Consider the following 576,716-nt stretch of genomic DNA (forward strand, 5'->3'; position numbering starts at 1 on the left):
AAACTTTTCTTTTTATGTCTTTTTCTAGTTTGTTTTTTTTTCTTATTTGTATTTCATTTTAAATAAACAAATATTTTAAAGGAAAAAAAGTCTTTAGTTTTCTTTATTCTCCAACAGATTAGTGCTTTGTCTCATAGTTCCCTTCAAACTTTATTGTATTTTAAAATGGGTATTATAATTCATTATATTGTAAGCTTTTTAAAGGCAGGGAATGCCTTTTGACTTTTTGTATTCTTCTTAGTGCTTTGCATGTAATATATACTTGATGAATATTTATTGATCCTTAGGCCATTATTATTTTGTTTTTTTCAAATGTGTATATAAATATTTACAAATATGTACATAGATAGATAGATAGATAGATAAATGGGGAGAAAGAAAGGGAAAAAGAGAGAGGGAGAGGGAGAGATAGAGAAGTTTTCTTCCTGAAAGAAGGTAAGCTTTTTGAGGGTAAGAACTTTTAAACTTTTTGAGGGCAAGAACTTTCTTTTTTTCATGCCTAGCACAATACAATATACATTGGGAGTACTTAATAAATGTTCATTGATTGGCAGGTAAGCCTGAGCTGGACCTTATTTTCAGGATGCCTCTTCAGTATGTTTCTTTATCTAAACCCAAGTCATCCAAAAGCAATCCCAAGAAATGGATATTCCTAGCTTGGTCATTAATCCTGTGAACTCGAAATGTTGGGAGCTGAGATTGCCCAGAGATTTCTATCAAATCAGAGATTGCCTCACTATTGGAGGAGAAAATAAGTACTGCCAAAAGGTTAATTTAGCCAACGATGATGAAACTCAAAGTCATACCCTGACTTGTCAAAAGATCTGGATTCGTAAGTTATGCAGATGAAATAAGTCAGAGGTGAGAGTGAACTACTGGTCCTAAAGTTTCTACAGAATTGTCTTTATTTCCTCAGAGGGTTTGGTGTGTTTATTTCCTCAGAGGGTTTGGGCCTTTCTTGTTATATGAGATAAACTGAGTGAAGACCCTCTCTTGGGGATGTGGCCTTAATCTATGCCCTAATTATGACTTGAAACTTTGCAGTAACAAGTTGAGCTATAGCTAAAAAGCTTCAGATGTTCAATTGTCTTAAATGAACATTCCACCAATTCTTAATTAGCATTTAAGTATTTTTTTTAAAGGAAATTTATTCTTTTATTTCTTGGATAAATTTCCACTTAGAGTATAAGCCTGTATTCCCCCAAAGAATAGCAGAAAAGGTCAAGGGGGAGCTCCTTCTGTTCTATTTAATCTTGTATTTTGCAGTTTGTGTTTTGCACTTCTTTACTGACAACACCCTGTCAGATAGAAGATATCTTTTCTCATGAGATCTTAATAAACTCCTTTTTTGATTTTCTTACTCTGAGAGTCTATCATTGTTTTTGTGGTCGATACTGCCTCACACATTGGCAAAGATACTGTTGTAACTGAGAGTCATAGTTCATGTCAGTTTGAAAAAATTCAAAGAGATTCTCTTATTGTAAAACTGACTAAACTGTGAGTAGAAACTAGTGAGATATGAGAAGATTGGGAGAACTTATATACTAAAATTTTGGGCTTCAAACAGCAGACTAAGAGATATTCCTGGATGAACAACAGAGGCACCTACAGGAGCAAAGTTATAAAGTACAGAAAATAGACTAGAACCAGGATGTGGCTTTTAGCAAAGTACTGTCAGTCAGGATTGGGTTTTAGCAGGTCCTGTCAACAGAAGGAGTTTTATTGTTCTGAGTTCCTTAGCTGAATAATATGTCTAAAAATGGGTAAAAAGATCCTACTGAACCCTGGGCTCTGAATCATCAGTTCTGGAGTGGTTGACTATATTTATTTTACAGCTTATTTTACAAATGAGGCAAAGAGGACTAAGTGACTTAGCTAGTCTCTGAGGCCATATTTGAACTCAGGCTCCTCACTCAATCACCTGTGCCATTTACCAGGTTACTCTTTCACATTTTAAAGTTTTGTTAATGAATCCTTTTGGGTCTTATATTTTATGGATAATGGAAGATTGGGCCACTGAACCCAGTATTTATGAACATGAGGATTGCCATTGACCAATTCCCCCATGTGGAAGAGGCAAAATGTAAACTCAGGTTTTCCTGATTTTTAAGCCCACTACTATAATCATTGTCCCATTTAAGCATGATTTAATGATTATTACTATGCATAAGACTCACATGTGTAGTTCTAGTTCTAGTTTCTCCAGTTCCCACATCACCAATTTCCTATTAGACTCTTCAAAACGGATGTCCTAGAAACATCTCAAATTCAATATATCTGAAAGTGACTTTGTTTTCTTTCCCTTCTGTCTTCAAAATTTTCCTTTATCTACTAAATACATTCTATTCCTCCAGTCTTTGAGGTTTATAACCTTAGCAATGTTCTTGAATCCTCATTTTTCCTCACCTCTCATATCTACCTCTACAACATATCTCAAATCTTCCCCTTTCAACTCAGTTATTGGCTTAATTCAGGTCCTTATTACATCTCATCTAGCTTATCATAATAGCTTTTGAATTGTTCTCCCTACCTCAAGTCCTTCCTCAATTGAGTTCACTAAACACACTGTTACCAACATGATTTTCTTTAAGTTTAGGTCTGACCATTTCATTCCTTTATTCAATCAATCCTAGTGGCTCCCTCCTGCCTTTAGGATAAAATATACATTATTTTGTAAAGTCCTATACAACCTGACTCCAAGCTACCTTTCCAACCTCATTGGATATTACTTCTCTGTCCATACCCTATGCGTCCAGCCAAATTGGTTTTTGCTATGTTCCTCACAAACCTTCTCTGTGCCTTTACACTATTCCTCACACCTAGATTATACTGTCTACTGATTTCTCAACTGAAAAATCTCTTAATTTGTTTATATGCACAGTTTGTGCACCAACTTCTACTTAAAGATTTTCTTCATTTCTCCAGCTGCTAGTGCTTTACTTCCCCAAATACCTTATATTTAAATAGCTGGTATTTATTTTCCATATTTTTATTTTATGTCCTTCTACTAAATGTACTTGTTGCTTCATTGCTAGAATACTTGTGACTCTAGCTGATACTTTAAAAATGTTTCTTAATCAGGGGTGGAGTCAAGATGGTGGAAAGGACACATGCGTCTTCCTAAGCTCTCCTTTTCCCTCAAACTATTTTTATGAAACTCAGGCTTGGAATTAGTGCTTGACTGTCAAACCCCATGAATATGGGGAATACAACACATTACCAACAGAAGATAATCTTGAAATTCACCTGAAAAGGTCTGTTTTTGCTTGCGGGCAGGGACAGAACAGGGCTCTAGACAAGGCACAGAATCACACTGGTAGGTATTGAGAGCAGAGAAGGCAGCTCATACAGAGGAGGTGAGGGGTGGTCTTTACCAGCTAAAAATCTGTGGGGAGAACTCTATCACAGTGTCATCTGTAAGCTGCTCTATCAGTAAGCCAGTAGATCAGTAGAGAAGCTACAAACACAGAGGGTAAAGACTATAACCCCAAAATGCTAGATCACTCAGGACTTGGCCACACCCACCCAGCACTGAGAGAGACTCAGCACTATCTCACCATGCAACCACTGATCATAGCCCAGACATTGACCACTGCCCAGATGCTAATCCCAGCCCGTATACTGATCCCAGCACAGCCATTGCTGTCCCACTACTGCTTCACTACTACTTCCTATTGTCTGTGGAGGAAGTTTAGTAGCACCATACTGCCCCAAAAGCAGACTGAAGTTGTTTTTTTTTTTCCTTTCCTTTCCTTTTTATTTATTTATTTTGTTAAAATGAGTAAAAAGGCAAAGTGAGCTCTAATTATAGATAGCTTCCATACTGAAAGACAGCAGACTTCAAACCCTGAGAAGATAAAAGCAGATTGTCTCCAGATGAAGCCACAAATGGTGATATAACCTGGTCCCCATCACACAAGGCTCTCATAGAAGAAATTAAAAAGTCTCTTAAAAGAGAGTTAGGAGAAAAATGGGGAAAGGAAAGGAAAACTTTGCAAGAAGGTCTGAATAAGTCAAGTTACTCATTAAAAGATACAGTGGATAAAGAAATCAACTCCCTGAAAAACAGAATTAGTGAATTGGAAAAAGAAAACTCCTTAAAAAATAAAATTCGCAAAGTGGAAAAAAAATCCATAGAACAAAACAACTCATTTAAAAACTCAAATGGACAATTAGAAAAAGAAATTTTAAAAAGTAAGTGAAGAAAATAATTCATTAAAAATCAGAATTGAATGGAAATGAATGACTCAAGGAGATACCAAGAATCAATCAAGCAAAGCCAAAAAAAAAAATGAAATAATAGAAAAAATGTTAAATACCTACTTGGGAAAACAACAGACCTGGAAAATAGATCTAGAAGAGAATAAGGATTATTGGACTCCCTGAAAATCATGATGAAAAAAGATCATAGACACTATTTTTCAGGAAATCCTCAAAGAGACCTGCCCAGATATTATAGCAACAGAAGATAAAATAGACATTGAAAGAATTCATCTATCACCTACTGAAAGAGGTCACAAAATCAAAGCTCTAAGAAATATTGTGGCTAAATTCCAGAACTATCAGACCAAGGAAAAAATACTACAAGCAGCCAGAAAAAAAATTCAAATATAGAGGAGCCACAATAAGGATTACTCAGGATCTAGCAGCATCCACATTAAGGATCAAAGGGCCTAGAATCTGATATTCCAAAAGGCTAAGGAACTTGGTATGCAGCCAAGAATAACTTACTTAGCCAAACTGAGCAGTTTCTTCCAGAGAAGAAGATAGACATTCAATGAAATAGGTAAATTCCATTTCTTTATTTAAAAAAAAATTATTATAGTTTTTTATTGACAGAACATAAGCATGGATAATTTTTCAACACTGTCCCTTGCAATCACTTCTGTTCCAATTTTTCCCTTCCTTCCCTCCACCCCTCCCCTGGATGGCAGGCAGTGTCATACATATTAAACATGTTAAAGTATATCTTAAATACAATATATGTGTACATATTTAAACAGTTCTCTTGTACAAGAAAAATCAGACTTAGAAAAAATTCCATTTATTTCTGACAAAAAACCCAGAACTAAACAAAAAATTTGACCTCCAAATATAGGACTCAAGAGAACCATAAAAAGGTAAAAACAAATCTTGGAAACTATATTTCTGTTATTAGTATACATAAAGAGTACATGTATAATTTGATTTTACTGTTATAAAAAAAAATCTAAAGGTGAAAAGGAAATTGTACCAGAAAAAGAGAAAAGTGGAGGTACTACATCTCATAAAGAGGCAAAGGAAACTTATTATATCTGAGGGAAAGATGAGAGGGGTGTTAGGATTACTAGGTGAGAACTCAGGTTGTCTGGATAGTGACAAGGTGAGAATTCAGGTTGGACAATTACAAGGTGAGAACTCAGGTTGACTTGATAGAAGGAGCAAGCTCATTGGCTGAAGTGGTTCTTCCCAGAAGCCCTTGCATTATCCCACGCCCATTCTCTGGGAGGATAAAAGAGACAGCATTGGGCCCAGAGAGCAGATCGGCCTGGAGAAGGATAAGAGCTGGAGGAGATTCAGAGCCAGGATTCAAGAAGAAGACTCTGCATTGCATCAGGCTTGACGGGGCTCTCTGCAGGAAGGGAAGTCACTTCTCTGGACAAGAGTTAACAGCAACTGCCTGGAGACAATGGTTCGTTACAGGAAGAAGAATCTGTCGGAGAGATTTGAGTAGAAGACACAGCAGATCTCTTCCCAGAGAGTGATCCGGCAGCTTCTAGAGACGACAGCTCGCTATAATTGGCGTCCACATGGGGGGCCAGGACTTTTGCTTATCCTGACAAGAGGAGCTAGACCAGACCTTCGCAATTTGGCACCCGAACAGGGACAGACACGGTCCTGATTCCAGTGAAAAAGCCTCCCATTCAGATCTCAGTCTCTCTGACCCAGAACCGTGAGTAATGAGGAAACTTTGTTAAAGATTAAGTGAGAGTGCTAATAGATAAATAAGGAACTTAACTTGTTAAGGGCTAAACCAGGAATCTCTTATAGCTGAAATGAGGCAGATGTTAGCTATATTCAATCCCTGGACCTCAGCCGACTCAACTCCAGCCCCAGAAGCAACCTCAGCTCCACCCCCATTCAGGAGTGGTACTATAGAGAGTATAATCAACATAATTGAGGAGCAGAGTTTACTTGTAACCTGGGTACAGATTGCTAAACTCTTGGCTGCATTAAGACGCACATCCCCTTGGTTCTTAGAGGAAGAAAAGATAGATGTAGATAAATGGAAGCTAGTGGGATTTGAAATGAAAAAATTTCATGCAAAAAATGGGCCTCGTTCAATTTCTGCAGAAGTATTTTATATCTACAACATAGTTCAATTAGCCTTAAACTATCAAGCAAGTTGTAGGAGAAGGAAAAGTTCTAAAAATGAACAGAGGAGGAAGTGTGAGGAAAAAAGGAAAGATCAAGATCTTTCCCTAGAGCAAGAGGATTTAAATGAGGAATTATGGTATGATTCTCTTGAAGAAGCTTCAACCCTGCCTAGAGAACAGATTGACAGGCCCATATCAACCCCACCTTCAGAGATGGAGGAAGAAAGAGGGGAAGAGGCAGAAACACAAACAGAATTGCCTGTGAAGCAGCCTAAGCCTATGACAAGATTAGAAAAAGCATTGGTTAAAGCTAAGAGAGAAGGACAGGATATAAGTGATTTTATACATGCATATCCTGTGATTGAAAATATTGACTCTGTAGGTCAAAAAAGGAGAAGATATGCACCTTTAGATTTGAATAAAATTAAAGATTTGAAAAAAGGTTGTACCCTTTATGGGGCTACATCAGCTTATGTCAAAATGTTACTAGATGGTTTGTCTTATGAAGTCCTAACCCCGAATGATTGGAAATCCATAGCAAGGACATGTCTGGAACCTGGAGAAAATTTATTATGGCTTGCGGAATTTCATGAATTATGTAAAATTCAAGTCAGATGCAATTTGGAAATAGGAGTTAACACACAATTCACTTTTGAGCACTTAGCTGGTGAAGGTCGGTATGGAGAGAATTCAGAACAGATTACTTATACCATGACAATATATGAACAAATTGCTAAGGCTGCAATAAAAGCTTGGGGTGTCCTCCCTGGACAGAAAGATCGCGGAGAGGCTTTCACTAAAATACAGCAAGGTCCCAATGAACCTTTTGCAGATTTTGTGGGACGTTTGCAAACTGCTGTCAAAAGAACTATTGGAGAAAATTCAGCTACAGAAATAATGACCAGACATCTGGCTAAGGAAAATGCCAATGAGATTTGCAAAAGAATTATATGGGGATTAGACAAAGATGCTCCTTTAGAGGAGATCATAAGACGCTGTGCTACAGTGGGAACAAATGCTTTTTACACCCGGACAATGATGAATGTGGAAAGGCAGGGTCCCTCCTGGCAAGGGACTTCTAGAGAAACTCGGCGATGTTTTCAATGTGGAAAAATTGGACATCTAAGAGCTCAGTGTAGATATGGAGATACAGTGAGAAGACAGGGTGAGAGAAGACCTAAAACTCCATGTCCAAAATGTCACAAGGGCCTCCACTGGGCCTCCAAATGTAGATTGACCCAGGGAAATGACAGGTGGGGCCCAGCTTCAGCCCCCCAAGTGGGGCATGATGGCAGCCGAGGTTACATCCAGAGAATTTTAAGACATGATCAATCAGCCAAAAGGCAATCAGATGGAAGAAAGGGATTGAAATTAGGAAAAATAGAGTTGTGTGCAGTAGAGACTACCGAGATACTCCCTGGAGAAGTGAAATCTGTTCCTGTTGAGCCTATGGATCCTTTGCCTCCAGGCACAGTAGGCTTGACCATTTCACCTTCTGAGAGTGCCTACAAAACAGTGTCCATCCATACACTGATGTGGGAGACTGGAGAACGTGTATCTAATATCCCAGTCACTAACACAGGCAGACAACGTGTGATTTATCAACCAGGAGAAGTAGTAGCATCAGGCTTATTGTTACGTACCCCTAATAAGCAACCTCGTGATAGTCGCCTAGATTTTGACTCCAATGAACAAAATCCAGGAATATATTGGACAGCAGCTGTGACAGCTGACCGACCTATGCTTACTATTTATATAAACGGAATACCATTTGAAGGATTGGTAGACACGGGTGCAGATCGTACAGTTATTAGAGGTGCCAATTGGCCCGGTCACTGGCCAAAGATTAAAGCAGACACCTATATGTCTGGGGTGGGAGGATCAATAGCAGCAGAAGTTAGTGCTAGGCCTTTGAGATGGGTATTTGAAGGAGAAACAGGAGCTTTTACTCCTTTTGTGGTTGAAAAAATCCCCATCAATCTGTGGGGAAGAGACATTTTACAGCAGATAGGATTACAAATAAGCACTTCGGCTTTTTAGGCAGGGCTGCTGTTGAAGGCCTACCTGCACTTTCACCAGTTCCTATTCAGTGGAAGACTGATTCACCAGTGTGGGTAGAACAGTGGCCCTTAGGAAGTGATAAAATTCAGGCCTTATTAGACATAGTGCAAGAACAACTTGACCAAGGACACTTGCGGCCTTCTCTAAGTCCTTGGAATTCCCCAGTATTTGTGGTGAAAAAGAAATCTGGAAAATGGAGGATGTTAACTGATCTAAGAAGAGTAAATGAACAGATGGAAACTATGGGAACTCTTCAGCCTGGACTTCCATCTCCTACTCAGTTGCCAAGAGAATGGCCTCTATGGGTTATAGACATTAAGGATTGTTTCTATTCTATTCCTCTAGATAAGGAGGATATGAAAAGATTTGCTTTTTCAGTGCCTAGTGTTAATTTGGCCGAGCCTTATAAAAGATATGAATGGACAGTTTTGCCACCGGGAATGAAAAACAGCCCTACTATGTGCCAAATGTATGTTGCAGCTGCTGTTGCTCCAGTAAGAAAAGCCTTTCCAAAAGTAATATTGTTACATTATATGGATGATATTTTGGGATGTGCACCTGAGGAACAAATGTTAGAGGCATGTCTACAAAGGACCATGGAAACATTAAAGTACTACAAACTGCATATAGCTACAGAAAAAATTCAAAGACATGCTCCTTTTCAATATTTAGGATATGAAGTATATCCTAAGACACTCACAGTACAAAAGCTTTCTTTAAGAACAGAGAAGTTGAACACCTTAAATGACTTTCAAAAATTAATAGGAGATATCCAATGGATGCGTCCAGTGTTAGGCTTAACTACCAATCAACTACAACCTCTATATGACATTTTAAGGGGAGACAGTGCTTTAAATTCACCACGCCAGCTTACAAAAGAAGCACAAGAGGCTTTGAGAGAAGTTGAACTGGCTTTATCCAATGTGGTTGAAAGAGTCACTCAAAAACCCTTGGAAATATCAGTTTTTGCTACAAAAGAGGCACCCACAGCAGTCCTTCATCAAGGAGACAGAGTGATTGAGTGGGTGAACCTCCCAGCACAACCAGAACAAAGCCTTACACCTTACCCAGTGCTTGTGGCTAGGATTTTATTAAAGGCTATTAAGAGAGTAACACAATTATCTGGAATAAGTCCTGAAAAAATATACACATTCTATACTAACGCACAAATTAATGTATGCTGTGAGACCATCCCAGAATGGCAAATTTTATTGGCCACCGCTCCAAATTTTGCACATGGATCTCCATTAAAGATTACCCGGCTACTATATAATTGGCGATGGATTTTTGAAGAAAAGGTTTCTAAGGTTCCTCTTAAAGGACCAACAATCTTTACAGACGCCTCCAAAGAAAATATTTGTGCTATATACTCTCATGATTTAACCATAAAGAGAGTAATCAGGACTCCTTTTCAATCTACTCAACAGAATGAATTATTTGCTATCATGCTAGCTCTTACTTATTACCCAGGAGACGTAAATATAATTACTGATTCAGCCTATTCAGTAGGTGTAGTACAAAGAATTGCCACAGCCCAAATAAAATTTGCAGCCTCCAATATTTATCAGCTCTTTAAGGAACTTCAAGAGCAAGTGAGAAAACATCCAGGCAAGATTTATATCTTGCATGTCCACTCACATAGTGGACTTCCAGGTCCCATTTTTGATGGAAATTCAAAGGCAGATAGCCTTCTAACCATGTTAGCCAGTAGTCCTTTGTTTCAGGAAGCACAAGAATCTCCTTCTAAATATCATCAGGCTGCTCGAGCTTTACGTTTACAATTTGGAATCACAAGAGAGGAAGCTAGGAGCATAGTAAAAAGCTGTACAGCTTGTCTTCCTTTCCATGCTCCTACACTCCCTCCAGGGAAGAATCCTCGTGGTTTGAGACCCAATGAAATCTGGCAAATGGATGTGACCCATTATAAATCTTTTGGTCGTCTATCTTTTATTCATGTCGTGGTAGACACCTTTTCAGGATTCACATTTGCAATGCCAGCAGCAAAAGAGACAGCCCGAGTGGTCACTGAATTCCTTATACAAGCTTTTGCAATTATGGGTGTGCCACAAGCAATAAAAACAGACAATGGACCTGCATATACGTCCAAACATTTTACACACTTTTGTGCACAGTATAAGATTTTACATACCACGGGCATACCCTTTAATCCTCAAGGGCAGGCAATAGTAGAGAGAAGAAACAGAGATATTAAGACACTCCTCCAAAAACAAAAGAAAGGGGGAGCCACAGGTAGCCCTAGGGAACTTCTAAATTTAGTTCTCTATACCATTAATTTTCTAATTTTTGACAAAGATGCACTGGCTCCGGCAGACAGGTTTTATAACCCACCAGAAGGGCAGTGTCCAGTGCGAGCATCTCCACTGTCCTTAGATAATCGCCAGGTGATGTGGAGAGATCCAGAAAGTGGTGAATGGAAGGGACCAGATAGGTTAACTGCCTGGGGGAGAGGGTTTGCTTGTATTTCTTCAGCAGGAGAAGGAATCAGATGGGTGCCAACGAGTCATATTCGCCTTGTCCATCAGAGAGAGACAGAAAAAGAGAAAGACCTCAAAATAAAGGAGAAGATCTAAGAAACATCTGACACTGAAAGAGCATGGATAATAAGAAGACTGTTAAAGAACTTTAAAAACCAGCAGGAATCATTGGACTTCCTCACACAAGATGAGACTAATGGACAATGGACTTATGGACATTTATAAATTTTCAATTTATGATTATTTGATTATGTTATTTGTCATATACTTCTAGCATGTATTATGTTACTATGTTACTATGTGCTTATGTAATTTATGTAATTATGTGTAATACTTCCCATATTGATGGATTTATGTTTCAAGATCATGACTGTCCTATGTTCTAAATCAAAAGAAAGGGGGAGATGTTAGGATTACTAGGTGAGAACTCAGGTTGTCTGGATAGTGACAAGGTGAGAATTCAGGTTGGACAATTACAAGGTGAGAACTCAGGTTGACTTGATAGAAGGAGCAAGCTCATTGGCTGAAGTGGTTCTTCCCAGAAGCCCTTGCATTATCCCACGCCCATTCTCTGGGAGGATAAAAGAGACAGCATTGGGCCCAGAGAGCAGATCGGCCTGGAGAAGGATAAGAGCTGGAGGAGATTCAGAGCCAGGATTCAAGAAGAAGACTCTGCATTGCATCAGGCTTGACGGGGCTCTCTGCAGGAAGGGAAGTCACTTCTCTGGACAAGAGTTAACAGCAACTGCCTGGAGACAATGGTTCGTTACAGGAAGAAGAATCTGTCGGAGAGATTTGAGTAGAAGACACAGCAGATCTCTTCCCAGAGAGTGATCCGGCAGCTTCTAGAGACGACAGCTCGCTATAATTGGCGTCCACATGGGGGGCCAGGACTTTTGCTTATCCTGACAAGAGGAGCTAGACCAGACCTTCGCAGAGGGGGATGAACATAGTATGAATCTTACTCTCATCAGAATTGGCTCAAAGAGAAAATATTAGACATATTTGATTTACAGAGAAACTTCTCCCACCTCATTGAAAAGTTGGAAGGGAAAAGCAAAAAGGTAAGGAGAAGGCTAAATAAACGGGAATAAAGAAATTGTAAGGGAAAAGTTTAAGGAAAGGGGAGGGATTCTAAAGGTGGAGGGAGGAATCCTGAAGACGCAGGGCTTCATGAGGCAAGCGGTGCTCACAAGTTTAATATTGAGGAGGGGGGTAAGGGGGAAAGGAAAGAGAAAAGCATAATCTGTGGTTAACAAAATGGCAGGAAATACAGAATTAGTAATTTTAACCATAAATGTGAATGGGGTAAACTCCCCCATAAAGAGGAAACAGTTAGCAGACTGGATTAAAAGCCAGAATCATACAATATGTTGTTTACAGGAAATACATTTGAAATAGGATGATACATACAGAGTAAAGGTAAAAGGCTGGAGCAGAATCTACTATACTTCAGGTGAAGTAAAAAAAGCAGGGATAGCCATCCTGATCTCAGATCAAGCAAAAGCAAAAATTAATCTAATTAAAAAAGATAAAGAAGGACACTATATCTTACTAAAGGGTAGCATAGATAATGAAGCAATATCAATATTAAACACATACACACGAAGTGGTGTAGCATATAAATTCTTAAAAGAAAAATTAAGAGAGCTGCAAGAAGAAATAGAAGCAAAACTATAATCGTGGGAGATCTCAACCTTGCACTCTCAGAACTAGATAAATCAAGCCATAAAATAAATAAGAAAGAAGTCAAAGAGGTAAATATAACACTAGAAAAGTTAGGTATGATAGATCTTTGGAGAAAACTAAATGGAGACAGAAAGAAGTACACTTTCTTTTTGGCAGTTCATGGATCCTATACAAAAAATGCCCATATATTAGGACATAAAGACCTCATATTCAAATGCAGAAAGGCAGAAATAGTAAATGCATGCTTTTCAGATCATGATGCAATGAAAATTACATTCAATAAAAAGCCAGGGTAATTGGAATTGGAAACTAAATAATCTCATCCTAAAGAATGATTAGGTAAAACAGCAAATCATAAACACAATAATTTCACCCAAGAGAATGACAATAATGAGGCAGCATACCAAAATGTGTGGGATGCAGCCAAAATGGTAATAAGGGGAAATTTTATATCTCTAGAGGCCTACTTCCATAAAATAGAGAAAGAGAAAATCAATGAATTGGGCTTGCAACTAAAAAGCCTACAAAAAGAACAAATTTAAAAATGTCCAATCACACACTAAACTTGAAATTCTAAAAACAAAAGGAGAGATTAATAAAATTGAAAGTAAAAAAAGAAAAGCTATTTTAATAAATAAAACTAAGAGCTGGTTCTATGAAAAAAAAATAGATAAACCCTTGGTAAATTTGATTAGAAAAAGGAAAGAGGAAAATCAAATTGTTAGTCTTAAAAATGAAAAGGGAGAACTTGCCACTAATAAAGGGGAAATTATAGCAATAATTAGGATTACTTTGCCCAACTTTATGCCAACAAATTTGATAACTTAAATGAAATGGATGAATATCTTCAAAAATATAGGTTGCCCAGATTAACAGAGGAAGAAGTAAATTGGTTGAATGGTCCCATATTAGAAAAAGAAATAAGAACAAGCTATTAATCAATTCCCTAAGAAAAAATCCACAGGACCAGATGGACCCACACTTAACACCATACAGATGGTATGTGAGAACAAAATGGGTTCATGATTTAGGCATAAAGAATGAGATTATAAACAAATTAGAAGAGCATAGGATATTTTACCTCCCAGACTTGTGGAAGACGAAGGAATTTATGGCCAAAGAAGAACTAGAAATCATTATTGATCACAAAATAGATTATTTTGATTATATCAAGTTAAAAAGCTTTTATACAAACAAAACTAATGCAGACAAGATTAGAAGGGAAGCAATAAAATGGGAAAATATTTTTACAGTTAAAGGTTCTGATAAAGGCCTCATTTCCAAAATATATAATTGACTCTATGAGAAATCAAGCCATTCTTCAATTAATAAATGGTCAAAGAATATGACAGTTTTCAGATGATGAAATTGAAACTATTTCTACTCATATGAAAAGGTATTCCAAATCATTATTGATCAGAAAAATGCAAATTAAGACAACTCTAAGATATCACTACACACCTCTCAGATTGGCTAAGATGACAGGAAAAGGTAATGATGAATGTTGGAGGGGATGCGGGGAAACTGGGACATTGATGCATTGTTGGTGGAGTTGTAAACAGATCCAATCATTTTGAAGAGCAATTTAGAACTATTATCAAATTGTGCATACCCTTTGATCCAGCAATGTTATTACTGGGCTTATATCTCAAAGAGACACTAAAGATGTTTGCAAAGATGTTTGTGGCATCCCTTTTCATAGTGGCTAGAAACTAGTAATTGAATGGATGCCCATCACTTGGAGAATGGCTGAGTAAATTATGGTATATGAATGTTATGGAATATTATTGTTCTGTAAGAAATGACCAGCAGGATGAACATAGAAAGCCTTGAGCCTAGCTTAAGCTAAGTGAAATGAGCAGAACCAGGAGATCATTATACAATTCAATAATAATACTATATGAGGATCAATTCTGATGGAAGTGGCTATCTTCGGCAATCAGAGGACCCAATTCATTCCAATTGATCAGTGATAACAGAACCAGCTATACCCAAAGAAAGAACACTGGGAAATGAGTGTGAAGCACAACATAGCATTTGCACTCTTTCTGTTGTTGTTTGCTTGCATTTTTGTTTTTCTTCCTAGGTCATTTTTACCTTTCTAAATCCGACTTTTCTTGTGACATATCTTGTATTTAACATATACTTTAACATGTTTAACATGTATGGGGAGGGGGTGGAGAGAAGGAGGGGAAAAATTGGAACAGAAATGTTTGCAAGGTTCAATGTTGAAAAATTACCCATGCCTGTTTTGTCAATAAAAAAACTATAATAAGGGGCAGCTAGGTGGCGCAGTGGATAGAGCACCAGCTTGAATTTAGGAGGACCAGAGTTCAAATCTGGTCTCAGACACTTAACACTTCCTAGCTGTGTGACCCTGGGCAAGTCACTTAACCCCAGAAAAAAGGGAAAAAAAAAAAAAGAATAAAGAAAAAAAAAGAAGAAGAAAAAAACTATAATAAAAAATGTTTCTTAATTGTGGGACTGTTTAAAGTTTTGATTTTGGAAGCTTAAGCTTAGCACAGCTTAACTTAACATTTTTCAAACTTGTGGTTTCCTTGGTATATTAAATTTTCAGTAAGAAAACTTTCTTTTCATTCCTCATTCTCTCTCACCTTCCATATCTAGTCAAATGTTACCATTTCTATCTCTACAAAATTCCTCAAATCTTACTCTTTTTTTTTTTTCCTACTCAGGGTTTTTTTTTTTTTTTTTTTTAGTTGCTCAGTTGATAGGAGGAGATAGTAGAAAGAATAGATTAATTTATTTTTATTTTTTTATTTATACTATTTAATTTCATATTTCATTTTTTCCCAGTTACATGTAAAACCTCTTTTTACATTTGTTTTTAAAACTTTGAGTTCCAGATTCTCTCCCTTCCTCCCTGCCATCCATCCTCCATTGAGAAGGCACAAATGAGGTTATGTAAAACATTTCCATAAGTCATGTTGTAAAAGAAAACCTAAGATCTCTCCACACCCCCCAGAAAAACCTCGAGAAAAATAAAAATTTTTAAAAGTATGCTTCAATCTGTATTCAGACATATCAGTTCTTTCTCTGGGTATTGATATAATTTTTTTTTTTTTTTTATTGTTAAGTCCTTCAAAATAGTCTTGGATCATTGCATTGCTGAGAATAATAGTTATTCACAGCTGATCAAAGGATAGGTTAATTTAGAAATTAAAAACAAAGGATTTTTTCCCCCTGAGTTAATTGGGGTTAAGTGACTTGCCCAAAGTCACACAGCTAGGAAGTGTTAAGTGTCTAAGGTCAGATTTGAACTAGGGTCCTCCTGACTTTAGGGCTATCCACTGTGCAACCTAGCTGCCCCAAAACAAAGGATTTTTAAAGGGAACATGGGCTTATGAAAAAAATGTTCCAAATCACTAATACTAAGAGAAAGCAAAACAATGCTGATGTGCCACCTTTCGCTCAGATTAGCAAAGATGATGAAAAAGAAAAATGATAATTGTTGGAGGTCATGTGAAAACTCAGAAAAACTATTTCATTGTTGGTAGATATGTCTAGTTGGTGGATATGCCATTTTGGAAAGCAATAGTTTTATGGTTTATTGTACAATCTTCTTTTTCAGGCCTTCTTTGTATAGAAAGAGATTTATTTTTATTGACAATTCAAAAATTAGAATTAAAAAGCTCAATTACATAAATGTAAGCTGCTACTACTACTAACTATCTAACATTTATATAATACTTACTATGTGCCAGACTCTGTGCTAAGTACAATTATTATCTTATTTGATCTTCACAACAATCTTGGAAGGAAACTATTATCATTTTCCCCATTTTACAAGTGAGCAAACCAAACCTAATCCTTCTTTTCCTTCTCCCTATAAGTCATTATTAATTGATCTCTGAATTAATTAAGTCCACAATTGATAGCAATCCAAAATAAGAAGTTTATAATTAGACAGCAACCCAAAATAGGTGCCTGAGGGACATTCCATCTATGAATCCAGTTAGAGTCTCATGGTTATGGGAGTTAGGGCAGGGGAAAGAGCTTTTGAGGAGTTCAGTTTGGATTTGGCAGGGGAGGAAGGGGAAAATGAAAACAATATAGAATTCTCTTTTCTTCCCTCACAACTCTGAGCAAAGTTCATATGAAATAGAGTCTCTTTGCTATTCTGGATACAATCTTTATAGACCCTTGTCAACCTCCTCTGCCACAAAAGGCAACATCCATCCCTTAAATGAAGCTCAAAAACAAATAATTATGGTGGGTGACATTTATGGCATCTCATAAAGATGGGAGTGGAAGACTGGTCATTTCTAGAAGCTGCTAGAAACTGGGCAGAGCCAGTATTTTTACAAACCTTCCTTTAAATTTCTTTAAGCACAGGACTGTCTTTAGATTGTTTTGTCATTGTTTTTAAAAATTGAAATGGGATTTTAATGGATTTGTTTCTAAGATGTGTGCTTTGGTGTTTTGGTTTTTTGTGGCCTCTTATTTTTTGGGTTGGCATAGTCTAAAAAAAATTAGCAAAATGTATCTGTGGTAGAACTCAGAAAAGTGATTAAATTCTTTCTCTTTTTTTTTTCTTTTTTCCTCACCGTTAAAAAAAGACCACTAAAGGTCTGATTGTTAACAATGGTTAGCTAATTTTTAAAAAATGTTTAGTTATTTTTAGATACATGTAAACCATCATAGTTCACAGAAAAATTGTTTCACAGGGAACTGTCTTGTGTACTCAAGAGATTCCATTATTTGCAAGATCAGTGAACTAGAAGAACTTCCCTAAGAAAAACTTCCCTCCTTAGTATCATTTAGGCTATGTCGCTTTTCTAGCTTACTTTGATCACTATCTTGAGCTCAACAAGCTCCCTAATTCCCCATTGTTCTGCTAGAAACTTGGAGCTTCAGATAATAAGCTGTCATCAAAGGAGTTAGCAACAATGAGGTAATACAATAGAGCTAGCCTTGGTCACTTGATGGCTGTATCATTTTGGACAAGGCACTCAATCTTGTTTGCCTCAGTTTCCTTCTCTGTAAAATGAGCTAGAGAAGAAAATGACAAACCACTGTCAATATATTTGCCAAAAAAAACCCTAAATGGAGTCACAATAAGTTGGATCTGACTGAAAATGACTGAACTATTGTTCAAAATAACAAAATAAACTAATTGAAAAAATGGGTGGTTTTAATAAAAGCTGTTCAGGGCAAAATTGCATTAAAGACCACATTGAGATGCTTAAATGTTTTATAGTGACATTACTAATGCTATTTTAATAAAGACATTCCTTCTACCCCCATCACCATCTCCCACACAGACAACTACTGCTAGGTAAGGCATAGATTCCCAAGGAGTTCCTTAGATAAGACATGATATTTAAGAATATATATTTTACAGCTTTTTATTTTCAAACTATATACATAGATAGTTTTCAACATTCACCTTGCAAAACCTTGTGTTCCAAATTTTTTTCTTCCTCTCTTCTTCCCACCCTCTTCCCCAGATGGCAAGCAATGCAATCTATGTTAAACATGTGCAATAAAGAATATGTTTTTAAGGCCCAATGAGCCACGTGCGAGCAGAATTCATAAGACAGGTTCATGGTCAGGGTAAGTTATTCTCCAGGTAAGTGTAGATTCAGGACTGATGGCTATTGATAAGCAATTCTTGGTAAAGGACTGTTTTCAGTATGGTTTAAGTACTGATTGGACCAGATAGAGGTGGATAACAGGGGCCTTAGCTAAGAACATGTTATGATTATCTGGTTAGCCCTTTTCAATCAAAGCATAGATATCAAATAAAGCATGCCTTCCGTCTTTGGGAGTAAGATAAGTAAGCTTCACTTTGACTGGGATAATATTAATTCCTATAGATAGATTAAATTAGGTATGTATAGAAATCTTCCCAAATGCAATGTATTCCCCTTACCTCTCTCCCATCTATAAACAGATGATTTATATGTGTTTCTAATAAAACTGTAGTGTTTATCTAAAATTTATTCAAAAGCCAGAAATCTAAAATGTAACTAATGTAAAATAAAATATATTTTTAGAAATTTTAACATGAGAAATGTGGTAATTTTGAGACTGATAAAGAATATTGCATTAAAAAAGATGTTGGATAGAAAGTAATTTATCATTCTCTCCAACACAATCTAAGATTGTGATTCTCAACCTCTTTTGGTTCTTTACCTTCTTGACTTTCGATATTTTGGCATAGTGGAGAGAGCACAGACCTGAAGTCAAAAAGTCTGGGTTCAAACCCCACTTCAGACACTTACTCGCTAAGTTACTTTGTGCAAGTCAATCTCTTTATACCTCAGTCTTCCGATCTGCAAAATAAGAGGATTAGACTCAAAAGCCTTGAAAGATTTGTTCCAATACATCCAGAGGCTATAAAACTATGCATACCCTTTGATCCTGCAGTGTCTCTAACTGGGTCCCAAAGAGATCATAAAAGAGGAATAGGGACCCACATGTGCAAAAATGATTGCTATCTTGGGGAGGGGGAGGGAGAAAAATTTAGAACATATGCTTTTTCAAAGGTGAATGTTGAAAATTATCTTTCCATGTGTTTGGAAAAATAAAATACTATTAAAGAAAAAAAAGATTTGTTCCAGCTCTAAATTTATAATCCTATGAAACCTTCCCACACATCCCATGTAATATAAAAGGAAATAAATTCTAGGATTTATCATGAATGTGTATAACAGAAATAAGAGATTATGTTTTGTAAAGAAAATTTTATTCAATACATGACTTTTTTGAGAATCACAAAATTGTTTATATTAAAAAAAAAAAAAAAAAATCCTGACTATCACTCTCCATTAAACACTGACAACCCCATTTTATATTCTTTAGCCTTAGTTTTTTCATCTGTAGAGGAGAGAGATATAACTTACAGGCTTATCATAAGAAAATCTTAAGAGCTCTTATAAATGATAGCTGTTATCATTATTTGATCAACATTAAATTTGTTACACAACTACTTAAAATTAAAAAAAAAAAAAAAAAAAAAGAAGTCAAATAGATTATTAAGACCTATAATTCTGTTTCTTGTTAACCAACAATTTTATTCCTGGTACCATTTGTAAAACACACACATTATATTCAATTTATTTATTGCTTTGAATTTGATTAAGAATAGGACTAAGAATTGTGATAAATTGTTGCAAATGTAATTAGAACCTTATAAGCATGTTTAGTAAAAATGAGATATGCTTCAAGGGCATTCCAAAAATATTGTATCTTCGTTGATTCGAAATTTGGAATTTCTGGGTTTTGCAGAGATCAATTAGTTCACCTTTCATTAATTCACTATATCTGATTATTTTTTCTAGTGCAATAAGAAAGGGATTTTGTGTTCAAACCTTACTAATTTCATTTTAGTCAGTATGGACTATTCCTCCAGTTCTCTTTCAAAAATTTTAGTTGTACTATAATATCCCTGATTCCTCACTGCTCTCCCTCTAAATTTCTCCTCAATTTCTTTTTTCAATAACACTACTATTTGGCATCAGTAGGATAATATCATTGTTTATTAAGAATTACCTGTAATTTATTTAGCACTTATCTTGTAATAGGCATGATTATACTTATTTTTTATAAAGAAGAGTTTTTATTTGATCAGCTGAGAGAAGAGTTGAAGGATAAGAGTAGTGATAATTAAGAAAAGAGGAAAAAAAATATCAATGAAACATGATCCTAAGTTTTGAGGATACAAAACCAGGAAAACAATATGGTTCATATTCTCGAGGAGATTATGTTCCAATACTAGATAAAATTCTTATATTACCCAGGGTATTTATTTCCCAGTTTGGATAAACCATGGCCTAAAGTCCAGCTTCTTAAACTGTGAATTGTGATCCCATATTGGGGTCTCATAAGTGAATGTGGGGGTTGTAAACTTATGATTTATTATCAGTAAATGTTTGGTTGGTATGCCCATTTTTTATACCTCTATACCCGGAGTATTGCTTGGATGAAAATTTCTTGGGTGAAAAGGAGTCACAATTGGAAAAAAGTTTAAGAAGTCCTGATCTAAATATAGAAGACCATAGAATCTAGACATGTCCTTAGAACAATGAGCAGCAATTCATTAAGATATCATCCAGGGGGCAGCTAGGTGGCAGCTAGGTGGCGCAGTGGATAGAGCACCAGCCTTGAATTCAGGAGGACCCCAGTTCAAATCTGGTCTCAGACACTTAACACTTCCTAGCTGTGTGACCCTGGGCAAGTCACTTAAGCCCAGCCTCAGGGAAAAAAAAAAAAAGATATCATCCAATTTGTGGTTTCTATCATCAGGTAGGCAGAGAAGTCCATCTTTAAGAAAGGAAGGTAGCAATTGTTGCCAAGTCAAATTCCTTTTTTCCTACTGTGATACTGTCTATAGGCAGAATATAAAAGCAGAGGGACCCTGATCCTTTAAGCTTGTGTTAGGTGGATCCATTTATAATATTGTGGGTGAATTGTGTATTTTTGAAGGAAGAAGAGGAAGGGACCAAATATGGTTACTTGGAGAATTTTCTCTGTGTTTGTGTCTTTTCCTACTCTCTCAATCAACCAATATCCCTTCATTCAATGTGACACTGTTTCTTTCAGGAAGCTATGCAATGATCCAGGGCTTGATGCAAGCAGTACAGTGTTATAAACAGATAGTAACACCCATAGAAACTCTTCTGTTGGAAATCCCTCTTCCATTTGAATTTTTCACTAGACAGTCTTAATGACAGTAAAAACTTTTTTTTTAGCAAGTATTTGGCTTCCTGTTTTATGTCTTTCCAAATTAGATAGTTACTAATTAATTTATAGGAGAATGCTAGATGGCAAAGTGGGTAGAATCTTGGGCCTGAAATCAAGACTCTTCTTCATGAGTTTAAATCTACCCTCAGAGATTTCCTAGTTATTTGATCGTGAACAAGTCACTTAACCCTGTTTGCCTCAGTTTCCTTATCTGTAAAATGAGCTGGAGAAGGAAATAGAAAACTAGTCCAATACTTTTGCCAAGAAAATCCTAAATAGTCAGACATGACTGAAACAAATGAACAACAATTAATTTGTGGAATTAAGAATGGGGTAGGGATATCTTGTATTTTAGGAATTTTCCAGGAATGATCAAGATGGCATCAAACAGATATGGTTCAATTATACTTTAATAAAGTACAGGACAGAGACAAATGGCATTGAAAGGATAGAGTATAAAAACATGTGGTAAAAAGGAAGGGGGACACAGAGGAAGATGGTGTTGGGATATGTTGGGGTGGTAGAGAAAGACAGGCAGTATCAAGGAGAGAATGGGGGAGGAGAAAAATTACAAAAGTAATTCCCATAACCATGGATTATAATTGGGTGTACTTGGAAGCATGGACTCAAATGGAGATGGAAGACCCCTTGAGGATGAAATAAGAATTTGAGGTGGTCAATTTTTACAGGGGTATTTGTGTGTGTGTGTATGTGTGTGTAAGAACAGACCCTTATCTGAAGCACCTTGGGGTTAGTTCATTAACATGTCCATAGCAACTCAAAAGTATCAGCCTCCTTTGGTAATTTGCTAGTCTTATTGTGGATCTTTGGAACTTATCTGAGATTTTCAAAGTATATTTACCTGACCCCAGGGCTAGATGACTTTCCCTGATTTAGTATATATTCTCTGGATGTGAATTTTGGTAAATATAAAATATAGTTTGCAAATCATGCAATTTTGATCTTTGTGATGGTTTGTATGTGACTTCTAGGATCCCTTTTTGTAATTTACTTACTGCTATTGTTACTTTAATACTAGATACTTATAAATTTACTGACTAAGAAGAGTAAGGGGTGGCCAGAGGAGCCAGAACAATATACAATTATTAACAAAACATATCAAATAATATTATATGCATATATATTATATGAATAAATAACAGAACAATAACAGTTATATAACAGTCTTTGTAAATGTAACATACATATATATTTGTAAAGCATTTAGCATAGTATCTGGAACATAGTAGATAAAATATCTTAGAAAATTCTCCTCCCTTCCTTTCTTCTTTCTTCTTCTTCCTTTCCTTCCTTTTTTCTTTCCCTCCTTCCTCCTTTACTGCCTTCCTTCCCTTTTCCTTTCTTCCTTCCTTCCTTCCTTCCTTCCTTCCTTCCTTCCTTCCTTCCTTCCTTCCTTCCCTCCCTCCTTCCTTCCTTCCTTCCTTCCTTCCTTCCTTCCTTCCTTCCTTCCTTCCTTCCTTCCTTCCTTCCTTCCTTCCTTCCTTCCTTCCTTCCTTCCTTCCTTCCTTCCTTCCTTTCTTCTTTCCTTCTTCCTCCATTTCTTTCATCCTTCCTTCTACAAATAGATAATAAACAAAAAGTAGAATTTTTTCTTTAGGTTATTAAGAACAAATCTTTTCCAGATGAAAGACATGTGTTTAAATTATATTTCTTAACATATTTTATTGTTTTACTTGTAAATAATACTTGAAGAGAGAGAAATAACCAAACATGGATGATTTGCCGTATATGTACTATTAAAAGAAAGGCTCAATTAGTTTAAAGAAGAACAAATGAAACCCTCAAGCAGCAGACTGGATCCTTGAGTGTAGAGGAGACTGGAGTGATCAAAATAGGGTCATTCCTTGGTGAGTCATGAAAAAGGTGTTTTAAAAATATATTTTATTTTAGTTAAGGATAAAATAAGCTACAGAGGGAAGATCATTGTACTGGAAGTCAGACATCTGAACTAAAATTTGAGCTCTCTTACTAACTTGTTCTGTGACTTAATATATGGGGACTTCATTTGTCTCATTTACAAAAAGGTATAATGATCCTCCCCGTTGAATTTCCCTTGAGGATAAAGTAAGAAATCACATATTTTAGTTTATTTTTTTAATTATAGCTTTTTATTTACAAGATATATGTATGGGTAATTTTTCAGCATTGACAATTGCAAAACCTTTTGTTCCAATTTTTCCCCTCCTTCTCTTCACTCCCTCCTCCAGATGGCAGGTAAACCAATACATGTTAAATATATTAAAGTATATGTTAAATACAATATATGTATATATATCCATACAGTTATTTTGCTGCACAAGAAGAATCAGACTTTGAAATAATGTACAATTAATCTGTGAAGGAAATCAAAAATGCAGACAAATGTAGACAAAAATAGAGGGATTGGGAATGCTATGTAGTGGTTCACACTCATTTCCCAGAGTTCTTTTGCTGGGTGTTATTGGTTCTATTAATTATTGAACAAATGGAACTGATTTGGTTCATCTCATTGTTGAAGAGAGCCACTTCCATCAGAATACATCCTCATACAGTATTGTTGTTGAAGTATATAATGATCTCCTGGTCCTGCTCATTTTATTCAGCATCAGTTCATGTAAGTCTCTCCAGGCCTTTCTGAAATCATCCTGTTGGTAATTTCTTACAGAACAATAATATTCCATAACATCCATATACCACAATTTATTCAGCCATTCTCCAATTGATGGGCATCCACTCAGTTTCCAGTTTCTGACCACTACAAAGAGAGCTACCATAAACCTTCTTGCACATACAGGTCCCTTTCCCTCCTTTAAGATCTCTTTGGAATATAGGACCAGTAGTAACACTGCTGGATCAAAGGGTATGTATGCAGTTTGATAACTTTTTGAGCATAATTCCAAACTGTTCTCCAGAATGGCTGGATATATTCACAATTCCACCAACAATGTATCAGTGTCCCAGTTTTCCCACATCCCCTCCAACATTCAGCATTATCTTTTCCTGTCATTGCAGCCAATCTGACAGGTGTAGTGGTATCTCAGAGTTGTCTTAATTTGCGTTTCTCTGATTAATAATGACTTGGAGCATCTTTTCATATGGTTAGAAATGATTTCAATTTCTTCATCTGAAAATTGTCTGTACATATCCTTTGACCATTTATCAATTGTAGAATGGCTTGAAGAAATTATATATTTTAAATGCCTTCCATAATAGTATTTGGGCTCAGATTTCCCCTAGAATTGATAGAGAAAGTCATAAGGTAAGCACGAAGGCATTAAGAAAGGAAGATAGTACAACTAAACTACACTGGCAGAAAAGGCAGCATTGCCCATTAAGTGTCAACCTATAAACCCCTAAGTGCTGGAAACAGTCATTATAATACATACAGTAATATGAGATCCAACCTGATTGAGTCAACAGAATCATACCAGCTAAACTTGCTTCTTCAGTTTCTTTCTCATTTGTGGGCTCTCTGCAAGTATAGGTAGAAAGAAATTTCATTTCTAGTATTTGTAACTCTGATTTAAATAATATAACAGTACTTGGAGGAAGAAAAGAAAAAGTGACACATAGGTTTCATTATGGTAGAATGAAATGACTTCAAATTTGGATGTCCTAGATCTCTTTCCCTTCATAGCTTGGGGAGGAAGTAGGGTTAAGATTATACTATTAATGTTTCCCTGGGAATAAGGGATCTTGTGTGCCAGGTGTTGCTGTGCTCCAGCCTGAGGACTTGAGCATGGCACCGATTAAAGGAATTCAGCTATAATGAAACACAATTTCAGTGAAGGTCGTTTCCTTGACAGTGTTAAGTTGCCAAAGTGGTGATATCTGCTCATAAAACAAAAATGAGAAGCTCAACTAATATGATTTAAATAAAACTAGCTTAGATATATTAATAAGTCATTATCAGTCACTCTGCACAGTTTGATGTTATATGATCATGATATTGGTGCAAATTGGGTTATGTTTTTTTCGTGAACATTCCACAATCACTCCTCAGGAAGAAGAGGCTTAAAGGTCAAGCCATCAATGGTATAACTACATTTCTCAAACCCTATTGTTCTTTCCCTGCAATTTACTGGATCATCTCATGTCCAGTGATACATTGCTCTATCATTCATCATTTGTAAATAACTGATTCACAACCAACTACTCAGCCTTCTCCATACCAAGTCTAGACTCCTTCAACACCAACATCCAGGCACCAACAATTTATTTATTTTTTGGTACCCCTGAATATCCTCATGGAATTATTATTTATTTATCACCTCTCGAGTAGCTTTCACATTAGCTAAAGGAACTTTCTGTGCATGAATGGCAGCATCTCCTCCCCTCAGTCTAGTCTTCTGAAAGAGTCCCTTTTTCCTGAGATGGATGGATGGCTTCTTTACATGGTTCGATACATTAGGATTGGGTAGAATATTTCAAATTCATCTTGGAGCTACATTATCAAGCAACTTGCAAATTCCAAATCATCTGATCAGTCAGGTATATCTCTTCAGATTTAGGCTGATATTACTAGTGAACATCTCCGTTGAGAAGAGACATAGTTATGAAGTAAATGCCTTTTCCTGGGTAGCCAGCACTAGCTCAGGAACTTTAGAAATTATAAGAGATGAAAATATCCAAGAGTAAAAAATGTCCATTTCTTGGGATTGTTGTTAGGAGACCTGGATTCAGGGAAACACACCCATATATCTGTATCTACAAGCCCACATGTACATAAAAGAGAAGAGCTAGGAAGAAAATGAAACATATAAGCACTAATGTCACAAATGCAATACATACAGTGAGGAGCCCCAAGGTGAGAGGAGGAAATGTGACTCTTAGATATCTCAGTTTCACTAACTCCTTCCCAACATTCTTTTTTTGCATGTTTATCATCTCCAGTAATCCTGATCTCTATCTAGCTACTGGACTCAGATGGCTCTGGAGGGGAAAATGAGCCTGGTGACTTTGCCCAACCCTTCCTCACTTCAGTCCAATTCACTTGCATGTTATGGCATCCCCTCCCTGATGTCAAGGTGCTCTTTGAGAACAAAGGACAAATAACAGTAACACTGCCCATCACATGCATGCTGATTGACCCATCTCAGCAATCTCTCTGCTTCCTGGTACCTTCAAATAGATCCCAGCATTGTAATCACTTCCCACACCATGACCCATAGAACCTGTATGTTTTATCCTCTTCCCAGCTCTGAAGCATCCTAGTCTCAACAGAATACCTTTGCAGTCACATTCCTTTTCCCTTCTTAGACTGTTGGAGTCAGAGGTCAGCGGAGGCTGACATCCACAGCAAATTTTTCCCATTCCAGCCAGTTCTAATCTCTCTCCCCCTAACAAATGAACAGAAAGTTTCCTTAAGGGCTTTCCTTCCCAGGAACACATATAATCTGGACAAATTGTCCTGGAATGGACACAATTTTGTACAGAAAGCTAAGGGGGAGGGCAGGTAGGTGGCTCAGTGGATAGAGCCCCAGCTCTGAAGTATGAGTTCAAATATGGCCTCAGACACTTAACACTTCCTGGATCTATGACCCTGAGCAAGTCACTTAACCCCAATTGCCTTAGAAAAAAAAAAAAAAAAAAAAAAGTAAGGAGGAAAGCACCTCAGGGCACATGTATATCAGAAGTTTATCAAATGACAGACTTGGATTGGAATATAATGTTAGTGACATGCATAAAGCAATGGTGCCAAAGGTTACTCTGACATGTGAGATGGGTGGCCTTATCACCAACAAAGGTTTGCATCTTTTGGGGGTCTTTAGTCTGACTTTTTTGGCTGGCATAAGAGTACAGCTGTAGTTCATTAGTCAGATGAGAAAGATGTGGGGTGTGGCAAAGAGACTTTGCAGATGAACTGAAGGTAAATTCATGGAATTGCTGCAGCCGATGTTTGTAGTTCTGTGGTTCTCTTTTGCCCATACTTGCTCCCCTAATCCATTTCATCTTCTATCAACTTCACTTCTCCCAATACTTCAGTATTCTCTCTAGATTGTCCACCAGCCTTTGGGGCTGTTTCCCCTGCCCCTCCCAAGAGCACTTATCTAAAGTAAATCACTCAGCCTGCCTTATCACCTAATTTCAAATTGTAGTTAGGAAATAGTTCTGGAGTTAACTCCACCCCTATGGCCTGGGGTGGGACAGCATTGACAAAGTGGGTTGGTTCTACCTCAGTGGGCTACCCCTGCGTCTCTATTTGCTCCATTAGTTTTGATGACTGCTTGGTTATGTGGGTATAACCCTTAAAATTTTGAAAAATACAATTTACAAGTATAAAGGCTTAATGGCATGAACATTCACCCATGAAGTATTTTTTAACTCAAAGGATAACCACATTTTTGTTTTTCTCATAACACTGAGCCTTGTGTATAGTGAATACATACATGTTGAGTGAACTTTTACACAACACAAAACAATCTGTAGAAAGTATGTTCATTCTTCCATAACCAAGACAACTATATCTATCCTTTAGGGTCCTAAAGTCCCCTGAGGATTTGGATTATCTTTTCTTCTTTGCTAGTTTCTGGAGCCCTCATGCTGTTTTTTTTCCCATTTGAGCGGCCAGTGACTAGCTTCCTATTGCATTTAGGACTCAACATCACTTAGGTTTTCTAAAGGGATAATGATTTTGAAGATGTAACAAGAACTCTCAACAGCTGAGTCCCCATTCTCTCATCACACCTTAGTCTCTGAGGATAGTGTGTATAAATGCATTATGATGCTTAGGTTATGAAAGTTCTCAGAACTACTTTTTGGTGGGATACTGAAGATTACTTTTTGTTTTTCTGAATTCTAATGCTGTTGCAGTAGTGTTTGACTCTCTGTGACTCCATCTGAGGTTTCATTGGCAAAGACACTGGAGTGGTTTGCCATTTTCTTCTCTAGCTCATTTTACAGATGAGGAACTGAAGCTAACAAGGTTAACTGACTTGTCCATGGTCACACACCTAATGTTTATGGTTTGGTGCTACAAAACCTGGATTATGGGGAAGCTCAGATCCTTCCTTTCCTGCCTTCCTCCCCCCACAACTTCTCCCTCCCCCTCACAAAATTAGAGACTTCAATCTTCTTTACCTAAAATGGAAAAGTACAAAAGTAGAAGCTAAGGACTAAGGCTGCATGTTCTCTATGAGTAAAAAGTCCCAAGGTCTTTTCTCCCACAGTATTGTCTTTCCTTGTCAGCAAATTACCAGAGTGCAGCTGAAGAGAATGAGGGAAAGAGATGAGCCTGAGACAATGTTTTCGAATGCCTATTCAGCACATAATTATCCTGGAACCAGTCACAGAAAGTCTATGCATGTTCCACAGTTTCTCCAATGTACTTCTTTTAAACATTATTCTTCTTCTCTTGGAAAGCAGATTCTCCAGCTTCCCCCATATGGAAAATTTGTGTAAGCCTAGCACATTTATGACTCCTCTCTTGAGGGGAGAATAGAAATCCCTTTGTCTAATTTCCCTCATTTCAGATCAGGGAAGTATTTGACAATTTCTCATCGTACAAAGATCAAACAAAAATGGAAACTCAGAAAAATAGTGAGAAATATTTATATGTATATAGGGTCAGTCCTAAACAAAATTATGAAGTAGGCACAATTTATTTTTGGCAACCTCCTAATATCCCTTTGAGCATCATTGCTCACTCTTAAACAGATTAAGTAATTGCTAGAGAGTTGGCTATGGAACCAACAAGATCTGGGTTCAAGTGCAGCCTCAAACAAACCCTAACTATGTGATCCCTGTCAAGTCAACTTTTCAGTACTCTAGACTAGGGCTTCTTAAACTTTTTCCACTCAAGACTCCTTTTTGCCAGAGAAATTTTACGTGACCTCATATAGGGTCTCAAAGCACAGTTTAAGAATTGGACTCTAGACAGCTCTCTATGACTATAACTTGCAGAGAAGGTATTGATCTGCATTGGCAGAGAAAATTTCCCTTGGGAATTCCCTAAACCAATTAAATGCCAGTCCCTATTCCCACCCTAGAACCAGGTGGTAAATTTTCATTGTACCAGTGTACCCAGCTTGGCCTTCCTCATTTCTGTTCCTTACTTTAAAATTACTTAATTAAAAATCCCTTTCTTCAAACAGTTCATATACAAATAAAATATAGACAGGATAAATTGGAGACATTTTAAGAGAGAAGGCACTAGCATTAAATGGGATCAAGAAAGACTTCCTTTAGAAGGTAGGATTTTTGTAGGAAGCCAGAAGGTGGAGATGAGGAGAGAGAGAGAAGGTCAGTAAATATTTATTAAGGACTAACTATGTGTCAGGTGCTATGCTAAGTGTGGAGAGAGAATACAGGCATGGGAGACAGTCAATGGAATTGATGGAGTGCCCTGTTTGAGGAAATATGTTTTAAGAAGAACAGCTGAGTAGAGGATAGAGTGAAGTAGGAAGGGTTTTGAGTCAGGAAGAACCATCAGCTGGCTATTGTGATGGTCCAGGGATGAGGTAATGAGGATATGGACCGAGGTGGGGGTCATGCCAGAGGAGCTGGAATGAATGGGACTTATAACTGTTTGAATATGAGGAAGGAATGCTGAAAGTAGGATAACTAGGAATATGGTAGTACTATGAAAGCACTAGAGAAATTAGAAAGAGATGTGGGTTTTGGAGCTAAGATAATAAGTTCAGTTTTATACATATTGAGTTTAATATAATAGACCTGGAGTCAAGAATTCTCAAGTTTAGATCAAGTCTCAGATATGTACTAGCTTTGTGACTCTGGGCATGTTCTTAACCAATGTTTGCTTCAGTTTTCTCAACTGTGAATCGGGAATAATAATATATCTACTCAAAGGGTTTTTATGAGGATCAAATGATATAATACTTTATTTTTTTTTATTTTTATTTTTTTCCCTAAGGCTGGGGTTAAGTGACTTGCCCAGGGTCACACAGCTAGGAAGTGTTAAGTGTCTGAGACCAGATTTGAACTTGGGTCCTCCTGAATTCAAGGCCGGTGCTCTATCTACTGCACCACCTCGCTGCCCCCATGATATAATACTTTAAAAAGCTTAGCACAATTTCTGGCACTAATATTCTTTTCTCTTTCTCCATTATTCAATTCAAGATGTCCAATAGCAGTTGAAAAGGAGCTTAAGAGAAGAATTAGAGCTGGATAAATAGATCTGAGAATATTCTCTATAGAGCTGCTAATTGAATCTACAGGAGCCAATGAGATCATCAAACAAAATAGGATTGAAGGAGAAAAGCAGAGGGCTCAGGATAGAGCATTAGGGTCTATGAGTGTTGGTAGATTTGACCTGGATAAAGATCCAGCAAGTGAGATTGAGAAGTAATGGTCATACAGGTAGGAGAATAGTATTAAACATTATTATGAAAATCTAGAGAGAACAGAGTATTAAGATGAAGAGGTTCATTAACAGTGTCAGTGACTACAGAGAAGTCAAAAAAGATGGGACATGAGAAAAGGCCATTAGGTTTGACGATTAAGAAAGAGATCATTAATAACTTTGGAGGGAGCAGTTTTAATTTAACTTACATTCTATTGGAGAAGAAAACATGGAGATAACTGGAAAGTAGGAAAAAGCAATTAGGAAGAAGAGATGAGATTTTTTAAAAGGAGGGGTGAAGCAGAAAGTTGGATAACAAATTTTTTTCTCTACAGAGCAGAGTAGGGTATTTTTAATAAAGTAGTTTTAAGGGTGTGATATTTTGATTTTTAAAAAGCCTCAACAACAATGTTAGCACTAATCATAGAATGGTAGAATATTAGATTTAAACCTGATTTTTGAGTCCACCTCTACAATTTTATAAATGAAGAAACTATACGCTAGGTGACTTGTCCTACCTATCTCAAAATATTGTTGTTAGAAAAGCCCTTTTATAAGACATGAATGACAATGAAATATGAGTCAGCAATTACTATTTGGAGAGGTAGCTCTTCATAATGTCAACTTTGGTGTCAGAAAGACTTGGGGTTCAAGTGTTGCCTCTGGTATATACTAGTTGTGGGCCCATAGGCAGGTCATTTAGACTGGCTCTTAAGGAGTTTACAATCTAAAACAATTTATATAACTTATTTTCTTAAGCAAAACATTCAGAAGAGAACTTAAATTTTTCCCTTGATGATTCAGGATCATTGTTAAGAATATAATTTATTATACTATGGTTGCAATACATGGCTGGCCCTAAGGCCTCCTGTGATTTATAGAGCTATTTGTCCTATAAAATCCCATATTGACATTTTAAAAAAAATCTGGATCCCTGCTTTTCATAGTTTTTTGTCTCTTCACTTCGTGACAGGTTGTCAACTATTTCTTCTTATTGATATTTGTATGATTGTCTCTAGGATTCTTTTGATTTTTTTCTAATTTGTTGCTTCTACCCTGCCCAGGACAGGGAAGTTACATCAAGATTTTTTTTTCCTGAAGCAACTGGAGTTAAGTGATTTGCCCAGGGTCCCACAGCTAGGAAGAGTTAAGTGTCTGAAGTCACATTTGAACTCAGGTACTCCTGAAGCTACGGTTGTGCTCTATCCACTGCGGCACCTAGTTGCCCTACATCAAGATTTTTAGAATTATCTGTAAAATAAAACAAATAGCTTTGAATTCTCATTGGTCTCATTAGGGAAATCCTGCAATATAAACTTCATCCTCCAGACAAATCGACAAACTGTAGAATTGCCTTTGACATTACCAATCTAAATCACCTACCTGTCTGTGGTCCATGTAGTATTATTTTCAATTCTATATTTTGTTATTGTTGTTCAATCATTTCAGTTGTGTCTGAATCTGTCCCTATTTGATGTTTTCTTGGAAAAAATATCAGCTCTTTCCTTCTCCAGATTTTACAGATAAGAAAACTGAGGCAAAGTGTTAAGTGACTTGCCCAGAGTCACACAGCTAGTAAGTGTCTGAGGTTGCATTTGAACTCAAGTCTTCCTGAGACCCAGCACTATCTACTTTGCCACCTTTCTGTTGCTCAGTTCTGTTTTTCTAACCCTAATTCATTTAAAATTAAAGTTAAAAATTTTTTAGACTTGGTCTCTCTAGTTCCCAAGCTCAGAAGTACATCAACCACTCACAAATTTCATTACAATATGGATCAGCATAGAAGCTTTAACCTGCTCTGTTTTTCAACCTGGGTTGGTCTGTCCCTCCTTAGGCAAGCTGACAGTCTTCTCTAGGGATTCATTATAATGGTGTCATTTTTAATGTGAACATTTAATTGCATTTAGCCTTACTGAAACTCAGAACTTCCAAACGCAAGAATTATACCTCCTAGATATGCCGCTTAATAAGGATACTGACTATAAATTCAAGATTAGACAACAGTATATAATCATCAAAATATCTGATATAATGTAGCGGTGCATTGATAAACATATGATATCATATCAGGGAGGCAAAATTCTGATGATTATAATACATCTAGAGTATTTTCTAGACTCCACACTTTAAGAGAATCATTGATAAATCAGAGGATATCTAGAGGGAAGCAATCTAGATAGTGAATAGTCTAGAAACTATGCCATATGAGCAACAGATGAAAGAAGTAATGATGTTGAATTGACAGAAAGGAAAATTACAAGAGGATATGAGAGCTATTTAAGTATTTAAAGACTTATTGAATGAAAGAGAATTAACTTTTTTTTTTTTATCACGTAGTTCATAGAGAACTATTAGAGCTTTTAGGACTAAAAGGATCCTTGAAGGTCACTATTTATCTGTTGGTAATCTCATCAGGATTCAATTTAATGTAGACTTTGATTAAATCTACATATCCAGTTTTCATCTCTCTACTGAGAACTTTACTGTTGCATTTCAAAGCCTTACTGAATATCTTCACTTGGATATCATCTATCCATTTCAAATTCAACATGCCCCAAATGGAATTAATTTTATTTTCTCTAAATTCACCCTAACTATTCTTCTAACTTCTCTATTTTTGTTGAGGGCACTATTAATTTTCTAGTCATTCAGGTTTATATCTTTGAAGTCATTCATGAATCTTTCTTTACTCCTACACATAATTCAGTTGTCAAATATGCCTTCTCCCTGTCTACTCTATTCGATCTATTCAGACTCAGTCTTCATTACCTATGACTTGGCCTATTGCATATCCTCCTAACTAATCTCTGACCTCCAGTCTCTGCCCTCTTTAATGCAGCTTCCTTCCACACAGCTGCTATTTTGATATTATCTAAGTATAAGTCTGAATGAATCACTACCCTGTTAAAAAATTTCAATGGCTATTATTTATAAACTAAAATACAAACTTCTCTGTTTGGCATTTAAAGTTCTTTACAGGAAAAAAGGACCCACGTGTATAAAAATGGTTATAACACTCTCTTTGTGGTGGCAAAGAATTGGAAACTGAGGAGATGCCCATCAGTTGGGGAATGGCTGAACAAGTTGTGGTATATGAATATAATGGTATACAATTGTGCTATAAGAAATGTTGAGCAGGGTATCAGAAAAACCTGGAAAGATTTACACGAACTGATGTATAGTGAAGTAAACAGAATTATGAGAACATTATACATAGTAAAAGCAACATTGTGCAATAATGAACTTAGATAAATTTAGCTCTTCTCAGCAACACAATGATCTAAAAAAAATGATCTCAAAAGATTCATGATGAAAAATGCTATCCACATCCAGAGAAAGAACTGAACACAGATCAAAAGCACATACTATTTTCATTTTTTTCCCCCTTTTGTTCTGAGTTCTTTCAAAACATGACTAATGTGGAAATACATCTAAAATGATTGTACATGTATAAACTAAAAAAATCCTTAAAGTTCTTTACAATTTGGCTCCAATCTATTTTTCCAGGTTGGTTATAGTGATCTGAAGCCAGTTCTGTTAGAAATGCATTCTTGACATAGAAAATCAGATATCAAGGAAAATTTAATAAAGAAGAATTTTAAGGAACTGTCTTAAGGTTTCCGGCCAGAAGCAGGCTCCCTTCCTCCTTTGGAAGAGGAAGCCCCGAGCTCAGAAGTGGGAGAAGCTTTATACTTGGTCAGTTGGCACAGTTCAAAAATGGTGGAAAACTCCTCCTATGTGTTGTTTAATATTCAGTTAGCCTATTAAGCACTAGCAATAGTGATTTGGTCAAGTCAGGTCATTGACCTCAAATAGTTTGGGCTAGATGGGCTGTTATTTTGTTTGTGGTTTCCTCAAAACCACAAAATCCTTTCTCATTGGCTGAATCCACCTGAGCCTTCTTAGCTCCCCAATTCTTAGTTCAAGGCTTCTATTGATCACTTAATTGTTCTGTGGAATCTTAACCTTCCCTGACCTTTCACTTTCTCAAAACCTCTGGGTCAGTAGTACCGCTACAATTTTTTGGGAGAGACTTTTTAAATATATCAACACACTTGCTGTTAGTTAGTATAAAGACCACTCAAACTGATTTACTTGTTCTCTATATGCAACATTCCTTTTTCCACCCATATGCCTTTTGCCCAGCCTGTGTCCCATTACTCAAATGATCTTCCTTTTCATCTCCATCTCATAGAATCCCTCATTCACAAGAAGATACCGAAAAGAGCTAATTCAGGAGACCAATTGACTTTTATGTGAACTTGTTTCTTCCCCAGGTAGAATGTGTACTCCTTTATAGTAACTATTTTCACTTTTGCATTTTTATCTCTTATGCCTATCGCCTGATGCTTAATAAAATGCTTGTTGATTTATTGTATTATTGAACCATTCCTCCCCCCTCTTTTTTTTTTTTTTTAAACAGATGAGGAAATTGTTAAGTGCTTCACCAACTTCACAAGGTAATAAAGTATCATTTCGGATTTGAACTTTGGATTAAATGGAAAACAGAAAACAAAATAGCATTTTCTCGTTTCAGAACACTTTAGTAGTACAAGGACCTCGGTGATTATTTTGTCAATTTTCACTCTTCTTTGTACAGTCCGGTGGAAGTTGTCATTATTGTACCAGGGTCCCAATTTTTCTGGGTCTCGGTTTCTTAATTTATAAAGAGCGCCAGAGTGCATAATTTCTAAGGTACCCCTAGATCTACATCCCCACAGTCCTTTTTGGAAAAAAATTAAAAGGGTTCTTTTTTTCTGGAGGAAAAGGAAACAGAGGAGCTACAGAAGGTCCCTTTGCTTTTACAGAATTAATCTGAAGGTCCTTAGGCTTTGTGAAGAGAGCAGTTTTTAAAGCCAGTGGCTGTACCTGTTTTGCCTTCCAGAAGTAGACAGTGATCTTTTCCCTTGAGGGCAACATACACCCCAGCACCTAACACTCCGCCCCGTACGCCTCCCGCCACAGCTCTCCATCCTGGCTACCTGATGCGGGAAACACTACAGAGAAGTGCCTGGTAGGGAGGGCGGAGCGGAGAGATCCTGAAGAAGAACCGAGGAACGGTGGGGGAGGCGGAGGACGCCGAGATTTGCAGCAGTGTTTTGCTCGGTAGCATCCTCTTGGCCGCCGGCTCTGCTGCTGCTTAAAGGTAGACAGTCCACGGTTCTGGCTGCTGCGGGCCAAGGGATTCCAGACAGAGGTGGGGAAGAGAACGGGCGGGGAAGGAGGAGAAAAGAAGGCGCATTGGGGCCCAAGGAAAGAGGGAGGAGCAGAGGCGGAGAGAAGGAGGCGACTCCTGGCCAGTGACGCCCGGAGAGAGCCACGGAATTGGAAGCCCGGCTGGCTTCACCGTTGACGTTGCAGGCGCTCCTGTGGCCAGTCCAGGGTTTGAGCGCGGCTGCTGTGGAGATCCTTGCACGGAGATCCATCCCTCCTTCCCTCCTCCTTCTCTTCCACCTCCTCCCCTGGACCTCCCTCAAGAAACAAAACACCTCTGCTGGCTTCTTCCTCTCCAGAGCCAAGGCAGCAGGCTCGCTATGGCTTCAGGTCCCCCTGGTGCCGCCGCCGCCGCTGCCGCCGCTGCTGCTGACTCAACACAATTGGAAGGTGTGGGGGGTGAAGCGTAGATTGGGAGAGGAGGGCGGACCGAAGCAGCCCCCGGATTAATCCTGGTTGGGAAGTAGAAGATGCCAGGACACAGGAGGGCGAGAGAGCCTGCTACTGAAGTAGGCGGCGGCGGAGGCAGCTCGGAGAACAGTCGCTAAGGAGAGAAGTGCATCTCTCTCCTCTCTCCTCTCTCCTCTCTCTCTCTCTCTCTCTGTCTCTCTCTCTCCGTCTCTCTCCTTTAGGCCGTGGCGGTGTTGGGAAGAGGCGAATCCTACGCTAAGTGGCGGCGGCTGCAGCAGCAACAGTCTGGAGCTGAATGCTGCAAGCACCGGATGACTCCAGCTGCTTCCTTTCTCGGTGCAATCAGCATCGTTCCCAGCCACTGCTGGAGGGAAGTGTCGGTACAGGGGAGAAGCATCGCAGTCGGAGTGAAATTGCCTGGAAAGCTCCCTCCCTTCCCCAACCTGGAGACAGGAGCTTGGCGTTTGGCCGCCGCGCTGGTGGTAAGTTGACATGGGGCTGCAGTATGCGTCTGGAGCTGGGAATGGTCGCGTTGTGCACTCTCGGCTGTGACTGCTTGTATGCAGAACTGCTCTGGGGTGCTCACCGATGGTATGCACCTCAGAGGCAGCCGACAGCAGGTACAGGGGAAGGATGGAGAGGCGGCTTTGTTTGTCCGCGCTCTGAGTCAGGTCACCGGTTTGACATTTGTGTTCTCGGCAGCCCAGAACTGGAGCGAGAGCCGTCATGTACCTATTTTCCTGGGGTTGGCCCAGATCTGTGTTAAGGGCTTTGGGAGCAGCGACTGTTTCACTTCACGCTTGGAAGGTGTTAAAATTCTTGGCTGGGGCCTGAGGGACCTGGAACCGCAGATTTAGAGGAGACATTTCCTGCAATATGTAGCCGCAGATGTCTGGTTCTATCCCTAGCCTTCTCCAGAGCTGGATGGTCTCCCCTTATTAATACCTCCCAGGAGACTTTGTGACTTTTTTCCACTCCTCTCTTCCCCTCACCCCCTCCCACCCCACCCTAAGAAAAGATTCTTTCAAAAACATTTCCCCCTCGCCCTGTCTTTTCATGTTTCACTGCCTTTGTAGTAAACACAGGGAACTTACAGTGGGGGCTAAAAAGGGGGGGGGAGAGGGCTTAGATCAATATTAAACTTTTAGAAGACGACAAATAATTATTGGCAAGCAGGCAGTGAGGAGAAGCACAGAAGGGTAACTTCTTATGGTATTTAAGCTGGTACATAGTTCCAATCGAAGAATTCTGCTTTTTGCTTCCTTTGCCTTACACTGATGCAAATAGTGTATCCAGAATTCTTATTTGTAAGCATCTTACCATTGGGCAAAGTTTATTTATCTCGAGTAACTTCCTTTGATTTCTGTGCCTTCTGTGATTCTTAGTTTAATTAATGAAAAGCTTCATCAGACCTTTGTGAAATTTCACATGTTCTTTTAATTTATCTTGGAAACATGTCTCCCCCCCCCCTTTCTTTCTCACACACACACACATTCTCTCATTCCCTCAAGGATTTATTCCTCCTGTTGCCTAGAGAGAGATTTTTTTTTTCTTCTCCTGATTTCTCTAGTCTCCTTTTACAGATGGCTTTACAACCAGAGATTACCTTTAAAATTATTTAAAAGATTATTTTAATTTTGAAACATACATATATACATTCACACCAGAAAGGTTCTTATGACTTTAGATTAGTCAAACCAGGGGCCTATTCCAGATGGAAATATAAGTTGTGTGAAAATTGGAAGCTTGGTTAATCTGGGGGATCATCAGAAGCTGCTCACAGGGCTTGTTTATAAATGAAATAGAGACAGATGTCTTTTCTTGTCTGCTAGGGATGCTGTGTATAAAGAGTCATTGTATTAGAGAGAAATTTCCACTTAACTGTTAAGCAAAAATAAAGCAATTGTTTGGCCTCCCAAAGGAGACATTGTATCTTTACCACCTTATAGCTTATCAAGTTAATTTCTTCCCCCTTTGATCATTTTAAAAACCATCATTAAGCTACTTGCTTTTCTTTTCCTATTGTTTCTAGACCAGTGCATATGTCTCTAAAGGTTTAAACTCCTATCTGAAAGAGGTGGAACATTTAAAATGCATACATATCATATATATGTAACACATATGTGATATATAAATATTTTTCTGGATTTGAAATCTTCATATCACTTAAGGGAAAAAATCCTATCACATCTTAAATCCTGTTTTAAATACCCACAACAACTTGGAAGAATTAACTCAAAGTTGGAAGATATTTTTGAGGGCCGTAGTTAAGTGTTTCCCAAACTATGTTTTGATAAAATCCTGTACTCTTCCTTGGTATGGAAAAAGGTATTGTGAGAAAATTTCATTTGTTATTAACCTTTTTCTCAACCATCCAATTTTGGGGGGAAAGTGATGGTGGGAAGGTCAAGACCTGTGATTTCATCTGTGCAGAGAACTCTATCCATGCAGATCAGCAACTCATCTGTAACTTCTAGAGTTCCAGGGATACTGAGAGGATTAGTAACTTTCAGTTACATTGTTAAAAGGTGTCAAAGAAAAGGCTGGGTATTACGAAGTCAGGCATATATTAAAAATACCCATGCAACAAAATTTTGTTGTGGAAATAGGCTCAATTTCTTCTTTACTCCAAGGTTTTCCTGACCCTTTGTTATCCCCAAACCCAGTACTAATGGGATGTGCTAATATATTTCTTTTTTATTTTATTTTATTTTAAAATTATTATTAAAGTTTTTTTTTAATTTTCAAAACATATGCATGGGCAATTTTCAACATTGACCCTTGCAAAATCTTGTATTCCAATTTTTTTCCCTCTCTCTCCCCTATCTAATATATGTTAAACATGTGTAATTCTTCTGTATGTATTCCCACAATTATCATTGTGCTAATATATTTCAAACCTCAAATGTTGCATGGCTAATTCACTTTAAGGAAAACTGCCCTAATTCAGTATCAGTCTTGGATGTTTACATAAGTATTGATCAACTGTTTTCTATGACAGAATTTTTATCCAGTCATTCATCCAAAACTACTGTTAGGTTGCATTACAAGCTTATGAAAACTTGGACAACGTTATCTTTAGGGGTGTGTGTCTGTGTGTCTGTGTGTTTTGTGTTTTTTGAAGGCATGGTCATCTTTAGATATGTGATCTTGGATGAGTAACTATTGGAAGAAAAACACTTAGTAAATTGTAACAAATTATATAAATGTGAGAGATTTGTGGTTATTGTTACCAAAAATCCTTTTCTCTAGGTCTTAGTTTAAAGATGGCTTTCTGTGGAGTCAGAGGACTGGTTTCAAAGCCCATTTTTATTTATTATCTGTGTGATCTTGAGCAAGTCTCTCTCAGATCCTTTTTAACTCTTATGACCACTTGGCCTCTCTAACATTGAGAGATTTAAAAGGACGCGCCAACATACTCTTTCTAATTCCCTTCCTTGCCTAGGTTATGTGTTGTGGAATGACAAGTAGATTACAAAATTGATTGTCCCAATTTAGAGAGTGCTTTTGATAATAACTCCTCTTGTGCAATGGTGGGGAAAATATTATTGCAAAGTAACTACTCAGTGTACATAGTTCTAAATTTAACTGGGAGCATGAGCAATGCCTGACCTCTCAGAACAGGGGGGATGGAATTAAAAAAGAATTTAAATATATTTTACTCAGGCTGGATGCCATTGGGTTAAAAATCATACTTGTTCATTCTTTGAAATTTAAAAATCCTCTTTTACACCTACCTCAATAAAAGACAAAGAAAAACTGATGCTGTTATTTTTTATTTCAATCCAACTGTGATAGCTTTAGACTTTTTCTTTTGGCATCTACCCAGGATAAATGCTTCTGCAGAGAGCTTCTGCCAGGACACTTGATTCTGCGAGGTTGATTAAAAAAAAGGGATGAACCTGCAGAATCGATTTTACTTGGTGGATAGTTTTGAGGGTGATATCTGTTTACCCCCTCTTCCATCTTCAAAGTCTCCTCAACAGAGTGTGTCTTTAAGAGAGAGAGGACTTTCTCCTTGAGGCTTACTAGTATTATAGGCCAGAATGAACCATTCTCCTGCCAGTTTTTCTGAGTCTTCCTTCATTCGAGAAGGAATAATGTTGAATGAAGAACCTTCCGAGTAAAGTAAGGTAGTTCTGGATTATGAGTAGAAAGAGACCAAATATGGGATTTGATTAGAGCTCATGAAAGACCTAGGAACCAGAACTAGCAGAGACAGAGGCTGAAGCATGATGAAAATTAAATGAAAAATACTTTTGAAGGACATAGTTTAGAAATTTAAATTATTTCATTTTCATATTTTGACTTCAGCATTAAATTAATCTTTGTATTAAATCAAAAGAGAAGTCAGAAATAAAGTAAAATAAAGAAACATTGATTATTGGGGAAAACAATATTCTTCTGGAAGAACAGGAGCTTCTTGAAAATAAGGTGTCATTTCTCTATCCTTTCTTCACATTAGGTACCTAGTAAATTTTCTTTGAACTTAGTTGTATTTGAACTTCTAGTTCTATTTGAGATCTAATCATAGGTGTGTGTAACAGGGAGCTGGTGACAATGTTTTCACTGTTAGACAAAACCCCCTACCATTCCCCTATTTGATCCTTTGGCAAATTGCCCTCACTCAAGAGATCTGGGCCACCAAAGCATGATTGAGAACATAGCTTCCTTCCACTCCAAAGAAGGTAGCATTCATATGAAAAGGGATGGGGAAGGGAAAAGAATTAGAATTTATTAAGTGCTAACATGCATTATGCTAGAAACATACTTGAAAGCCTATACCTAGGGCTATCCATACCAGCATGAAGAATAGGCACACAGTACCCTTAGCAGGAAGATAGAGGGGCTGCTGCTTTTGCTGCCAGAAGAAGCTGTTTTGCTGGGAACCTAGAAGGATACTCGTAGGAATCATGAAGGCAGAGTCCTAGGCTATGTAGGACAAGAATTGTGTGACTGAGCCTTGTACCAAAAGCATGCATCAGCCACTGGGTTTATGGAAACTGTTCAATCTGCTGAGACTACAACTGATGATTTTTCATGTTCCTTCTCCTCCTTCTACTTTGTTTCCCTTCCTATGAAAGGGTTATGCTTGTTTTTCAAGTATCCATTTCTTAAGTATTTACTTTTTTTTTTTTTTAATTTTAAACCTGTTTTTTCTCAGATAAATGTGATTTGAATTGTGTAACCCAATGGTCCTCAAATTTTTTAAATAGGGGGCCAGTTCACTGTCCCTCAGACTGTTGGAGGGCCAGACTATAGTAAAAACAAAAACTCATACTCTGTCTCTGCCCCAACCCATTTGCCATAACCGGTGGGCCACATAAACATCCTCAGGGGGCCACATCTGGCCTGAGGCCGTAGTTTGAGAACCCCTGGTGTAACCTATATGTAACCTAAAGAGGGTGCATCTTGGACATCTTGAAGGGTAAGAAGTAAAGAAAGAAAAGAAGGGAGAGAAAAGAGGGGAATTTAGGAAGGAGAGAGGGAAGGAGAAGAGAGAGGGGGATGGGGAAAGAGAGATTTTATAAGATAATAAACAGAGTTAAGCTTTAATAGGTTAAAACTGCACTGAAACATAGAGGGCATCCTGTATAAATTTGCCAGTGCAGATTCCCTGACTGGGGCTCTGAGCTATTATAGAAGAGAATTTCAGATGAACTTTAATGATTTGCCAGTGCAAGGAGGGAAATTTGAAGATAGACTTTTCTAGACAAAGTCAGTTAGAAGTTTGGATTACGGGGAGGCTGTGATGAATTGGGCTTAGTATGAGAGGCAGCAGCATCTTAGCCATTTTTAAATTTATTATCTTTTCATGCCTGATTGAAAAGAAAATTGTAGTTTCTGAGAGACAAACCTGAAGGAACTGGAGATCTAGTTACACCTGGTGAGGAACTTGTAGGCATTGTAGCATAATAGAAAGACTGCTGACTGTGTAATCCTGAGTTCAAATCCTGCTTTTACTTGTATGAGTGATCCCATTTCATCCTGTCTTCTCCAGCAGATTTCCCACTTCTGTTTTCCCCCCTCTCCCCACTTATTTTCAATCTCTCTTTTTATTGGTTTCTTCCCTACTGCCTATAAACATGATCATATCTTCCCCATACTCAAAACATTCCCACTTGATATCTCTTCTCCCCTTTGTGACTTATCTCTTTTTGAAATCTATCTGTAAACAATGCTGTCATTTATTTTCTTTTCATTTTCTTCTTAATTCTATATAGTCTGGCTTCTAAAGTCAATTCATTGAAGCTCCTTTTTCCAGAGTCACCAACAATCTCTTAATTGCCAAATCTAGTCCTCATTCTTCTTCAGGTCTATGTGGTCTCTAATACTGTTGCTTAACACCGAAGTACTTTTCTCAAAAATCTACATGATTGTTTTTGGTTTTGATACTGTACTATTCTGGTTCTCTTCCTATTGATGGGGCCATTCCTCTGTCTTCTTTTCTGGATCTCCTTCTAGATCATGACCATAAATCATGGTTTGTTTCCCAAGGCTCTGTCCTGAGACCTCTTCCTTTTTCTTCTTTTCATTTGATGATCACATCAGCTCACATAGATTCAATTATTAGGTCTATGCAAATGATTCTAACCTCTCTCCTGACCTCCAATTTCATATCTCCACCAATCTTTTTGGTATCTTAAATTGATTGTTTTGTAAACATCTTAAAGTCAGCATATGGAAAACAGAATGAATTTTCTCCCCTCCCCCCACAGAAATCTCTTCTTCCTAACTTCTCTATTACTGTGGAAATTACTACTACCTACTACCGTGTTTCCCCGATAATAAGACCTATCCTGAAAATAAGACACCCACATACTCTTTAATATTCCGCTAAAATAAGCCCTCCCCCGAAAATAAGCCCTATCGAACTTACTATGAAAACGGTCATCATGGTGATCCCCTGCGCTATATGCTGCGTAGCGGTACCTTCAGTAAGCAGCGCCGCCCTCCCCTCCCGGGTGAAACGCACGTCGCGCTCCGAGCTGCATCCAATCAGAGCTGCAGCAGTGAGCGCGTCATCCTCTTCTTCCCTGGTGATTTGCTTGCTGGCGCTACTGAGAGCAGCGCCGCGGAGTAGAGCTGAGACAGGACCATCTAAAAACTCGGTAAGTTCAGTAAGCGATGGAGAATAAAATAAGCACTCAGGGGGCATGATGGAGGCTAAAAGGGGCATGATGGAGGCTAAAATGGGCATGATGGAGGATAAAAGGGGCATGATGGAGGCTAAAATGGGCATGATGGAGGATAAAAGGGGCATGATGGAGGATAAAATAAGCCCTCCCCTGAAAATAAGCCCTCTGGTGTTTTTTAGTCCCAAAAAAATAATAAGACAGTGTCTTATTATCGGGGAAACACGGTAGTTACTCAGGTTTACAATCTAAATGGCATCCTTGGGTGCCACTAGATGTGTCCAGTCTGTTTTCAAGTTCTGTCCATTCTAGTTTTGTAATAGTCAGCTGCAAAATTGATCTTCCTAAAGTACTAGTCTGACCATATCACTTACTTAGTCAATCAATATTCTCTCTCACCTTTAGGATCAAGTATAAAAATCTCCTCTTGGCTTTTAAAATCCTCCATAACTTTATCCCTTCTTACTTTTCTAGTCTTCTTACACTTTGCACCTTAACATGTTTTTGTTGTTTGTTCTTCATTTTCAAAGAGAACCATGATGCCAGGGAAGTGATACTATGGCATGTAAGTGAATTGGATTTAAGTGAGAGTGGACTATACAAAGTCCCCAGGCTCCCTATCCTATCAGAGTCATCTAGTCCAGTGAAAAGATATTGATCAGAATGACTGGAGTCAACATGTACTGTGACATCCAATGATGCTGAACTCCTTGCTGTTTTTTATACATGAATTTCCATTTTACTATGAGCATGTCCCCCATTTCTGGCATTCTCTTCATCCTAATATTTGACTTTCAGCTTTCTTGGCTTCTTTCAAATCTCAGCTAAAGAAAGTCCTGCCTTCTTCAAGAAGCTTTTCTCATTCCAACTGTATCTTAGTGCCTTCCTTCCCTGTGAGATTGTCTCTATCTTACCATATGTATATATGGTATGGCATACATATATATGTGAATGTATGACTGTATCTATAGCTATATCTATATATCTTGTGTGTACATAAACACCATGTGTCTCCCATTAGACTGTGAACTCCTTGAAGACAGGGACTGTCATTTGCCTTTCTTCAAATTCCCAACACTTAGCACAGTGCCTAGCACATAGTAGTCATTTAACACATACTAGTTGACTGATTAACTATTTTACCACTTGTGGGATCTTAACAGATAAACAGTGTGACCTGAGTCTCAATTTCCTCATCTATCAAATGAAGAGAAAAGGAAATGGCAAACTACTCCAGTATCTTTCCCAAGAAAAACTCAAATGGGGTCACAAAGAGTCAGACACAACTGAAAAACAACTGAACTGAATCTTTGATTTCATTAATTGGTGACTTCTTGTGCATTAGTCTAGTGATATCTGTAGACAGGATAAGAATTAGGAAATGTGGGTGATATGAGTATACATTCAATAACTGGGTAAAAATTTTGGTGGATTTAACTTAGCAAAAACCAAGTTCTCTTAGCATCTTCTTTCTATATAGACACATGTTGTGAGTCACTGTAGCTTGCCTGTTTTTGAGATGCATGGGATTTCTTGCATTTATGTTTGCTAGTTCTAGTTGTTGCTTTCATGTCTGGCATTTCCTCTTATCCCTCCAGTTTTCAGGCTATCAGGGCTATTTGTGCAGTGGCAGAGCCCTTGGCCTCTATATTTACTGCTCTCTTCAGATCTTGAGCTCTACCACCAAGAGTAGTCTTTGATCTTGGTTTCTATGATTCAGGGAATGAAAGCATGAAAGTGAACTGCCTGATCTGCTCTGTCTCCACAGAGTGGGTTTCTTCTCAGGGACTTATATTACAAAGCTTTCTTCAGGGATTGTATAATATCCTCTAAGAAAACCTGAATATTTGGTGTTTTTAGCCTAAAGTTGTGCAACAAATGCCATACTTCTTAGCCAAAGCTACATTGAATGCAGACTATGTGCCAATTTGTAATAATACCTTTATAGGCTGCCTAGTTGATGTAATGATTAATTATGGATACAACCTTTTTATATCACTCCACTAAGATCCTCAAAAGCTTGGTCAGCATACCCAAATGAGAAGAAATGTATAAGTGTTGTTTGTAAGTGATCTACTGAATTGTTTAAGCATTTTTCCCCCACCAAGATGGTATAGTGTTGTTGTTGTTTTTTTAATTGGACCATGGGAAATACAGCAGAAAATATGCTACTGACCAAATCTATTAACTCTTATGTAAGGAAAAAACTCTTGTACAAAAATCCTTACCTGTTCCAGATAATTTTGATCTTTACTATGTCAAGGATTCTCCTTCTTGTGTTACATGTGCTCCATTCTCTTTTCTCATCATTCTTTTTTCCCTCTCTTTTATGTATAGAACATATTTCACATCTCCATCTGTTGAAATCCTTTTTTTTTTTTTTTTTTTTTTTTTTTTTTCAGATTCAGGAAGTTGATCTCTCCTGTTAAAAATGATTCCTTCCTTCCTCAGATTTTTCTAGAGTATTTGGGTCTGTCTTTTGTCCCTGTCACATACACCTTTTTATCATACTTAGCAGTAAAGAAGTCATATCTTCCTAGTAGATATCAAGCACCTTGAGATCATTTTTATTTTCATATCCCTAGTTTCTAGCATAATGCCTGGCATACAGTAAACATTCATTGAAATGAATTGGTACAATTCTACAAAGGTAGAATACTGGGCTTGAAATCAAGAACACCAGAGTTCAAATCCAGCCTCATATACAAGCCAGAACCAAATATGCAATTCATTGTGTGAAGTGCTAGAAACATACAAAGGCAAGTAACTCCCAGTCCTGTTCTCTAGGGGCTTAAATCAGACAGCTAGTAAGGTAGAGATTTGCCCAAGTTCATTACTGGGAAGGCCATGGAGGAGATGGCCTTTTAGCTGAGACTTGAAAGTTGAATTCCTACAGGCTAAGATTTGGGAGAGAAAGAGTTCTATCTCATCTTGGTGAAAGTGGTGGGTAGGTAGGGATATGTAAAACATGTTCAGGGAATAACAAATAGCCCACTTTGGTCTGTAAAGAATGCCAGAGAGAATTGTCATGTCAGAAGCCTGGCAAGGTAGCTTGGAAGCAGCTAAGGAGGGTTTTATGATTGCAATGAGTTTAGGTCTTAACAACCTAAAGTGTCAACCACAGAAGAGATATTTTTTGTAGGTATAAACTGGTATATGCTTAATGGAGGAAAGCAGATTTAATTTTAGTCTTTAGTTTTACGCATTTCTCTGAAACAAATAACATAGTAGAGTCAGGAGAGCAATTTTTACAATTACAATAATACAAGCTTGAAAGCATTAGGAACACAATGACAAACCATAAATCCAGAATACCCCTGATGGAACATGCTATCCATTTCCTAATAGAAAAGTGATGGATTCAGCGTACAAAGGCATACACACATATGTTTATGGACATGTGTGTATATATGCCTTTGTTTTTATATATATATATTTTTTTTTTCTATGAGATCAATGAGGGCATTTGTTTATTTGACATTTTCATGATGGATTTTGTTTTTCTTGCTTTTTCAATGTAGGAAGGAGATGGGAGGAAAAGATTGAAGACCTGAAGATAAAATAAAATTGAATTTTAAAAAGGAAATAACCAGTGTAGTAAAAGAAAAAAAAAAACCCTAAAGTTCCACAAAAAGATACCATCTTGCCTTCCCTGTCCCCTTTACAATATCTATAGCTCATTAGACTAAATTACATTTGAAAATCCTAATCCACCAACAGATAATTGAAGAAAAGAGCTAATCAAATACAGGCTGAGATTTGGGAGAGATAACTTAGGAAAATAGGCTGAAGAGATGGGATGGGACGTAAGTCCTTGTGAATTGTAAATAGAAGAGAGGGAGAAATGACATAACTTGTAAACATCTGAGTGCTGTTCAAGCCTGTATGGTTTAGGGATACAAAACTAAAATAAGTCAAAATGGTTCTGTTTGCCTGAGAGTCCCTTCTAGATGATGATGGTTCATTTTATTTTCCGACAGTGATAAGTATATGTCATGGAAAGAGTACTAGACTGTAGATGAAAAGCCATGTGCTCTTTTTTGCTTATTTATCATGTAGCTTTTGGCAGCTCAGTTAAGTACTCCCTAGTCTGTTTTCTCATCTGGGTTTTGAGTAGGTAACTTGTAAGGATATTTCATAATCTGTTTTGCCTTACACTGGAAAGCACAAGCTAGACTGAGTCACATCACAGGTCTAAAAAGAATTGCTAATGGTTAAATTTCATAGGTCATTCCCTTGGAATCATGGGATTAGTACCTAGAAGAAAGCTTGAGAGCTCATTTAAACATTTAAACTTTTCTAAATTTTGAATCATTTTCTAATTTCGTCAGTTACATAATCATTCAAACTTAGCTTTAATGAATCAATATAAATGTTTCCAGTTTTTTTCTGTTAGTTCCTGCCTCTATCCCCCAGTTGCTAGCAGGAATAAGTTCAGTGATTTAGAGCAGGACTTTTGAAATCATGCAGTTCAAAAACTTTACAGATGAGGAAACTGAGACCCAGAGAGGTCAATGATTTGCTGAAGATCCAAAGGTATTAAGTGATAGAATAATCCAGAACTCTGCACTGTATCAAGATGCTTTCTAGAGTAACTTTGTTCTGTTCTTGGCATAATAGCTTTTCTTTATCTAATTCAGTTTAATAAAGTTTTATTCATCCAGTTTTAACAAACACTAAGTAATCATTGTGGGTCAATTAGTGTCCAAAGTGGCCCTTAATCTCTTGGACCTTATGGTATGATTGATGAGCATTACCAAATCCTGGGTGATGCAATAAGCAGCAAGTTAATTGCTTGGACTTAGCTAGAAATAAGAGGTATTTAGGTCCTTAGAGGAATAGATTGTAAATAAAATTGGGTCCTGATAAGTTAGAATTAAAAGACAGTGTTAGAAGGAAGGAAAATGGGCTTTGGAACCAAAGGACTTAGATGCTTTTCTTTACTTATATTTACCTGGCTAGGCAAGTCATTTTGTCTCTCAAAACCTTGGTTGCTAGATAATTTTAATAGCCTTTGCTACTCTAAATTACATGTTCTTGAGTTTCATTCCTATTTCATAGCAACTTGTGTAAGTTGATATACTTGAATACCTCTTACTCAAAATAGACAAAGGTCTGAATAAGGTAAAACATGGCAGAAAAACCTAGTTGTTATGGTGGATCACCAATTGCACATGAATCAGTAATGTCATTACCATTGATTATGAACAGAGTAGTGAGGATGTATAAATAAAATTATAGCATGAGGTAATTTCTATCATACTTAGCACTGGCCAGGTGCTTGCTATAGTACCAAGTATAATTTGTAGGAGTAGGAGAAGGAGGAGAACATGACACAAATTAGACTGATACTACTCACTCATTCCATCTCTCTGGTAGGGGGCATGGGGTGTAGCTTCTAGGGGAAATATAGCAGCAATCCTGAAGTCCCTTGAACTTAGAGTGCTATTATTCTAACAATCTATCAATGATCTAAAGGCCTTAAGAATATAATAAAGTAATATAATTATGTATTTCTCATAGACTTTAGGAAAAATGTGGTAGTAAATACGAGTCCCCTGACTTTAGAATGTTGTTGTTCCAAGAATCTGTCAATGATTCTAAAGTCTCCTGGCCTTAGGAATACTATAGTGTAGTCCTACAAACTGCTGACTGTCAGATAACAATCTGTTGGTCAGTGATAACCAAATTCCTGAGACAATTGTGAGTAGACTACCCCCAAACCTACCTGTAAGCCATAAAATTAGTAAATAAGTAACGTGAAGCTCTAATCTCTCTAACTTTATCTTATAAATTTATCTTCTTGTTCCTAGTTCTTTGTTAAATTCTTTTGGAATTTAGTCTGCTTCAGTTGGTGTTTCAATTATAATAAATTTTTCTTCTTGAATTGGAGATGGGTTCAAGCCTGCAAATCTTTTTGAGATATCTTGGGACATTGGTCTGCGACCCCAACCTTTTGGGGTCTTCTTTTGAACCGGAATACCATCATAATAGAAATATAATGGAAAGAACTAGATTTTCAGTCAGAATTCCTGATTTTGAATTTTAGCTTGGCCACTTGTACACTTTGCAACCTTGGGTAGTAACTTAAGCTTCTGAGCTGCAGTTTCTTCATTTTTGAAATGGGATCAATAATACCTGTCATGTGTATTTCAAAGGGTTGTTGTGAAGATTACATAAGGACTCTTTTATAAAACAAAAGTTCTGAATATCAGCGGACATCACGAATTGCCATTGACTGGAAATAGGAAAGTTGGAATGAGTCAGTTTTGAGGACATGATAAGTTCTATTTTGAACATGTCAAGTTTAGAAATGCTGCCAGGATAGCCAAAAGAAGATGTCTAAGAGATAGATAAAAATATGTTTTCAATCTTGGGATAGCAGTTGGGATTAGAAACAAATATTTGAGAGCCTAGCTAATAGAGTGTAAGGTCAAACTCACAAAATTATAGTCTCTAAACAGTTATTTGACTGACTGCTTTGTGGTCACAGTGTGATTTATTTTGTGAGTCTCAAACTCTAAAATCAGTTCTTAAATTAATTTGAGATATTACAATGCCCTACAGCCTTCATCATTTCTCTGTTCTCAGATATATCCTTTAAGTTTTCTGTTCAGTCCTTCTAACAATCTGTGTTTGTTACATTTTGTCTGGAAACTATAATTCTCACTGAATTTTTTCCATAAATGTTTTTTGCCTCTTTTTAAAGCCAAGCTGTTCACATATGGAAGAGACAATACCTTGCATCTATAACAAGTTGATTTAATTCTTTTTGCTTATATAATAGTTCATTTTCTGTCCCCTTTTTACGAAGTGCTCATATAAGAAAAGGGTAATTCCTTACATGTTGGTATTAATTGAATTGTGGATATAGACAAGCTTGCTAGGGAATAAAGTACAAGAGGAGGAAAAAACAAAATTGTGGTCAACTCCCACCTAAAAAGAGATGAGTGATTAAGGAATTATGAAAACCAAGAAAATGCGGTATCATATAACCTTAAATCAGTTGACCTTAAATCAGTTGTATAGCTCTACTTCTTTCCCTGTGACAGAATGAGAGAAGTTGTTGAGAACTTTAGAGGGATGGAGGCACATGGTTGAGCAGGTCATGAAGGAAAACCTCATTCTTAATAAAGGAAGTCATCTGCGTTAAGTATATGAGGATTGGTGGATTGGGGAGGTTTAAGTACTTGAGAAAAAATATTTGAAGCAGTTACTGTAGGCAGAAAGATTGGTGGTCTTTTATTCTCATCATATTGATTCCCTAATATCAATGAAGCCCCAGACATGATCATGCAGGCAACATACATTTGAATGAATGAAATCAGTTCCATTTTGAGACTTTTTTCAGCTTTGCTTGGCAGCTTGGTAGTAGGATTAGTTAAATCAGATGGAGGCTACCCAAAAATTAATTAATTTTAAAAATTTTGAATTTAAAAGCCAAAGAGATTATTTCTGTACATACAGCAAAACACAAGAAAGAGAATTCTGTGTGAAACCTCAGTCTCCATTTCTTGATGCTTTGAGTTTACTCAATTTGCATATAAATAAGTAGGAAAGGAAAGGAGAAAGGTCAAAGAGGCAAAGAATTCTAGGGAAGAGATTAAGAGATCATTGAAGTGGTAGATCATGAGTTCAAAACTAAGTAAAGAGGCAAGTGAAACTAGGGAAGCAAGAGAAAGAATAGAAGACTAGGGGTTAAAGGATTGGAAGTTTTGAGGTGAGTGATGAGTAGATTTGAAATGAGCAAGAGAATTAAAGCCTAGGGAATTTAGGAGGTTGAGGTTAGTGAGTAGAATTTTGGTATTGAGGGATTGGAAGCAGTACAGATCCCTGTGCTGTGGGGAATTTGGGGCTTTTTGGGGAAAAAGGGGATTAGGGAATTTATCACCCCAAGCACCACAGTTTACCCATTCTCCCATGTTTTAAGCCTTTTGATTCTTCCCTTTCTCTTTTGTCATCTGAGCACTTATCAAGTGTGGTTGATTTTCCCTTTGAAAAGTCTTTTATATCTTTGCTTTCTTCTTCATTCCCAGGACCTTAATACAAGACATCATAGTGCACAGTGAGTAGCCCTTGAAGAAAGGAGACAGGTTCATAAATTTAGAAATAGAAGAGTCCATCTACTCCCTCCTTTTTTAGTTGTACAAGACACAGGGGAACGACTTGTCCAAAGTCACACAGGTAGTGTCAGAGATGAGATTCCAACTTAAGTGTGCTGTCTGCTAAACCATCATTCTTTACACTGCCTTCCTCTACCTATCATTCACCTTAAATTCTTTTCCTTTTGCTCTTTACCTATCCAGATTCTCCTGATCCTTTAAGGTCTAGCTCTAATTTCAATTCCTTCATGGAACCTTTCCTGACTATTATGGTTTCCCTGATTTCCTTCTCTACTGAACTCCTCCTGCAAAGCAACTGATTATCAATCCTATTCTGTTTTACCTTGTGCACTACTTGTTTGGTCAGTTAGTTTTATCCCTCCAACTCCTTTGCAAGCTTCTTGGAGGTACTTTACAAAGATGCTTCTGTGTATTCCTATAACCTAGCTCAGATTGAGCATAAAGTAGCATAATAAATTGATTGATTTTGCCAAGAAAGCCATTTGCATGGCTGTGTTTCAGCTATTAAGTGCTAAGCTGTCAAATAGAGATATATCAATAGCCAAGTAAGTATCCATGATTTCATCAGTTTTGGAACTATGACTGTAAATTAGTCTTAGAGAGTTCTCTGAGCTTCCAAGTGCTTTGCTCCTATTCCACACTGCCCTCGTGCCAGAGATGTCATTATAGTATTATGGTGCTTAGCAACTAACAAGTCAGAGAGAGTAACCCAGCTTTGAAGCACTCATGTGTCAAGTTCCATTCTTATAGTTTCAGTTGCCTACAGAAGCAGAGTCCCTTAAACTCAACAAGTTTATCTCATCACTTCCAACTTATTCTTCTGCTTGATTTCAAAATTTTTGTCCTCAGCACCACTGTTAACCCAGATTCCCATTTTTTTTAAGCCTTTTTTGACACCTTCCTTTCCCTACTTCTGTCATTCAAGAGCTTATTGAGACTGGATAATTTTCCCTCTGAAAAGTCTTTTATATCATTGATTTCTTCTTCATTCCTGACTACCTAATACAAAATAGTATTGTCAACTGCTTGGACTGTTGTAATGGTCCTTCCCTGTAGACCTATTTCCATTTTCTATCTTCAAACAGTCCATCTGTCACACCATTATTAGTCAAATCTTTCTTATGCGTAGATCTAGTTTTCATAGGATTATAAGATTTAGAGGTTGGAGGAGAAGCTTGTTAAATGAGTATTGGTCATTCATTGAGTTTGCTATGACCTCATTTTATAGATGAGATGCAAATAACTTGCCTAAGGTCACAAAGGTAAAAATTAGCATAGCTAGTATTTGAACTCTGGTCCTTTTCCTTAAAATACAGGATGCTACATTCCACTGCCTTAGTCATTCTGTCCTGCCCAGAATGTTTCTTATTGCCGCCCCAAGGAAAGTTTAGATTATTTTTCTGTGACTATATCTTTCCTTTTTCCTAACAGATAGTTTAAAGTCCAGTCAAACCAGCTGTCTTGTTCCCTGTTCATGCCCCACACTTTACTATTTCTGTGCCTTCATTAAATAAGATTTTTGAAAAATGCTTAGGTTGACCAGTCCGTTGGTATGGCCCTGATCAAGTCATTTAATCTTTCCAGGTGATTCTCCAGGTTTTCTATATAGAACACAAGCTGATCCAAGTCATTAGAGTGAATTTTCTTTCCAGGGGTTCTTTATGACAATGAAATCCCCAGAAAGGGACCTCAGAGCTCATTTTATAAATGAAGAGGCTTTGGAAAGATTTACATGAACTGATGATGAGCAGAACATGCAGAACCAGGAATACATTGTACACAATAATAACAAGAATACATGATGATCAACTGAGAAAGATTGGTTCTTTTCAATGGTTTAGTGATCCAAGGCAATCCCAATAAACTTACAGAAAATTCCATCTACATTTAGAAAAAGATTGAATGTAAATCAACACATTCTTCTTTTTTCTGTTTTTTTTTTTCTCTCCCATAATTTTTCCCTCTTCTGATTTTTCTCTCCCAACATGGTTCATAAAACAATGTGTATTAAAAAAAATAAAATCCATAAATGAGGAGGCTCAGGAGATTGAGGCCCAGGGAGGTGACCTGTTATTGTGATAATATAGATAGAAATAGTTTGGTAGTTTTGTGGATAGAATGTCTGGTTTGCAGTCAGGAAGACATGAGTTCAATTTGACTTCTGACACTGTGTTACTCTGAACAACTCATTCACTTTCTGTTTCAGTTTTTCTTGATTGTAAAGTGATAATAATAATAACAGTACCTATCGCCTGGGTTTATTGTGAGGATCAAATGGATGATAATTATGAAACACTTAACAGTGCCAGGCATATAGTAAGTAAGCACTGTATAAATCTACTTTTTGTTGTTATTGTTCAACAAAAGTGGCATTTAAACTAAGGCCCCCTGGCTTTAAATCTGGAGCTTTCCTCTTTATGACACTGCTCCATCACAAATATATAATACAATCAGGGGAGGACTGATTATAAAATAGAAGATTGATTTGTTTTGCCCCCACCTCTAAAACAGTTTTTAAGGATTTGAATATAGACCTTTTGTTAAATTGAAATTTACCTTTGCCATATATATATATATATATATAAATATATATATAAACAAAATTTTTTTTCTTTAACACCTTACCATTTAAAAGTGCAAATCACAAGTTTTTATGAAAGGTTCATTGCAATGTATGAATACAACTTAAATTTCAGTAGCTTTCCAATGCCTTTTTTTTCTGTTATTCTTCTTGATCCCTAAAGCATTTACCATATTAACTGTATTCCCCTTTCTATAATCTTCTCTCTTGGTTCTTGTGATGGTATTTTTTTCCCATGGTTCTCTCCAGCCTCCCTGACTATTCTTTCATAAATCTCTTTCATAAATCATAAATTCCTTTATTCTTCCTTCTTTTCCACCACAAGTTCTGTCTTTAACCCTCTTCTCTATCAATATTCATTTTCAGTGAACTTATCTACTACCAAAATTTCACTACGCAAATAGTTCCTAAATTGTTTTCTAATTTCACCTTCTTCCAGAACTTTTAGTCTTATTATTTCTGACTATTGAATTCTCCTAACTGAACATCCTAATGGTACTTAATGATTTGCTGATTTTATTTCCAGAATATCCTTCTTCCACTAACTTCTTGGTATTTCTTTTGATGATACCATCATTCTCTTGTGACTAAACTCAAGGTTATTCCCTCTCCAACCTCCCTTGCTCCTCAGTCAGTGATTAGATTCTATGTATCTTATATCCATTCCCTCTTAACATTACATTTTGAATATTATGACAGTGGTGAGAAAAGAAAAGGTCAATATACCTTCTCTAGGTTTCTTGAATTTTTTTTGTATCCTCTTTAAAAGGATACCATTATCTGATTAAAAATTATGTTTTATATTGACTTTAATTTTTCTTACTGAGTTTTAAAATGTCCAGATTCTTCTTCTACTACTACTACTACCACTATTACTACTACTCTACTACTACTATTACTACTACCACTTCTACTATTACTATTGTTACTGTTGCTGCTACTACTACTACTACTATTATTACTACCACTTCTACTATTACTATTGTTACTGTTGCTGCTGCTGCTACTACTACTACTACTACTATTACTATTGTTACTGTTGCTGCTGCTATTACTACTACTACAACTACTATTACTTACTATAACAACAACAACAACAACAACAACAACTACTACTACTACTACTACTACTACTACTTTTATGACTTTTATTACATTCTACTTTTGTACTTACCAAAGCAGTTATACTTCATGTATAATAAAATTTCACTCAAATATCTTTTAATTCTTTGCTATAGAACTTTTTTTTTTCTAACTATAGTACTTAAGCACTTCCCAGACATTACCTCATTTGTTTCCCATCCTAAAGGATCCTTTCTTCAATTTTCAAATGAGATGAGAGGTCAAGTCATGTCCAGGGTCAGAAAATGAGATAATATTAAAGTGTTAAATAAAATAGAAAACTCTTAATAATTATTTTGTACTTTAAATCATCTGAGTTTTAAAATACACTGGAACAAGCATGAGGAATACAGAAATACATGTGAATCAACAAAAATCGTACTATTAAAAAACCCAACATTTTGTAAGAAAATGTTGTAGATTTTACATATTAGGCAAGAGACAAATATATAGAAAAAGAGTAAGCTGATATTCAAAGAAATAAGGCTCAAGGTCAGTTATTTGGAAATTCATTTTCTCCCTGCCAAAGTGATTTTCTGTAGATGTGCAGATCTGACCATATCATTCCTTAACTCAACAAACTCTACTGACTCCCTATTGTCTCCAGGATCAAATATCAGCTTCTTCTCAAATTTACTTACATAGTTCTTCACATTCTGATTCCAAGATATTTTTCCAGCCTTCTCATATATTACACTCTTTCACACATATTATCCTCTAGCCAACTTGTCATCTTACTGGTTAACATTCATGGTATTGTATTTCCCATCCCTGTCCTTTTATACTGTATGTCCTTCTATGCTAGGAATGGACTCCCTCCTCCTCCTCCTCCTCCTCCTCCTCCTCCTCCTCCTCCTCCTCCTCCTCCTCCTCCTCCTCCTCCTCCTCCTCTTCTTCCTCCTCCTCCTTCACCTTCTTTTTTTGCTGAGGCAATCGGGGTTAAGTGACTTGCCCAGAATCACACAGCTAGGAAATGTTAAGTGTCTAAGACCAGATTTGAACTGAAGTCTTCCTGACTTTAGGACTGGCACTCTATCCATTATACCACCTAGCTGCCCCTATGGACTCTCTTCTTATCTCTGATAGAATCCTTTAGGTTCTTCAAGTCTTAGTTCTTACACTACCCTACCTTCTAAATAGTGTTTCTCGATTCTCCCAACTACTAGTATATTCTGTCCCTAGCTACCTTCTATTTAGTTATATTTTATCTTGCATCCAGCCATATATTCTTAGATATCTATATATATATTTGTGTGTACATGTTGTCTTGTCTGTTAGAATATAATGAAAGTGGAAGTTGTTTTATTTTAAAAAATTTATATTTCCTCTGCCCAACATAGTGCAGGACTCAGGCATTTGTGGATATAGTATGGTTTACTTAAGTTCCTTTAAATGAAATGCTTATGATGATCTAAGAAATTAGTTGAAAAAATTATAAAAATTATAGCTAGAAAAAAATTTAAGGAAGGAGATAGACCCATTATTAGATTTTACAAATGGGGAAATTGAGGTCCAGAGAAATTGAGACTAACTTAAAGTAATAAAGGAATGCTGTTCACTAATTTCATCCATGAATGTATGTCAAAGTGCTAAACACTTGAAAAAAAAATAGTAAAACCTGAATAGTTCCATTGTCCATGAAGTAAGAAATAGCACTATGTAAAGTATTATTACTGGCATTGGGCCTAAAAGAAGGATGGGTGGAATCTAGAATGTGACAACTGTGGTATGCATATATTTTTCATTTTCTGTGCTTGCTCATCTTTACTAGAGTACCACTTCCCCTAGTTACTTGTTTTTGGAAAACTTAGGTAGAAATATTACATTTTTGTTGTTCTCAACACTACAAATAAGGATAATAGCACCTATTTTCTAGGGTTGTTGTGAAGAACAAATGAGAAAATTATGAAGTGCTTAGTACACTGCCTAGCACATACTAGCTGCTATTATTATCTCATCCATTTTTAAAAGAATACTGGTTAAGAGTCAGGGTTCTGTGACTAATCCGGGACAAGGAAACATAATCTATTAGAACTTCAGCTTCCTTACTGAAACACAGCTTTTTGGAAAGAAACTTCAGAGTGCAAACCATTGCCTTTGATTAATTTGGAATTCCATCCTTGTTTTCTGTGGTAATGGAGAGAATGGTATAGATTCCCTTCAGGGTAGAATTAAAGTATGTTAAAAGTTTCATTTTCTTCCTGTCCAGAGTCTTATAGATTGATGTGTATTCCTCAGGGTCTACATTCCAGACAGGGTACTCCATTATTCTAGGATGCTTGGATAATAAACAGGAGCTAAGTAGGTATTAAGGACTGAGAGGAAAGGACCTTGGTTGTGAAAGGTGACTATACCTAATATATTATTATATAGATGTATTTAAATACTGTAAGTTTGGAGGCATTCTTGGTTATCCTAAGACTGTCTCCTGATAGCAAACCTGTTATACAAGGAAGATATGGTCTCATGCAGGCATTCTGAGGTAATGGATGCTGATCAATTTTTGTAATACCTATGCCATTTACTTATGGGAAACTGGGTATCTGTTTTACTCTTGATTAATCATCATGAGGAAGTAATGTTTCTTTTTTTGGAGGTGCCTCTTCCCTAGTTATCTTGCGATGAGGTTATAAGGCTTCACTTGATCAAGAACTGAGCTTCACTAGAGATTGGAACATCTGTTTATTTGAAATTGGATTTATTTTTCTTTTATCTTTAATTTTCAAAATATATGCATAGACAGTTTTCAAAATTTTGTGTTCCAAATTTTTTCTCCCTCCCTTTCTTCCCACCCCCTCCCTTAGATAGCAACTAAACCAGTGCAATTCTTCTGTACATATTTCCACATTTACCATGCTGCACAAGAAAATTCAGGAGATTGGATTTATTAAAAGAATGGAACACCTGTTTTTTATTAGTCATAAAAAATAAATATTATATATTTGAGCAGATAGAACTTCCTGCTATTTACACACTCAGATTTCTTGTGTTTTGAGTGACCAACCAGAGAAGCTAAAACCACTATCCTATTTTGATTCTCATCCCTGGAAATTGGAGAGTGGACACCCTGATCAGCTACTCCTCTTTATCCTCTGCCACAAATTCTCTTCCTCTCATGTTACAGCAGGTATAATCCTAGCTCCCACTTTCCTTTCCCCTGTCATTCACAATCAATATCTGCCAAAGTAAAAATCCTTTCCCTTCCTGTATTTCTCTGTATTTTCATCCTTATTTAACACCTCAGGATGATTTGAGGGGAAGAAAGAAAAGAACATTTGGAACAGCCACTTGGAGAGCATGATTGTCTGTTAGTGAAGAATAAACTGATTACCCTGCAGCAATGATGGCAGCCTTCTTCAGTCCTGCTTCTCTGCTGTTCCTACCATATGCCCTCTGGGAACCTTCTTCTCCAGTTTAGTTATTTTGTCAGTACACTTCCCTGAATATTAGATCTCTTCATGTTCTTTCTGGATCCTTATGATGATGGAAACTTGGCTCTCTCTAGAAGACATTGCATCCTTGGATAGCTTTTCCTCTACTGAATGATGCTTTTTTTCTCATGCCTCCCTGGTCCAAGAGGAAGGATAGGCACACTTCTTATTTCACATTACTACTCCTAGACTAAAAAAACTTCTTTTCCTTTGAGTTTTAATTCATTTTTAAAAATATAATTTGGTCTAGATCCTTTGGTTTTTTATCCTTATTTCTTAAGGAATTCAGTACTTGATTCTCAGTCTTCCTTTCAATCTTACTTTCCTCTCCATACCCTTGTATTCAGGGATTTCATCATACGTGTCAATATTCCACTGAATTCCTTGGCCTTCCAGTGTGTTCATTATTTTTTAAAATTCTTCTCACTTGTAACTTCACTCCATCTAAGACACCCAGAGGGACATTCATACTCAAATGCTGCTAAAGAAAATCAAGCTTCTATGAATTTATGTTATTTGATTTCAACTAGACTATTACTGTTACATGTGATCCTATTATTTTACCCTGATTGACTCTCTAATATACTTTCTTTAATTGGGATCCAAATAATTTCTTCTGTCCTTGAGTCTCCATACCATTTTCCTTTTCTCACCCCCACCTGTCTCAGCAGTGACCATACCTATTACTTTACTGAGAAAAATCAAGGCCATCTGATATTGACTTTCTCCTTTCTTACTCCCCGCTCCAAAAAGTTGTTACATAATCATGCATCCTCTCCTATTTTGCATTGGTCTTTCAGCAAGAGATTCCAAGGTATACCCTTTTATTTGTGCTTTAGATTTCATCTCTCCCCATTTCTTCTGGGAACCTATCCCCTTGATAATTTCCTCTTTTATCTCATCTTCAAGCTCTCCATATAAATTGGCTCCTTTCCTGTTGCCTACAAATATACTTAGGTTCCATCTATACTTTAAAAAAAAATTCAGTTGACTCTGCCATTTCCTCAGACTATCATTCTTTGTCTCTTCTCCTTTTCATAGCAAAACTTTTTGAAATGACTAGCTCAGTATAGCTTAATACTCAGTCACTTGACTGAATTTGCACTCTTCATTATCAATTAGTTTTTTAACCTTTAAATCCAGTGGTCTTTTTAAAATTTTCATTCTGCCTGATCTCACTGCATCATATTAAATTGTTACAGATCTTATTGGATATTCTCTTTTCCCCATGCTTTTGTTGCACTCTTCTTTCTCAGCATTCCTCTTATTTATCTACATCTTCTCTTCAGCTCCATTTCCTAGATCATCATCTATCTCTTGATCATTAAATGTTCTTTCCTGGACTCTCTTCTCATCTTTTTTAATAATCTCTACACAGGTGAACTCCAATATGTATATTTCCATCCCTAATGTCTCTTCTAAATTCCATTTCCATATTATCACTTATTATGATATCTGGACTTGAATGCTGTATTTCTATGCCGTGTTTTATCTAGTCTTCCCTCCAAATTTCCTATTTCTGTTAATGTTGCCATCATCCTTATGGGCCTTCAAGTCTCAGAGACATTCTTGACTCTTCCTTATTCCTTACTTCCCATACCTATTAACTCACCAAATCTTGTTAGATCTACCTTCTTGACATATTTTACATTGATGACCTTTTCATTGCTATAGTCACTGACAGGGGGCAGCTAGGTGGCGCAGTGGATAGAGCACCAGCCCTGAAGTCAGGAGGACCCAAGTTCAAATCTGGTCTCAGACACTTAACAGTTCCTAGCTGTGTGACCCTGGGCAAGTCACTTAATTCACCCCAGCCTCAGCAAAAAAAAAAAAAAGAAAAAAAAAAAGATATAGTCACTGACATTCTTTGATCCGGTACTATTGCAGTAGCCTCCTGATTGGTGTCTAAGCTCTCCCCTTTTTTAAACGTAATCTTCAATTAGCAGTCAAATTAAATTTCTGAATAATTTATCTAATCATGTAAGTGGAGTAGCCAAGTAGCAATGGATAGAGCACTGGGCTTGAAATTGAGAAGATTCATATTCCTGAGTTCAAATCCAGCATTAGACTTACTGGCTGGGTGACCCTGGGCAAGTCACTTCACCCTATTTTCCTTAGTTCCTTATCTTTTAAAGAAGGAAAAGGCAGTTTTCTTGATATTCTAGATATCTTTGCATAGAAAACTCCCAAAATGGAGTCATAGAGAGTTAGATACAATTAAAAAATGACTGAACAACAGTAATAACAAAAATTTCCCTGCTAAAAAATCTTTAGTACTTTCCTTGTTGTTTTTAGGATAAAATGAAAACTTTTCAGCCTAGAATTTAAAGAGTTCCAGAATCTATCATTTCTCTTTCTAGAATTAATTTGTATTACTCTCCTTAAGATATTATATGGCCCAGCCAAATTGACTCACTTACTGTTACCCAGATTGAATTTGTCATCTGCCATCCTCCTTGTTTTTTTTGCCTTAGACTTCCTGCCACATCTGGTGTTACCCTACATCCCTTCTTAACACCTTGTAATCTTCAGATTCCTTTAATTCTCTGATCAGGTGCCCATTTTTTTTTTTCCTGAAGCCCCATCCTGCACCAGTTGTTTTTAGTTTGGCACTCCTGAAATTATTTTTTATTTATCCACCTGTGGACCAGTTGTGGCACCCTCTTAAGAGCAAATATCTTAAGTGCAGGGACTTGTTCATTTTTGTCTTTGTGTCTTCTGTGTCTTGCTCAATGCCTTACACAATGTAGGTGCTTAATAAATACTTAGTGAATCACATCAGAAAATGAAAAAACTACAGTTGGAAGCCAATTCATTATTATTTTTATTAGTAACATCATGCTGAATAATATTTAGCTTTTTAAGGTGCTTTCCCATCTGTTCTCTTATTCACATATGATAATTCTGTGAAGTATGCAGAACAAGCATTATGTCATTTAAGAGTCCAAGAAACTGTGGTTCATTGAATTTAAGGAACCTACTAATTACTTCTACAACCCATATTAGAATTGTCTCTCCTGATTTATAGGTCTTTATTTTTTCCATGAAGTCATACTTTCTTATGAACAAAGTATGGAAGCAAGATATAGCAACTAAAAAAAGAATGAAGTAGAAAGGTAATGAAAGATAATGAAAAAGAAATACATGAGAAAATAAGAATTCACTAAAGTTGATATTTTAAAAGACTAACAGATAACATTTTAGGAGCTAGTATCAACAAGAGGATATGATTATTGAATCTTAGTTTTAATTTATTTAGTGTATTGTTTGGATTTTGCATTTGTTGTTGTATTTTAAGCTTCTTGTTCTGTTCATTAGCTTTCTCTTTTGCCTTTGCTGAGAGTATATATATATGGAAATAAATGAGAATAAGTGAGTACTCTAAGTTTTTTTTTTTTTTTTAAGTAAAAAAAGCCTTGTCTAAGTCTTTTACAAAAATAATTATGCTAAGATGGAAAAGAAATAGCTCGGAACTCTAGTTATGCATTTGTTGACATCTCTGATTTTTTTTCTCCTACTATACAGAATTTGACTTTGCAAGCATTTCTTAACACATTCTCAGCCAGATTGGAAATGGAAGGATAAGGAGACAGTTCATTCTAAACAATATCTTGATTAAAACATCTAGAAAAAGATTAAAAAAAAGTTTATGAATTGGTCTAATTTTCTGAATTACTAGGAATCAAAAATTTGTGTAATACTTCAATGCATTAAGACCTGTGTGGTATAACACTAATAGAACCAGATAGTATATTGGAAAGAACACAAGATCTTAGAAATAGGAGAGATCTGAATTAGAATTCTTTATCCAGCACTTAGCTAACTGACCATGAACAAATCACTTACTTCAGTTTATCATTTGCAAAATGAAGATAATAATAGCATTTATCTCATGGTGAGAGGGTGAAGGGTAGGAGGGTGGGGGGGGGAGGGAAGTTTCTAAAGAACAAATAACATAATATTTAAAGTACTTTGAAAATATTAGGTACTATAAAAAAATTGGCTGTTATATTTCCTGAATTGACATAAAAGAGTTTTATACACTTCTTAATGTGTAAAACCTTATTATAATATCATTTTCTGATTTCTTATGGCAGGAGGACTATAAAACTGCTAGAAGTACAGTTTTAGCAAGGCAGAAATATAGTTTTGAAAGAGGCTGCATAATGCAGTGTACTAGGAATCAGGAGGCAAGGCTGTGTGATTTTAGGTAAGAGCCTTTACTACTCTGTGCCTTAGTGTCATTATCTGTACAGTGATATATTGGCCAAGATATTCTCTAAGGTGTAATATTTTAATTTATATGTATTTTTAAAAATTCTTTTTAAACTTAACAAACCAAAAGGAAAACACTCAAAACTTTTTCTTCTATCAGCAGAAAAACTATTGTTTTATCAGAGGATATAATATAATATATATATGTAATATAATAAGAATAGTTGAGTCCTCATGCTTAAGTGTTAACATTTGGATCAGTGATGTAATTCCACACCATAAGATTTAGGTCATTAACTGGAGTTGTATTCAGCTAGAATTTCCATGTATCCATTAAGACCACATAAGGGCATAATCTAAGCAAGGTTCTTACTTGGTACTGCCAAAACATGAATTTTTGTCTCATGACATTGCAGCGAATGTTTTTCTGTAGTGAAAATGTTCTAAATGAGAGCTATGTTCTCAGCTAAAATTTGAACTATAAAACTTAAAATTTATTTTCTTACACATGAAATTATAATAGATAGTAAACTGGGTTGATCAGGGATACTTGACTCTGCTAAGAAACTGGAGTTGTGGAAACCTAAAAATCTAAGTTTTTAGAAGAATCCCTGAGAGTTGTCACTGGTGAACAGACATTGGAAAAGGGGAAATTTCATCCAGATGGAGTCACGTATCTAAGACAAGAAATAAACATAAATGTCTATCTCCCAAAATCCATTTTATATGTTATTTATTATTTATTTGTTTGTACAAGCTGAATGGATAAAAACAAACAATTAAAACAACATGCTCCCCCCTTCCAAAAAAAAAAAAAAAAAAAAAGAAATGGAATAGGCAATGGGAAGAAACTCCTTAACAATAAGTAATATACCATTGATTATAAAAATAAAATACCTTTATTCTATTGGCATATTTTACTTTAAAAAATGTGAACTCAACAATTTATTTAAAAAAAAAAACAAGTCATTGGGAATAAGAAACAGAATAAAATATTTTTCTTATGGCAAGACTGGTTTTCACAAAATTCACATCACTGTGTACTATTTTATTTAATTATCAATAGGTTGGAACAAAATTTTTTTTTTTAAATTGTGGCATTAACTATATATTTTCTAAAACTAATTTTTCCTTTTGTGTGTTTTTGAAATGTAGAGGACAAAAAATTTTTTTTAACTAAGTGTACCATAGAATGATTTCATTTGGAAAATTTAAAAAATTCTTAAAATGGGTTACTGCTAGGATAAATTTATTTTGGGGGGCAAAATATTTTTTTGTTTGTGTGAGGCAATTGGGGTTAAGTGACTTGCCCAGGGTCACATAACTAGTAAGCATTAAGTATCTAGGGTAGGATTTTAACTCACTTCTTCTTGACTTCAGGGCCCATACACTATTTACTAGGACACCTAGCTGGCCCTGGGCAAAATATTTTTAGTACATGGTTTTGTTATGAGGAAGATTTAAAAATTTCCTTATAATGTTAATGATCTTAAATGGACTAATGTGGAATAGGTTATAAAATGTCTTTTTGAATCTTTAAACTAAGACTGATATTTGCCTATTTAAGTTTTGAGAAGGATCACAGTCTAAATTATCTCAAAATATTTTCTAATGCTGGGATTCTTTGAATATAACACTTTGTTCATATTTCATTGAATAGGTATAATATAAAATTTGAATGCTTGGTAATGGTGAATAACAAAGTCATTAATAAAAACAGAAGTTAGAGAAGAAGGGGAAGTTCTTTGGGGAAGATAAGTTTTAGTTTGATTAGTTTTTCATAGTTACCTGTCTCCCCTCACAGACTGCCAAAATATCACTTGGATTTTGTGTCATTTTTTTTTTTTTTTTCAGGGCTTGGGTGGGAAAATTTTAATATACATTTTACTGGTATGGTTGTGCTCAGGTTGCTTGCTGCTGTCTTGGTTTCACACATAAAATTTGACGGAGCTAGATGATTGTTGTGAGAGTTCTTATGTTAATGCTTTAAAATTTGCTTAAAAAGAATTTATTACTAGTAAATACATTGTTGGAAGTGCCATGTACAATGAAATCCTGGTTCTGCTCATTTCATTTAGCATCAGTTCATATAAGTCTCTCCAGGCCTCTCTTTATTATCTTGTTGGTCGTTTCTTACAGAACAATAATATTCCATAGCATTCATGTATCACAACTTATTCAGCCATTCTCCAACTGATGGGCATCCACTCAGGTTCCAGTTTCTTGCCACTACAAATAGGACTGCTACAAACATTTTCTGCATATGTGGATCCCTTTCTCTCCCTTAAGATCTCTCTTTGGAATACAAGCTCTGTAGAAACACTGTTGGATCAAAGGGTATGTATATTTTGATAGCTCTTTGGGCATAGTTCCAAATTGCTCGAGGATATATTTTTAATAGGTTTATCTGTCTAATTGTGTTTTTTTCAGCCTAATAATTAGTTTTCATCTTTTAGACACACTGAAAATAGAAGATAGTAAGAGAGTAAAATTGTGTCCGGTTGAAATTATATAGTTAGCATATATAATTTATAATCTGGGTAATAGTTGAAGAAGAAAAAAAAAAGAATAATAGTTCTCTGTAGAGGAAGTATTCAATTCTTGTACATAGTCCCTGATTTATGAACATTCAAATTTCCTCTCTTCCATTGTCAAGGTCCCAGTAGACATATCTTTTCTTCTTCATCCTGGCACTTCGAATTTTACTAGAAATAAGATTTAAAAGGTTGTTGTTTATCCTCGTTTTCAAAGAAGACTATGACATTAGAAAGGTGATACCATAAAATGCAAGTGAGTTGTTAAATCCAATAAGTGAGGGAGGCTGTGCAAGATCACTTGCCTCACTCTCCCCTCCAAAGCTATCTGGGTCCAGTGGCCAGAAATAGATCAGGATGTAGTATCCCTGGTAAGGGCCAATTTACAGAAGGGTATTGTAAGAAAGATGTTTTAGGATTTAAGGAGCATTTTTTGGTTAAGCATGTTTTATGGCCTGGCATGGGAATCTAATCTCCTCTATGTAACACTTTTCTGCAGGAAAGCAAGTCTTCTCAATACTGCTATTTTCCTACAAACTGAAGAGCACTTATTCAGCAGGAAACATTTAGAATATATTCTCTTCCTCTATAAAACATGTTGAGGATGGATTAATCTTTTCTTGAGGAGAATCTACTTGTCATTCTCTCAGGTCTTAAGATCACTGGTTTAAGAGTCTCTCTCTCTCTCTCTCTCTCTCTCTCTCTCTCTCTCTCTCTCTCTCTCTCTTTTTCCCCTTCTTCCTTCCCTCCTTCCCTCTCCCCTTTTTTCCCCTTTCCCTCTTTCTTTTCCTCTCCCTCTCCTTCTTTCTCTTCCTTCTCTCTCTCTCTTCCTCTGTCCCTCCTTTCCTTCCTCTTTCTCCCCCCTCCTCATCTCTTTCAGTCTGTCGCTATCTCTATTAGAATGTCTATCTCTGTATCTCCAAGTTTCTCTCTAGTCTCAATCTCTTGTTTTTGTAGGGGGAGGGTAGTGGATAACCAAATTAGAAGCATGGGGAAGTATTGTGCCTGCCAAAACTGCAGTCAAATAATTTGGTCTTTAAAAATCTAATGAATGAGTTCTTACTTAGTATCTTTGAGCTGCCTTGCAATTTAATTCCTCCAGAAATCCATTTAATAGACTAGCAACCTCTCCTTGGGGAAATGGTTACTTGGTTTATTTATGGTTTCACAGAGAAAGTGAACTTTTATGTATTCTATAATGTATTTGAATTTTTATGCTTCTTTTTGGAGTCACTTAAATCACCTTATTTTTTTTTCCTTTCTTTTAAAAAAATGTATTTAAGTACAGAACTACATGGAGAGGCAGTATAATATAGGGAAAGGAAAAGGCAACAAACTTTTGTTGACCACCTACAATCTGCCAGATACTTATCTTTTACTATAGTGGAAAGGATACTAGATTTGACATCAGAGGACCTCATCTTAAATCCCTATTCTATTATTTACTACCTATATAACTTTAGGCACATTATTTTACCATTTGGGGCCTCAATATTGGCATTTTAAAAAGTGAAGGGCTTAAAATAAATTATAGGTTCTTACCAGAAGTCCTTGGATAAATTTCAGGGGGTTTATAAAATTGGATAGGAAAAAAATCTTTATTTTTCCTTTTCTCTAACCAACAGTTAGCATTTACTTCAATTATTTAAAAACATTATTCTCAAGAGGTTTTTGTAGGCTTTGCCAGACTGCCAAAGGGGTCCAGTATACACAAAAAAACATAGAATGGATCACTTCTGAGATTTCTTTTGGTTTTAAATTCTAAAGCTTTAGATTGTTCCTCCTCTCTAATAACAGGAGAGTGGATTAGTAATAAATGTTTCTTGACTTACTGACTAGATAAACTGTGAAATCTTCAGTTGTAAATCTGTGTTTCTGAGATGGGGGCCCATTAGTATGTCATTAGAAACCTTCTAGCTTACCTTCATTCATTAAGCAATATTTTGGAGCATGGTAATTCAACCAAATATAGTTCCTGCCAACCAAGAAATCATCTGACCCACATTAGTATATCTTGTTCATAGAATGTTATGAGAAATGTTGTCTTATTGAAATTCAGAAACACTGTGCAATAAGATTCCTTTTATTTGTTACTCTAGTCACAATATCAAAAAATGCTTGTTGAATTTAAAGTGGGTTAGCTTTGCATGACTTAACCTTTATGTACTATTATTGATTACTACTTCCTTTTAAAGTCCCTTCTTCCTCAGAAATTCTATGATTTTATGTATTCACAAACAATGCTTAATAATTTACCCTAGAAATTTGTCAGATATAAATTAATAGGTCTAGCTTTTAGGTCCTTGCTCTCTCACCCCATATATCCAAACAGTAATTAAATCTTGTTAATGTATCACTGTACAACAATCTCATGCTTGTCTTCTCTTAGTATACATTATTTCAGTACAGATCCTTATCTTTTTTTGCATCTGGAATGCTGCAATAGACACCTGTACAAACTTTCTGCCTCAAGATTCTTTCCTTTTTGCTCCATTCTCCACTTTGTTGCAAAATCGTTTTTCCTAAGACACAGATATAACTTTGTTGTTCAGTTGTTTCGGTCCTGTCCCATTTGGTTTTTTTTCTGACAAGAATACTGGAGTGTTTGCCGTTTCTTTTTCCAGCTCATTTTATAAATGAGGAAACTATAACAGCTAAGTGACTTGTTTAGTGTCACACAGTAAGTCACTGCAGTCAGATTTGAACTAAGGAAGATGAATTTTCCTGATTGTAGACCCTGTACTCTATCCAGTGCATCACCTAGCTGCTCCAAGACATAAATATGAACATATCAATTCCCTATACAATAAATTCCAGTGGTTTCTTTATTATTGCTAAGATAAACTACAAACTCCTTTTTTTTTTTTTTTTTTTTTTTTGACATTTTAAATGTCTTCATGACTTGACTCTTACTTGGGATGTAATTTGTCAAACTGGAGATCTGAACTTATTAAAAGTTTTTTTTTTTATTAAATAACATTACAACATAATACCTTTTTCTTTCCTTGGGATTTAATTTCACCTAAACTATGTTTATCCTACTTTTTCCAGGACCATTCTTGTTCCTCGAGGAGGAACACAAAAATAGAAGTTGAGTAGTTTTGCTTTCTCTCATCAATTAACATTAGACCATCTGCCCTAGCAGTGGGGCAATCCTCTTCCTTGTCATCCTTGCACCAAACATAGCTACAAAAGCCCTTTTTATTGTCCTTAGCATTAACACAAGCCTCAGCTTATTCTGGGCTTTAGCCTTCCCAACACTGGTCTTACAGATTCGTGCCTTGAATTTTTATTCATCCTTAATCCTCCTTTCATCTATTAAAAATTTTTGTTCATCATAGATATTTTTGTAGTGTCACATCAGATGCCACCTTCATCAGTTTTGTTTCCCCTTATTATAATCATTTATGATCACATCATCAGATTTTACTTTATTTTAGTTCTAGTGTATTAAGAAAAAGGATTACTAATATGATGAAAAGATTAAAAGATATCCCATGACAAATCTCTGGAAATAACTAGGAATCTTTAACTTAGGTAAAATAGCAAATTTAAGGATAAAGTATATAGTCTTCATTTGAAGGATCATCTCATAGAAGATGGTATAGATTTATTTTGTTGGGTCCTAAAAATCAGAACTAAGACTAATGAGTGGAAATTACAATGAGGTAAATTTTGGGGTAAAATGATGAAACGTTTCTTAGGCACCCTCAAATGGAGGGAATTATTAAGTTCCTTTTTTATTATAGATCTTTAAATCTGGATCAGTTTGATTTGTTTAAGTGTTGTATTAGATGATCTCTGAATTTCCTTTCAATTTTGGAATTCTATGATTTCAGGACTGCTAAACAGTGCCTTTGCTTCTAGGTATGGTAAAACTGGTGTAAGAAGTCCTGTTTTTACTGAGACTATGCCCATCCTGACTCTGCTGAATGTTTATGATGATATTAATCAATAATCAACAAGTTAAGCATTTTTGATGTAATAGATACTGTACTAAGCCCTGGGAAAACAAAGGAAAACTTAAAACTGTTCCTGCCTTCAAGGAGTTAACTTTTAATGTCAAAGATAACATGAATAAAGAGACATATATAATATGCATGGAGAGTCAGGTAATCTTAGAGGAAAAGACCCTCTATAGAAGGTGACGTTTGAATTGAAGGAACCCTGGGACTCCAAGATTTAGAAGTGAGGAAGGGTGTTCCAAGCATGGGAGACTGCTAATGCAAAGGCACAGAGATTGGAGATGTGGTATTATGTGTTGGGAACAACAAGCAGCCTAGTATGATTAGATCACAGAGTAAATAGAAGTGAGTAAAGTACAAGAACACTGAAATGGTTAGCTGGGATGAGCTCTTCAAAGAGCTCTAAATGACAAACTAAAGAGTTTATATTTAACCTTAGAGACTAATAGGGAGCCATTAGATTTCATTGAGTGGGGAAGGAAGATGGTATGACATAATCAGATCTATATTTTGAGAAAATCACTTTGGCAGCTATATGGAAAATGGATTTGAGTGGGGAGATTTGAGCCATATATACCCAAAACACACTATTGCAATAATCTGGATGAATCCAAGTATCAGATTTGGAAAAATCCCTATGTAGCCCAGGAATGGCATGCACTCCCAATTTTCTTTTATTGGTCTAAGGTTAACTTGTTTGCCTCCCTCCCACCTACTCTGGCAGTTTGGGGTGGTTACAAAAGGTTCCAAAAGGAGCAACTTTGCTACTATAATTCCCTCTCCGAGTTGGAGACCTAATTCACATGTAGGAGAGCTATAAAGTCTGCTATTTACTACTGTCTTGAGTCCTTGTCAATGAGCTTCTCACAATGTGAAAGGAATTCAAAACTGTATTAGATAGCTATGTTCTATCTGTGGTTTCCTTATAATATTCTGTTTATTATATATTTTTAAAACATCATCAGTGATTGTATTCTTTAAAAAATTTTCTAGATTATCAAGAAAACTAACTTTTAGAATCTATTTTGCACTGTGCTTGCATAAAGGCTGCTTCTACTCAGATTTGAGATAGGCTTGTGAGTGGAAAAAATTTAAGAAACCAGGTACTATAATGGAACTGTAGGGTGGTATAATTGGTATATCCCCACTTTCTCGTTTTATGATGTTTGTCTTAGCTCAGTTTTTAGGGATTTGAGCACATTCTAGTGACCTTCTTTGTGCTTTTTTGGTTACTTCCATAAAAATGAATCTTTTGGTTTCTGCAGGCAGGTAGTTTCTGTAGCTAATGCAGAATTTGGCTCCCAAAGGTGTAATTCTCTGAAGGTTTAAAGGCAGAAGGGAGAAGTGCAGAAAGCTAAGAAGATTCTATATAACACAGATATTTTGTCTCTAGAGGTTGTACTGATATTTTGGTCTGAATCAAAAAAGATGCAGCATATAAGCAAAGCAATAATGTAAATTAGTAGTGACAGTTATTAGTGTAATAATGAGGTACAGGTGTCAGGTGCATAGGAAACCTCATGGTGAGTAGGGAGGATTGTTATTAGAGATAGTAGAGGTACTTTCTTTCAAGAATAGCATAATCCTGATGGAAATAGGTATATAATGGTAGATTATGAGAATATAGCCAAATTTAGATATCTGTTGTTTTTTGTTTGACCCTTCTAAGTGGTTCATTCATTATGATTTTTGCTTTGGGCATCTGCTCATTTCTGAAGTGAAAACCCTGAGAACACCTCCCTACTAATGACTACTTCTAGACTTGAGGATCCATTTGTACTACTTGCTACGATATCTCATTGGTTTTAAATTTTATTTTAAAGTGAATTTTCAGTAAAAGATGCTTGGAAACAAAAATTGAGCTTAAGATAGTGATGCCAGGGATCATTTTTGTTTTAAAAACATTTTAAGCATTCAGCCCTTTTGATGAGGTCTAGAATTGGGGTGCCTAAATGAAATTAGGGTTTAATTGAGGTCTAGTGGCAGATTTGGGTACAGGGAGTCAAATAGAGCTTCTCTGCAACCCCTTTGGATGCAGTACAAGGATATGGAGTTAAATGAGGTCTAGTGGTGGTGCAAAAGTCCCCTGTAAAGAAATTTACAATCCCGAAAACCTAGATTGATAAAAGAGGTTTATAATGGGGTTTTGAAGTAAGATTAAAGTCTACTTAGTAAAGTTGAAGGTAGAGATAAGAAGGCACCGGAACCAGTGTTCCAGTGGGCAGAGATCCTGGTGGCAGGCATAAGGATGCCATGTTTGAGACTTCTGCAAAGAGAGGAATCCAGTCTGGCTCTTTTATAATAGGGGGCTTTGGCTACAAGCTAAAGGGGGCTTGTGGGTGGAATCCCAGGTTGGCTCAGGAGATTTCAGCCTGGGTTAGAATTTGAATTGAATTCTATGGGTTTCGGGACTGAGCTGTCCCCACCCAGATAACAAAGATAAAACAGTTTGTGCTTGGGGTGGAGTCCCCTCCCTGAGACAGAGTAGAAGGAGGTTTTCTCATTTAAGGATTTTTCAGAGTTTTGGGGGATCCAGTGGGGAAAAAATGAACTGGTATAACAATTGTTCTTTTGGTTTGTTGCTGTGTAGCCTTTAAACAATGAAAAGAGTAGGGAATTTGATGGTAGGAGAAGAAACAATCCTGAAAAAAATTAGGATTATTGACTGAAGAACTAATGGTTGGTGAGGTGGAAATAATGGCTTCTCATTGTAAATATGTACTTTGGGACTTGTGGCTTATGTGTTATTGATGTGACATAGTATAATAGTACATTAGTCAATTGTGCGAGAACTGCTTAATTTGTGGATCATTGATCTTCTTTTATATCAACATGCACCTGCATGCAGCATGTACCTGCATGCAGTATTGATAACCTGGAAATTTTCTAGAATTGAAATTTTAAAAATTGTCCAAGAGCACTGCACTGAGAATTGGAAGATCTGAATTCAAGGCTTGTCACTTACTGATTGTATGATCTTATGCAACTCACTTTATCTCTTTAACTTCACTTTTTTGCAACTAGTACACCAAGGGATTATTCTATAATATGATTAGTTAGCCCTGACATTTGGTTCTTAAGGTTTTCATTTCAGAGCCTAATAACTTTGAAGCATCTCTTCTCAAAGAGATATTACTAAGCACTATACAGGGAGCATATAGATCAGAGAGACTGGAAAACTGTTGAATAATGACTGAAATTAAACATATATTTCATTTTAATATTATATATTTTAAGATTCTTCTTTAATTCTGACACAAAATATCAACAAAAAGACTTTAGTGATATACTTCTTATAATCCCCTATCCTATATTCTATATTATTTTGGTTTTGATGTTAACTCTGTCCTAACTCCCTTTTTAGAATTGATTGGCCAGGTTATTTATAGATTCATAGTTATCATGGTGATGATAAACAAGGTGTTAGAAAAAAAGTAGAAGGTAAACATTTAGATGTTTAAACCTGTGGAAGATTGACAGCATAGGTTTGTTATTCTCTTGAAAGTTTAGAATACTTAGATGAAGGGATGTTGAGGGAAGAATGCAAACGAAGGGGGATGGTAGGGACACAGTGTAGTATGCCTGACAGCTGATCAGCAACTTTAATCAGTCCTAGAACCTCTTCCAGCTGGAGCAGGGATTCTGTCTATAATCTATACTACTGGGCCTTCTTCCAGGAAGCATAGTATCTGGTTTATGACCAGAAGAACTTAATTAATGATGGTAGCATAATAAATTGCTTAAGTTTGTCCAATTCTCTCTTTCTGGAAAAGATCCAAAGGCTCTGTTCTTATTAATGACTTGCCAAAATTATTGCTAACATGAAGTCTAAATCTGATGGTGGGAAAAAAAAAACCAAAAAACAAAAAACCGTTGTGGTGCTCCAGGGCATTGCCAAGAAGATATGGATGTGGAGACTGTATACAAGCATTAGTAAATCATTTTGTTATAAGACTTTGGAAGTGAAAAAGGCTGAATACATTGTCAAATATATTCCAAAATAGTGGCTTTCAAACTTTTTCACTGGATCACATTTCTCCCAGCCCCTTCTCACCTCAAAACATCTCTTTGCCTTGCTAGCTCTCTTCTCTTGTTGGTGAATTCCAACTTTGATCTTTGGGAGAAGACTATTTTGGGGACAGACTCAGGCTGGCCACCGTTCATTCCCTGCCCAGCTATAATTCCAACTCTCCCAGATTTAACTACCATGCCTCAGAGGGAGAACCATCCTCCCCTTCTCAGTTTTTAGCTACCTTTTATATGTTTTCTTCTGTTTGAATATAACTACTTGAGGTCAGGGACTCTTTTTTGCTTTTATTTGTATCACCAGTTCTTAGCATGATGTGTGGATACATAGCAAGTGCTTGTTTAATAGTTGCTTTTTCCTTTCCCTTAAAATGTAGCAACTTCTTTCTGTTCTGAGAATCTATCTTCACTCTCTCTAGTCTTTCTTATGTCCCACTTTTGTTCCCACTCTGAATTCTCCTTGTCAACTCTCAGGTCTCATATCATCCCTCATTAAAAAGAGAAGTCTTTTACTTTACCTTTTACCACTAATGCTAACCACTGATATTTCTTTCAGTTTAAAGTTTTCTATATGTTGTGTATATATATATGTATATATATATACATATTATTATGATATTTAAAATATACATAGAAAATATACAAGTTTATCCTTGTACTGTCTGAAGAAAAAATTTAAACTAATTACTGTTATGAATAATATCATAAATGAATTAAAATGTGAAAATATTCATTGCATGTGAACAATTGTTATACTATTTATAAAGTGTTTTTATCTATTCATTATAACATTTTCCCTAAGGATCTCTATTAGGTAACACTTAAACTAGCATAAGTATATTATTTCTACTGAGTCTAAATCTTCTTCTCATTCTTCAAGTATAAGTAATGGTAATCCATGGCAATCATATTTGTTGAGTTTGTATTTGCAAAGTGCCTAGCACATAGTAAGAGGAAGAGGTTACTGTGGGCATGATATGAGTGCTTTAGGTTTTTGATGGTGGAGTGAGGTTGGTATTTAGCCAAAGGGAGCAACATGTATAAAACCATAGAGAAACTTGCCTTAGCTAGATCGAAAGATTTAAGTTTGGGAGATAATTGTTGGAAGTAAGGTCAGATCAACCAAGTAGAATCATGTTGTAATGGAAAGGACTGGTTTTGTAATCTTAGTGTGGTCACTTAACTTTTCTCAGCCTCAGTTGCCTCATATGTAAAATGAAAGTATTAGACAAAATGATGGCTTCTAACTTTAAATCCTCTGATTTTATGATAGATTTGAATAATGAGACATTATCCTGTAATAGGTCAGATAGCTCTTTGAATAGAGCAATGAATGATGTGATAAAAATGGAATTTAAGGAAATGAATTGGTATTAGGGTGAAATGGATTTGAGAGAATTATTAGGCAAATGAATTAGGAGGTTACTAAAATATCCAGGTTTGAAGTGATGATGATGATGATGACACTAAGAATGAAAAGAAATGGATGGGCATAAGCCATTTTAAGAAAATAATTTTTGGGATTTATTTCAGAAGGGAATGAGTCAAAAATGACTCAGATGTTGAGCCTGAATGACTAAGAGATTGGTGGTGTCAGTGACAGAGTGAGGGAAGTTTGGAGGGGAACCTGGTTTTGAGGAATATGTGGGAAATGGTTTGTTGGGATAAATACAGTTTAAGGTTATAAGACAAACAAATGGAAAAGACTGTAAAGCAAGTTGTAAGAACAAGGAATGCTCCTTGGAGATATGCTGATTATTTGTCTCTAAGAAAAAAGGGTGATTCTAAGGGCTTGGACTATTTGCATGGAAAAGAGAAGACTAAAGGGGGACAAGATTCAAATCTACGGATGTTTGAAGGACTGTCATTTTGAAGGGGGTGAAATTTAGAATTTATTCTGTCTTGTTCCAGAAGTGGTAATGAGGGTATATTTAAAGGAGATAAGGTTCGTTTTTGTTGTGTTTTTTTTTTTTTTTTTTTTTTCCTGGAGAATGAAAGAGAAATTTCTATCAATGACTCATTCAACAATGGGATTTGACTTCCTTTTGAAGTAATGAGTTCTCTGTGATTGAAGGTATTAAAATAGAGGCTGAATAACTTTCCATTATGGATGCAATAGATTCCTATATTGAATTGTGAGTTGAATTGTGGCTCCTAATGTTCCTTATTAAACTGATTCTATTTGAGTTTGAAATGAGATTTATGTGAGATTTATATTTGGGTGTTTTTTGCTATTTTTATAGAGATGATAATTTGATCACATCTTGATTATCTCGACATTGACTGAAATGTGTAGACAATACAAGATGTTATTGTTCATACTTTTCATTAAAAGAAAGCATTTGCCTTGTCTGAACAAAACTCCTCCACTCTTTTATAGCAAGATGTCTCATCCACATATCAAGATAATTCAGGATTTCTTAGAAGATGTAATATTTGGTTTAATGATCTTCTGATAATTAACATTAGGTAGTAAATGAAAATGTCTGCTCACCAAAAATATTCAGCATTTTAATTGAGATTGAACACAATCCATATTAAGGAAAGATTTCCCTCACATACACTCTATGTTTGTTGAGTTCTCCAGATATTATTTTTATGTAGATTTTTTTAAGTCCCAAGATTTGCAGAACCTCCTGAAAGATTTATGTAAGCACTCAAAAGAAGTTTGACATTTGCATTGAAAATGGATAAAGACCATTTATTTCCCGGATTTCAACATGTGTTTGGATGGTCACCCTATATAAAACATGTCTTAGGTAGCTTTATCATCTGTATATCTGGTAACTATCTGATACAAATAGTTAAGAAACTGTATTGACTAAAATGAACTGAAAAGGAGGAGGGGAGTAGGCTAGATTACTTTAATGAAATTGCAAAAATACTTTTATTGACTCTCCTCTCCATCCTTGACCTTCTCATAACCACAAAGACCCTCTTTTCACTACTAACCTTTTACCATTGCCACATGGCAGTGGGATCTGCTGCACCATTGCCTCCAAAGAATTAACAGTGACCTCAAAGAGTAAGGATTTACATGATGGATATAAGCTGGCTGAAATGGGTAACTAAGGAGGTACTCTGGAAAGGAACCAGAGTGAAGAATGTTGTCAAAGAAAAGTATTAAGAGAAAGAGAATATGAGCTGGTTACAATGAATGGCCATAACAGGGTTTTGGCTTTTGTGCTCCTCAGATATCCTTGCAATATTAAAAAATAAATAAATAAATTAAAAAAAAAAAAAAAAAGATAGGAAGACCAGAGTAATTCATGTGTAGTGCCCCTTTGTGGCAAACTTTTGGGAGGACAAAGACAAGAGTCACATAGAATGGGAGACATGGATGGGTTGCAATCTGCATTGTTTTGATTCAATAAGATCACATATCTATTTGAATATTAAATAGCTGAAACTATAAATGTAGTTTTTCAACAGGGAGAGTATGGAATGAGAACTCAGAAGGTTCTTAGCCTCAGAAAACACCAGCAGTATATAGGAAGATTAGAGAATAGCAAAGAAGACAGAGTGGGAGTGGAAGAAGGAAATGAAACCAAGGCCATGTAAGATATGAAAATTAAGAAAACAGAGTCATTCCAGAAGGAAAGGGGGACCAGCAGTGTTAAATAAAAAAAAAAATTTAAAAAAAAAGGAAAAAAGAATGAGAACTGAAAAAAAGACCACTGGATTTGGCAAAAAGAAAGTCATTGGTAATCTTAAAACAACTTCATAAAGCATGAGGATAGAAACCAGACTAAATAGGGTTTTGAAGAAAGGATAGAGGGCATAATTCCCAGACAGCCTATTTGACGTTAATATAGCTTTAAATATTAGAATTTTTTCTCCCCAAAATCAAGTCAGGATGTCCTTTTGCAGCTCTTTGCTCCTAACCAAGTAGAACAAGTTTTACCATATGCAGCATGGTAATAAAGTGATAAAATTGCATTTATTTGAAAAATACCATATAATACTTTAGATGTCTAATTTGAACAAAATATCTCTCAAGTTAATGAGTTTTTTTTTTTAAATTAGATATCTGTTGTGTAAAGAAAATTTTTTGTCTTTTATTATTGATCCCTTGGGGAAAAAATCCTTGGGCCTTTAGATGACTAAAAGTTACATGATTCTGTTGTGGTAAATCTTCTCCTCTGTGCCTTTTTTAAAGAATTTAAGAAATTTAGATGCCATTGTGTCATGGTTGTGATAAAGTCTGAAATACCTCCCCTCCTCTCCCCCAAAAAATCCCAACCTTGTTTTAGGTAGAATTGACAAAAATTGGTTTTTGTATCATATGGGATATGGAATGGTTCAGAGTAATTGCCTTTCTTTTTTTTTTTTTTTTTTTTTTTTAGCACTTATCATTTCTAGCTAAAATAGTGAAAAACATTGTTTTCAACTCAAAAAAGTTAGAGTAGCTAGAAATGATATTTAATTATTTTAATTATTATAATATTTAATTTTTTCCTGGATTATTTTTTTCCTATGGAATACTTTGGTTATGATTATTTTGTTTATCATATGTTTATTCCTAGTAGTTGGTGGGTGTGTCATAAGTAGCTTTCAATGTATGACATTTTTCTTATCCCTAGAGCATTGTATTTGTTTGGCTTAGTCTACAAGTGTTCAGTCTATAGTACTATTTATATGTTCTGTTGTGATGGTGATGGAGGAAGTTGGACTAATTTCTAGTTCAACTGATTTCCAGGTTGACCTTGAAGACATGAAGTTTTTATTGGGCAAAAGGACAAACAATTGTATTTTACTCAGATTAAGCTCTGAAGGTGCAGATTTGACTTTTGTTTTTCAGGTATGTTAGTTGAAAATGCATGTGGAGTAAAGACTCACATCAGTAAGTTTCCCTCAAATGTTAATCATGCAACTTTTCAGATGGTTTTGTGAAGCTTATTTTCTGATCTTTCTTTCTCACAGATCAAGAACTTCAAAGGATCCTAGAGGCAGTTTTTTTCTAAATCCGTCAGGTCTTCCTCCAGCTCCAATACTTTCCCCTTTGTGTGGGACAGTATCTACCACAAAAACAATCAGTGACCCTCAGAGTAAGAAAAAACAAAAAGGTGTTTATTATGATCTCTCAAGAAAGGGCATCTCCCATCTGACAAGGTATTTGTTAGTAAAAGAATGCAAAGCATAAACTGCAAAACACAAGATTAAATAGAACTGGACACCCTGCCCCATCCTTGACCTTTTCTCCTATTGTTTGGGGGAGTCCAAGTTTATACCCTAAACCTGGAAATCTAACCCAGAAACAAAAGAACACAAGTCAATAATAAATTCTTAATTTAAATTTCACCAGAGAACTGCCATACATGCAGATATGGATGAGAGAATTCAAAACCATCATTACCTTTAAAAGAAGTACTTACATGCTAATTAAGAGGTGGTGGAACTGGAGGGGAATGTTCATATTCAGAACAATTGAACACCTGCAGCTTTTTAGCTATAGCTCAATTTTTATTATAAAGTCTAGAGTCATCATTAGGTCATATTTCCATGAGAGCATCTTCACTCAGTTAATCCCACACGCCTTTGATTGGAGGACAGATTGTACAATGTTTCCAAATATTTCCTTTATAGAAGACAGAAACTGGACTCTCAGTTCATCTGGATTTACAACTATTTTCTTTTTCTGGATTCAACTCTATAGAATAATATAACTCTGTACCAGGTATCTCTGGAGTCTTCTGATTCCCTCTCCCTGCCTCAATGTGTGGTAGGAATGAGTGGAATCTCTTTTTTAGATTCTAAGGGTGTGGGATAGGTGCTAGACTCCCTTCCTCAAATTAACTAATCAGAGACATCTTCAGGTACAAAGAGAAAGCATTGAATTGCATTTGCCACCTATCTATTTTTGCTTTTTGTTATTTTAAATCTCCCTTTCAAAGATGACCATTAATAAAATCCTAAACAAAAAAAGTTTGAAGTCAGGTTTCTAAATATTATAACATTTTTATCTCTAATCAAAGGAATTCTCATTTGTTCTCAGTATATTTACCTACTTATACTTAATTTATTAAAATTATTTATTTTCCCCTTCATCCATATAGTCAAATTCTTTAACCTGTCCAAGACCTATTTTTACTCTCATAGACCAAATTTCCACAAGAATTCTTATTTTTCTATTCCAAAATGCTTTTTAAGGCTTAAAGAGCTTATAAATTGATTAATTATAATAATGTATATTAACAAAATTTATATATATATATATATATATATATATATATATATTTACACATATATATTAGCCATATATAATTATACCAGGACCACTCCCTGTTGTCTCAGAAGACTAAGAGAAAAGCATATTTTTAGGATCAGAAAATCATACATTTAGAACTAGAAGGGTTCCCTGAAAGGTCATTTTATCCAAATCTCTTACTTTATCCAAATCTCACTCCTCATCAGGAAACCAAGACTCAGGAACACCCATCCCCCTATAAATGAAGTTACTAAGTTCCAGAGCTTGGATTTTCACTAAGGCTCTCTGATATCAAAACCAGGGCTTTCTCTACTATATCACACTGCTTCTCTCCAAATAGGAAGCAACATTTGTGCTGAAATTGGATACTTAGACATTATGTCTTCAAAGAGCCCTTATTGGAAAAGCCCTTGCTACACTAAGACACATGCTAAAAAGATCAGAAAGGGAGACTCCATTGGTGAAGTGAACAGCCTTATAATCAAGCCTCAGACTTGAACAGTAGCCGTTTTTCTTGTGGCAGATCTAACCTACTCCAGAATCAATTTAAATTCTAACATTTTGATGGTTCAAAAAACCAGGATTCCCCTCCCCAGAGGCCCAAGTTAGATAATGATAGGGCAAAAAGAGACTGTGGTTAGCATCCGAACTTATCTTAACAGCCTGTGTGGTAAGGACATTTCCCTTTAGACAAGAATTACTTATAGACTCATCAAATCTTAGAGTTGGAAATTGCATTAAAAGTCCTTGAGTTCAACCTATGCTTTAATGAAGGAATTCCCCATACTGTATTCCTGATGGATATTCTTACTGTTCTGGCACATAATAACTATCTTTTGACTCCACACATTTTTCTCTGGCTCTTGCCCATGCCTGGAATGCATTCTCTTTTCACCATCACTGCTTGGCTTCTCTGGCTTCAGCTCTGATCTCTCTTTCTACAGGAGGCTTTCCTCACCTCTATTGCCCCTCTCTCCCAATGCCAACTAATGCCTTTCCTCTGAGCTCATCTTCCATTCTCTAACCGTGTCTTTCTGACTCTCTGTCTCTGTGTCTCTATCTTTATGTGAATGTACATGTATACATGTGTGCATACACAGACAATAGATACTTATTTGCATGTTGTCTCCTCCATTAGGATACATATTCCTTGAGGATATATCCTTGAGGATAGAAACTGTTTTTGCATTTTAAAAAAATTTCTAGCATTTTTGATAGTATCTGGTATAGGTATTATGGTGACTAATCACTAAGAGGCTTGAATACTTTTAATGAAGAAAAATTATATCCTTTCTTTTCAATGCTATTTTTTTAGTCTAAGAATATTCACAAATCTGTCAACTGATCTGCATGTGACATGATTTCCACATCTCTGTTATCCTGGACAATCTTCTTTGGTTGATTTCTAGTTTGTCAGTGGTCCTTAGTGTGAGTCTTACTCTGATATCTATAAGCAGGGAGCACTGACATTTAGATGGGGTCTGGCCAAACAATATGGACAAAACTGTTGCTACTCATATGTCTCCTCATATGTGTTAAGTCCGTTTTAAGACTGCATGGGTTTTTTGTTGTTGTTGTTGTTTGTTTGTTTGTTTTTGTTTTTTGTTTTTTGTTTTTGTGAACCTTTCATCCCTTGTGGCAGAATGAGTGTGACACTTTAGGGACTTTTAGGTGAGGAACTTGATCTGATATTTTATTGAATTATGAACTCTATGGGAATATCAACTGACAATTTTCTGTTTATAGGTCCTTTAAGGTAGCAGACTCCTGGAATTTAAACATCATGAATAAAAATTAAAACTTGACTAAGTTGTAAAATATTTAGCTCTATCTTATAGGATAGCTTCAGAATTGAGTATTTTTTGAGCTCAGTCTTTGGCAAATTCCCAAATATGAGATTTAGAACTGAATCTTCTCAATAATCAAGCAAACTCCTTACTAGAAAGAAAAGACCTAAATAATCTTTCAAAGAAAATCCAGAGGTTATAATAATGTTCCTTTATTTTCTCTATAAACCCTTGTCCTACTTTGCAGAGATGTTTCTAGAAGGAAAGAGAAAATAGCAGGAAAATAGCATACTAAACTATGATCTACTTTGAAGCAAAGACATTATATAAATGCAGGGTGTTACTGTTACTATATTTTTCTTTGCTTCTTTCTTTGTATTATAACTTTAATTCCTTCATTTTGGTGTATGAATTTATTATAGCTCACAATAATGTGTTTATCTTCATTTTACAGCAAACATTCAAAATCTAAACTAATATTGTAGTTAAATTTTTTATATGATAACAAAAAATTTAACTACTCTAACAAAATTGGAGTACATGGCAGTTTTAAGGAATAAAAATTCAAACTAATTGAAATTGTGTCCCTAAAATACCTTTCTGTTTTATGGTTAGCATTTCACCTAAATGTAAATATAAAAATTTTAAACAAATTTCTGGACTTAATATGCTTGCAGATTTTTAAGATCTTCCAACTAGAAACCAGCTACTATTTTTCTTTACTGAAGGTTACCTCTGTTATTCTTTGTCTTTTGAACTTCAAGGAAACAGCATAATTTTTAAAAAATAGAGTGATTAGAAAGCACTTAGAGAGAGGCAATTCTGTTTAAGACTAGAATTTGCTGAGAAGGTGCTAATCTAAATGAGTTAGTTCTCTCTATCAGTGGAATCACAGGTCCAGAATCAGTCCCTATCCCTACCTAATATATCATTTTCCTAACATTGACTTTGCCACTAGATATACATATCTCTGTTGTAAGAATTTATATCTGAGTTATTATGAAGGAATAGATTTGAATATAAACAATAATGAAATTCTGCAGGGAGATTTGCATGCAGTAATCAGGAACTAGTTGGATGGAGGCCAAGGTTAAGAATCAAAATCTGGATACCTAAGTTCGAGAGTTTAACAGATACAAATTCAAAATCCTGGAAACTCCTGAAATAAGAAAGAATGTCAGGGATCATTCAGTTCAAGCTTTATGTGAACAGGAATCTCATTGATGGTATTCCTGACAAGTAGTGGTCCAGGCTTTGTTTTGATACTTTTAGTAACAGAGAATGTATTACTATGGAGAACTTATTATTTTGGAAGTGACCTCTACATCATGGTTTAGAGCATTGGCCTCTTTTCCATTTAATTAGATAATGATGACTAAATGCCTGTTATGCACAAAGCTGTCTATTAAGATACAATCTTAAAGCACTCTGGTCTATAGACAATAAAAGAATATATAAAAATAAAGTAAGAATCTATATGTAACATATATGTGCAAATAATTATAGTGAGTTTTTTTTTAATATTCTGATTTTATTGGTTTAGTTTCTTCTTTGGACACAAATTGTATTCTCTGCAATATAGGAGATGATCTTCATGAGTTCCATGAACAACTTTTGTTAAAAGGGACAACACCAGAAACAAATGAAAAAAGACCAGTGGACCCATTCAACTTTGCAACCCAGTGCTAGCTCATGAAAATGAAATAAATCAGGAAATGACATAATGAAAAATACCATATTCTTAAATGCTTTTCATTTTACTTTAAAAATTATTTTTCATGGGAAAATGGGATAGCTTAGTATGCTTCAAGCAGAAGTTTGCATTTTAATTTATCTATAAACAATTTAAAAAACGAAATCTTTTTGAATGACATTAAATATGAAATTTTTGATACATTTTACTGATGTCTTTTAAAGAGTCACCCCTTTATTGAACAAAGTAATACATGAAAAACATGATTTGATGACTGTCTCAGACAATATATGCTTAAGTGCATTTTGTGTTTTGTATTTATTTAAAATAAAGGAAGACACAGCCCTTCCCCTGTTACTCCAGTATCTTTAAGATAAATTCAGGAAATAAGCCATCAGTTAGGCATGTTATTCATTCCTCAATGTATCCAGTTGTTTGTTCAGCATAATTTCTCTTTCAGATCTCTCTGATATTCCTGATTACTTAGTTTCTCCTTTGGGAAAAAGAACAAATAGGGTTGCTGTGATCTATATGTGTTCTGTGTTAGATATTCCATTATGATTTTTTGATAATTGATCAATGACTTGTTGATACCAGGTAACAAGCTGAATTATCCTGATGCTAAAAATAAAATCAAAGTTCCTCAGAACTAAGATAGTGTCAAGTAGTTTTCAATAAAGATGCTCAATGAATACTTGTATTGATTATTAAATGAATCAATGGAATGGAAATCCCCCAAAAGAAGCAACCACAACTTCAGGGTCTTCATCTAACAAAACTGTAATGCTATAAATTAGACCATAAAGTAACAGAGCATCCATTTTGAACAAGATGAAAATGCATTGAGATAGCCAACTGGCAAGCCAGATTTTGTCATCATTTGTATATCCAGAATGGTATGGCTAGAGAATCCTTTGTATTCCCTTCAAAAGAACTCATTTTAATTGAAAATATTCCAGGAAAAAAATGAGTGAGAATAAATGGATAGACAGAATCCTGATGGGGGCTTGGAGTAAGAAAAAAATTATCGTGCTTTGTATGGTGAAATGATTTTATTTAAATGTAAGTTGTTACTAAGAAAGTTAAGGTGGTCTTATTGCTGTTCAGTGTTAAGGTTTAATAGAGAATGGGATAGTAGCATAAACAAGTATTTTTTTTTTTTTATTTAGAATTTTTTTTCCACAGTATATATGCATGAGTAATTTTTTTTATAATATTATCCCTTGTATTCATTTTTCCAAATTACCCCCCCCCCCCTCCCCTCGATGACAGGCAATCCCATACATTTTACATATGTTACAATATAACCCAGATACAATATATGTATAAACAAGTATTTTTTAAAGTACCTGCTATATATCAGACATTGTGCTAAGCACTGGCTAGGGACTGGACCTGTGATTTCATTAGCATAGGGAACTTTTTAGTGAAGAAAAATAGAGATCAGCACCATCTTTGCAAGTAATAGTTTTAGATCATTGTCTAGAGTATTGGGAGGTTAAATGATAGACCTATCCAGGATCACATAGCTAATCTGTGTTAGAGGTACTATTTCAACTTTGGTTTTCTGACTCTGAGGCCCTATCTGTTATATATTGCAATATCTTTAAGTTTTTAATAAAACATTTGATTGAAAAAGAAAGACTACACTCATGATAAACTTGGGTACATAGAATTATTAGTACGGCTGTATTACTATTGAGGGAGTCATTCCATGATCTTGAAATTAATTGGAAACAGGTCTACTAGATCCCTATAAGTAACATATACCCTTGATATTATTTTTTTTATTTATTATTATATTTATGCTTACTTATTCACATTTATAAAATATATGCATATAGTAATCTACAGGTAATTATGTACATTATAGAACATAAATAGAACTTTAAAAAATGATTTAATAAAGATGAAAAGGTACATTTATGTTGGGAGATAAGGCAATTATAGGGAGCTTGTGGTCTGTCTTTCTACACTCTGTTGGGATGATCATATTCACTAAGAGTCAGGCTATAGTCCCAAAGGAAGTTGGACCCTCACTTTGGAGAATACTTTTCAAGACTCTAGGGAACAAATAAATCTATTAAGCTCAGTCTAGCATGGGTAAATATGATTTGTCAGACTTGGAAAGGACTGTGCTATTATTATCAGGAATCACAGGGATTTCCATATTAGGCTGGCCCTAACTTAGTATTCTGTTTCCAACTATGATCCCAAGGGGACATGTTATAGAATGGCACTTAAAAAGTCTTCAGTGTAATTGACATTTAGGAGCTTTTGATTTAGCTGTTTACTTATTGAGAGGTACCATTCTCATTTTCTACTTGTGAAGATAATTTAATTCAGTTAAACAACTATTTATTAAATGTTTATTCTATAAGAGCTGCATGGTACAGTAGAATGAGAACAGGTCTCAGATCTAGGAAGATTTGGATTCAAAGCCCACTTCTAATATTCACTGGATGTGTGACTCTTTAGAAATTCTATCTAAACCCTCAGAGTAACCGGCAATTCCCTAAAGGTTTCTACCAGCATTGACCAAGGGAATTTCCTTACCAAGAAGTTCCCTGTATCAGTGAAATCGCAGATACAAAATGACTCTGCCTTTTTTTTTTTTTTTTTTTTTTTTTCCCCTTAGTGGTTAGGGAGTTAATCTACTCCACACAAGCTACTATTGTTATATCTCAGCATCTTTTGACCTCATATACCATTGGAGAGGGCCCACATAACAGCTATTCCTCTTGTGGCTTGTTGAAGGACATTTCAAATGCAGGGGAGATGGGATCTCTAGCTGTGGATATAGATTTTGGTGATTATCCAGTCCAGTCACTTCATGGTTTGCCCAGTGTCACCCAGGTGTTAAGTAACAGAGTTGGGATCCTATGCTCTTGGATTCCCAGAATAAGGCTTTTTCTTTTTCCCTGCACTGTCTCCAGGAAGCCAGACCATGGGGCTGACAGCCCAGGTGCTCAGGACATTTTAAATCAGCATTTCAAATTCAGGTAGGCTGGAGGGAGGGAGGCATGACTACAGATGGGAGCCAACAGATTAAGTCATGGTAAAGGGTTATTACAGAAAATTATGATAGATTTCCTGGAAACCTTTTCCTTCCTTCCTTCCTTCCTCTTCCTTCCTTCCTTCCTTCCTTCCTTCCTTCCTTCCTTCCTTCCTTCCTTCCTTCCTTCCTTCCTTCCTTCCTTCCTTCCTTTCTTCCTTTCTTTCTTTCTTTCTTTCTTTCTTTCTTTCTTTCTTTCTTTCTTTCTTTCTTTCTTTCTTTCTTTCTTTCTTTCTTTCTTTCTTTCTTTCTTTCTTTCTTTCTTTCTTTCTTTCTTTCTTTCTTTCTTTCTTTCTTTCTTTCTTTCTTTCTTTCTTTCTTTCTTTCTTTCTTCCTTTCTTTCTTCCTTCCTTCCTTCCTTCCTTCCTTCCTTCCTTCCTTCCTTCCTTCCTTCCTTCCTTCCTTCCTTCCTTCCTTCCTTCCTTCCTTCCTTCCTTCCTTCCTTCCTCTTTCTTTCTTTCTTTCTTTCTTTCTTTCTTTCTTTCTTTCTTTCTTTCTTTCTTTCTTTCTTTCTTTCTTTCTTTCTTTCTTTCTTTCTTTCTTTCTTTCTTTCTTTCTTTCTTTCTTTCTTTCTTTCTTTCTTTCTTTCTTTCTCTCTCTCTCTCTCTCTCTCTCTCTTTCTGATATCTTTTCATTTTCAAAACATATGCAGATAGTTTTCTGCATTCACTTAACCTTGTTTTCCAAATTTTTCTCCCTCTTCCCCCACTCCCCTAAACAGCAAGTAATCCAATATAGGGTAAATATGTCCAATTCTTCTAAACATATATCTACATTTATTATTAAACATATTTCCACCTATATCCATAAAAATCAGATCAAAAAGGAAAAACATGAGAAAAAAAACAAAAAAAAGGTGAAAATACTATGTTGTGATTCACATTTAGTCCCCATAGTCCTCTTTCTGGATGCAGATAGCTCTCTTCATCACAAGTCCATTAGAATTGGCCTGAATCACCTCATTTTTGAAAAGAACTAAGTCCCTCAGATTTGATTATTACATATTCTTCTTGTTGCTGGGCATGGTGTTCTCTTGGTTCTACTCACTTCACTTAGCATCAGTTCATGTAAGTCTCTCCAGGGCTTTTCTGAAGTCATCCTGCTGATCTTTTCTTATAGAATAGTAATATTCCATAGCATTCATATACTATAGCTTATTCGGCCATTTCCCAGCAGATGGACATCCACTCAGTTTTCAGTTCCTTGGCACTACAAAAAGCACTGCCACAATCATTTTTGCACACCTAAGTCTTTTTCTCTTTTTTATGATATCTTTGGGATACAGACCCAGTAAGGATACTGCTGGATCAAAGGGTATGGCATAGTCATAGTTTGGAAACTTTTTCTTTAGAAAATGATATTAGAGCCAATACCTTTATCAAACTGACAGTTATGTAAATTAAACAACTTATCATTGTTTTAATATATCTCCTACCCTTCAACTCAGACCTACCCCTATACAATTTAATGCTATTTTTAGGGTGTTAGAGAAACTGGGTAAAAGTATAAGATGTTTCCGGGAAAATGTAACACTCCAGTGAGTCAGTATCAACATCTTGGCATGAGACACACACAAATTATTTAAGTACAAATAAGGAGAATAAGTTAAAAGTATAATTGCTGTATTTCTTGGAATTGTTTCTTTTTAATTCTTAGGGAAATTGACAAAAATATCCCTTAGACTCTTTAATACTTTCTTGAGTTCTGAAAGTTTTAAAAATATTTACTCTTTTGTTTTTTGCTGGGAATTTGGAATGAGTTTTCAATAAGAAATAATGTAAGTTCTCAAGTTAGCTCATAAAAGTCTACTTAGCTGAGTAAAAATAGTACCTCATGATAATTCATGTGTATGTAGCACCTTCAGGTTTACAAATCACTTTTCTCACAACAGCCTTGTGAGGTGTAAGTATTACAGGAATCATTTTATTCATCTTATAGATGAGGAAAGTGAGGTTTAGAGAGTGTGACTTGCTCAGGGTCCTGGAGTATTATAAATGTTGATTATAAATGTTTCATTGTGGGGAGGAGGGACTAGAACCCATCTTTTTATTTCAAGGCTAATGTTTGATGTTTTCAAGAGGAAAATGTGCTCAGAGTTCCCATTACCAACTTCTCCCAGCAGTAGAGAGAAGGAAGGAAGGAAATATATAATTATTAAATACCTACTATGTTCTAGGCAATAAATGTGCTAAGTGGTTTACAAGTATGTCATTTAATTCTCATCTAAATCCTGGGAAATAAGTGTATATAGTCATGATCAGAAGTCGGAATTCCAGAAGGGAAAAGAGGTCATAGATTTAGAGTTGGGAGGGACATATAACCTAATGTCTTTATTTTATAGATGAGGAAAATAAGGTTCTTGGAGGTTATAACTTGTCCTGGGAACTCATGAATAGCATACATTAGAAGTAGGCTTTGAACCCAGGTTCTAACAGAGGGCAGTGATGTTTCCATGGTACCATGTTCTCCTAAGATGAATAGCTAAAAGATGATAGATAACGAAGAAAGAAGCTGGAATCTGTTGGCTGACAACTTCCTCTTCTCCTCCTGTTACCTCCAAAGAACATGGGTACATACTTACAGGAGTAAAAGGCAATCCTAAGTGATGGAAGCAAAGAGAGATTGTTTATTGTCTCTCCACCCTTTGGCTAATGTGACTGATCTAAAATGGCCATTTCTATGGTAGGGACAAAAGCATTTCAGAAAAGTTTTGAGATATATTTGGATGACTTATGTCAAGCAGCTAAAGTGATGCCCCTATGGGAACTACCTTTATACTGTGCTGTAGCAACTTTAGTTGGAGATGCCCATTTTGTTTTCAGTCACCATTGCTTTAGATTTATTTAATAATAATAATTATAATAATAGTTACATTTAATTTTAAGATTTATAAAGCACTTTCTTCTCAGTAACTATAAATTTGATAATGCAGTCACATGCTAAGTATGGAGGGTATTTGAAATCGTGGTTCCATTATGCATCATTCTTCTTTAGGAAAAGTAGATCAGCTTCATTGATATTTATTTTAAAAACATTTTTTTCCTCATAATTAAATATTTGAAATTAATTGTAGGTAGGAAAACTGAGAACCAAATTACATGGAGCCAGGATTACAAACCAAGCCTGGAAATTTTTCCTATTATGATTCTGTCTTTAAAAAGTAACATCCTTTAGTTCTGTCTGGAAAGGCATATGAACTTCAGAAAGGACATATCAAATGCTACTTTTTGCAGAGGATTTTCCCAAAGATTTCAGCTGTTAATGATTTTTTCCTATTATCTACTTTGTATATATCTTAGATCAAGGCTTTTTAAACTTTTTCCATTTGCAGCCTCCTTTCAACTGAGAAATTTTTACATGACTTTACATTTGTATACAAATCAAACATTTGGTGATAATAAATCATAATTTCACAACCCCCATAATTCAGTTGTGTGTCCTTATTTGGAGGTCACAAACTGCAGTTTAAGAAGATGAATCTTCCTGACTCTAGATGCAGCACTCTATAGTCAGTGTAAATCTTTACAGCCCTGAGTCCCTATTTTCTCACTTGTAAATTGATGTAAGACTTTACTAAGTGGGAGGTTGGTAGCAGTATGTGGAAGATTATATTCCATAGCCTAGTCCTTTTCTATTGTGAAGAAAGACAACCTTCAAATTCAGTGACTGAGTTGGAACCAAAATTAAAAAGAGATGTTATTAATTGTGGAAAAACAAAGCTTTGAGAGTAGAAAAAGTCTCACTCCTTTTCCTTCTGAAGGAGAATTTCTTATGCTTTTCCTCAAACTAACTGCCCTATTTTTCTGTAAAGGGTAAAAAGGGGTAGACCAAAGGACAGGCAGTGCATGGACAAGGGGCTAATATTCTAATGGCAGATGTGTAAATAATCAAGTACATATAAGTTATATCAAGGTAGATAGAAAGCAGAGAATAGATGTTAAAAATGACGACCATTTCCTTAAGTGAGAGATTTGAGTGTCTGGACACTTTTGAAGTCCAACAAGTTCTTTAAGGATCATATTTTTAAAAGAAAAAAGTTTGCCCTTAAATGCACAGTTGGCCTTATAGACACTGTCTGATCCAATACAGTATCTATTATTTGTATTATTTCTTGCCAGGAATTCACTCTGCAGGGGGGCCTTCCTCCTAATTCTAGACTCTTATATCCTCCTTCATGTAAATAGGATGTGATGCAAAGCTAGCCAGTGGCATTCTTTGTATGATCATTCCATTAAGTAATTGTAGTGGTGAAAAAATAATGTACTTCCTTTTGGGATTTTTTATCCTTGGCTTGCAGTGCTAAGTATGGAGGGTATTTGAAATTGGGGTTCCATTATGCATCATTCTTCTTTAGGAAAAGTAGATCAGCTTCATTGATATTTATTTTAAAAATGCCTTTTTTTTTCTCAGAATTGAATATTTGAAATTAATCACTGTTATATTCTTTCCTTTCTTTTCAACTTCTGTAGAGGCTGAAGAAAGACTTAATTATTGCCCCCTTTGTTAGCTAACTTTTGAATTTTTATGTCTTTTAGACATTATACCTATGGATTCATAGATTATTGTTAGACCTGGTAATTACATCTCTTATATTCTGCATTTATTAAATGCCTGTTGACAATATATGTTTGACTTTGGAGTCTCAGCATTGTTTACACCTTTTAACCACTAATTTTTTTTTTTTTTAACATGTTCAAGAAGAGCTGAATGATTCTTTCTAAATAGTGTGGTCAGTAGAGTGCCGAGTCTTGGAGACAATCAGGAACATCTGAGTTCAAATCCAAGCTCAGACACTTACTAGCTGTGTGACCCTGAGAAAGTTTTTTCACCTCTGTCTGCCTCAGTTTCCCCAACTATAAGATGAGGATACTACTTACAGAATTGTTATGAGACTCAAGTGAGATCATTTGTAAAGCGCTTGGCATAATGCTTAATAAATACTTCTCTTTCTCCTTTCCTTGTTCTTTTTTTTTTTTTTTTTTGGATGATCCAAATATCAGGGTAAACTTTATATTGACTTGGAGATATATTAAGTTCTCCCTCCCTCCCTTTGTAATGTCCTCATCCCTGCCAGTAATATTTTAGTTTCAAGAATCATAAAACTGCTATTAGAAGGGACCTCATTGGTCATTTAGTCTAATCTACGTCTCCTACAACATACTTGAGAAAACTTCAAATGGAGTCATGAAAAGTTAGGTGGACATGACTGAAATTAACCCTGAATTCTGACCTTCTTCTTGAGTCTTGGGTTTCGACACTTGTCCCTGGGATCCTGAGCTCTAATAGATAAACTGACCTTATCTTATCTAGACCCAGGTTACTTCATTATCTTTTAGCCATCTCTTGATAATGCTGCCTGTATTCTGATCTTTCAACTCTTTTCCAACTCTATTTACCCTTGATCTATTATCTTCTCTTATTAGAATACAAGCTCCTTGGCCGTAGGTAATGGTTTGCTTCCTTGTATTTTTATTTTCATTGCTTAGCTCAACACCTGTAAATATTTTTTTTTTTATTTTATCATAAGAAATGGTTTCAGTATTAAGTATGGCATCACAAATTTATAATCATATAGATATATAATCATATAGATTAAGTCCACTGATATGACAGTACCCTAGCACCACTCACTATGCTTACCATAAATGTTAGGCTTCCCTTTCCCTTTCTCTTTGTCAATCTGCATTATTTTCAGTTGGTCACTGGGAGGTTAATGGAATGATTTTCAAATTTGTATTCTGAATTGTGGTGTGTCAGTAGGCTCCCTTCTTTGCTCGGGGCTTTTTCATGTCCTTCTGCTTTTGGCAATAAAAACTTCCATAACTTCGGTTGCATTTACCAAGGACAGTGGTATCTCCTCTCAGGTCAGTGTGTTTGGCCAAACAACTTCATTACAAGTAATGAATATAGACCAGTGTGTAACCTACATGTAGGATGGCCTCTGTGGATAATAGTACATACAGTGGAATCTCCTTTAGGAGAAACTCTATCTATTTAGCTACCTTTTTGCATTCTTTGTCCTTCTGTATCTAACCTCAATTAAATTCAATGAACATTTATTAAGTGCCCACTATGGTCCAGGCATTGTGCTCAGCCTTAGGGATACAAAGAAAAAAAAGGGGTTCTTGCTTTAAGGAGTTTGCATTTAATGTGAAAAAACAAAAAGGAAGCTGAAAAGGGTGCAGGAAAAGGGATGAATAGGTAGTACCTAGCATTGGAACATAGGCTTCCATGAAGGGGAAACCAAATAGATATATTGGATGAAAAATGGAGAGCTACATGGAAATTTCTGAGGCTTCATAAAAGAGAACATTGGGAAAAGTTTATTGCTCAATTCTATAATCCTCCAAACAAAGGGCAAAGGCAATTGAGGGAGCTCAGAAAGTATTGAATATCAAAACTGAGTTCATATATATGCATGATGAGATTCCAGATAATAAACTAATCCTGAGGGAAGCTGAGGAAACCAAATAAATCCATATAGAAAATGGAAAATTTCTCCCTGAGAAATGTGCATTCTCATTTTCTTCACATTTTCTGTTTTTGTATCTTTCCTTGGGTATCTATGAGTTCTGCCCTCTCTTGAAAATAAAACTTTATACTGAACAAAAAGTCTGGGCTTGGAATTTCTTGGAACTATTTTCTTGCACCCAAAACCCAGGAAAAGGCCTTACTCCCATTCTGTTAACATCTATGTATTAAACACACACACACACACACACACACACACACACACACACACATACATCTGTATAGCTCTCACCTTTTCTCCAACAAATCAAGCTTATAAGAATATCTCATCTATTTTTAGTAGCTATCTATACATATGTACATATACATATATACACATGCTTATAAACACATATATACATGCACACATATATGTTTCCCTTTAAAAGAGCTCTCATTTTAAGCACATATTTGGACTGATATAGTACAACCCCTTTATATACAGGTGTCCTTACATTGTGCTCCAAAACTTCAATTATCAGTTGATTACTTGAAACTGGGGACACGGTTTCCCACAGAAATAATGTTATAATGGATAGATTTTTAGACCAACTCACAAAATGCCATTTAACCTGAAATATAACTGAACTATAGTAGTAATAATATTAGCCTGAATTCTAGGTGTTAGGGGAAAGGAGCCATGTGATTCAAAAGAAAGAAACAATTTCCTCTTCTTTTTTGGTGAACTTGGGAAAATTGTGAACTAGATGAAGTTTAAGTTTGTTATTCTTTCTTTCTGTACCTATCAATTGTCCATATGCGTTATTCCCAATTCCTAAGTGAGTGTCCTCATAGTTCCCTTCTGCCCCTCAATGTAGACAGTAGCTCTATTGCAGAGAGTAGCATAGAGACTTGTGAAAGAAATCGCCTTCACTCTTTCCTAGGATTGAGAGAGACAACATCTGTCTCTGCTCTGCATTTTGTTATGCTTTTGTATCCCTAGAGACATGTGAGGGTTTCTTTCTCTACCAAGGGATGGCCCATTAACCTACTAACCATCTGTTATCTTCCTAGCCAAGGTACTGTGATTGGGACTCTCTATCCTTTCCATTGTTAGCTAGAAAGGGCAGTGGAGTAAATGGGAGACAGAAGACAAGCAACAATTGAAAAAAAAAGTGGCTTTGGCCAGTGTTTCCTAGTTGAGTTTTAGAAGTGTAAATTAGAGTGGGGTTGGGTGCTATATTCACCATGCCTGCCAAAACCATCTCCAATTAGTATTGGAGTCCTGCTATTACATGTGCTTTATTTTGCTCAGGCAGTTCTGCTAAAACTAGTTAATTTTCCTGACATGATTGCAGTATACAATTCACATTTCTCACAACGTGGCAGGAATCATGTTGCTTCTACTTGGGTTCTGACCTTAATTTTATGGCTATTTCATGGAGGTTTTTTTGCAACTGTAGGAGAGCAAAGTAGGCTTTTGCTAGAGAAATAACTATTTTCTCTTTGGAGAGAGAGAGTTGAAAAAGATGATTATTTTAAAAATCCTAATAAATCACAATTGGCATTTTTTTTAAAGTTTAAGTTTGCTTGCAAAGCTCTTCAATCAACAATAAAAAACAAGCAAATTTGTGAGTTAGGTGCAATAGGTATTATTATCCCTATTTTACAATTGAGGAAATTAAGGCTCAGAGTGTCTAAGTCACTTGTTCCTGTCAGAAATGAGATTTGAACTTAGGTTTTGTTTGACTCTCAAATCTAGTACTCTTCATATTTTGCTAGATGACTTAACAAGAGGAGTAGAAATTTATTATTAACAATGTAAATATATTTTCTTTCTAATCATTTAGCAACTTGCTTAGTAGCATTATGTTGAATGAATAGATTATTCATTAATTTAGTGTTCAGCATTTCCAAAGTCATATTTTATTTAAACATTAAAAGGTCAGTTAAAATTTGGTTTGTCTCAACCAGAAGAAAGATGGCTACTTCTAATGCTAAGAGAAAGGAGTTTGTTCCAGATAACATTTTCTGCCCTATATAGCTGCTGGACTGGGGTAAATGAACAGCATCTTTTCTATTCTTCTTTTTTGAATAATAAAGATTGATAATACAAATGTCATTTAAAGCTGAAGCAGACAGTCATGTTAAGAAGGTTTACCATTTGCAGTACCATTGTCTAATCCCAGCTGGAGCTACTTTTAGCTCTTTCAAAAATTCATATTCCAAGTCTCAGCCCCCCCTTCTGCGTCATAGCAACTGGCCTACATACACAGAACATGCAGCAGCTCTTCTAAGATTTTGGGTGGCTGAAGAAAAATCGAATAGAAAAACATCTTTCTTGGGGTTTATCTCCATCCACTAATTCTCATGTATAAAATTTATGCCTCCATCATCCCTACACATGTATTATTTAAAAATAAAAAAGGTAGAATGAAGTCTGGCACATCTTTCACCCTTCCTGCACTGAGGTCTCAGAGCATATTGTTACTAATAATTCATTTCCTATTCACTAATGCTGTCTTGTGAATGGTACAAGGCCTATGCCTGAAGCAGTGAAGAAGCTACATAATTTAAGAACCAAGCAGAGTAAGGATTTCTCACTGCATAGGACTGGAGGCCACTGCACATACTGAAGATTCATTTATAGCTAAAACCAACTGTTCTAGTGGTCAGGAAATACATTTGCGAAGTATGAATATAAATAGCTGAGTGTAAAGGATGTCAAAGGTTATACAGACCATCCTGAATGTGTCTGATCTCATTTAGCTCAGGAAGCAAGGTTGGGATTGCTTAGCACTTGGGTAGGAAGTCCCTCCAAAAACCTTGAAGCAGAGAACTGAGGATTCCTTGTGGGTAGAGTTCTGTATTTTTTCTATTTCAGTGATCTGATATCAATTGGAAAAAATAAAACTGATTTGGGAGAGCATTATTTAAAATTTAGAATTTAAAAAACAGCTAATTTCTGACCAACAGTGTCAAATATAGTAGATGCCTTAGATTGAAGCTTTCATAGCTCTGGAACCTAAACTGAAGGGTTACCCCTTTTCACAAAACTGATATTGTATTTAAGACACAAAATTTGGTTTCTTGTTCTTTATGCAAAGCAAAAACTGAATCAGTTAGACTGGCTTGGTCTTATGCTTATAATTAAATTCTAGGTCCTTATGAATTATACCAGGCAGAATTCGAGCCTGTTTTGGCATGATGGTAGTATAATTCCCTGTCTCTTTTCAAACATAGTGCTAATGGAAAACTGGAATTAAATAAGGTCTACGTGTTATTTTTTTGGTATTGGCACTGGAGGAAAACTTCATTTGCATCTACTGATATGAAGGAATAAGAGAATCTTCATTATAAATCATGGATATTAAAAAGGCAAAGAAGAGACAGGATGGAAATAAGAAACAGGGAAAAACCAACAAAAACAGGAAAGTAGTTAAAATCTTTCAATAATTTTCAAAATACTTTTTACTTAAATTCACCTTTAGTGGATAACTATTAGGACTGAGATTCCTAGCTCTTCCCTCAATGGCAGGGTTATGTGCCATGAGCTCTTATTTAGAAAGGATATCTAATAAATTATCTATCTGCTGCAGTGTCCCTGACAGATGGTTATGTAGTCTCTGCTTGAATATCAGAAGCATTTATTTGTACAGACATAGATCTCTAAGCCAATAAAAGTTCAAACTAGCCCATTTCCTTGCTGCCAAAAAAAAAAAAAAACAACCAAAAACTGAAATATGACAATTTTTTTTTTAATAACAACTTTATTTCAGAGGAAGTTAAAATCTGTAATTTTAAGAATTACTGTAAGAGAATTACCTCGCTGATTTAAGTGAATTCAAGGATCAGGATCCCAGATGAAATACATTTCGGGCTTGTGAATGGTTTTCCAGATGTTATCACTAAAGCAGTGATTGTAGGTGATCTTTGGTAAATTGTGAAAAATGAGAGACAGAGAGATACAGACAGAGAGGGAGAGATAGAGAGACAGCACTCAAGAGAGCAGAAGAGTTGAAAAAGCACTAGCTGTCAGAAACTAATAATTGTAAATTCTGGAAACTGTAGATCAGTCAGCTGGAAAAGTGTAGAAATGATTATTAAATAGGCAACTTGTGAGCCTGGCACAAGAATAGTAATTTAAAGTGATATCTCTCAGAAATGATGGAAAAGAGGCCACTTCATGTAATATGAAATTCTACCTTGGTTGTCCTTTAGGAAAGAATTTCTAATATGAGGAAGCTCTTTAAAGATCCTGCCATCTTCTCAGTTGACCCTTGGAAGTGTACCTGTGACTTTCTGCACTTAGAGATTTTTTTTTTCTTAGAGATTTTATAGTGAATTTTGTAGCCGTTCTCTATCTTGCCATTTTTTCCTTACCAAAATTTATTCACCACCCAGTATCATACACTGCAGATAGGTAGTGCAATGTATAGGATACTGGATTTGTTATCAAACAGATCTCATTTCAAATCCTGCCTCAGATACTTACCTTGGACATATTACTTAACTATCGCTGTTTTCTCATTTTTAAAATGGGTATAATAATATCTGTCCATCAGTGTCATTGTGAAAATAAAATGAGATGATATGTGGAAAGTGCTTTGTGAATCTTAAAGTACTATATAAATGCTAGCTATTTGCCAAGTAAGATGAATGGAGATGTAACAGAGCTTAGAGATGATGATGTTGTAATTTTAGGACTGATATATGCATTAATTACTTACTAAGTATTACCTTCCATTACCTGCAATTACTGATAAATTTCTGTAATAAACCTCTACCAGGTTCTAAGACAATTAAAGGTTCTAGTATTTCCTCATAACTTAATAGAAATATATTAGTAGAATATAAAATTTTTCTAATTAGCCAATTAGTTCTGAACCCCTACTAACTTAAAAATAAATAAATCAATCAATTTCCCCCTAAGTTTTCTTCTTCTTTCTTTTTTCTCCTCGTCTTTTTTCCTCCTCTTTCTTCTTTTCCTCCTCTTTTTTCTCCTCCTTTTCTTCTTCCTCCTCCTTCTTTTCCTCTTCCTCTTCCTTCTTTTCTTTCTCCCATCCTTCTTTCTTCTTCTTCTCTCTTTCACCTCTTATTTTTCTCCAGAAGGCAGCTAATGTCTCTTCTCTATACGTTTTCTACACAACATAGTTTAAACTCTCAAAATGTCTCTTCAAACTTTCTCTCTCGCCATTTCAATTAACTCTTTCTCTTTTTGTCCATACCTCCAGCTATAAGTTAATTCTCTTTAAAATGACAAACTATAATTCCTAGGATCCTAGTTTCCCTCCTTTATAAAGGATACAGTAACAGTACACCAAGTGTCTGTGAGAGGCTACTTCAGCTAGAGCAAAAAAAGAGGTTTTTGCACCAGTTTTTGGTGGAAAGGGTATTAAAGGTATTTGTTTTATATTCCTGATATGTTATGTAATTATTCCCTTTCAGATAGGTAGGAATAGTAGAACTCCTAAACTCCATTCTTCCAAGATAAAAAAGATATTACAAAATCATTAAAAAATCATTTTTTTCCCAATTGTATAGTGTTTTACAATATAGGGCCAGCTTTGATGTCAAGACCTGGGTTCAAGTCTTGTTTTGTCATACGTCAGTGTGATTTTTAAAAATTACATAATTATGCATAAAATCATAATTATAATAAAGATAACTAACATGCATAGTACTTATTCTGTGCTAGGCATTGTGCTAAGCACTTTACAATTATTATGTGATCCTCACAATAATTCAGGCAGATAGATGCTATTATTACCCCCCACCCCACCCCCATTTTACAACAAAATTAAGCGACTTGCCTAAGATCACTCAGGTAGTATATTTCTGAGGCTATATTTGCACTCAGGTCTTCCTGATTCCAGGTCCAGGGATTTACCTATTGTGACCCCTTGCTGCCAGATTTTGTCAGTAATCCAGGTATAACTCTCTAAGATTGTAACCATTGGAGGTAATAGGGAGTTACCTGAGTTTATTCCATAGAAAGTTATTTTCTGGGTAGAGGATGAATTGTGGAGGGAAAGAATTTGGGGTAGGAAGTCCAATTTGGAAAGTTAGTACAATAATTCAGGGCAATTGTATTAAAATTATCTTGAGTGGTAGTTTGAGCAGTGGCTAGGATACTTACACAAGACATGATTGTAGTAGATGAATTACTGGAAAGCCACAGCGCGTGCGTACACACGCACACAGAGTTGGAATCTAGGATGATTTTGCTGTCATGGGTGCATTGTCATGACACAGATAATCAAAGAGTATTCCTCACTCTTTCTCTTATTTGCAGATTGTTTGACTTTGCCTCTGAAGAGTGGTGACAGTCTAGTTTAAATCAGTTGCAGCTTCCTTTGCTGGATCTCACTTTAAATTTTCTGTGAGTAATCATGGAGACTCTTTTGAGAGTAAATCCTGGCCAGTGTTTTAGCCAGATGAAGAGTTATAACTAGATTAAGAAAAAATTCCAAGTTAAAGCAGCGAGGTGCTGATGTATTGTGTATGGTTATCTCCTTTCTGGTGCTCCTGGTGGGGCGGGGGTTTGTGTCTACTGCATAGAAAACAATTCGAGGATAGGTGTAGCTATCATGGGAATAGTGAGTACATCCCCCAAGAGTGTGCTTCACTCTTTTGTAGGATGAGGAGAAGTAGACCCATGAGATGGATACTCTGTGAATAGGACCATGGTGAAGAGTAGTTGGGGACATAGTGGTGCAGGCTGGTGGAGGAGTCCAAAGTAAACTATATGATTTTTTATAATAAAAGCTTTTTATTTTCAAAATATATGCAAAGATAGTTTTCAACGTTCATCCTTGCAAAACCTCGTGTTACAAATTGTTCTCCCTCCTCCAAGACAAGAGGTAATTCATTATAGGTTAAACATATGCAATTCTTCTAAACAAGATATATGACTTTCACTGAAGACTGGAAACATGATCCTTGCATGTGGCACTGTAGTTTAAAGTGTTTGCTTTATGCTAGCTTTGACCAGGTAAAAGCACTTGTATATTGCTTCTTCCCTTTCTTATACATCACTAGTTTGTGATTACTCTGCATATCTGTCTGCTATTTATTAATTGACATCATAGTGAGACAAAATATGGATTAAAATAACCTTTAATACTTTATTCTTTTATATTGAAAAAAGTATTTATTTGCAATGAAATTTATTGTCTTCAAGAAGCCTTCTGTAACACATGCGGTTATGATCCTCATGGACCTCATCCTCCTTCCTCATTCTTGAATTAAAGTGTTTAAAGGCAACAGATGATCTTCTTCCTAAAGATCTTGCCTCTGTTAGTTCTCCTGTGTAGATCAGAGAAGTAATGATATTATCAATTGGCATTCTTGAATATTTCCTCTCTCTGGAGATAGTCTCTAAACCATTTTGCCTTATAAAACTTATTTTCTCTAAAACCTAACTTGCTTTATATTTTGTGGTTTTATTTATTAATAATTTTGAATATGAGTCCAGGGGAGGGCAAAGGTTTGGTTTTTTAATAGTATAGAAATATGAGTTTTTTTTTTTTTTTTTTTTTTTTTTTTGCTTGTAGCAGAGCTGGGTTTTTCCAGTTCTGTTTGCTTGGAATAGGCTTTACAGCACAATTGTGACTGTTTTGATTAAGAATGGGGAAAACAATGAGACAGTGATGTATTGACTGTGACTTGGATGGACACAATAGGAGGGCGGTGTTTTGCCCTTCTTATTTTTTATTTTATGTTCTAGATGACAGAGCACAGGATTGTGACTCAGGATATTTAGATTGTATTCTTGACTGCTCCATGTACTCTTTGTATGATCCTTTTAAAAGAAATGTCATTTTTAAGGTTACCTCTGGTTTTCCATCCGTAAAATGAAGCAGTGGGAGGATTGATGAGTGCTTTCTACCTAAAACCATGGTAAGTAGAAGGATGTTAGGGGTAATATGATTGATAAAGGCTGTCAGTATGCCTAAAATAATATATTTTTTTAAATAATGGATTTCTAAGTTTTCATTTTATTTAGATATTGGCTATAACTCAGGGTTTCCTTGAAAAAGAACCTAAAATTAGCACTTTATCTTTTAGGTAAAGCTATTATCATTAATGTATTTGTGTTTTATTACAAAACTGAGATTCTTGAAAAATCTACCTAGATATTTGAAAATCTACCTCACTTCATTTTAGGAGAATTCAGTTGTATTGAGGTTGGGAAGGGGAACCCCAAAAGTTTGGGGTCACAGACTGGTGTTGTGAGGTGTCTCAAAAGAATTTGCAGGCTTGAACCCATCTCTTAGTCATGAGGCAAAGTTTATTGTAAGTAATACCATTACAAAGCAGTCTTGAATTTCTAAAAAGAAATCAGAAGAGAAACAGAAGCAAGGAAATATATTTATCTAGCTTTCAATCATTGATATGGTAATTCTGTGGCTCCTAGGTAGGAAGGAAGAGTGATCTCCTGAATTTGGTTCTTGCTGGCAAGATTATCAGTCAGTAATGAATTGAGGAGTGGACTCTGTAATTTGGTTATTGCTGACCAACAGATTATTTTTCTGACAGTCAGCAATGAATTGAGGAGTGGTCTCCAGAATCCGGCAGATTGTCAGAACAATAGCATTCCTACGATGGGAGGGGGTAAAACCAGAGGACTTTGGGATCAGATAGATTGCCAGAACAGAAGCCCCCCCCTAAAAATCAGGGGCCCCCAAAATTGTATAACATTAGTTGCAATATGGTACTCTTTTTTTTATTTGTTATATTCCTCTGGGAAAACCTATGATCCTTAATTTATCTCTGTATTCTTTAGTTTTTCTTTGTTTTAATTTTTTTGCTTTGGCTTTTATAGAATTAATTTTACATTAACTTATTATGATTTATAATTAATTTATTATTACATAATTACTTTGTATTAATTATAAAATTGTTGCTATTTATTTTTATTTCTGACTTTTTTCCTTGCTATTTATTTTGTCCTGTTTTTCATTCTCTTTTTTTTTGGCTTCTACTTCTTTGGAGAGATTCTCCATTTCAACTCCTTTTCTTTTTTTAAATTAAAGTTTTTTATTTTCAAAATGTATAGATTGATAATTTTTGACATATATACCCCTACAAAATCCTGTGTTCTAATTTTTTTCCTTCTGTTCCCTCATTCTGTCCCCAGTTGGCAAGTGATCCAATATATATTGAACCTGTGTAATTCCTTATATTGAACATGTGTAATTCCTATATACATATTTCCACAAATATTATGCTACTTTAGAAAAATCAGATCAAAAAGGAAAAAAATAAGAAAAAACAAAATGCAAGCAAACAACAAAAAGAGTGAAAATACTGTTGTGGTCCACATTCAGTTCCAGTGGTCCTCTTTCTGGGTGTAGATGGCTGTCTTCATCACAAGTCCATTGGAACTTGTCTGAATCACCTCATTGTTGATGATGGATATGTCCATCAGAATTAATCATTGTATAATCTTGCTATTGCCATATATAATCTCTTGGTTCTGCCCATTTCACTCAGCATCAGTTCATGTAAGTCTCTCCAGGTCTCTCTGAAATCATCCTGCTGATTATTTCTTATACAATAATAATATTCCATAACATTCATATCCATAACTTGTTCAACCATTCTTCAATTGATGGGCATCCACTCAGTTTCTAGTTTCTTACCACAACAAAAAGGACTGCCACAAACATTTTTGCACATGTGGGTCTCTTTCTCTCCTTTATTCTTTAGGATACAGGCCCAGTAGAAACCTCGATGGATCAAAGGGTATGCACAGTTTGATAGTCCTTTGAGCATAATTCCAAATTGCATTTCCAGAATGGTTGAATCAGTTCATAGCTTCACCAGTATTTCCATATCCCTGCCAACATTCATCATTATCTTTTCCTGTCATTTTAGCCAATCTAAGAAGTGTGGAGTGTCAACTCTTTTTCTTCAACTGCTATTTGTGATTTCTTATTTCTACACTGAAAGCTCTAATTTCTGATCTAAATTGTTACTAATTTATCTCTTTCAGACTTTGTTAGTCTTTTGAAACAATCTCAAAATTCTTGTTATTACTCCATGATCTCTAGGGAGGGTAGAAAATATTTTTCAGTAGGCAATAAATATTGGTTCATTTTCTTTCACATAATATTTGTTCAAAGTGCTTTGTATTCATTACAAAGGTTTGCTCAATCTCCTTTCTGGTTTTAAGTTTTTCTATGTTGACTTATTTGTGTGATGTGTTTTTATTCACATTTTCTCTTTTGATCTTCTAGTTTTCTGATTCTTCTCTTGTTCTCTTCTTTGGTCCATCCCTTTCTGTTGGAATTTCTCGGATTCCCTAAACTGTGGAAGTTGATGTCTTAGGTACCCTCCCTTGAATAAGGGTGAGGGAGAGGACTGCCCTCAATGTCTTTTCCAGTATCCTTTCCTTTAGTCTTATGTGCTGCTTCCCTTCCAGTGTGTCTCCAAGTGCCTGTCATTCATTATAGCATATTTTTTTTTTAGTCCAATTAGATTCCTCTTTTCCTTTTGCTGTTCATTTTTATGAGGCTGCACAGAATTGGCACCTACTTGCTTCTTGTGTGTTGGTAGTAATTCATGGTGTTTGGATAGTCACTATAACTGAGAGTGATACCTATGATTAGCCCCTAAGTTACAAGCCTGCAAATTTGCTTGTACTTATTGTATCTGGGTGCTGAACGAGCTTTAGTGTTAACTTAGAGGTTTTTAGTGTGTCTGTGTGTGTGTTTGTAAAGGTTTCTAATTTTCTTATCTGGTGGATTAGCTATAATTACTTAATTTATCCTGGTATATAAAAACATTTGTTAAACTCTTTTTTAAAAAAGGTTAAAGGTTTAAAGGAGGTCAGAAAGCGACTATTCTGTCATCTTCCTTGAAATTTGAGTTGGTAGAAATGGACAATTTCATTTTTGCCTTCACAAATTTTGGTGACATGGATGTGTAATACCTTATATTAAAATGCTGGGTTTTATTATTATTATTTTTTTAAAGATTTCATTCTTTGAATTCTCTAAAACAAAAAAATCCAGCAGGACTACTTCATTTTAACTTTGATTTTTAACATTAAACATTTTCTCAAAGATTATAACTTGAAGATTGCCTTATGTTTAAATTAAATTTGCTGTTTATAATGACTCTTTATAAGAGTTGAATTTAAAATCACAGGGTTTAAAATTACTTTATTGGCACTGAAAGTGTTAAAATGACACTTCTAACTTTTTTATTTACAGTCATAGTTAAGTTCCTAAAATTCTTTGAGGGAGAAGAACACTTTCTATAATTAGTTGCTGTTGAAAGTTTATTTGCAGAAGTGAATCAGTAAGTCTGTGGTAGATATTTTGCTGTTTCCCTCATATGTGTGGCCTATATTTTTAAAATTTTTATTTTAATTAAACATTATTTTTTCTGAGCACTTTTTTCCCCACATTATCTACATTTATTTCCCAGTGTTTCATCTTTTTAACAAACTTTTTTTAAAAGAAAATTCAGTTCAGCAAAACTGGATAATATATATTTTAAATATTATTTAATATTATATATTATACATATCATATATATATATGTATATATATATATATGGCCATACATGAAAATAGTCTGCAATTATAAATGAAAGGTATAGTATCCTCCAAAGTCTATAAAGAAATAAGGAGGAAAGGAATAGGATAAAGTGGGGGTATAGAAGGGTATGTAGATTTATGGCAATGAGACTAGGTGTGTAGATTTTTTGGCAAAAGATAAAGAGGGAGGGAAAGGATGACATAAGGTAAGGTGGTGGAATGTTAGGTGTGTGGATTAATGAGAATGGGATAAAGAGGGAGGTGAAAAGTGGAGGGAGAAGATTAGGGAGGCATCCTTGGGTGAGGGGAGCTTGAATAATAGCTAGGCAAGTTAAGGAGTAGAATTAAAATAGAATCAGAGATATTCACAAACACTGTGACAAGGATCAGGAATAGAATTCATTCAGAAAAAAAGTAGGGCTAGTAATCATTTATCCCAAAGTCAAACAAAAGAGAAATCTACATTATGTCAGCCATATTAATGTTGTTTTAGATGCATGTCTACACTTGTGTAGATAAATATGTATATGTGTAAGTGTATGCATATAGGTGTATGTATGTGTATATTTAAAATATGTATGTTTGGTATGTGTGTAGGTGTGGCTATATAAATATATATGTGTGTATATATGTATATATTTATGTATGTGTATATGTATATGTGTATGTATCTATACCTTTGCTTATAGCCTGCTTGGGAGAAATTGGGGGGATGAAAGGGGGAAAAAAAGAATAAAGTAAAAAGTACACAGCAAAGAGCAAAAGAATAACCTATAAGGAAGCAAAGATGGGCAGTCATGAATATTTAATTTTTCTATTATTATTTATACTTTTTTGAAATAAAAATTTATTGTTACATATTTTGAATCCTCTCTGGTGTTCTGCTGGGAATATGACAATATTTTTTATTTTCCTTTTCTTTCTTTTTCTATTTTATGTTTTTCTTATTTTGTATTTAGTTTTAAATAAATAAATAAATTTAAAAATAGTCTGCAATGTTCCACATTCACAGCTGTCTAATTGGACAAAAAATAAAAACAAAGAGTTATCTTCTCATATCTCTTCTTTGGATCCACTTAAAAACAAATCAACCTAATAAAGAAACATTACTTTAATCTGGAGGGGTTTTGATAAAGGGAGAATACATTCTCCATACTGCTTACCATTCCTTGCTCCTGCAGATATTGTCAAGAAATATTTATCATATACAGGGCTGGAGAACTACAGAATTGATTAAGGATTATAGCACACTGATAGCTACATTAGTATACTCATCACATCTCCTTTGCTTGGAAAATGTCAAATTCTAATGAACAAGAAGCTTTCTAGGATATTGTAACTACAAGTGTGTTGTTGTTCAATTATTTTTCAGTCATGTCTAACACTTAGTGACCCCATCTGGGTTGTGTTTTCCTTTTTGGCAAAAAAAGACTGGAGTAATTTGTCATGTCCTTCAGCAAATATGATTACATGACTTGCCCAAGGTCACACAGCTAAATGAATCTTTCTGACTGTAGGCTAGATGCTGTATCCACTGTACTACATAGCTGTCAGTAATGTGGCATAAAGGGACAAAACCAAGACACAATCAGAAAATCTGAATTTCAGACTGGGTTTAGTACCTACTAGTTGTGTGACAATAAAGTCATTTAACATCATTACGCCTTATTTTCCTCATCTGCAAAATCAGCACAACAATATATTGTATAGGTTGTTGTGCAGGATAGGGTCATAGTGTATGACAGGGTCATTATAAAGAATGTACCTTATAGATTTGTAAAGCTCCATGTACATGTGAGCTATTGCTGTAATGTTATAGTTTAAATTACAGAAGCATAGATAGCATCTGGGACTTGGATGGGACCTCCATGGACATACAGATTTAACTTGTATGTGAAAGGATTACTTAGTTCCTCCACATACCTGAGAGATGCTCATCTAGACTGACTGAAAATTTCCAGGGAAGACTAAATACATTACATCTTGAGGCAACTCATTCCACTTTTGAACAACTCCAATTGTTAGTTTTTCTTCACTTTCAAGTCCAACTGCCTTTTTGAAATTTCTACTCACTGTACCTGCTTTTGTCCTTTGGGGATAAATTAATAATTATTTAATATTAATGTTATTAAGTAACACTAGTCTATTTTAACACATATGTTCCTATAACATTTGCATTTTCTATATATTTCCATTTAATTATGGTTAATATAATAATAATTTCAAACAGTATTGACTATAGGAAACTACATAGGAACACATTTGATAATATAGAGATACTTTATGTTTTTGTCATTAATTTGGGACAAGGAATCCCCATATAAGTAAGCTTTTCAAATAACTAATGTCAAGGGTCTGAGATCAGCTTGGAACTCAGGTCCTCCTGATTGCAGGACCAGTGCCATCTAGTTGCCCCTGCCCCCCAAGTTTTTCAGGAGAATATTAATTTCTTAAGGGATGAAACTATTTTATTTTTGTTTGTGCTCTAAGGGCTTTGCATATAATACCATAAGTGTTTAAAGTATGTATATTTGAATTGTTCAAGTCATTAGTGAAATAAAAGGAAAAAAGTAATAAACTCTAGATAGTGTCTGAGTGCTTTTTCTATGCAAAGTAAATAATCAGAATTTTTGATCTTGGGTTCTGTGACAGCTATTTCAGCCAACACAGAAAATGGATCACTGGTTATTTAGGGTCCAATCTTTAGAGCATGGCACATGGAGGCTTGGTGAACCTTTTGGAAAAGCATCATTGCAGGACTTTCCCTTCCACACGCACAGATATTCTCCATTTCTTCTTGACTTATATGATGATAAAAAGCCTTTTAATTGGTTTCTGAGCCACAACTGAGTGTGCATGCTGCAGGTGGGAGAAAACAAAATACTGCTTTCTTCTTGGTGGTTTTTGAAAGAGAAAGAAAAAGAAATAATGTAAGCCTCCAGGTAGCAAAAGAAGTAGTAGTAGTAATAGTAGGGGTGGTGGTAGTAGAAGTAATAGTATCTTATGACTTTTTTCAATTGACCACCATGTTGCCATAAAACTCATGGTACTTTTCTCTCCTGTGTTTTTTTTTTTTTTCCTTTCCTGATTATTATTATTATTATTATTGTTTTTGCTGAGGCAATTGAGGTTAAGTGACTTGCCCAGGGTGACAGAGCTAGGAAGTGTTAAGAATCGGAGGTCAAATTTGAACCCAGGTCCTCCTTGTCAAGGCTACTGCTCTATTTCCTGATTCTTAAGTTAGGGTAGTAGAGACAAATCAGACTAGGTTATAACCTTGTGAGCATTACATGATAGAAAAGGGCAATCTGGAAGTCTAGCAATTAGAATCTATAGCAGAGATTGCCATTTTTTTTTTTTTTTTTTTTTTTTTTTTTTTTTTTTTACTTAAACTAATCTATTTATTTAGTGCTATACCAATCAGACTCCCAAGAAAGTATTTTAATGACCTAGAAAAAAATAACACAAAATTCATCTGGAAGAATAAAAGGTCAAGAATTTCAGTCTGACAACACATACGTGGCAAGATAAAGCATCCTTATTTCTGTTTTACAGTTGAGAACCAATAATGCAACAATAATTCCACCTTATAGCCACTCAGGAATAATTCAAATGAACACTCTTGGAAAACTGAGTCAGAAGGATGCCACCCTGAAGCAGAGGCCAAGATTGTCCTCCCAACTCTTGCCCAGATACTAACCTTCACTTGTAACAGTTCAGGCTCACCCTCCTCTGAATAGCTTATGGCATAGTCCTTCAGATGGTATATTACTGGTTTGATGATCCATCAGACAAATCATACATGAATTCTAAACTCCAAATAATATCACCAACAATCCCAAGAAATTTTATCTCAAATGGCAAGTCTCATTAATCAAAGCATCAGGTGTAGATAGCTCAAGGATAACATATCCTAAATAAGCACTGATTATATCTACTTACATTGATAACAGTAAGAGATTCATCATAGAAAATTCACAGTTCATCTTCATATCTAAGTAGATAGGTTTTAAAATCAACCTTACACAAATCATTTTTCTTTAGGATATTCAATAACTAATCTATATCAAAATATATTAACCATGTTCAAAGGGACAACGACACTGTTCTCAAAATCTCTCTAAACAATGGGAATAGTTTTAAAATGACCTAATACAACCAGCTAAAACTCAGAATATAGAATATTCTAATTTCATGTTAAAGAAGGCTATTAGAATTTGCAATAATTTATTCATCCTAAAAAAAGCTAATTCAACTTCCTTCAATCTGGGAGTCCCTATAAAATATATATAACATACAACATCAATATTGTTAAAATTCCTCTAAGCACAAACATTCTTAGCTCCCACCAAAACAATCCCAATTGCAAAGTCAATTTTAGAGGTTATAAATTGTCCTTAACAGTCCATTCTTGAGTTCCTCCACAAGTCCCTCAAGTCTTGTGTTCTCAGCCTTCAGACTGCAGTCTCATTCATCTGTAACATCTGATAAAATACTTTCCACCATGCTTTTTCCAGGACTTCATAAATGCCCACTCTCCTACAAACTGTAGGCTTCAAAGGTGGTGTCTGGATTGTTAATCCTCGTTTCCCAATTTTACCAAAGGAAAATAGGAGTATCCAGCTAGGATTTTCCCATTATCTGAATGGCTCACCACTTGCTGGGCAGAAGAGTCTTTTTATGGATAGAGTCACTCTTTCCCCCTCCCCCCCAAGTTCTTGCCATTCAAAGGGAAATCAGAGATTGCCATTTACCACCATAGCCAAGTCTGATAAGGAACAAGATCTGAGGAAGGACACAGTTAGTTTATTCTATCAATAGATTGACCTGGCCATCGTGAATAATGGCACGGAACAACTCTTCCTTTAAAATTTTTCACCATTCACTACCCTGAATTTCTCTAGTGCTTTTTCTTAGAAAGTCCTCATGACCCTTTTGTAGTTCCTGAGCAGTGTTACACTTACAGTCACATAAAAGGAATGGCCTATATACTTTCTTAAACATCTTCAGAAGAGATTCCCAAGTCCCTCTTCTATATAAAGAGAAAAATCTTCTCATAACTTTGAATTTCTTCCTATATATATTTTTTTCTTCCTATATTCTTTTGAAAGGATTTTGGATATTTTAAAAGATTTCTAAAGCTAGATATTTGCAAATTTAAAAGGACAGCTATGTTTGAAGAAGGGTTGCAGCTGAAGATTATGTTCCTGTTTGGAGAAGTCAGTCCACCTTTGAAGTGACAAAATAGTCACTTGGGAAACTTTCCTAGGTCAGGGTAATAATTAAAGAAGGATAAATAAGCTTAGATTTGTCTGAAGGACTTTTAGATATTAACATCATCTCTCTTTTTAAAGTTAAGTCAAAAGAATTTTTATTTAGGAAGAATCGCACAGAGTCAAGAGACTTTTTAGACAAGGATACCAGAAAGTATTCTTATGTTAAAGAAGATCTTGGAATCAAGAGAACTGATCTCTTGTACGTACTTACTATGTTACTTTTGGCAAATCTTTTTATTCCTCCATTTCTTCATTTGTATAATTAAAGAGGTACCTAAGTGGTATTTTAGATGGAGTGAAAGACTTGGAATTAAAAGCATTTGAGTTATAATCCTGTCTCAGATGACATGAGCAAGTCACTTAAATACTCTGTGCCTCAGTTGTTTTTCATTTGTAAAACAGGGGGCTAGATTTGGTGGCCTCTAACCTCCTTTCCAATTCTAGGATTTTTGATATTATGATGAACTAAGTCTTCTCACAGCTCTGAAACCCTGCTATCTTGTCTAACAAACCTTGTCATTTTATAGCTGATAAACCAAAAGACTATAGAGGTAAAGCCTTTTTCCCATAGTCATATCTGTAGGACCAGAACCTAGTAGATATATGAAGATGATGATGGGAAATAGTCAAAATGTGACTGTAAATCTCTATAGCATTTCAGTTCAATTTCTCTCTTTTCTTTGGCTATGTTAATAATAAACATTTTAAAGTAAACATATTAGAAATATTTTCTGTCTATAAATGGGCATAGTGTTCTTCTCATGGATCAAGCTATAGTCTCGACTTTGTCTTATCTACATATCTACCAAAACCAGAAAATACCTGAACTTATAGTCAAGAAAATGTCTCCTTCAAGCAGGATCCATGCATTCCTTTCGACTTACAGTGTGTGGCTCAGGATCTTTAGAGAAGACCTTTCTACTGCTCAGCTCTCTATCTTAGATCTGTGTGGAATGTACAGCTAGTAGAACCAGTAAAGGAGGTCTGTGGATTTGTGCCTATACATCATGGCTCTGTAATGTGTTGCTTCTCTGTGCACAAGGTTGCAGTCTGTGCTAGTTCTCTTTCTGTCTCTCTGACTTTCTCATCCTCCTCCTTTTTTCTTCCCTCCCTTTCCTCCTCTCTTTCTTTTTTCTCTCCCCATTTGCGTTCCCCCCCCCTTATGATATAGTGATATTACTCTCACTGAGTCTCCATTTTCTTTGTCTTTTTATATTAGTCTTTCATTTCCCTGGATTTTCTTTCTCTACAATCTTTCCCATCTCTATTGAACAAACACAAATTAAAAAGAAAGGAAAAAGGAACCACCTCTTCAAATTCCCAATAATTTTCATAGTCAAGTAAAACAAATTATAGCATTGGCCATGCAACATAATATTAAAAAAAATAGTAACAGGATTTCCCCATGGATCACAAGTAAATTCTTTAAATGTTGAAAAGTTTTACTTTGGGATCCTTATTGAGAAGGAATTCTTTGGTTGTAAAAGGTCATGCTTTTTCATTGATATGGATGATACTGATGCATTTTGCAACAGAATATCTTGAAAAATAATTTGATCTCTTTGGGATATAGACTCACTCAATATCACTACTATATTTGTATTCCAAAGAGATCAAATAAAAAAGAAAGTGCACAATATGCACAAAATATTCATAGCAATTCTTTTTGTAGAGGCAAGAATTGGAAATTGAGGAAATGGAATCAACTGGAGATTGACTGAACAACCTGTGGTATATTATTGTGGTAGAATATTATTGTGCTATTAAAAAAATGACAAGGATAGTGGTTTCAGAAAAACCTAGAATGACAGTTATGAATTAATGCAGAAAGAAACAGATCATTGCACACAGTAAAAGTTATATTGTAAAGACTATTGTATATGAAAGACTTAGCTACTCTGATCAAAGCAATGTCCAAGAGAGTCCCGAAGGGCTGCAAAATGTTATTCATCTCCACAGAACTGATGAATTGAGTGAAAATTGAGTTATAATTTCCTTACCTTTATTTTTCTTGTGTTTTTTTTGCAATATGGCTAAAAATATGGAAATGTTTTGCATAATTTCACATGTATAATTAATATATTGCTTGACTTCTTATTGGGTGGGGGAGTTGAAAGGAAGGGGAGAGTTTGGAAACCAAAAATTTTTAAAAGGATGCTAAAAATAAATTAATAACAGATTATGTGTACCTATATAATACTTTGAAAAAGAGAAAAGTAAAACAATTTGAAAGGATCATTGAACCATTTAAAGAATTACAATTTTTTCTCCAGTATAAATTATCCAATATAGATTATAATTTTTAAAAAATGATCTTGAAATAGTTTCACTTTTAGAATTTATATGTAAGGAATAGATATAATGCTCTACTATACAGAATTCTTTTTTTATTGCATGCAAATTCTGTGTATTGTCATTTTTGTTATCAAAGTGACCACAGGTATCATAGGTTAAAGTTGGTGGCTGTATTGCCTTTATTCACTCCCTTTCATCCTAGGTATATTTAATATTCCAAAGGAAAACTATTTATCAAGTATCAATCTCAGCCAGAGTAAGGATAACAAAGAAACAAAGAGCAAATATGCCCATACTCATCTTGGTTGGGTCTGTGTTTTTGGAATATTCATTACCAGATAGGATAAGTCTCCTGGAAGAAGAGACTAGAAGATTAGAAGGAAAATTAGAGGAGGTGCAAGAAATATAAGTAAAGAGGAAGATGCTTGGGAGGAATAGTATTGTTCAAATACAGTTTAGATAAGAGTATCAACTCCAGTGGGAAGTCCTTGTTTCCTAACTGTGGAAACTGGCCTGTGAGAAGCTTTGCTAATTTTGAAATCTGCTTGTATCTTTGGCTCTGAAGATGATACACAGAGCTTTTGACCCCCTTTACTTTGAGTCCTATTAGATTGAATGAATTTTTTTTTAACAGATACATAAAGTCATAAATCTTAGAATTTAACGACAAGAAGATTTTTTATGGAAAAATTAGCCAGTATGCAATGATCATCTTTCATTCAGAAATACAAGTATTTTCTAAGGGTAGATATTCATCTTCTTTAAAAATTAGGGAAGGTAAATCTCTCAAAGGAAATCTAAATTTTCATATCAAATGAGTTGTAGAGCTGGGAATACAACAACAAAGTTTCCTCCTATGTTATTCAATAAGCTATAATTATAGAACAAAATAGGAACTTAGTACATAAAAAGAACTTTCTGACAAGGAAGCCAGTTTATTATAATGGTCATGCAACCAAATCACAAATTTAGAATATCAGAAACTGAAAGAACAATGAAATTAAAATAGGTACATACAACAAAACTACCAACTTCAGGAAATTCTCAGGATTCATAAAGTTGGGGGAAAGCCAATTTGGGAAGTGTTAAATGAATATTAATGTGCAGTATGAAAAACATTGCTTTTATTCATATTTATCTTCCCATTTTATTGAAACACCAGTATAGTTAAAGACTCAGAATAAGAATACGTGAGTATTTTCTTCTAAGGCTTCTCCAAGTTTTGAGATTTAATTTTGCTAAGAAGATAATTTAGGAAATGTACAGGTTTAAATTTGCTGCTGTAAGGTTTAGGGGTGAGATTATAAAATAAATGAACCACTGTGTCTGGGGGTTTCACAGTAGGGGATTTAAATCTAGGACTAGAATTCAAAGAGAATTAATTCAAGATCTTATTACCAAGATAAACCTTTTAAACTGCCTAAATGACCCTTTGCTTCCTTATCTATTCTTTTTTTTTAATTAAAGCTTTTTATTTTCAAAACATATGTATGAATAATTTCAACATTCATCCTCGCATATCCTTGTATTCCAAATTTTTTTCTTTTCCTTCTCTCTACCCTCTCCCCCCTAAATGGCAAGTAATCCAATATATGTTAAATATGTGCAATTTTTTTATACAAATTTCCACAGTTATCATGCTGCAGAAGAAAAGTCAGATCAAAAAGGAAAAAAAATGAGAAAGAAAACAAAACTCAAGCAAACAACAACAAAAAAGTGAAAATACAGTGTTGTGATCTACGCTCAGGTTCCACAGTCTTCTCCCTGGGTGCAAATGGCTCTCTTAATCACAAGATTAGAACTGGCCTGAATCATCTCGTTGTTGATGAGAGCCATGTCCATCAGAATTGATCTTCATATAATCTTGCTGTTATTGTATACAATGATCTCCTGGTCCTGCTCATTTCACTTAGCATCAGTTCATGTAAGTCTCTCCAGGCTTCTCTGAAATCATCTTGTTGATCATTTCTTATAGATTCTTCATTCTCCAGCTGATGGGCATCCCCTCAGTTTCCAGTTCCTTGCCACTACAAAAAGAGCTGCCTCAAGCATTTTTGTACATTTGGGTCCCTTTCCCTCCTTTACGATCTCTTTGGGATACAAGTCCAATAGATATACTGTTGGTTCAAAGGGTATGTTTGATAGTTCTAAATTGCTCTCCAAAATGGTTGGATCAGTTCCACCAGCAATGTATCAGTGTCCCAGTTTTTCCACATCCTCTCCAATATTTGTCATTATTTTTTCCTGTTATCTTAGCCAATCTGAGAGATGTATAGTAGTACCTCAGAATTGTGCTAATTTGCATTTCTCTGATCAATAGTGATTTAAAGCACCTTCTCATATGATTAGAAATAGTTTTAATTTCTTCATATGAAAATTGTCTGTTCATATCCTTATCAATTGGAGAATGGCTTGAATTCCTATAAATTTAAGTCAATTTTCTATATATTTTAGAAATGAGGCCTTTATCAGAACCCTTGAATGTAAAAATCCTTTCCCAGTTTATTGCTTCTCTTCTAACCTTGTCTTCATTGATTGTTTTTGTACAAAAACTTTTAAATGTAATATAATCAAAATTATCATTTTGTATTCAATAATGTATTCCAGTACTTCTTTGGTCAAAATTCCTTCCTTCTCCACAGATCTGAAAGGTAAATAAATTCACCTTTGTTCTTCTAATTTGCTTGTAATATCACTTTTTACATTTAAATCATGAACCCATTTCAACCATATCTTGGTATACATTGTTAGGTGTGAGTCAATGCCTAGTTTCTGCCATACTAATTTTCAATTTTCTTAGCAGCTTTTGTCAAATAATAAGTTCTTATCCCAAAATCTGGGGTCTTTGCATTTGTCAAACACTAGATTACTATCATCATTCACTATTTTGTCCTGTGAACCTAACCTGATTTGCTACACTATTTCTTAGCCAATACCAAATGGTTTTGATGACTGCTGCTTTATAATATAGTTTTAGATTTGATATAGCTAGGGTACCTTCATTTGCATTTTTTTCATTAATTCTCTTGAAATTCTTGACCTTTTATTCTTCCAGATGAACTATGTTACTTTTTCTAGCTTTGTAAAATAGTTTCTTAGGAGTTTGATTGGTATGTCACTGAATAAATAGTTTAATTTGGGTAGTATTGCCATTTTTATCATATTAGCTGAGCCTATTTAATATTTTTCCAATTGATTATATTTGACTTTATTTCTGTGGAAAGTATTTTGTAATTGTGTTCATGTAGTTTCTGACTTTGCCTTGGCAGATAGACTTCCAAATATTTTATATTATCTACAATTATTTTAGGTGGAATTTTTCTTTGTGTCTCTTGCTGCTTTACTTTGTTGACAATATATAAAAATGCTGATGATTTATATGGATTTGTTTTATATCCTGTAACTTTGCTAAAGTTATGAATTGTTTCTAGTAGTGTTTTAGTATTCTAGGATTCTCTAAGTATACCATCATATCATCTGCAAAGAGTGATGATTTGGTTTCTTCATTACCTAATCTAATTCCTTTTATCTCTTTTTCTTTTTTTATTGCCAAAGCTAGCATTTCTAATACAATGTTGAATAGTAATGGTGATAGTGGGCAACCTTGTTTCATTCCTGATCTTATTGGAAATGGTTCCAGTTTATCTCTGTTACATATGATGCTTGCTGATGGTTTTAAATAGATGCTAGTGATCATTTTATTCCTTGCCTATTCTTACCCCGACTTTAGGTCATCATGTTTTGAAATCTATTAGACACAAATGGTCATTATTTACTTGTTTATTGAGATTTGACCCAACTTAACTGCCAACTGTGAGAGTGCAGCTACCATGTTTGTCATTATCTTGAAGGTAAAAGGAAGTCACTTCCTTCCCCTTGGGAAGTAGCTTGGTGTGGTAGAAAGGAAGACCTAGTCTCAGAGCTAGCCTATGATCTGTGGCCTTAATAGCTGTACTACCACTGGGCCAGTCAGCACAGTGCCTGACACATAAATATTTGTTGAATGACTGACAATTGCTTTATGTATCTGTTTTGTTTTGTAAAATGAAGATCAGAACTATCATCAAATTCAAAAGACATAGTATATGTAGAAAGCATTTTATAAGTTTAAAGTATGCTTCAACTACCATTATATATTACAATCCACTCACTTCTTGAAGGGTTGGTTGACTTATAACTCATGTAGCAGGGACCTTTATCATCCATAAGAATTAATTTAATTTTCTGATGAGCTGGAACTCTGTGGATATGGAAGCAGTCTCAGCCTTCTGACTTCTGGTGAGCTCTATGAGTCATCCTCATAGTTATTCCTCTAAGACATCATGAGGGAGAAGCCTGGGGCTGGGGAATTCTCCTTTAGCATATTCATGTAGTTCCAGCAGCCAATTAAAAAAGTCCACGGGGCCAACTGGAAGGGTTCATTCATTATGCAATGCTAAAATAGTGCTACACTCATATATGTTGTTGATTGTGAAATTGCATATCAGAACCTAGATTCTTTTGAGGGCTCTATTTATTATAGAAATAAATATGATGCACAACATCATCTCTCGAATAATTGAACTAATTCTTGCCTCTGTTTTGGTTACATTATACTTTTAGGAAGTGTAAAGAACATCCATCCTCTACCATCAAAAGTTTGTGTTCTATGAAAGAGTTTCTCTAACTTTCCCTTAATTTATATTTATTTCCTTTCTTCTTCCCAAATGTGTGTTTGAAGGAGTAGAAAGGGGAAAGAATTATACTGAATAAGTAAAAAGTTTCCAATGGGGAGGGGAATATGCATTCAATTTAAGAGAACTAAATAAAGCCCAACTTAAAAAAGAAAATGGCAATACAGCTAGTTATTCTTTTCTCTCTTTTCAATATATTTCGCTATTATTTATATCTTTCCATGCCATTTTCTTCTAGAGAATAAGTTTCTTGAGGTCAGGGAGAGCTTCATTTTTAGTTTTTTTAATTATAATATTAGCATACTGCCTGGCACATAATACACACTTAAATTCTTGCTTGTTTGAACAGAAGAAAAAAAATTAAGTAAGCTTGCACTGAGGACAAGGTAGAGGTATTTGTAGTGCTCTTAAAAGTATTAGATGTTTGTCCTTTGTTTCTCCTATAGCAAAGCTAGGGTATTTGGGTAAAGGAGAAGGACATGCACTTGTCTATAAAATGGCTGAAGGGGACTCTGGCACTTGTTCTGGATTTTAGGGCAGTGTTGTGTAGTTTGTATACCATCCCTGATAAAGTTGAATTGAAAGCTATAATAGTATTGAAAACAGAGATTAAAGATAAGAGAATTGTGAAAGGAAGCAGAGCAGTCAACATTTGCATGTAAACACTAGGAAGAATTTTTGCTTTGATTTTCTTAGCCAGGAGAGTACAATGTTTTCTTCCTGACCTTTCAAGAGGATTTTTTTTCTTTTTTCCTTCCTTCCTTCCTTCCTTCCTTCCTTCCTTCCTTCCTTCCTTCCTTCCTTCCTTCCTTCCTTCCTTCCTTCCTTCCTTCCTTCCTTCCTTCCTTCCTTCCTTCCTTCCTTCCTTCCTTCCTTCCTTCCTTCTTTCCTTCCTTCCTTCATCCCTCCCTGCCTCCCTCTCTCCTTCCCTCCCTGCCTCCCTCTCTCCTTCCCTCTCTCCTTCCTTCCCTCCCTCCCTTCCTTTCCTTCTTTCTTTTTAAAATCAAGATTAATTGTAAAGCAGTAAGACTCTGGAAGAAAAATGCTATTTAAATCTGAATAGTTAATTTGGTTATTTTAAGCTTTAGTGGGAGTTCTTTGCTGAATAAAAAAGAATATGAGTGCAGCTTGAAATCAAGCTATAATAAGAATATGATCTGTTTGTGTGATAATTGCCCAGAAAAATTCTTGCTGTTGCTTACTGTTAAAACATAAATATTGGAGAATTGCCATCATTATCCTATATGTAACTGTCTGGGGCAATGAATAATTAAAACTGTTTCAAATTGGTTTCAGTACTAGTATGTCATGCAGTGATAAAAGTCACAGTTAATGATACCCTGCCCTCAGGGGGCTTGCCATCTTGTTAAAGAGTCAAAACATAATAAAAAGATAAGAAAGAAAGAAAAATCAGAGTAATATGAACTACAAGAAATGTTAGCCAATTTTTCAGAGGTTTAAGAGAAATATTTTAAGCATTTCCCTAAGAATTGTGTTATGGTGGGAAGAACTTCTGAACTTGAAAAGTCTTGTAACTAAGAATTGTTGAACGTGGGGCAAGCATTGTACCACATCCTATAGGCAAACATATAAGTAAGAAAGAAACTTCAGTTAACGTAGAAGAGGTGGGGATGGAGACAGAAATCTGAGGATACCATGATGCAGCTGATGGAGAAGTTATTTGCATGGTTCACCCCATGCAAACACTTCACAATACTCTTCTACTTTAGGAGAAATTGGCAAAGTCCTCATTATTTCTCCTTAGTTACAGTTCTATCTTATATTTGGAGCCAAAAGTGGACAAAATGCTCTTTTTGCCACATACTACCCGCATAACTTTGGACTATTGATTTCATTTAAGCTTCAGTTTCCTTATTTAGAAAATTATATTGTTAGAATAAGTATCTTGAAGGTCCTGTCCAACTGAGAAACCCAATATTCTACAAATGTTGAAAACTGAAATGTTTTTCCTGTATTAGGAGGGAATTAGATTTTATTCATCTCATTTCATTCAATTCATTTTGTAGTATGTAGTTTGTTATAGTTATCTGGTTCATAGGAACAGAACTCTAAAAGTTGAAACATGACTCTAGAGCCATCTGATTTATTATTTCATTTAAAAGATGAGCCCAGAATCCAGTAAGATTTGTTTAGGAAAGCCACATGGATAGATCTTAAATGCTGATTGATACATAGGACACTCTCATGTAAATTGCCACATATGTTCCAAAGAGAATTTGTTCTATTCAGAAAAGATCTGATGTGGGATTGCAATAGAGTTTAATGTTGGGTTCTAGATTACCTATATTTTATTATGTTCTTGAGTAGACTGAAGTGACCCAGTTATGTTAATTCCACAGGAACAGCATGAGAGTAGATTTGTTTTGTTCAGATTTAAAATGATATTGGATGTTCATACATTTCTGGAAATAGTGAATTTATAAATGGTTCCATGGCTGAAATGTTACTAAACAAAATGTCCTAAACTAAGGTCAGTAAGTATGAAGTATATCAGCAGAATTACTCGGTCCTGTAGGGCAATTAGTTGGAAAGAACTAAGGTTGAATTTTATCTAAAGCTGATTGGGATTTTCCCCACCTCCTCACCGTTGAATAATTTGCTTTTGAGTAAGTGTTCCAGTATCAGTGGGCACTTCCCTCTCTAGGCCGAACCTTGCACAACTGGCTAATTGATTAGATGTTTGCTTCACATGTAGAAGAGTTGCTTTCCTTTTTAGTAATGTGAAAAGAGACTAGTTCACTGATATCTCAATCCGTCCTTCAGAAAGATCAGATTCACCTTTTCAGAATCACCTGCTGATTGATTCACGTTTCCATGCATACCTTATGAAGGATCTGTGAAAGAAGTGGCTTTTAGGAAATTATCATGTATCAAATCATGATCTTACTTGAAGCACTGAATCTCTTACCATGTCTGATCCAAGTCACTTCTGGTTTTTTCCTTCATAGTCAGTACCCTGTTCTCTTTTTGAAAGGTTTTGTGAGAATAATATCTTCATTTTAAAATAATATAAACATTATAAATATTCAAAATTTGTTTATTTGTATCAGTAACTTGAGAGTTCATAGAATAGCAGAAAAATTAAGCAAGAGACCCCAAACCCCTGGTTTGTGCAAAGATAATTGGTTTGTAAACATGAAGAGGAAAGGAGACTAGTGTATACAGGTTTCTATCCCAGATACATTAAGGATAATAGAAAAAATAAAGGGCTGGGACAGCTCCACGTGAGGACATTCCTTTCTGGGGGAGGGGACTTAGTTTTCTTCTTTTTCTAGATGTTAAGGTCTTTTTCTGCTTCAGAGATATGAGAGTCTAGGTTAAGAAAGAAATACACTGTAACATATTTCATACGGCTTATACAACCTTTCCAGAGCACATTTTTGTCCAAAAAAAATCCTCAAACTTCTGGAATAAGAATATAATGGATGAGAAGTAACATTGTCAGTGAAAACTGGCTACAGAAAAGGTGATCTGGCCACTTCTTTACTTTTTGATGTGTCTGATGGTGGATAAATTGCCCAGACTTTGAAAAGACTCAACTTTGATAGGATGATTACTTAGTTCTTGGCAGGGTTAGATCTGCATGGCCCATGTCACACAAATCTTTCTATTTAGCCTTATGTCATTTGCTTATATAAGCCTGGTGTCAAGACATCCTTTCTGGAATGAGGATCTGGGTAAAATTTTCTGGGTACTTCTCACAAAATCTTCTTGGCTCATGTCCCTAGCCAAATAAACCCTTGAAACTTCATGTTCTGTTTTGTTTTCCTATTAAAGTATAAAAATAGATGTTTGTATTTCAAATTTCCCTAAAATATACTGACGGCTCAACCTTGAGACCATATTTTTATTTTAATTATCTTTAAGGTGATATTCCCTATATCTGAATTTGTTGGGAATTATTTCATGCCCCAAATTGGCATTTTCTTTCTAACCTAGAGACTTAACCTTGCTATTAATTCCATTATTAGTAAGGAGCTAATCACTCAGTCATATTAAAATCAGGTTTGTTTTCATGTTAAAGAAACTATATTTAAGAGAATATAAATGTTGATGAGTATAATGCATTCATTCTAAAGTTTTACTTTCCTCAGAAACTGTGGCCTCAAGATAAATTATGAATGTTGTTCAGTTATTACACTTGTACCACAAATGCTCTATTATTACTCTAATAAGATAGTTGTCCAGTGTAACAGTTTCTGAAAGTATATTATGCTCAGGGAATTGTGACTATGCAGTGTAATACATTTTATTACAGACAAATCACATTAAATAGTCTTGGTAACTGTTCTTATAGCTTCTAAGAGCTTTCAGTTCTGTAGAGAGTAGGCTGCAAACTGAAAATAATTTCCATGGAGTATGGGTCTTCCCAAGTTCATGTCTAAATCTGTCATCACTAATGGATAAGTTCTTAGTTCAGTGAATACTGGCTGCTACCAAAAACTTCTACTTACTTCTCTGGGCATTGATGCTGGACTGGCTGCAAAATCTGGCGTAATTTCTACTTCTGGACTTCCTGGTGGTTCACTTTCCTGACTTTTCTCACAAAGTCAGACCTCTAATGTTCTTTACCTAAGTAAAATAACAAATGTTGAAGTGAAAGATAGAAGTTCATGTTTATGGATCACATGTTGATCTCAGAAAGGAAAAGTCCAAGGCTTCTCTCTTTTAATAATTTCTTACCAGAATGCCACCGGGCAAGATGTCAGCCAAAGAGTCCAGGTGCTATTGGTTATTTTCTCTTGAATATCTACTGCTATATAGCCAATCAAAAAGACCACCCTTTATCACATAATGGAGGTAGATGGCACAGTGAAAAGAACACCAGATCTGAAGTAAGAAAGATCTGACACTTTGGCCTCCAAACACTAGCTGTATGACCTTGGACAAGTCACTTAAACCTGCTTACCTCAGTTTTCTCATTTGTAAAATGAGATGGAGAAGAAAATGGCATCCAACTCTAGTATCTTTGCCTAGAAAGGCCCAAATGGGGTCACAAAAAATTGGACACTACCAAAATGATTGTACAACAATAAGCAATTATAGAATATCTACAAAGGCTCCCAAGCTCTTCAAGACACTTCCATTACATGCTATCATGACTCTTTGGAAAATGGATTCCCATGTTTTTCTGCATGAGAGATTGAGCATTCTAATAATAGCCCACTTCTCTCACTCATTACACTTTCACCGTTTTTTAAAATATCTGAACATGTTTTATTTCTGTTATGACATATTTAGCTTTTCTCTAGCTCAGGCATTGTCATTCTCAAATGTCACGTCAATACAATGGACCCCATGGCTGACTTTGAAGATAGGTTTATATAGTTGCTTGGATTAGGAAACTTCTAGCAAATTCAACACTCAGTTTCAATCGAATCCTTCTGGACCTATTCTGAATCTATAGACAATGGAGGAAGATGGGGATGAGAATGTTTGTCTTGTAGTCAGAGGATGAGTTTAATTCTTGTTTTAGATCCTTGTTAGTTTTTTCCCCTAGGCAAGGCATTTTACCTTAACTTCAGTTTCTTCATCTTGAAAACAAGGAGAATAGACTTGAGAACCTCTAAAGTCCTATTAATTGTATATCATAAATTCTATGATCGTGAAAGCTACCAGCAACAGATATTTTAATAACTAGTAGTGTTCCTATAAAACTTTAAAATTAACAAAGAACTATCAAAACCTGCGAGGTAGATAGTATAAGTATTTTTTATCATTGTACTTTTACAGAAAAGGAAATAGAAATCCAAAGATAATTATAATCAGTCAGGGCTTAAGCATCAGTAGATGCAAGATATGATAGTTTAAAAAAATCTTTCATTTTTTTACATTACCTTTGTAATATCTCTTTTCTCTCCCCTTCCCCCCAAACCATCCTTTGTTACAAAAAAGAAAAGAAAAAAAATTGATCAAAATTAACATACGAATGGAATCTGCCAATAATCAGCTGTTTTAATGCTCATTATTTCCCACCTCCACATAGAAGGAATAGGATTGTGTTTTCTCTTCTCTTCTTCAGGGCCAGGCTTAATTATTATAACTATACAATGTTCATGTTGTGATTCCTTCTATGTACATTGTTATTGTTCAGTCATTTCAATCATGCCCAACTCTTCATGGTTCCATATGGGATTTTCTTGGCAAAGATACTAGAGTGGTTTGCCATTTCCTTTTTCAGCTCATCTTACAGATAAGGAAATTGAGGCAAACAGGATTAAGTGACTTGTCTAGAGTCACACAGCTCGTAAGGGCCTGAGATTGGATTTGAATTAGATCTTCCTAAGTCTGGCATTCCATCCACTGCACAAACTTATTGTCCTGTTCATTGTTGTAGATGCTGTTTATATTGTTTTCCTGTTTCTTTTTGTCTTCACTTCATATAAGCCTTCCAGTGCTTCTCAATATTCATCATCACATTCATCATAGTACAATAATATCTTACTCTGTATATGTCTTGAAGTTTGCCTAGTCATTCCCCAGTGGGCTTCTGTTTTGTTTCTAGATGCAAGATATTGTCTCTCAAGAGCCTAGGAAATGTGACTTTGAGTTAAGATAGGCAACAAGTAGAGTTTTCTTGTGTGTGTGTGGGGGGACATATAAAGATTATTTTGATTTTGTAATAAATTCCTGAAAGAGATCAAAATTGATTAATGTGAGAGTGTGTTCTAAGTGTGATTTGTGCCAGTATAAACCTATTGTTCAGCATGATAATAACCTAGAGGCTATTCTGACTGAAGGCTTTGCACTCAGAGCAGGAAGATTATACTGGGACATAGACATGCATTTTCCTAATCAAATAGAACAGGTGTGTGGTTGTAACAAATATGGGAGAAAATGACCTAAAATTAGAGAAAAGACCCACTATCTAATTGCTAATTTAAAGTTTCATGGCTGAGCACATTTTTGTTCTCACCGAGCTTTGTTTATATGCTTTCCTTAGCAGACTGATTCAAAAATAGAAAGCATCACGAAAGGATTTTAGAATTCCTATCTAAGCAGTCACATTCTGCTTCTCCAGTGATGTCTCACCCATGAGAATAATGTCTAGTAAATGGATTGGTTTGATAGATTGCCTGTCTTGTGTGCAAATTCTATTTCATAACACTCTTACAATGTGTAAACTCTATATTTATGGACAATTACTACATCTCTTAGATGATTAAAATCATTTGACCTTTGGCCTCCTGTTCCAGAGCACCATCTGTGTCAAAGTCAAATCATCAGACAATACTTTGCTTTAGGATTCAGTCAATTATCTGGAAGCCCTTTTTGCAGGCATTAGGGCTGAACAAGTCATTTTGGTTCCTTGGAAGGTCAGTTGTATCTAGGTCAGGATTTGCTAATTAGTACATTAGGCAGAAAGGCTTGGCTGGTGTTAAATCTTTCAAGGAATAAATAAAAATGATGTAATCTTTAACTGGGTAGAGAGTTAGTGTAAACTTGACATTTGACATATTTGACATCTGGTAACAGATTTTTAATGACATCAACTGGTGATGATGTTGCAAATTTGTCTTCAAGAATTCAGAATTATTCATAGTTGGCTAGTAATCCTAAAAACTGTATAGTAATATTAATTGTTGATATCAGCCATTCTTGATATAATCCATGCAGACTCTTCTCCTCTCCTTTTTTCCTTCTCCTACCTCTTTTATTAAACATGGAAATTTCTTTCATGATCATTTGTTAATATGATACTTTTCTATACCTCATGAACACCTTCATAGAAATTGATTTCTTATTACTTATTACTGGATAGCAGTGGAGAGTACTGAGTCTGAAATCAGATAAGACTAAAGTTCAAATGGGCAAATCATTCAATTCTGAATTGTCTCAATTTGTGACCTATAAAAGATAATAGCTCCTATTTCCCAGGGTTGTTTAGGGCAGCTAAGTGGCTCAGTGGATGGAGCACCAGGTCTAGAATCAGGAAGACCTGATTTCAAATTTGGCTTCAGAAACTCACTAAGCTGTGTGAGCCTGAATAAGTCACTTAATTCTGTTTGCCTTAATTTCCTCATTTCTAAGGTGAGCTCAAGAAGGAAATGGCAAACTATTCTGGTGTCTTTGCCAAGGAAACCCCAAATGGGATCATGAAGAGTTGGACATGGACAATAATAACAAAATTCCAGGGTTGTGGTGAGGATCAAACAAAGTAATAATTATAAAGTGCTTAGCCTACTGCTTAGCATGTAAAAAGGGCTATATAGAGGTTAGCTATTATTATTTCGGTAACTCCACTTGCCTGAAAAAAGGACACAAGGGCTTTCAGAGTCCATTCATCTGCTCTTTTGAATTGGACAGACTATGTGGTGATAACCAGCCTTCCCATTGTGTATCAGCTTCTTAGTACTCTCCAAATCACACTTTAGTGACAGGCTGTCACACACTATACTTAGGATCTTTTCCAGCTGTTGCTTCTCTTTGCTTTCCTTCTGAGACTGTTTTCATTTTCCCATTATCTTTATGTGCATTTAAAATTTCATAGTTGAACATGTATATGCATAATACTCACATAATACTCATACATGTGCATGTATATAATAAGATATTATACCCAGTTCTCAATATTTTTCAAATTCCTTGCTTTTGCTTGAGTTCACAGTCGTTTTTTCTCTTGTATGTGAATTGTGGAATTGGCAGCCCTTCACAGTACTTTGACCCAAACCGGAGATGCATTTGAACCACTTAATTCCATTAGTGGAAAGAGAGAATATGAACTGCTCAGCATGGAGACTTCTCAGAGTTACAAAAATGCTCATTAATTTGCATATACAGTGTGTGAAGTCCTGCCTTCCAATTGTGAATTTTCTCTCATTGTTCTTTGTTGCTCTGTGTGTTCTTCCTTACATACACAGTAACCCAATTCAGTGCTATTTTGGGAAATACGTAGGGTTTGCGCTCCTTCACTCATATCATCTTTCAGTGGTCTCATGGTGAAATGGAGGTGATTTGGTTCTCAAAAACAATTCCAGTAGAATCTAAGTTCTGATAGATCTTACTCAACTGGGAAAGATTTCAAGTCTGGGCCTGCAAATGGACTTAATGTTTATCATACAAGCATCAACTTATCTAAACTCAGATAGTTTGAGAGGGAATGATATAAAGTGATGTGTCTATTTAAGGATTTGTTACCTTAAGGTTTTTTTTTAAGCTGGTATCTAGATTTCCTGCCCTTTTCCCTCTGCATGTTTTTTTTTAAATAATAATAGCTTCTTATCTTTAAAATACATGTGAAGTTTTCAACAGTCACCCTTGAAAAACCTTGTGTTCCAAAATTTTCTTCCTCCCTTCCTCCCACCACCTTCTCCTCTAGACAGTAAGTAAACCAATATTTGTTAAACATGTGCAATTCTTCTATACATGTTTCCACCTTTATCATGCTGCCCCCTACATGTTTAAAAAATGTTGATTATTTTCTATTTTTGCCAAGAATGACTGATAAAGTTGCCATGATTTTCATAGATTCTTCTCAGTGTTACTGAAGAGAATATTCTTCACCACATGGTTTCCCCTATTGCCACATGGAAACTGATCTACTTTTTCTGAAATTATTCAACAACCTATTCTTTCTGCCTCTATGGTCTTCTGACATATAACAGAGAACTCAATTTCATTCCTCCTCTATCTAGCCTAAGCAAACACAGCTTTGATGCTGGGAAATCAAGTATATTTGCAAAGCTCATGAGTTCTCTTGCCTTATGAGGCATAAAGTGACTTGTATGTATCACTGGCCAAATGGTTCAAGCTCATTGTGACCATTAAATTCTGCTTAGTTCTAAGTAAGATGCAATTCTCTGCTACAACTGTGTGGATTTTCAGTTTGGTCTTTAGTTCAGTGCAATACGGAACTTATTTCAGTCTGTTTAAGAAGAAGCTCATTAGGGGCTTCTTGATTTATTTTTGTTTTTGTCAGTCATTGAACATGATTACACAATTCAGAGATTGTGCTTTTCCCAAATCTGAAGGTTAGCAGTTGTACAGTAACAAAGTAATGTTTATTTTTTTTAGTTAAATTTGTAAAGGAAGATTTGATGAGAAGAGTTTGTGAAAAGTTGAGAAGAGGAGAGTTGTCTTGATGCTCTGTGGTTATTTCACTCTCATGAAGCATTATTTCCACATTATTTGATACAATGATATGGTGGTAAGTACCTAATGACCAGCTTAAAACAAAAGAGTATGCTGGACACTTTAAGTTTAAATTTAAGTTATTAATATTTTTTCTATCACTGTCTTAAGTCAGAATAATAAAACCCAAGAAATTAAGTCCTTTAAAGTTTGCTGATTTCTTTTTTTTTTTTTCCCTGAGGCAATTGGGGTTAAGTGACTTGCCCAGGGTGACACGGCCAGGAAGTGTTAAGTATCTGAGGTCATATTTGAACTCAGGGTCTTCTGATTTCAAGACTGGTGCTTTATCCACTGCACCACCTAGCTGCCCCAAGTTTGCTGATTTCTGAAGTATACATGCTCATGCTAAAAATTTAATAGTTGGCTCTCATGAGCTGGTTTAAGTTGGCTTCATCACTTATAAAGTATAATACTTTCTTTTGATAATATTAGGTGATATTTCTCCCCTCCTTCTCTTACTTCCCGCTTTCTTAGTTCCTGACTTCCTCCCTGTCATTTTGCTGTCCATCTAATTCTTTCTCAAGCACCTACTGTGCATAGAACAGATACTGAATACTTTACCCTTTCCTTTGACTTGGTAAGAGCAAATAGGAACTTTATAAAATCCCTTCCAACTCTAAGATGCTATCCATGAAGATACTTAATGATTTAGATTTGTTTATCCCTTTTGTTTTGTAGGCTGAGATCTGTTTCCTAATACCTACTAATTAACAGTAACTTAATACATTATTTTATCTGGGAGCTCTCTTCTAACATAAGGTTTTTGTCATGCTGGACCCCAATATTATTTGCATTTTAAAGCTGTTAATGATAGATGATAGTGTGTTATATTCCAGTGGCCAAATAGAAATATTGCTTTCAGAGGAAGTTTTTTATTTTATCCTTTCAGATTAAAAAATATCAACAAAATGAAACAACAAGAACAAAAAAATTCTCTCTAACTTGGTAGTGAAGGCCCTCAAGTCTCCCTTTCTAGACATGTTTCAGACCTCTTTACCTCATATATTTTATGTTTCAGTCAAATTAAATTAAAGTGTATGGTTGCTCTCTGAGGGTAGACAACATATAATTACATTAACTGCACTTTTTAGAAATGAATTCATTTTTAGAGTCCAGCAGAACAATATTCATTTTCACTTCAAGAGAAATTTTATCATTTGAGGCTGAAATTTGTTCAGCTATTTCCATAATTTTTAAGAGCTTATTGATTTCAGAATAGTAGTAAGCATTATTGCCCCATTTTATTCCCAAGAAATGTGAAAGGATGTGTAACTGTAGAACTTTTTTAAATGAATGATGGATTGAAATGCTGTTCCATGGTGCTGAGTATCTGGAGAAAAAATGCTGAAATAACATTAAGGTTTTTGGGTAGTTGTGTCTAAGGAGGAGAATGGAGAAATGTAGCCCTGTTTTAATGATTGGAGTAGGAATTATCAATGGGATTGTGGTTCATACTCTAATTATTCAAATAATATGAGCTTTATGAAGCCGATTCTTTAGGTTAGGGATTTTTAACTTTTTTTTTCTTCTCATGGAGCCCTCTGGTAGTTTAACCTATGGACTCCTCATGACAATATTTTTTAAATAATTGAAGGAAATATTAAATTTCAGCTAAAGGCTAATGAAAAAGACACATTTTCCCCACCCATTCCCATTAAAGTTCACAGACTCAAGATATGATCGAAACACTATCTATCAGGATTCTACTTTCTTCTTTTTCCATGTTCCACTTCTTTTGTGGAGTAGCTAACAATTGAGTGAAAACTCTGATTATACTTGAAACTATAGTTATGAGAAGGATCATCTGAAATAACTTCTATGTGAGGATGCACACACACAGATGCGTGTGTATACACAAATAAGTTGCTAAAAACAAAGTATACAGGCCATATAAGAGTAAAAGTTACAACTCAGGAGAAGGCTGTCAAACAAGTGAGGGCCTTAGCATCTTGATGCCATAATTGAAATGCCAACTTCATCCGTTGGGTCAGCTAGACAAAATTAGAATTTGGAGGATAAAGAGATGGTTTAAGTTTGAAACCAAGGAAGCTTCTCCTAGTTTTCCTTCCTGTGATACCACCGTTTGCCTTCAGATTCATGGAAGTTTGGATAAGGTGAAGAATGTAGAGTGGGAAAGGAAGATTTTAAAAAGCTAGCAAAAGAATATTGATTGCTTAGATGGCATCAGGAATTACAGACAATATAAGAATGCATTGGTGATCTGCAGAGCTACTGCCATGGCATTCTAATCTTTCTCAAACTGCTTTTAAATACAGGAAAAATCCATAGATTTCCCTATGTCTGCAGGTTCATGATTAACCTTCCTTTAGGAGGATATAACTCTCAGTCCAAATTCTGTACAAATGAAGCAAACATTTTATTTAAGCCTGTGAAAAAAAAACCCTAAATACTAGTAACTATCCAGTGGCCTTTATTGTACTAGAGAGTAATCTTCACTTGCAAAGGAGTTCCTAAGAAGGAAATAAGCATTTATTAAATATCTACTGTGTAGCAAACACTGTGTTAAGTGCTTTACAAATATTAGCTCATTTGATCCTATCCTCAACTCTGGGAAGGTAGGTAGTATTACTCGTCCCATTTTACAGATGAGGAAACTGAGGCCGTGGAAGTGACTTGTTTATGGTCTCAAAACTAGTAAGTACTGAGGCTTAATTCAAACCCAGGTCTTCCAGGCCAGTCACTTTATTCATTGGACCATTTAGTTGCCTCTAGGCTTGTAAGTGAATTACAAGATAAAAAACATCTTATATGACTTTGTAATTTTCTTTTTCATTTATTTATTTAGTATTTTTTACAAGTTACATTCAAAACAAAAAAAATTGCATTTGTTTTTTAAAAAATTTTGAATTCTAGTTTCTCTTCCTTATCCCCACTCATAATCGAGAAACCACATGTGAAATTTTGAAAAACATTTCTATAAAAATCAACTTGTGAAGGAAAACACAAATCTCCCACCCTAATGAAAATAAAACCCCTTAAACCCTCAGAAAAAATTAAGTTTGAAAGAGAGACAGAGAGAGACACACACACACAGAGAATGCTTCAATCTGTACTCAGACACAAATCAGTTCCTTCTCTGATTATAGATAGGATATTTTCATTATAAGTCCTTCAGAGTAGTCATGCTTGATTGTACTACTGAGAAGAACAAAGTCATTTACAGTTAGTCATCCCCGAACATTGCTATTACTTTGTATATAGTGTATTTCACGTTGTTTGAGTTTATGGAGGACTTTTCAGGGTTTTTTTTTTCCCCTGAGAGTATCCTGCTCACCATTTCCCATAGAACAGTATTATTCCATCACAAACACATACCACAATTTATTGAACCATTTCTCAATTGATGGGCATCTCCCCAATTTCAAATTTTTTTTTTTCTGCTATGAACATTTTTTATACATATAGTTCATTTTCCTTTCTTCTTTTTTTGGCATCTCTTTTGGTATTCATACCTAGTAGTGGTGTTGTTAGGTTAAAAGATATGTATGCATTTATAGCACTTTAGGCAAAGATCATATTTTTTGATCATTTATCAGTTGGGTAATGACTCTTATTTTTTATAAATTTTACTTTGTTTCCTCTATGTTTGAGAAATGAAGCCTTATCAGAGAAATTTGCTTCGAAATTCTTTTTTTACAATTACTACTAACAATTGTATTTCTCCCCATTTATTCTCTCTCTCTCCTTTTACCCTGTCCCTCCTCAAAAATGTTTTGGTACTGGCCAGTCCCCCCACCCCCAAAATGCTCCCTTTTTTATCATCTCCTCTTCCCTCCCATATTCCATTTCCCTCCCATTTTCCTACAAAGTAAGATAGATTCTATTCCCATATTGAGAATGTTCTTTCCTCTTTGAGTCAGTGAATTAACTATCATTAAGTGTAACCTTAGAAGATGATGACCCATTTATAAATATGCAATTATATCTAAATTCTCTGAATTCCAAGATGATGGCACCATCACAAAACAAAAGTCTATTACACACCTTCCATTTTTCATTACACATCTTTGTTTTTATTTATGATAGGGAACTGAAAAAGGAAACTGATAAATTCATCTAGAGGTGGCTATGTATTAGTGCACTACTTTGAAGGATGGAGGAAAAGCTACGAGAAAAATGATCGTTACTATTAATTAATATGAATGGAGTTTGGATGGAGAATATTTTTGCTTTATTGTTAACTTTGTGCTATAGGAATGCTGGGCAGATTTTAATTTTGCTTTTTAATTGGAACCTTAGGCTATAATGATGCAATCACCTTGAATTTTTTAAGAAAGAAGGAATAAGTAGTGCAAGCTGGGAACTAATTAGAAAGCTGTCAGATAAACAGATGGTCCCTAACTGGTGGCCCTTACATAAGCCATAAATTGCTGACCTCTGGCTTCTAAGACCCTGGGTTCAAGTTTAAACTGCATTGCAGAAATTAATTTCTATCAGTTTTTTTGAGTTTTTCCTTGTCAGTAGCTTATATATTTGCATGTTACCTAGGATATTGCAAAAATAGTAGCATCAACTGAGTTGTAAAAGCTTCTAGAAACCTCGTTTTTGATCATTTAAAATACATTGGTAGGATTGTGTCACATTGTCAAATGAGGTGCCAACAGCTTGTGAGAAGCACAGGAATCTTGAGGCACTGTAGAAATATAGGTCCTTTAGTTCCTATTTCTTAGCTGGAAAACTGGAATTTTTTTTTTTTTTTAATATTTATGCAATTAAAAAGGGAGGATAGGAAAAGGAACACTTGGGTTACTTAGATATTTGTGCAATAGATTCTACAAAAAAAGTGACTTTGTGTTTTCTCTACATATACTTTAAGAAATCAGGACACCTAGAATCATACAAATGTGTATGTATGCATCCACACATACACACATATATGTTGATACACATACATACTTTTAAACGTGGCCAATGTGGGAGTTTTTTTTTTTTTTTTTTTTTTTAGATTAACCATGCAAAACTGTTATAAGAGCTTTTTATTCTCCTTGCTTTTTTTTCTTTCAAATTGGGAGCTGGTAAGATTTGGAATGATACTGGCTATGAGGTTAAAAAAAAAAAAAGAAAATAGAAAAAGGGAGAGGGAAATGTATTTTGATGATGAGACATGCAATGTATCTACTGACAGAAATGAAGGATTCATGATGCAGAATTAAATATATATTTTTGAACATGGCCAACATGGGAATTTGTTTTGCTTATATATGCACATTTGTAATATTTTTCTTTTTCTCTTTTTTTCAAATGATATTTGAGCGAAGGAAAATAAGTCATCCAATTGAAAAAAAATTTAAAAAAGAAAAGAGTATTGAAACATTTAAGTATATGTAGAAGTGAAAAGAAGGTAGTTCAGAAGGAAACACACAAATGACAGCTTTCAAATTTATATTGGTTAATTTATTTAAACTGAAAATTAAGCTCTAAGTAATAGAGATTTTTAGTTTCATTTATAATTTGTTTTTATGCTTTATTTTATATATGGAAATACTTATTTTATTTTGTTGCTATTAAATTCAGAATAAAAATAAATTAATTCCTACCCTTCCTACACCCAATGAGGGGTTGCCTCTGGAATAGCAAAATATATTACTAGATTAATTTGGGGGTCACTAAGGAAATGCTGCTAATTAAGTCAATTTCCTTGAAAAAGTTTGGGAGAGCAGTTTTATAGTATAGAAGGCACTCAATGAATTCTGTGTACTTTTTTCTTATTCTTTTAAAGATGAAAATAAAGTGCTTTAAACTTGGTCTAAGGAATTTATCCAAGGTCACATTTCAGCCTTGAATGTACTAGAATTTATGAGGCTTGTTGTTAGGTTATATTATCTATCCTAAATTTTGTTTTTAAAAAATTCAGTTGAAAGGTTTGAGAAAAAATCTTGGAAGTTTACAGAATTACAAACTAATTTCTTTTCAAAAAATAAAAATAATATGAAGAGAGAGTTTGCAGCCTTTCAGGAATATGTGTTCTCATCTACCAAGGTAATAGTGGTTATGTAATGTCTCCTTGGAAGGGAAAACTGATGCTCTTTGAGAGCCACCCTACCTTCCTCCCAACTAGCTAGGAATCTAAGAAAAATCTGCAGAAAATCTCCTAGCTAACATGAATCCTATTTTACTTTTTTGGGGGGTGGGGTAAGGTGGAGGAGTTGTTTTATCTGGTGCTGATTTGAGATTCTTGACCCCAGAGAACCAGTTTGGAATTAGAAAATTCTTTTTTATTCTTGACAAATTTCAAAATTTGATTCTATGCCCCCAGAATCCATTTTGGGACTTCTATTCCTTTGCTTTTCATATAGGTTCTATGCAGGCTAGCAGGATACTGAAGTATGCCTCATTCTCTCTATTCCTACTTTTCCTATCTCTTAGTAACACTGCCCCCCCCCCCCCCCCCCGACTTTTACATAGATTTTGTTCAACACAAAACCTTGCTGGTTTTCTTACTATTGTCTACAGGTAATGGTCTTCTTACTACAAATCCAGTACTCTTTTCACTATGCCAGTTAGAATCTCTTTAGGTTTGAAAATAAAATAGCATGACCTTAGTCTAATCTTTTACCCCAAGACTGTTTAGAAAATAGATAAGCTAGTATTCTAGCCTATATTCTTCTGAAGGCTTGGTATAGGTAGATGTTCCATTTTTGTAGGGAGTTGAATAGTTTGGCTTGATTGGCTTGGGAAAACAAAGTAGAATATAATGGTAGATAGTGCTGAAATTCTATTACCAGCAGATGAAGAGATTTCAAGATTTCTTTCTTTTCCAAGTTGACCTCTATAATGCTGAAACAATTATTTTTCATGTTAATCATACCAACTTCTTTGTGCAGTTAACTTTTTTTTTTAAATAAAGATTTTTATTTTCAAAACATATGCATGGATAATTTGACTTAGCCTTGTGTTTCAGATTTTCTCCTCCTTCCCCCCACCCCCTCTCCTAGATGGCAAGTATTTCAATACATGTTAAACATGTCAAAATATTTGTTAAATCCAATATGTATAAACTTATTTATAAATTCTCTTGCTACACAAGAGAAATCAGATCAAAAAAAGAAAGTAAATGAGTAATAAAACAAAATTCAAGCAAACAACAACAGAAAAAGTGAGAATGTTATGTTGTGATACACACTCAGTTTCCATAGTCCTCTCTCTGGATGTAGATGGCTCTCTTCATCACAAGATTATTGGAACCTGCATCAGTCATCTTATTGTTGGAAAGAGTCACGTTCACCAGAATTAATTGTTGTATAATATTGATGTTGCTATGTACAGTAATCTCCTGGTTCTGCTCATTTCACTTAGCATCAGTTCACAGCAGTTAACTTTGCTGAAGGAAAATAAGGAACTTTTTTGGAGGGTTTTCAATAAGATCATGAAAAAGTTGGTATGATTAACATGAAAAATAATTGTTTCAGCTTTATAGAGGTCAACTTGGAAAAGAAAGAGACCAGAGGGTTTTCTTTTGGGAGAAATGTTACCAGAGTCTAAATGAAAATGTATCTTGGACAGGTGGGTCTAAGACATAATAGATATTTTTGTCCTAAACCAATCAGGATAATGTAATAAAATTTCAAAAAAGAACCATAACTGTTGTGTGATTCTCATTTCTAGAGCTGTATTTCTTCAAGCTGTAGATGCCCTTTGGAGTTTATAGCAAATACTTTTTTTAGGTTGATGATATTTTAGATTATTTGTTGTAGATTATAATCTTACTAGAGACAACCCCCTACTTGGTTTTTAGCATTCATTCTTTTTCTGGATAGTTATTAGATTTTATTGCAATACTTGTACCCAGTAGACACTCATATTTTTCTTGACTTGAATTTTATACAATATAACTGTCAGTAAGCTGAATGACTTTATATGTCTACATGCATGCATACACAATTCAGCTTACCATCATTTATTAAAAATAAAAAATCTGGGATACCAGGCACTGTGATAGGCACTGAAGATGCTAAGACATAATCAAGTACATTTGATACAATGACAAAACTAGGGGTATCCTCTTACTGAAGCTGTCCCCCTTGACCACAACTTCTGCCAACCTCTAGCTTTACAAAAGTTTGCCATGGGAGGAGGGGCTGGTTGCTTTCTAATTTCAGGGGTCTCCTTCACCAAATTCTAAGTTCAGATATGTTGATTACAAATCTCAATACCTTTTGTCCTCTTTAATATCTAGAAGGGGTATCAGTACGTCTCACTTGCTCAAATGCCAATAAAGTACCTTAGTTTCTCCTAGTATTTTCCCACATATTGAAGATTCTTATGCAACTGGGTAATCTTTTCCCCCTCTCCCCCACTTTGTGGGATGAAATAAAAACTTACATAATACAAGAATTTACATAAGATAACATAATAATAAAAAGATTGCCCACGAAACTGAAAATCTATTACATACAACTTGCCATTCCATTTACATATTCCATGTAACATATATAATTTGTATATAATACATTTCTTTTTTCTTTCCTTCCCTGTTCCCCATGTCCATCATTACATACAAGTGTATACATATGTATTATGTACACCATTACATACAAGTATATATTGTGTGTGCACATAAAATATTTTATACATATACATATATACATATGTAAAATTATTCTATACATACTACTACTAATCAGTTATTCCTCTGGATGCAGGTAGTATCTTTACTTATATGTCCTTTGTAGTTAATTTGGGTAGTTATAATAGTCCAAATGACTTATTCATTCAAAGTCATTCTTTATCCAGGGTCTCTTTGGTTCTATTAATTTTGTTCTTCATCATTTTGCAAGTTTTTCCATGCTTTTCTAAGGTCATTGAGCTCATCATTTCTTATAGCATAGTAGTCTTCCACTATAATTATATACCACAACTTGTTCAGCCATTCCCTAATTTCTAGTTTTTTGATACTACAGAGAGAAAACACAGATTCTTTAGAACCAAAGGTTCTTTTCCTTTTTTTAGAACATATAGGTTTTAGAACATACAAGTTCTTTTCCTTTTCCCTTAATCATCTTTGGAAATATACCTAATAAGTATATTGCTGGGTCAATGGGTAAGCTTATTTGAATTCTGCTAAGGATTGGCTGGAGAAGCTGTTGTTTTTCTAAGTTGTCCAGCAGGTATTTCCTTTGGAGATGTCAGAAGTTTTGAGTGGAATCAGCAAAGAGATTCTAAGATTGACTATATATGTGTGGATACATATCTCTCCATTTATATGCACACTGTGATTTAAAGAATTTGTTCATAAATCTATAGACACATTGATTGGCTTCTCATACATATCTATAGAAGTTGAGTAAAATTTTGTCTGGCTTAGTAGCATCCTAGTATGTTATGAGAATGGTTTGCTATAGAGCCTTCTTCTGAATTCCAGAGTGTGGTAAAGATTTAAATTAACTGAAAATAAACTTGTTTTTGGTTTATAAAGAGCATAGAAAAAAATGGATTTAAAAAGAAAGATTTCATTAAAGTATTCTAACCATAAAATATTTTTTAGTATTAAAAGAGATGTTTCTTTTGTTTACAAATAGTGCAATCTAATGAATATGCATACTCATTTATCTGAAATCTTCCATAGAAAGTATAGGATGTGTAACTGGGTGTGGTCCATCATTATCAAGATTTTAAATAAAACTGTTGTCTGTGATATTTATATTGTTGCTCTTTCATGTGTAACTTGTACAAATGTGCTACAGTGAAAAGAATCCTAAGTTTAGAATTGGGAGAATGGGCTTCAAATTTACCTTTGTCACTTGGGAACTGTATGATCTTGGACAAATCACTTAATTTCTTTAAAGTTTGAACTAGATGTAAATAATGTCTACAACAATGTTCAAGGGTAGCTAGATGGTACAATGGATAAAATATCAAGTCTGGAGTCCGGAAGGCCTGAGTTCAAATTTGACCTCAGACATTTACCAGCTTTGAAGCTATGGTCAAGTCACTTAACTTTGTTTGCCTTAATCCACTGGAGAAGAAAATGCAAAGCATTCTAGTATCTTTGCTAAGAAAAAGCCATGGACAGTATGGTCCATAGGATCATGAAGAGTCAGATACAATTGAATGACTGAACATCAGAATGTTCTTGGCTGCCAGTATAAATGGCAAGGTATGGGTCTATGTATTGTATTTTTCTAATATTTTGATAGAACCTCTGAAAGAGTAGTCTTAATATTTTCGTTCTCTATTGAAGTCATTTTGAACTATTAAATTCCGTGATAAATGTTCATTAATTCAAAGAAAATTTTTTTAAAAGCTCAAAATATGCCAGATATGTTTATGACATTATGAGAGGCATTGGGAGACGAGGAAAATGGAATAACCTTGTATTCTACTGAAGGGAAAGATAGTGATACAAACTGGATCCAGTACTATGTTATCACAATGCACTGTGGTACTTAGAATCTATTTGGAAAAAATGTAGCTTCCTTTTGATGTCTTTAAGAAATGCTTTTGGAATAAAATAATTTTCCTCTTAAGATTGTTACTGTGAAATAATATTTGTTATTTTTTCCCTTAAATTATAGTGGAAAAGAAGTTGTAAACCTAATAAACTTCCTAACGTATATATTCTTACTATTTGGCATAGAAGATCTGGATTTAATCCTTAGGGATTTAATTTTTAAAATTTTCCATAGAGTATTGAGAGACTCTGTGTGTTTGTGTGTGTGTGTGTGTGTGTGTGTGTGTGTGTGTGTGTGTGTTAACAATAAAAGGTCATTATGGAATGAAAAGATAGAAATCACTAGGGGACACAGTCATCCATTGCTTTTTAGCCTGTAAAAGGACCTGCAACCAAATCTGGCACACCACCTGTTTTTTGTATGACCAATGAGCTAAAAGACCCCATTCTTAGCTCTTGGCTTGTATAAAAACAGGTGGTGGGCTAGATTTGGCCTACAAGCTGTAGTTTGCCTATTACTGACCTAGATTCTAAATTTTCCAAGTAAGTGTGTGTATATGTGTGCATAATATATGCTTTTTGGCTAATTGTTTTTACATACAAGGCAAAAACACTGACTTTAAAGGCTATTTTTGTAACCAAGAGTAGGAGTTTGAAATTGGGCTTAGTTTGAATTGCATCTAATATTGTGACGGCTTCTAAACAGGATAAAAATAAAACCCAACTGAAGGGGTCATGGAAGCCAAGTTAAAATTGGTGGTGTTCTACTAATTTTAGAGTTAGGAAAAGGATTAAAGTATTCTAAGGATCTTTTCTTCAAATATATAATGCCAAACAACAGTCTTGCCATATGCTTTTAGTACTTTAAATAGACCAGAGCATGGGGACACATTTTCACAGAAGGCTTTAATTAAGAATGTAAAATCCCCTTGAATCTTACTATTATAAACTTTAAACCTTAAACAAATGATTTGGTTAAGTAATCAATCAACAAGAATTATTGACCATTCTCTACTTGCCAAACATTATGCTTAATGTTAGAGATACAAAGAAAAAGCGTCATGTTCCCTCCCCTTACATTCTAATTGCTTACATTCTAATCCTCTTCATGACCTCCATGGACAACTGTAGACCAAACCCTTTCAAAATCTGACCATGTTCATGTTGTTTATTTCCATGATACTATCTACTTTTTACAGATTCTTCCACCTCTTTTCTTTTTGCCTTCAATTTTTCCCAGTATTAGAATCTTTTCCAGGAAGTAACTTTTTCTCATTATATAGCCAAAGTATTTAAGTTTTTGCTTCAGAATTTGACTTTCCAATGAATAACCTGAATTAATTTTAAGTATTGATTGATTTCAACCCCTTGCTGTTCTCTCAAAAGTCTTCTCTAGCCCTAGATTTGAAAGTGTCGATTCTGCAGTGCTCAGCCTTCCTTATAATCTTAAAGCCATGCATTAATACTGGGGAAAAATTATACCTTTGACTACCTGGATCTTTTTTTTGGCAAGGTGATATCTCTGCTTTTTAGTATATTGTTCAGACTTGCCAATGCTTTTCTTCGAAGGAGCAAGCATCTTTTAATTTCATGGCTGTAATTACTGTAGTGATCTTTGAGCCCAAGAATGTAAAATCTGACACTGCTTATATTTCTTCTTCTTCTGTTTGCCAGTAAGTTATTCTGTAAGCTATTACAGTTGCCAAGACCTTAGGTTTGGTTTTTTTGGGATGTTGAGCTTCAAGCCAGCTTTTATACTCCTTTTTTCCTCATCAAAGACTTCTTAACTCCTTTTCACTTTCTTAGATGGTATTATCTGAGGTTGTTAATATTTCTTTGAGCAAACTTAATTTCAACTTTTGATTTGCCAAACCTGGCATTTCACATGATGTATTTTGCATATAAATTAAATAAATAAGGTGACAATATACTGTCTTGTCATATTACTTTTCCAATCTTAAACCAATCAATTGTTAATGTTCAGTTTGGACTGTTTCTTCCTGTCCCAGTTCCTCAGGAGACAAGATGATCTGGTATTCCCATCATTTTTAGGACTTATATTTTGTGATACACACAAACACTTTAGTGTAATCTATGAAGCAGAAGTAAATGTTTTTTTTGGGAACTCTCTTGATTTTTTCCAAAGTCCAGTGAATGTTGGCAATTTGGTCTTCAGTTCTTTTGCCTTTTTAAGAATTAGCCTGCTGATCTGGTAAACCTAGAATTCACATATTGCTGAAGCCTAGCTTATAGAATGTTACATCTAAACTTACTGGCATGTAAAAAGACTGCAAATCGTTTGGGGATTTGACATTACTTGACATTAACTTTCTTTAGGATTGGAATATAAACTGTTCTTTTCAAATTCTGTGGCCACTGTTGTGTTTTTCAAATTTGCTAGCATTTTGAGTGCACCACTTTAAAAACTTGTAGGGTTTTAAATAGGTGATTTAGAAGTCTATCACCTCCACTAACCTTATTATTAGCAATGTTTCCTAAGGCCTATTTGATTTTATCCTCCTGGATGTCTGGCTTTAAAATAGTAATATGATGGCTATCAGCAACATTGAGGTCTTTCTTGAACAGTTCTTTGTATATTTTTGCCAACTCTTCTTAATCTCTTCCACTTCTATTAAATCCCTATTATTTTTGTCTTTTATCATGCTCATTTTTGCAGGAAACTTTCCCTTGATATCTTTAATTTTCTTGAAAAAACTTCTTGCCTTTCTCATTCTTTTTTTTTTTCTCCCTGAAATAATTGGGGTTAAGTGACTTGCCCAGGGTCACACAGTTAGGAAGTGTTAAGATGTCTGAGATCAAATTTGAACTCAGGTCCTCCTGACTTGGGGGCTGGTACTCTATCCACTGTGCCACCTAGTTTCCCCCCTTTCTCATTCTTTTGTTTCTCATTTAAGAAAACTTTTTAATCTCTCCTTGCTATTCTCTGGAATTCTGCATTCAGTTGCATATATACTTTGTCTTTCCCCTTTCCTTTTTTCCTCAGATTTTTGTAAAGCTTCAGACAGCCATTTTTTCTTTTTCTTCTCTTCCTTTGAAATACTTTTTTATTGATGTTATTTGTACAGTATTGCAAATCTCTGGTTATAGTTCGTCAAGTACTCTATCAACCAGATCTAATCACTTAAATCTATTCATTGCCTTCTCTTCATATTTAAAAGGAATGTTATTTAGGTTATACCTATATGACTAGATGGTTTACCCTACTTTCTTCAATTTAAATTTGAATTTTACAATAAAAAGACCATGGTTTTATTCACAGTCAGCTCTATGTCTTGTTTTAATTGACTGGATAGAGTTTTTTCACCTTTGGCTGCAGAGTATACGATAAATATGATTTTTGTATTGACTGTCTGGTGATGTCTATGTATAAAATTGCCTTTTAGGTTGTTGAAAAAGAATATTTGTTCTGATAGATGAGTTATCTTGACAAGACTCTATTAGTCTCTGCTCTGATTCATTTTGTATGCTACAATCAAACTTGCCTCTTATTCCAATTATCTTTTTAGCGTTCCAATTCTCTATGATGATGATAAAAATTTTTTTTGGTGTTATTTCTAGTGATGTTGTAGGTCTTCATAGAACTCATTAATTTTACAAAAGTTCAGTAATTGAAGCATAGACATGTATTACTATTATATTAAATGGTTTGTTTTGGATTATGCTAGTTGATTAAGATATGATACATACTTATTTGGCCTTTTGTCAAGTTTATCTTAGATAGCTGAATAATGATTTGGGAAATTGTTCCCTAAAACATTAATATTCTTCTGAAACTTCATGACTATGAATCCTTAAACACCACAAATAGTCCTGCATATTCTCAGACTTGAGAGATTCATGTGTGGGCTAATAGTTATACCCTCATCACTTATATCTCTGTGTTCTACTTTTGGGGCAAAGATGACCATTTTTGGAGGAATTGTTGTAGCATGGTAGGATCCTCATTGAGTATTCTTTGCTCTGATTTCCAAGTGAAAATTAGTTCTTCCTTTATCCATAAAAAAGGTCACCAGCATTTCAGTCATTGATTTATTTATTGCAGTAATGGCTCTAGGTATTACAGGACCCAGATTATTCTATCTGGCTCTCACAATTCTCTTACCTTTTATCTAAATTGTATAGATGGATAAAAGTAATATATGATATATTTCAACATAGCACAATGTGACAATATTATTGCTCATGTTATTTTTCTTAGTCCTCTTCACATTAATAATCTGGCCTTCCTACCTTTTGCAAATGACAGTCACTTTGTTGAACAATATCCTCTACTGTCCTCATGAGAATTATAGCATATTATTTTCTTTTTCATGAGATCCACTATTAAGAAAATTGTTCATTGGAGATCCTAATTCAACCCCCTAATTTACTACAACTTTGGGAATTGTTTTTGTGTCTGCTTTTGACTAATACTTGTTCTTTAATATGATATGACTAATTTTTATCTCTAAATGGAATCTTAATAGTGTATAATTCCCATGAATGGAAGAAGGGATGGAGGCATTTTTTCAATGTTATCTAGCCTTTATTTTGAGAAGCACAGGGCAGTCTGCTTTCTTCTGCTACTCTCCTGCTATAAATTATTCCCATTTATGTCCTGGGGCACCCTTAATTGTCCCTATTTCTTGTTCATGCCATCCTTTTGTCAGATTGTCTGAGGGGATTTTGTCTAAATCAGCAGTTAAGAGAAGGCCAAGCAAAAATAAATCCATTTTATTTCCTGCATATCTTCTCTATTTGCTTCCATTCAGGTCATTTGTATGCAGGAGTGAAGTCATTACTCTGATGAAAAATGAAGTCAAATGGTTGCTACTTCAGAGCTGTGGCAGATTGAATGGCGGACTCCTCTATTACTGAAAATACCAATTTCCAATACACTACATTAGTACCAGAATCCTCCACTAATGCATTCTTCCAAAATGTCATTGTAGCATAGGGGAGACCCCAGGCTCTCAAAGGCTATCCCAATAGGACATAAGTTCTGGCTGTTGTTATCAAGCTTAAAAAGTCTTTGAATATGTTGTTGGGAGTATGTTACTTTTGTCTCAGGGCCAGCCAATCTAAGTCTGGAGGAGCTAGGTACCAGAAGTGTGGCACTTCGTGATTAACTTTTTTGGCACAGCTATGCATTCGTTAAGATGTGGAGGGGTTATCATTTGCACAGGTGGAAGGACTACCCACAGAAGTGACATCACGCATCTTTGAAGAACTGAAAAATGCCAGCACAAATTTTGCATAGATGCCCACTGATCACAGTCCTCCTCCAGTTCCCTGAGTGTGTGTCACTCAAAGCTTTGTCCTTAGTGCTCTTCTCTCTCTCTACTTTCTTCTCCAGCTTGCTTATCTGCTCTCTTGGGTGCAATTATCTTCTCTTCAATGATGACTAAAATTTCTCCCTTGAATGCTACTCTTCCAGCTCTAAATTGTCTGATGGACATCTTTACCTGAAAAATATACAAGCTCCTTATCACAGGCACCTTAAATTTAACGAAAACTAAACTCATCATCTCCATAATCTCACTTGTAAAATGAGGTGATTATGCCATAGGATCTCTAAAATTCTTTCCATTTCTAAATCTATAATTTTATAATCTTAACCCCCTAATCCTGTTTCTCCTTCTAATCCAATTTTTTTTTTCTATTTATTCCATTGCCTCTCTTCCCATTCTTTCCATACTTACTGTGTGACCCTAAATACATTACTTGACCTGTAAATACTGTTAATTTCAGAGAAGGTGCCAATCTTTACTGGTAATAGTCTAAGTAATTAGCATATATATGTATATATTTATATATGTGTGTGTATCTACCTATCTATATAAAAATGCATGCCTTTAGAATTTACAAAGTGCTATTATTATCCCCATTTCAACAGTAAGAAACTGAGAGTGAGAGTTTAATTGCCTTAAATAGCTAGTGTGTATGGCAGAACTTAAATTCAGGTCTTTCTGACCCCATCCCTCTATCCACTATTAATTGCTTCCCTGGGTATTGGCATTTTTTCAAACAAGTTCCCTTATATGAGAATTAACATCTATATTGTGTTTTAGCACTTGCAAAATATTTAACATGTATTATTTCATTTGATCCTCACAAACTCCATGAGGTAGGTGCTCTTATTATCCCTATTTTACAGATGAGAAAATTGAGATTAAGAGAAAATAAGTAACTTGCTAGTTCTTAGGATTAGTCAGCTAGTAAGTCAGAATTTGAAACTTAGGTCTTTTAAAATCAAGTTTGATTCTTTATCCACTCACTGTTCCACTTAGCTCTTTATTACTGAGTTCTTTACACTGATATATTCACAAGTCATATAGAAAAATGCTTCTCTTTGCACTCAGAACCTCCAAGTTGTTTATTTCTCTTTCCTCCTTTTATTGGACATTCAATCCTAGGCAAAGTCCTGTTCATTCTACCTGTACTATAATATTTTTCACTTTTTAAATTGTTGCTTGCTTATATTTTGTTTTCTCATTTTTTTCCTTTTTGATCTGATTTTTCTTGTGCAACATGATATTTGTGGAAATATGTATAGAGGAATTGCACATGTTTAACATATTGGATCACTTGCCAATTGGGGGAGAGATTGGGGCAAAGGGAGGGGAAAAATTAGAACACAGGATTCTGTAGGGGTGAATGTCAAAAATTATCAATGCATACTTTGAAAATAGAAAGCTCTAATTTTTTTTTTAACCTTTTTTTTTTTTTTTTCTTTCTTTTTTCCTGAGGCTGGGGTTAAGTGACTTGCCCAGGGTCACACAGCTAGGAAGTGTTAAGTGTCTGAGATCAGATTTGAACTCAGGTCCTGCTGAATTCAAGGTTGGTGCTCTATCCACTGCGCCACCTAGCTGCCCCTGAAAGCTCTAATTAAAAAAAAAAAAAAAGAAGAGAAAACTGACTTAAAGGTAGGCTAAATTACTTCTTTCATGTCACCTACGTCCCTTCAGTAGGATTGAGTCCCAAGTCATCATAACTCTGTACTCAGAGCTATATGTTCATGTAAACATACTGCCTCTCAAACAAGATTTTTAACTCGAAAAAAATAGTTTAATGAGTTTCATGATATTTCCCATTTTCTCCTTTCAAATGAAATATGTTTATCATAACAATAGTATATCTCTTTGGCAATGTATTGGTGCTCCCCTTTCAGATTTCACATGGAATTAAGGCACACATACATATAAATGAATTATGGGTTTAAAATTGTTTCTTTGCTCTATATATTGTTTTGGAGTAAATACAGAAATTGGCTGTCATATTTGTGAAACCAAATTTGCCTCCCATGACACAGAGCAGGCTTTACATTTCAGTTCAAATTGAGATATATTTTAGATATTTTATTAAAATGTGGATGTTATATAAATCACGTTTGTTAATTTTCTTTTTGGTATATTATTTATTTTTGATATATTAAAATTTCAGTTTAGAAAAATAAACTCTGGGTTGTAAAGGAAAAAAAAGTTCCTTCCACATCTCATACTGCTATCACTCTAAGAATTAACCCAGATTATCACCCAGATTATTGTCATGTTTCTCAAAATTTTTTCTTTGGCTCCAAGCTTTTCCCTCTCAACTTCAGTAGGTCATCATCATCAAAGTGAGCATTCTTTCCATCTGTGTAGATTTGAATCCTTGACGAACGTTTGACCCTGTATGACTTTTTTAAATGTTATTTAGATCTGCCTGAGAATATCTAACCACAGTACTGCAGGGTTTTCCTTTGTATCTTTCCATAGGGTATGAATTCAGCACTCAGGTTGATCAGCTATCTTTCTTCATTCTTGCTTCATGACTGGCCTGACTCCTCTGATGAATTTCCTCAGGAGTATCCCTTATACTACTTCTTAAGCTGAAGTCATTTTGGGAAATATTTTTCAGCCTTATTATGTGTAATGTATATCTCTCAATTGCCCTTTGGATCATTTGCAACTTTGATTTTTTTCAGAGATTGTGATATTCTAGTATTTGCTACATATAATTTCTCCACACCATATGGATTAATACAGTTATCATTAATTTCTTTCTTACTCCTATTCGATTCCAAACCTAATTCATTGTTCATTTCCAGTTTCTATGTATTTATGATTAATTCAGTGGATTCTCTATCCAACTATTTGCCATTTGGACAATAAGAATTTTTCATCCATTTGTTTTCCGATAAAGATTATCATGATGGCTGATTGCTCTTGAATAATTATAAATCTCATCTAGAAGGACCTATTTAGTCTGTTACTTGATGTAATTGGCACAATATCATTCATAAGCAAGAGCATCTGAAGGACTTGAATTTATATAGATAATCTTTCTTTAATCTGGGTTGTATGTAGAACACTTTTCCATGATAGTGGCAAATACTTTTTTATCCCCATTTTATAACTTGTATGCCCTATTTTATCTCTTACTGGGTGTTCATGTTCAGAGGATATTGAATAGTTATCTCTATGATTATATTTAGCAATGGATTTTAGGTATGTGGGAGGAATGAAAATTATATAAAATTTTTGTTGAAGATTGACTAAGGAGACTTTTGCTATTATCAAATACATAGCAGAATTTCTTATTTTTTGCTACTTTCTGTCAATTTGGATGCTGTCAAAATCAGTTTTAAATGCTTAACTTTTCTCTTTTCATATCTTCATTAAAATTTTCTTTAGGTGTTATAAGGTACAGTGAAAATGAGGACTCAGGTTCAAATCCTGACACTGCTATTTACTGTAATATTGGGTGACTTATTTAAAGTTTCTGGAGTTGTTCCCTCACAAGTTAGTAAACAAACATTTATTAAGTCATTTCTCTGAGTCAGGCTCTATGCTGATGATATAAAGGCAAAAAAATCTCTGCCATTCAAGGTACTTACACTTTAATAAAGCAGAAAACATGCAGAGAACAAGTTCCTTATGAAATGTTGTTCATCCTTGTTTCCAAAGAGGACCCAATGTATATATCCCTGACACTAAGGCTGATTCTGTATCTACCAAACCAGTGGAATCAAACTCCAGTAGAAATGGAATCTGATGGGCTGCATATTGACTTACTAAACCAAAAATTAACATTATATGTGCTGCATTTTAATTTTAGTAAGTAGCTCCTAGTAACATTTTAATCTGGTTCAGCTACACTAGGGAGTTTTGCTGGCTGGGAGTCAAACATTGTCCTGCTTCCAATGGAGACATTTTTTTAATCACCCGAATGGTCTTAGCCTTTATAGCCTTTCCATTATTTATCTATCCCCAGAGCTCATGAAACGTCTTCCATGAAGCTTTATGTGATTGCTTTACCTCTCATTTCCACAGCAGCTAGATGGTGTTCCTGGAGTCAGGAAGTTTCAAATTCAAATTGGATTTCTGACACTTTTTGTACGAGTCTAGAAGTTATTTAATTTCTGTTTGCCTCAGTTTCTTTAGCTATGAAATGGGGATAATAATAGGACTTTTCTTCCAGGAATATTGTTAAGATCTAATGAGGTAATAATTTTAAAGAGCCTTAGTGCCTGGTATATGGGAGGCACAGTTTTAAAGCTTATTCTCTTCCCTTCCTCCCTCCTACTTCATTTGTTATTCTCTTCCCTTGAGTTCTTAATCTGTACCACAGAATTAATCACTTAATTATATACGGTGCAGTATTTAGTCACTATTTGTCAATAGTGACCCATGGAGTGCTTCAAACATGGTGCATATATATATATATATATATATATATAATCTTGGCTTTCCAACTAGAACATGAGTTCCTCTCTCTCTTACTATCATGCTGTATGGAGGAAAGAGTCTATGGAGTGAGAAGAGCCTGCAAGCTGAGTTTGAAGACTGCCTCTGGCTGAGCCTTTGTTCCTTTGTCTGTAAAAAAGGGGATAGAGGTTAGGGACTGGACCGGTCATATCATTAGTGTAGGGAAGCACTTAGGGAAGGAAATACTCTTATGGATCCAAACCAGCACTTTTTCTGCAGTTTAGTCTCAGAGAGTTGTCTAGAGCATTGAAGGGTTAACTGGCTTGCCCAGAATCGCATTGTCATATATGTCAATCAGAACTTGAATCCAGGTCTTCTTGACTTTGAAGTCAGTTCTCTGTCCACTGTAGCATGCTGTCCCTAGAAAATTGGGATAGTGATGACTTTAGGATTTATTTTGTAATGAAAATAAAATGAGATGATGTATGCACACACATGTACATATACACTACATGTAATATAACATGTACCCATACATGTGTCTGTATGTGTAAAAGATCATATCGATATATATGTCTAGGTATATAGATAATATATAGTGTATATATTTGTATGCGTACATATACATACATGTATGTACATATATGCACATGCACATATATGTTTGTGTATTTTTGTAAACCATATGATGCCATGCAAATGTCAGTTAGTTTTGTTGCTATGATGTGTAGCATTTAGGGCAATCTTTCACACAACTTATCCTGAGAATAGCAATCCCGGAGTCAAGATACTATATGGTTTCAGTACTCACTCAGAGCTATAGTTCATAAATTCCCATTAATGAGCTTTTTTTTTTTTTTTTTTTTTTTTTTTTTTTTACCACTAATCAAAGGACACATTTCTAATAATTGTTGCCTAGAGTACTTATAGGTTAAGTGACCTGCCCAGAGTCCCAGAGCCAATATGTTACCAATGGGGCATAAACCAGATTCTCCTGGCTTCAAGGCTGCTTTTTATCCATTAAGCTGTGCTGACCATATTTCTCCATTTCTTATCTCTCTTTTTCCCTCCCTTGCTCTGTCTCTGTCACCCCAGTCCTGTCTCTCTCTTTGCTTGCCTGCCTCTTATTAATAATGAGGAGTTTTCTTGCAGCTCTTAGATGTGCTCATATGTTGTCATACTTGTAATAGTGTTAAATAGGTCATTGTTAAGTCAGTACATGACAGGAATAGATGTTTTAACTGATTATCAAAACTCTGCTTAACTATGCTTAAAACTGTCCATTTATCTTTCAACAAAGAAAACATTTAATCTTCGTTATTGTAAGAAGTATAAACATACTCAGAAGTTTGTAGTCTACCCAGCCATTATGATTTTTAGTTTTGTAGAGCAGTTTATTTTTAGTTAGATAATACTTTGACATTTTCCTATGGTTCATTTTATTGAGAAGCTATAACTTCTAAAATCTTTGTGAAATATATTTTTTTCTTAAAAATCTCAAACTTAACCCTAGAGTACTTCTTTTATTTCATTAAGCTAAACACCCACAATTCCATATATACTGAAGTTGTGCCAGTCTTTTAATATGTTCCCCATTCTACTTCCAAAATGGATATCAATAATTGGAATCAGTTTGAGAATATTATTTTAGCACTTGTCAAGTCAAGTCAACAAGAATTTATTAAGTGCTTATTATGTGCCAGGAACTGTACTAAGTACTGGAGATATGAATAAAGGGAAAAACAATATAAATGCTTAGAATTAGAAGGCGAGGAGTACTGTGTGAGGACAGCATAATGCAGTTGGATTATATTGTTGATAGAGGGGAGGAAAATAAAGAAACCTGGGAAGTTGTAATGGGCCAAGTTGTGAAGAACTTTAAAAGGAGGGAAGGAAGGAGGGAGGGATGGAGGAAGGGAGGGAAAGAATGAAAAGTAAGGAAAGAAGAATGAAAAAGAGGAAAGGAAGAAAGGAGGGAAGGAAGGAAGAGAGGAAGGAAGGAAGGAATAGAGGGAGGGAGGGAGGGAGGGAAGGAGGAAGGAAGGGAGAAAGGAAACAAGTATTTATTAATCATTATATGTTAGATTCTATGTTAAATGATTTTATAAATATTATTTGATTTTTATAATTGGGTTGTATTAATACCCCATTTTACTGATGAAGACACTGATATAGACAAAGATTGTGTCTGAGACTGGATTTGAACTCAAATTTTCTTGACTCTAGTACCAGTACTCTATCTACTATGTAATCTAGCTGACTCTACATCTAAAACAAAAAAGGAAATAAAAGAAAACAAAGTTATTTCAAAATAGATCTTTGAGGCAATAGGGAGCTGCTGCAATTAATTGAATGGGACATGGGAGTGACATGATCAGATCTGTGCTTTAGGGAGATCATTTTGGTAGCTGGCTCAAGAATACTTTGCAATGGAAAATGATGAGACAAGAAAACAACAACAACAAAAAATAGAACTATTGAAATAGTTCAGATGTGAGATGTGAGGGTCTGCACCAAGGTGATGGCAGTGTCAAAGGAGAGAAGGAGCATAAACAAGTGATGTTATGAAGGTACAATTGACAGAATTTTAAGACATATTGGGTATGGTTGAGAGAAAGTGGAGAATTGAGGATAATACCTACATTTTGATCCTATGTGATTGGGAGAATCCTTGATAGTAATGGGAACATTGGGGAAAAAGGAGAGTTTGGGGGGAAGATAATTATTTTGTATGTTTTTCACTTTGAGGTATCTGTGGATATTACATTTGAGATATCTAAAAAGTAATTGGTAAAATGGCATTAGAACTCAAGAACGAGATTAGGGCTGGAGATATAAATATATACACATGTGTATCTATAGACATATACACATGTGTGCATGTATAAGTTATCTGCATATATTTATATACAATCTCTGTAAAGATGATTGATGAGCCCATAGGAGCTGATGGAATCACCAAGTGATACAGAATATAGAGAAAAGAGAAAAGACAAATCCTTGGGGGATTATTAGTTAGCAGGGTTAATGTAGATGAAGCTCCATTGAGGAGTGCTCAGTTCATAAGTGAACTAGGAGAGCAGGATTTTATATAAACCCAGTGAGAAGGAGACAGAGGGTAATTAATAGTGTTAGGAGCTGCATAACAAAGAAGGAAACAGGCATTTTTATTAAATGCTTACTTTATACCAAACACTATGTTAAGCGGTAAGGATACAAATACAAGCAAAAATAAAGATAGTTCATAACCTAGAGGAAGACAATATGCCAAAAGGGATTGAAGAGCAAGACCTAAGAGGCAGAGAGCTGAAAGGTACTCAGCTTTGTGGTTAGTGCTCCTGAAATCTAGAAAGTTGGGAATTGAGTTGGGAGGAGAATGAAGACAGGCCATCTTGGACTCTTCCACAAAATTAAGACTTCAGGAGGAACTCAACAGGGGGAGAAGGGTGGTTGGACCTTATAAAAGAATATTCCAGGATAAATAGGAATTCTTGGTGTACGAGCAAACAGGTCTTCTGTCCTTGGAGGAAAGTTTTAGGGGAAAGCTGGTAGTTCAGCAATGACCAAAAAGTCAGAGACAGAGCTGGGAGGAGAATGAATAAAAGTCAGGAAGGATGAGGACTGAGAAAAAGCCATTAAATTCATCAAATAAGAGGTTATGGAAAACTTCAAATAATAGATTAAGGAAAGAACAGCTTCAGTTGAATGATGAGCTAGGGGGTCAGAATGTAGAAGATTTTGATAAAAATTAGAGAAGTAGAAACACCTAATGTGCATAGTTTTCCCAAAGCATTTAGGGAAAAACAGTGGAGAGATAACAGTATGATTCTGTGACACTCATTTTTTTTTTCAATTGTACTTTCAAAATTAATTTTAAATGTAACACTGGAAGATGATATTTTCATAACTTATTTATTTGACCATCTATCTGCCTCAAATCCTGATGCCAAGTTTTACCTCTAGAAAATTAGATCATTTTATTCTCAGGCTGTATTTTTGTTGGTCCGGAGTAAATGATATATTGAATGACTCATTTCGTTAACAAATACCAATATCATCTCAGTTTTGAAACTTGGTTTTAGGCTTTCTGATTTTTGGATGAGGGTGAGAATGCTAAGTTTTCCATGAAGTCAGTTGTATTGATCTGGGAAACAAAAGATTAATCCAAAGAGCTCATAAAACAAACTCCTACTCTAATCAGATGTAATAAATATTGAAGTTTTATTTGTTTATGTTGTGGTTTTTAGGGGAATATGTTACCAAAAGAAATTGAGCATGGATTCTAGACAGAATAAATTGCCTCATCTTACAAGGGTCACTTTGTATCTTGGCTCATTGGGGACAAGGTCATTGCTAGTGGGGAATTAAAAGGAAAATAAAGGAGACATTGAAGGGACTTGAAAATGTCAGCGAAATTCAGATAGCTTTTTGGTTTTACATTTACTAGAGGTGAGGAGAAAGAAAAACATCAAAACATGTTATTTTTGTGGAAGAGTGGTTGATTCTTATTCAGACTGAGTTGAAAATTGGATTTTTTCTTATTAAAACCCATCCTTTACTGATGACAGAAATGTATTCTATCTGGCTACTACAGTTGAGAGCAAAATTTTATTAGAACAAAAATTAAGCATCCTTCATTGGTCAACAAGTATTTATTAAGCTTTTATATGTGCTAGACACCATGCTAAACAGGGAATACAAATACAAGCAAAAATAGAAATACAGTTCCTACCCTCAAGAAGTTTGTATTCTACTGGGGAACCCACAGTTAAAAGGTAATTGAAAAGGAAGTGGGAGAGAAGATATCTAGAGAGCAGTCTGCAGGAATGCAGCCTTGTGAGAAATGATGACATGATTGGCTTGGGTGATCTCCTTAAGTAGATTCTAGGATGAACCAATCAGAGGGAGGTGGACCCCAGGGGCAGAGGCTACTTCCAAGGTATAAATACCAAAGCTGAAGTGATCTTTGGGGATATAGAGATAGATTTCTGAACTATAAAGGAAAAATTCAGAGGATGAAGTCAAATGATAACCAGCCAATCACTTTTTGTTCTTGCTATTACCTGGGCCCTCATCACACAATTGGGGGTGGGGTGGGGAGGTGGGGGGGTGGGGGGGTTACAAAAAGCTATTTTAGGTTAAAGGCATATTTTGGATTTAACTTCTACTTTTAAAAACCCACTCATCAATTCCTAACAATGTTTCTTTTACTAGCCAACCAAAATATAAGATGTAAGTTTAAAGTAAAAGTAATTTAATTAAATATCATAGCCATAGCAAAATAAGTTTCAGCGAAGCTCCCTCAGTATACACAGGGCAGATATAGCTTGCAACACTACTGTCTTATTAGCTATTCTTTACACAATTCAAATATCACCTTTTATGTCCCCCAGCTACTAGTGCCACATCCTGCAAATTAACTTGTACTTATGTATTTAGGAAATACTGAAATGATGTAGTTGCATTCCATAAATCCTAGGATCATTTCCAGCTCTACATCTACGATCTTATGAAGTTAAAATCCAGAATATTTTTTAGTTTAGCCACATAATTTAACTCCAACTTTGTTGTACTGTTTTCCAAGTAAGTCCCCTGATATATTGAAAGTGGTCTTATTTGATGTTCTCTTGGAATACAGTCTGTAGAGTGTTTCTTTTGTGTCTCAGTGACCTCAGTCACTCTGTAGTGACCCTCAGATCTGAAATATGCTTATGGAAATGATTCCCATCTTTCAAAGCCTAGACAAAATGTCACTTTCTTCAGTGTCATGGTATAGAGAGTCATTTTCCAAATATGTAAAATGGTGATAAAAAATACTTGTATCTATGCCATGATGGGCTATTGTGAAGATCAGATGAATTATTTATACAAATGAAATGTGCATTCCTGTGTGTATGCTGAATTTGGATTGCCTTGATTAGCCTAGAAACTATTCTTAGGAATAGTTTTAAGACCCAGTCTCCAAACTACCCAAAGCAGGAGGGTATCTGCACCATTACACCAAATCCTTAAAGTTTCTCAAAATGTTCAAAACCCCTTAATATTGCTATTAATTATAAGAACACATCCAATTGGATAAATGATGTATGCATGTGTAAAGTCACATCACAAATTAGAGGAACATTTAAGAAATGATCTTTTAGAGCTATTGATAGGGAAAGAATCCATAACTAAACAAGTGATAGGAGGGTCTTATAAGATTAAATGGACAGTTTTGCTTATATAAGATTTAAAAGTTTTTGTTAAAGCAAATCTAATGTAGTAAAAATTAGAAGGGAAGCAGTTAACTGAAAACCAAATTTTGCAACAAGTTTCTATAATAACAGTCTAATTTCCAAATACAAAAGGAATTGAATTAAATTTTAAGACTAAAAGCCATTCTCCTGAAGGTAAATGATCAAAAGATATGAATAGGTAGTTTTCAAAGGAAGAATTCTAAGCAATCAACAGTGATACAGAGAATATCCTGAATCATTAATGTAGAAACGTAAACTAAAGCTATTTTGAACTTACAGTTAGACTGGCAAAGAAGACAAAAGAAGAAAATATCAAATATTGGAGGGGCTGTAGAAAAATAGGTACATGAGTGCACTATTGGTAGAACTGTGAATTGGTCTATTTTGGAAGGCAATTTGGAACTGTGTCCAGAAAGTTATTAAACACCATACCCTTTGAGCAAGGTACCATTACTAGGCCTGTACTCTAAAGAAATCAAAGCAAAATGGAAAGGATCTATATGTACAAAAATATTTATAACCACTCTTTTTCTGATAGTCAAATGGAAACATAAGGAGCTGCCCTTTTATTGGAGAGTGCTTGAACGGATTATGGCATAAGGATGTAATGGAATATTATTGTGTCATAGATGAAATCGTTAAGTTTAGGGGAAATTGAAAAGAAATGAATCTGAGAAGGAAGCAGTACTTGCAGAACAATCTATACAATGGTAACATTGTAGGGAAAAACAACTTGGAAATTCCTAAGAACTATGATCAGTAGAGTGGTAAGAGTGCTTAAGAATGAAAATATGCCACTCACTTCCTGTATGAGAGGTGATTATCTTTCCATACAGAAAATATATATATACATTTTTACACACTGCTGGTATGGGAATTTCTTTTGCCTGTTTCTGTGTCTTTTATTGAGAATTTTTAAAAAAATGCTCAATGAAAGGAAGGAGGGTAGTGGGAGGAAGAGATTAGTAAAAACAAAACCAAACAACAAACCAAAATCTTGCTACTTGAAAAATAAACAAGTTAATAAAGAAATTACTGCCCAAATACTTACTGATCCAAACAAGTTGATTCTGAACTTCACAACTGCATTTAAGTGCCTTGCATTATTAATATTGTAGTATCAGATATCAAGAGTCATGTTTTGATTTCCAGGTATAATGATATAAACTAGCCAGGGAAATTTTTAGGAATCCAGGCTATCAAATTGCATGAAAAATCCAGAAAGTGTAACTAGACCTTGTCTTTTTAGGAGATAATAAAGATAACTTAATCTCCCTGTCTTGTCTTTTTTGGTCTTTCTGAACAGTTTAGTTTAAATCATAGACCACAAGATAATAGGAGTAGAGAATGAGAACTAGATAATAATAGAATGGGATTAGACTTTTTGTTTTTCCAGAGCTTGGAGCCGTACTTTAAGGTTTTGCTTTGCTAGAAGCTTTCACCCATTTCAGATTTTTTTTTGGTGGTTTTTGTAATGGAAGCTAGTGTTTAATGTTTGAGCTGAGTCACTCAACTCCTGTCATTTGAGATCTTGAAAGGAAACAGGCTTGGCTTTCACTTTGATGGAGCCTTCAGTTTATAAACTAAAATAGAGCAAAACTGTTGATACTTGGGTTACAGTTCTAAGGATGAAAACGGTTTTTTATTGTTCATTTGTAGATTTCCCAAAATAAAAGAGGTGTGTGTGTGTGTGTGTGTACACATATGTATGTTCATATATGTGTGTTTATATATGTAAGTTTTCTCTTCTATTAAATGTCACAGTTCAGCAAATGCTATAGTTTGCTTAATGACCTAAAATAATTTCCAAAGCAAGAAGTCAACAGACAACAGGAATGTTTCCTGATAAAGAAGGGTTGTGTGTTCTCTTAGGTCTTCCTTCCTTCTTTCCTTCTTTCCTTCTTTCCTTCCTTTCTTCCTTCCTTCCTTCCTTCCTTTCTTCCTTTCTTCCTTTCTTCCCTCCTTCCTTCCTCCCTCCCTCCCTTTCTCCCTTCCTCCCTTCTTTTCTCCCTTCCTCCCTTCATTCCTTTTTTCCTTTTTTTTCTTTCTTACCTGTTTTTGTTAACTTCATGTAGAGAGGTGAAAAGAATAAAAATTAGATTGAGAATAGAGGATGCATTGGACCAAAACAAAAATCATGTGAATGGAACTTTTTACTAAATAGCAAAGTTTTTGATAGGTGTGAGTCACTTTAAAATAAGCAAATAAATTCCTCAATTCCTTAATAGAGAAGGAAAACTTTGAGCATCATAAAGTTTTGTATGAAGTCACTTCTTGCAGAGCTTGATTTTATTCTCTGGACCAAATAACTCAGCTAATTTCATCTGCCTGGCATTAATGCACTGCACAAAGCAGATGCTTAATGCAAGTTTGTTGAATGTTGAATACTGCCAGACTGGGCTGTCATCCTCTGTCAACCAAACATGAGGAAATCATTGAGTTGTTTTCACCATGGATTTGTACATAGATTTTTAAAAAATGACTTTGGTAAATTCAATTCAACAAAAATTAATCCACAGTGTACACATAGAAGGCATTGTGTTGGGGAGATTGTATTTTGTTTTCATTTGGATCTGTGATAGCAAATGACTGATGGGCACCTGCTCTAAAACTTAAAGTCTTAGAGAATTGCCTAAGAGCATAGCCAATGAGACAAAATTTGGCCCCAGTACTTCCCGATTCAGAGGCAGCTTTTTATCCATTTTAGTAGGCTGTCTCTGATGATGTGTATCAAAAAGTTAAAAACAAAACAAAACAAAAAAAACCAGATATGATTCTTGCCTTCAAGGACCTTACAATCTTTAAAAAAAATTTCAATTTATAATAGTTATGTTTGCATCAAGCAAAGCAAAATTTGCCAAAAATATGTCTCAGTCTAAACCTTGAGTCCCTCATCTCTCTGGTAGGAACTGTGTACAATGATTCATAATCAGAAAGACCTTACTTTGTACTGATTTCACAGCCATATTATTATTGTATAAAAAGCCTCTATGTGAGAAGTTTGGGCTCGAGTAAAAGAAATAAGGAAGTTCTCTTCTTTTCTGAAGATCTGTCCCCTCTATGATGGCTCAAAGAGTTGAGAGTCTTTGGAAGGAACTGTTTTTAAGCCTTGCTCTTTAAGATTCTCTGAAAATGTGCTAAAGTGAAAACAAAACAAAATTATTTTGCTTGTGATTTGTATGGTAAAAGATTATAGAAATCTGAGCTAAGGGACAGCTCAGTAGAGATGCCCAGGTTTTTACAATAAAGAACCATCTCCTCTGAGGGAACCCATAAAACTTAAAGCAAAATTTAATCAATTCAGCTAAAGGATCCGCAGATTTCCATGCTTTCTTGCAGTATGAAATTGTAATCGGTATGCATTCCATTTGCAAGCAGGATCACAATATTAACATAATTTTCCTTGACAAATCATTATTTAATGCCAGTTGTAGGAAAGGCAGGCAGGATTACAAAGATGAAATATAACTCCTCATTCAAGGAACTTTAATAGTAGAGAGAGAATTTAAATAATGTTTTCAAGGTATGATGCAGGTGATAAACATGTTCATGTTCATCAGTATCCTGGACATGTACAGATAGTACTTAATATTTTAATTTAAATCTTTAGTAAGCACTGGATTTATTTTGTTTCCAGCCTAATTTGCATGACTGTAATATAAATCCATCTCTGCCTCTAGTTGGGATCAAACCAAAAACAATCCAGATGCATGAATAGCTCTGCTGTTTTTGAGAGAGTCATTCATTAATTGAAATAAGTATCTGAATGTCTGCTATAAGCATGGTCTATACCAAGCTATAGTCTACTAGGGAAGACGAGACATGTATAAAAATAATTACAACACAGGCTAGAATGTTTTAAAGTGCTTTTGAGTTTGAAGGAGGAAGAGATTACTTCTAACCAGAGCATTGTGGAAAGATACAGCTTTTGAGCTAATCCTTGAAAAATGAGTAAGAATTATGTAAGATGAGATGGAGGGGTGGTTTTAGAAGGCATAACAGATGGAGTAAACTACATAAATCAAATCCAAGGGAAGAAAGCACAGGACTTAACTGGGCAAGTCATTGTTTCATTTGGAACATTCTGCTTCCAAAAGAGAGTAGTGAGAGATAAGGCTAGAACGATAAACAGAAAACAAATTACATTGATAAATGAAGAAAACTCAATTGGCTGAAATTTAAGCCAATGATTTTTATTCTGTAATTATACTGTAGCCACATGTATTATTTGTTTACCACATAAGATACATATTAATTCTATGTCTACATATATATGTGTGTGGGGGGGAAAGAGAGAGAGAGAGAGAGAGAGAGAGAGAGAGAGAGAGAGGGAGAGGGAGAGGGAGAGGGAGGGAGGGAGAGGGAGGGAGGGAGGGAGAGGGAGAGGGACAGGGACAGGGAGAGGGAGAGGGAGAGGGAGGGAGGGAGAGGGAGGGAGGGAGGGAGGGAGGAGAGACAGACAGAAAGAAAGGAGACAGACAGATAGAGACCACCTGACTTCATATGTTGCTTCTGACAAATCCTGATTTTGTTATCCCAGACAAATTACACCTGTCAGTGCTCTGGGCAATTCCCTAAAATTCTCAAATTGCAGAGAAAATGCTGACTTATATTGGTAGAGTTTTCTCTTCTAGCAATTCCCTAAACCAATGAAATCACAGTTCTAAGTTCCAGTCCCTATATTTATTTCTGTCTCTATTGGAAATAGAATTAGTGCTGACTCTACTTTCTGGAATTTAACCAAGCAGGCAGGATTGAGTATTATAGGTGACCAAAGAGAGAATTGGGTTTTTTCAGATCTTTTTGCAGGCTCTACAGCTCTCTTAATGCCCACCCTGGCCTAGAGCTTTGGCCTAGGTAAAGATAAGGGAATATTTAGTTACTTCCATGGATTTATGATCTCATCAATATGGATACTTCCTCCCACAGTTCAGATCACAATGGATTCATGCCTTCACATCCTGTACTATTTTTGAATATGTTTCCCCATATATCTTCTATAGAGGGAAGTCTACTCAAAATTCTGGGAGCCATCCTTATATTATGGTCTCCTTATATTATGAGGCTACAAATGCAGCATGTGGACTTTCTGTCATCCTTCACTCTGGCTCTGTGACTCACTCATCCACTTTTTTGATTATGTATCTCTTCTATACTACTTTTGGTGTCTAGTTCATCACTGATTACTTGGTATAGTTTATTAATTCTCACCAAGATAATTCAAGTTTTTCTTTGGATGACAAACGTTTTTTATTCTTAGTAGACACTGTGATATTCTTGGACTCACAAAACATAGCATCACTGGGAAAATATTATTATTAGTAAGCTGTGATTTTGTTTCATGGGGAAGCTTGTGGTTATTGAAAGCATCACAGAAATTCTCAAATATGATCTTGGCCATTTTTGCTTCAGTTCTGGGTCAAGCTCATTGTCCTTTTTCAGTGTCTTAAGTTTCATGTACTCTTACCATGAATTCAGTGGACTCTTTGCCAAATGCCTGCTTTTTCATCTCTTCAAAATCTTTATGAGAATATTTACTGATTGTATGAATTCTTTTTTCTTTTTTTATTACAGCTTTTCATTTATAAAACCATGTATATGGGTAATTTTTCAATATTGACTCTTGCAAAATCTTGTGTTCCAAATTTTCCCCTCCTTCCTCTTATCTTCTCCTCTAGATGGCAGGTAATCCAATATATGGTAAATATGTTAAAATATATGTTAAATCCAATATATGTATACATATTTGTCTAGTTATCTTGCTGCAGAAGAAAAATTGGATCAAGAAGGAAAAAATTGAGAAAGAAAACAAATGTAAGCAAACAACAACAGAAAGAATGAAAATGCTGTGTTGTGGTCCACACTCAGTTCCCACAGTTCCCTCTCTGGGTGTAGATGGCTCTCTTCATCACAAAATTATTAGAGCTTATTTGAATCATCTTATTGTTGGGAAGAGCTACGTACATCAGAATTGATCATATATAATCTTGTTGTCCTGTACAACAAGATCTCCTGGTTCTGCTCATTTCAGTTAGCATCAGTTCATGTAACTCTCCCCACGCCTCTCTAAAATTATCCTGCTGATTGTTTCTTATAGAAGAATAATATTGATTGGAGGAATTCTTGATGAAGGTATGAGAATGGAAAAGGCAGGCTTTTGCAAAATGATATCCTATAACACAAGACATCTGAAGTTGTACAATTGATTGAAAGGTACAAAAGATTGTAAAATCCTGTTTTTCTTATTGTTTGCTTTAAAAAAGGCATTTGATTTAATAAAGCAAGATGCCGCCTTAAATGCCCTGCTATAACAAAGCATTTCCCATTTGTAGGTTAAAATCACATAAGATTTCTTGAATGATTCAATAATTACAAATAATAGCAAAAGTTGCTAGCATTTATGTAGTACTTTAACATTTGAAAATTACTTTACAAATATTTTCTCATTTTCTTCTCATAATATACCTGAAAATTAGATGCTTCTATTATCTCAATTTTGCCAATAAAGAAAGTAAGTCAGGCAGGCGTACCAGGATAACACAACTAATAATTGTCTGAGACTGAATTTGAACTCAGGTTTTCCTAACTCCAAGTCCAGCATTATCTGCAATGTGCCATCTAGCTGTACCAATAGAGAAGATTTATTTAATGATCTGATAATTAATATCAAATAAGGCATAAACCAAGAAGTAGATTTACAAAAAATGTTTGGTTGTCACTATAATGGAGATTCTTTTGAAATCAAATGAAAGAATTTATCTTGAAATAGATAGTGGGGTCCTGCAGATACTCTTGTCTGCAATTGGCATTATGTTGATCTTATGGAATTTTGAAATACTACAGAACCTTCTGAACAAGATCCATAATCCTTCAAAAGAACATTTCACATAAATTAGGATTTATATTCACATTGGCTTACAATAAATCCTCCTGTGCACTCATTCAATATGAAAGGAAATTTATTTTAGATTTTACTGTGCATATATAAATATGAAATGGAATAGAATAATTTTCATAATTTTTTTTACATATAACATTTTTATAGTTATAAAATATAATATTTTTAGTTTCATAAGGTTTTTAAAATGTTTATCAGAACACAAAAATAAATGAAGTGGATCTTTCATTCTGTTTCTTAACCAGTGGTTTTTATCTTTGCTTTGGTTTTTGGAAGAGATGCCAGCAAATCATGGTCAGCCTCATGGATTGTGTTGAAAATCCCAATTCACAGAGCTAAGTTGTTATAAACAAAGATAAGAGCCTTATGCGCACACATAGAAAGCATGAGATATAGTCTTCCATGAATATATAAACATTTAGTAACTTCATTGATTAGAAATCAGTTAGGATTTTAGTTATTGCAGGAATGAGCTCTTTTTCATAAGGTTTTTTTTTTTTTTTAATATCAATAATCTTTTCTAGCTTAGAATGAGAAAGATTTCATATCCAAACCTCATTCATTGATTTTGGCCAGAAATTTTTCCTCTTTCTTAGTGTTTTCAGATTCTCTATAAAGATAATAAAGATTCTCTATAATATAAAGATTCTCTCACCCTTTTCCACGTAGTTACTTCTACCTCCTCCTCCATTTTCTCCTTTACTTCTTCCTCTTCTTCTTTCTATTCATTCTTCTTCATGATTTTCTCTTCAGTGTACTTTTTTTTTTTTCAGTGCCACTATTACTTTGGGCATATTTCAGTAAGATAACATTGTTATTTATCAAATACTCTCTTTGCCTTCCTTAATAAGTTTCTCATATTCTGCTGGGGGGTTTGTATGTCTTAGATTGGGAACTTCTGAAATAGATGAAGATGTAACTAGCAGAAATTAGTTACATTTGCTGGGACACAATGTTGAGTCTCTGGAGTCCAAAATAAAAGGAAATTGTGGAGTACAATTGCTTCCTTTTTCAGCTTGTACCATAGACTTATCGCCCTCTCCTCTCTTCCCCCCCCCCATATTAGTAAATCCAATTCCTTCTCCATATATATCAGTGATTCAAGGATCCATGACTTTATTGCTATTGCTCCCTTCTTCCACCAGTGAAGCTCACAATCCTATAGTCCTCAGGAAAAGACATTCATGATTTGGTATTAGTGAAAATACTTATTATCTACTGGCCAGTTTTCTGGAGAGGAACTTCTCCAAACTTATCTAGGTTGCTTTTAGGTTGATTGACACAAAGACTTCTCCAGGTTCCTACTTAAAGCTTGTTTAGTTTGTTAGGATCTGCCACAGGTACTTGACAGTACAGCCTTGGGAGATCCCAAGGTCATCTCTGCTTCTCGATAAACCATCAGAGTTGGGTTTTGTTGAAAAGAGACTTTCCCTTAAAGATTTTATTTTTATTCTCCCTTAAACCTTTTCACCAAGCCAATCAGCTAATACACATTTATTAAGCATCCACTTTGTGCTGAGCATTATGCTAAGTCCTGGGAAGACAAAGAAAAGCAAAAGAAAGCCCCAGCTTTAGAAGCTCACAAACTAATGCAAAAAATAAAACTACTATGTACAGACAGAAGAAGAATTAAAGGGGATTGGGAAAGGTTTCTTGTAGAAAGTAAGATTTTGCTGAGACTTGAAGTAAGCCAGAGAAACCAGGAGAAAAATGGTGATAAGGAAGGAAAAACTTCCAGGCATGGGAGACAGCCTGTGAAAATGCCCTAACCTGAAATGGAGTGTGTTGTGTGAAGAACAGAAAGGCTTTCTTTTTTTAATCTCTGAAATAATGGAGTTCAAAGAGTACTCAACCTTCTTAACTTGACAGATAGAATAATCAGATTTGAATTGGTGCTTTTAGTGTTGTTCTATATCATTTTCATTTACCTCGGAGTCTTAAGATCTCTTAACTATTCAATTTTGACTAATTAGGAAGGAATCCTTATTAATACTTGTTTTCATCGTTATGTTGATATAGTTGTGTCTGAATCTTTGTAACCTCATTTGGGATTTTCTGGGGTGGTTTTGCTTTTACCTTCTCAGCTTATTTTATAGATGAGGAACTGAGGCAAACAGGGTTAAATACACCCCTGTGTCTCTGTATCCTCATTTTTAAAACGAGGAAGTTGGACTGGATAGCCTCTAAGATCTCTTTCAGTTCTTGGTCTATGATCCTGTGATTTTAATAAAAGTGAAACCTGTCTATATAATTGTGTTTCTGGGAAATACTAAGTGCATTGGGTTCTTTAATCAGTATGCTTGGTAGCCAGACCTGACGGAAGCATATACCAGTAATTGCCAGACTTAAAAATATTAATGTTTCCAGAATTGACCTGGCAGTTCAAGTGATTTGATAAGAACTTTTTTTTTTTTTTTTTTTTTTTTTTTTTTTTTTTTCTCATGGGTAGCAAGAAGGTGAGTGGAAGAGAGTGGTTTGTACTATATACTTTTAACTGGTCTCCCTGAATCTATATTCTCTCTGAATTTATAAATACCTATGCCAGACTGTAAACTTACTTGAACATTGTTTTTAATCATGTTATTCCCCAACTCAGAAATATTCATTGACCTTCTGTTCCCTGCTTGATCATAATGTGAAACTTAATTGTCTGGTTTTCAAGTTTCCCTTAAACTGACTAATGGTATAGATTCCACTGTTTTTCTTCTCTCCACCTCATTACCCCTTTTCCTCCTCCCCTCCTCCCATCTCTCTATGTATTTGCACAATTTTCCTGATGATATCTTGGCTATATTCTGCAAGTCATGCTCATTTCTGCCTCCATACCATTGTTCATACTGTGAACTAGTGTGGAATATCTTCTTCCTTGTCACCTAAACAAATCCTCCCCAGGCCCAGTTCAAATGCTGTTTGCTTATTTTGACTACTCTAGTCTTCTTTGACCATCTTATGTTTCTATATTTCATCACATTTATTATCTAGACCAGCCGAGTGAACATTTAATAAATATTATTTTACATTTCTGTTCCTGTTACATATAGTTATCAAGTTTCAGATTTGCTCCTTGAAAGCCAAAACTAGGTTTTTGTTTTTTTTTTTGTTTGTTTGTTTTGTTTTGTTTTTGTTGAGGCATTTGGGGTTAAATGACTTGCCCAGGGTCATACAGCTAAGAAGTGTTAAGTGTTTGAGGCCAGATTTGATCTCAGGTCTTCCTGACTTGAAAGCTGGTGCTCTATCCACAAAAAAAAAAAATAGGTTTTATGCTTCTGTCATCTCCCACAGTGCCCAGCATAGGGTTTATGTGCACAGTAGAGACAAAATAAAATTTTGTTAATTTATTATTTGCCTCACTATGCTTTTTCTTAGGAAAATGAATAAATATCTCATTATCTTTGAATAATTGTATAATCTTTGTCAAATAGTTGTGGAGTTTCCCCCAATTATAGCATATCATGATACATGGCTTTTTCAGACTTTGTGGCAGTAACTGGGTCTTAAATGAAAAGTCACTTATAGTGATGAGAACACCCTCATGAATAGAATAGTGAGTGGTTCAAACACTGGATTTGTCATTAGCTCTTAATCCCAGTTTTGCTCTTAATTAGCTGTGGGATCCTGAACAAGTCATAATCCCTTTGGATCTTAGACTTTTTAGCTGTATTTTAGAACTAGAATTTTAGATGCATAAGGAACTTCAGAAGTTATCTGGTATTTCCCTCTCATTTTATGTTTTAGGTTTACAAAGATTAATGACTACTCTAAGGTTACATAAGTAATAAATGGTTGACTCGAGATTTTCATTCAAGTGCTAATACTTCAAATTCCTTGCTGTTTCCACCTTGATGATGGGAAGGGATTAGAATATCTCTCTTTCCTTTTAATTGAAAGTTGTATGGCATCTGCATGGATTTAGAAAGAATGATGTTAATTTAATGAATTGCCATCCACAGTGTTTTTTCCGCTTTGTTTTTTCTTTCTCCTTTCTAGACTCTTATTTTTAGTATCCTACAACTATGTCATCATTTCACAAGATGTAGAACTTTACATTTTAAACTCTTTTCCTCACCTACTCATTAGCTATTTGATTCTCTTTAAAACAGATTTCTTGGCTGAAGAATTAGAAATTAATTTGAGCATGTGTTGATTGAGAATTTTCTAGGGAAAGTCAAACTAAAAATAGTTCCAAGTGAACCATGAAAGTCAACAGACAGAACTTTGGTTCTTCCAAAAGAGATATGTTTCATAGGACTGATCATAATTCTAGAGGAAAAATCTCAGAGACCATTTACTATAACTTCCTCATTTTATACAAATGAGGAAACTGACAGCTCTGAGGAGCAGCTGGGTAAGTGACTTCCCAAAGTCATCTGGGGTAATAAGTGTCAGATGCAGGATAGTAATTATACACATGTTTAGTTTTAAGCTCTTTTCCTATAGACCCCTCAATGTCTAGGGCAGTGAATTTCTTTCTCAATCAATATTTGTTAAATGAATATAGAAATATTAAAGGAAAAATGAAAGCTCCTTTGCATGCTATCATCTTTAAAATGCTGACAGCTTCTTGAAGGGATGGCAATTTCCATGTCAGGTAATTGAAATGATGCTTTTGGCCCTGCTAACTTTCTTAGTTTGACTTTTATTGTGTTTTGAAGCATGAAGTTTCTGTAACAATTTCTTTCTGTCTAATAAGAAATTGTCTCAGGAGAATAGGAAGTAGTCCACCATCTGGTCATAATTGAGTGCCATTTTTGCCTCTTCTCCCATTGCTATATTCAGGGATAATATGATTATTTTGATCTGAATGGCTTTAAAATAACCTGTATTTCAGCAGCCAGAACATAGATTACATTCTATAGAGCTTTAGGGACTTTTTTCTCTGCTATGTTACTTTAGATGAAAGAGTCAGGATGGTAAAAGGAATGAAGGACTTGGAGTCAGGGAGACCTGGGTTCAAATTTTACCTTAGGTTATTTCTAGCTATGAAATCATGGGCAAGTGACTTAACCTCTGTGTTTATCATGCATTTTCCTAGGATGTGTCTACAAAGTCATTATATGGGTTGCCGTCCATGTTGGTGAAGAGCATTCTCATGCTGCTTTTTTGAAAACTCATGTACCACAGTGAATTGTCAGCCATATTTTGGGGCTGATCTTTTAACAATTTATTTGGGAAAATGTAGAAATCTGTGATCTAGTAATCTATGCAAGGTAAACTCAATAGTATATAAGCTTTAATGCTATTTTTTATTTTTTCAGCTTCATTTCTGTCTTAGAATAAGAATCTGCCCCCACTTGTCATGAGAAAAATAAGGGCAGTGAACTCCTCAATATTTGGCTTAGACTGTTGGTTGCTGGCCTCTTTTTAAGTAACACAATAGAAATCGTTAAATGTTATGTGACCTCCATATTCATCCCTTTTGGGATGAGAAATTAGGGCTTAGTTTGTGTCCTGGATGCTTTTGGTGTCTAGAAATAACTCTGGAGGCTTCCCCAGTGGAGTTGATGAGAAATTCAGTCTTCTTTCTTTTCAGATCATTTATAATGTTTAGAAGACAATATAACCAGTTAAAAATACTGGACCCAGGATTCACTTTTGAATTAAAGTGGTTCAATACAGAGGCTATTGTCTGAAAAATTAATTAAAATATTGATGTTATTTCTTCCACCCCTTACCTTTGTCTATGTCACATGCCACATTAAATTATATACTATATACAAATAATCTTACTGTTTCTTGAATTTCTTTTCCCTACTTAGTGACTTTAGTAATAGAATAATTGGCAGGATATCTTTTCAAATGCTCAATGTCCCACAGTTGCTTTTATAATATATTTTTTCCTTACCACAAAATGTTATATTTTTTACTTCTGTGGTCTTTGGAATATTTATATAGTAGCATTTGGTTAGTTTAAATTGTTTCAGTTGAATTAAATTGGAGGCGTATTTTGCCAAAAGAGAGAAAATGATTACATGTTGAAATACACACACAGAGAAGATATTCAAATGGAAATGTCCAAGAAAAATAAACTTTAAAATATTTTTGAACCCATGCCAAAAAGAAAAGTTCTGATGACCAAGGTTGAAGTAATTTCTAGAATATTTACTTTATATCTGCCTATATTTTGCTTAGCTGAGATAACTGAGTTGGTTGGTTGAATAAACAAAGGAAGAAAATGTATTAAGTGCTTACTGTGTGCCAAGGTCTAGAAATAGAGCTATCATTTAAGTTTGTTAAAAGACGGAAAAGGACTCACATGTGCAAAAATGTTTGTAGCAGCTCTTTTTGTGGTGGCATAGAATTGGAAAAGGGTTAGATGCCCATCAATTGGAGAATGGCTGAATAAATTATGGTATGTGAAAATAATGGAATATTATTTTTCTATAAAATTTATATTGTTTTTGATTTTAGAAAGGCCTGGAAAGATTTACATGAACTGATGGTGAAGGAAACAAGCAGAATTAGCAGCATACTGTACATAGTAACAATAAGATAGTATGGTGATCAACTATGAAACTCTTGGTTCTTCTCAGTGGTTCAGTAACCCAAGGCAATCCCAATAAACTTTGGATGGAAAATGCCATCTGCATCCAGAGAAACAACTATGGAGACAGTGTAAATCAACATATGCTATATTCACTTTTTCCCTCTTTTTTTTCTGTTTTATTTTTCTCTCATGGTTTTTCTCTTTTGTTCTGATTTTTCTCTCCTAACATAATTCATAAATAAATGTTTAAAAAAGAGATTTTACCTATATAACAAAACTCCAAATAATCTTATATTTTGATAATACTTTTGCTTTTTTAGTAGAAAAGATGTGGAAAGACAGGAAGGATAGAGGGTGATGTTCTCTTCTCAAAAAGCTGTACTAGTAATTTAAGTCTGTTACCACTAGGGGGGGCATCATGCCATGAGTATGTGTTCCAAAGTGCTTGCCTGACTCAATCAAGTTCACTGTTAAATTTAACAATACCTTTTCCCATACTTTCTTTTTTTTTTATTTTTTATTTTTTATTTATAAAACATATGCATGGGTAATTTTCAACAATGATCCTTGCAAAGCTTTCTGTTCAAAATTATCGCCTCCTTTCCCCCACCCCCTTTCCTAGATGGCAGGTAGTCCAATACATGTTAAATATGTTAAAATATATGTTAAATCCAATATATGTATACATATTTATACAGTTATCTTGCTGCACAAGAAAAATTGTATCAAGAAAGGAAAAAAAACTGGGCAAGAAAACAGAATGCAAACAATAGCAGAAAGAGTGAGAATGCTATGTTGTGGTCCACACTCAGCCCACGGTCCTATCTTTGGGTGTAGATAGCTCTCTTCATCACTGAACAATTGGAATTTGTTTGAATCATCTCATTGTTTAGATGTTCATCAGAATTGATCATTATATAGTCTTGTTGTTGCCCTGTATAATGATCACTTGGTCCTGCTCATTTCACTCAGCATCAGTTCATGTAGGTCTCTCCAGGTCTCTCTGAAATCATCCTGCTGGTCATTTCTTACAGAACAATAGTATTCCATAGCATTCATATACCCCAATTTATTCAGCCATTCCTCCACTGATGGGCATCCATTCAGTTTCCAGTTTCTTGTCATTACAAAAAAGGCTGCCACAAACATTTTTGCACATGTCCCATACCTTCTTTATCTAAAAGTTTATATTTTGAATAAGACTGTTCAAACATAGCCATCAAATTAGTAAATATTTTTAGAACATCCTTTAACGTCAAGAAAATCCCAAATAATCCCATCACTTAAATAATTTTTCATTCTATCTTGTAATTTAAACCTTATTGTATACTGGGATCACTTTTAGAATGCTGGCCATTTTAAGTCATGGCTTGTATTTTGCTCTTGGGATTTTAGGCTTACTTGTCACTAAAACCCTTTTGGGGAATTTCCATCAACCAATTCATCAACCTCTCATTGTACAGAAGAAAAACCTGAGACCCACAGTACTCAAGTGATTTCATGTCACATTTAATATTTCTTTTTGCCTTCTCTCTATTTTTCTACCTTCTTTATTATGATAACAAGTCATGAGTGGGTCAATAACACAAAACATACAAAAGCTTGACTCAATTAGTACACTGTAGAAATTTGAACCTAGTTCTGAGAGATTCTTTATAGATACACACAAACACAAACACACACACACACACACACACACACACACACACACACACACACACACACACACACAGTCTTCCACATAGTAGAAATCAATAGCATAGAATTAGCTTGTGAATGGAGGCTACTGGCTAGAGGCTTGGGCTTAGAATTGGGAATATCCCATATCCCATCACAGACACTTAGTGCATGTGTCTATCTCATTATCAGTGTGGACATACCTGGAAAGATACTGTCAAGGTAAATGGACTTATCCACAGCATTAAAAATTTCGCCATTTCCTGTAACTGATAAGGATGGTATGATGCTGGCTGATAGAGTACGTGTGTTTTCTTGGTGTGTTAATTGTTGGCAAGTCATCTATGTCTTAATTTTTCTATCCGAAATGTTAGGGTTGGAGTTAGTAATCTCTAATTTCCTTTCCATTTCTAAGTCTGTGTTTCCTGTGTTCTTACACATAGAAATAATCACTAATTATATTCTGTTTCTCAGTGATAGGTCCTCTTGTATGTCACCTCAAACTCTGTCCCAAAGTAAAACCTTTAGTTTCTCTCCAAACAGGTAGGTAGTACAGTGATTAAAGTTAAACTTGAAGTTGGAAAGACTTGAATTCAAATCCTACCTGCTAGCCATGTGGCAGTAAACAAGTTATTTCACCTCTCTTAGTTCCCCCTTACTCTCCTATGGAGTTTATGTAACATTTATCAATACATGTCTGCTTCCACTTTAATCTGCCTGGCATGTTTTGCCAACCATATCTACTTGTAGAAATCAGAGTTTGATCAAGTCTGCAAAGATTTTCTTCAACATCCTAGTCAATCAGTTTATTTGGGACACTAAAAAAGACCAAAATAGACATTTTATTCAGGGAGCTTACATTTTAATGAAAATGACAATATGAAAAGAACTATGTTCCTACATATATACAGGGTAGATGGAAGATGAACTCAAAACAGTGAGCCAGTTTCAAAGGTATACATGTTTACACTGCAAATTTAATATACTGACTTTCATGAGCTGGTATGAGCTGGCTTCAGCACATCCCTGGACAGAGTGAATGGCATTTGCAGAGTTAAGGAGGAATAATATATTTTTTGAGGAAGCACTAAGTAGGTTCATTTTCCTAAATGTAGATTATATAGAAGAGAGCATCAAGAGAAACCTAGAATATAGATTAGAATTCAATTATAGGCATTCTGGAATGCTAGGCTAAGGGAACATATTAATGGTTTTTGAAGAGGTAAGTGACATTCAAAATAGCAGTCTATAAAGATTAATCTTGTAGGGACATACACTATGGATTTTAGAAGAGGAGACTAGTTAGGAGCTGTAGTGCTAGTATAGGGATGAGATACCATCTTGTTCTTGAGTGTGAATTGAAAGGAAGTTGTAGATTCTTCAGGAGGCACTTTAAGCACATTTTCCTAAATGCTGTTATCTTCATCTAGTCCATGCTGAAATCTGGGCTATGAGTTGCTTTTCTAGTTTTCTTTTTAGAAAATCATAATTTTTTTAATGATTTGTGTTTTATGAAAAGATATATTTATAAACTCTGATCTTTTGATGATTATATTCTTTCCTGAATAGAATTGCCATTATCTTACATCTTAGAATTCACAGCAGTGTGTAAATGCCTTTCAGTGTTATTCTTAGTTCAGAGGTACTTCCAAAATCAGCTAGTCTTTGGGAAGGTCCATGTTTCAAATAATTGGGCATTTTGGGGACTTTAATCTGCCTTTCACAACTCCCAAACAATTATACAATATATCTCCATGCTCACTTCTACCTTAAAACTTGTAAGGGCATATTGAAAATCAGCTGCTCAAAATGGTCACCATAAAATAATGCAAATTTTTAAAGGCTCTGTCTTTTTCTTTCCAATTCTGCTCTATGATTAGATCAAAGGGCTTTGCATTGCAGAAATCTATTTTATCAACTTCGTGTGTGTGTATGTGTGTTTGTATATAAAAGAAGTAAAAACATGATATTTGTTAATGAAAAAAAGTGAGTCAAAAATGATGGAATTTTAAGTCTGTTCCCCAAAGAGATAAAAGATTAAAAAGGGGGGGCATCTAGTTGGTGTAGTGGATGGAGTATCAGCTTTGAAGTCAGGAATACTTGAGTTCAAATCAGGCCTTAGACACTTAACACTTCATGCTGTATGACCCTGGGCAAGTCTCTTATCCCAATTGCCTCAAGAAAAAAAAAAAAGATTTATGAAAAGGATTTCTATGTATTTATGTTTATTTTGTTTGTATTTATATAAATTCTTTTTTATAGTGGCAAAGAACTAGAATTGTAAATTAATAGGGTTCCCATAAATTGATGAATGGCCAAACAAATTATGATATGTGAATGTAATGGAATTGTATTGTGCTATAAAAAACACAGAAAGAGTTTCAGAAAGACCTGCAGAGACATATATAGCAGGTGCAAGCAAGGTGGTGTGAGCAAAACCAAGAAAACAACTTATAGTAATAACACCAGTAAACATGAAAGATTTAAAAACTCTGATCAATGAAATAATCAGCCTTGATTCCAGAATACTATTGAAGAAAGATGCTGTCTACCTCATGACAGAGATGAACTAATATGAAGAATGAGAGAAGCATTTTTTGGACATGGACAATATATATAATGGTGATGAGATTCAGCACAGGGCAGGGAGTTGTGGGAACTCCCTTCTGGTCGGCGCAGGTCCTTCATAAATGAATTTCCAAAAGTTAAACTGGCAAAAGAAACTTATTATTAGAATTGAGAAGTCAGTTTTGCAGGCTGACTTCCTTAGTGTCAGGTCCTGACAGAGAAGTAAAGATCTAGTAGAGAAATCCTGACAGAGAGGTGAATAAGGTCCTGGTTAGGGAAATAGGTGAGAGATAAAGAGAGAGTTACATTGAAAAGAGAGTGTCTTTTGAGCACATTTGAGTTGGAATCAGAATAGCGAAACTTGGAATTGAATGAATGTCCCTAGACTAATCTCCAACTCCATAAAGTTGGATAGAAATCTAGGTGTACAGCTTGGGCTAAGTAGGAGAATCAACTATCCTCCCTAGGTAACAGAATGAAACCACTTTATCTTGATTCTCTGGAGTGGGTCTCTCAGGGGAGAGCTTCTGTGAGGAGGGAGGGAGGGAGGGAGGGAAGGAGAGAAGGAGAGACGGGGAGGGAGGGAGAGGGAGAGAACTTGATAATTTAAATTTTTACATATCAAATCATTCAAAATTGAGTCTCACTTCACACATCCTAATTATGTGACTCTGGCCTAGTAAATTTCTTAAATTCTCAATGCTCTAGGTTAGATCATTGATATCAGACTCAAAGAATAGATCACTAAACTACATATAAAGGTCTCTGTAAGTTGCATATTGATGTAGTTTTAAAATGCAGTATAATCTATGTTTTAAAATTTATTTTAAAAAATATTTTCAATTACATTTTAATCTGGATTGGGTTGCACTCTGAAGTACTGTGGACTGCATACACTTAATCCAGTGTTTGTTACCTGTGTTCTAGATAATTTGATAAGACTAAAGTTGCAGAACAAGTTATTGACCCGTGTGGAAATTTCCTCACCTGAAAGTTCCTTTTACCAGTGAAAATACAAATTTAATACTTAGTCTTTCTTTCTATTTCACTTTTAATAGAGCTTAAAGAAAGACCTTAATTTAAGTTCCTCCTCTAATTGTATAGCCTTAAGCAAGTCATAACTTCTCTATGACTGAGGCCATAACCAGAGTACAAATTGCAGCAGTTTAAGGATTTGCAGTGGGAGAGGGAACTTCCCTACACATAGTTCCCCATTTTCTCTTCAAAGCTTCTTATAATGACAATGGCACAAGTTTGGGATTCCCTACCAATCCCTCCAAAAGGTTAAAAACTAAAAGCATATTTCTTATTCTTAGATGAAGTGATACTTTTCTTGTAAAAGTGTGTCTTTCAAAAAAAAACCTTCATATTCAAAAACATACTGAATATATGTCAATTGCCTAGCTTGCTTTTTCTCTAAGCTTGCATGACATTTAAAAATATTACTTGTAGTTAAACACTATAAACTTGTAGTTAAACACTTTTTTTTATAACATTATCCCTTGTATTCATTTTTCCAAATTTTCCCTTCCCTCCCTCCACTCCCTCCCCCTGATGACAGGCAATCCCATACATTTTACATGTGTTACAATATAATCTAGATACAATATATGTGTGTAAATCCAATTTTCTTGTTGCATATTAAGTATTGGATTCTGAAGGTATAAGTAACCTGGGTAGATAGACAGTAGTGCTAATATTTTACATTCAATTCCCAGTGTTCCATCTCTGGGTGTAGTTTCTGTCCATCATTGATCAGCTGGAAGTGAGTTGGATCTTCTTTATGATGAAGATATCCACTTCCATCAGAATACATCTTCATACAGCATTAAACACTAGTCTTGATTTAATAACATTTTAATGGTATAGATCAATGTTTAAAAGAAAAATAGATACTTGTATCGATGAATTTCATTCTGGTAATGGAGGTGACTTAATTAGTTCAAAACAATAAAGATGAAGAATGAGATAAAGAGAAAGGTTGAAATAATTTAAAGATTTCTGGATTTGAAATTCAAAGAATGCTATTTGTTTTAGTACTTTATTTAAAAAATATTTTAGGCTATATTATGCAATTCACTTTTTACATATTTCCATATTATGGAAGTCATGTTATTGGAGAAGAATCAGAACAAAAGAGAAAAAAAGCCACAAGAAATAAAAAAAGACAGAAGGAAAAAAATGTGAAAATAGTATGCTTCTTTCTGCATTCTGTTTCCATAGCTCTCTTTCTGGATGCAGATAGTATTTCCCATTCAGAGTTTATTGGAATTGCCTTAGATAACTGAATTGCTGAAAAGAGCTAAGTTTATCATAGTTGATCATCACACAATCTTGTTGTGAACAGTATTCTGGTTCTGTTCCCTTTACTCAGCATCAGTTCATATAAGTCTTTCCAGCCTTTTCTGAAATCAGTCTGTTCATTTGTTATAGAACAATAACATGGAATGCCATTTTTCCTGTGTGATGTTGAACAAATTTTTGGATCTCTCTGTAAATCAGTTTTTTCACTTTTTTTTTTTTTTTTTTTGAGGCTGGGGTTAAGTGACTTGCCCAGGGTCACACTGCTAGGAAGTGTTAAGTGTCTGAGATCATATTTGAACTCGGGTCCTCCTGAATTCAGGGCTGGTGCTCTATCCACTGCACCACCTAGCTGCTCCTAGATCATTTTTTTAATTTGCAAAATGAGGAATGTTGGAATAGGTATTCTATTCATTAATTGAATAGGTAAGGTCTAAGATTGCTTTTAGCTCTGAGTTTTGTGATCTATTCTCTTCCTTTACTCTATTTATACAGAGTCTCTTGACATTTTATGTTTGGGTCATATGCAGAAATTAGCTCACTTGAAAATAACCAAGTGGGGCTTACTTGCCTAAATAAAGAAAATAGTATTAGAAAAATTAAAAAAAAACTAATTAAATTAATTTAGAAAAACTTATTGGTTTGGATAATGGAGAAGCAAGATAAAAAAAAGTAATCTTTTTAAAAAAAACTTAATGAGAATATTTTTTCAATTATATTGTTCATAAGCCAATTTTAAATTTGAGAAACTTAAAAATTAATCTTGACCTCTCTATAGTTGAAGTTACTTTTTCCAAAAAAAGGGTGTGTTTTTTTTTATTTACCATAGATATTTCCCAGTGTTCAGTCCTTGACAAGAGAAATTTCTCTTGTAAAGAAACATTTAAGTAACTAACCCAGTCACTGATTATCATTATTTGCCACATTCAGTGGCCATAGCCTATGCTTCTTTTCCTCTTTATTTAATAAAAAGAGTGTTTTTAGTCATCTCTCCTCTGGAATCAGTGTTGATAATTTCATTTAATCTGAGGAGCTCAGTGTTCAAAGTAATTAACAATGATTAAAAATGATTAACAATCCTGCATTTGAATTTTCCTTGCATTTTTCAAGTACTAATTACCTTTTGGTTTTTATGTATGTATGAATTTTTAATGTGGTTTGGCCTCATTGATACTTTGTACAAAGATAGTACTTCTCCAAAGGATAATCAAACATTTTCTGGATAATCTGCATTTCTTAAATATTTTGATTATGAAGACGGACAAAAGGGCATTTATTGCTTGTCCCCCTTGGAAACTCAACCCAGTGAACTAAAATTTCTGGCTTATTTCATAGAAATATTTTTTGTGTATTTATGCTTTACTTTGAGCATAAACATAACATTACCTGTGACTAGAAAGAAAAAAGAAAAAAAACCCCAAGGATTAGAATTATCTATATTATAATGAATTAGACTCCTTCTCTTAGCAGTAAATATGTATTTGTGAGCCTTTTCTAGTAAGTGCTGCTATGTGTTAAATTTTACCCATTGGGAATCGAGAGTGTATCAAAAGAAGTTAACGGAAGAACTTTATAGGTTATGGTAAAGGTGACAATTTCAGTTTGGCAAATATGAATTTGCCTGCATTTTCTCTTATCAGCAACATATTTTAATAAACTTTTTCTGAAGGACAGAATTATTTCTATAAAAATTTATTTTATAGTAGCAAATGTGCTAATAATCTCCAGAACCGATCATAAAAGTGCATGATCTAATTGGAATATGGTCTAGTTTTGCTTATCCTGGATATTATCTAGTTTATCAGTCCTATATCTGTGCTCCATAATTGTCAATTCCTTGCTTTCTTATTTCTTATTTTAAGTTTTCAATTTAAGTCAATTTCCCTCAGTTCATCTCAAAAAAATATTTTTCTTTCCTTTCTGAACATGATTTGGTCAGTCTATTTTTATTATATACTACTGAAAGCTTAAAAAACCAGCACAGCTAAATTGTTTAAAGAACTTAGGGACCTTTGGAACTGGATACTTACCTGAATTTCTTCTGAGAGGCTGGAATCACAGGGAGCATTTCTAGTTGTATCCTAATTCCTATAGTAGTGATTTTAGGGAATACTCTTCTATAAAAACAAAATGTTTGCTCTTCAGATGAAATAGTAGTATGAAATGCAATAAGATGGCATCCCTTTCCTGACTGATAAAAATTACTTTAGAGAAAAGCATGAAAAGGATATATTTATAATTTGTTTTCTTTTTCTTTTAGACAAAATCTGTTGGCTATAGCTTTGAATTTTTATACTATGGTGTTTTATAGTTAGGATTTGAACCTTTGGAAATAAAGTCATGAATTTCATTGTTGTTGCCAAGGAAGATGTCTATGAAAAAGTTATCTATAGTAGACCTATTTTAATTTGAGAAAATATCAAAAGCTGCCTATTTCTGGTAAAAATTTGCCGATTAGGAATGAGGCACAGAAACACTTGGAGTATTGCTGTGGAAAGGATTCCTTGAGTTATTTTTGAAAGGGAGAATTTTGTTTTAAAAACAAAGTGGATTATATGGCCTCTTCAACCATCAATGAATTCGAGCAAAATTTTTCTAAAGATAGAGATGCTTTGATAAAAACAACAAAAAATTAGATTGTGTCTCATTGCACAATGTAATGAGAGGAAAGCTTACTAGTTTTGGTAAATAGCATGGAAAAAAAAGAAGTGAAAATCAAATCACAAGTCTGGTTGGCTAATGGTTAGAGTGCTTTGCTTAAAGTCAATTCCAGAATAATCTCAGACACTCGTTACCTTTGTAACTCTGGACATATCACTACCCTTTTGTTTGACTCATTCTCCTCATATATAAAATGGAGATAATAATAGCACCTACCTCCTAGGATTATTGTGAAGATCAACTGAGATAACATAAGCAAAGTGATTTGCAAAAGCATTTTAAAGAGCAGTTGTGGGGGATATAAGCATCATCTGATACCAGAAGATAAATATTTATGTTTCTGTTAAATGAAAAGAAAAGGAAAAGTAGACAATGTAATATAATAGAAATTAGAAATAGAAAATTAGTTCCAGAGATGAGAGGACTTGGGTTCCGAGAAAAGCTGCTACATATTTTTTGTGTGACGTTAGGAAAGGTGTTTCATGTTTCCAAGCCTCAGTTTCCCTTCTGTAAAATGAAGAAAATTGATCTTAATTATCTATGAGTTGACCTTTGATCCTGTAATCTTTTTATGTATTATAATATTGAACAACATGTTCCTATCTTCTATGCTGGAGCTATCATAGAAGCATTTACCATAGGTGTTCATTTCTAGGGAAAAAAAAAAAAAAGATGAGAATAATATGCTAGTAAACTATTGAATGGAACTGTGCTAAGTGATAAGGTCCTGCATGGTGGGTGTGGTGGGTAGAGTTCTCTCTAAACTGAAGAACTGATAAAATTGAACCCCGGGACAGGCAGGGAGAAGGCTCTAATACAGATCAGTTTAACTCTGTGGTTCCACCCCTGAGGAGGTTCCATCCCTCAGAAATCCAATTATGTCAAACTCCAGAGATCCATCCTCTGTGGAGGTTGTGGGCAGTCTAACTTTGCTATGCCCTCTCAGAAATTTCAGTCATATCCCTGAGATTAAAATTTCCCTATAAATCTACTTACAACCCATGCCATGCTTGTTTCCCTCCTTTGGGGCAGTCTGCCTATAGGTGTATTTCCTTTTACCTCTCCCCCATACTATGTGGTATCTCCCCTAACCCTACTGTGCTTTTCCTTTTTCATAGCTAACTCTTTTTAGGTCCCTTACAGGATTTAGCTTGCCAGCTAAGCCTTATGGGGTGTTTCCTTCCTCCTGGGTAATTGTGAGTTCCACTAAGAAATTTGTCTTTTATATGCTCTCCCAACCCTATTTCATATTTATAGTACCTGGTGTCTAGTATATCTCTTATTTTGTCTGTAACCTCTTCCCCTAAATAAACTTACCTTTGGCCAAAGAGAATGACCATTGTATATTTTTCACATGACTGAACCCTAACTTTTGGTGCCTACCATCATCTAGTGACTATCTCACTAAGCACAATGTTAAACCTCACAGAATAGTACATATCTGTTTTGGGCTGTTTAATATTAGCTCTAAATTAGAGACCTTAGACTAATTTGAACTTTTGTAATTTTAGTCAAGTGTACAATTGATTTCATTTTGTTATCTTGTAGTTTTTTCTTTGAAATATATCTCAGATTGTTAAGAACTATTCAACCTTTTTATTACAATAGCAAAATAAATTTACAGGAACAAATATGCTAATAATCTCTCCAGAGACTTTTAAGTATGGTTTCAGTTTTTGTATTCACTTCTGTGAACAGGTTTCCTTGAGTCTTTTTTTTTTTTTAACTGAGGTTTTAAAAGAGTCTGTGTTAACCTAATGCCTAGTGTAATTTTAATTAATATCCTGCATTAACTTCAACAATTTTTAATTGAGTTTTTTCTATGTGTCTACCTACCCGTGATAAAATACTTTATTCCCCACAAATGATTGTATAATAGGGCCACAGTAGGAGGAATGAGAAAATCTACAAAGATTTAATTTAGTACAATTCAATTCAATTCTTTAATCATCTGAAGATTTTATCCTTTCAGATGACTTGGAACTAGGTGATGAAAATAGGGTAGATAAATGAAGGGGCCATCACTAAGGATAGGATCAGAAAGGCTAGTAATAATAGGGAGTGTGCAGAAGGAACATTAAATTTTTGCCAAGAAAATATGTTAACATGAGGCTTTGTACTTGGTGTATACCTCAATTCTTTTATTTCTCATGCTGGAGAATAAAGGCAATGTTGCTTAATGGATAGAGTGCTGGACTTAGAATTCAAATATGGGTTTTCCTGAGTCTAAGTCCAGCAGAGTCATAGTAAGAATTTCTTGCACTTGGGTTAAAAATAATTATGGGAGAAGAGTAGTATTCTCCCAGGGGGGTTAGTTTGTGTGGTAAGAGGCAGTCTTGGGAAAGGGGTATCATGGTAACTGTACTCAGGGAGGGCTAAAGCCCAGAAAAATATAAAACTCATAGTAGCCATAGGGAAGAAGAACTCTACTTTCCTTGCCCAGAAACAGAACCCCAGGTGCCCTATGCTGGTTATAGAAAGCTCAGACATTTACTAGTTCATATAGCCACTTGACTTTTACTAGCTTTAATTTCCTTTTCTGTAAAATGGGAATAGTGATACCTGTGATACTTAGCTCACATCATCTTTGTGAAACTCAAATGAAATAATCAGTTTATACAGCACTTTACACATCTCAAAGTATATCAATTGTCACTTTTTATTATTGTTATTATTTAGTTGTGTACTTACTAGATTGTAGGAAGACTAGACTGCAGCAGTGAGGATGGGGGAAGAGGACAGATAGCAGGAGATAAACACATTGGTCTTGAATGGAGAAATGTGCCTGTCTCAAAGCTTTTGAAATTAGCAGCAAAGTCACAGCCTGACATTTGTCTTGTCAACAGTGGGGGCAGGGTGGGAAAAAGGGAGAAGGGAGTGAAGGGCAGCCCTAAAATAGGGAAAAGCCAAATCTAGTACTCACTTACTGTATGATCTAAGAAAAATCACTCAACCCCTCTGATTTTTAATATTTGTAAAGTGAGATGGAAGAAGTGATGTCTTAGGTCTTTTCCAGCTCTAAGATTTAATGGTTCCATCATCTCCTATATGCTTCCTTGACTTAGATAGTAGCAACTGCAAGTGAGAGGTGCTATTTTCAGACAACAGCAGTTCATAACACAGCATCGGGCTTTATTGTGTCAGCAGATTATTCCAGGGTCACAGTTGTAAGAAACATTCCTGCAAAGCTTTATCTTTGGGAGGCTTAAATCTGATTGCTTGCCTTATAGTGTTAGTTAATGCCTCCTGTTTGTCTATTTCTTGCAGATCCTTAGGAAGCTGATTTCAGAGAGGTAGACAGTATGGCTAGCTCAGCCAGAGAGCACCTGCTTTTTGTGAGGAGGCGCAACCCTCAGATGCGCTACACACTGAGTCCAGAGAACCTTCAGAGTCTCGCCTCTCAGGGCTCCATGCCGGAGAACATGAACCTTCAGAGGGCTAATAGTGACACTGATCTGGTGACTTCGGAAAGCCGCTCTAGCCTGACTGCAAGCATGTATGAATATACCTTGGGCCAAGCCCAGAACCTCATTATCTTCTGGGACATTAAAGAGGAAGTGGACCCTACTGACTGGATTGGACTTTATCATATAGGTGAGTCATACAGAATGGAATTATGTAGTATGTGTATGTGTGGATGGATAGGTAAGTAGAGTGTCATCTGTATTTTTTCTTTGACATTTTATTGACTATTAAAAAACAATTTCTGAAAAAATATGAAATATGCATGTTCTTTTTACATTTACATTTTTAAGCAAATTGCAAGGTGTGATTAAGCAAAGTTTTGAAGATTTAATATGCGTCTTCTTTAGGGTCATACTATTTGAAAATGAATTTTTGTAAATTGCAACCTTAAACAATCCCCAAGAAAACATTTCATAGAAAGAAAATGACTGTTCTACACACCTTGTTCTAGCTCATTAAGATTATATCCATTTGGTCTACTATATTCTTACATAGGGAATTGATTTAGATGATGATACATATTCTTGTTTCAGATCAGTTCTGAAGGAGTAAATGAATGGATGGATGAAGATATATTTATTAAATATGGTGTTCCAAGCCAGTGTTTAATATTGGAAAACTTAATAAATATGTCTTATGGAATGAATATATACTATTTTTTAAGGCTTACTCTTCTAAAAACAAACCATGACTACTGTAAAGAGCTTAAGACTTGTTATTTTTATCCAAAATCCTTAGATTTTGTTCTAGGAGAAGAAACCATTCTCATGGCAAATGAAGTAGAAGTAGTTAGTGAAATAAGTGTTCATAAAAATGTACTAGTTGGTCACTACAAAAGCAGGTGATTCTAAGACTCTGCCCTCAGGATAAGGCAGTAGCAAGCCCATGAACCTAGGATGGAGAAAGAAAAAAATCAGAAAAAGTATGTGCTTTCACACATAAATACAAAAACTGAAATTAAGGCCCACATCATTTCAGACTACCTGTTTCTTCAATTCCATTCCCACATCCACTAATTTCATTGTTTGATTTGTGATTAGTCCAACCTGCCAAGTGTAACCAAATTGGAAAATTCCTTCTCTCTGGATTCCTATCTCTTTTTAAAAATTTTTATTTTAATAATATATTATTTTTCTACTTATATGTCAAGATGGTTTTTAACTTTCACTGTTGTAAGATTTTGAGTTCCAATTTTTTTCTTCCTTCTTTACTTTCCTCCTCCCTACAGTACGAAGCAATCTAATACAGGTTATACATGTACATTCATTTTAAACATATTTCTGGGTTCATATCTTCAGAAAGAAGGGGGTGGGAATGTGAAGTCCTCAATGGCCTAACTACTTGTTAAATCCTGAGGTGTGATACCTGGACACTCAGAATCTTCAAATTTCAAGCTTATGAAGTTTGAAAGACTGACTGAGGTACAGAAAGTTGCAATAAGATCCAGCAGGACACATATTGCTATTCTTGTTGTTGAGAACTTATAGCTGTTATCAATAATAATATCAAATGTTAACCAGGATTGAGATGCACATTGGCACATTGCACATACCAGACAGTAAAGCAATGTCTTTTGTAGAAGCTTCACACTTATATCCCTTGAAATGTCATTTTGGACATCTAGTCAGAAAAGAACTGTCTCCAATTTATAGATAGTATTATAGATTTTAAAACTATATGATATCTTAAATATAATCTAATCAGCTAGGAAAGCAATAGAATATGTAAGAAAAATAAAGATTGCCAAACTGTGAGTTTTGGAATCCCTTCACTTTCAGAGGTCTCAGTTTCCTCATCTATTCAATAAAAGAATTAGACTAAATGGTTTCTGAAATATCTTCCAGATCTAGGGATAGGCATCTGTACATAAGGAGCACAAACCTACATGTACGATATGGGTTTGAAATTTAAATACTAAGTCACATTTGGTGTGGAACCAGACTGAATGGAGAAATTTTAACCAGATTTCCATTATAAATAAATAAATATATATATATATATATATATATATATATATATATATATATATATATATATATATATATATATATATATATATATATATATATATATTACTATTTTGAAAATTGTGGATAGGTCAGAACAGCTAGATGGTACAGTGGATAGAGCACCACTCCTGAAGTCAGGAGGACCTGAGTTCAAATTTGGCCTCAGAAACTTAACACTTCCCAGCTGTGTGACCCTGGGCAAATCACTTAACTCCAATTGCCTCAGGAAAAATGTGGGTAGCTCTATAATGATAGTAAAATATAAATATATTTTTCTAAAAAATTACTGAAATCATAGTAGCATTTGGTTATAAAGTAGATTTTCGGTGGATACAAATAGCACAATTGTTTTGTATAGATGGTGGGGAAAAGCTTATATATTTTTTCTAATATGCAGGGATACTAATATTCCCAAATATTGGAAGCTAGTGGTTCTTCTTATTAATAGGAATGTACATCTCTCTACAAAAACTTCTAACCCCATTTCCATATCTGTAAAATGGAATTAAAACAGTCCTACTTCACATGTCTTTATGAGAATAAAATGCAATATTTGTTTTTAAAAAACACATCTGGTACATAGTAGGATTTACATTGTACTTGTTTCATTTTTCAGTTTTGTCCAGCTCCATGACTCTATTTGGGGTTTTCTTGGCAAACATACTGGAAGTGTTTGCCATTTCCTTTTCCAGCTCATTTTACAGATGAGGAAATAGAGGCAAATTAATGCATTAAATGACTTCTCTAGAGTCACAGATCTAGTGAGTGTCTGAGACCAGATTAGAATCACAAAGTTGAGACTTCCTGACTTCAGATCCAGCACTCTATTCACTATGCTACCTAGCTGCCTAATAGGCACTATATAAATGCTTATTCCCTTTCCTTCTAGTTGGTAGACCTGGCTTGTGGTCTAAAAACTAGTCTAGCTAAATGAAGAGAAGGTTGGCCATCATTTGACAAGACTTTGAGGGAAGAAATCTCAGGTTAAGTCTTAGTGCTGAGAGACTAGCCAGCTATGTAAGTCAGTACAATTTATTTGACCTGTATAACTCTCAGTCTTCAATACAATAATTTAGTTTAGCTAGATGATTTGTAAGATCTTTGTGGTTTTTATAATTCCCTGGGTCTCAGAAACTGAAAGACAGCTAAGTCCAGCTAGACTTGGACTTAGAAAGACTGAAGTTTAAAAACAGCTTTACATACTTACCAACTCTGAGACTTTGGACAAGGCACTTAATTTCTGTTTATTTCAGTTTCCTCGGCTGTAAAATAGGGATAATAATAGTACTGACTTCCAGGATTGTTGTGAGTTTTCATTGACACAATATTTGTAAAGCATTTTGTAAGCCTTAAGGGCTGCATAAATGCTTTACTGATGCTGTTGCTACCATCATTAATTTTCAGACATTTTTATATAGTATTTGGAAACCCTTATGGACTCCTCTGTGGTCAATACGAACTTTTATGGTGCTATAAGAGTATCTGATGGAGACAGTCACCTGGCAAGAGTAGTTCTTTTTTTAATGTCTATAGCAAGACAAATTTGTATTGTCACAAAATGGCTCAGAAGTCATTATCTCATTGCTTCTATATGTGCCTCCAAATTAAGCAGCAAGAATTAAAGAACCATACAGTGCAAAAATGCACTCTTATGTGAGTGATAGGGGGAATCCAATATTTTTTTCATATTAAAAAGGGAACATAAGTTCTAAAAGGCTGGGAAACAGTGGTATAGCATTTCTCGTTATTGACACCAATAGAGTTCTCTCTACAAAAACCTCTGTTTGGCACAGTTTTCTTCCCTAAAATGAAGTTTAAAAAACAGCACCTATCTTTCAGGGTTATTATGGGGATTAAATGAGATAATATTTGTGAAAAGTATTTTTTTTCATCTTTTCATTTCAGGACCATTACTTTATAACAATGCATTGGTGCTTTGCAAGTCTCTACCTCCCCTCAAATGTATTCTCAATGATAGTGAAATAACATTCAGTTCTATTAACAAACCCGACAGACATTCCAAGTTGATAAAATTCACCCTAATACCAAAAGGATATTTAAGAGTTTTTCCAAGGTGGGGGTAGTAGGAGGGATGGTCTAAATTCTTTTATTATGGGTTTTCAAAATATTTAGTTATGCCCTACCTAAAATGTTTATACCTAACAATCCTCACATAAAACCAGTGCAAAAGCTTTAGAACATCTGGAGATTTGTGCAAAAGCAAATGCCATATTCAACAGATATTCATGGCAAGCCACTAACAACAAGAATTCCATGTTCTATTTGACTGTCAGATTAAATAGCAGCTTTTCCCATGACCCTAGACAGCATATTACTTTAGACCCTGCATACTACTCAAATTAAAATAACTCATTACTTAGTGTTCATGCTTTAAGTGCTTTGTGTAATTGCTACAGTTTTGTCTCAGAGGAATGGCTTCCATTTTCTTTGAGTGGAGGTACCACCGCATATTATGGGATAGAACTAGTGCTGGGACTTAGAAAAGCTTCTGACAAAATCCTGTATTTAAAGCTTCTGTTCATCACGTTAATGCTTTTATTTTTGATTTTGAGTTTTCTGACATCAGTAGACCATGAACTAGATTATAAAAAGCAAGAGAATCAGAATTCTGCCCATTGTTACAACTTAATTCTACTTTATAGCATAAGCTCAATGAAATTTGAGAGAAGCTACAAGAAAGTTCATGATGTGTGACATTTTGAAGGAAATGAAAAAAGAAGGGGTTGTGGGTGATACTTTGTGATTATTTTTAAAGCATCATTGTTAAGAATTGCACAATACAATATTATTCAGGTGAAATATTTGGTAATTTAAATATTTTTTTCAAACCTTTGTACTTTTCCAAGACTAGTCAGGATCCTAACTCTGCTTGTCAATAGAAAAATGACAAAGTAAAGCTTATATAAAATTTAAATTCAACTTCCAAAAAAGCATAAAAACTAAAGAGAATCAAGTACTGATCTTAGAACAAATTTAATATATATTCCCCCTTTCAATTATATTTTTCTTTTCCATCCAGAGGCATCAATCTATAGATTTTTAAAAAAAACTTATTTGCTAAAAATGGATATTTATGTTGGTTGGTAATATAAGGAGTATCACAGTTGGTTGGTAATATAAGGAGTATCACAGTTGGAACTGTTAAGTATAGCAAAAGTCAATTCTAATATGGAAAACCAAAATATAGAAACAGAGAATGCTGACAAATGATTGGCAAAGTTAAAGGCAACTTAGGAGAGTAGATTGAGTACTGAACTCAGAGTCAAAAAGATCTGAGTTCAAATCCTAATCATGACATACTAGAAATCCCAACCATGACACACTGACCAGAAGTTGCAAAAAAAAAAAAAAAAATACTGGTTTGTATTGATAGAAGTTCCTCCTTGGGGTTTCTTAAACCAAATGTCATCAGAGTTCAGAAATATATCATATACATATATCCACATACACTCAGCTTCATGAATCAAAGATAACCGCAACCACAGAAAGGTTAATTTTTTCATCCTTCAGACTTACAAATAAATTGTTGTCATCTCTTTAGAAATCACAGCAAATATATATAGGACTTAAAATTGAATAAAAATCACCAGTGTTGGAAGAAAAAATGTCAGCGATAGATGAAGAGAGAAGTCTATTGTGGGGACTTGTGTTTATCTTCCAAAAGCTTCTCCATGAGCTACACTTGTATTTTATAACAGGAACTTTTTTAGGCCAAAAATTTCAAGTACCCAGGGCAGGATTTATTTTTCTCTAGCTAGGATGAGTTGTATTTTTTTCTACCTTTTGTACAGATTAGTTTTGCCAACGTGTTCCAGGAAAGTCAGTTGGAGTGAGTGATATGATAAAAAGACCATTAATTAACAAAACGAAAACAAAACATGTACTCTGAAGGGAAAAGCACATCAAGGTAGAAACACAATAAAAATGCAGGCTATGCCAACAAACCACACCTCATCATGTCTGTCTTCTACCCAAACCTTCCCTTCTGGGAATGATTTCTTTAAGGACCTTTTCTCTGTTCCATAAATAAAATTAATGTTGCTAGGTAATAGTTTGGCTTCTCAAATCATGGCTGAATTTGGGGAAGGGGGCAATTGAGGAAGTCATTTAGTAGCTTTCTATCAAGAAAGAAAGAAACCTGGAGGGTATTTTGGACAGAATACTATATTGTTATGAAATGTGAGTTCTTAGCCCATGTTTATCACAATGCCCATTGGAGAATTCTGTCTGTTACTCATATTCCTGTTGAGTCATAGCATCTTTCAATTAATGGACTAGCCTTTGGGGAATTGAGTCTTTCTGGGCATGTGATTTTTTTTTCTTTGTTATGTTATTACTTTCTCCCCTTTAATTTCCTTCCCTATTATATTTACCACATCTATCTTCTACTTAATTGTGTCCAGCAATACTGCCTCAAGTGTTTTCAAGACCTTTATGATTAGTCTGAAAAATTACTCCAAACACATCATCTGTCCTACTAAACTCTACAAATTTTTTGTATTTTCAGGACTCATTGCTTTTATAAATCTAGTGGTTTCCTATCATCTAAAAATAAGCCAATTTTAAAACATTTATCAAGTGCTTTAAAATGGTAAATTTTGTTTTTATCTACATTATTTCACTTGATACTCAGAATAAGCCAGTGAAGGGGAGGCATAGAGGGATTGAATGACTTGGCTCAACATCTGCCAAGGAACAGAGATGGGGCTAGAAACTAAGTCCAGTGCTTTTTTTCTTACTACAAGAGACTCTCAAAAGTTGGTAAAATTTTAAGGTAAAGGAAATAAGCAGGATTTACTTTAATTTGATAATAATTAATGACCTTAAGGAACTTAATAAATCCTGGCAAGTTGAGAAATCACAATTAAGCTGAACTTTGGTAATAAAGTTGAATCAGCAAAGAAAAAGCTTTTCCCTAAGCTTACTTCTGTTTGCATCAGTTTTAACTTGAACACTTAATCTAACAGTTTTAACTAAATTGAATACAGTCCTTTATCAATCAATCCTTTGAACTTCAACATTAGTAAGCATTAGTAACTCCTGTGTACAAATTGCAATCATAGAGCTTACAATTTGCTTAAGGAGAGAAAATTTTTTTTATAAAGCACAAACTGTAAGAAAAAAAAAACTATAATAAGAAAAAAACAGAAACACTTATAAAACAATTTTTAAAAATTTAGATTAAAATTTTTAAATTGTTTAAGTTAATTTAAAAATATCAAAATGATTGTGCAAATAATAGCACTGCATAATTTAATTTTAAAAAAAATTTAAATTTAAATTTTAAAAAATCTAGACATAATATTCTCTATAGAATTCACCTAATAAAAAATTTTAACTGACTCCATGTAGTTATATTTATATGATAAAACCTTAACTAGCCAAGATGTTAAAATAGTTGCTTCATAAACTGTGGTCCATGAAGCTGTTATTTTGATAACTATTTTAATATAATTGGTTTCCTTTGTAATTATACATATTTTATTTTATACATTTAAGTATGATTTTGAGAGGGGAACACCTTCAGCTTCACCAGAATGCCAAAGAAGTCCATGACACAAAAATTAAGAATTTAACTTTAAGGGAATGATTAATGTTTGCAGTCTTGGTAATAAGTAACAGTTACCTTGTTCTTTAAAATGTATAAAATACTTTCTTTGTATGAACCTTTCTGGATAGTGAAACATTCTGAATATTTGAAGTATCAAGTACTCTTTTATAATGACCATTTTGAAAGACAGTCTTTCCAAAATACATTATGCATTCATTCCTTGCCTTTTTAAACAGAATGTCAACACATTTCAACTTTTTTTGGATGTTTTAAGGTTATTATATTGGAAAATAATACGATGCCCCTATGGGCTACTGATATGTATTGGATTTTTATCCCTTCCCTTTGCTGGTGCTAATGGGCCTAATAGCTGGAGGGTTTTTTTTTTTTTTTTTTAATTTGTTTGATTTTTTAAGGGCTTGAATCTATTTTTATAGTAATTTTTCTATTTCTTTTCCTGTACTTGTCACACTTCTTGTTACCAATATTATTTTCCTGTATTAATTCCTCTTTTACCCTATAATTGTTTCTATGTTATATCGATAGTGGAATTCAATATCTAAACTTGTTTTTAAAAAATTGTATGGTAAGAGTAAAAAGAGTGACTTTCCTATGAGTAGATATAGTCATAAATTTTATCATGTAATATTTCGAGAGAAATGAGTACCAGATAGGTGGTATATCAATCTATCTATATTCCCAAAATTTGTGAAGATTTTTTGGGGAACAATATCAATATTTGAATCTTCTTATAAAAGTTTTCCTTCCTTTTCTTTATTTTTTAGTCCTTTGAATATGGATATATTTTATCATCTTGCTTTATTTTTGCTTTCAATAGATTATGCTCTCTTACCTGTTACTTTCTCCTTTCCTTCAGAGAAGGTCAAGTGCTTTCACATTTGGGTAAAAATAATTTAATAAAAATTTTCCATCTTGTGTGACTTCCAACTGGTTTCCTCAAGTATATATAAATGTTCAGTCTTTACTCACCCATTTATTCCTTCAATAAGCCTTAAATGCTTGGGTGTACATAACACTATAATAAGCATGATTAAACAAGTAAACCATTAAGAACCATTTACAGTATGAGATTTCTTGCTCTGGGAGAAATCACAAAGAACAGAGTACCAATGATAGCAAAGGAAAACTAAATGTTTCAAAGGACCACAAAGCACCAGAATCTTGATATTCCAAAATTCAAGGGATTGGCTCTCTGAATTTTGACTCTTCCTCTATGGAGTAAAATAACTAGTGCCAAGATTTTTATGGTTCTGTTCAATCAGAGATAAGATGTACTGTACTTTAGACTCTGGTTCCTTCCTGATTAAATTTAGACTAGGCAAAATAATTGGGGAGGAGAAAGGAAGGAACTATTATTTTGTATAAGGCTCAAAAAGCCATTGTGGAATTTTTTCAGGTGATCACATTATATCCAATGAGTCACAAATAATTACTCTGTCCAAGAAAGTAAAACTGATTTCTTCCTCTAGAATTATCACAGGCAGAACCAAAAACACAGAAGGTATCACCTGCCATCATGTACAAAATAGTGAAAAAAATATTTTAAAAAGTCAGGGTGGTAGGGGAGGAGTATAGGGGATAGTAAAATTATTTTAAAACCAAAGGGCAAAAATTTTATAATAGCTGAATAACAAAATAAAATTCAAATTAAAAAATAATGTCATTTGTAAATTAGATGTTTTCCCTTTTAAGTACATGCATAACCCACCTAATTTAATTTGGGTAGAGGTGGAGACATGGATAGAATTCTAAGCTTTATAGATTTTTTTTTTTAACCTCTCAAAAAACAAAGAAATTTTTAATACATTCCTTGGCACTTCCGGTTTTATCAGCAGTGATAGGGGAAAAAACAACCTGATTTTAATCCAATTAAAATCAAAATCCATGTCCCTTATAGGAATCATGTAAACAAAATTTCATGAACTGACAGCAGATCCTATACCTAATTTTTTTCCTATCATGTTCCCTTCTTTCAGTTGAATTTTACTTTTCATTCATAAAGGGAGTAAATTTAAAGGTTTAGATTGAGAAACCTAAATAGGAAATCTCTTATTGTACTTTTAAAGTTTGTTTTCTTTATTCAGTACAAATGACCCCAAGATTATATGGATATTGCTTTTTTTTTTTTTTTTTAAACTTTAAGGTCTTTTTCACTTCCAAGAAAGTGACTGGAATTGGTTTTAAGGAAATCTCTTTTCCTTTTTTCTTATTTATTTTGTAGTGTGTGTGTGTGTGTGTGTGTGTGTGTGTGTGTGTGTGTGTGTGTGTGTGTGTGTGTGTGAGAGAGACAATTGGGGCTAAGTGACTTGCACAGATTTGAACTCAATTACTCCTGACTCCAGGGCAGCACTCTATCTGCTATGCCATCTAACTGCCCCTTAAGCAACTCTCAGGGTAGTCACATCCTGTCCCCTATTCTTCATCTATAAATAATCAGATGAAGATTAACTGACTGTTAGGAGTTTTAGCTATGATAAACCTCTCAAAGTGGAGAAGCACATTTTGAATATTTGAACTTTTTTTGTTCCAGTAAAACTCTTAAATTCTGGGAAATTCTTCCTTGCATTGAGCCAAAAATCTTCCTAATGATTATTTCTGTGTACAGCTTTTACTACTGCTCACTAAAGCCACAGAGTGAGTCTAATCTCTCATTCATATGACATGGCTTCAGATATTTAGAGACAGTCCCAAGTTCTCTTAGCTAGTCCTTATAGGGCAATGTTCAATCTCCCTTGCCATTCTGGAAGCTTGGTTAGGGATATACCTTAACGTGTCAGTATTTCTCTTGAAATATAGTCCTGGAACTGAATGGAACATATTTGACATTATAGATCATAGTGAGAAGGAGTATTAGAAGTAACTTATTCCAACATCATTATTTTAAAAATGAGAAGAATGAGTTCTAGAGCAGTGAAAAGTTTACCTGATGTCTCATGGGTAGTAAGCAGCAGGTTTGAATCCTTGTCTTCAGATCCAGAGTCTGGTCATTATTCCACAGATGCAAGCATTTATTTAGTGCTTTAAAGTTTGCTAAGTGTTTTACCTATTTTACTTTATTTTATCTTAAGAATAATTGTGAGGTGGGTCAATAAGTCAGTTAAGTTATAATTTAATAAACATTTGACTCATTTTCAGATACTTAGTATGTATTCATTGCCCTACACATCAAAGAAGAAATCATATTTTGCTACAAGGTGGATTGTTTTAAGTTTTTTAACAAGCAAACAAATCTTAGCCAATGAAATTTATTCCTTCTCCAATGTTTTAGATATGTTAAGTTTTTCGTGCTTTATATAATCCAATCATCCAGATTATTTGCGTTTTTTAATTGTAAAAATAAAGGTTACAAATGTGTTATTCTAAGTATACAGTACAGTTTTGTTAACTAGCAAAGAGTCATCATATTTATTTCCATTTGTTGAATGATACAAAATAGTTTACATTTCAAATGCCCTGGTTGCTGTAGAATTGAAAAGAATTTAGATTATCAATCTACATTTCCTCCTGGGAATAAAATTTTAGTATCAGTTGAAGGTTAGTCAAAATTAAAATAAAGAAAAGCACTTACATGATTCCCTACAGATATATTAATATACTTAATGAACAATTTGGACCAGAGAGATAAAAACTCTTTATTTAAGAATAATTCAAATTTAAGTTGATGAGAAAATTTGATTTTTTTTTTTCCTTCCCTGAAACTTCTGGAATAGCAACCAACAATTTAATGGATAATAAAGTGGATCATATAAAGTTACTAACAGCTAGGTAACATTTATAAAACTTTATAAGGTATGTAAAGTAGTTTATATATGTTATATGTAAAGTAGTTTATATATATTATCTCATTTGAGCACCACAACAATTCTATGTGGAAGATACTATTATTATTATTCTCAATTTACAGATGAAGAAATTAAGGATAGGAGAGGTTAAATGATCTGTCGAAGTTCACACTGTTACTAAGTTTCTGAGGCAGGATTAAAACTCAGGAATTCCTGATTCCATGTCCATGTTGGACATTTCCATGCCCAACACATTGTCCACTCTCCCATCTGGCTACATACTCCATGATGATAGTGAAGATTGTGATTTTTCCACTACTTGTTCTGTTGTCCTTAACTCTGATTAATCTTCCAGAAGGAGAGTCATAGTGCCTCTCACTATAACTTTGAAATTTCGTGAATAATAATGGAGCATATGTCTTCCCATTTGTTATCTCTTGCTCTTGCAATATGACCAGCCCATTTTTTTGTGGTCACGCAACTCTTTATGCAATTTTTAATATATCTTTTTCTGCATATGCCTTTTTTTGAGTTAGCAACATTGTGTAGTCTATTCCATAGGAGGTACCATGCATACCACCCATTCACTCACAACTTTAATTCTTCAGAGATGATGATTTATAGATGGATAACATCATTGGAAGAATATAGATTTTTTAAGAAGATGGACAGTGCCAGTAAAGCACTATGTGATTTTCTAAAGACAATCCATTCATTGTCTGTTGTATAATCTCTAAAGAATCTTATGTGTATTGTTCTATAAGAAACAATCAGCAGGATGATTTTAGAGAGGCCTGGGGAATTTACATGAACTGATGCTAAGCGAGATGAGTAGAACCAGGAGATCATTGTATGGGGCAACAACAAGATTATGTGATGATCAATTCTGATGGACATGGCTTTTTCCAAGATTGAGATGATTCAGATAAGTTCTAATAATCTTGTGATAAAGAGAGCCATCTGTACCCAGAGAGAGGACTGTGGGAACTGAATGTGGATCACAACATAGCATTTTCACTCTTTTTGTTGTTGTTTTCTTGTACTTTGTTTTCTTTCTCAGTTTTTTTCCTTCTTGACCTGGTTTTTCTTGTGCAGCAAGGTAACTATATAAATATGTATACATATATTGGATGTAACATATATTTTAACATAGTTAACATGTATTGGATTACTTACTATCTACTGGTGGGGGTGAGGTGGAGATAGGGGGAAGGAGGGGAAAATTTGGACACAAGGTTTTGCAAGGGTCAATGATAAAAAGTTACCCATGCATATATTTTGTAAATAAAAAGCTTCAATTAAAAAAAAAAAAAAAACAAAGAATCTTGTGTGATTTTGGCAAATACATGAAAGATACCTTGCTGGTGGTGAACCTTTAAAGTGGTATTTTGTAGCATTGAATTAAATACATCATCATAATAAGAATCTTAACTATTGCCTAATAAAATTTTGTGTGTAGAATGGTTATAATAAAATTTGTTTTCACTTTACTTAATTTTTTTCCCTCTCCTTCCAAGTCATTGACTGTACCTTGGATTCAATATGAATGAACACAGTAAAGGAAGGAGAAATAGGTATTGAATTATATTTTGATTGAATTATAATAGGTTAAATAATACTACTTTTTAAGGAATCATTCATTCCTGGTCATGTGGTCCTTCTAAGCTGATATTGGACCCTTCATTATTACACTTTGGGTCTCACTATCCAGCCACATACTTTAAAAAATGCCTATACTATCTTCAAACTCACATCTATTTTCATTGTATACAATGAACATGAGAGACTTAGCTAAATGTTCTGCTAAAATCCATGTAAACTATAGTTAAAGCATTGCTCTCTAATCATATGAGCATGACATAATGGAGTCAGTAACACAAACATGAATTGACTATATATATGATGTCTATTCTACTCATTATCAGAGAAGCAAGAGCAACAAAATAATATATTTGACTACATTAACCAAAAGTCCTCAAACCTTAAACCAGTCTATGGGGTGCCCCAAACTCAAAAATTCAATTTTTCATTTTTTCATTAATTTATTCTAGGATCCTTACTGCCTATTTGTAGAATTTGTAGAATAATGAATTAATCAGCTGTGGATCTAGGCATAAATTGAGTGAAATTTTTTTCCCTTTTTATTTATTTATTTATTTATTATTAATTTTATAATTATAACAGTTTTGACAGTACATATGCATAGGTAATTTTTTACATTATCCCTTCTGCTCCGAATTTTTCCCCTCCTTCCCTCCACCCTCTCCCCTAGATGGCAGGCATTCTCATACATATTAAATATGTTATAGTATATCCTAGGTACAATATATACGTGCAGAACCGAATTTTGTTGTTGTTGCAAAGGAAGAATTGGCTTCGGAAGGTAAAAATAACCTGGGGAGAAAAACAAAAAAATGCTAACAATTTACACTTATTTCCCAGTGTTCCTTGGCCACTATATTTCTTGACGTTTTGATTTTAGGGTCCCTTTCAGTAGCTGATCGATGAATTTTTTCAATGTCTATTTTACCCTCTATTTCCAAAACGTCTGGGCAGTTCTCTTTGATAATTTCCTCAAAAATAGTGTCCAAGCTTTTTTTTTCCCTCACATTTTTCAGGGAGTCTAATTATTCTCAAATTGTCTCTCCTGGATCTGTTTTCCAGGTCTGTTGTCTTTCCAATAAGGTACTTGATATTCTTTTCAATCGTTTTGTTTTTCTGGTTTTGCTTGACTACTTCTTGGTTTCTCCTTGATTCATTCATTTCTACTTGTTCAAGTCTATTTTCAATGATGTATTTTCTTCACTTACTTTTTTTATATCTTTTTGTAATTGCCCAATTGAGTTTTTAAGTGAGTTTTTTTATTCTAGGGAATTTTTTTCCATTTCATCCATTTTATTTTTTAGAGTGCTGTTTTCTTTTTCCAGCTCACTAATCCTGTTTTCCTTGGAGTTGTTTACCTTTTCTAATTCACTAATTTTATTTCTCAATGATTTGATCTCTTTATCCACTCTGGATAACTTCTCCAGACTCTCTTGCCAAACTTCCCTTTCCTTTTCCCATTTCTCTTCTAGCTCTCTTGTGAGAGCCTTTTTGATTTCCTCTATGAGAGTCTTGTGAATTGAGGAGCAGATCATATCCCCCTTAGGGGATTCCTCTGGAGACAATCTGCTTTTGGTCTCCTCAGTGTTTGAAGTCTGCTCTCTCTATATACAGAAACTGTCAATGGTTAGAGCCCTTTTAAATTTTTTGTTCATTTTGTCAGAGCGGGAATCGAAGAAAACAAATTGACAAGAGAAACAATTGGTCTGTTTCTGGGGGGGATGGGGCTGGATGGTGTTACCAGGCTTTCTCTACAGACTGGGGGAGACAGCAGTGAGGCACTAACAGGACTGAGATGGCTGTGCTGCGTCTTGGCTCTGAGGCTCTGAGAACGGGCTGGGTCACTCTGGGTGGGGGTGGGCAGTTCTGAGAATCACTAGCTTTCCGTGGTTTTATTCTTCACCTCCGGTAATTACACCTTCTCCACTACTCCTGGCTTCCTGCCAAAATGGAGTATCCACACTGGGTTAAAGGTCATTTTGTAGAAATGGCAGAGATCACACCCCTCCCCCCTCAGGTCTGCAATGTAAGCTGCCTGCCTTGCTCTGGATGCCTGTCCTCAGTCTGCGCCCAGTCTCTTCATCCCCTCCCCCGAGCAAACACAGAACTTTCTCTGGAGAATTTCAAAGATGTCTTCTGTTGGTGATTATTTGTGGGTTTCTTTTCTGGTCAGGCATTAATTCTGAGGCTTGTCATGAAGTAAGTCCTGAGAGAAAACTCGGAGCTCAAGCAGCAGTCTGCCTCCATGCCGCCATCTTGGCCAGAAGTCTTTTTTTCTTTTCTTGAACCACTACTCCTCAAATATGTTACTAGCTGCGTCTTAGATAATTTCCAGCCTCATTGCCAACCTGTTTCTTGTATATAGAGTCAAACTTGAGACAATGATATTGTCCTTAGCTTTGGAATAAATTTAAATTCCACTATATTCTGCCTTTCTTTCTTTGTACAAATGATTCACCCACCTCTGGAACTCATTCTTTTTAGCTCTGACACAAATTCTCTTGTTTATTTCACCACATAGCTCAGGTGCTGCTTTTTACATGAAATCTTTCCTGATACCTCCAGTTATTAGGACTTACTTCCTCCTGAAACTACTTTATATATCCTTTGTAGCTACTTACTTATGTGCACATAACCACCAAATTTAACACAAACTCCTGAGGGTAAAAGTTGCTTTGATTTTGACTATGTATCTCAAACTGTAGAACAGTGCCTTGTACCTTTAAGGCACCTCAGTGTTGGTTGAATTGAAATCAATAAATTATCAGTTTATCTGCTTTTGCCAAAGTGTGCCAGCAGATGTCTAAATTACTTGAAGGCACATTTCAGGAATTACCTGGAGTTGGGGTCTATTATCAGGACAGCAACAGAAGAAATTTAAAGGGACAAGAGTGTCTTGGTTTTTGACATGGTGAATGATAGAGTTAAGGGGAAAAAAATCTGATAGACTGGTAGAAAATTGAGAATGGAAAGGCCAGAAATGGAAATGAGAGTATTGAATAGATTTATGAGGAGTGATGATGTGGAAGAGGTGGCAAGTATGAGAGATTGCAATCAGAGTTTATGATTTTGTAAGTAGAATAGTTTTAAATGAAATTGAGGCTGATGAGGTGTCGTCCACAAAAACGGCTAAGGTGGATTGCTGCTGGTTGTTCTAAAAGGTGAACAAGAGTATTATAAGTGCTTAAGGACTGTGGCAGGGGAAGTGGTAGACAACAGTATTATAAAACAAGGATTTGAAAAGTGTGATATTATCAGAAAGTAAGAACTTCAAAGAGAAAAGGCTGTTTATTGATAGTAGCTAAAGGATAGCCTCTTATAGTGGAAAGCATTCTAGATTTGGAGTTACAGGTTCTGAGTATGAATCCTGGATTTGGCACTGACTCTCTCTGGAACTATGGGCACGTCATCTAACCTCTCTGGGTCTCAGTTTCCTCATCTGTAACCACAGGGATTTCTGTTAGGTGACCTTCCAGCTTTAACGCTGATACTACATGGTAACGATACATACAGTATATGCCAAGTCCTCTTCCCAGTGCTGTGCTGCCTTTGGAATGCAAATCATCTGAAAATAGCATTTGTTTTTTGCCACCTTCTGTCTTACTGCAATCCAGAACCCTTCTAATTTTAATTTTACACTTGACTCTGAAATTTTCAGTTCCCTCTTCTGTGGGAAGAAATCTATGGGAAATACACCAATACTCAAAGTAGGGCTTGAAGGAAGAAGAAAATGTCCTTGTTTACTACCATCTGATTGGAAATTTCAAAGATATTTGAACTTATAATTTCTGTTTCCCCTAATTCTATTTCTTGTTTTTAGATACCAAAGGACATATTTTCAGAAGGGTGAGAAGCTTGACAGCATTGGCTTCCTTAGCTGTTTTCTTGTTATTAGAGTATCTTATATAATGCCACATACTCAAATATTTGTTTCTAATGTTTTGAAGGAAAAAAGCACTCTTTTTCAAAGACTTGAATTGGGGTTAATGAGATGACTTTTCCTTGACTATATTTTCATATAATTTAGAGTCCAAAAGGTAATCAAATGATCATTATTCAGGGTAGTTTGGGAGTAGCAGAATCACTATCATTAATAATATATATTACATATATAATATATGCGATATGGATGAGAGGTATCTATAGTCAGAAAGTCTAAAAGAGAAACAGATTTGTTAGGTACATAATGATTATAATAGCTAGCATTTATGTGATATTTTAAGATTTGCTAAAACTTTTTGAGAAGCTTGAGAGGTATATATGTTATTATTATTATTATTATTATTTTTTTTTACAAATGAGAAAACCAAGGCAGACAGAAGTTAAGTGACTTGTCCAGTGTAGTATCTAAAGATGAATTTGTATTCAGATCTTCTTGAATCTAGGAATAGGGCCCTATCTGCTGTGCCACCTAGCTGCCTCTTATTAAATGCCAATTGTTAATACTCTATAGCTTGCAAAACTTGCCCCTTGCTCCACTTCCCTGGGGACAAGGAAAACAAACTAATAGCTCCCGTAGGATAGACCTTCAAATTCTAAAAGACATACATCACTCCATCTCCTGTCCCAGGGATAAATGTACCCAGTTTCTCTAACTTGTCCTCACACGACAGTATCTTGAGCCCTCAACATCTTGGTTAGCCTCCTGCAGAGAGTCTAGGTATATTCACTTTCTCCTGCCCATTTTCTTATGAAATGGTCTTGAAACCAATCACCAACTTGGTTACTTTCTTTTGGAGGGTTCCTTTGTATATATTTTCCATTTGCTTATATGTGTATATGTTGTTTCCTATCTATTCCTTCCTTCCTTGTAGAAATTGAGATCTTTAAGAACAAGGCTTTTCATTAATTGCTCTGGCATATAGTAGTTACTTAATACATATTTACTGAATTGAAGATTGTGATTTCTCTTAATATTTTTATTGCATGAATTATTTGTAATATTTGCAAGAATCTCAATAATGATACTGATGTTTCATGGACCACTCACCCTGATTTTCTTTGCCAAATTCAACAAACATTTATTAAGCCCCACTGTGTATGGAAATTTCCATGGATCAGGCTAAAATGAAGTAATCTCTGTCTTTGAGAAGCTTATTATACTCCCAATCCTCATAATATATGCCTATTTTCAGCTAAAGCTTTACAGTTTCTGAACCTCAGCACTCTTCTTGAAGAAATCGTGTGTGTGTGTGTGTGTGTGTGTGTATTTTTAAATAATTAAATCATTAGAATTCAATTTGCTCATTGTTTTGTGCTCATCTACTTTTTTCAAATGCCCATTCTTATTCTGGGATTTCCAGCAATTTGCTGCTATAGGCACTCTAAGATTTGTGTTCTTGTTTGGCTTAGAGAATATGCTTGTCATTTTTATCTTTCTGAGGAGTTTTAATACATCCTCAATACCAATATCACTGTTAGTTGCATATAATGGCCATTTCCTATTATGAAATTATTGCTATGGTAATGAATTACTGTTTTAATGAAATCAATATCTGCTTCTGGTGATTTACTTATTGTAACTGGCATAAAATATTAAATGTGCAGGATGCTAATTGAAGCCTGAGCAAGAAAACAAATTTCTCCAATTTTAAATGTATATTGAGTGACTTAAAGTGTTCTGAATGTTTTTTTTTTTTTTTTTTTTTTTTTTTTTTAAGGCTTTGAAAAGTACTGAAAGAACATTTTAAAAGCTAAAATTTTCAGGTATTTTTGGTGGATGAAACATTCTTTGACAAAGTCAAGTTGGAGCACAGTGTTCATTACAAATAACCAGAATAATAGTCACTTTACAAGGTATTTAAATTTTTAAAAAATAATGGTTTTTATTTTCAAAATACATGCAAAGATATTTTTCCAGATTCACCCTTGCAAAACCTTGTGTTCCAAAATTTTCTCCCTCTCTACCCTCCATCTCATTCCCCTAGAAAGCAAGTAATCCAGTATTGTTTAAATATGTGCAGATTTAAAAAAATAATAACAGTTTTTATTTACCAGATATATGCATGGGTAATTTTACAGCATTGACAATTGCCAAACCTTTTGTTCCAATTTTTCCCCTCTTTCCCCCCACCCCTTCCCCCAGATGGCAGGTTGACCAATTCATGTTAAATATGTTAAAATATAAGTTAAATACAATATATATATATATATGTGTATATGTATACATATATGTGTACATATATGTATATATACACACACATGTCTAAACAGTTATTTTCCTGTACAAAAAGAATCGGACTTTGAAATAGTATACAATTAACCTGTGAAGGAAATTCAAAATGCAGGCAGACAAAAATAGAGGGATTGGGAATTCTATGTAGTGGTTCATAGTCATCTCCCAGAGTTCTTGTACTGGGTGTAGCTGGTTCTATTCATTATTGAACAAATGGAACTGATTTGGTTCATCTCATTGTTGAAAATGGCCACATCCATCAGAATTGATCATCATATAGTATTGTTGTTGAAGTATACAATGATCTCCTAGTCCTATTCATTTCACTCAGCATCAGTTCATGTAAGTCTCTCCAGGCCTTTCTGAAATCATCCTACTGGTCATTTCTTACAGAACAATAATATTCCATAATATTCATTCATATATCACAATTTATTCAGCCATTCTCCAATTGATGAAAATCCACTTAGTTTCCAGTTTCTGGCCACTACAAAGAGGGCTGCCACAAACATTCTTTGTGCAATTCTTCTAAACACATTTCCACATTTATCATGCTGCACAAGTAAAATCAAATCAGAAAGGAAAAAAAAATGAGAAAGAAAGTAGAGCAAGCATATCACAACACTACAGTGAAAATACTATGTTGTGATCCACATTCAGTCCCCATAGTCCTCTTTCTGGATGCAGATGGCTCTGTTCACAAGACAAATAAATTGATTTGAATTAGCCTAAATCACTTTATTGTTAAAAAAAGCCAAGTCCATCACAGTTGATCATCTCATAATCTTGTTGGTGCTGTTTTAGAAGGTATTTTTAAAGTTTTCAAACCATTTTACATAATCTTATTTGAATTTGATAACAATTCTAAAATAGGGGCTGTGGATATTATCTCCATTTTACAGATGAGGAAACAAAGGCTCAAAAAAGTTAAGTGTTTTGACCATGGCTATATCACTAAAAAGTAGCTATGGTGAGATTTGAACCCAGGGAACATAGATGACTAAGGTAAATCTGTAGAAATGATAAAACATAGAGCTATAATTTTTAATCTTGGACTTCTTGCCAACTTCCTTTATGTATTTACCTTTATTGTTAAATCTTGTCCCTTTTGAGGAATGCAAAAAATATCTATGAGGAGATAGAAATAAGTAAGCTTGGCTGAATGCATGATTATAAGTTGCTGATGATTTAGACAAAGTCATCAGTCACCATGTCTGGTTCATCACATGGGACAGTAAGTTACCTGCTTTAAATGCCTTGAGTCTAATCAAATTGATCTATAATTCCTATAACAATCATTCTCATCCCAATGACATTGTTAGGATAAGCATTTGTTATATAATGCTTCTTTCAGATGTCTGGCATTGCTAATGTAATCCTTAGAATGAATTTAATTTGAGAGAGTTACTTTTATGCTGCTGAAAGAACTGGACTATTCCCCCTGAAAAGGAGTGTTATATAGAGGAATGGGTATCTGAAATGTTTTGTGATTTTCTTTGACATCTTTAAATGTTTTTAGAAGAATATGTGATTTTTGATCTTATTTTTAATATAAATTTGCATTTTTATTATGCTCCAAAAATGATTTAAATATAAATCTCAGAGGGCTAGAAAACTCATTTGGTTTTCTACCTGTCAAATCATATCTTTCAAAACAAATTCAATGTAAAATTGTAAGATGTTGGAAGAATCACTTCTGGCATTGCTGATCAGTTTTTTAATGACTACTTCATTAAAATAATTGCACATTGGAGGAAGGATTCTGGGAAAATGGTGTAGTAGACTGGTAAATTTCAAGCTCATATGATTTCCCCCACAAATAGAACAAATTTGTGCCTCGTGGCAAACATAAGTGGTGAAAAACCAAGAAGACTTGAGGCAGAACAACCCCAGACGATCTGAAGAAAGACCTTGGGCGGGATTAATTTGAAGTGTAAATACCTTTGGACCAGCTCCATTGAAAGGTCCAGTAAGGACTCTTTCAGGGCTAGCTGGTTGTGGCTCGAGCCTCAGCAGGAACCATAGAGACTTTCTCCTTCTAGACATTTTTCAAATTGGATTTTGAGTCCTGGAAACTAGAATGTGAACCTCCTGATTTGGAATGTAAGGCCCAGCTATGCTGCTGAGATAGGGCTTTGGACAAGAAGGAAGCAGCATTTGGAGAGTGCAGAAGTAGTGAGGCAAGGGTGCTGCTGGCTGTGGGCATTAGCAGGAGAGATTCCTGGCGTAAGGGGAGAGCTGAAGGGAAGCTTGAGGCCTTATTCCCCCACTCCATGATTAGAAGTGCTTATAACTAATACCTCTTATAAAAAAAAAGCAAAGAAGAAAGAACGGCACTATTCAAACATATTATGGGAACAAGGAAGACTGGGATTCATCTTCAGAGGAGGACTCCTTAGTTAAAAAAAGAAAAGAAAAGAAAAGCTTGTATCCCAAACAGTAATGTGAAATGGCTCCTTGCCCAGAGAGAATTTATAGAAGAACTCAAAAAAATAATTCAAAAATAAAATGAGACATTGAGGAAAAACTAAAGAAAAAAATTAAAACCATCCAAGAAAAACAAGAAGATTATGAAAAAAAAAGTTAGAAATTAATTAGAAAAAGAGGTACAGTCTTAAAGATGATTTAAATATATTTATTATATTTATATATATATATATAAATATAAAAAATAATATATAAATATATTATATAACTCTTTGAAAATTAGAGAATCAGGCAAGGGGAAGCCAGTGAAGCTATGAGAGACCAAGAAATAGCAAAACAGATTATTAAGAATGAGAAAATAGAACAGAAAGTAAAACAACTCAAAAGAAAAACAACAGATCTGGAGAACAGATCAAGAAAAGAAAATATAAGAATAATTGGACTGCCAGAAAGTTGTAACCAAAATAAAACAAAAAAACAACCTTGACACAATCATGCAGGAAATAATCCTAGAAAATTGTCCTGGAGAGATAGAACCTTAAGGGAAAGTAGAAGTAGAAAAAATTCACTGATCATTACCTCAAAGAGATTCTTTATGGGAAACACATAGGAATATTATTGCTAAATTTCAAAAGCCCTAGATCAAAGAGAAAATTTTGCAAGAAACTGGAAAAAACAATTCAAATACACTTAGCTTATACAATTAGAATTATCTAAGACTTAGCAGCTACAATAAAAGACCTCAGGTCCTGGAGTCATATCTACAGAAAATCAAAAGAATTAAGTCTTATATTCAGTAAAAATTATCTATAATTTTGAATGAAAAAATGTAGACATTCAGCAAACTTGGATATTTTCAGGACTTCCTATCAGACTTAATATCAGACAAAAAAGATGAGAATGGTATGCCATGATTCTTAAAATAACCTTTTTTTTTTCTCATGAGATAGTAATCATGTGCCAGTTCTAACATTACAACACTTAAGAAAGCAGAAAAAATAGCACTTTAAAAAAGGATAAAAAAATGTAGTCTGACTAGTCAAAATTAACAAAAAATTTTAACATATAAAATAATTACACATTTTACAATAATTCACATTTTCAGAGAAACACAGAATTTTGAAGTTGGAAGGTGCCTCAGCAGCTTTCTGGTCTAGTCCAACTCATATCTGCAAAATAATCCCCAATAACATAGTTGATAATTGCTTGCTTAGTCACTGCTTCAAGAAGAGGGAACCCACTACATATCAAAGTAGCACATTTTTTTTTCTTTTTAATAGCTAGATCAATTGTTAGGAAGTTTTTATCATTATTTTTTTTTAAACACCAAGCCTGATCTTGCCTCTTTGCAACTTCCACCTGTTGATCTTGGTGGTTCCTCTGGGACCAAGCAGAGTAACTCAAATACTTCTTCCATGTGGAAGCTCTTTAAATACTTGAAGGCACCCATCATATTCTGCCTCAGTCTTTTCATGTCCTGGCTAAAGATCTCATTTCTCCCCCTACTTCCAAATTATTTCCCATCCTCCCCTAAACACACACAAACTTTTCTTCAGCTTATCATATCTGATTCTTCATAAACCCATTTGGGGTTTTCTTGGCAAAGATACTGGCATAATTTGCAGTTTCCTTCTCCAACTCATTTTATAGATGAGACACAAACAGGTTTAAATGATTTGTTCAGGATCCCATAGCTCTTAAATGTCTGAGTCTGGGTTTGAGTTAATGAAAATGACTCTTCCTGGCTGTAGGCCCAGTACTTTATCCACCTACTGTTTACTATTTCTATGATATGCTGTAATTTACATCATGCTTTAAGAGTTTAAAGCCCTATCACATTTGATCCTCAATAATAATTTGTAAAGTAGGTGCTATTATTCTGAATTTTAGGTTTGAAGAAAGTGAGACAGATGGGCAAATGACTTGCTCAAGGTCACATAGCCAGTAAGTATCTGAGACTGGATTTGAACTCAGGACTTCCTAACTTCAGGTCTGTTGCTTTACCCATTGTGCTACCTCATTGCTATCCTTTCCTGGAAGATTTTATAAACCACAGTTATCCCTTCAATATTGCAAATTTCCCCATTGCAGTTCTGATATATCCTGGCTTAGGATAGGAAATTAAATGGGAATTGTTGGGATGTTTTGTAGAAGCTGACATGAATGTGTGAGACAGCAATCACTAACCCAGAATAATTCAAATACATGTTTCTCCGAGCCAGAGCAGAAAGCAGTTTATTCAGTTCCTGCAGAAAAGGGATGTCACTTTCACCAGTATAGTCTAATGAAGAGCGGCAAAACACAGGCAGCAAAGCAGGGTTTTTTATACCCTGTAACAATTTTTATCCCATCTTGGCCCCAGCTGTCCATGACTTAATATCAGGGATCATAATCTGTCTTGGGTACTCACTCCACCCTCAGGATACAAGAATGGGGGGATTATAGAAAGTGGTTTGTGCAAGATTAAGCAAAAGTGCAAGGGGGGGGGTCCTGAAACTAGTCCTAAACTATGGTAGGGGTCAGTTTTTTGAGAAGGTCTCATGTTCATCTTATGAAGAAGTTGCTAGAAGGCCAGATGACACAGAAAACGTTTAGAAACTCAGAAATTCCTAAATTGTATGTATAGTATTGTATAATATTGCTATGCATGGTATTGTATGTATCAATATATTTTATCTTTTAATACTATGATAATTCAGATTTCTTCTCTCACATGAGTTGAGGACCAAAAATATTTTATGTTGATTTTTCAGGCTGCCATGGCTCCAACCTCTGTGATATGGAAGGAATAAATGCAATTAACATTCTAATGTTTCTCACACCTACCATAACTCTGTGATTGGCAAGGAGATCAAATATTTGCTGGCATATAGGTTAAACATAGAAAACATTAGCAGTCTCTGTTTATGTATATTCTTTTTTTCTGTCTTCCAAAGAGACAAAAAAGATGGGAATGGTTATGTCAAGATTCTTAAAACAACCTTTTTTTTTCTTATCTGAGACAGTAATCATGTGTCAGTTCTAACATTACAACACTTAATAAGAAAACAAAAGAAATAGCGCCTTAAAAAAATATGAAAAGAGCAGTCAGACAAGACTAAAGACCAAGAGAAGTCTTTTAAAGTGAAACAATTAGGAATTGATTCTCAAGATTCCCCAAATAGGGGAAGATAATAAATACTTGAAGGAAAATTCCTCACATCCCTTATTTTATTATTTTTAACAAAAGCTTCTTCAGACCATATTAAAAAAAACCTGCCAACTTTTCCTTTCTACGTGAAAATAATTTATGAAAGTTTCAGGAGCCTCCATGAAGAAGAAATTAAAAAGTAATTTTCTTCTTTTTCATTTGGGTTTCTTGGCTTCTCTGGCTCCTTTCAATGATAAGTTAAAGTTTCTTCTGAAATTATCTTTATTTTATTTTCTGTATATCTTGTTTGTATTCTAGTTGTCTTTCTTCAGGGCCAGGATTGTTTTTGCTATTCCCCCCCCCCCCTATTTATTTATTTGTTTGTTTGTTTATTTTTATCCACTGCAGTTGGTACAGTTCCTGGCACATGCTAGGAGCTTAATAAATACTTGTTGATTTACAGATATGTTTTCACAAATCATATTTTAGAGTTTATCACAAAGAAGGAAGATTGGGGCAGTGAAAAGAATGTTGGATTTTGAATTAAGGGGCTTGGATTTGAAAGCTGGCTTTGCCCTTTAACTTCTATTGTGACTATGGCAAATTATTTAATATCTAAGCCTATTTTCTTACCTAGAAAATTATAGATGTGTTTGGTTGGACTAAGTGGTCTTTAAGCTCATTTCCAGTCTTAAAAACTATGATACTGTGATAATATTTTTCTTATAATACAATTGATTGAAAGGCATAGGAAACTTAAGATATTATTATAGTTATATTTTGGTGATTATTTAAACATTTTTGGTTCAATAGAACAAAATGCTGCCTTAAAGGATTTCTTCAGTGAGGTATTATCTTTGTGTTAAAATTATATGTGATTCCTTGAATGATATAATAGTAGAGTTGTGTTCGAGGATACTATGATATTAACATTTAAGGGATTTAGAAAACAAGATGTATGTTCACCAGAAATATTTGTCATTGTCATGGAGAAAGTCTGTAGAGTCTAAGTGGAAGTGGGATTCCTCAAAGGTGATGAGGTCATCTAGATTCCCTTTTTTAGTGGATAAACATAGGTATGATTACATCAAGCCCTGGGACATTGCAGACACTTTCAGATGAGAACCTTAATCACCCAAGAGTTCAGCCTATCTACTTATTTTTTTTTTTGTTTGTTTGTTTTTAAATAAAGTCAAAATAAAACAGCCAAAAACAACAGCTGTTGAATGAAAACTGTTCAGACTATGATATTTAATTGTATAAACAATTCATAGAGTTTATTCTTCAAGACAGTGATGTTTGAATAGACACTATAGAAAAGTTATTAACCTTTTCTGTGCAATGGAATCCTATGGTAAGCTTGTGAAATCTCTGAAGTAAATGTGTGAATAGAAAAGGAGGTAGTTTGCAAGAGAGAAGTTAACTAATGGCTGGATGTTGTTTGGATGAAACTTCTACCAAGGGAAGGCTTATAGAAACATAGACAAGAATGTCAGAGAAAGAGAAGATATAGATTGGTGATCTGGAGAACATGATGGGATCACACAGGTTCATATAAACAAGGTTCTTTATGAATTATAAGAAAAGGCATATCCTTTAAAATAAGAAAATGAACTTAGATTGCAGACCAGGAGTCTCATTATTTTCTAACCATTTCTTTGACTAAGCATCTCATATCCTCTCAGAATTAAAATGCAATCTTATACCAAACATTCCTTCTTTATTTAGATTCTGTTTTGAATCATCTCCTCTGGATCCTATAATTTTTGTAGCAACTCCTCTGGCTCTAGAAACTCTTATTCTTCTTTATCTATAATGGTGTCAAGGCTTGCCGGGAAGTGAGCTTTTTTAATTAACTAAACTGCTGTATTTAATTTTCTCTCTGTAGATGTTGGCTCTTCACACTGAATGAATTGTGAAAGTTTTCCATGTTTACTCCCCACCTGATTCAAATGGAAGAGGAATCTGTCTGAGTATGGGAGCTCTGGCATTCTCCTATACCCCAGATTATATCCATTTCAGGCTAAAAGGAGATGACATGTGCATACTGCCTTTCAGAAGTGGAAGTCCCTTTCTGTACTGTCTTTCATGTCCCTTGTTGGCATCTCATCCCTACTCTACAGTTTAGATCTTTATACACAAAGCATTTGCTGCTGTAAGCAAGTTTTCTTCTTTATCTCAACCTACCCTTGTTCTCTTTTTGACAGATCTTTTTTTAAAAGAACCAAATCTCTTTTGAACAATTTTAAACTTTAATGTAATACACTATATCTAGAACAGTTAAATGGACTACAAATCTGTAATACCATGAGCCTTAGTACAGAGATGTTTCATACCCCACTTCTGCTTTTTAGTTATAATTTTTAACTTTCTAGAAGTTTACCAGCACTTCAATCTCTTCCGGACATATTTATATAAATGTTGTATCCTCCACCTCCCAATAAATAGCACATAAATTTGTAGACAGAAATGAAGTCATTTTTTCCCCATGATTTCCTCAGGACCTAGAACAGTGCTTTGCAGTTAGTGCTTAATATATACTTTTTGGAAATGAATCACCTAAGATGCCTTGACATCTGAATTGAAAAGATTAAGAAAACAAGCAAAATAATTTTTGACCTAAAAGAAAATTTGTTGTTCATGTGAAAATATTAGCTGGCTTTTACTTTTTTTTTTAAACTTGACATCATTCTATTTTTCTTCTCTGTGCTGTTCTATTAAGAAAATTTAACTAAACACAATAACTTTAATTAAAAAGATTTTTTCTATACTCCTATTGTTAGAGAAACCAATCTTAAAGGATTGAAGAGCTGATTTGACGACTTCAAGTTTTTTAAAAAATAGCATCTGATATAAAAGGTCAATATAAGATTTAGCTTAGTCCTCGTTCAATATTATATAATGATTTTATCCCCTAGAATTATGATCTCATGCAGAATATATAAATCATCAAAATTAAATTACATTAATTGCAGAGTATATATTGTGGCAGGGTTAGTTAACAACTAACCAATAGAGAATTTTTACTAGCTAAAGCTGAAAGAAGGGGATTTTAAAAATTAATATTTAGTTGACTGGAAAAGCAATTATCTAAATCACCTATTCCTTGAACATTTTCATTTCATAATTTCATTTCATTGGGGGAATTTGTGCTATTAGGCTTTAACTCAAAGTTTTTATTTCACTGATGGTAAAATTGAAAGTTAATGGCTGTTTGGGGTCAAAATGCTTTACTTAGTGAGGTCTTGGTCCTTTTAAGAAGACATCAGAATCTAGTGGCAATATTGAGTCAGCATGAAGCTGACACTTAATGTTGAATTTCTGAGAGAAAACTTGGAATAGTCTAGCACAGGGAGTGAGATTGTAATGTTTTTATATAAATCATGCCAAAAGTGGTTTTCCCTGAGCTCAGATGATAATTTTGTTTTAAATATACTGAGTTTGAGATGCCTATGGAATATCAAGATGAGAATGTCCAGCAGGCAGTTCAAAAGTACAGGACTTAGGTTAGGAATGAATTGAGGGTTGAATCTAAAAGTTGTCTGAGTAGAATAAATCTGTGCGAGCTGCTGAGATTACTAAAATTGAGAATATTGTGAGAAGGGTTAAGAAGCCCTCTCCATATTGATATTGGTATTGGTACTGATGGTGCAAATGGATTCCCTAACCAATCTAGTAGTTCTCACCTAATTTACATCTTTTCACTCTTCCAAATGCCAATGTTTCAAGAGCCACCATAGTTATCCTTTAAGTACTGTTTAGATTCCTAACATCTCTATCGGGCATTTAAGGTTTCTTAAATGTGACCTCACTCTCGATATCCAATTTGATTTCTTTCCCATTATTTCCCAAATAAATTTTCAACTTTTACCAAGCTAATTTTATAGTGTTTATTGTATGCAAAGCACACATAATTTCCATTAATTATAACTATATAGGTTTCTTGACAGTCAACCATTAGGCAGTGCCAATGGATGTAAAAGATTATCATATCTCACCAATATGACCTAGCAATGGATGTGAGTGGTCTAATTCTAGACCAATTCATTGAGGGTTATCACTAAATTGGAGTGAAAATGTTTAGCAAAAAGACTTCTTGAAGCTTAATAAGATTAAGAAAACAAGCAAAATAATTTTTGACCTAAAAGAAAATTTGTTGTTCATGTGAAAATATTAGCTGGCTTTTACTTTTTTTTTTAAACTTGACATCATTCTATTTTTCTTCTCTGTGCTGTTCTATTAAGAAAATTTAACTGAACACAATAACTATTACATTCCCCTGTTTTACTGATAATGACACTGAAGCAAAAAGTAATTGGTCTAAGGACACATAAGTAAGAAGCCTCAGAGTTGTGATGTGAACCCAAAGTCTAATCTTCTTACTCCAGAGTTCACAGTCTTTGAACTGTTTCTCCACTGTATCACACACTTCTTCATGTTTCTGCCAGCTGTAGATAAGGATGCCATATTGTCTGCTGCCATGAGGCTGGAAGAAGAATTTAGCACAAATTATCAGTGATTCTGATACTAATCACTGGCTACTAATGCACATGTAGTTTGGGTGAGACTTTTTTTTTTTCATGAGCATTTCCCTCTTTGATGATGGCTGTGGGGGCCAGGTGGAAGCAGAACTATGGGTCTTAGGTACAATGTAATTCCTGGGGTTCTTGACCTCAGGGTTCTGGACTGTTTTCACCTTACTTATAAGATGTGGTGATGGAGTCTAGGGTAGAAACTTGATTCATTTGGCTCTTATTTTCCCATCAAGGTGCTGTTATTTCATCTAGATCAATGGAAATCAGAATTGTTATTGTTGGGGATGATCAACTTCTTCTTTTTAGAATTTATTAAGTCTCAATCTTTCCACTCCTTTTCATTCTGTGTAATGTCCTTTCTGCCTTCCATAAATCCTTTGTGATGTATAAGCTGCCTGAGAGTCCTCTAATTCTTTTATTTTGTGAGTACATACTTGTGCAGTTCTTAGAATGTCCATTTGTTAGCCACAATTTTCACTACATGACCAATCCATCTCCTTTTGTAGTTATTCATATCTTCAAATATGGTTTTATGCAACTTTCTACATATTTGCAATTGTTGGCAATGTGCTACAGTTTATGTACTTTCATCATGTAACTTTCCTTTGCCCTTTTCATGACTGAATATATTTCTTCTTTTGAGATTATGGTGTTCTGTGATTCACATAGAGTACCAGAAAGAGATTATTAGTGTTGAGAAATGATCTTTTGTATAAATAAATGACTTGAATGAAAATGTTCTGCAACTTCTTGAGTAGTATCCGATCTTTCTCCCTCTAATTCACTATTGGGAACCATTGAGATCTGTGCTTTAGGTCTATCAGTTTGGCCTCTATGGGAAGGATGGATTGGAAAGGGGAGACGAGATACAAGAACAATAGTTAGGAAGCAATAACTCAATAGTCCAGTCATCAGAGAATAAGGGCCGGGACTATGGGGATTGTGGTATATGTAGAGGAAGCTGGTTGGACATGAAGGGTGTTTCAGAATGAGTTTGATTGATGGATAATTGGAAGGATGGTGTACCTTGGACAGAAATAGGGAAGTTAGAAGGAAATAGGAGGTTTTAGGAAAAGATAATTTTGCTTTGGAATACTGAGTTTGAGATGCCTATGGAATATCAAGGTGGAAATGCCCAGCATGCAGGTGAAGGTGCAGGACTTAAGTCAGGAGTGGATTGAGAATGAAATATGTACAATCTGAAAGTTGTCTGCCTAAAAATGAATTTGTGGGAGCTGCTGAGATTACTAAGATTAGGAACATCGTGGAAAAGAAGGGCTAAGGAGCCCTTTCTGTCTCTGTTCTCTCCCTCTTCATACACACAGCAGGGCCATCTCCAGTTGACTTGCTCTATTTCTGGCCATTGGAGCCAGATGGCTCTGGAGGAGAAAGTGAAGCTGGTGACTTTGCCCAGCCCTCCCTCACTTAAATCCAATTCACTTGCATGCCATGGTACCACCTCCCTAATGTTAGGGTCCTTTTTGAGAAGGAAGGGTAAACAATAATAACAACAATAGATGGATAGAATAAATAGCTTTTGAAAATTTCCTTTTTATGGTTGGACCAACTCAGAGATATACCCATTCTACTTTGTTGTAACTTGGATAGTTTTTACAGTTGTTTAGCTTTATTTTCCCACTATGGCTAGCTAGACTGATATCTTTAGAATGCCTATAGATTTCATTGAGGAGGGGCTTGTTATTGTTAGCTATAATGGCACCCATGAATGTATTTGGAGAACATTATGATTAATGATCCTCTTTGCATTTGAACTCTACATAGAATGCTTCAAACGACACTGGTGAATACATTGAATTAGCAAAAATCAGCCACATGATTTGAGTGACCCTAGAGAAATCACTTACCCTCTCAACCTCAGTTTCCTCTTATACAATGATGAGGTTGGATTGTATGGTCTCCAAAGTCTCTTCTAGCTCTAATTCTATTTACAGTGATACTATCACATGCTGTTAACCTCCTTCCTTCCTTCCCCACATCTGCAAAGATACAATCACTATTTTGCTTTAAAAAATGTTGCTAAGTATTCTCCAAGTTTACCACCTTTCAACCCTCTTACTGTAGAACTTATTATACACATGAGTCATCTGAAGAGGCTGCAAGCCTCTGACTTTTATTTATTTCTTGATCACCTAATTTTTTTCCTAAGTACTTTAAATTGTCCTCCTCTGTGCTCACATCAAAGTCATCAAGTATCAAGATATCTTGACTTAAACTGTTTTGGAAGGTCTTGTCAGGTTTTTCTTCATCCTTTTTAACAGATGTTGCACAACAGCTGAAATCAGGAAGGCATGAGTTCAAATTTAACCTTATGCACTTATAAGCTGTGTGATCCTGGACAAATCATGTAATTCTTATCTGCTTCAATTTCCTCATCTGTAAAATGGGGATATCACCTACCCTCTTGTTGTTTTGAGGATAAAATGAATTGATAGTTTTAAAAGTGTTTCATACTTTAAAATGCTATGTAAATGCTAGCTATTATTATGTAGAGATTATATATAATTTGGATTTAGGTTTCAAATTGAAGCCATATATATATGAATTATTGGTTTAATCTGTGCTTTCATTGCTGTTGAGAACTTTCTGTGAAAAAACTCCCTTTACCAATGAAAGTTAGCTCCTTCTCTGTAACTTAGAGCTGCCTTCCTATGCCTTTACATAGATAAAGTAACTTTCTTATGGTCACAAAAGCAATATGAGTCAGTTAGATTCAGGACTTGAAATGAAGTCTTTCTTTCCCTAAAATCATTTCTCAATCACTGAATCCATCCTGCCTAAGGAAATAATGGCAGAAGAGAAAAAAAGTCTTTTTTCTATCTTTGATTCAGTGATGGAATGAAAGTTCTGATTAGAACTTGGTAAAATGGCAATGTGAATAGGAAGTAACACAGCTAAAACACTTCAGATGGATTCTGGTTTAGATGGAAGGATAATTGAAAGCTCTATTTAAGTTTTTTGGAGTGAGTTATTTTTGAGGAAAGAGTAGAGTACATGTGGTGTGACATTGAACTCTTTGTGGAAAAAGAATAACATCTCAGGCAGAAATATAAAAAATAACATCAAAAAAGATCATTATCTAAGTGCTTTTTTTGATAACTGGGGTTGGAAATAACCAGAAGCTGGACAAAAATGGGATGTAATGATCTTTAATTGCTAATTTTAAGACTGCCTGTGTTTTGGTCGTGTGGTATAATCTCATGATGACCTGTGCAAATTTTCTTTCTTTTATTTGACAAGAACTAATGAGCTGACCTAGGAGTTGAAATGTGGAAGCATGGAACTAGAACAGCTAAAGAACTTATATAAATACCTGCCCAGATCCAAAGTACCTTGGAAGTGATGATGGGAAAGGAGTGGTCACCAGAGCACTTGCTGTGCATCTAGAAGGGTTGAACTCCAGAGAAAATAAGAAATTATAGAGAGTCTTTTTTTAAAGCATGCTCCAGCAATATCAGAGACTTTCCTGGCCACACAATCCTTTTCATTTAAGAAATAGAACTTGTCATTGAATGTAGTGTTATTTTATTATGTGGTCCTTTCCTCAAATGTGTAGCACCTCTATGACTTCAATACTAAGAATTGGTGAACTTTTAAAGAAACAATATGGTTCTTAATATTAGAAAGAACCAAGAAGACATTGTTGTATAATGGCTAAAGTGGAAAATTTTGATTTAGAACATCCCACAGGAGGGTGATAGCTTGTCTTGTAAGTGAATTGGATTTAAGTGAGACAGAACTATGCAAAGTCATCAGCCTCATTTTCTTCTGTAGGGTCATCTGAGTTCAACAGACAGATCAGGACAATTGGAAATGACCCCAAATTTAATGGGAGACCTTTACATTTTTAAACTAAGGTCTTTTCCATGTCTCACTTTGTCTGAGGCAGCCATGCAGTGATTTAAGGCTGGGGAAGATAAGAGGCAAAAGATGGACTAGTTTGCCTACTAAAAAGAAACAAACAAACAAAGCAAACCAATTGGGAGGGGAAGACCTTTAGGATTTCTGGCCAGAACAGAAATAATTGCTATTTACATTTATCCTATGCCAACAAAACCCAAACAATGACCAAGTGAGGTTTAGACTAGGACCTATTTTTGTCAAATCAGAGACAGCCAAAGCAATTTGGATTTAAGGCATGGTCAAGTAGTTCCATTTGAATTTCTATGCATTTTTATCAAGGCTTGGCTTTCCAATGTTGTATTTCAAGAAATCATACTTTCTGGAGGAAAACTAATAGATAATGTGGACATTTATTTTGCATATATAAACATATATGCACTGGGTTTATTTTTTCTGGCCTTCTCACTAGACACAGGAGGGACAAGGGGAGAGGCAGAATTTATAACTGAAAACAAAATAAAATTGAATTAAAAAACACTATGACTCTTTGGCTATAGTTCCAAATTGTTTTCCAGAACAGTTGGTCAATAGTTCATCCCTCAACCCTATGATTAGAGGTGCTTGCACTAATACCTCTTATAAAAAAATGAAACAGCAAAGAAGAAAGAACCCCACCGTTGAAACATATTATAGGAATGGTAAAGACCAGGGTTCTTGTTCAGAGGGGGACATGTTAGTTAAAAAAAAAAAGAGGCTTCTACCCCAAAGAGTAATGTGAAATGGCTCCCTGCCCAGAAAGAATTTATAGAAGAACTCAAAAAAGAAGTAAAAAATCAAATTAAGGAAAAACTAGGAAAAGAATTAAACCATCTAAGAAAAACAAGATTATGAAAAAAGTTAACCGTTAGAAAAGGAGGTTCAGAGTCTCAAAGATGAAAACAATTGTTTAAAAATTAGAATTGGACAAGGGAAAGCCAGTGAAGCTATGAGAGACCAAGAAATAACACAATAGATTATTAAAGAATGAGAAAATAGAACAGAATGTGAAACATCTGATAAAAAAAAAACCCACAAAAGATCTGGAGAATAGATACAAAAAAGAAAACATAAGAATAATTGGACTGCCAGAAAGTTGTGATCAAAAAAGAGAACCATGACACAATAATACAGGAAATAATCCTAGAAAATTCTCCTAGAGAGATAGAACCCTGAGGGGAAAGTAGAAATAGAAAAAATTCATTGAGAGAACCTTTGTGGAAAACACGGAGGGATATTATTGCCAAATTTCATAACCCCCAGATCAAAGTGAAAATTTTGCAAGAAACAAGAAAAACCAATTCAAATGTACTGGAGCTACAATTAGAATTATATAAGACTTATTAGCAGCTACAATAAAAGACCACAGGTCCTGGAGTCATATCTACAGTCAAAAGAACTAGCCCTTATGTCCAGCAAAATTATCTATAATTTTGAATGAAATAAATGTGGACATTCAATGAACTTGCATATTTCCAGGACTTTCTAGAATCCAAATGCGAACTTAGCAGAAAATTCAACATGTAAGAGAAAGATGGAACTCTAGGAGTTGAAATATGGAAGCAGGGAACTAGAACAGCTGGACAAATTGCTTATTTTTTTACACATATATTTTTATGTTTAAGATTTACATCAACAATAGGGTAGCTCAAAAGAAAGCTTGGCAGAGTAAAGGCTAAAATAGTAATCATGTTATACAAATGAGGTACAGAAGAATAACTGACAGAGGTATTAGAGGGGGAAGAAGGGCTTGTAGTTCTTAAAACCTACTCACATTGTGAATGTGTTTAATAGGCAACTCTGCAATATACCATGAAGAGTATAACAGCCTTCAAAATCTAAAAAGAAATGACTGGGGAGGGATGGGTAGATGTGAACTAAAGGGAACCAAAGGGTGAGGGAAGAAGAGAAGGGAGAGATCCCTGGGTAGGGGGAGGTTAAGTAATAGTAAACTAAGTTATGAAGTAGAATTTAATTAAAGAATCAACAAGGATAGGAAAGGTGTGTGTGTATGCCAGTGTGTGTATGTATGTATGTGTATGTGTGTGTGTATATGTATATGTGTATATCTACATTTCTATATGTAAATATATCCTTTCTTAACTATAGACAGCTTGGGGGTATTGGGGGAGGTATAAAATGGGAGGAAAAAATAAAGTAAATAAGGTATGCAGCAGAGAATAAAAGAACAGTTTACAAGGAAGTAAAGACAGACACTCATGAATATATTTTTTCTACACATACATATATATATATATATATACATATATATATTAAAATTGGTATTTGTTGTTGTATATTTTGAATCCTTCCTAATGTTCTGCTGGGCACATGATATGATAATGTTCTCTTTTGTTTTGTATTGCTTTTCTATTTTTATTAATTTTTTTGTTTATTCTGTTTCTTCAAATAAAATAAATTTTGAGAAAAAAGATAAAATAAAAAAAATAAGTTAAGAATTGAAATTAGAAGTAGATAGTTCAGTAAGATAGAGCAATGGACTTACAATCATGAAGACTCATCTTCCTGAGTTCCAATCTGGCCTCAGACACTTAAAACCTGTGTGACCCTGGGCAAGTGACTTATCCCTTTTTTGTCGTTGTTCCTCATCTATTAAATGAATTAGAAAAGAAAATGACAAATCACTCCGTTATCTTTGCCAAGAAAACCCCAAATGGGGTCACCAAGAGTAAGACATGACTGAAATGATTGAAGAACAAGTCACAAAAATTTCCAAAGGAGAAGATGAGGAGGAAATGACATTCTAGGCATGGAGAATAGAATATGCAAATTCATGGAAATAGGAAGCAAATGAAGTTTAGAGAAAAGCTAATAACTTCATTTGCCTAGAAGATAGAGTGTATGATGGGAAAGTAATGTGAAATAAAATTGGAGATGGAAGATGGAGCCAGATTAGAAATCTTTAAATACTGTGCTATGGAGTTTATATTTTATACTATAAGGGTTAGAAAACTTGAAGAGTAGTATCCAAAAGAATAACATTATTCCTTTATTGTGTCATTTTATTGTGTAATAATAGTTCAGGAAAGTGCTAACAAGGGCCTGTCCTAACTTGGTGGTAGTAGGAAGAGTGGATAAGGCCCTGATATGAGACATGTTAGAAAATTTGAACTGATAGGACTAGGGAACCGATTGTTCATGAGAGGTAATGAATATAAGAGTCAAAGATAAATTGCAAGGTTTTAGACAGAGGAGACCAGGGAAATGAGGGTTCCACATAAAATTTTGATTCTGGGCAAGGAATTAAATGATCCATTTTGGAAATGGGCTCTTAAAAAACTTGCTTTTCTAATTCAACCTCACTGTTCCATATGGCAGTTTTCTAGATTCTATTCTAAGTTTAGACCTCTGGCTATTTTTAATTTCTGATCTGTATAACCGTGCTTTTTTGGGGGAAGTCTGGCTGTCAGCACATTAACAACTTGGCTCTTCTGGGAAAAAGAAGTATGCTTATAACTTTCAGGAGTAAGTCCAAATATACTATTGCCATTTACTAAACACTTTCTCCTGAATATGTAGCATGTATTTCTTCTGAATTTACATTCTGTCTTTGAAATGTGGAGATTGAATTGCAAAAAGTATCATGATGATAACATTTGTTCATCTTTGCTTCTACCATTAATAGCACGTTTGAATGCATCGGCATTATTTTTTCCTTGTGCTCGTGACCAGGCTGTTCAGAATGACATTGCAGTCCTCCTTTGTGGGACTAGATTTATGCTGGGTGATTGGGAAGTAGCTGTTATGCAAAGCCTTTTGTTCTGCTGGGAAAACCAGATTCCTGAACAAAATGAATCTTGTTGGCCAAGAGGCTTCTTAGAAAGTTGGACACTCTGGTCCACATTCCAAATCTGGCCATGAGTTTCAAGGTGTCTGGGATAGGTCATCTTGAACAATTGGGCCAGAACTGAGGCTGATCAAGTCCATATATGTCTTTGAATGTCCTATCTAAACTGAAAAATTTTGGGACCCTGGGCACTTGCATGAAACATTATTTCTGGGACCCCCCAAGGAATTATTAGGAGGTAAAAACTGAAGTATTCACATAGTCATGAAGCTATCTATGAATTTTTTTGACTTTCCCAGACCTCCAAACCCTGGAGGCTTTAGAACGTATGATGGAATTAGGTGACATAAATACAGCAAACCTGAAAGTATGCCAAACTACGCAGTAGTGAGAAGAAGGGTAATAAGGGTCTATGTCACTCAGCTCTACCTTATGAAGAAATGGTCATTGGCATTCATGATAGCAGCTGACACCTATATAATAGGACACCTTGAGAATCCTCACAGCAGCCCTGTGAAAAAAGTAGTGAAGGTTTTATTTCTATTTTTCATTTTAATGGCAAGAATGACTGTGACCTCAAGGATATTCCAAGAACTCTTAGAACTATAGGCTTGTAACTTTATAGCTTGAAGGGCCCTCAAAGATCTATCTTCATCTGGCTCAAATCTTCCCTTAAAGGAGTCAATACTTGGACCTAGGGTTATTTTACTCTCCAAGTTAAGTGACTATTTAATTAGCCCACCCTGCTTATATTATTCAGAAGAAGAAAAGCCTCACCATTGGCATGATGATCTTGAGTGAGCCAGGAACGCAGGCTCTGGGGGGATTCTACTAGACCAGAAAATCTCCCAGCACACATTTGGAGATGGATTGTTTGTTTGTCGCCTGGGGGGACCTGCTCGTCTTAATTTGCCAAAGCTTATCACCAGAAGAATTGGCCACCAGAGGCTGATTTTTTTTTTTTTTTGACTTTAGCAACCCATGAAAGTGTTAAGTAAGGTGTGAACCACCCACATGGATTATATCATAGATTCTTACAAAATTCAAGAATCACTACTGCCAACTTATGCCAAGTTGTGAATTATTTTTGTAAATCTTAAAGAGCTAAAAATAACAGTGAAATCACCAGTATTGTTTTTATTGAAGTTATTCTTGAATTATCTAGTTGTATATTTCTCAGTAGTTAATTTGGGAAAATGACAAAGACATACTATTATAGAATTAAGAGACATAGGAAAGGACCTTAGACAATAACTCCAACTCCATCATTTTGCAGATGAAGCCTGGAGAGATTAATTGACTTGAACAAATGCAGCCTGGAGCATGCAGTTGCTGGACAGCCCATTAAATTGGTCCATCAGCACATGTGCCCTGGACAGCTACTGTGCATGAAAAATGAACTGGGCTCAAAATTAACAGGAAGAAAGGAAAGTGGACAGGGTTGCTTTTGCAAAAGTGCACAGGACTCTTATGATTACAGTCTTCTTCCAGGAACAAAAAGCCATCTTTTTATCAACAATATTCATCTGGGCATACTGTATTATTATGAGTCATAGAATATCACAATCTGAATTAAAGTTGTGAGTCACTGAAGGGCAATAAAGAGATACATAGAGTTTATGGATAGACTGCAAACAAAAACTGTACAAGACAAGTGATATAAAGGATAACATCTAGGAGATGTATAAGTATAGAAGATGATGGGTTGATCATGTGACAGATCATGTGAGAGATGTAAGGGATAAGGTGATAGCTTAAATAGTTCACTACTATTCACACAATCATTAAATGTTAATTAGGCATCACTATTCCAGGCATTATGCTAGAATGCTGGGATGAAATAATTATAATTCTTACCTACAAAGAATTTATGCATGTTTAGTTAAGAAAACGTCTATACAGTAAATATATACAAAACATATGCAGAATATTTTTGAGAGGGTAGGAAGCCAGGTGGATTGGTAAAGGACTCATTTAGGAGATGATGTTTGAGTTAAACTCTAAAGGAAATGAAGAGGAGGTTGAAGAGGGAATGAATTCTAGGTGTGGAAGACGGTCTATAATAGTACAGAAAGAGGAGTCTTTTTCTTGTGTCTCTTAACAATAATGCTAAGAGAAAGATGCCCAGAAATTTAGATGAATCTTTTGTGGAAGATTTGTGGGAGGATTTATGAGTGAGCTACCAAGGATAAGAGGGCAGAGATGGATTATGAACTGTATCTTGGGAGGGGAAGTAATAGAGATCACAGATCAAATAAATATGAATAGGTTCAAATTAATACAAATAATGAATCCTTTGAAGTGATTGTATGTGTTTGAATTTACATTGTTTGAAGTTATAATTATATAAAATATGGTTATTGATTCCAGCCTAGAAGAAATAATGCATTTTGAATTAAAATAATATAACTATTTTGCAGTTCTCATTATAGACTTTATTCATCAGTACCTAACTCACAACTTAAGTCGACACAGCAAGCAAATAGCAAAACTCTGGAGCTCAACTATAGCATGTTGGTAAATGTTTAACAACTGATCTGAAAGAATGTATGCATGACTAATTTTTAACTTTAATATACCTTATTAATATTTTCTTTATTATTTTTGTAAGTCTAAACATTCAACAAAACAATGAATCCAGTTCTGATTTGTTGCAATTCTTGTTGTTCAGTTATTTTCAGTCATGTCCAACTCTTCCTGACCCCATTTGGGATTTTCTTGGCTGAAATACTGGAGTGATTTGTTATTTCCTTCTACAATTCATTTGCATTTGCCAATTTCTTAGGGGTAAATGTTCACACTGAAAATTTAACAAATGGCTCTTGCAAACCAGGACAGACTGGCTCCAGCACACCCCTGAATTTAACACCAGTGTCTTAACATAAGGTCCAGTTCTATTCTCATTCTTTCTTTTCCTATGTGAGGGAACGTGACATATGTTGTTAGTCTGTAATTTTAGGTTGAATCTGTCTGAGGATTTCCTAACTCTCTTTTGATAATTGTCAAGGAGTTTAAAAATAACTGAAGAAATTTGGAGGAAAGCCCTGTGTTCTTTCAATAGTTCCAATCAATTCTTTAAATTGTCACTGGAGAAAATTTAGTGGATATGATATGCATATAAACCCACATAAAATTCCTATGCTTCATAAAATACCCTAGTTAAAGTAAATCAATCAGTCAACAAATATTTTTTAAACACCTACCATTTGCCCTACACTGGGAATTAAAGGACAAAGAACAAAACATGCAAGATGTGACTTTGTATTTTAATGGGGAGACAATTTTTTGTGTTTATATGCATACAGCATAAATACAAAGATATACAAAACATATATGTGTGTGTGTGTGTGTGTGTGTGTGTGTGTGTGTGTGTGTTAAAGTATATGTTAATATATGTCTATGATTTGGTTCAATTCATACTAAAATCTTCATCTCCTGTGAAGACCGAGTTAGCACCCTGGATATCTTAGAATTGGCCGGAGTCAGGATAAGCAAAAGTCCTTGGTCTTTATTCTTAGTCTTTAGGGATAGAAGTGAATTGGATGGACACAGGATTTCTGCGACTTCTCTTCCTCTACCTCCAAAAGTGACTGGCTAGTCTTACTTCACCCCCTAGTCCCTCCTACAGTCCTCTGTATACACCAACCGATTGGGCCAGCACAGAATAGTGGGAAGGGCCATTTTCCAAGCATATTCCTATAGAGTATTGTTCAGTCGATAATTAGCCTTAAGTGCTCGGTTGTCCAACCTCAGTACATCAACTCAGAGTTTCAGCCCTTTACAATCTCCCTAGTCTTTCTTTTATGAAATTGACTCTTCTTCGCCAGTAATTCTAGGAGCAATCTTTCTAGAAGAGTTGATACTAAGTAATTTGTTTAGAGATTAATCATTTCAAAAATGGTTTAGTGTAGTAAAGTAGAAAGTAGTAGAGGACTTTTCCTAACTAGGACTCTAGAAATCTTGGTTCAGATCTAGTTTTATTCTTTATTACTTGTATACTCTCAGAAAACTCACAAAGCATCTCTAGTCTGTAAAATGAAAAAGTTGGACAAGATGTGCTGTAAAATTCCTTTTGGCTCTAAATAATTTTTCCTAGATTCCAATCCCAGTATTGTCACTCACTGTGTGACTCTGAACATTTGCTTATCCTTTTTTTTTTTCCTGAATCCTTTTGGAAAGGGGAAAGAATGATAATGCTTGTACTACCAGTAGAAGGAAGATTTAAATGAGTTAACATATATGAAACTGCTTTGCAAAGTTTAGGATAACACAGAGATAACAGGGGTTATTGCTGTGATTTGAAAAGCTGAAAGCTTTTTTCTGATTAGAAGGCTTTGCAACTTTGATAATGCTTCATATTCTTGGGTAGCATCCCCTCTTGTTTTACTCCCCCAACCATAGCAATGGCAGGCTGGGTAATCAGAGATTAGCTGATCATTTTTCCTCTTGGATTCTATATAATAATTCTTAGGAGCTGGACATGGTTATCTATCAGTGTGGCTTAAAAGCTCCCATAAGGTATATTCCTCAATTCTGACTAACCAATTGATATCAGTTATTTTATCATAATAAGGACAATTACCTCCAAATATTTCCTCCAAATCAGAAGCATGCTCTTACACATATGGGGGAAATGGATAAACCTTTATATAACACTTTCTATGTTCCAGGCACTGTGTTTATATTATATTATGTTATTTTGTGTTATATATTGTATTAATTATATTATATCACAGCAGATTATTAGGAAGAAAGGGCTCAAAGTTGGAGGATACATGGCCAAGTTCCCAACTCCTAATTATTAGCAGTTCTTTGTTATCTTTAAGTTTGAGTCCTCATGAAGTTCCCTTTCACTGGATGGAGTTCTTTGCTGGGTTTTATTTTTTCATATCATTATAGAATCCTTAAGTTGCCTTTCTTCAGTGTGTCTAGTTTGTCTATGGCAGATCTCTCATCCTCCGATTTAGATATTTCTATAAGTGACTGCTGTTCTACTGCATTGGTACCAATGTACATGGAAAATCCAAATCTTCTAATATTTTGAAGCTCACAGTTTTAGCTTCTGGACAATGTGGAGGAAGGAAAAGAGAGAGAGAGAGACAGACAGATAGACACAGATATACAAAGTGAGACAGTCAGCCAGAAAGACAGACAGATAAACACTGGATTCTCTTTTCCCTCTTATTGCCATTTGCTTATAGATATGAGGGTCTGCCTCTTCAAAATACTCATGAAACTTAATTCCCTGGTTAGGGGATGCCTTTTCTATACACAGAAGCCCATATTCTTTCTGCCAATCCCAACAGTCTTCCTTATGTGTCCACATTGGAGCTTCACTCCTTCCCAGTTGCTTAAGTATGTATTCACATATAGTTTATACCTTTGATTTGACTGAGTGATAGATTGCAGCATCTTGGATTTGTTTATCTGTAAATTATTCTTTTTATGGATTGAGTGGCTCAGTCTAAGCACCTGATTACAGTTTTCAAGGTATAGAGCAGTAGTGAAAAATTCCAATAGAAAAAGAGGGCCACTAATCTATACATAAGGACCCCTGCATACTGCATATTGACCTAGTTTAAAGGTAATATTTCCTAGGTCTTATTATATTTTTATTAATTTTGTTGAATATTTCTCAATTGCTTTTTAATCTGTTTTAGGCCATGCAGGGGATTATTGTGAGCTATGTGTTTTATACCACTGGTGTAGAATATCTTGATAGTTGTTAATTGGGATTGAGGGTCATAGGGCACTTATTATACCTATATTATTTATGTTCTATGGTTATAAAGTTTACTTAGATGCAGTTATATTCCTAGATGGAAATGTAGTTTCCCACAGGAAAATTTCCCTTGGGTTTGTTCTCATATGATACTTTTGGATTTATGCTATGATCATCAGGATCTACATTTTCTCACCCTTCTAGTTAGAGTCTTCTACTTGGTAACACACATTCTATAAAATGTGTTTTTATTACTCTGGTGTGTAGGAGCCAATCAGTGCTAACTTTTCTGGATAGCTAGTAAACATGAGGATCAAGATCAAGTCTTAACTCTTCTTTTCTCAGTAAACTTGGCAAGTGTGACCCAGAAAAGGCATAGACTGATGTTTGCCAGTAGAGTGAACCCAAGAGTCTATGGAACTCATTCAATGCCCTTCAGTCTACAAATGGAGAAAGCTGCCATAATGTTATAAAATGTTAATGCAAGAAAAGGCCTTTGAAGACCGCTGTTTCTTCTGGATTCTGTTCTGTCACTGGAAGTGAGAGGAGGAGATATGTGTATGTGCGCTCATATGTGTGTTTTGTGTGAAGAGGATGCAGAATCAAGCTCATGAAATCATTAGAAATGAAAATTCTCAATCTTATCCTCAAATATCTCAGTAGGAGTATTTTTTCTCACAATTTCAGATCATAGACATTCAAAATCATTATCATTAAGTGAACACTTGATGCAACTGTTGTTTCACATTTGTACTTACCATAATATTAAAGTATTACTCTGAGATTTATATATATATATATATATGTATAGATATGCACACACACATATATAGGTGTTTGCACATGTCATATATAATACATAACATATATCATAATTCTTTAACACAGCATAGAACTGGCTACGTAGTGTGGTGGACAGAGGGCTTGGTCTGGAGTTAGGAGGGCTTGAGTTCAAATCCAGCCTCAGATATTTTGCTAGCTGTGACCCTGGGCAAGCCACATAAACTATTTGTCTCTTTTCCTCATCTATAAAATGAGCTGGAGAAGGAAATGGCAAACCATCCAGTATCTTTGCCAAGAAAATTCCAAATGGGGGTCACAAAGAATCAGATGTTAATGAAACAATTAAACAATAAAACATATCATGACTAACTCTCTCCCCCTATACACACCCTTTCCAGTTTTATAAAATATTTTCTTCTATCCATGTGGCTCTTGAATCTTTTGTGATTGCTCATGGGTTGAGCTCCATCAAGAGGAAGCTTAAAGGAAGGTCTGGAATGCTACAGAAAATGTCACAGAAATGGCTTAACTGAAAATAAATCAGGCTTCACCTTTTTGTCTAGAACCTAGGTAATAGTTCCAGAGACATCTGACTCATTGCATTTGAATTATGAGAATCTGGATTTGAGCTATAACACTTTTTTAATTGAAACTTTTTATTTTCAAAACATATGCAACGATAATTTTTCACCATTAACCCTTGCAAAACCTTGTGTTCCAATTTTTCCTTCTCCCCCCTATCCCCTCTCCTAGATGGCAAGTAATCCAATATATGTTAAACATGGTAAAATACATGTAAATCCAATGTAGGCATACATATTTATATAATTATCATGCTACACAAGAAGAATCAGATCAAAAAGGAAAAAAAATGAGAAAGAAAAACACAATGCAAGCAAACAATAACAAAAGAAATGTAAATGCTATGTTGTGATCCACACTCTGTTCCCACAGTTCTCTCTCTGGGTGTAGATGGCTCTCTTCATCACAAGATCATTGGAACTGGCCTGAATTGCCTCATTGTTTAGAAGAGCCTCATCCATCAGAATTTATCATCACATAATTTTGTCGTTGCCATGTACAATGAAATCTTGATTCTGTTGATCTATAACTCTTCACTTTACTTGCTGTGTGACCACAGGCAAGTTATATTTAGTCTATTTTTTCATCTGTAAAAGGAGGGCAATAGTGTGCTATCTCTATAATGAGATGATTATGGAGAAATAGCCATTAAATTTGGAATCAAGAGATCTGGGTTTGAATGCTGATTCTGACTTGCTAACTGTATGTTCTTAGGTCATTTATGCTTTTGGGAATCATTTTGTCCACCTGTAAAACGAAGAGGTCAGAGTAGATGATTTCTAAGTTTCCTTCCAACTCTAAATCATATTGTCCTGTCAAGTGCTTTATATATACAATTTGTGATAATTATCCATACATGTTAAGTTGAGAGGGTTATTTATTTATTTTTCTACGATGAGAGTCTGAGACTGACACGTTGCTATTCTCTTTCCCTGTCTACTTCCTTAGACTTACTAGTCTCACAGATGCAACTATCTTATCAGGCCTTCAGAGAAGGAATGTTTTTTTCCCAGGATGTTTTGGCTCATTTCCTCGAATACTTTTTAAGCTTTTTGAAATTTTTCACTCACAAGAGATAACTGAAAAACCTTTAAGGAAGTGACTCAACCTCTTGAAATAAATCACTTAGTGAGCCAAAGATATTGTAATTAAGTCACATTGTGCACAGTGAACTGCATAATATAAAAATGTCTTTTAAAAGACCATTTTGGAAATGATGGTTCTTTAAAATCTGAACTTATTTATTTTCTGAATTCAGTTCTTTAATATTGACTCAGTCAGAAGATGAGATAAACTGTTTCATTGCAGAGTCAAGTTTTCCTTGAAATTATTAAAGCTTTATAGTGTATGGGTGAGTTTAGGCAATCCTTTGTTTCCATATGCTTGACTTCTGCACCTGTATAACAGTGACCAGTAGCAAATTTTTTTTTTGTTCCTGGGATTTCCCTTCCTTCACTACAAATTGCTGCCTGGACAATCTTTAGAATTTCTTATCTCACTTTGGAGCCCATTGTCTTTAAGGATAAGACTAGTGTTATACCTAGGCAAAGAAGTCACAATTATCTCCTTCCTTCTGACACAGAATTATCTGAATAATCTGACAATTGTTTCCTTCCTATTTTTCCAAATCCCTCATTATCCTTGGTTGCTTCACTTACTATTCCTGCATGGTAATTTCTGCTCTATGTATTTAATAGGATTTTTTGTTAGATAAAAGTTCCAAAGTTCTAAGTAATCATTATAAAGAGTCGAGTACATTCTCCAAAATTAATAATTAATGGACTTGTAATCCTATTAATATGGATATTGTTTTTAGCACTGTATATCACAGCCTATCCCATGACTATCAATCCTGGATGACATGTTTACTTCCTCCCGTAAATTCACCTCAATTTCATTCCTTCAAAAATTATAGAATTAATTCTGTGTCTGATAACTAGAAAATATCACCAAGAGGTGGTTGGTATTTAAGGGAAAAAAAGGATGGGCCTTTAGTTCAGGGAGAAGCTCGGAGCCCTTTACATCAAGCAATTGGTGTTTATTATACATTATATGCAAGGCACTGTGGTAAGTGCTGGAGACACAAGAAAAAAATAAAAAATAATTTCTGCCTTCAAGAAGCTTGCATTCTAATGTTTGAGACAACATGTACATAAATAGGTGTAGATATGAGATACATACATAGCAGAAACTTCTCAAAGTCAATCTAGCAAGCTCTACTTATTTATATTCAATTTATATTCAATTGTAATGACTGTCTAAATAGGCATTGTTTTAGACAAATTTTATTTATTTTATTCTTAAGATATAAAACATATTTCAATAACAGAATATAAAAAGAGGCTTAAACAAATTTATTACAATTTGCTGTTGCTTTTAAATATATAATGAAATTATAATATAACTTTACTCTTTTTTCCTTTCTCCCATCCCATCCCTTTCATTCTTCATTCTGGTTTTTCCCTGAGTGAATAGTTAGATCATTCTCTCTGGAGTGGTTATGGATTTAATTTAGTAGGCGATATAACAGTGTAACACATATAATGTCATCTTTAAGCAAAATCAGGTGGAGGACCCAACAAGGAGTCTTAACTTAGGCTCCATGAACTTAAAAAATATTTTGCTAACTATATTTCATTGTAGTTAACTTTAAAAGTTTTTGTATTTTATTTTATGGGTGACACTGATTACTTTGGCCTCTACTGCCTGACAACCTCAGATGTGATATATTTCCACCCCACCTCTATTACTCTTGAGGCCTTGTATTGGCTCAAATCCCCACTGATTGTGTTATTTAAATTTTAAGAGTTCCCAGTAACTCAGTTCCAGTTAATTACTTAGATTAACTTTCATAGATGAATATTAACTTCAGTGGTGCAAGGGGAAGAAGGGGGAAAGAACAAGCATTTATTAAGCACTTACTTTGAGGCTAGATTTTAATTCAGTTCTTTTTGACTCTAGAGCCAAAGTTCTAGCCATTATGCCTCCTAATTACTGTAATAATAGCTAGCATTTATGGAGGCTTTTTTTAAGGTTAAGGTTAAGCACTTTACATAGGTTAACTCATTCAATCCTCACAACAATCTTATGGGGTAAATATAGCAAGAATAAACATTTCTCCCCAAGTCTGGCAGGGGATACCTCAGCATAGTCCTGATTATACTATCTCAATCCCTAGAGAGGGGAAATTAGATTTATAGTTTAACCTAGGCCCTATAAAGCATAATCCCACCAAGTTCAAGTTCAAATCTCCCTGAGCTTGTGGCCCGGCACCCTGGCTTCTCAGGCCTTCTTTACTAGGATGATGGTAACATCCCACTTGGAATCCTGTTTCACAATTACCATGATTTGAGTTCCAAGGTCCAGGTACTTACTACTTCCTGTACCTAAAACTGAAAAAGGATGAACCAAAACAAAACCAAAGTCTAAAACCTATTTCATGGGGCTCTTGACACTGATTAAAAGAGGAAGGGTGACCTTCTTCCCCCTTCCCACAAGTTGAGTTTAGGATGCCTATTATTCAGGTAAACAAGACTTTCACCTTTGTATCCCTTCTGAAATCAAGAACAAGAGACTGTCCCAAATTTGTAGTTATAAAGATGTGGGCTTTTTGGCTATACAGCCAACAGAAAAAAGTTGCTCCTCCTGCAATGTGATAGAGGAACACAGAAAGTCTTTTCTGAAAAGACTTTCCCTTATGAATACATCCATCTAAGGAGAGATCTGAACATGCACCAAATTCCTGTTATATATGCATTAAAAACAACATTCTGAGACGGCATCAATAGGCTTCAACAAACTATCAAAAATGTTCACGATACACACACACACACACACACACACACACACACACACACACACACACACAAGTTCTTCTATTGGACTTTGCTTTGAATTTCCTCCATGACAGTGGCAAGAAAATATGTTTACTGTTTTACACATTATTTCATGAATTAATAATCAAAAAGCTGCTAAAGGTTTTGTACTTGTTGTCTTCCAAGGTATCTTATATAGTTTTGGGATGAATTAAACCTTGTTAGAGCACCTAACAACAATCTGTAGTACATAATGTTTAGTCTGTCTACTCCTTTAAAGAGAATTTTCCTCTCTTGAATAAAAATTTTTTATTCAACTAACAAATATTTAGTAAGCACCTATTGCATGCCAAACATTATTTTACGTACTGGGAATGAAAAGACAAAATTGAAACTGCTTTAGGGATCTGACGTGTGTGTGTGTGTGTGTGTGTGTGTGTGTGTGTGTGTTTTGTGGGGAGGGAATTGAAGAGAGGTGATAGCAGCTGGAGAGGATTAACAAGGTCTTCATGTAGAAACTGGCATTTGACCTGAGCTTTGAAGGAAATTCTGGGTATTCCAAGAAACTGAAAGTTTCAGCAGGAGTGCATTCCAGACAAAGGAGACAGCTAGTACAAAGGAGCCAGGAGATAGGGTGCCATGAGTGAGACTAGCTAGGAGGCCATTTAGCTGGATTTTGTTGTTGAGTCATTTTCCATTTCATATCTGACTCGTTGTTTGTTACCCTACTTAGGATTTTTCTTGGCAAAGATATTGGAATAGTTTGCCATTTCCTTCCTTCTTCAGCTCATTTGACTTAGATGAGGAAAATAAGAGAAGCGGTAAAGTGCTTTTCCAGAGTTATAGCTAGTGTCTGAGGTAAGATTTGAACTCATGAAAATGATTTTCTTGACTTCAGGACTGGCATTCTATCTATTGAGCCACTTAGCTGCCTCCTTAACTGGATTATAGTTTATCAGAATGAGTAATGAAAAATAAGATTGGATAGGTAAGTTGGAGGCAAGTTGTGTAAGACTACAAGGAAACTTATATTTGATCCTAGAGTTAATAGGCTATTATTCAAATTGTACAATAGGATCTTGCATTTTCTATAACTTTTAGTTTATTCTATGGTATTGATATAGTCTATTATAGAGCGATGTGGAAAGCTTTTCTTTTCTTCCCCAATACCTCTGTTAAGGATGTCTTCAATGCATATGCTGATTATTCACAAAATATTTTACATAATTAGAAAAATAGTCATCAATGTCCTTATCTTTCTCCTTTTTAAAAATCTACTTGAATGTCCTTTTTATTGTTTATAGAAGACAAAAAGGTCCTTAGTTACGATTGAATGGAACCTATTCCATTTTATAAATAAAAAAGGCAAGTCTTAGAGACATTGTATTATTTCATTAGTGTCACATAAGTAATAAGTTTCAGAGTAAGCATTCAAACCTGGGACCTGGGACTTTAATATTAATGCTTTTTTTTTTTTCAATTTTGAATATATAATTTCACTAAAGTTTTACACAAACAAAATGTAACTAAATGTAACTAAAGAGAATCCAGAACCTCTAAAGATCTTTGTAGTTAGTTTCTCTGATAAATAATAATAACTAATATTTACTTAGTGCCTACTATGTGTCAGATACTCTGCTAAGAGCTTTGTAATTATTTCTTTTTTTTAAATAGCTTTTTATTGACAAAACATATGCATGGGTAATTTTTCAGCATTGACCATTGCAAACACTTCTGTTCTGAGTTTTCCCTTCCTTCCCTCCACCTCCTTCCCTAGATGGCAGGCAGTCTCATACATGTTAAACATGTACATGAATTGATGCAAAGTGAAGTGACAAGAACCAGGAGAACATTATAGGGTGTAGCAGGAATAACTGTGAATGACTTAACTATTCTCAAAAATATAACAATTTAAGACATTTCCAAAGGATTCATGATGAAAAACTATTCACCTTGAGAGAACTAAAAGAACTAATTGAGTCTGAATACTGATCAAAGCATACTATTTTTCACTTTCTTCCTTTTTTGTGTGTGTGTCATTTTTCACATGACTAACATGGAAATTTGTTTTGCATGATTGCACATATTTATCCTATATCAAATTATGTATTGTTTCTGGGATGAAAGAATGAGAGAGCATTTGGAACTCAAAAAATTTTAAATTAATGGTAAAAATTGTTTTTACATATAATTAGGGAAAGCAAATTATTAATATAAAAATTAGTACTTAAAATTTTATGTTATGCTAGCAACATTTTAATTTTTTATCTTTATAGAAGTTAGACTTTTTTTTCCCTTAAAAAATACTGGAATTCTTCTTGCAGCTTAATTAGCTCTGAGGATTTATAGCTTATGCTACTGATTGTTTTTTTTTTTTTTTTTTGTCCTTCCTTCTTGAAGGGGAAACCTGATATCAGGGACATGATTGCCATGACATGAAAGTGAATTGGATTTAAGTAATGGCGGGGTAGGCAAGGTCACCTGCTTCACTTTCTCCCTTCAGAGCCATCTTGGGTCCAGTGACCAGATATAAATCAGGACAACTGAAGATGGTCCTGGATTCAATGGGAGAGTTTGGCCTTTTTAAGCTAAGGTCTTCAACAAGTCTCAGTTTGACTGAAGCTCCACCCATGCAGTGATTAAGCTAGGTAGCCATTTTAGACAAAGAATCCTCTCTCTCATTAAAAAAAAAAAAAAAAAAAAAGTGTCCTGGTCATGGGAGTATAAAACAGCCACACAGAACTCCAGATGCTCTCTAAGGCTTGACTGTTGGACTACCATGGGAAACTCAGAAGCAGGGGTACTTCATCTGACTGAATGACTTCATGGTGTCCTCCAGGCATATTTTTGTTAAATATTTTTCCCTGCTATGGATAAGCAGCTTTCCTCTTTGTTGATGAATGATCTATATATGAGTCTCATTTTGCTCCAATTTCATCTTTAAACCAGAGAACAGTTATCTCTTCTGAACTTTACAATAAACTTGTGAGGTAGATGCCCTATCTCTTATTAGCCCCATTTTGTAAATGAGGAACATGAGGTTGAGAGTTGTGACTTCCCTAAAAATCACACAGTTGGGAAACATCTTGAATGTGATTTATACTTGAGCCTTTTTATACCAACATCTGTGCTATTCTTGTTAATAAGGCCTGGAGTTGTCTTCTTTCTTTTCACATATCTGAAGAATTAATCCTTCAATGATTTCAAAATTGCTGCCTCCAGTATGGACTTCTCTGTATGTACATAGAATCTTAGCTCCTGAGCTGGAAGGAATCTCAAAATCCTAATTTGTTGATGAGAAAACTGAGGTCTAGTGATTTAACTGAGGTTACCCAGAGAAACAGCATCATAGGTAGGATTTGAACTCACATTCCCTGACTCATTTTCCATCATGCCAGGCTTCTTGAGCTGTCTAAGTTGTTTTTTCATCTTTATTTTCATGTGTTATTTTTTTTTTAACCTTGAGCAATCTATCTGGGACTCTAACGTTATGTCCACATATCTCCAATGTCCTTGAAGTCATTCTAACAAACTTTACCAGTCTTTCCCATTCTTTATCTCTTTGCTGCCTTCTTCTAATTTCATTTGAAATGCCCATGAGATGTCTTTGTTTAATTGGGTCTCTTGTTAAGCTTTAGTTAAATCTGTTTTTCTTCATGTTGTTGCTTCTTGCTATTTTATGAGGCAACACTGTCCATAATCTGGAAAGTTTTATAGTAAAGTTAACTTAGGCAAAAATACTCCCAGTGCCAGCCCATTTATTTTTTGTGGGATCACAGAATTTAGATCAGGGAAGAATATTATAAATCACGTAACTTAGTCCCCTAAATTTGTGGATGAATTTATAATTAAAATGTAATTTTCTGAAGGTCATAGAAAGTATCAGTCAATATTGAAATCTGAGTCCTCTGATTACAAATTCAGTGTTCTAGCTTTTAATTATATCACCAATTTTAGTGGACTTTGTTGTTGTTCATTTATTTTGAGGAGAGAAATGAGACCTTTCTTTATATCTTTCCCCCCATTCCTGCAAATCATATGCCTGAGCCCTCTCCAAGGTTATTTTCCCTAATTGTCTTACACCTCTTTTTTTCCTCACCCCCAAAAGGATAGACCTTCTGTCCTCCCTATCTCACCTAGTTGATTCCCTTTTCTTGATTGCATTTTGGGTAATGAGTTCTATGATTAGTGAAAGTGACAGGTAAGAGAACCACTGCCCCCTTCACCTCTCTGGGACTCAGTATCCACATTTATAAAGGGATTGGATTAGACTAGAGAATCTTTAAACACTCAGAAAAGTTCTTGATTGAGCTTTACAGTGCTGCTTGACCTTCAGCTTCATTTGTGTTTTGGTTACTGACTTGGGCTTCTTCCATATACTCCTTCTAGCTCCTAATTTACATGTGGCATCAGCTTTCTGCCCCATCTGGGAAGGCTTCAGTGAGGGCCATTACTTAGCCATGAAGAATAGAGAGAGATGACATAATATAATTTCAGACCCCATCCTTGATTCCTATTTTTTAAAAAAAATCTGCTGGTACTTTTCATTGTGTAATTCAACTTTTAAGTGTAGAATTCATATTACAACTTTAGATTTTGATCTAGAAAGCTCTTAGAGGGCATCTAGTTTGCTCTCTTTATTTTGCAAATGAGGAAACTAAGGCAAAGAGAAGGTGCCCTCATTATTCAGTAATACGTAGTTTAGGCAGCTATGTTTTTTTTTCCCCTTCTAGAATTTTAAATTTTAATCTAAGAAAATAAAAGTTATTTTAAAATTCCATTGTAGGTGGTGGTTGGGAGAATGACAATTTTATCAAAATAAGAAAATGTTGAGACAGATTTTCCTGAACTTTTCAAATTTGAAGCAAGTGGAGTCTATAGAATAATGTTCTCAATTGCTACCTTAGTACATGAGAACAGACTTCCATTTCTGTAATTCTGCTAAACCAGTGCTTTTTATGATTCTGAAAGGTGGAATACTACATTATAAATATTAAAGTACTCCTTGAATTTCTTGACCTTTTGTGGATTATTATCATGTCTTTTTGTGATTGGACCTAAAAAAGGACACAACCTGAGAAAGTATGATTGTGGGGTCTTGAAATTAAAGAAAAACTCTATTTCAGATAATAGTTCTCCAGTTGTACTATTAACAAAAGTCAATTTAGAAAGAGCGTAGCTTCATTTGTTTTCTTTTATGAAATTGAAAAACAGACTATTAAAACAAGGTTGAGTGTTTAAAAAGAGGAGAACTAATTGACTAATATTAATAAAGTAATTGTGACTCCATGAAAATCATCAGAGATAGACAAAGGGACTGAAAAGGAAAATTTCCTTTGTGAAAAGGAAAATTTCCTTTGTAAAATGAAAAAAGAAGGCCCTGATGATAGAAAAGATTGATGACTATGCCTCCTTACCAGGATATGCCATTTTTTTGTGGGTCAGGGGACAGGATGGGAAAATGTTTCATGCTTATTTGTTTGGAAGAGCCCACAGAGTGAATCATTTATCAGCAGCAATACGAAGATAAAAAGTAAAAATTGAGGAGTCAAAGAGAAAACAAGGCAGACAATCACTTTGATATAAAGGATGAAACAAAAAATATATAGAGACATACTCACAATGAAAATACCAGAAAGTCTAGAAGAACCATGACTGCATATTTAGGGATACTGAGATCAAATGGATCGGTTAAAGCCCATAAAGTAGTGGAGAGAATGTTGGATCTATAAGCAGGGTATCTGGGTTTGAATTCTGTCTCTGTTCTGTGTGGCTATAGACATGTCATTTAAACTCCTTTCTAAGCCTCTGTTTCCTCATCTGTGAAAAGGTTAGACTTGATGACCTTTACAATTGAACTCTAACATATTTATTCTCTGGTCCATGTTGCAAGATTTTTAGTTTTAATTATTTAGGCATTATCAGCAATAAAAGAAAAATTCAAAGGAAATAGAGACAACATAGGATCTGAGACCTGCTATGTCATTTAAGAACATAACAAGGACTGTGAGAAACATCTTTCATCTCAGCTCCTTTGTTCAGGTATTGAATTTTTAGCTATTTTTACAAGGTCTTTCTGGACAACAGCATTTTTAAAAAGTTGTTGACGACAATTCAGATTTAATTACAAAGAAACTAATTAGAACCAAATTTTTCTATTGTCAGTTATTAGAGAGAAGTTACTGAATTGATTGTATTTGAGGAAATGATGTCATAGTAAAGATTTATCTTCATGGTTTTCCTCTGTCTAAATGAAAAGGAAGTTGTGTTTATACTTAGATGATTAAGCCTGTTTTCTAATTTTCTTCATGTTGATAGTGTTAGAGATATATATTACATCTCTTTTGACAAAGTTATGTTTCACATTGATAGTAAACTTTCTTATACTATTTTCCTATTTGGCTCATAGAAATAAATGAAGTGCAAAATACTTCAGCCATAAGATAAAAAGGTTTTAGAAAGAAATATAATTATTAAAAAAGTTACATTTACATTTCAATTATTTTTAATTTAGCTTCTAATCGCTTCATTCATTTTTTAACTATTTTCTCCAAAGATACCAATGATCCTTGAATTTCCCAGTTTAATGGCTTTCCCTCAATGACCATCCTTTAAAATGGCATTTGACTCGGTGACTACCCTCTCCTCTTATGTACTCTCTTCTCTCTGGATTTTTGTGATATTATTCTCTCTTGTTTTTCTTCCTGCCTGTGTGTTACCACTTTTCAATCTTCTTTGGTAGATCATTATCCATGTCATGCCTACCAGCTGTGGGCATCCCTCACGGCTCTGCCCTGGACCTTTTTATTTTTCTACATTCTCTTACTTCAACTCCCATGGGTTTAATTATGATTTCTATGTATGTGACCCCTGGATTTATATATCCATCCCTAGTATTTCTTATAAGCTGTAGTTACAAAAAACCAACTTCCTATTAGATCTTTTGAACTGGATATCCTATATTTATCTCAAATTCCAAACATGTCCAAAACAGAACTCACTTTCCAAAACTATTGCTTTTGTAAATTTCTTTTTAGAAATTCTTCTATTTTTTCACTCTCAAGTTCATTTTCTACTTGTCACTTTTACCCATCCTCATCAATCAAATCATTTGTTATGTCTTGTCATTCTTTCTCTACAATACCTTTCATGTAATATATCTGGAGCTGAGACTTGAGGGGAGATAGAGCTACTATTGGGCATATAAGTGTTACAGTATATAGGGTATTAGCTCTGGAGTTAGAAAGAATTGGGTTCAAATTTGGCCTCAGACAACAGCTGTGTAACTCTGGGCAACTAATTTACCCTTGTTTACTTATCTGTAAAATGACCTAGAGAAAGAACTGGCAAATCACTTCAATATCTTTCCAAAAAAATCCCAAATAAGGTCATGAAGAATTGGATATGACTGAAATGACTGAACAGCAAGGGATTCTACTAGGAAGAAGGAAGGAAGGAATATATTAAAGGAATGGAAAAGGGGGACACCGGAAAAAAAGAAAGTATAGAAATGGGAGATAGAATTTGATCACTTGAAATGGTAATTATGAACTGAGCTCTTGTCATCTTGCAGATTGCTTTAATTTTGATACTAATACCTCAGCTCCCTCGGTTTCATCTCTCTTTTGATTGGAAGGTTGGAGAGCAGAACAGCAAACTCCTCCCAAAGCTTTCTTTTATGGAAGGCTCAGAGCTTTCCAGGTAACAGCACAAATGGCTCTGCTTGATTTCTACTCCATGAGCATCATGTCTTCCCACCCCCAACATCAGCACCCTCTTCCCCTCCCTCCCCCACCATGCAAAGCCAGGCACCATTGGTGTCTTACCTTTTCCTTTCATCCTCCTTTTGTGCATTATCTTCTCCCATCAGATTGTAAACTCCTTGAGTGCAAGATAAACCTGTCTTTTTTTTTTTTTTCCCCAGCACTTAGCATAATAAATTTCCTGGATACAAAGGTACTTTATAAATGTTTATTAAATTAAATTGTATTAATGAACCAGTCAATAAGCATTTATTAAGAGCCTGCTATGTGCCAGGCACTGTGTTGCTATAGGAGATACAAAAGATCAAAGTGAGACAGTCCCTGCTCTCAAGGATCTTGCATTATGATGGGGACAATAACCTATAAAGAGATGTATCCTTAGTGATTCATCTGTAAAAGTGAGAAAATCAAGTTAGGTGCTGTTTCAAGTCTCTTCTAGTTCAAATTGTATAATCTTATGATCCTAAATTGTAAAAAAATTTAACCTGGAATGACTTAGATGAATTGATACAAAATGAGATGAGCAGAATCAGAAGAACAGTGTGCAAAGTAAAAACAATATTGTACAATGGTCATCTGTGAGTGATTATTATTCTCAGCAATATGAAGATCCAAGACTGTAGAACTTAGGATGAAAAATGCTATTTTCCCCAGAGAAAGAACTAATAGAATCTGAATATATGTTTTTAATTATTTATTTTTAGGTCTGTGTTTTCTTTTACAACAGAATATGGAAATATGTTTTGCATAATTAAGCAGGTATAGCCCAGCCTCTATCAGATAGCTTGCCTTCCCAGGAGCTAGGGGTAGGAGGGGTAGTGGCATGGAAACATAAGGAAGAAAGAGGTAATTTGGAATTCATGATCGAAATTCACAAATGAATGTTAGAAACTGTTTTTATGTAAAATTGGGGAAATATTAAACATAAAAGTTATTTTAAAAATCTTTAAAACTTTTGATAGAAGTAAAAAGTGAAGACTATTAAACAGTGCTTGGGAAAATACTACCAAACAGTATTTTGATAGGAGGGCAAATTAGCCTTTCAGAAGAAAGGCAAGGGTTTTTGCCTATGAGGAGTGGAAGTTAATAGCGGATGATGACTCCCCCAATCTAGAGGATATCTCATGTAAATTGGTTTTTAATTATATTTGATTCTGGTTGATACAAATAAAAAACTGGTTAAGATTTGATCCGGGAAGGTCAATGTGACTTGAGACAATGCAGATTTGTGAGTATTGGGATAGAAATGGAGTTGTACACTTCCTGTGTATACTTAGTTTGTTTATAAAAATAACCTCTTTGAAAGAACATTTTCAAGCCTAGAGAAGTCAGAGCTTCTGAACTATTTCTAGGCTTTCTTCATTCCACCAAAGAACTTGGTTTTAACACAATACACAAACTTATCCTTTTACTCAAAAACAAACAAAAAATTGTATCTTTCCCGAGGAATGCAGCATTAGTCATAGGCCCTCCCTTTCCCTCCCCCACTAGAAAATCCTTCCTATGTCTGTAGTGCTTCCTCAGTGATGTATGGAACGGAAGTGATGCAGCATCTCTGCAATGTTGGCAGTTATAATTAGGTGATCCTTTTTAGAAAGCCCTCAGGAATCCCATAGTGCTGCCTGCTTTCAAAGGTGTCACTATGCTTTCGACCAGAGCTTTGCTGACAGATTGTAGCAATTTATTCAGAAATGTGATAAAAGCTTGAAATTTGACTCTTAGATTTATTAAACCAACCCTTGAGATTTCTTTTCATGCCTTCTTCATTCTGGCTATTTAGAGATTCTAGAACACTGGCATTCTGTTTATAGACACAAGATGAGTTGACCCTTTTTGTTAGGAGCCCTTAATTTCTCTGGAACAATTTATTCAATGACTTTCTGTGAAATTAATTCTCAATTACAAGGCCAACTGTGGCAGTTCTTACTAAATAAACTCAAAGGCTTCTGATCACTTCGAGGATTAGTCAGCACACATTTATTGTTTCACTATGTCACACACTGTTTCAAGTGCTAGGGATACAAAGATCTACTATAAATTCTTATTTGTCTTTTAAAGACTTTCATAACAAGGCCCCAACTTTTTTTTCCAGCCTGGTACATTACACCCTTCTTTACACTATATAGTACATACAAAATGGCCTCCTTTGGTTTCTCATCCCAACACTTTTGCCATCTCTATTCCTAAGTACTGGCTCGTCCTTATACCTGGAACAACCAACCTCTTCTCTAGCTCTTAAAATCCCATATTTCCTTCAAAATTTTATTTAAGCACCATCTTTACACAATACCTTTTTGATTTTACCAATGATTAGTGCCCTGCTTCAAAGAACTTACCTTATATTTATTTTGTATATCTTATATATACAAAACACCTTTATAAATGTATTTATGTATATATATATATATATATGCATGTATACTTATATATACACATACATACAATACACATATACTCATGTATATACTCACATGTTTCATGTATATACTTGAACATTACATATGAATATACTTGTATAGGTATGTATTTATATGTACAATATATACTTAAGTATATATACTTACATGGTTCTACTTACATACATACATACATATATATATCTTTCTATGTATGTACTTATATACAATTATATCTTCATGACTATACTTGCATATGTATAAGCTTGTGCATGTATAATTATATATGTACATATGCACATATTTTTGCATGCTCATATATATGTATACAAACATATTTATATGTATCTATATATTATATATATGCATCCATACTTATATGTATATACTTTTATATATGTGTGTAATTACTTTTATCAACATATATACATATATGTATATACTTTATATATGTATGTACTTTATACTTGTATGTACTTTATATGTACATATATAATAGCAATGTACATAAATGTTTATATTCATATGTATATATGTGCATATGTTTATAGGTACATACATAATTGCATTGTATATTTATTTATTATACTTACATATGCACTTATATACTTGGACATATGTACTTATATGTATATGTGCTGATGCAGTATTTACATATGTTATTGTTCAGTTGTTTTTTCAGTTGCATCTGATTCTTTGTGACCCTATATGGGGTTTTCTTGCCAAAGATACTGTAGTCGTTTGCCATTTCCTTCTCCAGCTTATTTTACAATTGAGGGAACTGAGCCAAACAGAATTATGTGACTTGTTCAGACAACAAGTAAGCAACTAAGACTGGGTTTGAACTCTGGATGATAAGTTTTCCTGACTCCTGGCCCGGCACTCCAAGACACCACTTAGCTGCCCACATACAGAGAGATCAAGAATCAAGAAATCAAGATGAATATAGCTGGAAGAACTAGAGGGGGTAGAAGACGTGGGGAAAGAGAGAAGTGTCCAAAGCAAGTGGAAATCTTGAGCTATCGCAAAGTTCTGAGTGGAGTTTTGAGTTCAGCCTGTAGTTGTGCAGTGCCAAGCAAGTAGAAAGGTGTGGAGCTGGACAAAGTATCCTCAAGTTTCCATATTCATTTATTTCCTGTGTTTTTATGCATATTTTATGGCCCATTATACACAATTGGCTTGGCTTTGCATTTTCTTCTAAACCTGGAGAATGTCTACTGCTATCACCTTCATTACTTTTATAGAAATGGATGAGCTCCTGTGGACAGTGCTCTTGGGGAAGAGCATGAACAAAAAAGCAAAGTCGAGAAATAAAGGACTATGCCTGGGTGTAAGAATTAATCCAACTTTGACCTTAATCCAATTCCAGTTTTATAAATGAAGAACCTGAGTCACAGAGAAGTGATTAACAGGTCCATGATAACATAAACAGTGCAGTGCAGGACTTGAATTCTTTGACATCAAAGCTAATGTTCTATCCACTGCATGCTTATAGGATGAGTGTGTTTCAAGGATATAAATATGATTTAATGGCAGCTCCTCATTTGTTCTATAACTTAAGGCAGAGGTGGGATGTGAATGCTATGTGACTTTCAAAATTATTTTAAAAGCATAACTTGATTGGAGGTTACTTGTTTGCATATTAGATGTCATCTCTGTATTTTATCTTGTAAAGATTTATATACTTTAACTGTTTTTAGGAAATATTTAAAGACATTTAGAAATTGTTATAAGGATAAGATGACAGATATGATTTAAACAACAGTAATATTTGCCGAGTTGGTGTGTTGCACAAAAGAGTAGGCTCTTAACTGATATTTGGACTTTGAAGTTTGTAAAGCACTGTATATAAGAAAGGGAAGGAAGCAAGCATTTATTAAGTGTGTACTATATATATTAGCTTCTGATCTAAGCACTTTACAAATATTATCTCATTTGATCTGTGACCAAATATAATATACTTATCACATTGTGTCTTAATAACTACCCTATTGGGAAGATACCACAGGTATTTTCTATCCCCTTTTTACAGAGAAGTAAAATGAAATTCTAGATGAAGTGATTTACTCATGATTACACAGCTGGAGTTAAAGATGCAAGTTTAAAATCCAGACCTCATTGCCTTTAGCTCTGTCTTGCTATTATAAAGTAGCATACAGTTTCTACCCTCAAGGGACTTAAGGGAAAATGAGTTTGATCCTTTTATCTTTAAAATGATGAAACTTGCAACAGTTAACTCACGTTTACATGGAAATTCAGAGAGGCATTGTTATTAGGGCATCAGATCTGGAGTCAAACACATGGATTTAAGTCTGCTTCTGACACATACAATTTTCTAAGCATGGACCAGTCACTCTTTTCAGTGCCCTTAGGAAATTCTTTAAGACTCTTAAGTGATAGAGAAGTTGATGATTTGCACTGGTGAAGGAATCTTTCACACTAGGAGTTCCTATACTGGTGAAATCATAGGTATAGACTATACCTCCCATAAAACAAACAAACAAACAAACAACCTCCCCCCAAAAAACCCAAAACAACAACCTAGGTTAAAAAAGAATTTTCCATATGCTAACTCTGTAATAATGAGTACTTTCAATTTAGGAAACTGAGGTTCAAAAGAGGTAAAGTAACTTTATCATGACCACAAAGCAACTATTGGACCTCAAATTTAAAAACAAGTCTCTTGGTTCCAAGTTTGTTACTCTTTCCACTATGCTTTCTGCTTTTATTAAATAACATCTAAGGTCTCTTCTTGCTTTAAGTTGCATACTTCCAAGTCATAATATCCACCTGTCAAACAGTTAAAGAGTAGTATCAGAGAGATAGTAGTTCTTGGTAATAATACAAAGGATGTTATAAGACAATGCAACATAAATGGCCAAGTACAAGAAACCATGCTAATAATAAATCATGTTGGCAACTTAGGAAACCTTTTCTAGACTTCATAAACATAGCCAAGTATAAACACATTGTTTTAGTCTGATGAACCAGCCAGTTATTGTTTGGGTTTGAATGACTAGGTACCAGAAATGACCACATTAGGAGACATTGATAAATTATTGAAGATTATAGAGGTCTGTGGAAAGTCACAATTTCATGATACATGAAGTGGTGAACCTCATTCAGCACAGCTAAGGATGGCTCAGCTTCTGAGGCTGTCTTAATTTCAATTATTTGTGGCAACAGGGAGACATTCCCTAAACTCTGAGCCTGGCCACTCCTCTCTGCTGCCCTTTTACCTTATAGCATCATCAGAGAAAGAAGTTATCAGGTAATCAAGAATATGTGCTGCCTGAAGTTGGAGCAATCTCTAAGGTACCCGTATGCTGACTTCATATTAGGCTTGTATCCAATGAGGAGAAGAGTGTTCCTTCCCTTCTTTGTTCTGAGAAACCAGAAGGGCATATAAATCAATGAACTTTGATATCACTAATTAACAGGATATGTGTTCTATCTAAGAAAAAGTTCTGTATCTCACACTATCCATCATTCCAAACAGGAATGGGCTAGACACAGATACCAATAAATCTGATCCTATCCTGAAAAATATCTCTTTTGAGATATCCTTGTGCAGAATATCCCTTCCAATTTTTATTCATATTTTATTTAGTGAAGATATTTTGTGAATGCTTTTAAAAATATCATTGTTACTTCCTTAAGATCTGTCTTCCACTATTGAATAGAATAACAAAGAAATATAGTTAAAACAATGAACTTAAAGGCTATGTCTGAAATTTTGTGCAAAAATATCTTTAGACTGGAAGCTGCTTTTTATAGTGGGAAGGAACTGGAAATTGAGTGGATGCCATTATTTAGGGAGTGTTCTGTGTTCTATAAGAAATGATGAGCAAGTTGATTTCAGAAAAGCCTGGAAAGACTTACATGAACTAATGCTAAGTGAGCAGAACCAAGAGAACATTGTACATAGTAACTAGGTTATATGATGATTGGCTTTGATGGACATAGGTTTTTTTCAACAGTGAGGTGATTCAAGGCAATTCAAATATGTGATGGAAAGTGCCATCTACATCCAAAGAGAGAACTATGAAGATTGAATGTGGATCAAAACTTGGGCAATATATAAAGTGTTTAATAAATGCCCTATGAAAAAACATCTGCCAAGGTTATTCCACAAAGCTTATTTTGCTTTAATTTGTAGTGTTCATTAGATAATAACACTTTCCCCAAATTGTAGAGAGCTTATAAATCTCATTGTTTATCACAGCTTTTTTCCTCATTAACTCTTTTTGGAGAAGATTAAGGATAAATATGGAAAAGTATATTACTGTTAATAGTTTATCACAGAAAATAATACTCTTCAATTTCTTCTTATTCCCTTTCTGATCCATTTTCCAAAAATTCAACCCAGATGCCACCTTCAATGTGAAATCCTTCTCTGAAATATATATTGTAATCATCTCTCCCCTTGAATGTCTTGTACTACTTTGTTCACCTCTCTAAATGACATGTTAATATTTTCAATGATATTTCTCTATTTGTGTCACTGTCCTATAAGACTAAGTTCCAAGAAGATAGGGACTTGCTATCTTACTTAAGCTACATTTTAGCATATTTCTTTGAATGAATGGATGAATCCCGGTCAGTATATTAAAATATTTTAGGCTTGTAACTTCTTTGAAATGACTCTCTTTTAAGTATAAAAACTATAGCTCAATTGACAAAGGTTAATAGATGCAATGATTGAAATGCAATCCTATGAGTCACTAGCCATTGGGTCTGTGAAAAGCAATACATATTCTTGAGTGACCAGGATATTTTGTCTTCTTTGCAATCTTTTGATTGTTTCTCTCTTGAAAGATAACCTTTAGTCATTTTGAATAATTGTAGCAACTAAACTTGATTTGCTGAAACATATAATGAAGCTATAGAAGCAGAATTTTATAGGCTTAGTCAGATATGGTCACTCTATGTCACCATATGGTTATGGGGTAGACTTCAAAGCTGGGTACAGGGTGAATATATCCAAAATGATTGATGTAAAAATAAAAGACATTAATAAAATCTTTAAAAAAAGAATTATTACCTTTACAGAATTCATATTTTATTCTTTTTCTTCTAGACCCTTTTCTCCTTATATACTGTAGCAATACATGAAAGTTAATTTATTGTGAATCACTTCTAAGGAAAAGGAACACATTAAATATTCCTAAACATATAAATGGCCTTTTCCAAGTAAATAAATGAGTGGTGATTGAGACTTAGAATAGTAATGATTCTTTGCTAAGATTATGTAATAATATCCTAGATTATATACAGTTATAAATGTTTCAAAGAACCTAGTGTTTATAAATGTTATCTAATTAAATCTAAATGAATAATGGCTTTTCTTTGCATAGAGAGATTTATCTCTTGCTTACAAAAAGGAATAGAAAGGACAGCAAAATCTCAGAAGAGGAAATTTTTAAATAAAATGATAGCTCAAGAGCATGGGAGGGAAGAACCCAGATATCTTGCCTTCTGATTTGTCAAATACATGGAATATTCTTTCTCACCATTTACTGAGAAATACTAGCATGGCAAACAGATTTCAGTAGTCTGTGATGAATCTCTGTTGGTTGAACCTTGGAAGAGTGAGACCAGGGACCCTTTTATGAAGAGTAATAAGGTCTTTAGGGAAAAGATACCACAAGCCATAAGACTTTTTCTTTCTTTCAAAAAGGTTATAGTAATTAATGAGTGAAGGACACTGTTACATTCTTTCCTATTGTTTTGCTAAACTTGATGGTCAGGGTGGAAGAGGAAAGGCTAACTTTTTGTTGCATGTTATGGAACTGAGGCTGATAGGTAATGATTTTTATTTTCTTTCTTCTTTCCTTTTGCCATTTCCTTTCCATTGCTCTTTTCCTCTTTTTCCCCTTTAAATTTCTTTTTCATGTTTTTTAGGGGTAGCTATTTGAAGGGTTTGCTGGAATAAATATTTGAGAAATTGTCTGTTCTGTATCATCTTTTTTCTTATAGTTATGAGCAGTGGATTTAGATTTAATTAAAATACATTTGTTAGGAATTTATATGAAAGTTCAAATTAGAATAATTTTATTTGAGTTCATTGAAGGCAATCATGATATACTTGGCTTGATAGAGGCACCAAAATATCACACAAACACTGTTGACATTGTCACACAAGGTAGTGTTATGCAGGGATTGAGTGGAGAGGGGAGAAAAGAGAAGCAGCCTTGAATTTATAGGTGTTGGAAACAAAGGCTAGTTGTAATATATTATCATGCCAGAGTTTCACAGGATGAGAAATAGTTTTCTAGAATAATAAATAATACATTTTAATAACCAAAATTTAAATGGCCCATTGAAGGCTTTTATGTATAATATGACTCATATTCTGATTGAATATACAAGCTAGTGTTTTATGATGGTTTCTTTAGTTTTTGTAAGATTATATTAACAATAATTTTTTAAAAATCATTTTAAATTGCTACTATGTAATAGGCTCTGTGTTAGATGCTGGGAAGACAAAAAAAAAATTTAAAAAACTCTTCTGACTTCAAGTGCTTTGCATTCCATCAGGAAAAACAATATTATGCCTTACTATATATTGGCTATATGAAGAAAAAACTATCAAACCGAATATACTTTTTTGGAAGTATATTTAAACCAATAAAGATAGTTTTCAATATTCATTTTTGTAAGACTGTGTTCCATGTTATTTTTCCTCCCTCCCTTGCCTTCCCCTTCCTCAAGACATCAAGCAATCTAATATAGATTAAATATGTGCAGTTCTTCTAAAAGATATGTCCATATTTATCGTGTGGTACAAGAAAAATCAGACCAAAGGAGAGAAAAGAAAAAGGAAAATAAACGAAAAAGCTGAAAATACTATGTTTCAGTCCATATGCAGTCTCCATAGTTCTCTCTCTGTGGAGGCAGATGTCATTTTCCATCACAAGTCTATTTAAATTTCCTTGAATCACATTATTGCTGAGAAGAGCCAAGGCAATCATAGCTGATCATCATATAATCTTGTTGTTACTGTTTTCAGTGTTCTCTAAATTAGCATCAGCTCATGTAAGTCTTTCCAGGCCTTTCTGAAATCAACTTGTTTATTATTTCTTATAGAACAATAATATTCCATTACATTCATATACCATAAATTATTCAGCCATTTCCCAGCTGATAGGCATCCACTCAATTTCCATTTCCTTGCCACTACAAAAAGGGCTGCTATATTTTTGCACACATGGGTCCTTTTCCCTTTTTTATGACATACAGACCCAATAGAGACACTGCTGATTAAAGAGTATGTAATTTTATAGCCCTTTGGGTATTGTTCCAAATTGCTCTCTAGAATGGTTGGATCATTTTACAACTCCATCAACAATATATTAATGTCCTAATTTCCCCCATCCCTCCAACATTTGTCATTATCTTTTACTATCAGTTTAGTCAATCTGAGAGGATGAAGTGTAAACCATTGAATTTCTAGTGTGGTCGAGGGACACCTTAGGTGTTCCTGTGTCCCTTTCAGTAAGATTGGAGGGTGTCAAAACTATTTTAATAATAATAATACCAAGTTATTTCCATTTCTAATACAGTAAATATCGATAGATATCTATGGATGTGTTGATAAATATATAAAAACTAGTTCTTGGTTGGGGGACATGTACATGATACACCTTAATTTAATCTGCATTATTAGCATTTTCTCTATCATTTTCATAAGTCCAGACAGCCAACAGGATATTAAACCAAGCTCTAATTTGTGATTTATGAAGTATAAATGCTTCCACCAGAATTTTTAACAATTGGCTCATATTGGTTGCTCCTGCACACCCTTGGATATCAGTCCATATAAATAAAAGCTCTTTGGGTTGTCCTGATTAATTTTTAACAGTTTAATGGGGTCCTAAAACCCAAAAATTTAAGAACTGCTTCTTTAGAATATGGCTCTTTACCTATATCCAGGTAATTGACTGCTAGTAATGGCATCCTCTTTGAATACTAAAGAATAAAGACTTAGTATGGAATGTTAGGCATCAGAGGATCTTGGGCAACAATGTGATTCCTATAATTGATGAGTGAATTAGGTAATCTCTAAGCAATCCAGTGGATGGAGCACTGGACCTGAGTCAGGAAAACTCATTTGTCTGAGTTTAAATCTGGCCTCAGACACTCTGTATATATGTCCCTGGCTAAGTCACTTAAATCTGCTTTCCTCAGTTTCTTCATCTGTAAAATGAGCTGGAAAAGGAAATGGTCAAGCTCCCCAGTATCTTTGCCAAGAAAACCCCACATGAAGAGTCAGAGAGTCAGTCAGACATAACCAAATAACAACAGCAGCAAGACATTCAAATGTTATTTTTTAGCAATCAGTGTAAAGAATTGCTATTCCTGCCCACTGGAGAAAGCAGTAGAGAATATTAGAAAGAATATCAACCCATGAGATAAAAAGCCTGAATTTAAGTTTTGATTCTGAAACTCACTAGCTATAGTAACCCAGGAAAAGTCACCCTCTGTAACCCTCATATTTCCTTTGTCTATAAAATGTCTGTAAAGAAGGTACTCATTGCTTACCTCATAAGGTTGGGTGTGGGTTTTTTTTTTTTTTTTGGGGGGGGAAGGAATATACTTTGTAAACCTTAAGGCATTGTGTAATATGAATTGCTAGCATTAATAATGAGCTAATAGTAATCATTGTCATTATTGCTACCTCCTAGTTGAATAAAAACAACCTAACTGTATCCCTTCCTATTTTAAATGCCATGTCATTCAAAAATTTTATTGATCAATACTTGGAATAAATGAAAAGATGATTGAACATCATCCTGACTCTCAAATAATTTATAATTGTAATTCAGAGGTTACAAAAAACATAGAAATTATAAATTTTGCCATCTTCTGGGATTTTAGAAATTTTGCTTTTGTTTTTACACTAGCCACAGGTAGTTGCAAATTTTGGAGCCACCTTCAAACTTTTTACTGAAGTGATTTTGTTTTAAAGACTTATTATTTGATATTTTAATAGCCATATAATTAAAATTTTAATTTTTAATTTAAGATTTCATTTTTAAAAGTTTAATAATAAACTTTTCACTGGAATCTATCTTTCCTGGAAACCATATGGTGAATAATTTGATGTTCCATTTGTCCAATTTTCATACACAAAATTTCTGCCATGCCCTGTCCTATCAATGGGAGAGCTGTACTTGGAAGACATGCATAGATATCCAGTGAGATTAGGATCAAACTAAAAGGGAACATGAAATCAGAGGAATAAAATCCATCTTAAAATTGCCTCAAGAGTTATAAAGCAAAACTCTGCTTTCAACTGCACTTGGTTCCTGTGGTAACTTGTCTCATCCATTTATTTTTTACTTGTTATTCTTGACTCCATAGGAATTTTATAATATTCTTCTCCGGAGTCCTCTGTCATTTCAGAAACTAGTGAAAGAAACATTTTCATTTGCATTATCCGATGTAGATCTTTCCTGGCAGTTTCCAGAACTTAACATTCTTATATCACACTATGCTTCCAGGTCACAAACCATCCAGAATGCTTTAGCATAAGGCCTCTGGCTTCTTAATGACTGCTCAGTTTTCAGCTGTGACTGATTTCTGGGAAATTGCTGGCCTCCTGGTGGGAGAGAAGTGTCAGTTTCCTGCCTTCCCAGCACTCCTCTGCCTTTATTTATTATAGCCTGAGATCCATTCCAAGGTTATTAATAAATTAAAATCCACTTTTTAATGATCCCTGATAGTTAACTGGGGAATATGGATTAGAATCACTGCTGATTCTTTTAGATGGAGAAATTACTAGGATGCAAATAGAATACACTTTTGAATGCTTTGTGCTTTTTTGAATCTGATAAAACTCAAAGGATGATCGAAACAGACTAATTCATTCCTTCATTGAAGCCATGATTTCTTTGGTATGGTTAGTCCTTCCACCTGTGTTGATGACAAACAATCCCCACACTTTTTATGGGCAATCCCTATTCATTTCTGTAGAAAGTCTCCAGTGTGAACTCATCCAATATGCTGGAAACCTTCCTCCAGGTTCTCTGAATATTTTAAAATGTTTCAGTATTCAGATGGTAAGGGATTTTTCAGTATATCGTTGGCCCTTTTCTTTTTCAGGTCATACAGTTACACATCATTGGTAGTAGTACACATCACAGTTATTGTCTACTTAGATCAGCTTTATATATCTCATATTTGCATATTAGGTCACTTATAATTGTAGTTAAGAGATGGTAATATTCTGTGATTTGCAGTCATCACATATTTTCATCAGCATCAAGGAGGTGTTTAAAAAAAAAAAAAAAGCAAGTATGGAGGTCATTGAGAAGCTTGAAATCAATGTAGGGGCTACAGAACTTCCTGAAATCAAACTATCCTCATTTTTTCCTCCCAGTATATTCTGGGTTGAACTGAATGTTCCATCTTCAGTGGCAGGAAGTGGGGGAAGAATGGAAGGGAGAGAGAGAAGGGAGGAGACAGAGAGGAACAGAGAGAGGGAAAAAGAAGGAGGAAGAGGAGGAGCAAGAGCAAGAGGAGGAGATAATATACATATATACTAACGGACTAAGAGATATTGTATACTATTATACTAACCTTTATGTTAGATGATAGAATCCAAACATTTCTCCACAGTCACTGGGCTCAGTGAATGAGAAATTTAAAAAATTAAAAAATGAATGTTGTTGTCAGTTTTCAGTCATTTGAGTCGCATGCAACTACATGACCCTTTTGGGGTTTTCTTGGCAATTACTAGAGTGGTTTGCCATTTCCTTCTCCAGCTCATTTGACACATGAGAAAACTGAGGCAAAATGATTAAGTGACTTGCCAGGTTATACAGCAAGCAAATGTGTAAAGGCAGATTTGACCTCGTCTTCCTGAATCCAGGCCTGGCTGCTCTATCCACTGTACCACCTGTCCTAAAGTGATAACTGCTTATCTGGCCTGTATTAGAAGGCATTCTTATCTATGCCTGGCATGGACTATTTTACTTGTGATGACCTTTCCAACTTTGAGAATCTGTGATTCTATAAACTCTATAAATGGATTGATTACCAATCCATTTGCTCTAAACTGAGAAACATTTGCCACCTTTGTTTTTCTGATATACTTGGACAGTCCATTGTCTTTCAAATGATTATACGTCCTTTTAGGGAACTATTTTAGTATTCTTGGTGATCCATTCAAAATTACCATGCTACCAATCACAAATAAAGATCTCTAAGGGTTGGGGGGCAAGAAGGAGGTTAGTAACTATTTACATCATACCTACTATGTACCAGACCTTTCCCTAAGTCCTTTATAAGTATTATCTCATATGATCTTCACAATAATCTTGTGTGGTAGGTGCTATCAGCTTCTCATTTTACTATTGAGGAAACTGAGACAAAGGTTAAGAACTTCACCATCTGTAGGATTTCTTTTCTCTTTGGATTTGCACATGGTACTTTCTGTGACATTGATAAACACCTTTAAATAACATCTGGATCCTTTTTCATATCTAGCTTGACTGATTATACTCACAATCAAATCCATCTCCTTAGTTTCATCTCCCATAGAATGTGTTTTTTTTCCCCCAATTAATAAGCAATTAACAAGCACTGGAATAATGCTTGCTATGTGCCAGATACCAGTAAGGGCTAAATTTACAAAGATAAATATGAAAAAATCCCTTCCCTGAAGGTGCTTACATCTAGTAAGTGGGAAATAACATATAACCTATAACAGTGCACAAAATAAATACAGGGTAGTTTTATGGGGAGGAAGCACCTGGAGACCTCCTGGATTCTGCTGGGATGGAATAACTTCAAAAAGAAGGTGGTGTTTGAGTTAAGTCTCAAAAAAAAATAACTTGGAATTCTAAGAGTTTGTAATAAGGAGGAAATGCATTTGAGGCATTGGAAATAGCCTATGAAATGACATGGACACAGAAAATGGTATGTCATGTATGCACATGGAACCACAAAACTACTTCTTGCCTGTCTGCAGAGTATGTGAATGATGAGGGTATGTAGGTTGAAGCCAGATTGTAAAAGGCATTAAATGCCAAACAGAAAAAGTTTATTTTTAGTCCTGGAAGTAAAAGAGAACCACTAGAGATTAGTGAGAAAGTATCATGTTCAGATCAGTCCATTAAGAACTAACTCTGGCAGATGTGGGGAAGATGGATTGGAGAGGGAAGAGATTTGAAGCAGGAAGACCAATTAGAAGCTGTTGTAATAATCTGGGCCAGAAGTGATAAGGGCCATTGTGGAGTAAGAAGAATGAATTCCAGAGAGAATTGATAAGATTTGCCAACTTAGGAGGGAGAATGAGGTGTCCAAAATAGCTTCCTATCTTTGAGTTAGAGATAGAAGGTAACTAGAGATCTAGTCCACCTTTAATATTACAGATAAGTAAGATGAGAAATAAAATGATTAGGAATGGAGTAAGGACCTAAACTCTGAATCCAAAATTCTTTCCACTCCAAAAGAACATCTAAGTCTTCACGTTCCTTTACTTAAATAGTGCTGTCTTTGAATTTTTAAAAAACAATAGACATATCATAATCTGTTTTCTAGACTTTCCAGCAAATTGTATTTACATTAAGAGATTATCTAATGTAGAAAACTATCTATAAAACATTAGCTCTTTCCTTTGTATATATTCATCAAGAAATGCAAAAGCAAAAATAGGGATTGTAAATTACTTATGACTTTTTGTTTATCTTATTTTTGTGATCACCATATGTGATCTTTTTAAAAATTTTCTGTTATGTGATATATTATACAGATAGATCTATGAGTACATTTGTAACATATTTCTTCCGTATGTAAATATACTTTTTTTTTTTTTTTTTTTTTTTTGTTGCACTTCCCAAATGCAACTGTTCAAATATCATTGTCAATTCCTCACATAGTATATCTGGTCTTGAGATAGTAAGTATAGACTCAATATGATGGTCACCTTATCATCTCGGATGAAAGTGAATCCCAATAAAAATCATGCAATATTATTTTATCTTGTTTCTATTTGTTGTCCTTTAGAGTCATTTATGGATATTTACTAATGATCTTACTGAATCTCTTACCAAACTCTCACAAGGTTTGTTTTTCCCTCAAAAAACAATTGCTTTATGCTAATTTTGAAACTATATTTCTCATAATATCCCCTCTTTTTCCTTGGTAATATTTTGCATATAGTTTTTTTTTTTTTTCTGAGGCAATTGGAATTAAGTGACTTGCCCAGGGTCACACAGCTATGAAGTATTAAGTATCTGAAGTCAGTTTTGAACTCGGGTCCTCCTGACTTCAAGGCCAGTGCTCTATCCACTGTGCCATCTAGCTGCCTCTGCATATGTGTTTTTACTCTAAATTGATGGTTCTTTTACTACCACATCTCTTCTCTTGTCAAGGGAATGTTTGCTTGCTAATGTTGTATCTGTGTTCTTTTGGTCTCCTTTTGGTGAGTCAATTAAACTCCTAAAAATAGTGATAGTATGAGAGTTTTGATTTTTGCCTACTCCACATTAAAAAATTAATATTCTGAGTGGATGGATTGGTTTGGGACTTTGTAATCCCAGAAATGTTTTTTCATTTTTATTCTTTTAATTTGTAAAAAAACTTTTTTTCTGCTTTAAAAATAATTGTATTGATTAGTAGGCATTTCCTGTTACTAAAAAAAGGTCAATTTCAATTTAAAAAAAATACTATTTAATCTCTACCTCATCAAATTTCTTCTCATTTTCTCCTTGAAGAGAAGGCATATGACCATGTGGTTTCTGAATCATCCACAAGTAATTAGCTTCTCACATTTTTTTTATCTGCAACAAAACCATCAAAAGTCAAGGTTTATGTTGATTTAGTTTGAGGGATATTGAAGGATAAGAATCAAGAGCTTCTTATAATTTTTTTCTGTTTTTTAATTTTTTTGCAACAGGTGTTAGAACAGACTCATGGACTTAATCAACCACAACTAAACTAGGTAGTCAGATGATTAAGCAACTTGCTTTTGGGAGGATTTTTTATAACTCAGAGGGAGGAGGAGAAAATAAAGGTGGGACCTAGGGAGTGATAAAAATGTGTAAAGAGTCTTAAATATGCTAACAAGACAATCTGGGAAAACTTGAGTTCTTTTTATGTCTGTCTATGGTTGATCCAATTCTCATCATGACTGTCTTAACTGAGGTAATAAGACTATCTGGGAAAACTGACCCTTTTGTGATAACAAGTACAGAATGGGCTTGTTTTTGCACTTCCTGAGAGTAAACTGATTTAGAATTCATATTAACAAGGTGATGTCTTCACTAGTGGGCGAATTGGGTTTAAGACAGAGGTACACAGAGTCCTAGAAGTCCAGTTACAAGACACAACTGAGAATGACTGGCAATGTCCTGGGATGCAGTGGATGACCTTGGGCTCTTCAGTGCTTGACCAAGCACTGAGCACTCCTCTGAGTGCCTACTTTAGCTTCAGTCATGGCCATTGGAACGAACTGTTCTCATTGTATCATTCCTTGGAAGAAGTCTTCAGATACTTTGGGTAAATGTCACCTCTAGATTTTGAGACTTGTCGGCTACCTTCAAATGGTTTCATTGGGGTGTGGATGCTGGGCATCTTCAGCTCCTTGGGGTTACAGTTTGAAAGCTAGGTAAAAGTAGATATCAAAGGTAGATAAGCAACCCTGAAAAGGGTTCAGTAAGCCTTCACACTAGGTACTGGTCCTCCTGAATTTACTACTCTTCTTTCATTGTTAAAGCAGAAGGGAGCTCCAGAAGCCTGTTATCACTTTGACAAATCCTTACGATTTAAGGTTTACCTTAAGGTAAACTTTTTGGTGAAGAGTCTCTTGATACTTGACTTTGCTGGCATTGGTAAAGCTGGCACAGGTTGATCTTGGACCAAATCTCAAATCTTTTCTGGTTTGGTAGAAGCTGAAAACTTGCGCTATATAGATGGTATAGCTCAACCCAGTCAACCCAGTCATCTTGGGGGACAATGAGGCATTAGAGTAGGACTTTTTTTAGATAGTGTTTTGTACAGAGATGGGATGCTCACATGTGATTTGAGAGGGCATTTCTGCTATTTTTCAAATAGTGGATATGAGTTTGTGCTGAGCTGGTTTTTTTTTTTTTTTTTTTTTTTTTTTTTTTTTTTTATGGTCAATGGCAAGATGACTGAGTTAGTTATAAATATAGTCTTTAAGGGGGTGAGATCTGTGACCTTGGCCTCTTTGTTATTTTCGGTCTAGATTTGTGATTGAATTGGTATAAAAACTTCCTGGTTAAGGAAATGCTTTACATCAGTGCAGTTTAGTGACTATTCTTCAACTAAATCCCAGAGAGTTGTCCGGGTACTCAGAAGTTAAGTGACTTATTCTGGGTCATTGGACTAATAATATGTGTCTTAGGTGGTTCCTGAACCTGAGCTGTTTGATTACTTACACTGCTTCTCTTACTACTGTGTTTAAAACATAGAAAAGAGGGTTCTGAGAAAATGCCTAGATTTTGCATTATGCAACTGTTGATTATGGAGAAAAAAATGTTTATTTACTTTCATTGATAGCTAATTTTGTATAGATCACATAATTGTTATATGTGATCTTCAAAAATCTACCTTGCATGTTACTAATTGAGGGACTTAATTGAAATCAGCTGAGGCAGAGTGACGTCACTATAGATCTTAGAATAAAAAGAATATTTTAGAAAAAAAAAGAAAAAAAAGGAAATCAGTTCTTATGATCGGCTCATCAAAAGAGGATTCATTTACTAGAAAGAACCATAGAAGGAAGATTTTACTTCAGGAGGAAGGTTGTTTAAGGAAAGATAGGATGCTGCTAAAAGCTGACAAAGGAATATATTTGGCACTTTAAAAAAAAAAACAACTTTGTCCGTAAAATAGAAGAATAGAACAGCATTATAGAGATGTAACTGAAAATAAGATTACTTAAAAATAAGTGTGAATAAAGAAAGCTCAGAGTCAAATTATTATGAGTCAAATTGAGTGTTTTCTTGGTTCCACATTTTGTGTTGTTAGCTTTAATCACTTAATGGGTGAGGCCTCAGTCAAAGTGAGACCTGTTGAAGCGCTTAGATTGAAAAGGTCCAAGTTTCTCTTTTCATTCAGGGCCATCTCCAGTCATCCTGATCCTGGCTCTGGACCCAGATGCTTCTGGAGGGGAAAGTAAGGCAGCTGACCTTACATAGCCCTCCCTCACTCAAATACAATTGACTTCCAAGTCATGGGTATCATTTCCCCTACATCATGGTCCTGTTTGAGAAGGAAGAACAAACAACAGCAAAATGACGTCCACTAAGATTCCCCTTGGGACTTTATAGCACAGAGATAACTAGGTTCTTAAAAGTTCTGCCGTCAGTCATCTAGGAAGAAAGGTTCGATTACAGATCCCGTGACATGCCCTTTGATTATTGTTTGAGGACCAGCCTAGCTAGTTTGGGGGTGGCTCATCACCAAGTAGAAGAAAAGGTGATTTTTTTTTGGGGGGGAGTTGTTTCATCAAGAGAACTTGGTTTTTTGAACACTCTTTTGCATAGTAGTTGATTTAAAATATGTGGAGTAGGGTGTATGCGTGACAACAACATTCAAAGACCATCTCACCAGGCTACTCCATCAGTTTCTTACCACGATCATAGATCTTTGACATATAAATTAATTAGTTTTGGGTTTTTTTTTTCTTCAGCTAACATTTATTGGGAATTTATTTTGTATAAAGTATTATATAAAGTGCTCTGGGAGCTACAAAGATAAACAATATATTGTCCTTACCCTAAAATGTTTCGTGATATAATAGCACAAATAAATAATACATAAATAATTATAACATATAATAGAGTATAGCAAATGCCATAATAAACATATAAATAAACGCTGTTGTATTTGAAAGGAAGAGGAGAAGACTTCTGAGCAAAATAGATTTAGGGATCATAGAAGGTGTAATAAAAGAGGTAGAAGTTGAAGCTAGAGTTTTTTTTGTTTGTTTGTTTTCTTTTTTTCATTTACCGTAGAATTTAAAAAACTGAAAACTGAGTGTTCCAGTTAGAGGGAACTGCATGAAGAAAGGAACAGAAATGGGAAGATTTGGATCATATTTCTATTATAATAGTAATTATCCTTAAAATGCTTCACATTGATATAGTGCTTAAACTTTTCTAATTACTATTGGAACATATAGAACTACAGTAGGCTGCAGCATGGAGGCTGAGAAGATAGATGTGGGCCAAATTATGGAGAGCCCTTAATGCCAGACTACAGAGTCTAGTTTTGGTTAGGTTTGAGCAGAAGGCTAACAAGATTACAGTTGCGTTTTATGAAAATTAATTTGATGATAAATTACAGTAGAGATTTTTATCTTTTTTGTTGTTGTTTTTCTGGACCCCATTGGCAATCAGGTTAAGCCTCTGGACCCCTTTCTCAAAATTATATTTTAAAATAAGTTTATGTATTTCACATAAAGTGAAATACATATAATTTATACAGAACATCATTGTAATCTATTTTTTCCTAATTCTTTGACTATTTAAACAGAAACTGGAAATGATATTTTCATAAATGATTATATTGAAATTCCTCAAACTTCTTTTCACTTAGAGTTGTTTCATCAAGAGAACTTGGTCTTTTGAATACTCTTTTACATAGTAGTTGATTTAAAATATGTTAAACTTCCAGGTAGGACCAGGTCAATGTAGGGATTTGGGATCACAGTAATTTAATACCTGAAGATTTAATTGAAATTTTTTTAGTCTAAAAGTAACCACTTTTAACATGACCCTTTTGTCCTATTTATTTTGTTTCCATTACCAGATGTATCCTGAGGTTTATATTCTGTCCCTTAGAGGTGTCCTTATAAAGGATGATGCTTGCCTTTTCCTATATCCTGTGATATGGAATTGAATATGTATAGTTGACTACAAGGTCATTCTTTTGGGCAGCACCATCTGATAGATGGAAACTTCCTTTTAGCAAATACCTCATAAATCTCTACTATAAATGACTTGAGGAGAGAATGGAATAGTACACAGAGCCAGTCTAGGAGTAAGAAAGACCTCTCTTTCTCCTTTTCTTATCCTCTTTCCCTCTCTTCCTTCCTTTCTTCTTAATCTCTCTCCTTTTGCTCTCCCTTCCTTTCCTCCTTTCCACTCCCTTCTTACTTTTCCCTCACACAGCCTCCTTCCTCATAAGAGGTGTATAACCCTTAATACTAACATTCCCCCATGCAACTCTCTAAAACTATAAATTGCTTAACAGTTACAGATCTACAATGGTAAAGGGAATTTCCCTATTTGAATTTGTCTAAGCCAATGAAATCACAGATCCATATTACCAACTCCCTTACCTCCCCCAAAATATGGAATAATGTGACATTCTGAAAGGTAAATTTGAATTTGCTTAGGCGGGGTAATATATTAGTAAAGAGATGCCACCTTTGACTTTTTAATCATCTCTTTGACAGTTTTTCATTCTACAAAATGCTAATTTCTTTAGTATATGTTGAATATCTTGTTTTATTTTGCTTATGAGTTCTTAATGTGTTAAATAACCACTGATAATTTCTATTTCATGCAGCTAGTATTTTTTCTTTTTTTTTTTAAATTTTAAAACCTCTTAATTTTTAAAAATTTAGATTCAGGACCTAGTGCTTATTCTTTGAGTAGGTTTATAAAGCAGAATCCAAAATTCTGAAAGTAGGAATTTACAATAGAAATACAGATTCTTAAATATAGCCTGGTAGGGGTGGGTTAAGAGTGAATGGCGCCGTTACAGTTTGTTCCAGGAAAGGCGTTTTGGATGAGAGCCATCTCCTCTTATAAAGATGTCTTTTGGTTAGTTTTATCTTTTCCACTTAACCTTTTCCAGGATGATTGCTGACATACAAATGCACAGTTAAATAAAAGGAATTTACATAGTTATGTAACTTTTAAATTAATTGGATACAAGTCAGTTCTGTGCTTGCTGTCTGTGGTTTTTATTTGTATTCTAATAAAAATACTGTACTGAAATTAGACCTTCCAATTTGAATTAGTCATTTAGGGAATTCTTGTTTGCTCATCATTTAGTGCAGGCAGCTGCCTATGAGATGCTCTTCACTGAATTTAAATCTGTCCAGTCTTCTCATGTATCAAGGGGATGAAAAAACTTATAGAACAGGACGGTTCTGACATCAAATGAAATTGTACATATGAAAACATTCTGTAAACAGTGTATTATATAAATTGAAACATTATTGTTTTTCTTATTATCTCTCCAAAAACCATTGTGGTATAGTGGCTAGAGAGAGAACTAGGTTACAGTTCTTCCTGTGACATGTTAGCTGTGTGACATTGGACAAATCACTTAACGTCAAAATATTCTAGGCAACTTTCTAACCCAGAGAGATAGAGAAGATGCTGGCTTGCTTTGTCATGAGGATTTTTTTTTTTCATTAGGCATTTCTATATACCAATAAAATCACAAGAAAATTTCTCTTCTCTAAAAAAAGCCAAGTAAAAAAAAGAAAAAGCTATCAGTTATAAATAAATTCATTCCCTCCACTCCTGAAATTATTTGTGAATTCACTTATTTGTGTATACCTAGTTTCCAATAGAATGTTAACTGCTTCAGGGCAGGGTCTATTTTTGTTTTTGTTGTATTCCAGAATCTAGCAAAGTGCTTAGTATCTGGAGAATGCATAAGAAATGCTTTTTTGCCATCATACTGATCATCCCCATGCCTAGAATTCTCTCCTTCCTGACTTCTACTCCTCAGAATCCCTGGTTCCTCCAGACAAATTTTTTCCCTATCTTCTCAACTACTAGTGCCTTCTCTTCTAAGGTTACTTACCACTTACTCTAGATTTTTCTTCTTTGTACCAACTGAGATTAGAATATGTTGTCAAGTCTATTACAATATGAAGCTTCTTGCTTTCCTTAAAATGCTAAGTAGTGTTTATCTAAAACCATTAGCAAACATTACTTGTAATGGGGATAAAGATCAGGGGTGAAGCAAGGATATCCATTGTCATCATTATTAATCCTCAGTATTGTTGTAAAAAAATCTAACTATAGTAATGACACAAGAGAAAGTGAAGGAATAAGAATAAGCAGTGAGAAAATAAAACTGTCATTCTGTAGAAATATGATGGTATACTTAAGGAATCCTAGAGAATTGGCTAAAAAGGTAGTTGATATAATTGGCAATCTGAGCAAAGTTTCAGGATATAAAATAAACCCACATAAATATTCAGGATTTCTTTATATTACCAAGTCCAGTAGGAGAAAGAGACAAATTTCATTTAAAATAAATGCAGACAATATAAAATATTTGGGAATCTACCCATCAAGACAAATCCAGGAATTTTATGAACATAATTATAGAATATTTTTACACAAATAAAGTCAGATAAAATAGTTGGAGAAATATTAATTGCTCATGGGCAATCGGAGGCAACATAATAAAATAATTCTAACTAAATTAGTTTTGTTATCCAGAGTTATACCAATCAGATTACCAAAAAAAAGAATTACTTCATAGAGTTAGAAAAAAATAACAAAACTCGTCTGGACAAATATAAGGTCAAGAATATTAAGGGAATCAATGGAAAAATATGTAGGAAGATGGCTTAACAGTACTACAACTCAAATTATATTGTTGCTCAATCATTTGTCAGTCTGTCTGATGGTTTGTAACCCCATTTGAGGTTTTCTTGGCAGAGATACTGTTGTGGTTTGCCATTCCCTTCAAACTCTATTACAAAGTATTAATCATCAAAACAATCTGTTTTTATTGATTAGCCCATTTAATTTGATTGGCCAATCTATTGGCTAAGAAATAAAGTGCAGATCAGTGGAATAGATTAATTACACAATATACATTTGCAAATGTTTATAGTAATTTAATGTTTAACAAATCCAAAGATCCAAAACTTTGTGACAAGAAAATACTTTTTGATAAAAATTTTGAGAAAACTTGAAAGCAGTTTGAGAGAAATTAGGTATAGACTGTTATTTTATTGTATACCAAAATAATGTCAAAATGGATGTTGTCATAAGCAAATTAGGGGAGCATGAAATATATCGCCTTTCAGATTTATAAGTAAGGGAAGAATTTATGGCCAAAAAAGAGAGAAAAGCATTATGGGTTGTAAAATGGATAATTTTGATTACATTTAAAAAGTTTTTATATAAACAAAACCAATGCAGCCAAGATTAGAAGGAAAGCAAGAAATGGGAAAATTTTATAGCAAGTTTCTCTGATAAAGGTCTAATTTGTCATATAGAGAACTGAGCCAAATTTATAAGAAAATGAGTCATTCCCTAATTGGTAAATAGTCAAAGTATATTACACAGGCAGTTTCCTGAAAAATAAATCAAAGCCATCAATAATCATGAAAAATTCTCTAAATCATTATTGATTAGAGAAATGCACATTTAAACTACTCAGAATTTCTACCTCACACCTACCAGATTGGCTAATATGATAGAAAAGGAATGACACATGTTGAAAGGAATGTGGGAAAATAGGAACACTAATGCATTATTGGTGAAATTATGAACTGACCAATCATTCTGAAAAACAATTTGGGATTAAATACAAAGGGCTATAAACTATGCAAACTCTTTATGCCAACAAAAACCACTAGAAGGTCTATATCCCAAAGATTTTTTTTTTTTAAGGAAAAGGACTTATATATACAAAAATATTTTTACAGATCTTTTTGTGGTGGCAAAAAAATTGAAGATTGAGGGAATGCCAGCAATTGGAGGATATTTGCAAACTTATAGGGTATGATTGTAATGGAGTTCTACTCTGCTATAAGAAATGATGAACAGAGTGCTTTTAGAAAAACCCAGGAAGGCTATAGCAACTAATTCAGTGTGAAATGAGCAGAACCAAGTGAATATTGTACATGGTAACATCAATTTTGTACAATGATCAACTATGAATGACTTAATTATTCTAAGCAATAAAAGATCCAGGACAATGCTGAAGAACTTTATCCAAAGAATGAACTTACAGAGTTTGCATGTAGACTGAAGCATACTTAAATTTTTTTCTGTATAATTCTTGGGGAGTTTTTTTTTTGTTTGTTTTGTTTTGTTTTGTAACTTGGCTAAAATGGAAGTGTTTTACATGAGTGCACATGAAATTGCAAATTGCACATCATGTATAATCTATACTCAAAGGCTTACCTTCTCAAGGAGAGGGAATGAGAAAATATGGAACTCAAAAGTTCCTAAGAAATGGATATTAAAATTTTCTGTTACATATAATTGAGAAAAAAAAATTTTAAATGTAAGTTCCTTGAGGGCAGGGACTCTTTCTTGCTTTTCTTTGTATTCCCTTGCACTTAGCACTTAACACAGTATATATAATACATAGCAAAAGCTTAATAATTGCTAAAAGTTATTAAATAATTATATATATAATTATATGCATAATATAATAATTACACTCACACACACACGAAACCAGCAAATAAAAGGTGGTTATTTTTTCTTGGAGACTGATCCTTAAACATCTTTAGCTTTGTTGAAATCAATTTTCACCTGAATCTTTGTCTTTAGCAAAAGTCATAAAGGGGAACTGCTCTTCATTCATCTATGAAGGATAAAAATAACTCAAGTTTTACTGGCTTTTGGCTGGTTATCTTTACAGCTGAAGGGAGGGATGCAATGTCATTGCTGATTATTATGTGTTAGATTTGTATTCCCAGGCTCTCCTTGTAGCACCTTTTTATAAACATTTTGTTTAATTTACAGAGGAAAACAAATAGTTATTCTTGGCAATGTTCATAAAGCAAAAGTCAAACACAGCAGGGGATAATTCAGAGGTTATACTGACCTGAAACAGGAACTGTATAGAGTGTGTCCAGCATTGAACTTTAACACTGTTCAAAATCCAGGTCTTCCTTGCTTGTTTTTCAAAGCAAACATTACAGACCTTAGCTAGAGTTCAGGAAAATAGTAAAATGAGATATCCTTTATGGCTAGAGGCCCGAATCACTTGCTTTTCTTTTAGTTTGATATTTAGTTTGCATTTTTTTAAAATTTCAAGATAGAAGCACCTAAAAGATAAAATGGATAGAGTGCTGACTGAGAAGTAAAGATCTGAGTTTAAATTAGAACTCAGGTAATTAGTAGCTGTGTGATCCTGGAGAACAGTCTTTGTCTGCCTTATTTTCTTCAAATGTAAAATGGACATAATAATACCACCTATCTCCTAAGGTTATTGTAAGGAAAAAAATAAAATAATATCTGAAAAGCACTTTTTTTAATCCTTAAAGCACTAAATAAGTGCTAACTTATAATGAGTAGGGCAGCTAGGTGGTTTCAGTGAATTTAGCTCCAGGCCAGGAGTTAGGAAATCTGAGTTCAAATCTAGCCTCAGATACTTACTAGCTATGCAGACCTGGGCTAATTAACACTGTGTAACTCAGTTTTCGTATCATCTCATGTCATTTTTTTTTTTTTTTTTTTTTTTGAAGTGGAGAAAGAAATGGCAAACTTTTCTGGTATCTTTGCTAAGAAAACTCCAAATAGTGTCACAAAAGATAAGATATGACTAAAGTGACTCCATAACAACAATAGCAATAAGAGAAAGAGGAGGAGGAAAAGGAAGAGGAGGAGCAGAGGGGGAATACTGTGTCCATTCTTTTAGCTCCTGAACTTCAAAAAAGAACCAACATTGCTGAAAGGGTCCAGAGGAGGAAAAGAGGAAGCTTAAAAAAAAAAGTGATGTTTTGAGAGCATGTTCTTAATATTTGAGATTGATATTAAAGAAAGTAACCATACAGAGGAAGATAGCTAATCAAGATGGTCCACAAGCTAGAGAGAGGGGTAGATTTTTATGGACCCAGTATAGCTTGATTGTAGTATATACTACAGGTAGAAATTTTTTCTCCACTTGTGCTATTTTCTCTACATGACACTGTCATATCTTTTTTTCTTTTTTTCTTTTTTTCCCTTAATAAATTAATATAATCATGATTGGTGCAAGCTGTGATTACTGAGAACTGAAAAGGTCTATTACATCATGCTCCAACACCTTATCACAATTTGGAGCTGGAAAACATATGTCCTCCTAAGCTAAATAGGTATAAACTTTTATCCTCAAATCATCATTCATTTTACTATTCATCCTTTAGCAATTTTTCTCTTTTATATGATTTTTTTCTTTTTTGAAATTCACAAGAGGTTCACAGTATAATACAAATTCAGAAAACAAATTCCTAAATTATGTCTTCCACCGTATGCAGAATAAAGTATTCTGGTTACTATGTCATGTTACTGAAATATCTCCAGCAGAAACTGCAACAGAATTGGACTATATGGTCTACATTTTGCATTAAGGCATAAAAATGATATGTGTAAAGTCTATAAACACAAGGAAAAGTAATGAGGTTTGCAAGGAAGGGTGGAATCCTTTATTCACTCTTCTCATTCTAAATTTGAATTCATTTATAGAGTGTTCCTTACTAATTTCCTGAAAAATCAGTTTGAATTTCAACCCAAAATTCTGTCCTTTATTCTTCATTGCTCTGCTTATTAGATTTTCCAAGAAATAAGAAACCACTCTAATAAAATAGTATCTTAGTAAATTATACATATGTACATATATATCCCTAAATGTTAAAGCATTATCTGAATGTAATTTATTATTAATTTATATTTATTATGACTCATTCCATTATGTATCCATAAATAAGATTGACACCGAAATATACTTTTGTATGTGTGTTTATTCAGCAAGCATTTATTAAATGTAGTTAGTTCTACCATGAGACTTGTTTTAAAGACATGAATCTGTGCCAATATGATTAATATATTGGGTACCAGTTTGGGCATATCAAGAATTTCAAATTTGCTTACGTGTGATTTCTTCCTCAAGAAACAATGAGAATGCAGAAAATTGTACCACTTTGGAATAACTTACAAACTGCAACTCATCCTACGCTGCTTCTCCTAGGACATCCTCTCAATTCTGTCAGTTTTGCCAATCTGGAGCCACTTTGGCATCAGATCCAGGCATATAGCTTGTATAGCAGCCCAAGGTAGTGGATATGTTACTATATATGTAGTATTTGTGTTTTTCTTAATAATTTAATATGTATAAAAATGCTACTATGCTTATTAGGTTTCTATCTCTTTTTTAAATATGTGACTGATGAAATTATTGTGTTGTTCTCCTAACACCATTTTCCCTACAAGCCCTTGGAACTTTTATTATGTGATTTTGTATGTTGTGATCATTTTTAGAAACAAATAATAGTAGAATTGATTGGGCTGTGCTAGGCATTAGATAAAATAAAATAGCCCCTGCCTTTAGGGAGCTTACGTATAACAAATAAGCAAATATGAAATATGTCAAAGGTAAATAAAATTATTAGTGAGTAGTGATTATAAACTCTTGAGAGCAAGGAGTGTCTTTTGAATCCCTAGTGTTTAGCATTACATATCTACATACTATGTTTTTAATAAGTATATATTGTTTAATCAACAATGAAGATAATAGCAACTATACAGATGGGGATAGTCCTTATTTATGAAAACCTAAGTGTAGCACTGAAGAAAGCTAAGGTTTCTACCTGGTAGAAGTGAGGAAGGAAAAGCAATCCAGGCTTGGTTAGTGAGGTATCCTGTATCAAGCCCTAGCATCTCTGTCTGGAAGTTTAATAAATATAGCAAAGTTGGCTGGAATGTACTCACTAAATATATGTGACAGTTACTTTCATATTCTTCTGGGTTGCAATTCATTCAACAGTATATGAAGATGGAAAATGTCCCATGTTCCTACTTCTCCTTTCTTTTCACCTTTAGTTTTAATAGATTTGAGGTGGAATATATAAGGACAGTAATATACAAAAAGCCCTGGAATAAATATTAGAATCAGATTGTGAAGGTTCTTCAATGCCAAAGGAAGGAATTTATATTTTATCTTAAATAAGCCATTTCACTACCCTACCTCAGCTACTCAGAAAAGCAGATGACCATATTTTTAATTGTAAAATTCTACTAGTGTTGCTATATTGCAGAGGCATGGAATACTAGTCTCTGAAAAACTTAAGATGAGTAGCATTCAAAGAACAAAGGAGGGGTGCATAGTGGGTATGAGCAGACTACAACATATAACCAATAGAGAACTCTGAAGAGGAACAAATAAAGAAAAGCAACAAGAAATTTTATAGTAGGAATTGTTATGTGACAAACATGAAGGATGGCAGGTGAATAGCTAGTGTCTCCTAGTACTCTTGAACTATTGCAAGAAAGTAAAAAAAAACCTTTTGGAACAATGAGTGGATTATCTCTTTCCAACTGTTGGGTGAACATGAACAAGAGTTAAATAGGATAGGGAAACAGAGATTGTGTATAATTGGAAGGAACACCTGAAAAATAAAACAGATTCATTTGACTATTTTATAAAATATAAACACTATGGAACTTTTCTTCCCGCCATATATTTTAGGTAATAGAAATGGCATAAGATAGTGGATAGAGCCAGGAAGACCTGGGTTTAAATTCTATTTGTAATAATATTGATTAGCTTTGTAACATTCAACAAGTTATCCTGTAGGCAACTGTATAATGATTACATGGGCTGTAATATGTATTGCAAAACCGAGATCTCCATGCTGATAGAAGCATATACATATACATATACATATACATACATATATATATATATACATATATATATGTATATATATATATATATGTGAGTTTTGATCACTTTATATATCTGAGAGCTACTTTAATGATCTTTTGGGTTGTAATCCCTTCAACAGTATGTGAAGTATGCAAAGTGCCCTGTGTTCTTACTTCTCCTTTCTTTTCTGCTTTAGTTTTCATGGGCTTTGAGGGGAATGTATAAGGGTATGAAGTGGAGAGAGTAAAGTCATCTTAGATCTATAAAGATTGTAGATGTAGAAGAACATTATACCACTTTAAATAAAATAGGCTGATGTGTTTGCAGTGTTTCTCAAAGCCCCATCTGTAGCCAAGAAATGGCCACCAGTATGCCTTATTTACTGCGTCTCAGATAAAACATATCCTTAGTCTAAGATCATATGTGAATGTAATTTTTATTTCACCATATTTTGGGGGGGCTGGCATAGCAAGCAGGGATTTAAGGATCATGCTAAGTAAACACAGTAAAGATGGTGACATCTTTTGATTTTTTTGGTAGGTAGGACGTTCTTATTTTCTTAGAAAATGTATTCCTAGATTTTGAAATGAACTAGACTTTCTATAAGAAAATGAACTTTGGTTTTGGTTTCATGTTGTTCAGTAATTTTTCAATTATGCCAAAGTCTTTGTGACCCCTTTTGGGGTTTTCTTGGCAAGAATATTGAAGTGGTTTACATTTCCTTCTCCAGCTCATTTTACAGATGAGGAGACTGAGACAAACATTATTAAGTGACTGGTCCAGGATTCCACAGTTAGTAAGTATCTAAGGTTACATTTGAACTTAGAAAGGGGAGTCTTCTTGATTCTAATCCTGGTGCTCTAGGTCCTCATTACTACTAAGTCTCTCACCCATTGCACTTGAAGCCTTTTAAAGTTCCAGGACCACTTTAATTTCTGGGTTACAAAGTAGTTGGAGAATTTTGTAACCCAATAGTGAATGGTTTAAATTCAATGAATCTCTCTTTCCTTATGAGGTCCATTAGTTATAGAATTTTTTTCTCTTGTTTGTGAAGTTAGGTGCTTTGTGGAGAAATGAGAATTGCAATACAAAGAGGACATTCATTCATTTAACAAGTGAAGTAACAAAATGAAGTAGCTAGAACCATGACCTTTATCCAATTTATTATTTTTTAAAAGTTTTATTGATGTCTCTCTTTTAGACATTTCTTCTAGTATACTCCTATTATAGAGCCTTCCCTTGTAAAAATGAAACGTAGTCAAGCAATAAAGTGACACACTGACCATGTCTGATTGTATGTAACATTACTCACATGTTATCCTCCTATCTCTCTGTGCAGCATTTATTATTAAAACTGTGCAGTTTTAGTATTAAAAACACATCTTTGATAGGAGTTTGCCATCAAATCTGTTAGACTTGGGTGATCTTCTAGAGATCACTCCTTTAACTACTCATATACATGTTATCTTCTCCTCTCATGTGTTGGCTAGAATAGCATATAGCTATTTCATTAAATAATTATTCTGGTAAGCTGAAAGATGGTGCACTGGATATAGTTCTCAGCCTGGAGTTTGGAAGATCTGAATTTGAACCTATCCTAAGACATTTATTAGGTTCATGACCACGAACATGACATTTAATCCCGGCTTGCTTCAGTTTCCTCATCTGTGAAATGGGAATAAAATTAGGATCTACTTCCTAGGACTGTTGTGAAAATAAGATAATATTTGTAAAGTACAAGTGCTTAGTACAGTACTGAGTATATATGAGGTGTTATGTATATGCTTATTCCCTTCTTCTTCTCTTCCTTTTAAATGAAATTGGTTCCATTCCAGTTAATTATCAAAGTCCACTGAGTACTATTTCATTGTGTAACTAACTCAGTTACACTTTTTAAAAAGCTAATTTGATAGCACTCCATTTCACTTGTGTGTGTGTGTGTGTGTGTGTGTGTGTGTGTGTGTGTGTGTGTGTGTGTATTCACACAGCTTGTTCTTTGGAATTCTCCCATGGAAAAGTAAAGGAAGGAAGCTGAGGGAGGATGGGCCGATTGCATCCTGTACCCTTTGCAGGGGAGTGGCCACAGCTGGCTGAGCTGAAGGGACATAATACAATTCTGTTTTTTACTTAGGATGCCTAAACATAGATAAGCTTTCATTCAAGCAGGAGAGTTGTCAGGCTTTCTCTCAACTAGGCAGAACTCTCCTGATGAGCTAGTATTTCGCTAGCACCCTGTTTAAATGCTCCATTACCGGACACTTTTCACAAGGGGAAGAGAAGCAGCTGCAGAAACTGGGAAGCAGATAGAGGAAAGGATCAGCTTTGAATGACTTCTCCCCCTCTGCATAGAACTGTCTCTCCTGGGACACAACTTTCCTGATCACTCCCTTGAATGTTGGGGAGATAGGCCCATTGTTTAGCAAGAGAGAAATGAACTCTTGGAGACTGACTGACTTTTCTTATTTGCCGCTTCATGAATCTGGTCAGAAATGATGGATGCACTTAGCTTTGGAAAAGGCAGAGCCCCTCTGGGATAACACGAGGTAAGATTTCCCTATGCAGTGACATATTCTCCATTCTTTCCAGGTTTACTTTGTGATAAACCAGGTATTGGGATTATTTACAGTTCTATCTGTCATCCTTTCTGCAGTGTGCTTACAAATGATTCACTCTCCCATAGTATGTATGGCTAGGGAAAGTGAATACAACTGTCCTTTACCCTCTCAATTGAATAGATTCTGGCTAGATTTTTAGATAGTCAAAGTTTTTCAATATTACAAATCTCTGGAGATGTTCTGGTGTGTTTGACTCCTTTTCTGAATAAGAATGTAAAAGGATGATGTCTGTCTCCCTGATTACTGTAGTAATTGTTGTTGCATTAAGAATAGACTTCATGGGCACATAAACTTGGAGTCATCTGTGATGTTTTTGATAGATTAGGAAGTTTCCTTCTCAGAACATTTTACTGATGATATAAAAATACAAAGTATTTCGATCTAAAGCTTTTGTGGAAAGATATACATAGTGAAACATTCTAGCCACTGCTCTTTTGATTTGAGAGGAAAATCTATTTTAAAAAGTTTAACTTAAGAATAGAAACCTAAATACTAAAGGAATTGGAATAAGGTATAGACTATATAAACTTAAGTAGGGAGGCTAGGGAATGGACCTGTGTGGCATAGTGGACAGAACACTGGACCTGAAGTCATCAAGACCTGAGATGAATTATGACTTCAGACACTCAGTAGTTACGTGGTCCTGTGCAGGTCAGGTAACCAGCTTTCTGCCTCATCTTCCTCATCAATAAAATAGGGATCTTAATAGCACTTACCCCAAGGTTGTTGTGAGGATCAAATAGATATTTGTAAAAAACTTTGCAAACCTAAAATACAAATGCAAATGATGACGATGATGATGATGATGATTATGATGATGATAATCATATCACTGGTATGGGGAACTCCCAGCTGAACAAATTGCCTATATGAAACTTGTTCCTACTTTGCATCTATATATGTATGTATATGTATGTGTACACACACACACAAACACACACACACACACACACACACACACACACACACACACAGTGAATCTTAGAAAAATAATTAGTGATTTGCCCAAAAAAACACTAGTGCATATGGCTAGTGAATATGTCAAAGGTGGGCACTGAGCTGTGGTTTACCTCTGAAAGGGCTCACTAGTCCTTAGTACCTATAAAAACACAAAGTTTCAGCCTAGTGTAGACAGGTATACATAGTGAACACATTCTAAATGCTATTATTTTGACTTGATAGAACTGATTTCTTTCATTTTAAACTTGAGAACAGAACTGTGAACTTAAAGGAATGGAGTGACTTGTAGAGCATACAAACTGTAGGAACGGATATTTAAATCTGCTATTTACTTATTTGAAGGCTTGGTATCCGATTAGGTTTATTAAAAATATAAATTAAATGCATATCTTTAAAATACTTGTGGATATCAAACCCTTTTGACAATTCATGAACATCATTTTATAGTTTTATAGTTTTGGGGGTACAAGATCTAGGACTAATTTGGAAGTAACGATGGTTCTAGAGCAAGCCCTACCTTTTAGCTACTGGGGAAAGATCATTGTTTTCTTGTTAAAATTCTTAATTATTTTCTTGCAGTGCCCATATTATAATATTTAGAAACAAACCAAAATTTTAAAGATTCCTTTTAATAACAAATAAATTGATAATTAATCTAGGTTTCAAGTGAGCAGTCAAATACAAGTCATCCTGAGAAACATTAAAATTGGCTCCAAGAAGTACTTGGACAATAATTGTAGGTTGATGCCAAATGTGTTGTTAGAGTGACTGACTATTGGGTCATCAGGGAAGCAAATGAAATCTAAATAGAGCATGGACAGGAATAAGTGATACTTTGCAGAACAAAAGGGCATGGGGTCAAGGGAGTAGTACTCATTATAAATCAAAAGAATAAGTTTAGGAAAAGTATGGAAGTAAAGAGGATAATTTTAGTATTCAGGGTTTTTGAGCTAATGTAGTTCCAGCTGATTACAATTGTAATAGTTGCTGATAGGTGGGTAAAATAGAGGAGATGTCACGAAATTGTTTAGGATATTAGGTCACTAAAATGTATGCTTAAGGTGAAAAGAATAAGAGAATGGGTTGGAAAAGAGGAAAAAGACTAAGCCAGATAACCAAAGGAATCCACGCCACAGAACCAGAAGATGGGGAAATGTTTTAGAGGACACTATATGACAATTAGGAAGCTAGGAATAGACTAAAAATTCTTTGTGGTCTGAACTTTAGAGAAGAGGATGGGATCTTTCGGTATTCTGTATATTCATTGAGGGAAGGGGCTGTTTTCTCTAATATAGTTTAAGCCTGGTGTCTAATATAGTTTACGCATATGGTAGGCACTTAATAGATATTTGTTGTATTGAATGATCAATTCAAAAAGCTTTGCCTTGATCTCTAAATAAAGCAAGCCCTTAATAGATCTCAATCCTTCCCAAAGATAACCTAATGAAAGGAGCTATGAAAAAATATATTTCTTTAATATGTGCTATATTTCATAATTATGTAATTAAATAAAGCCCACTACCCACTCAAGCACAGAGAAGCCCTCAAAGTGAGAATGCTATATAAGAGAAACATTAACTGCCAGGAGGACTCAAAAATTCTCTAAGAACTTCACTCAATATTGAAAACTGAGACTGTTTACCTTGTGTTTTTAGCAGTGTTTACTTGTTGCTAACTGTTAAAAGGGAATAATAGAAAATATTTAATTAAAATCTCATTTTAGGTCTTGGGCACTTTTCAGGGTGCTTGTTGCTAAGGAATCTTCCATTGACTATATGTCCCTAGAGTCTTGATTTTGTCACATAGGGGAATGGTAGCACTTCTCTAAATATCCCATGATTCCTTTTGGGGGTCCTAGTTAAAGTTGATTTAGATAAGTATAACCTCTATTGAACTCATTATGTCATATGTATGTACTCTTAGTAATCTATTCAAAAGTTCTGCAGCACTAAGCTTATTTACCGTGAATGTTTATAGCATAACTGGTTATCCTATGTGTTATGTGGCTAAGAACTTAACACATGATACTGGATCCTTTGGTGAATGAAAGAAAGCAGAGTATCTTCAAACAAAATATAACTGAAACAATTTTTTAAAAATTCAGACTAAGATCATGTAGATGTATATTTAAAAGGGTAACAAATGAAATTAGGAAATGAAGGTATTTGGACATTTAAAGAAAAACAAAGCATTGCTCTCAATGGGACATAAGTAGATTAGTTGTTGTCTTTATGATAGTCATTTATAAAACTGTACTAAGAGTTATGCATAAAAGATTTATGCAGGTTTATGTTTCAAGTAAGACAAGCATATTAAAAATATATATGAAGATATGCTTCTAGTTGTCCTAAGCAAGCCACCTAATTTTTCAATGTCTAAAACAGTGCCCTACCACAATAAAATCATAGCTATGATATTCAAAGTAATAATAAATTAATATCATAATAAATTATGCCATTATATACTAATACTATGTTAATATATTATCAAATATATAATACATTATTCTATACTGCAAATATTTCTATATTAATGTAATGTTCACATATTGATATAATAATTAATATTCAAGATAATTTTAAAAACCATAAAGATGGCTAAAGATACCAATTATAAAAAAAAGGTATTATGTTCAAGATAACTTGACAAATTTTGATTTACAATCTGGGGGAAAAACAGGATTGAAGAAAGTAATTTTTCTTTGGATTACTTCAGAAAAATTTCACGAGAAGGCAAAACTGTAGGAGTTAGAAGAAGGAAGGGAAAAGGAGAGCAGATGGACAAGTGGAAAGTGTGGGCCTTCCAGGAATATGGTGTAGCTTGGAAAGTGGTTTAAATGAGGATGGTCAGACAAAGAGAATGTTGAAATTATTTCATGGCCCTCTCCATGCTGTGAAAGTAATTTCCCTTAAATGATAATCAACCATTTGACTTCCCTACTCAATCAATTTGAGGACTTCCTATATGTCTAAGCTTTTTAGGCCTGGCCCTACTATGTATTTTTAGCTTCATTGGACATCACACACTTTTTTTGCATTTTGAAATACTTGCAACACTTGCTCATGACTTACCATCTTTCATTTTCTTGCTCTTTAAACTGGTCATTCCATATGCTGGAGGCATACTCTTTCCTGATTTCTTCCTTAGGATCCTTTCTTCCTTCAAGATGCAGCATAAGCATCAAGAAACTACTAGTGACTTTCTACTCAAACTCTCCTGTATATAACTATTTTGTATGTGTTGGTATTTAATTTACATTTATACTGGATATGTTTTTATATGTACTTTTCTTCCCCATTAGAATGCGAGTTCTTTGGGAATAGGCTTTGTTCTATTCTTTGGACTTATATTCCCAGTGCCTGGTATTGTCTGGTACAATTACTGGCACATGATAGGTACATAAAAAACTCTTATTGCTTGGTTTTAGAATTTTAAATTAGTTACACCTGTATTTCTATACAAAATACTTTGCAAGAAATTAAAAAAGAATATGAGATTGCAATGACTGTGAGGTTTGTTATAGAGTCTTAGAGCTAGTAGGCCTGTTTTATACCTAGAATATCTTGGTGAATTTTAGAACATTTAGCTTTGCAAATCGCTTTTATCACTAGAATTTTGGTTTTTATAACATATTGGGCTTATATTTTCCTCCTGCCTTTCCTTTTTTTTTTTTTTTAATGAAAATTACTTTTAAACTTTGGCCACAGAGAGAAGTGTGTTTTGTCAAGTTATAACTAATGGATGGAAGAAATTTGAAGAATCATAAAATTTTAGAGCATATCTTTCTAAAGGCATCATTTTGGATCTTGAGTAATGCTTCTTCATAACTACAGCCTCTGGCAATACTTGACCCTTTAAATATGCTTGGACACATTTTTTTTTCTGGAAATATATGCTTCATTATGAAAGCTACTTTATAATTTCTTTTTGCTGAAGGGAATATATAGAAGAGAGAAAACAATCAAAGCTAGAGGAAAAATGATGGAGTATAATTCGATGTGTCTGGAGGATCCAGGAAAATTTTGAGCTAAAATTGTATAAAAGGAATGTAATCAATGCTAACTCCTCTAATGTTGGTCTAGAATTCAACCCAAGGCAGGTGCTTTGTTCTGCTTTCCCAATATATTTTATGTACAGTTTTAGCTTTGGTGAGTAAAATGTGAGCTCCTGGTTTTTGTAAAACTATACAAGTAATATTTTTTCATTTATATGAATGTATCAAAAGATTTCTTCTGAGAAATTATTCCATACTAGGAAAAAAAGTCTATTTTGCAAAAAAAAAAAGCCCTAAAAATATTCTGTCCTGGCTATGACTATCTACACCTATGATTTTTAGTCAATGGATATCTCAGTTGTGAAAGACTGAAACATAGTGGTCTCTGTTTTTATTATGAAATCTCTTGTTAGCTGAGATAGGATTTATTTAAGAAAATGTGCCCAAATTTTGCTTGAAATTAGTCATATGATATTAGGCAAGGTTTCACATAGTTTGCCTAATCTTGACCCTTCTTTATTCTATGTTTAAGTCAAGCTGGCAGTATATTTTCTAGAAATGGAGGAAAAAGATTTCCAAACACCCAAGTCCTCTACTGGTATTTTTCACTCCTACATGTGCAACCCCATAGGGGTAAAATTAACACTCAAGGATAGACGTTGCAAAAAGGCAAAGTCAGATTTTAAATAAGGGAAAACTTCACAGTTTAGAAGTGGGTTTCCTCATTTTTGGATGTCTTCAAGCAAAGGCATGTTGTAGAGGAGACGCTTTTTCAGATTTGAGTTGAAGTAGTTGTAGGTCATTCAACTGTAAAATCTTGTGTGTGTGTGTGTATGTGTGTGTGTGTGTGTGTGTGTGTGTGTAGTATTGAAAAGAGACAGAGTTTGTGGAAATTTTTGAAAAATCATTAAGTATGTATTTTTTAATATCTGAAATATTTTATACTGCTTTAAATAAAAGATTCAATAGTACTATCATAATAATCTTATAGAATTTTTGGTCCTTTCAACTAACACTGGGCATAGGTTTTATGACATTTAAATCACAACCTACTACTCTTTACATCCCACTAAAAATGCACTTGTTTACCACCCTTTCATTCATCTACTGAAACCAGAAGATGAGGGAAAGGAGATATTAAGTAGATACAAGAGAGAATATATACAGAGATGTTCAAGGGCACAGCACTATTGTGGCAATCTAATTCCTTTAAGGGGATCATGAAGTAGGGAAAAAAGGGACCAAGAGCAGGTAGAGGAGAAAGACACCTGATACCACGTTTTGTGGTAAGTACAGGTGCAATTGGCTAGGATTGTGCTTAAGTTATTGAACCAGGTGGCTTTGAAGTCATGTGGTTTGTAATAGGAAGGGACCTATTTCTCAGCTTGTCTTGAGGCTCTAAAGAGCTTATCTGAAAGATAATATCTTTGCCGCTCCCTCATCACCAAATCATTAAAAAAAGAGCTGTGTATGCTGTGGAATGTGACCAAAAAGTATTTCTACACACCCACCATAAGTTTGAGTTTTATTTGATTATCATATAGGAACATTTTTAAAAAACCAACTTAATCATAAGGAAGAAATGTTTGAAATCATAAAATAATTGCACACTTTATCTCTTCTAGATAACTAAAGGAAAGCTCAACAGAAGGGAGAAAAAACTCAGAGTAAAATTTTAGATACAATATATCCAGACAGACCTTAAAATTTTAAAAAAGACAAAATAATAAAGTTGGCCAGTTATCTTTTGGGGCCTTCTCTTCCATATCCCTTTCTTTTCTTCCATAAGCTTATTTTCTTTCTCATGCCACTCTTATTTTTTGAAAAGATATGGTATGTAAAATATTTTAGTCATTCCCACACTTTAAGAATCTATGATTTTATCAATTTTGTGTTTCCCCTTTCTTTAAGCTAGGCTGTGAGGTTTTTCAGAGTAGGAATTAGTTTTTGTCTTCCTTCATCTGGTGAGAGCTTAGCACAGTGTTTGGAGCACAATGATTACTTAATAAATGCTTCTTGACTATACAATTCATTAAACTCAATAAAATTTTCTTGAGTTTTTCTTGGTATGTTTTGTTATGGCATCACCTACATTTTTTCAGTTATATCTTACCTGAAATTACATGCTTTTCATAAAAGACAAACAAACATAAAGGTCTTTGTTCTCATGTAACTTTTATCTTATTGGAGAAGCTTACCTTTTAAAATTTGATAGCTATTTTATAGAGGCACCTTGGGACCTCCAAAAATCTTGTCATATGTAGCCAGGCTGGCATCTGTTTATCTGTCTGTCCCTGTCTCTCTCTACATTTATATCTACATATAGAGACCAATAGAGATGTATACATATCTATAGATAGATAAACATAAGTGCATTTATGTATATTCCTCTGTATGCACACATGAGTATATATGAATGTGTACTCATATGTATATCTCTGTATTTACATATGCATGTGTATGCCATTGATGAGCTTATTAGAAAAGCTTTTCCAATATGGTAGGGCATAGTAGAACCTGAGTTTTCTGGCTTTCCTTTCCCAAAATCATAGCCAGGTTCATACCATGATGAGACAGTGGAGTAGGATTTTAATGGAAGTAAATCTGGGACCATTTTTATTTAGAATAAGGACTAAACCTGTAATTTCACTGATACAGAGAATTTCTAAATGAGGATGCTCCTATCAGGACAAGTAAATACCTTTTTTTTCCCTGTAAATATCACAATTTCAGATTGATGCTAAAGCACTGAGATTAAATGATTTCCCCAAATACACATAGCCATTAAGGGTCAAAGGTGGGATTTGAACCAACCTCTGAGGACAGCTCTCTAACCACTCTAACCAGGCTGCCTCAATTTTTTTTTTAATTTGTAAGAGAAAAATTGCATGGCACTGATGGTAGTCGATTAGCTCTTGTATCCTTTGTCTTCTTCCCTCTTCTGCTTTTTTCACTCTCTGTAGCTGTCCAATTCCACATCTTAGTTTCATAGTATAATGTAAAGAGCCCTGGATTTGAGGTCAGAAGTGTGAGTTTTAGTTCCACTATTACTAGTGGGAACTTGAGCAAGTTGCTTCTCTGGATTTCGTGGGTAAAATGGGATTAGATGAGTTGATCTGTGAGGTCCTTTCTAACTTTCTAACTTGTAGTCTTTCTTGAGGTGGGAGATGGGTCCTTTGGAAATGCAGAGTTTAGGAAACACACTTGCTAGAAGATAGTGAGCCTGAGATTCCATGCAAGAGAAGACCTTTTCAGATTTCATCTCTGATGGCACAGAATCTCCCTGAATCTGTTTTGTCCTCCTTTGAAATCAGAAGCTGAGGAAAAGGAGATATTGGAAATGCCAAGGACTTGGCTTTAGTACCTTCTAAGGATTAGGGCTCTTTTAACTAAAGCTATGATCATGGGTAACATGAGCCCTTCAATTTACAGGTGGGAAAACTGAGAACACTAAATTTCCATGAATAAAAACAAAAGATTTTTTTTTCCTAGAAGTTAAAAGAAAGAGAAAAATCTCAACCCCCAAATCATTTTGGTTGCCAATTTCCACCCAACTGTCAGGCTTTTATAAAGCTTTTTCTTCTCTTTTCCACCTCACTGCCTCCTACCCAGCAGCTAAAATATAAAATTCAAGAAAAATAGCAAAAGGACAGTGTTTGGAGAAAAAATATCTTTTGTTATAATTATTTCCATATTTCTCATTTTTTAAAGATGGCAATTATTTATAATGTAGTGATTTTGTGGTTTATTCTGAATGTACTATATAACATTTCATATAATTTTAAAAATCAAATTCCTTAGATGACCTTCACTAGAATATGAGAGGCTGACCAGATATCAATTACATTTTATAAAACTTTTTAGACATATTCTTTCAGAGCTGCTATAGGAGCCCCAATTTTTTTAATTCTAAAAATATAGTTCCGTGAGTTTATAGAAGATAGTAGAAATATTAAAGTCAGAAAAACTGGACAACACAAAAGGCTTCTGTTCAAAGCCATATTTCCTGGGGCACAGTATTTTGTCACAAAACTTGGACCTACCCTGACAGATGGTGTTCTGTCATCTCTGTAGCTGCCTATGGTTCCTCAGTGTGGCATCTTATTGATAATTCTTTCTCTCTATTGGCTCCTTCTGTCTCCCTGACTTGCTCAGGTCTTGTCATTCCAGAGGAGGTTCTTTCCACTGTCCTGCACTCTCTCCTCTCAATATATCAATCACATGGGATTTTAAAAGGCAAATATCAATACTCTCTAGAACTGGTTATTTTATTTAGAAATCTTGCACCTACAGTTCATGACATTCAAATGATAGAGATCCCTTATTATTTGAGTAATTTTGATCTTCCTCAGATCTAATAAAAGCATAGTCTCTTCCATAAAAAAGTTTTTAATTAGAATATAATTATTTGTCAACTTATAGGTGATACTAGTGAGATAAACCTCAGACCTATTATAAGCATAGTCTCTTTCATAAAAAAAGTTTTTAATTAGAATATAATTATTTGTCAACTTATAGGTGATACTAGTGAGATAAACTTCAGTGTAAATGGTTCAAGAGCTAAATACATAGGGTGTGGGATAAGTGGTTCTTTTTATCATCTCAACTATTGTCATAATGCTTAGTTTTGCTTCTGATATTATGTCTAATTAAAGACTTGCTCAAAAAGCTTCCTTGGTACCTGAAGAGACATTGTGGGGTTATGGGGAAAAAAAATGAGGAAAGAAAAAGATTCATATCCATTTTACAAATGAAGAAAACAAAGCTTAAGTTAACTCACTAATCTTCCCCAACAAAGTTGGAGGACAAGGTCTTTAAGATCTTCCATAAGCAAGCAGGAATTTAGCCTAGTCCGGGGGATTGCTATTAAATGAATTAAGACCAAACAGTATGTATGTTCTGGTGGAACCAGGAAAGAGCAACTACTTTGGAGCCTGAGCACCGGTACTCAAATTATAAATCTGCCACTGACATCTTGTAAGGTTGGACGAGTTTATTTGACCTTCCTATGCCTGAAGAGGTCTTCAAAGGCAGTACTGAATAAGGAGTTGAGAAGACTTGAGTTCATATATACCCTCAGCATTTATTAGCTATTACCCTAACCAAGTGTCTTTGCCTCTGCTTCATTTTCCCCTCCTCGTCTTCATATGTAAAATATAAATAACAAGAACATCTACCTCCTAGAGTTCTTAGAATTAAGTGAGGTAATATGATAAAGCCCTTTGCAAACTTAAAGCTTCACAGTAAGGAAGACTTAGTTAGATTCAAATCTTGCTATGATATGTCTGTTTCTCCATCTCTCAGGATATTCTTGGTAAAACTGTGAAACTCTACATAATTGCTAGCTCTGAAATTGTGTCCATTTTTAGATATACTGCCTTGCCCCTCTCCAAGCTCTTATATCAACTCTTCTATCAGCTATGGTCAATTTTCCTTAAATTGCGTGTATACCTTATCCTAAAAGTGTAACTGCATCTTGTTTTGGTTAAACATCTACAAAATTAGTATCTTCCAGCTACTATCTTTTAGAGCAAAGCTTCTTAAACTGTGGGTTGTAACTGTATATAGGCTTGTGTAACTGAATATGGGGGAGGGTCACAAAAAATTTGGCAATAGTAAAAGACTTTTGAATGCAATGACCAAAAATTAATTCAAAATCAAATGCATAATGAATCTGAGGTGTTTCTGGTAGTGTTCTGTTGCATTGTGTGATTTTATTGCAACCTTGGTTCTACACACACAACATGCCCACTTTTTAGTACATATGCATGAATGCTGTTAGACAAATCTGGGTTCAAATTTGACATGGGGTCATGCACAAATTTTTGGCAAAAAGGGGTCATGGGATCTAGAAGACAAAGAACACTCTTGCCCTTGAATCTCTGCATGGGTCCTTCAAATTAGGCTCAAGCCCCAATCACCACCAAAATGTACTTGTGCTTCTACCTTTGGTCCCTTGGCCCTTCTATAGAGTTTTTTCTTAGTTTTTGAGAGTAATATTCATGCCTTTGACATGTATCTGCTTATGTTAGCTCTCCTTTTTCTTTTGCCCATATTGTAGCAAAGAAAAAGTACTTATGACTTGCATTGAGCCTATTATCTTCATGATCCTAGAAAGTCACATTTTTGGGGAACCTTAAGTTCTTCATTTGTAAACTGAGGAAAGATATATGTGAGGATGCTTGGCATATCTTAAAATGCTATAGAATTATGAGTTATTGTTCATCTCATTACAGCACAAAAAGACCCAGCAACATCTTCTATTCTACAAAAAAGTGAATTAGGAAGGAAGAAATTAAATATATTGCAATTCTTTCAATGTCCCTTTGACATATGAACTTACTATTATGCAGCATTTGGACAAAGTGCCCAATAGTTAAATGAAGTCCACAATCATTTACTAAGCACTTATTCTGTGCCTGGTATTGTATTAACTATTGAGGAAATTAAGTATAGCAGAACAGTCCCTATCCAAAAGAGGATGGGGGGGTAGGTAACATGCAAACAAGTAGCATGTGTGTGTGTGTGTGTGTGTGTGTGTGTGTGTGTGTGTGTGTGTGTGAGAGAGAGAGAGAGAGAGAGAGAGAGAGAGAGAGAGAGAGAGAGAGAGAGAGAGAGAGAGAGAGAAGGAAAGGGGAAGGAGGATGGAAAAAGGGAGAAGGAGAGAAAAATGGAGGGGAGGAGAGGGAGAGAAGGAGGGAGGGGGGAGAGCAGGATGGAAGGGACAGGGTCAGGAAACAGAGAGAGAGAGAAGGAGAAGAAAAAGGAAGAGGGAGGGATAGAATGGAAGGGAGAAGTAGAGGGAGAAGAAGAAGAAAAGGAAGAGGGAGGGATAGAATGGAAGGGAGAAGTAGAGGGAGAGGAAGAAGAAAAGGAAGAGGGAGGGATAGAATGGAAGGGAGAATAGAGGGAGAGGAAGAAGAAGAGAGGAAGGAGGAGAGAGAATGAGAATCATAGAAAGCAGTACCAGACAAAGAAGTACCATTTTCCCAGGGACTGGGAAAGCCTTCTTAGAGAAAATGTAATTTTAGCTGAAAATTGAAAGAAGCCAAGGAGTCTACTATGCATAAATGAATAGAGAGAGAATTTCAGGCATCTTGGACAACCATTAAAGTGCATTGAGTCAGGAGAACAAGGAAATCAGTTTCACAGGATTTTAGAGTACATAGAGAAGAGTAAGGTGGAGGTTGACTGGAAGGATAGGGAGAGACCAAGTTATAAACAAAGGACTTTAAAAAAAAAAGCAGAGAATTTTATATATGATCTTAGACATAAGAAGAGGGCTCTGGAATTTTTTGAACAGAGAGATGATGCAGTCACACTTGCATTTTGGAAGGTCATTTTGATAGCTAAGTGGAAGTTGGATTAGAATGAGGAGAGACTAAAAATCACTGAGGACATTGCTATTGCAATAGCATCAGGCAATGATGAGAGTCTGCACCAAGATGATAGCCATGTCAGAGAGGAAAAGGGGACATGTCTGAGAGATGTTATGAAGGTAGAATCTATGAGACTCAGCAACAAATTGGACATGGAAGGCTATGGTGAGATAGGGGAAAGAATCAGAGATGAAATGTAGGTTGTGAACCAGGAGCACTGGGAAGATGGGGATAACCCTAACATTAATAGGGAAATCAGGAAAGAGGGAGACTTTGGGTTCAGTTTTTCACATGGTGAGTTTCAGAAGAATTCATTGACACATGCAATTTGAGATATCCAATAGACACTTGAAAATGTCAGACTAGGGGTAAGGAGAGAGATTAGGGATAGCCCATACCGAAGGCATCAAAGAGAGAGCAAGAAGAATGAGGATTGAGAAAAGGCTTTGAGTTAATTGGTAACTTTGGAGAGAGCAGTTTCAGTTATGATAATATCTGAAGCCAGATTGTAGAATGTTAAGGAGAGTAAGAAGAAAAGAAAGGAACACACTAATTGTAGATAGCCTTCTCAAGGGCATTAGCCATGAAAGAGAGGAGAAATATAGGACAGCACTGTGGGAATTGATGGATCAAGTGAAGGTTTTTTTCAGGTTGAGTAAGACATTGTCTTATGTTTAGGCAGCAAGGAAGCAACCAATAAAAGGCAGGCAAGGAGAGAATGAAGACTAGTAAAAGAAAGCTATAATAGCTTAAAGTTGCTCTGAGATTTTTGGGATACTCTTTATGAAAGTTATAATCTGTTGGAGAACTTTTTTATGGGAAGAGATCAGTTGTGCATGAACAGGGATTTATCTTGGCAAGTAGACAGTCCATCTTTTCATGTAAGACAAGAGAAACACAAGAATATATTTAATACAATCTAATTAGTGAGAGGGCAGGACTAGAATAAAAGTTCCCAGATGAGAAACAGGGAGGTGAGTGATAGTGAGAAAGAAAAAAAGGGTATGGAAAAGCCACTGTAGCGAATGGGATACTGAACTGATTAGGGAGATATAAAAAAGAATGCCTTGTGGCTGTGAGGGTCCATTTGAAAAAATGTAGCATAATTTTCTCATGAACTCAGCACAGTTTTATGATCAATAATAGTATTCTTTCCTCTGTTCTTTCTTACTCCTTCCTCTGTCACAGAAATTGTATGAGACTTTTAAAATCTGAAAAGGAGAAACAATCATGATTGTAGCTAAAGAGATATTTTTGTCTTTGGTTTTCCTAGATGAGAATTCTCCAGCCAATTTTTGGGATTCCAAAAATCGAGGTGTGACTGGGACACAAAAAGGACAAATTGTATGGAGAATTGAACCGGGGCCCTATTTTATGGAACGTAAGTAAATTTCTTAAGATGCAATACAAGGTAATTACTAAGTGCTAAATGAAGATACAGAAATCTGCTATATTTTCTGATGAAAGATAGCATTTAAATATTTTAATGTTTATGAAAATTATATAAATAGTATATTTTCTGTTAAATAATAGAGAACTTTTAAGAATCATTTGTAATTATATATAAATTTTACATGCTACTTAAGTTAATAGAAATTTTGATGTTATAAAGAAATCATCTAGATCAATTTCTTTTGCAAATGAGCAAACTGAGGCCCAAAAGAGATACAGTAATACATTGATGGGAGAGACAAGACTAGAATAGAATCTTCATGATTTCTATACCAAAGCTCCAAATTCCCTAATAGTCTTATTACTACACCACAATTTCTTAAACTACAGGAAATTCAGAGTAAATTAACTAAAAACTGTTTGTATAGTAGCTATATTATGTTACCTGCAATATGATATACTAAAGTCTTATAGCTTTCTTAGTATTTTCTGCAGCTGCTATCTTTTAATATTTAACATCAGAGAATCTTGTAGTTGTTAAATGTGAGCTATTCTCCAGTGGACATAATTCAATAGAGTGAATGAATCCTGTTAGTCTTAACATTCTTCCAATAAATGAAACCAAATGACAAAAAGAAGTTGCAACTAAATAGAAGAATAATTTCTAAGTTCTCCTGTGACAAGGAGGATTGGTTTTATTGTACCCTCAAAACCAACCAAACAAGCAACATTTCATAAGATCCATAGACTTCTCCCATTGTAGTTCTCATGCTAGCAATTTTTAGGACAACCAGGAAGATATAGTTTATGCCTTAGTGTCTCTTGCAAAGGTTAAAAAGAGAAAATTTTAAAAGAAATCAATAAGATTTTCCAAATTAAATCAACACACACATCATTAAGTGATTTTATTGTAGGGGTGATAAGCATAGGAAAGACACGAAAAATTTTGGAAAATAAGATTTAAAAATAATAAATGAAGGTGGACAAAATCTGTAGAAAAAAAGAAATGGTGAAGGCCTTTTAACCAGATTATGATACACAATTAAATGGAGAGACCATGAAGCTGATCTAGCAGTGGACAGACATTCAAGTGAACAGTGATCCATATTCATGATTAAACATGAAAATGAGAACAGGATGGATTGCTTCTGAGAAAGAGTAAAGTATTTTCAGTGTCCTAAGTTTCTCCCTGAAACAATGGCTCATTTTAGAAATATCACTCATCTTCTAGTAATGCTTTGTGATGACAAGTAGTCTTCAGAGAATTAAAATTTTGTGTTACCCAAATGAGAATGAAGTGGAACATGGTAAGTTTGTAAGTAGCAACTTACAATGAAAAGTAAAGCAGGAAAAGTGACACAGAGTACTTTATGAGAAAGATGGATGACCAGAAAAGGAAGCAGGCCATTTGTGATCAAATCAAGGGATAATGGATGGACAGCTTATGTTCTAATGACAGCTGTACAAAATCAAGAAATCTAAAGGAAAGCCCTATTAAAATGAAGGCTCCTTGAGGGCAGGGCCAGTGTTTTTGCTTTTTTTTTTTGTAGCCTTGCACTTAACACCAGTGCCTGGCGCATAGTAAGAACTTAATAAATGCTTGTTGAGTGATACATAATTTATAGGTTTTATGGTTTATTTTTTTCATCTTTCATCAATCTTAAACTAAATTCTTTCAAAATAAGCACTAAGTATAATTATTGTTCTGTACTATCTAACATAGTGCCTAATACATAGTGGACATAAAGTATTTATAAATTAATCAGAATTAGGGTGACTGTAGGCTTAAGAGATAAAAGTATTTTAAAAATACTCTATGGAATTGCCTAAATGCCAATTCCATTTATATTCTAACTATGGTCTTCAGAATGGAATATAAGAATTAGGGAGGATAATGATCTAGAGAACTTTTTTTTACCTATTTCCATTACTAAGTCTCTCCTACCACTGCACTAGGTCTTATTCTTTCTAAGTCCCAACTGCTAATGTAATTACCACAGTAATATGGCATCTTGAGACAGAAAGTAGAATAGTACTTGACAAGTGGGTCAAACCAATGATGATAACCATTTCCTCAGATCCAATGTAGATAGCCCAGGGATTATCCAGGAATATAGTCCAGATAAGTTGGGACTGGAATTCCAAGAGCCTGAGGAATAGAAATTGTTGTTCAGTCTTATTCACCTTTTTGCCCCATATAGAATTTTCTTGACAAAGATACTGCAGTGGGACCAGATCCAATGATCCTGTGATGAAGAGAGCCATCTACACTCAGAGAGAGGACTGTGGAGACTGAGTGTGGTTTACAACATAGCATTTTCACTTTTTTTGTTATGGTTTGCATGCATTTTATTTTCTTTTTCATTTTATCTTGTTTGATTTGATTTTTCTTGTGCAGCAAGATAATTATATAAATATGTATGCATATATTGGATTTAACATATATTTTTACTATGTTTAACATAGACTACTTGCTATTTAGGAAGGGGGTGGGGGAAGTGGGAAAATTGAAATACATAGTTTTGCAAGAGTCAGTGTTGAAGAATTATCCATGCATATGTTTTGAAAAATAAAAAGCTTTAATAAAAAAAGGTATTGCAATGGTTACCATTTCCCTCTCCACTGGATTAAGGCAAACAGATTAAATGACTTGCCCAAAGTCACACAGCCAATGTGAGTGTATGAGGCTGGAATTTTATACAGTTCTTCTTGACTCCTGGCCCAATACTCTATCCATTGAGGTATCCTGGGCAGAAACTGGAATAGAAGTATACCCCTTTAAACCTCCCATCCCAGGCCTTTCCTGTAACCTGTCTCCCTAGCCATTGCAGAGGGAGCCACGCTAGTGGAAGTATGTTAACTCCTACCACTTTATGGGGCACAGCTATCGAAACTCAGTAATTTTTATTTCTTAATTCTATGAAATGGTTCAAAATCAGAAACATATATGACTTCATCTATGGAAATCACCAAAAAAAAAGATGCATTACCATCTCTTTTGCCTCTGTAATCTAAGAATGATTTACTATTTCATGGACCATCTCCACTCATCCTGATTTAACTCTGACCATTGGATTTAGATGACTCTGGAGGAAAAAGGGAAACTGGTAACTTTGCAAACCTTCCCTCACTTAAATCCAGTTCACTTGCTTATCATGGCATTGCCTCCCTGATGCCATGTTCCTCTGAATAACAAACAACATCTGCTTGACAGTTCAAACCTCTTATAGGTGTTTTTGTCCACCTGTTTGAGTGTGAACGCCTTCCTTGAGAACAATAGGGTCAATATTGCTTTTCTGTTTGCATCTCCAGCATGCTTATAGTGCTTTGCAAATAGTTTTTACACTTTAAAATTCACTTTACATTTGAAATCCTCTCAACAGGCTTAATGTAGTTGCTATTATTATTCCCATTGTAGAGATTGAGAGAGGTTCAAAGACTTGCTCAGGATCACTCAACTAGTAAATTCTTCAGAAGAATAGGAACTCAGGTCTTCCTGTTTTTTTTTTCTTTTTTCTTTTCTTTTCTTTTTTTAAACAATAGCTTTTTATTTTCAAAATACATGCAAAGATAGTTTTCAACATTCACCCTTGCAAAACTTTGTTCCAAATTTTTCTTTCTCCTCTCCACCCTTTCTTTATGACAGCAAATAATCCAATATATGTTAAACATGTGCAATTCTTCCATACATATTTCTACATTTATTATGCTACACAAGAAAAATCAAATCAAATAGGCAAAAATGAGAAAGAAAAAGCAAGCAGACAACCAAAAAAAAAAAAATGGTGAAAATGCTGTGTTATGATCCACCTTCAGTCAAGTTCTCCTAGTTCTAAATCCCTCACACTATGCATTCCACCACACCTAAGTACTGAATAAATATTCGTTCAATAAAAATTCATGCCATTCTTCTTCAGATTTTTTGCTGCAGACTCCTACTTTTCCAGTTTGAAAGGCTATTATCACACAGGATACCTACAATGATACTGTCATTTCTGCTCTGAGATAGTTAAAGAATAGTATTTAGCCCATTTCAAAGATAGAGTCCTTCACTAAAGAAAGTAGAATGTATTCAGGGTTATGAAACACATACAAAAGTGCATTTTTAAAAGCATGCAAATCATTTGTAGTACCTGACCACATTTCTGCAAAGGGTGAGATTAAAAATATGACTCATGCTCAGCATGGAGCTCTGACTCCAAGATGCTTTAAATAGGAGCCATAAAAATGAAATAATGTAATGAGAACACTTAGAGGGATTATTCATGTTTTAGAATAATTTATAGCTGGTTATTTGGATTTTGTGGATCTTTCCCTTTTTTTAAACGAATAGACAAATGATGTATGGGCCATAGGGAGAAGAGCTTCATTTGAATTTCATGTGCAAGATATTTTGTAATTTAAAATTTAGTGCCTGAGTTAAATTCAAAAAAAGATCTGAGGCTCTTTATGGCAAGACCATTGAGAGGAAAGGGTGATATTATGAGAAGACATTTCTAACTTAAATTTTAATACATAAGGGCATGTTTTAAATAACAACAACAATAATAATAATTGTGCTGATAATCTGCTTCTGACACATACTGGGGAGTGTGCAAATCTCAAACCCTTAATGTCCTGGACAACTCTCTCAGATTATAAATTACAAAGTGTTGGCTTACAAACCTTTTTTGCTGGTTGTTCCCCATACCTGAAATATGACCTTTCCTGGAACACTCCTTCCTCATCTTTACCTTCTAGCTTCCTTGGTCTCCTTCAAATCCCAGCCCAAGTTCCTTGGACTTTTTAAAGAAACTTTTCCAGTCCTTTTTATTCTTAATATTTTCTTTCTGAGATTTCTTCCGATTTGCCTTGTGTTTATTTATTCATAAGTGTTTCACTTGTTATCTCCTTCCTCCATGAGACTGTAAGCTCCTTGCTAATATGGTCTGATTTTTGTCTTTCTTTCTATTCCCAGGATTAGCACAGTGCCTGGTATATACAATGCTTAATAAATGCTAGTTGACTGATTAGCTTAATTGCATTGGTTAAGGAATTTCCTTGTATGAGAAGCTAATAATAATAATAACTTAATAGTTGTTAATGATTACAAATACTTTTCATTAAAGTAGTCAGGGTATTTTTATCTACATTTCAAAATGAGGAAATTGAGACCCAGAATGTTTAAATTATAGAATTGAACCAAGGAAAATCTACTTTATGTTTCATCCATTGTAAACAAAACTTGTATATCAATGGTGGTATTAAATGGGATCACAATTAGATATTTGAAATCCAAATGATAGTCACTAATTTTTTATTTCATTATTTTTAAGTGGAAAAAGCCTGGAGTTTATTCAGTGTGGTGTGTGTGTGTGTGTGTGTGTGTGTGTGTGTGTGTGTGTGTGTGTGTGTGTAGGTACTTGTTTTTGTTGTTGTTGTTGTTAATTTTCTGTCATGTCTGATTCTTTGTGAATCCATTTGGGATTTTCTTGGCAAAAATACTGGCATGGTTTGCAATTTTCTTCTCCAGCTCACTTTTATGAAACAAACACAGTTAAGTGACCTGCTGAGGGGCACACATAGCCAATAGTGTCTGAGGTCAGATTTTAATTCAGAATTGATCTTCCCAATTGCAGGCTCAGCATATATCCATGCACCACCTTGCTGTTTCTTGTACATAGCACACAAATATTTACCATTTCAAAGCTTCACTCATTTAAATAAACCCTCTGAAATTATATAGAGATCTTCCTAGAACTCTATAGATCAAGGAATAGTTGCCTACTGCTTAAGATAAGGGTTCCTTTTCCCCCTTTTCACAATAAGCCTTCTTTCAAAGTTCTGGTATAAGTTGTCTGTATAGCAGAAGAGTATCAGATTCGGAATAAGAGATCTGGGTCAAAATTACATATTTCTATTTTCTATCTGTGTGACTGAGCAATTCATTTACTCTCTCTGGTTTTCATGTATATGATGAGAGTATTGAATGAGATAATCTTGAATTTTTTTCTAGCTCAACATGCCATAATCCTGTGCTCTGTTTCCGTGATCTTGGAACCTTAAAACCACCTGTATGACTGTCTTAAAGGAGCAATTCTAATGATTTGAAATTTCAAGTCCACTAGGAAGGGAGGCGAGAATATGGGAAAGCTGGGACCCTGATGCATTGTTCGTGGAGTTGTGAAATGATCTAACCATTCTGGAGAGCAATGTGGAACTATGCCCAAAGGGCTTTGATCCAGCAGTGTCACAACTGAGCCTGTATTCAAAAATTTCATAAAAGAGAGAAAAAGACCCACAAAATGTTTGTAGCGGCTCTTTTTATGGTGGCAAAGAATTGGAAAATGAGTAGATGCTCATCAATTGGGGAATGGCTAAATTAGATATGGTATTTGAAAGTAATAGAATATTATTAATCAATATAAAAATGATGGAACAAGATGATTATAGAAAGGCATGGAAAAATTTAAGTGAACTAATGCTGAGTGAAACAAGCAGAACCAGGCATACATTGTACATAGCAGTAGCAAGATCGTGTGAAATCAACTGTGGTGGACTTGCTGCTTCTCAGTGGTTCAGTGATGCAAGGCAATTCCAATGAACTTTGGATGGAAAATGTTATCCAAATTTAGAGAGAGAACTATGGATTCTGAATGTAAATCAGCACATGCTATATTCACTTTTTTTTTCTTTTCCTCTTTTGATTTTCCCTTTAGCTCTAATTTTTCTCTCCCAATATGATTCATAAGGAAATATGTAAAAAATGTATATGTATAACAAAAGAAATTTTTTTTCTGCATGTAAGTGGGGAAAATAAAAATTTATAAAAAGTAAGGGAGGTTGACACCTTGGCAACTTGATGGGGGAAGTATTTTGGAGAAGATTGGGCTTCTCATAATCCTTTAAATGAATATGAAAATGGATTGTCTTTGTTTAAAATATAAACTTCTCATCTCCATCTGTCCTTTCTTTCTCCTTATCACCTATTAATTTTTTCTTTTTTGCATTTAAGTTTTATTGATTTTTTGTTGTTGTTATTGTTTTTTATATTACTGTCATCTCCCAAATACATCTCTCTCTTGGTCCTTAGAGACCTTTCTCTTGTACCAAAGAACAAAAGAAAAAAGAAAAAGAAAAAAGGAAAACCAAAGTAAATCAGCAAAATCATCCATACTTCCCCACTTTGATAAGGAAGGGAGGGAAATGTATATTCTGTTTCCTTCTTCAGGGCAAAGCTTGAACATTAGAAATGCCCAACATCCAGTTTAATTATTTGTTATTATTATGACTACACTTTATATTTACATTTTGTATTTTTGTGATCCTACTCTCTCTACTTTGTGTCAGTTCATATCCTTTCCTGTGCTTCTCTGTATTCTTTCTATTTATTGTTTATTATAGCATATTATTTCATGACATTCATTTACTGAAATTTGCTTAGTCATTCATTAGTTGATGGACATCTATTTTGTTTCCAGTTCTTTGATACCATGAAAAAAGTTTTTATAACTATTTCTGTCATTAACTTTCCTTGGATATATGCCTAGCTAAATCTCTAGGTCAAGGGGTATGGATATCTTAAGTCATTTTAGTAGCATGATTCCAAACCATTTTCCAGAATGGTTGTACTAAATTATAATTCTGCTAACAATACATTAATGTGTCTGTCTTTTCATAACCTATTAGCACTGACTAGTCCTTTTTTTAAAAAGATATTTTTGTCAATTTTCTCAATGTGAGGTTGTTTTGATTTGCCTTTCTCTTATGATTAGTGTTTTGGAGCAATCTTTCGTGATTGTTTCTGGTTTATCATTCTTTGGAGAACTATTTATTGATATGTTTTACTATATGTCCATAGGGAAGTGGTTCTAGGTTGATTTTGTTTTCAAAAAAGCCTCGTATTAATTTTAGCAGAAGGAGAATGAGTAGTTTTTGCTTCTTTTCATCCCATTCAGAGATATTGACTTCTTTGTTTCTGACAATTATGTTATTTTTCAAGAGTTAACTTGGGATCTGCAAACTTGTTTTAAAAATACTTTTATTTTTAAATATTTATTTTATAAACATATTCAATTTATGTTTAAATATATATTTCCTTTGTAATCATATGTATTTTATCTGATGCATTTAAAAGCATTCTGAGAAGTTCACAGTCTTCACAAGACTGCCGAAGAGTTCTGAAATAAATAAATTTAAGAACTAAGAACTCATATAATGTATAGTAATAGTTTTATTTATATGAAATGATTTTCCCCACTTTGAGGGCATTTTAAAAGCAGACACTTGGTACCGTAATCAATATAAGTAAGGTCCCATGCCTGTTGCTTACATATATACTTGATTTTACTATGTTCAATTCAGAAAAATTCCATCAACCAATCTCTATATATACACCATTTATTGTGGATACAATGACAAAAATAACAGTTTACATTTATAAACATCTTTGTAAACAGTTTTTAATTGAAAGTAAAAAGTTTACAATGTTTTCTTCCCGAGCTTGAGTTTCCTCTTCTTGTTCAGGCTAGAAATAGTGTAATTTTTCATGAGCACACTCTACTACATGATTGATCGGTCCCACTATGGTGTGAGATAGAAATTTTAACCTTTCCCTCTTCTGACCCTTAAGAATTTTAACCTTTCCCTCTTCTACCTTCCTTAGGAAGCCTGGTAGCTACTTGGTAGGGGCTCATCACATATGTGCCTGGACTTAGGATACCTACTGTTAGGTTCAGTCAGGGGTCCCCTATAGCTGGGATCCAAATGTGGCTCACTACCCCCTGGAGATATCTTACATATTATTTGGGGGTGCAATGACAGATAAGTTAAATAAATGTATAAGCAAACTAAATCTAAGCATATTCAAAAAAAGAATGCTAATCTGTTGATTTAAATTGATTGAAATTATATATTGAAATAATATATAAGTATAATAACAGCTATGTTTATTGTCCTTTTGTCACAAGACAAAGATTATCTCTTTTGATTCACAGCTCCCTGGATTATCATCCATTATTAAGATAAAGACTTTACTGCTTTGTGTAGAAATAGAAATCCCCCGAAGTATCCAGCAGGGAGGGTCAGATACTCTTATGCCAGATGTTAATTCCTGCTTTGGCTGAGTCTCTTTCAGCTTCCCTGAATTTTTCCCTATCTACTTTTTCTGGTCCTTCCCCACCCCCCAACTTAATTTAGCTTTGAACCACTTCTTCCCATTTAGGATTAAAGCATCTCTGAGACTAATGTTTCACGCCAGAGGATAAGCTCTCAGACTACTAAAATTCAGAATAAGATCCTTTGAAGTCTGAGAGAATCTAGTAGACAGGGAAAGATGTTACTCTAGGGAAAAAAATTTGAACACTGAAAAAGTATATCTCTTAAAAAATTATCAAAGAATCAAGGTCTTGTTATACAGCTAATCATGGTATCATGTTTCTTAGGGAGGGAGAAGAAAAGACTTTTGAGTTGGCTTTTCATGAAAATATGTTTTATTGATGTGTTTTATCTTTATTTCATAGTCATTTCTTCAGGGAACAAGTTTCCTTGTGACCAAAAAATAACAATTAAGCAAAAATTCCAATACAGTGACCATATACAACTACATTCTACCTCTCTAGTAGTCACCCACCTTTCTGCCATGAGAAGGGAGATTTGTTTCATTTATGATGATGGTGGTGGTGGTAGTGGTGGATGGTGATGATGAACTTTTAAAGAAATCTTTTATGTCATTGTAGTCAATGCATAGAATATTTTTCTGATTCTGCTTATTTAGATTTGGATCAATTGACCTTCCTCAGCATTGAAGGAATGATGAGCCTCAAGGTGGGAGAAAATGAGTAGGAACTGTGAGATGTTATGTTGTTAAACCCCTCATTTTCCAAATGAGGCGATCATGGTTATATGTTTTGTCCAAGGTCACCCGGTAGTAAGTGGCAGAACCATCTCTTGTAGGCTGTTTCTTATAAGCTTAACTTTACCTATATTCAACATCGCAAAAATCCTTCTTTGGGAATTAATGTGATATTTGGGGGAGGGGGAACAATGGACTTGGAATTGGAAAACTTGGGTTCAAATCTGAGGCTTGCAACCCTGAATAAGTCAGGGTAAATCACCAAATCTGGATCTCAGTTTTCTTATCTGTAAAATGGAATAGATGGCCTTTAAGGTCCCTTATAACTCTAAATTTATGATCCTATCAGCTATCTTCTTCCATTCTTTGCTTCAGTTACAAAGAAGGAGGTGGCTCTTTTTGGCAAGACCAATCCTTTCATCTGCTTGTGATGTTGATCTTCTCTGGCAGTCAGCTTACCTTCACAACCATCCTCATTCTCTCTGTAATTTTCAATTTGTTCCTCTGCACTTTTTTTTTCTGTTATCTACAAAGATGTCAGTTCTCCTCATTCTTAAAAATGCTCACTTTTTTGACCTGTCCCCTCAAGCTATCATTTTTTCCCTTTTTACAGCCAAACTCTTAGAAGAAGCTGTTCATAGTCATTATGTCTTCTTCTCTTGTTCATTTTTCAACCCTTGCAATTTGGCTTCAGATGCCATCATTCAACTGAAATTGTTTTCTACAAGGTAATGAATTATATCTGAATTATAAAATATTTTTGTTTTTTTTTTTCCCCCTCAGTCTTCTTCTTCTTAACCTTCTTTGCATATTTTATATTTTCTCTCCTCTCTGGATTTTCATGTCTATTCTTTATTTTCCTTCCTATTCTGCCATTCCCTCCGAGAGTCCTTTCAGGATAATACCTGGATTAGAGATAGAAGGAAGACTATCTAATTTAAGTCCTTTATTTAATAATCAACAGCATCCACATCTCATCCCTGACACGTGTAGTACATATACTACAGCAGTGCTATCAAACTTAAATAAAACTGGGATCTACCAAAATGTATTTAATGTTACCTGTGGGCCACATATTGATTTGGTTTTAAATTGCAATACAGATCTGGTTTATTGCATTTACTGTATTAATTATTTCCCAGTTATATTTTTTCTTGGTTTTGGCTGCACTTGGCAGTGTTGTAGGCCACATGTAGCTCATGAACTCCCTGATTGACATCTCTCTCCTATAAACTTTCTTTATAAACTTTCTCTCTCTTGGCAATTTCATCAGAACCCATGGATTCAACTGTCAATCTTTGTGCAGATGACTTTGATTATATATATCCAGTCCTAGTGTTTCTCTCTCTCTAGCTTTAGTCCCATATCATAAATTGAATACTGAACATTTCCAGCTGGACACAACATAAACATTTTAAACTAAACCTGTCCAAAACAACTCATTTTCTCTCTACCCCAAGTCCTTCAAGTCCAACCCTCTTCCTCACTATGCTATTTCTTTTAAAGAAATGAGTGAGCCATCCTACTAACAACTCAGGTTTGGTCAATAATCAAGATACATTTATTAAAAGCCTACTACACGCCAGACATTCTGCTAAAATCAGGATACAAAAAGGATAAATGATAGTTCTTACTCTTAAGGAATTCATAATCTAAAGAGTCATATGCTTGGAGTTATCTTTGATTTTTTTCTTTCCCTAACTCCCATCCCTATATCTAGACATTTGTCAAGTCCTATTGAGTGTGTCAATCCAGATATTATATGGGTTCTCTTTTTTCACAACAATCCCCTAGTTTTCTTGTCCATACTACTAAAATGACTTCCTACTTCATCTCCTTATAATCACTTTCCCCTTTCTTGTCCACCATTCACATAGCTACTGATTGTTGACGTTGAGTTGAAATGTTGAGTGAAGTTGAGCCACATACTTGATAATGTTGCATCCTTGTTTAAGAGGCACTTGTAACTCCCAGTTGCCTCTGAGATAAAATACAGACATCTTCAAGATGTTTAGAGTCTGGATCCAGCCAGTTTTCCTAGGCTTACTGTACATGGCTGTCTTTTATGAACTTTCTATTGGCCTACTTGCTTGCCATTCTGTCTATATATCTATATGACAATATATCTATATGACATTTTGTCTAATTTTTCTGCACCTCCTAAGGTTCATTGGCTCCTGCTGGAATCTCTGCTAGGTGCTGATAAGGCCAAAAATGGACATTCTGTGCTCCCTTTTTCATGGGATAGGCAGTTTTGCTCTATTCTATTATCACAGATTATGCTGTTAATTCGACCTACCCAGATTTAATATAAACTTCAGGCTTTTGGTCAAAAGGAGGTTAGAGAGATGAGGAGCCAGATAAGTAAATGTGAACTTGTATTTTTCATAAATACTAAATTCTTTTAGTTTTTAGAAAAATGGTATTTTATCTTTTCAAATACATGCAAAGATAATTTTCAGTGTTCACTTTTGCAAAATCTTGTATTCCAAATTATTCCTCCTGTTCACACCTCCCCAAAACAATACAGTATAGATCAAACATGTAATTCTTCTAAACATTTCCATCTTGCTATACAAAAAAAAAAATCAGGTTAAAGAGGGAAAAAAACAAGAAGGGAAAAAAAAACAAGTGAAAACAACAACAAAAAGATAAAACACTATGCATTGATCCACATTCAGTCTCCATAGTTCTCTCTCTAAATAGGAATGACACTTTCCATCACAAGTCTGTTGGAATTGCTATGAATCACCTCATTGTTAAAAAGAGCCAAGTCTCTGTCATAGTTGATCATCATGTGATATTTTAGTTACTATATACAATATTCTTTTGGTTCTGCTCACTTCACTCAACCTCAACTCATATAAGTCTCTCCAGGCCTTTCTAAAAATAGTCTACTTATCATTTCTTACAGAACAATAATACTCCATAACATTCATATACCATAACTTATTCAGCCATTCTCCAACTGGTAGGCATTCATTCATTTTCCAGTTCCTTGCCACTACTAAAAGGACTGCCACAAACATTTTTGCACATGTAGGTCCTTTTCCCTCCTTTATGATCTCTTTGGGATTCAGACCCAGTAGAGACACTGCTGGGCCAAAGACATAGTCCTTTGAGCATGGTTCCAAATTGCTCTCCAGAATGGTTGGATCATTTCACAATTCCACCAACAATGTATTAATGACCCAGTTTTCCCACATCCTTTAATTCATTGTTATCTTTTCCTGTCATCTAAGCTAATTTGAGAGGTGTGAAGTGGTACCTCAGAGTTATCTTAATATGCATTTCTCTAATCTATAGTGATTTAGAATATTTTTTCATATGGCTTAATTTCTTCATCTGAAAATTGTCTGTTCATAACCTTTGACTATTTATCAATTGGAGAATAGCTTGTATTCTTATAAATTTGAGTCAGTTCTCTATGTGTTTTAGAAATGAGGCCTTTATCATACTGTAAAAAATTTTCCCCATCTTTCTGCTTTCCTTTTAATCTTAGTAGAATTGGTTTTATTTGTGCAAAATCTTTTTTAATTTAATGTAATAATTTTTATCCATTTCGCATTTCATATATTCTCTAGTTCTTTGACTATAAATTCCTTTTTTCTACAGATCTGAGAGGCAAATCATTCCTTTATTTCTAATTCATGAAGCCATTTTGACTTTATCTTGGTGTAAGATGTTAGATGTTTCTAGTTTCTGCCATACTATTTTCCAGTTTTACCAGAAATTTTTTCTTTTCAAATAGTGAGTTCTTATAGCAGAAGCTGGATTATTTGGATTTATCAAATACTAGGTTACTGTAGTCATTGACTATTGTATCTTGCAAACCTAACTTATTCTACTCACTCAGTACTCTTTCTCAGCCAGTACCAAATGGTTTTGATGACCACTGCTTTATAATATAGTTTTATGTTTAGGCCAATTCATTTACATTTTTCCATTAATTCCTTTGAAATTCTTGGCTTTTTTCTTCCAGATGAATTTTATTAATAAATAATAATTTTTAAAATGCTATCCAATTGATAGTTCAATAATATCATATTCATATATAAAAACAGAGTTAGATATACCTTGTTAAATATGGAAAAAAGGGTTATGAGCAGAATGTATTCTTCTTATTTCTTGGGTACCCACTATATATACATGGGGCATGTGGATGAATTTGCCTGCTTGATATTATCACCAAAAAATTATCTCATCTAATTAGGCATTGCATAGGAATTAGTAGTTGTCCATATGTTAATATTGTTTAATTCCTACTTGGTGTCATGCTAAATTGCTAAAATGAATTTATATCAACTCAGAGTCATAGAATCTGAGAGTAGAAGGGGAAAAGAGCTCATATTTTCTAGCCCACACCCAATATAGATCTCTTTTACAACACACCGAACGTATGTATTTAGGGATTGCTTTAAAATCATGAGACAAGCTCACTCCCTCCTAAGTTTGTCTTTATATTAAGCCTAAATTTCCTTCTTTTGACTTTTAGCTATCTCCTTCCTATCTAGTGATAGACATTATACATGTCTTAATGGAACAAAAGATCACCCTAGTTTTATTAACTGCCGTATCACAGTGTTGATTCATAATTCTCTTTAGTTTTATTTTGATTCATAATTCTCTTTAGTTTTATTTTTCCATTGATTCGGATACATAACAAAGAGCCAAACACACATCCTTGGGATACTCCACTAGAGCCCTTCTTCCAAGATGTCTTTAATAACTTCTCTTCAGATTGAGTAATTCAATAAATTTTCAGTCCATCCCATACTATTTTCATCTAGCCTACATCTATTTTTTACACAAGAATAGTATGAAAAATTTGGTCAGTTATTTTGATAAAATCTCCTTGAAGCAAATAAAGATGGTATAGGAGATAAACTTGAAAGAACGCTTAAAACCAGCTGTTATGCCATCCCCACCAAAAGCAACAAAGAACTCCTTTAAAATTCTCCTTTAAAGCTTCACAAGATCTACCCTGTTTTTAATTTTTATTTATTTTCATTTTAATTTATGAGAGATAATAATCCCTATAACTTAGTATAATAAATATGAATGTACATGAAACTACAAATTTATTATGTACAACTTGCTATTTCTTTTAATTTATAATAAAGTTATCATGTAATTTTTTCCTCCTTTCTCCCATGACCTAAAGATGGATACCATTAGACAAAAGATTTTACATCTGTAAAATCATTCTAAACTTACTTCTCTTTATCAGTTCTTTCTCTAAATGTAGATGTTTTTCTTCATATCTTTTTTAGTTAATGCAGTTAACATGACCTATTCTTAATGAACCAATGCTAGCTTTTTATGACACCTCTTTCATATTTTAGTAAACTTTCCCTTCAATAAGATGTTTCAGCATTTTGCGAGTAATTAAAGAGAAACCAAGAGAAGTTTCAGATTCCATTTTCTTCTTTCTGGGAAAAATGACAACTTTGCCCATTGGTTCTAAAGTGTCTATCCCATTATGTAGTGAACATAATGAGTCTGTGAGGAAGGGATAACATTTTGGTTCCTCCTGGCAGGGCACATATCCTTGGGGCTATCTCTCCCTCTCTATTTGGGAGAGGTTTTCAAGGTTTCTCAAACTTTCCTTTAGCCCAGAGTCCAGTGGTTGAAAAGGAGGGGATGATTAAAAGAAGGATAGTTTTCTTTGAGAAGGGAAAGGGGATCCCTTTCCCTGGGATTCCCATCCCAGAGATTCCGGATCTTTAAAGAATGAGATAACAGGGAGGTGCTTTTCCATGCCTAGGAATTCTCAGCTACTTCTCAACATGGCTTGCCCCTGGAGAGGGGTTGAAACATTTTAAGCATATCAAGGCAGGATATGGAGTCAGCACCTGTGCCTTATTAGGAATGCTTCTGTGTTAGCTATTCTACAGACTTTAATTTCCCTTGAAGCTTTGCTTAAACGTTTCCCATGAGAAGGTGATGGGAATAAACTTGGGGGTCAGGATATAGCTAAAAGAATTGAAGAACCCCTTAAACTGCTGATCTAGAGTATGAGACCAAGGACTGCTCTCCTGGAAGTATTTGTTCTCCTGAGGGAAACCACATTGCAACTACTTGGTTGAAAGAATGCTGGATTTGGAGGAAGAACTGAGTTCCAGTATCCACTGTTAGAGTAACTCTAGTAAAAAGAGGGGGTTGGATTAGTTGAGTGTTAAGGTCCCTCTAATAATTTATGCATATGTAATATCTGAGCTCTATCTGATTCTGCTTCAATTTCAATATAATTAAACTTGCTAAAATCTCTCTAGGGCCTCAGTCCCCTCACCCTCCATCTTCATAGAGTTAAGGAGTTGGGCTAAATATATAAAAAGTTCTTTGTTGTTTTGTTTTGTTTTGTTTTGGTGTGGATGGCATAACAGCTGGGTTTAAGCTTTTTTTTAAGTTTTCTCTCTTTTACCAACTTCAAGGATTTGCTTCAAGGATTACAAATACAATATATTCCCCAGTTATCAAATTTCTTGAATGCCAGAAGAAATAGCCTAGTTTATAAGACTAACATAAATAGAAGTATTGTGTATCATTGTTCTTGTAAAACAAGTTCTGTGAACTTAAAAAAAATCTTGATAACTGTTTTTCAAAATAATTGGTTTTTTTGGTAATCCTATATGTGGGATTTTATATATTAAAAACATTTAACTAAGAAGGGGTCTATAGATTTTGCCACATGGCCCCCCAAAGTCAATTATACACAATAAAGTTAAGGTAATTTTGTCTTTATCAGCAATTTTATGGTAACCTAGGTTTTCTTTCTCAGAGGAGTGTCAGCCCCATCCTCCAAGTGAGGATGTCTGTTATGGCGCTTACTCTAAGAGGGTTTGTAGATCCTTATGCTTGGTGTGAAAATTCCTAGTTATGATTCTGTCTGAAGTCCTTGGTTCTATTGGCCACAAAGATGAAAAAGTTCCAGTTTCTTTTGCTAAAATTCATAATTTTAATGCATTCTAAATGCTATAGTGTTAGTAGCAGCAGTAGCAGAAGAAGAAATAACTCCAATGGGAATGTTGTTACTGTTGTTGTTCTATTTTGTGTGGCTCTGTATGACCTACCAGACCATTGTTGAAGTTTTCTTGGAAAAGATAATGGAGTGGTTTGATATTTCCTTCTCTAATGGATTAAGACATAGATTAAGTGACATTCTCAGGGCCATACAACTTTTCTTCTTCTTTTTTTTTAAAGGGACATTTTTTCCGTTTGATAGCCTCAAGAGCAGAGAGATATTAGTCCTTTATCTTTTTTTATAAGAGGGAAACTGGATTGTCCTTTTGGGATGAATAACATTCACTTTAGTCTAGCAAAATTTTTGTATTGAAAAGAAAAACAAAAATATCTATGTAGTCTGAATACACATGAAATTCTTATTGTAGGATGCTCTAATTAAAAAAAAAGTTTATGTCCTTGTTCTTGAGTATTTATTATTGTAAATTCACTAATTACAACCTTTAATGGATGAAGAAATAAATTACTAGTATCAAAAATGAAAAGCATGAATTTACTATCAATGAAGAAAAATTTTGAAAAATTGTTAGGTGCTAATTTGTCCAATTACATATCAATAAATTTGACAGTCTAAATGAAATGGATGAATATCTATAAAAATATAAATTATTCAGATTAACAGAATAAATAAAAAACTTAACCTGATCTTAGAAAGAAAATTGAACATCAATGAACTTCCAAAAAATATTCCCAGAATGAGATGAATTCATAGGTAAATTCTACCAACATTTAAAGAACAATTAACGCTAATACTACATTAATTATTTTGGAAAAATAAGTGAAGAAGTCATAAAATTCCTTCTATGACATAAATGTGGTACTCATACCCAAACCAGGAAGAAACAAAACAGGGAAAGTAAATTATAGAGCAATTTCCCTAAGGAATATTGATCTAAAAATTTGAACAAAAAATATTAATGAAGAGATTACAGCAATATATCAAAAGGATCATACATTTTGATCATATGAAATAGATAGCAAGAATCCATGGTTGGATCTATAGTAGTAAAACTATCAACATAATTGATAATATCAATAACAAAAGCAACACAAATCATATGATTATCTCAATAGATGCAGAAAAATTTTTCAGCAAAATATAGTATCCATTTCTATTAAAAACACCAGAGAGCATAGGAATAAATGGAACTTAAATTAAAATGATAAGCAATCTTCATCTAGAACCATCAGCAAACATTATAATGGGAAGCCTTCCCAGTACAATGAGGGGTGAAAAAAGAATGCCCATTATCACTTCTGTTATTTAATATTTTACTAGAAATATTAGTTATAGCAATAAGAGAAGAAAAAATTAAAAGAATTAGAATAAGCAATGAGGAAGCAACATTATCATTCTTTGCCGATGATATGATACAGATGATGTAAACTTAGAAAATCGTAGATAATCAACTAAAAAATAACTTGAAATTATTCACACATTTAGCAGAATTGCAGGATTGAAACAAATTCACATAAATTATCAGCATTTCTCCATATTACCAAGAAAGTTTTAGCAACAAGAGATAGCAAAATTCCACTTAAAATAACTGTAGACAATATAATGTAACTGTCAAGACAAACCCAGGAACTATATAAACACAATTATTTTTGCACTTTTTGCTCAAATAACATCAGATCTAAACAATTGGGAAAATATTAATCATGGGTAGACTTAGGTAATATAGTAAAAATGATGATTCTACCTAAATTAGTTTGCTCAAATTATCAAAAATTATTTTATAGAATTAGAAAAAGTAGTAATTCATTTGTAAAAATTAAAACTCAAGGACATCAGGAGATTCAATGAAAAGAAAATGTGAAAGACAGTCTAGTCATACCAGACCTCACATTGTACTATAAAGTAGCAATTATCAAAACAATCTTATACTGCTTAAGAGAGTTGTAGATAACTAGAATAGATTAAGTACAAACTGCATTATAATAAATGCCCATAGTAATCTAATATATGATAAATCTAAAAGTCCAAGTTTTTCAAACAAAACTCATTATTTGACAAAAATTGCTGGGAAAACTGAAAAATGGTGTGGTAGAAACTCAATGTGGACCAACATCTCATCTGAGTACCAAGATAAAGTCAAAATTTGTATATGGGTGATGTCAAAAGCAAATTAAGAGAGCTTGGAATGGTTTATCGTTTAGGTTTATGGATACACAGGAAGAATTTAGGGCCAAAGAAACTATAGAGGACCCTATAAAATAAATAATTTTGATTATTCAAAATTATAAAGGTTTTACACAAACAAAACCAACACAACAGACATTATAAGAAAAGCATAAAATTGAGAAACAATTTTATAACAAATATCACTGATAATACCTCATTTCTCAAATATAGAGGGAACTGCGTCAGATTTATAAAAATGCAAGTCATTCTACAATTGCTAAATGGTAAAAGGATATGAATAGGCCCTTATCAGAGGAAGAAATCAAAGCTGACTATAGTCATATGAAAAAATGCTCTAAATCACTCTTGATCAGAGAACTACAAAATAAAACAACTCTCAGGTACAACCTCACACTTATCAAAGCAGCTAAAATGACAAAAAAGAAAAATGTTGGACAGAGAAGGAGATGTGGGAAAACTAGAAGATTAGTGCACTGTTGGTAGACTTGTGAACTGATCCAAGAATTCTGGAGAGCAATTTATAATCTATGTCCAAAGGGCTATAAAATTGTTCATCGATTATTTTTGAGCCAGCAATACCACACTATATCCCAAAGTCATCCAAAAGAGGGGGGAAAGACCTATTTGTACAAAGATGTTTATAGAATCTCATTTTTTGTGGTGGATTAGAATTGGAAATCCAAGGGGAAATCAATTGGGGAATGGCTAAACAAGCTAGGGTATATGACTATATTAGAATCTTATTGTACTGCAAGAAATTACAAACAGGATGATTTCAGATGTTCACAAGTGAACAGAACCAGGAGGACATTTTACATAATAATAGCAATATTGTTCAATGAAGAATTGTGAATGACTTAGCTCTTCTCAGCAATAGTATTCCAAGACAACCCCAAAGACTAGTAATGAAGTAGACTATCCACCTCCAGAAAAAAGAACTAATAGTGATTGAATTTAGACCAAGCATGCTATTTTTCACTTTCTTTAACCCCTTATTTGATTCTTATTGTACAAAATGACTAATATGGAAATATTTTGCATAATTGCACTTGTATAGCTCATATTTGCTTATCATCTCAGGGAGGGTGAAGAAAAGTGAGAAGGGAGAGAGACATAGAATTTTTTTTCCCCCCTGAAGCTGGGGTTAAGTGACTTGTCCAGGGTCACACAGCTAGGAAGTGTTAAGTGTCTGAGATCAGATTTGAACTTGGGTCCTCCTGAATTCAAGTCTGGTGCTCTATCCACTGTGCCACCTAGCTGACCCCAAGACATAGAATTTGGAATTCAGAACTTTAAATAAAAATGTTATATTTTTTAAATAAAGAAAAAAAAACAATGTCCTTAAAGGCCAATTTATGAGCATCTATGTTGAGCATTGGATGGAATATTGGGCCTAAAGTCAAGAAGATCATCTTTCTGAGTTCAAGTCTGACTGGGCAAGTCACTTAATCCTGCTTGCCTCAGTTTCCTCATCTGTTAAATGAGCTGGAGAAAGAAATGTCAAACTACTTCAGTATCTTTGCTAAGGAAACCCCAAAAGATTCATGAAGGGTTAGATGATTGAAATGATTAAATAATAAAATAAAAAGGTCAAATTATATGAAAAAGCTCTTCCTCCATTGATTAACCAGAATAAAGTTATTCTACATTGATCATCTATTAATTAAACCCTTTAAGAATTATTAATTCTTTAAAAAAAACCCCATTATTGGAGCACTTAATAATTGCTTTTCCAATATAAGTTTCAGGTTTAAATGTTTTTTTTCAGTATTATACAATGGAAAGAGTAATGATTTTAGAGTGAGAGGACCCATCTAAGTTTAAATCTTGGTTCAGACATACCTGTGGTATTTGGGACAAATTGCTTAAGCAATCTCCTGAAGTTTGGTTGAGAAAGCATGTCCCTAGTGACAATAAATTCTTGTCTTCCTTCCCTCTAACCCCCATTTACTTTCCTTTAAGACTAAGCTTTCCTATGGAAAATGACATCTTGGCAAAAGAGCACATTAGTAGTTCTAAAGCAATCATCCCAAGAGAAATTCTTATGACAGAAGGAATTACCTTTGATACACTCTCTATTTATGCCCTTTGACCTATTTCAGATTATAAATACTTTAACATAAAAGTAATAAGCATTTGTATTTATTTAATCATTTTCTTATGTATTGAATATATTTAGAGGAAATCTTAATTTTTAAAGGTTAATAGGCATCCAAACCAATATTGATCTATTAAAGTTTCCCGATGAAAGGGTAAAGTTGCAGGGTTTCAGACACAGCATTTTAAATGAAATAGATGCTTGGAAACATGTTTTGTAAGCACTGACCTACTGAAAGCTTATTTATCTGTTTAATCTGTGATGAGAATTTGTTAAATACTAAATCCTTTTAAAAAGATAGTTTAATTCTTGAATCAAATTTGCTTTTAAGCTAACTTTAGATGACAATAGATGGTAATAGTAAACATAATATAGTTGCAATTCTGTCATAAATATACTAAAAATAGAATATAAGAGTTTGTTGGAAGTTTTAAGTTAAGTCATAGTCTAGCATGGTAAAACCCCATTTTTCCTTCTTTTTTTAAAAATAATATTAAGAATAGCTTTTTATTTTTACAGTACATGTAAAGATGGTTTTCAACATTCACCCTTGCAAAACCTTGTATTCTAAGTTTCTCTCTCTCCTTCCCCTCCTTACATCTCTTTTAGACAGCAAGTATTCTAATATAGATTATATATATGCAATTCTTCTAAACATATTTCCATATATATATTCTGCTGCTCAAGATCAAAAGGGGAAAATGAGAAAGAAAAAACCCCAAGCAAAGAAACAAACAAATAAATAATAACAAAGGTGAAAATACTATGCTGTGATTCATATTCAGTCTTCATAGTACTCTTTCTGGATGCAGATGCAGATGCAAATAAGGATGCAGATGTGGATGACTCTTTCCATCACAGGTGTATTGGAATTGAGTCACTTCATTGTTGAAAGCAGTTAAGTGCATTATAGTTGATCATCATATAGTCTTAAAACCCCATTTTAAGGGTTATGTTGATTTCAAAATTAGCTTGCTACAAAATGATTTTCATGAAAAATAGACATTAACATTTATCTAAAGAAATTTACTGAAATAAATATCCTAGTTCACAATGAGAGAAAAATTATTAAATCTGTTTCCCTTAAAACAGTTTGAAAATCTCACAAAAATCTCAATAAGCATAACTAAAACCTGTTTTGCTATGTTTTCATTTAATAAAACTGTATGCACATATGTATTATGTATCTTGGATTTTTAATAGTTTAAATTAGATATAATTATGGTTCTAGGCTAGAAAGAACCTCAGAGGCCATCTAGACCAATCTATCATTTTAGAAAGTGAGAAAATTGAGACCTGGGAAAGTTAAATAATTTGTCCAAGACCCAATAATTAGTTTCAAGGCAAAACTTAAATTCAGTCTCTGACTCTTGAGCTTGTATTCTTTTCACAAATCTTTTCAATTTTAGATTAGGAAACTGAAACCTAGAAAGAAAGTGGACTTTTTGTCTAATTATATTATAAACTCCTTGTAGGAAAGGGTGCAGTGACCATTCCCCCCCTTACCAAACTAGTACAGTGAACCCCATACAATAAGTTTTCAGTAAGGGTTGTCTGAGTTTAAATTGAATACATCTTCTTCTGTACAACATGGGTGTGAAGCATTCTTATCAGACTTTCAGAGAAGTTGTTGAGATATAAAAGGAAACAGGAAGCAGAACAATTTGTTGCTATCAGATTTGGCTTTTAGAAATGAAATAATCATTCCAACTGAGTGGGACTATTGGAGCCCCAGTTTGGCTTCACATCCATATTTAATTTGAGAGTTATTTGATGCTACTATAGTGATTGATTGTGTTCTTGTTTTGTTTTACAGCGGAAATAAAAATATGTTTTAAATATTACCATGGCATTAGTGGAGCCCTGAGAGCTACTACCCCATGTATTACTGTGAAAAATCCTGCTGTGATGGTAAGTCCAATTTGTTTATCCTTTGATTAATATATATTATCATGCCATTGTCATATTTTTTGTGTTCAACAGAATAGGAAATGTGCTTATGACATGAAGATCCTCCATTTTAAGAGGATAAAAAGCCATAAGCTTTGTCCCAATTTAATTAAGAAATTTTAGAACTTTTAAAAAGGAAGGGGGAATGGAGAGAGAAATGAAAACGATCCTTCTTATTACAAAAGAGTTCTTAGTTTTATAAAATGATTAACTGTAATATGCCTTTAAATGGAAGTCCTCCAGTGAATTCAAATATCAGATTACATACTACTAAGTGCTTTTTCAGTCAAGGAAATCAGAGTGGTTTGTGCTACTGCTAATTAAGGTGAAAGAACAGAGAAGGTTCCTCTACCATTATAGCATCAGTTAATGGCAAAATGTGTTTCTCTTACAAAACATGATAGTTACACACAACTTTTCAGTATATCTACTATTGAATGAAATGAAGTTCATCTTTTGTTGTATTAAGTTTTAAACAAATCTAAATATTACAAAAGAGTGAAAGATATTGATTCTCCTACATAAGGATCTTAATAATCCTATGTGAATTTTTTAGACTATTTGTGGAACAGTATTTGTATATTAATTGGTGTGTATCCTCAAGGGATCAAACTATCTAAACCAAGTTTAGAAAAAAATTTCTTCATACTTGAAGATATCTCTTGAAAATTGGCTGGAAGGACCAGCCCTAATGCACACTATATAAACATGCCTCCCACCTTAGCAGTTTTACAATGCCCAAAGGATTATAGATTTGGAACTGGAAGAAAACTTGGGCCCCTTATTTTATAAATTACGAAATCAAATAACAGAAAAATTAAGTGACTTGCCCTAAATCACACATCTAATAAATTATCTGAATCAGGTCTTTCTGACTCTAAATCCAATTTTCTACTGAGAGAGAGAGAATGAGAGGATGTGGGTGTGAAGTATTGTTTCTTTTATAAAGTTTTTGTGAAATATCTCTATATACCTTTTTTAATAAAAGTTCTCATTTTTGGTGTTTTACCTCCCTCTCTTTTTAAATTCAGAAGTTCACAACAAAGAAATGGGGAAAAGGCTTCTTGTTCTTATATACTGTCTAGTCTAGAAGGGAATTTTTTTTCAGTTTTATTCACTGTAGAAATCATCATAAGACATTTCTGTCACTTGATGGACAAGGATTAAAGGTGTTGCCTGTTTGGCTTACTACACAGATGCCCTCTGGTGATGGTTCTGAAGAGGTCACCCTCAATTTCTTCCTCACTTTAGAAACTGACTGATGCATTAGAGTTTGAGCAATGAGAAAAAAAATTCAGAGTAACAAGAAAGAAGTTGATGGTTGTATCTTTTTCCCAGAATCTTTGACCTTCCTGGCTTGATAACACTTGGGCTCTTTCCTAGGCTCCAGCGGGGCTTAGAGCAAGCTTTCTTCTCCCTTAGTCTTTTATCTAACTCTTTGAAGAAATGGTTATACAATCCTGAAGACAAAGCATTGGGGTGGGTAAATTGCCAAGAGTTGGATAATCAATCCAAACTTTCAGCTAAACACTCATAAAAGGATCGATAGTTGCCAGTAGCCAGAAGAAGTAAGAGGAGAGAAAGTTCAGTTTATTGCAAAGAACAGCTCAAGAGACTTGGATTCTATTTCTCACTTTCCTCCTGACTAGCTGAATGACTGTGAAAATATTTTGACCTCTGTGAGGGTTAATTTCTTATATGACAATAAAAATAGGACTCAATAATCATTGAAATGCATAATAAATTCCTGAGTGGATGGTTAGTTAGAAGTTAATATCCCTTGTACTTCCTATTTTCTTAGAAGTTTTGAGGTATTTTTTAGTTTTCATTATTTCTCTCTACATTTTTATAGAACTTTGGAAACTATTTGGAAAATATCCAGGTATCATTAATAATAATTAAGCTATTTGGTGTCAGGTGTACCCTGTGCCCGTCTTGACTATTTTCATACACTTTCACATTTAAAAACTATCAGTAAGGATTGACATAATTTGATGTTGTAATATTAAAAAGTGAGTTTATTTGAGAACCTTGAGCTTAAGCAGCGTGCCTTCTGTGACAATTATCTTTGAAGAATGAATTAATTGAAATCATATATTAGGTGTTATGAGCTAAGCACTGAAGAGATAAATGTAAAAGGGAAAACAATCCCTGACCTCAAGGAACTTATATTCTAGTGGGGGAGATAAAATGATAGCTAGAATTGATGATTACTTGGGTGGCAGCTAAGTGATGCAGTAGACAAAGCAGCAGGTTTACAGTCAGGAAGACAATTTCCTGAGTTCAAATATGGCTTCAAATAGACCTAGCTATGTGATCCTGGGCAAGTCACTTAACCCTGTTTGTCTCAGTTTCCTCATTTGTAAAATGAGCTGGAGAAGGAAATGGCAAACCATTCCAGTATCTTTGCCAAGAAAATCCCCAAAAATCTTAGAGTCAGATATGACTGAAAGGATTCATCTCTCTCTCACACACACACACACACACACACACACACACACACACATCACTTGAACACTTAAAAAGTGCTTTACGTATGTGATCTCATGTGAACCTCACAATGACCCTTTCTTTAAAAGGGAGGAGATTTTATTCTTGTTTTACAGCCTAGGAAACTGAGGCTGAGAGCAGTCAAGTCTCTTGCCCAGAATCACAATGCTAGGAAGTCTGTGGTATTTGCACTCAGCTTTTCTTAAATATGAGACTATCACTTTGTCAATTATATAACAGATAATTATATTGCCATGTAAGGTAGTGGTGGCCAGGGAGGGATTTTTTTTTTATTTAGGAAATTACAGGAATGGGAATAGGGAGGTACTATAAGGGAAGCATATTGACATATAGTTTCTAGTAACAATGGCAATATTTATTTGATTAAGGTTTTAGACCTGGAAAGGAAAGGGAAATCTATAGGAGAATGGCAAAAGTTATAAAGGCAGTGACAAGGCAGCTCACTGTGGAAAATTGTGGGGAATAAAATGAAAAATGGCAGGAGCCCGAAGTACAATTTTCCACATGGAACATTACCCATTTAAGCCAAGCATGCCCTAGAGCATTAAGTACCAGAACTAATTTTTTTTTTAATGTAACTCTCTATGGAAAATATAAATTTATTTTTCTAGAATGAATAATTAGGGGCAGCAAGGTAGTGCAGTGGATAAAGCACCATCCCTGAAATCAGGATAACCTGGGTTCAAATCTGGCCTCAGACACGTAACACTTCCTAACTGTGTGATCCTGGACAAGTCACTTACCCCCAATTGCCTCAGGGAAGAAAAATATTGGAAAACTTAATTTGAAAATCTCTCTAGCATATCTGAGTCCTTATTTATACATGATAGACTTCATATAAAACACTCCAAAGAACTCTTGTTTTGCTTGTTTTTAGTTAGCTTTGCTAAATAGTAGAAAGAATTTTAAGATATTGCTAACTATGAAATAAACCATCACATTAGCAAACATTCTGACATAACCTTTATCCTGGTTAATAATAAAAATAAACACAATCAAATATTAGGGCAATTCCGAAAAGCAAAATTAAAACAAAACAAAACAAAACAAAACAAAAAAACCTCTTGAAATTGCCTGATAATTTTCAAACCTAATTAGAATGTTTATATCCTTGCTTTTCTTAGTCTGGAATAAAGGATCCAAATGTCACTAAAGGCATCAGATTTTCCTACCCTGAAGAAAAGCATTGAATTGGTTCTATTGATTTTGCATTAAGATCACCCTGTCACAATCCATGGATAACTTTGAGCTAATTAATCTGCTTTGTGCATGCTATGAAAGCCATCCCTATATTTCTGTATTCAGAAGTCCTCTGGCATGATACTACTTAGAATCAAAATGAAGAACATTTCAGATCAAAGATCAGATAATGACTTGGGTGGTTAAGGTGTTCTGATTAAGGTTATAGAGAGCATTCTCTCTCCTTTCCTCTCACTCTTGTCCCCTTCTTTCTTCCTCCCCCCCTCTCTCTGTCTCTCTCTACTTTCCTTTTCCTTCTGTCTGTCTCTGTCTAATCCATAGAACTGGAAATGTATTTAAAAACTCATAGATCCTGTCATCTTACAAAGAAGGAAACTGAGACTGATAATGTCTTTTAAGAAATTTAAAATGTGGCCAAGTCATTCTTCTCTTCAGCCCCCAAGTCCCAAAGACCCAAGAGAATTTTAGGAAAAGGGGAGGAAGAGAAGATAGGAAACTTTTAGGATTTATATCTTTCCTCCTAAAACCCCCATATGAGTGTCTAGGGACCTCCAGAAGCAAAATGTATGTGTAGCAGTGCTGTGAGTAGTCTGTAGTGTGTACATTGAATATGTGGTCATGGATCCTGATCAGCTGTCTCTAAATATTTGGGGGTCCCTTTGATGTAAGAAACCTTCAACCTTGCACAACCCAAGTGGTACAACTGTTACTATCCAGCTGGACCTCAACAATGGATTTAGAAGAAATGACTGAGAGAGATGTTGAGCCATCAGCAGAGAAACACAACAGGGAAGGAAATGAGCAGCAATGTTAACAGTATTGGTTTCCTCTCTCTCATATCCGTTTTGGGGTGTGCCGGAGCCAAAAGAAACCTTTGACATTCCTGTCACTGATGTCTTTACATCATTGTAATTCATCAGAGCACCCAATGATGCAGACATTTCAGATGCATAGAGCAGGATCTGATTAGTTCCTCCATCACTGTAACTTAATTGTTTCTCTACTTGGTTGACGTGTCCTACTGGAATAAATCTATAGACTGAGTTTATACAAACAAAAGGCAAATTTCCCTAAACATTGTGTACAGATGTCACTTCCCACTGATGTCTATCTCTCCAAGTTGAAAATGATCTTTCACAGCTTTTCCTGCTGGAGAATAAAGCTGAACCATGAATTTTGCAAGTATTGCTTCCCAGTAGCACTGTGTAGAATGATTGGTCAAGTCTGGAGATAGTCATTAGAGGATATTTCATAGAATCACAAAATCTGAAGGGACCACAAAGGACAACTTATCCAACTTGTACCTGAACAATGTACCTCTTGTATCCAACTTGTACCTCTCAACAATGGGAGCTATTACTTGAAGACTTCTAGTGAAGGGTAACCCACTATTTCCTGAGGAAGCATTCCTTCTTTCTTTGGGATAACTCTCATTCTTGAAGTTGTTTTTTTTTTTTTTTTTTTTTTTTTTTTTTTTTTTAACCCAAGATTAACCCTATTCCTATCGGTGTTTTATTTGTAGTATGCCAGAAAATTGAAGCAAATTAAGGGTAAAAAGGACTCCAATTAGTTGGAGAATGTCGATGGGATGGCCACCCATGTAGACAAAGGCCTGTTGAGAGTATGACACATGAGAGACTAAGGAAAGAACTTTAAAAAAAAGAAGACTTGGAAAGAGACTATACTAGATGTCTTACGGTATTAAAAATTCTGTTAGATTGAAGGTAATATCATACTTGAACCAATTGACTCCAGAGGACCCAAGGGCCAGCAAGAACTAGAATCAATAGACAAAAATTGAAGAAAAGAAAATTTAAGCTTTATGTAAGGGAAAAGGATACTCTGACAAGCTATTCAGAACAGAAAGGGCCATTTGCAGAAGTATTTTTCTTCTCAAATAAAAAATGGATAATTACCTTTCCTGATATATTAAAGAAAAGATTTGTGTGAGGTGAGAGTTCTATCAGATGAGCTCTGAGAGATTGGCTCTGCACTCCAAGAACCTAATCTGTATGCTATCAATCAATCAATAAACATTATTAAGTGCAAGTAAGTGCCAAGCACTGTGCTAAGTGCAGAGAATACAAAAAGAAGGAAAAGACAGTCCTTGAGTTTGAAGATCTTATGATCTACTGTCCAGAGAGGCAAGATGATAGAATTGAAATAGTACTGGCCTTGGAGTTAGGAACACTTGGATTTGTATCAAACCTCTGCTACAGTTAAGTTTAGCACTTAACCTTTTGTGAATTTCAGATTTCTCATCTATAAAATGGAGATAATAATAGTATAGTTTTTCTGAGGATCATATAAGATAATAAGTGTAAAACACTATGCACACCTAAAAACACAATATAAGTGTGATAAAATTATTAGAATCCCATTGCACTAAATGAAATCTTATATTTAAAATGCTTTGCAAAGCATAAGGTACTATTCAGCTGCTATTATTATTTTTACATGAAAATATTTTATAAGAAGTAAGGAGCAGATGGCCAAATGTAAGTTAATATTAAGAGTAGGAACAGCCTGTTCAAGATACTATTTTTAGAATTGTGACCAGAGGTTGATGGTAGATATTTAACAATCAGTTCTTAAGTGAGGCTGACACTTTTAAGTTTAATTTGCATTCTGAACATTTTCTCCATCATTCTCTTAAGTTTGGACAATCAACAAAACAATAAATCAATCCCTGATTTGTAGCCAATTTCCAAAGTGTAAATACTCATGATGAAAATTTAACAATCAGTGCTCAGAAGGCAGTCCAGTTGACTCAAGTGTGAAAACCCTTTGAAAATCCTCCTGCATTCACTGAATACTTTGGGAGGAATTGCAGCACAGAGTAGGTGCTGGGCAATATTTGTCGGTGGTTAGCTTTTCCTAGGGAGTCTATTTGGAGAAATAGAATCATGTATTTATATGTACCAAAGATTTTTAATGTATATCTCACAAAACAACTGAAAAACCAGGTGTTTGAGGAAACTGATTTGTGTTCATAAAATGGGTATATCTCTAATCTCTTATTCCAGTTGTATCCAATTATGTTGGAGGAAGCTGGACAATACAGTACTCACAGTACACAAAGATGAGTTCCTAATTCTTAATAACAACAACAACAATAATAATAATAATAATAGGAGAAGGAAGAAGAGTAGTAATATTTATGTTCTGCTTACTACCAGGTCCTGAGATTAGTACTTTATATAATTATTATCTCATTTGATCCTCCCAACAATCATGGGAGGTAGGTAACTATTATTAACCCAGTTTTATAGAAGAGGAGAATGAGATAGATAAATGTTAAGTAATTTGCTTAGACTCATCTTTGTCCAATCTTGAAAAGTTTGACTTTTTCTTTCTATTCTCTAAGACTGCCTTTGTAAAACTCTCCATGCTTATAAAAGATAAGAATTGTTATTTATCCAGTGTTTGCAAATCAAGGCTCCCTATACAACTGATCCTTCAAAATAGGTTAGAAGTTAAAGTTACTTCTGCTACTAAGATATCATTTCTGATGTATTCAATGATTTTTTTTTTTCAGATGGGGGCAGAAGGCATGGAAGGAGGTGCTTCAGGAAATCAACATTGCCGGAAATTAGTCAGTTTTACTTTGTCAGGTAAGTGATTTTTACAGCCTTATAAATTGCTCATATGTTGTAAAGGCACAAATACATGTTCACACTCCCGCCTCCCTCCACATACTCTCAGAGTTCACATATTTTTAGATTTTCTAGTAGTATTTCTCATTGTTATAAATTGATTATTTATAAAACTCAATAGTAATTTGACTATCACACATGTTAGCTATTGTAGAAGTTATTTCTTTAAATTTTTCATTTAAAAATTCAAATGTACAAAAAAAAAAAGGAGGATGTTGCCTGTGACCATGTAATTAGAATTATGTTAACATGTTGAAAACAACATATAATTATCCATTTGTATTCAAGGAAGGAAAATAGATTGTATAGACACAAGGAAAAATTTTTCTGATTGCATTAGGAGATTATATATAATAGGTTGGAAAATAGCTGAAATGTGGTTTTATTAAGAAAGGTACAATGAGTTGTATGTTTGTCATAGAATTTAGATAAATGTCCTGAATGATAAAATCAAGCAAATTCTCAGAAAAACCAGCTTTTTTTCCCCTTTTTTTTGGACAAGCTTTTTTTTTTTTTTTTTTTTTTTTTTTGACAGACATCTGTGAAATAAGAAATTTGTGCAAAATAAAGCCTAACAGATGTCTGTCACTATAAAACTCTCTGTTTTTCTGCTTATGGACGTGTTGTATTTCTAAGGCTTAAATCATATCCATTTGCTTTTCTTTCCAAGTGACAAACTTGGTAAACAGTCATAGAATTTTTCAACTTTTCAAGTCAAAAAATAATGAATGAAATTAGCCAAAGGGAAAAAATTATATGTGTAATGTGTGTATAAATGCATATCCATGTGCCTGTGTATGTGTAAATATTTTAATATTTTTAGCCACTTTGCTGACTGATAGACCCCATTTTCTGTGCCATGGGCTAGTTCAGCTCTCCTTAAGCAGCCTAGTGACCCTCTACTCCCAAGGGCCTAATGTATTGGTGCCAGACTTAGGGCAGAAACCTGAGGCACTTTAACCTTTCTGCACATCAGAATTCCTGAGCTCAGGCAACTCACTAGCCTTAGGCATCCTAGTAACAAGGACTATGAATATTTATCACCACTCTTTGCCAATAGAGTCATTAATATGTGGAGCAAAATTAAAGTTTTTAATGAAAGCATTTAAGACCACCATTTTAAAATGACAGGGATCATAGATGTGATGCCAGAAGAATTTTCAGTTTGAATCCCCTCCTCTGCAGCTATTTCTAAGAACTAAGAAAATTCTTTTCCCTCTGTAGGCTTTGATTTCTTAATCTATGTTATGCAGCCCCTTGATAATCAGGGGGCTGCATTAATGATCTTTAAGGTACCTTCATAATCTGAATCTCATTTTTATTTCTGTTACTAATATGTGTGTATACTTAGGGCACATATACAGAAAACATATATGAATTCACTGATGATGCACAAACTTCATAATCTTTCTCCTCTTTTACCCTCTCTGAATATGAAACTATTTAACAAGAAAACCATTGTGTAAGTTAGTTTCTTTGTGACTCCAAAATTTCTTGGTCTTATTCACCTTAATTCTGGGAAGCCCAGAATCATTTTATGGACTTCTGATTCTAGAGGTCCTTAGGTTCGAGCAGTATTGTTAAGAAACCCAAGACCTGTACTTTTTCTTGTGTCTATTATCCAGAAAGCAAGAAAAGTAGTGGTAACAGCCTAAGGTTTCTCCTATGATACATTATTTTCCCCTCTTTCTTTGACCTACTCTTTTCACCTCAATAGCCTTGAGGAAATTTTGAGAAATAAATTGCCTTTACATGTATTAACTTCTAATATAGCTTAGATTGGAGATGTTTTGTCCAGATTTGGCTAGCCTGATTCTGCATTACATAGATCAAAATAATTTTAGCTTGCTTATCTTTTCTTCCTGGTCCTTTTAACTTCTCCCTCTCCCATTTATGAAGTATTTTCATATTGCTAAACCCTTTCCTTTTACACTTCATAGTACTTTTCCAGTTACATGTAAAGATAGTTTTTAATATTCATTTTTGTAAAATTTTGAGTTCAAAATTTTCCCTCCCTTCCTTCCCTCTTCTTCCCCAAGACTGCAAGCAATCCAACATAGGTTATACATGTACAATCATGGTAAACATATTTTTAATTAGTCATGTTATAAAAGAAGAATCAGGACCAAAGGGGAAAAAACACAAGAAAGAAAAAACAAACAAAACAAAAAGATGAAAATAGTTCTTTCTCTGGATGTGGATAGCATTTTCCAATATGTCATTTTGCATTGTCTTGGACTGTATTATTTCTGGAAAGAGCTAATTTTATCAAAATTGATCATAATACAATGTTGCTGCTACTGTGTACAATGTTCTTTTGGCTCTGCTCACTTCCTTCAGGATCTTTACATATAAATCTTTCCAGGTTTTTCTGAAATCCACCTGCTCATCATTTCTTACAGCAAAATAGCATTCCATTACATTCATATACCACAACTTGTTCAGCCATTCCCCAATTGATGGGTATCCTCTCAGTGTCCAAGTCTTTGCCACCGGATAAATATTTTTGTATATGTGAGTCCTTTTCCCTTTTATATTATCTCTTTATAATAACAGACCTAATAGTTGTATTGCTGAATCAAAGGATATGCACAGTTTTTAGCCCCTTTGGCATAACTTCAAATTGATCTCCAGAATGCTTGGATCAGTTCATAACTCTAGCAACATTTCATTAGTTTTATAATTTTCCACATCTCCAGTATTTATCATTTTATTTTTCCATCATACTAGCCAACCTGATAAATGTGAAGTGGTACCTCAGAATTGTATTAATTTGCATTTCTCTAACCAATGGTGAATCGGAGCATTTTTTAAAATGGAGAGTTTTAATTTCTTCATCTGAAAACTCCTTGTTCATATTCTCTGACCATTTCTCAATTGGGGAATGACTTTTAGTCTTATAAATTTGACTCAATTCTCTATATATTTGAAAAATGAAGTCTTTATCAAAAACACTAGATGTAAAAATTTTCTCAGATTTCTGCTTTCCTTTTAATCTTGTTGCATTGGTTTAGTTTGTACAAAACCTTTTTAAGTTAATGTAATCAAAATTATCCATCTTTTGTAATGTTCTCTATCTCTTTTTGGCCATAAATCTTCTCTTCTCCACAGATCTGACAAGTAAAACTATTCTTTGCTCTCCTATATTCTCTTTCTTTGATTATGGCCTCACACTTTATGCCTAAATCATGTACCCATTTCAATCTTATATTGGTATAGGGTGTGAGATATTCATCTGTTTCTAGTTTTTGCCATACTGTTTTCCAGTTTTCTCAGCAATTTTTGTCGTGTGTTGAATTCTTACCCCAGAAGCTGGAGTCTTTGAGTTTATCAAATATTAGATTATTATAGTCGTTTGCTACTGTGTTTTGTATACCAAACATATTCTACTGATCCACAAATCTGCTTTTCAGCCAGTACCTAGAATTGCCATTTTATAATATAATTTTATATCTGATACAGCAATGTCACCTTCCTTTGCATTTTTTCATTAATTCCCTTGATATTTTTTGACTTTTTGTTCTTTCAGATGAATTTTGTTATTATTTTTTCTTATTCCATAAAATGATTTTTGTCAGCTTTATTGGTATGGCATTGAATAAGTAAATTAACATAGTTAGAATTGTTATTTTTATTATATTAGCTCTACCTACTTATCACTAATTTGATATTTTTCCCATTTTGTAAATTTTCAATCTTTCTAGGTTATACCTGTTACATATAATGCTTGTTGATAGGAAAACTCTACTTATTTCCCATGCTCTCTAGTGTTTTTAATAGAAATGGATGCTGTATTTTGTCAAAACTTCTTTCTGCATCTATTGAGATGACCATATGATTTCTGTTAATTTTGTTATTGATATGGTCCATTATGCTGATAGTTTTCCTAATATTGCTCCAGCTATTCTTTCTTACTATAAATCCCTCCGGGTAATAGTGTATTATTCTTGTGACAAATTGCTGTAATATCTTTTCTAATACTTCATTTAACATTTTTGCATAAATATTTTTTAAGGATATGTTTTGGTTCTTTTTGGTTTGGGTATCAATATTTGTGTCATAGGAGGAATTTAGTAGGACTCCTTCACCTATTTTTCCAGATAATTTATATAGTATTGAAATTAATTGTTCTTGAAATGTTTGGATTTCAAGTATAAGTTAATCTGGCTTTGGAGATTTTTTAAGGGAGTTCATTGATGGCTTATTCAATTTCTTTTTCTAAATGAAGTTATTTAATTTTTTCATTTCCTCCTCTGTTAATCCGGCCAATTTATCTACTTCGCAAATTTCTTGACATACAGTTGGGGGGAAAGTTCCTAATTGTTGCTTTAATTTTCTCTTCCTTAGTGGTGAATTCAACCTTTTCATTTTTGATATAGTAATTTGGTTTTCTTCTTTTTTAAAAAAATCTAATTGACCGAAGGTTTATCAATTTTTTAAAAAATAAAACCAGCTTTTAGTTTCATTTTTTAATTCAATAATTTTCTTATTCAGTTAATTAATCTCTCTTTTGATTTTCAGAATTTTTTATTTGTTTTTTAATTGGGGCTTTAATTTTAAATTGTTTTTCTAGCCTTTTTAGTTGCCTTTCCAATTATCTATCTCTTCTTTTTCTATTTTACTCATGTGAGCATTTAGGGATAAAAAAAAAATTTCTCCTGAGAATAGCTTTAATTGCATCCCATAAGTTTTGGTATAGTGTCTCATTGTTGTCATTTTCTTTGATGAAATTATTTATTGTTATTATGATTTGTTGTTTAACCTCATTCTTTAGTATTAGATTATTTTGTTTCCATTATTTTAAAAAATTTCTATCTTTCCATAAGCCTTTTTATAACATGTAATTTTTATTGCATTATTATTTGGAAAGGGTGCACTTAATATTTTTCTGTCCTTCTACATTTTATTATGATGTTTTTATGCCCTAATACATGGTCAATTTTTTTTGTGTAAGGTCATATACTACTGAGAAAAAGGTATATTCCTTTCTATCCTCATTCATTTTTTTCAGAGATCTATAATATTTAACTTTTTCTAAAATTCTATTCACCTTTTTAAGGTTTTTTGTTTCTTTTATGGTTAGGTTTATCTAGTTCTGAGAGAAGTAGTTGAAATTCCCCACTAATATAGTTTTGCTGTCTATTTCTTCCTGTAATTCACTGAACTTCTCTAAAAATGTGGGTGCTATCCTATTTGTTGTATATATGGTTAATATTGATATTACTTCATTGTTTATAGTGCCTTTTTAGCAAGATGTATTTTCCATCTTTATCTCTTTTCATAAGATTTATCTTTCCTTTTGCTTTTTCTGAGATTGGGATTGCTATCCCTGCTTGTTTTTCTTAACTTCAGGTAATGTAGGATATATTCTGTTCCTGCCTTTTACTATTACTCAGCATATGTCTTTCTGCTTCAGATGTGTTTGTTGTAAACAACATATTGTTGAATCCTGGTTTTTAATCCACTCTGTTATCTACTTTTTTTTTTTTTTTACAGGAAAGTTTATCCCATTTTCATTCACAGTATGGGTATGAACAGCATATTTATATCATAGTGGAACTGTTTATTTCCCTTCATCCCTTCTTATACCTTCTACAAAAAGTTTATTAATAATCAAAGAAATTTGAGACTTAATAATTGATAAGTATATGTTACCCTATACTGAAAGTCCAACAAAGTACAGACTTTTATCAGATCATATGATTTTTTTTAGTTTTAAATTGTTGTTGGGTATTGCTGGCAGACAATAAAAACAATCATTTTGACCAGGTCACAATTCTAACTTACATATTGGTTTCATGAATTATAAAAATGTGGATGCAAATGTAGAATTTTTATGCCAAAATTATTATTGACTCTTTCCTGGGGAATGACCATCTGGAACCTTAATATTCTAGGCCATTTTACTAAAAATAGGAAAAAAAGCTCTAAAACACAGGTCAGTATTTTCTCAGCATGGATTGAAAAACAACACTTCTAGAGTATCAGAAATGACTAGCACAAGGAGAATATGATGGAGAAACAACCTATAACCAAAAAGGGACTTATGAAAAAGAAAAAAGCAGCAAAAAAACACAGTGGATTGTGTTGGATTTGGTGTGAAGAAGACCTCAGTTTAATTCTTGCTTCAACTACTAAGGAAGTGTATGACCCTTGACAAATCACTTAACTCTCAGTCAGTTTTTTCATCTCTAAAATAGGGATGCTAATAGCATCCACCTCACAGTTTTGTTGTGATGATCAAGTGAAATAACATAGATAAATTGCTTTTTCAAACCTTATAGTGCTATATAAATGGTAGATATTGTCATTATTAATAATACTTTTTTTTTTTAAAGAATGAGATTTCATCAGAGAAATACATGAAAGGAAGAGAAAATGGATTGGTCATGTGATGAATACAACATATGATAGTTGGGTGGTCAATAATTTCATAATGTTAGAGGAAAGATAGGAAGGCCTCTAGCATATTGGATTGACTCTTTTCACAAACTTATAGTAGGACATGGACAGGAATATCATCGAATGATTGAGTATTAATAGTTGTGACTTCTATTATTGGAAATGATATCTAAGCCATTGATTATGTAGTACCTTTTAATTAAAAGATCCAAAAGAATATTAAGTGGGAGCATTAGGTTTATTCTAGTAAAATGAAAATCAATTGGCTTATACCAGATGGGGAATCTTATTCAACAGTTCTGAAAAAGATCTAGATGTGAAAAAATTGCAAGGTCAATATAAATCAGAAGTACAATGCTAATATGGTCTTGAGCTACATTGAAAAGAATTAACTTGTAAGAAATGACAGAAGGGGTAGTTTCAGAAAAAGCCTGGGAAGACTTATATGAATAGATACAAAATTAATTGAGCAGAACCAGGAGATCATTGTATATACATATAGTAACAATGTTATTGTAATGAAACTCAATTGTGAAAGATTAGCTACTCTGATCAAGATAATGACCCAAAACAAGTCTAATGGATTCATAATGAAAAATCTACTTCCTGAGAGAGAATCAATGAGTTCACAATAAAGATTAAAGTATACTTTTAAACTTTATTTTTTTCTATGGAAAAAAATTTGTGACATAACTAATATAGAAATATGTTTTACACAACTTCACATGAATTGTTATTCAGTAATGGACTGCGAGCCATGGAGTCTTTGTAAGCCCATTTGGGGTTTTCTTGAGAGAGATACTAGAGTAATTTGCCATTTACTTTTCCAATTCATTTTTCAGATTTGAACTCAGGAAGATGAGTTTTCCTGATTCCAGACCTGGCACTTTATCCACTGCACCATCTAGCTGCATTATCTCTCTATGCAGTTTCCTCCACTTTCAGACAGTTCTATATGATTAGGAAATTTTGTGCATTTATAATCAATAGCAAATTACTTGCTTTTTCAAGTAACAGAGAGGGATTGGCTGCAAGGAAAGGATATGAAACTTAAAATAAAGAATGCTTAAAAAGAAAAAAAGAAACATGTAGCTTCTAAGAATAGGAAAGAGATTATTTCCCTATATTTTGCCCTTGCCAGATCTCATTTGGAGTATTGTATTAAAGTATGGGCGCCACATTTTAAGTAAGGACATTTATAAGCTGGAGAGTGAGCAAAGGAAGGCAATCAGGTGGTGAAGGACCATGAATCGATATCATATGAGGGTCAGTTGAAAGAACCAGGAATGATTACCTTAGAGAAAATAGTAAGGGGCCATCAAAGCAATCTTCAAGATTTTAAAGAGTTGTCCTAAAAGAAAAGAGATTAGCCTTGTTATGTTTAATCTCAGAAAGTATAATCAAGAAAAGAAGATGAAAGTGGCAGAGAGGCAAATTAAAGCTCAATTTCAGAAAAAAAAAAATTTCCTAACTATATAGAACTATCAGAAAGGGAAAGAAACTGCATAGAGAAATGATAAGTTTTCCCTCTTTACAGTTCCCCAAGTAGAGAGTGGACAAGCACTTGATGACTAGGTTAGAATAGGGAATCTATAGTTAGCCTTTCCACATGGCAACTTTCTACATTGCAGTCTTGATATATTGTAGATTGGCATAAGAAATTAAATGGGAATTTGGGAGGAATTTTGAGGAAGTGGCAGACAATACACAAAAGGTCAGCAGATGACAGGGTCTATGACCAGATACGTAATCCAAATTTTACAATGAGGTACTGTAAACACCCCATAAAAGAAAAAGGAAACCAATTCAAACATCTTTTCTGGTATGAAGCAAAGGCCAAAACATTCTCTGTGGATTTTCAGATCATGGTGGGGAAAAGGAGCATTAAGCCTCTAACTCCCACAAAGTAGAAAGCATAACTGTATTTTTATATGAATTATAAACCATTAGATTTTAAACACTTTGAAGATGGGGACTATCTTTTGTCTCTTTCTATGCATTAGCCCAGTGAAAATAGTAGGTGCTTAATAAATATTGAATTAATTCAATAATTTGACTAGATGGCCACTTAGATCCCTTCCAACTCCAGAATTTCTATTTTTATAATACACAACTCATAAAGCTGGATTGTTTGTAATATCCATAATTAGTTTCCTTGATTCAACTTTCTCCCCTTCCAATATATCCTAGGTCTAGTTGCCAAGTTAATCTTGCTAGAGCAAAGGTTGATTAAATAATTCTGATTCTCCAAAAGCGCCAAGGGCTGTTTTTCTTGATAAAATGTAAATTTTTCTGTAGAGCATTTAAAGAACTTTGGGAACTGCTCCTAGAATATTTTTCCAACCTTATGCTGTCATTCCTTTTCAGAGACAGGTGGTACAGAGATAGATTCTGGGCCTGAGGTAAGGTTTTGTGCCCAAAACTGGTCTTAGGCACTTACTAGCTCTGTGACAATGGGCAAGTCACTTAATACCTGTCAGCCTCAGTTTCCTCATTAATAACACCTATCTTCCAAAGTTGTTGTAAGGACAAAGCAAGTTATTTGTAACACATTAACGTGTTACCTTGCACAAGTCTTTCTTTTCAGTTATTTTCCAATTTAGCCAAACTGGTCTCCTTGTTCTTTATACAGCACATGCCATCTGCCATTTCCATGTCTTTTCACATGCTTGTCCCCTTCTCTTAGAAACCCTAAAGCCTGCTGCATGAGGCCTTTTTTTGATGCCCCCTCCAGTTATTATTGCACCTCCCCATTGCATTATCTTAACATTAGATATATTTAACATGTACATAAATGTGCATAGGTTGTTTCTCCCAGGTTAAGGTAAGTTCCTTGATGGCAAGGACTGCTTCTGTTTTTTAATCTTAATAATTTCCATTCCTAACATAGAGTTTTGCACATAGTGGATACTTGTTAAAAGGAGAAAATATTTATAAAGTTCTTAGGAAGTTTTATAAATATGATCTATTTTGCAACTGATAATGAATTATTATTGTCTTAAATAATTAAAATTAAATTAAAATACATTTTTTGCCTTGTCTTCAAACTTATTCTAACAACCTTGAAGTTAAATAGTTGGAGATAATATATATGTGGGAGTCATAGCAGGTAAATATTGTAATGATTGCTGTACTTTATTACATAAAGTTAATATGGCTCTAACATTTTTATTTTGAGAATAAATAATTTTATACTGGCAAATATGTGAGTAACTATAAAAGTAAGCTTGCAGTCATAAATGTTGCATTGTTAATTTGTGGTTGAATGAGGGGCATGAATAACTGAAAATTCATAGGGAATATTAAAGCTATTCTTTGACAGCTTCATATTATAGACTAGAGAACATTAAAATTGGTTTCAGAAAAACTGGCTTCAAACTATGGTACTCTTAGTTGATAATCTGATCTTGAGTAAATTATTTTACATCTCTCCTCTTCAATGTTTTGATCTATGAAATGAATCGGAAGTACTAATTTTTGAGATTCTATGTCTAAGATTTTATTTCTCTGAAAATAAAAGTGCTGATTTGAAAGTATCTTCTGGCCAATCTTGTGTTATTTATGTGCATGATGAAAGAAAAGTAATAGGAACAATGATGTGAGTATAATATAGTATCGTGTATAGAGGGCTAGTCTTAGAGACAGGAAGAAATTCAATTCTGATAATACTGACTGCGTGACCCTGAGCAAGTCACTTAATTTCTCAGTGTCCTATGAAACTGTAAATCACAGAGCAGGTGCTGATCTGGGTGGGGAGAATGAGCACCCTCTACTATGGAATGTGTGAATTAATAGAAAACAAAATCAACCATATGGTTTGGTGGTTGTCATTTATAACTATACCATGCCTCATTTGCTGCAGAGAAATCTAGTCATTTGGATTTGCTTTGTAGAGAAAGTAATTCTGTCACTTGAAAAGAGTGCAAGAGCAGGGTCTGAATCCCAGCCTTACTTCTATCTGTGTGATCTTGGGCAAATTATTTCATGGGGCCTCAATTTCCTTATTTGTAAAATGAGAATGTTAGACTAATCAATCTCCATCATCTCTTCCAACTTTGGATCTATAATCCTATAAATTAAGTGAACATAATTGAAAAGGCATATATAAAAATGTAGAAAAATACATTTCATTTTCTCTCAAAGGTATATTATGCCAAATAAAGTCAGGTGAAATATTATGGAATGATGACACAGACAGTAAAATACTAATGTGATGTTTGTAATGAGCACACTATTCTTGAAATGCTAGGAATGGGGAATATGATACTAAAGAGATATTATAGCAGTTCCTTTGAAGCATCTGACTGGTTCTTTATCTGCCTTTTATTACTTTGGATACCTTTTCAGATCAAATATCCTTCCTGTCCTTAGTGTTTTATTCTTGACTTGAGGGGCTTTTCAGATAAAGGTGTTTTTTTGTTTGTTTGTTTGTTTTTTACATTTTGTGACATACACTACTGCCCTGTATTAGGAGATGGTTTTCTTGCTATATGCTAGTTCTATGTGTATACATATGCAACTTTGGACCATAGAAGCACTGCATGTTTTTGATTTATATTAAATAAGTATACTATCCTGATTCTAGGGCTAAAAGAAAGTTAACTAGCTTTGAAGTAAGTAAGAAGTGAGTTCAAGTTTTACCTCTACCATACACTGACTCTGTAGCCCTGAAAAAGTCACATCCCCTTCCCCTCCCTCCCAGCTCTCTCGGATGCTTGCAGTAATTTCTCTTGACCTGATAATTCTGGAATTTAACTTCAATAGTCTTTGAGATTTCCATTTTGGGATCTCTCTCAGGAGGTAATTGGTGGATTATTTTAATGACTATTTTACCCTCTGGTTCTAATATATTAAGGCATTTTCTTGATGATTTCTTGAAAGATGTTGTCCAAATTCTTTTTATTTATTTATTTTTTATTATGGTTTTCAGATAGTTCATTAATTCTTAAATTATCTCTCCTGGATCTATTTTCCAAGTTGTTTATTTTTCCAATGAGGTATTTACACTTTCTTCTATTTTTCTTTTCATTTTGTTTGATTGATTCTTGATTTCTCATTGAGTCATCACTTCCATTTGTCCAATTCTGATTTTTAAGGAATTATTTTCCTCAGTTACCTTATTTTCCATTTGATCAATCCTACTTTTAAAGTTGTTTTATTCAATGAATTCTCCTCCCCTATTTTACCAATTCTAATGTTAAGGAAGTGTTTTCTTCTATCCATTTCAGTGCTTCCTTTTCCAAACTGTTGCCTTTTTTCCCCCCCAACCTTTTGAATTTTTTGCATAATCCTTTTCTATAACTCATTTTGTTTCCCCATTTTTCTTCACTCTCTCTTATTTTATTTTTAATATCCTTTTTTGGGCTCTTCCAAGAGAACTGTTTGATCTTGAGAGCAATTCATATCCTCCTTTGAGGCTTCACATATAGGCATTTTGCCATTGCTGTTTTCTTCTGGGTTTGTGTTTGGATTTTCCCTATTGCCATAGTAACCTTTTATGGCCAGAACTCTAAATTCCTTTTAATTTAGGAGGATGATATGAATCATTTAATATTTGAATGAATATGTTTATGGTTTTTTCATGAATTCTAAGGCATTGATACAAGCTTCCAAAGTTTCAGGATAATATTATTGTTCTACAGTTCTGAACTCAGTCAGTTTACGTATTCATTTCAGAACTCAATTTATACCTGCTCCAAGTACTTGAATAATTCTTTTTTTTTTCTCTTTGATCTTACCACAGAATGAGGTTGTTGTCTTTTTTTGTAATAGTGTGTTTATGAAGGATTTCTTCCAAAGTAATATATTAAATTTTTGAGATCAAAATAAGTTACCCTGGAAAGTAATAATGAAGGCTTATATGTGGGAATCAAAAGCATTCTTAGCCCATGACACAGGAAGTGTCAACTAAAGATCAGATACGATAGATTTTCCCCCAACATTCATTTCTTTCTCTGTGTATCCTGTTAAAAGAACCCATTGAACTAATTGATGCCCTGAACCAATCCTGTACCAAATATCCCATCCATCTTACTGTAATGAATTTTATATAAGTTCACTAAGAGGTTTCAAGGAAAGGATTTTGAGTAATAGCTTTGAATACAAATACAAATCATTGAATTGCTTTTTCTAATGATGATATATTGATATAATATTTTTCTTGCTTTCCTCCCCTTTATTTTTTAAGATCTTAGGGCAGTTGGGCTAAAAAAAGGAATGTTCTTTAATCCTGATCCTTACCTTAAGATGTCAATTCAGCCAGGAAAGAAGAGCAGTTTTCCTACATTTGCCCATCATGGGCAGGAACGAAGGTCTACCATCATCAGTAACACAACTAATCCAATTTGGCACAGAGAGGTAATGATGTATGCCTTGTAAGTCTTTCATGCCTAATAGCTCAATAGTTTGCCAAGCTGGTATTTACTTCTTTCTTCCTTTGAATGCTTCTTACTGTGGTTTACTTCTGGGAACTAGTTTGGATTGTCAGAAATGTGGTAGTGGTTTCCAGGGCCTGTGTAAGAAAGGGCACGAGGGACCACTGAATTCTAGTACATAGATCATAGTAAGCTAAAGAGATTTCTCTCTCCCTTGGGCTTTGGCTAATGGATTTGTGGATTCCTGTAAGCTCTAGATTTCAATTAATTAAAGAAATACAATTGACTTGATGGAGTGTCATTAAGTGAGTGTTCAACTTCAGGTTAGACATATTGACATAGACAGTATGTGCTAATTCTTCTGAACTGCTATTTTCTGCAATATAGTCTTACTGTGAGATGATTGGTTGAAATTTAAGATAGTTTTTTTTTTTTTTTTTTCCCATTAGTGCTACCTATAGTGATTATAAGAACACATAGGTGCCAATCTGCTCTGGGGGACAGAAGTGAGACTATATTAAAAACATCTCTGAATTTTGTTACACACTTCACAGTGATCCTGTGCAAGTTATATACTATTTGTGTTTCAATTTCTTTTTACATAAATTTGTTTTTTTAGCTTATCAGTTACATTATACCTAATTTAGTGCATGCTTAAATAGTAGTAACAATACTGAATAGAACAGTGAGGAGTAAACATTAATTGAAAATAGTCAACTTTATGGAATATTTAAATTGAGTATGATTCTATGATTATGGAAATTAAAAAGACTTCCATCCATTTCTATTTGGAAAATGATACTGGTTGAAGGTAATTACATAAAGATGAAATGATCTTCAACTGGATTGAATTTTGTTGAGTGCTAGAAACTCTTTCCCCAATTTTTTCAATTTAAATATGGAACTTCAGTGAAATGAAACTTTCATTAGTGAAAACCATAATATTTAATTCCTCTAATGTTTCCATTTTGCTATTAATTTAAAAGATTTTTTAAAAATCCCCAATATCATTGTGGTTCAATGATACATTGGAAAAGTTTTGGTCTATGGAATCAGAAGACCTGGATTCAAGATATATCCTCTGTTGCTTAAAACCTGTGAGACCTTGGGTAAACCATTGAACTTCTGGGCTTTAGTTTGCTCTTTTATAAAATGAGGGAGGTAGACTAGAAAAGGATACTGATATTGATGTTGTTATCATCCTGGTTGATGAAAAGGACTATGGTAGTACGCTTCATAGATAAGGAAGTTTAGAGGAATATTGGTTTGGGGATAAATATAAGGGGTTCCATAGAGACATGATGAATTTGAGATAGTGGTGAGATATCCAGATGGAAAAATCTAGGAAGCAAGTGATAATGTAGGACTAGACTTGAGGAGAGAGATTTGGGCTGGTTGTATAGATCTGATCATCATCTGGCTAGTGTAATAATTGAACCCAAGAGATCCAGTGAAATCACTAAAGGAAAGAGTATAGTTATACAAGAAAAGAGGAGATAGAAACTTTATTCTATCAAAATCCAATTTTTTGAGATTTATTTTAAAGGTAAATTAATGTTATCCCTTTTTCCTTTTTTAGAAATACTCTTTTTTTGCACTTCTTACTGATGTCTTAGAAATTGAAATTAAAGACAAATTTGCCAAGAGTCGTCCTATCATCAAGCGTTTTCTTGGGAAACTAACCATACCAGTCCAGAGGTTGCTGGAGCGTCAAGCCATTGGGTAAGCAAATAGTTATTTTGTGGTTCTGAAGAAAATCAGTTGCTATGCTGTCAGTGGAAAATATCACTTTTATGATTATCTAATAGAAATTTCCTCAGTGATCAGATTTCTATTCTAATCTCAATCTTCTAAACATCAAAAAAATTTCCTTGCATTTATAAAATTCTGACAGCTTAAAAAAAATCCTTTTGACTGTAATGTCTTATAGTAAACTATTGTTTCTTGGTAGCTCATACTTAGCAACTCTATCCGTATGTTAAGCTATACTTGTCAATATGCTATACATTTAAACAATATTTCAGAATAGGCGCTTTTAGTGACAAGCATTCCAACTTCACTGCAGAGAGACAATTCTACTGTGCTGGTCATATTGTTTGAATACCAAATGTGCACTTGCCAAAAAGATTATTTTATAGAAACCTCATATAAAGCAAGTGCTCACAAGGTGGTCAGAAAAAAATGACACTCTCAAGGTCTCTGTTAAGAACTTTAGAATTGATTGTATGACATGGGAGCTATTGACACAAGATCACCCAGCAGAGTGTACTCTGCTGTGCTGTATGAGCAAAGCAGAGCTTAATTAATCCAAAGTAAATTCAAGATGAGCAAAATTAGAGAATCCATTCTAAATGTTCCTAAGGACTATTTGTCTCTAACTTGTGGCAGAGCATTCTGAGCTCATATTGATCTAATCAGCCACGGCCAGTCACACTACAACTTGACTCTAACATAAGGGGTTACTTTGTACTGATCAATTCCGTACAATCGAATTTTGTTTCTTAATGACAAGGTCTAAAGCATTTCATGTATTAAATGAAACCTTAGTAATCTTGAAGTAAATTAAAATATATTCATTTAAGCAACTAAACTTTCATACTCTACCAAAATTATACTTCCCCCACTCCAGACTGTCACCTCCCTTTTGTATGTTATCATCCTTGTTAGATTGTAAGGTCCTTGAGGACAGGAATAGTATCTGTTGAATAGCAAGGATTTAATAAAATCTTCATTCTAAAAATATATACATAAACATACACGCATAAATACACACATGTATATTTCCAGATTAGTCTTAGAATGTTTTGATTATAATTTAACAAAAATATAACAAATCTGCATTTTATTGTAGTTTATATGTGTCTGAAATGGCAAATTTAGATGAACTCCATAATAGGTTGACTCAGAAATAAAGTCAACAGCGACTTATTGTTATTATTATAACATTATTATATAGAATCATAATATTACATTATTAATTACAATATATCATTGTAATGCTATATAACTTATTAATAATAGTTAACATTTATATAGCATATACTATATGCTTGGTATTATGCTAAGTGCTTTACAAATATATTCTAATGTGATCCTCACAAAATTCCTGAGAAGAAAGTGCTATTATTCTCCCCACTTTACAGTTGAGGAACCTGAGACAAATTAGAGGGTAAGTGACTTGCTCAAGATCACACACCTAGTACATGACTAAGATTATATTTGAACTTGGATCTTCCTGATTCTAACAGCACTCTATCCATTGTACCATCTAACTGCCTCCTATATGCTAGGTACTGTGCTGAGAACTATGGATACAGTACCTGTTCTCAAGGACTTCACAATATAATAGGAAAGACAACATCTAAGTGATTATATGCAAATAAGATATATACAGGATAAATTGGAAACCATCTCAGAAGGAAGGCATTAATGCTAAAGGGAATCAGGAAGCTAACCAATACTGAAAAGAGAAATATTTTATCCATTTTTGGGGGCCTTTGTTCTCCTGAAAAATGTTTTCAATTGAATAGAAGGTAATTCAAGTCTTCCAAATCTAAGAACCTTAAAAAAGCAATAACATAAAGTATAAAAATGCATAAATAATAGTCATATCCTGCTACAAGTTCTTCATCAGCCTGAATAATGCAATTCCATAAATAAAATCATATATCCAAAGTTTTAAAATTCCATTGATTCCATATGATAAAATCAACAATTCAATGTTAACAGTCACTACAACTCACTTTTAATATATATCTAAATATAAGTTCAGTTGCATTACAGTAGTTAAATACTGTTGATAAATCAATAAAACATTTAAGTGTTTACCATAAATTAGGTTCTATGCTAAGAAATGAAAACAAATCAAATAAGACAATCTCTGTCTTCAAGGAGCTCATATTCTAATGTGGAAGAGACGTGGTTAGAGAAACTGGGGAGGTAGAAGTGGGATTGGGCTCTGGCAAGATAAAATAAAATGTGAGTTACCAGAACTAAGGGACTAAGGGACCAAGGATGCTGAATTCATATCACAGGAGAGAAAAATCTCTTCACAAATTCTCAGAAATAAATACATATGAACTCTAGATTGACATGAGAATATACAAACAATAGTTGATGTAAATTAGTTACTGACAACAGATTTTCAAGGAAAAGGAAGCTCTTCTTACTGCTCCCTATAGACTTCATTTAACATCAAAGAAAAATAACAAATCATTAAAAGAATTGTTGATCCATATGGTCGGGGGCCCTGATAACTATCACATACATCAAGGAGCATTTATTGCATCCCGACTTGTGAAAGGTACTGAAGGAAATACCAAGAGGCTTAGGAGGTGATTCCTGTTTTCAAAGAGCTTTTAGCATCACTGTGGAGACAAGAACCTACACAGGAAAAAGAGAATACCACAAGGAAGCATTGTGATAAGTCACAGGAGTGGTATCAACAATAAGAGATATGAGTTTTAGAACTGAGAAAAAGTCTAGAGCCTATCAAAGTGTTTTGTGCATAGCTGACACTGAATAAGTATTGAGGAAATATGACCATCACCATGAAATCAGATAATGGGAAATGTTTCATGTAGGGAAAGAGAGCTTGAGGTCATCCTTGAAAAATCACTATGATTTGTAAAAATGGAAAGGAGAGGGGAAACGGCATGATCACAGGCATAGAGAGAGAAATGCTCTCTCTATATAGTGGGGGATGATGAGTAGACCAGATTGGCTAGAGCACAAGTTCTTAACTCGAGGTTTGTTTTTTAATATTTTGATGACTATATTTAAATAAAGTGTTTCCTTTGTAATTCTATGTTCTTTTGCTATTGTTTCATCATTTCATTTCTGTTTATCTTTGTGATCCCATTTGGATTCTTGGCAAAGATAATAGAGTGATTTGCCATTTCCTTCTCCAGCTCATTTTACAGATAAGGAAACTGATTCAAGCAGAGTTAAGGGACTTGCCCAGATTCACCTAGCTGGAGAGATTTGAATTCAGAGACATGAGTTCCTGATTTTAGGCTCAGCATTCTATCTACTGTGTACTACCTAGCTGCCCCAATTTTTTTTCTTATGTATTTTAAAATATTATTCTGATAGGGGGTTCATAAGCCTTACTAGAATATTCTGTGCAATGGGTCTATCACACAAAAGAGAGTTGAGAACCTCTGAAGTAGAAAATTAATATTAGTCAGTGATATTTGGATTGTATTTTGTATATTTGATGAGGAACCACTGAAGGATTTTGAAGACAACAGTCATGTTTAAGGTAGATATCAATCTGTCTTCAAGTTTGCAGGATGAATTTGAGAAAGCAGGAAAAAAGTAGAATGGAGATCAAAAAACATTGTTGCAAGGCAAGGTGATAAAGACGTGGACCTTATAACCAGTGGAAAATAAAAGAGAGGACATGGATAAAAGAGAACAGGAGGAAAATTGGCAAGACTTGATGACTAGTTGAGGGGCAAGAGAGGAGTTAAATATGATCTTGAGATTTCAAGCCTGTTGGCCCAAAAACTAGTGATGATGTTAGGAAAGATGGAGAAATGTGGAAGGAGAACTGGTTTTAGAAGATGATGAGTTCAGTTTTAGGAGTACTGATTTTGAGGGGATGGAGTAGGGAATGACTTCAATTTCTTAGTCAAGTCAGAAATGATGTCATTTGCTGAGGGGAAAATAGAATTGGATACTCTAGGGCAAAGTTTCTTAAATTGTGGGTCACAATATCATATGGGGTCATGACACTGAATGTGGGAGTCACAGAATTAGGGCTAATTATCAGTAATTTTTTGTATTATATTTACCTATTGTATTGTATGTACCTGTACCTGGGTTTGCATAAAAATTTCTCAGGCAAAAAGGGGTCACAAGTGGAAAAAATTTGAAAAACCCTGCTCTAGGGAGACTGGAGGACAGAAATGAAGATTTGGAACAGCCTTGTCAGAGAGTGTCCACTGGAAAATGAAAGGATTGTTAGGCATTTGTGAGAGCAAATATATATTAGTAGGAGACCATTTAGTACATTTGTGTGACTTCCTTGAATGACCCTCAGCAGTATGAGAATAGAAAAAGAGAAACATTTGGTATTGGGGAACTAGGGTTAGGGTTTGTTAACAAGAGGACTAGAGATACAAAAGAAAAGATGATAAGTAGCCGAGCAAGCCAATTAGGATACTGACATTGTAAAAACAAGAATGTAAGACCAGAGGAGGTTTGATGAACTCTAAGTATAGGGAGAAATAGAGAAAATCAAGGTCATGTTGAGGACAAAGTATAAATTTATCAGCATCTAGTTAAGTGGAAAAAAAGAAGAGGGAATTATGATCACTTGGGGGGAAAAGCAATTACACAACAATGAGCTAATATAAAATATAAAGAATGACTGATGTGTAGCTGAGATTGAATGAAGTTATAGATCAAGAAAATTGAGGATGTCATGAACTGAGAGACTGAGTTGTTTGAGAGGATATCAGTGTTTAAATTGAAGTCTTATTATAGTATGAAGCCAGTGATCTGGACTCATGAGGGACCACAGAAGCCTTCTGGATTAATCTTATTTTACAGCGAAGGAAACTGAGATACAGGAAGGTTTTTACTTTCCCACACTTATAGGAGGAATTGAAATCCTGTGCTCTGACTCCAGAATCACTGCTGTTTCTGCTATACTATGCTTTGTGAGAGCAGGGCTCGGTTTGAAGAAGACATAACAGAAATTGAACTGCTTGAGAAACAAGGCAGACTGACTAGGAGGCTGATTGATGACTACACTAAATTCTAAAAAGTTAGCATATGAGAATGAATTTCAGAAGAGTAATGCTGCTGAAAGTGACTATCAAGAGCCAACTCCTTCTTCTGATTCAGTTTGCTGGGGATGTAAGAAGGAGCACCCAGGACTGGAGAGGATGGACAAGGATACAATTGGAATAGAAAGTCAGTAGCTCTTTCTCACATTCTTGAACAACAATTTGAGAAAGATTCATCCACCTTTTCACATTGTTCTAATTAATCCCCTATTTCTACTACTATTATGTTGTCCTTGGTAAGTCACTCCATTGCCAATGCTACATCTTATAATGTTTCTTGGGTTTTCTTGGGTTTGGCAAAGTTATAAGTCTGTCAAGTCTAATAGAGTTGATTTCTCAATTTCATCTGTCAGTGGAATTCAGATTGTATTTTGCAGTCAATGGAGACCGATTGAAGGATTTTGAAGAATGGTGATTCAAATAGACAGCCTGATCAAAAACTTACAGAATGAATTTGAGGAAGCCAAAAAAGGGGGGGTGGTAATCAAGGGGGAAAAAAAACTATTGCAGTAGTTCAGGCAAGGTCTAACCTTCCTGAACCTCAGTTTCTTCAACTGTAAAATAAAGAGATTGGCCTAAATGGCTTCTATGAGTTCCTCATAAGTCTAGATCAATGATCCTACAAGATGATGGAAGTAAGTACTGATGTCCTTTCAAAAAACTCACTTTCCCAGTTCATAGACACCCTCAATTCTCATGCTCTATAACTTCATTTGAGACCTCTAATGATGACAAATAAAATTTTGTTTATATTGTCATAAATTTTAAATTGATGAAATTTTAATGTCTAGGATAACTTCTCAAATTTATATATTCCCAAAACAGAGAACTCTTTTTTTTGTTTCCCTAAACATAATGATTCAGGCTGCTGCCCAATTTTTCTCTAAAGCTTTCCCTTTTCAGTGCATTATGTTCTTTAGATTACATCAAAGAGAGTCTCAACTTAGTGCCAGTATGTTTTATATCACTTCTCTTCAAAACCAGATAATCTTCCTTTTAACAAAAATGAATGTACTGTCTTTGGTCTAAGAGAAATGGCCAAATGACCATCCATTTATTAATAATGTTCTGGCCTTATTAATAAAATAATTAAATTACCCAGAAAAAAATGAATGTATTTTAATCATCTCAGGCAAGGAAAGTATTTGAGTGGAGGATGGTAGAAAGGAGTTCTTAAATAAATAGATGATAGATAGATAGATAAATAGATAGATAGATAGATAGATATAAATATAGATATACACACATATATATACATATATAAATGAAATTTAAAAACTAAATGTGTAAATTAAACTACAAATCATAAATTGGTGAACTCAACAAGTTCTCAAGAGAGAACTCAACAGGTTCTCTTTGATTAATTAAAAAATGTAATCATTCTGTTTACAATGAGAACTTCTTTGGTTCTAAGATGGCATGAGACCATGACTTCATGTGACAGTGGTGGTACTGAAGTCAAGAAGAGCTGGGTTCAAATGTGGCCTCAGACCATTACAGGCTGTGTCCCTGAAAAAATTACTTAGCTTTGTTTGCCTTAATTTCTTCATCTCTAAAGTGGGGATAAGAAAGTACATATTTCCCAAGGTTGGTATGAGCATCAAATGAGATAACTAACCTTTGTAAAGCAATTTGCAAATCTTAACATGTTGTATAAATGCTATTATTATTATTCTTTTTATACATTTTGTAGCCAAGCCTCCCTATGAGTAATATGAAGGTTAATATAGAGGTCAGAGATAGGAAGACTTTTTACCATTATGACCTAGACACTAACTAACCAAAATTCTCTATTGTAGCATTCCCCTTTCCAATTCAGCACCCTATAATCAATAATTGAAACTTTTGTTTTCTGTCTGTCTGTTTCTCTCTTTCTCCCATGTACATATGTATATTTCAGTTTTCTCACCTGTAAAATAGAAATAGTCACTATATTAATGAATTTTATAAAGACCATATGATAATCCAGTGAAGAACTCTGGGAGATGACTATGAACCACTACATAGAATTCCCAATTCCTCTGTTATTTTCTGCCTGCATTTTTGATTTCCTTCACAGGTTAATTGTACACTGTTTCAAAGTCCGATTCCTTTTGTACAGCAAAATAACTGTTTGGACATGTATACATATATTGTATTTAACTTATACTTTCACATATTTAACATGTATTGGTCAATCTGCCATCTGCGGGGGAGGGGAAAATTTGGAACAAAAGGTTTGGCAATTGTCAATGCTGTAAAATTACCCATGCAAATATCTGATAAATAAAAACTATAATTAAAAAAAATAAAGAACAAATGAAATGATGAATAAAGTGTTAAATAAATGTCTATCGTTATTGTTACCTAAAGTTCTATGCAAGGAAAAAGACTTTAAGGAACATTTAAAATTTTCATTAATTATTTTTAGGTAACTTTAATGCAAACCAAATGATATGTATTTATTCATTTTTTCCCTCTTTACCACTATCCATTAGAGGGCAGTATGAGAGCAGAAATGGTTATGATTTGCTAGTACTAGAGTTTTTTACTTAAAAATAAGCTGGGTCTAAAATAAAAATTATCTACTTGTAACAAAGACTATGAATATATTGGATTTGGGTGTTAAAGAATCACAGAAGTAGAAGATAATATTGAGGCTTAACATTTATTTTACAGATGTTAAATAAAAGTTGTTAATGCTCTCCCTCCTAAACTAGCTTTTTATTAACAGTTTTGCATTTATTTACATTATGTTTATCTATATACTTTTACTTAGTATCCAAAAAGTCTTTTTTGCAATTATAAACTTTAAAATTAAAGGTAAAAAAAGCTATTAACACTTAAAACTCAGTAAGACTTTTGGAACACACTGCATTTATACTTGTTTTCCCCATTAAAATGTAAGCCTCATGAGAGTAGGGATTTTTGTCCCTATGTATTCTATTCCTAATGTTTAGCACAATACCTAGTGCTTAGTAAATTCTTAGTTGGTTGGTTGATAGATAGATAGGTTAAGTAAAGAATTTTTCCTATGGACCCCAAATTTGCTAATGACAAATTTTCTGGCTCCAGTTATCTTTCCATTCTGCCATCCAGATGGTGCAACATGAGATATAATCAAATTTTTAAAGCTTTTTTTTCCTTATTTAATATGTGGAGTATTAAAGTTATATTAGGTAGTTACATTCTTGTTCTATAATATACTAAAAAAACTAAAACCTTGACAGTTTGCATCTAGTAGCTTTCAAAAGACCTTAACAATACTAGCAATAGGAAATAATCTCTCTTTTTAAGGAAATACCTTTCTAAGGAAATATTCATACTATGTTTTGTTTTCTATTTTTATTATTTGTATTGTATTTGTATTTTATTATGTTCTATTTTCTATTTTTGTTAACAATTTCTCTTGTCCACAGAATGACCTCTTTTTGGTTTTTCAATTTGAAACCTAATGCTAACCCATAAAAAATGATAGTACATAGCAGTTTTTGAGTTTTTGATTTATGAGCACTTGGCTCCCAAAATCATGGGGAAACTTGGGCTAAATATTGTAGTATTTGAGGAATGACTTATAGAAGGAGAGTAAAAAACCCTGGAAAACACCATTTGTTTCTTTTTTGTTTTTGTTTGCAGTGATCAAATGCTCAGCTACAACCTTGGCAGAAGGCTCCCAGCTGACCATGTGAGTGGGTATCTCCAATTCAAAGTTGAGATTACATCTTCTATTCATGAAGGTGAGGTATCTGTGTGAGTAAATGGCTATTAGAGGAAATGAGTTTCTTTAAAGTATCCTTTTGTCTGTGTGCAGTTCCATCAAAGAAAGGGAGCTGTCAGAAAAAATTAAGTACTGACATTACCAAGACAAATATTAAAATCCATTTCACAAAAGCATCTGGGTCATGTATGTCTTCTAAAACCAGGATGTAATTTTTTTCATTTATATTCCAAATGCCAAATATCTGCTGTCATTTTAAATTGACTTTTTTAATTGACTTGATGTATACTAAGTGAGTTTATTATGTAGGAAGCTCATTAATGATGAGATGAGTTCCCTATGAGATGGTCAAATCAACTTATATGGCCAATGTACATGTTAAGAAAAATTAAATTTTATGACTAATCTTCTCTTGAGTAAGATTAAATTTATAAGTCAGGGGACTTATAAATTATAAAGGTAGCCAAATTTTATTTATTTTTTAATTTATTTTTCTGAGGCAATTGGGAGTAAGTGACTTGCCCAGGATCACACAGCCAGGAAGTGTTAGGTCCTCCTGACTTCAGGACTGGCTCTATCCACTACATCAATTAGATAATCCCAAATTTTTTGCCATTGTCATGTGTACTGCCTTTGTTTTTCATAGACACCCAAGTGCTAAAAGGGCTACATTGGGAGTTTCTTTTGTAATCTTCCTTTTATACTAAGGAGCCAATTAGGAAATCTTACACACTGTATTCAGTAAGAAACAAAGATGTTATATCTTTTATTATTGATCTAGAGTCGATTTTTTTAATCTGTTGTGCAAATTAAAGGGAAAAACAAATTGATCATAAAAGGTTAATGAAAGTCAATGGGAAAAGGATTTATGAGTGTGTAGATATACCTTTTCTCCTCCATTGTTTCTTTAATTAAATCAAATGCAATCAAGATTACTTGAGTTTTGTTGACATGCCCTGTGATTAGGGAAAACTAATTCTATATATTTACTTTCCAAATGTTGTGTTTCTATTTAGATGCTTCCCCAGAAGCAGTTGGTACCATCCTTGGAGTAAATTCTGTGAACGGAGACCTGGGGAGTCCCTCTGATGATGAGGACATGCCAGGGGGACATCACGACTCCCCTGCAGTCTCTAATGGTCCAGTTTCTGATGAAAGTGGCCCAGATGGCACTCCCAAGCATTCCTTTAGGACTAGCTCTACTATGGAAATAGACCCTGAGGATCTAACTTCTAGTTCTTCCAGGACCTCCCCTCCCAGAGGACGGCAGGATTCGCTGAACGATTATCTGGATGCCATTGAGCACAATGGTCATTCCAGGCCAGGGACATCCGCCTGTGCTGAGAGGTCCCTGGGAGCTTCTCCCAAACTAAGGAGCAGCTTCCCCACTGATACCAGACTCAACGCCATGCTTCATATTGACTCTGATGAAGAGGATCATGAGTTTCAGCAAGATCTGGGTTATCCCTCTTCCTTGGAAGAGGAAGGGGGGCTAGTGATGTTCAGTAGTGCTTCACGAACTGAGGAGGGGAACTCGGCGAGTCCGGCAAAGCCAGAATCCAGCCCCGCTGAGGAGGAGGAAGCCCCAGCAGCTGAAGCCACTTCTGTGGAGAATAAGCAGGAGGAGGAACTTGTGGAGGTCCCTGACAGCTCCTCAGTTTCAGATGCAGCTGCAGAAGAAGGAGAAAATGGCCAGGAACCTCAGCCGAGTGAAGAGCAAGGCAATGGTGAATTGGGTGACTCTCAAGAGGGTGACCCGCCTACCAGTGAGACAGACCCGGGAAATTTGGATCTGCCTGGGGAAAGCAGAAGGGCCATTAGTGAAACTGAGTCGATTGACCAAGGGTCTGAGCCTTCCCAGGTATCATCTGAGACAGAACCCAGTGACCCTGCCCGGACCGAGAGCGTCAGCGAAGCCAGCACCAGGCCCGAGGGGGAGAGCGACGCTGAGGGGGCCGATAGTTCCTGCAACGAGAGTGTTACCACGCAGCTGTCTTCAGTGGATACCCGCTGCTCCTCTCTGGAGAGTGCCCGGTTTCCTGAAACTCCAGCTTTTTCCTCTCAGGATGAAGAGGAGGGGGCTTGTGCTTCAGAGTCTGCCCACAGTACCGCTGCTGCAGGGTCGCAGGACTCCGTGTGCACACCTGGGTCTTTGCCCGTGGTAAGGGTACCCAGCGGTCAGGAGGAGGGACAGGCAGCAGACGGGCCTGCCTTGGCTGATGGAGAGGAGATGGGAGAGATCTGGCAGAGGAGGAATAGTCTTCAGGCTACAGCAGAGAGCCAGGCCCAGGAAGAAGATGCCGGGGATGCTCAAGACACTTGTGAAGGGGCCACAGCCCAAGCTGAAGGAGCTACTGGAGGTAATCCTAATGGGTGAAACCAGAGAGAAGTGATTTTCAAATGGTGTTAGTGGAACTACTGAGTAATTAGTAAAACTGTCATTAATCTATACCCAATCCAAAACTTGCAATTTTGCTTATTGCTGACTTTAAAAGGCTAATGGTTGTCTATAGGAATTACTAAAACAGTATAGTATTTATTTCAGTACAGTCCTTCAGATTTGTGAGATTTCAGTGAAAAAGATTTACCATCATTACTTCCCTTCTCCTTTCCCACACACTTTAATAAATAATCCCCACAAGTTGTCTTGGACACAATTTATCATCATGTGACCAGCCAATGATAAATCTCTCTGAACTGAACTGGCAGGCGTACAGTCTCTTGCCTTCTAACTTGGTAGGACTGGAAGGAACTCATAGGCCACTAGTGAGAATCCAGTTATCTCTATACTACAATGGGGCTTTGAAATACATGGTGGCTATATATAGTGAAATTTCCCCAAAATTATTAGGAATTTCTTGGCCTGTCAAAGGAAATTCATAAGTCATAACAAAACTCCACTAAGACCTATGATATGCAATGGCTTTAATTAGGAAGAAGAAAATACATTGTGGGGAAGGGAGGTCTTAGTCTGAAACAAACAGCCTGGTTACAATAGTCATGTAATTAGTCTTCAGAACCTTTCAAGAACCATGAAGTTCTATCTTTGTAAAAATGTGGCCTTGGAAATGAAAGCCTAAACATGTGCTTTGCATAAAATATTTCCCTGTTTCTTGCCACCTGCAGCACAAGAAATGTCAGCCAGATTGCTGAGCATGATTACACTTGAAGAATAAATAAAGCTAGCATGTTGGCCAAAAGGCAGTTTAAGACCTTAGTTTGCAAATAAAATTTTGGCTTTTCCAAAGTGAATATGCTATATAGGAGACAGACCATATAGTAGCATGTAGTAGAATAGGGCATTTCTAAATATTTTATTATTCGTAGATTAACAGTCAAATATGTCTAAAATAGAAAAGGTGCACTCTAAATTCTTTTTCTAGGAAGATTGCTTCTACTGAAGTTTATTTGATCTCTACCTAAATTATTCAACTCAGTCCTTTTTTCCATTTCTGTTCATTCTGTGCTAGATTTTAAACCTTCTTAAAGTACTGGGATCAAGACCTATATTGGGGTGATGGGAGGTGGCGCATGTGCATGTCTGGGTAACATCACTTTTGCTTTATAAGCATGCAGGTGTATTTACGCAAGTTTCTACCTAGGAGATAAACTGCAGAGAGAAAAAAAAATCAGGTACATTTTACCTGGTATTTTAGCATTGAAAGGAAAAGTTAATACCCAGATAACTTTTTACCTTTAATCCTAGGTTCTCAAGCCAACGGCCACCAGCCATTGCGATCGCTACCTTCAGTACGTCAGGATGTTAGCCGATACCAGAGGGTGGACGAGGCTCTGCCACCAAGTGAGGACCTGTTAACTAAAGGGCTCACCTTTTAATCAAAGGGTTCAAGGTAGAAGCAGCTGCAAGGATAACAGGCTAGAACCTGTACATGTGACCTAAGACACCGATGCAGGGGACCCCAAGGGGAAAGAATCAGGGTATTTACTCTTGAGATAGAGGTTAGGATTCTTTCCTTTTACTACTTACATGTTAGAGTAGAGAAGTACAACTTTTCTTGCAACTTGAGTGCCAAGAGAATAATAATGTACTGATGTTAAGCTGAACAGATCCAGACAGTCTGGACATTTGGAAGAAAATGGAAATCTGTTCTTTTTCTTGGATGCTTAATGACCAAATGAAGTTTGTTAGCCTCCAAATAACATTATGTAATTTTTCTTAGGGAGGTATAGAGTCATTCCAGTTTCAAATCCATGATCCATTCTGGGTCACAATAATGAACTTTGATAGTAGCAAGTGAAGATAGAGCTTTGAAATAGATTGTTGTTATTGTTTTCATTCTGGATAGGAATAAAAATACTTATAGCATAAAGGAAAGATGTGAGATATATGGATGCTGGAAAGTAGTACTATAAGTTGCATTCAGCAGTGAATGATTGAATGTGGCCCTTGACTATCCATAATCCAACTATCATTTAATATACTATTAAAACTCCTCAGGGAAATTGAATTATGTAAAGACAAAATATTATCATTGAACATTTAGGAAAGAATTTTTAAAATATCACCAGCAAAGTTCTAGTTCGGTAAATATTGCTTCTTTAAAAATACAATGAACAATCCCTTTATCCTTATTGCTTTTTCTTCTGATGATTCAGCCTCTACTTACTCTGCTTTACATGTGTTTTTGGCAGAAGGATGATGATCTCAAATCTCTGCTATTTAAAAACAAAAGGAAAAAATAGATTAGAATGTTAAAAAGAGAAAGGGTAACAGGCTAATACCAGACCATGTGACACATATTTAAACAGACACTTGGATAGATGCTGTGTGTATACTGTCTAGACAAAAGATGAATAGTGCCATATGAACTCTATCAAGGCATGAAAAAATTGACTAAACTTGCATTTGAAGTAGTGAACAAAGCTTGTATGTTATCCTTACTTTAGGTTATTTATTATTCAGATGAATGGAAATTTCCTTTATCACATTTGAAGTATTTTGTATTTTTTAAAAATAGTTGTTCTCTTACCTCTCCTCTTCTTTTTCCTTTCCCTTCTTCTTTCCCCTCCTTTCTTCTACTTTTTCTCCTCTTTCTCTTCTCCATGAAATCCTAGTTTAATGTCTTGAACTGTTATTATTGGCAACTGGAAAAATTGTTTCCTTATTATTTACATTGAGAAAAAATATATTTCTGAGCAATTTATGGAAACTATTTCAGGAAAAGGTGAATTAGAACAGCTTTTTAGTTGTTTTTTGTATACATTTAAAAAAAACAACCCCCAACATATTGATTCTAAGTTATTGATAAGTAGGGTATCTGGGTGACACAGTGCCCAGAGCACCAGCTGTGAAGTCAGGAAGACCAGAACTCAAATCCATCCTTAGTCACTTAGTAGCTGTGGGACCCTAGATAAGTCCCATAAGCCTATTTGGCTCAGTTTTCTCATCTGTAAGAGAAAGAAATAATAAATCACTTCAGTATCATTGTCAAGAAAACCCCACATTGTGTTGCAAAGCGTCAGACACAACTGAAAAATGACTGAACAACAATAAATTTTTGTTGCTAGTAAATTCTCTATAGATATGGTGATGGTGCTTATTCATTTGGTGAGGTAACATAGTAGAGAAAATCCTCAAAGATTTTTCTGGATAGTCAGTGCCCCCTCTCCACCAAAAAACCCCAAACATTAAGCACTTACTGTGTGCTAAGCACTAAAATACAACCCAGGAAGTCTGATTTTCAAATCAATGTTTTATCTCAGTTTTAAGATTGTTTAATATTATATTTTGACTAAATCTATTTCCATTAAACTCTTTCCTATTTTTACTCACATAGTTTCCATAACTCCCACTAAATTCTTTTCTGTCTACTTTTATCAATTGGCCATCCTTGCTAACTTTCTATTCTATCTCCCCAGTGAATTCTCTTGTCTCCTAACTGGCTATTTCCATTCACATAACCAACCATTTCTTCAAAATCCAGCCCTATCATCCTGAGTTCCATCATACTTTTTGTGGGAATCTGGAGAGATTCAGGTTAAGATATCAGCCATTATGTTTGTTTGCCAACATTTGATGTTAGTTTATTAGTATTAATCTGATCTGAAATTAAAAGGTGAAATACCATGGTTAATAGATGAATACAAATGAGATTAATGTAACTCTCTTTTAAAAGCTTATCTAGAAGCAGTATATTAACGTATTATTTTTTACAAGAAAAATATTTTATAGTCTTGTGAGCATCTCCGATTGTAGGGCAAACTTCAACTTAACAAATATTATAAAGGGATTCCAAGTTCCATAGCAAAGGTCCATGCCTCCAAACTCCATTACAACAAATATGTTGCTAATCTTTTGATCTTGAACATGACCAGTATCATCAGGGAGATGTCTTGACTCTTGCCAGTGAATTGGATTTAAGTGAAGCAGAGCTGTACAAAGTCATCAGGCTCATTCTCTCCTCCAGAGTTATCTGAGTCCAATGCAAGATATACATTAGGACAACTGGAGATGACCCCCCCCTCCAGATGCAAATTGGAGACTTTGGCCTTTTTAAGCTAAAGTCTTTCTCAAGTCTAAGTTTGTCTGAGACAATATCCATTCAGAGATATAAAGCTAGGTAAGAAAAGAAGCAAAAGATAATCTAGTTTGCCTACCTAAAAAATAACTAGGAGAGGAAGACCCTTATGGTTTCTGGTCTGAATAGAAATGTTGATATTTATACTCATCCTAAGCTATCAAAACCCAATGACCCAGTAAGGCTTGTCCTGGACCTATTATTGTCCAATAAATGAAAGACAGAGTGATTTGGCTATAAGGCCTTTTTTAAATAAAAAGTTTGCCCATCAGTCCAGTGGCTTCTTGGTGGGGCAATGAATATAGAACTGGACCTGAAATCAGGAAAATGTGAATTCAAATCCCTTTTCAGACATTTGCTAGACATTACAGACACTCAATTTCCTCAGCTATAAAGGGTTGTTGTGAGGATCAAATGAGCGAATGTTTGCAAAACACTTGGCATAGTATCTGACATAAAATAGGCACTTAATAAATGCTTATTTCCCTCTTTCCTTCCTTCTCTACCTCCTGTCACAATTTATGCCTGATATTTCAGAACTTCTCTGGAAAGGTCCTGATGCACCATGATGCACCAAATTACCCACTTCTTACTTTTTTTTTTTTTAACTTACAGGAAAGCAAATCACTTCCTCAGTCCTTTGTCCAAAGTTTACATGCTAACATATAGTTGGGTAAGAGTCTGGAGAGATCAAACAGTTCCCCAAAGATCTTTTTTTATTTAATAGTTTTTATTTACCAGGTATATGCATGGGTAATTTTATAACATTGACAATTGCCAAAATTTGTTCTAATTTTTCCTCTCCTTCCCCTCCCCAAGATGACAGGTTGACCTATATATGTTAAATATTTTAAAGTATAAATTAAATACAATATATGTATATATGTTCTTACAGAACATATGTTATATGTTCTTCTTGCTGTACAAGAAGAATTGGACTTTGAAATAGTGTACAATTAGCCTGTGAAGGAAATCAAAAGTATAGGTGGACAAAATTAGAGGGATTAGAAATTCTATGTAGTGGTTCATAATCATTTCCCAGAGTTCTTTCCCTGGGTGTAGTTCGTTCAGTTCATTATTGCTCTATTGGAACTGATTTGGAACCTCTCATTGTTGGAGAGGGCCACATCCATCAGAATTGATCATCATACAGTATTGTTGTAGAAGTGTATAGTGATCTCCTGGTCCTGCTCATTTCACTCAGCATCAGATCATGTAAGTCTCTCCAGGCCTTTCTGAAATCATCCTGCCCAAAAGATTTTTTAGCTCATGCTTTCAAAAGTTCATTTTTCTCATTGAACTCACTGTGAGGTTTCATTTCATGGTTTATCTTTATAGATGCTTAGTATCTTGTTACTTAAAGCAGTTTTGTCAGTTCTGCTTTCTATTACCTCACACAAGACTATGAGATATTAACTTTGACCCATAACAAACCGAGAAGATAACCTATTATTTGGTTTCAAAACTCTTGTCCTATTTCTGAAGTTGAATAGAGATATTGGTACCTCTGAGTTTATAGGCTACTTTAATTCAGCAAGCATTTATTTACTTGCAACTACAGTATGATAGAAATTCTAGTGGTTCCTAAAAAATAAGGAAGTTCAAGATTACATTCACAGTAAAACTGCTGGAGGGTCATTCTCATGTCTTTATGGGGGGAGAGTAAGAATTGTATTCTCATTCTGAAGGCTGATGATTAGACATAGTACTGGTCCAGGAATCCACTAAAATGTTGTTATAAAGACAGATGTTTAATTTAGGGGTATCACAAAGACAGGGATAGAAAAAATGGGCATGTTCTTTTCTTCCTAGGAACTTGTTTTGGTGTTGAATGTATCTGTCCTGAATTTATTTTAAATAGTTTTACTTTTCTCAGATAGGCTATATATACTGCTGTATTTCTGTAAATGATTTCTGTTACTTGCAACATAAATATTCATTCTTATCTGAGTTGGTAGGAGTCAAATGACTTTTAATTCTCGTGCCATCTTGAAAGAATCAATAGATTAGGTAATGGATGTGAGTTATATCTAGAGAATATGTATTTAGTTACCCCTGGACTCTGACCTCTGCAAAGTAATAGGGGAGAAGTGTTTTCTCATATTTCTTCTTTGGTGCCAAATTCCACAATTCTAATTTTAGTTGTAAAAAAATCAGATTGTACTGAATTTCTCTATATGATTTAAGGGAGAACAGAGAGGGAAATATAATTTATGTTATAATCTTAACACTAGAATCATATAATTATGTTAAGAACTGAAAAGTCTTCTATTACTGATACTTTAAAAAGTGAAATAATTTCCCCCAGTTAAATAGCAAGTCCATGGCATAGTTATCTAGAATTTTAATCTTCTGCCTCAAAAATGAGCCTGTTCAACTATACTGTGTCATAGCTGCCACTACGATAAGCTTGAGCACATTGACCTACTTCCTCCCTCCATTAAGGAAGGGTTTAAAAGTATTATTTTATTAATTTCTTACTTTTAACAAATGCTAACTCTGTAACCTCAGGCAAGTCACTTAGGTTCCCTGTATATGGGCCAGCACTTCTTAAGCTTTTTCCACTTGTGATCCTTTTTCCACCAAGAAATTTTCACATAGCCACGTATATAGTTATATAAAATAGATATACAAGTCAAACATTCACTGATAATAAATCATAATTTCATGACCTCCACATTCATTTATGTACTTCCATACACTGTAGCAACCCATAGTTTAAGAAACTTTGTTCTTGGCAACTCTAAGACTTTAAGTTGCAGAAAAAGTACTGACTGAGTTGATAATTGATTTCCCATCAATTTTATTTTGAGATCAACCTCACAGACTCTTAGTCTGACCATACACATATGATTAAAATGCTAACATTTGATAAAAGGCATCTCCTTATGGGGCAGTTTCCTGTGTCAATGAAACCATAAATCCAGATCCTATCCCTGCTTTACTTATTGGTACTTCTCAATCCTCCATTTTCATTCTATAAAGAAAGAAATTTTCTAGTGTAAGTCCCATTCCCAGATCTATCTTCAGATATATTTATATACACACTATAAGAATTATCAATGGCATTCCAGATCTTCTCTATCAGACCAATAGGAAAAAGAAATTTAAATAACATTCTTTAGTGGTCTGTGCCTGACTTACACTGGTGCCATGGTAGGTTAGGTTCATTAATGGAACAAAATAAAATATTTAACATATATATATATATATATATATATATATTCAACAGCAATGAAGAAAATAGTATTTTTAAAGTGTAGACCAAGTACCATACTAAACATTTCATAAACATTATCTCATTTGATCTTCACAACAAAACTTGGGAGGTATGTGCTGTTATTACCTCCATTTTACAGATTAGGATAATTAAGACAAAAATTAAATGACATGACTAGAGTCACACTAGTCAGTATCTCAGGAGGGATTTGAACTTATATCATCTTACATATTTTATAGGAATATCAGTGAGGATGCTACATTGATTTGGCAGAGTTGGTCATGCTGTTGGCTCTTGGTTAGAAGTCTCAGAGAGCTATTTATGATGGCTTGTGAAATGAATACTGGTCTGAGAATCAAGGACATCTTAAAATCATATATATTTGAGTTAGGAGGGCTCTTAGAGATCACTCATTCTTCCAGCCACCTCATTTTACAGATGAGGAAATTGATTCCTAGAGATATAAAATGGCTTGCCCAAAGTCACACCTGCTTTTGAGTCTTGGCCCTCCTATTAATTTCTTACGTAACCCTTGCCAAACCTCTTAAATCTCTCCAGAACTCAGTTTCATTATCTGTAAAATACAGGGATTTCACCAAATTAGTTCTGAAGTCCCTTTTCATTATAAAGTATTTCAAAGAAATTTGACTAAGAAACAATCTAAATTTACCAATAAATATATTCAAATGAAACCATGTAATGACATTCTACCCCAAATTCCCAATCAACCTGTTTGTTTTCCCAATTTTGCCTTGAATTAAAATCCTGTTAGGAATCATCTATGGATCTGATAATGTTCTTGCCATCCAACAATAATTATCCTATCTTTCTGTGTTGTGTCCTCTCCAAATTCTTTCCCAAATGGGGAATTTTATTTTTCATTTTTTATTGATTTTTTTATTTGATTGATTTTGATTTATTAATTTTACTCCTCCAAACATTAAACTACTTATTCCTCTAGCACATTCACATCTTCTCTTCAACTGAAATAGAGTCCCCTATTTCTTTTACTATAAGGAGATGAAGCCTTATGCTAGATTTAATAAGATTAAAAATATGTGAAAGCACTTAATAAATGTAATATGCTTTGTAAATGCCAGTTGTTAATAGTCCAAAAGAGCTGGATTAATTAGTATTAGTAAAATGATAATTGTGGCATTCCTAAACCTAAAAGGACAAGTGAATGTATCCTGATTAGCTTTGCAAATATTATTAATCATATTTTTTTCCAGTGGTTAACTACTGAACCCTGAAAGGTGGCAGAATGAAGACATAAACGTAAATGTTCCTGTCTATTTTAAACATCATATGTTTGAAGAGGTGTACTTATTAGAAAATGAATTCCCTGTTTCCAAGATTTCAAGCAATTTTTCTATTCAATGCTTATCAAGATAATTGAAGATAATTTAGAATTCAATTTTGTCAAAATTAGAAGAGCTCTGGACTACTTGGTTTATATAACAACATTATCTTCCTAGTCTTCATCCAGCTGCCAACTAAAACCAATGTTACCTGCCTTAAAATATCCATACCACTTAATAATATAAACACTACTTTGTCATTTAATTCATTACATCTTTGAAGCACCCATCATCTGCTATACTAATTTTAGAAAATTTCAATGCTAAGATTGGCGATGATTGTGCTAAGATTTCACCTATGAGGAATCTTCATTGGAAAGACTGTTTCCCCTAGGTTATTTCTCCAGATAAATGCTTGAACCAAAAAAGGAAAACATCTTCACAAATGTTTTTATAATCACCATCCTAAAATGTAAAATGATGTCCAATAAGATGAGGTACTACTGCTACTTATCTTCTGTGTAATATTAAATAAGTCAGAATCTCTCTAAGGTTTATTTGAAATATTGGAACAAAAAGTTCTAACAATTATGTGTTAAAAAGTCCAAATGAGAGAGTGTATATGAAAGTACATGTAAATGATAAAGGATTACATGCACTTGTAGGATAGCATTATCATCATTAATAATAGTAAAATCTAAAGGGAATTGCATTCATTTCTTAATATTTAGTAATCAGTTTATATTAAGTACTTGATTCCTGATGGTGTACAGCCTAACATGTTAATTATTATTATTGCCCATTAATTTTATTTTGAGATCAGTCTCACAGATTCTTAGTCTGACCATACACATATGATTAAAATGCTAACATTTGAAGGATACAAAGTTCAAAGTAGAGTGAGAATATTTCCAGTAGTTTGATTCAAAGCCCAGTGGAAGAATATGCTAGTATTCTCTTAATAGGTTTTTTAAGAAGAAAGCCTCCCCCTTTAGTTTTATGCAGTACATAGGCTGCAGCTAGTCTTGTGTGTGTGTGTGAGAGAGAGAGAGAGAGAGAGAGAGAGAGAGAGAGAGAGAGAGAGAGAGAGAGAGAGAGAGAGAGAGATCATTCTATTTTTTAGTTTGAAAAAAATGGTTTGAGATATTTAGGGGTAAAAAAGGCAAATCTCAGGAAAAGTTACAAATATATCATACATTGGCTTTATTTTATGTGTATATTTTAATAAGCAAATTTTCACATAAATTTTCAAAGTAGAATATTAATCAACTTTTAGCTGTTAAAGAAAGCTTACTTGCCTAGCCAAAAATTGATCTTTTTTTTTTTTTAAGATATAGATGGCAACTATTTAGAAATTTTATAAGTAAATAAATTGCCTCATCCTAGAAAATTGTTGCTATTTAGGATGGTGCAAAGTGACTAGACTATGAATGAATACCTACTGGATGATCATTGGGCAGCAGAGATCCTTTGAGTAATGAAATTCTTTGTTGATACTCAACATATGTAAGGAAGTTGTCCTGTTTTAAAATGGCTAGCTATTGGTCTTTCCTCGGGCTAGGAAATTTATAGATTTACAAACTCTTTGAACAAAATAATTGTAAGTACAAATAAAGGAAACCAATGCTCAAATTGTGCACTATTTATATATGCATATTAATTCTACTTTTTAAATGAAGGCAATATTATAAACTATATATGGTATATAATTGATATCTCATTGCTTGCCTTATCTGGATTAGGGAGTGGGAAGGGAGAATTTGGAACTACAAATTTTAAAAGAAAAGATTGTTAAAAAATACATCAATAATATGAAAAAATATATGGAGTATATATATTTATATAATATTGAAATTTCTTTTATTCTAAGGAAAGACACATAAATTGGAGAAAATTTTAAAAGTTTGTGTCCTGGCTAGGATATATTTAGTAAGCTATCAGTGACAAAAGATTCTGGAATCTCCAAGGGGAAGTTTATACAAGAAGGTATATGATTATAAATCCAAAATTACAGTATGGAAGTCTTAGGAAATACATGCTGAACTCAGTAAACACAATTATAGTCCTACCATCTAATAATTCTTGCTACATTGCTGCCCTTTAGATTGGGAGGCTCGGATCGACAGCCATGGAAGGATATTCTATGTGGACCATGTAAACAGAACAACAACTTGGCAGAGGCCCACTGCTCCCCCCGCCCCACAGATACTTCAGAGATCCAATTCTATACAACAAATGGAACAGCTAAACCGTAGGTGAGAATGGTCACCATTGCTGTCACTCTTTAGGTGGTGATAAGTTGGGAAGATGGTTGTCTCTTTATCCTGAGATATCAATATTAAGCCATAGCTCTTTTAATTTGATGGACCTCCCTTTGGGGTATGTGTATGTGTTTATTTAATAGATTTTTACAAAGGAAGGTTAAGTAGCTAACCTTTATTTGGAAAATGAAGGGAAACAGTAAAGACTACAATTTTTATAAATAAAAATTTTTGAAGTCTGATAAAACCATGTTTAACCCTTCTAAATTCAAGTATTGTGTTGTTTTATTTCTATTCCATAGAGCAGTCATTAACAGTGCAGTTTTATACAAGGTTTTGTTTGGGTTGTTTATTTTCTGCAAATTTTACCAAAAAAATGAAACTAAAAAGAGAGGGGAAGTTTCACTTCAAACATTTAATAATTTAGTTTTCCTTGGTTAAATGATACCATGCTTTCTTAGATTTTGCTAATCTTCCAAGAAACTTTCTAAGAAATAATGGACACCCCCAGGACCATACAAAATTTAGGGGTTTCTTACAGTGTTTCTTTGCCTCTCTTGACTAGTTAGTAAAAATAATTCTTTTAAATAGGATACTATCAGGTAAAGATATTTTTGCCTTTGGCTGTAATGCAGATGAACATTTCTGCAACTCTTTCCTTCCCCTATGGGCCTCCAGGCATCTTTCTGGAGTCTCCTTTTCCTGTCCTTGCATGAGATGATATTTTTAAATCTACTATTCTTCCCCTCAAGAGAACTGTCCTTGCAATAAATTTTTATTTGGGGGGGGGGGGGGAAAGAAGTAATAGGCAAATAATCCTAATTTAAGTAGGGTTCTAATGTCAAAGAGGTTTTTTTTAAAAAGAGTGAATGTCTCCTCAGTCTTGTGAAATAACTCAGCTGGGTTTTTGTTTTTTTATGGTCTGCACTATGTAACTCTAGGGTTTTGATGGCAGGTATCAAAGTATCCGCAGGACAATGACTAATGAAAGGCCTGAAGAACACACTAATGCTATTGATGGAGCTGGAGAGGACACAGACTTCCATCAGTCCAATGCAGGTGAGAATCAATTGCAATGTTGAATCTTAGCAAGGTGAAGAATCACCCAGGAGAAATCATCCAAGGTGAGTCCTGAGGATATGTAGTTTATTTATTGGTCAACTAAATTATCATTTTTAGGGTCTGACATGGATCATAAAAACAACAATACAATGGCAAAGCTATAGTAGCTGAACTTTCTGTACTTTCTATTAGGATTATAAAAAGTAAAGTTTGGGAAATAGGTCATATTATCCTAAATGACCTTTGGCTTTGCTTTGGATGGTTGGGAAAGAAAAAATTTACTCATATAAAGAACTTGTTTGTTGAAAAAGATGATGCTATTCTTTTTTAATGTTATCAAGTACAGATGGGATTTAGTTTATTAATTTAGATCAAAGGCAAGTCCTTCTGATAGCATAAAAGTTTCTGTTTAAGCCCAAGTACAATGTCAGATGCCAGATATTCTTTGCTTTTTACTTCATACGTCAGATCAAAGGAGATATAACTCGTCCAACCGTGTAAGAGCATTCTGTTAAAAAGGTTTTGTTTCTAATAGATTTTCGACGGGAGAATGTGCTGCCCCACTCTACCTCCAGGTCCAGGCTGACGTTACTGTTACAGTCTCCCCCCGTGAAATTTCTCATAAGCCCAGAGTTCTTCACCGTGCTGCATTCTAACCCTGTGAGTATCCCTTTTTTCCCTCAGTTCAAATCTGAAATGGATGTTATGATTAGAATAGTCATAGAGCAAGAATAGGGAGGGAGGAAATGAGGGGGAATTTTTATATATTTGTATTCAGATAAATCTTTTTTTTTTTTTTTTTTTTTTTTTTTTTGAGCCTTGCTAAGTAACTGGACTGAGCTTTGAAAGGAAACAAATAGAAAAAAAAATTGAAGAAATCTTTTAACAAAATCTTCAAGGCAAATCAGATTTAGAAAGGATGTGGAGGGAAAATTTTAAAAGGGATTAAACCATGTGATATTGTAGAAAAATACTGGTCCCTGATCTGATTATGAAGCTAAGTTCTCATGAGCTCATGAGCTGGGTGGTCTCAGACAGATCATTTAACTTTTTCATTTATGAAAAACCCGTTTATGAAGAGGTTGGGGCAGCTAGTTGGCACAATGGATAGAACACCAGTCCTGAAGTCAGGAGGACCTGAATATGGTCTCAGACACTTAATATTTCCTGGCTGTGTGACCCTGCGCAAGTCACTTCACCCCCATTGCCTCAGCAAAGTAAGTAAATAAATAAAATAAGGGGGTTAAATCAAATAAGAGCTTCTTAAATTGATGCCCAAGAACCTCTTTTAAATATCTATATCTATATATATACATATATATATATATGTAGATCTATTTCAATATATTTGTTTTCTTTGTGTTCTTATGTATTTATTTTATGCACTTAAAAATATGATTTTTGAAAAGGTCCATTGGGCTTCCCTATAGTGTCAAAGGGGTCTATGACACATTAAAAAAAATTGCTTATGAACGTGTAGAATAGATGGTTTCTTAGATTCTTTTCAGCTCTGACTCAATTAAGATCTCAATCTTGGTGGTATCAAAGTGATGGATAGAGAGCAGGCTTTGAAACCAAGATCTGGATTCAAATTCAGCCTCTGCCACATAGTGCTTGTGTGATGCCCTGCAAATTGCTTGATCTCTCTAGAATAATTCTCTAAGATTATGAGAAGCACAGAAAGTATTGTTATGTACCAGGAAGAAGCATTTCCTGACCTGGAGTTCTCTATTTTTTTTTTTTTTTTGGAGTTCTCTATTAAAGTGAAAGTTTTCTTGGGCAGGGAGAAAGATAGCTACAAATTTCTCTCCCTTTTTGGAAGTTTGGATACTTACTTATCCACCTTCTCCCGATGAGTTCTCAAGTATAGTATAGAAATCCTGGTGTTAGTAATTAGGGCTTTACAACTGTATTTTGCCAATCACATGAGTGATCATCATTTCACCCTGTCTCCCAATGATTCCCTGCTGTCCTTAACTATAAAATACCAAAGGATATTTTATCAATACTCTTTCCCTTTCCATTTTTTTTTATTATTATATATATATTTTATAATATTATCCCTTGTATTCATTTTTCCAAATTGCCCCCCCTCCCTCTATTCCCTCCCCCCGACGACAGGCAATACCATACATTTTACATGTGTTACAATATAGTCTAGGTACAATACATGTGTGTGAATATCATTTTCTTGTTGCACAATAAACATTAGAATCCGAAGGTACATGCAACCTGGGCAGACAGATATTAGTGCTAACAATTTACATTCGCTTCCCAGTGTTCCTTCTCTGGGTATAGTTATTTCTGTCCATCATTGATCAACTGGAAGTGAGTTGGATCTTCTTTATGTTGAAGATTTCCACTTCCATCAGAATACATCCTCATACAGTATTGTTGTTGAAGTATACAGTGATCTTCTGGTTCTGCTCATTTCACTCAGCATCAGTTGACCTAAGTCTCTCCAGGCCTCTCTGTATTCCTCCTGCTGGTCATTTCTTACAGAGCAATAATATTCCATAACCTTCATATACCACAATTTACCCAACCATTCTCCAACTGATGGACATCCATTCATCTTCCAGTTTCTAGCTACAACAAAAAGAGCTGCTACAAACATTTTGGCACATATATGTCTCTTTCTGCTCTTTAGTATTTCTTTGGGATATAATCCCAGTAGTAGCGCTGCTGGGTCAAAGGGTATGCACAGTTTGATAACTTTTTGGGCATAATTCCAGATTGCTCTCCAGAATGGCTGGATTCTTTCACAACTCCACCAGCAATGTATCAGTGTCCCAATTTCCCCACATCCCCTCCAACATTTGTCATTATTTGTTCCTGTCATCTTAGCCAATCTGACAGGTGTGTAGTGGTATCTCAGAGTGGTCTTAATTTGCATTTCTCTGATCAGTAGTGATTTGGAACACTCTTTCATGTGAGTGGATATAGTTTCAATTTCTTCCTCTGAGAATTGTCTGTTCATATCCTTTGACCATTTATCAATTGGAGAATGGTTCGGTTTCTTATAAATTATGGTCAGTTCTCTATATATTTTGGAAATGAGACCTTTGTCAGAACCTTTGTTTTTAAAAATATTTTCCCAATTTGTTACTTCCCTTCTAATCTTGTTTGCATTAGTATTATTTGTACAGAAACTTTTTAGTTTGATGTAATCAAAATCTTCTATTTTGTGATCAATAATGATCTCTAGTTCTCCTCTGGTCATAAATTCCTTCCTCCTCCACAAGTCTGAGAGGTAGATTATCCTCTGTTCCTCTAATCTATTTATTATCTCCCTCTTTATGCCTAAATCATGGACCCATTTTGATCTTATCTTGGTATATGGTGTTAAGTGTGGATCCATATCTAATTTCTGCCATACTAATTTCCAGTTTTCCCAACAGTTTTTTCCGAATAATGAATTTTTATCCCTAATGTTGGAATCTTTGGGTTTGTCAAAGATTAGATTGCTATAGATGTACCCTTTTTTGTCCTTTGTATCTAATCTGTTCCACTGATCTACCGGTCTATTTCTTAGCCAATACCAAATGGTTTTGGTGACTGCTGCTATATAATATAGCTTTAGATCAGGTACACTTAGACCACCTTCCTCTGAGTTTTTTTTCATTAGTTCCCTTGCAATTCTTGACCTTTTATTCTTCCATATGAATTTTGTTGTTATTTTTTCTAGGTCATTAAAATAGTTTCTTGGGAGTCTGATTGGTATAGCACTAAATAAATAGATTAGTTTGGGGAGTATTGTCATCTTTATTATATTCGCTCGGCCTATCCAAGAGCACTGAATGTCTTTCCAATTATTTAAATCTGATTTTATTTTTGTGGCAAGTGTTTTGTAATTTTTCTCATATAATTCCTGATTTTTCTTTGGTAGATGGATTCCCAAATATTTTATACTCTCAACATTTGTTTGGAATGGAATTTCTCTTTGTATCTCTTGCTGTTGCATTTTGTTAGTGATATATAAAAATGCCGAGGATTTATGTGGATTTATTTTGTATCCTGCCACTTTGCTGAAATTTTGAATTATTTCTAGTAGCTTTTTAGCAGAGTCTTTGGGGTTCTCTAAGTATACCATCATGTCATCTGCAAAAAGTGATAGTTTAATTTCCTCATTTCCTACTCTAATTCCTTGAATCTCTTTCTCGGCTCTTATTGCCGAGGCTAGCGTTTCTAGTACTATATTGAATAGTAATGGTGATAGTGGGCAACCTTGTTTCACTCCTGATCTTACTGGGAAAGGTTGCAGTTTATTTCTATTGCATATTATGCTTACTGACGGTCTTAAATATATACTCCTGATTATTCTAAGGAATAATCCATTTATTCCTATACTCTCAAGAGTTTTTAGTAGGAATGGATGTTGGATTTTGTCAAATGCTTTTTCTGCATCTATTGAGATGATCATATGGTTCTTATTAATTTGATTATTAATATGGTCAATTATATTAATAGTTTTCCTAATATTAAACCAGCCCTGCATTCCTGGAATAAATCCTACTTGATCATAGTGTATTATCTTGGAGATAATTTTCTGAAGTCTTTTTGCTAATATCTTATTTAAGATTTTAGCATCAATATTCATTAAGGAGATTGGTCTATAATTTTCTTTCTCAGTTTTCGATCTACCAGGTTTAGGTATCAGTACCATGTCTGTGTCATAAAAGGAATTTGGTAGGACTCCTTCATCCCCTATTTTTTCAAATAATTTATATAACATTGGGGCTAATTGTTCTTTAAATGTTTGGTAGAATTCACATGTGAATCCATCTGGCCCTGGGGATTTTTTCCTGGGGAGTTGATTAATAGCTTGTTCTATTTCTTTTTCTGAAATGGGACTATTTAAGCAATTTATCTCCTCCTCTGTTAATCTAGGGAGCCTATATTTTTGGAGGAAGTCATCCATTTCACTTAAGTTATCAAATTTATTGGCATAAAGTTGGGCAAAGTAACTCCTTATTATTTCTCCCCTTTCCATTTTTTAAATAAATCTTCAAAAGTCAAATTCCACAGTCACTGAAACGACTTTTCCACTTTCATTTTTCATGACTTTCCACTTTTATCCTCTTATCTCTAGTCAGAGATGACTCCCAGGGTACAAAAATCTCCTTATTTACAAGAAGTATTTATTAAATACTATTTGTTACCCTATGACACAGAAATAAAATAAAACAAGACTTCAATCTTTGTCACTGAGTAATTTATAAGTTAACTGGAGAGATGAGGCATATTGCAAAATGACCATGTAATTCTTTCTTCAAAATTAGCTCTCTTGTGCACTTATCTCATTCTCCTTTGTTTCCCAATTATTTTTATACTTGCCTTCTTCTCACTCCCTTATGAACACTCAAAGAGCAGGGCCCGCATAATTTCTATTTTTATTTCTTCAGTGCTGAGCAAAGTTCTACCAGGCACATAATCCTGTGACCTCTCCGTCTGATGGACTGGTTCCTCCCAGAATCCCATTTTAAAGAGAAGGCCAGGCTAATTATAAGATGCACTGCCAACTGACCAGACTTTCTCTACTGTGTCAGTATCTTCTTCCACTCTCCACTTTTTCAGCTTTTGTTTATGTTATATTTCCTCATAGAAATGTCAGCTCTTTGTGGTCTGGAGATGCTTTTCTCTCAGCTTGTTCTTGTATTCCTAGAACTTAGTAGAGTGCCCATCACATCATAAGTGTTTAATTAATGCTTGTTGGCTTGACTTATTTGTTTTGATTATGAAAATCTAGGAGATAAAAACAAGTATCTGTCATATGAAATGAATCAAAAGGCAGAGGAGGAAAATGGAGTGAAGGTCAGTTGACCAGAATACTTGCCTTCTTGGAAGAAGTTTTGTACAGAGAAGTAAAGTATGTTTTTTTGGTAGAAAAGGCAATGTGAGGACATTTTAAATGAAAGAACAGGATAAGAAAAAAGCCAGACATAAAAATCAATAAACATTTATTAAACTTTTCAGTAACAATAACAGGGCAAGTTGGGAAGGCAGTTTTATAGAGGAAATGAGGGATAATCTGATATGTTTGAAGTAAATCATAAGCACATTAGAACTGTACTAGACTTGTCAAAAGTGATGGCCACAGAACCTAGAGATCAGGATCTGTGTTACTCAAGTGAACTTAAGGGTGATAATGAGATAGCTTTATTTCTCAATTGGAAATATGCTATATTTTCTGTAGTTAGGGGGCAAGTGGATTTCTCAAGCTATGGCATATTGTCTTTGGGTGATTGAATCAGTAGCACCTAGTCCTAGCTACTGATTATAGTCAGATGGTGGTGGTAGCTCCTACAACATCCCAGGGCCCATCTGGGCCATCCTATCGAGGCCCACTTGGCTGGATGTGGCCTGATCACACTGCCACCCAGCATCTGAAGTCCTGCTCAAATTCAGTCTGCCCTTATAACACTCACATGCAGATATAATGCTATGGGCCATATGATATAGGTGAGGAACACCAAACATAAATCTAGTGTTCAGAGGCCCAGGGAATAACCACAGCTTCTCTGCAATTGGGCTCATCTCTTTTGTCTTCAAAACACTCTGCTCTGGACTCACACCATTAGGCACTACCCTTAAGATCCCAAAGATGAGCTTCTTCTGTGAGAATTCTCCAAGTCCGTGACTATTACAGAAAGGATATTAAGGGAAAAGATGTCAACATGATTCTAAGATCAGGAGGAGTCAATATTGCATTTCATTAAGTAAATATTTATTAAACTCAGGAGAAAGTGATCCTATTGTGTAGTTTTAACTTTTAGGATAAATATTAGCCTTGATTTTTTGGATCAGATTATTTAGTGAAATGGAGAAGAGGACCTGGATTTAAATGTTAGCACTGCTTCTTAGTGTCCTGTGACCTTTGCTGTGTTAGTTAATCTCATTAAGCCTTTCTTTCCTCATCTATAAAATGAAGGATTTAAGATTAAATGACCTTTGAGGCCCTGTTCAGTGTTATAGCTATTCCTCTATGAATGTGTAACATAATTTTAGCTTTTGAATAATTTTTATACTTTTCATCTCCTCATATAAATTGTAAAAACAAGCCACATGCCAGAGATTTTATTTGTAACTCCTCTGGCCTAGTTGTTCCTTCTTGATTTCATAAGATTTCTTTCCAAAGGCACTTTTTAAGTTGTTACTTGTTCTCCCCCTGAGATCACAAGTTACCTTTACTACAAAGCCTTGTAGGACTTAAATTTTGCCTAGTTTCTCACCTTCTGTGTAACTGGCAATTGAAAATTACCTTGAGTGTTCTCTCTGATGCTCTAGGATTTTTAACCAAGGAAAATCTTTTCCTTTTCTTGAATTATCAGAAAGAGCAAGAGGGTTTAATCTGATGGTTTTTGAATTTTCTTTTTTCTGTATTATTGCGCTTTGCTTATGTTTTCACACACTTTGATGGTTTCATAAAGAATAATTCTCTCCCATTTTAATGCATTACTTTTTTTAACTTATTAAAAAGTTTTTTTTATTTTCAAAACATATACATAAATAGTTTTCAAATTCACCCTTGCTAAACCTTGTGCTCCAAATTTTTCCCCTCCCTTTCCCATACTCCTTCCTTTAGACAAAAATAATACAAGTTAAACATGTTAAAAATTATCCTTAAATTATGTTTCTCTGGTTGAACAATTGCCTCTGTTTGTATGCAGTTGTACATATTATGGCCCTCTGCTGGCTATAATCAAGTATTCTTCAAAATGTATAGATATTTGTTCAGTAGTTTTACTTCAATGGAAGAGAGAGTTATATTACATTCTCATATTTTAAATTCTGCTTGTTGATGTGTGTGTGTGTGTGTATGTATGTATGTTTAATTATAGTTATTTATAAAAAATATTTTTAATATACCAGAGAGAATGGTGCAAGTCAAAGAAATGATTATTTTGGCTTTAAGGAGCTTTAGAAATAGAGTGATTGCAACATCAAGACTGCTTTAGGACTTTATGGAGGAGGAAAAATATTTACTTTTCTAAAATCCCATACATAGTCTAAATATGTGTCAATCATAATTTGCAACTTGGATGAATAGACAATCAATTAGTCAGGTTTGTGAAGAAATACATTTTTCTTTCTATGTCTTTAGCCAACTAGATAAAATTTAAATATAAAATACTATTTATAGTAAAAGAAGGTCTGGATAGCAAAGTTTTTTCTTGGTTTTCCAGCACATGATATTTGGTTAACTTAATTACCTGTTTAAGTTTGTAAAGTACAATAGTACTAAGCACTAAGGGAGGTATAGAGTTTAGAGCAGATAGTTCTGCCTCCTGGTGCTTATAATTTAGAAAGGGGATAAAATAATACATTTTAAAAAGCAGAGTATTAATTTATAACAAGTTGTGAGTATATATTTTAATCTATTTGCAAATTAGTCTAAAAGATAAGATCAAATTTCTCTGTGTCCCTTTCTAGAAAGGAAGTATATAGGAAAAGGTATTATCTAGAACCCAACCTAGAGTTGTTATATTAGCACAGGAATTTTTAACTTGGAGACTGTAGAATTTTTAAAAAATGTGATAATTATATTTTGATATAATTATTTCTTTTATAAAACTATATATTATATGACATTTAATAACCTTATTCTGGGAAGGGGTACATAGTCTTTAGGAGATTACCAAAGGTACTAAAAAAACTTATGAATTCCTGTACTACAGAAAGCCGTTTTTTTCCTCCCTTAGAACTTTAGTAATGTTCTTTCTGAGTTTCAAAAGCATTCATTGACTTCTCATTACACATAATATGGACAGTAGACTCCTGGGCTTTCCCTTCAAAGTCCTCAATCAATCTGATTTGAAACGTTTCAAATCATGTAAGATCCAATCTTAATTAATTTTCCTATTCTTTTAGTTCTATTCATGAAAAGTCTTTTCTCACTCTGCTTTAGCACTCTACTGCTAATTTAATCTTTATAAAATCTAAGACTTAGAAAAAATCTCTATAAAATAAAAAAAAATCTCTATAAAATCTAAGACTTAGAAAAAAATCTCACAGACCATTAAATCTAACTTGTATCCAACAGAGAATCCTCTCTTCTACATCCTAGCAAGTACCATCCAGCCTCTGCTTAAAGATCACTGACTCTAGCACTTTCTCATCTAGAACAGAGGGCAAAACTGGGACTAACAAGTAAAAATTGTAAAGTGGACTATTTATATTCTTGGACACTAAGTAGTGCACTGAAAGCATGTTGAACCTAAGTGGAGTAAGGAAGACACTTTTTCCTGAGTTCAAATCTACCCTTAGATACTTACTAGCTCAGGTATTTCATTTAATTTTGCTTGTCTTAGTTTCCTCATCTATAAAATAAGCTGGAGAAGGAAATAGCGAACTACTCCAGTATCTTTGCCATGACCCAAATGGGGTCATGAAGAGTAGGACACAACTGAAATAACTCAACAACAATATTTACGTTCAATCTAAGCAAAGATTTTTAAACAATTATAGGAAATTATAGGTTTCCCTTGATTAGAGATCTTTAAGCAAAGACTGGACAACCATTTGTTAGGGATGTTTTCAAAGGGTCTCTCAGTCAGACCTTCCCTTTCATTTACCTTATATCCTTTATTCAATGATGAAAATACTATGGACTCCCTCCCAATGCTATGGTATTGATACTGATGCTAACCACCTACCATCCTGTCCGTATATGTCTAGAAATCATGAGACTTAAGTATTCCACCAAATACTTTTTATTTTTTTAAACAATTAGTAGTTGTTACATCTTTGTGCCATATATATGTTATTATTGTTGTTATTCAGTTGTTCGGTAATATCTTATTCTTTTTGATTCTATATGGAATTTTCTTGACAAAAATACTGGAGTGGTTGGACATTTCCTTCTCCAGTGCATTAAGCTAAACAGAGGTTAAGTGGATTGCTCACCATTACCTAGATAGTGAGCATCTGAGCCCTAATTTGAACTTGGGTCTTCCTGACTCCAGGCCGAGTGCTATCCACTTAGTTACCAAATTATCTTATTCATACAAAGCTTCAAATATCCAATAAAATACAATGAAAATATATTAAACATCTATCACATACAAGACACTTTACTGGCCTTTGAGGAGATGAGGACAAAATGAAAAAGAGTTCCTGCCCAAGGAACTTACATTCTATTGAGAAGAATAATCTAACAATATTTTAACAATATAAACACTTTAAATACTGTGACATAGAATCAGCAAATTTTTAGAACCAGAAAGGGTATTTAGAGATTAATTAGCTACACTCTCTCATTCCAGTTTATCTTACTTGATCCTTTTGCTCAAGGGAAAGAAGTAGGAGACATATTCATTTGGCAAGTGAAGAAATGGAAAACAAGTAAGATATCACCCCAGGTCCCACATCTAATTAGTAGCTGAGTGAGGACTGGAACTTGGGTGTTCTAACTCTCATGTTTCCTTTCTTTTCATTAGACTATATTATTTCTATGTATAAATGTGCTGAATCATTTTATTTTGAGGATTGAGGGCATACAACATGAGCTTTTTCAACTCCCTTCCTGCCCATATTTAAACCTCTCCGTGTTCTTACCTATTTTATCTTCCTTTCTTCTGGTCTTAGAAAATCATCGGGTTAGTTTCTGTCTTTGCCAAGGCTAACCAATCTACTAAGCCTTTGACCATTTTTTTCTTCAAACATGATCTTGATCCATCAGTTTTATCCTTCATTTTATGTATTTTTTCAACTTTTCCATCTCTACTAATTCCTTATATGCTAGAAACCTAAAATAATAAATAATGCTGAAATACACTGTACTGTACTGTACTAAAAATAATAAACTTTCCCTTTTCCCTGCTACCCCACTCAAGCTGTGATCTTTTGCGTCTCTTTCTCTTTGCTGCCAAACTTTTAAAATTATTAAACTCCATTTGTTCTGTGATTCCCCACTATTCATATGTTGTTGTCCAGGTGTTCAGTCATGTCCAACTCTTTGCGACCCCATGGACTTGTTTATGGGGAATTCTTGGCAAAGGTACTGGAGTGTGTTTCCTTTTCCTTTTCCCCTATGTCCCCATTTTAGATATGAGGAACTGAGGCAAAGAGAGATTAAGTGATTTGCACAGGGTCACATAGCTCATAAGTGTCTGAAGTGAGATTTGAACACATATCTTCCTAGTCCAGTGCTCTATCCATTGTACTTTCTAACTGCCTTACCCATTACTCATGTGCTAGCTTATTAACCTCTTGAAATGGAAACCCTAGTTTCCATTCTCACATTTAAGTTTTTGAAACTATTCTCTACAAGGTCTTTAATGACCTCCATCTGGTCCAAGTCCAGTGCCTATTTTTGGTCTCCATCCTTTTTGGTCTTTCAGTAGCATTTGAGACTAAATACAACATAGCTATTGTTGCCTATTAGTAGTAGTAATAGCTTAAGTTTATATATCACTTTAAGGTGGACAAATAAACATGTTTTAAACTCCTACTATGTATCAAGCATTGTGCTAAGTGGAGATGATACCAAAAAAAAAAAAAAAAAAAAAAAGACAAAAGCGAGTCCCTGCCTTCAAGTAGCTCTCAATTTAATGGGAGAAGACTAAAAACAAATTGATTATATACAGAATGAATAGGAAATAATTAACAGTCAGAATTAAAAGAAATTGGAAAAAGATTCTTATTAAAGACAGGATTTTAGGATTTTAGATGGGTCTTGAAAGAAAAAGGAACTAAGTTTGGGAAACCAATAAGCAGAGATGGGGAGGAAAAGCATCCCAGACATGAAGGACAACCAGAGAAAATGCCCAGAGCCCATAAGTGCAGTATCTTGCTCCTGGAAAAGTAAGACCATTGTCAGTGGATCAGAGTATGCTGCAGAGAGTAAGATACAAGAAAACTGGGAAAGTAGGAGGAGACTAGGTGGTGAAGGGCTTTAAACACCAAGCAGAGGATTTTGTATTTGATCCTGGAGGCAATAAGGGAAAGTCTGAATTTATAGAGTAGGGTGGATGATGATCAGACTTTGAATTTAGGAAAATTACTTTAGTGACTAAATGAATGGGGGATGTATTTTGAAGTAAAGACTCATCAGCAAGCTATTGAAGTAGTCCAGGTGTGGGGTAATGAGGGTCTGAGGTAGAATGGTGACAGTGTCAAAGAAGATAAGGGGTCATATTCAAGGGATGTTGGAAAGGTGAAATCACATTGGCAATGGCTTGGATATGTTGGGAGTTCAGACAGTGAAGAATGAAGGATGGGAGGATGGTCTTGTCCTCTTGAGGGTTTGGGGGAGATATAATGAATTTACATCTACTTTGAGTTGTCTGAAAGGCAGTTGGAGATGCAGGATTGAAGATCAGTAGAGAGTTTGAGGCAGGAAAGGTATATTTAAGAATCATCACATAGAGATGGTAATTAGGTTTATAAGAGCTGATGAGATCACATATTGTAGGAACATAGAGAAGAGAAGAGAATTCAGATAAAAACCCTATGGGACAACTACAGTTGGAGGGCACATTCTGGATGATGATCCAGCAAAGGAGATTGAGAAAATGAGGTCAGGAAGGTAGGAGGGGAATGAAGAGAGAGTGGTACCATTCACCTACTCCCAACTAATCCTGTATCTATTCTAATCATTGCTGGTATTCTCTCAGCCACCCCCAGATTATGACTTTTTTATATATAATTTTTTCTAGGGTCTAAACAAAAGACAAGTTGCTATTTATTTTGACAAAGTAGTGTGGCTCTGTAATTTGCAATGAGTTAACTCTCTACTAACACAGATATGACCTAGAATGCTTCTTTCTAAACCTACAGATCCATGACATTCTCTGTAAGAAGGCACCACGGTCTCACAAGCTTTGTGTCATCTTTGGTTCCTCTCATTTTTTCTCACCTCACCCATATCCAATCTGTGGCCAAGTCCTCTCAATTTCATCTTTATAGCATCTTTTCAATGGGCCTCCATCTTTCCTCTGACACTGCTACCATTTGTCCTCATACCTGGATTATTGCAGTAACTTGTTGGTGGATCTGCCCACCCAAAGTCCTGGACCACCCTAATCCATTCTTGATTCAGCCACCCAAAATTTCCTAAAGCACAGGTCAAATTATATCGCTCTCTTACTCAACAAATTTCAGTGATTCTGTTGGCCTCCATGATCAGATATAAAATCTGTTTGTCATTCATACTCCTTCATGATCCAGCCCCCTTCTACCTTTCCAAATTTTTTAATATTTTACTACCTTCCACATACTTTTTGGTCCAGTGACAGAGATCTGTCCTGATTAAGATACTTTGTCTTTCGACTCTGGCTGTCATTCATACTCAGAATATTCTCCTTCCTCACTTTCCCTGTTGGCTTCCCTGGTTTCCTTTGATTCCCAACTAAAATCCTATCTTCTATAGGAAGCCTTTCCTATTGTGGTTCAGTTCAGATGTATACTACTCTTTGTGCCTCATTTGAGATTTTCTTGGCAAGGATACTGAAGTAGTTTGCTATTTCCTTCTCTAGCTCATTTTACAGGCAAGAAGAGTCAAGCGACTTGTCCAAAATCACATAGATGATAGGTGTCTGAGGCTGAATTTTAAAATAAATGCCCCTCACTTTAAGGTTAACACTTTATCCACTTCACTATCTAGCTGCCCAAGCCTTTCTCAATCCCTTTTAATTCTAGTGTTTTCCTTCTCATTTGCTTCTTATTTATTCCCAATATAGTTTGTACATATTTGTTTATTGTTCCCCCTCCCCCCAATAGATTGTAAGTTCCTTGAGGCAGGGGCTGTCTTTTGCCTCTTTTTGTATCCCCAGTGCCTAGAACAGAGAAGCTGCTTAATAAATGTTTATTGATTCACAGACTGGGGTGAGGATGGAAATAGTAAAAACATTATGGCAGATGGCAAGACAATATAGAATATGAAGCATGTTTTGGAGATGGTGTGATCTAGCAGGTTATGTGAGATGGCATTTACCAATCCAAATCTCTCAAAATTATAAAGTTGAGTGTATTAAATCTACCATAGCATGATGATCCAGGAGGTCTATCAGCAAGGCAGATGGCCAGAGGTCCAGAGTGGATGGAACCTTCTTACGCTTAATTTGCTAAAATTAATTTCATCTCTTTGTGTTTTGCTTTAATCAAGATACTTTACTCTTTCCTTGCTTTCTGTCCGGAACACACTTGCAGATGTGGATTAACTCTTGCTTCTTCACACTTTTTTCCAGAGTGCCTATCGCATGTTTACAAACAATACGTGTTTGAAGCACATGATCACCAAAGTCCGGCGGGACACTCACCACTTTGAACGCTACCAGCATAATCGAGACCTGGTGGGATTCCTCAACATGTTCGCTAACAAACAGCTGGAGCTGCCAAGGGGCTGGGAAATGAAGCATGATCACCAGGGCAAGGTAATGAAGGAAGTGGAATGTTTTGGGACGGGAGAACTGGCTAGATATGAGCTATTTGATTCTTTTTGTGCCTGGTACAACTTAGTCCTTCCTTGCCTACCTTACCACCTCTGTTTCAGTGCTGTTAGGGCAAGGCAAGTCTCTGGGAGTGTCCTACTCTGAAATAATATATAAGATGTACAAAAGAGAGCTGAGGTGGCTTCCAGTGGAATGACCCCCCATTCCATCTGTTCTATTTTTTCTGCCTATATTCTGTCAGCATGTCAAGATTCATGTCAACTTTCATTTTCATGGAATAATGAGATGCTTGCTCTGTTTATGGAACAAATATCTATACATATGTTTGTGGAGATTTCACATTGACTCTTCCAGGCATTCCTTGCAAAATAGCTCTGAGTTTTGGCTAATGAATAGTTGACCTTCCAAGTTGCTGGCATTTTTTTAGCTTGAGAAGAGCTCAAGCTATTTGGACTCTTAGACATTTGGAAGAGTTTTCTGCATCTCTTTTAAGAATCCTGTACCACAACCAGAAACTCCTAAAAGCTTAGCACCTCAGCCCACAGATGGGGCCCCTTCAGGCACCACACCTTTAATTAAGCACTTAAGCTAATACTTTAGCTAAAAGCCCTATCTGGGATTTCTTTCTGCTGGTGTCAGCAAGCGTCTTGGGAATTATTTCACTGGATGATATCCTTTTATGATCTCCTGGGGCCTGCTCTGTTTGGTAATTGGCAGCTAACAAAATAGACTTTTAAAAAGAAGGAATGGAAATAATAGTAACAATTTCAATCTCCTCAGTGATGATCATTGTCTAGGAAAAAACCCAGCTTTTGTCCCCCCCTGACCCTAATCTGCTTCTACCTTTATTGATGTTTTTAATTTTAGCCCAAAGTATTAGTGCTTTTCCAGGTTGAGTGTTTTTATTCCTAGAACTTCTAAAAATACGAAACTTTTTTTTTTTGCCTCTGAACATTTTAAAAGTAACTTAAATTTAAACTGGATTTTCAGAGACAATACTATATGATGGAGTAAATGTTGGATTTGGAGTTAGAGAACTGGATTCTAATTCTGACTTCTTAACTTCTTAAGACTTAACTTCTCTCTACAGCTCAGTTTTCTAACCTGTAAAGTAGAAAGGAAAGAATTGAATTTGATGGCTGCTGGAACCCTTTCCAACTTTAAACCTGTTATCCTCTAATTCTCTATAGACTATAGCAAGCAGCTATTGAATGTTAAAAACAACAAACAAGCAAACAAAAAACCCAGCAGTTTTCTCATAGAGAAAAGTAATCCCTAATATTGTGTCTGAAGGAATCCACTTTCTTTTTCTGCTACTTGAATCTAAATTAATCCTTAAATTTGTATCCTAACATTTAAGATCAAGATATCTATGAACCAGTTCTAGAAAGAAAGAGAGAGGAAGGAAGGGAGGGAAGAAGGGAAGGAGGGAGGGAGGAAAGGAAGAAGGAAGTAAAGGAGAGAAAGAGAGAAAGGAGGGAGAAAAGAAGGGAGAGAGATAAAGAGGCAGGGGGGAGAGAGAGAGAGAGAGAGAGAGAGAGAGAGAGAGAGAGAGAGAGAGAGAGAGAGACACAGATACAGAGAAACAGAGAAGGAGGGTACCAAATGGTGTTGGTTTTTGCCATGGCTTGACCTTATGATATATACTACATATGTATACCTATTTGATTTAAAGTGTATTATTTGACATGATACTGTTTAATTTACCTCAACTGGAAAGCTACATGACAAGAAAGGAAGCCACTTATTAGAAAGAGAAATAAAATCCACTTGGTTTCATTCTAAGATCACTGATTTTTGCCTTTGCTAGGAAGGAGAGAATCCAGGACATTTGGTCATTGAACTCTGAATTATGGTGGTAGTATGCAAATTTAGGTTTGAGTAAGAAAAAAGCATTTGTTGGCATTAGAATATTGGTTGTTTAATGACCATCTATACTTGTAATTTTTTGCTAAGTCTAACCATTGGTCCATTAGTCTGATAGTTTTTGCTCATTAGTTTGTTAGTTTTTATCTGGACACAAAAATCAGCTCCAGTCAAGAGGGATATAAGGTAAAAGTATATACATAGGTATGTGCACATAAATAGAATTTTGCATGTATACATATATAATTACTCAACTGATTATTTTTCATTTTTCTAATCTTATTACTAAGGAAATTATGTGGCAAATTATATAATAAGAATTAAGACTAAACTTAGAAATCAGAAGTCCTGGCCATGCTACTTTGCTATGGGACTTTGGGAAAGTAATTTAATCTCTCTGGATGTTATTTGCCTCATCTATAAAATGGAAATGATACCCTTCAACCTTCCTTAGAGTTCTATGAGAAGCAATAGAGTGTCATGGTAGTAGGTAAGTAACAAGCATTTAAGTGCATTTTGTGTTCAAGGCATTGTAGATAAACACAAGCAAAAAAGAAATACAATCCCTGCCCTCATGGATCTTACATTCTTATTGAGATGTGGAACATTATGACAAAGTCCTAACAGCCAAGAAGAGAATGAAGCACTATTGTTCTGGGATCATACCCAAAATAAAAATCCAAAAGGTCATCACGGGAGTGTGGGGAAGACTAGTATGGAATAGAAATATTGAGGGTGAGAAGCCCCAAGGCCCTCTATGTCTAAATCACATAAACATTTAATAAGTACCTACTATGTGCCAGGTACTGTGCTAAGCACTGAGAATAAGAGCACCAATAAATAAATTAAAAAGCCTATGGCATCAAAGACTTTACAATCTAATGAGGGAAGACAAAACATGAAAGGAAACTGAAAATCTCAGAGTAGGGGGAAGTCCCCAATATCAGGATATGGTAGAGAGGTCCTTCAGAAAAATCCCAAGTAATGAAGCCAGATGAGAATTGCAGAGATATTGAGGGAAGTTCCAGGGCAAGAGGACAGCTGAGTTATGGTGGCAAAGTAATTAGAGACAGAAGCACATCTGGGAAGACTTAGAACCATGGTCATGAAGTTAGAGGTCCTAGTTCTGATACTTTATTAATATGTGGCCAAATATAAAGTACTCTATTTGGCTCTCAAAGTGATTGATAATCTGGCCCATTTACCCTTCCAGTCTTCTTACACCTTACTACCCACCAAGTACACTGTACTCCCTCCATCCTCATCTCCTTGTTTTTCCTCTTCCATTATATTTCCTCTTTCCACCTGAATGTTTTCATTAGTTGTCCCTTTCAAGCGTCTCCCTCATCCTCTCTAATCTCCTAGCTTCCCTAACATCTTCTATAAGAAGCTTTCCCCAGCCTTTCTAAATCTCAGTGCTTTCCCTCTGAGACTACCTTATTTATTCTACGGACATGTCTTGTTTGTAGTTTGGTTTTTTTTTTAAATTGTTTGTCCCCCATTTGACTATATTTTGAGAGCCAGACTGTTTTTTCTCTGTCTCTGTATCCATAGCCCTTAGTACACTGGCTAGCACATAATAGGAGATTAATAAATGCTGGTTGATTGGTTCTTGTGTCCCTTGAAAAGATACAACTTTCTTTTTTTCAAGTTTCTTGTGTGTAAAATGGCAATTTTAACATGATAATACACTTGCATGCCTCACCCTGCAGCATTATTGCAAAGAGAAAGCTTTGTAAAAATTAACATTTTTAAAAAACATTAAATCATAGATTTAGTTTGAAAGAACCTTGAAAGTTATCTAATTCAATCCCCTTATATGATAGATAAATTAATTGATCCTTAGAAAGATTAAATAATTTATCCAAGATCATGTAGATGTCAAAATCAAGTCCTCTATCAATCAATCAACAAACAATAATTTAATGCCTACTGTATATCAGTTACTATGTCAAAGCATTCAGGTTACAAAAAGAAGCAACAGTCTCTTGTCTTCTATAATCTAATATAAGTCAAAGGTTATAATAGGAATCTGGAGAGGACCTGGTAGACTCTTGATAGAGAAAATCCCTAGGAGTATGGCTCTGGCTTTTGAAAATATGTGAAAAGATTTGGAAACTATAGATGCTTATGTAAATATAAGGCATAAAAATGAGGACTGAGAACAAGCTATAAAATTTAGCAGTCAGAAGATTGTCAAGCACTTTGAAGAATACAGTTTCAATAGTGAGGTACAAGGCAGAACTTAGATTGCAAGTAGTTAATAATAATGAGAAAGAAGTAATGGGAGGTAGTACACATTGAATTCATTCCAGAAATTTAGCTGCAGAAAGAAGAAAGTACAGGGTGCTGTTACTTAATTTGGCCTATTTTTTTCTAAAAAGCCTAATTTGAAAATGGGGATAATTTTTTTAAAAGTCTAAAAAAATTACTTTGGAAATTAAGAAATTTTATTTTGTAGGTAACAGAATTTGTGGCATAGGGCAAATGTTAGTTTTTGTTTTACAAAAATAGTTTGCTCACTTTATTAGTGATATATTTTTTCTTCTTGATGTGACTGAAGTGATAATAAGTTTATCCTTTCTTTCCCATACCATCTCATCTAGCTTAAGAAATATTTCTCAGTCCCTTTTCTTTAGGTAAAAATTGGGGATACTTTAGAGATCCTACCCAATTCAGGCTCAATAAATACTCCTTGGGAGAATTTTTATCTCATTTAAAATGGTTCAACAACGACAACAAAAAATAGAACAACAATCAGCAAGCATTTATTAAGCACTTACTTTATTCCCAGCACTGTTCTAAGCCATGGGAACCCAAAGACAAAAGTAGATCCAGCCATTGTCATTAAGGAAATTTTTAAAAAATTATACATTTCCCAATTTAGGAATATGTTTGTATCTTTAACTTTTATAGCTGAAGTTGGCCCTGAATTTCATGCCTGTGAGTCAGTGTTTGGCCCATGGACTGGTTCTCAAACCATATCCTAAAGATGATAATTGAGGTGGTGGCAGCAGCAAAGTGATGGCAGAGTCATAGTTTTCATTGGAGGAAGACTATTATCGTCAGTGCCCATTTCTGGTTTCTGATTTCATCAGAAGTTGATGTTCTGTTTAGCTTAATAAGTTACACTAGTTATGGCATGGATCCAAGTCTGGATTCAATGATTCCCAGTTAAGAAGCAAGTTCTTTTCCAGAAGTTCATTTATAAGTCTCTTGTTTGAAATTCAGAATTCATTTTCCCATAGAAAGAATGTTATAAATGGTGGTTAATGTTGCAGGCCTTTCCACAAAAGGCTTCTAACCTATAATGTATCTGCAGTGTGAATAGAATTTAATCTGACCTAGTCCATGAAGTAGTTTGGGGAAAATTCATTCAGAGTTGCAATTTGAAACTCTTCATGCTACACACACAAATTAGGGGACTAGAAACTATCCCTTCCTTCTGTTGCAAGTTACAAGGTAGCTCTTAGGCTGTAATACAAAAAATGAGTCTAGAATCAGGGGAGCAACTCTGAAGGATAAGAGCTTCTTGACAGGGAAAATACCCAGGGATACTTCTTTATTCTGGTTGTTATCCTTGCTACCACCTTTCTTTTCTTCCTCTTGCTCCAGGAATTAGTCATCTGATTTTCTTTCTAGTGGTACTTCTCTGCCTTGGATCTTTCTACTCCCTGAACCAGAACCACCACAAGTCATCGATTACTTTTTCAGTCATTTTTCATTTCTATCTGACTCTTTATGACCCCATTTGGGGCTTTCTTGCCAAATATGATGGTGTGGTTTACCATTTCTTTCTCCAGCTCAGGCAAACAGGGGTAAGTGAATTATCCAGGGTCACACAGTTAGTAAGTGTCTGGGGCCAGATTTGAATTTAAAAGATGGCTACTCTATAGCCACTGTGCCATTTAACTGTTCTACTTATGGAATAAAGCTGTGGTTCTTTTGAAGTGTTCTAAAGGTTTGTTTGTTTTCTGCTATTAGAAGAGTAGGGGTTTCTTGAATCCCTCTCCATTCCTTTTTTCTCTTGCTCTTTAAAAATTAAACCTTAAAATTAAAAACATAGTTGAACAAGAGTGATAGAGGGACTTTATACTCAAAGACTATTAATAAAATATGATTTATCCTTAGCCAAGAAGAACACAGGGAAACAGGATCAGTGGATTTGTGTTCTAGTCCTGGTCTAACATTGCTTAACTTCATTTTTATCACCTGAAAAGTGAGGGAGTTGTAGTCATATTTTTTTCAGCTAACTCTCTATGATTCTTTCACATTTCAGAGATAACAGCTGACTCAAACTCTCCTGAGTGCTTTGGTTGCAGGTGAAGGAGCACAGAAGCTTTAGGAGAAAGAGTCCATGGGAATGAGGGAGAAGGGGAAGAGAGAAAGGACCAATTGGGGCCTATGTTTTACTAGGGAGCCAGGAAAAGAAAGAGAAGAAGGTTTTGGGAGCAAGGAGGGAAAGCTACGTCCTCTGTACCTGAAGAATGGCTAGGAACCTGACCCAGAAGGGAAAAGGCCCTAGCTTCTAGGCTTGCCTCCGACACACACTGATTCTGAACATTGGGGAGTCAGTTAGTCTCTCAGTGACTTAGGCAACTTTCTAAGAATGTCAAGTTGCAGAGAAAATTATGACCTGCATTCAAGGGAGTTAACTCACCAGAAATAGTGCCTCATACATATGAAATCATAGATTCTGCCTCTCTCCTAAATAAATGATACAAGGTCATTTTGCGTGACACATCCCACCAATTGGGAAGAGGGAAAAGTAATCAGATACCTTAGCAACTCCTGAACTAAAAAATATACCTGTAATGGGGTCACTTCTAGACATAACCTTTCTAATGTTATTAGGCTGCTAGGATGGTATAGTCAGGGTGGCTTTGAATTAGGAGGACCTGATTTTCAATTTGGCCTTAGATGGGCTGTGTGATTCTAGCTAGTTACTTAACCTTTAATTGCCTCTTTTTCATCATCTGTAAAATGGCTATGGAATAGCATCTACCTCACAGAGTTGTTGTAAAGATTGAATGAAATGATATTTATAAAGGATTTAGCATGGAACCTGGCTTTAGTAAGCATGTAATATCTTTCCCACTTGCTGCTCTCTTGGTTTCCCAACTTTCCTCCCTCCCTCCTTCATATTTTTCTTCTTTCTCTCTTTCCTTCTTACCTTCCTTCCTTCCTTTCTTTCTCCTTCCTTCCCTCCTTCCCTTCCTTCCTCCTTCCCTCACTCCCTCTTTCCCTTTATCCTTCTCTCCCTCTCTTTCTCCTTCCCTTCTCTCTCTCTTCCTTCCTCCCTTCCTCCCTGAAGGTATTGGAAGGGGCCTGAAAGCATAGACAGAAATTAATTGAAAACTAAATAATCAGGGCAATTAAATAGAGCAATGGATAGAATATCAGTCCTAAAATCAGAAGGACCTGAGTTCAAAATCCAACCTCAGACATTTAGCATTTTATTTACTAGCTATGTGACCCAATCAAAACAGAGAGAGAGACAGAGAGAGATAGAGACAGAGAGAGAGACAGAGAGAGAATCTAATGCTAAAGAAGGAGTGAGTCAAAGAACATATCATAGAAACAGTGAATAATAATACTAAAGATAATGACAATAATGAGGCAACATGTGAATCAGAGCAATAAGTATAGGAAAAGTTTTTTTTTTCTTCTAAATGTCTACATCAATAAAAGAGAGAGAGTAGATCAATGATTTGGGCATGCAACTAAAAAACTTGGGGATTTTAAATTTGCTCTATTTCTAAGTTTTTTAGTTGCATGCCCAAATCATTGATCTACTCTCTCTCTTTTATTGATTAATTAATTAATTAAACACTGAAATCAAAATCCTGAAAATCAAAGGAGATATTGATAAAACTACTAGCAAGGAGATTATAGCAATATATCACAAAGATTATACACTATGATCAAATGGGATACAGGCAGGTTTTCTGTTGGGGGAATTTTCAGCATAATTGACCATATCAATGACAAAAAATAACAAAAATCATTTGATTATCTCAATAAATGTGGAAAAGGCTTTTGACAAAGTACAATGTTCATTCCTATTAAAAACACTAAAAAGCATAGGAATAATAATTGGAGCTTTTCTTAAAACTATTAGTTATATTTAATACCAAGAGCAAACATTATGTATTAAAGGGACAAACTAGAAGTCTTCCCAGTAAGATAAGGGATAAAGCAAGGATGTCCATTATTATCACTATTATTCAATATTGTACTAGAAATGCTACCTATAGCAATTAGAAAAGAAAAATGAATATGAAAAGGCCATAAGGAAACAAAAATATCATTCTTTGAGGATGATTTAATGGTATAATTAGAGGATAAACTAAAAATCTAGTTGAAACAATTAACAACGAATAAAATTGCAGAATTTAAAATAAGCCCATGTAAATCATCAGTATTTCTATAAATTATAAACAACAAAACCTAGCAAGAAGAGATGAAAAAAGAAATTCCATTTGAAAGAACTGCAGGCAACACATTTTTCACTCAAATAAAAACAGATGATGCTATACCAATAGAAAAAAATCTGAACAACAGTAGCCTAATAATATCAAGGGAATCAATGAAAAAATATGTGAAAAAAAAAAGCCACCTAGCAATACCAGATTTCAAGCTATATTATAAAGTGCCAATCATCAATCTAGTACTGGCTCAGAAATAAGAGTGATGGATCAGTTGAATAGATTGATACACAAAATACAAGATTAAAAGATCACAGTAATTTACTATTTGACAAGCCCAAATCCAAGGTTTGGGGGCAAGAGCTCACTATTTAATAAAAAAATTACAGGGAACCTTAGAAAACAGTCTGATGTTAACTAAGCAAAGAACAGCATCTCAAATTATATATTAAGATAAGTTTAAAATAGGTATGTGATTTAGATATAAAAGGTGATCTTATAAACAAATTAAGAGAATATGGGAAAATATACCTGTCATATCTGTGGGAAGGGAAGAGTTTACTACAACAACAACAACATCAACAAAAATAAATAAATAAAGAGGATTACAGGAAGTCAAAATGAATAATTTTGGTTTGTAGAATTAATAAGGTTTTGAACAAAACTAATTCAGCCAGAATTAGAAAAAAAAAAATAGGAAACCAGGGTGGGGGTATAATTTTTCAGTAAGTTTTTGTGATAAAGGATTCATTTCTCAAATATATAGGAAACTGAACTAAATTTATAAAAATAGTAAATCATCAAAAGATATAAACTGGCAGTTTTGAGAAGAAGAAATCAAAGCTATAAATATTCATCTGAAAATGCTCTAAATCACTAATAATTAAAGAAATTCAAAGTAAAACAAGTCTGATCTGTCACTTTACACTTATCAGATTGGTTAATATGACAGAAAAAAAAAATATATATGCTAAAGGGATATGGAAAAATAGGGACACTAATGTCTTGTTAGTAGAGTTTTGAATTTATCCAACCATTCTGGAGAACAATTTGAAGCTATGCCTAAAAATACCCTTTGACCCAGCAATACCACTAATGCGTCTATATCATAAAAAGATCAAAGAAAATGAAAAAGAACCTATACATATACAAAAATATGGCAGCTCTTTTTCTTGGTAATAAAGATTGGAAATTGAGGGATACCCATTAATTGATGAATGGCATAAGATTATGATAGAATGTTATTCTGCTGTGGGGATGGTTTCAAAAAAACTTGGAAAGACCTATTGGAATTGATGAAAAGTAAAGGGAACAGAAACAGGAGAACATTGTATTTAGTAACAGAAATACTGTAGTGATTATTAATTGTGAAAGACTTAGATGGCCTAATCAATATAATAATTCAAAATGAATCCAAAAGACTAATGATGAAAAATGATATCCTCTTCCAGAGAGAAAATTGAAGAATTCTGAATGTAAATTGAAGCATATTTTAATAGTAGCTTTTTATTTTTTAAAATACATGCAAAGATAGTTTTCAGCATTCACCCTTGCAAAATCTAGCGTTCTAAATTTTTCCCTTGCTTCTTCCCTTCCCCTTCAACAGTGAATAAGCCAATATAAGTTAAACATATGCAATTATTCTAAACATATGCAACAAAAATCAAATCAAAAAGGGAAAAAAAATGAGAAAGAAAAAAAAAACAAGCAAGCAAACAACCATCACCACAAAAAAAAAAAAAAAGATGAAAATATTAAGTTGTGATCCATATTCAGTCCCCATAGTCCTCTCTCTGGGTACAGATGGAATGTCTCCATCACAAGTCTATTGGAATTGGTCTGAATCATCTCATTGTTGAAAAGAGCAAAGTTAATCATCACATAATCTTCTTCTTGTGTACAATGTTCTTTTGATTCCACTTACTTCACTGAGCATCAGTTCATGTAGGTCTCTCCAGGCCTCTCTGAAATCATTCTGCTGATCATTTCTTATAGAACTATAATATCCCATAACATTCATATATCATATCTTATTCAGCCATTCTCTGTTGGGCATCCACTCAGTTTCCTGTTCCTTGCCACTACAAAAAAGGTTGCATAAACAATTTTGCCTTTTTTATGATCTCTTTAGGGTACAGACTCAGTAGAGATACTGCTGGATCAAAGGGTATGCATATTTTTATAGTCCTTTTAGCATAGCCCCAAATTGTTCTCCAGAATGATTGGATCAGTTTTAGCGTATTTTTCACTTTATTTTTCTTGTTTGGGGGTGATAGTTATGGAATAGCACAGCTAATACAGAAACATTTTGCATGACTTTACATGTTTAACTGATATAATATTGCTTGCCTTCTCATTGAGTTGGAAGGAGAAATTTTGAAATTCAATTTTTTACAGAAATATTTAATTTTTTTTTAAAAAGATCATTGGTAACCTTGACAAGTAGTTTCATTTGAATGATTAGATCAGAAACTAAATTGGACAGAATTTAGAAGTGAGAGTTAAGAGAAATGGATTGCCTAATATAAACAAATTTCTCAAGAAATTTAACTAAAAAGGGGTGGAGAGATGTAGGATGATAATAGAGATGATAGGATTAAGTGAGGGTTGAATTTTTGTAAAAATAGGGAGGAATGGGTGTGTTTGTAGGCTTGAGGGAACTAGGCTTTAGAAAGGGAAAGATTGAAAATTAAGGATGATGATTGATAAGGAAATATTCTGGAGATGATGGAAGGGGATGTGATCAGAATTGCATTTGTCTGGTGTGTCCTTGACAAGGAGAAGAGGCATCTCTTCATCTGAGACTGGAGTAAAGAAGGAGATATGGGGGAAGATATTTGAGGGATGTGAATTAAGAAGCTCTTAGATGATGTGCTTAATTTTTTAAAAATTTAAAAATTAAATAATTTAAAAATCACAATCACTTAATTAAGTGATATTTAAGATCTCCAACGAAGAGGGAAGGAAGAAGGGCTGTTGTGGATAATTTGAGAAAAGATGACAAGGCTTGGATGTGGGGAGTTCAGTAGCAAATTGATCCAATGATTGCCTTGTTCCTGTAAGGGCCAGAGATTGGATAGCATAAATTTGAAGTGGAACCAGTTAGCATAGTTTCATGATTTACTCTAATTCTTTTGTTCTAGGAAATAAAAAGTGGGAATATTCCAAGGTTGGACTTTGTTCTTATATGACCAGAGATAGGACAATGAAGTAAAAGATTCTAAAGTGGATCCAGTGGATCCAAAGGATCAAGATATTTTGATAATGTAGAATTGAATTAATTCATCAAGAGGTCACAATAGGAAAAGGAAACGAGTTTAACCAATGCAGAGATGATAGACTGAATGGTATAGAGAACAGAAGTAATGATAAATTCAAGGACTGAGGTTCAGGGTTCTAATGCATTAGGGAAAGGTGTAATGATAAAATTTTATATACACATACACATACCCATATATACATATATACTATTTCCTTGTGTAAGGGTAGGGGTTCTGAAGAGAGAATCCATTAAGGAAGAAAGAATAATGTCCTGGGAGTTCAACAGATAATGGTTCAAAGGCATGTACATGAGAAAGGGAGAGAAAGAGAGACAGAGAACAGAGCAGAGAGATTCATATCTATCTCTATCAATCTCTGTATATGCATATATATTATTTTGTTCTTTTCAACCCTTTACCCTTAACTAATAATAAGTAACCATTCTTTAACCAGAGATCTGTGCAGTGTTTACTACCATCACTTGCCTTCTAATTAATTTAATTTAAAAAATTGAAAATTCCCCTTGTCTTCAGCAAATAGTCATTCATACCTCTGACATTTTTATGATGGTCAAAAGATTGTGAGGGAAGATAAGGAATGATGTAAGAAATCAGTCACATGTATTCCTCCACAACATTGGGAAAGAGAAATAACAAACTCAAGAAAGGAAGGAATATGTGAGGAATGTTTTGCTTTTAATTGGAGTAAATTAAAATAAATTATGTTTTCCAACCTAGTACATAGTTTTGGGATCATCAATCTAGCTTTATTGTAGTGCTTCATTCTTAAATTATGGCTCTTTATTGTGATCAAAACCCTATTGTTCAGTGTATATGTATGTTCAGAGTAGCTGCATATACTTTTATGGATCCCCATTTTATTTGGTAAAGATTTCTATGTAGACAATTTCAATTTTTTTTTAAAGCTGCATTCTAGTTTTGTTGAGGCTGTAGTTGTTATGTCTTAAGAAATACTGATGTCCTTTTCTGTTCTTAAAATAATAACTTTTTTTAGTATTGTGTGAAGAAAAAGTGTATTTTTTTTGGCCTTGCTAAAACACTACTTGGCTCCAACTGTCTTAAATTTCCTGGCTTTGACTGTGCCCTGGAGCAGGGAAAGGGTAGAAGTTTTAAAAATGAGACTAGATTTTGGTGTGTTTGTATTCCTTTTGTTTTTTACCATGGTCTGAGGGTAAATTAGTGAAGAGCTAGAGAGCTTGAATTAATATCCTTAATGAAACTTCACATCAGTGATTGTGTACTTCTCTATTGTTCCACAATTACTTTACTGGGAACTCTCCTAGATGTTCTCTGATATAATCCTCTGTTCATGCAGAGTAATATGTTGTTTTTCAAACAGAATGCATAAGCAAAAGCTAGGTGCTTTTAATAGATAATTATATGGTATTAGGGAATTATGAAATATAGTGTGCCCTAAATGAAAGACTATTAGGTCAATTTCTGTGCCGGCTTAAACTAGTTAAGATGTCTTATGGGACACATTCCTTTTCCCCAAATTAATTAGAAGGCGGTGAGCTTTCTTGTAGTAATTAATACTTGTTTTACATGGAGAAATGACAGTCCTTTTACTCATATTCTGCCTTCTGCATGCTTTCCCTCTCCTTTGAATAAGTGTGTAAATTTTCACAGCTCTCCTGTGAATTAAATAATCCTTTTTATGCAGGAGAGAAAGTCAGAAACTGAGCAGTCTTGTCCAAGGTCACACATTGTGCCAGCATTGGAATGCCTGGGTCTTGATTCCTCATCCTGCATTCTATTAATGCTGTAGGTATGCGGTTTTGAGGGAGTTCTTACCCAGGACCTTGCTCCCAAAGTATTTGGCAGACTTAGCAAGCATGTGTAAACAATACACATAGCATTCCATCTGCCTCTGAAACAGAACCCTTTGTGAGTTAGAAAAATGTCACCTTTCTACCACCCACAGCAGTCTTGCAAATGTGTTAGGGAAGAGTAGTCATGAGTGCCTGGAGTATGCCGTCCATAGCAAACTCCCAGTGGCCCGTAATCGTCCAGTGTCAGGGAAACGAACCACAGGCCCAAGGCATGTGGTTAGGGAAGCAGCAGAAATGGAGAAATAGAGGGAAGGAAAAAGATCATAGGGAGAGGAAGGGAGGAATATTGAGACAAAACAGAAGAGAAAGAGAGAATATTTCTTTTTTGGGGGAGTGGTAGTGTCCTTAGCTGACAAATAGCCTCCCTGTCTGTTGTTTGGTTTTATTTAATCTGGATGCATAATTTCATCATAATAGGAAACTCCCTCATTGGATGAAGATCCGCAGTTTTTTTAAACAAATTTTAAGAGTTACCTGGGGCGCTAAGAGGTTGTGACTTGCCCGTAATCACTTGTTCATATATGTCAGAGGAGAGATTTGAGTCTTCTTGTCCTCATACTTGATCCTCTAAATTTACTGAGTGCTTAATAATCAAAAATGATATTATTAGATATAGAAAAATGCTTCTGATGAAAGTATTCCATAAGGACAGGTAGGCTTTTACAGATCTCTTGCTGTACAATTTTTTTATTTAAAAAAAAAAATTAGTAATAGTGTTTATTCTCAAAATACATGCAAAAATACTTTTCAATATTCACCTTTGCAAAACTTTGTGTTCTAAATTTTTCTTCTTCCCTTCTCCCCACTTCTTCCCTAAACAACTAATCCAATACATGTGAAATATATGCAATTCTTCTAAACATATTTCCACATTTATTATGCTGCACAAGAAAAATCAGATCAAAAAGGGAAAAAATGAGAAAGAAAGAAAAAATAAACAAACAACAAAAAAGTGAAAATACTATATTGTGATCCACATTCAGTTCCCACGGTCTTCTTTCTATGTGCAAAGGGCCCTCTCCATCACAAGTGTATTGGAACTGGCCTGAATTATCTCACAGTTGAAAAGAGCTAAGTCCATCACAGCTGATCATCATATAATCTTGTTTCTATGCACAGTGATCTCCTGGTTCTTCTCATTTCACTCAGCGTCAGTTTATGTAAGTCTCCCCAGGCATCTCTATCATAATCATCCTGATCATTTCTTATAGAACAATAATATTCCATAATATTCATAAACTACAATTTATTCAGCCATTCTCCAGTTGATGGGCATTGACTCAGTTTCCAGTTTCTAGCCACTATGAAAAGGGCTGCCACAAACATTCTTGCACATACAGGTCCCTTTCCCTTCTTTAAGATCTCTTTGGGATATAAGCCCAGTAGTAACACTGCTGGATCAATGGGTATGCAGTTTGAAACTTTTTGAGTATAGTTCCAAATTGCTCTCCAGAATGGCTGCATGTATTCAAAATTCTACCATATATGTTAACATATTACAAGATTTCTTGATTTAAAAAACTCAGATAATTCATTTAGTGATCTTCAGATTATTACTATCAAATAAGGCATAAAACAGAAAAAACATATGCTTATCAAATGTGTCTTCCATTGCATAATCCTGCATTAAGTTCAAATGGAAAAAGAATTCCCTATGTGTTGAAGCAGTCCAGATATTCCAGTTTGGGGGTGTTACTATGTTGCTCCAGAGCAACATAGTAATCTCAATGAAATTACTTTAAAAAGAATGGTTAATAATTCATAAAGGGAAAAACTATATGACTGAGAAAGGTCCTTTTCAAACTTTGAGATAATTTGCATGGCCAATTGGAGGGCCAGTCAATTATCAACACATTAATGAATATAACTGGAACCAGCACTACATATAAATGACAAATTTTACCCTAAATTACATGGCGGATAATAATCTGGATTGCATTTGTTTTTAACAATCCCAGATTGCTATTCATTCAAAGTCCATTTTTTAAAAACAAAATTGTTCTCTTCTATGGTTGCAAATTGTGGACCATCAAAATTCCAAAGAATAAAAGTTATAAGGAATCCAGAGGTCATTGGAGAGGAATAGTAGGCAACAGTCTACTTCCAGGAATGACCTAAGCTAGAACAGCCATTTAAAAGCTATACCAAAGATCTGTCATTTCATCATAGTGGGTATTTTCTCTAGAGATACAGGTCACAATGCATGCCAGTCCAACTAGAATGATTCCTCTTTATGACTTTCCAAAGTTCACCATCATGGGTCAACTCAATATACTGTAGGCCCTTCTCATGTTCTCTTCAAATCTTGAGGTTACAATGGCACACATAAGCTATCCATCAGACTATTTCTCCCCATGTTACAGCAAGATCATTACCTCTTTTTTTTTTTTATCATACATTCCTTTGAGGGCATGCTTTATATTATTTATTCTTTGTAACTTCTTGTTAGTCATGTGCTTCAGTCCTCATCACACAAGGTGGTGCCTTTCTTTATTTCTTTAAATGAAATGATCTACAAACGTAGTTCATTTTTTAAACATAGTTTTATTTTACCAATTATCAGGCATTTATATATTTACACACATCCCTACTGGAAAGAAAAAGAAATGAAAGAAAGGAAGGAAAAAAGGGAAGGAAGGAAGAGAAGGGGTAGAAGGAGGGGAGGGAGGGGAGCTAAGGGAAGAAAGGAAGGAAAGGGGAAGGAAGGAAGGATGGGAGGGAGGAAAGAAGGAAGGATGGGAGGGAAAAAGGAAGGGAAGGAAGGAAAGAAGGGAAGGAAGGAAGGAAGGAAGGAGAAAAGAAAAGTCCTATATCACATAAGAAAAATCAGGTAAAACAAATTCTCATGTTGGCCACTTCCAAAAATAAGTTTCTTAATCTGCATATTAGTTACCATCATTTTTCTTCTTCATATCTTTAAAGACCATAGTCTTTGATGATTCAAAAGTACACATTATTAATATTTGTAATCTTTTGCTTCACAGAACAATTGGTGCTTATTAAAAAAAAAAAAAAAAAAAAAAAAAAAAAAAACTTTGCAATTTTCCAAAGCCTATAAAGTTGTCTCTGTTTCTTCTTTTCACTTTGGACCCAAATTTGCAGGATCTGTCCAAAATGTATATTTCACACTTATATGTATGTAAATAGACAGGTAAGTAGATGGATGGATAGATGGATGTGTTTATATACATACGTGTGTGCATTTTGTCCATTCAAATGTACATTTTAGTCTAGACAATAATCTAGATAATAGATATTCTTCATTCATTTTGCTTTTCTGGGGTGACTAATTGGTGCAAATTCATCTTTAGCTTTTGACAAATCATGTGATCTCTCAACCTCAACTTCTTCATCTGTGAAAGTGTCACAGTAAATACTTTTAAGTTCTATTCAAAGTTCTACCATTAATATAATTAATAATAATATTAATATAGTTAATAAAATAATATAATCCTGTTATAAAAGGATGTTAACAATAAGACAAAGATTTGAAAGACTTTGTAAACAGAGGGCTAAAATCCCAGGTTGTACAAGAGCTAGCTACTGCAGCAAGGGTACATCTAGAGATGCAGCAAGTTTTAATCACAAGTTTGTCTGTCTCGTAGGCTTTTTTTGTCGACCACAATTCCCGTACCACCACCTTCATAGACCCTCGGCTCCCACTTCAGAGCAGCAGACCGACAAGCGCTTTGGTTCATCGGCAACATCTGACCAGGCAGCGCAGTCATAGTGCTGGTGAAGTGAGTCACAAAGTGTTCTTGGGGACTTTCCTGATTGCTGATGAAAACTGATTAGGATGTGGCTGCACTTAGATTGAGCTGGCCTACAACAAATTTCCTTTTTTTGTTGTTTTTTGTTTTTTGGATTTTTTTTTTTTTTTAAGTTTGATGTAAGGTATTTTAATAAAAATTGAGGTTTAAAATATAAGCAATTCTCTGTAAACACAGAAACATAATGAAAGGTTTTTGTTTTTTATTTAAAGGAATGGTCTTGTCCAGAGAAGATGGGGATGGGGAGAGCCACCATCTTTGTTTTTACAGCCTTATGCATAGATGGCTTTCTAATTATCGGTTGTACATATCCACTGTGGTTAACAAGAAAGTACACATTCCAGTCAAGTCAACACAAATTTCTTTTTGAATACTTCATATGTGCCAGGCAATGTGCTAAATATTGGGATATAAAGAATGGCAAAAACTATCTCTGCCCTCAAGAAACTCACAATCCAGTGGAGGAAAAAACAAACATGTAAAGTACTTTGTACAAACAAACTACACGGAAGATAAATTGGAGGTAATTTCTCCAATTTCTACCATTAAGTAACTAGAAAATATTTCTTGCAAGTTTTAAATTTCAGTAATTTGGAAATTAAGTTAAACATAAGTAAGAATTCCTTGGTAAAGGGCTGCTAGAATAAAAGTTTGGAATCTCCTTCACTGATGGTTTTTAAAATTGAAATGTGTATCTCTCTATGGAGGGATCTCTGATGTGCCATCATGCTTGTTTGGAACTAAGGAAATGGGTTCTTAGTGTTGTAGATTTAAATGCCAGGGAGGATCTCAGGAGCTAGTTAAGGGGTTGGATCGACTGGTTTCTTCCAGCCTAAATCTTTGGCATATTGATCCTAAAAGGTTTGGCCGTCATTTTAATATATTTTCTGTGGATCCTCAATGCAGTGGCGTATTGTAACCACTTGAGGGCACTCATATTTCCTAATTACAAGTCACAGATAGCTTCACTTTATTACTGTAACAGTGAACAAAGGGAGTGTTCAGGTATATAGGTCGTTTGTCTTTCCACCAACAACTTAAATGTCTTTATTCTTTGGGTCCTGTGTACATTATATGAAATGTGCTTGGTATATAGTAATCACTTAACAAATGCTTTTCTATTTATTAATTCAAATAAATAATTCAAAACATTTTCCTAAAGCATTATTAGACAACAACCAAATTTGCATTCTTTATATCTTTTCAACACCAGCATGATCTGCTTTGGATTCTGGACTGGTGAAATTTCATGACTATATTTGATTCATTTGGGTTTAACTCTTTTATAATTCCCTTTCTCAAAGAATAGTCTAGTTCTGATTGGCTTTGTGTGTTTACTAATTGTGTGTGTATGTCTGTGTGTGTGTGTGTGTGTGTGTGTGTGTGTGTGTGTGTGTGTGTGTGTGTTTCTGGAAAGATATTTATGTGAAGCTCATATAAGATTTATAGCGATGCTTGATATGCTGAGTATTTATAGCTCAAGAGCAACTTGTAAATCTTTACCCTATTTATCCTGTAAATTAGTAATGCTACATTGCAGGATACTGGCACAGTCCATTCTACAAACACAAATAAATCTCTTACCTTTGGACCTGGTACTTTAAAAACAGGTAGTATATTTCTACTGTGGCTGATGCCACATTATTCTTCAGCAAACTCACCATATTTTTCAGTTTTCATTAAGCAAATAGTCATAAGAATTATTCAAAAGGACCCATCTTTTTCAGGGAAGCCACAAATAAAAATGAGAACAGTCCCTTAAATCTCTTTTATCAATTTTTTCTTTGAATCTAAATTATTGTGATAGCTTAATGGACCCAATTTCAGGAAGAAATGCTGAAATAAACATTATCATTGTCTGAAGATTGGTTTTCATGTGAGAGAAAGATACATGGTTATAGCAGAATTCATCCCTCCTAATGTTCAGTTTTCTTCTACAATATTATTAAATCTTTATAGGAAATGCCTATGGTCTATTCACTGTCTAATTTCAGTAAATGAGGAATTGGGGACAGGTCTCATTTCTAGTTCTAAGAATGGTGACACATAGCGTCCTACTTGCAGGAAAAAAAAAAAAAAAACTTATATCTTTGGTATCTTTAAATAGTACCTTCATCCTAGTTAATAAAAACCATGGGTATTGATTGATCTCACAAAGGCAGTAGCTGACCTCATTGTACAAACCCAAGAATTTACATAATATGTCGATGTGAAAAAAGATGCATGAGCCTTTCTGGCTATACTCACTACTTTTGAAATTTAGAATATTCCAAATATTAAGTAATACAATACATCAAAATTAATATGTCTTTGAATGAATAGAAGTGAGTATATATTACTGCATATTAATATATAAATATGATATATGCAATCATCTTCTGATATCTTACCCTTTATTATTTGTGTTCTATGACATTTTGGTAGAAGAGTGTATATGTGTGTTTATAAAGATAAAAAAAAATCATAAAATATAAAGTCTCTCTAAAATATCAGATCTCCAAACCAAAATTGTTTTTTATATGTCTTTGCATATCTGGTTCAAGAACCTGTGTCTATATTATGTAATAAATTAATTCAATTTAGTACAATTAAATTAAATCCATTTGCTTGCTGCTGCTACCAGTTATCTTGGGTGGTATTTTCCAAAGGCAGATAGGAGAAAAATAGGCATTGGGAAGCTAGTTAAAGGCTCCTGATCAATTCCTTTACTGAAATTTATAAAAAGAAGGAGGGGGTTTGGTTTAAAAATCGACATTAGGTCATTGCCCTAACTTGGCTCCCACATTGACTCTTTTCTTGTTCAGGATTCACTTCTACAAATGTACAAGCTATTTCCTAATGACACACTCTCAAGGTATGCTTTAGATGAGGACTCTAGTTCTTTGGCAGGATGTGACTATGTTTCTGTTTACAGGTAGGAGAGGACTCTCGACATTCAGGGCCACCAGTTCTTCCCAGGCCATCCAGCACCTTCAATACTGTCAGTAGGTCACAGTACCAGGATATGGTTCCAGTAGGTACGTGATCATTGGCTATTTGAGTCTTCAGATAAGGAAATTTTCATCTAATTTTACATATCAATATGCAGTATATGTGTGTATCTATGCTGTTTGTTGCTGTGGGTATGGGGTCTAGATGACTCAACTGACATTCCTTGCTGGGGAATTTTGACCTTTGAGTACATTACAAGATTGAAGTGATTTGAAAACTGCCAACACATCACAAGTATATCATATTAAAAAGCATTGTCAGATATGCTTTTGCACTTTGCAGTTCTATTTGTATTTTTCTCAAGAAACTAACAGTTTTAATTCATATTTGAATTTTTAAAGCATTGCATTGTTTAAAAAAACAGAAAAAATATGGCAAACTTTTATATTTCTTAGTATTTTCTGAATATAAGTATCCAATTATTAAAAAATGATAGAGAAAGTGACTTCTTATAGGATACATGAAATCTGGTCATTATAGATTCATTGAAATAAACATGTCCCAGACTGTAAGGTCTAAGACTGAGATATGTGACTTTACTGTGGTGTAATTAATTAAATGGAAAATATATTTGCAAAGACTTTTGAGAAAAGTGGCACTTTACTCCTGTTGCTCACTCAAACAAAATAGAAATATTTCTCCCTGTACTGGAAAAAAAAAAAAAAAGTAGAGAAAGATCATGGAATAGTGGAAAGAATGTTAGCCAAGAGACCTGGGTTTTGTCTTTCTACAGTCATTAAGTTTCATTATATCACATAATCTGTTTCTATAGTTACGTCACCTATAAAATGCGTTAATAAGATATGAAATAATCTCTAAAGTTCCTTCTAATTTTAAAATTCTATGACCCCATAATTCCATTGCCAAATGATAATAGGAACTTCCTCTTGTGTGAAACATTAAAAGATTCATAATATTTTTAGATATTAAAATGTTGTTTAATTAAAAGACACTCTCTTAATAATTATGTTGACTTATAAGAAAATGTAAGCAGAGAAACACTTGGGAAATAGTTGAAAATTTTTCAACTTTTGTTTTTAATTACCTAATATATTCTTGATTCCTTTAAACTTTTCTAGATTTTAAATGCAGTATTCTTTTTCTTTTTAGTTCTTTTGTCCGCTTCCTAGCACTATCAGGAAGAAGTATGATTCTGTTAAATTTGTTTTGTTTTGTTTTGTTTTGCTGAGGCAATTTAGAATTAAGTGACTTGCCCAGGGTCACACAGCTAGGAAGTATTAAGTGTTGGAGGCTAGATTTGAATGCAGGTCCTCCTGACTTCAGGGCCGGCACTCTATTCACTGTGCCCTCTTGTTGCCCTAAATTTTTATTTATCTGATGACATGGAAAAAGATGAAGAAATCAAGGATACAAAATTCCTTAAACTTCTAGATGAAGTAGTCTACATGAGGTAGAAGAAGAAGAAGTTGGAAGAATAGAAGAAAAAGGAGAAGGAGGAAGAGGAGAAAGAGGAGGAGGAGAAAAGAAGAAGAAGAAAAAGAACAACAACAACAAAGAAAAGAAGCAGAAAGAACAAGAACAAGAAGAAGAATTCAACAACAACATGATAATAATGAGACCATTTGATCAAACCCATACATGAAACAGAATTTCCAACATATTGATAACTGGTCAATCATTTATTTTTTGCTTGAATATACTAGTGAATAACACTAGAGTATGGGGAGGAGAAAGGAATGTGATATATAACCTCTGAAGACAATGCATTTGGGGGCAGCTAGGTGGTGCAGTGGTGCAGTGGATAGAGCACTAGCCTTGAATTCAGAAGGACTGGAGTTCAAATCTGATCTCAGACACTTAACACTTCTTAGCTGTGTGACCCTGGGCAAGTCACTTAACCCCAGCCTCAGGGGGAAAAAAAAGAAAGAAAGAAAGACAATGCATTCAATTTTTTATACCTCTAATTATTAAATTCTTCCCTACTTCCTGACTATAATTACTTCTTTGGAACTTCAACTCATCAGTCCTATTTTAGCTCTCTGGAACTAAATGAAACAAATCTGTTTTTATTGATTTTTTTTCTTTAAACCAGATATTAGTCAGTAATTTTGGCCTCCATAGAAGCCTCAGTGTATGTATGTTAAAATCTATTCTTGTTTAATATTTTTTAAATTTTACTTATTGTTTCTAAGTTCACTCCTTAAATTTTACAAGTCTTAGAATGTAATTTCTTCTCTATGTTCATGGTTAGTTCAAAGAAATATAATGAAACTCTCAATATTACCCAAATTTATAGCTTTAATGTGGTGCCACTAAATGGAGAACTTAAGTAATATTAAATTAAGCCAAATTATCAAAAATATCTAAATGAATTAATTGTAAGGGGAAAAATAAAGAAGTACTTGCCTGCCAGATGTTTAATTATATTGTTAAATAGCAATAAACAAAACTGTCCAGGAAGAAACAATAGAAAAATAGAATAAAAATAAAATAGAATAAAATAAAAATAGAAAAAAAAATCAAATGAGTTGAGGCCATAATCCTAAAGCAGACTTAGAGGCATAAAATGTGGATAGATTTAACATAATGAAACATTGGAGGAAGAATTAATTATTAATTAATAACTTGGGATTATAATGTAATGAAAAAAGATTATCTCTGAATCTCACATAATATATTATAATACATTTTATTTTTTTCAGAAAGAAATCTCTTTTATTTATTATTATTATTATTATTATATTTACAAGACATATGGCATGGGTAATTTTTTAGCATTGACCCTTGCAAAATCTTCTGTTCCAACTTTTCTCCTCCTTCCCCCCCACCCCCTTCCCTAGGTGGCAGGTAGACCAACACATCACAATAAATTTTAAACGGCTAAATGATCTATTGATATTATCCCATAGTCACTGGTTGCTTTGGTGGGAACAGAATATTTTAATCAAAACAAACATTGCACCTGCCAAATACTCCATGGTGATCCCGGGACAGTGTACTACTTATCCAAAACAACACCTCTTGCCTGGTTTTACACACAGTACTGTGAATAAAAAGGATTCTACTTCATGGATTTCTATTTCTTGCTGCAGATTAGCCAGTATCAACTAAAACATACATATATGAATTCTAAAATTGAAGTTATTGTTACTAATTGGGGGAGTGAAGAGTTATAGCTTTCTACACAGTTGTGTTGGAAAAGACCCATTGGTCACTTACTGCCATTTATATATTTGTTGTAGGAATGACTTGTCTCCTTCCTGGTGTTCATCAATCTTACTTACAGAACTTACTCTTACCCCCTATTCATAATTATGGCTCTACCATTTGTCTCATAACATATCATCCCAGAAGAACCTCTCTATTTTCTTGTGTTGCATACTAGTTCAAGATTTCTATTCTTAACCTTCCAAGAGTTATTAGCTGTGGCTTATTTTCTTTATATTCCCTGTATTGTAGTCTTCCTAACATTTTTATGCAAAATTCTTTGTAATTGCCATTATTTGGCTGTCATCTATTATCTGTTGGAAATTGTCTGATAAGATATGCAAAGTGTCAGCATCATTCTGTCTTGCTACTTGATGATAACTATGATTCTATTAGCTGATTCTGGTAAAAGTGCTCCATGAGGCCATATATGACTCATGGTAATAGATTATTAACCATAAAGTAATTACTGCTGTTGTTCAATCATTTTAGTTGTGCCTGTCTCTTTATGAGCCCATTTGAGCCTTTCTTGGCAAAGATACTAGAATAATTTACCTTTCCTTCTCCAGTTCATTTTGCAGATGACAAATGGAGGCAAACGGGGCTAAATGATTTATTTGCCCAAGGTCACACAGCTAGTAAGTGTCTGAGGGCAGATTTGAACTCAGGAAGATGAGTCTTCCTGATTCCAAACCCAGTGCTGTGTCCACTCCACCACCTACTACCCAGTTATAAAGTAAATTAGATGTTAATTAAAGTCATAATATTAATACTATCTTAAAACATATCCAAAATATCTAAGCATCTTTTTAAATTTTTGTGGGGGTCTTTTATCATTTTTAACAGAAATTCCCAGTTGTTCTTAAAATCATTCTCCTTTTCCATTAACACAGCCTACAATGACAAGATTGTTGCATTTCTGCGTCAGCCCAATATCTTTGAAATTCTACAGGAGCGTCAACCTGACCTTACCAGGAACCACTCACTCAGGTAATCAATGTGCTGTTGGTTTTATTATTCTATTTCTGGGAAGCAACAATTTCGCTTTTCTATAACACTAATAAATACTGGCACTGATCATTCCTTTTTTTCTTTTTAGTACATTAGGATCCTTATAGAATGAGCAATACTGAAGAGCAAGGGCTTGTCAATCTTTGATACTGAACTTAAACTTCTTTTGTTGTGATAGCTTAGTCAAGGAACAACCCAGTAATCTGGAACTCTCGCATAGAGAAACGTTCTTAAAATGAGAAAAGAGTAAGTTATATTTGCAGCCCTGAGGTCATCCTAATTTTCCAAACCAAGTAAAAGAAATGAGACAACAATCCTTCTGTTTTGAGAATCATCTGAGAACCCAAAAGTATTACGAAGTTGAATAAAATTGGATTTTCCAAAGTCCTATGGTTGACATTCTCATTTTATTTTAACAATAATACATTACAACATGAAACATTTCATAAATTGAGATCAAAATCACATATTTCAAAAGAAGGGTCAATTACAATGAAATCCTCAAGAAATATCATTGTTATCTTTGTCCCATAATATAAACATTTATGCTATAAAAACACATTCTGTGTTCTGTTCTATATCTTCATTATCTTACCAGCTATAACCCAGAATTCAGTGCAGTCTGATTCTACATTGTGCAAGAGGATTTTGTAACCAGAAGCATAGAATGTAACAACTCAATGTCATAACTAGAAATTTGAGACTCCAGAGCAGAAATTTTAAAGGTGTCATTTTTTTTTGCTAAGCCCTCCAAAATGTATTGTTTGGTCAATAAAGATACCTCTAGAGAGCTGAATATGTCTTATAACTTCCCTTATAGTAATAATTAGATTTCCACAATATAAATAACTCATCTTCATCAAGTCGGAGTACCCACCCACAAATTTGAAGAGTTTATCTGTAGAAAATATATATAATAGTTAAAAGGAATATTTTATAGAGTCTCTGGGTCTTTGATAGTTCCCAATTACTTTGAATGTTTCAGGGTCTGTGTACTTGTTATGAAAGAGAAGGAGGAAGAGGAGTCTAACATTTTACTTTAGTATTGTTTCATCTATAATACAGTTTGTAGCATAGACTCAAAAGATGGTTTTCTCATGAGACTCCAATGTATTTTTTGCTGAATGAAAGCAATGAGTTGCCGTGTTCTGAACTGTTATTGTTCACATTCATAACTTAGATACATTATAAAATGGAAAAATTACATGCTGTCATGAGAAATGGAAGGAAGTGAGCCCAACAGATCAGTTAGATGATATTGTTCCTCTTAGCCAGGCTTTATATCATAGTTTTCTCTCTTATAAAAAGGGCAGTTTGGGGTAGTCAAATATTTAGCTTATCATAAGAAAGGGGAAGTTTATATATCTAAGAGAACATTCTATCCCATGGAGCTCTAAATTGCATCGCAAAAACAATTTCCAGATGGATAGGGTGACTTGTAGTGTTTGTCACTAATTTTTGACACTTTTCATAATAGATTTAATTACATAGAACAGATTATTTTGTTAAAAAAAAAAAAAAAGTAATTTGGAGATGAAAGCCATCTATAGTCCATTCTGTTACATCTAAAGTAATAGTTCCCAACCTCATGATATGCCATTTATAATCAATATCATACATTATATGGAATTTTCCCCACTTATTTCCATGGTTTCCATCTCAGAAATCTGTTAATTAAAACAGATAATTTTTTTTCTTTTTAAACCATTGTATCTTACTTTTGATTGTTACATTAATAGAAAATAATTCTTTTCATCCTTTAATTTATTTGATTTAAGTCTATAGATAGGTCTTTTCCTTTCCTATTAGAATCTATAATTATATTTATAAATGTGTATGTACATATACTTATATACATAGACATATATATATATATATACACATAGACATATATATATACATACACATACAGCCATAAATCATATGTTCCTGTTATCCATAACACATCATAAAACATGATGAACTTTTGATTTCACTGATGTCTACTCCTTCTATCACTAGAGATGGTAATCCATCCATTTCTTTTCTTCCTGTGTGAGACTTTTCTGTGTCATTGCATAAATCCTTCACAGAAGAGTTAATGCTCTCATGTTGTAGATCTACTTCTATTTCTTTAAATTATATTGTGACTGTTAGTGCTGCACCTAGATTGTCTATCTTTCTAGTCATGAAAGTTCTTAATGATGTTTTTTTTGCACCAGTCATTACACTTAAGTCATCATCAATTATACACTACATATTTTTATATCTACTATACATTTTTTTGATATCCTCTGGATCACCTATGATTTTGAATTCAAGATCATATCATTTCAAATTTTATAGTCAAGTAGAAGTATACCTTACAAATATTTTAAAAGATTTTTTTAGTTGGCATGCTTAATCTATATAAATCCAGTCCAACTCTAATGTTGTCTAGATCTTTCCATCTTGACAAAGAAGAAGCTATTGATATTTGTAGCAAACTTGATACCAAAGAGAGATCTAATTACTAAAGTATAGGATTATATTGTCCTATCAATCAAGTTAAAAAAAAATGAAGTTTAGGTTTTAATTCAGCCATTGATTTATTTTGATATTATAACATCAACTCTGGGCCTTGGTGTTTTCAGTGGTATGAAACTAGCAACGTTTATAAATCATACTTATTGCTATTCTTCTAAAGTACATATGAGTGTGTTTGTATGTGCCTATGGCTATATATTATTATGCCTGGAAAGATCTGGTAAAGTGAGCTTGATATTAATCAGCATAGCTGATGGCTGTCAAAAATTGTATATTACCATTTAAATATCTGAAAGCATATTTTACAAGGTTAATTTTATAGTTTACCAAATGAAAATGAAAAAGGTGTTTAGCTGGAATTTTTTCCCTTAAACTTGTCAGGCACCTCAACTGAGCAGTCTGTTAATATTATTAGTCTAATGACCTAAAGAGTGCTCTTTGTTTCTCTTACTCCTAATCTGATATTAGCCTGGTTTTGTTTATTTGATTTGTAAGTTTTTTTTTTTAATAACAAATATTTAGCCAGATAAAAAGGGTTCAGATAGCTTTTTTGTATGTACCTCACAATAATAGTGGGTGAATTTGCTGTCTTTGTGACAGATGCTTTTATTCCAACAATCCTTCTAAACTGTGTTGGTAAAGATGGATCAGAACTCTATCTCTTATTTCATTGATAATAAGATCTTTAGAATAAATAAATTCACTTGACCAACTCAAGTTGGCAATTGCTCTACAATTTATAGTTTTAGCGAATTGCCTATGGCACTGAAAGATTAAGGGACTTACCCAGAATCTTGCAACCAGTGTTTGTCAGTGTCTTCCTGGCTTTGAGGCTAGGTCTCTGTTACACTGTTAGAATAAGACATGCCTTTTGAGCTTAATTTCCACTTGTAGTGATGAATTTCCTCATTGTACAAAAATCAATGTTGATCATATATATGCTGCAATCCATTTATGCCATCTTTTCATTGTCCAGTGGATCACCTGCAATGAGGCTGTTTTTTTCTTTGCCTATGCCAGACACATAATAAGTGTTAGTATATGTTTGCACTTATTGCTTCTACTAATGTTAATCATTGTTGATGGTATATCACTTTATAGTTACAAATAAGGTATTATGGGACAACCTGTTTATGATGGTAGGACTTATAATTAGACAGGGACCTATAACAATGGTTATTGTATATTTATAATAATGATTTGAGAAAATAGATCTAATTACCCACTTCATAAATTAACTGTTATAAAAATCTTTTGCTATATAGATGTGATTTCTCCTATAGTCTAACAAAATCTTTGTCATAATGAATAATCAAACATAATAATAAGATAGTAATAATAATTATAAATTACTCTCTGAAGCCATGGTTCTAATTTGGATAGATACTTAATGACCTCTTTTCAACCCAAGTCTAGCTCAGCTAGACTAGATGTCACATTTTGTGGTTTTTGGCTACTTTGATATTTAACAAGCTGATATTGGGGGAGATATTTTTGATTCAGCATTTCATTTATTCTTGGAATAACTTCTAAGAAAGTCAGTTCCCATCCCCAAGTGATTAAGGATCAGTCAAACAAGCTAGTGTTTCCTGGGTCTCCATGGGGTATAAAATATAGTTGTAGGTATTCAGAAGTCCGTAGTAAAGAACAGACTATTCCTCCTTCCTCAAGGAGACTTATAGAACAAAGATCCATGCAATTAGCATTTTCTAGTACAAGGTCAATAATTACAAAAATATTGAGTGGTTAAAAAAAAAAAAAGAATAGAAAGAGTGCTAGTGGGATTTTGGAGAAGTAAATTTCTTCCTTGGAGTTAATGAGCTAAATAATGGGAGGGAAAGAGTGGGTAGTGATTTGACATATTGGAGGAAAATTAATTATTATTTATGATGGTTTTGTATAGATACATGATCAAAATTGGAGAGGGGAGCTAATGATTGAGAGAAGGAAAAGGAAAGGCTTTGGAAGAGAAAGAATTAAACTCTATAAAAAAAGGTAGACAAGATTCCCTTCCTCCTCTCCACGTTTAATTCTAATCAAAGTGCTGTACTTGGTACCTCTATGTAATAGTCATTAACTCCTACATCAAAATGGTCATCCTTATTGGTTAGGTGAGCAATTCAAATCCATTAGAAAAATCAGTAAAATACTTTTGATGAATTTTCCCCCACAATGATCAATCTACTCTATGAAATTCCAATAATTTCTAGGTTTTTCCTTCTGTTTTTTTTCTTGCTGTTTCCTTTCTCTTTCTCTACCCTCCCTCCCTCCCTCTCTCTCTCTCTCTCTCTCTCCACCTCTCTCTCTCTCTCTCTCTCTCTCTCTCTCTCCACCTCTCTCTCTCTCTCTCCACCTCTCTCTCTCTCTCTCTCTCTCTCTCTCTAATACCCAAATGGTTCTGGAGTTTTCTCCAATGATGCAAATAACAATTCATGCTTCCTACTCATCTTAGATGACACCTGTCCATGTGTTCCCATAAGTTCATGACAGGAGACCCTAGATTGTTGCCATTCCTTCTCCAATTCATAAAAGGCTTGAGTGACTTGCCCAGTTAATAAGTATCTAGGGCCAGATTTGAACTCAGGTCTTCCTGACTCCAAACTTGGCGTTCCTGTTCACTGTACCACATAGCTACCTCATCTATGTGGTACTCATCTTTAATTTTTGGGAGATATTTGCATTCTATGGTTCGTTGCTGTTCAACAATCCTAGTAGAATATTGAAAACATGAGCCTTCATTTCATGGAATGCCTGAAGTTAATAAAAGAATTCCACAACTTCCTGGAGGTAAACTAAGTCTCTCTCCCTCCTGTTCATCTTAGGGGCCAACTGTACTATCTACTGTATGATTATTGATCAGATATATAATACTTATGGACAATTTCTATAGAACAGTTTCTATGTTATTTCCAAATACATGTTGTACTTTGGACAGGAGAGCTCTAACTGGTCTTTTATATTTGGACAGTTAGGTAAAATTCTTTTGAGTGGTTACAGTTCCCGTAAAGAAGATTCTGCATGAATTGGGGTTTGAAGCAACCAGAACAATGTCATCTGTCAGACAGGATCATCTGGAGAACCTCAGTATTCAGATATAATCTCTTTTCATCCTGGACTCATGTCTATTTTCTCTATCACAGTGGCAAACATCTTTGACAAGAATGTGTCTCCATGTTTTATATTAATGACCAGAGTGTCATAAAACAGACTTACTTCTGTTAAATCAAAAAAATTTTAAATGGCTTTATGTGTGGATGGGAGGCAACTTATTAGAAAATAGAATTTTAAGGAGGTGTTTTGTTCTCCTGAATCAAACACTTTTTTCTTATTCAACAGACTAAGTACAGTGGAATTTTTCATTTTTTCTCCCTCTTAAGTTAATTGCAAAAGGCTAAAGTTGTGGACCATTATTGAATATCAGTTGTTATTCTCTAATATCAAATTGAACATAATTGAAATTGCCTTATCCTGGGAATCCTAAAAGATGTTATTCTTTTTTTTATATATTTTTTATTTTATAAATATATTTTATTATTAAAAATATATTTTAATATTATATCCCTTGTATTCATTTTTCCAGATTATCCCTCCCTCCCTCTACTCCCTACCCCCAATGACAGGCAATCCCATACATTTTACATGTGTTACAATATAACCTAGATACAATACATGTGTGTAAATACCATTTTCTTGTTGCACAATAAGCATTAGATTCCGAAGGTACATGTAACCTGGGCAGACAGATATTAGTGCTAACAATTTACATTCACTTCCCAGTCTTCCTTCTCTGGGTGTAGCTACCTCTGTCCATCATTGATCAACTGGAAGTGAGTTGGATCTTCTTTATGTTGAAGATTTCCACTTCCATCAGAATATATCCTCATACAGTATTGTTGTTGAAGTGTATAGTGATCTTCTGGTTCTGCTCATTTCACTCAGCATCAGTTGAGGTAAGTCTCTCCAGGCCTCTCTGTATTCCTCCTGCTGGTCATTTCTTACAGAGCAATAATATTCCATAACCTTCATATACCATAATTTACCGAACCATTCTCCAACTGATGGACATTCATTCAAAAGATCTTATTCTTAAAGACTAGAATGTCATTAAGTTATGTATATAGTTATTAAAGTAACCCATGTGGCACTATATCTCTAAAGTTGACACTTAATGCTACTTTTTTTTATCTCATACATCGATATTTCCCATCACTTCTTATGAACCTACTTTGTTTATTCTTGGCTATTTTTGGATATGCAGTTTGACTAGTATATCCATTTTTCTTGGATGATAACAGGCCAATCATTTTTATTGTATACATTTCTGACAGTGCTACAAGCAAACACATATGCCAGAGAGTTTGAGTTTCGAAATAAGGTAACAAAGAAAGCCATTGATTGCTAAAGTACATAATAAAATGTTTTGATAGTTGTGGGTTACTGTGTTAACTATATAAACATTTTGTTAACTTCTAGAAAAAAATTGTTTTATTACTGCTATCTAACTATAATGCAGTTCAGGGTCTATTTGAGATGTCTTTTGGGTGAGGCTATCTTCTAATTAGGTTAGTTAGTATTTACTATTAAAATTTTTAGATCCTTGAAGAAAGCAATTTTTTTCACCTTTATAATCCCAGTAATTTGCACATAGAAATAGCTTAATCATTATTTGTTGAATTCAGATGAATCATAAGATTGTCATTAACTAAAATTCTTTGAGTAAGCTTTCAAGACACGCCTGCTTCATAGTTAATTCTATTTTATGGCAGTGGTGTTAGAGTGATATCTTCTCCTATGTTGAATTATAAGGAATTTAATCACTTCATGTATCTTATTTTTAAAGACTTCTCAACAATACATCTCTTCTGGAGGAAGAGAAACTGAGGAGCAGAATGATAAAGGATTAGATAAAACATAGAAGGTCTACCCACTCAATTTAGCTTTCATTCACATTGTATATTAAATAATATACAATAAAGAGGTTTACTTTCTCCCCTTCTAAGCAAAAGCCTTTTAGGTAAGAATAAGAGCCCTGAAAAATACAATAGTTTCCATATTTTTCTCTAAGTGCCATTCTAATTTCTCTTGTGCTAGCCTGTGCACCCTCAGATAAAAAGCAAGATGTATATAGTAGATTTCTGAACAGCTACCGCTCCCTGCCCCCTCCCCTCCTTAACACTCTTGGCTTTGTGTAACCCCAAAGGCTATTAGATTGTCACTAACATATTGGGAACTCTTGCTTTATGACGTAAAATTTACTAGGTAGTAGTTGAAATTGGGGGAGGAGAGAATGTGGAGATCTCTATATGCTAGGACTCCACAGGACATCTCAAACCAATAGAGGAACACAAAATTTTAAAGTTAGGAAAGACCTTAAGAGCCATGTAGCCCAACTCATCCTTAAAAGGAATCCCCCCTAACATATCCAACAAATGATCCCCCAATGTCTGTATGAAGACCTCCAGAAGAGGGAGCCCATCACTTATCAAAGGAATCCACTCCACTCTTGAACAGTTCAAACTGAAGGCAAGTAATTCCTGAGATAGAACCTAAATTGCCTGGTTAGAGGATTTACCTATTATTCCTGGTTCTGTCCTCTAAAGCCAGATTATGACTAAGCTTTCTTCCATGTAACAACCCTTCCATGTAATAACCCTTCAAACCCTTCATTATGTCCAACCAAGTCTTTAGCTTTCCAAACCAAACATCTCTAGTTCCTTCAACTGATCCTCTCATGACTTAAAGGCCCTTTAACATCCTGCTGCCCTCCTCTTGTCTCTAGCTTATTAATGCCCTTCTTCAGCTGCAGTCCCTAGATCTGAACACAATTCTCCTGGTCGATCAATCAACATTTATTAAGTACTACTATGTGACAGGTATTGTGCTAATTGCTGTAGATTCGAATATGGAAACCGGGTAATGGACCCTGCCCTCCAGGAGCTTACAGTCTCAAAAGTGGGGGAAGATGATACACAAAAGGAAGCTGAAAAGCTAGAGGCTAAGGAGGATGCTTAGAAGAAGAAGGTGCTCATGAAGGGACATGGTAGAGAAGTCTGTCGGAGCAGTCCTAAAGTAGAGTGGCCAGGTGAGAAATGAGGAGTCACCTACCTTGTGACTATGGGACTGAAGCTGCTAATGTACAGCTAATTTACAGCTCCATGGCTTCTGTGGTACTATGACTTGAAGGTCAACATTGGATGAAAAAATAGGCTATAAGCAAGTTTTAGCTAGACCCTACCAATTACAATGAAAAGAGTTGCTATGTGGGACTTTCCCCTCCCCTCTTCAGCCCTTCGGGTTCTCAGGCCCTACTTATCTTTCAGAGTTGGGTGCAAACAGCTGTGATCTTTTTCCCCTACATCTTGTTTCAGACTTGTGGTCAGGCTGTAGGGTGTGAAGAACCATGTCTTGTGTGAATGTCCCCTTCCTGCCAAGTTATAAGCAAGTGGAGGAAGTGGAGACTGCCTGCTTGCCTGCATGCATATAACCTGGTTTTATGAACAACTTTATTTTACTGTCTCTTCCTGTGAGGCTTGAAAGCCTCATTTTTTCCCCATAAACTTCCTCTCTAACCTCAGGACCAGAAAACCAGCTTGTGACTACTTGCCCCAATGTAATTTTTTGTTATAAACAGAGAATTGCACAAGGTAAATAGTTCCAGGTTTGTTTCCTTACTTTGTGGTGGAGGGAATAAGAAAAAAAGTGTGTGGTGCTATTTTATGTTATTTTCTACATGATGCTAGGTGGAAGGACAGGGATAGGGATTGGATCCATCCTTTTATTGGTTTAGGGAAAGGAATTTCCTCTACCAATAAAAAAGAAACAGACAACAAACAAATAGAGAAAGAAAAAGAAAAAAGAAAAGAAAAGAAAGAAGAAGCTGCTTCTCAAATTAAAACTCTTAGACAATTGCAAAGAACAGAGTTCTCAGATGACCCAGAAGGATCACATGGATAAACTGTAGCAAAGATGGCACTTGAAAACAGGCCTCCCTGGTTCCAGTGCCAGCTTAATACAATAACAGTTTTGAGCCTGAGTCTGAGCCAAACTGAGATGGAAGGAGGAGACAATTTCATTAGGTTTGGTTCAAGTCAGATATTAATCTCTGAGTATGATGACGAGAAGGAGCTTGATAAAATAAGCCAGATTTTTTTTTTTCTACTTTTGAAATTGCTGCTTTGGAATGTGTAAAGACATTTCCGTATAACTGAATCAAAATTTGTGTGCTCTTGCCCTATAAACAAAAGTTATGATAGCTAATTTATTTCTTTGTTTTCCCCTTTCTTTTATCCTTCCCCCTAGGTTTAGATATATCTATTAGAGTGCTGCCAAACTGGAGGAATCAGTAGAAAAGCTAACTGATTTGTAGGCAGATTTTGCAATCCAGAGCATTTTGTGGTTTAGAAGCATTGTTACTTCTGATTATTTCAGAACCCATACTATATTTTGACTTCACCAAAATGGGTATTTGGCTTCAACAGAGCATTTTCTGTGGGAATTTTTGTCTTAAGACCGATTGTCCTGAGATGACCCGCTGGAGTTGATTTTCTAGGGCGTATCTGTGTTCCGGAGGAAGTGGTGAAAGTGCTTAAGTATTTGAGACACTGCCAGATGGCTAGCACAGGTAATCTTTTACTAGAATTAAGTCCTATTCTACTTAGCATCTCATTTTAGTCTTTTAGGTTAATCCAGAGTTATTATTATTTTTTAAAATGCAATTTTAAAATGCTTTATTAAAAATAACATTGAGTATCAATGCAACAAAATAAACTTAAATCTATTTATAGTGAAATTGCTTAATTTCATTACATTAAATATTTGTAGTTTTTCAGTCATTCCCTTTAAACTTCTTTCGGATTCTTTGTTCATTATTATTCACATTTTTCTCAGATATTCACAGTTAGTATATGTACTGTTCTTTTAGTTCTACTTTATTTTTTGCACTTTGCTTTATTTTATAAGTGCTTTTCCAGAGAAAGTACAATCTTTGTATGTCATTTTTTCCCTTAGAGTTAAAACTATTCTATTAAGCACTTGGACTGAGTTTTACAAGGTTCCTTTTATCTACTAGAACAGAGAAATGATATGAAGGTGTTTGTTATCCACAATACTAAAAATGCTTTTATGTAAATATGTTAGGAATAAATTCTATATTTTTTCAGTGCTAGTGTATATTTGTATGCTCCAGGAGTATAGCTTTATTATGTTGCCAAAAAATAAGCTAATTTAAGTAATTTAAGTCACGGAAGAGAAGAAGAAAAATGTGGATTGATACTGGCAATAAAATGAGGGTTTGTTTTGTTTTGTTTTTTTAAATTCATTGAATAGGATCCAATTAGTGCCTTATTTCTTATGATCACTAAATATACATGAGCTATTCATGAGAAAAAAAATCACAAATACAAGAACTGTCAAATGATGAAATAAGTTACTGAAGACTTTGAGAATAACTTTAAAATAATAGATCAATATGAATGAAATATTTAGGAAAAAATGAGGTCAGAGAAAGTAGATGACCTTGAATAAGTATTATAATTCTCTGATTTTTATGAAATAAGTCCTTGTATGACCATGAAAAAGCAAATATATCTCCAGAACTGTGCTTCTAAGCAAGGTCACAATAGACATATTGGTTTGTTAGGAAGTGAAGGAAATACTTGATGGCCTAGTTCATTTAGCATCTAGGAAGTGGTTCATTTTTGTTTTAAGTCAAGGCAGTAGAGAGAACATTTGTGAGTCACTTTTGAGGTCTAGTTCCACCACATCCTTAAGAGCAAGTCAATAAATGCATAACAATTATGGACCCAGCACAAAAGATGCAAAGACTGATACAAAAAGAGAAAATAACTTTTAGTTATAACAAGGAGATGTTATACATGCATGAAATCATGAGTGAACAAGACAGTGAGATATATTTATATACATATATATATATATGATTGTGTATATACATGTGTGTATATATGCAGAAATCAGGTTTCATCTAGTTTGGTTCATTCTTCAAGGGAGATATTAATCTCTATAATGATGAGAATGTTTATATGCCTTATCTATAAACAAAAGGAAGTGCTAAGTCATGTGATGTAAAGGAAGATAATCTATTATTCTTCCTGATGACCAGTTTCTGAAGGACACAATCTCTTGCTTTGCCATTGTCATAAATAGCTTGGCCTTCTGAGTCTGAGCCTATCTTAACATAGTCTCCCTTCTAGGATTAGATCCTTTGCTTTGTAATAGCATCTGACTAGAAGATAATTTTCAGGTAGTACTGCAAAATTCATGAATGAATAAATTTTTCTCTGCCTTCTTCCCTTTTCCTTTTCCACAGCATGTGATTCATAAAACCAAAAGAGCTATGTTTCCTTACTCAAGATGCAGGAAGTTTGCAATTCCCAATGGTTTAGTGAATTTTCATTGGTTCTTCACAATTTAAATAGTTATTTGTTAGCCTATTTGTTTTTAAATTTATTTTTTATTTTATCTGTATTTGGAAGTTCATGGATAATTTTTAGAAATTTAGGTAGAAAACATATATGTGTGTATATGTGTGTATAAATACATATATCTATATATATATTCTGTGTTATAGAAAGAAACTTTAACCTTCTAGTATAAGCATTTTGGTTAGGAAATTAGTATTGATCCACTGAGAACATTTTCTGGGTTAACTTGTTGTTCACTTCTGATTAGCATATATTTTTCCAAATTAATTTTATTTTAAAAGGTAATTTTTAAAGAATGTCTTATTAAAATAGGAGTTGCTAAGATGTAAGATTTTGTTTCCCTATTGTATGCACTGAATCTAGCTTTATCTAAACATCTAAGAAAAAAAAGTTTTGCCTAGTTCAAACTTTGAAATAACCTCAAGCAGATACTTTCAGAATAATGGTTCTGTGTCTGTACTTGTGAACTCCATATTTCTTAGGAATTTTTTCCTTGTCTGAGCATCTGAACAGAGCTGAAGGAAGTTGACTTGGTATATTACAGATTTATGTTATCCAAGTACAGTCAACTCCTGTGGTTTCCTATTGCCTTTAGAATAAAATAGAAAACTTCTCCGTTTAGTTTTTAAAGAGCTACACTAGCATCATTAAATATTACTCCCTTCTTGCACTCTGTAATCCAGTTATACAGGTCTCCTCGTTCTATAGCCACCATATTTCATCTCTCATCTCCATGCCTTTGTACTGGCCATCCCACATGCTGGAATGTACTTCCTCCTTCCTTCTGCCTCATAGAATATCTCCCTTCCTTTGAGTTGAAATTCAGGAACCATCTTCTATATGAAACTTTTCTTGATTCCTCCAAATGCTACAATCCACCCTTCCAAACTACCTCATATTTAACTACTTAATGTATATTTGTATTTATCGACTACATATATATGTGTGTGTGTGTGTGTGTTTTTACATATGCTTGTTTTCTGTACCCAGTCAAAATCTAAGCTCCTTGTGGTTAGAGATTGTTTCAGTTTTTAAAAAAAATTTTAATCCTAGTCCCAAGTACACATTATGTCCTTAATAAATATTTGATTAATAAATTAATAAACATTTACTTGATATCTCTAAGTTAATTAAACTGAACATATAACTGACCAAATGCTCAAAGAAATCATATATCAGGACAGCTAGGTGATACAGTGGATAGAGGACCAACCCTGGAGTCAGGAGGACCTAAGTTCAAATCCAGCTTCAGCCAATTATTAGCTATGTGATTCTGGGCAATTAGAAGAAGGAAGAAGAGGGGGAGGAAGAAATAATCATTTTTCACTAGTTGCTTTAATCATTGAAAAAACTTAATGACCATTGTGGTGAAGGTCTTATGTTAGGCATTGGCAGAGTGTTCTTGCACTGAAGGCTTTAAATCTCTGTAATATAGATCTAGAGGCAAAGATGCAAGTACTAGAAGATTAGACTTCATAGGTTTAGGTTTTTTTCTGGAGGCAGCAGAGTAGTGTACAAATTATGCTAAACCTGTCAGGAAAACCAGGTATGAATACAGCCTCCAGCACTTGCTAGCTATAGACAGATTTCTTAATTTCTCTAAGCTTTAGTTCCTTCTGTGACTATAAAAATGAGTATAATAACTGTGGTCCTTATCATGGAATTATGAAAATCAAATTAATTAACATGTAGAAAATACTTTGCAAAACATAAAATGTTATAGAAATGTCAAAAGGAAAGAAGAAAGGAAGGAAGGAAGGAAAGAAAAGAAAGAAAGAAAGAGAGAGAGAGAAAGGAAGGAAGGAAGGAAAGAAAAGAAAGAAAGAAAGAGAGAAAGAGAAAGGAAGGAAGGAAGGAAGAAGGGAGAGAAGGAAGAAAAAGGAAGGGAGGGAGGGAAGAAGAAAGAGAAAAGAAGGAAGGAAGGGAAGAAGGAAGGAAGGAAGGAAGGAAAAGAGGGAGGAAGGGAGAGACGGAGGGGGAGAGGAAAGAAAGAAGAAAATTCTATTTATAGTCTCCAAGCATATTTCTTGATTGCAGATTAATTAAATGGTCACTGCATTAGTTGCTGATTCAGTATTGTGAGCATTGCAGTGAGTAAAATTCCATCCAGAAACAGAAGCATCTTTATGGAATCCCTTTTCCATTTGGCTGATGCACAGGACATTTTCCTTGACAGTGGCAATTACCAATGCTAGCATTTATTCTCTGTTCTATATCTTGCTTAATTCAATTCAGTAAACATTTATTGAACAGTCACAATGGCATTAGGAAAAATGTGAATAGGTTGTTATGATCAGAGAACCTGAGTTCAAATTCTGCTCTGATACCTGTAACAACTTGGACAACTCACTATCTATACTTTGATGTTCTCAGCTATAAAATAAGAAGACTAAACCAAATATCCTATGAGATCTTGTGAAATAACCCCTGTTCTCCAGGAGTTCATATTATACATTGGTCAGAGGATTATTGAGCAAAAGTATTTCTGTGATTGCGGGTTCAAATAATTTTATATTATCTTAACAATAAACTTCATATTGGAAATTTTAAGATTGCATTTTGTTATACTAAAGCAACTTTTTTGATAATCACTATGTGATTAATACAATAGCATTTGTATCCACTATGTTGTTCAGTCTTTTTTCAGTCATGTCCAACTCTTCTTCATGGCCCCATTTAGGGTTTTCTTGGCAAAGATACAGGAGTGGTTTGCTGTTTCCTTCTCCAGCTATTCTATAGATGAGAAAATTGAGGCAAACAGGGTTAAGTGACTTGCCCAGGATCCTACAGCTAGTAAGAGTCTGAGGTTAAAATTGAACTCGGGAAGGATGCCAGGCCTGGTACTCTATCCATTGGCCACTCCCATCCCTATGCCCTATCCTCTACCCCAGCTACACCTGGATATTTCTCCATCAATTAGGGAATGTGAAAATGTGATCCACTGTCAAGGCTTATCTGTGAAAGTCAGTTTCCCTTTTCCCTTTTCTTATTTTCATCAATATGTATAAAGGCCAATCTCATAAAGGATAAATATAAGGGTATTTGCTTTCATCTTCTTGGCTACCTTTTAAGAAAGCAATATCATTGACAATCTTTTCCACATGTTATAAATTTTCCCATCTTTGATATACCTTGAAAATTGATATTTTAATGCCTGTAAAATTTTATGATTTCAAGCCCGGATTCCTTCTGTGTAAAGTTGGTCAGGCCCTTCTAACTAATTTTTTTCTTGAGCACCATTTTTGCTTCTTCATGTAACATAAGTGTTCAGATTTTAGAGTCCAAATGTGGTTGTTTCACTGTCATAAATAACCAGAAGAAATTACAGTTGGAATACTAGCAGTTCTTTTCCATTTCAAATCTACTTCTTGTGTGCTTTCCAACATAAACTATCCACACTATTTCCTTCTCTTTTTTGAATCAGGACAAAATGTGCTCTTCTCTAGTGCTTTGTACTTTTCTTGCTCTCTATGTTGTTTCAAAGATCATTGGATCAGCAACCACATTTACTTATTATAGAAATACTCTTAAATATAATTCTTCTAGACCTCATTGAAGGCAGCTATTTGCTCTCCCACCATCTTCACATTATCTTGCCTTTTAGTTTCCATTTTTGTTCTTGATCTGTTTAGTTGGGTTTCCCACATCAATCAAGATTCTTGCCTCCTCTTCTGTTCTTTTCCCCAGTTTTATGAGGATGTTGCACTTAAATCTTCTGTCATCCCTTTCTATATTGTTTTACAAATTAATTTATATTCTAAACTACTCAACATCCTTGACTACCATGTCTCACCATTTGGCAAGGAAATCAAATGCTTGCTCATCAATGCAGTTTCTTTTGCCCTCCTTAATGTGATATTTCATGAAACATGTTGAAAATTCTTTATGAAATGGCAATAATGAGATGCAGTGCTTTTAGTCTTATCCATTTATCATTTTTCAAAATTGATAGCTTATTGAAATAGGTCCACAGAGTTGTTATAAATGCTTGCAATATCTTCTATTTTGGTGTTCCTTTTGTTTTTTTGTTCTAGCCTGTCAATGCTTTGGCTCTGTCATCTGTAGCCAGTTGTTACATGTCTAATAAGATATTGTCATTTTTATTTTTGGTGATAGTGTTCACTTTTTGCTTTGTCTAGTTTCCAGACTCACTTCTTGAAGAAAGTGTTAAAACATATAAGTAGGAGGGTTCTAAGTAACTTACAGACTTTGGTCATTTTCATTTATTAATTCTAAATTATATTTTTCAATGTATGTATGTGTATTTGTTTTTTTTTTTTTTTTGCCATTTTTCCTTGTGCCCATCTTTTTTGTGATAGTCACCACACACTTAGAAGGATATTGACCTGACTTGGAGAATTTTGTCACACTTTTCATAGAATTTCTTCTCTCCTTTACTCCCTGCATGTCATCTTAGTGCATGAGCTACTACCCCTTATCTGTGTTCATCTTACATAGAAATCAATTAGGAGCCCTGAAAGGAGAATTGATATAATGTGACATGTTATAATGCTCCCTGTAGCCATGAGGTACGTGAAAAAGATGACTTCAGCCTTTTTATTTGCCATTTTGATGTGCTAGTGAGCTTCCATTTTGTTCCAACTTTTTTATATCTTATAGTTTCGTTTCTAGTGAGAATGTCAATGAGGATATGATTCATTTCCTTCAGTAATGTGATTCATTTGTCATTAAACAATGATTTTACATTTAAAGCAGCAAGATCAAATTAATGTTTGTAGATTGTCTAAAGTCCTCTGTCTCTTCTTTTCATCATTATAGAAAGGAGCCACATTTGATTGTGGATTATTTATTATTTCTTTCTATTGTATCTTCACAGACAAATAATTTACCTCATAGCCAACCTAATAGTTATCAGGCTCTCTGTACTTAATGAGACCACTTCTTTGATAGCTGATAAAATATGTCATTCTGATCATACTAGAAGCCATTCCAGCATGAGATATCCTTCCAGTTCTAGCTCTCTTCTGATATAATCTTCAAGAATTCTCGGGACAGCTAGATGGTGAAGTGCATAGAGCAACAGTTCTGAAGTCATGTAGATCTGAGTTCAAATATGGCTTGAGACTTCCTAGCTGAATGAGCCTGGGCAAGTCACTTAACCCAATCGCCTCAGGAAAAAAAAAAGGGGGGGGGAGGAGAGGGAAGGAATTCTACTCTTCCACAATGACTTGGAGTAGGATTTTGTCCTCAAACGTGTAATGGATCTAAATTAATTTGTATTTATATAATTGGAAGTTTCTTTCATTGCTACCAAAAGTACAATAGAATGAATGTATTACAAGTAGGATAAGAGTTTCTATCAACTTTTGATCCTGTATTCTAATCACATTAATTTTTTTAGTACTCGGGGCAGCTAGGTGGCGCAGTAGATAGAGCACCAGCCCTGAATTCAGGAGGACCCGAGTTCAAATTTGGTCTCAGACACCTAACACTTCCTAGCTGTGTGACCCTGGGCAAGTCACTTAACCCCAGCCTTCCCCCCCCCCAAAAAAAAAAATGAAAAAAAAATTTTTTAGTACTCTCAGGAGAATTACAGTATTTTATTCCCTCTATAGCCAAAGTTAAATTAGTAATCTATCACTCTAAAAGAGTATTAAACAAATGGAAAAACAATCATGAAAATTTCTCATTAAAACTATCTAGAGACATATAAAATATAGAACTGAAAGTAAGAAAGGAAAAGATTGTCCTTGTAACAACAAATAGTTAATGCCAAAGAAATATGAAGAAAGAGATATATGAAAGAAAATCTTTCAGTAGGGAAAGCCATGAAATATCTGAAAAGTATTTATGGTGTAATAGTTAATGAACATTATCCTGGGAAGGAGATAATATACAGAGGATGTGAGACACTTTAGTGTGGCATAGTATATAAAACACTGGACTTGCAGTCAGGAAGACCTGAATTCAGATTTTGCCTCAGACATGTATTTGCCGTGTGAAGACACTTGACCTCCTTCAGCCTCAATTTCCTCATCCGTAAAAATGGACATAATAATAGTACCAGTTTATTTAGTCACTCAAGGATTTAACTACCTACTATGTGCCAAGTACTTTACCACTGTCCTGCAAAAGACAATCCCTGCTCACAAGAAATTCATAGTCTAATGGTATGGAGCCAAACACATGGATTGCATGCAGCCCCCACCACTTCTCAATACAATCCAATTAAAATGTAGTTACTACCTGATTTCAGTGTGTTAATATTAATAAAATAAATAAATATATTAACATGTGTAGTTTTCTAAGTCAATAAACAGCCTGCAAGAATCCTTATTAATAGTTTATTGCTCCCCATTTCTATTTGCATTTGACAACATAAAACAACTATATACAAATAAAATATCTACAGGATGAATTAGAGATAATCAACAGAATATTGTGAGGATCAAACAAGAAAATACATGTAAAATGTATGGCATATCTTAAACCTCTACTTAAATGTGAACCATATAATTATTACTACATTTATGATGTTGACTATAATGACTGGAAATTATATATGAAATAGACAATCAGAATAGGATGCTGTTACAAGAGAAAGATGTGTAAAAATGCCTGATTTAAAGTATGAGGAGCATGTCACATGTAGCTTAGATTTGTATCTTCAAGAAATAAGAACAGTATCCTTTTGACAGATTCCTTTTCTAAGTAGCAACCTTCTGAATACTGCTGGGAAATCAGTGTCATTAATGCTATCGATATAAGAAGTTTATTCCCTTTAGTTTATGGTTCTGCTACCTGAAGGAGCTCCACCATCAGAGATGTTGGCAACAGAAAAACCTTTTATTTCAGGTCTTAAATTATAAGCTTCTCTTACTTTCTTTTATATGCTTACTCTTACATGGAATTGGCGTGACTGAATTAAAAAATGATATCTGGAAAATAAGAGATGGGGAAAGTGGAAGAAAGGAGGGGTTGTCTTATATCTTATGGGTTTTTTTTTAACTTATTATTCTTCTTTGCGTTGCCTTGTTAACTCACAAAATACCTTTTGGAACTATTTCTTTACTTGATTTAGGGAGAAGATTCAGTTTATCCGGACAGAGGGGACACCTGGACTGGTACGTCTTTCCAGTGATGCTGACCTTGTGATGTTGCTAAGGTAGGTAACCTTTGTGACCCTTACCTCTTAATGTAGATAGACTCTGTGATTATATGTTGCCCGGTTATTCAAGTATGTAATCTGATATGAATTGGGGACAAATGGCTCCATGAGGAAGAGCTGTGAAAGAGATTTGATTAATTTAGTCGTACTTCGTCAGCATTACACAGAGGAAAGATTTATAGAATTAGAGGGGATTTCAGTCTAACCTCTTTATTTTGATAATGAGAAAACTAAGGCCCAAAGCAGATAGCAGATTTCAGGAACAAGAGTTTGTGATAGGTCTTTTGATTCCAAATAAAATAATTTTATTCCACTGTATCAGATAGATCAGAAATCAGAGTCCTGTGTCTGATTACCATTGCCATTGCCAATTTGTCATTATTTGTGTTACCTTAGGTCAATCACTTAATCTATCTTGCTTTACTCATAAAATGAAGGGGCTAGATTAGAGGAATTCTAAGATCCTTTCCTGGATTTAAATTTATGTTCACTTTGAAATGATATTTGTATTATTATTATTATTATTATTATTATTATTATTATTAGAAGAGATACAAAAGGATGGAAAAATAAAAGAGGCAAAATTCTATGAAGGAAGTATAGTCCATTGACATGGACTTTTTTATTCAGAAAAGGAACTAGAAAAAAAATGGATATTTTAGCCTTTCAGAGCAAACTAACATCATTGTCACCTTGTACTTTCATATATATCCACAAAATGTGCTTTGATATTTCAACTTATTCACTTATATGTGGATATTTGGGGTTTGGAAAGCTTATATGTGGAAATTTGGAATTTGAGTTATCATTTTGTCAGTAATGCTGAACAAAATTTGAAAGTTCTTAAACATGTCAAACCTTTTTTGTCTCCATTGTTGTTGACAAAACTTGCTGTGGTTGAAGAGAAGTGGAAATAACTCATCAATAATCACCGACATTTGTAATCTGTCTAGAAAAGGGTAATGGTTATATTCAGTGTTTAGGAGTTCAATACTAACCATAGAACAATAGAGGATAATTTTATTATGTTATTCAAGAAATGTAAAATTTATTGTAGAGATAAATAAGAGCTAAAAGGGACTATTGAATATTAGTCTTATGACAGAAGTGCATTCCCATTAATTATGGTAACTGATTGCTTGATTCCTCACAGAATCATTGAATTTGAAAGTTAGAAGAGAGTTCAGTGATCAGAGAATTTCCCACTATGAAAATTGATCATCAAGTTTCTGCTTGAAGGAAGAGTCCAGCCTTGCTTCCAAGAATCTGGAAGTCTTTAGGCAACCCATGACATGTTGGACTAGTTTTTTTGCTTTTAATTTTTCCCCCTGACATTAAATTTAAATTGGACTTTGCAATTCTCATCCCTTTCTTGTAGCTCTGCCTCAAACTAGCTATCTCTGAAATCAAAATTATATTTTTATTCTTTATGGAGTAGTTAAAATCTGTTTAAGAGTTTATAGATCCTTTTCTCAATGTGGGTATGCTCCTTGATAAAATCTTAAGAAGTGAAATCTATGAAAAAATGCCAGCAGTAATTAAATTTATTTTTAAATCTTCACACAGGTGCCTTGGCATCTAATTTAATATTGCAGCAAATAGTCTGGAGGGTAAAATAACTAAGCCTCTTATAGCTGTTAGAGCCAAAGTTAATTTAAGATGCAGCTTCTGAAAGGTACGTTTTCATTGATACTCAGATTTGAAGTTAGTGTCAAATAAGTACAGAGACTATACTAAATGCCTTGGAGGATAGTAAAGTTAGATCTCTTAACATAATCATGCTTATTGCAGTAGTAAAATAACTGCCTGACAAATATCATTTTAAGCATTTTTAAAAATTGTAAATAATTTTTATTTCATGAAAAGAGCTTTGCAATCAAGAAGACGATTCAAATGTTGCATCTAATACATATAAGCTATGTGACCATGGCCTCAATGCTCCAGGCAACTTTGTAAGATCATAAATTGAAGATGAGTTGCTGATTTGCAATAATGGGGAGAATTTTCATTCAGGAATTTCTTACACTAATGAAACTATCAGTCTACCAAAATAAATAAATCCCTATCTCTGAAGGCAAGCTGTGGTCTTTGTACATACCTTTAAAAATATGGTCAGCAGCTTTAGTAGGGGAAGTTCTTTCAATCCAAATTTAAAGAAGTTATAATAGAAGACTGAAGATTTATGCAACAAAGCTCCTTTGTTTTTAGAATATTTGTATTTTCATCAGTTCTTAAGAGGCTTACTAATAATTCTCCAAATAGCCACTTTTTCAGATAGATCATATTTTAGGGAGACAGACTGAAGATTTTTAATATGTAACATAGTAGGTTAGATATTTAGTTAGGGGAAAAGTTAGGTGCATTCATATGAATTCTACCCATTTTACTACATTTTGGTCATTCTCCCCAATCATTTATGTAACAATGGTCAAGCTGGAACACAACTGCTAGATTTCACTCAACACACTCTGGGTTTGCATCACTCAAATCTAAATGAAACAATTTTATTCTTGGAGACAGGAAAAAATGTGTCATAGCCAAACTGCTGAAAATACCAGTCAACATCTACACTTTAATAAGCTTCAGGGTAGGATACTAAATATTTTAAGCCATGTCATTGTTTAGATTATTTGCACTTTGTAGGAAGACAAAAGTTGATAATCGTCTTTTCCATTATTTACAAGTGATTTTTGAAATTCATTCATAATGAAAGAACAAATTATCATTTTTTCCAATGGAAAACAAAAATACTTTTTAAAACTGATGTGCATTTTAAGAAAAGGAAGGAAAAGTTACTTACACATACCATTCCCTAACTAAAAAGGAAAAAGAAGACTAGATAAAATTGACAATTTGTCTTAAGGATTTTTATTGGGTACTTAATTTCTAAAATGCAGCTCATCATACTTGGATGTTGAATCACTGTACCATGATGATAATGACTGGAAAGTGGAAAGCTGCCTTCCTAACTTTATGCCTTAGTTTTTTAGCATTTATTTTTATTCTATTTTGAAGTTTCAATGAATTGATTGATGCTCAAATAATTTATCCACAAATAAAATAAGAGAGAGTGCCTGTTTCCACATAGTTATATTTCTTAAGGGAATCATTTGTGTTAAAACTTCAATTTCAAGATTAATCTTTTTTCCTTCACTGTGTGTTTTACATGCTTAGACTTTATTATAGCTTATTCAATTTCATTAGTCCTTTCAAAAATTCATTTCATATGTCTGAGCCTATAGGTTTTTTTAAAGCAATTTCAGTGCTCATCTTTAGAAGTGATTAATTATTGGATTTTATCAATGAGCAGGGAAGAATGCACATCATAATTTTCCTAAAATGAAATAATTAAAAATAGCTTGTAGAAACATTTCTGCATTCATATATAAATAAATTGTAAACACAACTCTTGTAAAAAATTTTGTGCATGTCTATATCTGTCTTGAGATGAATGGTGAATATTAAAAACCTATTCAATTCTTCATCATTATAATTTTTAAATAAAGAAAATCTAGGATTCCTGTATTCCAAGCTTCTCTTGAGGAATTGATTAATATCTTTGGGAAAATACTTCATAAGCATAACTATTCTGAAGAGAAAAGAATAATCCTCACTGCATTAATGTTAAGTGCTTCTATATATTTGTAAAGTAGAATGAAACAAAAAAAATAGAGAAGTTAATTATTTATAGGGAAAAAGAGAAAGCCAAGAAAATAAATTAGTATATTTCTTATCTATAATAATAATAAAAAGAAAACAATAATAATAATTAATACTTAAATCACTATTATTTACCAAACAGTATACAAATTATGTCATTTTAATCTTACAAACAACCCTTGGAGACAGGAGCTATTATTATTCCCATTTTATAGAAAAGGAAACTGAGACAAACAAAAATTTAGTTATTTTACTATTTTACTAGTTACTACCATAACTAGTAATTGTCTGAAACTGAATTTGAACTCAGATCTTCCTGACTCCAGGTTTACCTAATATTTTGAGGGTAGGGATCATGTCTTAGATTTCTTTGCAACCTCAACAATACAGAAAGGCACTGAAATTTTTCTATTCTTTTGATTTCCTTTTTTCCCCCAAAATCATTAAGTCCTAGTGTGGTAAGTTTCAACTTTTTAACATTTAAAATACAGAGTAAAAATAGTTTAATTTTAGAGATTGTATGAATGTTGTATGTAATTGGTTAAAAAAAAAAGCTCACAAACAAATGTTCACCCCTTTTAAAGAAGAGTCCTTCACAAAATAATAATAATAATAATAATAAGATGAAAGGCCTCTCCCATGGAAGTAGAATAGAACCTAAGTTCTATGAAATAGAAGAGTGGTCCTAGTATGATAGAGTGAAAATAATTATCATATTCCAAATTATAAAAGAAAGGAAGTTTGACCTCTGGTAGGAGTAAATTTCCCCTCTTTGTTTTTTCTTCCAGTTTATTTGAAGAAGAGATAATGTCATATGTGCCTCCACATGCCTTACTCCACCCCAGCTATTGCCAGTCCCCACGCAGTTCCCCTGTATCCTCGCCTCAGAACTCTCCAGGTAAGCTCATGTGGTACTTGGGAAGTGAGTGCTGACTTTAGAAGACCTGTCTTTATCAAAGACAGATTAGTTTTGGAAGATGACATTTGAATGGTGCCATATGAATAACTCTTTGGTTATCCTGTTTTTTTTTAATCTTTAAAATTAACTTATTTCTAAAATTATTCATTATGGACAAAGAGATATCAAGATTCCAGAGTATGAAATAAATTGCCAATAGTGAAATGGCCATTCTAGTGATTTTCTTTTTATTTGGATAAATTGTGTTTAGTAGGGGGCAGCTAGTTGGTGCAGTGGATTGAGCACCAGACTTGAATTCAGGAGGACCCGAGTTCAAATCTGGTCTCAGACACTTAACACCTCCTAGCTGTGTGACCCTGGGCAAGTCACTTAACCCCAGCCTCAGGCGGGGGTGAGGTGGGAATTGTGTTTAGTATTCTGCAACAATGAAAATTACCTGTTTAAATTTAAATGAACGTGTGTGCCTTGAAAATTACCCATTATCAATTTGGGGAATCTGAAATAATCTCTTCTCATTCAGGGGACCATTTTGATGGAGAAAAAGAAATAATTCTACTGCCAGAAAATGGTCCCTAAATACATTGACACATCCATAATATTAATATTACAGCCACTATCTCCATTGATACAGATCACAACCTATCTATCCCTTCTCATGCTATGTTATTCCTGTTTACCTCCTTCTATAGATTCTTCATCAAATATCTACCTAATCTGCTGGAAGACTTTAACATTCTTTTGGTACCAGTGTAATATTAAGGTTGTCTATCAGCTATCCTTTTCTCTTTTTACTAACTGACCTATTGATCTGTGATCATAGATTTTCGGATGTGTTGGATGCTGCTTCTTATGCACAAATCATGGCTGGTAATAGGCTGCAGCTACTTAATCATATACCAAAAGCCTGATTCTGACATGACTTACTTACAAATACTATTAATAAATATACTATATAAACCCATTCCCCTGTCATTCTATATTGCCTCTTTGGTTATTTCATCATTCCTAATGGTCTTTAATAACTTGTACTAAATCTAAATATTTGTACTTCTGATGCTAAAAGCTCTAGGTACCTAAAGTGATAGTAGATATTTGGCATGTATTGTCAACCAAGGATATGTTTCTTATGTCTATTTTCTACAACCCATAGCCCAATAACTATTTAGAACTAAAAAGGATCTCAGAGATCATATAATGAACCCCTCTTCCCTCATTTATAGACGAAGCAAATAAAGCTGAGAAATCATTCATTTGAATCCTGTAAGTTTTTTTTTCCTAATGCCAGCTCAGATTTCCCCTAAATAAGTTATTCAAAGATTGTCACATATTCCATTTATCATTTAGGATTACAAATTAATTGTGGGATGAGGGAGACCTTAAGTTAACATAATTCACCTCCACAGAATAATCATAATATCATTAGTGTTTAATCTGGAAGAATTAAAGAATGGAAATACAGAGTCATCACAAGCAGAGATTAAAAGAAAATAATAATGAAGAAAAACATAAGAAACCACCAAGATACTTAGTCCTTACATTGATACCTTCTTATTTAGTGTTTTAGAAGTTAAGCTGCTTCTTATTTAGGATACTTTCATTTTAAAGTTCCTAAAAATCGATCAAGTATTAGTCTTGGATAAATTGTACAAGGATCACATATCAAAAACATATCTACATAGCTGAATTTTATGTTTGGATGAAATGCATTCAGAACTCTCAGGTTTAGGATAATATACTTTCTGAGCCCAGATATTGTGATATTAATAGAAACATTTAGGTGCCTTTTAATTTTTAGAAAGAATAATATTCACATTTTGGCGGAGTCTTTTCTTCCCTTGAAGTTGATATGTATTGCTTGATATCAGTGGAAATTATTATAACTGATTTCATATGCTAAAGGATTAGGATCAACTAACACTATTTGATGGAGATTCTTTTGAGGCTTTTTAATAGATTAAAGTTTCCTTTTGAAATTGCTCTTGGGTTTTTGAGAAAGCAACATTTCCAACAGATCCAGAGAAATTCGAACTTTTTTGTCTGGCCTAGAATGTTACCATTTTGGGGTGCAATGAAAATAATATTGTTAAAGATTACTACTATATAATACAATTTAATGATCTTTTAAAAATTCCCTCTAGTGACATGGTAATCTTTTTAAAAAAACTTCTCATCTCAAGTACATTTGCATTTCTGCAAGCAAAAATGGTGACAGTAGTATGGAAAATTTGATTCATTCTCTTTTCAGCTGTCAGTACTCACCTAAAATTTATCAAAATCTTGGAATGGGAGCATTTGTTTTTGTGGGATAATTTTAATGCCAACCTCAACTACAGCTATGCCAACAGGAAAAGATAGTTTAAAACTTTTTGTGATTTATTATTCTAAATATAAGAAATAACAGTTGAAGAAACATTTGTAACAGCATGTTATTTTTATTACCATTTAAATAATCAGCTAAGTGTTCTCTTATGTGAACACCTTTCAGATAAATGAAGATTACCCATTTAAATGTCAGAACCTTTTAATTTTTAATAATTTTTTATAAAAATCCTGGTTGGGCACACTTCCCTGCCTTCTCAGAATAAGATAAATATGTTTTAATCTTTTCTTGATGATTCAGTCACCATCATAATTACCAATAACTGCTATGCTGAACTGTAGTAACTTTAATGTCTTTCCCTTCATTGTCAGTGGCTACTTATGTTGTTTCTATGTGCTTTATTTTTAAAATATATAAATAACATTTTGTAGCAAGAGAAATAAAAAAAGAAAAAATAAGAAAGTATCTCCATGTGGATGTCCATAAATATCTCAAACTCAATTAAGTCCAAATAGAAATTACTAAGATTCCCTTTAAATGTTCTCCTCTTCCAAAAGTCCTATTTCCTTTCAGGATACCACCATTCTCAATTCCTCTGTTCCCATCATCCAGGTTTATTACCTCAGAGTTAATCTCAACTCCTTTCCCTTACTTACTCTATACAACCAGTTGCCAAAACATCTTTTCAATCTGTTCTTGTTCTCCATTCATACAATTATCATCCCAAAGAGATCCTTGTAATCCCTCACCTGGCCCATTAAATTAGCCTCCTAAATGGTTTCCCTGCTTAAAATCTTTGTTCACAATTGCTGTAATAATCTTCCTACAGTACAGATCTGACCATATCAAGGCCCCCTCTGAAGATATTTCTGTGGTTTCCATCAAATTGCCCTGGGATAAAATACAAATCTTTTGCTTAGTATTTAGAAGCATTTATGGTTGATATTTAGCTTCCCTTTCTAGAATTTAAAATTGCCTTCATTGGACATATATTCCTCTCTCTCTCAAACTGATCTGAACTCAGATTTTCATTTACCACCTCAGTGCCTTTTTTCATGCTGTCCTGAATGTTTGGAATGCATTGTCTCCTTACCTTTACCCTGTAGTTTCCTTAAAGACTCATCTTAAGAAGCCTTTTCTGATCCCTCTAATAGTGCTTTCCTTCTCTCAAATTATTTTGTATTTCCATTTTTTGTGTTAATCTTTCCTCACCCTTGAGGATAGGAGCTAGTCTGGATTTTTTCTTTCCACAGCATCTAGTATAACATCTTGCACAGAGTAAGGACTTAATAAATTTTTGTTCACTGAATTGAATTTATCTCCAACTCCAGAACATTTATGCATAGACATTCTGAGGGCAATTTCCACAGTTCAGAGATTTCTTTGCCTTGTTTCCGGATTTTCACCTGTATTTTGGATGGCTGAGAATGCCCAGAGCCTAAACTCTATATAATCAGGGTGTGGCCATCTTTACTGTTTTGCTCAATTGTTATATTGGCTTTCAGCAAGATTTGGTGCCAACAAAAGATGTTTAAATTGGCAAGGGGATTTCCATTTCTTAAATAAAAGGATTTGAAGACAAGTGGCACCATGAGCCTTCCAAGGATTTGACCATGGAGTGACCCAGAAGAAAGAGAGTTTCCAGCCAAGTCTATGGCAAATATCTTGTCTCAAAACCAATTTAGATAAATACATGGAAAGTTCCAGGATGGAACAGCACTACATATTAGGAGTGAAGCAAAGTCCTTATTTCCCTGGCATTCAGAAGTCTCTATCATATTCTTCAAATATTCCTATGTAGATGATATCCACTGTTGGTAGTTTTTGACATAAGAAAAATGAAACTATGCAGATTATTCCTAAATCCATTTATCTAGTCCTTTTCTATCTCCTAAGGTCCATCTCTGTATTACCAACTACCTGCTAGATGGCCTCACCTGGTTGTCTCCTTGCCATTTCAAAATGGAAAATATCTGAAACAGAATTTTAATTCACCATCTTTATCTTCTTCCCCCAAAACTTGTCCTCCTTAAACTATCTATTTCTGTAAAGTGCATTTATCACTGTCCAGGTCACAAAGATTTGCAACTCTTGACTTTCCCTCCTTCACTCCTCATGGCCAATTAGTCGCCATTTCTGTTGCCACAACATATCTCACATCTGTTCCTTCTCTCCATGCACAGAATCATCATCTATGCCGAGATTCCTATCATCCATTGCTTATTATAATTGCAGCCAAATGGCCAAGTGGATAAAATGTTGGATTTGGCATCAAAAATACCTAGGTTCAAAATCACTTACTGTTTTGTGATCTTGGGAAAGTCATCTAATTTATTTCAATCTTAATTTATTAATATGTAAAACTGGTTTGATAATAGCACCTATGAAGACAGCTCAGTGGTACAGTGGGCAGAGCACCCACTTTAGAATTAGGAGGATCTGAGTTTAAATCTGACCTCAAACACTTACTAGCTGTGTGATCCCAGGCAAGTCATTTAACCCCAATTAACACCAACAATAATAGTAATAATAGTACCTACCTCACAGCAAAGTTGTGAGGATCAAATGAAATAATATATAAAAAATAGTTTTGCAAACCTTAAAAGTATTACAGAAATATTAACGATTATCATAGCTTGGTGTCCCTACTTCTAGTTCCTCTCCAATTCAATTACCAAAGTGCTAAATTTATACTCCTGAAGCACTGATCTACCATGTCTCTCCTCTATTCAAGAAGATTCAGTTGCTCTCTTTTGCTTCTAGGACAAGAAAATGAATCTTCAGTTTGCACTGAAGGCCCTTCACATTCCAACTCCAAGTCTCTCCCCCTTAGTCTTCCTCATACACACTACATTCTAGCTTCCAGTCAAACCTCAGCTCGAGTGTTCCCTCCTCCATATCTGCCTTAATTCCTCAGTTCTTACATTGTCTTCTCAATTTTCATTGTTGTTTTGTTGTTGCTCAGTAGTTTCAGTGTCTAACTTTTCATGATCCTGTTCTGGTGGGAGTTTTTGGCAAAGATACTGAAGTGATTTGCCATTTCCTTCTCCAGCTCATTTTACACATGAGGAAACTGAGACAAACATGATAAAGTGATTTGCTCAGGATCACAATAGCTAGTAAATATCTGATTTGAATTTAGGAAGATAGATCTTCTTGATTTTGAGCCTGGTACAATATCCACTGTGCCACCTAGCTGCCCCCATTTCTCAAATTATTTTTGCATATATGTTATTTTCTCTTGTGTTCTCCTCATTCCCCTAATAGAATATAAACTTTTGAAGATAGGGCTGATTTCACATTTTGGTTTTTTATCTATAACACCTGGCACAGAGCTTTGTCACAGAATATCTGTCATGTTTTCAATATTTCTCATGTCATGAATTCCATGTAAAGGAATTTATTGTACTGGGTTGGGAATGTATAACTATACATAGACAAATTAGAATATTATGAAATATTATTTTATTGTGCTATCTCGCACACACAAAATGAATGCTAGAAAGAGAGTCTTTCCTACATAGACAAAAGAGATAGGGTTCAAATCAATATTTCAGCTGGTTATTTCATAAATGTAGGGATAAAGGCTAGATTTGTGATTTCCAAAGGAAATTAATGAATGAGCATTCAGCCCCCTACACACCAGTTCAAGTTGGCATCTTTCTGAAACTTACAGTTTTAGAGTTTTCCAGAGTGACTTACCCATAGTCAACAAGCCAGGATATGTAAGAAACAGGTTTTTCCCAGATCTGAAGTCAGCTTTTTATGTCTCTCTCCATTATACCACATTTCCTCATATTTATTTGCAAATAAATAGACAGACCCATGTGTATAAAGACATATACACATATATGATATATACATATTGAGAGAGCACTCTTTGTTTTCTTTTTTGCTTCCTTTCTCAAAATGAAAAGCATACAACTAATCTATTCATGAGTTTATTCTTGATTCTTTTTTCATGGTCATAGTAATATCACAATTGCATCGGTTCAATCTTTGAGGAATATGGTTAGTTCCCAAAGCAGAAGTTATTATTGTATCTATCCTGGAATTTCTTGGCACTTACCACTGACTTGCAACAAGAACTTGCCATTCCTCAACAGAATCATTTAGGGGTACATTTTCTAACCATGAAATTATGCATGAGTGATTTTCAACTTTTCCATAAAAGAACCATTTGTAAAAGTATTTGTGATCTTGCAAAGTTTCAGTCCCAAGAGCCTCCAGAATAGTGTTCTTTTGCCTAGCTTGAAAGTAGAGTTTAGACTCATTTCATGAACTCAATAATAGTGGAATCCATCATGGCATTTCACACTTCCCTTTAACTATCTCAAATGATGGGGAAAAGGAGAATAGTAGATTTGTCAATTATTTAATATTTTGGGGGATTCCATTTCATTCTCTTTAATACTGTGAGCTGGTTCTTCTTTTCCCTCCACTCCTATGACTATAATATCCCCACAGCTTTACTCTGTCCTTGTGGGATTCTTCCCCTCATTTCTATGTTTCTGTTCAAGTTTCATATTTCGCAGTGATTATCAAACATTTCCAATTGAATATCCCATCATCACTGCACACTCAGCAAGCCCAAAGCTGAACTCACCATCTTTCCCTTGAAACTGACTCCTTTTCCCAACTATCCTATTACATAAGAAAGGCATAATTAATAGAAAGCCAAATATGGAGGCTAGAAACCTGGGTTTGAATTCTGCCATAGATATTCTCTGAGTAAACTGGAGAATGACTTAAGCTCTCCAGAAGTGTTTACTATGTAGCCTTAGGCAACTGATTTAAGCTTCCTTCTGTAAAATAGAGGTAAAAATGTTGGCACCTCAACTGAGATTTACCTCTCTCAATTCCAACTATATACATTGTTGTTGCTAGTCCAGTTTTTCTGATGATATGGTCAACTGCAGAGAGTTCAAGGAGGAAGGTGGGGGAGTCTCTTAGGTCTCATTCCCCTTCACTTCAATAATCTTTCATTATAAGCACAATGGTCTAGTTCCTCAAAGTGCTCTCAAAGCTTAACTGCCTTGTGTTAATATTATCTTATGTGATAAAGACAGAATCCTGTCTAATTCTTTAAACCAGTTCCAATATACTTTGTTGTCTGACTTCATCCATTGGCTTGAAACACTTAACTCCTCCCAAAGTGAATAAGGGCTTGTTTGCACCTAGCTTATACTTTTGATTGATATTTCTGATTTAATCAAAAGGTGTTTCACTGGACAAAGGTATTAGTGTGTAGAGCATCTGGTTACTTAGATTAATTAAGGTTGGGAATCTGAGACCTTCCTTTTACACTAGGATCATTGCAACAACTTCCTAGGTCATTAGTATGTCTTCATTCTCTCCCATCCATAATACTCTCATACTAATATTTCTTAAACACTGCTATTATAGTTATATTCTCCCCTCTTATCCTCTTCAACAAGCTACAACCAGAATTATAATTAGGATGCAGCAGTTGGGGCTTCAGCCTAGATAATTTCAAGGGTATTACTAATACCTGTCTAGGAGCACATCCCCCAGACCTTTCCTTTCTCATCCCTCCCTCTCCCTGGCTTCTGGCCGCAGCATTGTAATTCAGCCTCTGCTCATCTGACTGTGCACCTTGACTATCAGTACTATTGATGTCCAGCTCATACCCCTGATAGTTGACAATTTCAAACTCTCCTGTCCACTCAATCCCCTTCCCCTCCCCCCAAAATGGCAGAGAATTTTGTTTTTCCCCCTTGGTGAAGCAGCTAGCCACAAGCAGTACAAAGACATGTTTCCCTTTCCTTGTGACACTCCCCAAGTGAACCTCCTCTCTACTATCCCTCCAATATCACCATTGTTTGCCTTAGATGAAGTTTTGTTTTGTTTTTGTTTTGTTGGTGATGGTGGTATTGTTATATCTGACCACAGAGGTTTCCTGATTTCTGCCATCTTAAAACCAAAAGCATCTCTAACTTTTAAGACTAGAGCCATGAATAATCTGGCTTGTTTCTACCTATTCAACCTTATTTCCCCACTATTCCATGCTATACAATATCTACTTTCTTCACATGAGGAAATTCACTGCTCACAGCAAAGTGGATGTTTATTTCTACCTTTCTACTTAAATTCTCACAGCTTCTTCCCAATGGCCCTCCCCAACCACCAAGTTTACTTTCCTTCATTCCAATTGTCTAGATTCTCTTAATCCTTCAAGGCCCAAATCAAGGCTCTTTTTCTCTATCTGGATAACTCAAATGTATGCCATTAGGATGTAAACTCTTTGTTTTTGCCTTTCTTTGAATCCTTTGAGGTATATGGGGGTCCAGGGACTAGCATTTCTGTTATGGGGGCTTGCCAGATCCTTTTCAGGGCTGCTTAACTACCTTTGGTCTCCACTTTCACCCAACTTTCTGGCCCCAAGAAGCTAAGACATGTATAGCAGCCATACCCCTGTAAGAGCATCTTGGCCAAAAGGCTAAATCAAATTGAAGGTAATTGACAGGCTTCAAATCCATCACTAAGTTAGGAAGGTGTATACCCCAAGCATGAGAAGACTTATTCCAGTGGAATGAGTGGATGAATTTGTTGCAATGGCCTTGAAGATGGCTCAAGCAGAATATTCCAAGGTGATTGCCTTGGAATCCACTGCATTCTGGGGTCATCACCTATTCTGAATTTTGATGACTCGGGAATAGAGAGGGAGATTGACAATTCTGTGCAAATCTGCCTTGCATCAGTCCAAATTTGTGCATAAGACATCACCCTGTGATATCACCTTTGAAAATGAAGGATCAATGACCACAATCCTCTGCACACAGCATAGCACCTGGAAACATAGTGAAGGTGTGTTGACTGTCACAGGTTTTCCTAGGTGTATGGAAAATTGTATGAATCTTACACATACAAACACATGTGCTTGTGCACAAATTGTATGGAAATAACTCTTGCAATCACAGGGGCATGCTGAAGTCTTCAGTCTCTCCCATGATATATTGTAATTCCTCACAACAAAGAATGAGCATAAGCCAAAACTTTTTTTTGAAAACTTTTTTATGAAACTTAACTCAACTATTCTAGCCCATATTGATCTCCATTCCCACTCCCCTCAGTAAATTTCCACAAAACTCCCCTACTTCCACAATACAGAGTTGGAACGTTGAAAAGAAAGTTGATAAGAATCTCAGACTGGTTGTAATGTATTCTGTGTAAAAGCCACCATTGAGGAATAAAATAATGATAATAACCAAATTACATTTGTATAGCACTTACTATGTACCAAGCTGTGTTAAGTGCTTTACATTTAGTATCTCATCTGGCCCTCACAATAACTCAGGCAAGTAAGTGCTAGTGCTATTCCCATTTTACAAAGGAGGAAACTGAGGCAAGAAGAGCTTAAATGGTTTCCCAAGGTCACACAGCTTAAGTAAGTGTCTAAAGTCACAACAGAAACTCGAGTCTTCCTGACTTCAGGCCCAGTGCTCTGTGCACTGCACCACTTAGCTATCAGTACCTCGCACTTGCTAGAGGTGCTTGCTAAATATGTTTCCTCCCATCTTTCCTATTGTCTATTTGAAAGTTATGTATCTTTTTTGTTTTATTCATTTTGTGAGAAATTTTATTTTCTCTAGTGGAAATGTTCATATATATTTCAAAACTCTAGGTGTGACATCCACATTCTCTCTCAGTTTTGTGCCCCAGCTTGCTAGTCATCCATGAAACACTAAACAAGCTTCTCATGAAGAGGAAGTAGGTAGGGCCTCTTATACTGTTCATTAGCAGTACTTACTTACTATTGAATGACATTTAACACCCCTATGCTGTTTCCCCACCCAGAAGTAGTGTCCTTGGCAATAATGTCAGTTCCTGGTTTTATGTCAGGATTAAGTTTTACCCTATAAAATGTTTTGCTTTTTCTTATAGAATTATGTGTCTGAATTCACTTTTCGTAATGGGGCATGTTTGACAGAAGTTGATTTTATGGGGTAGTTCAGGGAGAATTATGAAAAGAAAATCCATTATTCTTGGCTTGTTATCCCACATTCTTTCATACTGTAACTCCCTGTTAAGTTACCATTATATCATCCCAGCATCAAGCTGAGAGATTCCACACACTGAACAGTGACCCATTGGAGCTGAGTTATTTGTCTGGCTCATGTTGGTTTAAGCTAAAGAAAAGAACATGTTTCATTAACACATTCTTACTGTTTTGTCTATTAAAATTTGGACTTGATAATTATTGACTAACATTGACATAATGACATATTTTGTAGAAAAGACATCAGTTGGGAGCTCTGTTAAGTTTAATTATACCTTTAACTTTAAAAGAGATTAAAATGACATGTTAACTGTGCTATCACCTTTACTTTATAATTTTGTTTTTAAAACCATAGCAGTCCTTTTTAAAATGATGACTTCTGGGAAGAGTTTTTCACTGTGGTGGTTACCTAAGAAGACTGGGCAACTCCAGTTTATTCTCTTTATGTTTTACAGGTACGCAGCGTGCCAATGCTCGAGCTCCCGCCCCTTATAAACGAGATTTTGAAGCCAAACTACGAAACTTCTACAGGAAGTTGGAAACTAAAGGATATGGGCAAGGGCCAGGGAAGTTAAAGTAAGTCACAATGATCAGTTAAACCAGATTTGTAGATTATTAAAGAATGACCTGTGTTTGGGAAACCACTAAAATGACTTTGAATGAATATGATCAGACATTACCTTAATCTTCCATTGGTGTCCTGGCATTATTCAATGAATTATATAAATACAACCAAATTCTGAGAATAAGTGCCATTAAGTCTTAAATAGTTTTGTTTATTTGCTTTAACATACCACCACTCACTGTGTTGCAAGAAAAAAAAATTACAGTTGGGGAGAGAACTGAATTTTTTCTCTTTTTAAAATTACATCTTTTCTCAACAGACAATGTATGCTCCACTTGCCTTTCAACATGTCATGAATTAAATTTTACTATTACCCATGTTCATCCTTGAGCATTAATAACTTTCATCTTCATTTCTTCCCACACAATAAAAAAATAATAATAGTTCATGTTTATAGATGATCTTACAGTTTACAAAGAAATCTTTAAATATCCTAAATGACTAAAAAATATTATTGCTCCTTATGCTTATCCAGCTTCCTTCATATTTGGGGCTACTAAAACAATGATAAGATTATGCCAAGAATCAGTTTTGAGGGTATAGGTAGAGGCTAATTATCATTATTATCAGTTGAGAATGCCAAAGGAGGGGAATTTTCCTGCTGATGTTGGACATTTCCAGCCATTCAAATGAAACAATGATATAGAAAGCAGCTTTTACTTTGAATTCAAGGTCAGATTAATGGACCACAGTCCCATTTGAAGACCTCTTGGCCACAGGTGGAAGTCTCATTTCTCCCCAATCCCATACTCTTTCCCAGGTGCTTACAAGATACCAAGAGTTAATATAAATGAATTATATTAGAATTATGGGATAGCAAGAGCTAAGCCATAATTCTAATATAATTCATAATTCTCACATTTATATAACACTTTACAAAGCATTTTCACATCTATAATCTCATTTGATCCTCACCAAAAGCCTGTAAGAAGAAGAGGCCATATATTATTATCCCTATTTTATAGTTGAGACTCAGAACACTAATTAACTTTCCCAGGGTTAACATATCTTAGTAAGTGGCAAAACCAAGACTCAGGTCCAGGTTGCAAATTCTGGTTCTAAATTCAGAGCTGTCTCTAATATACTGCTTCAGCATTTCACAAAGCAGCAGCTTTTATTCCTTTGCTGCCATGGATTTTCTTCTGCATTGAATTCTTAAAGAAAAGAAAAGCTAGAAACCCCCTTCTTGTTTCTCCTATTCCTGGATGATCAAGCTATTAGTCAGTATCAGGCAGGCCAGGACATTATTACACTCAACTGAAACCAAAAGCATAGAGGCCAAAAGATGCATCTGAGGCTGGTGAAGAAAGGAGAGAAGAAAAGATTTGGAAGTTGCCCCTATGTCCATCACTCATCCATCAGTCAAGTAAAAACTCCATTGTTTATAGGGAGAATCAGAAGAAATGAGCAGAGAGCAGAGAGTGGGTTATATGGGCTCTAGGACTTTGTGAGCAAAGACAAAAGCAAATCTTACCATCTGGAATATCATGATCCAGTAGAAAAAATGCTAAATTTATAGTCAGAAGACCTATATTCAAATCACAATTTACCACTATCTATCTGGGTGAACTTGGGAAACCATAGTACTTCTTGAACCTTTTTCTTTCTCTGAGAAATGAGTGGATTAGATGACTTCAGAGGTTTGTTCTAGTTCTGACTATAATCATTTCATCATTACCTAACTTGATAATGACTGATAATTCAAAAAAGTCCTAGTTTTCATGTGCCCCCAAATTCATTCCAGGGCCACATTTCTCCAATCCCTTCAGAGAGCTCTGCTGTTAATACATGTGGGCACTTCAGCTGCAGGGAATTGTCCCATCCTTGCATGACTCTCTGTAAGCCCTGTTGGGGACCACTCCAAAAGGGAGGAACAGGAGAATTACTTCAGGCAACTCTGTTGACCTTGGCAGCCACTTCCAGGGCCACCCACAAGGGCTCTTTTGCAAGAATGTCTAGCAAAACTCCTTCCATGCACATAGTTGACCCTATAAATGACTGAATTAAAGGTAATTGAATAAACTCAATGCAAACATGCTCAATATTGCATCAGTAATAAGAAGTATATGAAAGAGGAGTATCATCTTTGCCCACTTCATGCTTCAGGTAGTGAGATTTATAGAACCATTCATACCCTTAAAGCTGGAAGGGACACTGGAGGCCGTCTACTCTAATCACCTCATTTTTAGATCAGGAAAATAATGTTCACAAAAGTCTTGTGCAAGCTCAAACAAGAAGAGTCTGAGACAGAATTTGAACTATGTGCTCCTCCGACTCCAGAGTCAGGGTTCTCTTCACATTATCATCATGACCAAAATGGATATTTGTATAGGACTTTAAATTTTGCGGAGTGCTTTTACATATATTATTTCATTTGAGCCTTATAGTAATTCTGGGAGGTAGATGCTATGAGTCCTGCCCTGTGTACTTTGTTAGCGTTGAACTAACTGAAATTTCGAGTAAATTGACTTTCCCAAGGCCACATTGTTAATAAGAGCAAGATATGGTCTTTAGGCCCAACATTCTCTCTACCATAATACACCATTACTTCCCTTTTGTCATTTGTGTAATCTTCCACGTGTTGTCATTTGCTTTAAGTGCAATCTGCAATGTCCTTGTAATAAGTTTGATTGTGGTGGCTTAACCTCTGTCTGCCTTAATTTCCTCAGTTGTAAGATGGGAATAATAATGCCTAAATTCTCAAGTTGTTGGGAGGATCAGATGAGATAATACTTGTAAAGCACTCAGCACAGTCCCTGGCCTGTAATAGAGATTTTACAATTGTTAGTTGTTACTGTTATTATTACTCTTAATTCAAGACTTTAAATAAAACTCAACTTTACCTTTCTCCTAGTGAATGCTAAAATATGGATATTTGAATTTAGAACAGAAATTAAGAATCACTATAAACCTTTTTTGGAGGGATATTTTCTCTCATTCTCGTCTAAGTAATATCCTTCGGCACTTGGTAACTAAATCCCTTGCCTAAGTACAGTGAAGCCTACAACATTACCTAATGGGGTTGTAATTCCTTTATTAAACAAAAGTTTTGTGTGCTTTATTTGTAAGCATTTCATTCTTGGGCGAAAAAAATCATTTCACTTTGCACAATGGATTCTCTAGAGTTATTATTCCAGATCATAGGCAGGATGCTCTGCCTACCATCTTATATTCTCACATCTATTTAAAAAAATTACAGAACACTGTTGTGTTAGAAATGGCTGGTGATTTCTTTCCCAACAAATAAGCTAAGTAAATGGAGCTTTTAATTATCAAGTAAATCTTTTAAAAAGCATGATTTTATGTAGAGACACGTAATATTATATAGAGATAGCATATTTGTTTATATTTTATATACATATATAAATATATATTATATGTGCTTGTGTGTTTCCCCTCTAAGAAAAGTAATGGAAACTCTTTGTATTTTTAAAATTATTATGTACAGGTTAATCATCAGAAGAGATCATTTGTTGGAAGATGCTTTTAATCAGATTATGGGCTATTCCAGAAAAGACTTGCAGAGGAATAAGCTCTATGTCACCTTTGTTGGAGAGGAAGGGTAAGTAGAACAGAGAAGTGGCCTGAAGAGCACAAGTTGCCTGTTATGCAGCTGTGCCCGGATGTTTCACCACCATGTTGTGGTTGCCTGAAACAGGAAAGCATTCTGGCAGGAAATACCATTTATGTAAGCTTAAACCTTTAAACATGATGTCTTTCTTCCTTTCTTTCTCTCTTCTATCGCTCTGGATTTCTTTTCCTTTCTCTTTCTTCTATTTTTCTTGGCTTCCTCAGTTATTTAAAAATTATTTGACATTGAAAAGATTCTGAATGTTCAACTAAAAACAATTTCTGAGAGATTTTTGGCTCCCCTTTTTTTGAGGGGCAAGGTAGGGATTGAGGGAGGGAAGAATTTATATTTGATTGAATTTGCTCTTTAATCATGTACATTGAGGAAAAAGCATTACATAGTCTAGACAAGGCTAATTTTGCTTTTACTGGTTGAAATCCTATTATTTTACTAAGAGGTCCTTGTGAGCAATGTTTCTTGGGCCCCTCTCCCTAATTAACTCCACCTCCAGTTTCTCTGTTTCCTTGGGAGAGGAAGGAAATCATGCAAAATATCCACCTGACATAAACAGATGTATCAAACCTTTATGACTCTTCACTGAGTAAACAGCTACAGATAAGGATTAGGCAATAAAGGTGTCCAACACTCCCACACTGTTGAAGACTCTTGCAGCAACACAGACACAACAGTTGTCAAATTCTCATTTTGGAAGCCGCCATTTCCCATTGCTGTTCTTTCCTAGTCTCCTCAGTTTCAGTCTTGCATTTGATTTTTCAGGGGTGAGGAAGAATTTAGTGATCCCAGCCTTGAGTTGGAGGCGTGGTGAAAAATCTCAGAGCATCTTCTATCACCCCTTGTTCATTTGCATGGTTGGTTTTGAAGGCAGACCTCTCAGCCAAGTTTAGGGAAATCTGCCTGTTCTGTTCCTCAGGTGCTAGACAGGTCACTGTAAGATAAGGTTTCTTTACCTTTGGTTGTCTCCTAGGGCAATGATCCATGGGGATTGTTTTCTTATCCTTAGATCTCCTTTATCATTCCAGTTAATGACTGATTCTTACTGTTTTTTTTTTTTCATATTATATCATTGTAGTCTCTTCTTTCTGCAGTTGGACTGAATGTACCTTTTATAAGGCAGCCAACACTGTAAAAATGTGAAATTATTAACACAGAAACTAAATGATTTGAGTCTCATGGTTTTAATGATCAGGACTCCCAGAGTGTCACCCAGGGTTCATTAAAATGGCTAGGAGGCACAGGTGTGCCAGTGATAAATGAAGAAATATATTTGGCTTTAATACAGCTATGCACAGGATGTGAAATATGTTCTGCCTCAGCCAGTGAGGGGAGAATAAATTCCCTCACCTGACACCCCAATTTCCTTCCTACACAATTTCACCTACTATGGAACATTATTATGCCATAATGAGTATTAAACATGAAGCTGTGGCTCAAGTCTTAGCAAGCCATAGGTGAGAGATAGCATGGAAGGAGAACTGGATTTGGACCCAAAGACCCTGGGACCAAATCCTATCTGGAACACTTACTAGCTGTGTGATCCTAAGCAAGTCACTTTACACCTATGGGTCTCAGTTTCCTTATTCATAAAATGTAAGTAATGTATGTGATGATCTCTAAAGTTCCTTCCAGTGCTCCAGCTTTGAAGAGAACAGATTATTGTAATATTGGATTATCCTAAGCCAGCTTTCCCATAAACTGAACATGTAGCCTCCATCTCTACCAGCAGTGATAGAATAAATAGGTCTGGCACCCTTTTCTTTGATCACCTTGGATAATTTTTCCTTTTTCACTTCCCAGTCCCTCTCTTTTTCTAGAAATACAGCTGTGGTTGACCTACAGGAAACACAAGAAACAGGAGAGTTTGTAGAGGCTTTGACTATCCCATCCACAGTGAGCAGTTCCCAGGGCCTACTTTGGCTTATCCAGTAGCAATACAAACTTATATGAGTAAGACCAGCTGATTTCATGACCTCACCCCTAAGCAGCTGCATATGGAAGGAGATCCTGTTGATATCACTCTAGTATTATTCTGGAGTCTCTTTCTTAGATACATACAAAATCTTGGTCTTAAAGAGAAGTAAAATTGAGGAACAAATAAATTTTGAAAGAACAACAGGTCCTAAGAAGGAAAATAGGAACAACTAAAAAAAAAAAAAAAGCATTTATTTCTATTTCCCCAAATACATTAAATAATTAATAAAGATTATTAGTCTTTCACTCTGGTTTATACTGGGAATCCATGTTTATTTAAATATTTTTACTGAAGTAAAAAAAAAACAAGTCTTTACCACTTGCTATCTTTAGCTATACTGTTGCCCTTTAGAAATGTTTCCTTTTAATGATTTGAAAGCTTTAAATATGTATATCATTTTGTTCTATTGTGTAGCTATAATGATGAAAAGATTGAATTTCTTGCAGTTCCAGTTTGTGATAAAAATTTATCATAATTTTATAAAAGAATTGAGAAAAGTTTTCTGCATCCAATTTTTGGTGTCCCAAAACTGCAGTTTAAACTTCAAAACTAAGAATCAATCCCTCTACTTTACGGTTGTTCTTTGCTATTGCCTCCATTGACACAGAACAAGAATGATTCTTCTATACTTTCTCATGCTCTCTGATTCTCATGTAAGACTTTGTATAAATTTTCTTTGTGCCAAAGGGACTTAAGTGTATTCTTTTGATATAGGAGACATCTTGTACTATATGGCATCACCAAGAAAATTAATTAATATGAGAGGCTTTTATGTCAGCAACTTGTTTGGATTTAATCCTTCAAAATGTATATTTCTCAAATGCACCTCATAGCCTAATCTTATTATCCTGTAGTCAGCACTTTGTTTATCTGCAACATCATGATCTATGTATATATATGCATGTATAAATATGTATATGCAGGCACATATATAAATTTGCTGATGGGCACACTCAGTACATTGTCAATTTTGTTGCTTGGTATAATCCAGACCATTAGAGTACATCACTAAATGACAATTCTCCCTCCTTCCTCCCTCTGTAGCCCAAACCAAATTAAAATATAATTGGAAAATATTTGACATAAATAAATAAAATTACAATATAATATAAGTAATTTTTCTAAGTCAACTTGGCAGCTAGAGATCTATTTCTATTTGAATCTGATCCACTGATCTAGAAAATAAACATTTTTCATATACTTTGGTTTTGTTTTTCAAATTAAGATGGATGGGGGCAGCTATAGAACACCAGCCCTGCAGTCAAGAGAACCCGAGTTCAAATTTGACCTCAGACACTTAACACTTCCCAGCTGTGTGGCCCTGTGTCACTTAATCCCCATTGCCTCCACAAAAATTGATTAATTAATTAAGATGGATGAAATGTTATCCCTAAAAGACTAATCATGTCACTGAGGCATGCCTGGGGCATTATTTGGCTTGTGGGAATGGAACATTTGGAAAGCAAGTTATTCTTCAGTTTGGGCTTTGTAGGAGATATTGAACATTTTAGAGCAATCAAGCAACAAAGAAGCATTTATTAAAGATTTTGCTGCTCAGACACAATTTACAAAGGAAGTGGGGTTGGGGTAGACTTATAATAGCAGACAGTGATTGCTTTAAAGGTTCTTTATTCTTCTGGGAAAATACTGTATATAGTCAGATAAGTAAATTCAATTACTTCAATAAGCAATTTTACATAAGATAAGGAAATTTAGCATATAAACAATTAAAAATACTGGGGAGAAGGCACTAAAAACTAGAGCAATCACTCTTAAAGGTGATACTTTAGCTGAGCCTTGAAGAGACTTACAAGTTAGAAGACCCAAAGCCAGAGAGGAAGAACATTGTAGGTTCTGAGGACAGCCTTTGTAAAGGCATGAAAGTGGGAGGTAGATAAGCATGCACTGGGGACAATAATATAACTAAACTACTTTGTCTGGGCCTTATAATATAATAGGTTAAAGCCAGATCAGATCAGGAAGGTTTTAAATGGCGAACAGAGAATTTTAATGGCCAATAAAACTTCTGGAGCATAGTGAATGACATGGTCAGACCTATTCTTTGAGAATATCATTTTGGCAGCTGTGAAAAAGATAGATTAGATAGGAGAGAATCTGAATGAAGGAAGACCTATGAAGAGGCTATTGCTATGTCTAGTTTAAGAAGTGTAGAGATCCTAAAGTAGGGCAGTTGCTATGTGAGGTAAGTATATCTCTTTGTTTTGTGCCTAGCTCAGTGTTAATAACAATCAATCCACAAGCATTTATTAATTGACTTCTCTATGGTTGCATCTGCCACAGGACATTTTTACATACATATGGGAAACACCTTGTCTGAGAAAAGCATTAAGCTTATATTATTAAAACTTTTTGATCAACTGAATGACTGTGAAGAGGTGTTCTACTGTAAAAGTCATATACAAAAGTCAGCCAGTTACTTCTTCAAGTTTTCATTAAAGAAACCCAAGGCATTTAGGAACAAATCATTTTCATAAAGAGTCTTTAGAGATGAAAAAATAGAGAGCATGGGATTAGAATCCTGCGATCAGAGATCAAATCTCAGTCAAGTGACTGAACATTTCTGTAACTCATTTTCCTCTTGTGTAAAAGAAGAGAGTTGGGGAAGGTGACCTTTGGGACTCTTCTCTAGTTCTAGATTCATGATCTTATGAGCTCATGATGATTGGTGATTGCTGATGTCTTCTTCTCATTTGTCTTTCCCCTCCTTAAGTAGAAGTACTACTTTCAACAGTTCTCATTCTTTTGGAATCTTCCCCTCTTTGAGGTATCTTGAAAATTATTCCATCATACCTTTAAATTATCCCCTCCTAGACCTATTTCTTCTGTATACATTTGATTAGATTCAGCTGTTTTCCATAACTTTACCTTAAATAATTTTGCCACTACCTTGCATTGAAGTGGTAGCTCTCCAATGATAAATAGAATATGCAAATTTAAAATAGATTTCACTTCCTAGAACTCCCAGAATTATAGTCTCTGTCTATAAAAGTTACATTTTCTCTTTTTTTCCCCTCCTTGCCTTTAGGTACCTCCTCACCACCTTCCCCTTGACTGATTTTAATATTGTTAAATTTTAATTAAAATGTTTTAGTTGTTCACTTGTTTCAGTCATATCTGACTCTTCATGATCCTGTTTGAAATTTTCTTGGCAAGGATAATGAAATAGTTTACCAGATCATTTTACAGATAAAGTAACAGAGGCAAATGGGGTTAAAGAACTTACCCAGCATTGCATAGCTAGTAATTTTCTGAGGCTGGATTTGAACTCAAATCTTCCTGACTCCAGGCCCAAAATCTATCCATTGTAGCTGCCACTTAGTTAAAATTAGGACTGACCCCAGTTATCTGCTGGAAATATTCCTTCCATATTCTTACTGATATTAATTACTCTGATTAATAAATAAATTCGAACTGATATGCAAATAAAGGGAGACGAGTTCAAATTCTATAAACACTAGCTGTATCCCTGTGATTAAGTTACTTAACTGCTCTGTGCCTCAGTTGCCTCATTTGTAAAATAAGAAGCATGTACTTGATGTTCTTTAATTACTACTATGAGTATGACTACAATGGCAGTGACTAAGATAACAACTTATAGCACCTATATAGCATTTTAAGGTTTGCAAAGGTCTTTTCAAATATTATATCCTTAAAACAATCCTGGGAGATAGAAGATTATCTTCAATTTCTTCCAGCTCTAAAGCTATGCTCCTATGAACCTTTAGGATCTTATTTTTAGTAGACTAGCAAGTATAGAAAGAACAAAAAGTTTGCTGAGAGAGAGCAAGCTGTCCTTGAAGCTGAAGTATAAGGGATACTGTAATTCCTACTTATGATAGATCATAATCAAAGGAAGATTGCAGCAAGATAAATGATAAAAAAAATGTGTAATCTGCCCTTTGCAGAGTGGCTCCAGGAGATATTTAAGTTGAGATCATGTGAATTCTTGGAGTGTCACAGATGCCTAAATTAAAAAAAAATGCTTCCAGAACCACCAAGAATTTTTCAGTTGTATCAGTATCATCACTCTGACTCTGGAATCACTACATCTGCCTACAGAAGACTGTTTTTCAGTGAATTTGCATCTGCTGCTTACCTCTTGAGTAATGTTGAAGCTTGAACTCGGAGTCTGTATAACTTGAGTTTAATTTTCCTTCACATACCAGCTCTGTGGTCCTGCACAAGGCATCCGACTCCTCTCTGTTTCCTTATCTGTAAAAATGAAAGGGTGAGGTTGAATGATCTTAAAGCCATTTATAGCAGCCTAGTTAGCTGAACAATTTCCTTTTAACTCTGTTGCTTGATTTATTGCAAAAGGATAAGTAGTCATCTGAGTTGGTCATAGTTGGAAGTTTTATTCATGCCACTAAAATCCTATTCAACTTAACAGGTTGGCTGTCTTTGCCAGGGAGCAAAAAGGGAACTGGAATTGTGCAGTGGCCCGTAACTAAGTCATCTTGACAGAACATGGTGGGAAAATGTGCATTATGCTTGCCTTGTCTCAAGCTCCCACAAGCGTACTAGCAATTGCTTTGCGCTCATAAACAGTGAAGTGCCACATGTTCTTCCAACATATTATTTTTTTTGGAACTAAAGATTGCATATTATGCCCTAAAGAGTCAGGGATGTGTTTGCGTGGAAAGGCAGAGAAGGTAGCTTGTGGTCTTGTGCTACACTCTGGATGAGCCCTTTTCCTTCTTAGAACCCTTTAGCAACAAAGGTGTAATAGTCTGGAAAAAGATCATCTCTTTTCACCTCCCCCTTTTCCCTATTATGGCCAACCCTGTAAAAAAAGGTGCCTTTCTTTTAGATGAAGAATGAGTTCATTATTAGTCATGTATAATCAAATGATGTCAGTCACTCAGCTTGCAAAGCCATGTTTCAAACAGGGAGGGGATGGGTGCAAATAATTTTAGTTTGGGGGTTTCAGAGCAGTCGGATTCCAGGCCACATTTCATTTTGTTAGGCTCCCCACAAGATGGGTAAAAGGATGCATCTAAAGAGGAAGAGAAACTGAACTAATAACATTTACAGAATGAAATGTAATCCTTCATGTTAAGCCCAGACTGCCTTTGGGAAATTAGTATTTCTAGTTTTTATTGATACTAATAGCTCATACGTATATGGCCCTGTGTAGTTTACAAAGTACTACTATCATCAGAAGAACCCAGGGTAATACTAGTGTTAAATGCTATTCGCCTCAGTTTAAAGACGAGAAAACTGAGATTCATAAAGGTTGACAATAGTCCATAGCTAGAGTCAGAGCTCCATCTCAAGTCAAAAAGACCTGAATCTAATCTCAGACATTTACTAGCAATGTGATCCTGGTGAGCAAGTAATTTAACCCCAGTCTGCCTCAATTTCCTCATCTGTAAATTGGGCATAATATCTGCATCTATTCTTGAGGATTTTATGAGGATAAAATAAGGGAATATTTGCAAAGTACAGTACTAACTTTTAAATACTTTATAAATCATAGTTATTACTAAACCACATTGCATATTCTATATAAATCATTTATTATGTTATCATTATTCATAATAATAATGGGGGCAACATGGTTAGATGAAGAAGGCACTAGACTTGAAGTTTTCCTTAGATTTTCCTCAAACCTGGGTTCAAATCCTGTCTTGGATAGTTAGCACCTGTATCATCCTCACCAAGACACCTCTTACTCTGGACTTCAGGGTCCTGAGGAGATGTACTCAATTATCTCTAAGTTCCCTTCTGCCATATTTCTATCAGCTATCACCTCATGATAATAGCTGATATTTAAATCACACTGTAAAGTTTGTTAAATGTTTCGCATGCATTATAAAATTTAATTCTTGTAACATCCCTTAGTTTCCTCATTTGTAAAGTAAGAGGGTAAACTAAGATGACTCCAATATTTTACACAAAGTCTAGTAAGTGATTAATAAATGCTTGTGGGCTTAATTTGGCTCTATGGCTCCTTACTATTCTAGGTCTGGGATCTTGAGATCTTATTTATGATCATAGCTTTCCAAAGAAATAAGCATTACAGACGCTTTTATCTCCACTTTCCAAATAAGGAAACTGAGACAAAATTCAAACTTTTCTCTTCTCATGGAGGGGTCTGCCTTTGTTCCATTGTCCTGCACAGCCCCTCCTAAGCAAAAGACTATGAACTGTGATTCCTTCTTAGTAATATTGGCTTTAAACCAAGTAATGACAAGCTGACTTACTGTATTCTTCAACATTTACCTTGGCTAAAGGTATCTCTCCACCAGATGCCTAAATAAGTCAAACCCTGCTGAGGAAAGAGAAGGTTTCTGTGATCTCAGCTCTGATTTGGTGAACTAACATTATGCTTCAGTAACCTGCTAGGTCTTTTTAGATAATTCAGTAATTAGTATCATGCGTATATAACTGTGACAGGGTGAACTCAATAGCAGTGTGCCTCCAAACTGACATAAAACAGTTAAAGAACAATTTTTCTATCTCAAAGCCAATATCCAGGAAATGATTTTCAGAATTTTTTTTTGTTGTTGTTACATCATTTCCTTTGCATTTATCACTTGGATGTTCCATTTTCAGTGATTCTTAGTTGGGGGGAAAAACTCATCAAGCCATACCAGAGCCCCCACATTTTGTGTGGTATGTCAAACAGCATAGTACTACAGTGATGTTAGTCAGATGCCTGAATAACACTTCCCAGAACTTAAACCACACTGCTACCATAGGACATCTGCATTTGGATGTTCTTCGTTGCAGCTGTTGTGTGGCTACATGCCTGCTGTAATGAGCTTCTGAATTTCGATGCCAAGGATTTAGCTGTGGAACCAACCCGACTGGCAGAACAGGAACGCAACAAATGATCCATCTGATATGAGTCATATTAACTCTTTGTATAAAAGATGCTGTTGAGAAAGGATAGAAATAGCCTAGATGGAGTGCTGCTCTGACATGTTTGTTCAGTTAAATATGTTGGAGTAGTCATCTTGCTCTTCAAACTACCTCAAGTTTTGTCAATATTTAGGATGACAAACACAACTAAGTACCACTTGCTTACAAAATAAGTGTTGACCTCAGTGGGAATCTGTGACTAATTCCAGAATTAAAGAATGGGTAGATGAAAATTTGCCTCAGAAAAAAAGGATAGTTTGTCTTGGTTGAACTGTTATTGATGGTTAAGTTGGTTCTCTCTGGGGGGGAAAAATCTGTTCTTTTTTATTTTGCCCCATTTGATTTATACTCTGACCACAGTAAAGAGACCAAAACAAAGAAGCCAGTTTTCAACATTTTAAAGAGTTTATTTGAATGTTACAAAGAACTAAGCTTTTAAGGCATATTCCAGTTATGAGATTTCTGCAAAATGTTGTTTGTTTTCTTTTTCTTGGGGCAGTGGTGAGTAGCAAAAACATCTCATGCTGCTGAGCTCGTATAGGTCCTGAAGGAAAATTGCAGTCCCACTCATTCCTTCATTGATTTGTTCAGCCAACATTTTTTGAGCACCTACCTACTTACTCTGCATGATACTCTATAAGACTCCTAATAAAAATGCAAATGATGTTCATTTTTTTTCTTCAGAAAGCAACAGAAATTTCTGTGAAAATGCTACCAGAATAAAGTCAAAGGACAATGAGCTCTGCTGATGTTTCAGAAATAATATGACAGCTAAATTTTAAGCAGGAAAAAATGGTTTCATTTTACACGTTAACCTCCTTTGTACAAAAACAATACTGCATAAATGTGTATAGCATTTATGCATTTGCTTCATGTTCAGCTCTCTATATTCTGTATGTGGTGTCTCAAGATCTTTGAAAGCAGAGACCATGTCTGTTCATATAGTCTCTAAAGCAATACCATACAGAGAGATTTAATCAAGAAACTACATTAGACATACGAGTACATATGATTGGATTTTTTGTCTCTTTATCTGATGCTTTTCTGAATTCTTTTTCATTTTCTTGAAGTAATGTAACCCAAGAGATTGAGCTTCATAATAAATAAAATGAAGGAAGTGAATGACTTTTTCTGCTCATCTTCCCACCACAGGCCTTTCTCCTTCCCAGTTGTGCCACAGTGAATTTCTCAGTGAGGTTGTTTTGTTACTTGGTGCCTACCTCATGAATAGTATTAATAGATCTGCATCCTCTTTTTTCTTCTCCAGTCTGGTAACTTCAGCCACAGCAAACTCTAGTTGTTTCATCCAGACCATTACAATCTCTTCACTCATCCCTTTGAAGTCAGCAGTATCACCCTAAGCCTACCAAAATCTTCTTCTCCACATTCCATTGTGACACTGCTTTCCTCACACATAGTTGTTCTAATAGAGTGTTATGGATCAAGTTTGAGATCTTCATCCTCCACTTCAAAAACACTTTATTAGGCAACAGCCTAGCACTTCTCATCTTCTGTGTCTTTTTCTAATCCCCAGGCTATCTCTAACCTTGTCTCCTCTAATTTGCTTTAAACCTTGATCATTTGAATCCAAACATTCCAGTTCTTCTTTGATCATCTCGGATATCCTTTGTCTCTGAAATTCCCATTTGGCCATTTGTCAAGCTCTCTCTCTCTCTCTCTTCCTTCGCCAATGAGTAAAGGTGAAAGAAGCTCTTCATTCCACAGTGGATGAGAAGTTTCTGAAATCAGGCCTGGTATAATAGAAATCACCCTTGAATTTATATTTTTATTTTGTTCCTCTTGTTATCTTTATGCCATTGGGCGAGTTACTCCCTTTCAGGCCTCCATTTTCTTGTCTATAAAATAAGGATTTTGTACTGGATCATCTTCAAACTCAAAGTCTACGGTCCTAGAATATAAGGGCTCCATGATGGCCTTCCTGAATAATTGAAAAGAGACTGAAAATCTCTCCTTTTCACAATTCCAAATCATTTACTTTATTACTTTCAGTTCTTTAATTTCATTAATGTGTGTACTCACTTTGCATACATGGATCACAATCCTGCCATATCATCTCAGCCTGGGAGAAGCCATGAGCCCTACATAGAAAACACTTCCCTAATATGCTTTGAAGTCCTCTTCTAATTCTCTTAATTTCTTGAGGGACACCAAGGTAGCATCAAGGTGATCTATTGTCTTTAATGCTCATTCCCCACCTGGGTCAGTGCTCCTTTCTAGCCATACCGCCTTCTTGAATAATACATTTTGTTATTTAAGAGTTTCTGAACATAATATGAATGACATCATTAATGTGTTGTTTCTCTTGTGTATTTAACATTTCTTTATGTTTTCTATATATTTTACATCTATCTGCAGCATTGTTTTGAGTTCAGCATTTGAGAATTGGAAGTGCAGCTGTTTCATGAGGCATCTGTAGTTCTTGATAGAGTGACTCAACTACCTTTGTGTTCCTTAATAGATAATTAATAAGCATGTCTTGGTGATGATGAATTATGTAAACTATATTTGCTACATTTAGCACTGGGTGGGAAAAAACACTAACTTTTTGTTTGTTTTTATAGGCTGGATTACAGTGGACCTTCAAGAGAGTTTTTCTTCCTGGTATCCAGAGAACTCTTTAATCCATATTATGGCTTATTTGAATATTCAGCCAATGATACATATACAGTACAAATAAGTCCCATGTCTGCTTTTGTAGACAATCACCATGAATGGTAAGTTTGTGGGGTTTGAGAAATTGTGCTTTCCTCCATATGCTCTAATTTTGTTCAGATAGATATCCACTTTAATTATTGATTAAAACCATAATTTTGCTTAGGAATCTGATTCTTTTATGGTTGAGTTTAAATACATAGATATCCTCAACATATTGAATTATTATTTTTATAGGTCAATTTTTAATTAGGCTGCTTGAAACATAGAACACATTATCTATGAAAAAAACATTTTATGAATTATGACAAGTTTCCCGGGCTAGCCTACAAAAGATTATTTAAGCCATTTAGTTGATGTAGTACAAAAACTGAAAGTGCAAAAACATGGCTTGGAGAATAGAGTTAGCCTGAGAGTCAAGAGGCCTAGGTTCAAGGCCATTTCTGCCACCTACCAATTCTGATATTTATTGTCTCTGGTTTTGTTTTTTGTTGTAATTCTACAAGATTGTATGTTGCAGAGTAAGAACCTGCATTGGCAGGGAAGATTTCTCACTAGAAGTTCATCACACAAATGAAATCACAGATCTGATTAAAAAAAAAAAAAAAAAAAACAACTACAAATGATAATGTTGAGTTCTTCTGTGCTTCCTCCGCCTTGAGAAGAGCAGGGAGTACCTTAGGAAATTAGCCTTGGGAAGACTCTTGAGGACAGCATCTGGGGAAGTTTGACAGCCAAAGGATTAGAGCTGGTCCCGAATCTACAGATGTAGTTAATTATGATCAATAAACATTTATTAAGTGCCTGCTGTGTCAGAACTTATGTTAAGCTCTCAGCAAGCCTACACACTAATGGTCAGACAAAGTCGAGGTGAAACAGAGACATTAGGAATTCTTCAGCTGAAGGACCCACATGTACAAAAATGTTTGTAGCAACTCTTTTTGTTGTATCAAAGAATTGGGAAATGAGTAAATTTCCATGATTTGGGGAATGGAATATTGTTGCTCTATTAAAAAAAAATGATGAACAATCTGATTTTGGAAAGACCTGGAAAGATTTATATGATGTAATACTGAGCAATACAAACAGAACCAGGAATATATTGTACACAATAATAGCAAGAATGTGTGTTGATCAACTATGAAAGACTTGTTTCTTCTCAGTGGTCCAAAACATTCCCAATAGACTTTGGATAGAAAATCTCATCTGCATCCAGAAAAAGAACTATGGAGACTGAATATAAATCAACACATGCTATGTTCACTTTTTTCTATTTTTTTTTTCCCTCTCCCATGGTTTTTCCCTTTTGCTCTGATTTTTCTCTCCCAACGTTATTCCTAAAGCAGTGCGTATTAAAAATAAATAATTAAAAAAAAAAAAAAAAGGAATTCTTCAGCTGGCTGAGTAAGATGTGGGGAAGGAGAGAGGATTATAGGCCCAGAGGAGAAGTCGCAAAGTTGGTGAGAGTGCACTCTCTCAGCAATGCCACCAAAAATAAAGAATGCTAATAGGAATGGCTAGTCATTACAAATGCTAATTTGTAAATCAATAGTTTCTAAAATGAGCACTGCTTTCATAAAATCTTAAGAAAAAAAAATCTTTTATGATAATTTCAGATTAAACTTATTTTTAAAATTAAATTATTTAGTTTCAAGATTTTTTTTCCAAATCCCTTCATCCACGGACATTAAAATTTTCAAGGCATCACTTTTTGAGAGTGTTTATTTGTTTTATACTGGGTGCAAGGGATAGAATATGATATAGCCATATACTGAGAGAATATTCATGACCCTTTTTTGCCAATATCTTGAGAAAAAAGTCTAATTATTGTTTAGAGGTTAGTCTAATTATCACCCTAACATCACTTTAGTTACCATTTACAATGCAATCTCTGGTGTCTACTAAACATTTGGTGAGAGGAATATAACTGGTAGAAGAAATAATAATGGACAAACTATAACTCTTAATATGTCTCATATCAGCTGCTGTTCTAAAGACTGACTTTGGGAAGCCATCAGATTCAATTACTGGAAGCATCATTGATCTTGAAATATTGATCTTAAAATAAAGAGAACATTTCAGTCAGTTAAAGTGTATAATATCAGTTATTTTCAAGAAAGTTTCCCAAATAAATCAGAATGAATTATGCCTTGAGGTATTTAGAAGAAGGTGCATTTTCTGTGGGAAATCCCAAAAACTTCCTTAAGCAAAAATTTTCATTGCCCTAAAGATTGAGAGGATAACCATCATAATTACAGAGGAGGGTGAGAGAGAGAGAGAGAGAGAGAGAGAGAGAGAGAGAGAGAGAGAGAGAGAGAGAGAGAGAGAAAGGAAGAAAAGGGGAAGTTCTGCCAAGTAGGATATTTAGTTGTATACCAGACTTACAGAGAATGAATTAGTGCTAAGTAGATACAAGCAAAATAAAGGTAGCATCAATCTGAACAAACTAAAAGCAGAATCAGTACCATTCTCCCTGTCATAGGCTACCTTAAGTGGTAACATCTTAACATCTTAAGTGGTAGCCCTCAGGGATTTCTCACATGCCAAAGAGCAACTTATGTTGGCAAAACAGATGGTGAATGTGGAATACTATTTATACTACAAAATCTTTGACTATTCAATAATAGGTATTATTTATAAAGTGTTTGCTATGGGCAAACACTGTGCTAAGCATTTTAAAATCATTATTTGGTCCTCACCAACAACCCTAGGAAGTACATGTCTTTATTATGCCTATTTTACAGATGTAGAAACTGAAAGCAAAAAGGGGTTGGTAACCCATACAAGCTAGTAAGTGTCTAAAGCTGGATTTGAACTCAGGTCTTCCTAACTCTAGACCCAGCATTCCTTTCACTGAGCCACCTTGCTACTCAAATAGCAAAGATAATTAAATCAAACAAATTTGACTTGGTGATCGATGTGTGAATTATTAGCCTAATGTAGGCCTGGTTAGTCTAATATATGAACTCCTTGTGATCATGTAGAACCACTTAATAATTCACTAACCCAGGTCATGTGATCTGCTTCCTATTTTTCTTGTTCAGGTTCAGGTTTAGTGGTCGAATCCTTGGCCTTGCACTGATACACCAGTATTTGTTAGATGCCTTCTTCACACGACCATTTTATAAGGCGCTCCTCAGAATGTGAGTAAAAGTGTTTTGATTGGTCTTTTAATCAGCATGGAAAAAAATACAGTATTTCCTTTTTTTTTTTTTTAATGGAAAATTCCTGTTGTCCAAGTCAGTGTTTCCCTATCTGCTAACAATCTTCATTGTGCCCTTGTTTTTATAGCTGCACAAATTTTCTGAAACTAAATAAGTTTTGAAGTTTTGTTTATTTGTCCGACTATATTCTCTTCTTCTCCCCCTTTATTTCTGGATTGCATACAAAATCTTAGTTTTGCTATCTTCTGAACCATTTTATCTTTCTCATACTTGGTAACACATGTTTCTTCAAAACAATTGTACTTCAAATGCAGCTTTGGAATGCTTATGGCATTAATTCAGATTATTAATAGAATAGTTGTGGGTTAGTCTTTATGACTCACAGAGTCCTCTTCCCTTTGAGATGGATTTTATACTTCACATTGATGCAAACTTTAAATTACTCTTGGCTCACTTCTCATCTCCCATGGCCCTTTCTATGTCTTTGGGATACTCTGCTTGCTCAAAGCTCTCCCTTTGTGAAAGGAAAGTTAAGATTTATGGAGGGAGGTACAAATAAAACTTCCATGGGAAGTTTCAGTACTATTATAAAAATGAAAGACTGCAGCTAGCAATCTTTCTTTGGAGCAAACAGCTGGTTCTGTCCTATAATAAGCAGTACAATGCAGAGCCAAGCACAAGTAAGCAGTATTTTGTTCTGCTTCTGGGACAAGTAGAAATTACATGAGGAGATCCTAGCAGAAAACTATCAACCCATATTCCTCTTCACCTTTGACCATTAGTTCATCCCTATACCAACCTAACTTCTCTATCATCTTTAAAGTAAATCCCTGACACTCGGAAAGAGAATTTCCGAACAAAAAACTGGAAAAATGTTATAATACCCAATAGGAAAAGGTAGCCTTGAAAGATAGTTGATTGTTGAATTGAAGACATAGTATTTTCTTCTTTCCTTTTAGCTTCTTTTTGAGGATGGACTGACATTCTCAGAAGCAATATGAATCATTGCTTGCTTATTATTCCCTTCAAACAGTCTTTACTTCATTCAAACTGGCCCTCCATCTCCCATGTCAGTGGCTAAAAGCCAATCATTTCTTACTTCTACCCCTTAAAATCTTCCATTTCCTTCAGGGCTTGGCCCAGGCTTTACCTCCTAAATAAGTCCTTTCCTGATCTCAACAATTGCTGGTATCTTTCCTTCCTCCACAACTGTAAATGTTGTCCTTCACCCTGTACTTCATAGAATATCAACTGTTTGAAGGTAGGGACTTTCAGAATCCCCGGGCCTAGCACTTTGTAGGTACTTAATAAATGCTATTTGATTACCTATTTGATTTTTATTCTAGCTTCCTATATGCCCTAATAGTTTTGCTACTATTAGTACACTTTCCACATTTCAAACTCATTGACTTCTAGGTGGATATAATCCAGTTCTTAGTCTCTCTATATTGAGAGATCAATATTGTCAGGTTGTATGGTTTGTGGTAACAGTTCTGGATGGGTGATAGGGGAGCTGAATTTTAGTCAGAATTTTGCTGTTAAGTATCTCTGGGTAAGAGTACTTCACTAAATCCCTCTTGAGTCTCAGTTTCTTCCTCCATAACATAAGAGCATTGAAATAGAACATTTTTACAATCTTGACCATCTCTAACCTCTATCACCTTTACAAAGTTTCTTAAATTTTTCTCACTAGCTCTGTTTTAGACTCTAAATAAACAGAAATCTAGGAATCACTGCTGCTCAATTCATCTTTTTTCCTAATGTCTGTCAATGTTTACTAATAACATTTTATAATTTTTCATTTTCCTCTTTGACATATTAGTCTGTGTGATTTGAGTGATCTAGAATACCTTGATGAGGAGTTCCACCAGAGCCTTCAGTGGATGAAAGACAATGACATACATGATATCCTAGACCTCACCTTTACTGTAAATGAAGAAGTTTTTGGACAGGTATGTGCATGCTAAAACATTGTGGCCAGATTCTTTATTTGCTTTGTTAGAGTTTATTGCTAGATGATCAACTATGGACAAATATTGGGCATGGCTATTCTTGGTTTAGTGTGACAATTACTAAATTGGGTGAGTGTGTTCATTTACTTTGTGAAGGTATGTTTCTTATTGCAGAGGCTGTGTCTAGTAACAATGCTATCACAGAAGGAAAAGAACTAAATAACAGCGTATTACATGTATTGTTAAGTTATCCTTATTGTTTTCAAAAGTACAATATCCAGTATGAGCTACTTTCTATATTTCTAATATATTTTTAAAGCCCTAATTTTCATGGAGCCCACATACTGAATACATTTTTATATCCAGTTATAAATCAGACAGGAAAATGCAGTTGTAAAATGAATAGAATCATAGATGTACAAAATAGAATTGGTAGCATTGGTATATATTGTCCTCTCAGCATTAGTGTGGGTGGGGCCTCAGTGATTTCTTTCATTAATATACTTAACTGTTAGTTTTTTTTTTTTTTTTACCAGAATTCATACTATATTTTAAACTTTGGTCTTCATCTGGATATAAATAATATATAAAAATAAAAGTATATATCAGCATAAATTAATATAAATCTCAAAGTTAAATCCTCATTTAAACATTAGGTAACAATACATCATAAGTGCTAGACCATATTAGGATTTATTAAAAGACTTCATCAGCCATTCAGATGGCAAACAGCCATAATCTCAAAGAAGGTCAGGCTAATTAAAAGGAATCTGCTAATGGATGTATCGTTTAATGAGAATTAGAAATAAGTACAGATAATCAGCTATATGAGATTTACTAAGTGCTCACTGTGTACATAGCATTGGGTAAAGGTCTCTTGTAAATAAAGTATGGAAGACACAATTCTTAGACTACAGAGATATCTGCAATTATATAGATTAAAGTAAAGTGTTTTCATGCTATTGGTAATGGTTTCTTTTGCAGTACTTTAACTCCATTGAAAATACTTATGTAAATACTTATTTGTTCCAAGATCACTGAACGAGAATTAAAGCCAGGGGGTGCCAATATCCCAGTCACAGAGAAGAACAAGAAAGAATACATCGAAAGAATGGTTAAATGGAGGATTGAGAGGGGTGTTGTACAACAAACAGAGAGCTTAGTACGAGGTTTTTATGAGGTAAGGAAATTGGGCCTTGGGGTGCATGCTTTGAATTTTGGTTTCTACAGATGTCAAAATCTATTTTTTTGTGTCCACAGATATCACATTTTATCTCTACTACTATGAAGTATTTTCTTTTTACATAAAATATTTGTTATTAAAATTAATTTTATGGGGAATATTCTTTGATTATATGAAAATTTTTCTGAAAAAAAAATGGGTTGGGTAGGTTGGGTGGATTGTTGAATTCATGGAATTCTCTGGTTCAAGAGGTCTTTGAGTTCAATGTTTAGACTAGAATTTAAGTAGGATTTGATGATTTAATGACCACTAATATCATTTTAAGTCATGCATGCTAAGATATGGGTAATCGAATCTCATGCTTAAGGGTGTGAAATGATCACACCTAATGGTCAGAACAAACTAGTTATATGTTCCATGAGGTTTTTACTTCAGAAGCCACTAAGATCCTTTTTAGGAGAGAGAAGCAGATTGAACCACTCATTATTTTGTAGTATGGAAAATTCTGATTCTGAAAGGAAGTATTTTGATTTAACTAAAATTTCCCTAACACTCATATGGATATGTGGTCTCATACATGTGAGTATCCCCTGCAGCAAAAGAGTCAGCCAGTCAACAAACTTTTATTAAATGCTTTCTTTGTTCCAGACACAACACTAGAGACACTAGTAACCATGTAGATACAAGACATATGCAGTGAAAATGGGGATAGTCTCCGAGGGAAAGCAGTAACAATACATGGAGAGAGATTAATGAAAGGATTAATACAGAAGGTAGTGTTTGAGCTGAGTCTTCCTATCCAGGAAAGCCAGGAGTCAGAGATGGAGGAGTAGCCTAGCCATGGGGGACAGTCAATGAAGAAAGAACAGTTGTGAGATGCCATGTTATCTATCAAAAATAGAAAGAAATCCAGGATTGCTGAATTACAGAGTATATGGAGTACATTAAAATATAAGAAGACTAGAAAGGTAGAAAGAAGCCAGGTTGTGAAGAATTGTATACTGGAGATAAAAGGAAGCCACAAGAGTTTATTGAGTGAGGGAGAAGGAGAGTAATATAGTTAGACTCACACTTTAAGAAGATCATTTTGACAGATAAATGGAGGATGAACTGTAGTGCAGAGAGACTTGAGGCAGGAAGACCAACCAGAAGACTATTACAATAGTTTAGTTTTGAGATAATGAAGCTCTACACAAGGTTGTTGCCTTGGTAAGTAGAAAAACAGGAGATCTTGTTGTTGTTTGCTTAGATTTTGTTTTCTTTCTCATTTTTTTCCCCCTTTTGATCTGATTTTTTCTTGTACAGGACTATAATTGTAGAAATATGTATATAAAAGAATTGTACATGTTTAACATATATTGGATTACTTGCTATCTAGAGGAGAGGCTAGGGTTAAAACTTGGAACACAAGATTTTGCAAGGATCAGTGCTGAAGAATTATCTATGCATGTGTTTTGAAAATAAAAAACTTTAATAAAAAAAAACCCAGGGGATTCATAAGAAATTATGAAAGTAGAAATGATAAGTCATAGAAACTGATTGGCTAGGTAGGGTAAATAGGAAAGATAACTACATGATGAGACTGGATAACTGGGAGGATGGTGGCCCTCAACATTAACAGAAAAGATCAGGAGAGTGGCGAAAACAAGAAGAATGATGACTTGTATTTTATACCTGTTGAGTTTGAGAAATCTATATACAAGACAATCACAACCTATCTGTGTTTTCCCCACACAGGGGACGGAAATAAACTCAGACTCATGAAACTTGAGTGGCTCTACCACTTATAAATGGCAAGTTATTTAACTTCCCTGCGTCTCAGTTTCCTCATCTCACAAATGAGGGAGTGATGGCTTCAAAGGTCTCTTTAACTCTAGAATGATGATGCTATGATCCATTGTCATGTTGATACAGAGGGAGAGCTACATCAAGCAGCGGATGCTGTGCTGGGCCAGGAATATTGAAAACCTGAGTTCAAACCCAATCTCAGACATTTACTTCTTGTATGATGTTGGACAAGTCACCTCAGTTTCCTTATATGTAAAACAGGAATAATGATTGTACCTATTGCAGGGTTATTGTGAGGATCAAGTGAGATAATATTTATAAAGTGCTTAGCATAGTCACTGGCACATAGTAAGTGCTATATAAATATTAGTTGTTATTATGATGATGTTGTGGTAGATACCAATGCTATGCATTAACATTATACCTTTATAATATCTTACATTTGCACACAAAATTTGTATACAAATTTAATCTATAAAGGTATATACATAAATGAAAAATTCTTGTTCATTGATTAATCTAGAAAAGGGATGTTCAACACTATTTTCTGAATTCCTCCTCCCAATACCATTCTTCTCTAGAGGCTCATTCACAAAAGGATTTCCCTGAATCATCTCCTTGAACTCTCTTCCTTTCACAGGTAGTGGATGCTAGACTGGTGTCTGTCTTTGATGCAAGAGAACTGGAACTGGTCATTGCTGGAACTGCTGAAATAGATTTAAGTGACTGGAGAAACAACACAGAATATAGAGGAGGTAAAACTCTCTGAGTTTGAAGCTTTTAATCAGAGGAAGGGATTTAGGTTGGCATTTTGGTCTGAATCAAAATGCTGAGAACATTTCTACTCAAAGATCTGAAACATCCTTTAGGAGATCTTGAGCAAGTCACATTCCCTCTTTCCCTAATTTCCTCATCTAGCAAACAAGGGAAATGCCATTTACATACCACCCAAGTATGTCATAATAACTAATTGGTAGTGAGGAAACATGATTATGTGAACACTAAGTAATTGCTTTGAAGCAGGGAATCTCTAGCTAGCCACCTCCAGCCCATCCCTCCCTCCACTCCTATGGAACTTTAAGAGCCACACCCTTTAGGCTTCTAGATCAAAAAGTTTTGATTCATTGTTTGACTCAAAGATGTGTTATCTATTACTTTTTTTTTTCCCCTTCCTTTCCACCTGTAATCTCATCTGGGAAGGGGAACTCCCACTAAGGAATCACCTTCTACCTAATGCAACCAGTCTTAGAGAGTTGTTTGGGAACCCTGAGAGAATAAAATGAACTTGAACTCAGCTCATACTGACTCCAAGGGCAGGTCTTATTCACTATAAAGAGATGTGCTAGAAGGAGTTTACACAGGCTTCAAAGAGACAATTACTAAATTTTCAGTGTGAACATTTATATCTTGGAAATTAGTAAATGCTACATTTTGGGGATTGCTTTATTGTTTGTTCATTGTCTAGAAAATTAAAGTGATAGGGGAAATGTTAATACTGCAGATTAAATTTAAAACTGTGTCATGAGAACATCTTTTTTTTTTTTTTTCCCAGAAAGCCAATTGAAATTTCTTCCTGCCATGATGCAGCATTTCCATTTATCTAATATGTGGTAGACAAACAAACAGATATTTTGGAATACCTATATGGGATATTCCTAATAGATAATTTGGATAGATTATCTGTTATAGATATATATTATAGATAAATAATTCAGAAATTGCTATTTCTGTCTACCCAAATCTTCAAATAACAAGTGCCTTAGAATTTAATTTGCAATGATATAGGACCTGATTTAAAAAAATAAAACTAAAGTTAAAATTATAAACCTTGACTTTAGGTAAGCATTGAATTCAATCTTGGGAAAGCTAAAATCTTTGCCAAAATTTTTCATAGCAATAAAACTGTAAGTTTAAAGGAAAATGATAATTTAAATGGAAATTAATTAACAAAACAATATGGCCATTCCCAAATACTTAGTAAAGTATTTCCTTAAAGATGACCCTAAAAATTAGTTGCTTCTAGATCACAGAATCACAAAATTTAAGAGTCAAAAGGAACTTACACAAACATCTAGTACCATACACTATACCAGAAGGAATTTTCATTGATAACATGCCCAACTAGTCTTTCAGACTCTGCTTGAGAATTATAATGTGGGGGAACCCACCTATAGAGGCAGCCCATTCCACTTTGGGACAGCTCCTTTAAGAGCTAAATCATATCTCCTAAACTATAAATCTTTAGTTTTCCATGACTTGAGGGAAGAAGAGTATCTTCAGAAGTTCTTTAGAGAAAAAGTCTTAACATAAGCTAAATATTCTTTCCTCAATTCTTTACCCATCCTTAACTCTTTTCATCCTGTCACACCAACTCTTTCTCATTCCCCAGAAGCAATTTCAAGTTTTTACTTTTATCATTTCTACTCTAAGCTTTGATACTCAAACAAGTAGGAAGAGCAGTGTGGAAGAGTGGAAAGAGCTTTGTATTTGAAATTAAAGGACCATATTTTAAATACTTTCTTTGTCTACTTTGTTATCTTGGGCAAAGTCATTTACGTTCCCTGAATGCCAATTTCCTTATTTATAAATGAAGGGCTTTTGCCAGATCACTTCCAATGTCCTTTCTAGCTCTGTGATTCTGTGAATTATTTTTTGGTTTTCTCATGTAATCTCTACACAGTATTCTATCATCAAAATTAACTTATTAACTAATGTGTTTTAAAACCTAGAACACTTTCCCTCAACTTGGTTTTCTCAGCACTAAATATCAATCAAGTCATAATGATGGAGTTACAGGGGAAAACTGGTTCAAATTGATGTTACTGTATATATTTAATAAATATGTTCACTCTTAAAGAGGAAATAAGCAGCTTTTTTCCAAGTTTATACTTGGAAGTATATCTGAACTATAAAGTTTATGAACCAAAATAGGTACACTAGCATAGAGAATGGGTGAGGGCCACCTTCTTTATTTCCTGACTCAGTCAGGTAGTAGTAGAGGAAGATTTTTCCCAGATAGAGATCTGATCATAAGCGCTGTTAATAATAGTGGGTTGGAGGACAACCTCATTCACCCCTTTTTTTTCTGAAGGGATTTTCAGTAGATCTGTTTTGTCGTCAGGTAAGATGAACCTGTGGAGCAGATGAGTAAGCAAAAGCCTAAAGACTGTGGTTTACTCAAAGTCATGTGGCTAAACCACTGGCAGGTCCAAGATTTGAAACCAGGTCTTCTGATCCTAAGTCCATTATCCTTTTCATGTTATCATACATCTACACAGTTTGAAGTGAGAATCATTTTCCTGATTTTGAAGAAACTGAGATGATAATTTGTGACTGAATGTTTGGGGATTTTTTTAAAACATGTTTCTTTATAGCTTAAATTAGAATTAAAATAACATGGATTCTTGTTCTTGCTTTGATAGGATATCATGACAATCATATTGTAATCCGGTGGTTCTGGGCTGCTGTAGAAAGATTCAACAATGAACAACGACTAAGGTTGTTACAGGTAAGAGAAACAGTGTTTCAAGCCATAAAACCATCAGAGATATAATATAAACCTAAATAGTCCAGGGACTGAATCTATAATTTCATTGATATAGGAAAGTCTCTGGAAGAGGAAAGTTTCTCTATTAATGCAGGTTGGCACCTTCACTGCAATTTATCATCCTTAGGGGGTTGCTAAGAGCATTGAAAAATAAAATGATTTTGCTCAAAGTCATAGAACCAACATATGGCAGAAGCAGGTCATAAAATCAAGTTTTCCTGATTTCAAGACCACCTTTCTATCCACTATGCAACTATACCCTCTTCTTCATTAAAATTCTGGATTCAATGGATTTAACACATTTTTGGGGACATAGAAGATGCCCCAACTGCTAACTTTTTATGGTCAAATCAAGAGCAATCATTTCCCCTTCCTCCCAAAGCAGGGTAAGAGACTAAAACAGCTCTGATGTGGTTCCACCTCCCAGGAGGTTATAGTTAACATTAGGCCATTTTATAAGTACTGTTTACCCAATATTCCTTTATTTAATTTTGCCCCCTCTTTTAGTATTACAAATCTTTCATTCTTCTCTGGCTGAATGTTAGAATTTCTGTGCGAAGATTATTCTGTGCCAAAACCCCATTCGATATAATAATTAGGGCCTAAGAATGATGCCAGCAGGAAACAGCACGTTGCTCTTGCTCAACCACTTTAAACAGAACTGATCATTCTTCTTTTCTTTCCACTGAACCGTATTTCATTTTCTTATCCTATTTTACTTTCACTGGCAGTTTGTCACAGGCACATCCAGCATACCCTATGAAGGCTTTGCTTCTCTGCGAGGGAGTAATGGGCCAAGGAGATTCTGTGTGGAGAAATGGGGAAAAATCACTGCCCTTCCCAGGTAAACAAAGCAAACCAAAAGAAAATTAAACAAAACCTCTTCACTGTTACAATAATATTTAATAAAGAAAATTGAAGGTACTCTTGATCTAAACTGGTTAATTGTCTTCCCATTAAAGAAGTGGGGAACGTGGGGAAAATCTTCAGGTCAGTGTTGTTTTTCTATCCTTTAGCACTGGTACTTAATGTATGTTATTGAATTGAATTAAAAATGCTTTCTCATTGATGCTTATACCTGCATTTTAAGGTAGAAAATACAATATTTGTGTTGTCAGTATGTCAGCATGTTGATATAAAGGTGACTTTTGGAATGGATGGTTTGTTAGGTTCGTCCCAGTTCCTGTAGCACCGGTTATCTACATGTTTAAATTCCTTTTTATCGAGTAATACCATGTTGATTTGTAAATAATATTAGGTTATCTGATAGTGTTTTGCATTGTTTTACTTTCCCCTCCAATATTTATTTATAGAAATGTTAATTCTTGCTGAATTGAATCTTCATTTACAAGAAACTTAGTTTCTTTATGATGGAAAAATTTTTATTTTACTGATATATAAATATTAATTCACTTTTATGAAAGCTATTATCCATGGCTAATAATAATCAAAAGCTTCCTTATGTGTCAGTGGTGTCAAGTTATGGTGTCCCCTTTTTCCCCCAAGGCCTTCTTTAAATCCATTCACAGTTTGAATAAATGTTAGTGCCTTACAATGAACAATTGTGGAGCCATATTTTCATATTATCTGCATCAGCATGTTACTTCCTTATCAATATACATTGTGAAACTAAGGTAGCACATCCTACAACCTCAGAACCCTAAATGTTACCATCAGATCTTCAGCTGGGAAGGTGAATGGTGTATCTTGAATCACCATTGGGGGATGGTAAATTTTATTACTTGAAGAATGATTTTACTTTATTGTTTTTCCACATGGCAATTATGTCATACTTGGAGAATTACCTGTTTGTGTCAGATTTAGAATGTCTCTAAAACCTCAGGATATGGTTTCTCCTCCCCCTCCCATCTCAGAAATTTTTGGGATTAGCCTTCACAGGACAGGATGGAGTCATTGTGTTACCTTCCTTCTCTCTAATTCTGGGTATCCTAAGACCTTCAATATGCTTTGATACTAAACTGCTGACATCAATTACATTTGTTCAGTCATTATATTATTCACTGAACTTGGAAAAAATGAAAAATGAAAGCTGATAGTTTGCCATTCATCTTAGATAATAGATGTGATACTGACAGATAGGTAGAAGTATATTAGAGACCTGATTCAGTCAATGTATACTCCATATTCAAGGAACAGACAGTTCTGGTGCTGACTTATTTGTAAATGGTGGAACAATTACATAAGAACAGATGGGTCATTATTGTACAACACTTTTTTTTTTCCTGCATTTGTAAGTTAAGATTACTACTACTATCAGATTCTGAGTTGTTCTCTATTCATCAGATCACACATAGAGAGGTAGAATAAGACCTTAGTAAATATCTTTCCTTCATAATTTCAGAAGAATTCAAATTAATTGAAGTTTACATGATCATGGAAAGGGCTTATTTTCATTAGCTAATATAATTAAATTTAATTATTGTAATCTTTATCTTTTAACCTAGACTTTCCCCTTAGGGACTCTAAACCTTCAGATTAATTGAATTAATAATCTACTGAATGTTAGATTTGGAGAATATTTTAACCTCTACTAGTACAGGATATTGTTGTCTATTTAGGCATCATTGCTATTAGGAGAGTTTTATATTTGTTTTGTGGACAAAACTGATTCCCAAATCTCTCTAATTGAACTAGAGAAATTGTATTGCCTAACATATCTAATTATTATATTTTCTAAGAATTTGCCAAATCATTTTTTGCATCATCAGAAAAAATAATAAACTAGAACACTTCTTAGAATATCTGACTTTGTAATTGGGAAATTAAAATCTCTCTGATCTCAGAGAAGAGGCTTCAATTCCATTATCCTATTAATCTTTTTCTTTTTAGTGAGCCACTGTCTAATATTAAATTGGTGTATTTTGTGGATATCACTTACTCTTTGCATAGATCAAACTACAGCCCGTGGCCAGATGCGGCGGGCTGAGGACCTTTATGCGGCCCGCCGGTTATGGCAAATGGGCTGAGGGGCAGAGACAGTGTGAGTTTTTGTTTTTACTATAGTCTGGCCCTCCCACAGTCTGAGGGACAGTGAACTGGCCCCCTATTTAAAAAGTGTGAGGGCGACTGGCATAGGTACATCATCGATTATTGTTCTAATGGTGTTAGGTTCTTACTAAGTGTGATGGCACTTAGTAAGGACGACTGGCATAGGTACATCATTGATTATTGTTCCAATAGTGTTAGATTCTTACTAAGAGACAACAGAATATTACACAATGGGTTCCTTCTTACTCTGCCCTCTTCCTCCAAAATGTTGATATCATGCAATGAATGTAGAATGGCTACATGCTAGATTGATGTGGGAAGATGGAAGTTGTTTGGCCCCATATCATACTTCATTTCTGTGGTAATCAGGTATAATGGAAAAGAGGAATTCCAATATCTTTTGGATACATTAATCTTTTCTCTAGTAATCAAATATAATTGTCATTTATTCTTCATTCTACTTAGACCTATTTTCCTCTACCAGTTTGTGAAACAAATCATCCAAATAGGATAGTTGCATAGCATGATGCATGGCTCTGAAGCCATTAAAAATTCTGTGCATCATTGCCTTTTCTTTCTTTTGTGGAGAGAGAGTAATTTGAGACCATATGAAAAACAATTCTGCAGACAGATGGGTGTCTCTATGGAGTCTTATATGCTAAACACGTCAACAAGAACCTACTGCTAGTACTTCTTCTGCTTTGTGGTTACTGGTTAGTTCTGTATTTTGGAATTTTTGTAGAATACTTCTTACCACCCAGTTTTCACACACAGCCTGTTCACTTGCATCAATTTCTTTTTGAGCATTCCAGTACCCATGTTTCTAGCATGGGGGTACAAGGTTAGGGGAGAAGAGTTATCCCCTGCCAGACCAAAACAAGTCCAAGTTAATCCACTTTCCCCACATAAGGGATGACTTCTATATTCATCCATGAAAATTTAGCCATGTTATCTGATTGGATAAAGGGATTTAAGAGCTGCAGTAGGGAAGGTATATTGCTGGGTAAGACTAACCAACCTCTCCCCCCATGCCCCACCCCCTCCAAAAAAATCCTAATTTTTTAAATTGGTTGATGAATCTAGCAAAGGATATTAAAGATAAACTGAGAATCTGCTAATTGCAATTAATAATTGATTATGAAAGCAGACCATATTTTTTTCTAAGCATTTAAATTAAAATGAGAGAAAGTTCATTTTTAAATGTAAAAATAACCTTTTAAAATTTAATCATAAGTACTGATAAACCAGCATTCTATTCTCAGCTTTAGAAACTAGTGGACATAAGTTAGGTAATGTTGCCATTGATATTTTTATTGTTCTGTACAGTGAGATAGTATGATACATACATAATTGAATTTCAGTATGTTTGTCTTCCCCTTAAGAGCAATATATTTGGATAAATAAATATGAAAAAAGATATTTTTCTGTAAAGGTATTCTTTCCTTAACACTAGAGCTAACAGGATAGGAGTGGTTATTTAAGTGGATGGTTGAATGAGACACTGTGGAGAATAGCAAGATCATTAAGACAAGAATTTACCTTCATGAATTCTAGGACTATAGAACACAAGTAAAAATGTGTTTGCAATATAGACAAATACCTGTAATGAGACCACAGGAACTGTATAAGCAGAGTGCTGTGGAATATCCTGGGGAGAGAATATCCTCAGAACAATCTGATATCAAGGAAAGAGCTCTGGGTTTGAGGGCAGCGATTCTTGCTTTGAATTCTAATTCTAATACTTACTATCCATGTGACCTAGTGAAAGCCATCAAGTCCCTTTAAACCTCATTTTCCTCATTATTCAATTAAGATATTAAAGAAATATTTTGTTTAAATTATACGATTTTTTGAAAGAAAAGCACGCTAGATATGGCATGAGGAGAGACCTGTTCAAATCACATACTATTCTCTGACCTCACTTTCCCCATCCATAAAATAGGAATAATAATCGGCAGTAGTAGTACTAATAATAGTTGTATATAATATATATTAGACATACTACTATAATATAGTAGTAATAATAGCATTCATAGAGCACTTTAATTCACAAAACACTTTACATATGATTTCTCTTCTGATATCACCTATCTCACAGGCCTTGTGTGAAAAAAACAAATAAGATCATGTATATAGAGTCCTTTTCAAACTTTAATTCATTATGTTGTTGTTGCTGTTCAGTTATATCCAACTCTATGAGACCTCATGGACTGTATGAGATTTTCTTGTCAAAGGTACTTTGACTGTTTCCTTTTCCAATATGTCTCCATTTTATAAATGAGGAACTGAGGAAAATAGGGTTTAAGTGATTTGTCCAAGGTCACACAGCTAGTGAGTACCTCAGGCTGGATTTGAATTCAGATCCTCCTGACTCCAGGTTTGGTGCTATATCCATTATGCCGCCTAGCTTCTCTCATTTCTTGATATTGATATGAATGCCATCATCTTTACCATCATTACCATTATCACCATCATCAATGAGGGGGTGACTGAAAGAACTAATAAAAGTTTAGTGTACAAAAAATAGAACAGGAGGTGAGAAAAACTAACAGCCTACATGATAACTTTGCCAAAAATCAACACTGATCCCTTCTCTTCCTATTTCCTTATTAATAAAGCCACATTTAATTCATCTAATATTTCTTAAATTTCTTCAGGGCAAATCTAAACTACATAATACAAGGAGGAAAACTCACTTTTAGAAAATGTGTTACACTGAAAAACTGACCTGGAAAAAAAAAGGATTGAACAATAAATTTTAAAAGAATCTTGAACTTAATTTTTTTTTTAAGCTGATATTCATTTCAGTAACCTTTAGGACTTATTCAGATACTTTTAAATGTTTTTCATTCACTCAGATCTGCCCTCACATATGGAAGTATGTGAACTATTGAAAAAAAAGGATCCGATCTTTCTCTAGCAGTGTTGAGTATTTACAAGTTCCTAAAAGTTCACAAAGTAGTCTACAATGGGGACAGACAGGATCAAGTAAATTTTAACTTTAAATGTTAAAAGCCACAGAAAAATTAAAGCTAAAATTGACATTTAGAAACAATACTTTCAGAATTAAAATGTAAGGATATAAGACAAATAATTAGGGAAACAATTTGATTTCCAGGAATAACTCTAGTATAGAAAGGTACATCTATAATTTATTTCTGGTTTATTGAAATAATTTTTGCTTCATCTGTCTAAGGAACATAACGAAGTTTTTGATTGACAATAATTCCTTATTAAATACTTGACTGATATCATCTGAGATATAATAATGCTTGTTGATTGATTGATATCCACATAATAACAAAAATATTAAAATGGATTAGATACCAAAATGGCATCTAAAGGAGAGACCTATATCACCTCCCCTTCCTGGTTCCCTTTTCTCCATTGTTCTGGCTGATTAAATGAACATAAGGTCTATTCTTTTCCATTTCTGATACTTACATGGGTAGCAGTATCTGGCAGAACTGTATTAGTTTTGAAAAATATCCTTTTACTGAAACCAAAGACCATGGATTGCTCTTGCCAATATCAACAAAGTCCTAAGGCCCTCCTCTTATTTTTTGGAAGAATTTTCTCTAGCACAAGGAACTGGAGAGTGAAAAGCCTAAAGCATTATGTTGTTTTGTTGGGTTTTTTTTTTCCTTTTTCTGGCTCATACAATGAATTGATGGTAAATATTGGGCAAGTAGTTTGACCACTATGTTCCTCAATTTCCTCATTAGCAATTCTCTCTTGTTTATAAGGCGTTTTGAAACATTGGTACAAAAGATACATGAATATGCAAAATGTTGTCATTTTAACATTGACTGAACTGGAGCTTTTCATAATTGGTTGGAGCTGGTCAAATTGTTTTCAAAGGTTATCATTGCTTCTCCTGTAATTTGCCCATGTGTCTCAGGCTTATTCCATGGAAGCAATGAAACAATTGCTTTAAAGAAGGATTGTTGCTGCTCATGAGTTAGGTTAACCAGGTGGCTTCATATGCCATTCTTTTTCTTACTTCAGTGAGCATTAGTGCTATGTTATCTATCAGCAAGAGGCCCCAGAAGGAACACCTGCTTTTAGCTCCTAACAGTGGTCACAGTGCAGGCTTGAGCTTCCGTCCCTGGGTAAGCATTCAGATTCCAAGTGTTGCTTCCTTTAGACACATATTCTGAAATGTTCCAGAGCAGTTTCACCTTGGATTACAGGAAAACCCATAGCATACTTGGCTCGGGAATGTGGAAGTTGAATAGGAGAAAATAATCACTCCAATGACTGTTGGTTCTCCTATGTTAATTTTATTCCAGGTCCTACATGACACTTGAGAATTGATCTAGCCTGGGAAAACATTATTGGGAGAGTTGAAAAGGTTTGAAGCCACCATGAGGTCCTAATATAACTGGTCCTAAATTGTCCTTATTCCAGAAATGCTAATTTAAGGCTGAATTGAAAGTCCAATTCCACTCCACATTATATCTCAAATGGCCACTCTCAATTCAGTCTTTGAATTGGCTAGAGAAATCCCCTTGTTGTCTTTATATGAAGCTGTTTTAGTAATGACTCATTAGGCCATTTTTCCCAGGGCCACTCCAAACCATCAGTCCATAAACACTTAAGAGCCTACATATGATAGTCCTGTAAAGGATGCCAAGCTCTGTAAGACAAGCATCTCTCCTTCCAAATAGTTTACAATCAAATAGGAGTGATGTAGCCTAACATTACACCCTCCAAAGTGGAATCTAGCCACCATTTTAGATTCTGAGAGTAAGAAGGATAGTAGAAATGGGCATTTATCTAGCAACTTTCAATTAGCAAACAGTTGGACTTCCCCTGAGAGTCTGGAAGTATAGGGTTTATTTTTGGCTAAGTCACTGACTCAGTTTAGGACTTTGAGAAAATCATTTAATCTTTTTGTACAGTTTTTCCCTCTAAGATATGTTTTTCCCCTTGTTAAAATATATTTTCCAAAGTTGCTGTTAGAGCTAATTAGAAGATTCTGTGTGATACAAATGAGTTCAATAATATAGTTATTAAGATCTAATTCAGACGATTGTGATAATCTTAGATTATGATTTAGTAACTGTAGTTACCTTTTAGATGCAAATTACTTGAGTTATTTTGAAACAAGATCAGATATAGAAAGATCTCTACAAATCACATTTTAAATTTAGAAGGGACCTGAGAAGTTATTTAATTCAGTCCTGTCATTTTACAAGTAAGAAAGTTGAGATTTAGAGTGTTATGCTGACTTGACAAAGAATACAGAGGTAATAAGCAGAACTTACTCTAGTCTCCTAAGCAGCACCTTGCTATCCTTTCATTGATGTGGCATTTTTAAAATCTGAAGTCATGAGTACAGACTACTCCCTGTATCTCTATAAGACTGTATTTACCCATCAAAGTAAGATGAATAAATCTGTTGTAGAACCAGAGACTTCCTGATTTGTTGGATGTGAAAAAGCAGGTAAAACTGCATAAAATTATTTTCTTTTTCCCAGAAATTTCCACAAACAATAGATTCTTTGCATTTAATCGCTTTCAATAAAAAGGTGTTTCTGTTAAATCACATTCATCGCCATTATCACTTTGCAACATTTTTTTTTTCCTTTAGCACATTTGCTGCCTTGAGAATTCACTGTTAGAAAATCAGATTTTTTTTTCCTAAATGTTTCTGAGAAGGAAAGCTTAATTTTCCTACCATAAATACAACAGCTACAATTAATTCTTTATGAATTTATATTCATAACTTTTTGTTTCTCATAGTTAGATAGGTATACTACTAACTTCTATAGTTTAATTGCTACATCGTTAGGTAGAAAATAATTAAATGCCAAGATTCTGGGAGGGGAATTGATTTGAAGTGTCTGTTCAGTGAGTACAACAAAAAGTATTCTTATTTAAACAAAACAGAGATTAATTGAGGATAATTGTTTACTTTAACAACCATTCTGTGTTTCATAAAAGGATTTACTTTGTAAATATGAAATTATAATGAACTCACCTGATAAGATTAAGCTTACAAAAACTCAGTTCATTGGCCATAAAAATGGAACACTTCTCTTTCAAAACACTTCCCAACCATGCAGTGAGTTAGAACATCTGGAAATAAAGTAGCATGTCAGGAAAGGGGGAAAAAGCGAATAATTTATGGCCTCAATTTCCTCATCATTAAAACAAGAAATTTGGATAGAATGGTCTTTATGACACCTCATGTCTCTGAGATCTATGATTTTAAAAGATCTGCATATTCAGACAAGAATTTTCTTCCTAATGAAAATTAAGAATTTATTGTATCAGGAGAATCAAAGCGGAGTTAAAATTATCATTAAAAAATCTTTACCGTGGATTAAGATGAATTTTAATCTTTTTTTGGCTATCTCTTTCAAGAAAAACAGTTAGGTCAAGGAAAACATAAAGCCAGAAAATCAGTTTTAGGTTGTGGTAAAAGGTAAGGTACAAAAAAATAGTCATGTAGCATATAATTCAGAAATCAGCTATATTATGTAAAAATAAAAATCTAGAAATACTGCCTGATTATTATTAAAATAAAAGGCATTTTCTTATGTAGCCCAACATTTAGAGAAATATTAAGTTATTTGGGTTAGTATTTGTTTTGTGTGTCCTGAAAACGGAATTCTTACAATATGCAGGAACTTAGGACACTGAGGGGTCTAATTCTATCCCACCCACAAGGAACCTCTAGAACTAGATTAACTATAGTAAAAATGGAGAAAGAAGAATTGGGGGAGGGAATCTACCAAGTAGAAGTCCACATGACAATAGAAATTTGGTCAATGGTGGCGCATAACTTTTTATTTTCTTTTTTCATTCTTTTTTTTTTTCTCTTTCCCCCTAATTGCTCCCTGCCCTTATTAAGAGTGATAGGCTTAATTAGAGCAATTAAGAATACTAAATGTTTGAAAGCAATAGGATTTACCTTCTCAATGAACACTTGCTTTCTTTGAAAGAAGCCTTGTTAATTTAAAAAAAAAAAAAAAAAAAGCTTCTATTGGAAAAATGGTGGGAAAATGTTGGAAAGATATTTTTGAGCATATTCCTAGCCATATTAGGTTACTGCCTATGCTCTTCTAGTCAAGTTCTGCTAGTGAGTGAAATGTATGGAGTCCTTATTATTTAGTAATTCACAAAGGCACCCCAATACTCTCCTACTCTTTTAGTTGTTCTGTGTTTCAAAGAATTCAATAAAAAAGGTTGGAACTGGTGGGGAATGAGGATAAAAATATAGATTAACACAAGAATTCAAAGAATCTCCTGCAATATGAGTTTAAAAAGCAGCTTGGGTTTTTTAGGAGCCCTTACTATAAGTGCTTTATAGGTGGCAACATGATGAATCAGACAATACATGTATATTAATTTCATTTCACATATATGTAAATTATATATAAAATAAATTTAAATGTAAATACTCAGGGGCAATACTTGATTGTACATATTTTTGAACTAAACTGTTTCACATTCAAAATAAAATGCTGCTTATTTGATGTCAAAAGTTCAGATTTCTTTCCTGATAAGATTGTACTGGCTTCAGACCATGTTTTTATTGTGATTCAGGTGCAAATAACAGGAAGACATATTTTATTCCTATCTTAGGGGAGAGGAAGCATTTATAAAAGGGAATAGTTCATATTGGGATTGAATAGCCATTATTGCTCACTGTGAATCAGGGGAAAATGTTGACACAAGATTCAATTTGAATGACCTCCTTGAGGCAAACTGGGAAATTCCTGATGATTCCAGTCTGAAAGGCAGAGTTTCCTAGACTAAAAAACCCCTCCTTGATCCTAGAAAAAATGCAAACTTCTGAGTTACTGTACTAAACCACAGATGGCAGTTCTGATACTAGGTGATAGATTATAATTGTTTTGTCAAGAAATGATCAACATTAAAATAGGGGCCATTTTAAATTATGGATTTCACATGCTATTGAGAGAACAAGACAAGATTTTAAATACTTTTGAAAAACAGATATATTTAATTCTGATTAATTTTTATTTGTATAGAATGTTTTCTATACAAAAAGCAGGAAGATAGTGGAATTGGTCATGAAAGCAAATATAATTTGACAAATTTGTCATTTAAATGACAAATCCATGATTAATTTAATTTGAAGCTTTTTAGACTGATACTTATGTGCCTTTTAAAATTTTATTTTTACAGGGCTCACACTTGCTTTAATCGTCTGGATCTTCCCCCCTATCCATCATTCTCCATGCTTTATGAAAAACTTTTGACAGCTGTAGAAGAAACAAGTACTTTTGGACTTGAATGATCTGGCAACCAAACTGCCCAGCCCTTTGTGGATGGGACTTCATGGAACTTGCCTTCTTGAAGAATGAATGGACTTCAATGTGAGAGTTCCTAGAGAATGGTTACTTTCTAGTACATCTAGGGACTGAGATTCCAGAACAAATGCTCAGTAATTTCTGGGGCGTATAGGACAATGGTGAGCCCTCTTGGAAGGATCTGGATAGGCCTGATGTGCAGGGAAAACCCAACAGTCTTTCAATCAACAGTTCTTCCTGACTGCCAAACTTTTTTTCCAATTCATTATGTTCCAAGAACAAGATGAGACTGTAGGGGATCAACTACATGGTAATTATAAGGACTTATCAGGATACTGAAATTAGTCCTTGGACTTATTGAAGCCAAACTGTGGAATCACTTGACCCAGTCTCCAAATTAGTTAAAATTAAATGATATAATAAAGAAAAATCTTTCCTTAAAGTATATTAATCTATGCCCACTGTTATGATAGAACAATCCTTTCTTGCTGTACCCAAGATTCTGAGCGCCTGCATGGTGTACATCATGTATTTCAACTTTTAAAGAGTTGCCATGAACAGAAATCTGAGTCACAGGGAGGTAACTAAAATGGGTTGCCATAAAGCTGATTGATGAAAATGCATATTCAGGTGGGATGTGTCTAAGTAAGGGTGGCTACAGATGAGTGGTTATACCATGGATTACTGTTAAATTACAGATTTTATGCTTTCTAATGCATGGAAACCATTTTTAAAATAGCAATTTATCATATCACATCAGGAAAAAATACACAGTAACTTCTGTTTATTTTTATAGGTTCATTATGTTTGTGTTCTTTAAATTGTGAATAAGAACCATGCATATTATGGCTCATCTCTTCCATTTCCATGCATTGTTTTAATGTGGGTACTGTTAAGTACTCTCAAGGGGAAAAAATGCTTTTTATTTTTATAAGGGTAAAAAAAAAATCCCCCCAGATATTTTGCACTGAATGTACCAAAGTCAATGATATGTTACAATATGACTGACAGCAACTCATTCACTCTTAGAAGTAAATAAGGAAGTTTCTTAGAATTCATCTTTCTTTCCCTGGCAATGTCTACCAGAACCAAGGCTGGACACGTAACGAATCTTTTTTTTTTTTTAAAACTCGTACTGTGTAATCATACTGTGTAAGCATTTATTTTAAATGCACCAGATTCTTTTCCATCCATTAACTACTTTGAAATAGCATTTTAAAAGGATGTTTTCTATTCCTTCTCATCCTCCCACAACTCTATATTTGTATACCTCTGTCCAATACTAAGCTCATTTGGGAAGCCTAGAATATTGTGCAAGAATCAACCATCTTTAAGAGTAACAACAGCAATTTTCCTCATTCATGGCCACCTCAGGAATTTAAACTGTCTATAATGTGTTTCTAAGCCCGAGTTGTCACTGATGCTTAATTTTCTTAAGAATGTTAATTAATTGGTGATATTTTCTATTTCTCATAAACTGCATGACATCTACAATTTTAAATATGTTTAATTTCACCAAAATATGTCCTTCACCTGAAAGTCATCTGAGATGTCTCTGTATCTTTGTACGTTTCTTTATAATCATAATCTCTCAGAATTTCAGTTGAAGTGTATTTGGGGCTGAGAATGGATCACATAAACATTAGAGTAATTGAGTTAGAGCTTGGCCTAAAACATTCTTTAAGAATTAGATATAAGAAAAACTCAAGGGTTCTAATTTTAAAACACTGGAAATTTGGTATGCTCTAGAATTAATGTATTTAATTTTCAAGGCAATGGTGGCTACTGTCTAATTGGTGTGGTTGAATTTACTGTTGCAACCTTCAAGAAGGATGTCATTTATTCCCTGTGGACTATATTATAATCCTGCACTGATGGCATGATCTATGTGGAGGAGAATATCCTTAGAAAGTAAGATCTGTTTGTGTTCTATAAGCTTCCCAGAAAAACACAAGGGGGAAAAAACAACAAACAGATTTGGACTTAGAATATTTGTTTGCACTTAATGAGCACAGTTATAGAGATCATATCTTTAATTATGCAAATAATTATGGCCTCTTTTGTATTCTGTCTCCCATGTTATAAAGACAAAATAGTATAGCATACTTTTATGCACATGTTTTTGATCAATGTGTATGAAAATATATTCGCAACCTAGTATTTATAATGTAGTCATTTAACAAAATATCTGATATACATGGTCACACTTATTCAGGAACTGCACTCAATTTTCCATTTACTCTCATTTCAGTTTGTGATACTTTTACTACTTGCCATAGTCTATAATCCATCAGGTAAGAGATTCAAGTGGAGAGAGAAATAGCTCCTCAGTTATTTTAAAAGCAGATCACTGTTTTAGATATGTTCTCCCAAAGTATAGAATTGCCTAATGCATACAAACATTCTTAGTTAGACTATTTGAAGCTTTTCTCAGAACTTGGAATTTCCAATGAGCTCTTCAGCATGTTTGCCTACTTTATTCTTCTTCATTAGAAAAGGACAAAAAACACAGAACTATAGCTAAACAAAAACATTCAAGTAACATTTCTTCAGAATAAAATAGGAAATCTTTTAAAAAGCAGTCCACTAATGAAAACACCCTAAGCATTTTCCTGTCCATGATTATAGGTGCTCTGATAACCAAGTTTCAAACAATTTCAAAAGTGAATTCATTTACTATATCAACATCAGGATCCATATATGTAGTAGTTCTCAATGCCAAATGTCTCAGTAAATATCTCTTTGAATGAAAACAAGAGATATGAATCTATTTTCTCATTTCTTTTAGGTTCCCATTCCATTTCTTCACTAACAGGGCCCCAGATCCTTTAATCATCATTAATATTTGGCTCCCCATGGCATGGAATCATTTGTTAATGTTAGTCAAATCCTGAAAGGACAATGAGCATTTACACTTGAGAGTTTTGGGTGTTCCTAGCAGCAGTGGGTCTCCAAAGAAAGATGAACCCAAAACTTAGTTCTTCAAATTAACAAAATAAAATAACAAAAGAGTTCACAGCATTTTGATTGCAGCTAAAGTAGAGCATAACTTAAATTTCAAGTATGAAAATCTGTATTCTGCCACTAAATGCAGATCTATTGGGACAGTATTTATTCCTCGAAGTTCCTCATAACATGGATCTCTAGTCACAGCATATTTGGTCAGATTTTTCTGGCTTAAAATTGACTCATATTGTATTTCTTAAGTGATTTGAATTTAACATCAATCCTTGTATTAAGTACCCACCATACACAGCGTTCTATGCTAGGGCAGATAATTAAAATATGAAATAAGGCACATTTCCTGCCCTCAGGGTATTTACAGTTTAGTAAAAGAGATGAAGTGTGTGCAAATGACTCCTTCCACTAGTATAGAATACAATTTTTTCATGTCATAATAGATGAGTTTCTGTATCCAAAAATTTGTCACCTACTGGCCAAATTTTTGGTGATAAACCTTTATGATTAGACCTAAGTTGGTCCTCAAACAGTATATATTTTACTGTTAGAGATCTCTACTAAATTTGTTTAATATAAGAATATTGCTATATTTGTACTATATATATATATATATATATATAGCATAAATCCTATCCATTCCCACAGAAAACTCATATCAATATATGAATTGAAAATATGTGATTGAATATATGAAATGAGAGTATAGACAAAGAAGATCAATTTTTGTCTGTGATTTTATAGAGGCAGGTGATATGGTGCAAAGATTCATAGATTTCAAGTCAGAGGACCTGGATTCAAATTCAAAATCCTGCCACTTACTTGTGTGAACTTTGACAAATCATTTAATCTATATGGGCTTCAGTTTCCTCATCTTTAAAATGATGGGGCAGGCCTAGATGATCCCTAATGTTCTTTGGTACTCTAACTGTATTATCCTGTGAATATCATAATCCTATAAATACATATATTATACAATCCATCCAAGAAAATGACAAAACCATTGCTTCAGCCAATATATTCCAATATCAGTGGATTGTACAAGTTGATTGATCTCTGCCTCTTATCTTTTAAAACTATCCTATCAAGATAAGATAGCCTAAAACTATTTGTAAACCTATATTCATGAAGAAAAAAAAAATCTCCAAATTTAATAGTTGCATTTTGATTTCTGTTGAGAGAAATTTAGATGTCAGTTCTATATTTATTTTTCTTGTCCTGTTAAAACATATTGAATCAATATTTATGATCTTACTTCAAACAACAATAAATAACAAATATTGAATCAATATTTACGACCTGATTTCAAATAACAAATGACAAAACTCATATTACATTTTGTACATTTTACATATATGTAATTATATATATATATATATATATATATATATATATATATATATATATATATATATATATATATAAAACACTTCTCAATGTCATATCTCTATAGATATCTTTTGGATGATACCTGAGGCACACATTTTCATTGTTATCACACGGTCAATTTTTCTTAGTTAAATGGAGGTTCTTCCACCAAAGTCCCCTCTGATTATTCATATTAATGTGGAAGTAGTTGTCAGCAGAAGCAAACTTTGACAAATCCTACCAAAGTAGAAAAGCTTCAAATATGGGTCTGGTGAAAGAATATTTATCTACCTTCTAGGATCAGCATAATTTAAAATGGAAACTCAGCAATAAAATGTTAGCATCTTCAGTCAAAGAAATTCAGGAATATGGGACACCTAGATGGCACAGGGCATAGGAGTGCTAACCTGGAATTAGGAAGACTTGAGTTTATTATCTGCCTACTAAGAGATAAAGATATTGCAATTTGCAAGGTATTACAATTCCTTTCCAGTTGGGAGAGAGTATCGAATAAAGATAAGATCATAAATCCTTAAGATATTCCAATAAAGTACTATGGGTAGAAGCACATTTAACACTCACTTTTTACAACCAACTTATGCCAAGAGCTCCTGGTACCTCTTTTCATTGGTAACATTAGACAAAGGAAATAATAGTTTTCAAATATCCTGTCAAAAAGTTCTTAGTTCTCCTTCACAATATAATTCATCCCAAAAAGCATCTGTTAAACATACTTTTGAATTATATATGCTTTCTACTTTTATTCACACAAATGAAACAAATACAACAAAAACTGCCAATGTACCTTCAGTGGTAAAGAGCACTGCAGTAGTACCCCCAGGCTGATAGAGGAAACAGTTTTCTTCGAGAGACAAAATATGTACTCTTAAAAAAGAAAAAGCTTCAAAATTTATCCAAAAACCACACTGCACCTCCCACAGGATAGTCCTCTAGTCAGACGTGATGGTTTATTTTTTTTAAAGTGTTCAAAAGCTTAAGCATTAGAAATATTAAAGATACAAACTTCTTCTGAATATTTTTGTGCAAACTAATTGTACCAAATTACCTAAGTAACAATTATATTACACTAATTTCTGAAATTGGCACACTATAATTTCATTAAAATACTCATTACACTCTAGATGATTTTTTTTAAGGCAGGAAAGATTTGGTATAATTACCAAAAGAAGTGAGTCTTAAATCTTCTTGTTATGTCTCCATTGTTTAATTGATTTTTAGCAATATTCTAACAGTTATTAAGCACTTGAAATGTATCTCAATTCAATGGGGATACCAACATAGGCAAAAACAGTCCTCAAGAAGTTTACATTTCTAATAAGAGAATGCAAATGACTACTTGCAAATAAAACACAGCAGATTGGCATCCAAGCATCTTCATTCTTTACCACAAAGTGACTCAGTTGAAGCTAAAGCAAGATGTCTTTTTTTTTTTTAACCTAAGAATTTAATTTTGACTCTTCAAGTCCTCCATGACTGACTTCTTTCCCTGGCACAGAGCTGAACACATGCTAATGACATCAGAGCTAGCTGTACTTTGGCTTGAGGCCAGTTTCTGCCCATTAGAAGGGCATTCAGAATGAGAAATGGAGACAAGGAGCCTAGCATTTGAGCCACCCTGAGAATGTAACAGCTATTACTGACCAGCTGTCAGGCTATGGAAGTGGCAACAGCATTCATAGGTCTGGTGCAAAGAATGTATTGAGGGCGTGTGGATTTACAGCATAGCATTTCTGAATCAGAATTCTGAACAGGTGAAGTGCTGGTAAAGACAGGAAGGAGGGATAGAGGAAAAGACAGTACTAATTTTGTTGAATCTCTTTTTGGTGGAGCAGAAAAGGTTAGCATATATAAGGTTTATTTATTTATTTTATTTTTTAGCATACATAGTTGAACTTGATTTCTGACTATGAAAAATATACTGTATTGTCTAGTGAGGCCATTTTTTGAAAATTAATCCATGAGGGGAGGGAGGGAAACACTCATTTCATAACTATAGTAGGTTGGTTATTATCTATATTGTACAGCAGAATTTAGCCAAAAAGTATTAAAGCTAGTCATATATTGACCAGGAGGTTCAAAAGTCTAGCATTAATATGCATTGTGGGTTTTTAAATTAATTATTATTATTGAGCCTTTATTGAGCCTTGTATAGTAAATAAAATGAAGGGTGGTGCTTCAATATCTTTATTATATTTAATTTATGCTTAGTGGACATTCTTTCAAAGGGAAGAGCTTTGGGAAAATTATTCACATCATGTTTTCTAGTGGCATCTTAAATTTTACCTATTAAATTATATAAGAAATAAAATCTAAGAAGAGTTTAATTATGGAATGACAAATCAAGATCTGAGTAGTGTTTGTAATTCAACAAGTTAATTAATACTAAAAGGTCTTTCATCCGCAAAAGGCTTTCATGATTCAGTGATTCAGAAGGACAAGATATTATTTTAATAGAAAAGCTAAAATTCTTGTGAGGATGGTTTTAGGGTATTTTACAAGAGTAAAAGATTCATTTATACAAAGTTTTTATGTCTAGTGTCTTGGGTAGATCAAGTCAACAAGCATTTATTAAGTACCCACTGTATGTCAGGTACTGTGCTAAGGCTATGGTAATGTCTTTCCATCACATCTATCCTTTAAAATGTCATGACTTTGAAATATATGCTAGAGATGGTGTATGGGTCAGAGTAAATCAGTGATCACTGAGCTTGCGCAAGGCAGGGATCTTGACTATCAGCCTTTATAGAAAAGACGGAAATGTTCTTCAAAGATTAAGGAGGAAACATAGTAAGAAACCCTAATGTTCCTAAATGCTTAATGGGAATGCAGTTTATCCTTTATAGGATGTCCCAAAAAATTCTGGGGGATGTCAATATATAGGAAAATACATAAGATTACATGTTTTTTTAATAATGGGGATGCAGGCATTCCAAAATGAACTCATAAAATTCATGGATCTCCTTCATCTCTTACTGAAAGTATTACTTAACCTAATTTTATAACAAGTCTTTCTTTTTAAAAGATTTGACACTGTAAAAAAAAAAACAAAAACAAACAAAAAAAAAAACCACATATTTATTTCTAAGGTTTAAGTCAAGCACTGGCAGTGCATTTTTTATGCCTTTTCATGCTTTCCTTGCCTCACGTGTCCACTATTTTACATATCACATGCAATAGCAATGTTTCTATCTTTCAGGGAGTTTGATTTAAGTTGCACATTTATTCAATGTGACTTTTAATAGAGATTAAAAAACAATGGGAGATATTTGATAGAAGCATTAAGATTACACATCTCTCATTTCATCTTTTATCAGTTAAATTTCATCTTCTTTCTTCAAGGCAAATATAGCAAATTGTAAAACATACAGGAAGTGGTTCATGGGCAGTATTATATATAAAGCCTGTGACTTTGAAATGTAATATAATGTTTGCTTTCTGGGAAATTTGTATACTGATCCTCATCTGAATATCTGACGACTCTTGTGTTGTATTTTTTATGATTCTAAAATGCTTTGAGGGAAAGATATTTTAATGTGTACAATTTGTTTTATTTTCATACTGATCTCTATTTTTGTTTAAAACCATGTTGCATCATAAAATCACTTAATCCAAAATAAATCTTCTTTTAAGAAAAAGAAATTTAAATTATAGCTTTTCTGTTATACTTCTGAGGGAAAATTACTCTAGAGTAGCACAAAACAGGATTATAGGAGAAAAAGTTCTTTCCTATCCAGGCAACTCTGAGTCTTTACTTTTGAAGTGCTTTCTGCTTCCTCTCTAGTGCCCTTCATCCAAGCACTGACATGTTTTGTATCATTGAAAGAAAGCCTTTTCAGTGATACATGGATAAAACTCAGCATTTTCTATAATACTAGTATTTCTTCTGTATTCACATTTTGTGTAACCAAAAACCTAGGTTGGGGCTGCTGGATACAATGATCTTGCCTGAATTAAACCATCAGTTTGAGATTTGTTTTCTTTAATTTAATTAGTTCAGCACATCAAGGCCATGACTGAGGAAAACATCAGAAGAAAACAGAAAGGTTTTCACAGGTAATTTTCTGTACATTTTATAATAGTCACAGAACTGAAAAGTATCAAGAGGTATTTGTTGTCTTCTGATTTTAAGATAGCATTTATATTGTAGATCAAAATTCAACCTGGAAGACCCTCATCAGACATGATTTTCACTTAACAAGGTCATGTAAGGTGGTAATAGGATTCAACGAAAGAGGTAATTTTATTCACTTATGACATGCTTATCAATGCAAGAGATGATATCCTGAATAATGTCCAAACAAAAGAATTTCTTACTAATGATGAATCTTTTCACATGCTATTTGAAGATAATATGTATACTGATAATTGTTTCAATCCCTAAAATATTACAAAGTTTTATTAGTGAAATCCATAACAATATGAAAGAGATCAGATTAACTATCCACACAGGAAAATGAAGTGGATGAAAAATATGCAAATCTGTGCCATTCAGGTATAGAGGCAGTCCATTAGTTCATCAGTATGTTTTGTGTAGGCCAGTGTAACAAACACTATAACAAATAGACAAGGTTCAGAGTATAGTAGTTGGTGAACATCAGACTGAATTACATTTGTAAAATGGTGCGATGTTTTCAAAGAGTCACAAATCTCATATTTGTTACTGCCAGTCCCCCAGAGATGCTTTTTGTTTGTTTTGAAGTTATGGAGCACACCTTCAATGACACAGGCAAGATGCCTTTGGTTGTGAATGCTGAAATACCACACTCCCAAAAATTAAACACAATTACAAATTGCCCAAAGGGTAATTGAAATATGCAAATATGCAAGCTGAAGACATTACTAACAATGACTTGCAATTATTGAATAATAATTGTCATAAAAGACTATCAAGGATATGTATGAGAGAGAAAAGATAAGTTTTCCTTTTGAAAAATGATAAGATGGACCAATGGACACAGTCTGAGTATTATAACCCGTTCCCTGAAATGCTCAAAGAACCTCAGAAAAACCTCTAGTTTTTGGGTAGAATATGAGGATGATCTAAAGAGAAACATGAAGAATTAGAAGAGGATGAGAAGGCACTCTGATGAGAAATCATAAAATCCTAAAGGATCAAAGTCTTATATGACAATCTCCCAACTTCTTTAACACCTTTCTGAATATTAGTATTCAATTAGTACAAATCCATCAGTTTAATTTCTATACTGAAATTACTAGCTGTTTAACGGAATTGACAAATTGTCTATTTGATTTGGCGATCAGAAAAAGGGAAAGATGCTGGGCAAAAGGAAGAAAAAGCTTTATTTTTTTTTAAATATAGTTTTTATTTACCAGATATATGCATGGGTAATTTTACAGCATTGACAACTGCCAAACCTTTTGTCCCAATTTTTCCCCTCCTTCCTCCCCCCCCCCATGGCAGGTTGACCAATACATGTTAAATATGTTAAAGTATAAATTAAATACAATATATGTATACATGTCCAAACAGTTATTTTGCTGTACAAAAAGAATCGGACTTTGAAATAGTGTACAACTAGCCTGTGAAGGAAATCAAAAATGCAGGCGGACAAAAATAGAGGGATTGGGAATTCTATGTAGTTGTTTATAGTCATCTCCCGGAGTTCTTTCACTAGGTGTAGCTGGTTCAGTTCATTACTGCTCTATTGGAATTGATTTGGTTCATCTCATTGTTGAAAATGGCCACATCCATCAGAATTGTTGTTGAAGTATACAACAATCTCCTGGTCCTGCTCATTTCACTCAGCATCAGTTCCTGTAAGTCTCTCCAAGCCTTTCTGAAATTCTTATAGAACAATATATTCTATAATATTCATATACCACAATTTATTCAGCCATTCTCCAATTGATGGGCATTCACTTAGTTTCCAGTTTCTGGCCACTACAAAGAGGGCTGCCACAAATATTCTTGCACATACAGGTCCCTTTCCCTTCTTTAAGATCTCTTTGGGATATAAGCCCAGTAGTAACACTGCTGGGTCAAAGGGTATGCACAGTTTAATAACTTTTTGAGCATAGTTCCAAATTGCTCTCCAGAATGGCTGGATGTATTCACAATTCCACCAACAAGGTATCAGTGTCCCTATTTTCCCACATCCCCTCCAACATTAAGCATTATCTTTCCCTGTCATTCTAGCCAATCTGACAGGTGTTTAGTGGTATCTCAGAGTTGTCTTAATTTGCATTTCTCTGATTAATAATGACTTGGAGCATCTTTTCATATGGCTAGAAATAGTTTCAATTTCTTTATCTGAGAATAAGAAAAAGCTTTATTAAGAAACATTATTCTTTGAATAATCTTTTTCTCTTGTATGTTTTAATTAAGTTGTCTGGTAAGTCCTTAGAAAATATTCTCACCTAACTAGTCTCATCTGAAAAATTAGCTCTTACTATGGGTTATGTTTTTTAATCTTTATTTTGGGTTTACTTATAGGTTTTCTATGCTTCTCCATCAAAGAAGTTATTTCACTAATCATTGGTAATTGTTCTTACTTGAATTTTAATGAGAATCTACATTTATTTTTCCTATTATAAATCAAATAATGATTCTAGAATACTTTTTAGTTGTTCCCTCATCACAATTCAAGTTTCCTCCTTACAGATGTACAGCAGACTTTGCCATTAATTTCTTTATTGTATTTCAGACCAAAATGGCATTTAGGGCCTCTTACAACAGCAATAAAACCTGGGATACTTATAAGATGTGATAGAGTCCTAGTTTATGACTCTATTACTAAACAGGATAAACAAAATACTAAATCTACAGAATTTGCTGTATCCACAATTCTTTGAACTTTTTGACCCCATTATAACTTAGGTAGTAACAAATTTGTTTATCTTCGTTATACTTTTTCCCTATGAATTTCAACATGGTCAAGGACCTATGTGTCCCACTCCCACCTCCTGGTTCTTAGCATTATGCATTCCATGTTACAGGCAATGAATGAATAAATATTTGCTAAAAGTTGAATGAACCATACTAACTTCGTATATGTGAATATTCCTTTTACCTCCATGAAAATTTCCCAGATCCTACCTTATTTGAAGATAATGGGTTTGAAGAGAGGTAAGGGAGTCACTTTCAATTTTATTAATATGTCTTATTTTTACATTCTAGGTACTTACAGGACACTACCACTTCATGAAAAATCTCTTATAACAAACAAAAATAGTTAAGCAAAATTAATAATAAAAAATATGGTGACCTCATCTGAAAGTACAAGTAATATTTCAAATCTATATTACTCCCCCTGCCAAATCTTTATTTTTTAAAAAATGAAAAAACCATTTTTTCCCTTTCCTTCTCTCTAACATACTATATATTAAAAAAGGAAAAGAAAAACAAACTTCTTGTGACAGAGGGACACAAATTCCCTTAATGTTTATATACAAATATATATTTATACACATATATCTTTACATAATTTAACTTGCCTTATACTTTTTAAACTAGTTCTTACCTTCATGACATTAAAAAGGTTCCCTTTTTTTTTTTTTTTTTTTTTTTTTTTGTAATTCTGTGTCTTTTGCTTGAGGTATTTCTTTCTTCTAAATCTGATATTTCAATTACAATTTACAATATAAACTATAGCCAACATTGGAATCAGGGCAAGAGTAAATGTTAATAATGTACATTTGACAAAATAAATATTGTAAGGTGATATATGGGACACATAATTCACTAATGTTAATATATTTCTTTTAAAAAAACCAATTAATTAAATATCCAGAAGTTGTGATCTGATGCTTTTCTGATATTAATTTGGAAGGGCTCAGCTAGATGTTTCTATAAACACAAATGATTGGGAGCATATATTTCCTTAGCAGTACATATAATCCCCTTATTAAAATCATGACCTCTGATTACAGAGTTCCAAAATGAAGTAGTAAAAGGACTACCTTCTGGCCCATGAAACACTTAGGTGTTATATTTGAACAACTAACTTCCCAGAATAATAAAAAAATATCAGCCAAATGTGGTTCTCTTTCAAAAAAGTTACTTCATTAATCACTGGTAATTGCTTTTACTTGGGTTTTAATTAGAATCTTCATTTATTTGTCAGGGTCAAGTCTTCCAATTATAAATAAAATAATGATGCTAGAATACTTTTGTCCCAATCATCCTTTCTGCATCATCATTCCTGACTATGTCTTTGTGGTAGAAAGCTAACGGGAGACAGAGCAGATCTGTCAAATTGGGTCAAAATGCATCTAATGCTATGTTAGAGATTCAGTTATAATTTTCCTCAACTTCTACTGTATTTATTATTGTTCTTAATATAGGGAAATGTCACACTCTTAAAATGAGTTCTTTCAAGGAAGAACAAAAATTACTTGTGTACTATGAAAAGTAAAGGCAATTATATTCCACACTCAGGGTTAAAACAAACTGACTTTGGGGTAGGCCTATATAGTCGGATCAATACAATAGTATTATTAAAAATGTATAGCGGTGATTTACACTGTTAAACTCATCCAGCCACAATTAATCTGCATCATTCTCATAGGTACTTATGTTTAAAAAATCTTTTTATGTGCCAGCTCTAATCACAACAAATCCATATTGAAAAACGTGGAAGGACTGTTCAATCATATTGTGCGACTTTTATACATATTTCCCCACAAATCCTCCTTAGTGGCTCAATAAATCGTCAATCAACAAGGAGTTGTTAAGCTCTTGTGTGCCATATACTGTCCTGGATGCTGAAGATATGGATACAATAAATAATCCCTATTTTATATCCTAGTTGGTAAGATCATAAATATGTATAGGAGTATAAATAGAATAATACAAATTCAAGCAATTGTATCCAAAGCATTTTGAAAGAGAGATCTAGGAGGTAAGGGGCTCAGGAAAGGGTTTGTGTATAAGAGGTCTAAATATCTTAAAAGAAGAGGAGGATTCTTGAGATAAGGAAGAAGCGCATTGCAAGCAAGGGGTCAACCAGTGCAAAATCATTGAGAAGGGTAATGGATCTCTGAGGAGTGGAGAAGTCACCTGGCAGTTTTGCTAGATCCTGGGCTGTGGGCAGAGCTTTAATGTCCAATGAGGCTGACAAAACAGATTGGAACCATGTTTTGAGGCAGCAATTGGAGACAGATTTTTTCCCCCTCTTAGGATTTGGACTGAGAAAGGGATAAAAAATATAAGACAGTGGGGGATGATAGGATCTAGTAAAAGGTGGTTTAGTTTGGTTTTCAGGATGGGAAAGCAATGGGGATATAAACCCAATATGCTGGCTAATTCTAAAAATAGAAGGATCAGTGTGTTTATGGATTATTCTTTCCTCACCATAGAAATTAACTAAGGTTTGGTCTTTATCTATAACCATATAGAAAAGACATAGAAAGAAACACCTACATGAACACTGAAAAGTACTGACTGAAATGAAAAAAACAAGTCAATACATAGACTCTTTACATTGTCTATAACCAACAATTTAAATTCATTATGTGTGGTGAAGACTGAGTTAAGAATGCTATATTTGAAATAATGTGGGATCAGGGCTGCAAGAATAATTCCAGATTACTCAGAATAGAAAAATTTTACCCAGGATCACTTTTTAAAATAAAAAGGAAGAATCAGGGAATTAAAGACCAACTGATCCAATATAATTGCTGCAAAGAAAATCTAACTGGTTAGACTATAACCTATCATCACTTTGGTCATTTGATGTTAAAATTAAGAGTTATAAGATCTCTCTATGACAACATTCAACCCCCTAGAAAGGGCACTGTGCAGGTGACAAACCTGTTAAGGAAATAAAAACATATACTTGGACAACATTCCCAAAAGGGAATGATCAATGTCAGAACTTCAGGGTCATTTAAAACAGAGAAAGAAGTCTCTTTTTCCTCCAACACTGTGAAAAGACCAATCAATATGTGAGATCAGACAAGCACAGTTCGAGGTGCCCTTGGGATCTCCAAAGCTCAGTCGGTAGAAGTCGCTTCATTGCACAGGGCTCCTGCAGCTGACAGATACACAGTGCTAATTTCAGTCCGAAAGATCTTTTTCTCCCTTTTCAGAAGCAAGGTTCTTCCAAAGAAACCAAGAAGTCCTGGAGGGTGGCTGAAGTCTATATCAGCATACAGGGGGGTTGGGTAACTACAAGCAAGACAAAGTGACAATCAGAGCTCTTTATATCTTTCATTGGTCATCCATCAATGACTAAGGTCAACTGAGACCAGAGATCTAGGAACTGCAGGAACTCCTTAACATCCATTGAACTTGATTGTTAAGGTAACGTAAGGGGAGGGTAGGCTGCCTGAGAATGTCTGAGCCAAATCTCTTATGAAATCATAACCACCTAGTGATCATCAGTGGATGGAATAGTGCACCCGGAGTCAAAAAGATCTCAGTTCAAATATAACTTACTAGTTGTGGGACCCTGAACTTTACCTCACTCAAATTCAATTTCTTCATCTGGAAAAATGGAGACAATAATAGCACCTGCTTCTCAAGGTTAGCCCTGGAATTCATACCTCATCAATATCCTCAGTTCCAGGGAACCACCCTCTGAATGGAGAGTAGGAAGTTCCTCCAAGAACTTCTACTGAAGAAGGGTGCCCAGATCAGCCCTCTCCATTTTTCACCTACCTGCAATTCTCTATCATACGCTTGCATCTAGTAGGTCCTAAGTCCCCTCCCTCCCTTTGCAGGTCCCTTTTATGGTCTGTCCTTCCCTATTAGAATGTAAGCTCCTAAGGACAGGGACTCCTTCTTTCTGCTTGTATTTGTACTCCCAATTCTAAGCTCAGCGCCTGGTACCTAGTAAATGTCTCATAAAGACTTGTTCCATTGACTTGAGGGCAAAATGTCAAAAAAAAAAAAAAAAAAAAAAAAGGAAAGCACTTTGTAAACTTTGAAGTGCTATATAAATACCAGCTATTATTCTATCAACTGACAAACAATTTAAATAGTTCCAATGTCAAGTACAGTAGCAGATGGTTTTTGTATTTATATCAAACAAACCAACCATCTGCCAGATTGGATAGGTTGTATGAATAGCATACAATATATAGTACACTCTATTTGTCATCATGATCAATGAGATCATTCACATGTGAATTTTCCAGATAATTGAAGTCCACTTTTTTCTTCAAGTGCTAAAACTCATTACATTTTAACCATTTTAATAAGGATTTGGGGAAATACATTAAATAATGATTAAATGTGTCAAATAATTTCCTTTTTTAATTTCAATCATGCTTGTAATAACAGGGTAAATAATATCTCTAGTCTGAGGTAGAATTGAGTTGGCAACTTGTGGAGAACTGGTGGGATTATATACCCTGTAAGAGATCCTACTTTTTAAATATAAATAGGAACCTGCCTTCCAGTAATTTGACAACTGGGGAGGAAAAATACATGAATAATTATTGAAAGGGAGAGTGAAAAAGACAAAAGCAATTAGACTAAGCAATCAGTTAAAGAAAATCTGAGAAAGACTATTTTCATCTGAGTTTTCTCTCAGTATCTGAACTTTCTCCTTTCTTAGAGGTTGTCCTCTATGGCCAAGACTGTGCTCTATTTGCTTCCTGCACCTACCCTAGCCCCTTGGCCCCTACTTCCTTACTCAGACAGAAAGATTCTTTCTCAGAACTTCTGGCCATTCTATGTCCACGAGTCACTTTCCCCTTCATTTTTCCTGGTCCATTCCTGGAATTTTATGGCTCTAAGAATATAAAAGCTTTGCCTCAGTTGCTAATCTGTTTCTTTCTAGTTTTGTCCTGTATCATGGACTGACAAACGATTATTCAATCATTAGGGCTAAAGGCTGATAGCATCAAAAATAGCAATCAAAAAATAGTAAACTAAAATTCATTTTATATTAATGAGCACACCAATCATTTTAGTATATATTTTTATATTTATAAAATAATCAAGTACTTATAATAAGGTAAAATTTGATTTTATGTGGTTTAACTCAGTTTTCTCTTTTAAAAGAATGATTTTTGAATTAGGAAATAAAAAACAAAGAAATGTGAATAGATGATAATATTGACTTCAGTTCCTTAAAGTAGAGATGGTATTATTCATTATATTTGTAGCCTTATCACATAGCACAATGCCTAGCTACAATTAGGCATTTAACTTAAACATTTATTTGGACAATTACACTGGCTATATCCTTTACATTGGATACTTTTCCTTATATTTGCCCTGATTTCTCTGGCTTCCCTCAGCCCACTTAAAATCCTGCCTTCTAAAAAAAGCCCTTGCAAAATTATGCCTTAATTCTAATACTTTCTGTTGATTATTTACAACTTACTGTGTATAAATCTTATTTGTACATAGTTGCCTGCATGGTTTCTCCCTCATTAGACTGTGAGCTCCTTGAGAGCAGGAAGGAGTTCAATGAAATGTTCTTGGTGCCTGTCCTTGACCCTTAACTTAATTTTATTTGATTAATCAATGAATTGGGAACATTGTGACAGTCTTCAAATGTTTTAAGGGCTTCCTGTAAATGTGGGTCTTAATTTATGTAATCAATGAATTGGGAACATTGTAACAGTCTTCAAATGTTTTAAGGGCTTCCTGTAAATGTGGGTCTTAATTTCTTCAACTTATTCCTAAAATGCAAAGAGGAACAATGAGTGGATGTTGAAGAGAGGAAAATTGGTGCTTGACATTAGGAAAATCTTTCTTCATCAATAATGACAGTTCTGCAAGAGTAGAAGGGGTTGCTTCTGGAAGACTAGTACATTAACCAGTTTGGCTACTTGTAAGCAATTCTGAAGAATTCTAAGTCAAAGAAGAGTTGGATTTGATAGAGTTTGGGATCTTTTCCAGTTCTGAGATTCTATGATTATATGAATCAAGTAGGAATGCTTGGAATAAATTATTGGAATATCAAACTGCAAATGATGGCATGGATATGAATGTATAGAAAACCTGATTTGTTGCTGTTAGTCTGTGTGAATATATAAAGTTACCCAGATATAGTTAAGATTCATTGAATAATAGAGAATAATAATAGCTAGTATGTATATAGCACTTTGATAAAACTTATCCTACTTCCCAAACACAGAAAAGAAATAATATCTCAAATAAGAGAAAACAGTATTCCTGGCATGTTCTATTTATGGCATATCACATTTGTAGTATTTTGTTCCATTCTAGGTACCATGTTTTAAAAAGGATTCGATATAACAAAATATATCCAGAAAATGATGATTAGAACAACAAGGTGACTGAAGACCATGTTGTATGGGGGAATAGTTAAAGGAATAAGAGATGGTTTTTGACCCTTGATCCTTTGTTTCCTGGTCCCACTCTCTGAAACAGCATTTAGTAGACTCAATTTCTCTTTCTATTTCAAAATTCTCTTCCCTGGAAAACATTTCTCTAAAATGCTCTTTCTAGGGCTCCTCTAGATCTCAGAATGTTGATAGAGCTAAAATGATGTATACACAGACTTATGACAAGTGAAGTTACTAGACATATCTGCTTTCCCTTAACTAGTTTTGGACAATATGTTACTCAGATATTGTATTACCAAAATCCAAGGATTGTTTTTTCTAGTATATTCATTATATATTGCAGAGCAGAAAATACAATAACTTCATTTAAGATCTTTCCCTCCAAGTCTAAGTAGTTTCATGTGTTACTATGATAAAAACATCATTACCTAATGTCCAGTTTTCACATACATCAATGTGATTTGGTTTATAAATATTCATATTCAGAGACTTCCCAACTTGATAGCACCTTCAGAAGCTTGTGACCTGATAACGTAGGCTCCTAGAGCCCAAGGTCACTTCCATGTCATGAGCAGAGGAAGACTAGCTTTTCACTAATACATATAACCCAGCCTAGTTATATAGTAAATAACATATTAGTTTTCCTCCCAGTTAAACCAAGCGAAGATAAACAGCATTATCTTGAGCAGTCAATGGAATATTCAGAGGGAAATAATCCAGAAGAGTGTTGAAAATATTGGACTAGAGCTCTTTAGATATATGGGAATTGGAGATAGAGATTTGAATCACCCAAATATTAAGATGATATGAAAGAAAACCAAGCACTGACTTTCCTGTCACTATTTCTGTACCAACATTGCAGGATAGGCTTCAGACAGGATAAAGTATGACAGATGGGGCTGAGATCTGGACTTTGAAGTTTTTACTCTGGTTATGTTATTATTTCTTCTCTGTTTCATATGACTGCCATTCAGTGACTAAGTAGCCAACAAAAAAAAAATATTTTCTTGAAAATGGAAGTCAAGGTAGATAGAGAAGAAAATAATTATCTGGATGGTCCTCTTCCCTAGGGCAGCCCAGTATAGAGTACTTCATACTCAGCCACCCTGTAAAGTCTAGGACAGAGGACGCCGAGTCATTCTAATAAATGGTGCATTTGTGCTAATAAATTTGTCCAGGTGTGTTTATCCTAATAAAAACAAAAACATATAATGGGTGTTCTCGATCTTATTAAAGTTAATTAGTTCCCCTAAAACAGTCTAATGCTAGAGATTAGTATAAAATTCTCCTTTCCCATATGTACCTTTTCAATATGGGAGAGGGGGAGAATTAGAAAGAAGAGAAAAAGAGAGGAAGGAGTTAAATAAATCAAATGTTTTATTCATATATTTAACTAATTTGACAACATATGTATGGATATGTACATAATTTTAATAATTTTAAATAAATTATGGACAAAGTAATTTAAAAACCAGAGTAATATTTTCCTATTTCATGATTTTTTGGAGATGATATAAAATTATGTATACAATTTGAAAACTGTAAGCCAATCTACAAATATAAACTATTAGTTAATTAATAATAGCATGGGAATAATTAGCTTGATGGCATCCTTTCAGGAGTATAATCAACTTCACTCACTTCATTTACTCATGCTGTTCAATCTATTTTCAGACTTCATATGTCATCTTAATATTTGTTTAATTCAAATCTCTATCTCCAACTCCCATCTCTCTGAAGAGCTCCAGGCCAGTATTTCTAACTCTCTTCTGGATCATCTCCCCCTGAGTATCCCACTTATTGCTCAAGCTCAACACATTCAAAAATGAATTCATTATCTTCCTCTCTATCCCTAAAATCTCCCTCTTCTTTTATTTTTCCATCTCTATTATTGGTACCAATAACCTCCTAATCATTCATGTTCAAAACTTCTCAGGATATATCCTTGACTTTCCCATCTTACTCCCATAGGTAATCAATCACCAATTGCTTTTTTATTCCTTCCCCATTACACTATTCCACTCTAATTCAGAATCTCCTCACCTAATTGGGATATTGGTAATAGCCTCCAAATTGGTCTTGACTCCAGTTTTTTCCTTCTCTCCTCCATATGGTGTATTCACTGCCATCATCTAATTTCCCTAATTACACCACTTCCATTTTCAAAACAGGCATTTTTAGTGGCTCCCAAATAAATGAAGTTTAAATCTTCTATCTTGTCATTCAACGCCCTACATAATTTACCTCTACCTATCTATCTCTTACTATTTTGCTTTGATTTTGGTTTTCAGTAGACCTAGAGCTAAATAAATATGTATATGCATAAATATAAGTACAAGTAAATAATCTGTGTGCTCATATGTGTTTGTATGTAGAGGTACACATACATATGCATGAATACATATTTATATTTAAGCAGCTTCTCCTAACTTTCTTTAAAATTATGATAAATGGGGATAACGTGTGATTTCTTTAGCATTAGGAACTCCCTCTTTCAAGGCAAATCAGAATCTTCTTTGTAATTTATAGTCTTAAAGAATTGCCTAAAAGCACTGACAGGTTAAATATTTTTCTTAGGGTCACAATGAATATGTGTCAATAGGTAGTAGTTGAATCCACATCGTCTTAAATTTAAGACCTATTATCTGTCCACTAGCATGTCTCTCAAAATTAAAATGTTACCAGTTACCAGAATCCCTGCCTTTGCTTTTTCTTGAAGAAGTTTCCAGTATCTAGCACATATCTTGACATAACTCCCTCCAAATATACAATTACCTATACATACATTCACATACATAGACAAATTGACACACTTCTATCGTGTCCTGTAACAGGGTAGCCCACTTTGGCCCACTGTGGGCAAAGACCACCTATCTTTATTTCAAAAAAAAAAAGGTTTGGACTAGATTTTTAGATCCTTAAAATTTTAATGAATATTAAAAATCATCTAACCCAAACATTTCATTTTTAAGATGAGACAACTGAAATTGAAATGGATTGCACATACTTACAATGGTGAATAACTACAGTGAAGGTCTGTTCCAAGTAGATGCGATAGGACCTTGGAAGAAATAACTGATGTTTAAAGTGAAAACAGAAAGAATGGGTGGAAGTTACAAGAAGATTAATTTAGATGTGATGTCAGAAAAAACTTGTCACTAGATACATTCATACTGGAAGAATACAGGAAGATTTGCTCATTTTTGCTCTACTTCCCTGTTAACCATGGAGTTCCTATTTTTTTGGCACTAGAAAATGAGACTACACATATTATGAAACTACTCATAGAAGGCCAGCTTTTTCTGGTCAATACCAGCCAACTACCAGATGCTTAAAGGGGCTATGTATATTTGAATGCAGTGGTTCTGCTATCTTTCTTGTCTTTTTAATTAGTTGGTGGTTTATATTCAGACAAGAGATTCTGAATTCTGAGAATTCAGGGATAAGAATAATCTTATCCTGAGTAATTTCTTTTCCCAATGTTATTAATTTGTTTTCTACTGAGACAAAGAAAGCCAAAATCTCTTATAAATATTCTAATCTCAAGTAAATCAATGAGGGCAGCTAAGTGATACAGTGAACACTGAAACCTGGAGGCAGGAACTCATCTTTCTGAGTCCAAATCCATCTGTGTATTAGAAGCTAATACAAGTCACTTAAGCAAGTCACTTAACTCTGTTTGCCTCAGCTTCCTCATCTATAAAATAAGGTGGAGAAGGAAAGGGCAAACTATTCTAATACCTTTGCTAAGAAACCCCACATGAGATCACAAATAGTCAAACACTATTTTAAAAATGACTGAATACCAGGTAAGACTAAACCCAAGAGGTAGAATTAATTTGGCTTCAGGACCTACAGTCCTATTTTTTTTTTCCTAAGCCAATTAGGGTTAAGTAACTTGCCCAGGGTCACATATCCAGGAATTGTTAAGTGTCTGAGAGCAGTTTTGAACCTAGGTCCTCCTGACCAGGGCTGGTGCTCTATCCACTGAACCTCCTAGATGCCCCCCACTATACTCCTATTTTTTAGACATTTCACTTTCTCTAACTGCACTCTCTCTCCTCTACAAAATAGGAACAGCCTAGCCAAACTATGTCAATATGTTTAAAAATATACAAGATTTTGTAATAACAGATTGGACCAATAATCCAATAAATATCAACATCACCTGAGCCTTAAAACAGGGAGATGTATATTCCCAAAAGAATTAGTATATTCTCTGGTATCATAGAAGATTTTCTATAAAAAGTCCAAATAGACAAGGTGTTCCTTATTGATGGTAAAGTTCTCTAAATATTCCTCTTTGCAGATGACACTGCTAATTTCATTGAGTCCCAGATCACCATAAAGACTTCTCAATTAAATTCATAACTATTTGAGTGAGGTTTCCATATGTATTCACACTAAAAACTAAGGAAAATGAAAAATATAATCTCTAGTTTGTGGATTTGGACTTGGAATTGTTAATCAGTAGGGGCAGCTAGGTGGCGCAGTGGATAGAGCACTAGCCTTGAATTCAGGAGGACCCGAGTTCAAATGTGGTCTCAGACACTTAACACTTCCTAGCTGTGTGACCCTGGGCAAGTCACTTAACCCCAGCCTGGGGGGGGAGGGGGGGAAGGAATTGTTAACCAGTAATGAGTGAGTCTTTATAAGTATCTATATCTTACACAGTTGCTTCAAGCAAATTAGGCCCAGGAGTTCTAACTGAAATGCTTTTTTGGACATTTTAACACTTTATATTATTACAAGTTGTTTGCTACCACAGAGACTATCTTTAAAAACTAATCATCTCTTGACGATTAAGTATGGCTCAATTCACAGGACCCTATAATCTCAGAAGACTCAAAATAATAAATAATCAAAAGCAGCAGTATGCTGAAGTCAGTTTGACCTGACTCAGAAACGTGAGTATTTCATGAAAGTGAAAACTGTTAAATATTCAGTGCTAGCATTTACACCTGGGAATTTTGACAAATAAAGGCTTGATTTACTGTTTTTGTTGATTATCTAAATTTAAGAAAGTAAACAGATAAAAATATTAATAATGCAGATTAAAACTGGAAAAATGTGTGATATGTACTATATATATATATATATATATATATATATATATATATATGTGTGTGTGTGTGTGTGTGTGTGTGTGTGTGTGTGTGTATTGGGGGGGAGGGTATTTTTGAAACATTTTACCAAGACATTCCCACTCAAAGGATGTGGTAGGAATAGGGCACACAACATATTACTAATGATGATTACAACAATAAGACTAAGAGACAATAGATAGACATTGGTACCCAAGCAATATGAAAATAATAGGAGAAAGGTTTCTAGAATGTTGGGTGGATGCTCTCTGAAGGATTTATGAAGAGATGCTAAGAATTACATAGAATGAGAAAGTATTGGTAGAAGTAGTACCACATCAAAGAATTCAAGTATCAACTGAAGAATCAAATTAATAACATTGGGAAAAGAAGTTACTCAGGATAAGATTATTCTTATCCCTGAATTCTCAGAATTCAGAATCTCTTGTCTGAATATAAACCACCAACTAATTAAAAAGACAAGAAAGATAGCAGAATCACTGCATTCAAATATACATAGCCTAAAAAGGTCTTTCAAAAAGCCGACACATTATAAGCTTTCCTAATTTTAGTTATTTTTTGATTCAGTTAAATGAAAGTAAGATGCATTTTCAAGCCACAGTTAGTTAATCTTCAGTAATTTGAGTTAGTATAAAATGAAAAAAATCTCAAGGCCCTAAATTTAGTATTTGGTTTTTGGCCCTTGAAATCTGGTCTGTTTTTGACATATGTCAGGATTTTTCCTGGATGTCTATTAGGTCTGGAACTCTCTCCCTCTTCATCTCTTTCTTTTGGTTTCCCTGGCTTTCTTCAAGTTCTACCATATGTAAGAAGCCTTTACAGTTCCTCTGAGATTATTTTCAATTTATCTTTTGTATACACACACACACACACACACACACACACACACACACACACACACACACACACACACATATATATATATATATCATGTATATGTAATTGTTTAAGATGTTATTTGCCCCTATTCGACTAGATTCAATTTTTGCCCTTTTTAATATTCCCAGCATTCAACAAAGTTCTTGTCATGTAGTTAGCTCTAGTAGTAATAATAATAATAATAATAATAATATTGCTAGAATATACTTCTTTAAGATTTGCAAAGTGCTTTACATACTCATCTGATCCTCATAACACTGTGAGGGTAAGTCCTATTGTTATCCCCATTTTCCAGATGAGGACCAGAGGAAAATGAATGGTTAAATGACTAGTCCAGAGTCACACATTTAGGGAGTTTCTAGGCAGGACTTAAACTCACTAATAATAATCATAATCATAGATAACATTTATATAGTGATTACTATGTGCCAGGCACTGTGCTAAACTGTTTACAATTGTTATCTCATCCTCGTTATCATCCCTGGAAAGTAGATGCTATTATTATCCCCATTTTATAAGTAAGGAAACTGAGGCAAATGAAGGGTAAATGATTTGCCCAGAATCACGAAGCTAGTAAGTGAACTCAGTTTTTCTTGACTCTAGGCCCAGTACTCTATTGCACCAATAAATGCCTGTCAACTTGGCTGAAAAGGATGAAAACTATAGTCTGCAAAACTATAGACCACATGGCATTTTTATAACAGTATTATTTATAATATGGCATTTTTAACTACTGGAGTGTGAAAAACTAGAGACAAAAGTTTTCTCTTCATATATCACATAAATACTAATTCAAAGTAGCCCAACTGAAACCAGTTTCAAATTCTCACTGAGGAGTATTTGTTACATTTGGAATATTGTTTATTTTTCATAGCCTTCTCAGAGCACTCAATAAAACAAGAGACTCTTGAATGCATTAAAAAATTTCTGTTTTAATTGGCTTTTAGGACCTTTAGTTACTTGAAATGTTTATAATGAACTAAGCACATGGCCTGGCGTCATCAGCCATTCTGTGCAGCACCTCCTGCCTATTTTATAGGGATTGTGTAACTGGGAAGAAATATAATGAAAATCTGAGCCTGTGCTGGGATTTGAAAATTTAATCATTATTCCAAAGTCCAGGTAGAAGATTGAGGTACAGTATAAGTCAAGACATGTTTTGCATCCACATAAACAAGAAACTTGTTAAGTTTGTTTATGGAAGATTTGTTCTCCAGTAGGGGCCCATTCTCATCTCACGTGCTTAGATGGAGTAGAGAGAATCTAATTGATGAAATTTCTGAAAAGCTATTCCAAACAAAGTCAACACATCTGACTGGTGTGCTTAATTTTAAAAAATCCAAGTTTCTTAAGTGGCAAAGTCTAAACTGTGGCTGGATATTCACTTTGTCATTACAGTCAGATGGTTCTAGTATGTGAATTGACATTTAAATTGAGCAGTGCACTCTTTCTTCAGCTCTGTTCTATACTTTGTTCCAGGTCCTGCAAGTTGTACTCAAATGAGTTTGGCAGGTTTAGGCCTGCTTTAAATTACTAATGCAATAGTATTGTGGAAAAAAAAAAAAAGATTGCAAAAAATAAAGTCAGGGCTTCATTATTATGATGATTTTATTGTGTTCCAGTTTAATATGACAATATCTGACTCCTCCTCTCTTGGTTCTTTTAAGAGACAAGGAAGCATAATGAAGAGCCTTTTGACTTCACAGAATTTCCAGAATCCAGGCTCAGACCAAACAGGAATGAATGATCTACGGGTATTCAAGAACAAATGAAGGTATATATGTGTGTGAGTGCATATATGTATATATTACATGCCTGTGCCTATAACTTATATACAAATACTTTCCACACTCCAAATATATTTTTATTTACATATATATACGCAAGGCTCAGTGGATAGGGTTCTAGGTCTGGACTTAGGAAGACGAGTTCAAATCCAACCTCAGACATGTACTAGCTGTGTGATCCTGAAGTCATTTAATTTCTGTTTGCTTAAATCCACTGGAGAAGAAAATGGCAAAGCACTTCAATGTTTTTGCCAAGAAAACTCCATGGACAGCAGTAGCATGCTATAGTCCAAAGGATTGGATACAACTGAACAGCAGAACAACAATGTATATGTACATATACATATATGTGTGCATACATGCAATCTAAATCTCTCTCTGTATACACACACACATTTATACATGTGTATGTACTCTAACTGGTGCTGGTCTGAGCATATTCAGGCAACAAGGAGACTTGTGTCCCCTACATCATGAATGGGTAGCCTCCTTTAATTGCTGCTTGCAGCTTTAAAACTGGTATTACTGGGCAGTTCCACTTTTGCCAGCTGTATTCTTTTCCACATTCTCTTTCTGCTGATCTTTTCTTTGTTGCTTTCAGAGGGTGAAAATCATAATTCATTCACTGTGAAGATGCTATGCATTGAACTGGCAAGAGGAGGGATTTTTCTTCCCTTGCTCCTTCTCTTTTACCCCAGCTCTGAAGACTGTGTCTGGGAATGGGTATTTTTGTTCTGTGTTATTAGACCTCTTCAGTTTCAGGTGCTCAAGAAGATCCTCCCAGGACCTGGGTGTTCAAGCCATGGAACCTTGGAGCCAGGATTGTAGGCAGAATGGTGCAGCCAGCCAGACCAGCATGGAAGTTTGAGAAGCCAGGATGCTTGGGACTGGATCCTGAGGGAGATTTTGGAATTGGTACTAGGACTGTGCTTTTTGAGAACTGAGGGAAGTTATGAACATAATCCCCTGCCCCATCTCCAAAGACTGAGGTGGTACAAAGGCAAAACGGGATAAATTATGCCTTCTACATATTGTATAAGTAATTTGACATATTTGTGATTTGAGCACAAATATTTAAGTAAATATTTCTGTGTAAAAGTGAATCCAACCATTAATGACTAAACAGAACTGGGGTGCAAGGGAGCAGCCTTTTTAACTGAAGGAACATCATTGGTGGGAACTGGAATCATCTGCAGAGAGGCTAGTTACATCCCAACACCTTTCAGGGTACCAGGAACCCTGGGGAAAGATGAAATCTAACATATCTGGCTTTCAGGCAGATTATGGTAATCAGTGTTAGAGAGAGAAAAGAAGGAAGAAAGGAAGGGAAAGGGAAGAGAAGAAGGAATGGCTACAAGGAATGAATATGAGCAATTAAGAGTCCAAATATTCTGATCTTACTTCTCTCAATGCATGTGATCTTAAATGGGTTTCTAAACTGTTCTTTACTCATTTCTTTTTCTATCAGGAAATATGGTATTCATAAAGGAAGTATGATATTCATAAAGGTGTTTGGACAAATAACTGGAAAAGAGCCAAGAAGACTTTGACAGTAGGCTATGTTTCATGATAAAGTTTTTATTTGAAGCAAGTATTTAAATTTCCCAATATTATCAAAAATTTTCATTGTTAAAAGGAGTTAATTGGTAAGGTCCTTTGTAGTTTCTACTTTCAAAAGGTCTTTCAAGAATGTTCCTGAATGAAGTCACAAAATGGTTTTCACTACATCTACTTCTAATTAAAGTTACTTGATGTCAGATGACCTCTCTCCAATGAATGACAATCATTTCAATCATCTCAGATTGAATCTATGTCATCACACTATCATCAAGAATTCTTTTAGTATCTCCTTAAATCCCAACTCCACCCTCTTCCCCCATCTCTCAAATTGATCTCCTTTTGAAAACACTGTTGCCATCCTTTGGGAGCTACATCCTTGATTCCCACCTCCAAAAAGCTTTCTGTCGTTGTCCAATCTTTCCTCTTTCTTTGTGGTCTGAGATGGTTCCCCCCTCCTTTTCAATTTATGGCTTTGATGCTATTCCCTTCCTGTCCTCTGTGAAGCTGGCTCATGATTGTTGCCCCTTTTCTCTCATTAATCTCCAAATACTAGTGTATTTCTAACTCTCTACTAAACTAACTTTCCTATCTCAAACAAAAACAAAAAAAAAACTTCCCTTACCCCTGGTACCCCCTCAATCTATTCTTTATCTTTCCTCTCCTTCACTGTTAAACTCCTAGGAAAAGTTGTCTGGACTTGCTACCTGCATTTCCTCATCAGATAGTGTTATTACCTCATCACCTCTCACCTAGACTATGATTGTTGCCTTCTCCTAGGAAGGCTAGCACAGTGGAAAGAGCACTAACTATTGAGAAAATCTGGGTTCACACATTACTTCTGATGCTTACTATCTCTCTAAACCTGGGTAAGTCATTTAACTTTTCAGGCCCTCAGGACCTCAAGAGGGGAAATAAGCTCAATGACTTTGGGGGTCTCTTTTGAGTCAGGATCTATGATTTTAACTTTAGTTTCTTCTGTCTTTCACATATATGTCAAAGTAATCTTCCTATCATATAGGCTTGATTGTGACCATATATTGGTCTGCTAAAAAAAAAAACCCAAACAAACATAAATGTATTCCTACAAAATATATACTCTTGACATTTAACACCCCCCCAACACACACACACACACACACACACACACACATACACACACACACTCACACACACACACATACTTACATATATACAATACATGAATACAATCTTTTTATGGTTTTCTAGATTTATTTCATATTATTTCCTTTATCCACTTTGCATTCCAAAAGAACCGAATTACTACTATTGCCTAATTTCACTGTATCATCTGCATTTATATGTTTTCATTTTCCTTTCTCATCTCCTGATGAATGTTGAATCCTGATGATGAAAACTGAATGTTTTACCTTCTCATTTCTGCATGGTGAAATGCATTTCAAAGCTCAGTTTATATGGCAGCTTCTCCATGAAATCATTCCTGACAACCCCCCCCAACATACATTTACACTCTCTAATTAAAGTGTTCTTTCCCACCTTAGTAATTCCTAGAATAATCTTTTCTTTGCTCCAAATACTTCCCACATTTTACTATATTTATTTGAAGAGCCAGAAAGTAGTGAGGGGTTAGCTGGATGGCACAGTAGATAGTATCAGACCCAGAGTCAGGAAAACTCATCTTCCTGGGTTAAAATCCAACCTTGGACACATTAGCTATGTGAGCCTGGACAAGTCATTTAATCCTGTTTGCCTCAATTTCCTCATCTATAAAATTAGCTAGATAAGGAAATGATAAACCATTCCAGTATCTCTGCCAAGAATACCCCAAATGAGGTCCCAAAGAAATTCACTAATTAATTAAAATCGGCAGCTACAAGTTCCAGATGAACTCCTTCTTAACCCTGCCCAATTTCTTGCAATGGTCTTCCCAATATTCTGAGGTCTCTGTCCACCAAGATCACTCCCCTAGGATATTTGTCCCTTCTTGACCTTCTTGAAGCTGAATTTACATTATAAAAGTGGTGGGTTGGGAACCATTTCATCTGCTTGGCTCAAGTGAAGTTTGTACAACTTATAAATGCCAACACTGCTCAGCTTATTTGTGCATGTCATATTTCTCTTAGCAGATTGTAAACTTCTTGAAAAAAGGGACAATGTTAAGTTTTTTATCTTTATATTCTTTGTACTTAAGAACATGGTTTGCATACAAAGGGCACTTAATAAATTCAGTACTTCATAAAATTTTTATTTTAAAAAATTCATTGGATTATGTTTTAATTCTAAAAATATCAAGAAAATTTTGCTGAATCTATTGCTTTCATTTGACAAATCTTCTTCACAAAGAATCTATACTGAACCCTGGAGAATTCCCTTCTGGTTGCTATCATAATTTTTTAAATTGATGCTTAACTCAACTTAACACTTCCTAGCTGTGTGACCCTGGGCAAGTCACTTAACCCCAGCCTCAGGGAAAAAAAAAAAAAAAAAGAAATTGATGTTTAACTCTTCAGGCAAATTATCAAGTTGTCTTCCATTCCTGTGATCAGGCTGTGGCTATTTAGAAATGTTTTATTGGAAGTATCAAGCTTTTTAGTATAAATCCAGACAATAGTCCTTGCATTTTCCCCCCACCCCCCATGATTTAACAATTATTCATATTCTATTGTTATTTACATCAATAATAATTGGCTGTATAAATTTTTAACACAAAACTATAATAGCTAAAATAATTTCCCAATGCCACACACACACACACACACACACACACACACACACACACACACTCATACAAATAAACATCTTCCATTACCCTATTGGCTAGAGAAACTGCTGCAAGGGCCACAGCCTGTCTGCAGACATAACAAACCCCTCCTACTGAGCTGTGTGCTTGCCAAGACTTGGGCCATCTTTATATAGCACTTTAAGCTGACAAAGTATTTAATTCACAACATTCCCTGGTATTGCAAGTTTAATTATCTCTTTTTTTGAGGATGAGGAAACTGAGTCTTGGAGACATAAAGTGAGTTTTGCAATTATTAAATGTCTGGGCTTCAAAAGGAAACCAGTTCTTCTAATTCCTCATCACAGTGCCCTTCCCAAATACAACAGGGAGCCTCTCCTAGTTCGTTCCTATCAGTTTACAAAACTCTTCTCACATATTATATAAATTGATTCTCACAATAATTTTATGATAAAGGCAGGATTAATATTCTTACATCCATTTCACAGATGAGAAAAGTTAGAATCATCAGGTAAGGATTTGCCCAAGATCATCAGTTTCCAATATGGAATAAAATAATACACCATTTGATGGATGAATCCATCCATACAACCATTTTCACATGAATGGGAAATATGGCTAATAGATTTATGAGTGGGAACTTTTTTTTGTCTTCTGAGTTTGTAACTTGCTTGATATAAGAAAGGTCAGTGGAACTCGTTTTGGAATCTTTTATTTATACTCATACAGAATAAACTTCTGTTGACCAAACACAGGATTCTTCCTCTTGAAACATTGAGCTTGGAGGAGGGAAAAAAATGGAGTAACTAATTGGTTGGAGAAGCACCAGAGAACTCTTCGTAATTGACATGCAAATATCTATAAAACCTTCAAAACAAACAAAAATGTTATTTATTACTTTGTTCCACTGGACATCTAGTTGGACTGAATGAATACAGCCTGTTATCCTAACTTCATAACTAACTCTGCCAACTCTGCTAACTTCATAAGCAGAGTAACACTTTATATATAGGACCTCCAACAGGTCTATGGCAATCTATAGGTAATTCCTAGAGATTTATGAGGTTTGTCTCCAAACTGCTTTATGTATTCTAAGTAAAGCCATAGTTTGGCAGAACTACTAGAATTTTGCCTAAGGGAAGAAAATTTGGAGAACATCAACAGCATTTTCCTGTTGGCATTTCCTCTTTGGTCACCTGGCTAAGTGGAAGTGGTGTCACATTTCTACTTCATGGCAACTGTACTTGTAGTAATGTAGAAATCTTAGAATGTGCTTTCTCCTACTTAGGTTGTGCTTTAGTTGAGTATTTTTTTCTTTTCTGTTTGTCCCAGATGAAAATATTGATAGCAAGGTCTGTAACGTGGGTTGTTAGCATGAGGAAGTTGTTAAGATCAGCATTAGTCCTATTGGGGTCCAGTAGAACAAAATCATAAATATGAATTTTGTGTATATAGTTCCTTTTTTTCAGTGTTTCTGTGGATATGATTCTATGGCCTTTCTCAACCATCAGCATCAACCATCTGCCACCAAGACCACTGTAGTTATGATTCCGAGCCAATCATGGAGTTTGATCAAAAGTCACTCTGCCTCCATTGTCAGTAATTGCATTTACCCCCTTCTCCTGTCTTAGATCTTGCCTTGGCTTTGAGTCTCTTCTACCATATGTTGTCTTCATTCCTTCACACACACTATTAAATGAAAGTAGAGAAAATACCATTCTGATTGAATCCTCTACAAATCTATAGTACATAATCTCAACTGGGCTCTCACTGCTACAAGGCAATCCTTTTATACCTCCCAAATCAATTCACTATCCCACTCATCACAGCAGAGATTCCAAACCTCTGAATCTTTCTTCCAACCTTCCCTTCCCCCCATCCTCTCAGCTGAGAATCTTAACTCATATATTTCTCAAAAAATCAAGGCTACTTGCCAAGAGATCTCTCTTCACTTCTCATTTCCCAACACCCAGATGTTCTGTCACTATCTTGTCTTTCATTCCTATATCAAATAATAAAGTAGCTCTTCTCTTTGCCAAAACAAAACTCTTCGTGCAAAAGGGATTCCATCCCATCCCATTTCTCTAGCACATTGCCCCATCTATCATCACCATTCTCTTACTTATATTCAGCTTTTCCCTGTTTACTGGCTGCTTCCCTAGTGCTTACAAACAAGCCCATGTCTCCTCTTCTCACCTGACCCATCATCCTTCCTAGCTATTGTCACATCCCTTCTCTCTTGTAGCTAAATCACTTGAGAAGTCCTTCTGTAATACATACCTCCACTCCCCTTCTCTCTCTGAGGTCTAATTTCCTACCTCATCATTCAACCAAGATTGCCCTCTTCAAAGTTGCCAATAATCTCTTAGTTGCCTTTTCTCAAACCTCATTCTTCCTGACTTCTCTGCAGCCTTTGACACATTCAATCCTCCTCTTCTCCTTGATACTCTCTTCTACCGAGGTTTTCATGCCACGATTTTCTCTTGGTTCTCCTCCTACTCTTTTGACAGTTTTTTTTTTTTTTTTTTTTAGCTTCCTTTGCACACCTTCTAACCGAGTGGATGACCCACTCTGTCCTCAGTAAATTACAATCTGTCTCTGTCACTTCTAAGATAAAATATAAAATCTTCAACTTGATGGTCAAAGCCTGTGATAACTTTCCCCACCCCCCTTCCAGTTTTCTTATACTTTAAACCTCTCCATATACCCTGTGACTCAGTGACATTGGTCTACTTTGTGTTGCTCACATTAATCGCTCTGGAGGCATTTTCACTGGCACTCCCAATTCAGACTTTTCCCCATGTCTGCAATACTTTCCCTCCTCATCTTTCCCTTCTGGCTTCCTTCAAGTTTCAATTAAAATCCTGTTTTTACAGAAAGTTTTTTCCAATCTCTCTTGATTCTAGTACCTTTTCTTGGTTGATTATTCCCAATAAATATCCTGTATATAAATTATTTGTACATCATTATTTGCCTGTTTTTTTTTTGTTTTTTGTTTTTTGTTTTTTTTTTCTCTCATTTGATTGTAAGCTCCTCGAGGGCAGGGACTATCTTTTGTCTTTCTTTGTATCCCCACTACATAGCACAGTTCCTGGCACATTGTGGATACTTAATAAATATTGACTGACTGCTTAACATACATGGACACATTCATAGTTGTTCCTTGCAAAGCAGTGTCTTCAGGCACTTGAGCCTAGAGTAGTGCAGGTTCACTGATGCTTTGCAACAGCTTCTGCTAATTATTTGGTTTGCAAATGTAAAATATTGTCTGAAGTACAACCAGAAATAGGCTACCCTAGATAATTTGAAGGAAAGTGTTTCAGAGAGAAATTACTAGGCTGCTACAACAGGGAAACTGAGGGTCAATTTTGAACTGAAGCAATGTGGATAACTGAGCAGATTCCAAAATGGAGGTTGAATCAATAATCATACAAGTTTACTATTGTTATGTAAGATCCTCTGTTGCAGTGTCCCACCACTACTACCCTTCCCCACACGAATATACATTGAGAGCTGGCCTTTGAGTCAAAAAGACTATTTAAGTCACATCTCTGCCACATACTGACCATGTGAGCAAGTCACTTAAATTCTCAGTATTCTGTGCCTCTCTCTAAGGTAAGAAGAGGTGGTAAAGAAAATTTTTTCACTGAAAGATCCCTATTCAATTAAATTACAGCCCCAGGGGCAGCTAGGTGGCACAGTGGATAGAGCACCAGCCTTGAATTCAGGAGGACCCGAGTTCAAATGTGGTCTCAGACACTTAACACTTCCTAGCTGTGTGACCCTGAGCAAGTCACTTAACCCCAGCCTCTGGGGGGGAAAAAATTATAGTCCCAATCTGTATCTGTCTAGCCATCATCAGTGCTGATAACCAAGTGTCTGGAAATGACTGATATCCATTTCTTTAAAAATCAGGGCACATGTGAATGCACTTGTAGCATATTCATGAGTATGGTTTCTTCTCCCCCATTAGTGAAATCATTCTTTGACTAAATCTGAAAAGCAATTCATTTAAGACATCATTTCCTGGCAAGATCATGGGGCTAAGGATCAGAAGATCTATATTCTAATCTTGGTCATGCCACTAATTAACGGTATGTCTTGGCCAAATCATTTAATCTCTTTGGGCTCCAATTTTTTTAAGTCAAGTAACGGAGTTAGAGGGAAGCTAAGTGGTGGAGCCAGTGAATAGAGCACTGGGCCTGAAGTCCATAAGACCTGAGTTCTAATCTGGCCTCAGACATTTACGAGCTGGGCAAGTCATTTAACTCAGTTTGCCTCAGTTTCCTCATCTGTAAAATGAGCTGCAGAAAGAAACGGCAAGCTACTCTAGTATCTTTGCCAAGAAAACCCCAAATTGAGTCATGAAGAATCAAACACAAATGAAAAAACTGGATAGCTTTTAAAATCTCTTTCAACATTCCCTCTATGATCCCATGAAATTTGGTACAAGGAAAAGACCATTAAAGTGAAGAACTGGGTTCTCATCTTAGTTTTGCTCCTAAGGAGTTTCATCACTTTAGCCAAATCATGTAAGCTTCTCTTTTCTCATTTATATAAAAAAATGCTTTGAACTAAAAGTATATGATTTATTGAGAACTTACTAGTATATCAACACTCTGCTCAGAACTGTCCCTCACTACAATTCATCCTCCACTCGGCTGACAAAGTAATTTTCCTAAAGGTCAACCCACCTCAATCACCATACATATAAACACCCACAAAATATACAGCCAGTAATTTTCAGTGGTTCCCTACTTCTAGTATGAAACATAAAATATTTGTCTTGACATTTTACGACCTAGCTTCTTCCTATATTTCTAGTCTTCTCATGTATTATTCCCGGCTCCATATTCTATGATCTCTCTGACATGCTTCTATTTATTATTTCTCTCACCCGAAACTCCATCTCCTGACTTGTGCTTATAACACTTAGCCCCCTCACTTCTTCCTTCTGACTTGGAGGCCTCATTTAGGAAGAGCTCAAATTCCAAGGAGCCTTTCTAGCCTTCTGAGTGACTTGCCATTTACTTCCTCTCCCCATTTCCCCCCATGTCTAGTGACTTCCCTTAAGATCACCTTTCATCTACTCTATTTATATGTCCACAATTGTCCAAAAGAATGTGAACTTCTTGAAGGTAGAGATTTATCTTAATTTTCTTTTATATCTCCCCCTCACTTCCATCCCTAGTGCATTTGTACAGGAACCTTTTTTTGGTGGAAAATGATCACTCTATGCTGCATATTTGAATGAGGGGGTGGAGTTGGTGAGAGCTTGGGAAAAAAGAGATTTGACAGAGGAGCCTGGTCCCAGAAAGAAAAGAAAGATGGGAATAAGCTGAAATGTCTCTCTGTTTCTCTCTCTCTCTCTCTTTTTTTTTTTTTTTTTGCTGATTTTTTTTTTTTTTTTTTGAGGCTGGGGTTAAGTGACTTGCCCAGGGTCACACAGCTAGGAGGTGTTACGTGTCTGAGTTCAGATTTGAACTCGAGTCCTCCTAATTCAGGACTGCTGCTCTATCCACTGCGCCACCTAGCTGTCCCCGTTCTGGGATTCTCTTAATTGAGATATCTTAATCCCAGTAGATAACATTAACTCTGAATTGTCTGGAATAATCTCATCTACACATCTCTGATTTCTGTCCACTGTTGGGTTGATTAAATCGGCTTATTTGCTATTTGCCACTTGTATTCTTTGTGGAACTGGGATTTGATGAGAAGGGAATCCAATATTAAACATATAGTTTGGGGAATTCCTCCATTAATGGATTACAAACTGTTCAGCTTGAACCTAAAAATTATATTCTTTACACAATATTTAAGGGGGCAAATAAATAAAGTTGTAGCCAACGATCCGGCCCTTCTAAGAAGAACAGGATAGTAGCCCCTGGCCCCCGTCTCGAACTTCTTGGAAGGAATCAGTCTCTGTGGAAGGGTGGGTGGAGAAGACTATAGAAATATCTATATTGAAATTAGAATAATGTTCTAAACGGAACACTAAATACGCACATATAGTTATATTCTGTTAGAACACCTCTTTCACGCAATAACCCTCTTTCTCACTATCTGACTCATTCATTGGGAGACTGAATAATGGGTGTTTTCTGGCCATCGCACCCCCTTAGCTGCTAGGGACGACTATTTGCAGGCAGGGGCACTGGGCTGGATCTCCCCGCACACATTCCCACGCGGCCAAAGAACTTGCCTTCCTCCGTCCCAAAATCCCCGCCGCCGGGGAGCAGCAGAGAAGCCCGCCCCCCAGGCGCGCGCCGTCTCGCTCGCCCGCACTCTCTCGCGCCTTGTGTCATTTTGCTCTGAGAGGCTACAGAGAATAAGCATCCCCTCTCGGGCCTGAGCCCCTCTTCTGTCACAAGTACCAGTGAGCAGCTTTGCGCTTCCCCTCTCTCCTTCCTCCCCTTCTCCTCCCATCTCTCTCCTTCCTCTTTTCTCTCTTCTATCCCTCCTCTTCCTCTCTCCTTGCTCGGCCCTACCCCCACTCGCTTGTGGTCTCGGAAGACTCCAAGTCACCGCCCGCCACGAGACACCCCAGGACAGCTCGGGACAGAACTGCACCCTCCTTTTCCACCAGCCAGCTCTCCCAAGCCCTCCCAAGTCACGTGTCAGCTCCGCCCCTGAACTTGACCCTGATTGGTCCGCTGGACGGAGGGGGCGGAGCCCCCGGAGCTGGGCTGCCGGACGACGCGGCTGCAAGTTTTCAAACCTCAACTGTAAGATCTCCTTAGTGTCGCCGCCTCAGCCCCTTCTGCTCCTGTTGCTGTGGCCCTCGCAGCGGAGTAGTCGCCGCCGGGAGGCACGGAGGTTACGCGTCCCTGTCCGGCCTCCTCCGGAGCTTGAGGATTCCAGGTCTCCCGGCGCCCCTCTGTTTTGGCCCGGGACCTGGCATCCCCCCGCGAGGGGGCAGGGTGTGTGGGAAGCTGCCGGTGAGTGCGGGAGAAGGGAGGGCCCCTCTAATGTGCTCTTGCCCACCCCCCACGCCGCCCATTGCCAGGACCCGGGACCCCTCGGGCTGGGGGGCTTCGCCTCCACCGTCTCCCGGCTGGCCTGGGGCGAGGCGGCGGGAGCTTCTCCGAGGAGTCTGGACCCAACACAGGTGGTGTGGTGTGAGCTGAAGCTACTTGGGGTCAAGTTCAAGTTCTTGGTGCCTCGGCGGAGGTTTGGGGGTGGGCTGTGTTCTATTTCTTTGGGAGCTTTTACAGCTCCGAAACGGGCAAACTCTGCAAGTCTGAACTTGGTTTACTGTTTATTGTGTGGCTTAAGAAAGTGACTGAGAAAGCGTTAACACAGATTACATTTAAACGCGTACTCCGGAGAAGTCCCAGACCCTTTTCAGGCTGTTAAACCAGCACATCTCTAGAAAAGAATTTGACAGGATCGAAGGCTCCATTCCCCCACTACATCCTGTCCGTTCCCTCCTTCCTTTTCCCAGTCCCTGAGCTCTCTCACCCCGGGGGGAGAGGGTCGCGGGGGGGGGGGGGGGGAGAGCTGTTTAGTCCAGCGTGTCACCTTCCGCCCCCGAAGTTCTCAGATCGCAGTCGGGGGCAGCTCCCTTCTGCTTGTCCTGTGTTGATTAGCGTCCGGGTGCTCGTGCCTGTTTACTTCGAATGCAGTGTTTTTCTCCACGTTGTGAGTGTGCAGATTGAGACGTTACAAGGTGACGGATCAGCTTTTCGTTTAATGAAAGTTTACTCCCCTCTTGCTTATTACCCTGTCGGAGGTTTCTCCGACTTGTTAACTATGTGTGTTTTCTCTCCTTGTTCAGTCAGGATCTCTGGGCTTGCTGTCCTCCAAACTTCTCCTTAACCGGCCTTTTAAAAAATGTAACTTTTACAAATAGGCATTTACAGAAATGTACTTTTTTTTTTTTGGTCACTCATTTTAGGCAGATTCCTCACCTTTGAGTCATTCAAGGTAAAAATTATTTTAATTATTAAATTAATTAAAATCAATGATGGTGGTAGTCTTAGTTTTTCCCCCATAAATAGTGGGAGAAAGGCATCATTTGTATATTGGGGTTCAGTAAGGAAATCGGCTTCTGACTATATCTAAAGGCAAAATATTTTAAGTAAATTTCAGTAAAGATAGCAAAAAAAAAAAAAAAAAATTCCCAAAGCAGAACCCAGAGGAGTGTATGACACATTTATTGTTTTATTTATCAAGTAATGAGATATACTTAATGCTAATGAGTTTGCAAGGCCTGCAACTGGAAGAGGAGGACATGGGTTGAAAACTAAACTTTTGTCTCCTCCCACTTAGGTGACTTTTACTTCTCTAGGTCTTTTTTCATCTGTAAAACGAAGGGCTTAGACCTAGGTGACTTTGAAAGTCCCTTTTCTGCAGAAACTGATTCTTTGATAGTTATTAGTTGACACTATGAAGCTGTCATATCTTTGCAAATGTATATTTTTCTGTATTAAAAGAAATATTGGACAAGGTGGAAAATATGTGAATGAACATTTATAAAAACATTCAAAGCCCTTCTAAAATTTGTCATTAACCTTCTAAGTCCAAAAGCATTGTTTTGTTAAAGCTAAGGTCAGTCAATTTACTTTTTTATTGAAAGCTATGAAAAAAGTATTTTAACAAATAACCTTTTATTGGGTGTAGCATTTAGTGCTTAGTTATTATTTTTTTGAGTTTTAAAATATTTCTTGGCTTATAAGTGTTAAAAATATCTGTGGAATTGCCTTTCTTCTTAGGAAATAATCAGTCTCCAATTTCCTCTCTGTTGCTGGTAGTTAGTTGAAGTTTGATGGGCCTTTTATTAAAAAAAAATTGTATTTTCAGGTGCTAATATCTTAATTATTCACATTTACTTTACATTCTTACCTTTAAAACAATTCCTTCATATTTCTTGGATGGTATTTTTCCATTTTGTAAAATATGGGCCTAAAAAGTTTAAGACAACCTAAGAAACAATGGGAAAAAGAAGCCCTCAGATATCACTCATATATTTATTTTTTAAAATACTATTTTTTAAACTTAGAAATATTAATTTTGGGGAACAAAGACCTGGATTTTATTTTTATGTGATGACTAAATAGTGAATTAAAGTGGTTCCGTTAAGACAGCATCAATTTTGAGGAAACTTTAGATTTCACTCATTGACCAGTATGCCAGATAGTATAAAAATCTTAAGTCTGCTGTTCTGTGGCAATAGACAATTTACATTCAGAAAATTTATGATTAATCTTGTACCAGCAATGTTTTGCCAGTTACATGAAATGAATAATTGTTAAAAGGTTAAAACTATAGAACTGTATTATTCCAGTACTGTGGATTTCCTAACCCAAATCTTTCTATTCCTCCCTCAAGCTGTACAAGCAAAACCAGTGGCTAACATTCCCTTAATTTTTAGCCAAACTGCCACATATTAAAACTTAAGCATATTTTTTTGTAGGATGTGTGCCTTATATCTTGACTTGACACGACTTTTCAAATTCAAGGACATTTAAAAAGTGTTTCAGTGCATTTAGGGCTATGTCTTAAGTCAACATTGTTGACAAATGTTACTGCCTTGTAGACCATATGTATGAAATTTTCCTGTTGCCTAAGTTTTCAACAAGCGTTTACACTTAACTTGATAAACTGATAGTTTAATTCCACTTTTTTTTTTTTGTTAATAATGTAATGTACTGTGGTTAAATGATGTTATTGTCAAGATGATCTCAACCACCCAGAGTTAAAAATATTAATTGAATAATTATTTAATTATTTTTCATCTGTTAGTTAAAACAGATATTTGTTAATAAGTGGGCAATTGTTAATAAGTGAGCAATTGTTCATTGAGGGAGGAATTGTCCCGATCTGTGATTTTTGAGATTTTTTTGGTAAACTCTTTATTACCAGTTCTATCCACTGATATAGAGCTGTAATTTATTTTAGTCTTAGAAAATTATTCCATGCAACAAGAGGTTAAATGATTTTCTCAAAGTCACATAGTATGTACCAATAAATCAACAAACATACTTTATCAATCAGTAAGCATTTGTTAAGTGCCTGCTAGCAGTTAGGGATATAGAAGATAGTCTCTGCCCTCAAGGAGATTACTGTGGAGATTGCTTTTTAATAGGTATATACAAAGCAAGCTATATTCAAGATAAATAATTAAAAGATTGAAAACACTGGAATTAAGAGAGGTTAAAGAAGACTTTAATGTAGTAGGGCATTTTTTCCACCTAAGGAGCTATCAGGTGTAGCACTTCCACACTTGCCTCTCAACTAGGATTTTGATAAATATTGAAGATTTCTTTGCATCTTTGACTAAATCTCGCTCAGCTGTTTTGTAATCACAGTATCTGATATTATATTTATATGACATGACATCTGTGATAATATGTGATATTATAATTATAATATATGATATTATCTGTGATAATCACAGAAGATTTTATAATCAGACTATAGATATTTTCTCATTTTTAATGTAATATTTTTATTTAATTGCTGTCCTATTCTTACTTCACTCCCCCCCCTTCCATCCATGTATAGTAATATAATATGGTAATGTTTTTTCCAACCACAGTAATATAGTATTATCTTCTTTAATACAGAAATTAATGGACTTAAATGTATAATGTATAGTATTATATTTGTAGTTTTTAATAAGAATAATTTACTGTCTATATTGGAGATCTGATTTTTTATAATACTTTGTATTTCTTGGCCTTTATGCATTCTTCAGCCTTTGTCCATCCTGATTGACAATTACAGTGCTGTTTCTTATTGGGAAAGTACAGGAAGAAAACACAGTGGTTCACTTTCTTGGCAAAGAGTTCAAGGCTGAGGCTGGTTCTGGGGACTTCAGCCCTGAGGCAGTTAACTACCAAAATGGTTGAGCTTGTAGTCATTTAAATGAAGTGCTCCTGTATTTGTCAATGGAACCAGATCTGTTTATGCTTTTCTCAGCATAAGGCATTTTAAAAACTAGGAGGTCAAATGCTCAGAAGGGATTGGAATAGAGTCTTTCTTTATGAGAACCTAGCAGTAAAAAATCATCTAAGCTTATATTTTCATCTCTCTCTTCCTAGGTTCAATGCCAATCGCTCTCTTTCCAATTATCTCTTTTTTCCTCACCCCAAACCTATGTGTGTATTGTCTGATCATCTCTCCTATATGTGATTGGACAGAGATTTCATAAAAAACTCCTTTACTCTTGTCAAGGGCTAACAGTTCTCTAGTTTCTAGATTTTTCTGGGGATCCCTCCTTCTTATTTATGTCTTTTTTTTTTTTTTTTAAAGGCAGTAGTATTCAAATGCTGCTCTTTTGCATTGCTATGATTCCAGATAATGGTTTCTTTTGCTTTTTGTACTGTTCACATTGAGACTAGCAAACTAGCAAAAGTGCATAGTAGCCCTCAATAGGATGAATAATCCTATTATTGCAGAAAGAGCATTGGAGTTTAGACTTAGAAGTTTGGGAGTTTAGTTTCAGCACTAGTGGGTAGTATGACCATGGACAGGATGCTTTAACTCTGAGCTTCAGTTTCTCCAGCTGTAAAAGGAGAATAATGGTACTTAAACCTTCTTTCTTTACAGGGCAAGGGAAACAGTAAATCTTACAGGGATTCTGAGAAATGGTAAATAGTCGATATTGATGGTCTAACTTGAGTAGGCATTATATGCGTCATACTGCTATGTAGAGAAATGGAGATCTCCTGATAAGATTGTAAAATAGTCCTTACTTTATTTAACGGAGTCTTAAATTATCAGATAATATCTTACTTAGTACAATACTACTTTAGCTTCTTGATTGGACTCTTGGGACTTTTCAGCATGTGGGTGGGGGTGGGGGTGGGTTAGAACTATAACTATAGCTGCTTGTCATATTTGATACACATTTCAGTTCCTGACCACCTAACTTCAAACTTAGAATATATAAACAGTAGTTCAGATGAGAACCAGGCCATATTATTATTGCTGGAAGTCTTGGAAGTAAAATTTTATCCTGCTTTTTTTTTTTTTTTCTTTTTTAATGGATGAATAATATGGAGAATTGGTTAAAAGAAGAGAATAAAAAATGAAATAGTAAAGTAGGAGGAAAATCAATTTTTTTTAGTTCTTTGATTGTTGCTTCTTACCATGTGCTTTGGACCTTTTAAATATTTTAGCCACAAAATATGAGTTATAGCCTGTGTTAGGCATAATTCTTACCCAAGCATTGTTCCAGAGACTTCAACTCAAAAAGCATTTTTATTAAGCACCTACCAGACCCTAAGTTTGAAAAGGCATACCCTCAAAGAACTTAAATTTTACAGGGCAAAGGATGAATGTGGAGGGGGGACAATCTTCTGAGAATCAAGAGAGACCTGCTTGAATGGAGCTAGGGATACCAAGAAGCAGAAGTGAGGAAAGGAGCACATTGCAGGCATGGGAGATGAAAGGGAGGTAGGGGAAATAGGGATGGGGAACAACTTTTGAAAAGGGTCAAAGCTGGGAGGTGGAATTTGGTCTTTAGGAAATGTAAGTAGAACAGTTTAACTAATGTAGTGGAACAGTGTAAACTGAGTAAATCTGAAACAGTAGAATGAAGGCAGATTGTGAAGGGCTTGAAATTTCAAATGGCAGGTTTGGGTTGTTTTGTTTTTTTTTTAACCTCAAGGCACTAGGGAGCCATTGAGCTTTTAAAGTGGAGTGGTGACATGATCAGGCCTGTTTTATTTGTTTTAGGAATATTAATTCATTATGTGAGTGCTGGATTGGAGAAGGGGAAGACATAAGGCAGGAAGACGAATTAATAGGCTATTACAGTAGTCCAAGTTATTAAAAACCATTAGGTTTGTTAGCTCTGACTTACTTCATGTAGACAATGACAAATGGAAGCTAGATAGTATATCTCTACAAATGGGTCAGTTTCCACATAAAAGTCCTGATAGAAACACAATGTCCATTGATATCATCTTTACAGTACCTAGTGTAGTACTGTAATTACATTCAGATAAATCTAGTGATATATTTTTTCTTTACTGTAGCTTTTCAAAATATTTACGAATTAATAATATATTAATGTTTTACTTATTAATATGTGTTTATCTGGGTCCATGCAAGGGAACTACTGTATAGCTAGACTTTAGTATAGTGAAGAAGGCAGCCAAGGCAGCAATTTTTTACCAGATGGGGGGAAGATAAATCTGGAAGTTCTTTTGAGTATTTAGAACTTTTTTATTCACACTTTTTAAGGTTCTAAATATGATGTGATGTTTTAGGCTTATAAGAGGAGCAATTCCCCTCCTCTACCCCTTCCAGTCCTCAAATATATGTGTGTTAAAGATATATCCCTGTTTGTTTTAGAATGAAGAGAACACATTTATTTTCCAAATAGTACTCTATAATTGTACAGATGCTATTCTTAGAAACATAGTTCTAGAGCTGGAAGCAGTGATGTGCTGGTAAATGTTTAACATCCAGCTTGAGGAAGGAGTAACAGAATGTTTGCTTTACACACTTTTAAGTTTAATCTGTGCTATTAACATTTTTCTCCATTGCTTTCTTAAGTCTGAGCAATCAACAGAATGATAAACCAAACCCTGATTTGTAGTATTTGCTGATTTCTGAGTCATAAATGCTTAAACTGAAGATTTAACTTTCTCAACTCTCTCTGGAGACAATTTGAGCTGGCCCCAGCACACTCATGGCTAGAAGAGACTTTGAAGATATTTTATATAGTTCAATTCCCTTATTTTACAAATAAGAAACTGAGTCCCAGAAAATAAGAGTGACTTGCTAAAATCACTCAAATAGTAAATGGTGGAGCTGGGATTTTCAATTATGTTCTGACTCTTGAGTTCAGTATTATTTTCTCTAATTACTTTATCTGAATCTATACTTATAATCTGCCAGTCTGTATGTAAAGTATACCTTAAGATTGCTCCTATTGCCCTAGTGTTCATATGTAGGCAAATAAGATATAGCAAAAGGGGAAGGATAAGCAATGAGTAGGGAACAGGGCATATTCCCAATGCTTCAGCTTAAAAGAAGTATCCCTTCTTTAAACTGTGTTTCCCAGGGTGATGATATAGGAGGAGCTCAGCATGAATAACGGGAAACTTCTGTTCTAGATTACTCTTACTCAGAACTTTTCCCCTGTGGGTTCAGAGATAGTTCCATTTGGTCTGTGGCCTGATTTCGAAAAGGATATTGCTTCTTAGTGTCATTTTGCACATTGGCAGTGAAAGATGACAAATACATTTCATTTGTATCACCATTGCCAAAATAGCATGGAGGTGGGGTGGGATAGGAGAAGCAGAGTGTGTGGTGATGTGTAGGTAGCTGAGATATGTCAGATCTAGGTTAGAGGTTTTTAATCTTGTGTGTCATGAGCTCCTTTGGCTGTTTTCTAAAACCTGTATTCCTTAGAACATGTTTTTAAATGCATAATAAAATAGGTTTAAAAAGGAAACCAAGTTATTTTCTAATACAATTTGAAAATTTAAAACAAAACAAAACAAAACTTAGTAGACCCCTATTTAAGAACTTTTTCACTAATGGTTTCACTTGTATCCAGGTTGAGAGTCCAAGCTAGGTAAGTCTCAGGGACTTTAGAAAGTCATAGCTGCGTTGACTAAACTTTCTAAATTTTCCAGATGATGATGCATCTGTGTCTTGTCCCCAATGCACATACCAAAAGTGAAGCTGTATGTTGTCTATGTCTTCCCTTCTTTGGGCTTCTGATAAAGTTGAATCTGTAGTGATAAGGTCATTTAGAGAGAGTTCTGACTATATTTTGGATTAGATAATCTGAAAATTCCATCACCCCACAGATATTTTAAGTCCACATTTAATAATTCTATAAGTAGTATGGATGTGCTCTTTACCTGATGAAAATGGTTCACTGGCTTGAGGAAAATAGCTGAGGGAGTTTTAAGTAGTGACAGCTTAGATCAACAAGAGTTGGCCAAATCATATAGTTTTGGCAGCTCCTTCACTGCTGAAAACTGTCTCAGGCCTCATGCTTATCCTTAAACTACATTCAGTGCAAGACATGTTTTAAAGGAGCAGCTGGAGCACACACTGGTTTTACTTGACCAGTTTGAAGTTCTTTTTGAAAACTCAGTTCTGAAGAACTGAATAATTAAGCAATTCCTTCATGAAAAAAGGAAGTCCGTTGTTAATATAGCTGCTTAAAGACCAGGTTCTTTGCCATGTTTGAATACTCATATTGGAATCATAATGTTAAGAAAATGACTCATAAGTTCATTGCTGTTAGTCCATGAACTATTTGGGGCCACAAAGGTATATTTGGATTTTTAGGGAAGAGTTAAGTGAAGAATTAAAGAATTGGTGCTGGAACTGATTGAATAAATATCTCAAATTTTAGTTCAGCATTTGGTTGAACAAGAGAGAATGGTCTTGTGCTTGGAAACACAGAAGAGCTGTAAAAAATAAAAGAACTGGATCTGTTCAGCTGGAAGCGAATGGGGATTCCTGGTTCATCATAAACTTTAACTTTGGTGTCCCTGGCCACTGGACTGAACAGAGAAAACAAGGAACTTCCATTTAGAGAAAGTTCTCTGGGAATTTTACTACTACATATTAAATGCTTACTTAATAATTAGAAATTAGGTAAGAGTTTCTGATTAGAGGAGTCAAGTCTGACAAGAGGTAGAACAGGAAGAGGGGGGAAGATACTTAGGAATTGGATGGCCAGAGCCCTCCACTCACAGGAGTAGAAGGCCTTGGGATGAATGAACTAAGTATTGCTTGATTTTGGGCATTCTGATCAAGAATAAGGATTAGCTCCTCTACATATGTCTAGACCAGAGAAAAGAGAGAGTTGATATTCCAGGGGTACAGTTGGCATGGTATAAGACTCTTGCTGGCATGGAAGGCAGAAGGTTTTATGGGACACTTCACTTTGAGAAATTACAAAACATAACTATTCAAAGTAGTATCTAGGCTGTGGTCAGTGAGATGATCCCAGCATTGGTTGGAATTCAGACTAGTATGATTTTTTTTTCCCAAGCAAGAACTACCTTTCCATATTAAGAGGTGCTAAAGGCTTCCACTTCAGCAGTTGTCACTTGGGGGGGGTGTGTGGAGCTGAGGCAATTGGGGTTAAGTGACTTGCCCAGGGTCACACAGCTAGGAAGTATTAAGTGTCTGAGGTCATATTTGAACTCAGGTCCTCCTGACTTAAGGGCTGGTATTCTCTCCACTGCGCCACCTAGCTACTCCCAATTGTCACACTTCTTAAATAGAGGTTGGAAGGAATTCACACTGACAAGACAAGCTTTATGAGGGAGCTTTCACAGCAATACATGTACTAATTCCTCTATATTGTGCTTATAATTGTCCCTTAGACTTCAAATTTGGTTCATTTAACTTCTGGTTAATACATATATTCACCCTCCACCTCCAGAAGAGAAGTGTCCCTCTACCAGTTTACTAATAACTAAATTAATTTCCCCACTTGTAGGTGCTCTTTTCCCAATGATTGTGGGTATTTTGATTAGAATTCAAATAGTGGACATTTATACCATCTGAATCTATGAAGGGGCATATCATCTTCTTAAAATTAGAACCAGGGAGTAGCATGGGGTTTTGCATTATGAACATCTGCTTAAGCTCTTCTGTTTAATGCACTTATCACTTTCTACTATCTGATAAACATGAGTGCTTCTGCTCAATAAATATATCACCCTTTGGATACCATTTTCTCTTAGCCTGGCCAGAAGAGTATTAGGCAGGTTTAAAAAGGATTCACTGATATGTTTGGATTCCCTTTGGCTCATACTGAAAACACTAAGAAGTATGTCTTTAACTTGATCCAAATTACCTTTGCAGGATAGACTCGAAATGACCAGACTATTAACTTCCAGCAAGAGGAAGTAAAGCCCAGGCAGTTTCAGAACTTTTATAGACAGTAAGTTTCATGGTTTTCAGGACTGATGATATCCTTCACATGAATTTAGGGATAGAAATTTTTAGAGTAGCATCAAGGACAGTACTGTTTGTTAGAAAAAGAGGGTCAGAGCCAGCAGCTGAACACTTTCTGAACAAATATTATTCACAGTTGCTGACTTTGGTGGCTTGAAATTGATACTGTTGTTTTTTTTTTTTTTTAATTGTGTCTGACTCTTCATGACTCCATGGACCATACATCAGACCTTTCTATCCTCCACTATCTCTTGAAGTCTATCGAAGTTGATGTTCATTGTTTCTACAGCACTATCCATCCATCTCCTCCTCTGCCATTCCCTTTTCCCTTTGCCTTCAATCTTTTCCAATATCAAGATCTTTTCTAATGAGTCCTGGCTTCTCATTAAATGGATAAAAAAAAAATTAAGTTTTAGCTTCAGTATTTGACTTTTCAGTGAGTAGCCTGAATTAATTTTTTTAAATATCTACTCATTTGGTCTCTTTGCTGTCCAAAGGCCTTTCAGAAGTCTTCTCTAGCATCTGTTCTGTAGTGCTCAGCTATCTTTATAATTTCAGTTTCACAGTGAGTGCTACTGGAAGAACTATAGCTTTGACTATGCAGATCTTGTGGTCAACAGGGTGATGTCTCTGCTTTTTAGTGTGCCATTCAGATTTGCCAGTTTTCTGGCAATGATTTTTCAACTGAAAAATATGAAATCTGCCATTGCTTGCATTTCTTCTCCCTCTTTTTGCCACAAAGTGATGAGACTAGTGGCCAAGAATTAGGTTTTTTGATGTTGAACTTCAAATCAGCTTTTACACTTTACTTTCACCCTCATCAAAATTCTTCTTGTTGGGGTAGAGCCACAGTGACAAAGTAAAGGCAGGAAGTCACCCAACCTCTCTCCCAAGTCGCTTCAAATACTTTTAAAGATTGACTCTAAACAAATTTTAAAGGGTCAAAACATCCAAAAAGACAGAGTAGAACATTTTCTAGCCAAAAGCAACTTACAAGGTTAGCAGAAAAGGTCTGTGACAGCAGGGTGGGAGAGTGCAGCTTGCAGTCCCACTTCAGGCTACACTAGCACTCCTGCTCCCATGCCAGCAAAAGCAGGGGGCTCTGTATCAGTGGCAGTGTTGGTGGTTTCAGTTTCAGCCCAGAAGCACCAAAGATGACTTGGAGGGTCAGCAGAAAAGGTTTGTGGAACTAGGGTGGGAGCCTAGGACTCAATCCCAGAAGCCCCACAACTCTGGCCCTAGGGACAGCAAAGCAAGGACCTCAAAATTCTTCACTTTATTCCACTGGAGTGCATCATCTGCATATTATTGATAAATTATTGATATTACTCCAGGCAACCTTCATTCTGACTTTTGATTTATCTAGCCTGGCATTTCTTGTGATTTATTCTGCATAGAAATTAAAGTAGCCACATACCGACTTGTTCTCCTTTTCTGATCTTAAACCAATCAGTTCCATGTTTGGTTTTAACTGTTGCTTTTTGACCTTCATTTACATTGAGATCAACTGGGAACTGCTAATTAAGCACCAGGTCCCTATCTTCTTATTGGATCACAAAACATTTATCTGTTTCAAAGAGATCAAGATCTTATCTAGATATAATGCCCAGTGGCAGTTTCTGGTTTTCCTCTCCAAATGATTGTGCCCAGACTGAGAAAAACCTTAGCTGACATCCTGTCTTAAAATGAGTAATAGGAGGACAGACCTGTCCTCTCCTGTATATGGGCAACACCAGTGAGCAAGTGTGGGTGGCCTCAGCTGTGGGTCTTCTGGAGTTACTTTTTAATGATGTCAGTGTTAAGAAAAGATCTTACACTTGTTCGAACTGATGCAGTGAGCAGAATCAGAGGTGTTACCACAGTAATAACAATATTGTAAAGCACAATCAGCTCAGTGACCATTCAAGAGGACTCATGATGAAACATGTTGCCCACATGTATAAATTAAAGCAATTTTTTGACATTGCAAATGTAAGAATTTGTTTTGCTTGACTATTTGGGGAACATTCTGTTTTTCTTTGTCAGTGGTAGAGAGGGAAAGAATGAGGACTTGAAAATAAAATAAAATATTAAAAAAAAATTTTTGCAGTCTCATGTTAGGTAGACATAAGAGGGACAGAGACAAGACAGAGAAAGAGAGAGAGAATGAGAGAGATGAGAGCCCAAAATTAAAAGTTTTCAGTGCAGTCATTTTCTATAATTTTACTTTGGTGGGCAAGACACTTTGCTCTCTGAGCCTCAGTTTCCTCATCAGTAAAATGAAAGAGTTGGATTTAATGACCTTTAAAGGCCAATAGGAATAGAATCCTGTTAGCAAAATGGTTGGCAAAAATAACAGGGATCTTAGTAATGGATCAGAATAGGTTATAGCTTGTTTATTTCACCTTAACTAGCATTTGGGATTAGTATTTGGCTAAAGTACTCAAAGAGAAGAAAGGACTATGACTGCCATCTGTAGGTAATAAAATACCACAGCCTTGCCCTCAGAGCAGAGTTGGTTGAGAATCAGGTGCCAACTACTCTGGAAGGAATGAGTATGCCTTATTTCTGGCACACCGATATTCAGAGTAACTAGAAAAGCACCCCAAGATGTGCTGTTGTTTTTTTTTCCTTTTCCTCTGCCTTATTGTACCTCATGGCAGGAGTTGGTACTGTTTCCAGTGGTAATGAATTGCTGTTGCTTGTTCTTCATTCTGGCATCAAGGACCATGGCATCAAGGAGGTGATGTCATCACATGCAAATGAGTTGGATTTCAGAGAGGGGGGATGAAGATGATATTCTGCTATAGATGAGTCTTGAGTTGACACCCTTCACACACTAAAATAGATTTCTGATATAGCAGTTGTCAGAAAATTTTTCGTCATATTAGACACTTTGATAACTCAGATATATTTAATTTTTGTTCTCAAGGAACCTGTATTCTCTAAGGGAAAATATATAAAGAAGAATATCTACTTACCAGATACCTCTTAATAGTTGGGAAGGGAAGACAGTAACAGTTGAAGACTCTGTAGAAGATAGTGCATAGAGGCAAGTAGATGGTATAGTATTAGAGTATCAGAGGACCCTAGTTCAAATCCAGCCTCAGACACTTCCACTTCCTAGCTGTATGACCCTGGGAATATCACTTAATCCCAATGACCTCAGCAAAAAACAATAAGACGACAAGATAGTGCATAAAGTCCAACTTTATGTAAAATTTTTAAAAATTACACTTATATACAAAATGAAAAAGAAAACATTGCCATGTACACAGCAAATCATGAGAGGATTCAATATAAAACAACAATTTCTATTTCAAGAAAACTTATATAATAAAAACTACACATTATTTTCAAAGCTACCCAGCTTTTCTTTGCTTCCTTGTTTTCTTTATTTTTTTCCCCATCCATGAAGTACATATTGAATGAAGTGTGGAAGGGACTCCATGAAGTGGACTTGAAGACAGAGCATTCAGAAATGCATTCCATGTGTGAGGAATAGAGCAAAGGATGGTTTGTTAGAGTCCATAGAGGTTGTGGGGGAAGTGGAAGCATTATTAGTGGAGCCATACTGTAAAGGGCTTCAAAAAGCAGAATAATTTATATTTTATTCTAGGGGTTATAGGGATGCATGGGAATTTATTGAGTTAAAGAGTGGCCAAGTCAGGTCCGAGCTCAAGGAAAATGGCTAGCGGCTAAGGATAGGATGGGGAAGAGGCCAGGAAAGCCAGAAAGCATGTCTGCTGTAATAATCTAGGTGATAGTGATAGGCCTGAGATAGTGAGACAGACTTAAGGTGGCAGAAGTCATATAAGTTAAGTTTCCTCATATAAGTTAATTCAATAATTTAAAAGTAGTGGGATCTACTAGTGAATACAACACATGCAATGTGTGGTGGTATATACCAAAAAATGACCTCATGCCATTAAATTTTCACTTCCATCTTTCCTCAAGTTGAAACATGAAGCTCAGTGTTATTTAGTTTAAATTAGAGTTCAAGCATCATATTGAGTTGAAAGAGGAAAATTTAGTGGCATAGCAGAAAGTGCTGGGTCTGGATTCAGAAGGCTTAGGTTCATATATCAGCTCAATTACTGCTTGTGAGACCCTGAACAATTCACTTAATCTTATTGTACTTCAGTTTCCTCCTGTGTAAAGTGAGAGGCTTGGGTTAATTAAGATAGATAGAAGGATTTTAAAGAATTTTATTTAGCTATGTTCTGAAAATGAATAAAGCTAATTGAATTTCTAAGTATATTTTTAAAAAAATCCCCTGTGGGCTGAAAAGGTGATAGCTCATACTATCTTTCTCCTCATTTTTTTCCTTTCATATCTTATGACTATATTTGAGACTATACAATATAACTCATATCCTGTTTCTATGAGATAGCATCATGTATTCTAATTACATTTAAATTAGCATGTTCTGTATTTTTTTACAGGTGAAAATCAGCAACTAGAGAAGAATATCTTTCTATTCAATTATGTCTAGAAGAAGATTTGATTGCCGGAGCCTCTCAGGCATGCTGTCTACATCTATCCAAACTCCAATAAAAACAGAAAATTTTCACAATTTTTATATGCTCACATCTAAAGAGCTGGGCAGGTAAGGAAACTAGTTAATGGGTGCCAGAAAGTAGTATCATTCAATTAAATAAAATGATGGAATGGGATTTTTTTTCTAATTATTATTTCTAGAGCTTTGTTCTTTTTTGTTTGGTTTGACTTTTTTTTTTTCCCTTTTAAAAAAGGAAGTGTTGTAAAAGAACACTCATGAACGTTAATTGTTGTGGTGAATTACAGAATTTGTTTTTCTGATTTGCTATGAAGGTGGAATACAGTTATATCTTCTACACTGCAACTTTTCCCATTTTGGTTTTGCTATGTTGCAGGTCGGCATAAGAAATTATTTTTGGGGTGTTTTGTGGAAAATGCAAAAGAGACACAAAGATCAACAGATGACACAAAGTTTAAAAACTCAAAAATGCATAAAATATAGATATAATATTGTATATAATATCAACATTTTTATCTCAGAATACCACAATAATTCAGACTTTTCTCTGGCATGAAGAGATGACCAAAAATCTTTATGTGGATTTCCCAAATCTTGATGGACACTTTGCCTCTAACTTTCACAATGGAGGAGATAACCATATTCTTAGTGACTAAAGTCATAACCTTTGCTATTTATCTACCTGTGCAATAGTATCTCTGAATAGAGTCCTATAATCAGGCTATAGATCCCAAAACAACTGTACATCTTTGAGTCATAAAAAGTACAGACAAGGGCATTTAAGGGATACTGCTTGTCTGATATCCCAGGAAGTGGACCTAGTTCATTGTATTTAGTTGAAAAAAGAACAGAAAAAATGATATTCTTATATTTCACTGTGCCTAAATATGTTAACAAATATTGACTCACCTTTAGTAGTATGTGAGGGCTTGTTTTTGTGCATTTTATTTTTTGTTACCTATAATGGGTAAAGAAGGATCACAGAAAGGAGAAGATTGAGATTTAGAATAAACAAGATGATGGTAGTAGATGATAAATAAAAGACAGAACTACTTAGCTCTTTTTTTTTCTCATTAAGGAAAATTATCTTTGGTCTGAAAATAGTTGATAAAATGGCTAATGATAGGGAATTAAACTCAAGTTGGAAGAGAATAAAAAAACAATTTACTGCCTTTGTTAAGTTCAAATCACTAATCACAGATGAAGAATATCATAAAAGTTGTGAAAATGTTGGCAGATGTGATCACTGAGTCATAATTTGTGATCCATGAAAGATTGTGGAATTCATAGGAAGGATTGTGGAATGGCAGAACCACCCACAGCACCTTGACATATAACAAGTTGGGTTGAGAAGACAGGCCAGCGAGTTGGACTTTGCTTAGTGGAAACATTCCATGCCATTAAAGGACTAGTTCCTGTATATCATCTAGAAAGAAAGCACTAATTATAATATAAGGTGACATCTAGAACAACTTTTTCCAAACTAACATTTTCTTTCTTGTTACCAGACTGGCAGATGTAGATTTTAGCAAAGCATTTAAGAAAGCTTTTCATTATACTAAGGTTGAAAAGTAAAGGTTAGAGAAATGACCCTGAAGAGAGTTAAGAACTGGTTGAAAAACAGGACCTAATGAATAGTCAGTTTTGTCTCTTTAGAAAGAGGTCTCCAGTGGAGTACACCATAGATTTTTGTTGTCCTTGTGCTGTTTAACCTGTTTACCAATGAAGATCTGTAGTAGGCAGTAAAAGTAGGAAGGAAGAGAATAATATTGGAAGATAAGAGTGAACGGATCTTTGACAACTAATAATAATATGAAGTGAGATTAAAGAAGTTAGCATCAGGAGTTTGTCCATAAGTGTTTAACAACTGATAGTTTCAGTTTGATGATATGTTGAATTGGATGTGTTAGCAGAATATCAAAGTGGAGATATCTAGTGGATATTTGTAAATTTGACGAGGGGAGAGAGTTTAGACAAAGACAAGGGGACTGAAGCTCAGGGAAGCAAATTTTTAATGGATTGAAAAGAGAAGCCAGTAAAGGAGACCTAGAAGGAAAAGGTCACTTAATAAGCTTGGCTGCTTGAATTCTGACCCTGGCTCAGCCGCCTTGTGTGGAACATAATGCTCGCCCTTGCAGATCTTATAGATGATGTTCCCTCATTTGTGTATGTTGAGTTTAAATTTAGTGATCTCTAAGTGATCTCTAAGATTCCTTCATCTCTATTCATTTTTGTGTGTGAATGAGACTGATGATAAGGAAAAAAAGCTAGGAACAGTCTATCAAGGAAGATAAGCAAAGATCATATCAGGAAGAGTATAGTTAGCAGTGACATGCTATAAAGATACAATATAAAGAGGATGGATGATTTTTAGATTAAGAAAAGGTCTTAAGATTTGGAGAGATTAGGAATATTATTAGACAGCAGTTTCAGTAGGTTTAGAAAGCAAATTGCAAGGAGTTGCAAGTTGCAAATAGATAGGAGAAACTTCTGTGTTGGATTAAGAGTAGTTTTGGCATTGACAGGTTATAAATAGACTGCTGGCATGAAGGGGTAGATAGTTTGAGGGACAGTTTTTGTTTTTCAGCACTTAGTAGACCTATAAGAGATTGAGATGTAGGAGAAAAAGTGGAAGGTGAAAATTGGAATAAAGGGGTACAGGATGGCACAGGAAAAAGGATTAGGAACTTTAGAACATTTTGACACTTTGAGAGATTTAGAGTACTTAACCTTGATAATAGTATACGATTGAACCATTAATTTTATTTTTTAAATTATTTTTTAAAATTAATTTTATAATTATAACATTTTTGACAGTACATATATGGGTAATTTTTTACAGCATTATCCCTTGCACTCACTTCTGTTCCGAATTTTCCCCTCCTTCCCTCCACCTCCTCCCCTAGATGGAAGGCAGTCCCCATACATGTTAAATATGTTATAGTATATCCTAGATACAGTATATGTGTGCAGAATCAAATTTCTTGTTGCACAGGAAGAATTGGATTCAGAAGGTAAAAATAACCTGGGAAGAAAAACAAAAGTGTAAACAGTTTACACTCATTTCCCAGTGTTCTTTCTCTGGGTGTTGCTGATTCTGTCCATCATTGATTAATTAGAACTGAATTAGATCTTCTCTTTGTTGAAGATATCCAATTCCATCAGAATATATCCTCATAGAGTATTGTTGTTGAAGTGTATAATGATCTACTGTGATCCATTAATTTTAAAGGTGTTTTTATTTGTTTTAGCAAATGAGGCACCATTAGAAATGAAAAATCATTGGTTGTAAGCTGTAGTTTAACTATACTTGTACTTGTTCTAAGGTTCTTGTTTAATAAAAAGATGGAAAGTACTTAACTTCTCCATTGTATTAACTCATTCTCCCCTTCTCACAAAAAAAAAAACCAAAAACATCTTTTCATTTAGTTAGAATAGGGTAATAATTCATAAAATGAATACTGATTTGTTTTTAACACTGATGAATTGAAACTACAGACACTTCTCCTTTTTAAAATTTTTAAAATATTGTTTGAATTTGTTTACCAAGTTCAGTTGGCTTATGGGTCTGGAAAATAGAAATTAGGATCTTTTTGCAGTTAGTATTTTTGCATGTTTTAAAATGCAGACATATACAGATTTAATGGATGATGCATGATAAAGCTTTCCATTCATCTGTTTTTCATTCCCACAAAGTATTTCAGAAAAAAAACCCCAAAAAAACATAACTTAAGTAAACAGAAGGAAAACATTCATAAGTTACTAGTAAACTTTTGAGTAGTCTCAAGAAACTTGAGTTGTTCCTCTTTTTTAGAATATGTTGGGCAAAGTTTAAGGTTTTTTCTTTTTTAAACTGAAGCAAGTTTTCTTAGAATTTCTTGTGGTTGGAAGGGTGAGGCAGATTCAGAAATAAATGTTAACTTCCTTTGTGGGTTTTTTTTGTCTTTCAAATTTGATTGTGTATTCTAGAATGCACTAACTGCAAAGCAATTTAGCCATTGAGAATTATTGTTAAGAAAAGGTTTTTAGATGTCAAGTTAAGATGTGTAATTCATTTTTTTTAATCCAACTTTTGCAATTAAATGTAGAATAATTTATTTTAGGAACATGGTACCAGTTATACTTTTTAAATGTGACTAGCATTTCAGAGTAGAAAAAACATTAATTACCTGGCTATAGATTACCTGACATATTGATAAAAGCAATTTAAATAACCTAATTTAAAAGTATATAAATGAACATTTTAGCTTTGGTGCCAGGCTTCTGATTTACAAAATAGAGAGGGTTGAGACTAGACTTATGGTACGGTATGAGGCACTTCCAGGAAGAAAACTGACTCTTTATGCTGATGCAGCTTGGTGTTTTATGTAGTCTTTAAGTATTATCTGATGGAATGAGAGTTTACAGGACTTGCTCAGGGTCAAATAGCATTTTTCAATGTTGGGACTTGAACTCAAGTCTTCCTATGATTCCTAAGCAGACTCTCCAATTATTTCATCATACTGTCTTTTAAAATACTTCCTGGAATATACAACTGTAAATAGCTACAAATAAAAATTTGACAGTTTTGAGAGATGTTATTTTGGGTTAGTGATTGTAAATCACCCAGTGCCTGGGCACCTTGCATGTAGTAGGTTTTTAACAAATTTTTGTTAATTGAATAGTATTAAAATCTTGGCCCAATTATTATTTACTTGAGGCATTATTTACTTCAGTGGACAAGCACCAGGCTTGGAGTTAGGAAGACTTGAGTTCAACTGTGTCCTCTAATACTTCTGGGAAAGTCACTTCACTTCTGTTTGCCTCAATATCCTAATCTGTAAAATGGAGATAATAACAGCTACTTTTCAGGACTGTTGTGAAGATTAAAATAAGATGATAACTCATGTCTGGCATATTATAAGTACTATAAAATGTTAGCTATATCACCATCATCATCATTACTAATACTTAGTTTTCAGGAATATTAATCCTGTTTTTTTTTTTCCTTTCCTGATTTCTGATAATTCATGACATTACAATACAGCCTTAAAATCATAAATTGTTATTACAAATTATTACTATTTTTTTAAAGGATACTTAATCTTTTTTAAGATCTTTATTACTTGGTCAGTCATTATGTATCATATATATGAGAATGTGATTCTTTTAAGATAGTTTTTGATATCTTCTGTTTTTGTGTTACCCCAATTTCCCCATTTATTTTTTAAGTTTCAATTAAAATTTCATCATCTATAGGAAGCCTTTCTCAAAACTTCTTTCTAGTGTCTTTTGAATTATTTCTTTTTTATCATATATATATAGCTTAATTGCACATATTTGTTAGCTTGTTGTTTCATCCATTGGACAGAATACCATCCTGGATTCAGGATGACCTGAGTTCAAATTCAGCCTCAGACCCTTGTTATTTAATAGCTGTGTGACCCTGGATAAATCATTTAACTCTGATTATCTCAACAAAACTTTTAAAAAATCATCAAGATAAGATGAGTTACTCTGTATCTGGCTTTTTGATTTAAAAAACATAATTATATTCTTTTTTCAGAGGAAAGTTTGCTGTGGTTAGACAATGTATTTCAAAATCCACTGACCAAGAATATGCTGCTAAATTTCTAAAGAAGAGAAGAAGAGGCCAAGATTGTCGAGCAGAAATCCTACATGAAATTGCTGTGCTAGAATTAACAGAGTCTAGTTCTCGTGTGATTAATCTCCATGAAGTCTATGAAACTTCAAATGAAATCATTCTGGTTTTGGAGTAGTAAGTATGCACTTTATCAATTGCGTAATGTTTCTTTTTTTGATGCACCAAAAGCAAAGAAACAAATATTTTCAAAACAATCATGTAGTGATTTTAACTAGTTGCTAAAATTACATTTCACCTTAAGAATTGTGTGTCAGTTAACATACTTTGACAACTCTGTGTTGCAGAATTACTTTCTTTACATAAAAAAAGAAAGTTACCCAATCACATGACTTTTTAATGACTACCAACTAAGATTTCTGCCTCTTTAATCTTTTTATGCTTTTAAAAAATACAAAACTTTACTTTTCTTTGAAACCATCTCTTTTTAAACCTTACCAAGTTATTTATATTTGTTTGCATTACTCATTTATTTTCATATTTGGAACAATTCTTTCAAACTGTCTCTGAACCAGATTCAGAAAATCTAAATTCTTGTGGAAGACAAGAGATAGAGAAGGGTTTTTATTTTTGTTTTTGTTTTAAAATAGGTCCTAGTACCCATTGAAAACATCAGTCATGATCAATTTAAAAATGTCCCGTTCTAAACCTTTCATTGACTAGCTATTCCCTTAAGAAAATAACTTGTTTAGCTTTATCAATTAATAATAAGACTGTGACTAAAACTGGGTCAGTTAAACTCAGTATATTTATTTAGGTTGGCAGCAGGATGGTATGGTGGGAAGAGCGTGAGACTTGGAAATGAGAAAGTTCATTTCATATCCCAGCTTTTAAAATTTTCTGAATTGATGACCACAGACAAGTCCCTTAATTTACCCAAGTCTCAGTTTCATCTGTGAGGATAATGGTAATTAAACAATTTACCTCACAAAGTTGTTAGGAAAACCTCATGCAAACTTTAAAGTACTTTATATATTTCAGCTCTTAGTATGAGTTTCATAAATGTGGGAAGAAATTTTTATGACATATTTGTTTTATAGGTCATCAAGTTCCATATATTATGGAAATTCTCATTTTTTTTAGTTAATTTTTTTCTATTAACAAACATTTATTTTTTCTCTCTCCCACTTTTCCTCCCCCAATCTTTTTTTTCCCCCTAAGGCAATTGGGTTAAGTGATTTGCCCAGGGTCACACAGGTGAGAAGTGTTAAGTGTCTCAGGTCAGATTTGAATTCAGATTCTCCTGAATTCAGGGCTGATGCTCTAACCACCGTGTCACCTAACTGCCCCTCCAATAAATCTTGAATATTTTAGTTTAATTATAAATTCCATTTAGTATTGTGTGCAGATACCTTTTAATAAGTTAGGATATGGATCCTATGGTCCTAAAAATTTTATAATTTTTGTAAATTGGAGTAGAAGAATCCCCAAATCATAACTCAGGTTGAATCATCATGTAAACAAGAGATTTCTCCCCTTTCTACTAATCTATTAAATTATGAATATTAAAATTTACATATAGCTAGTTGTAGTGCATTAAAAAACACCATTATAATACTCTTGGTATAGAGAATAAAACATTATATATAATATAGTTCCTACTGATTTCTTGAAAGCCATGCCAGCAGAGCATAATTGTTGGTTTGCAAGATAATCTTAGCTCATTTTAAAAACTATAACTAAAAATAAGCTTTTAATGTCCTATACAAAGTAATATACCCAGCATATGCCATATGATATTTGCCTGCTCTAAAAATATCTTATCAAATCTGTGTTAATTAAAAAAGAAAATGTTGTATTTCCCTTCCCATGATATCTGCCAAGATTTTTACAAAGGTTTTTTTTTTTTTTTAAAAAACATAATAACTAACTAACCACTGGTTTTTTAATTTAAACTTGATATGACCCTTAAAATATGAGTTTAGTTCTTACTGCTCTATAAAATAGTTAGTAATTAGCTTAGTTATATAAAAAAACCAATACTTTTTCCTCTTTCAAAATTTTAACTATAGTGCACTATTAAATAAAAGGGCCTTTGATCTTATCAGTATTTATTAACAAAAATATCTTAGGGAGGAGAATGAACATGGAAAGAGATAGAGATGGAGCATTGTGTTCAAGGACCATCGAGAATGCCATTGCACTAGTTTGTTTATTGAGTAGAGAGATGACAGAGTAGGAAATATATCAAGAAGAGAATAATTGACAAAAATAAAGGCTGAAGAAAGGTTAAAAAAAATGAGCATTAAGAAGTTAAATCAAATGATTTAACAATTAAGGAACCATTAATTTGAAAACACAAGTTTCAGTTAAATGATTTGGTTGGAAACCAGATTGGAGAGACTTTAGAAGAAGAGGAAGGGGAGAAGAAGTAGGAATTCTAATTGTGATCTTCTTTCTCAAGAAGTTTAGCCAAGGAAGGAAAGAGAAATGCAAGTTTTAATGGCTATCCTGGATGGTCAGACCACATGAAGATTTTTTCAAAGATGGAGAACATGTGAGTGTGTTTATAGGCAGTAGAGACAAAAGCCAGTAGATAGTGAAAGACCAAGAATGAGAGTAGAGATGATAGAGGATAGTTAGTTTCCCAGAGAAATAGGATGGAATAGGATCAAGAATTCACATAGAGGAGTTTTACTTTGACTATGAGAAAGAAAGTTTGTTTCTTCAAGTCAGCTAAGTGAAGGAGGAAATACTGGTAGAAGGCAGCTGAGGAGTAGAGGGATTTGTTGGCAAATAACCTCAGTTTTTTCAGTGAATTATAAGCCAAGTCCTCTGCTGTTAAGAGAGAGGAGTAGCCACAGGAGGCATGAAAGGCTTGGAAAAGACAGTGAATTGGACAAGGAAGTAGAAAATAATTGTCTTACCTCAGTGAAGGCCCAGTTGGAATTATGTAACTTAAATTTGTAGTGAACTCCAGCCTGCAAATTGCTAATTAAGTTAAATCTTGAAATATTTTTTTTAAGTTCCATAATTTAATTAGTATGAGAACTTAGACCACTTGGGCAGAGCACAGTATTTTAATTGATGGTTTCATGAGTTGCTGCAGCCAATAAATGAGTCACCTGGTGATTGACTTTTTCTGACTTATCTAAATTGCTTCTCCTAAATGACATAGGTGAATTGTGAGGCTTGCATGTGGTACATTTCCAGTCAAGCAGGGCCTGCTTATGTTTTGTTGGCATGGCTTTCAGGAGCTCTGAGGGAACTTCTTCTAAAATAATATTTTTTAGAATTGACTCCTCTAACTATTGGGAAATTTTCATTAAAATTATAATTAGAAGTGACTAACAATAGTAGAGGCAGCGTGACATATTGGAAAGACTGTAGGTTTGGGTATTCAGTTCTCAATTATGCTACTTAATTTCTATGTAATCATCAGGAGTCAGTTGACCCACTACCATCCCAGACTTTCAGTCTCAGGAGTCTCATCTGTATCATAAGAAAATTAGGCTAGAAATATTTACGGTTGCATACAGCTCTAATTGATGATCCTACAAATGCCTTATTTTACACAGTCTACTTAATGCATTATGAACTTAAAAGGGATTATACAATTTCTTAGCATAACCTGTCAAATGAAAAGAGATCTTCAGATTAATCCTTTTCTTTTTACCTGTTTTTTTTTTTTTTTTTAATGAACTGATGCTTTTACTTTTAAATCATTTTTCAGGTTAGAAGTATCCCTGTGTCAGCATTTTCAGGTGAAAGAAGTAAAATGACTTTAGATTATTAATATAATAAGTCAATGTGATCTAATATATAAAGCCTTAGATCATGAGAAGTGGCTTATTTTTAGTTGCTCTGCTCTACTTTTAAAAGTCATATGAATATAGAACACCTGATTGTCTTCTTCGATGATATTTAATGTCCCAAATGACACTGTCTCTTTATCTGTAAAATGGGGATAAAATATTTGTTTACCATTTGGTAACATTTTAAGTATTCTTTGTGGAGAAAAATCATCATTAAAATGTATAATTTTGGTTTGTGAAATTACTCTTTATGTCAAATCTCTTTGATACCTATGCTGTCACTGAATTTTAACATAACTGTGAAATTCCTAAGGGTTATTCAAAGACATTTAAAAGTGATTAAGGACTTGTTTTACCTTGAATCCATGCCAGGCTTTGGGGAAATGGAAGATGTTAATTCTGGGTGTGTTTATTTATTTTTTTTTTTTTTGTTTTGTTTTGTTTTTTTTGGCAATGTATAATGAAAAAAATTAGTGGAATATATAAACGCCTTTAGAAAATTGTCATTTTTTTTAGTGTACATATATTGGATTTAACGTATATTTTAACATAATTAACATGTATTGGACTACCTGCCATTTAGGGGAGGGAATGGGGGGAAAGAAGGGTAAATTTGGAACAGAAGGTTTTGCAAGGTCAGTGTTGAAAAATTACCCATGCATATATTTTGTAAATTAAAAGCTATAATCATAATAATAAAAGAAAATTGTCATTTTTATCTTGTAGGAATTTAGAGACAGAACAATAGGCTTTATGACATTTTTCCCCAATAGCTCTTTACTTATAAAGGGTCGGTTGTCTTCCTAAATTCTATAAGACAATTAAGAAAAAGGAAGGATTTCAATATAAAATGCTATCTCATCCTGACAACCTTATTAAATAAAAAGGGATTTAAATTTTTTTCTCTCTATTTAATTAAAACTTTTAGAAGTACCAGAGTAAACTCTATTTTCTTTCGACTCTCAGTGTTTTCCATTAAGAAATGTGTTTAATAGTGAAAATTCTAGTCATTGTAGTAGCTGGAAGATTTAACTTTTAACTGCTGGAACTGAACCTAAAATTTTTACTTTTTTCTGGTAATCTTCATAAGATATGCTATCTATTTCTTTGTCTTTAAAAATAATTATGCTCTATTGCAAATGTGGCTGTAAAAGGTAGTATCATTCTGCTATAATATTACTATATATAGTAAATATTATTAGTCTTAACTATTTAGTTTGCTGCCAACATATTACACTGATACCCTTAGCAACTTCCAACATACAGGTTTTTTTTGGTTCTCTCTTCCACAGGGTGTAGAACTTTTTTGTCTTTTCCATTATCAGAGCATAAGCTACTTGACATGCCCAAGCACCATTATTCTTATTCTCTTATGTCTGATTTTCTCCATCTTTTCTGCTTCCTGTAACTTCTAAAAACATTACAAGTATTCTTTTCATATGGTTAGCCAACTTATTACAGTATGTTGGTCATAAATTCTTTGGCCATGATCATTATTATTATCTGATGTCATCTACTAATCTGATACTTCACCACTAAGACTCCTTTTGAATAAAACAAGTTATTTCTATAGTAAGAGCCATTTCAGAAGCCTTAAGGTATCCAGGAAGGTAGGTACTGGCCAGATAGACAGTCTTTCATATATATATAAATAAATACATCTCTCTCTCTCTCTCTCTCTCTCTCTCTCTCTCTCTCTCTCTCTCTCTCTCTCTCTCTCTCTCTCTCTCCCCCCTATGACTTTTTGCTTTTTTAGAAACTTAGTTGTGCATCAGAATGTTAGCTAATTATTTGAATGTGGTATATGAATTTGCCAGATATTATCAATACAGATAAATTTTGGATCAAAATTTTAGAGATTTGGTTATCTGATTCTGCTGTGTTTAGGAGTCAGATAAACTAAAAATAATTACAAGCAATGTGGTTGATTTGTGGTTGCAATGAAGGTATTTTAATTTGATTTTTTAAATGAGTAAATAGTAAGTTATTCTGTCATCATAGATAATCTGCATAACTATGTTAATATAAGAAGGCTACCAAGACATTGTAGATAGTCCTCTTAAATTTTACAAATTACATAAACATATTTCAAATCATCTAGTTAAAAGCAACAAAAATAATACATTGATTATTAACTGGCCTTTGGTACTTAATTTATAAGGGAAAGGCAGACCAATATGAGAATCAGAATAGCATTGACTTTTAAATCTCAAGTTTTTATAAATTTCCACAATAAACATTCTTGTTCTTTTCTTATTAAATTTATGCATTTCTTTTCATTGTATTAAATGATGTGCTGGCTAAATAGCTAATTTTTTAAAATATAAAACATAAATTACTTGTTTCAGTAAAAGTTGCATTCTAAAAATATTTCAGATAAGTTAATATAAAAATGTTCAATCTGATATAATTTGGATTTTTTTCCAGTGCTGCAGGTGGAGAAATTTTCAACCTATGCTTACCTGACCTAGTTGAAATGGTCTCTGAAAATGATATCATCAGACTTATTAGACAAATATTGGAAGGAGTTTCTTATCTACATCACAACAATATTGTGCACCTTGATTTGAAGGTAACTTGTTAACATGCAGTGTTTCTGTTCCTGTCTAGTCCTCAGCTAGCAAGTAAGGTCAAATAATATGTTAGAATCCTACAGTTTTAATGTGCTTTTTTACATACATTACATAATCCTGTTTCTATGTCTAAATTAGGCGTTCAGTTTAACCATGACATTATTTAAAAAACCATTATATGTTATTCTCTTTCCTATAAGAACATTGAAGTCTCACAGATTTATGTTAATTTATGAATTAGCTGATTTGAATTATTTAGGCTGGAAGGGCCCTTTGGAAAAAGTTAGTGGTTATCACAACAGATTAAATATAGCAGACTAAGAGGATGATGAGCTAGTAGAGCTAGACATCCTGAAGACAGGATAGGGAAAAGAGAAAAATTATAAAAAGCAGCCACTAAAAATAATAGCACTTTGCATCTGGTACTCTGTCAGCACAGAACGACATAGACTTAAATGCCTTTATTGCCCCTGGATAATGCAAAATATAGAATAGTGAAATAATTGCTGTTCCTCATGGTGACCCTGAATCATAAAGAAATGGCTCTATTTAACCCACATTTATTTTTTCACAGTAAGATTCTTTATTTTACATATGTTACATGTCTCAAAATGTTACATTTTGCTTTGACAATTCCCAACAGACACCCAAACAATCTTCTCTCCATCTTGAGTTTCAAGATTTGCATTAGAAAGTTTGCAGTTAAAATAATTGTAATAGAGAAATATTCTGGGAAAGATAAGAGCCCCCAGTAGACAACTTTTCTAGGAATTTACCTAGAAAAGTTGTCTACTGGGGGCTCTTCTCTTTCTGACACTATTAGATCAATGAGATAGTAAATGTGACCAAATTTCTATTATGTAAATAATAGCACTGTATCATTTCATGATTGCTAAAATAGAAATGTAGCATATTAAATCCAACAACTTAAATAGTGTGATATTTTTATGAGAGATAATAGGAATTCCTGAATATCTAGGGAAGAACATGAATTATGTAATTATGAATTAAAAAAAAAAAAGAACATACACGAAACAGTATGGTGTAAGATAGGTCTCAGAAGGTCTCTGGGGTAAAATTCTATCCTTAGTGGTTACTAAGGATACTAATGTTTACTGGTTATATCACCTTGGGTAATCTCATAGTCCCCCAGGCAATCAGATCTCTTCAATTCCAGAGCATTTACTGATTTGACCCGTCCTGGTAGTGGAAGTTTGTTCAGTCATGTCCAACCCTTCATGACCTCATAGATCATAACATGCCAGTGCTATCCAAGTGTTTTTGTTTTTGTTTTTGGTTTTTTTTTTGGGTGGGGGGCAAAGATACTAAAGTGGTTTGCTATTTCCTTCTCCAGTGGTTTAATACAAACAGATTTACTTGTCTATAGTCACTTAGCTAATAAGTGTCTGGAACTGGATTTGAACTCAGTCGTCCTGACTGAAAGCCCAGTACCTTATCCAATCTAGCTGTCTCCAAAGCAAATAGAGGTTAGATGACTTGGTCAGAGTCACAGGGTCTTCCCAGCTCCAGGCCCAATGCACTATCCACTGAACCATCTATAATAGTTCCCTACATTATGAAATTATGTCCAGTCACAAAAACAAAAATAAAACCCACAAATGACAAATATGGAAGATTTAGTGTTGTAATTTTCCTTTATAGAAAGTATTTGTAACAAAACCTGAACTTTTAACTATGAACTATAAGTTTAGGTGTTTGTATGTATAATATTCCCATTTTGACTTACATTTCAGTGATTCTAAAATCTAATACATTCAATTTTCATTTGTTTCTTGCCTGATACTGGTGTTGTGGTTTTAATAAAGAATAAGCTTTAAGTAGTACATTAATAATATTTCTATTTTCTGTGCAGCCTCAAAATATCTTATTAAGCAGCATTTCTCCACTTGGAGATATAAAAATTGTAGATTTTGGAATGTCTCGGAAAATAGGGAATGCATGTGAATTGAGAGAGATAATGGGAACTCCCGAATACCTAGGTAAGAATTTTCCCTTTACTTTCTATTGCTAAATTAAATAAATAAGTACATAGTAAAAGAAATAGCTAGTGGTATAGAGAGAATTATTTGGAACATCTATTTCCAGTATATATTTATTCAGTATGTTTTCCAGGACTCTTCCTTGATGCTGACTGAAGTTTTGTACTATTAGCATCATGAGCCCTAGCCAACAACAGATTAAGAATGAATTTGGGACTTAAATATTGAGGTGGTTACCAGAGGGGGGGGAAAAAAAAAAAGCTCACGATGTCTTTTAGGGACAACAGTCCCAAAAGTGGAACTGTCTGAAGAGGAAGAATTCAATACTATGTGTTCAGGCTGATCTGAAAATGGCTAGAGAAGTAAAAGGCATGTCCCTTTTTGGTAGCATGCTGGGATCTGAAAATGGAGAGAAAGTCGACAGTGTAGACTAACAAAACTGATAACAGGTGAAAAGTAGAGTCCAGATGTAACATGGCTCCATCAGAAGGTTTTAAAAATAGAGAGTTCAAGACTGGTCAGATCCACCTAATTAATCTCTCTGAGGAGCAGCTATGGAAAACTTCAGCTCACTGCTATACTCTTTTGAATGAAAGGAAGACAGCTGTTTTGAAAAGGGCAGTGGGCCTAGCAGGCCACTATTTTTTTAGCAGCTTCAAAAGAGGTGCACATAGTCTTAGACTAGTGAAATTTTAATCCTCAACCAAAATTTATCCTAAAAATACTGACTTTGGACTTCTTTGAGCAATTATTCATTGGCAAATATTTTTTGATGATCAGCCAATTGCATTCTTGACACTGCATTAAAAATGTTCATTAAATAATATCATGAGTTCCCAGTCTTTTCAAAATCAAAAACAAATATGAAAATATTTAAAAAGTAATTTAAACATTAAATAATTAAAAATTCAATCTGACTTTTACTTTTCAGCTCCAGAAGTTTTGAACTATGATCCTATTACCACAGCAACAGACATGTGGTAAGTTTTTGTTAATATCTTATTTTTTATCTTAACCATTGAAACATTTTTTTTTCTGTAGTAATCTTTTTTCATTGCAAGTTTTCTAATGTGAATTACATATTTAATGCAGAAAGGCAAGTGATTCTACATATTAATTGACCCAAATAGCCACATTAAGCACTGGAAAAACATTTCCCAATGTTATATAAATTTTATCACTTTTATAATTTTGTGACAGCAAACTTAAATCACAAATATGGATACAGTCATTATATGGAGGCAGAAAGCATTCCTGAGTTTTCATCTGCTTACTCAATTTCACTTGAATCTTTTTATTGACACGTTTAACTCAACATGTTCAGAATTAAACCCATCTTCTTCTAAACTTTTTCCCCTTCTAACATTCTTATTTCTATTGACACTGCCACTGTTTTTTGTTACTTACACTCAAAATCTCAGTCATATCTTCCTCTATATCCCACATTTAATCAACTGCTAAGTCCCTTAAAATAATCTCTTCTCCTTTTCTCGTACTTTGCCAATGCTCTCAAACACTACCTTATTACATCTCACCTAACTTATTGTGATGACCCTCTCAGTTGCCTCCCTCTTCAGTGAGTTTTAGTCTTCATGTTGCTATCACAATAAAGTTTTTAATGGAGAAATCTAATCACATTATTGTGAAACTCTTCAAATTCCTTTGGTGGAAACCTATTATCATCAGAATAAGCTGCAGACTCCTTAGCCTGGAATTCAGGATCCTCCACATTTGGCTTCACTTTATATTTCCCATCCTTTTTCATGTTGTTCCCCTTACACATTGTAGATTGTCATCAAACTGGACTATTGGCCACTGCCTGATCCTGTACTGATCTGTCCTTGCCTTCATGCACATAGTAACTATAGTATAGAATTGAATGTATCAGAATAAGAGAGGCAGGTACAAAGCATTGTGCAAAAGCAGAGAAAAAAAAAAGATAATTTCTGAGTAGGGAATCACAGTTAACTGGAGGGGGAGATGGCATCTGCGTGTGACTTTGAAATATTCAAGGTTTTAAAAAGTCATAAGAAAGGGGTTAGGGTAGGAAGTTACAACCTAGGTAAATGATATGAACAAAGGCACAGTGCTAGGAAAGCGCTAGACATATCCAGAAGATGGGAAGTATTATGTTTTAGCTGGACCATAGCATAGAAGGGGAAAATAGTGTAGGTTAAGGCTATAAACATGACTCATTAACTGAGAGCTTGTTCCTCAAAAACTGCTAATGTTGTGGCCAGACGTTGAGCACCCCCACTTTCTTGACTATAGATCCAGGCCTTATAGAGAGTAGATAGGTCATACAAGGCCCTGAATGACAAGCTAAGGAATTCTTTCTTTTCTGATTCTTTTTCAGGAATGTTGGCATAATTGCATACATGTTACTAATGCATACATCTCCATTTGTGGGAGAAGACAATCAAGAAACATACCTCAATATTTCCCAAGTCAATGTGGATTACTCTGAAGAAATGTTTTCATCAGTCTCACAGCTGGCCAAAGACTTTATTCAGTGTCTTTTAGTAAAAAACCCAGAGTAAGTAATATAATCAGTGATTATGAATAAGTTTGATATTTGATCAACAGAGGATATACATGCATACTCTCATTAATTCAGATAAAATAGAAATAAAAGGTTTAACTCAAATATCTTAAAAACATTGTTTTTGACATTTTATATGTATGCACACATATAAACATATAGTATATCTAAGATCTTCAGTTGCGTTGGTTTGGGAACTCAAAGTATGAATATCATAGGTGTAGATTATAGTCTCGTGAAGTTGCCTGAGGTGCATAAAGGTTATGTAACTCATTCAGGTTCATACAACTAGTAAATATTGAGAGAGATTTGAATCCAGGTATTTCTGAGTCAAAGTTCCATGCTGCCTCTCACATACATATACATCTTACATTAAAAAATTAAGAGTTAGCTAAAAATTATTTTTCTAAATGACAGCATGATTAGATGCTAATGAAAGGAATCTAAAATTTGGCATAGTAATTGGTTGTGTCAAGGAAATTCTCAGTATATAGATTTCTTTTAATAGTTACTTTTTTCTTTAAAATCAGTTCATCTAGTTACAGTTGGAGGTTGGCAATATGATGCTAATCAAGATATTTTTGCTTAATATCATAATTAAGGAGCTTTTTTCACACAAGAACTCAGAATATTTTCTCCTTTCTGATCTTAATCACCAAGCCTATTAGGAAATACAGTAAATGCCATGGGAAGAAAAAATTGTACACATTCTAATGTTGTGAATGTAGACCCAAGATTAGAATCAAGCATTCTTCTTGAGAGATTAGGACTAGTCTTTCCAGATTAAGCTTTGTTTCAAAAACAAAATCCAGAGAACTGAGAACAGCCTTCTTCCTTTCATTTTACAGGGACAGACCAACAGCAGAAGACTGTTTGTCTCATCCTTGGCTCCAGCAACGGGATTTTGTGGACTTGTTTCATCCTGAAGAAACTTCCTGTTCTTCTCAAATTCAAGAGCACACAGTCAGAAACTCAGAAGACAAAACCACTAAAACTACTTGTAATGGAACCTGTGGAGACCGAGAAGATAAAGAGAATATCCCTGAGGACATTAGTACGGTTTCCAAACGATTTCGTTTTGATGATTCCTTGCATAACCCCCAGGAACTTGTTCCAGATCTGTTATGCTAGCAACTTTCTCTTGATTTTATGAACTAAAAGTTAAAATCCACTGCAGTGTTGTCTATGAAATGTTGTATTTTGTACCTTCATGTTTAACGTGCTTATACTGAACATGCACTTTTGATTTGGGGAACAAGTGAAGGAAATGTATTTGTGTTAAAGTATTGGTTCATAATAAGAAATCTTGCTCCTTGTCCTGGAACCACAGAACTCACCAGAACAGAAAATTTAAATAGTATATTTGCACATTTCAAATATCACTTCAAAAAATAATAATTTTGAACATTTTTATCTATGTAAATAAGCTTCTGTAAATAAGAGAAACTAAGCTAAATTTCACTAGGTTTGCCAAAGAGTTGCTATACAGTACCAACTAAGTACTTCTGGTACTACTCCTTTTTTTTGGCTAAGACATAAATGTAGCAAAATGAAGAAATTGAAAGTTAGTCGTTTGCTATTCTATTAATTGAATTTATTTAGAACAATGAAATTAGAATCAAGCTGTTCCATTTGCTACTCTTTCCACCTAAATATCCAGAAGCCATTTTGCAACTGAGAAAAGCATTCAACCTTTAGTTGACTGATTCTGCACACAAAGAATGTGATATTTTTCTTCATAAAAGATATAATATGGGTTTCCCTTACAATTTGTCACTCAGGAAAGTGTTTTGAAACTTGGGTTTTGTAGTTGTGATAGGTTTTTCCCCACCTCCAAAATGTACCCATTCAAATACAGTTTGGAAGATGGTTACAAAATAGCTGGCAAAGCCTTCTGGTTATTGCTCATTGAAGATGCCTTAGAAAACAGTATTAAGCAGCCATATCTAACGAGGAATGGGAGAGTATGTGGCCAAATTTAGCTTTGGAAGTAAGTAACAGAATTTAGAATATAGAATAATAAACTTAAGATTCTAAAACAAATCATTCAACATGCAAATAGGTCTGAGAATAAACTATTCAAGCACAGTCTTTCAAAAGTACAAATGACTCGTGTCCAGTAGAGAGCCAAGCTCAATCGTATTTAAACGTCTTTTGTACACACACCCCTCACAATGAGTAGTGAGCTTCAGTATGAAATCCATGATGTTCTACAGTGGCCTATGTAATAACTGAAGACTACATCATTTTCTTTGGTTTTAACCCAGAAATTATCACCTGGAATCCTTGGTGTCCTCTGAAAAAGGTCCAAACAAAGGATGGCAGATATACTTGTGCCTAGCCAATCCTTACAGTCTACACAAAGAGTGGCCTTCATTAGCAGGTGTTTTATCTCCTAGTTGTGTAGCTTAGGGCAAGGGAATGAGAGATTTCATGACCTATTGACCACCTTAAACTATAAAGAGGCCAACTTTTGGCCAAAAAATGGTAGATATCTCTAGTTACCTTCCTAGAGGTCCAATTGTCTCAGTAATAACTTTCAGACAAAATCATTATTACTAATAGTAAAGTGGGGTGGGTCTTTTCCCCTTAATATTGCATTTATTTAATGTCGAGTTTTTTTAAAAGAGGAATTCTATGTGTTGAATATATGTGTGTTTTTTAAATATATGATCATCTACACAGCTCTTGATTCATACTAATTCTAGATTCGTCAAAGACCTGTGAATCAATTTTTTCAACTCAGGTGCCAAAAGAATTTTTCTCATATCATGTAAATATATAAAAAATTAGTTTTTGAACAACAGGCTAGAAATTCTAAAATGGGCATCTTCCTTTTCTATAAAAGCAAAGGTTTATAGTTTTGTAATGATTGTTTCCATTGTTTTGCAATCAGTATTAAGTTAGTGCACTCAAGTGTCAAATAACTTTTTTAATGGGGTATTGGGAACTGTTATATGTATCCATTTTCTATGTTAAAATAAATTCTCACTAGTCCAGAAATAGCACTCCACATCAATACATGAAAATAAGCAAGAAATGTAAAATATTGCAATATTCTGAGCACTAAATATTTTTGGAGCCTTTCATATCAGTTTCTTTTGTTACTGGAAGAAGCTTACATTTAGCCAATCTCTGCTTTCCCCCTTAGCTATAGGGTATATTATATATCAAATTTTAAGTTAAATCTTTAAAAGTCTTTCAATTAATATTTTCATCTTCTGAAATTAAGGTTTATTGTGAAAAGACAGTAAAACTTGAATTATGGTAGCACTCATCGTGTAAAATTCCAGTTTCTATAAAAATGAATGTAAGTCCACTTATAGACAAAGTAAGCAGTACCTTAAACTGTTTACTGACTCTTTTTATTGTTTCATTTTAAGTTGAATCCTATGAATGAGAAGGTATTATTTTGAAATATATAATCATTAAAAATTTCTGATTTTATTCCAGGATGTTAAACTTTTCAAGTCTCCTACTTGAAGTGCTTAAAAAAGTTTAACCACAAATTGCTTTAAAAACAAGAGAAAATACAATAGAATAGTAATGTTTCATCAAACCACAGTAAAAGAATGTGTCAAAGATTTATAGTTTTTTCCCCATTACTTGATTAGAATGATTTTTAGTTTGCTAACTTTACAAAATAGAGGTCAATATGGTATAGCTTAAAATGGGCAAACAGCAATTCAGTAGTAAATTGTGAAGTTATCTGAAATTTTACTAAATCTTTTAAAGTGACTTTAAAAAGGTAAAACTGAAGTGATACAAAAAAAGGTTGCAAAAAGGTTAAACATTTACTAAAACATTACAATTTTTTTCTATGTCCTTTCAGGATATACTGGTAATTAAAAATAATTTAAATTGTTTTTTTTAAAGCCACAATGAGCAAGGATAAATTAGGAAATCATTGAAACTAAATGTATAGTTTTTCTTTTTTCATTTTTCAATCACAGTGACTCGTACAAATCTTCATTTTCTCAAAGGGTCAAATAACAAATTAAAATGGAAGAGAAGTAGGGCATTTTCACCAATTCAGAAATGGAGGTCACCTCAACAGGGATAAATATCATTAATTGCTCAACCACTCCAAAGTTGAATTTTAAGTTGTAATTTTGCAAAATAAAATTTCCTTTCTGAATATGGAATGTAAAGAGTTATAGAGACTATTTTAAACATAGAAATTTAGATTATCAGTGATCACTTTGACTTCACTTTCCACTATAAAGTTACAGAAAGTATAAAACAAATACAAAGCACTTTAAACATATACACACAGACACACATGAAATAGCGTATTGTCCTCAAAAAACATTTATCAATTTTGATGTTTAAAATTGTTTACAATTTTTTTGTCTTCAGTTAAGCAACTGGATTTCCAAACTAAGCCAACATCTAGCAATTGATACTTTTTGAAATGTGTAAACAATTGGATTTCCAAACTAAGCCAACATCTAGCAATTGATACTTTTTGAAATGTGTAAACAATTGTACTTTTATTTCAAAGTATAAAACAAAGTTTGAATTCTCTGGATTATTGTAAATAATTTTATGAAAACAGAGTGCTTTAACTTACTGTAAAATATTGTATATATTCAAGTATAAGTCTGACTGCTCTGTGGTAACTTTTATTAGATAATTTAAGTTTTTAAGGATAGAATGACAGATGTGATTCTCTTTGAGCACTGTTCATTCTATGTACTTAATGAGTTTTTGATTGTACATTAAATGGCATCTTTTTTTGTATTTACAGTTGTCTTTATTTCAAAGCAATTTCTGAAGTATATTTTGAAAGAGTGCTTTAGTCATCTGAGTGACGATCTTAATTCCTGTTACTCCTGCAGAAGGGTCTATTTCTCACTTTTGAGAAAAGAGCTGATGATAGGGTTAAACCCTCATAACAGAAATTGGGACAAATGATAGCTACCCTTTGGTGGTGTAGTTAGGTTCAAGAATTCAGGAAACACAGATAAGTCTCATAATTGTTTCTCTAACTCCCTGGTTTACTGATATTCTAGAAATCACAAGAAAATTTGTTTTCTGCCTCTGCCATGCAAAGTTCCCTGTCTTGCCTGATCTGAGGAAATGGGGCCACAAAAGTATACAACTAAATCCCAGGCAACACTACTAATTGTGCTGTCTTCCCCACATTAGAATGTAAGCAGGAGCAGTTTTGTCTTGTCTTGTATCCATGGTACTTAATACAATATCAGGCATGTATAAACCACTTTAAAACGTACATATTTAACTCATTTATCACTATTGTTCATTGTTACATAATAGTTTTTGTTTTCAAGAGGTTAAATTGTAAACCTGCTTCTGATCAAAATGATAGACTAACTTTTCACCATCATTCAAACTACCAACTGCCTCTTTTACACTTCTGTACTACTGTCTCCAAAAAATAACACAAATGACCACTGGGTTCTCTACTTGTGTATGTTGTTCAGCTGTTTTCAATTAAGAATAACTCTACATGACCTTATTTTGATTTTTTGGCAAAATAACTGAAGCAGTTTGCCAGTTTTTGTTTTGTTTTGGTTTTTCCAATTCTTCATACAGATAAGGAAATGAGGCAAACATTAAGTGACTTTTCCAGGGTCACACAGCAAGCTAGTATCTGAGACCAGGATTTGAACTCAGAAAGACTCATCCTGACTCCAGATCAGGCACTGTACTACTTAACCTAATCTTAATTGGGCTTCACACTACATAGCAATGCCTTTCTTCACTATTGCACTCCTTAAGGTATCTTTCTGTCTTAAGCCTACTACCTGTTCTCACTTCTGTCCTATCAGAGGACTTTGTTGAGAAAATTGAGACTATCTGCAATGAGCTCCCTTTTGTCGTCTCTTCAAAACATTGACATCATTTTTGGGGAGGATGACTTCACCCTCCTGATGAAGAGTTTTTTTTTTTTTTTTTTTTTCTCCAGGAGATTTATATTTCTGATTATTCTTTTCCATATCTAATCTCCTCTTTATTCTGCTGTGGGCTCTTTCCCCACACTCACTAGTTTGGGGATTTCATTAGCAACCATCGCCAGTGATCATCTCTGTTGTAGATTTCTCCCAAATGTAAACATATTCATCGATTTTCTCCTAATCTCATATTCTCAACTATAATCTGTACATTTCTACCACTGTAGCACTTTTTGGCGTCTCAGTCTCATATCAAGAACAAAACTCATCTACTCCCTAAATATACCCCTTCTCCAAACTTTAATAGTTCTGTTGAGGATAGTCTTAATAGATACTGAGATTTTCCTTGGAATCATTTTTTATTCTTCCCTTTCCCCCACCTCTCATATTCTACTTTTTCAAGCTCTCCCTGTCTTTCCCCTCTTATATAGCTAATATCCTAAATCAGGCCCTCATCACCTTTAAACCAGACTTCTATTAAAAGTATTCCATTGATATCTCTATTTTCAATCTCTTGTTGTTTAGTCATTTTTCAGTCATGTCCAACTCCATGACTCCTTTTGGACTTTTCTTGGGAAAGACATTGTAGTGATTTGCAATTTCCTTCTCCAGATCATTTTACATATGAGAAAACTGGGACAAATAGGATTAAGTGACTTGCCCAGAGTCATACAGTCAGACCAGATTTGAAGTAATAAAAATGAGTTTTCCTGGCTCTTAACTCAGAACTCTATCCATTATGCCATTTCACTGCCCCACTTTGCACCTGGGATATGCTTAATAAATTTAATTTAAAATGTGGATGAGTTAATTAAAAAAATTAAGTGCTATAGGAAAAGTACTATGCAAAGTACTGAGGGTACAAATAGAAAAAGTAGTCCCTGCTGTCAAAGAGAACAAAAGGGGAAAAGAGCACCCAGAGATGGTTTCAGTGGCAAGTCAGCCACTTGTAGCAACAAAGCTGATACTAATTTCTATTCAAGTCATCTCTACTCATAGTGTAATCCCTTTCTGATGCTGAGTCATGTGTTACTTCCAAGGACTTCTATGTCAAGAACTTTCGTTTCTGGATCTTCGGTAGCTTTGGTGATGGTATTTATAAGAAGAGTTGTCAGGATGTATTTCCCCAGTGATTGCTTCCAGAATCATAGCTTCACGGGCTAAACTGGAGGCAGAACTGTAGTTAACATGACTATCATTGACAGTTGGTTAGCAGTTGGTATTGGTGGTGGTGAGAAGAATGAGTCATTTTTCCGCAGCAATTACATCCCACACTGATGGCTATAGGAGGTGGTCTAGAAGCAGGTTAATGGTCTAAAGGGCACTGGAAATTCCAAAGTTTTAGGCTACTTCTATCAGATTCTGGGGGAGGTAATGTCTGACAAGGTGGTAGTAATTTGACTTGCTATATATTATATATAAATATATATACTGTTCTCTTTGTATTAAGTTTTAACTTATTTATATTCACAATTTACTGAATACTTTTGGTGAATATAAACCTAGGATTACTGATTAGAACTGGATTGGAAATAAAGTGCTAAAGTTAAAAAGTTCAAACTCTTAATTGAGATAAAAAATTCACAAGTAATGTAAATATTTTCTTCTTCCTATACTGATATATTTCAGATATCACTGGCGTCAGTGTAGTAAAGAAAACATTTCTGTGGTCTTGGGGTCAAATACCCTTGCCAATAAACTAGAAAGAGAAACCACTAATTATGTTGTTCATCTATGATTTGACCAAGGTCATCTATTATTTTCCTTCTACATACTGCCTACAAATGCCTCCTTGTTGTCATGACTTCATTTCCCTAACAGATCTGTCTGTCTTTGACTCATCCTGGGTAGCTGAATGGGAAAATAAGAGAATATCACAGTTTTTGTGGCATCATCTTTGGAAGATACCAATGTTGCTACAAGGATGTGCGAAATGTCATGAAGTAAGAGGAAGCAACAGAGGTATAATAAAGATGGAACTGGGTTTCAAACACTGTATGCATGCTTCTGGGAAAACCCATCTCTCCCTACCATTCCCAAGATGTCTAACTTTGTACTCAAATCTTTATCTTTTTTTCCAAACAGAGCTTCTCTCTCCCTTGACCTTGGATTGCAATTGGTACATAAACTCTCTCCAAATGTAGCTGTGTCCTTTCCAAATGACCACTTAAGCATTTATCCCTAGAGCTTCTCTCACTTAGAAAGAATATAAGCTTCTGGCTTTGTTATTGGAATTCTATCTGGTTGGACAGGGGTCATAGGACCCAGGGTAAATTTGCCTTCCCAACAGATCTTCAAAATCTATTTTGTTCTTTTAAACCTCCTTCCTTTACCCACACCTCAGCTCCCATTTTAGTACTATTCCATATATAATGGAGTTTAGTAAAAGTCTTCTTGTACAAAGATGTCAAATCCAATGACTAACCAAGATTTAAATGCAATTTGGAAGCATGTTACAAAATAAATAAAAATGCAATAGAACATAGATAATGTTAATATTTGTTTTTCTAAGTCAATGTGCCAACTGCAAGGATGGTTATGTATAATTTAATGGTCTCTGTTTCTATTTGAATAGACTCCATTGACTTTACAGACTGGCCCAGTAAATCAGCTAAAGGGGAGGCATATGCTTTTTTTTTCCTAGGTGGGCCTCTTGTCAGAGACACACATACAAAAAGCAACCCCAGAAAAAAACTTTGATTAGTATGTGGTATTTTTAAGAGTTCTCTTTTTGGCCGATTTGGAATCTTTAATTTCATCTATCCCAGATGTCTTTGGCATAGTTCAAAATGAGCAGTGCTTTGCACATGGTAGGGAAGTTCTTAATAAATACATGTGGAAGGAGTATTAAGCACAGTAGAAAGAACAGGATAAAACAAAGCAAATGTTGTGGTAATGTTTGTAAAGTGTTTAGCTCAGTGCCTGGCACATAGCAGGTGTCATATAAATATGAACTATGCTTCTTCTTGTTACTATTTATTCCTCTCCTCCATTCTTCCTCTCTATACTCAGCATTTTTGACTTATATCAAATTGAAGGAATAGGCTAACATCTTGAATTTAGTAACAATAGTGTGACAAACTTAAGAGAGTACAAATAAGGAGAAAATTCAGTTCATAACAGTATTTTTATAGAGCTAAGACAAGCCAAGAAAATACAAGATGGCAAAGAATCAACGATATAAATGTGTTATTTAAAAATGACCTAGACATAACTAGTTAGTCAGTGATTGAACCAAGAATCAAAAACGCAGGCTATGAGTTTTGGGTTGAGATGTTTTGTTTAAAGAACCAAAACAAACAACAACAAAAATTGTTTTTGAAATGTTCAAATAGTGAAACAAAAATCATGAGGTAATTTTTCAGTAGGGCATGTAGATGATGTAGTGGATAGAGTGCCAGATCTAGAGCCAGGAAAACTCATTTTCTTGAGTTCATATCTTGGTTTGGGCACTTACTGTGTAATCCCAGACAAGACGCTTGACCCGGTTTCCTCAGTTTTCTCATCTATAAAATGAGCTGGAGAAAGAAATGGCAAACTACTTTAGTGCCAAGAAAATCCCAAAAGGGTCACAAAGAATTGAACATGACTAAACAATGTCTTGATTCTATACAAGGCCTATGAAAAAAAGAGTATTATTATGAACCTTGGCATTCCATCTTTTTGTAGCTTCACCTTTAGGAAGAGGAAGAACTTAAAATGGCAAGATACAATTTTTAAGTGTTGGAAAATAAATTTGTTTTAATTTTAATTGGGGGAATGGAACAATTATTTATACAAATAATTTTAACTGTGTAAAAGGATATATGAAGGATGGGGATCTCTTATTCTCTACCAAGGTTGGAATGGAGCTGCACTGTAGCAAAGTGGGAAGGACAGAAGAGAGGAGCAATATACTTTTTCAAATATTTTGGAAACTATAAAACATTATAAAAATACAAGCAGTTGCTGTTGTTATCATCATCCATTATGAGTATAATAATATATGTAACATATTATATGTTATGTATTCTAGTATAAGTGAATTACATTATTAATTTAATATAATTATATGAATATATATATATTTTAAAGAAAAATAATGTCTCATTACTATAGGTCATATATAATAATTATATAAATGTATTATCCATATTATAAGGAACAATATATTAATATAGTATATCTTATATAATATAATAATCATATAAATATGAACTATTTTATTAGTCATTGTGAAAGCAATGGTAGCATGAAATGCCATACCCTAATAAAGCTGTGAAGGCTTTAAGCAAGGGTCCTGCCATACATTGTATACCTGTCATCTAAGAACCAATTTAGCTAAATTGGGAGAAGAAACTCATGGACAAATTACCTAATGTCTCTGTGACTCAGTTTATGCATCTGTAAAAATGAGGAAGTTGTATTCAAATGATCTTTGGTAGCCCTTCTAGCTCTATATCTACCAAAGTGATGTTATGGTCCTATCATTTTGAAGACTATTTACTAAGGCTTAGAAATGCTGTAATTTGTGTGGTTAGACGTATTTCCAACAGATTAAGCATTATGCAAAGTATCGGGGATACAAAAACAGGTAAAAGAAAGTCTTTACCACCAAGGAGCACATCATCTATTGGGAGGAAATAACAAGCAAACAAATATGCACAAATAAGCTATATTCAGGATAAAGAGGAAATAACTAAGGCCAAGAAGACACTGTAATGAAGAGGGTTTAGGAAAGGTTTCTTGTAGAAAGTGAAAGGAAGCTGGGGAAGCTAGTAGGTAGAGTTGAAGAAATAGAGAATTCAACACATAAACGACAGACAATAAAAATGCCCAGAACCAAAAGATGGAGTATCTTGTTCTTGGGACAGCAAGGAGGCCGGAGTCACTAGAATAACTGAGAGTAGGGAATGGTGTGTATGTGTGTGTGCTAAAGGGGAAGAAGGTAAAAGATGTATGAAGGCTAAAACAGCTGGGGGGAAGAGGGAGAGTAGATTGTGAGAGTCTCTGAATGTCAAACAGAGGATTTTGTATGTGATGCTGGAGGTTAGGGAATCACCGGAGTTTATTGAGTAGGAGAGAAACATGATTAGACCTATGCTTTAGGAGAATCACTTAGATGATATTGGAGTAGGGAGAGATTGAGACAAACCTACCAGCAGCTATTGCAATAGTACCGACCTGAGCTGATGAAGGCTTGCCCTAGAGTGGCCCAGTGTCAGAGGAGAGGAGGGGGAATATCTAGAAATGTCAAAGTGAAGTTTACAGGCCTTGATAACAGATTGGATGGTGAGGGGGAGAAAGGAGAGGAGAAGGTAAGAGATATTGAGGAGTCCAGGATGACACCTCAGTTGTGAGTGTGGGTGACTAGGAAGGTGACAATACTCTCACAGATAACATCATGAATCCTTCAGGTTAGAAAGATGTAGAGTAGGTTGTGTGTGTGTGTGTGTGTGTGTGTGTGTGTGTGTGTGTGTGTGTGTGTGAGACAGAGAGAGAGAGAGACAGAGACAGAGACAGAGAAAGAGAGAGGAGAGAAAGAGAGAGAGAGAGACAGAGAAAGAGAGAGAGAGAGAGAGAGAGAGAGAGAGAGAGAGAGAGAGAGTTAGCAAATTTCCTACACTAATAAAATCAAAGAACCAGACCACTCTTTGCCTATTTTACTATTTGTAAAATAAAGGAAAGCTTATATAGTATTTTGCTTAAACCCTAGGAAAAAGTTGTCCTCAAAAAGTCATAGCCTTGGAGTAGCTAGCAGAACTTTCAGGATTGATTGGAATGAATGTGAAATTAGGGGACAGTTGCTGAACAGAACTTCTAAGTCCTTATCAATCCACTATTTCTGAGTTGTAACCAAATTTGTTCAAACTAAGACAGATTTTATTGATTTTTTTCTTAAAAATGATAAAACTGTAGTATTTAGATTTTAAAAATTCATTCTCCATAGACTCCCAGATTTTTAAGATCACAATATCCATTAAGAAATTAATTAAAGATTAATCTACTACATAAACAAGTTAAAAGGATACTTCCAGCTAGGTCTTTGAGACCAAAATGTACTGTGGATTAATCCCAGGAACAACTGAAAGTGTACATAGAATGCAAATATGTACATCAGACCACTGACTATAATTACATGTAAGGAAAGAGTTAAAAACTTGGTCAGAAGAATAAATTAAATATCCTAGATTCTCCTTTTTACTGCTTTCAAAAATGGGGCATTTCCCAGCCTCTCATTCCCATATTCACTAAATAAATTAAAATGACTAAAATTTGAAATCCCTTGTGATCTTACCTAAATTAAGTCCCAACTATTGAATTAAAAGAATATTAGAATAGCAACCATTTTGTAATTGAATTTATTGCCTGTTTGCACTGTCACACTGAGTTGAATTCAGAGATGAAAATAATGAGTTTTCTTCCTCACTGTGAAAGGGATTGCTACCTCCATTTAAGAAAAAAACGTGGAGGTTTTGTTAATTGGGGTTTGTACAAAAGAGACCCCCAAATGAATATTTAAATAGCCAAACACTAAGCACCATTTAATTCAAGTTATAAAAGAGAGCTTGAACATTCAGTTAGAAACCCTTTCAAGCAGCTCTAGGTAGTGTGAACATTGTCTAGTCTAGATTTTTTTTTCAGGTCAACAAGTTGTTGGCTACTTTGTTTAACTATGAATCTCATTCATTAAGTGTGAGAGTTTGAAGACACTAGAAATAAATCTTTTTCCTTTCCAGACAGAAACAGAGGCTTGTTACAATAGCTTCAGACTTTTAGAGAACTCAACTTGTAAGGGAGCTAATTCAAAGTGACAAGACCCGGCCCATTCCAAGCACAGCATATGTATAGAATCCCACAACATTGCATCTGGGCTCTGTTTTATGTCTGGCGTTGAAAGACATGTTTTTCAAAGTCCAAGTTCTAATAATAAGAAAGACATATGGGTATTCTAAAACCTTCAAGTCTCCTGTACTATGTATTCATATGTGTGTGTACCAAATAACCTTAATATAATGACAATACACTACATGGCTCCTTTAAGATGTTATATTCATTAGGACTTTAATAATTTCCAGATTTTGTGAGGAAAAACAGGTTTTGTCACATATTTCTTAAAGGGCAGAATTTCATTTAGTTGGCTTTCAAAAATAGCTTGAGAGCTGAAAGAAAGGACCTCAGAGTCACCCTCATTTTATATGAGGAATCTGTAGGTTGTGACTTGTTAAAGGTCATAGGGAGTTAAAAATGCTTGACAGTAGTCACCTCAAAAGATTCTTTTACCTCTGTACTTTCACAAATCTCTTATCTTGATATATAGCTTGTCACCACTAATGGTGCAATCCCAGCCACACCCTGTAGTATTCTGGACTCTCTATCATCCTTTATCTTGAATTCTCCATGGGGGCTCCATATGCCCTAAATTTGCTTTCCTCTCCATCACATCCTCAGATTTTATTTGATGACATGCTTACAATTTTCCATCTTCCTCTTCCATAAGGCTTTACAAATGAGTTTAAATTCTAAATCAACATTGACTTTAACTGTATTTACTTATTCTGGATACACTTATATATGTGCTTGTTTCCCCTTAAAATATAAGAGCATTGAAAATACAGGCAGTTTCTATGATCTATGTTTCAAAAACGAATACAGATTACAGAATATTTTAAATATAAGGTGAAACTCAAAACTCTTATCATTTCACATTAGCTAAAAGCTGAAACTTCCACAAACAAACTTTTGGTCTTTGTCGAGGTAAAGTGCCATTTTTATGCAGTAGTAGGAGTTAAGAGAAAAGGAAGGTTGAATTGTACCTCCATTTTCTCCTCCCACTTCCCCTATGGCCCTCAGCCCAAAACAAGAGACTTTGCCAGCCAGGCCCCATGGGAACTCTAGTTTAGGCAATTAGCAGTCTAAGACCACAGACCTTCCCACTGTTTATTGTAGTATTTATAGATTCTTAACCATATAACATATATAAAACTATCCTGCCATTTTTTATTAGATTCCCTATTTTTCTGATTGTAACTGACAAATGTACTGTTTTGTTGCTAACCCCAATTTCCCCTTATTTTGTGATTTTGCCTGGAATGGTGTTTTTTTGAGAAATACATATATCAAACTGTAACAGATTGTTTCATACTTTATAAAGTGCTTGGTACATAGTTGGTACTTAATCAACATTTGTTTGTTGTATTCTCTCTGCTCAACAAACATTAAGTCCTTCAGGTCTAGAATATTTTCCCTCCTCATCTCTTTCTCCTTGGCTTTCCTGGCTAAAATCTCATCTATAAAAAAATCTTTCTCAATCTTTCTTAATTCTTAATTCTATTTTTCCTAATTCTAATATCTTCCTTCTTTTGATTACTTCTAATTTATCTCCTTTCAGCTCATTTGTACATAGCTTCTTGTATATTCATTGTGATCTCTTTGAGGGCAGAGACTGCCTTTTGCTTTTTGTTTTATCCCTAATGATTAGCCACATAGAAGGTCCATAATAAATGTTTATTGACTGAGATGGTTTTCAGACTTTTTGGTCTCTTCTTGTGCAGATTAATTTATATCCATTAAACTTCTTTAGGAAATCAAGATATTTGTCAAAATTTTAATCCCCTCCCCCCCTTTTGACTTTTTTCATTACTGGAGCTATCATTATCTGATTTAGATAGATTTCAATGAAGTTTCCTCAATTGTATACTATATCTTCTCATTTTTATTCTTTGATTTTAACCACTTTCCATGTTGAGTCTTTCCTGATCTCCCCAAATATTAACATGCTTCCCCAAATTACCTTATATTTACTTTGTATATATTTGTATTTATTCTCTTTATTTCTTTTTTGTATATGCTATTATGTCTTATTTTCCTCGTTAGAATACAGGTTCCTTTAGAGTAGGGATTATTCATTGAATTTATATCCCTAGTGCATGGAATAACTGTTTAATAAATAGTTGTTAATTGATTTATATTTGTTCTAGCAAGTCAATGGTTTAACAGACACACTATTGAAATATATGTTGACTTTGGATAACTTTATGAAATTCTTCATAGAATTGCTTCCTCACCTCATCCTTTGCAACACATATCTTTATTAGTAAACTGTTACTTGTAAATATTTTTAATTGCAAAAACACCATAGTGATTTTTAATTTGGATTTTTTTTTACAAATGCTTATCATGAACACGGCAATATGAAATGAACACATCTTATAAATGAGGTTCCCTGTTGACTTTGGGTACATAAGAATTTACCCTATCAAATATTTCCTCTTACTATTTAGATTTAGTTTTCTTTTCATCATGTAGTTTCATTTATAGTTTTTTAAAAAGAGGTCAAGATTTATGTGATTTAGTTCCTTTAGATGTGTCTCTAGTTATTGATCATTGGTTAAGAATCTTACATTTAGATTATTGACATTTTAAATTATTGTTTGTAAACATTTGTGCTAATGCAAAAAGAAACAAACAAAAAACAAACCAAAATCAAAAAACAACCCAAACATTTGGTTTTCTCAGTTGTTCTCCATTCCACTCCTCAACCAGGGTCACAGAGCTATTAAGTGTTAAGTGTCTAAAGTCATATTTAAAGTCAGGTCTTCCTGATTCCAGGGCTGATACTCTATATACTGTACTACCTTGTCCATCTCAGCTGTGGTTGCATTGTTCTTGGGGGAGTAGTGAGAATCTCTTCAAAATCTGAATGACAGGATCAGGAAAATACTGCTTGAATAGTCTTCCAAATATATGTTTTTTTCCTCCTGCCATGGACTTAAGATGATCTCCCCTAAAGCCTGGTTGCCCTTGCTGTTCCCAAATAGCATGTATATTCTACCTCTCCAATGACCCAGGGAGTGTCTTTTCCCCTCTAGAGATTGCTATCTGGATGAATCTTTTCCCACCTCCATCCCTATTCTCCTAGCATTTCAAGCATCCTCACATACAAGTTAAAATTTGTTCAACAAAGGCATCAGGCCTCCTTCTTCCATTATATTTTGCCTGATCCTCTTCGTACAAGTCTAGCTATCCAAATAAAATGACTACAATAAACTAGGAAACTCTGCTCTTCTTACCCCCACCTATACTGTGTAAATTGGACATACCTAATAGGACCAAAGTCTGTGCTCTGCTTTCCTTCCTTCTTCCCTCCCTCCCTCCATCGCTTTCTTCCTTCTCATTTCTTCCCTCCCTCCTTCCTTTCTTCCTCTTTCTCCCTTCCTTTCGTTTCTTTTTCTCTTTCTTTTTTCTTTATTTCTCTTTCCCTCCTTTCCTTCCTTTCTCTCTCTTTTTCTCTTCTTTCTTCCCAGTCTTCCTTCCTTTCTCTTTCTTTATCTCTTTTTTCCTTTCTTTCCTTTTCTTTCACTATCTTTCTCTCTCCCTCCTTCCTTTCCTTCCTTCTTTTCTTTTTCTTTCTTTTTCTCTCTCTTTCTCTCTTCTTTCCTTCCTTCTTTTCTTCTTTCCCTTCTTCCTTCCTTTCTTCCTTTCCTCCTTTCTTTCCTTCTTCCTCCTCCTCCTCCTCCTCTTCCTTCTCCTCCTCCTCCTCCTCCTCCTCCTCCTCCTTCTTCTTCTTCTCTCTCTCTCTCTCTCTCTTTCCTCTGTCTTTCTCCTTTTCTGTCTCTGTATCTCTCTGTGTCTCTGTCTCTGACTTCTTTCTCTCTTGTCTCTGTTTCTGTCTCTGTCTTTGTGTGTGTGTGTGTGTGTCTTCTTCTTTTTTTTTTTTTTTTTGAGATTAATATGGTCAAAGAATTCACTGCCAGTTTGCCACCCTACTAAGGACAGTTTTCTCCTTATTTAGACAGACTGATCCTGAGAAAACAGGCATAGATGAGCTGGTATTCCTTTTTTCAGTATGGAACCTTTCCATGCTTGACATCCATTGTCATTGCTTCTAAACAATCATGAAGCAGCAAGTCAAATCATGCATTTATTAAGCACTATGCTGAGCTCTAAGGATACAAAAGACAGTGGGAGAAACACTGCTAGCTCTCAAGGAGCTTCTGGTCTAAAGATATATACAGGATAAATTAGAAATAATAAACAGGGAAATCATTAATACAAGGGAGGATAGGAAAGAAGTTTCTTGAAAAGGTGAGATTTTTTTAGCAAGAACTTGAATGAAGCGAGGTTAGTCAGGAGAGAGATAAAGAGAGAAATTGTTCCAAGAGCTCCAAAAGGATAACTGGGGAAAATGTTTGGAGTAAGCAGAAGGGTCTTGTTTGAGGAACAACAGTAGCAAAATGACCACTATCACAGGATGAAAGAGTATTTGCAGAGGAATAAGGTATGAGAAAAATTGAAAGGTTGGAAAAGTTTCAAATACTAAGCAGAGGATTTTGCATTTAATCCTATGAGTGACAGCTAGCCACTGAATTGCTTTGAGGTAAAAATGTGGTAACCTGGTCAGATTTGTGCTTTAAGTAAATGTATGGATGAATGGCGCAGCAAATTAATAATAGCAATAGCTAAGATTTTCAAAACACTTTGCATATATTATCTCATTTGATCCTCATAACCCTATAAGAAAAGTCTTATTATTATCTTCATTTTATAGAGGAGGAAACGAAGACGGGAAAAAAAAACTTGCCCAGATCCCCACATCTAAAGGTAGAATTTGAAATTATATATTCCTGATTCGAAGTCCAATATTCTAACTATTGAGTCACCTAGAGTACAGCTTGTTGTAGATTATTATCACAGGTTCAACTAATCAAAATTAGAAGTTTTGCCAACCATAACTAATGTAATGGCTTTAGTAAATAGCATTGAGAAACAAGAAGATTTAAAAAGTCTCCTGGATAGCTTCTTTTTCCTGAATGTACATTTAAAAGATTAAAGTAATAAAACAACATGAATATATGGTATGCCTATTTTGAACTCAATTAATTTGCAGTAATGCTTGAACCAACTACTTTGAAATGGGCAAGTCACATAAGCTTATAGATCCTCAGTTTCTTCATCTGAAATTTGAGAATAATAAAAATTGCACTATCTATCCTTTGGAGCTATAAAGAAAATAGCCTTGTAAATCTCAAAATGCTACATAAATTGTTAGGTTATAATTCATAAAGTTTAAAGAACTTTTGAAATGTTGGCTGAACTTATTATTAATAAATTTCTAAATGATCTCATGAAAAAGGATTCACAGAACCATTAGATGTGGGCAGATTAGACTGGTCTCATTTCCCCAGCTAAAATGAAGGAAAAATCCACGAGGGCGATGTCTAACACCAAATGAATTCTACTAACCCTTGTGTTTATCCTTAGTTGACTTACCCATTACTGGTATATTCCAAGGTGCCTGGAGTATGTTTACTCTAGATTAGACTATTTGGAGAAAAAAAAACAAAACTCCAGTCTCCTTTTGTCCTGTTGAGTATAAAATGGAGCCAACCATAGTCCCTTGGGTTACCAGAATCAAGTTGTAGTTCTAGGCAGGGCTAGTTTCCTGAGCTGTGATTATGTGTGTGGCTTCACTTCTCAAACTTGGAAAAAAGATTGAGATCTGAAGTGGCAGTGAAGTGTCAGGACAGGCCTCCTGTATCCTTCTGTATGGGAATGTATACCACAGTGGATGGATGGAATGCTACAAACAGACACTACTTAAAGGACGATGTGACCATCTCTATTCCTTGAGATCCCCTTTTGGGCTAGCAAAGCATTCTGTATTGAATTTTGGCTAAGTAGGTCCTAGTATGTATTTTCTTTTGTAATAATTAACTTTTTCTTATTTTTCTCCACTTTTCCATATCATTTTATGAAACATATAATCTTGGAATTGTTCATGACTTATATGAGCATTGAAGACCAGCTCTGCCCAGAACTACATCCTAATTCTGAGTGGCCTTTGAGGCTAGGCCTGACTCCATTTACAAGGACAAAAGGAAATCTAAAGCTTTTTCCAGTCTATTTAACTAAAAAGACCATAGCTGCCTTCAAATAATAGATAATAGTAATATAGAAATAGATAAGTCAACTAAGAATAAACATATCTTGTTGATTAAAATGTTTTTATAATGGCTTTTAGTGGAATAGATTACTCTGCTAATATGGAATCCACTCTCAAAATATGAAGTCTCTAAATTAGACCATTAAACCAAATTCCAAATAGAGAGATAACAAAGAAATAAAATAGATTAGGAGGGATAATTCTCATTTATTAAAATTTTAATTGTCATATATATATATATATACATATATATGTGTGTGTGTGTATATATATATATATATATATATATATATATATATATACACAGAGAGAGAGAGAGAGAGAAAGAGAGAGAGAGAGAGAGAGAGAGAGAGAGAGAGAGAGAGAAAGAGAGTCTAAAAATCTTCAATAAATGTCTTTTTTTTTTTCCTGAGCCAATTGGGGTTAAGCAGGGTTAAGTCCAGGGTGACCCAGCTAGGAAGTGTTAAATATGTGAGGCTGGATTTGAACTCAAATCCTCCTGACTTCAGGGGTGGTGTTCTATCCACTGTGCTATCTAGCTGCCCCCAATGTCTTTGGTTTTTGAAAGATGTATTGAGCAAGGCCTATTCTAAGGAGGAGCTGACCAGATATAAAGGCCTGGCTTTGGAATCAGAAGAGTTAGACCTTCATTCTGGTCATTTGTATAATTTTAGATAAATCATTTAACTTCTCTGGATTTCATTTTCCTTCTCTGTCCTCACATTTAGAGCATATTCTTATGATCCCCAAACTGTTAAAATGTTCATGGATTCTTTTCAATACTACTGAATGTCCCATCACATTATGTGTGATAAGAGTAAAGACTTAAATTTGAGTTGAGTTGCTCATGTGCATCAGGTAAGGGAATTTCTTTATAAGGAGTTCTCCTGTTGATATAATCATAAAAGACTTTTTAAATTGGGAAATATTGGAGAAATTTACTTTGATACTCAATTTTTCAAGAATGAGACAATTTGTAATTTCTGAGTTTGCTTTAAATGCATTGGAAGAACGGTATTTCCCATCCCCCCTCAGTACTTTGAAATATTGTTTGACTATCATCCAGACGAATATGCCATTTATTTTAAAGCTAAAACCTCAGTGGGTTACAACAAAAACTATGATATTCTCCAGTCCTTCCTGCATTTGCTTAAAAAGGTATTTGTTCTTATTTTAAGAAATAAAAAACCCAGAGTCTATGAGCTAAGAGTTTAAATATCCCCTCCATTTCCAGAATTAAATTTAAAGTGACCATATTTGTTTTTGTTTTTTTTAATGGAGCTCTATTCTTTAATAGAAATATATAGATAAGGCCTGTGGGCAACTAGTGACAAAATTAGTGCCACACCTAGAGTCAGGAAGATTCATCTTCTTGAGTTCGAATCTGATCACAGACACTTATTAACTATGTGATTCTGGGCAAGTCATTGAACCCTGTTTGCCTCAGTTTCTTTATCTGTAAAACACTCTAGCATCTTTGCCTAGAAAACCCCGAATGGGTCAGACACGATTGAAAAACAATTGAATAACAACAATGACATGAATAAGGCCATTAATCTATCAATTTACCAGTAAATTCTTTAAGATGATAAATTTGTGGTTTCACTGATATGGACATTCCTGCCATTTGTGCTAATGGCAACACGCTCATAGTGTCTTCATGGTCTGTGCAAGTTTTGTTTGTATTTTCTATAAAAGTTTTCTGGAAACCTTTCTTTACTTTTTACATTGGATAAATTCTAATGGGCACAAGGTTATCCTTCATTTATCCAATGTTTTCACCACATGAATAACTTACCTCTCTCTTTGGCTATCATTTTTGTTTTTGTTAACTTCTATATAGTTTCTCCTTCAAAATACTTATTCATTTATTATAGTCTAATTATACTCTCTCCCTTGCTCCCTGGGTAATTTGTAACTTTAATTTTTCAGAGATTGTTGTATGTCATGTTCTGTAAGCCATATAGCATTATGGGAAGGACAGGGATATTTTTTCTTGTATGGTCCTTTGTTTCAGAATAAATTTGAGGTCATTAGAAGTCCTGCAGTCAGTAGAGCTTACTTTTTCTCATCCCATTCAGATTGTGTGTGCACATATATATTCACATATACTTGCATATGTATATATACTCATATATTCAATCAATCAACATTTCTTAAACTCTTACTATGTGTCAGGAATTATGCTTTGTATTGTATGTAATATATATTATATATGTGCACATATATGTATAAATACATGTATACATTTAAATGTATAGTATAAATCATGTACAATATATAGATGTCCTTAGTTTGGTTTTAAGTTATTACATGATAATGTGTAAAAAATTCAAAGAACTTAATACTACTAATAACTTAAGTATCAGAACTTAAAACTGCTAAGACTTTTGGGATACTCTGTATTGTAATATTTATATATGTGTATTATGTATATATATATATATATACATGTATGTATATCTACATACACACGTAAGCTATAGACACTGAATATCACAGTTATTTAATATACATTCTTTATTTATAGTAAAGAACCCAGGACTTCTCATACATAGGACCTTCAAAAAATAACACTAAATTCAGGGTAATAGATAAATTTTTATCTATTCAAAACACACCTCGAATGTCTCCCACACCTATCCTATCATCAATGATTTTAATATTGCAAGTCAGCCAGAAGACACAATTAGTTTAAAGCAAAGATATTTAATAAAGTCACACAAGAAAAGAAGCAGTAGAACATTTCCTTTAGAAACCTGGGGTACCTTGTCCCATAATTACAAATACCATTAAAAGAAAGAGTAAATATGTGTTGAGACCATTCATGAATAGCAACCACACAGGGAACAAAGGTGTCCAGGGCATGCAGGTACAGGGATAACTCATTTTTCTGATGCTACAGCCCCATTGATGTCTTCAGCTGATATTATTGTGCAACTTTAAATTTCACATTGTATCTCTGCTATTTGGGTATTTTGCTACACCTCTGTTGCAATGTCTTTCCTAATCTATTCCACAGTCACTTATTGGGCTTCAATGGGGTGCTATCTCTTTCTGGTAAGTAGACACTCATCTTTATTTTAGCTTAGAACCCAGAGACTAACTCTCAGTTCTTTTAAAAAGGAAATTGGGCTCTTCAAACATCATGTCATTGAACTGCAGAAGGGTAGTTTTGCTCTCCATTAAGAAGAATGATTTGTCATTTTCTGAGAATTAGCTTCCAGAAGCTAAACTCCATCAGAACATAAAATTACTAACAAGCTAATTAGGGTTCATGGACATTTGTTCAGTCATTCAAACTCCTATGTCTCAGGCTGTTGTCACAGACAAATATATGTTTTGCAGTTAGAAATTCCTTCTAATTTCTAGTAAATACCTTATGGGAATTCTGTAACATTAAAACTTATTTGGATGGTGAAAGGATCTCTAAAAGAAACCCTATAAAATTGTGTGAAGATATATTTTTCCTTAGCCAACAAGAGCCTTTGGGTCTCCCGTACAAATAAGATGGATGTGGCAAGCAATAATTCTCCATCTGGCAATTGATTATAAGTTACCCTACAATCCATTTGACTTTTTCCAATGCAAATAGTCAGACTTAACTTTTTAAAAAATATGGAGCAGCAAATGGATAGAGCACCTCCCTCAAGAGGTTGTATAATGTACTTGAGTTTCATGTAATTGTCATGATATGTCTAAATAGAAGCATCCAGAGGACCCCACTATATTTATAAATAGTTGTTCGTGGGGTTTGACTCTGCACTGCACATCTTCCATGATAATGTCCAACATCTATGGCAAGTATTCATCTCCCTTTTTATCTCATGCTTCCTAGATAATCAGAAGAGTCAAGCAATACTTTTTTTTTTCTGTCTATTGTTACATCATTCAGAATCTTATGTGATTTTACTATAAACAGGGGAGATATCATGAGTCTTTTAAAAAGAGTTCCTAACTGACTCTTAGAGTTGTTCAGTCAGCTAATTAACTTTTATTAAAGTTCCAGGCATTGTATTAAGAGCAGGAAATATTTTGTTGTGGAAAAAATAAAATCAAAAGACAAGTCTCCTGCTCACAATCAAAATGTACAAACAAGATATACACATATTCAGCATAAATCAGAAATAATCAATGAAGGGCAGGCACTAGAAAAGGCTTTTTATAGACAATGGGATTTTAGAGGGACTTGAAGAAAGCCAAGGATCCAGAAAAGCAGTTAAGGAGTCTGCTTATCTGTAAGATGTCAGTACAGCTCCAACAATGGACTAGAGTTCCCAGCTTTGTGCTAGGAAAGGCCCCACTCTCCTGTGTGGCTCCCATTGAATCCTCATTTGGTAAGCAAAGGAATGTATAACAGTATAATAACAGGGTTCACTACAACTATTTATACAAAATAATATTTAATCCAGATAATGTATTCTTCAACAAAATACATTTTAGAAAAAAAGCACAATCAGAGGTAAGATTGTGGGCAGGGTAAGGCATGCTTATTTTTGTTAACACATGAGCAAGCCCCCATGATAAGATACAGTCACACAGAACTCTCAACTTAAACTTGGATAGAGATCATCTCTTATAATCATGGCAAAGGGAACTGCAGAAGTGGCAGATGCTTACCATCTGCTGCCTCAGTTGCTCTGTTGCCCTCCCTTCTTATTCTCCTAAAGAGTTCTCATACTTCTACAGTTACCATGTGAGTGAAAAACCTTTGGATCTGCCCCTTTCCTCTCCTCTATGACTTAATTTGCTCTCTTTTCAAAATAGGAAAAACTACAGATAATAGGGGTTTTGTGACCAGTTTATCCCTTGCCAAGGGTTGTTACACATATATGGTTGCTGGGCTAGCACTTGACAAGAATGCAAAATTAATTCAATTCAGCACAACAAGCTTTCATCAGATAGCTATTTAAATCCTTCCTTAGACACTTTCCAACTGTGTAATCCTGAGCAACTCACTTAACCTCTGTGTGATTTAGTTTCCTTATCTAAAAATTGAGAGGGTTGGACTAGGCCCCTAAGATGTCTTATACCTCCAAATCCCTGATCCTATGATTGAAACTCTAAAAGTTGAATTTGAACATCAGTTTGAGGCCAGGAAAGGTATTGGGGAATCAAGAGGTCTTGACCCAGCACACTGGAAATCATATTACTTAAACAGGTCACCTGCTATATTTATTTGTAAGACTGGCCTTAGATGGATGACTTAAACTAAGGAAACTTAGAATAAGAGATGAGATCAAATAAATAAATATTGGGGACCCTTAAAGTGCTTGTGATTGACTGAACTTAAAAATAATGAGTTACCTTCAAATTGGCTTAAAGGGTACAGATATTACTAGAAATATTAGAAAGCAAAATGACCAAGGAAATGAAATCTATACAAAGCTGATATTAAAAAATTTACAACCTGAGCTTTGAAATGAAAGTCCCTTTATTTGATTGCCTGATTAGGACAAGTTCACAATGTAACTTGGACTGTGTCTGTGAAATAGATTAGCCTGGAAAGAATAGGCTAAGGTACTTTTGTTTTTCCTTAGGAACTTTAGCCTCGACTATGATCTTAAAGATGCAGACATTTATGAGTCATTTATGCAGCCATCCAGAACCTGATGGGAAGCCTTCAGATATATTCCCTGAGGCCATACAATCATCTTAAACTTGTTTAAATAAATGTGATGCAAAAAGTTGTACTTTGCATCCAGGAAAATTATACTGCCAAAAAAATTCTTATTTGACATGCCTATCAAATCCTTCCCATTCTTTCAAATGATTGAAAACGATTGCCCAATGTCTGAATAATTTATTTTATATGCTAGAACTATCCTAAATGTTTACTAATGAGCTTCTTCAAGGGGAATGAATACTAGGTAAGTTTAAGAATTTTGATATTGGATCTAAAAGCAAAAATATCTTCAAGTGAAGGAAACATACCATTTTATCCAGATTTTTTTTAAATAACAGGAAGTACATAATTTTTTTTTTAAAGTATTATTTCAAGGTCTAAATTAAAATACTATCATTAAGGTAGCTTTATAACTTTAAAAAAATAAACAACCCTTCTTTCCACTATTTATAATGAAATATCCTGTATTTCTTTGTCTCACACTTTCCATCTTCTTTTGCTCAGAGAAACTTGGCACCCTCCAGAAGATACTGCACCTCTCTGATATGGATACTTCTTCCTTTATACCTCCACAATGCAGTAGACCAGAGAAGCCTAAATCCCCATATCTACTTTCAGATATAACTTCTGTCACCTTCACTCTACAACTATTCTTTTTTTTTTTCTTTTGCTGAGGCAATTGGGGCCAAGTGACTTGCCCAGGGTCACACATCTAGGAAGTGTTAAGTGTCTGAGGCCACATTTGAACTCAGATCCTCTTGATTTCAAGGCTGGTGCTCTATTCACTGTGACATCTAGATGCCCCCACCATTCTTTTTTTGAGGGTTACTTTTGTCCTTATATATTACTCTTTTGTTGTAATACTCCATCTTCTGGTGATCCTCTTTTCCCCCCAATGAATTCAGTACTTCGCTCACAATCTTTTTTTTCCCATAACCTCTCTCCCTATCCTTTTTGGATTTCCCCTCAAATTCCCCAGTTTGTTCACCTTCTCAAATCTCTTTACCTACATTTTCACTCCATTTCAGCAATCTCTCTCGATGGCCCTATTTTAATTCTTGTCCTTTTCCTCAACTATGTTAACTGATAACAAGCAAGAGCACTAACTTTAGAATTAGAAGACTTTCATTCCAGCACCACCTATGATGCTTATTACTTGTGTGATCTTGCAATGATCACTTTAATTTCCCTAGTCTTAATTTTCCTATTTGTATAAGGGAGATTGACTTTGGTAGCTGTGAGTAGACTGCAATATGGCATCAGTAATTACTTGAATCTTAGAAGTGGAATAAGAGACATCTACTAATGCTTAAAATAAAAAATTCATTGATAATGATAAGAGAATGAGGGATAGCCAATGGACAGTCCAAGGACCACATTGGCATCAGGGTCTTGAAAAGTTTAGGTATTAAGTAGGTTTTCTTTGGAAGATTTTATGTAAAAACATGGATAAGATCAAATGAGGTCATACAGGTGAAGTTATTTGTAATCTTTTTACTGCTAAATTAATGCCAACTAGAATAAGAATAATATAAAATAAGGAAGTGAGAAGCGGCTATGGTTTGCTTTGATGGAGAAACAGCTGGAACCATGGGATGTGAGGATATTATCCAGGGCAACCTGTTCACTTTACAGATGAAGAAACAGGCCCAAAGAAAGGAAAAGGAAAAGACATGTTAAATAATTGGTGAGTAGCAAAACTAACTCATGCTTTCTTATATTTATGCAGAAAACCAAAGATTATTCTTGTTTGCTTTAATCTTTTAAGAGTTTCTAAATTCATCTAAATATAGAGAAACTTAAAACTTTTAAGAAACAAAGTTTATAACACATAGGTTCTGTACATCTATTCTGCTTTTCTCAAAAGTTAAGGAAGATTTCCATGGCACATAGTAAACTGATTTTTCCCATAATTCTAGCAATTGCTATCATTCCCAGATAAACTAATTAGCAAGGAATGCACTGTATGTTGAAGACATATTTTCTTTATATAACATTGCTTTATATCTTGGGATAACTTTAATCCTGTATATTTTTTTACTTTCATGCTGTACATTTTTTTTACTGAGAATTCTGCCAACTCTGCTTTGATCTGGTTTTGACTTGAGGATGTTTATAAGTTAAAGCAAAACTATTTTTAGAAAATAAGAAATAAGAATGTTCTGATGTTTTCACAAACAGTGACACAGGCATAGAGCTGGGAACTGAGAGTATATATATGTGTATATATATATATATATATATATATATATATATATATATATTTATTTATTTACTGAGCTATGACATTATGGTTGTGTATACCAATTTTGCCTATTACTGAGTATTTGTCAATATGGGTATATTGTTCACCTTGCAATTTATAGAGATATAACTATAGAGTTAAAACTATAGCTAACTTTTCTGTCCACTCATCTTCTTTTCACTCTCCCTCTTCCCTCTTCCTTCCTCTTTTTTTCTTTCCCTTCTTTTTTTGGTATTCTTTTCCCTTTTTTAATCCCTTCTCCTCTCTCCTTGACCTGAGTTCTAATATGACCTTAGATACTTACTAGCTGTGAAATCCTGGAAATAACATTTAACTTTTGTCTACTTCAATCTCCTTTCCTTCAAAATGGGGACAATATTATTAACATGATTCTATTTTCTTCTCCTCCTTTTTTACTATACCTTGTTGCTCCTTCCCATTTAACATCTTTCAATTATTGAAATTTCAAAACCTTTTGCATATATTAAAGTTCCAATGAATTTTTCATAGTGTTTTTAAAAAGTCTTTAAATGTTTCTTGCTTTAGTCATTTTTTTAGAAGCATGTGCTACATAAGATTTTTTTAAGGGTTAAATCTTAATGTCTTAATGTCTAAAACTGAGCACATATGTTGTGAAATAGACAAATACTTCCCTCAGCCATATGAGACTGAAGTTCTTTTCTTTCATAAACACAGAGTTAGAATTTCAAATAATAATTTGACTTGAAGACATTGCTTAAAATGGAAAAAAGTTGCAGAATTCTACAATTTCTCACTTGTTAGACTTCTTTTGAGTGTTCATTTTATTCACAGTTTTCTTTTCCTACCACATAAAATTAAATTTGCCTTCTATATGTAGTTAACTAAAGTAATTCATATCCTTTCTCATATTTCATATATCTAATTATAGTTTTAATAGAATTACCATTTTCTCAAAGATTTCTATCATTTAAAGAGTCCATAAGTTTGAAAACATTTAAATAATTTTAAAAGAAGGGGAAAATTCATAAAACTCAAGTCTAATCTCTTAGAAGTATAGCCCCATTATAGTTCAAGTCATAAATTTACACTCATTATTCTCTAAGATTTTGCAATACTAATTAGCATGAGATAATATTTTCAATTACTCTTTATTTTTATACATAAAAAGAGAAAGGAATAGGAGGATGAAATGACATTAGTTAAGCTAGCACAAATGTTATTTTGAAATTACATAGTGTAATTCCCAGAGTCTTAAAAGTCTCTCTAGTTCAGTGCCTTCTTTTTAATCTTTAGTCCCAGAAAGATTAAGTGATGGACCCAAAGTCACAGGACTAATAAATTGTAGAGCCAAGATTCAAACTCACACCCCTTAATTCTAAGTTCTGTGCTTTTTCCATTGTACCAGTTCACTGAGGGGATCAGCAAAGGCATCATGTAAACAAGAAGTCCGTAGGGTGGAAACAAGAAGGAAATCATTCCAGGAATGAGGATTGATCTTGTATTGGCTCTTTTCCATTCCCAAATGCTAAGGTCCTCTTTTACATCCTACTTTGTAGCTATTTCTATTTAGTGATTTTTTAAAATTTTGTGTATGTATGGCAGAAACTAGGCATGGACCCAAATTTAACACCACATACTAAGATAAGATCAAAATGGGTCCAAGATTTAGGCATAAAGAACGAAATCATAAATAAATTGGAGGAACATGGGATGGTTTACCTCTCAGACTTGTGGAGGAGTAAGGAGTTTGTGTCCAAGGGAGAACTAGAGACCATTATTGATCACAAAATAGAAAATTTTGATTACACCAAATTAAAAAGTTTCTGCACAAACAAAACTAATGCAAACAAGATTAGAAGGGAAGTAACACATTGGGAAACCATTTTTACAGTTAAAGATTCTGATAAAGGCCTCATCTCCAAAATATACAGAGAATTGACTTTAATTTATAAGAAATCAAGCCATTCTCCAATTGATAAATGGTCAAAGGATATGAACAGACAATTTTCAGATGATGAAATTAAAACTATTTCCACTCATATGAAAGAGTGTTCCAAATCACTATTGATCAGAGAAATGCAAATTAAGACAACTCTGAGATATCATTACATACTTGTCAGATTGCTTAAGATGACAGGAACAAATAACGATGAATGTTGGAGGGGCTGTGGGAAAACTGGGACGATGATGCACTGTTGGTGGAGTTGTGAAATAATCCAACCATTCTGGAGAGCAATCTGGAATTATGCCCAAAAAGTTATCAAAATGTGCATACCCTTTGACCCAGCAGTGCTACTACTGGGCTTATATCCCAAGGAAATACTAAAGAAGGGAAAGGGACCTGTATATGCCAAAATGTTTGTGGCAGCCCTTTTCATAGTGGCTAGAAGCTGGAAAATGAATGGATGTCCATTAATTGGAGAATGGTTGGGTAAATTATGGTATATGAAGGTTATGGAATATTATTGCTCTGTAAGAAATTACCAGCAGGAGACTTACATCAACTGATGCTGAGTGAAACGAGCAGAACTAGGAGATCATTATACACTTCAACAATGATACTGTATAAGGATGTATTCTGATGGAAGTGGATATCTTCAACATAGAGAAGAGCTAATCCAATTCCAATTGATCAATGATGGACAGAATCAGCTACATCCAGAAAAGGAACACTGGGGAATGAGTGTAAACTGTGAGCATTTTTTTTGTTTTGTTTTTCTTCCCAGATTATTTTTACCTTCCGAATACAATCCTTCCTTTGCAACCATAACAACAATAAAATTCAGTTCTGCACATATATATTGTACCTAGGATATACTATAAGATATTTAATATGTATGGGAATGCCTGCCATCTAGGGGAGGGGGTGGAGGGAAGGAGGGGGAAAATTTGGAACAGAAGGGAGTACAAGGGATAATGTTGTAAAAAAAAAAAACAAACCTATGCATATGTACTGTCAAAAAATGTTATAATTATAAAAATTAATAAAAAAATTTGTATATGTTCTTCTTGTCTCCCACATCAGAATGTATTTTTCCAAGCAGAGATTGTATTCATTGTATTTGTATACTTGGGACAGATAAGTGGCATAGTGGATAGTGCACAGCCCTGGAAACTGGAGGATTTGAGTTCAAATCTGAACTCTGATACTTGTTTGTGACCCTAGACAAGGACCTTAACCTTGCCTTGCCATGTTTTATTTTATATACTTAATTAAATTTAGATTGATGAAAGAAATCAGTATAAAATTTAGAAGGTCATTTTTCTTATAAGGATCGATAGATTGCTGATTGCTGATATTCACATTAACACAATTTCGAAGTGAACAGAAGTAAAAAAAGTTATTTTTCCCTAAACAATAACAAATATCTATGTAAAAGTAAAATGTGTGTGTGTGCTGAAAAATATTAAAATTCTGGCAAAATAAATCATACAGATTTTTTCCTATTTTTTTTTGTTTCTTCATGCTTGAGAGACATCAGTTTTAAAGTTAGAAGGGACTATGTATCTGGGCATCATGTTGAAAATGTCTACAGGGCTACTAGCCATAGGTAGTTCTACTCTGACATTTGCCCTAGATGTATCTCCCACATATGAGACACTCAATAAATATTTAGTAAGTAGTCATTTAATTGAATGACTGATGCCAATAAATGAACTTTGTTCAGAGCCTGGGCATACATTCAGAAATGCTGAGTCAAATTTATTGTTATTTTTGTTTTTACATATCAAAGTGAAATAAATGTAAGATGTAGCTATTGACTTCAATTTTGCTTATGAGCAAGCTAAGTATTTGAATTTTTGTCTCTAAAAAGGATGGATTTCTGTACTAGATTCTGGCCATAACAATTGAGAGAGTGTCAAATATCTGGATTCCAGTCATTGAACAAGTTTTCTATTAATAGAGAAAGTCAAGGGTCACAAGCAGAGAAGAAGGGAAGTATCACTATTTTCCATCTAAATCACACTATAATTGAACATGAACAGTAAAGAAGCTCTTGCCAAACAAAAAACAAAGTGCTGGCCTAAGAAGCTGGGTCAGAGGTTCATGAAAATCTTGAGAGGTCCAAAACATAAAACTTAGAACAAACATTTTGGATAGGGGGTGGTTATGGGTAGAAAGAACCACAAATGGAACAGAATTTTTTTAATGCAGAAAAAAGAATGGCCTTATTCCTACAGTAACCAAAAGAAATGTCAACACAATTCCTTTGTTTCATAACTACAATGAAATGGAACAAACATATGTTAGTCATAATTCACATTGGTATGGTGGTTTATATGTGTCAAGGCATTGTTGCATACACATTTTATTCTTCACATAATAGTGACAATGTAATCCTATTATTCTTAATTTGTAGATGGGACATTCAGAAACAGAGAGAGTAAGTAACTTTACCGAAGCAAAACAATTAGTTAGTGACAAAATGAGGATTGAGACCTAAAAGATGATGATTCCTGAAATAATGTTTTTCCACTTCACTGTGTATCTATATCAAATGTTGTTCTGACTATACATAATATCATAAATGTGAGTTTAAAGTCCAAATGCTCAGTGGAAATGGCACGTCCACATATACGTCAGACAAGTATGACTTTTATTAACAAGGAAAGATAAATTGTTATAACTCTATCATAAATTCCAACTCTAGCAAATCTATCTTTCAATTCCACAAACATTTATAGAGTTGTTTCATCTGTTCAATTAGAAAGTCCTAAAGATCTGTACAAAGCATTGCATTATGTAAAGGTAGATATTGAAGTGAGCATAAAAGCAAGTAAAATATGTAAGAAAAATATATGTAAGGAATTTATAATCTTCCTCTTCTTCTTTCTCCTCCTACTTCTCTTCCTTTTCCTTCTCCTCTCTCTCTCTCTGTCTCTGTCTGTCTGTCCATCTCTGTATTCTCCCTCTTCCTCCCCCTCTGTATCTCTCTCTCTCTGTCTGTCTTTCTTTTTGTCTTTATCTGTACCATTTGAGTTATACAGATAATTAGAAAAACACAATAATTGGCCCAAATTTTCCAGTTTTCATTTTGGGTATATTTTATAAATATAGTCAAAATGAAAAGTGATTATATGGGATTTCAATTTAATTCAACAAACATTTATCAAATGCTTGCTATATACATGATTTTTTGCTATTCCAAATGTTTGTTACTATGAACCATTTAACAAGTTCCCATGAAGCAGTCTTCTTTTTTTCATTTTAGTGTTTTCTCACATGTGTTTTGAGATTTTTTTTCCCCCTTAGGGGCATTCTCCTTTAAACCTCTAGTTTCATTTATAATATCTGATCTTCAACTTGATAGGGTGATGGATATGTAAAATGCTACTTTCCACCTTCAATTACTTCCTAACATTGCAACAAGCTGTAAAAGAACCTAGAAAAATTAACTGATCAATCTTTGTTCCCTTTGCATAGATGGCTCTGCTACTTAATATATTATTTTCACAATGATCTGATCTTCCGTGGAGAGTCAACAGCATAATCAATGAGTCAGCAAGCATTTATTAAGTGTTTATTATACTATGAATTAGCAATATTAAAAGAAAAGTTAAATAGTCCTGACCTTAAGGATCTTACTCTCTAATGGGGTATGAGAGTAGACAGATATATAAATATATCCATACATAATTATAAACAAAATGAAAAACAAAGTAATTTTTGAAGACCATGTACTAGCAGGTAAAAAGATCAGAAAATACTTTATAAAACATTGTCAATTGAGTTAAATATTGGAAGAAACCAAGAATTCTGAGAGGCAGAGATGAAGAGAGAGTGTCTTCTAGACATGGGAGGTAACCAGTGCAAAAGAACAAAGAAGTTAGAGAGGTGTGTGCTTGTAATAGTGAATATGGTCATATGTCTAGATCACAGAATGCATAAAGGAAAGTAATCCATAAAAAGCCTGAAAAGGTATAAAGGATCAGGTTGTGGAGAGATTTAACATCAAAGACAATACTTTCTATTTGATTTTAGAGATAGAAAGAAGCCAACAGAATTTACTGAGTTTGGGGATGACAGGATCAGAACTGAGCTTTAGGACAACACTTGTTGGTTGTGTTATGATAGATGAGTTGAAGGAGACTTCAGGTAGGGAAATCTTCAATAGTCTTAAGTGAGAGGTGAATAGATTGATATCTTTTTGAATAAAGACAGTTTGAGAGATGTGGAGATAGAAAGGATAAAACCTATCAATTGATTAGATACGTGGGATTGTGAAAAGTTGACAGTGATATTAAAGTTGTGAATCTGGGCTACTAGAAGAATAAAAGAAACTTGATAGCAATAGGGAAGTGAAGGTATTATTTTGTTTTTGCTATGTGTTGAGTTTGAAATGCATCCAGTTTGAAAGGCCCCATAGGTGGTCTGGGATCAGAGCTGGGAAAGAGATTGACAGGATTTGTAGATCAGAGCTGATAGTCATCTCCATACAGATTGGAGCCTAGTAAATGAGAAAATGTATAGAAAAAAAGAGATGCTTATATAGAGCCTTGAATAAACCATATTTAGAGGATAACAATGAATCAGCAGAAGAGACTGAGTAGTAGTTAGGGGACAAATGCTAAAGAGAGATCAAGAAAATTTAAGGTCTTGAGAAAAGACTTTTAGAAGATCATTAACAATTAAAAGATCACTGTAAACTTTGCAGAGATTGGTTTCGATTGAAATATTAGTCTGGAGACCAGATTGTAAAAGAACTTAAGAAAAGAGAGGAATAGAAGCAGAGACACTAGCTAGAGACTGCTTTTCCAAGTAATTTTGCTAAGAAAAAAGAGAAAGATAAAATATAGTGGCACTCGAATTTCCATCCATTCAGTATGGATGTCCTAATATATTTAGTATAATATGGATTAGTTTCTACATTAATAAGTAGAAAACATGCTATTGTTGGTTGGCTTATATATGAGCAAAATAAAAATAATTATTATAAATGGTCAGTAGCAGCACCATTCCATAGATTAATCATATACAAAATAGCTGCCATACAATTCTGCCATTTCTACTCTCTATATATTTTTGAAGAAGAATGTTGTTTCAGAGAAAGGTTAAAACAGTTCCATAAACAAACAAGACCCATTAAAAATATTGGTATTCAGCTAGAGGAAGCCAAATGTTTTTGGTTTCAAGTCAACTCTTTAAATTCTCAAATTTCTTTTCTGACTAATGAGGGTTTTGACCACACTTCTGTAAAGCTTTTTCCTTTTCTGTTTACTTCTTCCCACTCTTTCACCCTCAATATTTTTTTGTCCTTTTCTTTAACATTACTAGCCCCTTAACTAGATTTACATGAAACATCAACTATTTCAGCCTTTTAAACTCCTGAGTTCTAATGTTTCTTGAAAAATAATTACTTTGTAAAATAATGCATTAATCTCATTTTCTGGCATGTATTAAATTTTTAAAAAACTGTTTAGCAAGTTGCAGTGTATCATTTTAATCAGAGAACCATACCTTGCTTGATTGCAACACTTTATGAGAACAGTTTATCAAATTTATTGAAGGACATTGAGCTAGATCCTGAGCTAGGAGAGATATTAAGATAAACAAATCATAGTAATCATATTCCAGGAGCTTCCAGTCTAGTGGGAAAAAAGCCAAATTCACCAATAATTCTGCTATAAAATAGAATTAGGAAAGTTCCATTAAGAAAGGTACAAGATGCTCCTAAAATTGAGAGGAGATAAATATCACTTTTAGCTGAGAAGAATGGAGAGTCCTCACAGAGGATATCATATTAAAAAGCACTTAAATGTGCTTAATGAGTTCAAGTCACCACCCCTGGGTAAACTATGTCTCAGTTTACTAAAAATACTAGCAGGTATGATTACTGAATGTCAGCAACTGTGGACAATGTGCAGGTGTCATGACTGGAGATGGACAAATCTTGTCCCAGTTTTTTTTAATAGGGAAGATGATTAGTTTCTTTAAAATTTAGGCTGATGAATTTAAATGAAATTCCTGGAAAAATTTTAGAATATATTACTAAAGAAATGATTTTTAGGTATTTGGAGATGTAAGTAGTGATCATCAAGAAACAGCATGGGTTTCTTTTTTTTGATAAGATTAGTTCTGAAGCAATCTTCTTTGGGCTATTTCACTAACTCATACTCACACTAGTAGGCAAAGGCCCCAAAGACAGATGACTGATTATTTCCCACGGTTTTAAGGGTAACTCATACAGATTTTTATTCTAGAACATCTCAAATGAGTTCCCATCAATTGTGCTCCCTATTGATTATTCAATTGTTATCTTTTAGTTAGATTTGTTTAACGTCCAGAAAGGGTTATTACTTCTGTGGTACAATAAAGCCTGAATCTGCTTTTCTTCAGTATGTCTAGTTGATAAATTCTGTCATAAATCACTGCTGTTCTGGGTTCATTATTACAAACACCCCAATGCAAAATCCAAATCTTCCAACTTTTGAAGATCAATAAGCCATTCTGTGGAAAACAGGAGGGGAGACTCATTTCTGATTTAATCCTTTGAATGATTTATTCTATAACTCATATGAGGCTTTCCCATCTTAGATATAAAGTATTTTGTGAATTACATTAATCAGAATTAAGTGTGGGGTATCCCTTTTACTTGTAGAATGGAGGATTACTCAAGACACAGGATACCTTTATTTTAGTTGTTTGACAAAATCATTCTTTCTTTATAAACAAGATGGTAAGATGGTAGATAATAGGTAAGGGGATTTGAAAATTCCTGAACAACCCCACCCAAAGGGTAGTAATTAAAGCAATAATGCATTAATGCCAAAGAGAAGTATTTAGCTAACTAATCCACATATATATACCCCACCATATTTACATATGTACATACAAATTCACCCATATATATGTATATATATGTATATAAAATACATACATATATATTTAGTAGAATGCCCCAGGGAGAAATACAGATATTATTGATGATATGTTTATCAAATACTAAAGATACAGCATTGGTAGATGGTTCTATTGATTAACAGAGTTAAGTTTCAAAAAAAATTAGTAGGCTAGGAGTATGTAAAAGTTTATATTTAGGTTAAAAAAAACCCTAAGCACACAAGTATAAAATAAAAAACTATTATTAGAAAAAGTTTGAAAAAGTAGGAGTTTTAATGGAATCAAAATTCATAATAAGTCAATAATGGGATATGGTAGGGGAAAAAAAGTTAATCTTAGAGTGTATTAATAAAAGCATAATGTCCAGAAAAAAGGAAGATGATGGTCCCAACATATTCTGCTCTAGACAGATAAAATAAGGAATAAGGTAGCCAGTGGAGTATAAGTTTATTGAGGGCAGAGAGCATTTATTTTACCTAGCACTGTTCCTGATATATAGTAAGCTTTTAGTAAATGCATATGTAATAAATGAGTGTGGGTTGGCCATCCGCTATGGTATGGTCATCTCATATTTTTCATATAGGTATGTAGATAAATGCTACTCTCCAGGTTGGCTCACTTACTCCCACCTGCACTCCCACTGACAAATCTAGTTTTAAGAGAAGCATCACAAGCTCATTACACTCAAACTCTCTCACATCAACTGGGTCCTCATCAATGTATTCCCATTTTTATTAACCTCCTACTCACAATAATGTTATTTTTAGATCTTAAACATAAACTTTACTTAACTAACAATAAAGCAAAAGAAAGAATAAATACCATAGCTGCTCATTAATAAAAGCAAATGCAGGAATGAATGCAAGAATCATAATATAAATTTGGGTCATATCTTGCACTAATATTCTCAATACCCATATGAGATATTTGGTTTCCAATTACAGAAATCTTGCACTAAGAATAAGTAAAGAAAATTCATGTGTTTGACGTAATTCACAACCCTAGAATTGTAAGCTTTGGATCTCCTCTTTTAAATCAGGAACTGTCCATAAAAGTTCTGTAATGAATATTTCTTATGTTGAACAAATACTTCCATTGCTGATCTACATTGACCCATTCTGTCCTTATTTAATAACTCACTGAGTACAATATTCTCATTTCTCTGTCTCCATCTTTGTGTCTCTTTCTTTGTTTCTGTCTCTCAAACTTGAGTTAAACTCATAAATTAGACTCTGTGTAACAAGGTTATTTTCTTTGACTTTATATTCTCAGATATAAAATTAGGAAACTTGGACTAGCTGGCCTCTAAGGTCTCCTCTTGTTCTACATTTACAGTCATTTATTTTGCCATTTGGTTTCCACTTCTTGCTTGGGGCTTCTCTGGCCCATATTAGAGGTTCTGAGAAAATGGGGAGAACCACTACCATCACAGGTTCCGTTGCTCCTTGCTTTTGCTTCACTCCTTCCTCCACCCTGAACTCCCAAATCCTATGTAAACTGTGTGACAATTCACACCATTTGAATGATATCAGTATTATCCAGTTCTTTTCTTTCTCACAAGGTGAAGAATAACCTAGCTTAATTAGCTGTTCTGCTTCTGTAACCTCCAGACCTCATACACTGTCATTTGACCTCTTTATACAACCTAAAGACCACTAGGTGTTGACATCGACCTTACTGTTTTTCCCTTATGATTTTCAGATTTTTTTGATCACTTCTATAGCTGAATTTCCTTTCATATATTGTCTCTACCATGTAAGATATACATTTTTTTTTTGGAAAACAAGGATTGTTCTTGTTTTTCTAAATTTATGATTGCCAGGGCTTAGGAGCTTGCCAAGCTTAGAAGCATGCTTGATACAAAATTAGCTCCTAATAAATGCAATTTATTCAATTATTTATCCCAGCAATATTATACCTTATAGTTATCTGTGTTTGTGTCCTATTTTACCTCTCTACTAAATTGTAAAGGCCATAACATCAAAGACCAAGACTTATCTAAATTATATATATCTCCAGTATTCATCATTGTGCCCTGTATAATCAATCAATAAGCATTTAATTATCCCTTTTGTTCCAGACAACATGTTAGATAGTGGAGACACAAAGATAAAATTGAAACAGTACCTGTCTTCATGGAGTATACATTCTATATGATATCATAGACATTTACATTTTTATTAAATAAATGATTGAACAAATTAGTCAATTTCTTGCAGGGAAAGAAAAATATTGGTGTATTGATGTCCCTAAATGAAATATGTTATAATTTAAATATTTCTGGTAAAGTATACATCTTTGCCTTTTACAACATTATCTGAAAATATAAAACTACATTGCACTGAAACAGTAATTGATTACTACTGCCTTTTTGTTTCATTTGAACTTAAACAAGGAAACATTACACTTTTTTCCATACCTGAATAAAGATTTTTCTCTCTCTTCTCTCATGTTTCCCTTTATCTGGATTATACAATATTCTATAATTGGCATTTTCAAGGTCACTCAGTTTGTCTTTTCCCTGATGATTTTCTTTTCCTTTCTATTTCCCTTGGCAATGTACTTGACTAGGGTATTTCCAAAATGACTTCAAGATTTAAAGTAATTCCTGATGTTTCTTTTGCAAATGTACTTGCCATTTCTTAACTGGAAATACAACTAACTGAACAAATCTCGCCCCCACCCCAATTTTTCCCTTCCTTTATTTGTCAACTTTAAAGAATTTGTTATTGTTACTTTGGGAATTTTATTCAACAGTTTCTGGCTCTCAAGTTAGATTGTCATTTTTTGTAGCTAGTAAGTATAAGTATCATTTCTTGTTTTGATTTTGCATCTCCAGCAGCCAAGCATCATACCTGCACCTAAATTTGTTTAATAAATGCTTTTTTTATTTGAACTGAATTCCAGAGTATCATTAAACTCATTGAAGGAGTAGTCAAATACTTTAGTTGAAAAATTGTAACCCTTTGTATAGCCTTTCTTTGCCCATTGTTTTAGCCAGGGACAAGAAGTGCTAGTGGGGCATTGGTAAAAGGGATAGAGTCAGAGAGCCCCAATTCAAATCCTAACTCCCTTACTAGTTTTCTGTGAGACTTTGGACAATTTGTTGAATCTTGATTTCTCATTAATAACCTTGATTTCTCATTAATAAAATGGAAGAATTCAATTACATGACTGGGAAGATCCTCTTCGCTTTTAAATCTATAATCCTAAAGGACTTTTCAACTGTATGGGACATAAATACAAAGATCTCAGATCTAAATTTTAGTGGCTGCTCTCAAAGTAAGCTGTTATTTCTATATTGATCTAAGTCAAAATTATGGAATTTTAAACAAATAGTTGGTAGATTATGCTGTTGAGAAATTCCTAAGGAAGTTCAAACAAGAAGTGAAAATAGCATCAGGGATTTTTTTTTCCTAATGAAATACTTGAAGTTCCTAAGGAAAGTTATATTTGAAGCTGATAATCTGCTTCTCTAGTTGGCAACAGTATTGATGTTTTTACATTCTTTATGTGCCTTCTGAATAGAATTTTGGGTTTGTTTCTGCTAACATTTATAGATTGTTAGAGTTAGAAAGCACCTCCTTATAGATGATTTAGTCTAAACCCTAACTCAGTTAGGGAACTGAGATGAGAAGTTCAATGAGGTCATACAACTGCTCTGATCAAAGATAGATCTCACAGCTGCTGCACAGCTGGGAGTGGATCAGGAAGGTGTGAAGCAGGGAGCTGCCATTTCTTGTAACAATTATAGACTATTAGAGCTAGAAAGCTCTGATTGGCCAAACTATTACTTGATAGATTGTTTGACATCTTCCTCAATGTAATTTAAAGGATTGTTTCAGCTAAACTCTTCCAAATAAATTAAAGTTAGTGTTTTATAATCTTAAACTGTTTGTGCTAGAGGAAGGGAGTGAATGATGAACTGCCCAAAGTTTACATTCAGGTCCCACCCCCTTCTGACAAATTCCCATTTCTCTGGGGAATTTTTCTTTTACAGAAGAGAATTTTTTTTCCGTTTTCTAGGTTTTCTCCAAAATTACCTAGCTCACCAAGAAGAAATTATGTGGCTCCTAATTTATCTTCTCTGGGAGGCAGAAGGGCTGAGTCATCCCTGCTGGGACCTACCCTACTTTGGTTCCAAGCAGTCTCAGGCCTGGATGCCAAACTGATGCTTAGATAACTAAGTTGTCCCCTCTGGCATCAGTATTGATTTATCTCCGGCTCAAATTCAGGACACTTGGATCATAGAACTGACACAGTGCATACCAGTTTCATTGGATAATCTGCTTTCTCCATACTCCCCTGTTACTAAGTCTTAACATTGTCATAGCTGTGCCTTAAAGAAACATTATATGGGTAAGAACTTTCTCTGCTTGGAATTCAAGTAAAGAGTTGTAAATCTTTATCCTTCCTCAAAGCATACTTAGAGGCACAGTGGTTAGAACAATAGGTCTTGCAAGGAACTGGAAACTGAGTGGATGCCCATCAGTAGAGAATGGCTGAATAAATTATGGTATATGAATGTAATGGCATGTTATTGTTCTGTAAGAAATGATCAGCAGGGTGATTTTAGAGAGGCCTGGAGAGACATTAACTAATACTGAGTGAAGTGAGTAGAACCAGGAGATCCCTGTACATAGTAACAAGATTATGTGACAATCAATTCTGATGGAGGTGGCTCTTTTCAACATAGTATTTTCACTTTTTTATTTTCATGTTGTTTTCTTATTTCTTTTTTTTCCTTTTTTTATTGGATTTTTCTCACACAGCATGATAATTGTGTAAATATATATGGAATAATTATACACATTTAACATATATTAGATCACTTGCTTTGTCTAGGGGAGGGGTGGGGGAAGGAAAGGGAAAATTTGGAACACAAGGTTTTGCAAGGGTAAATGCTGACAATTATCTATGCATGTGTTTTGAAAATAAAAAGTTTTAATAAAAAAACAATAGGTCTTGGAGTCAGGAAGATATGCCTTCAAAATTGACTTTAGACAGGTCACTGTGTGTCCCTAGGTAAAGTCATTCAATTTGTTTGCTTCACTTTCCTCAACTGTAAAATAAAGATCACAATGATACCTACTTTGCATGACTGTGGTATCAAACAAGATAATATTTGTAAAAAATACTTAGCACAATACAGACAGCTAAGTGGTACAGTGGATAGAACTCCAGGCCTAGAGTCAGGAAAATTCATCTTCATGAGTTCAAAACTGACCTCAGACACTCACTAGCTGAGTGACCCTGGGTAAGTCACTTAACCTCACATGCCTCAGTTTCTTCATCTGTAAAATGAGCTAGAAAAAGAAATGGCAAACCACTCTTTTTCTTTGCCAAGAAAACCTCAAAAGAGGTCATAAAGTATCAGACATGACTGAAAGACAATTAAACAAAACTTAACACAGTGCCTAATATGTAGTAGGTGCTATATAAATATGTATTCACTTTCCCCCTATCTCTTTCTACATTTATATCCAGGACTCCTACCCAAAAGTTCTAGAAAGCTTCCCTTCTCCCTTAACAACTTGGTTCATTTACAGTAAATTGATGCACCTTGAATATGAACTCTGATAGCCCAACATCTCCCCTCTCCAAAATGCTGGAACAAATTTAATAAATCTTTTTATCTTCAGAGACCTAGAGGAGACAACACCTGGCCAAGATCACTTTCTGGTTTTGACCCTAACTTGCTTGATGAATTTTATCTGCTCTCAATTACCTGATCCACTTTTTCTGATGCAAAATAAAATCACCTAAGTAATTTGTATTTGACAAGATGAATAACTCTTCCTTCCTATTTTTGAATCTTGTGTAATTTTTAATGAATAAGCATCCTTTCTACCTTCTCCTAACCCTAAATTTAAAAATGCATATTCAAACAAATTCTCACATTAGCCAGGTCAGAAACTGTATGTCTCATTCAGCCTCACCTCTCAGGCAGGAGGTAATTAGCAAACTTCATTGTTGGTCTTTTGCAATTGTAGTAAGTGTCTTCATCTCTAGTAGTTCTGATCTATGTCTGGCCACTGGGCCCAGATGGCTGTGGAGGGGAAAGTAAAGCAGGTGACCTTGCAGAGCCCTCCCTCACTTAAATCCAATTCACTTAACCTGTCACGATTTCACCTCCCTGAAGTCATGGTTCTCTTCCAGAGTAGAAGGATAAGTAATAACAACAACAATCTCTTCACAGATCAGAGTTCTTCAGTCTATGAATTAGTATTGTTCAATAAGAAGGCGATTTTAATTGATGGATACCTAGATATTGTACAAAATTTTATGCATTTACAAAAACTGTTGAGAACTATATTCTTTGTTAAATAAGCAGAAATAGTAGTCCTCAGTTCACTTCAGTGTATATGATCATTTTTCCTGTGGCTTTTTTGGCCAGATTTTTGGTAATTAGAATGAATTGAAAAGTAAAGGAACTTGCATTTATCAAGCACCTGCCAAGTGCCAGTCATTGTGCTAGACACTTTACAAATATTGTAGCATTTGATTTTCACAGTAAGCTTGTAAGACAGGTGCTATTATTATCATCTCCATTTTACTGATGAGGAAACAGAAACACATATTAAGTGACTGGCCTAGAGTCACACAGTAGTAAGTGATTTGGATTCACCTCTTCCTGATTTCAGGCCCAGGCCCTATTACTATGCCATCAAGAACAGTAGCTAGGCCTCCATTTGGGAAGAATACTTCTTCCTGTCTGGAATCCTTTCCATTTCCAATGGATTCTCTGAAATGTCTTATGTGCTTGGTCCTTTAATTATTATAGCCCTTGGAGAAGAAAAAATCCTTTTTCAATTCTAGATCATGGTCAGAATTAGAATGGAAGAGGATATGAAAATAACCTGAATTGCTTCTTGACTGATTCCCCCAGTCAGATCTCAGCAAGAGAGGTGGAGAGGTACAAGGTGGAGAGGTAAAAGACTACATGTAGAAAAAAGAATGTAGGAAGTTACTTTCTCTCTTCTCCATTAGGTTAATATAAGGCCTGCTTCCCCAAAATGCAAAGGGAGAAGATTTTTCCCGTGTACCACATAAATCTCACAGTCCTTTGCAAAAAGATTGAAAATAAATCCCCTAATTTTCCATGGGAGGTTATCTGATTTGCCTGGAGTATGAGAAAGCTGCTCTTGGAGCTGAGAAGCTGAATTCTGTCCCCTTGCAAAAGTGGATTCATTATCTTGTTGAGTTTAGAATACACATCATTAATTTCCTTCCACAGATTTCCTGATCTTTTAGTGGATTGGAATAGGAGATTCAGTCTCAAGGTATAAATTTTCATGAAAACCTTAGATTTTTTCCCCCTAGAACTGTTTTCTGATTATATAACATGTTGAATTTCAGTTCTAGGGAGTTAAAGGAAAATATTTCCTTTGTAGTAGGCAGTGTCTGTTATGTTTGGGGGGAATTTTCCAGTAAATCATCTAACAGCTGCTTTGCTGTACAGACATTGAAATTTTATCCTTTCACTGGTTACATACGCTTTTACTTTTGGAAACTTCACATGCTTTTCTTTACCGGCAATAATTTGTTCCCCAAATGCCAATTCCTGGGGAGAATTTAATAAAGGCTAACCCAGCAAGATACTGTTTTGAACAAACCCTATGGTTGTCTTTGGAATGGACCCTGGGTGCCATGTCCCCTTGAGGTACAGGTCCTCACAAGAAAGGAAAATTATCATTGATAATCCAGGAAGACTATCCTCAGATCCCAGTCATAGATGTAATTGTACCTATGGAGATTTTAAAAATATCAGGCCTATTTTTAATGTCATGTCTCATGTTGCATTTATGTGCAAAAACATTTATTTTGCATTTGTGATTCCATCTTGTGCTATTTGCATAGAATGGAATATTAAACAGGTCCTCAGAGGATAAACATTTGGCAAAGATCTGACCAAAGGAATCCCTCCTCTATGAGAGAATGTTCCTCCAAACTGCAAGAGAACTCTTCCCTGCGGTGAAACTTAGAATAAAAGCTTCCAATAGGTTTTCCTGGACCCAGTACTTAGAATTAAATGGGTACAGCTTCTTCAATTCCATCTGGCTAATAGGGAGCTTATGGTAAAATCACAGAATCTTAGAATCAGATTTAAGGGTTTGGTGTCCAAAGAGACATTTAAGAAAGTGAAGAGAATGCTGGATTTGGAATCAGGGAGATCTGACTTTAAATTCCACCTTAGATTCTTAAAGTAAGTGACCATAGGCAAATCACTTAACCTGTGGTTGGTTCTCAGATTCCTTATCTATAAAATGGAAATAATAAATAATATCTATATCATAGTGTCACATGAGGACCAAGAGGGGACAATGTTAGTTCAATGGAGGGAGGGCTCAATTTGGAGTCAGAGGCCCTGGGTTTGATTGGAAGGTCTGCCATTTCATTTTTTGTGGGATTTTGGGCAAAGGATCCATTCTATTTGGGTTTCAGGCTTCTCATTTGTAAAGTGAGAAAGTAAATTATTTCTAAGCCCCCTTCCATGTATAAATCTATGATCTATGATACAAGATAATGTATGCAAAATACATTATAAGAGTTAAGAAGCTATATAAACTTCAGCTATTAGATATTAGTCTCAATAATATGCTAGTTAGCTACTATAAATCTATATAAACACTATCTAGCTACTATTCACCTAGATAGATGCTATCTAGTTTAACACTTTCATTTTATAGATTAGGAAAATGAGATCCAAGGGCTTTTGACTTGCCCAGGATTACACAAGTAGTAAACAAAAGAGCCAGAAGTCGGATTAGATTTCCCAATGCCTAATTACCATTCTGCCATTCTGCCTCTTTTTAGAGTGGAAGGACGAGTGTTTGTATCTCAACTCTGCAAGACTTCCTTGTTCTTAGTTTTCTTGTCTGTAAAATGAAGAAGTAGTACTAAATCAAATCTAAATTTTGTGATTCTATTGTCCTACAATGTCAAAAAATAGTGTAGTGGATAGAGAGGTATCCTCAGAATCAGGACACTTACATTTAAATCCCACTTCTGATACTAACTGACTATATTGTGGTGGACAAGTAATCTTGTAACATTCAAGGTTACAAGTGATAGAACAGGTGCAATTTTGCATTATCTTCAATTTTATTTCATTAAATATTTACCAATTGACATGAGAAAAATATAATATATTTTTTTAAATTTTGAGTTCCAAATTTTTTCTCCCTTTTTCCTACCTCTCTCTCCATCTTTTGAAAAGATAAACAATTTGATAATTATACAAGTGAAAACATGCAAAACAGATCCATATTAGCCATGTTACAAAAAAGAAAATACACTTAAAAAAAGAAAAACAAAGGAAGTTTAAAAATAGAATTTGCGTCAATCTGTATTCAGAGTTCATCAGTCTTCTCTCTGGAAGTGGATAGTATTTTTCATCTTGAGTCTTTTGATTTGCATTGATCTTCAAAGCATCTTCTCTGGGAGCTTCTGACTTGGAAAGAGCTTTCAAGGTATGTTTATAGAAAGGTACTACAGGGAAGTTCCCTTGACTTAGATAAAAAGACCAGGGAAAGAAACCTTGTTTTCTAGGTGATATTTCTTGATAGCTTAGAGAGAAGACAGACAGACAGAGACAGAGACTGAGACAGATGAAGACAGAGACAGAGATAAAAAGGGGGAAGAGACAGAGAGAGAGAAATACAGACAGACAGAAGCCATTTTTTCATTAAAATGTGAGCTCCAGAAGGATTCTGGGAAGATAGCAGAGAAGGTTGGTAAATTTCAAGCTCTCCGGATTTCCCCATAAATAGAACAAATTTGCACCTTGGTGCATAGACTGGTGAAAAATCACGAAGACTTGAAGCAGAACAGGCGTCCTGATTCAACCCAAGAAGATCTGAAGAAAGAATCTGGGCTAGGATTAATCATCTGAAGTGGGGGGGGTCCCTCAGGTTACCTAGGTGTTACTGGAGCCTTAGCAGGAATCACAGAGACTTTCACTGTATGAACTTTTTGTTGAGTTGGGATCTGAGTCTAGGAAGACTGAGTGAACCTTGGCAGATTGGAAACACTTAGGCCTAGCTGTGTTGCTGAGATGGGGAGGAAGGGAGGGAGAGGGGGGAGGGGTGCTCTGGGGAAGAACAAACCAACACTTGGTGAGTGCAGAAGCAGTGGGGCAGGGACACTACTGGCTATGAGCCCTTGCAGGAGGGGAGAACTCTTAGTTTGGGGTTCCTGAAGCTGAAGAGAAGATTGAGGCACCATCCCCCACCCCATAATTAGAAGTGCTCAAATTAATAATTCTTATTTTTAAAAAAATGAACAGGCAAAGAAGAACCCACCATTGAAACATATTATGGGAACAGGGATTTGTCTTTAAAGAAGGACAGTTTTTTTTTTTTAAACAAATGCGTACTGAATCTTGTTATTTAATTTCTTGCTAATATGTTTTTTCCTTTTTAAATTAATTTTATAGTTATAACATTTTTTTGACAGTACATATGCATAGGTAATTTTTTTTTTTTTTACAACATTATCCCTTGTACTCCCTTCTGTTCCGAATTTTTCCCCTCCTTCCCTCCACCCCCTTCCCTAGATGGCAGGCATTCCTATATATATTAAATATGTTATAGTATATCCTAGATATAATATATGTGTGCAGAACCTTTTTTTTTTCAAAGGAAGAATTGGATTCAGAAGGTAGAAATAACCTGGGAAGAAAAATAAAAATGCAAACAGTTTACACTCATTTCCCAGTGTTCCTTCTCTGGGTGTAGCTGATTCTGTCAATCATTGGTCAATTGGATCTGAGTTAAATCTTCTCTTTGTTGAAGATATTCACTTCCATCAGAATACATCCTCATACAGTATTGTTGTTGAAGTATATAATGATCTCCTGGTTCTGCTCATTTCACTCAGCATCAGTTCATGTAAGTTAGAGGAGGACAGTTTTTTTAAAAAAAGCTACCCCAAAGAGTAATGTGAAATGGCTCCCTGCCAGAAGGGAACTCAAAAAAGCATTTAAAAATCAAATAACAGACATTGAGGAAAAATTAAAAAGAAAAATAAAAACCATCCAAGAAAAACAAGATTATGGGGGGGAAAGTTAACCAACTAGAAAAGGAGGTACGGAGTATCAAAGATAAAAGCAACTCTTTGGAAATTAGAACTAGGTAAGAGAAAGCCAGTGAAGCTATGAGAGATCAAGAAACAACAAAACAAATTATAAAGAATGGAAAAAAAAAGACAGATCTGAAGAACAGATCAAGAAGAGAAAATAAAAGATAAAATATAAGAATAATTGTACTGCTAGAGAGTTGTGACCAAAAAGAGAATCTTGACACACAATACAGGAAATAATCTCAGAAAATTGTCTTGGAATGATATAACGTAAGAGGAAAAAAATAGAAAAAAAAAAAAAACCCACCGATCAGCACCTCAAAGAGATCCTTTGTGGAAAACACATAAGAATATTATTGTCAAATTTTGAAACTCCCTAGTTAAAGAGAAAAATTTGCAAGAAACAAGAAAAAAAAATTCAAATACCCTGGAACTACAATTAGAATTGTACAAGACTTATCAGAAGCTACAATAAAAGACCACAGGTCTTGGAATCATATCTATGGACAATCAAAAGAGCTAGGCCTGTGGTCAAAAATATCATATCCAGCAAAATTATAATTTTGAATGAGAAAAAAATGAAGTCAACAAACTTGCAGATTTTCAGGACTTTCTATCAATCAAACTCAAACTTAACTGAAAATTTAGCATGTAAGAATCAATATGAAAGATCACTTTTAAGGAATTTAACATGGACAAACTGTTTAAACATGGACAAATGACTTATGTTTTTTATATATGTATATTATATGTTTAAGATTCACATCAACAATGAGATAGCTCAAAAGAAAAAATGTCAGAGTTAAGGTGTAGAGGGTCACAGACAGTGGGGAAACTCTGGGTGAGATATAAGAATCTTCAGCCCACAGGGAACCTGCTAACAACATCTGGTTTGGCTCCCTATCTCCTCTAAGGGCTCTCGGCCTTCCTGAGAAGTCAGGGGGCAATGACAACCTGTGTTGTGACTGAAGCAGAGTGATACTAAGTGGCAAACTACATACAATGGCAAGTTGTTTATGTTCACCAAAGAACAATTTACAAGAAAGTAAAGAAAAAAGTGGACATTAATGAATGTAATTTCTTCTGCTAATACACACACACACGCACATATAATATATATATATATATTTTTTTTTTCTCTGACAATTTGTTATTATAACTTGGATCCTTTCTAATATTCTGCTGGATATATGGCAATGTTCTTTTTCGTTTTACTTTATTTTTTATATTTCTTTTATTTTTTTGCTCTATTTTTTCAAATAAAATAAATTTAATAAATAATAAAATAAAATGTGAGCTCCTTGAAGGCAAGGCCACCTTCAATCTCTTTACAAAACTAGAAAACATGTGGAAATTTAATGGAGTATAGCCAGAACTCTACAAAATAATGAATCCACTTTCATAAATTGCACCAAAAGCAGGGGACAGAATTCAGTTTCCCAGTTCTACCCGCAACTGTCTCTGACCTGAGGCAAATTAGATAACCTTATATTAAAAATTAAGGGAATTTTCAGCTTTCTTCCAAAATAGTGAGTTTTGTTTTATGCTAGGAGAGTACCCCTCTTTCTATCCCCAGTTTTTAGCATAATACTTGGTACATAAAAAGAGCTTAATAAATGTTTATTAAATGAGTGACTGAAGGACTTCTCTATGAGAAATTCACCAAATACTATTTAAAATTTCTAGATTAGTCCTGCCTCAGGCACTGATTAGGTATGTGATCCTGGGCTAGTCACTACACCTCAGTTTTTTCAACTGCAATATGGGGGTGAATTAGCTCACATGGTAATTGTGAGGATCTAATAAAACAATACATATATATCACTTTACAAATCTTAAGGCACTGTTTAAATACTTCCTTGGAGAAGCAAGGAAAGCTGATCACAGGTTGGACACAGAAGTGGATTTTTGGAAGAAAAGCATTAAAAACTTCCCTGAGCAGCTAGATAGTGCAGTGGATAGAGCAATGGCTCTGGAGTCAGGAGGACTGGGTCCAGATATGGTCTCACACACGTCACATTTCCTAGCAGTATGACCTTGAGCAAATCACTTAACCCCAATTATTCCCCATCTCCAGCTTCTTTAGTCTTTATCAGTTCAACAGATACATTTTATAACATATGAATCTTCCACATTCATCAGACTGAAGTCTATATCTCTTTTAAGCATTCCCTCTTTTGCTTCTCCCTTACTCTGCTAAACAAAATGAGAAGTTTCAAATATCCTACAGCAAAATGGTCAGAGTAAAGCTTCTTAAGACTGTTCATTTTTCTTCAGCCCAGTCCAAATTGGAAGGGCCTGGAAAGGTCCATGAGATCTTTTTCTTTTTTTCCTTTCTATTTTTTTCTTTTGGCTTTAAAGATATGAAGAATGTTTAGTAAGCAAACTCCTTGTCTAAAGAAAGATTAGAACTATGTAACCCTGGGTCTCAGTCATGACTTCTCTATGAATATAATTTGAGACAAACTACTCCTTTTGGAGATTTTTATAAATCTGAAGATCTTACTGTTTATTGATACCATAATAGGTAACATAATTGTGGTCATTCCCAACTTTCTAGTTTTGTTCAGTCATTTCAATTGTATCTAACTCTAGGACCTCTTTATGGTTTTCTTGACAAAGATACTGAAGCAGATCATCATTTTTTCTCTTGTGCATTTTACAGAGGAGGAAACTGAGGCAAACAAGGTTAAGTGGATTGTCTAGTGTCACACATCTAGTAAGTGCTTAAGTCTGGATTTGAACTCAGGTCTTCTTGACTCTAAGTCTGGTACTCTTATCCACTGTATCACCTACCTGTAATGTTCTTTTCTCTAAAATTGTAATGTTCTCTGTGAGCAGATTTCTTGGGGAACTTTTGGAGGCAGCCTTAGTTTCAGTTCAGTTCAATAATTCCAAATGTAGCCAGGAGTTAAAGTCCTGATCCTTTATTACGTCCTTCAAAGTCCTGAATCTTTTCCTGGGGCCTGGTTAGCTTTAATAGAGGCCTATCTCTCTTCGTGATTCCAAGAGCTCCCTCTGAATCTCTCCACCCAGCTTCAGCCTTTTGTCCTCCCAATATGCCAGCACAAAGGTGGAAGTTGGAATGAATCTTGACTCCTCCTCCCAGAGAGTGGCTTGTGGGTTTCTGATTTGTGAATCTCCTAGAAGTCCCCAATCTATATATGTTCTCCAAAGGTGTGAACTCCAATGTGTGAACCAATGTGTGAACTCCTTTAAAGGTGTGAACT

The 576,716-nt window shown here is 34.6% G+C and overlaps 2 protein-coding genes and 1 long non-coding RNA gene across 7 annotated transcripts; 2 read left to right on the forward strand and 1 right to left on the reverse strand.

Annotated features, from left to right (window-relative positions):
- Positions 1–36,579: 36,579 nt before the first annotated feature.
- On the forward strand, positions 36,580–462,090 carry HECW2 (HECT, C2 and WW domain containing E3 ubiquitin protein ligase 2). 5 transcript variants are annotated; one of them, XM_074302809.1, is made up of 30 exons: positions 100,285–100,464; positions 126,394–126,526; positions 178,703–179,029; positions 279,745–279,852; positions 302,779–302,873; positions 310,162–310,237; positions 322,869–323,038; positions 324,635–324,777; positions 333,468–333,568; positions 334,566–335,909; positions 337,256–337,351; positions 346,714–346,864; positions 347,826–347,929; positions 348,468–348,592; positions 362,122–362,307; positions 379,338–379,472; positions 382,417–382,519; positions 386,555–386,651; positions 405,660–405,743; positions 410,195–410,304; positions 421,121–421,241; positions 424,739–424,852; positions 436,322–436,474; positions 439,457–439,555; positions 441,399–441,528; positions 442,562–442,708; positions 445,140–445,254; positions 447,922–448,007; positions 448,778–448,890; positions 459,219–462,090. In XM_074302809.1, the coding sequence occupies exons 3-30, from the start codon at positions 178,738–178,740 to the stop codon at positions 459,328–459,330; spliced, it is 4,710 nt and encodes a 1,569-aa protein (XP_074158910.1). In that variant the 5' UTR covers positions 100,285–100,464; positions 126,394–126,526; positions 178,703–178,737; the 3' UTR covers positions 459,331–462,090. The 5 variants fall into 5 exon arrangements, with proteins under 5 accessions (XP_074158909.1, XP_074158912.1, XP_074158910.1 ...); XM_074302808.1 differs by lacking the exons at positions 100,285–100,464; positions 126,394–126,526 and adding an exon at positions 36,580–36,718; XM_074302810.1 differs by lacking the exon at positions 126,394–126,526.
- LOC141562738 (uncharacterized) lies at positions 424,760–431,176 on the reverse strand. The gene is made up of 2 exons (XR_012488235.1): positions 430,969–431,176; positions 424,760–426,002 (listed from the first exon to the last, which is right to left on the reverse strand). It is a non-coding gene; the product is annotated as an uncharacterized LOC141562738 (long non-coding RNA).
- A 33,513-nt stretch (positions 462,091–495,603) lies between the features above and the next one.
- STK17B (serine/threonine kinase 17b) lies at positions 495,604–531,609 on the forward strand. The gene is made up of 8 exons (XM_074302813.1): positions 495,604–495,905; positions 510,282–510,445; positions 515,901–516,113; positions 522,179–522,323; positions 524,198–524,324; positions 525,256–525,304; positions 526,681–526,860; positions 527,715–531,609. The coding sequence occupies exons 2-8, from the start codon at positions 510,324–510,326 to the stop codon at positions 527,995–527,997; spliced, it is 1,119 nt and encodes a 372-aa protein (XP_074158914.1). The 5' UTR covers positions 495,604–495,905; positions 510,282–510,323; the 3' UTR covers positions 527,998–531,609.
- Positions 531,610–576,716: the final 45,107 nt, after the last annotated feature.

The sequence above is a fragment of the Sminthopsis crassicaudata genome, chromosome 3, assembly GCF_048593235.1.
Source record: "Sminthopsis crassicaudata isolate SCR6 chromosome 3, ASM4859323v1, whole genome shotgun sequence".
NCBI lineage: Eukaryota > Metazoa > Chordata > Mammalia > Dasyuromorphia > Dasyuridae > Sminthopsis > Sminthopsis crassicaudata.

Bases quoted from the DNA above. Each gene is read 5' to 3' on its own strand.
- HECW2 (XM_074302808.1), top strand. From the start codon at position 178,738: ATGGCTAGCTCAGCCAGAGAGCACCTGCTTTTTGTGAGGAGGCGCAAC. The intron at 335,910-337,255 runs GTAATCCTAATG...CTTTAATCCTAG, and splicing joins AGCTGAAGGAGCTACTGGAG to GTTCTCAAGCCAACGGCCAC. The intron at 421,242-424,738 runs GTAAGTCACAAT...TATTATGTACAG, and splicing joins CAAGGGCCAGGGAAGTTAAA to GTTAATCATCAGAAGAGATC.
- STK17B (XM_074302813.1), top strand. From the start codon at position 510,324: ATGTCTAGAAGAAGATTTGATTGCCGGAGCCTCTCAGGCATGCTGTCT. The intron at 510,446-515,900 runs GTAAGGAAACTA...TTCTTTTTTCAG, and splicing joins ACATCTAAAGAGCTGGGCAG to AGGAAAGTTTGCTGTGGTTA. The intron at 516,114-522,178 runs GTAAGTATGCAC...ATTTTTTTCCAG, and splicing joins ATCATTCTGGTTTTGGAGTA to TGCTGCAGGTGGAGAAATTT.